Source organism: Schistocerca gregaria, chromosome 2, assembly GCF_023897955.1.
Source record: "Schistocerca gregaria isolate iqSchGreg1 chromosome 2, iqSchGreg1.2, whole genome shotgun sequence".
NCBI lineage: Eukaryota > Metazoa > Arthropoda > Insecta > Orthoptera > Acrididae > Schistocerca > Schistocerca gregaria.
The window spans coordinates 168,674,057-169,250,772 of NC_064921.1; the positions used below are offsets into that span (position 1 = coordinate 168,674,057).

Consider the following 576,716-nt stretch of genomic DNA (forward strand, 5'->3'; position numbering starts at 1 on the left):
CACAATAAAAACAGTTGTCAATGCTCTGATTTCACTGTGAAAGCCACATCTTTACATAATCTGGTGGCTATACCTGATCTGGGACATGACAAAAAAAATTGGTGCCAGGTGTTTGGAGTGTTGTGTAGAGACATTCCAATCCAGGGAGTAAGGTGGTAGAATATCAAAGGAGAAGTAGGAAGGCTATTGGAGTCAGTCCCTTGAACTGTGTACAGAAAGAAGATTGATGTCTAGGCCAGTAGAACAGGTTAAAAGAAGCAGAAGCCATCCTAAGAAACCAGCAAAAACTTGATGAATTTATCCAAGCCAGGCAAGTTGCAAGACACCCAATAAAAGAGGAAAAAATACTTGTAGAAGGAACTACAAGGGAAACCAGCAGAATTACTGTATCACCAATTCAAAGAACTCAGGTAGGCAACAACAGCAATAGTTTTAACACTTTATGTATAACATACTTTACTGGTGTAAGATGACTGCAGCTGGCAGTTCTGAAGTTAGCGGCACCAGTGCATCCATCCTTTGCTGCTCCTGTATTAGTAAATAAGCCATTTACTGGGATTAAGTTTGAACTTTGGGAGTTATTGGAAAATGAATGCAGCATTTGAAGTAGTCTGAACAGAGGATACATCATTCTTATTACATGCACCAAATCTAAAACTTGAGAATACGCTAGGCCAGCATAGACGTAATAATTGGGAACATAATATAAAGGTATTCCTACAAGAAATTTATTCATATAAGTGCATCACTGATTCTTACCCTTGCCAGATATTTCATGTCAGACAACACCCAGGAGAAGTAATTCTATTGTGGGGAGGTCGAATAGATGAATTATCAAAATCATTCAGAGAGGCAGTCACCAGACTGATGATCACAGCACAATTAAAAGGTGCATTAGAACTGGTACGTGAATTTAAAATAGGCTTGCTTCATACAACGCCTAGCAAGCAATAGAATTCAGCCAAATGGGGTTCACACCTCACTGAATCAGATGGCACAAACACAGTACCTACAAAAGATGCTAATACCACTAGCCCAGTTTTTCCTTATGCAAATTAAGCTTGGGAAGATCTGTTACCATTTATAGGCACCTATTTACACGCCCAAATCTGGTATTTTCATTGGAGGAGCAGTTATCGCATATGGCAAAGTAACATTTGGTTGGAGATTCCAAAATATACATATCATAAAAAGTTGAAGAATGCTCAGATATTCAAAATTCTGAGGTCAGGATTGGTGTAGTGATGGGGGAGGTAGATTAGTTTTAGACATTGAACAATGTGTCACAGAATCAGGGTGAGTCCATTGAGAGTTTTGAACACAGGATTGGAAAGCTTAATGTTAATATGTATGAGCTGACAGAAGGTGATAAAGTTAACAGGGTCCTACTACATGAGGTAGAACAAAGAGCATTGGGTGTGTTTTTGCAGGGGTTGTCACCTGAAATCTCAAGAAAAGTATGGACAAAGTATTAAAGACTGAGGAGGCACCATAGCAATGGCAACAGCATTGGAAGAAATAGATGCAGTGACACAAGACTGGTGTAGAAGGGGAATTTTTTCTGGGGAAGTCAAGTGTTATCATTTGTAGGGGTCATGCTGTATATGCCTAGAGTGCTGTCAGCCACAGTTTAGGAAGTGTGGGTGAGTAGGGCAATGGGAACACAATTGTAGACACAAGTCTAATAAGGGGAATAATAAACGGACATGGAATAGGAATCGTAACCTACCATTAAATGGCAATGGGGGTCCAGGGCCACCAAATGGCACTCACAGCAAATTTCAGCACAACTAAAATGAGAGCACAGGCAGAATTTTGATAAATTAGTTTTGTAGATGGAAGAGAACACAATTTTTTATTGTACACAAGAATCTTTGGCAAGTTTGGACCTCAAAAGTAATTGGAGGTAGAGTCCATTGTGATGTAAGTTACGTGGATTACATGGTAATGACATGCATTCACTAGGATTGATGATAATGGTTTGTCATGTGGAGTCAAAATATTTCTGGAGATGCACAGAAGTTTTGCTTATTGTAGGTTATCATCACTGTGCGATTTTAGATTTAGAGTTCTTACATGACCACCATGCTGAAAGTGATTTTGGGTAGTGTGTAGTGGAACTCGATAGAACATCATTTCATCTATGGTAAACTGCTGTCAGGGTCCACTCACACAAGTTTCTTCTCTCCAGAAAAAGGAACCAATGAGACTGCATGCAAGGATTAATTTGTATGATAAGTTATTATAAAATACAGGAATATTCCTATGGATGAGTTTAGAAGCTGATTTAGCAGTGAACATACAATGCAGATTTAGCAGTAAATGTACAATTTATGGTTGGTCCACTAAAAGAGAATGAGGAGCTGGTTAACATATAGTGTTTTGTATGCAGAACTGTGGCACATGTGCAGTAATAGGACGGTGGGCAGATAGTGCTCGTCAAATTAAATAACTTTGGTACCATAGACATGTGTGGTATCACTTATTGGTACTACCCCACCAGCATCTTTAAACTGACAATATAACACTAGTTCCTGTCAGACGGCGCTGGTGGTAATGCAGGATTTGGTGGACTAAGTGGAGCACATCTGCTGAGCTATTCACCAGTGGCTCTGGGCTATGAATGCCCTCTACCATTACAATATAGGTAGGCTGGTGGCAAACACAAGGGCACTCACACTTGGAGCCACTTCGCTATATGGCCTTACACAATCGCTAAATGGCATTACGCAAATGCCACCTAGTCATGGCTCCAACACCATTGCTTTTGCTTAGTTCAGAAAGCCTCTTCTTCCTTGTTAATATTAACAGCTGAACTTTATTTCTTGCCACATTCATTACAATGAGTCCTCATACACTTGGAGATACAAGTTACATAATCTTCTGTTTACTGTATTAACTTGTTCGCTAATCAGTTCTGCTCCTGTACAGTTTTCCAACAACAACAGTTGCCACATCACTTTAAGTCCACCTCTCTTAACCATTGTGTCCGAGGTCATACACAACAACATGGACTTGACTGAAGGGTTGATGGTCACCAATTTGGAAATTTTAAAGGACGATGATTTGGATAGAGAAAATCTGGACCCTAAGCTTAGGCAGCCTGCCATTTTGACTGCATTACAGGGAAAGGTAAACATTAGCAAGGAGTGGAAAAGCTAGCAAAGGAGGAGTTGTTAGTACAGTTTGAGCATCTGTATTATTCTCATGGGTCTTTACCAGTGATTCTGGTGACACAGCATAAAATCTCAATTGGGAATGAACTGTCTATGTACTGTAAACCATACAGAACACCACATCATATGCAACCAGTTATGGAAGAGTTCATTAATCAACAATTATGCGATGGTATTATTGAGGAAAGTGCCAGTCTTTTGGGACTAGTGGTGATCATTCCGAAATAAGAGTACAGGTGGCATAAAAGTGTATTGGTTTTGTTGTGGTTATAGATATATCAAGAGGCATGCAATTAACAATGCTAATCCAATCCCAAATACTGTATAATGGTAGCTGTGGATAATCTGGTGACAGTGTGGGTATTTCTCCGCCGTGTATCTAAGAAGTGGCTATCATCAGTGAGAAGCAGCACTGGATGAGAAGTCAAAAAGGGCATTTACAGTTCCTGTGGGATGGGATAATATCCATATTAGAATATGCCACTTGGATTAAGAGTGAACCAGCCACATTCAGCATTCATTAACTGTAGTTTTACAAGGGTTAAAGCCAAGTCAATGTACGATGTATTTGGATGACAACAGTCTTTGCGAGGGGTATGGAAGAACATGTTTATAACTGATGGATGTGTTTAAGAGATTTTGCACAGTGCACCTAACACCTAATATAGAGAAGTGTAATTTTGGAGTACAGGAAGTACAATATTTACAACATGTAATTCCTAATGTGGAAATCCGGATGGGCACCTAGATTAGTAAAAGCCATACAGGATTTTCTAACAATTCTTATATAGAAGGTGTAACAGGTTTTAGGGCCTAGCAAATTATTATAAGAAGTTTGCACCAAAATTTGCAGGGATAGGATGACCTCTCAATCACCTATTGACAAAAGGGTTTAAGTTTCATTGAAAATCAGAGTGCAAAGACGCGTTCAGCAAATAAAGGATTCTTACCAACTAGTCAGGTGTTGATTCTACTTTTTTTGTATTTTTTTTAATTATGAGAAGGAATTCACACTGTCATGTGATGCAATTACTCATGCACTTGCTGTGCATTGATTCAAGAATTAGCTGAGGGGTGCATCTGATGACCTATGTCCCACATCAGTTGAATAAAGCATAAAGAAATTTCCAGAACGAGATTTTCACTCTGCAGTGGAGTGTGCGCTGACATGAAACTTCCTGGAAGATTAAAACTGTGTGCCAGACCTAGACTCGAACTTGGGACCTTTGCCTTTTACAGACAAGTGCTTTACCGTCTGAGCTACCCAAGCTCAATTCACACCCCATCCTCAAAGTCTTCATTCCACCAGTACCTCGTCTCCTACCTTCCAAACTTCACAGACACTCTCTTGCGAACATTGCAGAACTAACACTCCTGGGAGAATGGGTTATTGCAGAGACATGACTTAGCCACAGCTTGGGGGATGTTTCCAGAATGAGATTTTCACTCTACAGTGGATTCTGCGCCGATATGAAACTTCTGGTAGATTAAGATTGTTTGCTGGATCAAGACTCGAACTCTGGATCTTTGCCTTTCACAGGCAAGTGCTCTACCATCTGAGCTACCCGAGCATGACTCATGCCCCGCCCTCACAGCCTTACTTCTACCAGTACCTCCCCCCCTACCTCACAACACAGAAGGAAATTCTTAGCCTCATACATGGTGTAACAAACTTCCAATGTTATTCACATGGAAGAAAATTTAAAGTAATAACTGATCATGCAGTATTACAATGGCTATTAGATTTGAAAAATTCATCAATCATGTTAATGCAATGGGCACTGAAATTCAGTGAGCCTGGTTTTGAGATAATCCATCAATTAGGCAGAACACACAGGAATGCAGATGGCCTCAGTCAAAATGTAAGTATGTTATGAAGAGTTGGTTATACTGCTGCAAAATGGAAGACAGTGCTATCAGCTGACACATACTGTAAGCTACATGTAATGTAGCCACAATTCATAATGAATGACAGTGTGTTATGTAAGTAAACAAAACTCACACCTCATGTTGTGGTTCCAGCTGCACTGCAGGAGGAAGAATTGAGACAGGCACATGATCAAGTGTTAGCAGATGGGTGTTGAAGAATCACGAAACCACATGCAGCTGAACAGTATTTGTGATGAATATGTAAGGATGTAGAATACTACATGCAGAACTGTGTACAATGTGCATAACAGGGTGAAAAGAGTCATCAGTGTACTCCAATTCAAAGATTACCAGAGGCTAGTGGCCATTTGAAACTATTGGTACAGACATCTTAGGCCCTTCTGGGCAAACGCCAGGGGGGTCAATAACTGACAATACTAAATCACTTTTTGTGATTTGTAGGAACGGTGGCTATCAGAAATCAGCAAGATGACATAGTTAGTGCCTTCTGCCATGGAGAATAATTGAATGTTATTTTATGTTACAAAGATGTGATAACAGATCAAGGAATCAATTTCATGTTAGTTAAAGAAGCAACTCTGTCATTTATTATTCTTAACTTTAGGACATGCACATCACATTTGCAAGTAAATGAGAAAACAGAGCACATTCATCAGACTATAGGAAGACCTTAAGTCGTTATGTTACTAGTCATCATAACAACTAAAAAAAATCTGCACTTGTTATCAAAGTCTGCACCAAGTAACTTAGAAGAGCTCACCAATGAACATGAATATGCAACTTCTGAATCAAACAACAGTTGTCCATGTTGGGCATACTCAAGCCCATTTGGGGTGCTCTGAGTTCTTTGCTGTCACTGCCGTTATCAGTTCGAAAAAGGGAAGGAGTTAGCAATGGCAATGTAACTTAGATTGCACATGAGGGCTCTGCTCAACATGCTATGTGCACATTGCCTTACACATTAACTTAATTGTGGGGCTGTTATAAAGAGGAAGGGATGGTGTATTAAAATTTTGGGGATTTATTAGATGCATTCTTTTACAAGAGGTTGCGTTTCATTAGCTGTTTGTTTCCTTCTATATGTACTTTGTTTGAGTGTGTGATGTTGGCAGATGGTAAGTCACAGTGCTAATTTGGAGATTGTCATGTGAGTGAATTTCATTCTTGTGGTATGTTAAAAGTTAACTGGGGGGATGTAGTAGTAGTAGTAGTAGTAGTAGTAGTAGTAGTAGTTTTATTCATTCGTAGAACTCTTTGTACGAGGATATAGGACTTGTTAAAGTATTTACATGGTTAGACCAATGTGAAAGAAGCTAATTCTTATACACATACATTTACAGACTTCTAGTTAGACACAATCATTAGGTTTACTCCTGTATATACAATACATTAAAAAAAAAAACTTATTAAATAATGTTCTCCATTGGTCACGGTGGTAAACACAATGTACAATGTCATTTAATATCTGACAAACATAAAAGGGTGCAAACTGCTGCATATACATCATCACACTCAACTTATTTCAGTCAGGAAAACATCGCTGACTACAAAGAACTTGCTAGAGCCGAAGGTTTGTGGGCTTTCCACATGGTAAGTCACAGTCAGACTTTTAGATCGATGGAATGCACTTCTAAATTGATTTAAAAAGTGTTTCAAAATAAGTTTCGTGGAAAACTAGGAGCGAAGCAATAGTAAAGAATGTGACTGCACCTTTTTCTTTAGATAACCTACAGACATGTCCCATTTATCTGTCTCTGTACAGACTTTTCAAACGAGAAAGACCTCAAAATACAGGGTGTTTATAAATGAATATTGGGGCTTTAACGCTTTATGATATTTATTACATTAAACTTAACAGTTATAAATGATATGTCATATGAAGGAGCAAACTCAAACAGTAGTGTCTGGCACCAGTGTGCATGCGCGGCGTGCAATGTTTCCGCCGCAATCCGCTAGAACTTCACTGTACCCAAGCGCTGGATAGACCGCAAGGGGCCCAATGACAGGGCTTGCTTTGCGTGGCCTCCACGTTCACTCGACTTAACGCCATGCAATTTTTTCCTTTGGGGCTTCATCAAGGATCGTGTGTATGTGCCTCTGCTACCAGCAGACCTCCCCGAATTATGAAACCGGATTGAAGCAGCTGTTGCTACAATCACAGAAGACATGCTTATCAACATTTGGGAAGAGCTCTGCTACAGACTTGACGTGTGCCTTGTGACAAATGGTGCTCGCACTGAACATTTATAAGGTTCTTGGTAAAACTGTTTGAGTTGCTCTTTCATTTGACATAACATTTATAACTAAGTTTAATATAATAAATATTATAAAGCATTAAAACCCCAATATGCATTTATAAACACCCTGTATATCCAATACTGGTTCAGTACTTTCATCCAAAGACTGGAATTAATGTATGAGTACCCGGCCTGACCGAGAAGTGTCAGTTGTTGAAAAATCTCTATGGATTACAAGGTGTAAGATCGATATAGCATATGTTTCGAGTTTGAAGACGCCACATTGTTTAGTATTTGTTTGGCAGCCATCAAAGTGAACGTTGTGAGTGAACTTGTGAAAATGGAGAAAATTGGTCATCATTATGTGATAGAATTTTTTAAAGGCCTTAGTGCAACCAGTATTAAAGTTGAGCTAGATACTATTTTGGGAGAATCTGCTCCTTCGTTGACAACAGCAAAATGTTGGGTAGCCGAGTTAAAATGAGGCTGTACAAGCTGCCAAGACAAGCATTGCAATGGTCGACCAAATGAGGTAACGACTCCAGGAATGGTGAAGAAAATCCACAAAGCGGTACTGGATGATCGTCGACTGAAAGTGTGCGTGCTAGCAGACACAGTACACATTTCAAGAAGTGCGGTACATCACATATTATCTGAAAATTTGGACATGAGAAAACTGTGTGCAGGTTTGTGCCGCATTTGTTCACACTCGAGCAAAAACAGGGTCGTGAAGATATCTCAACTGAGTGTTTAGCGAAGTTTCACAGCAACAAAGCTCATTTTTTGCGCTGTTTCATAACCATGGACACAAACTGGAGAACCGACTGCAAAGAAGGTTAAGACTGTTTCATCTGCAGGCAAGTTATGGCGTCGGTTTTTTGGGATGCGCGTGGGATAATTTTCATCGACTAGCTTGAAAAAGGAAAAACTATCAACGGCAAGTATTATGTGAACTTATTGCAATGTTTGGGAGAAGAAATCAAGCAAAAACGGCCGCATTTGGCACAGAAGAAAGTATTTTTTCTTCAGGACAACGCACCAGCTCACGTCCGTTATTGCAATGGCCAAAATTAAGAATTAAAGTTTGCATTCGTACCTCATGCACCCTATTCGCCAGATTTGGCCCCTCGTGTTATTTTCTGTTCCCAATGGCTCAGTGGTCGAAGATTGTCAACAAATGAAGACGTGATGGGAAGTTTTAGTCGACGATCATCCGACACCACTTTGTCGATTTTCTTCACCATTCCTGGTGTCGTCACCTCATTTGGTAGACCACTGTGATGCTCGTCTTGGTAGCTTGTACGACATCATTTAAACTCAGCTACCCAACATTTTACTGTTGTCAACGAAGTAGCAGACTCACACAAAGTAGAATCTAGCTCAACTTTAATATTTTCACAAGTTCACTCACAACATGCACTATTGATGGCTGCCAAACAAATACTAAACAATGTGGCGTCTTCAAACTTGAAACATACGATTCATACATCGTATACCTTGTAATCCAGAGATATCTTTCAACAACTGCCACTTCTCGGTCAGGCCGAGTACTAATGCGACCACCCTCGTAAATTAATTCCAGTCTTTGGACGAAAGTATCACACCAGTATTGGAAATATTTTGAGGTCTTTGCCATTTGAAACGTCTGTACAGATACAGAGACATGGAACATGTTTAATAATTTCTGTCTGTAGGTTATCTAAAGAAAAAGGCACAGTCACATTCTTTATTATTTCTTTACACTTAGTTTTCTTGCAACGAAACTTCTTTTGAAACACCTTTTGAATCAATATAGAAGAACATTCCATCGATCTAAAAGTCTGATTGTGACTTAACGTGTGGAAAGCCCACAAACCTTCGGCTCTTGCAAGTCAGTGAAATTTTCCTGACGGAAATATGTTGATAGTGATCATGTATCTGCAGCAGTTTGCGCCCTTTATGTTTGTCAGATGTTAAACGACGTTGTACAACATGTTTACCGCCGTCAGCATTGGAGAACACCCCATTACACTTTTTGCACTGCACATCTTGAGTTATTGTGTACTTATATACAAAAGGGAACAATCGCTCATTGAACTTCGGCATCACCCGAACACTTCGTCTGGAACCTATTGTTTTTCAGATGGCTGCCAACCTCAGAGAACTAAGAGTGGTCATCCCGGGCTAATAGCAAGTGGCGTTTCACCCACTCTTACTATACATTTATTTCTTTTTTTAGAGAAGGAAATCTACTGCACATTATCACACTCATAAATCCTAAGTTCATATCCTGATTCGTGGTGCTCACGATACGTGGGAATAATCTGCAGTTGATGGAATTTGAAAATTACCGAAATGCGGAACAAATTAGGCATGACACTAGGTATCATAAAACCCTTCTCACTGCTTCTTTGTCAGCCACTAAAGGCTGTTCCTTTTTCCCACTGGGGTATATATTCCGTAGCATATTTTACCTTTTCGGGCACTATCAATACAGACACACAATCCGACTTCGAACTCATACCAAAATAAGCACAACACACTGCTTAGCAGATGCTTATGGTGTCAGTCACGAACTGCTCAGTGTCTTGCATGCATTTTGTTGCCCATATGCTCCTCCGCTGAATCGTTAAAAATTTGAATCTATCAGCTACGTAATGTTTGTTTATCATGGCTTTACCAGCCCCTACCTTCAAAAAATACTGTAGCAGTACAGCGGTATTCATTGTTAACGTAATGTATCGGCGAATTTGTATGTGTTACGTAGCAGCATGCAGTATCGAGAAAGTAAGATTGACGAATTTACAAAAAATTTCCGGAAAATCGGAATATTTAGACAAAATTTTCTGTTTCCTGGCATAATTCACACAATCAGAAGATCTTGAAACTTCCGAGGACCTAGCAGAACTGCAGAGGCCTGAGACGTAATGGCGGTGCAGTAAGAAAGCTGGCCAAGAGTGGCCAACCATTAATGGACGTAACATGACAGGATGCTTGGACACGATGTGCTATCGGTTTTTAGTATAATAATCACCATAATATTATGATTAAAATGATGTGATGAAGTTTAGACATTCAAAACAACTAGCTGAATAAAAATAATGATCAGTCATTTTGAAGCCGGCCGCGGTGGTCTAGCGGTTCTAGGCGTTCAGTCCGGAACCGCGGGACTGCTACGGTCGCAGGTTCGAATCCTGCCTCGGGCATGGATGTGTGTGATGTCAGGTTAGTTAGGTTTAAGTAGTTCTAAGTTCTAGGGGACTGATGACCACATATGTTAAGTCCCATAGTGCTTAGAGCCATTTTGATGAATAATTAAGAAAATTGCAGCACCTAGCAATATTCGAACCAACAACCTTCTGCATACCAGGAACATACTTGTAACGTGTATGTTACAACGTCTCTGCGAATCAACATAATTTTATGGCTCAAGATCATGCACAATTCCGGAACTGTTTTTGTCAATTACTCATAGACGATGGCCCACCAAGATGTTAACATCATGTGATACCTACTTCACCACATAAATTGTTTCAGTCCGTCAGTCCCACTCCTGGGGACTTTCCTTTTCAGATGTGGTATATACATTTAGTATTTGTTTCTTGTAGAGAATTTTGTACTGTGAATCATTTTTCGCTACAAGCTGCAGTTTGTCATTCAGGAAAAAAGCAAAGCAATACCTTTAAACGCCTCCCCACCTCTATGCTCACATCACACCAGCCACGCCTTTTAGTATGTTGTTCAAGGCACTCCCCTACATTATCATCATCATTTAAGACTGATTATGCCTTGCATGCTTCGATTCTCTTCTGTTCCGGTTCTCCCACAGTCCATGTTTCACTACCATACAATGCTGTACTCCAGACATACATCCTCAGAAATTTCTTCCTCAAATTAAGGCCGGTATTTGATATTAGTCGACTTCTCTTGGCCAGAAATCCCTTTTTTGCCACAGCGAGTCTGCTTTTGATGTCCTCCTTGCTCCGTCCGTCATTGGTTATTTTACTGCCTAGGTAGGAGAATTTCTTAACTTCATTGACTTCGTGATCATCAATCCTGATGTCAAGTTTCTTGCTGTTCTCATTTCTACTACTTCTCATTACCTTCGTCTTTCTCCGATTTACTCTCAAACCGCACTGTGTATTCATTAGACTGTTCATTCCGTTCAGCAGAACATTTAATTCTTCTTCCCTTTCACTCAGGATAGCAATGTCATCAGCGAATCATATCATGGATATCCTTTCACCTTGTATTTTAATTCCACTCCAGAACCTTTCTTTTATTTCCATCATTGCTTCCTCAATGTACAGATTGAAGAGTAGGGGCGAAAGGCTACAGCCTTGTCTTACTCCATTCTTAATACGAGCACTTCATTCTTGATTGTCCACTCTTTTTATTCCCTCTTGGTTGTTGCACATATTGTATATGACCCGTCTTTCCCTATAGCTTACCCCTATTTTTTTCAGAATCTCGAACAGCTTGCACCATTTTATATTGTCGAACGCTTTTTCCAGATTGACAAATCCTATGAACGTGTCTTGATTTTTCTTTAGCCTTGCTTCCATTATAAGCTGTAACGTCAGAATTGCCTCTCTCGTGCCTTTACTTTTCCTAAAGCCAAACTGATTGTCACCTAGCGCATTCTCAATTTTCTTTTCCATTCTTCTGTATATTATTCTTGTAAACAGCTTCGATGCATGAGCTGTTAAGCTGAGTGTGCGATAATTCTCGCACTTGTCAGCTCTTGCCGTCTTCGGAATTGTGTGGATTATGCTTTTCTGAAAGTCAGATGGTATGTCGCCAGACTCATATATTCTACACACTAACGTGAATAGTTGCCACTTCCCCTAATGATTTTAGAAATTCTGATGGAATGTTATCTATCCCTTCTGCCTTATTTGACCGTAAGTCCTCCAAAGCTCTTTTAAATTCCGATTCCAATACTGGATCCCCTAACTCTTCTAAATCGACTCCTGTTTCTTCTTCTATCACATCAGACAAATCTTCACCCTCATAGAGGCTTTCAATGTGTTCTTTCCACCTATCTGCTCTCTCCTCTCCTATTACTTCAAAATCATTCTTAACCAAATCCAGGTACCTTCTCCTTGGTCTGCCCCGACTCCTCCTACCCTCTACTGCTGAACCCATGATCGAATCTGCCATCACAACTAAGTCATCCGCATATGCAAGACTGCTTATTTTGTGTTCACATATCTTGATCTCACCCAGCCAGTCTATTGTTTTCAACATATGATCCATAAATAATATGAACAACAGTGGAAACAGGTTGCAGCCTTGTCTTACCCCTGAGACTACTCTAAACCATGAACTCAATTTACCATCAACTCTAACTGCTGCCAGACTATCCATGTAAAGACCTTTAACTGCTTGCAAAAGTCTGCCTCCTATTCCATAATCTCATAGGACAATAACTTCCTCCTAGGAACCCGGTCATATGCCTTTTCTTGATCTATAAAGCATAGATACAGTCCAGTGTTCCACTCATAACACTTCTCCATTATTTGCCGTAAGCTAAAGATCTGGTCCTGACAACCTCTAAGAGGCCTAAACCCACACTGATTTTCATCCAGTTGGTCCTCAACTAATACTCGCACTTTCCTTTCAACAATACCTGAGAAGATTTTACCCACAACACTGATTAAAGAGATACCTCTGTAGTTGTTACAATATTTTCTGTTTCCATGTTTAAAGACTGGTGTGATTACTGCTTTTGTCCAGTCTGATGGAACCTGTCCCGACTTCCAGGCCATTTCAGTTATCATGTATAGCCATTTAAGCCCTGACGTTCCACTGTATTTAATGAGTTCCGACTTCCACTCCAGCTGCTTTATTGCACTGCAATCTATTGACCATTTTCTCCACTTCCTCAAATGGGACGTAACATCTGTGGTCATCAGTCCCCTAGAACTTAGAACTACTTAAACCTAACTAACCTAAGGACATCACACACATCCATGCCAAAGGCAGGATTCGAACCTGCGACCGTAGCAGTCGCGCGGTTCCGGACTGAGCGCCTAGAACCGCTAGACCACCTAGGCTGGCCCTTTTGAAACTAGAAAACAATTTATCTAATTGACCTCTTTTGTCCACCTTTGCTTTGTTTTTCAGTTGGGATTAATGTATTTTTCATATTAACTATTGTTTGGATCTGGAATTCAGAATTATGACAGATGATCAATGGAAAACTTCAAATTTAAGTTCAGTGGTAATGATTGTGATAGCAGCTGTACTTACTGCAACTGAATAGCACAGCTTATCGTCTTAAAGTAACCTCCATTTTCATGTAGCATGAGATGTAGTCACTACAATTACCCATGCACTTGAGTAGTGTGCTTTGCACTGCAATAGCAAGAAAGTCTCACTTGCCTACAATAGCTGTTGAAAATGAACATTCAATTATAAATACTATCTACTGGGAAATCCATTTTGTAATTTAGCTTTAAGTGGTAAAAACATCTCAAAGCTGTTGACATTCATAGCAAAATTTGAGCCATATACAGTCTACATGTAATGACGTGTGCATTATGACAACATATATTTTCAGGATGAACTGGCCACTTTGGATGTCTCTTTAAATGCTACACCCCCAAATAAGTCCAGGGCATGAACAGTAAATTTTTAAAGTACAATTCCTGCCATGGACAGCAGTAAAGGACGGCTTGGGTGGTGTGCTAATCAAGTAGGCCACTAGACTGTATTGTTGACATTACATCAAAACATTCCAGGCAGACCGAGTTGCTACTCGTCACAGCTGAGGTGTGTAGATCCACTAATGCCGCAACTCTGTGTGACTCAAGGATGAGGTACCATTTTGGAACTCTGAACACTTCCATGCTACTGAGGAACTCACACCTTCGAAATTTAGCCCCAGCTATCAACCAATGCTTGGATCAGAGTGAGCTTGGAAAAGCTGACACAGAAAGTATATGGCAAATCTGCTTCCAGTAGGATTACATCAGAAGCATAGCTGTAAAGGTATAAATAATTGACCTTAAGATCAGAAGTCATTCAGTTGTGCCGCCATTCTGTCTGGATCTTGAAACGGGAAGAATGACGAGTTTCAGAGGAACCATGGCTACCATTTTGGTGATGAAGATTTGCTGGTAACCTGTCCACTCATTAACTCATCAAGTTCCAGCTAAAGGCATGCCATACCTACAGCATGACAGCTGTGAGACTGCGAGAAATCGCACTGATGTGAGGAACTGATTTCCAGCCAGCCTCTGTACTCCTACCGACAGACTGAAAAGCCATCTACAAATCGGAAGGGGGAGATGCACTCTCATGGCCCCCTAGCTAACTAGCTATCATCAGCCATCAGCCACCGTCCTGGTGGGGATCCACATGGTGTCGCAGCAGCTACCATCGCACCCCAGGACAACTAGTGTGATTGGGGCGACTGTGCATTCCATAACTGCTTCTGCATGCTCACATTGAAGCTCTGAAACAGGTGGGTGTGCTATGCAAGGCTACATGAATAAATGTCTGTCAATACTATCACTGGCTGACTACACATTCTGGCGTGAATCTGACCCCTCCCTCACAATTTCTCTTGTCCAAGCTGCTGCGAAGCACATCAGAATAGACCAGGTTGGTGCAGTAAAATTTATTTCATTTATAATATAGACTCATTGATCTTTTGTAAATGGTCCAGGTACACTTCGTTATGAAGTGTGTTTCATCACTGAAAACAATGGAATTAACAGAAGGTATCAAAAACAATGGAATTAACAGAGGGTATCGAAATAGAAAGTGCTCAACATCAACTTTCTGGTATACTGCCCAAAGAAATGATTGAGCTATGATTCACCACATTAATGAGCTAAGGCAGTTTCACACAAAACATTTGACAATGAGCTTCACACTTCCAGAGCAAACTGGCTAAAAACATTGTTCTATCACATTGGGGTTGAACGCAAAAAGCCTGAACAACCACTTTTTGCAGTGTGGACCGCAGCGAGCTGTGCAGGAAGAGTGTCAATGAGGTTCTGGAAGGCGCCAACATGGGTGTGGAGGCCTGTCGTCTCCAGTGACACAGCCAGCTGCACAAGATTTCTCAGTCCGGGATCCATGGCATGAATGGCCCAATCAACGAGGTCCCATAGGGCTTCACAATTGGATTTAACTCCAGGGAGTTTGGGGGCCAGGGAATGTAAACTCATCCTGGTACACTCTGAATCACGCATGTCCACTGCAAGCTGTTACACACTGGATTGTAATGTTGGTAGGTGCCATCCTGGTGAGGAAAAACAATCTGCCTTTAGTGGTGCATACAAGGTGTTACAAAAAGGTACAGCCAAACTTTCAGAAAATATTCCTCACACACAAATAAAGAAAAGATGTTATGTGGACATGTGTCCGGAAACGCTTAATTTCCATGTTAGAGCTCATTTTAGTTTTGTCAGTATGTACTGTACTTCCTCAATTCACTGCCAGTTGGCCCAATTGAAGGAAGGTAATGCTGACTTTGGTGCTTATGTTGACATGCGACTCATTACTCTACAGTACTAGCACATCAGTACGTAGCATCAACAGGTTAGTGTTCATCACGAACATGGTTTTGCAGTCAGTGCAATGTTTACAAATGCGGAGTTGGCTGATGCCCATTTGATGTATGGATTAGCATGGGGCAATAGCCGTGGCGCGGTATGTTTCTATCGAGACAGATTTCCAGGATGAAGGTTCCCGACAGGAAGATGTTCGAAGCAATTGATCGACATCTTGGTGAGTACGGAATATTTCAGCCTATGACTCACGACTGGGGAAGACCTAGAACGACAAGGACACCTGTAATGGACGAGGTAATTCTTCGTGCAGTTGACGATAACCCTAATGTCAGCATCAGAGAAGTTGCTGCTGTACAAGTTAACGTTGACCACATCACTGTATAGAGATTGCTACGGGAGAACCAGTTGTTTCCGTACCATGTACAGCATGTGCAGGCACTATCAGCAGCTGATTGGCCTCCACAGGTACACTTCTGCGAATGGTTCATCCAACAATGTGTCAATCCTCATTTCAATGCAAATGTTCTCTTTATGGATGAGGCTTCATTCCAACATGATCAAATTGTAAATTTTCACAATCAACATGTGTGGGCTGACGAGAATCCACATGCAATTGTGCAAGCACATCATTAACACAGATTTTCTGTGAACGTTTGGGCAGGCATTGTTGATGTCTTGATTGGGCCCCATGTTGTTCTACCTACACTCAATGGAGCACATTATCATGATTTCATATGGGATACTCTACCTGTGCTGCTAGAACAGGTGCCTTTACAAGTACGACACAACATGTGGCTCATGCACGATGGAGCTCCTGCACATTTCAGTCTAAGTGTTCGTACGCTTCTCAACAACAGATTCGGTGACCGATGGATTGGTAGAGGCGGACCAATTCCATGGCCTCCTGACCTCAACCCTCTTGACCTTTATTTGTGAGGACATTTCAAAGCTCTTGTCTACGCAACCCTAGTACCAAATGTAGAGACTCTTCGTGCTCGTATTGTGGACGGCTGTGATACAATACGCCATTCTCCAGGGCTGCATCAGCGCATCAGGGATTCCATGCGACAGAGGGTGGATGCATGTATCCTCGCTAACGGAGGACATTTTGAACATTTCCTGTAACAAAGTGTTTGAAGTCACGCTGGTATGTTCTGTTGCTGTATGTTTCCATTCCATGATTAATGTGATTTGAAGAGAAGTAATAAAATGAACTATAACATGGAAAGTAAGCGTTTCCCGACACATGTCCACATAACATATTTTCTTTCTTTCTTTGTGAGGAATGTTTCCTGAAAGTTTGGCCGTACCTTTTTGTAACACCCTGTATAGTCCCAAAGAATAGATGGGTACTTGTGCTGATCATTTTACCTTCCAGAATGAGCAGATCGCCCTGTGAATCCCACACACATTCCAAGACTGCAATGTTCCCTCCTTCAGCCTGGACTCTGAATGATTGCTGCAGAGCATTTACTTTCAGACATTTCACACGATTTATCTGGAAAGGCCACCTGTCTCCACACGGTGGATATCCAACTGCGGTACTTGCATGCTATTCGAGCTTTCATCACTGGTGAACAGCACTCACATGGGTGCATGAACCAGGCACCTGTGGTGGAGGCCCATAAGCAGCAACACTCGCTGAATAGTCATTGACAACGTACTGTAGGTAGCCCTTCAGTTCATGTGAACACATCAGTTGCTCAACAACTGCATGCTTATTCGACCACACACATATCTGCAACCATTTTTCACCCCTGTTATCTATGGCCTATGGTGCACTGCAGTTTCCTCGGTCCTTGTTTTGCGTAGCACCATTTGGCCATGCACAGTATGCTTTAACCACAGTGGCGCGCGCACATACACAGTTTGCAAACTTAATAATTTCAGAAATGCTTCTACCCTTGGCCTGAAATCTAATGGTCACGTCCTTTTGTGATGTCAGATAGATCACTTCATTTCCACATTAGAACAAGTTTTCCATACCCTCAACAGGCTTTATAGACTCTCCCCACTACTAGCAGTCATCTGTGGTTGCTGCACATTGATGTTGACCACAGGTGGTGGTCACAATTTGACCAGACTGTGTATTTATGTAGATTGATCACAATGAAACGAAAAACAAAACTGTATGAACCATGTACTGTAGCTTCTGGAGACAATATGCTTATGAAAATTGCAATCAACTTGTCACACAGTGACTGGCACTGTTGCGCAGGGTATCAAACGACAACATCAAGGCTATCTAGAAATTATACGTATCTTGGCAAGAAAAGAAATCTACGAGTTCTCTCAGAGTTGGCACCTGGAGTGCAAAGTTCTGGCCAAGCACTAATAATGAAGCATCTAGTTATTAGGAATTAGATCCTAGCATTCTTACTCTGAAGTATGTTGAAGATTCAAGACCATGCCATTCTTGAACCTACAGTGAAGGCTGCTCGATGTACAAAGTAAGTCATTTACAAACATTTAGGGTTACCTAATGTCATTTTATCTCAGAAAATGGCTAGTAATAAGAATAAATTGAGAAATAGTAATCAAAAATTCTTACAAAAGAATTAGCACGAGATTAGATATTTCCGTAAGATGTTTTCCTTCGAACAACTAGAAACTACAATTTCTCAGTTTCTTGAAAAAAGTTGTGATTGTTGAAGGAAATAATGGTAGTAATAAAGCTAGAGCACAAAGCAGGTTTCATGCTACATCCATCGCTCAAGAGTGTCATTAACAAAACAACATAAAGCATTTACTTGACAGAAAAAAAAACATTATGATCATGATACAACTGCCTGAACTACAAATAATATCCATCCTCAATAAAAGCTTCCCGCCACTTATTGACACTGTGTGGAGGGAAAGACTGATGTCAATCTTAACTGAAATCAGCCAGTGTCAAAATCCTGCATTTCTAGTGATCACCATGCTCTGCGACAAGTAAATGGGCAAGCTAGCACATGGAGTATTCTAAAGAATGATCTACCTTAGGAAGCACTCCCAGTCCCTATTCTACACTCCTGGAAATGGAAAAAAGAACACATTGACACCAGTGTGACAGACCCACCATACTTGCTCCGGACACTGCGAGAGGGCTGTACAAGCAATGATCACACGCACGGCAGAGCGGACACACCAGGAACCGCGGTGTTGGCTGTCGAATGGCGCTAGCTGCGCAGCATTTGTGCACCGCCGCCGTCAGTGTCAGCCAGTTTGCCATGGCATACGGAGCTCCATCGCAGTCTTTAACACTGGTAGCATGCCGCGACAGCGTGGACGTGAACCGTATGTGCAGTTGACGGACTTTGAGCGAGGGCGTATAGTGGGCATGCGGGAGGCCGGGTGGACGTACCGCCGAATTGCTCAACACGTGGGGCGTGAGGTCTCCACAGTACATCGATGTTGTCGCCAGTGGTCGGCGGAAGGTGCACATGCCCGTCGACCTGGGACCGGACCGCAGCGACGCACGGATGCACGCCAAGACCGTAGGATCCTACGCAGTGCCGTAGGGGACCGCACCGCCACTTCCAAGCAAATTAGGGACACTGTTGCTCCTGGGGTATCGGCGAGGACCATTCGCAACCGTCTCCATGAAGCTGGGCTACGGTCCCACACACCGTTAGGCCGTCTTCTGCTCACGCCCCAACATCGTGCAGCCCGCCTCCAGAGGTGTCGCGACAGGCGTGAATGGAGGGACGAATGGAGACATGTCGTCTTCAGCGATGAGAGTCGCTTCTGCCTTGGTGCCAATGATGGTCGCATGCGTGTTTGGCGCCAGGTGGAAATGGCGTGGCAAGCCGTTCCACAGGACTACATCCAGCATCTCTACGATCGTCTCCATGGGAGAATAGCAGGCTGCATTGCTGCGAAAGGTGGATATACACTGTACTAGTGCCGACATTGTGCATGCTCTGTTGCCTGTGCCTATGTGCCTGTGGTTCTGTCAGTGTGATCATGTGATGTATCTGACCCCAGGAATGTGTCAATAAAGTTTCCCCTTCCTGGGACAATGAATTCACGGTGTTCTTATTTCAATTTCCAGGAGTGTATTTTAACCTATATCCATGACACACCTGACATGAACTCCACAAAATTCCAGTATGTCGACAACTTAGTATTGGTCTCCCAAGCAATGATATTATGCACTGTGAGAATACACTAACAAATGATCTGAGGAAACTGAGCAATTACTTCCACAAATGCACACTTTAGTGTAACCGAGAAAGTTGATGTTTCTGCATTCCTCCTAAATAATAAAGAAGTCCATAGGAAGCAATGTGTGACTTTTAATGGAATTTAAGTACTCCATAATTACAATACATTTAGGAACAATTCTAGTTTGGTCCTTGACATTCAAACAACAGTGCATCAAAGTTTTTTAAGAAACATGGGTAAGGATCAACCTACTTCACATGATTGCCAGAAGCAACTGGAATGCACACACCAATATTCTACATTTTGCTGCACATAGAGCTGTGCTTTCTGCCGGTGGATATTGTGTCCCTGTGCGGGAAAACAGTACCCACACATGTTAAAATTCATCTATAGGTAATGATGCCACAAGAGTTATTGATGATACTTTACATTCAGTGGCTACTTGGTCTACCTAATATTGCCCCACAATAGCTAAGCAAACGCAGTTAATGAACTTGCTCAAGAACAACTCTCCCTTGTATGATTCTCCACGAGATCCACCAATAACTTGTCTGAAATGATGCAAACCACCCTGGATTGATTCACAAAAGTATCAGTTCTTTTGATGTGACCTTTATGTGGTGACAAACTAAAATGGACCTCCACTCACCAGTGCTCACCTGGTTCAAGACTCCACTAAGATCGTTGGATCCAAAGTGCCTCGTCAAACCTGGTTTGAAACTGCACTGCATTGGATCGAAACTGCACTGCATTGGATCAGGTAAACATGGGTATAATTACACCTTGAAAAAGTGAGATTTCCATACATTTGCTCACTGCAGAGCAAACAATGTAACATGTTGTTAATGAGTGGCCATTTCAAGCATTGATGGTGATCTGAAGATGCTACATCTATTAACTCACAGTGCTCTAGAGTGGTTGTCAAATTTGACATTTCCAGTTTATTGTAGATACTTTCGTGTACTTGTTAAAACACACACACACACACACACACACACACACACACACACACACACACACACACACACACACAAAACTAAGGTAACGGATTACAACATCAGGGGGAACAAATTTTTTTAGACAAAATGTGTGTCAACATTAAGAAAGCTTGTATTATTACTCATGCACCTGAGAGGTGGCAGGGCATAGATATTCTGCAGTGTGTGTAGCCTAGCATCCAGTATCTGCTCCCCAATAAACAGGTTAGGCCGATCAAAATTACAGTTCCTGATTTGCTTCTAAAATATATTTCTCTACTAAGAGACACTGGTTTTAATATTTTCTTGTTGAAAATGAATCTCGAATTACTGGAAAGTAGTATGCAAATGCAGCACACCTCGTTAATAGATCCTTGTAGTTCAGTGAAATCTCATCATCCTAGGGCTGGCAAATTCAATAAAGAGATACCTAGCTTTGCAGGGAAGTCAGCCAATGTTCAGTCTCTAATAAAAGTTGTTCCCCACGACATAATTACTCACTTCATGGACATTTGATGTGAAACATCCTGTATGTATACACTGAGGTGGCTAAAGTCATGAGATAGCTGTATGTGCAAATACAGTTCGCAGTAGTCATCTGTACACAAGGTATAGAAGGGCAGTGCAATGGTGGAGCTGTAATTTGTATCAGGTGATTCATGTGAAACGGTTTCTGATGTGATCATGGCTGCACGATGGGAATTAATGGACATTGAACCCGGGACGGTAACTGGAACTAAACGCATGCAACATGCCAGTTTGAAAACTGTAACATAATTCAATATTCTGACATCCACATTGTACAGTGTCAAGAGTATGCTGAGAACACCATATTCCAGGGATTACCTCTCACCACGAACATAGTGGCTGACAGCCTTTGCTTAACAACCGAGAGCAGCGGTGTTTGAATAGTTGTTAGTGCTACACTGCGTGAAATAGCAGCAGAAATCAATTTGGGCTTCTGAATATAGCAGGGAATCATATAGCGCTCATAGAAAAAAATGTTCCGAGGCTGTTACCTAAAATGCTCCTCCATGATACTGACAAGAGGGAGATTGAGTTAATAATTAAATCACTAAAGACCAAGAACTCTCATGAATATGAAAGGGTATCTAGCAGAATACCGAAGTATTGTTCTATGTATGTTAACCCAGTACTTAGCCATATCTGTAACTTTTCCTTTAGGAGTGGTCGGTTTCCTGACCAATTAAAGTACTCGACAGTGAAGCCTCTTTATAAAAATGGGAGACAGGGATAATGTTGACAATTATAGACCTATTTCTATGCCATTGGTGTTTACTTAAGTTATCGAGAGGGTTGTATACACAAGGTTACTGGAGCATTTAAATTCACATAATTTGATGTCAAATGTACAGTTTGGTTTTAGAAATGGTATAACAACTGAAAATGCTATATCCTCTTTTGTCTGTGAGGTTTTGGACAGATTAAATAAAAGGTTGCAAACGCTAGGTGTTTTCTTTGATTTAACGAAGGCTTTTGACTGCGTTGACCACAAAATATTACTGCAGAAGTTGGACTATTATGGAGTAAGGGGAGTAGCTTACAATTGGTTCGCCTCTTACTTTAAGAACAGAAAGCAGAAGGTAATTCTCCGCAATATTGAGAGTGGTTCAGTCCCAATGGGGCACTGTTAAGTGGGGCATTCCCCAAGGGTCGGTGCTGGGGCCACTACTGTTTCTTATTTATATAAATGATATGCCTTCTAGTATTACAGGTGATTCAAAAATATTTCTGTTTGCTGATGACACCAGCTTGGTAGTGAAGGATCTTGTGTGTAACATTGAAACAGTATCAAACAATGTAGTTCATGAAATAAGTTCGTGGCTTGTGGAAAATAATTTGATGCTAAATCACAGTAAGACTCAGTTTTTACAGTTTCTAACTCACAATTCAACAAGAACCGATATTTTGATCAGACAGAATGGACTTATTATAAGCGAGATGGAACAGTTCAAGGTCCTAGGCGTTCAGATAGATAGTAAGCTGTTGTGCAAAGCCCATGGTCAGGATCTTGTTCAGAAACTAAATGCTACTTTATTTACCATTAGAACAGTATCTGAAATAAGTGACAGTTCAACACGAAAAGTAGTCTACTTCGCATATTTTCACACGCTTATGTACTATGGTATTGTTTTTTGGGGAAATTCTTCTGATTCAAAAAGGGTATTTTTGGCTCAAAAACGGGCTGTTCGAGCTGTGTGTGGTGTAAGTTCGAGAACCTCTTGTCGACTCCTACTCAATAGCCTGGGAATTCTGACATTGTCCTCACAGTATATATTTTCTTCAATGTCATTTGTTCTTAGCAATATTAGCTTATTCCCAAGAGTTAGCAGCTTTCACTCAGTTAATACTAGGCAGAAATCAAATCTGCTTGTGGAATGCACTTCCTTGACTCTTGTGCAGAAAGGAGTGCAGTATTCTGCTGCATCCATTTTCAATAATCTACCACAAGAACTCAAAAATCTCAGCAGTAGCCCAAACACTTAAGTCTAAACTGAAGAGTTTCCTCATGGCTTACTACTTCTACTCTGTCGAGGAGCTCCTGGAAGAGCTGAAAAATTAAGCAAATTCAAGTGTTACATTGTTGATTTTCTTTATTTAAGCTTACGAATTGTTGCCTGAATATGTTACTTATATTTCATTTTATCTGTTTCTACAATTGTGTTGTAATTTCATGTATTGATTCATTCCATGACCATGGAGACTTCTCCTTAATTTGGTCCCATGGAACAATAAATAAATAAACTAAAATATATGTTACAACAGTGTGGTGAAATTTGGCATTAATGAGCTATGTCAACAGATGACCGAAGCCTGTGCCTTTACTAACAGCTTGACACTGTCTGCAGTGCCTCTCCTGAGATCGTGACCATATTGGTTCGACCCGAGATGACTGGAAAACCATTGCCTGGTCAGATAAGTCTCAACTGCAGTTGGTATGAGACGATGGTTGGCTTTGAGTGTGGCATTATCTCATCAAGTCATGGATCCAAACTGTCAACAAGACACTGTGCGATCTTCTGGTGGCTCCATAATAGTGTGGGCTGTGTTTACATTTAATGGCCTGAATCCTCTGGTAAAACTGAACTGCTCATTGATTGGAAATGGTTATGTTCGACTGCTTTGAGGAGACCAAATTTGCAGTCTTTCAAGGACTTTATGTTTCCAAATAATGATGAATATTTTATGAATGACAATGCGCCACATCACAAGGCAACTGGTTTGAGGAACATTCTGGACAATTTGAGCAACAATTGTTTGCCACCCAGATCACCCACCATGAATCGCAATGAATGTTTATGGAACTTAAGTGTACACAAAATCCCATGACTTTTGTCACTGCGGTGTATAGAGAGGATTAGTTTTACTACAGAAAACAGCATTCATATGTTGCATTTGAAGTAACAAAATACAAACGGATCTTACTTTATCCTCAGTCCATAAATAAAAGTTATCTCGTGTCACAACAATATGACTTACAACATACACAACCTTCAATTTCTATGCTTTCTGTAGCAAGTGTTTTGATATCTGTCTATAGAAGGCAATATGCTGAAGTTTTACTGCACAGGATAGTGGATTAAATATGAAGATAGTGTTTTGTGATGATTTCAACATTGATTTTTCAGAAGACACGAATGAGGGAGTTGCTTTTATACACATGACCAACTGATTCACTGTAAACCCCACAAGACATTATTCAACAATATCAATAGAGTGTACAAATTCCATCACTGACCAAATACTCATCAATACACAAGCTGCTAATTCACAGGCAGTTTACTGAGCATGGGTTATAGCTACTATGTATAGAGATGGGAACATATAATATTGCTCTGAATGTTCCATGTTTATTCTTTTATGGAACTATCTTATTCGCCTCTTGAAGACATGAAAATTGCTGCAGAACAAGAATGTACACAACTACTGTACCACAGGCAATTGTGTAAGCATAAAAAATATTCCTATCATCTCCTATCAAAGAAGCGTAATTAACATTATTGTCATACTACACAATAAGATAGTAAAGGAAATAAAAATGCTAAACATCCAATTTTTAAAACAAAACTGAAGTCATTTCTGATAAAGCACTGATTCTATTCTTACAAGAGTTTCTGCACATGTAAAAATAAATATTACTGGAGCGATTACTGATAAACTTAGATTGTAAGAGTGAGCACATAATTTTAATTTTCCTATTGTTTTATTGGTGCTACATATTGCTGTATTCTTATTTTGACCTGTTCTTAAACTATTACTGATAAATTCTGATTTATATATACACTTTCATGCCATTTTTGTGGATACTAAATGTAACTGCATGCTTATTTTAGCCTGCCCAATATCAACTGTACAATTTGTACTGAATGATAAAAGCAGACCAATAAAAATCCAATTCAAATTAACTCTCAGCTGGCACACCTCAAGCACATGACTGCTACCAATAGCCTCTGTGTAAAGACTGTTCAATAGTCTAACCAAATCTGTCAGAAATCGCAGTTGTCTGCGTGAGTCATGCCTACTTGTTTGAATGTGTGTGTTTTTTTGCCTTTCTTTCCTGAACGAGGCTTTGGTTGAAAACTCAAAGTGCAACAATCTTTTTGTTGTACTTGTCTACAATTCAATGTGTCATCTTTAATGTGAGTAGCAATGTAACCTACTCATAATTGTTAACACACAATTTATTCATATACATGTATCCCTAATTAAGTCTCTACAAGTCCCTGTCTTACTGATGCCCAGTTACTGCCTCACTTGACAAGAAAAAAATTTAACTATTTGTATTTCACCAGACAAAGTGTTGGTTCTACATTGAAAACCCAATAGATGATTATTGGCCTTGAATGTTAATGAATCTCAGGAGTATATGTAGTTAATGAATTATATATACCAAAAAGCAGTATCACTTGCGTGCTAAATGAATGCAATTCTTTTGATTTCTTCATTGGTGTTTGGCAAAAATTAACAAAAAGGACATTAAATTAAAGAGTACTGTTTATTTTTCATTCTGAGTGCACCACTTGTTTTAGACCTGACAAAACTTTATGAGAGCTGTCCTGCTTATTAATATAAACAAGAAAATGGAAGCATGCTCTCAAGAATGTGGCCATCACAGGCACGGTAAATGCTCTTAAAGAAGAATGGAAAAGGAAATTTACAGTGTTCTCTTCAAAGGAACTGTATCAACATAAATCTTCAAAGTTTTCAGAAAACCGAAAATCTAGACGATCTGCAGGTGATTTGAATCTATTCTTCCCAAATGCAAGTCAGCCATCTCACTTGAATATCGAAGAACAAGCCTCATTACAATTTAAGGGCATATTTTTGCAGCACAAAATAAAAGAACAAGAATAAAGCCATGCTTAAGGGAAATAATATGCAATGCTCGGTCAAAGATTGTTTAGGAGATTTTGACTCTTTGGGATCTTGTTCCTATATGCTCCAAAGATTTTTCCTGAAAATTAGTTTAGCACTTTTTAGTCTAAAGTCATGTGCTTGTCTTTCATACTCACTTTTGATATCAGCATTTGATCTTTGCTTTCCAATCCACTCTTTAATATAGGGATGTCTTGTTTCGATCCATAAATGTTGTAGCTAAACTTTAACAATGCCATTGGAATGGGCAGTTGTTTTCATGGTTGCAAAAAATCAATGAGTATGTTTGTATATAATGTTTTTGTAGATTCCTTCAATACTCAATTCTTGCTGAAGCTGATCACTTCGCTAAGAATCAGACAGAAACCCTTTACAGATATCATGGACAAGCAAATTTTGAGAAATAAGGGCAATTGTGGCTTAAATAAGGGCAATTGTTTCTATAAAGGAAGATATGTGGGGAATAATTTTCCACAATTCTTCCACAGATGAAAGGCCATTACATGGGTCTCTCTGAAGCTGGTGATACATCAAGATGAAAGTTTAACACAACAAAAGTGAGACGGGTCCTAGTCACATACATATAGTTTTCCTACAGCTGTAAATGGTGCAATAAAGCCTACATGAAGAGATCATCCCAGCCCAACCTGCCGCAAGATTGTTTTTCCATGGGCAGACACAAAATCCAATGACTTGGAATCTACCAAAAACTGTTTTTGTAGGTATGTAGACATTTAAACAGGTGCTCATGATGATAATCTCGCCTGTAACTGTGTAAATATGTAAATATTAGAAGCAATAAAATTAGGGATCATTTCTGATGAGAACATAAGTCTTGGGTCTTTGTCATTCTGATTAACTGCAGATGGCAAAGGATGCAAGACAGGTGATAAGATTATGTTAAAAAAAGCCAAAAGATAACACTAGATGCACAACACAAACTGTATGCTGCAGACAGCTTTTAATCATCTCTAAGCTTTAAAAGTCACCTCTCTCTTTTTTTTAATGGCTATTTCCCAGGACCAACATCTTTTATTAGAATTGCCCTTTTTTCTCCACAACTATTCAAGACAAAATAGTGAAATTGTGGATGCTTCTAAACTGTAGGCATCCTCAACTATGGAAACTAACAGAAAATGAAATTTCATGTTAGTTTCTCCTCAATTACAAATTAATAAAATAAGGTGTCAATTCCTGATTCTTCATATCTAACACAGCCCTTTTTTTAAATTATGCAACTTGAACTACATATTTCAGGTTCGGTATAATACTTAATCCATAACAGACAACAGAAATAATATTGTTATGTATTTTCACACATGGGGCAAATGTTTAACGTAGAATTAGTGTGGTCTGTAAAGAGAAACACACATAATGTATTCTAATGGTGTGGAACTAAGAAGACTTATGTATGAAGAATTCTGACAGTGAAGAATGGAGTATACTTCGAGACAGCAGGGCTAGTGTGCTCTTTGTCCTATTCCACACCACATGTTCCAGCCACTGCCTATCCTGATAATTGGCAATGCTGGGGTAAGTGCCACACTAGGTTTCTGCTTATGACTCTCCCTAGAACAATTTATATGCTAAGAAAACTATCACTGTCACTTCTTAAAGCTTAATGTAATACTTCTTGTCTGGTTTATACCCCCCCCCCTCCCCCATATGTAAAACTACAGTGGCCGAATGCCCTTACCATACATGAAGACTGCCATGAAAATCTTATGCACAACCTAAAGCACAAGCTACAGACTTCGCAGAACAACAATGTTGACTACTGTGTGTCACGTGGTACAGTGCTCCTTGATAGTTCATCGACCCGTCACCCAACTTTTTTGTGCACGTCACTACTATGATACGTGTTAATGTTGCCAAGCAGAAAGGACAAATATTCCTCTACAATGTTTATTTGCACAATCCTTTGTGTTTACCTCCAGTACCTTTTTTTTCCTGAGATGAACCAAATAAGACAGAATACTAACTTAGCTTTGATGGAAAATTTTGCAAAGTCATCTATTCCACATAATTATATTTGTTACATTTATTCTACAACAGTAAAAAAAAAAAATTCTGAATGAGAATTGTTATTATGCTTTACAATACAAATATAAAAACAGCAATTGCATAAGAAATATGAGAATACTGCACTGATTTTGAACATGTAATGATCATCATCATCATCATCTGACAAATTGTGTACCCAAACCTTGCACTGCTACTGACATTAACTGATGTAAGGCTTTGCCTTACACAGGACGGATACTGTATTTCTGTTATATAACTGTATATAATACCTGATAAATAAATACTGAAAAAGTATGTATGTTACACACAGAAGAAAAATAATCTCTAGGTGAAAAATAAATTTTCAATTTCTGCTTGCAGTGCATAGGTAGCATCATAAAGACACAAACATTTCCAGTCTCTCACATCATTGCAGGTGGAACATTTTACCAACACATGCTATTCATTTTCCATTATGAACTATGATAAAGATGAAACCTGTCCTCTAACATAAGCCTCTAGGAAACTACAGAGCTTCATCAAGTTTAAGAATGAATGAATGACACATCACAAAAAATAAGCTTATGATTAAGAGTATATTTTCATTAGAAATATGACAATCAATAAGGACATATTAATATGCTACCTGTACATGGGGGTCATTAATACAACCACAATCGTACAATGAACAGAGTACTCTCAACAAAATCGACAAACACAAATACACAATTTGTACTACATTTTCTTCAGAGGCAAATGACATTCCTGAGACACTATTTTCGGTACAGTGGGTACACGGTTTCAAGGCCATATATCTTAGACATTTACATAAGAAACTGAACTGTTCTAGTAACCACACTCAAATACTACACAAATATTCTTAACATGTTTATGATCTCTCTCTCTCTCTCTCTCTCTCTACACACACACACACACACACACACACACACACACACACACACACACACACACACACACACACAGCAGAATACAATAACAAAAATAAAGGTACCTTCAATGATAACATACATAAAAAAATGCGTATATAAAATGTAAATACAACTGTCTACATTGTGTGCAATAGATCGTATCATACTTGCCAACCAATGAAAATAGCACACAGGTTGGGCAGTAAAAGCTTGAGAACAAACCAATAATTCATGAACTAAATGACTTTTCTGACAGAACTTAAAAAAGGGGGGGGGGAGGTAGGAACATAGTAAACCAGTACAAAGAACATCGTACTCCTGTAACTGTTTCCCGAGCAATGTAGAACGTCAAGGCTTCAGTAAAAAGATATGATTTGATTTTACATCAATAGCAGGGAGTTATTAAGATATTTGTATAATCCTGGAGATTACAATAAAAACATATAGGAGGTCACACATGCTATTCTACCTCTTCTATTTATAATACAGAACAGGTCTTGCACAGAACTAATTTCTAAGTTCATGTTGGCCAATACAAGGAATATGTCAGTCAGATGACTTCTGCTGTAGGTGAGAAATTTTATAACATCACCATTAAATCAAAAACAAAGCTTGAGCTTCCACTGCATCAGAACACAAAGGAGTGAGATCTGTAGCTCAAATCAACTTTCAAACTTCATCCGATTAAACTTTCTATCTTTCTCACTAGTTGTCTTGTTAGATAATGATCATTAATGGCTCTATGAAGCAGGTATATTTCACCAGAGTCACACGAAAAGGTGGACACTAATTTTGGTGACAGAGAGAACAATTGTCTAAGGATAAATAAATAAATGACTGTCTTGGGCATGATCCAACTGTGTATTACATTTGCTGCATACTTATTAAAGCAGCTTCTCATTTTGCATGACATGACTGAGCAGATCTTATTCCAGTGGCAATGAGTGGAATGTTTTTATCCAAATGTTTGCTTGTAATCCAAAAAACCTAATTAAAGCATCTGCTACTTAGGATATTTTGAATGTGTGGTGAATGTTCTTGTAAGTCGGTCAACAAAAACAGTGCTGCAATCACTGGACACAGATAGTCACACATCAATTTTACAACTTCCTGTAACCTGATTCAGCACGTGACATCTCATATCTGCCATCTTTGACAAAATGACACTATTGTGTGTACATAAAGGGCATTATGAAAGATCTGAATGAAGTATTCCATGAATATGACATCACCAACATAGAAAAAAAAATCCTATCTGTTCATTCAACTGGTCATATTGTTTGTAACTGGATTACTTGTGCTGCTTAATAAGAACATTTTATAACAAAAATACATCAGAGTTGACATCCTGAAGAAAGGATCTACTGAGATTAACACAACACTAGAATACAATGTTACTGTAGGTTATTTTACACTTCAAAATAATTTTACAAAAGTGTGACACACAAAGGACATCATTCTCAGAAAGATATATTAACAATTAATTTGTCCTTTTGCACCTGTGAGTGGTCTCAACAACATTCACACAGCTATTTATATATATATAAAAAAAATTATAACAAGCGAGTTGACAGATCTTTTGGTCAGATCTTGGGGACAATCACTAACAGTGGAATATAAACTTCTATCTTAGAATTTCAGAAAGGTCTATAGCCTAAAATATCAATTACACATTCATCATAACAGAAGAGTCCCACTGTTGCTTGGAAAAATTTGACAATAATCCCTAGGAGAAAATATTGTTTTATTTTCTGCAGCATTTTGTTTTCTTAGTAGCCTCTGTGGTGAACTTCGCAGAAAAGCCTGAACCTCGCTGCACAAGTTCTTTTGCATTTTGGTCAGGCTCTTGATACCCCCAAAGTCCAAGTGCCTTATTTTTATTGTATTACATCATAATGCTGAACTTATGAAACTTCAGTTGCATATTTAAATATCCCTTTCCAATATCACAGTAATGCACCTGCTGTATTCTTTTTGATAGTATACAAATCTTTATAAAGTATAAACAAATAGCCACAAAAGCATTTTACTATATCTTGTAGGTCACCACACTTGTTCGTTTGCATGTTTACTATCATTTCTAACCCCTGACCATCTTCTTATCAATGACACATCATTGCCTATTAAAGAATTTGAAATTGCATCACTGGATGCCAATGTTTACGATAATTTTCCCTTTCCTTCACCATGTCTTCTTCATTTGGGTTTCTAATTTTTTTTTTAGATCTCTCCCTCGTCATCTCTGCCACATATCATTTTCTACGTCATTAACCCTCAAGTTGGTGCATCTCTGTACAAAATGTGCTCATCGCAAGTAACATTGTCTTGTACCATTCCATTGCTTTACGTTTTGAGACTATAGCTACTCCATTATTGCTTCCGTGAACACAATGATTAGTTGCATTTTCACACATCCAAGTGAGCAGAAGTAATACAAAATAAACAGTGAGCTAGGTGAGGAAAAAAATGCATGATCCGCACAAGAAAATGACCCAGATTCTGAGCTAGCAGCACAATCCGACAATGAGCCAGTTATCTAAGAGACTGTTAGTGATCAAACAAGACGTTGACATGAATATGATGCAACTGCATTTTTTAATGCTTCGAGTGGGTCATTACTATGAGGTAATAAACACTTGTATGCGGCAGCAGAGTGATGTAATTAAAATTTATTTTATTATTTTTTAATCAAGCCATGATTTAGTTTATATAATGGTTTATTTAATAACTGTTTAGAGAAACTATGATTATTTTATGATTTTGCCCAGACATATTTAATTTAGCAACATGAAGGTAGCTATTCATCAAATGTAAAAAGTACACTTTGCACCCACTCGAGGGTTAACAAAAAATCAAATTGTCATAGTTACAAATTAGCCTCAGAATTACATCGTTCTACTGTCAAAATGTGTCACTACTTATTGAAGTATAAAGGAAAAAAATCTTATATTACAAAAAACACAACACAACACATACTCCGTAACTGCTGATAAGTACCTATTACTACTCTAACTTGTTAAACATTGCCATCAATTCACATAGAAAGCTAATATTAATACAATCCAACTTATGAATTCATTTTAAGGCAAATCCACAATAAACATTCACACAACTGATATATGAATTTATGATGAATCATGTCTGCTCCAATACACACACAACTTTTCTGTACACTTTCTCTCTTCAGTCAAATACAAGCAAATTCCAGAACTCTAGCACACAAAGCAAGCAACATTTAACACATGTAAAGCATCTGCCACCTAAAATAAAAAAAATCTACTGCCTTCAAAATGATTACTTTTAATCTGTAGGAAAAAAAAAAATCACAAAATCTTCCTATGAATTCACAAATTGCTTTTTCAAAAATATTCGTTTATAAGTTGAAGGATACTGTGCTTAAAACTCAATCACAGCAACTATTCAAATTAGTTTCATATTTTACACACAACTATCACCAGTAAATACAGTACAATGACTTACACTAACCATACCTGGAACTTGATGCCTGACAGTGAATCACTAACTTCCGGTTTTCGATAGTAGCATTACTTCAGTGAAATATTGTGTATAATAGATTCCATAGGTCACAATAATAATGATGACTTATTATAAGAGAGCAATCAAAAAGTTTCCATACGAGATCATTGCTGCAACGTATGTATAACATAATACAACACCATTGTGGATATATAAGCACCAACATGCAGCCAAAGGATTAGTATGGCATTCATGTCTTTCTGACAGACGTGTACTAAATGCGGAAACTTGAACTATGGTAACGTTATTATCAAAAGCAACCAATTGTTTTATTGGCTGGTGAATGACAAATACCAGCAGACATCCACCACAGAATGAAGAATGTGTAAAAACCAACTGTGACAACTGGTGCTGCTGCTCGATGATGACACACATCCACATATCTCAAATGTCATTAATGTAGAAGTTGCACCAACTGAAAAGGGAGACTCTCGAGTGCTCGTAGTGGTGGTGGTTAGTGTTTAACGTCCCGTCGACAATGAGGTCATTAGAGACGGAGCGCAAGCTCGGGTTAGGGAAGGATTGGTAAGGAAATCGGCCGTGCCCTTTCAAAGGAACCATCCTGGCATTTGCCTGAAACGATTTAGGGAAATCACGGAAAACCTAAATCAGGATGGCCGGAGACGGGATTGAACCGTCGTCCTCCCGAATGCGAGTCCAGTGTGCTAACCACTGCGCCACCTCGCTCGGTCGAGTGCTCGTCCTATAGACCTGATCTCTCTCCACGCAATCATAATGCCATCAGTCCCTTAAGAGAGGCCTTGAACAGTTGACACTTCCTGTCGACGTGGATGTGCAACAGGCAGTTATCAACTTCTTGATGCAGCAGGACAAGAAGTTTTACCAATCAGGTATCTTCAATCTTGCCCCATCAGTGGGATGATTGTCTCAATGTTCACATTGATTTGTGCATTATCAGCATACTGATTCTGAATTATACGGCCATCAAATGGAAACTTTTTCATCTCCCTTTACGTTTTCCAAGAGTTTGTGATTTCCAATACAGAGGACTCCTGTGATAAACAATACAACTGATAATGACGCATGCAATGACCTAAGTGAAGATTCTAAGTAAGTTTTTTAAGGGGCACCACTTTATTTGAATTATCAAACCTTAAAGCTGCTGAGCTACATTTAGATCCACACTCTCTTCAAGTCTTTCTTCCCAATATCAGGTACACTTCAGATTTCAAATTTTAAACATTGTGTTTAATGTAAGCAATGGAAATGAAGACTAGATTTATTAGTATGACACTTTGGGATGATTAAGTGTGTCGAGCACATCTAACAAAATTCAGACACTGAAGTGTATTTCACTATCTGGCACAAAGTCCTTGGTTGCCGATATGAAAGCAATATTAGCATAAACTCTACATTTAATAAATTATTTCATCTAAAACAATTATTTTTCAGTAATAAATCATTACAATAGTGAAAGGATTTAATACTGTGATTAACTTGAATTTAACTTTATCCGAGATTCACATAAACTATCAATTTTTCTCAAAAGACATAGGCTTAAATTGCACAGATATTGTGATGTTAAAAAAACCACAAACCCTAACATATTTGAGCACGGTTCGCAAGTGAAAGGTATACCGTTTCAAAATTTATAAACCGATGTTCACTTTACTTTCAGGTTCTGTTCTTCAAAAAAACAGTTGTCCAACAGCTGACAAAAAGGATATGACCAGCCAGCAGCGTCAAAACTTCATCTGTGGCGCCATGCCTCACTGGAGAACACACTGTAACTCAGATGGAGGGGAAGCAATGCAGATCATATCAATTTTTATGATCAAACACTGGGGAAGGTTCATATGTAGTAAACTGATCAGACACACTCTCTGTGTGATGTACCAAATCAGATGAGGGAAGTGTGTAAATGCAAATGAGCTTAATTTATGTTCATATCATCTTTGACAATACCTGCAGTACTGAGTGAATAGGCAGCATACCATCAGAAGTGATGGGGAGTAATTATAATGCAATAGTGTAGTAGGTGTTACATTAATTAGCTTTATAGACTGTGACAACTATTGTAACACACATGCAACTGCAAATAAATTGTAGATTAAGTTCTTATTTCGTGTATAACAGGTAAGTTAATCTGTGTATTAATATTAGGCTGATCATAAATCCAATGCAACTGCCTTCACTTCTCAGTCACATTAATTGGACGATGTTTCAGACAATGTAACTACTGGAGTTTAGCATTAGTAATTTCAATTAGAGATTTTTATACACAAGAAGCTAGCAGCAGTGAGGATCATATACCAAACATGTTAATGTTATGAAGCTGATGAGAGATATATTACCAGGAATTAGTTAAAAGAGGTAGACTAACAAAATAACATTGGAAGGGCTGTTAGCAGTGAGAATTAAAGGGAAAACATATAACAACAAAATGAGATAAGAGTACAGAACATATGTTTTGCTCTAAAAAAACACCAAAGATCAGATAATGAAGAGTGAAAGAAACTACAATGCAAAAAACGTATCCTGTAGATACATTTAAAATACAATGAACATTTAAATGTATACAGGTGTTTAGAGTAACTAATTATGAAATCAAAGCACTACTAACACAACACTTGTTCACCAAATACATGGTACATGCACATGGCACTGGGGAGCACTACTGCCAGATTGCTTTAATAGCCACTGCACATGTAAAACCTGAGCAAGGTTGCTACAAGTTTCCCCCTGACAAATTTTGAAATCTCAAAGGTAAGTTAAGACATTGACCATCTGTCTTTGGAGCTACAGTACAAGAAGCAATAGTGCTAATCCCTGTAAAAAGCTTGCAAGCAGACGGTGTGAGCAAAAATCTTCAGTTTTAACATCAACATCTTTTGTGACTAACTGTTTTTATATGGAGAAAGCAAGCCAAATGGCACATCTGTTTCATTATGACCATTGATGATATTTTATTTCAATAAAACCAAACACATCTGGTGACAAAAATACGCATTTCCTTGGAGTTGCAAGACAGATTTGAAATACCTTCACTGTTTTCAGAAACAGCCTCAGATAAAAGTAGGCCTCTTGAAAGAAGTGTGTAAGGCGGGGAAGAACAGTGTAAACCAACACTGTAGGTAACTGCTAATAAAATGTTAGTTCTATTATGTTCGTTATTGTCAGTGTTTAGCCGCTGTGTTACATCTATTATTTACAGGTATTTTGTGGTGTTTATTTCAGGAAATATATGAGTACCCAGCGTATAAACCACTACAAACCGCCAGCAGCCGACACAATTTTCTTCTTCTTATCGTGCAAACCTTCGAACATATGAACTACTTTTTAAGTGTCAAAGTTTACTAGAACAAATAAAATGTCTATAAAACGCCACACTGTCCGTGTACTTGCGGTGAGGCAGTTGCAATTTCTGAAACACACTGCCTCTGGCCTGCTGAGGGGCGCCGCAGTCCTGGGTCCATGGATAAACCATGAAAATGTGCTGCATTACGCTAGACATAAACAGACCCAGCCTTCGGGCAGATTGATGAGACTAGATCTGACAGGCAGGGTCTGCACATTAGTGGGAACCAAATGGCTTCTGATTGGCAGGCACAATCCATTACAGATACCCACAGGAACGGCCTGTGGTTTTGGTCCGTCAAGGAAATCCACTCGTGTGGCCAGCTATTCATGTGCCACAGACATGTTGATGAAATGAGACCACGGTCATCAATCCATGCAACAGATAACTTTTTCAAATATTCTGAGAGCCCATAATAATGAGGATAGGTAACAACTCACTGTAAAGATGATTGCTGAGCTGAAGACAGGCACATAGAAGAGGGAATCACACTCTCACAACTAAATTTTCACCAATTGCTTTTGTCAGAAAATGAGAGCACATACACATTCGCACAATCAGTCAGACCCAACTCATGCACACATGATCATCGTCTATGGCTGCTGCGGCTAGGCTACAGTCTCTGAAAATCAGATCAGATCCTAACAAACCACTTCTCATGCCTCCCTGCCTCTCGTCGGCAGTGGCAAGAAGTGGTGTCAGCACTGACTGCAAGCTGAGGAGAGGGGTAGGAAGGGGGAAACAGTAGTAATGATGGGAGTAGGGAAGCGGAGCACGTACTCAGCTGCACTCAGCCAGCAACAATGCATGACCCCTCAGTAAAAAAACCATTTCATCTACTGAGACAAAAATGAGATTTTACCAGTAGGTTCGGGGGAAGAGAATCAAACAAGGAGGTCATTGGTCCCATCAGAAGAGGGGAAGGATGGGGAAGCCATCAGATTAGGGAAGGGTGGGAAGGAAGTTGCCCGTGCCCTTCTACAGGAACCGTCCCAGCATTTACCTGAAATGATTTCGGGAACTCACGAAAAAACTAAATCAGGATGGCCAGATGCGGATTTTAACTATCATCCTCCCACATGCGAGTCCAATGTGTGAACCATTGCGTCACCTCATTCAGTGACACATTACTGGTTGAAAACACGAAGCGTTGCACAAAAACTTTAAAGTGGCAGTTATAGGCAGGGAGTGTTTTACTCCACTTCGTTTTGGCTTGTGCATTTTTCATTGTTTTCTTATTTTGAAGTGAGTGAAAGAGCCTAATTCTTGTCAGTAAGGGGTTCGATGACGACTTGCACAACACCAGAAGGGATCAGGTATCTGTATGAGTTCTTTAACTCATTATGCTTGTGTGTGTACATTCCTTGGAGTTAATAAATTGCATTGTTACAGTATTATGAAAAGGGAAGTTGCTACTCAACATATAGCAGAGATGCCGACTCACAGATAGGCACAACAAAAAGACTGTCACAAATACAGCTTTCAGCCAGTGAAGCCTTCATCAAAAACAGATGACACACACAACTGCAATTTCGGCTAACTGAAACAACAGTCTTGTGGTGTGGTTCAAGTTGCCCGAGACTGCAGTTGTGTGTACGTGTGTGTGTCGGTCACCTATTTTTGATGAAGGCCTCACTGGCCGAAAGCTTTATTTGTGACAGTCTTTTTGTTGTGCTTATCTGCAACTCAGCATCTCCACTATCTGGTGAGAAGCAACTTTCCTTTTCATAATATTGTTACAGTCTATGCTGGATTTTCCATTGTTTGAAAATGCATCGTTACACAGTCAAGTCACAAATGGACCATCATAGACATGTTCTGTGGATAGAGAGAACTGAGAGTGAGCTGTCATCATGGCAAATGTCAAGGTCACCACAAATGTCCCTCCTACAATACCTACATCTCAACTTTTGTCAAAGGTTCCACCCCTATTGAGAGTCTTTTTTAATAGATGGCAAGAAGATTTTAGTAGAAGATGGCGGTAATAAATTATTCACAAGAACTTTTAACGGTTTCACCATTCGTGTCAACAAAGTGTATCTTACTATGTTTACACTTTATAAAGAGTTTAGATGTCAAATGTCTTGAGTATGTGTGTCTACTGCAATGTTTGGCATCTGTGGAGTCAAACAGCACTGACTCGAATGCACTCAAGCAAAACAGTGCTCCTGTACAACTGCCACAATACCTTGCAAGGAGAGTGTTTCCAAGTACTTTTCTGTCTTCAATTCTTATACACAATACGGACATTCAACCTTTCAGGCTATGGCTGCTTCAATTTCATTCTTCAAAGCAGACTAGCACTACAAATAGTAGATATTACTTACAAAAATTGATTACAGGGAAATATAGGCTCATCTGCCCCTCCCTCCTCCCTTCCCCCAAATTACCCAACTTGGAGAATCTATTACACCATAGTACAGAAAAGAGCCAACAGGTACCTGCTGTCTTAATTCTTTCTTGGAAGATATCACCTTATGTTCAAAATTAGTTAAATCTTTCCTATTCATGTTCCCGCAGATCATCATCTCTCTATTTCCATTTACCACCCTTCAAGGCTACTTTTCGCTTCTTAAAACAGGTGCCATAAGCACATCACAAAATTTCATTATTGCACGAAACTTACATTATTTTCACAAAATTAAAGTATGTAATGACAGGAACAACCAACCAACTTAAGTTCATCATCTGTTTAATGTAACACAGACAAAATGGTCATGTCGCAATACAAGGTGTGTGTGTGTATATATAGACACACACACACACACACACACACACACACACACACACTTTTCCGTACTTTGCACATTACTTGAATTACTTTCCAATAACTCCACTCCAGCAGCCAAGAATGCTGCAGTTTTTCATTATTGGATATGGTAAAAGGGGTACACAGAAAGAGCCACACTGGATGAAACAGATGTTGTAAGAACAAGACAAATCACACACTCTAGTTCAAAATTGTATGTATAATATGGCACTGTATCTTCAAAACAAATACGAAGTAAGGTTGTCAGCATGTATTTTTACACCATAAACTGATGAAAAATTATGGTCCAAGCTGAGATTCACTTTAAATCTACAGTAAGCTGAGCAGTGGTCCTCAGAAAAAGTGATTGGACTGCTTGGTAATCTCTTTCTAGTTTTAATTGTACACTGCACAAAATTAATAAGTGCATCCTATGATTATATGAGGTAGATGCTAGACTTGTTGAGTTTAGTCATTAGTATTTTCATGTATTCAAATTGACAAAAGTTTTGACTAATCAAGAGAATACATACATTTGATTTTCAATTTATGAAAATTTGTTCTTATCATTACTTTTCAGATTTATCTTATTTCAGTTTATTCATGAAATTACGAAAACACAGCGCGCGCGCGCACACACACACACACACACACACACACACACACACACACACACACACACACCTCGAAATGACTGTCGACACCTAATCAATATATTATCTATACTCTACTCCAACTGCTGATACCTCATGCTACATGAATTATACGTATTTGTTATGATAGTTGAAAATATACGTTGGGACCAGATTCAAATGTGGACTTTCCGCTTTTCATGCGCAGCTGCTTTATCTTTCAGTTTTTCTAGCATACCATCTGGCCAGACACAAATTATATTTGTCAGTCCAGAAGGTGCGCTTCGGGGAGTCTAATGATATTTTGACTGTTAACAAAAAGCAGGAAATCCAACTTCAAGTCTTTGCATAAATATTCATTCATCACAACAGATAAGACACAGATATCGATGTGGTTACTGTGACAAGTAGCTAGTTCAATTTCACATAAATTTTTAATTTCATATTTTCGTATCTGCGTGTGGGAGGGGGGGGGGGGGGAGGAATGAGAGGGAGGGGGAGCGGGACAGAGAGAGAGAGAGAGAGAGAGAGAGAGAGAGAGAGAGAGAGAGAGAGAGAGAGAGAGAGAGAGAGAGAGAGAGAGATTTCTAGATGCAAGTAACATGGGTCGACGCAAAAATTTAAGTGTTACCTAACACATTCCTATTAAAATCAACAGTAGCAATAAAACCCAGCAAGTGATTCCATAACAGTCACAGTTTGTCCCTGTTAGGCCAGTATTGCTAGTAAACCATTTACAAGACATGACTGTAACTGTGACAGAAATGTTAGTAGATGTTTACAGAATCAAGTTACTGGGAATTTTGCCTTCTAACATACTGTGTCCCTCAGGTTCAAAACTACAACCTCTATGCATCAGCAAGATGAATGTTTAGGGTTCTCAAGCCATTCATTTATAATGGCATCACCTTACATTTGAAGTAAATTAGTTATCAAGTTGACATTTGTTTAGTATTAAACATAATTCAAACACACAATTTCCACACAATGGACCACTTCAAAGGCATATTATTGATGAAAAAACCTGTCACACATTACTGTTAGCTACAGTAAAAGAGAATTTTTAACATTAGCTACCTTTAGTACAATTCTTGGGTTTTAAGAAATTAATTATACCATGAGCATAATTAGAATCATTTTCAATGTCTCAATAAATATACTTCAAACTTCCTTTAAGAAATTTTACTTAGATCATATACTATGGACAAAATACAAATTAATTCTACTTTTTGGGGTTCAGTATTCACTTTTAATTATGAGTAGGGCCTTTCACTGTTTCTCTTGCATTACGGTAAAAACTGTCCATCTTCAGACACAAGTTCTAACATGTGTATCAAAACATGCCCACATTATATAAACAATAATTTTCCCCTGGTACCCATGTACATTCAATTGGAACAGACAGTAATTGTTAACATAGGAGTTAAACTTGAAACAATTATAATGTGTGTGTATTGTTAAGCATATTTTGAGATGTTAGTATTCCACGGATTGGAAAACAATATGCAAACAACTAAAAACAGGGCAAACTAGTATTCAACTGAAAGGATCTTAACCACTGGGAGATTAACCAACGTTCCGTGTTTTTAACATTGTAAGTACGTGTACAGCTGTTTGTGACTCGACAGGACAGTTACTAAATCAAACAGCAGTAATGTCAGCTAAAAGATTAAATGTTTTATTTGTAATAATGTAAGAATAAGTAATTTTGCAGAACAACCAAACAAAATTGTGTGCTTTAAATAAGCCACAGGAGAGGCTGAAGGCTTTACTTCAACGAAATTTGTATATGAAGACTAGAGTGACCATCACGAAATTAAGCCACCTCAAGGTTTCACCCGCTGTCTGCAGTCCGCAGAATTTAAAAGCTGTTATTCGCCCACCTCACAGCTTTGTTGTCACACTGCTAGCTGTGCAGCAGGTCAGTATTAGCTCAATGTTATGTTTATCCATCGGTACTGTGTGTTCGCGTGTGGTTTCAGTCTTCCGTGAAATGGTGCATTGGCATGTGTGTAGTAGTGAAAAAATGCAGAAGCAATGTTGAATGCACTGGAGTTGTTTACTGATCCTGCTAACAGTGAAGAAACTAGAAATAACACAAATTTTGCACAAGTTCACAAAATGACAGAAAACCTTTTGATATTTTAGAATCAACTCTATGAATGTGAAGAGTGTAGTAGCCTTAGAATAGTCTCTAAGTGTGAGCATGTGTTTTGATTCTCCAAGAAAGGGATATAAAAGAAAATGGAAATGTACATTTTTTTATGATTTTGATAAAAAAAGTTAGTGTGTAGAACTACACTCAGATACCGCAATTGATCAGAGTACCCGACAGCTAGAAAACTGCAGGGTGATCTAGGTGGAAAAAAATTATTCTGGCTCAGAGGCCTCCATTGTTTATCTTCTCCACTCACTCGGTATCCCCCGCCCCCGAAAGTGTAAGGTTGGATGAAAATTGTTAATGGAATTTAGAGATACCGCAGCTGCAATAATGAAGTTCTGAGTACAACGTACTTATTGCTTGCTGGAGACGATTGAGTATACTGTGATAAAACTTCAGTTTCACAGAATCATACAGAAAAAAGTATTTTGCTTGACTTCAACAGAAGTAGTGGTCTGTAAGTACTTAAAGTTACTTTTCTGTAGTGTGTATCAGCAAACTGGGTGACGATTTGCTGTGATGAATGGTCAGTAGGAGATAAAAATTAAAAAAAAATTCAGATGGTAGAGAATACTCTTGGCATATTAAGGTGAGCCGCCTGAACAAAAATCCTGGCAGCGGCACTTAAGTACTCGCGTACTGTTGCGCACGGAGTCTCTTGGTTGATTGGTTGTTTTGGGGAAGGAGACCAGACAGCGAGGTCATCAGTCTCATCGGAGTAGGGAAGGACGGGGAAGGAAGTTGGCCGTGCCCTTTGAAAGGAACAATCCCGGCACGGAGTCTCTTAAGTCAAATCATACAATAATGACGTCTCCAAGGTTACCAAAATTAATTTTATAGTTTTCTTAGGGGAAGTTTCTACTAAGTCCAACAGAACACAAATTCACCAGTGACGACATTTTTCGTTACATGGGCGGAAGAGTTTCACACCAATGAATACTTTCATGTTTTCATTATAAAATTTGTACTACATGCATCTCTAATCTTTCAGAATTTCATATATTTTTCAGTCCAAAAATGTCAGTGGTTCTGTCTTATGGACAGACTGAAGTAAAAAATTATTTTTCTTTAAAATTTCTTGTAATATTAATGTGTTTTTTCTGTAGTAGCTGGAAAGAATTTTCTTTTATAATCTACTGCATCATGTTCTAGACCAAAAACAGACATGTCAGTCTTTTTTTTTTTTTCAATTTTTACTAACTTTTGATATTATCTCTAACTGGCAACAGTGAAACAAAGTGAGATGACCTTGATGTGCCTATTTTCGCGACAGCCACTATAGTTCAAATATGTTAAACTGAATAAAAACAGTCATAGACTATACAAATTGATATATGTGTGGAAACAGCAGCAGGCTTGATTTAAATATTACACAAGAATACTCCTATAGGTATAAAAGATGAAATGAATAAAACAAAGTTTAACATCCTGCTCTGGTGGATCTAGAAAGATAAATTATCTAATACATATTCTGAAGACCTATGACGTCTGCTTGGCTTTATGGCCGTAACGGGTAAGCATGAGAGTATGTGCACAACTAACAAGTATTCTGCACCTTTACTTCCACGTGTGGATTAGGGGTACTCAACAAGAAGATTATCAGCATATCTCCACAAGTTGTTATTAAGAGGGGGCAAATAAAGCAGATATATGTCTTAGCTATCACAAAATTTGACAGGAAATGACTGGCACAAAACATTAGTCACAGGAACAAAGCAACTGTGTTACAGCCTGAAATAATGTAAATTAACACATATTATCAACACATTATGAGACGTCCAACAATAACAATAATAGTAACAACAATAACTTACACTACTCCACAAAAAATCCCAACAAATAGACTGCTGGAAGTCAAATATCACTGAATCAAACAATAATAATCATCATCATCATCATCAGACAGACAGACAGACAGACAGCTGTCAGCTGCACACAGACACTGTCCACCTGAAGCTGAATCGTTAAGTCACTGTCAACTATAATAGGAACACAAAAGGGAGAAACCAATCCTCAGATCCTGCAGTTCTCCAGACATACATACAAAACCAATGCCAGAACATTTTACATTTCAAATTACATTTCTTTTGACACAGTGCTTTACAGCCAAGAAAAACTGTTATTTAAAAAGAGATCATTGTTTTCCACTTCAGTTATATCTTAGGGTATACATAGATTCCACCTACAACACCTCAGAGGTCAAGAATGCGGTACTAATTTCTTTACTTTACTTGCTGCCTCTTCCTAATGATGAAGGCAGTGAGTATATTTCATATCAGCAAGATAAGTTACAGATGACAGTGACAGAAAAATGCTATCATAATCTTTCAATGGTAAATCAAATCATGCCATGTCATCAGCCATTACATTTCACAGCAGTGCTCTCAATAAAGATCTGTGCATGTTGATTGCTCAGGAAATTTATCTGAAGGCAGTTAAAATTTCTATCATGTTGTTTTAAAGTATGCAATATTGGAAATGTATAGCCTCATATAATTCGATTAGTGTTTACATTACACATGACAATAGAATGAAGCTTTGCATTAGGGATAAAGTTCGAATGTGCTGTAAGAGGAATCATCTGTTAATAAATCAACAACGAAAATTTTAAGCCACAGATAGTTAAATAATGATCAATATTTGTCAAGTCCTTGAGGTTGTGGCATATCTGAAGCAGGAAAACATATAATTCTGACAACTGCGAACAAAATTGTATGTAAGAAAGCTATTAGCTATTCTTAGCTGCAAAAATTAAGAGAATCTGATGTTCAGTTAAGAGAAAACTCTGAAGTGATATGTCTCATAATGATAAAACACACACACACACAATAGAATGTCACTGCAAAGAAAATTCTGCAGTACACCTGCCATATACCTCATAAAATAATTTTTCACTAAACGTAGCCTTCTAAAAAAATTGATTGTAAAGAAAAACAATGCAACATCTTTTCAGTCTTTGTAATTAATCACTCTTTTTCAAGTAAGTAACTAAATAACTATGTAGTATCTATAATTTTTGACTCAAGTATACAACTTATCTGAGAAGGAACACATTTACACAATAAAGTGTATAAAAAAGACAACACAATAAAACATTCAAATAAAGATAAAGATAACTAATATCCACAACACAATAAAATTAAATACATAAAACTGCACATTACAGGAACAAGCACCAGAGTGAGGAAGACTGTTACATGCACTGGAAAAATCCATTTCCAAGTAGCAACACATCATCGTACACACAATTTAATAGAAATAAATTAGGAAAGAAGTTATTCACAGATGTTAGTCCTTATTCTGATCAAAGTCTTCTGCAGTTTCATTGAACAACAGAAGTATAATTGCTGGCCTACTGAAAAATAGTATGTGTTGTAAAAGTACATTCACACACTTTACAACTTACCATGGAATCAATTATGTTCCCAATGCTTTTACCCATCCAATTCAAAGCTTTCATCCATTACATTGTTTAAATCAAATTTTACCCTGTGTTGGTACAACATCTGTATAAAGGATTATTTGTTAACAAATCTGTAACCAACATACTATTGTCCAGTTTTTGATCAATGAGAAAGTTTCAGAGATTACTAAACCATATTGATTGTCTTATTGAAACCAGTTTTCAAACTTGATAGAGGAAAGATTTTTGTTAGGTGTACTCATAGCGTTGATATGTATTACATTACGGAAATACTCTCTTGTTCTCAGGGCCTTACTATTACACCAACTATAAAATTAGGTGATCAACACTTTTTCAAAACTTAAAATTCAAAGATTTTCATAGCCAACTAGTTTCTAAAAGACACCAACTCGCAACCATGCTGCAACTTTAACTACACTGTAATTATAAAAAAGATATATGTAACCACATCACAGCAAATGACACTCAAAAAAACTGAAGCAATTAATCAATTCAGGAGATTGTAGGAACAATGACCGGATAACTAGTATAAAAATAATATAGCTCAAAAAGTCTTATCATAAAAACCTGTCAATCATTTAGCCAACTGAATTTCCTGCAACATAATTAGGGCCACGACAATTACCCACAGCACACAGAAAATGCTATAAAACAACTATGAATTATTAGTATACATTCCACATGACATAAAAAATAGTGTCCTTCATAAAAAGACAGTACACATTGCACTAAATATCTGCAAACAATACAAAATTTTCCATTGTAAAAATAGTATGTAATTACATATATTTAACGTTCAAGTGCACAGACCAGATCCATCCACAAGATTACTCTTGCCAAGCATGTCAAACTCTGGTGGCTTCCCTTCAACAAAATGAGTACGCACATGGAACATAAAATCAGTCTTATTCGTGAAGTCTTGGCGACATACTAAGCAAAAATGCCTTTCTGGTGCACTAGCACCATATGGTTGCACATGGTGTGGTACATGAGGGGAAAAATAAGGAGCTGGTGGTGCAGGCACTGATGTGGGGACTACAACACTACTGCTACACGGATTTCCATTGCTAAGATGCTGTTGTGGATGATGCATGTTACTAATCATTTTGTCGTCTAGATGACTTTTTGCATGTGCCATCCAATCATCTCGAGTTGAGAACATACGACCACAAAGTTCACAGCTCCAACTAATGTTCTGCTGTTGTGGAGGAGGCAGAGGAAGACCTCTAGGTATATCATCATCTTCACATTTCACTGATAATGATTTCTTATCTGTAACAAGTGACTGTTGTGGTGACTGTTGCTGCTGAGGCTGCTGGTGTGGTGGGGGCTGAGGCTGTGGTTGCTGCTGTGACTGTGATGGCTGCTGTTGTTGCTGCTGCTGGTGCTGTTGTTGCATCAACATACCATTCTTGTCAGGTACTATTGAACGTTTGCCTAAAGGGGCTATGTTGGTTGGTGTTCTATGTTTCATTTTGTTCATATGAATCACTAGTTTATCACGGCGAGCAAATGCCTTATTACACACTTCACAAATATACGGTTTCTCACCGGTATGGATGCGCATATGAATAACTAATTTGTCCTTACGAGCTAATCCCTTACCACAGACTGTACAGGCAAAGCTCTTACTGGAAGAACTGTTAGCACCATCACCTTTTGAAGCTCCTTTGCTTCGGTTAGTTGTGGAGGGAGATACTTTCCTTTGAGGACCATAACTACCATTACTGACACTATTTGCTACTTCCCCATAGTGCTGTTCTGGTACATGTAGCATTCCAGTACGGCCCAAACTGTTAGTGTAATCAGGTGACCTAGAAACATACATCATTTATCCTCAATGAACAATTACAACTTGTCAGTGATGTGTGTAAGAATAGATTCAGCAATAGAACCACATGCAGCAGAATTTTGTGCCTGTAAATTTGTAACTACTAAAGATGCATTAAATCGGTTTTCTTTTTGTAACTGAAAAATTAATCTTTATTTTAATTATGTTTGACATAATCTAACTGCAATATTCTATCTAATCGTTTCACAAAATCATTTATATGAAGCTCACTGCCTAAAAAAGACCTGTACTCACCAAGTGAGCAGTAATCACCTGCTGATGCATTACAAAATGTTAAAGAGTAGACAAAAGTATACAACTGTTAGTACACTGACTGTATCAAACCAAAATCATTAGATAACTTTTTCACATCATTAAGTTATTTGGCCACTAACTTATTATCCATTCAGACAGTGGGATATGAACATCTAATCCCAAAATATTATTGTTATGCAATGCTCATAAACGAAAAATCAATGTTAATAAATGAAAGAAGGTCTCAACTCGGGAAGACAGACTGAACTTTCTACAGTATATATATATATATTTTAATTTGACTGAGTATTTTTAAGTTTTACAAATATAGTGAAAAGCTGTAAAAATTAATTCTATGACAATGGCTCCTCCACATGTCACACAATTTCTAAATCCAAGATAGTGGTATTCTAATTGAGTAAATGGTATCCTAATTCCCTGAGACCAAAAACAATGAACATAAAATATGCAAAACTACTAAATATGCAAAACTACCAGCTCCTAATATTAAATTGTGATCAACTACACTGCATTAATACGGCAAACATATTAATAGAATAAAACACCCAAACGGCAAAATCAACACAATCTATTTCACCTAAAGAAACTCTTATCTAACATGGGAGGAGGGCAGGTGAGGAGGGGAGGGGAGGGGGTAGGGGATGTACAAAAAGTAAAGAACACAGCATGTAAATCAATTACTTAACCTAATACAAAAAGATTTATCTGCACATGTAAGTGCTTCCATCATTGTCATTCCCTAGATTCTCACATTGTTCTTGTACCTCTGAACACAGAAACAACACTGTGTCCACTCTCCTTCCGTGTAATTATGTGTATCATATTTATAGTACAAACTGCACACAGGATATGTACTGTGGACACGAAATTTAGCATTTCTTCCCCATTTTTTCTCTGTGGTTGTTTTAGAAGACAGGCCATGTTCAGAATCAGCACTGCATGGTATGAATTTTTGTACACTGTCACTTCCTGTGAGTGTCCCTCACTGGGAGTTGTTCGCTTACAGGAATGGGCAGCATTTTCTCTTCCCCTGAGGACAGATTAACATCAGAAACTGGTTTATTGGAGATTGGAGACTGAAGACAGTGCTAGGATCTCCAACGGAATTGCACCTCTGTTAAAAGGGTGTACCCCAATCTTCTTGAACCCAGTTTTAATTATCTGAGGACAGAGGGATTTCTCGTAGCATGTGTTGACGAGTGCAAAAATCATACCTGCTTGGTGCCTTTCCAGGATTCCTCCTCACATGTTAATCGAGTTCAACTTTCCTGGAACATTTTAATGAATGGAGATATTGGTATCTACCGGTTGCAGTAGATGAGTCGTACGTGATGTAAAGGTAAGTAGTGTGATGTCACTTTTTCAGTGCTTCCAGAGACAAATGCAGACCATGAGACTCCATTAACAGGAGGACAGGTCTAGTAGGGGAAGTGTTCTGATAGAATGTTGCATCCATTTCACAAAAATGTCATCGTTTATTCAACCTCCTCAAGTAACTAGTACTATGGCATCACAGTGGGCATGAACTTATACCTAATTCAGGGAATTCCTCAAACTGTGGATTGTTTTCACAAACGTCAACATCTACAAAAACAAAATTTTCTGAAAACACATTTTATTTAATTTCCTTAACTGTATACACTGCTGATGTCTCGTGAAATTATATTTCAAAAAAGATTTCTTCATACATAAAACAATGGTGCAAAAACATTTCTGTTTTCAGTTGCAAATAAAATTTAAAACTAAACATGTATAGATTAATTATTTTATAGCGGTAATGTCATAGTTTACTTTAACCTACTGAATAGACAATAACTTAATAAATTGTTTCCTTAGGGAACTGTAGCTGCACTTTCGGCTCAAAAGAGAACATTCTACTGACTTTTGACGGTCGTCATTTGAAACTTGTCTTCTGTAAAAATATAAATTCCTGAAGCGTACACCAACTATCTCCGTCATACCTAAACAAAAGATCTTGCCAAGAGCCAGAGAAAATTCTTGTCCCACATAAAACTCGCTAAGTGGGTCTAAGGCTTCTATCCAGTCACTTGTTGACCAGTCTGCTGTGCCATTAAAAGACAGCAAAAGGAAAGCTGAAGTTTAATTTCACATCTAAGAAACCATTAACAAAGGAGAACTGTATGAATATACCACTATCTGGTCATCACACACAGACTCCCTTACGGAGGACACAGTAATAAGTATCCCTGGCGTACAGGAACAACTGAACTAGGCTGCCATGTCTTGATGGAATTCCAATTAGATTTTTCACCAGGAGTACTCTATGACAATCGCTACCTACGTAGCTTACTTTTATTGTGAATATCTCGCCCAGTGCAAAGTCACAAGCGACTCAAGGAAAGTGCAGGGACTCCTGTATACAAGAAGGATAAAGATTGGACACGCAAAATTACACACCAATACCCTTGCCATCAGTCTGCTGCAGAATTCCTGAATATATTCTTAGTTCCAATACAATAGATTTCCTTGAGACTGAAAAGCTTCTGTCCACATGTCAGCACAATTTCAGAAAGCACTGCTTGTGCGAAGCCCCGCTGGCTCTTTTCTCACATGATATACTGTGACAATATTATGGAAAGGATAGCTGCTACTTGCCATGCAGCGGAGATGCTGAGTCGCAGATAGGCACCACAATAAATCTTTCAGCCATTAAGGCCTTCGTCAACAATAGACATATGTGCGCGCGCGCGCGCGCGCGGGCACGCACACACACACACACACACACACACACACACACACACACACACACACACACACACACACAGTAAGTGTGGTAAGACTGCTGTCATTAACTATAAACAAATGATCTGCTGGACAGGACGAGCAGCAGTCTGAGACCTTTTGCTGATAACAGTGTACAGAACGGTGTTGTCACTGCGTGACCGTAGGAGAACAGGTGATTTATACAAAATTTCTAGTTGGTGTGATGAGCTAGCTCTAAACACAGAAAAATGGAAGTTATTGCAGATGAGTAAGAAAAAACAAACCCCTGTTGTTCAAAAAGAATTTGGGCTTGCAGCCGGTCGTCGTAAACTTCATTGCACAATATTTCGGTTGGACAACTGCAGCCATCTTCAGGTGAGCCGAACAAGGATTGATGAAGACATTCTCCGCTTCAGCTTATATGGTGCGCTGATAGTACTGCCGCGCATGCATTGGAGTTGTGGAGACAGAAAGGCCAAAGCGCCCAGCGACAGCGCCCTCGCTGGTGGAACTGCAATGCTCAGCTGCCTTCGGTATTGTCGCTGGACACAGCTATCAAAGTCTTCTGGTGTCTTCCGTCTCAAACAAATTTCGGAAATGACGTGATTCCATGAGATATTCAATTGGTAACCACTGTCACGGTTCATTAGATTTCCCACAATGTGTATTTCAATGGATTCTTTGATAATGGAGCCCCAAAAAGTTGTTGCTGTGGCCAAAATCAAAGTTTTGTCATACTCCATTGAATGTCGGTTAGAAATACAATGTTCCGCAACTGCAGACTAACTGGGTTGCACCCCGAGAGTAACGTTGATGTTCTGTACAACGCTCTTCCACTGTGTGCGTTGTCTGTCCTATATAGGCCATACCACATTGATATGGTATTTTGTAAATTCCCACCTTCCACAGTAAAAAAATCATTCTTCATTGTCCCCAGCAAATCCAAAATCTTAGAAAGTGGACGAAAAACCACTTTCACATGAAAATTATTAAGAATCCTTACTATCTTGAAAGAGATATTTCCAACAAAGGGAAGAAAAGCTAGGGACTCGGCTGGCGCGTTCTCCTCTTTATCCCCTTCCTGGTTCCTGGCTCTAGTTGAGAAAGCCCTGTTAATTTGCCGGGTTGAGTACCTATTGTCTCTGAACATCGTCCTCAAATGTGCAAGTTCCGTAGGCAACATCTCTGCATCCAAAACCGTTTGTGTCCCGTGCACAAGGGTTTTAATTACACTCATCATCTGGGATGGGTGATGGCAACATGAAGAATGCAAATACAAATTAGTGTGAGTGGGCTTACAATAGACAGAATTGAGCACGACAAAACTTTGATTTTGGCCACAGCAACAACTTTTTGGGAATCCATTATCAAAGAATCCGTTGAAATATACACTGCGGGAAATCTAATGAACTGTGACAGTGGTTACCAATTGAATAACGCATGGAATCCCGTCACCTCCGCAATTTGCTCGCGGTGAAGACGCCAGAAGACTTTGATAGCTGTGGCCAGCGACAATACCGACAGCAACTGAGTATTGCAGTTCCACCAGCAAGGGTGCTGTCGCTGGGTGGCGTGGCCCTTCTGTCTCTGCAACTGTAACACATGTGCAGCAGTACTATCAGCGCACTATATAAGCTGGAGCGGAGAACGTCTTCATCAGTACTCGTTTGGATCACCTGAAAATGGCTGGCAGTTGTCTAGCCGAAATATTGTGCAATGAAGTTTATGACGACCAGCTGCAAGCCCGAAATCATTTTGAACAGTTGGTTCGCCGGGAAAATTTCAAATTTTACAAACCCCCTGATGTTCAAATACAACATTAATAGTGTGCTGCTTGATAGTCACATCAATTAAATATCTGGGTATAATGCAGCAAAGCAATACAAAATTGAATGAACATGTAAGGACTGCAGTGGGGAAAGATACATCTGTAAAGGTTTTTGTTTTAGGGCGCACAACTACAATGGTCATTAGCGCCCAGACTACGTTAGGAATGCACCGCAAGGCACAAGTTTAAAACAGCAACTAAAAGGGAAAACACGATAAAAGATAGATTGACAGGCATAGGATTAAAAAACAGCATGATCAAATGTCCTTAGACAGGTTTGTCAAGTTGATAAAACGAAGAACGCAAGCAGCTGCTCCTGGGTCATCCGCTAAAATGGCATCTGGAGTACATGGCAGGCCAAGATCAAGACGTAGTGTATTAAAATCCGGACAGGACGTTAAAATGTGGCGGACCGTCGCAATTGCCCACATGGGCAGAACGGCGCCGGCGCAGCCATCAGCAGATGGCGATGGCTGAACCTGCAGTGTCCAATTCGTAACTAGGCCAAAACGACCTCCTCCCGCCGAGAAGGGCGTGAGGACGACGTCCAAGCGGCGGGAATAGGTTTCAAGGCCCGAAGTTTGTTGTCCGTAAGTGCAGCCCAATCAGCATGCCATAGCAACAAAATGCGAAATGACCCTGCTACAATCTGATGAAGGGACACAACAAAAAGCTGTCCGAGGCTGGAGGACCGCAGCCTTGGCCGCGGCATCTGCAGCTTCGTTCCCAGGGATACCGACATGGCCAGGAACTCACATAAAGCTAATCGGAGAACCGTCGTCCACCAGCTGCTGAAGAGAGCGTTGGATCCGGTGCACAAAAGAGTGAACCAGATACGGTTCACTGAGGCTCTGGATGGCGCTCAGGGAATCGGAGCAGTTGGCATAAGCAGAATGTCAGTGGCAGCAGATGTAAAGAACAGCCTGGTAGAGGGCAAAGAGCTTAGCTGTGAAGACCGAACAATGGCCATGGAGCCGGTATTTGAAACTTTGTGCCTCGACAATAAAAGAACACCCAACCCCGTCATTGGTCTTAGAGCCATCTGTATAAATGAAGGTCATATTAATGAACTTCGAACGAAGTTCGACAAAACGGGAGCGGTATACCGAACCGGGAGTAACCTCCTTTGGGAGCGAGCTGAGGTCAAGGTGAACACGAACCTGAGCCTGGAGCCAAGGTGGCGTGTGGCTCTCGCCCACTCTAAAGGTTGCAGGAAGTGAAAAATCAAGGTGTTGACGGAGGCGACAAAAGCGAACTCCAGGGGGTAGCAGGGCTGAGACATACAACCCGTATTGACGGTTGAGAGAGTCGTCAAAAAAGGAATGATAAGACGGGTGGTCGGGCATTGACAATAGCCGACAGGCATACCGACAAAGCAATGTCTCGCGCCGGTAGGTGAGTGGCAACTCACCGGCTTCAGCATGAGGCCTCTCGACGGGATTAGTATAAAATGCTCCGATCGCAATACGTAAACCCCGATGTTGTATGGAGTTGAGGCAGCGTAAGATGGAGGAGGAGGAGATTAGTGTTTAACGTCCCGTCAACAACGAGGTCATTAGAGACGGAGTGCAAGCTCGGTTGAGGGAAGGATGGGGAAGGAAATCAGCCGTGCCCTTTCAAAGGAACCATCCCAGCATTTGCCTGAAGCGATTTAGGGAAATCACGGAAAACCTAAATCAGGATGGCCAGAGACGGGATTGAACAGTCGTCCTCCCGAATGCGAGTCCAGTTAGCTAACCACTGCGCCACCTTGCTCGGGCCCATTCTCTTGGCAAAAGGTGTCTGACAGGACAGAACCCACAGGTACCCTGAACTGTCGATCCATTAAAAAGGAACGAATAAAAAGAGGGAGGCGACCGCGAAGGCCCCATGTATGCATGGTGCGGAGAATGCCTGCCCGCCCTCCAACAGAGGTCTTAAGCCTTCTCCAAATCAAAGAACACAGCTGCAGTCGGGCGCTTCCGTAAGAAGTTATTCATAATGAAGGTCGACAAGGTAACTAGATGGTCAACAGCAGAGCGGCGCCTACAAAATCCACATTGTATATTGGTAAGTAGGCGTCGAGATTTGAGCAGCCAAACCAAACGAGAGTTAACCATTCACTCCATCACCTTACAAACACAGCTGGTAAGCGAGATGGGTCGATAACTGGAAGGAAAGTGCTTGTCCTTCCCCGGCTTAGGAATCGGTACAACAATAGACTCGCGCCAGCATGCGAGAACATATCCCGCAATCCAGATGCGATTATAAGTACGAAGAAGGAAACCTTTACCCACAGGAGAAAGGTTCTTCAGCATCTGAATATGAATAGAATCAGGCTCTGGAGCGGAGGACTGTGACCGAGCAAGTGCATTTTCGAGTTCCCGCATGGTGAATGGGGCATTATAACTTTCACGATTCGAGGAGCGGAAGTTAGGTGGTCTAGCCTCCTCTGCCTGTTTTCAGGGGAGGAAGGCAGGGTGGTAATGAGCGGTGCTCGAAACCTCTGCGAAAAAGCGGCCGAAGGCATTGGAGACATCCTCAGGGGCCACAAGGACGTCATTCGTGACCATCAAGCCAGAAACTGGTGAGTGGACCTTAGTGCCAGATAGCCGGCAGAGGCTACCCCAGACAACAGGAGGAGGAGTAAAACTGTTGAAGGTGCTTGTGAAAGCAGCCAAGCTGGCTTTCTTTAATAATATAACAACACTGCGCACGTAATTGTTTATAATTGATACAATTCGCCACTGTAGGGTGGCGTTTAAAGGTGCGTAAAGCACGTCGACGAGGACGTAAAGCGTCTGTACATGCTGCGGTCTACCAGGGGACCGGAACGCAATGTGGAGAAGAAGTAGTGTGAGGGATGGAATATTCAGCAGCAGTGAGAATGACTTCCGTGAGGTGTGCGACCTGATTATCGCAGCTTGTGAAGGTTTGATCCTGAAAGGTCGCCCTGGAAGAGAAGAGCCCCAGTCTGCTTTGGAGATGTTCCAACTAGTTGAGCACGAAGAGGGGGTGTGATGCAGGAGATGGATAACATACGGGAAGTGGTCGCTCGAATATGTATCAGAAAGTGCATACCACTCAAACCGGCGTGCAAGTTGAGTAGTACATTTAGAGAGGTGTAAATGGGAATAGGTGTGAGTTGTGTCCGTAAGAAAAGTGCGGGCGCTAGTATTGAGGCAGACAAGATTGAGCTGGTTGAAAAGGTCTGCTAACAGGGAGCCCCTCGGGTAGTATGCTAGGGAGCCCCAAAGGGGATGGTGGGCATTGAAGTCTCCAGTTAACAAAAATGATGCAGGTAGCTGAGCAATAATTTGCATCATGTCTGCCCTGGAAACGGCAGACGACGATGGAGTGTAAACGGTACAAATGGAAAATGTAAAAGTGGGGAGAGTAATTCGGACGGCAACTGCCTGCAGGCCGGTGTGCAACGTGATAGGATCGTAATAAATATCATCCCGGACCAGCAACATAACCCCTCCATGAGCCAGAATACTTGCCACAGGGGGTAGGTCAAAACGCACAGAGGTGTAGTGTGCCACGGCAATTTAATCGCCTGGGCGTAGCTTCGTTTCCTGGAGGGCTACGACGAGTGGACAGTGCAAGCGGAGCAGCAATTTCAAGTCCTCTCAGTTGGAGCAAATGCTGTGAATATTCCAGTGAATAAGTGCCATCGTGAGAATAAAAAGAAAAAGAAGATGCAAGAAGGGGTCACCTCAAAGGCCGCTGAGGGTCTGGCTTTGAGCGAGCACTGCCGCCGCTATCAGTAGGCAGACAGTCATCGTCCATTGGTTCTATAGGTTCATCGGCCATCTTAACAAGGGGAGGGGGAGCTTCCTCCACCGGTGAACAGCAAAATGTTCGGCTACCAGTGATGCGGCCAGGCGAAATGGATGACGGCCTGGGGCGGCAACTGCTGAGTGGCGCAGGACAAGAAATGTGCCGTGGCGGAGAAGAACTGTGCTTCCTATGAGCCTTCTTAGAAGGTCGTTTAGTAGAAGTACTGGTCGATGGATGGGAGTTCGAGGTACGTAGGAAGTCTGCACGGGACGGTTCCTTCTTGAAGGCCCGTGCATCTGACTTCTGGGTCTTCGTCTTGGCAGAAGCTGTTGAAGGCACTTGTGTCTGAGGGGTGACAGGAGGAAGAGGAGACGTCAACCGGGCAATCTTAGCACTGGCTGAACGGATAACCGTAGTGCTGAAGGTCAGATTGCATGTCTGAGTCGCCAGCTCCCTGGTAGTACGAGGAGAGGCGAGGACAGTACTGTATTTCCCTGCTGGGAGCAGCGTGGGCTTCCTACTAGCAAATAGCTTGTGAGCAGCTGAGGTGGACACTTTCTCTTTGACCCGAATTTCCTGTATACAGCGTTCTTCCTTGTAGATGGGACAGTCGTGGGAGGACGCTGTATGGTCGTCCTGACAGTTCACACAACGAGGAGACGGAGGTGGACAGTCACCCTCATGGGCATCCCTGCCACAAGTGACACATTTAGCCACATTGGAACAAGACTGGCGAGTGTGATTAAAACGCTGACACTGATAGCAGCGCGTAGGTGTCGGGACATAGGCGCAAACAGAAATAACCTCGTAGCCCGCTTTGATGCGCGACGGCAGATGAACACTATCAAAGGTCAAGAAAAGTGTCCGGGTCAGTACAAGGTCATTGTTGACCTTCTTCATGACCCTATGGACAGCCGTCACGGCCTGCTCAGCGAGGAAAGACTGAATCTCCTCGTCAGTCAATCTGTCGAGTGATCTAGTATATACCACACCACGAGACAAATTCAAAGTGCGGTGAGCCTCCACCCGGACTGGGAACGTGTACAGGAGTGTGGCCAGGAAGCAGTTTTTGTGCCTGAAAGGCGCTCTCAGTTTCTAGTAACAAGGTACTGTTGCACATCCTTGTACAAGACTTGACAGAGTCGGCTATGGCATCTAAGCCCTTCTGGATAACGAAAGGGCTGACAGAGGAAAAATCCTTTCCGTCCTCAAATCGAGAGACTACGAGGAACTGAGGGGCAGGCGGTAGTACTTTTGTCACTGGTGGCTGGTCAAGTTTCCGTTTTTGGGCAGAAATCGAGAGAGAAGAAGAAGAAGAAGAAGAGAAATCCATTGCGGAGGACTCCCTCATGATTGCCAGCGTCTCCAATGGTGCGCTCCTTCCTTGTGGGGACCCTCTCACGAGGGCACTCCCGCCTTAGGTGAATGTTTACACCTCAGGTAACACATCCCGAGAAACGGACGGAGGGACCAATCGGCATGGTCGGAAGGTCTCAGCTCAGGCAATCACCCCTCCCTGGGCCTGGCCTTTACCAGGGGGTACGTGCGTGCCTTACTTGTCTACCCAGGGCGGGGAATTACGCGTTACCCCCGTCACCGGCTACACGTGCGAACGTGTGGGTCGGCCTTCGGGCACGCACAGGGAGGAAGGAAGAAGAGGAAAAAGAAGGGAGAGAGGGAAAGAAAGGACAGACTGTCTCAAACGCCGAGGCGAAGGCCAGAGAAGGCAAGGAGAAGAAGGCAAGGAAAAGGAGGCAAGGGAAAGACTAAGTAAGACAGTGAGATGGAGAAGAACAAAGAAAGAAACCAACCAAAAGAAGGAAGAAACCAGAAGAAGTGAAAAAACCAAAATGACCGCAAATACAGGTCGTGGAACAGTCCGTCTCCGGACGCAGGCGCTAACTACCCCCTTGAGGGGGAGGGACCCCTTTTAGTCACCTCTTACGACAGGCAGGAATACCTCGGGCCTATTCTAACCCCCGGCCCCACGGGGGGGATCTGTAAAGGTGAGCACATGTAGGACACCAGTGCGATCCATTCTCGAGTACTGCTTATGTGTTTGGAATTAAAGGAAAACTTCGAAGCAATTTAGAGGCAGGCTGCTAGATTTGTTACTGGTAGGTTTGAACAGCACGCAACTGTTATGGAGATGCTGCAAGTATTCAAATGAGACTTCCTGGAGGAAAGGCGATATTCTTTTCTAGGAACACTACTGAGAAAATTTAGAGACCCGGCATTTGAAGCTGACTGCAGGATGTTTCTACTGCCACCAATGTACATTGCAAGTCTCTTACAGAGGCAAATTGACAGTCACTTTTCCTCGCTCCATTTGCGTGTGGAACAGGAAAGGAAATGACCTATAGAGGTACAGGGTAACCATCACCATGCATTGTATGGTGGATTGTGGCATACATACGTCGATGTGGTTCACTGTCGTGTTCACAGCAACACTCTGGGGGGCCTTCTTACAGAACTCTCAGGTTTCTTCTAATGATGGATGAAACAAATCTCTCTAGTTTCTTTACATTGTCATGTTTTTTGACACACATGGTTTCTAGATTTTATTACAGCAAACTGACCACTGTCTTTGAAACTATCGTTGTTAGTTTTCTTAAACTTCAACAATGAACAAAGAGGAAAAGTATGTTGTTTCAACTTTGCAGATGGCACTTCCTTTGTTAATTTTTTTTTATATAGATATGTAATGTCTGTTACGTCAGACATGTTCAACAGAACATATGTCACTGCTGGTGCAGCAGCCAAAAACTAACTATATTATGAGAAATCAGGACTCCAGGTGCCTACAGGCACTGAAATAATCAATGGTGATGGCTAAAAATTTGTGCCAGCTCGCCAGATGCTCCGCTTCTATCGATTAACTGCCTTCGCCATCCAGACACACTCTCCATCAAACTCAACTTCTCAACCTGTTTTGCACAAGTAGCGCCCCCTTCCATTACCCCCAACACTCATAATGTTCACCACGTCCCACAGGGGTTCGAAACATATGGTGCATCCACGCTAAAAGTATCTAGAACCATCCTCACTCATACTTATATATTAGCGGATACCAATCTAGTTAGTTTCATTGGGAGGCACCACATCTTCCAAACCTCTGTGAGACTGGGCGAATGCTACGAGCAGTGTGGTTAATCGAAGCGGGCGCTACTTGCATGCATGTCCAGAAGGCCGAGGCAGTCAAGGCCGTCTTTTGTAGACAAGTAGAGCATCCAGGTTTGCGTCGAGTCCTGGCCTGGCAAAATTTTCAGCCTTCAACATTCATTTATTTCAATGCCTCTAGGGAATTGAAGTCCTGACTTCTTGTAATATAGGTGTTTTTAAAAAAATAAATAAAATAAAAAAATTGAAATTTGTCTCCAGCCACTTTGAATGGTAGCTCCTCTTTTATTGATTTATTGGCTGTGGTCTTGAAAACCTACACATGCCAGTCCATGCCCGCAATCATACTGGCACCAAGGGGGCTCAGACACTCAAGATGATCTTATGATTTCAAGTTTTCTCACTCCACGAATGGCATGTAAATGTGACTCTTGATTGGCAAGTAGTGAGCTACTCTGTCGAAAAACTAACAATAAATGTCTTACACAAATTGTAAATGCTCATTTACTACAAAACTCGTTTTTTGTATATGCCTAGTTCAGACAAATTTGACTGACAGGAAAATAGTAAGTCTTCATAAATCCATGTACTGGTTAATTAAGAGGCCATGTTACAGAAAATGTAAAAATGAAGTATGAAACAGGAAAGCTGTTTCAGTATGGTGTAATCACGAGATTATTATAATCACATGCATTGATTTCCTAAAGTTTAGCTATGTTACCAACCATTATTTTTGCACTGATATTTATCTCTCATTTCAATATTTCTTCTCCAGAGCTAACGAAGAACATAAAATATCTAGCATTTCACTTATATTCATTGCACAATAGGAGCCACGTTCACCTCTTTCCCCAATGAATGCTGGGGTGTATAGTACTGGAAAGTAGGTGACTTGAGCTACCTACTGGATTCTTCAGAAAATTTAACTCGAATGATGAATAATAGAAACTGAATACAGTGAATCGTGATTCAATTGCCGCTGGAAAATCAGAAACCTTGCTGAACATTTTTTATGGTTCACATGTAAGGTTAGAGTATTTTGTGGTATTAGGTTAGAATTTAATGAGAATGTTACAATTTTTGGCATTATCGGAAAAAAAGGTAGGTTATTGCAACGACAAATGTACAATCGGGCTACACTAAAGATCAGTCTATAATTACAATCTAATTGTAGCCAATTAGAAGCAAACTATCATATTCTGACTTAACCTACACATCAAGTTATGCTACAAGGCAGTCTGTCAGCATATCTAGTTCCCTTCCATCCACATATATTGGTTTCACCAACTCTCAATCAAACTTTCACAATCCAACCTAACACAGGTTCAAATGGCTCTGAGCACTATGGGACTTAACTGCTAACGTCATCAGTCCCCTAGAACTTAGAACTACTTAAACCTAACTAACCTAAGGACATCACACACACCCTTGCCCAAGGCAGGATTCGAACCTGCGAACATAGCGGCCGTGCGGTTCCAGACTGTAGCTGGCCCTAACACAGGCCTTCGGCTATGCTACAGGGCAATCAATCCATCAGTTTATGTAATTTTCTTCATTCAGCAAGTAAAAACAAAACCCAGTAACCAACCTTAAAATTCAAAGTAACCAGATCAGTAAACGTTATCCTGGCACTCTCCAGATTCAAAAAGCAAGTAACGATTCATACCATCTGCTGAAAGAAATCATTAAATTCAATGATTTTTCACTGGCTCCCATATATCTCTCGATAGGCTACGACCAACATCTATGAACTGCCAACCTCAGCACACAACACAAGAGCCGCTGACATGGTAAGTGCACTTAAGCTAGTACTACCTGTAGTGGATGCGACACATTAAAGCTATAGGATCAACTGAACTGAGGAGAAATCCAGTTTAAGTTGTCTGATAATCAGCTTCACTGATTGAGTAAAGCAACACAAGAGCAGCATAAACATTGACCCATGCATAACCACAGACATGCTTCATGTGCAGAACAAACAATGTAAAGTGTGTGGTAGAAAAGATAGAGTGCAGATAGGCACAATGAAAAGACTGTTACACGTTAAGCTATCGGCCAAACATCAGAAAAGAAAAACACACACACACACATTCACATGAGGAAGCACAGGTCACACTGGCCTAAGCAGCCAGAAATATTGGTCATGCATATGCGAAGCATGGTTGCTCTATGTGATTGCATGTGTGTTTTTCTTTTCTGGTGAAGGCTTGGCCGAAAGCTTAAGGTGCAACAGTATTTTCATTGTGCCTGTCTGCAACTCAATTTGTCATCTTTACAGTGAGTAGCAATCTATCCTTTCCAGAAGTGTTGAGATAGGAAAGGCAGACAAAAAGAAAGGTGAAAAAACAAATCAAGAACTTGCAGTATGTTAATGATAGTTCTAGAAAAGTGCATGTAGACGAGTCCAACAGGAGCACTGCTTAAGAAAGAAATGGGGTTTTGTTTCATCTAGCTCTACAAGCAAGACACCAGGAAAAATACGCTAATGCGAAAGTGCACAGTTCATGCAAAATACTGTGTGTGAAAGGTACCAGAAATTAATGAACACACCGTAACGTGTTGGAACTGTTTCATGACTTTCCATATAAGGAAGAATTACTAATCATTACCAACTGTACAAGAAAGATTATTATTTTAAGAACCATACCAATGCTACATAGGGCAACTAAAATACCACTGAACCAAAAAAACACAACAAGAAATAAACACAATCAAAAAGATTCCAGTTGCCAATGGTTACAATGTTTCCATGGTTGACACAATCCTAGACAAAGTGGAGACAGATCCAGGTGCGAATTGCACCACAGAAGAAAAAAGAGGAAAACAAATGTATATCTAGTATCCCATACACTGGCAATTTATCACAGAAGATTGCGAATATTTTCAAAAATCACAAAGTAAAAAATTGGATTTTCTACACCTCATGCACTGCAACAAAAACTGAAACATAATATAAAGGCTATCATAAACCATATTTAGACTCTAGAATATACAAGGTAACACGCCAGGAATGCTTCATGTTCTACCTATGACAAACAAGCCAAAATTTGAACACCAGCCATACCAACACACATACATAATACATCGACTTGGAAAAATAGAGCAAAATATCAAACTACTCCATTAACTAAATAAAGGACATAAAATGGATTTGCTAGTGATGTTTAAATTGTACAGCAAGTTGTGTGTGATGCTCAAAAGTGTGTGCACGACTCTGCACAAATAGACCATAAGAAAACTGTAAGTACAATTTCTTCTAAATTTTGCCACTAATAACACAAAAAGACCGATAACCAACTAAAAATTGCATGTTTCTTATATACTGCAGTAAAGTCTACAAAATAAAGCAGACACGCACACACCGAAAACATCACATATAAATGGCGTAATACACAAAAAAATTAACTTTAAACTGGGAATTATTTCCCGAAACGTGTCATCTGAAGAGTAAATAAATAAAATCATGACTGGTAGCAGAAGAATTATTTAGAAACAAAACTGCAATTTTTGCAGTTACTGTAATTAGTTTACGTGATGAAAAACTTCAAACAACATGAATCATTGTTGCTGATCTCAAATAAAATCAGTACAGTGCACGGCGCGGTGCTCGGTAACTTGATGATGGTAGGCAATTTTACACACTAATAAGTCGGCAACATTGTTGGTAGCAGCTTCAGTGTTAAACTAATAGTTGACCTTTTTTAGCATTCTGCTAAACATTTTAGTGATTATGATTGCTATTATTTTTATTATTATTATTTCACTGAAATGTCATTTTCCTCAGCTCATATAAGGTGGGCAGGATGGGGGCAGTAATATGGCAAACGAAGTTTGACCAAAAAGAAAAAAGGTCTAATGGTATTTCAAAAAAAGTTGTATTTTTAAATTATGTTCAAAAATATAACAATGACAATTAATTTTACTTCTCACGTAACAACACCAACAGCAGCTAAGGGTCACATCTGTTTTACAGTCATTAGCCATGACACTTATACACAAATTACATGACAACTTCAAAACTTTTAGAAAATTGTAAATTTATTTGCTATATTCTAAATCTACAGGGTGATCCATTCATAGTGACCAGGCCAAATATCTCACGAAATAAGCATCAAACGAAAAAACCACAAAGAACGAAACTCGTCTAGCTTGAAGGGGGAAACCAGATGGCGCTATGGTTGGCCCGCTAGATGGCACTGCCAGAGGTCAAATGGATATCAAGTGTGTTTTTTAAAAACAGTAACCCCCATTTTTTATTACATATTCGTGTAGTATGTAAAGAAATATGAATGTTTTAGTTGGACCACTTTTTTCGCTTTCTGATAGATAGCGCTGTAATAGTCACAAACGTAGAAGTACGCGCTATCACGTAACATTCCGCCAGTGCGGATGGTATTTGCTTCGTGATACATTACCCGTGTTAAAATGGACAGTTTACCAATTGCGGAAAAGATTGATATCGAAAACAAAGATTCCAAGACTTACCAAGCGGGAAAGCGCCGGTAGACAGGCACAATAAATAAAACACGCACACAGAATTTCTAGCTTTCGCAACCGACGGTTGCTTCTTCAGGAAAGAGGGAAGGAGAGGGAAAGACGAAAGGATGTGGGTTTTAAGGGAGAGGGTAAGGAGTTATTCCAATCCCGGGAGCGGAAAGACTTACCTTAGGGGGAAAAAAGGACAGGTGTACACTCGCGCGCGCGCGCACACACACACACACATATCCATCCGCACACACACAGACACAAGCAGACATTTGTAAAGGCAAAGAGTTCGGGCAGAGATGTCAGTCGAGGCGGAAGTACAGAGGCAAAGAAGTTGTTGAAAGACAGGTGAGGTATGAGCGGCGGCAACTTGAAATTAGCGGAGGTTGAGGCCTGGCGGATATCGAGAAGAGAAGATATGCTGAAGGACAAGTTCCCATCTCCGGAGTTCGGATAGGTTGGTGTTGGTAGGAAGTATCCAGAAACCCGGACGGTGTAACACTGTGCCAAGATGTGCTGGCTGTGCAACAAGGCATGTTTAGCTACAGGGTGATCATCATTACCAACAAACACTGTCTGCCTGTGTCCATTCATGCAAATGGACAGTTTGTTGCTGGTCATTCCCACATAGAAAGCCTCACAGTGTAGGCAGGTCAGTTGGTAAATCACGTGGGTGCTTTCACACTTGGCTCTGCCTTTGATCGTGTACACCTTCCGGGTTACAGGACTGGAGTAGGTGGTGATGGGAGGGTGCATAGGACAGGTTTTACACCGGGGGTGGTTACAAGGGTAGGAGCCAGAGGGTAGGGAAAGTGGTTTGGGGATTTCATAGGGATGAACCAAGAGGTTACGAAGGTTAGATGGACAGCGGAAAGAAACTCTTGGTGGAGTGGGGAGGATTTCATGAAGGATGGATCTCATTTCGGGGGAGGATTTTAGGAAGTCGTATCCCTGCTGGAGAGCCACATTCAGAGTCTGATCCAGTCCTGGGAAGTATCCTGTCACAAGTGGGGCACTTTTACGGTTCTTCTGTGAGAGGTTCTGGGTTTGAGGGGATGAGGAAGTGGCTCTGGTTATTTGCTTCTGTACCAGGTCGGGAGGGTAGTTGCGGGATGGAAAGCTGTTTTCAGGTTGTTGGTGTGATGGTTAAGGGATTCAGGACTGGAGCAGATTCGTTTGCCACGAAGGCCTAGGCTGTAGGGAAGGGACCGTTTGATATGGAATGGGTGGCACCTGTCATAATGGAGGTACTGTTGCTTGTTGGTGGGTTTGATGTGGACGGATGTGTGAAGCTGGCCATTGGACAGATGGCGGTCAATGTCAAGGAAAGTGGCATGGGATTTGGAGTAGGACCAGGCGAATCTGATGGAACCAAAGGAGTTGAGGTTGGAGAGGAAATTCAGGAGTTGTTCTTCACTGTGAGTCCAGATCATGAAGATGTCGTCAATAAATCTGTACCAAACTTTGGGTTGGCAGGCTTGGGTAACCAAGAATGCTTCCTCTAAGTGGCCTTCAAAAGTGAAGAAGTTGTGCGTCAGGATGAAGCTGGCTAAGGTGACGACAAAGAGGTTTTAGGTAGGGTGGCAGGTGATCTGCGTGAAAGGAAGTGCTCCATTGCAGCGAGGCCCTGGACGTGAGGGATATTTGTGTATAGGGAAGTGGCATCAATGGTTACAAGGATGGTTTCCGGGGGTAACAGACTGGGTAAGGATTCCAGGCGTTTGAGAAAGTGGTTGGTGTCTTTGATGAAGGATGGGAGACTGCATGTAATGGGTTGAAGGAAGCAAATAACCAGAGCCATTTCCTCATACCCTCAAACCCAGAACCTCTCACAGAAGAACCGTAAAAGTGCCCCACTTGTGACAGGATACTTCCCGGGACTGGATCGGACTCTGAATGTGGCTCTCCAGCAGGGATACGACTTCCTAAAATCCTGCCCCGAAATGAGATCCATCCTTCATGGAATCCTCCCCACTCCACCAAGAGTGTCTTTCCGCCGTCCACCTAACCTTCGTAACCTCTTGGTTCATCCCTATGAAATCCCCAAACCACCTTCCCTACCCTCTGGCTCCTACCCTTGTAACCACCCCCCGGTGTAAAACCTGTCCTATGCACCCACCCACCACCACCTACTCCAGTCCTGTAACCCGGAAGGTGTACACGATCAAAGGCAGAGCCAAGTGTGAAAGCACCCACGTGATTTACCAACTGACCTGCCTACACTGTGACGCTTTCTATGTGGGAATGACCAGCAACAAACTGTGCATTCGCATGAATGGACACAGGCAGACAGTGTTTGTTGGTAATGAGGATCACCCTGTGGCTAAACATGCCTTGGTGCACAGCCAGCACATCTTGGCACAGTGTTACACCGTCCGGGTTATCTGGATACTTCCTACCAACACCAACCTATCCGAACTCCGGAGATGGGAACTTGCCCTTCAGTATATCCTCTCTTCTCGATATCTGCCAGGCCTCAACCTCCACTAATTTCAAGTTGCCGCCGCTCATACCTCACCTGTCTTTCAACAACTACTTTGCCTCTGTACTTCCGCCTCGACTGACATCTCTGCCCGAACTCTTTGCCTTTACAAATGTCTGCTTGTGTCTGTGTATGTGCGGATGGAGATGTGTGTGTGTGCGCGCGCGAGTGTACACCTGTCCTTTTTTCCCCCCTAAGGTAAGTCTTTCCTCTCCCTTAAAACCCACATCCTTTTGTCTTTCCCTCTCCTTCCCTATTTCCTGAAGAAGCAACCGCCGGTTGCGAAAGCTAGAAATTCTGTGTGTGTGTTTGTGTGTTTTATTTATTGTGCCTGTTTACCAGCACTTTCCCGCTTGGTAAGTCTTGGAATCTTTGTTTTTAATATATTTTTCCCATGAGGAACTTTGTTGCTATTTTATTTACATCAAAGATTGATATCGTGTTGATGTATGGCTATTGTGATCAAAATGCCCAACGGGGTGTGCTATGTAAGCTGCTTGGTACCCTGGATGCCATCATCCAAGTGTCCGGACCATTCACCAGAGAGTTACATTATATTAAGAAACAGGATGTGTTCAGCCACATGTGAAACGTCAACTGTGACCTGCAACAAATGATGATGCCCAAGTAGGTGTTTTAGCTGCTGTCACGGCTAATCCGGACATCAGTAGCAGGCAAATTGCGTGAGAATCAGGAATCTCAAAAACGTCGGTGTTGAGAATGCTACATCAACATCGATTGCACCTGTACCATATTTCTATGCACTAAGAATTGCATGGTGACGACTTTGAACATCGTGTATAGTTCTCCCACTGGGCAAAAGAGAAATTACGGGATGGCGGCAGATTTTTTGCACCCGTTCTATTTAGTGATCAAGCGTCATTCAGCAACAGCGGTAACGTAAACCGGCATAATATGCACAATTGGGCAACAGAAAATCCACGATGGCTGCGACAAGTGGGTTACTACAAGTTGTTTTACTGCATGGCAGAATGGCGACGTACTTCCAACGTGATGGATGTACGGCACATAGCTTGCGTGCGGTTGAAGCGGTATTGAGTAGCATAATTTCAGGACAGGTGGATTGGTCGTCGAAGCACCATACCATGGCCCACACGTTCACAGGATCTGACGTCCCCAGATTTCTTTCTGTGGGGAAAATTGAAGGATATTTGCTATCGTGATCCACCGACAACACCTGACAACATGCATCAGCGCATTGTCAATGCATGTGCGAACATTACGGAAGGCAAACTACTCGCTGTTGACAGGAATGTTGTTACACACATTGCCAAATGCATTGAGGTTGACGGATATCATTTTGAGCATTTATTGCATTAATGTGGTATTTACAGGTAATCATGCTGTAACACCATGTGTTCTCAGAAATGATAAGTTCACGAAGGTACATGTATCACATTGGAACAACCGAAATAAAATGTTCAAACGTACTTACGTTCTGTATTTTATTTTAAAAAACCTACCTGTTACCAACTGTTCGTCTAAAATTGTGAGCTATATGTTTGTGACTATCACAGCACCATCTATCACAAAGCGAAAAAAGTGGTCCAACTAAAACATTCATATTTCTTTACGTACTACTCAAATAAGTAATAAAAATGGGGGTTCTCATTTAAAAGATGCAGTTGATATTCGTTTGACCTATGGCAGCACCATCTAGTGGGCCAACCATGGCACCATCTGGTTTCCCCCCCTTCAAGCTAGACAACTTTAGTTCTTTGTAGTTTTTTCGTTTGACGCTTATTTCCTTAGATATTTGGCCTGGTCACTATCAATGGACCACCCTGTATATATTTTCAGATTAGCAATAACTCATCTAAAATTGGAAGTCATATTCCATGGCAGATCAATTTTTTCTATCATATGAGCATACAAAGCTGTGTATTATTTTTGTAATCATCTTTAACTAAAATATGATGCATCAGAAAACAATGAAGAAGTTCACCAAACATACACTCTCACATTTATTTTATGAGTGTCATTACTTACACCAAGCAGAAAAATAAAGGAAACAAATATTATAAATCTTGACTACAATATGGTTTATGAAATTCAGCACATAAAAAAAAGTTAAAGTGCACTTACATTGTCAGTGGCTCTTCCGCTGTGTGCTGCTGTTGGCAATTCACTTCTGTTAGTAGTAGCTCAAATAGTTCAAATGGCTCTGAGCAATATGGAACTTAACATCTGTGGTCATCAGTCCCTAGAACTTAGAACTACTTAAACCTAACTAACCTAAGGACATTACACACATCCATGCCCGAGGCAGGATTCTAACCTGCGACCGTAGCAGTCACACGGTTCCAGACTGAAGCGCCTAGAACCACACGGCCACACCGACCGTCATTAGTAGTTGCCAGTATACAGTAAGCAATGAGATTTGCTGAATATGACGACTTATTTTGGCAGTTTCTCGGAATATGACAGGATATTGTTTTGCATACCAATGTCATAGAGTCATTACATGTCAAATCAACACACTTTAAATAAAAATTTTACCTCACCCTCTTAGATTTTGCTGAAAGTTGGTATACTTATGGTGGGTGCTCAAACTAAGAAAAATACGAAATTTCAATTTTTTACCTCAAACCATTCCTGAAATATGGTCATGTAAACTTTTCAAAAACTGGCCAAAAATGTGTGAACGGTCTTTTTTATATTGCCCTAGGAGCTGCCCTAACTGAGCTAGAGAACTGGAAAGGTGTCATTCTGCAGCATTTTTCATGCTCTTTCCAGTGATAGACAAAAAAACATAGCTTCTAATAAATAACTTTTTCGAAATGGTAATTAATATTTTGATTAATTTTTTTAGAAAAAGTACATAATTGAAAATTTTCAAAATATTTCCATAACTACTTCATACTATTGTAAATCACATGGCAAAATATAAATGTGGAATGATGATGGGTTCATTGTTAAAAAAAATTATTCCGGACTCTTGTTTTTCATGAACGGCCCTAGTTTGACCAAACTGTCCTTTAAGGTAATACGTCAGTAGAGGACTGTATACATAGGGCTTGATGTCTGTACAATAATTCAGACACTGGAGCCATTGTTGAGATGATGTAGTCTGCATTGTTACCTTCTAAAGTTGTGTGGCTACAGCATTATTGTGCACTATGGTTTTAGTGCAAATCAATTGTTACCTCTGTGTTGACCAGTTTGTATCTTTTATATTTAATAGTTCATTTTCAAGTAAATCTATACATTGAAGGGCAGCTTATAAAGTGGTTTTTGTATAAATATGGAACTAAGTAAAAAGTGCAGTGCTGTAAGAGTACAGAAGAAAATCTCATCAATAACAAAAAAAAAATTTGTTGCTGCTGGAACTTCTTCGTCAGATACTGATGAATCCATTCTTGAAAATCTTAAAAGAAACTTTGAAAATTATATAAGTAGAGGAAAAACCTAATGATTCTTACAAGTTTACCTGAAAAGTGGAGTGTCAGGAAAATAATGAGGGAATCTAATGCTCCTAATTACATTATTCGGCAGCCCAAAAAAATTTTGAAAGAGAAAGGATTCATGGAAGGTCGAAACCCAAAACCAGGGAAGTGTTTACTAACAGAAACTGTCAAAACTGTACATTCATTTTATGAAATTGATGAAATTAGCAGGGCAATGCCAGGTATTAAAGATTGTTTGACAATTAGAGAAACAAGTGGAAATGAAACAAAAATATCAAAAATACTTTTTTTGTGTAACCTTAAAGAAGCTTACAGGCATTTTAAAGACAAGTTTCGTAACATAAAGACAGGTTTCTCTAAATTTGCTGAGTTGAGACCAAAACATTATGTATTAGCTGGCCGGAGTGGCGCACACACTGTCTGCGTGTGAACAACTCACCAAAACATAAAATTAATGATAGAAAATGCCAAACTAAATACAGTAACAAACAGCAGCTTAAACAATTATAAGCAGTGTATTGCAAAAATGCTTTGTAACCCATCATCAGTTGATTGCAACATGGGAAACTGAATACTGCCCAGGAGAAACTGTCATACGTAAAATTTTAAAAGACTCTTTTCATGAAAACTTAATTGAACAAGTTCAGTTCCGACAGTGGATGTCAGTTGACCGATGTAATCTGGAAATTGTTCAGAAAACTTCTGAAGAATTCATAGATTTATTTTGTAGTAAGATGTCGACTTTGATTCAGGATGACTTCATTGCCAAGCAACAACGAACATTCTTTAACTCCACAAGAGAAAACCTTATGGAATCTGAGTTTGTTGTCATATGTGATTTTTCAGAAAATTATAGTATAGTTCTACAGGATGAAGCTCAGAGTTTCCGCTGGACAAGACAACAGATTACCATTCATCCTTTTGTTATATATTACAAACTGGAAGACAAAATTGAGCATATGAGCTTTGTCATTGTTTCTGATTGCCTGGAGCACAATACAACTGCGGTTTACACCTTTCTAAAGAAGCTAATTTCATATCTAACAAATAAATTTCAAATTATTCCAAATAGATATACTATTCTGACAGTTCTGCCGCTCACTATAAAAATAAGAAAAACTTCCTGAACTTTTGCCTTCATGAGGAAGACTTCAACATAAAAGCTGAGTGGCACTTTTCAGCCACAGCACATGGGAAAGGGCCTTGTGATGGAGTAGGGGGTTCAGTAAAGAAACGCAGCTCGTGCAAGTTTGCGAAGGCCATACCAAAATCAGATCCAAACCGCACAAGATCTATCTGAGTGGGCAGTAGGTAATATCACAAATGCTGATTTTGCATATTCCATTCAAGAAGACTACGCTGCTTCAGAAATATTTTTAAAAAGCCGATTGAAGAGGCATTGACAATCAAAGGAACACAGCAATTTCACACTTTCATTCCCAACACTACATCAAAATTAACAGTCAAATACTTCTCAGGTGATACGCAGAGTTGGGAGAGGGAAGGAACTACATCACCAGAGAAACTGAAGTTACAAGATGTATCAGGCTATGTCACCACTGTATATGGCAGAAACTGGTGGCTTAGGTACATTTTAGGGGAAAAAAAAAAAAAAAAACGAAGAACTTGATGAAGTGAAAATAACTTTTCTTCATCCATGTGGACCAGCTAAGTCATTCACTTATCCAGCACATGGAGATGTCCTGTGGGTGTCAGCTGTGGATGTTCTCACAAAAGTGAATCCATTTACTCTGACAGGGAGAACATACATTCTTAATGAAAGTGATGTACACCAAACCCAGTCAGCTTTATTAAAACGTAATATATGAAGTTCCAAGACAACTTATTGGGAAACTGCTTTCAACTCAAAACTTAATTTTTGTCTCAGGTTAGTGTTAATGTATATTTTGTAGAAAGTTGTTTCAAAATTATTGTTAGTACCTACTGTGTTAAATTTAGCTATGTACAGATGCCTGTTACTCAAAAACAAGCATTACATATTTAATTTGTTTCATAGTTCCATTTCAAACATCATGGACCCGAACTATTATGTAAATACTTGTACTTATTCAACTTTATTTCAGTTTGTAGTTAAATGCTCAATTTCTTGTTTTTGTTATATCGGTTAATATACTGTTAGTGAAGTTGAATGAGATTAAAATAAGCAGTCAACTTAATTATAAAATATGCTGATTAGTTTTGGTTTAATAAGGTGATGTTTTGATATTTATAATACTTTTTTTACTTACCTTTTAGTATATTTTAAAGAAATTCCTGTTTGTTAAAGGTCAATTTGGTCAAACTATGGCCGTTAGTGAAAACCAAGAGTCCGGAATAATTTTTTTTTTGACAATAAACCCATCACCATCAGAGATTTGTATTTTGCCATGTGATTTACGACAGTATGAAGTAGTTATGGAAATATTTTGAAAATTTTCAATTATGTACTTTTTGTAAAAAAATTAAATCAAAATATTAATTAGCATTTTGAAAAAGGTTATTAATTAGAAGCTATGTTTTTTTGTCTATCACTGGAAGGACCAAGAAAAATGCTGCAAAATGACACCTTACCCAGTTCTCTAGCTCAATTAGGGCAGCTCGTAGGGCAATTTAAAATAGTCCGTTCACACATTTTTGGCCAGTTTTTGAAAAGTTTACATGACCATATTTCAGGAATGGTTTGAGGTAAAAAATTGAAATTTGGTATTTTTCTTAGTTTCAGCACCCACTATAAGTATGCCAACTTTCAGCAAAATCTAAGAGGGTGAGGTAAAATAGGTGTATTGATTTGACATGGAATGACTCCATAGTTTAGTCGAGAGTTGGCAAAGTGAACAAATTGGACTGGAGAAAAGTTAGTTGTGGTGACCCACTAGTCTCCAGCATAGTCCAATGATCATTTTGTAAACTTTGTGGGGTATCTTTCAAAAAAATTCCAACTTCCATGGTTTCAGTTATGCAGGAAGCCAAGAGTACAGTTTAAATTCTTTTTTATATGAGGACACTCTGCACAATATATTCAGTATACTATTTCATATAATGATGTTGATCTAACTATTTTCTCATTGGTTCCGCCACCTTGTCTAATCATCTGGCTTCATTTGTGGTGTTCACTTGCCATCATTCACTGCACTAAAAGTTGCCACCTGCAGCACACAATGAAAAAGCCACCAGTACGAAGAATTCGTGTTTGTTAATGTAACACTGTTTCCTTTAAACTATGCAATTAACTATATGATGGTAAAATAGCCATCACCATACAGAAAGAAGTAGAAGTAATATTCCGGACCACTTTACATTTTTCATTATGGCAAAGATGTAAATATGAGGCTTTGCTACCAGTCTCTTTGTTGACACAACTAAATTTTCTGCTTTCACATTTGGGGGCTTTGCGAACTCATAACTAAAATGTACCTTCCCACCTACTCTAGACCTTGAGCTCAACCACAGATCAGTGTCACCACAACCAACAGACATTACAGTGAGTAACAGGAAACTACTGCAATTTACTACCAGCTGGCTCGTATCATTCGACTCATGAAACACTGATATCACTAAGTTATCTGAAATGGAGTATACCTGCCTGCCTTCATAACGCTCAAGACCTGACTAAACATAATTTTGTGGCACTAGTAAACTTTACACTATCGCGATAATGCAATGACTGAAAATATATATTAACCAGCACCCATCAGTGGCAGTTTTGCTGTAACAGCTGAGGAGTTTTGGGATAAAATATAGTTATTGACAAAGGTATTGTTTCAAAACCCATCACCATTTTAGGCTGTCAACAATCTAAAAACTATTTTAAGAAGACCCAGCAACGTGCAAGTAAGCCTATAATGGTTTTCTAGTCATTTAACATCAGCTAAGTCACTAAAAACTGGCAGTTGTTCAGATGAGTAACAAATTTTATCACCATTAATTCAATATTTGTACTTTTATCTGTATTCAAAAGAAAAACTTTTGTGAAAGAGCACAAGACTGAAATCATGCCAAGGAAACTGAAACACACACACACACACACACACACACACACACACACACACACACACACACACACACACACACACACACACACACACACATAAAATTCTGGCTACCATTTGATAGCCTTTTTTTTTTCATTTACATTAAATACAAGTCTGAAAGGTTGATTTTCCTCCATAATTCTCCAATCTCTGTCAATTCAAATTTGGTTGGAATTTCTAATATACAGCTCGTTCAATCACATAGCTCAAGAAACATAATGTGTAAATACAGATCACACATGTCTCCAACTTGTTTTCCCTTAACAACAGTGTCAGTCACGAATTATAACAAATATCCTTCAGAAATAATTAACTGACACGATCTTACTATACACTCTTGATTAATGCTGACACTATATTTTTGAAGTACTAACTAATTATGTAAGACAGAAGTGACACACTTTGATAACATGTAGTCACACTTAAGACGATTAGTACCAATTTAGTATTCGCACTTCACCTTACAAAAATTACTTCTTCGTCAAAACTAAGAGAATATATATGAAACGTTTCCATTATCTTCATTTACATCGGGTTCTTATTATTCATTCTTTGTTGGGCTGATTACTTTTCTAAATACATTTTATGTGGCGAATCTTGTTGGTAATACACGACCTCCTAATTACAATATTAAAAATAACTAATGTGTCACACAGAATACTATGAATAAAAATTACTTACCATGTACCCAAAGCTCTGAGAACTCTAACGCCGTCATCGAATCCCAAACCATCGTCGGGAATAACAAATGTCGGTTCCGATGCTTGTTTACTGCCATAAATATCTGGATTTGGTTGAGAAACCTGCGGAACTTTAAGTGTTGTTGGGTACTCAGGCAAGCGGGTACCGTTCTGACAATTTGGATTTTTCTGTCCGGCATTTCTGTCGGAAGACTTATCATCTTGCTGAGGTTTACAATGCATTGCATTTATCTGCGCCATATGCTGCTGCATTGCTTCTGTGTAAGTAGATTTCTGCACTTCTTCCATTTTTTCAGACTTTACTTGCACCTGAGAAAAAAACATGTTCTTGAAAGACGACAGTATCATAAAAAATTAAACATGGCGCAACTTCTGCGAAAAAAAATTCGCCGGTTAGAGAGAAGGCGGACAGGCGAAAGTATTGTGTTTTCGCCACAATAATGTAGCAAACAGTCGATAATTTGACGAAATATTGCCGATTTGCGCTTTATGACTAAACTAGATTGCCCCTCAAAAAAAAATCTCCCATTTCGTCGCAAAACCCTTAACGGCTACATCAACATTCTTACGGGAATCAATACTACTTCGACCAATGCACATTCCGAAAGACATCGAGATATCGAGTTAAGAAATATTCGATGACTGTCCTACTACATCTATGAAAAACACGTAGCTGAAGCTGAGCGAACAGTAATGTTGTATCACTAGCGTTGGCGGCTGTCAACAGATTGCTCTGAAATCACAATAAAAACTGATCGATTGCGTAGAAAGGCATGCGGATCGCTAGAAAACACATTCATAACTTGGCCACTTATAAAAATCAGGGTTCTAAGTTAGCACGTCATTTACCACAATAGTTTAACGCTCCCTAATTATAGACACCAACTTCTCTTGGTGGCTGAATTTAAAATGACGCAGGTCATAAGCCACCTTACTGAAACAATTTTTACCACACATTTTATACTATAAACTCGACACCAAGCAACAAAGTTCTGTAGCAATCACACCAAATGTTCGAAAAAAAAAAACAAAAAAAAAACGTATGTCAATATGCATCATGTAATCTTTAGCCTTTATTAATATCAGTGCTGCACACAACATGTGACAGAAAAAATATAAGTTATTGTTATTAACTTCAGAATGCAGTGTATGGGAAGAGATGCATGACATTTTGAAAATTTTTCATCACAGTATATCAGTTTAATGCTTACCTACATCTGCCAAGAAAGTTACACAAACATTTCAGTATGTAGGGAAAAAAACTGATAATTCAGTGAATACAATATACAGACTGCATATAAAAAGTGTAGTTGTCAGGTAAAACCTATGAGATTACAGTTTGCTTCATCTCACATGAATTTGAAAGAGAACACATGCCAAGTATTACACTTATAAGAATAATTGGAGGTAGCTCTGAAGGAACGTAACCAAGTCTTGTCTTGCACAAAATCATTTAATTTTCTCAAATTTAGATTAAATTCTTAAATTGCCCAGTTCTAATTCCTCCTCCTCCTCTTCTTCATCAACCAACGACACTGCACAATGGCAGTTCTCTGTGAAACAGACTTTCTAAGTCCTTTTGACAGAAAGTGAACAGCGCTCCTCTCGAGTGCGTAGGTAAATTAAAATATCCTATTAATGTCAGAAATACCTTCTCAAAGTGTTACAGCTAGGTTCTTTTTAATTACTGCCTCTTCTGTTGATCTACCACGGCATACACACAATGTCTGCTTCAACTTCATATAGAAAGTAATGAACAAAACTGTGTATTAAGAAAAAGGAATAGCAGAACAAATACTTGTTCAGGTGATCCTCCTCACAAATGCAAAGCATTCCATTCCATAAAATAAAAATTTCAATTAGGCTACTCCTGATTTGCAACTTAGTACGTGTATTTTTAACAGTGAACACACAGAGAAAAAAAATTAATTTGCATTCAGCTTACTTTCCAAGCCCCAGCTGTCCTGATTATTATGTGACTACAACTGTGAGAGGCAGGGGAGCTCCTCCAGAATTCCATTCAATATGATTCACGATAGAGATAGTGGCAATTTCTCCGGATTCTTGGAACATTCTCTCATATTTTGCTTTTCTATCTCCATACAACTAATATTCACTCTAGCTGATACTGTGGTATGTGCTACAAAAAAATGGCTCTGAGCACTATGGGACTTAACATCTGTGGTCATCAGTCCCCTAGAACTTAGAACTACTCAAACCTAACTAACCTAAGGACATCGCACACATCCAAGCCCGAGACAGGATTCGAACCTGCGACTGTAGCGGATATGCTACAACCTTTTCTGATTTGAAAAGGATGTTTACCATGAGCAGTTTAAATCTGTCACAGAATTCCAAAAACGTCGTCCTCGCTCATCCCCCATCCCTTCTTCCCAGTCCATAATCTCCAATAAGCATGTACGGTAATATTTTCTCTCTTGGTCACTGTTGAAAATTTCCAAGAAAAAGAAATTTTCTTCTCACTTCACACATTTCACCACTTCCCTAATGCCGCCCCCACCGCCTTCACCACCACCACCACCACCACCACCACCACCACCACCACCACCACCATTGTAAAATAGTAGTTGACTTTAGCTTCACGGCAATAATGAGAAAGGTAATTTGGTTACTGTTAACTCTACTATAAATTACTGTCACCCACCCTTTTTTCCACGACCATGTCAACACACAATGTAGCATTTACTGACAATGTTGCTACTACTTCAGTAGTCACTTCACCAGAAGCACTTGTCCTCCTTTTAATCCATGTTACTAATAACTATTAATTTCATACAATTCACCATTCTCTGTTAGTTCTTATCTCTCCCCCCCCCCCCCCCCCCACACACACACACACTTAAAAAAGTAAGTAAATAGAAGATTCTAACATTCCATACAATGATTTGTAGACGGTTAGCATTATTCATCATCTGTTAGATACTCACCACTGCTTGATTTCAAGTTAGAAATGTGACACAGCGCCTAGTTTGTCTCTGTAATTATTCTCCAAGACAAATGATAATTATCAGATTAGTGCATATCTTCTAGATCCACATTTGTCAGTGTAATTCAGTGGTTTATGTTGTCTAAAGCACTGAAATATTAGCGATCAATATTGATTGGGTGCAATTTCTTTTCCTACTGGCCGTAGGTGTATATGTTAACTGCTCTTCAAAATGTTTGAACAGTAAATGACTAAATATACAGCACTTCTATGTATGCAGTGTCATAACGCTACTGAACACAACGTAAGTAGATAAACATGCAGGCAATCAATCAGTCTGACATTCCAAAACTGAGGACCCTTTTTTTCTTCAGAACTCACTTTCTGCAAAATTAGCCAAAATGTTTTCTTTTATAGCATACACTACTTGAGATAGCTGCCTTTCTTATTCAGAACAAAACCCTGTTACTTCCATGGTTAGAAGCTACCAAATGTCTTCCAAAACTTGCTTTCACAACAAAATTTACATAGCAAAATTCCCTTTCTAAGAGCCAATTTTGGTAGTGTGAATAGTCTTTTTATTTTAATATTGCCATTTTCAATTAGAGTTCTATGAATTTTAAACGATTCATGCATTTCATTTCACAAAACAAGAACAGCAACTTTATCAAGATTCCAGGAAAAATCCAAAGACTTTCTAACATAAGAGCACAGCTAAATGCCTCCCGATTGGGCATTTGGCAAGGAGGAAAAAGTACAGAGAGAAAGAAGAAATTAAGTCACCTAAGCAGCATCATGAGATTCTCAGAATCCACGGTGATAAAGTATTGCTCGATGATTGGAATATGAAAGGTCTCAAATAGAAGTCCTGCAGTATTTTGAAGTAAAAATTGCCATTCAGCTTTGCTAAAGATCGAGTTATTCAGTACAAAAAGCATTCCAACTTCAAGGATCAAATTTGTATTAGATATACATATTGTGGGAGTCAACTGTAGTAGGGATCCTCAAGGACTAAGAAGAAGAAGAAGAAGAAGAAGAAGAAGAAGGAGAAGGAGGAGGAGGAGGAGGAGGAAATAAGTCGAGATATGGCAGAGTTGATCAAGTTCACTGAAATACCCAACAACGTCATGAAGTCCTATCAAAAATATATTGTAGCAGAAAGATGCTTTGGATAGTGCAAATACAAGAGATGTGGTAGGAAATTTAGATGTTGAGGAAACAGAGTGACACACTGGACTACAAACATATTAACTGGATTGACTTTAAATATTTAATTGTTTGACTTAATGCAGTTACTGTATTCTACATCATTTATACATTACAAAGTTCTATTTGTATATTTATTGTGTCTTTAGTAAATGGACGATAAGGAAGAAAGTTGTACATCAATAAGCTAGGCAGATAGTTAGTTTTGGTGCAATTTTATATTTTCGTGGCCTTTTATTTAATTTATGTATGAAAATTTTTCTTTTGATTTATGGATGTATGAATTGCTCTCTACAAATTAATACAGGGTGAGGCAGAAAGGATGGACATTTTTAGAACAGCTAGTATTCAGGCTCAGGCGGTCTGAGTGGGGGGAATGATGTGGTAATGTGATCGGTAGCACCTGCCATTTTGTTTCGTCAAAGTCATGGAGCCATGGACTGTGTAACATCATGTGTTTAGCTACAATAGTTTGTGCGCAGCAGTGAGACTATCGTTGCAGTGCAGCTTCATAGCCATTTCTATCTCGCTAGACATGATAGTGTTCCCACTCTTAACAACATTTTACTTTGGGTAGAATCATTTCGAACACGAGGAACATTTATGAACAAAAAACCACCAGGAGCTCCTTGCTCAGTTGGGACACAAGAAAATGTGGAAAGAGTTCGGCAAGCCATACAGCCATACTCTGTAGTCTTGGTCGATCTGCTAGAAGGCATTTGGCTGAGCTGCACCTCAGTAATCGCTCGGTAAGGCATATTTTTCATACTAACCTAACATTTCATCGCTACAAAATGGTCTTTGTGCAAAAATTAAACCCAAGAAATTATGAACAGTGGCTAAATTTTGCCCAAGAAATGGAGGCTATATTTGAGCAAAATGACAAGATTATTTTGCTTATGAGTGGTGAAGCTCATTTCCATTTGAATGGAATTGTAGATCAGCAGAACTGTCATTATTGGGCCAGTGAAAACCCAGAACTACTGCTTGAGAAACCATTACATAGTCCCAAGGTGACACTCTGTTGTGCTGTGACAGCTACATATGTTATTGGTCCATACTTTTTCCAAGATGAAAACAAGTACACTGTAACTGTAACCTCTGAACGGTATATATATAGAGAGAGAGATGATCAATGAATCCTTCCTACCTGAATTAAAAAGATAACATATTCCTATCCGGTCAGTGTGGTTTCAGCAGAATGGAGCGAAGCTCACACGACAAGATTGACTACGGAAGCAATTAAGATTGTTTTTCGTGGTAGAATTATTTCCCAGTTAGGGGACATTCATTGGCCTCCTCGTTCCCTGACCTATCCATGTGTGACTGCTTTTTGTGGGGCTGCCTCATATCATGTGTGTACATGAATAAGCCACGTACACTTGAAGAATTGAAGGAAGCTGTTAGAGTGGAAATCGTCTGAATAGACAGAGGCATGTTGCAGAGAGTTGAAGCCAGCTTCCGAGAGCGCCTTGGTAAGTGTGTCACCTGGGACATCATGTTTTCAAGCATTACTTTTGTTAAATGGCAACATTATTTGAGTGTTATTATGTAATTAAAGATTTTTTCAGCACTCCTAATGATGTATTGTTCATTTGAAAACTGTTCATCCTTTATGCCTCACCCTGTACATTACAAGTGAATTTTGAATAATTCTCATCCGTATACAAATCCTGTAACAGTCTTTTGTCTTTCCTGAAATATTAGTTTTACAGAAAGTGAGTTATGAAAAAACAGTCCTCAGTTGTAAATGGAGTAAGACAATATGCAGTGAGGTAGACAGGTGGAATTAAAGAGGTACAAGACAAATGGCTGTGGCTTCAGAAAAGGTCAGATCCACTCCTCAGACTTAATTTTGAACTTCAACATATTAATGGAAAAAGGGAGAGAGAAAAACTACAAAACCTTTCTATGAATAGTTAATACAGGAAGAAAGCCTGACAGTGTGAGGTGAAATTAAATGTACAAAAACCCAGAAAGAACAGCGTAAAATACAGAATACAATAACAACATCGTTTTTTTTTTTTTTTTTTTTTAATTTTGCATCTTAAGAAAGTTAAGGACCAACTGAAATAAAGTTAAAGAAAAAAATGAAAGAACAGGTCACACACAAACCAATGTTAATATATTCAGAGGCAACACCATCTGCTGGCCAAACACAGAAGGGCATAGAAAATCTGCTGAATGGAATGGACAGGATTTGCATCAGGGTTAAACAAAACAAAGACAAAAATGATGTTGAGTAGCAGAGAGCAGAGCAGTGAATTACTCAATGTCAAAACTCGCAAAGCCACAGGAGAACAGTGACAGAACTCAACCGCCTAAGCAACAACATTCAATCACGTGACCCAACTTAGGATGACATAAGATGGAGGACGTGGGGAAGAAATATTTATTCAATAAAATATGCTTTTTGATATCAAATATCAGCACAAAGTCTACAACCAAAACGTGCTGGAAAGTTTAGATGATATATAAAAACTCAATTGCCAAATGAAGGAAAATTTTAGTATATGGATGATAAGAGATGCAGGAAAAGTTAACCTGTCATAGAAAGGAAGAGGAAGAGGAGGAGGAGGAGGAGGAGGAGGAGAAGCAGCAGCAGGTATAACCAAATGTGTAGTGTAAATTGGAAACCAACTGTAAAGTGCTCACAGACTGGAAATCACTTCTAGTCATAGCCAATATAATGTAAACAGAATGCGTCATTCATTTACAGAGGACTTATAAAAAGTCTAACAGAAATAAGCCTTTTGTATATGTGTGTGTGTGTGGGGGGGGGGGGGGGGGGGGGAGATATATATATTCTGACACCAAGTCCCCATATGCGCATGTTCACGTGTTCAAAAATCCTTAGTTTCAGAACTATGAAAAAATATTTTTATGTAGTTCTCTGCACAGTTCTCTCATAATGTCCCCACTCTTTACATCATCACAAAGCATCACTGCCTTTCAAACACCTACACATGGTATTGAATGGTTTGCTCACTTTCGTGACGAGTCGGTCAAGCGTCTCTGCATCACAAATGTTTGCTGTATAAATTTATTGTTTCAGGTAACTCCGCAGATAATACAAATGACTTATATCAGCAGAAATGCAGGCCACACAATCAGTCATCTCCTACCCACTTGCCCACCTGCCTGTCAGACCTTTGAATCACTTAAATACAGCAACAGAAGGAATGGTAAACGATGTTCTCAGAAGTATCATTGACTGGTTTTCTGCGAATGGTCTCACTCTCCGTCTTAAACAGACACAACATATTTAGTTCTCTACACTAATAGTGGTAAGTGTAATACATGGTGAGAAAACAAAAAAGTTTCAAAATTCTTAGACGTCTGTGGTGGTGTTGAGAATTTATACCAGAAAAAGCAAATTTGCACCTAGAAGCATTGCAAATCTTTCGGAGAGACAAATCAGTAAGTTGACATATTTTCTAGAGTTTCATACAATGGCATCATATAGAATAATGTTCTGGAGTAACTTATCTTTGGGATAGTAAGTATTTATTGTAAAAACGTAATGGACACCTGTTTAAGGGGTCAGGCATTTGACTACTGCTTCACAGTATATTTCCAGGAGAGGTTTCTACCAGAGTGCAGGCTGAATGGTGAGGTACGGCCGGAAGCTTGAAGTCCCCTGCAGCCAGAGCTTCTAGCCTGGCTTTGTGTCCACACTCCTGGGGGGGGGGGGGGGGGGGGGGGAAGAATGTTCTGGTGTATAGACAAGTGCTGGCACGAAGACTAAGAACGCACAACCAGAGAAGGTTGTGAGATGACGTCAGCCAATAGCGCGCTGACCAGGACGTCACCATGACAGCAGCAGCATCTAGACAAAGTGAATATAAACGTCTCTCCTGCCAGCCTCGGCCGGACATTCCTGTCACAGTACTAGGAGAGCACTACGATAGCAGTGACATGTGATCCATATTGACTGCTTACATGGACCTTGTATACAGGAAAGGACTGATTGTTTGCATGTCGCCCATTGCTTGCAACACCATTGTAAATTCTAAGGTAAGTATTGTCAATCTTCTTATTTGTAACAAAACTATTAATGTGATTTTGCTTGAATTACTGTGTAGCATTCTGAGAACACAGCATCCTTTAGGTACCCTATATGAGATGAGTGGGCAGGATCGCACACCAACTGCCTTCAACAGCCTGCAGAATGTGTACTTCCTGGTCTACCTCAATCCATCATTTGTGTTGCTACAGGTCCTGTGCCATCAAAACAACAAAAGGCAGCTGCAATGACTAGATGACTACACTGTCCTCTGCTTAGAAATGCATCATGGTACATCTGCACAGCCGTATTTACAGTATCATGTGCACAGCTGTACACAAAAATTATTGTCTGGTCATGAAATTATTATTTTGTCACGGCCAAACAGAATATTTATCAGATTCAAGACAGACTAGCCTTACATGCACACAAATGTCAAATGTAAAGTCTGTGTAGTGACCCATCAGCAGGACAAAACAATGAGTGTACCAGCAGTTTGACTTGCACCAGTAGTAACAAAATCAATTTCTATTTTTGGTTATAATCTTCAGTTGGATTTTACCTTGAAGTATACTGAACATAAACTTCGAGTAATAACTCAATAATGAAGGATTTTCAGATACAAATTTATATCAACTATTTTCCTTGTTTTGGTGTGAACAATTATTCTTCTGAAAATTTGAATAACTAATTTTGAACATAGTGAACACAATACAATAGAAACAATATCTACCTTTCAGAACTTTCAGTTTCCTCCAGAGAGGAAAGAAGAATAGGCTGTGGATAATTTGAGAAGACGACAGTTCACTACGATCTGAGATTGATAGAAACCTCACTGTGGTGAGCACAAGGGAGAGAAAGGTGAAGGGTGTTGTGCAAAAAACAGGAAGAGGTCAAATGCATTACAAACGTAAGCATTGTGTCAGTTTCTGTTTAGACATGATAGAAAGGACAGATTGAGTAGTCATGTTGAATTAAGAAGAAAGGAAATGAGGATACAATGAGAGAACAATGAAGATAAAACAGTAATAGAGTAACTTACTGAGTAGAAAAAATTAGTACTAATTTAAAAAATCTACTTATGGGAAAAACTGGGTAGTTATAAACAAAGGTCAAGTGCAGGTGGGTGATATGGGATGCATAAACAGTTGGAGAAAATTTTCCTATCTCCAATGTTAAGGTAAATTGGTACTGGGTGGTAGGATCCAATGGCCCAGATGGTGTAGCAGTCATCTAGATCCTTAGAGTCATGCTGCAGAGCATGCTCCGTAAATGGGAGCTTGAAGTCCCTGAGGAAGGTTAATGTGTCCATTCATGCACTCAGCCACTTTACTGATAGTCACTGAGCACTTCCAAGATTGTAAATAACATGTGTCTTCTGAAGTGTTTCATATGAAGGACTGATAGAATATGCAGGCATGTTCTTCTGCAGCTGTGATGTACGTGGGTCCTGGAAAGGCGACAGACTCCTTCCCTATTCTAAACACTGGCTTTGGACAAAAATATACAAACACCACAACAGCAAAAAAGTGCATGCTTCAACATCAATGTAGATATTAGCCAAGCATGCATGTTGTGCTGTTGGATTGTCCAGCAACGGCACCTGTGCAATTTCTCAATATATTACAAGTGTCAGTCGTGGTCAGAACAGAGTTCTGTCTAGTTGTGAGCATATTACGCCAGTGAATTCAATATGGAAAAATCGTTGGTGCTTGTATAGTGGGTGCTTCCATAACCAAGGTAGCTGTAGTGTTCGGTATTCCAAGAGACACCATACTGAAGATTTATACTACATACAGTTAAAGCAGAAAAACAATGTGCACTAACCAGAATGAGATTTTCACTCTGCAGCGGAGTGTGCGCTGATATGAAACTTCCTGGCAGATTAAAACTGTGTGCCCGACCGAGACTCGAACTCGGGACCTTTGCCTTTGGTCCCGAGTTCGAGTCTCGGTCGGGCACACAGTTTTAATCTGCCAGGAAGTTTCAATGTGCACTAAGTCACAATGGTTGTTACAGATTGTCATTTATGAGGAATATGATTTTTTTTTTAAAAAAAAGAGGACAATGTCTGCATAAATCACTGCAGAACTGGATGCCACACTCGTGAATCCTGTCAGCACCAAAATAACACTAAGGCAGCTCTATAAGCTGAGAATTTTAGTGCAGGGTGGAATTTGAAACACATCAGTGATGTAAATGACTATAAAAGGTAAAAGATGGAGCCAAAGTCATAAAACCTGGGCTATGGAGCAATGGGAGAATCACTGGTCAAATGAGTCTTTTTTTTCGTATTTTTTCCAATTCCTGGCCTAGTTGACATCCAAAGAGTCAAACATGATATGATTTCAGTGATAATTTAGGCAGCCATGTCACAGAATTCCAAGGGCCCCATGCTCACTCTCCACAGTTACAGTACTGCCCAGGATTACATAATCATTCTGGCTGATCAGATCCATCCTATGGTACAATGTCTGTTCCCCCATGGTGATAGTGTGTTGTTCCACACAGCTTGCTATCTCCAGGACCGGTTTTGTGAGCATGAGAATGAATTGTCGCATCCCCCTTAGCCACGAGTCACCAGATCTCAATAGCTGACTCTTTGTGGTCTGCTTTGGAGGGAAGGGTGTATGATCACTATCCACCTTCATCTTCATTACCTGCCACTATTTTTGAAGAAGAATGGTATAAAATGTTCTTGAAAATCATACAGGACCCAATTTTACCCATTCTAGATGACTGGAAGCTGTCTTGAATGCCAATGGTTTTCCTAATGCACAGTACTGTGTTGTGGTTTTGGTCTTTTCATATTTTTGTACACCTCTCTAATACACACAGTATTTAGAGAGGCCAATGGTATGGAAAAAAGTGACAAAACAATAGCAAAAAATAGTACAATAAAATCTTGGCACAAAGAAACACAGGAATTGACAATAGTACCGGTTGCAAAATACATGCAAATTAATTAGACAATAGATGGACAGGTACTGCAACTACAATGAAGGCAATGTATGCAGAATGGTGGTGCTTGTAGGAAGCACAACTTTGATGACAGAATGCTGCAGATGGAAAAACTTAGGTGATAAAACAATCATCTTTCTTCCATGTAACCCTAGCAGTGCATCTGTCAATTCTCTCTCTCTCTCTCTCTCTCTCTCTCTCTCTCTCTCTCTCTCTCACACACACACACACACACACACACACACACACACACACACACACACACACACACACTTGTGAATAATTTTGGGAACAAAACTGAGCACACTACTTGAATAATATAAGTTATTTACACAATAATGCTAAGCCTAAGACACACTTTGTACAAGTGTATACAAATGCCACTGCAATTGCTGTGTTCTGTTATATACATTATATTTGCTTTAATACACTTTGTAAAGTTACTTCCCTGATTTATAATTCATCATTATTGAGGAATCAATGGGCAGTTAGAAAATTTTACTACTAACAGTGATACAAAAGTGGGAAATAGGTAAAAGATGTTGACTTCCTAGCACTAGACAAACAAATGGTGCTTAAGGAAATGATCACAGCAGAAACTGATATTTACTCAGTAACTGTTATAATGAAACATGTCTCTCGAGAAGAGAAAAAAGGTTATTGGGCCACTTGCTTTAATGATGAGTAAGTTGAATGTATATTTCAGTAACTAGCTAAATCACAACACATTTTTTTCAAATATCACTCGTTTCTCTCTTTATTTTTTCCAATCTATGAGTACTTCATGACTGACAGGGGCAAAGACAGATGAAAAAGTAGCAAAGTTAGGTTCCAAGATATAACAGATATTTTGTGAAGATTTTTTTTCCCTCAACAAATCAGCATTGTGGCATAGTATTAAATATATTTTACAATATTTTGATACTGGTATGTGTAAGTCTTCAATGGGTCACAATATTTACAAAGAGAAAACAATGGAGTTGTAACTACACGTCCCAGATGCTATCAACACACTGTAAATTTAACAACAAGTGTAAACCAACTAAAAAACATTTTATGGAGAAAAAGGTGCCTTAAAGCCAAAAATGGCCATTCTGAAGATTACAAAATAGGAATAAAACATTATTGTGATCATGTTAATCCTCCTCACTGGTAGCACAGCCATAAAAATTGACAGGATAATACAGACAGTTAACACTAAGTGCATATTTCAGCTGCCACACAAGACACCTTCCTTATAAAGTTCTGTGAAGCATGACCTACACCTCCATTCCAATGTGAGTAAATGCATGCAGGTCAGGCAATCACAGCAACAGAAGAGAGATGCGTAAAAGCACTGATACTACACAGACCTTAAACAGCCACCAAAACACATTCTTGAACTGTACCGTAAAAGAATAAATGAAAATCAAATATATGAAAAGCTTCCCAAAATTCAGAACTTGGGCCTGCCCAAAGCTGAATGCCAGTCAATCACAAGTCCTGAACTTTAAATACCTATTGAAGGCTAAATCCACACCAAGTGAGCTCAGAAAGCAGCATCGCAACATAGTGATTGAGGAAAGATGTTTACATAATGAAGTACATAATAACAGTGCTCTTCTCTCTCAACTCAACAATGGAGCATGCAGGGGGCAAAAAGAGAGAGAGAGAGAGAGAGAAAGAGAAAGAGAGAGAGAGAGAGAGAGAGAGAGAGAGAGAGAGAGAGAAGAAGAAGAGCTGCTGAGAACTAGTCAGCTAGTTTTGCTGTACGAATACTAACCAACTTTCAGGACAAAGAAACTAGCCAGTTTTTTCACATTTTCAGTGTCTAGTGTTGTATGCGTTAAGATTGCCGAAGCATTTACAACAAAGTCCCTGAATTTACTGTCCTACAGCTGTAGTACACAAATAATACTTGGAATGGAGACATGGAAGAAACCTGAATAGAAAAATCCAAAATATTTACCAAGGCTCAGAACATATATGAAAAAGATAGGTTCTATACCTTGGAAGATGGGACTGTTCATTGCAGTTGACAAAAATATAAAGTCTATGAATGTCAAAACCGAGTCTCACTGCAATGTTACCGGGATGTAAGTAAGTGGCCTAGGTGAACTCACGGTAATCACTGGATGTTTCCAACAGCCACCCCATTCAACCATAACTGTTGCAGAATCATTCAAAGAAAGTTTAACATCAATAGACGGAAGTACTCAGATCACAGACTGTCACATAAACAGGTATGTATTCACTGCAGGTGGCACGGACAGTCTTGCGTAGTAGTTCAGAACACATTTTCTGAAAACTGTCTTGAGCAGCAAGTTCAAAAACCCACACACAATGTACATATTTTAGCCTTTGTAACTACAAACAGGCCTGATCTTATAGACCGTGTCAGTACAGAGAAAGGAACTAGTGATCATGGTATCATAGCGACAATTGTTAAGCTAATAAATTAATTAAGAAGGCTAGGAGAATTTTTATGTTCGAGAGAGCAGACAAGTAGTTAATGGCAAGATGTCATTTATTTCCAATATAATGGATGTGGAACATTTTTGGTTGAGGTTTAAACTGTAAACAGTGCTCTGTAGAAGTATGTGCCGAGTAATTTTATTAACAATGGAAAATAAACACTGTAGTTAAATACAAAACTCAGAAAATGCTGAGGAAACAAGAGATTATTGCACCCTCAAATGGTAAAATGTTGATAGGTGAAAGATAGTAGAAATTTGTGTGTGTATAAAAAGACTGGAGCACAAAGCATACAAGAATTTCCACCATGATTAATTAGCAAAAGATCTTACTGAGAACCCAAGCAAATTCTAGTCCTATGAAGTGTATCCAGAAAGTAAGAGCCATTTCATTCTGCAGCACTAGGATCGGTTCTACACATTCTCACTCATTTCTCTGGTTCACTGTCTTTCTACTGACACCACTACAGCCAGATTGTGCTGTGTTTGCATATTTTTAGTGACCATTCAAAATGTTTAAGGCAATCTCTGAGTTTGACAACTGTGAGTGTGTTCTGTAATACAGTTTTTGAATGTAATGAATGTTAAGCTAGCTGAAAATCGAACGTAATGAATGTTAAGCTAGCTGAAAATCATTAAGAACTCTTAGACAGTTTACAGTGAAAATTTAATGATTGATGGAATATGCGGTACAAACTAATATCCATGGTGAAGCAAGATTGGGTGCCCTTCTGTTGTCAGTGATTGTTTGGTTGAAGTGAGTGAGAATATTAGTGAAAATATTTGATTCACAATAAGAATGCTTTGTAATAAGGTTACCCAAATTTTAAAATCTGTTTTATGCAAGACTGTCGCAAATCGCTTAAATTTTCACAAATTGTGTTCCCACTGGGTTCTGAAAATGCTTATGGGTGTCCACAAAGCAAAGTGAATTGGCAGTCATTTGACATTTCTTACCTGATACAGTGATTAAGATGAATGCTTAAACAGAATTATGAGTAGTGATGAAACTTAAGTTTGTCATGTCACTCAAGAATCAAAACAAAAGATGGAGTGGAGGCAGTGAAGTTCCACCCCGCCCCCCAAAAAAGAATAAAGATTCAAAGAAATGCTGTCAGCACAAAAAAATCATGTGCGCTGCGTTCTCTGACAGAATGGGCATTCTGGTTGACTTGTTCCCAGAGGCGAAACTGTCAATGTGCAATACTGGGAAAACTTTGGTGCTCAATTTAAAAAAAATAATAAAATAACAATAGGTGTGGAATGCTCAGTCAAGGTATTGTGTTGCTTGATGTCAACTATGTCCCTATTTTGCTGATGTCACTCAAAATCTTATTTAACAATTCATTTGGGAGGTGTTTGATTACCCACCACACAGCCCCGATCTCACTTTCTTCTGACTAAGATTTGTTCTTGAACTCAGGCATGATATAGAAGAGGGCACTGACAGTGATGATTACACAAAAAACAGTGTTCTGCATTGGCTGGTGTCATGTTTCTAGAAAGAGTGAATAGAAAAATTGGTTTCCCACTACGAGACGTGTGAACAATGGTGGAAACTGTGTAGAATAATAGTTTAAAAATGTGTTTCTAGTAAAAATGAATTTTGGTTTCAAAAAGTGTTTTTATGAAGCTTTTTTCCAAAACAATACTTACTTTCTGGACATACATCATGTAAAATCACTCACAGAATCGAAGACTTCTACTCAGTCACTTGCCAACAAGTCTAGTGTGGCAATAAAAGGCAGTAAAAGGAAAGCTGAGCTGAAATTGAAATTTCAAGTTTTAAAACTCACTGATGCAGGAGAAACATACAGACAAACCATCATCTGACCATTGCACAGACGCCTGAATGGGGGGGGACAGAAATGGGTATCCCTGGCACTGAAAAGCAACTGGAAAAGTAGAAAACAAATAAGTAACCAGGTCCAGATGGAATGCCAATTCAGTTTCTTCCACACTGGCCCCATATTGGATTTGCATTTATCATAGATCTCCTGCCCAGTGCAAAATACCAAGTGATAAGGAAAAAAGTGCAACTTACATCTGTATAGAGGAAGGGTAGATGATTCTTACTACAAAATTACAGACCAACAGACCTACCTTTACATCTGTTTTCTGCTGAACTCTTGTGCATACCCTCTGCCAAGAACTTGACTGTGGTTTGCAGAATATAGATGTAGATTCTAAGTTCAAATATAACAAATTTCTTTGAGACAAAGTTTCTGCCCACATAGCATAGATTTAAGAAGTATCTTTTATGTGAAATTCAAGCTTGCCCCTTTCTTGCATGATATCCTACAAATAATGGATGAGGGGCTAATGAAGGTCTGAGCATATGGAATATGTTCTCAGGCATGATATAGAAGAGGGCACTGACAGTGATGATTACACAAGAAACAGTGTTCTGCATTGGCTGGTGGCATGTTTCTAGAAAGAGATGTTTTACTATACACCATTAACAGACTTCGAATGGGTTTCTTCCCAAAATTGTTCAAGGAACTATCTCAAAGCACTGCTGGAGCATTTGGGATCCCCCCTAGGACAGGTGAAAGGAAGACATTGGTGCAATTCAAAGGATTGCTGCTAGGTTTGTAGCAGGTAGATTTGTTTGACATGCAAGAATTATAAAACTGCTTCATGAATTCAAATGGGAATCCATGGAGGGAAGACTACAATCTTTTCATGAAACATTACTGACAAAGAACAGAAAAAATGCCTTTTCCTTCTGACTGCAGAACAACTCTACTCTCACCAATGTATCTCTCTGTAAGGACTGCAATGACAAGATAAGTAATTTTAGAGTTTGTATGGAAGCATCTTGGCAAACGTTCCTCTGTCACTCCATTTGCAAATGGAACAGGGAAGGGAATGAGTAGTGGTACAAGGTACTCTTCGCCATGGACTGTACAGTGGCTTGCACAGTACTAATGTACAAGGGGAGATCAAATAGGAACTGAAACTGTTTTTTGTAAACTTTACTGAATCAAAAGAAAGATACACTCACCTCATTTTTCTACATAGCCCGGTCACTTTGGTACTCATTTTTGCCATCAAACTGGCAACTTTTTGATGCCTTCCTCAAAGAAGCACAAGGGACATGGGCGCAGCCAAGTCCGCACAGACTCCTCTAGTGATGCTCTGTCATAAAACTGAAGTTCGAGTTATTGTTTCAGCAGTCCAAACATTTGGTCATCACAGGTGATAAATCTGGACCGTAAGGGTGTTCCGGCGTTTCTCAGTGAATTTCCTCCAGTTCTTCCCTTCTTTAAAACAGCAGAATCCAATCTTGCATTGTTTTGCAGGAGAATCTCACACTGATGTTTAGCGGGAGGGGGAGATGAGCTTACCAAGCATCTGACTAGATTTGGAACTGGATTCAGGACATCCCTTCAGACAGAACTCACATCACTCTTCATGGAACAAAATTGACAAATGTAAATGTCATTTCCGGAGTACTCCACGGAAATGTGATAGGACCATTACTGTTTACAGTGTACATAAAAGATCTAGTAGGAAGTGTCGGAAGCTCTTTAAGAATGTTCACAGATGATTCACTTGTCTATAAGAAAGCAGAAACGGCAGAAGACTGAACTGCATTGCAGAATGACTTGCAGATGATTGATGAATGGTGCAGGGTCTGGTCCTGGACCCTGAATGTAAATAAGTGTAACATATATCTAAAAACAAAGATGATGTGACTTACCAAACGAAAGCGCAGGCAGATCAATAGACACACAAACAAACACAAACATACACACAAAATTCGGGCTTTCGCAACCCACGGTTGCTTCGTCAGGAAAGAGGGAAGGAGAGGGAAGATGAAAGAATGTGGGTTTTAAGGGAGAGGGTAAGGAGTCATTCCAATCCCGGGAGCGGAAAGACTTACCTTAGGGGGGAAAAAAGGACAGGTATACACTCGCACACACGCACATATCCATCCACACATATTACAGACACAAGCAGACATATTTAAAGGCAAAGAGATTGGGCGCAGATGTCAGTCGAGGCGGAAGTGCAGAGGCAAAGATGATGTTGAAAGACAGGTGAGTTATGAGTGGCAGCAACTCGAAATTAGCGGAGATTCAGGCCTGGTGGATAACGGGAAGAGAGGATATATTGAAGGGCAAGTTCCCATCTCCAGAGTTCGGATAGGTTGGTGTTAGTGGGAAGAATCCAGATAACCCGGACGATGTAAAACTGTGCCAAGATGTGCTGGCTGTGCACCAAGGCACGTTTAGCCACAGGGTGATCCTCATTACCAACAAACACTGTCTGCCTGCGTCCATTCATGCAAATGGACAGTTTGTTGCTGGTCATTCCCACATAGAAAGCCTCACAGTGTAGGCAGGTCAGTTGGTAAATCACGTGGGTGCTTTCATACGTGTCTCTGCCTTCGATCGTGTACACAGTCCGGGTTACAGGACTGGAGTAGGTGGTGGTGGGAGGGTGCATGGGACAGGTTTTACACCGGGGGCGGTTAAAAGGGTAGGGGCCAGAGGGTAGGGAAGGTGGTTTGGGGATTTCATAGGGATGAACCAAGAGGTTACGAAGGTTAGGTGGACGGCGGAAAGACACTCTTGGTGGAGTGGGGAGGATTTCATGAAGGATGGATCTCATTTCGGGACAGGATTTGAGGAACTCGTGTCCCTGCTGGAGAGCCACATTCAGAGTCTGATCCAGTCCTGGGAAGTCTCCTGTCACAAGGGGGGCACTTTTGGGGTTCTTCTGTGAGAGGTTCTGGGTTTGAGGGGATGAGGGGATGAGGAAGTGGCTCTGGTTATTTGCTTCTGTACCAGGTCGGGAGCATAGTTGCGGGATGCAAAAGCTGTTTTCAGGTTGTTGGTGTAATGGTTCAGGGATTCAGGACTGGAGCAGACTCATTTGCCACGAAGGCCTAGGCTGTAGGGAAGGGACTGTTTGATATGGAATGGGTGGCACCTGTCATAATGGAGGTACTGTTGCTTGTTGGTGGGTCTGATGTGGACGGATGTGTGAAGCTGCCCATTGGACAGATGGAGGTCAACGTCAAGGAAAGTGGCATGGGATTTGGAGTAGGACCAGGTGAATCTGATGGAACCAAAGGAGTTGAGGTTGGAGAGGAAATTCTGGAGTTGTTCTTCACTGTGAGTCCAGATCATGAAGATGTCATCAATAAATCTGTACCAAACTTTGGGTTGGCAGGCTTGGGTAACCAAGAAGGCTTCCTCTAAGCGACCCATAAATAGGTTGGCATACGACTGCAATAAGATCCTATACAGCATAATTGTTATCCGATATGATGCTGACCTGTGGTTATCTTTGGTGGGATACGTTTTCCACAGCTACCTATCCTGACACAGATGTTTTACTGTACGCCATTAACAGACTTGAGTCTTCGAATGGGTTTCTTCCCAAAATTGTTCAAGGAACTATCGCAAAACTTCTGCAGGTTTGGTGCCTTCTTTTGCAAAACACTTTATTATTATGAGCTGCGCACCACACCTGTGCACCTCTTGTTCACATAGTGGTCTGACTCTACCAGTCATGTCACAGAAACTGCAGCATCACAACGCTATTCCCAACATCCCCACCAACATTCTGTCAAGATCACACTTATTTCCGTCTTACCACTGCTGTCAGATTTAAATTCTGGTTAGATTTGATACATCCTCACAAGTGCAGATTTTGGAGCAAGCCTTCATGCAAAAGTGACCACTCCACATTTGAAAGCAATTACGAGTAGAGTTCACGAAAAATGCTGCCTAGCCCTCTATTGACTAATTTTGGCACAGAAAGTAGTAAAATACAGCTAAAGAAATATGATTATCTATTCACAGAAATAAAATCTCTGAAAGACTGAGGAGTATTTTCAAGTCAGAAACTGTCAACAGTTCAATTTTACTATCATCGGAGTTTGAATACACTTTTGTTGTTATTTTGTCCTTGCTAAAAGGAATAAAAGTGTGAAGTTTTTGTGTCACTACAATTTTCCAGCATTTCTCAAATCTCTCTGTAAGTTTCATTTCTTCATTTTTGTGATCTTCTTTAGTAGCATACTTGAAGTTCATTCCTTCTATGTTACCCTTGGCAAACACATAAAGTTGTTTTGGTGTCATTATTTGATCACTGTATGGGTGCTGCAGACTTGCTCGAGCTGCAAGTCGTTTAACTGTTCCACCAACACCATCACTAGCTCCATCCCCATGCGAGTTGGCTGAAAAATGCCATTCAGCTTCAGTTTGGAAATCATCTTCATGATAGCACAGGTTGATAAAGTTCTTCCTATTTCTATAATGAGCTGCTGCTCCATCAGAGAAATAATATATTTTTCTTGGTTTTCTACCGAATTTAACAGTCAAAGTCCATCAAGTACGATTGGAACAAATGCACAGCAACAGTGTCATGTGTTAGGCATTCTGATACGATTACAAGACTTTTGTGCTTGAGTTTGTTCCCATCCTTGTAATAAGCAACAATGGGATGAATCGTTGCTTGCATGTTTGTCCAGTGACAGCCTTGAACTCAGTCCTGGATGAAAAGGAGTAAGTCTCAGAAAATTCACAGATCGCTAAGGCCTCACCTTCTTTAAGTTTATTTCTCAGTCTCTTTTGGAAGACTGATTGTTGACTAGCAATAAATGAATATAGTTTAAGCAATTATAATTTACCAAAAAAAAAAAATCAATAAAGTTGTCAGATAATTTTATGATCGTTTCTAGAGATGTATGATCAACGGAATCCCATTGCTGATAAGTTATATTATCAATAACATTAGTATTCAACAAATCTTATAAATATGTCTTAAGTGTTTCTCGGCCAGGGCAGAATTTACATTCACCAAAATGACAAGCAGGTAATGACGGATTACATACAACTCTTGCAATGCAGTCTTTGTAAGTTTTTATTTGATTATCTTCATCCCTTGTCAGCTAAGGAATGTTGCATGCATTCAGCATGAGTTTTGATGGGTAGTACACACACAGACAGTATGTGCACCACTACTTCCAGCCAAAACACAATTTTTTGGGACATAGGTTGCAAACTTCAAAAATCCAATGTGGCGCTATGGATGTTGTCTTTAAATTTCGTGTAAATTTCTAAAACTAGCCGTTTTTGTACTTGCAGTTTTTCTCCGTTATCTCTCACAAGCACAAAATCTTTTTTCCCAGGCATTTCCCTGCTTATCTTTTCAGAACAATAGACATTTCTAACAAAATCAACAATTGTTTGATCAAGAGTCTTGCCAGGTTTTGGGTTTCGTGAAGACAAAATTCCCTTGGCCTTCGCCAAATCTTTTACTCTTCGAGCCATGTAATTTATTACGTTAAATTCATCTTGAAGCTTCTTAACACTCCAGCTTTTAGGTAAAATGTTAAGAATTTCCATCACTTTACTTCGAGATGTACATGTACGAAATTTATCTTTTAGCTGACTGATCATCTCAGATTCTGCATGAACACGTACCTCTTCTTTTTGGGGGGGAAGCAATAATACCTTTGTTTGAATTGTTGAAGTTAATTTAATTAGTCGTTTCTTCTTAGTTGGTGATTCACCAACGGATTGCAATGAAGCATTCAACCTTTCTAAGGCCTCACTTGCTGCAATGTCTTGTATGTCACTATCACATGAAACCTTTTAACTTTGTTTCACAACAGGCTACAGCAGTCCACTGTCGCCCCACACCAAACCCAGGGTTCCCAGGGTTATTGTGTGGTTCGGCCCTCAGTGGGGCCCCTCCCGGGAATGACTTAACACTAGACGAGTTTAACCCCAATGTTTGCATGGTAGAGTAATATGGTGTACGCTTATGTTGAGACAGTGTTTGCGCAGCATCACTGACATAGTGTAACTTAGGCGGAATAACGGGAACCAGCCCGCATTTGCCGAGGCAGATAGAAAACCACCTTAAAAACCATCCACAGACTGGCCGGCACACCGGACCTCGACACTAATCCACTGGGAGGATTCATGCTAGGGACCAGCATTCTGAGGCCACATAAACTAACACAAATTTAATCCTGGTGAGTGGTGAGAACCCAAAAAAAAACTTTGGAATTCAGCTCGTCATTAGTACTACTCTGGTCTTCAATGTATTTATCAGTTACTTCAACAGAGCTATGACTACCTAAACTATGCCCTGAAATGACATCCATTTTATCTGACATTTTGCCCTCCACACCTAGGGTAACTTTTTGTACCTGCCCAATCTCCGCAATAACCCAGTTATACCCTATGCTCCTCCTTCATTCATTTCACTACCCAACGGCTCCTACCACTGTGACTGTCCCCACAATAGGACTTGCTGATGCACCATTCTACGATCACCTATAAAAGCTCTGCCACCAGAAAAACATATAATATCAAAGTGAGCGTCACCTAACATGTCATGCAGCAACTGTTATGTAACAACTGTTCAACCTTTTACAATGGTATGACTACCAGCAAGTTATCAGTCAGGATGAATGGGCTCGGACAAAGGATGCATAAAGGCAACACACATCATCATCTTGCAGAGCAGGCTGTACAGCACGACAGTCGTGATTTTGGTACCTGTCTCATCACATGCCGGCTGGATTCTCCCTCCTGGCACCAGTTTCTCTGAACTTCACCAATGGGAACTAGCTTTACAACAGTGCTTGTTCCTTGCCACCCACGTGGCCTAAGTGTATCTTTGTTTCTGTGCTCTCAGCATTTATTTTTAGTAACTATTCCTTTTCTTCACCTCCTTCTATTTTTCCATATTTTATTTTCTGACTTGCCTATTTTTCCTCATACTTCTCACCTATCTATAATGTATGATGCACTCAGCTTTCCATTCTTACTGACACTTGCACATTTTTTCCCCAGTAATCTCTGTCTTGCTTATCATCCTAACTTCCACTGTAAGTTCTCACATGTTCAAATTTTATCTGGTATAGGCACCAACAATGTCTTCTCTTTTTACCCCATCCAGTAAGTCTCCCATGAGTGACAACTTTACATAACTCTTCTCTATTTGCTAAACCTTTCCTGTCTTTTTCCTTTATCCCACTTCCATTCCCCTCAACTCTTCTGTAGGAGGAAGGAGATACTGGCTCTCAAAGCTTGCGCATTTCCATATCTTTTATATGTATTTTCTCCTGTGCCATTTGGTGAGTAGATTTCTTTATCAGTCCATATTAGATTAAATGAAAAATGGTGTTTCATTTAGATTGTGCAAATGTGAACTTAAAACAAAAGTTCTGGTTTTGAATGGAAGATAAACCAGGATGAAATCTGAGTAACAATGACTGTACTTACCACATAAGCTATGTGCTCATGATGAAGTTAAAGACTTAAAAAGTAAAACTTTCACAACAGAAGCTAAATTCACAGTGAAATATGCAGAGAGAAAAACATTTGGTGCTAAATCATGCAAAGGCTACAGCTTTATAAATGAAACCTTTGCAACAACAAAACAACATACTATCCAAAAAAACGTTTAAAGCTCTGAAAAGATTCATGAACAGTTTGTTGTTAATTACATTCAATAGCAATTACATAAGAGATATAACGTGAAAAGGTAGAACTGATACCACAGAGGAGGGAACTTCGTTTGAAAGCTTAAATTAAAATTTTCAATAGTCTCTTCATTGTGCCTTTTGCAACTCAATGTCTCCTCTACATGGCAAGTAGCAAGTTATCCCTTCCACACTGCTGTTATTCCATCCTGGACATTCTAACACTTAAATGTAGTCAATACTATCACCACAGTAACAAAATCCACATATAGCAGAATAGATCACGTTATGCTTAGTAAACAAATTAAAGGCAGTGTTAGGTGCAGGAATGTGGATTTTATTTTTCGCTACTCTGATCACAGTTAGCGCTAGTGTACTGTGTAAACCAAGCATGCCAAAAATAACAAAATGTGTGGAGAATAAGTAAATGTAAAGCATTATGACATCAAAGCTCTACAAAATGAATTAGCTACTTAGGATTGTAAACTGGTTTACCAGGGTAAAGTGTCAGAAAGCAAACGGGCGAAAATTGTGATAGTATGCTAAGACGTTTGGACTCTTGTTTTTACTAATCCATAACCAAGGTGCAAAAAACACCCAACTTTCACTTCCAACAACAATTATCAAACACACACAAAATATTCAGTAACGGCATCTGCTAAAGTTGCCAACAAAGCTGCAGATTTTCAAGACAAGTACAACGAAGCACAACTATTATAAAAATGTATATTTATGTATGAATGTACGTACATTCCACACCTCCTAAACCACTGGACTGATTTCAACCAAACCTGATACACGTATCATTTACCATCTGGAAATTGTCGCTAAGGGGTTAAGCGCCATCTACCTCTCAAAGATGTGGGGATGATAAAGCAGTGTAGCCCACAAATCGCGAATACACATACTTTAGTCATACAGTATTTGCGAATAAGAGCACTCACAGACCTGCAATGAACTTTATATGCAACTTCAAAGCTGTATGAAATTTTCCTTGCTGAGGACCTCCATAAAATGACAAAAGGATAGAAGCTTAACACTTACCACATTTACACTGTTCACATACTAAAGTTTCCATATGGGGCACAATGTTTTAATTTATAACTTCTTTATTACTAACTGTATTCGTACTGCCAAAAATTATATCATCGTATGGCATGTAGTTGGGAGACATTAAATCACAAACACTGATATGTGTGAAAAACTGCGGCGCCATGCAAGTCATTTAGATTCATTATTTGGTCGCCACTACCTCTATTCACAACACCTTTTAGAGACAGGATCCACATCTGACTGTACGTACTTGCAAAAATTTATCATTGTACAGCACATGTTTTTGTTGTTGTTGTTGTCGTCGTCGTCTTCAGTCCAGAGACTGGTGTGATGCAGCTCTCCATGCTACTCTATCCTGTGCAAGCTTCATCATTTCCCAGTACCTAATGCAACCTACATCCTTCTGAATCTGTTTAGTGTATTCATCTCATGGTCTCCCTCTACGATTTTTACCCTCCACGCTGCCTTCCAATTGGTGATCCCTTGATGCCTCAGAATAGGTACAACACATAGTTCAGGGAAAATGACATCATAAAAACTGAGCTGGTGTCGAAGTTGAGTGACTGCAGGAGGGTACAAGATGACTTAGAGAAAATATCTAGTTGATGTGATAATGGCAGTTTGCTCTAAATGTAGAAAAATGTAAGCTATTGCAGATGAGTTGAAAAACAAACCCATAGTGTTTGGATACAGCATTAGTGGTGTCCTGCTTGACACAGTCACTTCATTTAAATATCTGGGCATAACATTCCAAAGTGATATGAAATAGAACGAGCATGCGAGGATTGTGGTAGGAAAGGCAACAGGTTTTATTTGATTTATTGAGAGAATTCCGTAAAGGAGACTACATGTAGGACACTAGTGCAGACTATTCTTGAGTACTGCTCAGGTGTTTGAGATCTGTACCAGGTCAAATTACAGGTAGACACCAAAGCAATTCAGAGATTTGTTACTGTTATGTTTCTAACAACATTTAAGTCTTATGGATATGCTTCGGAACCCAAATGGGAATTCCTGGGGGGGAGGGGGGGGGGGGGCAGACAATGTTCTTTCCGAGGAATACTACTGAGATAATTTAGAGAACCGGTATCTGAAGTTCACTGCAGAACGATTCTGTTGCCTCCAAATACACTGTGCGTAAGGACCACAAAGATTATATACGAGAAATTAGGGCTCATACAGAGGGATATAGACAGTCGTTTTTCTCACGTTTTGTTTGCATGTAGAACAGGAAAGAAAATGACTATTAGTGGTACTGGGTATGCTCAGCCACGGGCCTTAAGGCGGATTGAGGAGTATCGATGTAGATGTAGGGCCGCTTCAAAGTGAAACTGCAGGGCAAAATTCACTATACTTACAAATTAAATGTGTTTACAAACACATGAAATATGTTAACTATACGTGAAATATATCTGAGATGTGCATATGTGCACAGAGTCAAGGGTTAAAAGAACCATTTCAATCAAATCTCGTACAAATATTAGTTACGATATGGAAAAAAATTCAGTAGTGGCGGGAACCACCAGCCTCCCACTCAGGTTAGGGTGATGAAGTGGAGAATGAAAGGGGTGGAGGAGATGGGGATGTATAAGAGGAGGAGGAGGAGGAGGAGGAGAGGGTCACAGAGAAGAGGCCGGAGGAGATGGACAGATATGGATGAAGGAGGCAATGAAATAGCTCTTAATCAGCCTATATAGCCAAGTCTTCATGGAACCTAACAAACTTTCAAGTCATCCCAAAGCCAGAGCCCGAAATTGTAAAATCAGACACGAAGGAAAAATAATTACAGATATTAATAAGATTGGCAACATTTTTAATAAGTAATATTTGCAGCTCCAATCCCGGTAATATCACAAATGAGAGTGGAAAGTAAAGCTCTGCCCCATACAAGAGCCACCCCACAAATTCAAAGAAATGAATGAAAAGGAAATAGGCAGGATAATAAGGAACCTATGGAATAACTACTCGTCAAGTTGGGAATGTTTCTACAACATTGTGATTAAGAAAGAAATAAATAAAGAATTAGCTATTATAATTACCCATTTGATTAACCAGAGTATCAGAGAACACACTTTTCCAAATTCATTGCAGTGGAGCACAGGGCATAAAAACGTTCCAAGAAGAGGTTCCAGACTTTAGTCCCATTTCATTAATACTCGTCTTCAATACAGTATTTGCTACCCCCCCCCCCCCCCCCCATGATATTATTGCACTTGGCCTGCCACAATTGTTACCGGAAACATGCAGTGATGCTACTGTAAACAAAAACCATATCAATTTTTTCAAGTGTCATATACACTGTAGAAGTCTGAACAGCTTTACAAGCAAGTTGTCTGGTTGTTAGAACAGCAGAACATGTTATGTTGGGTTTCAAATACACAGGTAAACACTCCAGCTGACCGAAACACCCTCACTCCCAGGTGCAATAACACTTTTGTTGACTAATGCTTGTATTGCTGACACAACTTAATGGCTATTTCTTGAAAAAGAAGTTACTAACAGGAAAACAGCACAGCTTCCGAAAGAATCAACACTGTAACAGCAATCGTAACTTGTGTGGTGCCCAACAGCAGGCCACATTTCAAGTCCTCACTAAAGACTTTGATTCAGTGAACTATGAGTTATTCTTAAATAAACTTGATCATTCAATATAAATGGCATATTCATGTAACTGCTTACTCAAAACCTAATTAATTGTAAGCCTTATAAAAAGCTGACTTGCAAAAACTATGATCTTGTCATGAGTTTCCAATCCAGATACGAAACAGTCACACAAGGTATAACCCAATGATCATTTGTTAGCACTTCACATTTCCTAGAGCCACCTCATAACTCCCAATTGGTAAGCTATGCAGACATCTTGCTGCTATTTGTTGACAAACAAAATGATTAACTATGTATCTCCAGGATCAAAATTTGAAAGTTATTATCAGTAAATCATAGTTACTGTCACTGAAACTTCCAAATTCACACAAAACCTCTATCAATAATATAGGTGGAACTAACAAGACAGACATAGATGAATGCAGATTTCTACGTACTGGTGTATACCTAGATGAAAATCTATGATGAGTAAACCATACAAATTTTATATGAAATAAAATTTGTATTTCACTGCACCTAATCGGCCATTTGTCAAAAGTAATCTACAATAAGACACTAAAAACTGTTTCTTATGGACAATTCCTGCACTGATTAATTATGTGATAGACATATGAGCTGTGCTGCTGATACACACATGAACAGAGAATATTATCCCTGCAGACTAGGATACAGACTCCTACTGGGAAAATCTTTGTACATCATGAACACCTCACAGTTCGACAAAATTTAACAATATTATGAAAAGGATAGTTGCTACTCATCATATAGCAGAGATGTTGAGTTGCAGATAGACACACCAAAAGTACTTTCAGAAAGTGAGCTTTCAGCGAACTAGGCCTTCATCGGAAATAGACAACAAACACAAAAATACACACCCACGCACACAACCACAGTCTAAGGCTACAGAAGCCATCAATTCAATTTCAGAATATTTAAAAAAATGAACAAACAGAATGTGAACACACACACACACACACACACACACACACACACACACACACACACACACACACACACACACACAGGAAAGAAAGTGAGAGAACCAAAAATATTCCAAATCTAAAACAGTATACAACAATGATGACAAATACTTGTTCACATAACTTTTAATACATTATGCCATTTACAATTAGTTTCCTATCCAACACTTTAACTGTCAAGTTTGCAAATGCGGCACCAAACTCACCTATCTATGAACATAGGTGACTCTTGACCCTTCAACATTTATGATTATAAATAGAAAAACACATTTTAAAATATCAACCATTTTGTTGTGTGCAACACACTTTGTAATAAATTACTAGTACTCAGACCAATGTATTACATGTTAATCCATTAACATTCAGTATTTACAGTAACCTAAAATGGAATTATTATCATTATTTTTAACTATTCCCCTCCCATAAATAACAAAAAGCACCAAACCTCATCTCTCTGTCCATTCTCGACAGGTAATTGCTTCTCTGTTACATTCTTCAACATGTTCTCAGAATTCAGACAACTCAATCGGAACTCGTAGAACATATCCAGCTTGTATGCACAGCGGTAACATATTTTCTTTGGAAGAGTATCTTCCTTTGATATCTGAAATCAAATACATTGACATTCAATGTACAAATCAGTTCTAAAATGTTTGGTGGTTGCCCTATCTTTAACAGATGTGATAAGTTGTAACCTTCTTTCTCAGTAGGCCTAACAGTAACTGAAAAACCATGAAGCTATATTAACTGCGCCACATATTTTATACATACATAATTTCGTTTGACACAATGGTTCAACAATAACTGGTTAAATACGCCAATGATCACACCTAGACAGTATCAGCAACTGTAGCTTTATGTGTAAATCTGCTGTATGAGCATGGCATGAGGCTTCTAAATACAACAGAAAATGACAGTGCTGTAAACTTCAGGTGAAATCAAAGTGATACAAGTGGGCATTAGTTAAAGCGTCAGGTACATGCCATCCATCACTATGCTTCAAGACGTATCTGCTTTCATGTGGCCACTTATAAAGGAAAGCAGAAAGACAACACTGAATTGTAGGCGTCAAATGATTGTATAGCTGTGTGCTGAAACTGATAACTTGTTTTAAATAGTTCACATACTGGACTGTTATTCAAAACAATGAAAATAATCAAGAGACAAGTTACTTGAAATTACGATATACTCCGTTACTAGTTAACTGAATTTAATAGCAAGTGCCCAAAGCCAGCTCCTGTAGCTACTCTGTTTCATACCTAAAGGTTTTTCCTCACTAACTTATCTATATGGGATTTATAGGTGCATCGCCAGTAAACGCCTTCAATATCATGCTGAGTCCTATCACATACACATGTAGTTAGCATCCAACTGTAAAGGCATTTTCGCGTATTTCCCTATTTTTCCCTAAAGAGCGTAAATACTCACCATGATAGGTAAGCACGATTTAATTTTGAAGAGCAGCTGTCTTTGTTCCCCTTCCTTGTCAAATATGTGCATCCTCAGCCCACCGCCAGTCGTGCATAAACGACAAACTTCCGAAGAATTATACCCGGCGCTCATTTTGCATACACCAATTTCCACGACAAGCTATGTTACATAATTTTCGAAGTGCAAACAATTAAAAATAACACACAATCCCCATTGTTCATTACACCACACAACACCTACTACTACCACAACCTACTGCCACCATTTTAAGTCAGTGATGAAAACACAGGACTAAAAAGTCGCCGGCTGTCGGCGCAATCCGGTGTCACGACGAACATTTTTGTGTCTAAAGAAATACAGTAAATAGCTTCCAGTACAACCCTAAGAAGGACTTGGAAGTATTCACAAAAATGGAAAACAACATGTGCCAATAAGAAAGGTGACCTTTGCGGTGAGGACTAATGAGGATATGAAAAACATTTATTTTTTACGGCTCGTCCATCATAGGTAGGTTTACAATAGAATCCCAGAAAATGCTGAGATAACTGTAAACAGTAGGTTGCTGTTACCATGTGTCTAGTATGGCAACTGCATACTAATAGTTCTCGAATATTTTAGTTAGTTGCAATTGTGGGCTGGTTGATACCTAAAATAAAGATTATACAGCATAGTTCTTATGTAGGCTTAATAAAATCATATGACAAATCCTATTTGATATTGCTCCTACACTATGGTATGGAAGTTACCAAAGACTTGAAATTATTTTGAAACATCCATGCTACAATATTTAAATAGTTTAAAAACTTTCAGCTTAGTATAGCAGAGATCTGCTCACTTACAATAACCTAGTTCTCTTATTCATCGAATGAAACTGTCAATATTTACGACAAAACGTAATGTGATATTTCAACTTTACAGTTCGAAGTGTGGCATTTTCTACATCGTTTTGTGAGAACTGTTCCCCATGCAGTAAAGAAAATGTTTCGGCGTGGTAACAGCGCATTCAGTGCTGATTAAGATGCAGTTCTACACAAGTTTCTTACATCTTCCGCAACAGTGTAATATTTCGTATTCCTTGACTGAAAAGTTTCTGTTTTGTAACTACAATGAGGTAACCCGACTACCTTGTTTCTATGAGATGGCGCATTTATCCTACTACCGATATGTTATTTCCATCAAAGAATTTTCTGAAAACGGCTTTGTATATTTTATTGTAATAGAAATTTCATTTAATTGAAGTTACCAAATAGGCCATATCTATTTAAACAGTACACACAAACGAGACTCATGTTTCACAATAAGTTCCAACAACTCCTTTTGACAACTGTTCGTCAGAATTACAATTTATCATTTTTACTGTTTTATGAACAGTACAACTACGTAAAAGAATTCCATCTATGACTCGATGTCACGTAAACATCAATAAATACAATATATAAGTTGCTGTTGAGGCAATCCCTCAATACATCTTTACTCTTCTTCCACACTTTGGCGCCAACATTGGCGAATAGTTGTGAGACAGCACCCATTTGTTGGAGCCAATATTCAGTTGAATTTGTATAGAGCCATCGTAAGCATGTCAAACGGCACTAACACTATTGGTCCAGACAGCAAATCTGTGAAAACTGCATTGGCCCCAATGTTGTTACGGCTCCGTTGTTATCGGTTTTTCGACCAAGCACTATTGGACGATGGGGCCAATACCGACACGTCGACCTTAGCTTGGTGCAAAGGATGTTGGTTTCGGTTGCCGTTACGCAACTCGAGCTCTTTTCCTCGCTTGTACCACAGTCTAACATGACAGTCGCGACACTTCTCCTCGATTTTGTTGCCTTCCGCGCCAGCAGTGCCCCAAGCGGCCAGTAACTTAAACGGTGAGTTCGGCGCAATCGTGAAAGCGAATAGTGGTTGTCTATTTTGATTTCTACAATGCTTTTTACAAGCTGGAGCGTTTGTAGCGCAATAAATTGCAGCAGCAGCAGGTAGAAGACATCACAGCTTTCTATTTTTAGGTTTCCGAAGGATCCTGAGAGATATATACCATCATGTTACTAAACTGTATCGTCGGGATTCACTTGCAAACTATATGTGTGTAATGACTAATGTTACGTTTTTGGAGCAGAAAATGGCTAGTTAATAGCAGACGAGAAGACCTTTTGAAGAAAGACGCAGTTTACCTATCTAATAATATTAGGTTTTGTCCGCTACATTTCGAACAAAACCAGTTAATGAGCGCAGACAATAAACTTGCGTCGATTGCAGCATTCACACTATTTGACATCCCAAATAAGCCACCTCGACTGACGATGAAGAGGAAACTGCCACATAGATTCGACAATCCATCTAAAGCTGTAAAACAGTCCTCTAACACAGAAGCAGCCAGTTCAACTTTCCATATATCAGTGCCAGATTCGTGTGAATCGTCAACACAGACCTGATAAAGTGGTTAGATTAAGTGCAGTTATTCGTTTCTTAGAAAAGTGTAATGTTTGGTATGTATTCCATTCACTTCTGTTGTTATTCACTTAATTTTCTTTGGTTTCTTCGTGTGATGACATTATTTTGTTAGCACTTTGTTCACTGACAGATTGTTTGAAAATTATTCAAATATTTGGTTTTACGTGAAATGTAATGTAATCACCTCATTATAATGTTTTCAACATATTTCTCCCACTAATTGGGGTTGCTTGTCCCACTTATAATAATATAAGGATGAAGGTCGTACTTGTGGCAACAGGCGACAATGACAAACACAATAGGCCTACAGAACGATAAATGAGCTGTCGATCGCTTTTGTATGTAGAGGAACATGTCTGTGTTTCTTACATGTGGATCTGTGTGTTTATATTCTTTTAATATCAACATGGTAAACTGCAATTCTATTCAATGCCACAAGTGTTTCTTCACTAATATGTTGTAGTGTGCCATTCCATTCATGGTTTTTGTCCATACTTGCGCTTATTTTAGAATCAATTTTAGAAACGTACATGCTTTCTGATACTACACAAACCCTTGGAGGCAAGAAAATAACTCAAATATTTTTTAAAAAAAATTAAGTAGTAAATGGATGCAAAACAAACATTTTGCTTACGACGAGTCTGACGTTCACCTTAGAGTCGCTCCATCTGTCAAACGGCAACAACTTCTACAGCAGTGAGTGTCGCGTCTGTTATGTTAGACTGTGCTTGTACTTCCCGATTGGTCTTTGAAAACACGGTGTCTCACGATCAGTGCAGTAACATGGTTGTACTTCAGTTTTCCGGACCTTACCAGTAAGAAATACGTTTGTGGAATCCTACAATGAGGAACCACAAAAATCGCAATGTCACTATGAATGTGTGGCAGCCAAAGGGCTACACGATTGCTGAATCTCTTACAGGAATTGTATCTTCCCAGGGAATAAATACAGGCACATATCTCAAGAAAAATTGGTTACTGATGTTGTTGTTGTCTTCAGTCCTGAGACTAGTTTGATGCAGCTCTCCATGCTACCCTATCCTGTGCAAGCTTCTTCATCTCCCAGTATCTACTGCAAACTACATCCTTCTGAATCTGCTTAGTGTATTCATCTCTTGGTCTCCCTCTACGATTTTTACCCTCCACGCTGCCCTCCAATAATAAATTTGTGATCCCTTGGTGCCTCAAAACATGTCTTACCAACCGATCCCTTCTTCTAGTCAAGTTGTGCCACAAACTTCTCTTCTCCCCAATCCTATTCAATACTTCCTCATTAGTTATGTGATCTACCCATCTAATCTTCAGCATTCTTCTGTAGCACATTTCGAAAGCTTCTATTCTCTTCTTGTCCAAACTAGTTATCGTCCATGTTTCACTTCCATACATGGCTACACTCCAAACAAATACTTCCAGAAACGACTTCCTGATACATAAATCTATATTCGATGTTAACAAATTTCTCTTCTTCAGAAACGCTTCCTTGCCATTGCCAGTCTACATTTTATATCCTCTCTACTTCGACCATCATCAGTTATTTTACTTCCTAAATAGCAAAACTCCTTTACTACTTTAAGTGTCTCATTTCCTAGTTTAATTCCCTCAGCATCACCCGATTTAATTTGACTACATTCCATTATCCTCGTTTTCCTTTTCTTGATGTTCATCTTATATCCTCCTTTCAAGACACTATCCATTCCGTTCAACTGCTCTTCCAAGTCCTTTGCCGTCTCTGACAGAATTACAATGTCATCGGCGAACCTCAAAGTTTTTACTTCTTCTCCATGAATTTTAATACCTACTCCGAATTTTTCTTTTGTTTCCTTTACTGCTTGCTCAATATACAGATTGAATAACATCGGGGAGAGGCTACAACCCTGTCTCACTCCTTTCCCAACCACTGCTTCCATTTCATGTCCCTCAACTTTTATGACTGCCATCTGGTTTCTGTACAAATTGTAAATAGCCTTTCGCTCCCTGTATTTTACCCCTGCCACCTTTAGAATTTGAAAGAGAGTATTCCAGTCAACATTGTCAAAAGCTTTCTCTAAGTCTACAGATGCTAGAAACGTAGGTTTGCCTTTCCTTAATCTTGCCTCTAAGATAAGTCGTAAGGTCAATATTGCCTAAAAGTGTTCCAACATTTCTACGGAATCCAAACTAATCTTCCCCGAGGTCCGCATCTACCAGTTTTTCCACTTGTCTGTAAAGAATTCGCGTTAGTATTTTGCAGCTGTGACTTATTAAACTGATAGTTCGGTAATTTTCACATCTGTCAGCACCTGCTTTCTTTCGGATTGGAATTATTATATTCTTCTTGAAGTCTGAGGGTATTTCGCCTGTCTCATACATCTTGCTCACCAGCTGGTAGAGTTTTGTCATGAATGGCTCTCCAAGGCCGTCAGTAGTTCTAATGGAATGTTGTCTACTCCGGGGGCCTTGTTTCGACTCAGGTCTTTCAGCGCTTTGTCAAACTCTTCACGCAGTATCGTATCTCCCATTTCGTCTTCATCTACATCCTCTTCCATTTCCATAATATTGTCCTCTAGTACATCGCCCTTGTATAAACCCTTTATATACTCCTTCCACCTTTCTGCCTTCCCTTCTTTTCTTAGTACTGGGTTGCCATCTGAGCTCTTGATATTCATACACGTGGTTCTCTTCTCTCCAAAGGTATCTCTAATTTTCCTGTAGGCAGTATCTATCTTACCCCTAGTGAGATAAGCTTAAATTCAATATTTCTTCTGTTACCCAAGGATTTCTAGCAGCCCTCGTCTTTTTACCTACTTTATCCTCTGCTGCCTTCACTACTTCATCGCTCAGAGCTACCCATTCTTCTTCTACTGTATTTCTTTCCCCCATTCCTGTCAATTGTTTCCTTATGCTCTCCTTGAAACTCTGTACAACCTCTGGTTCTTTCAGCTTATCCAGATCCCATGTCCTTAAATTCCCACCTTTTTGCAGTTTCTTCAGTTTTAACCTGCAGGTCATAACAAATAGATTGTGGTCAGAGACCACATCTGCCCCTGGAAATGTCCTACAATTTAAAACCTGGTTCCTAAATCTCTGTCTTACCATTATATAATCTATCTGATACCTTTTAGTATCTCCAGGATTCTTCCATGTATACAACCTTCTTTTATGATTCTTGAACCAAGTGTTAGCTATGATTAAGTTATGCTCTGTACAAAATTCTAACAGACAGCTTCCTCTTTCATTTCTTAGCCCCAATCCATAATCACCTACTATGTTTCCTTCTCTCCCTTTTCCTACTGACGAATTCCAGTCACCCATGACTATTAAATTTTCGTCTCCCTTCACTACTTGAATAACTTCTTTTATCTCATCATACATTTCATCAATTTCATCATCATCTGCAGAGCTAGTTGGCATATAAACTTGTACTACTGTAGTAGGCATGGGCTTAGTGTCTATCTTGGCCACAATAATGCGTTCACTATGCTGTTTGTAGTAGCTTACCCGCATTCCTATTTTCCTATTCATTATTAAACCTACTCCTGCATTACCCCTATTTGATTTTGTGTTTATAACCCTGTAGTCACCTGACCAGAAGTCTTGTTCCTCCTGCCACCGAACTTCACTAATTCCCACTATATCTAACTTTAACCTATCCATTTCCCTTTTTAAATTTTCTAACCTACCTGCGCGATTAAGGGATCTGACATTCCACGCTCCGATCCGTAGAACGCCAGTTTTCTTTCTCCTGATAACGACATCCTCCTGAGTAGTCCCCGCCCGGAGATACGAATGGGGGACTATTTTACCTCCGGAATACTTTACCCAAGAGGACGCCTTAATCATTTAATCATACAGTAAAGCTGCATGTCCTCGGGAAAAATTATGGCTGTAGTTTCCCCTGACTTTCAGCCGTTCGCAGTACCAGCACAGCAAGGCCGTTCTGGTTATTATTACAAGGCCAGATCAGTCAATCATCCAGACTGATGCCCCTGCAACTACTGAAAAGGCTGCTGCCCCTCTTCTGGAACCACATGTTTGTGTGGCCTCTCAACAGATACCCCACCTTTGTGGTTGCACCTAACGGTACGGCCATCTGTATTGCTGAGGCACGCAAGCCTCCCCACCAACGGCAAGGTCCATGGTTCATGGGGGGTATTCTGTAACAGTGCTGTGTTTTGTGAGCATTGATGTATTTGCAGCAATTACTAGTGCAGTAATGCTTGTTTCATCTAAGTTCTTTTCAAATACCTTAATGCAGATGCTATTCTGAGAATTCGGGGCCTGTAGAGAGTCCTGACAATGGCTGGCATTATAGTTTAACATATGCGAAACGTCAGGAACATAAGGTCAGAAGTACTTGTTGTGACTGAAAGCTTACCAGTATTTGCTGTATGGAAGGTACGTTACATTACGTCTTTTTTGTGACTGTTATAAAGTAAGTGATTTGGTTTTTGTAAAGTTGCAGTAGGCAGTACACCAATAATTGTTTTCATTTTTTATTTCAATGTGACAAAATACAGTTATTCACATTCACAACCACAAATGCTCCAGTCACGACCTGTCAAACAGACATGCTTACGTTGGCTCTATACAAATTCAACTCGGTGTTTGCTCCAAATGTGTGGATGCTGTCCTATGACTATTCCAGAATGTTGACATCAATGTGTGGACGAAGAGTAAGGATGTATTGAGGGAACTACCTAAACAACAACTTGTTAATATTTGTCGTTGTTGACATGATACCGAGGCATAGGTGAAACTCTTTTTCACATCTGGACTGTAGAGAACACAGTAAGAATAATCAATCATAATTATGACAAACAGTTGTGAAGGGGTTGCTGGAACTCTTGTGAAACCTCATTTCTCGTTTGATTGTTGTGCCTGAATATATAGTCGGCAACATGCACAAAATAAAGTTGCTGATAGATGAAAACTCTTCAAAACAGCTGAAACGGCGTTTTCAGGAAGTTCTTTCATGTAAATAATGTATCAGTAGTAGGATAAACATGGGGGTTACATACGCCACCTCTCATAGAAGGAAGAGAGTGGGCTTTTCTTATTGTTGTCACAATATGGAAGCTCTTATATCAAGGAATATTTAGTATTGTGCCCCTGTCGAAGCTGTAAGGAACTTGTGTAAAACGGAGTCTTATTATGGAGCACTGAATACACTGTGTTAACACACTGAAATATTTTCTCTAATGCACTGCAATGTAGGTCAAGTCAAACAATGCAATATTATGCACCTCAAAGTGATACAGTTTCACAAAGAGTCCCTCAAGGCTCAATCTTAGGGTTAGTCTTGTTTCTCTTTCATGTAAGTGATTTACCTCCCAATATCAGTCGCCTAGCAGTCAAGTTTGCCGATGACACTTCAGCACTTTTTGAAAAAGAAAATGTGAGAGAAATTTTGAATGCTGTAAAAATACACTAAACAGTATAGAGATATTGTTTCAACAAAATGGTCTGAAACTTAATGTTTCCAAATCTTTGTTTACTCAGTTTAAAACCAACAGACCAAAAACTAATGAGATCAGTCATATTTGTAAAATTCTAATTGTGGAAAAAGCAAAGTCCATCAGATTCTTGGGACTAAACTTGGGCAAAAATCTGAGCTGGTAAGAACATATATGTTATTGAGTTACTAAATGAAACACCGTTGCTTTTTCAGAGGTCATTCTATCTGGTGTAACTGACATAAATAGCAGGAAAGTGGTGTACCACAGTTACTTTGAATCCATAATTAGATGTGGTTTAATTTTTGGTGGGAATTCAAACTACATGTAACATCAAAAAAAGCACTAACTTGTTCTATATCTTTCTGTCTGAACTTGACAGTTGTACTTACTTTTCTTGCACTTATCACTTTATACTTGGTTCTTTCTTCCAAAATCCTCACAGTTCTTATTTAATTGTTTTAACATTCCAGTTATAGTTGTTTCACTCTCTGCCAATAACATTGTATCATCTACAAATAGAATACATTCTATCTTCCTACCACCAAACCACACTCCAGTATTTTGTTTCAAATATCTCTGAATAACATGATCCACATATATATGATAGGTATATGTTTTTAATTAGCCTTCTATCCCTTCTGTAAATACCATTCTTTGTTAGAATATCAATTAATTTATTCCATTACTCTCTAGCAAAGGCTCTTTCTAAGTCAATGAAAACAGTGTAAATTTCTCTTCCACCTTCTCCATACTGCTCCTCTGCAATATTTTTTTCAGTTTTCTTTTTATCACATTTAATAAAATTTTAGCTCCATAAGGAATCAAACTTACTGCTCTAAAATCCTCACATTTCTTGTCATTCCGTTTTTCTCAATCAGTATCATTAATGCTGAGAGAAAATCGTCTGGCGGTTAATCTTTTTCATATATCTTATTACACAGATATGTTAACTCTTTCAGATCACTACTCTCAAGGCTCGTAAACTATTCTGCCAGCTATCCATCGATTCCACTTACTTTATGATTCTTCATGTCTGTTAAAGCCCTTCCTACTTCTCCTTCCAAGATGCAGCATCCTTTGTCCAGTTCTATAATTCTAGTCTTCCTTTCTAATTCAATAGCTTTTGGTTTTTGATCATCCTCATCTAGGCACTCTACATATTCTTGCCACCTCTCCAACAGTTCCTCCTTTTTATAAACTGCAGTATCATCACTTCTTTCTATTTCCATACTTGTCGTGAATTTCTTTGCTTCAAATACTAGGTCAGCAGCTAACTTGTACATCATTTGATGTTTCCCTTCCTTTTCTAATTGCTCTATTTCTTTATGCCTCTCTTTGATCCATGTCTCACTTGGCTGTTTCTTTTTCTGCTTAAGTCACTATTCAGCTTTCTGTACATTCTTTTTCCTTCCTCAATTCCTATTGTCTTCCATTTCCTTCTTTCTTCCTTTTTACTAGTATTGTCTTGTTCTGCATTTTTCGTTATTCTTTATAATTTTCTCACCCCTACAACTTCTTCTGCAGATTTCTTAGGGTTTTGACTCATCCTCTTCCATTTCTGATTTGCATTCTTTTCACTGGGCTCTCTAACCCATTTTGACATGAATATCTTTGTTGGATGCGAGGTCCGCCAGTTATGCAAAACACCGTTTTTCTCATTACCCAAACACGTTTCAGCACTACTGCGCAATCATCAGTGGGGTTTCGTTTTTAGTTATTCTGCAATGTGAACATTTTTGTTAAATGATTATAAAATTATGTGTATTTTTATTTCAAACAACAGATCGTTTCTTTTTGTAAATACCTTTACATTTGGTGTGCATGAATTTTCTGGATCACTAGTGTGTTAATTACTACAGGTAGCTTGTCGTCTGCAACCAAACAATGTTGATGAGGATTTTTTTGTTGTTGCTTGGAGTTAACCTATCTTCTAGAATGTAATTCAGTTTTTCACGATGTTTTCGTGCCTATATTCGTTTTTACTTACGTTTTTGTTGTGCAAGTACTTCCGTTCTCCACATAAGGCTGAGATGTTATGATGCACACGTAATTATAACAAGTATTTTTCACAAATAACGCAGTAAAACACTTTTCACTTCGCCAGAACACAATGTGATTGTGTCAGCCCAGTCAGTGTACAACAATGAACACACCACACACACCCAAATCCTCACCCAGCACAGAACAACACAAAACACAAACAATGACCACACACAAGACACAACAGAGCAACAACGCACACACAAGACGAAATGGCACATACTCACCTACAACAACAATATTGTTCACAGAAAAGGCTACATATTAAAGAAACAGGAACTCCTAATAGGATACAGGACAGAGAACACAACACAGAAAAAGATCAGAACACAAGAAACACCCATGGATAAATTTAACAGATCAGGAATATATGAACTCACATGCAACACTTGCCAGTCAGTGTACATAGGACAAACATGCAGAAACTTCAAAACAACATTTCAGAACATCTCAGAGCTTTAAAAAGCAATAGCTACCATAGCACATCTGTGCTGGGTGAGGATTTGGGTGTGTGTGGTGTGTTCATTGTTGTACACTGACTGGGCTGACACAATCACATTGTGTTCTGGCGAAGTGAAAAGTGATTTACTGCGTTATTTGTGAAAAATACTTGTAGCCAACGATCACCACCAAACCACAATAGTAACAGATCTAAGAATACTACAACCCAGCCACAGCCTATACAGCAAACTGACAATTGAGGAAATCTTCCATATACAGAAGGCAATAGCAGAAGAAAAACAGGTCTTAAACGAATACACTACATTCTGCAAGGGCACAATATTTAACACATTAAAGGAACTTTACAAATAAAAACACACACACACAAAGATGAAATGCAAACAAAATTCAAATTTGGCGCCGAAGTCTCTGTCTAACAAATGAACACTAACTAGGCTGGGACACATAACAAACCACAATCACATTGTGTTCTGGGGAAGTGAAAAGTGTTTTACTGCGTTATTTGTGAAAAATACTTTTTATAATTACGTGTGCATCATAACATCTCAGCCTTATGTGGAGAATGGAAGTACTTGCCACACGAAAACGTAAGTAAAAAGGAATATAGGCACGAAAACATCGTGAAAAACTGAATTACATTGTAGAAGATAGGTTAACTCTCAGCAAAAAAAATTCTCATCAATATCAATTGGTTGCAGATGACAAGCTACTTGTAGTAATTAACACACAAGTTATCCAGAAAATTCATGCATATCAAATGTAAAAGTATTTACAAAAGAAACAATCTGTTGTTTGAACTAAAAATACACATAATTGTCTAATCATTTAACAAAAATGTTCACATTGCAGAATAAATAAAAACGAAAACCTACTGATGATGGCACATTGGTGCTGAAACATGTTTGGGTAATGAGAAAAACGGTGTTTTGGATAACTGGTGGACCTCACATCCAACAATTTTAACTGCAAACATGGCCAATACAAGGAGCTGCAAATCAAAATGATGGATATAAATATCTTTTCCTACTCAGCATCCTAACCTTCTTCCCTTAGTCCCTCTAGTTCGAAGTTTTCTGCTGACTTTCGTCTTGCCAGTCTCTACAACTTTATTTGCAAGTCTGCCACTGCCAAGTTTTGGTTCAAAGCTATGTCTGCTCCACAGTATATTTTGGAATTCTTGAGGCAGTTTTTGTGCCTCTCCTGAATTAGGATACAAACAATTTTGCATCTTTTGTTATTCAATCTGGATACCCTTGCATATTTTTGTCTTCTATGGTGTTCAAACAAAGTGTTTCCAACTGCAAGTGAATTTTAATCTGCAGAAATTAACCATCCTTTCATCCCTGTCGTTCCTATTTTCCAGTTCAAATTTTCCAACAACTCCCACTTCTTTTCCCTCCCCTATCACTGCATTGAAATACGCCATTATGATGATACAGGTATTTCTTTTTTCTTTAGCCATGATTTCTTCTATCTTCTCATGATATTTCTCTATTTCCTCATCAGTGTGTTGACTTGCAAACATGAATATATGGATTAGAACGACATCTTTCTTGTCATTTCTCAAATTCATCATCAACAGTTTTTCATCTATGTACTCCACTTTCATCAGCCACATTCCTATCACAATTGCCTTGCCATAGCTGCCACTCTTCTCCCTGTCCAAGTAAAACTATTTCCACTCTTCATGTCCAACTCTTCCTTATTCTCCCATCTCACTTCACACATATCTGATACATCCAGTCTACTCTTCATCATTTCCTTTTGGCATTTTCCAGCTTGCCAGCCTGCAATAGTGTGAGTGCATTCTGTGTTCCAATCCTTAATACCTGTTTCCTCTTCCTACTTCGTTTCCTCTTTCCTTCTTCATTCTACTCCAGTGCTTCTGTATTTGATATTGATGTAACACCCTCCTGGAAATCCAACTGAGGGGAAATTTTACCAGTGGATTCTATTACATAGAGAGTATACAATGGTTCCCTGTGGAAAAAATAACGTGGTAGTATCCCATTCCTTTGCATACAGGTAGATGGTTATTTTACTATTGTTTAATGAAACAGTGCTTTAGCTCATACAATGTAAATTAATTCCTCCATTGTTCAATTAAACTAAGATTAATTGGTGATTTTTCTCATAAATTTTTATCTTGGTAACATAAAGACAGCCATTCTTTATATGCATACAAAGTACACCATGCACTCACTCATATTAAGAAAAATTGTGTGCTCATATGACGGTTAAAATTTTACCAACAGACATCTAAGTACATGTGAATAAAGGTCTATAACTGACTCACCAGTACAGATGTACCGAACACAGAGTTAGGTTCGTTGAAGTGGAGCCTATAAGATACCCTGGTGGAAAAATGCTAGTTTTCAAGTCAGGAATTTATGAATAATGAGATGATTACTTGAGCAATGTGAATGTTTAATATCATAGTGTTATGTATGAAATAATATTTGAAAAATTTATACACAAAGTACTGGTACATCATCAGGAAAACAGTTTAATATTATTTCTATGTTCAACATAAACCAGTGTTGGTAAAATTAGTTTTAGAAAATTATATAAGTATGTGTATCATAACTCCAAATTTGACATTCTCCTGTACAATGCAAAGAAATAATCTGTACAATGTATGTTATGAGATGAATAAAATGCAAATACAAAACACAAATACACGGAGGAGGACAGCAGAAACACACCACTGCAAACAATATGCATACTGGGTATACAATATTACATACATATATAGTGTACTATTTTATAACACTATTTATAGTTTGATACATCTTTTATATAACTTATAGCTCTAGAAATTCGATTAAATTGTATATAGTGTGATTTATGAAGAATTGTTTCAGTTTCCTCTTGAGTATATGAAGGTTATCAATGTTCTTTCTTTATATTCAATGCAAGCTAATGGTTAGCTATTATTTCAAACTGGATAGCTTCTTTTTGCATTACATTGAGAGTTATTGAATTTTTATGAAGGTTTTGCTTCTACTTTGTGTCTTGATTGTGACTGTCATGATTAGACTGTCATGATTAGTTTGGAAAATTTTTGTTGTTGTTGATTACAAATATCATCAGTGAATAGATATACGGATTTGTGAATGTTAGTATCCCAAAGATCTTGAATAGGTGCCTACAGGATGTTCAATTTTTAACACTGCAGATCAACTTCACAGTTCTTTTTCGTACTTTAAAACTTTTTCCATTTTTGCAGCCTTTCTCCAGAATGTTATGCCATCAGAGAGTGGAAGTATGCAAAATACAACAACATTATTATTTCCCTACCAACACAGGTGAGAGTAAAGAACTTTGTTTCTTGACCAGGTTATCAATATGTTCAGTCCATCTTAACTGATAATCTGCTCATAGGCCTAGAAATTTTAAGTGGAGAGTTTAATTTCCTGAGCATTGGTATCAATTTAAGGATCTTGTCGCTTATTTGCTATCTGAAACTGCATTAGATTTGATTTCGAGAGATTAACTGACAGACTGTTTGCTATAAGCCATTTCTATACTTGGTCTGTTATTGTTTTAGTTGTGATCTATTATGAGAACTTCACAGCTTTAGTAAGGATAATTGTGTCAGCAAAATTCAGTATATTTACCTTGTTATTTACTGATGCTAGGCAGACATTAACTTACATGAAGAAGACCAGTAATCCAAGTATAGAACTTTGAGGAATGCCATACTTAATAGTTCCTCACTGATTTAATTGTTTCATCTGCATCTGTTAGGGCAACTCTTGGTTTCTTGCTGTCTAATCAAAAATATTACCAACATTGTGACTGGCATTTGATGTGATAGTGTAAGAGTTTTTGTACTAATTTGTTATGTTTTACATTGTTAAAAGCTTTATTTTTACACATTTTACCACTATTAACAGGTACAGTGAACAATTATTGTCTCTACAGATACAAATTGAAATATGCCCATGGAGGGTAAAGTTACTTTTCATAGGCAAGTACCACAAAAGTCTAATTATGGTTATTACATCAGTAATTGTTCTTTATTTGTCGAAAAATATCTATATACAACGTAATAAAGAATTGACATTGTAGGTGTAATTTGTGTGACTGCATAGAGTAATAGTGTGCTGTTATTCAGTTTGTTATGTATGCGATCTAGAGCTATATTCAAGTACTTATTATACAAATTTCCAAATGTTTGTCTTTATTATAAAGCAGTCACCACACTATATACTAGTACTTATATCAGGGAGAATTGTTATCTGCAGTTAATATTTTATTTTCCCTAAGCATGAACGATGATTACAAATGCAGAACAAGAAAATAAAAATGGAAAATTTCTTTCCTAAAATGATTCAGAGTGTGTTAAGAACACTTTACACATGACCATTTTCATTTGGAGAGGTTTATTGTGTGTTTGTGTGTGTGTGTGTGTGTGTGTGTGTGTGTGTGAACTCTTGTCTATTAGTACCATAACATACATCATCTAAATAATTTAAGAACAGGAGACATGTCAAATATTTGTAGTAAAATGTTTATGTTGCACATTTATTCAGCTTTTGTCTAATAACTCTTCTGATATGGGTGTCAAAAAATGTACCAATAAATATGGGAAAACGTAAAATATTGTTGTATATTTGCTATTATAAAGAGAAAAGTTAATAAAGACCATAGATAAAGAGAATTTAACAAGCATTAATCTTTAATTTGTTGCATCTCATAGCTCTAAGCCAAACTAATTCCAGACACTGAATGCAAACATTATGTCTATGAAACATATGTACATAAGTACACCACTTTCGTCTATTCTAGAGATGTAATGTTAAAAAATGTACAGAGCGCTAATGGTCAAATCATGCTCCATACTGAAATTGCCTTGAAAGCTATATGTATGTAATCTTACAGGTTTTCTTGTTATTGGATATCTTAGGAGGCAGATGTAATGTCATTATTGTTTAGTTATATCATTGCAATCTCTCAAGAGGGACTGCACTGCACTGCTAGTTGTTGATGTTGTTGCTGTGGTCTTCAGTCCTGAGACTTGCTTGATGCAGCTCTCCATGCTACTCTATCCTGTGCAAGCTTATTCATCTCCCAGTAACTACTGCAACCTACATCTTCTGAATCTGCGTAGTGTATTCATCTCTTGGTCCCCCTCTACGATTTTTACCCTCCACACTGCCCTCCAATACTAAATTGGTGATCCCTTGATGCCTCAGAACATGTCCTACCAACCGATCCCTTCTTCTAGTCAAGTTGTGCCACAAATTTCTCTTCTCCTCATCCTATTCAATACCTCCTCATTAGTTATGTGATCTATCCATTTAATCTTCAGCATTCTTCTGTAGCACCACATTTCGAAAGCTTCTATTCTCTTCTTGTCCAAACTAGTTATTGTCCATGTTTCACTTCCATACATGGACACACTCCATACAAATACTTTCAGAAACGACTTAATCACACTTAAATCTATACTCGATGTTAACAAATTTCTCATATTCAGAAGCACTTCCCCTGCCATTGCCAGTCTACATTTTATATCCTCTCTACTTCGACCATCATCAGTTATTTTGCTCCCCAAATAGCAAAACTCCGTTACTACTTTAAGTGTCTCATTTCGTAATCTAATTCCCTCAGCATCACCCGACTTAATTCGACTACATTCCATTATCCTCGTTTTGCGTTTGTTGATGTTCATTTTATATCCTCCTTTCAAGACACTAACCATTCCGTTCAACTGCTATTCCAAGTCCTTTGCTGTCTCTGACAGAATTACAATGTCATTGGCAAACCTCATAGTTTTTATTTCTTCTCTAACTGCTAGTTAGATCATCTATACTTTGCAAAGGTGCATGGATGTTAAATGTTAATCGTGAGGAGAGGAGACAGGATGTGTTGTGGTGGTAAGCTTATACAGGAAGAATGCAAAACATGGTGCTCTTGGGAATCATTTTATTGATCTGATGGAAGATATTATTATTACCAAACTAATATCTCTGTGCATTGAATGATGAGATTGGGATTTAAGATAAGGAATGAAAGCATTTTACTTTATTTTGGCAAAATTATTTAGGCATTTCTGGTTTAACACAGCAATCCAAATCAGGAATTTCTTGTTATTTTTATAAAGCTTGGTCATAGCCAATGTTAATAGATTTGAAAGGACAAAAAGAATTTAATCATTAGTTTGAGGACTTTTCGTTAGAATATATTTTTCATGTTGAGTTACATTTTTGTATTTCTGCAGTGGTGAACCTACATAATTGTTATTTGTAATGAAATATTTTCTTATTGCTTGCTAGGCCATCAACGGTGAAATTTTGCAAGCAGAGTAGTGTTAAGAAATGTTTGAGGTGAATTTCTTTTTAATACAGCTTCTTGTGAAGAATTTTTGTCTAGAGAGTAACTCAGATTATCCTTCATCATTATCCAGCTCCCATTACCAGCTGAACATTCTTTTTTTAGAGAGATAAATTTAATGACAACCAAGTTGTTGTTGTTTTTTGGGGGGAAGAGACTAAACTGCGAGGTCATCGGTCTCATCAGATTAGGGAAGGACGGGGAAGGAAGTCGGCCATGCCTTTTCAAAGAAACCATCCTGGCATTTGCCTGGAGCGGCTTAGGGAAATCATGGAAAACCTAAATCAGTATGGCTGAATGTGGGATTGAACTGTCGTCCTCCTGAATGCGAGTCCAGTGTGCTAAGCACTGCACTACCACGCTCGGTAATAAGAATCAAGTTTGCATTGCATATTTAAGAGATCGCAACAAACTATAGCAATTCACTGTAGTTAGTACCAGTTCAGAAATTGAGATGCACCTTTTCTCATTTGTCTAGGAGACTAGCTGCACAACGTTTTTCATTGCAATACAGATAAGCCAAATACAGATGATCAGAGTCAATTAACAGTGTTGAGTTTAATTATTCTCATTTAAGTTCGGAGACCTTTTTTTTTAAGCATAACAGACAGTGTTAATTCAGACAAGGCATATGTGATTTACTTTCTCATAGTCAGATTTGCTTCTCATTCTCGCAGACGGGTTTGGTTTTTAACTGTAAATGTGTGGTTAGCTTATGCACATATTTGTTTTCTATGAATTGACTTTTTGTATGCAGCAGCTTAGATTCAAAAAGAGGCTATACACTCAGAAAGAGACAATCCAGAAGTTATGCTGATAGGTGCACATTCAGATAATCTTTTTTTTCTTTTTTATGTATTATGATAACTTTCAACCTCATATGGAAGGCAGTGCACATTGATAATATAAAGCTTGTATAGTGCATCTGAATGCTCATTCCACAACATAGGCATTTGCAAGGAGGTGGGATAGGGAGTGGTGCACTTGTCCCCCTGCCCTATAATCTGGAGTGCATAGTTTTCATTCTTTACAAAATTCTTATACGTCATGGATGACCATCAGTTCTGTGGGATATAGTACATTTTTTGTGTCACCTATAAAATTAGTTCTTTTCTTAAAACCGATGAGTTCTTTTATATCAAAAGTGGAAACTGTAGAGTCCTGTCACCCCCCCCCTCCTCCCTATCATTTGATAAATTCCTGCAGAAGTCCATACTTATAGATATGCCTGTTCTATGATCTTTTGACATACTTTTCATAGTGGTCATCATTTGAAGAGAAACATCGACATTCACTTTAAATCCAATTCTCTTATTTTGATTGCCCAAATTTTGAGAAATTAAATCACTGCAACATCCATTAATTGAAAAGATCACGTAATTCTGCAGATTTATCAACAGTCTAATTCACTGGTAATGTATGTTATGAAATTTCATTGTTTTATTCTGTTATCCAACTTTAGACTATATTTCTGACTATTTTTAATTTTTTTCCTGCCAAATATTTGCACCTGATACAATCAATAGAGTCAGCTTTCTTTATTTCTAATTTGTAGACAAAATTATTTTAACTACATCACGTTTCATGATTACACGTCTTCACATGTATTACAAAAAGAGACAACCTTAAATGTAACACGTTTTTAGCCTGATCTCGTAGCAGACTTTTTTGTGTCTTTGTGCGTATAAAGCCACATTATCTGCTGATGACATACATTTCATTGTGGCATGTGACAAAACTTTGGTTCTTTCTTTATTTCACTATGACAAAGGGTATGAGGGGCAATATTAGGGTCCTTAATCCCATTTCTGCATTGTTGCGCTAAAACACAGTTGTTATTTACCAATGTCCTAACCAGGGTCGAGGTTCCATGGTGCCAATACGTTGTAGCTGCCTGAGTGTCCCAAAAGTCTGTTTTATCTTGTTATGAAGTGCTGTAGAACGACTCTGAATTGCCTCTTAACAGTTCCCGCCTAAGAGCCACTGCCGACATGTGTTTTGTGTTACTTGTAATGTCGTGTAGGAACGTTTTGCTGTCTAAGCCACAGACAGAACTTCCATAGAGCATTTTTGAAAGCGTGTTACTCATATAGTCTTGGTTTCGTGACCATGTTTAGTTTGCTGCTAATAAAGAACGGGATTAGTTTCCTCACTATTCCCAGTAAGTCCTCCACAGGTTTGTGAAAAACTGTTGCCTGTCGAAAGTCAACTAAATACCGGACTGCTGCAAGTTTCTGCTGTACAGTTGAAGAGTTTTACGCAAAGCTGCTCTTTTTCTGTTAAAACTAATGCCTGTTGTGTTGTTGGGACTCATTTTTCCCCATATTTTTTTTTACACCAGCCAGTCGTAATGTGTCAATGGCATTGGAGTGATGATAGCCAGTGGCATGCAAATACCGGATGATCAAAAAGTCAGTATAAATCTGAAAACTTAATAAATCACGGAATAATGTAGATAGAGGCGTAAAAATTGACACATATGCTAGGAATGACAGGGGCTTTTATTAGAACAAAAAAAAACGAAGTTCAAAAAATGTCCGACAGATGGCGGTGGACAGCAAAACGTCAGTGACTGCGCATGACAATCGTGTATAAAAGGAGCTGTAATGACAGAGAGAATCAGACGCGCTAGCAGTCGCAGCATGTTCACGTTACCTGAAAAGGCACTTTTAGTGAAGCTGTATTATCAGAATGAGGAATATGCTAGTTCAGCGTTACGATCCTATCGCCATAGGAAGGGGATTCAAACGGGTAAAGGTCCGTTAAAAAAAGCAGCTGTGGTGAGAATGATTTCGAAGTTCGAGGCTACGGGTTGGTTAGAGACGATACACCCTGTAGTGGTCGACCGAGCACAAGGCGTAATGCTGCTGAGACAGTTCAGGAAGAAATGGAGGCTGTAGCGGGTTCTACTAAGCACGGGGAAGTCAGTGCTCGTGCAGTCGCACGTCGCACCCGCATTCCATACACTACTGTTTGGCTGGCACTGAGGCGTACCCTCCAATGCTATCCGTACAAAATCCATTGGCATCATGAACTGTTACCTGGCGATTTGCGGTGTGGGCGTTTCAAAAGATGGTGGAAGATCACGATTGGTTGAGTAAAGTGTTGTGGACCGACGAAGCTCATTTCACGCTCCGAGGGTCTGTCAGCGCCCACAACCGCAGAATTTGGGCTACCGAAAATCCTAGAACTGTCGTGGAAACTCCATTGCACGACGAGAAAGTCTCGGTATGGGTTGGATGTACCACATCTACCGTTATCGGGCCTTTTTTCTTCGAAGAAATGAGTGATTCTGGTTTTGTAACTGCTACCGTGACGGGTGAGAGGTACGCCAATATGTTACAGAATCGCATCATCCCCAGCCTGGCTGATAAACACCTGCTGGAATGTACGATGTTTATGCAGGATGGCGCTCCACCCCATATTGCTAGATGCATGAAAGATCTCTTGCGCGCGTCGTTTGGTGATGATCGTGTACTCAGCTGCCACTTTCGTCATGCTTGGCCTCCCAGGTCCCCAGACCTCAGTCCGTGCGATTATTGGCTTTGGGGTTACCTGAAGTCGCAAGTGTATCGTGATCGACCGACATCTCTAGGGATGCTGAAAGACAAAATCCGACGCCAATGCCTCACTATAACTCCGGGCATGCTTTACAGTGCTGTTCACAACATTATTCCTCGATTACAGCTATTGTTGAGGAATGATGGCGGATATATTGAGCATTTCCTCTAAAGAACGTCCGCAGCTCGTGGTCGTGCGGTAGCGTTCTCACGTCCCGTGCCTGGGTTCCCGGGTTCGATTCCCGGTGGGGTCAGGGATTTTCTCTGCCTCGCGATGACTGGGTGTTGTGTGATGTCCTTAGGTTAGTTAGGTTTAAGTAGTTCTAAGTTGTAGGGGACTGATGACCATAGAAGTTAAGTCCCATAGTGGTCAGAGCCATTTGAACCATTTTTGAACCTCTAAAGACCATCATCTTTTTTTGTCTTACTTTGTTATGCTAATTATTGCTATTCTGTTCAGATAAAACGCCATCTGTCAGACATTTTTTTAACTTTTGTATTTTTTTGGTTCTAATAAAACCCCATGTCCCTCCAAGCATGTGTGTCAATTTGTGCCTCTCTATCTACATTATTCCGTGATTTATTCAGTTTTCAAATTTATACTGACCTTTTGATCACCCGGTACCAATCCGTGTGGGTGTGCTTGCAGTAAACGCTGTGAGCGAGACACATATGGGGTTTACGGCGGACGAGGACATCCAGGAATGGCAAGGAACCGTCTTTCTCTGCTTCCATGGTGAGCTTTATGTGGTCGTGGATGTTGTTGATGTGTTGCAACAACCTTTCCAACTTTTCATGTCCATGAGCCCATACGACGAAGGTATCGTCGATGTAGCGATAAAAACAACTAGGATTTGCTGGAGGCGCGTCCAAGGCAATGTCCTCAGAATACTCGATAAAGATATTGGCTACAACTGGAGCTAAAGGCTTCCCATTGCGACGGTGTCTGCCTTGTTGAAATGTTCTCCACCATGTAAAAAATATGATGAAGTCAGGGTATGTTTAATAAATCTACGATGGTTTCGTCACAGAGCTGGGACACCAAGCCTACAGAGTCTGTGATGGCCACACAAGTGAACAGGGAATCCACATCAAAACTAACCAAACTAACTCATTCACTAAAGTGTTCAATCGGTTTCCACATTCCCTACTGTACGAATTTCCGTCGTATTTGGGGGGGCTAACGTGTATGAAACTACAATTGACTGATTTCTGTGGTATTCTGGGAGTTCTGGGAGTTTTCTCATAATGGCTGAAACACCTAGAAGGCGTCAGTAGTAGGGTAACCTATGTTCTGGTGTCTTTTATAAGTGTGGGTTGGATACACTCAGGGGCAAACTTCATTGATTTCTGACCTGTTCCCATTAACATATTATTCACTTAATTGTTTTATGACTCCTTGTGGTTGATTTCTGACTCCATGGGAATAATCTGTCCTTCTGAGATATCTCACCCCATCCCCTCCACCTCCACCTCCCGCATCCCTGGGAGAAATCCCCTTGTCATTACAAGCAGACCTTTGATATCAAATTAATTAATTAACCTCTACTCCTCTGGTGAATCTCCAAGCCCTCTCCTTCCATCCACCCCCACTCCAATCCCCTCCCCCATATGGAAATTTGCGGGGAAAGGGCTCAGTCTGTGCTGCAGAGGAAGAATGTCATGGTGGGAAATTCAAATCTGTGTCAGTTACATAGCAAAGGATACACTGTTTTTTATAAAATTCAGTTCACAGGAGATGGATCTCTCTTTTATTTGGTGGGAAAAGCTTATCATTCTATGCTGTATTGGAAGATTAAGGTCTTGTAAAATACGTTTAAAATAAGAATTAAATCGATCGTTTTTTCGGATTGTGCAGGAATACCGCCACGAAATCGACATCAACATACCTTACACAATTACACTGTTCAAAATCTTGTGATACCGTCTGTTGTAACTGCGCCCAGAACAGTCGCAGGGTTGCCGAGAATGAAGTGCAGCAGGACCAAACGGGAGTGGCCCCTGAACAACAAATGAACGGGAAAGGCCGGACACAAACAACGACAGGTGACCGAGCAAGACCTTATGACGACAACACACAAGAAGCAGCTGGGTGACAAGAGACAACCAAACGAATCCACAACGTCCACTAGTGACGAAAACAAAGTACTGTAAACACGTTGTCTGTTGCCGAGATGTCGACAGACTCCATGAAGTTCGGGCAGGGCTTCGATACAGGATAAGGTAGGCCGCTATTGGCTACTGAGACCACGTGCGCCACGGTGGCGCCCTCACATTATACACAAGCGAGGAACGTGTGCAGCTGCGGCTTACGGCTTGATAGCTGTAGAGACCTCTTGTGGTACTCGAGGTCCATGCCATCTGGCGAGGATTCAAAATCCGCGGCGCTCGGTACCAGACCATCTTCACACCGACTGCAGGGCAGCCATGTTGGCTACTTGACACTCTCCTGCATGTGCAAATCGGGAAAGAGGTTGCACTACATCTGCTCAGGCCTGTGACTGCTTTCAGTTGCCACATTGTCAGCTGCCTCACGTATTACAATGCGTGTAGATCAGGAGAGAGGTGCACAGACCAAAAGTTCGCTAATCTCCAAACAAAGCATCGTGTGGTGGCAACTGTTGATACTGATAGCTGAGAAATTCTTGTTGAAACACGTGCTCTCATTGTCTCCTCTCCCCCACTCTCCCTCAAGTGGTCACTTCCTGTTGCAAACCATTGTTGGGTCCATTCGATATGTCATTTGTGGTCAGAATGAACCGCAAACAAAGCAGCATTTACCTGGTAAACCCCCAAGCCGTTCCCTCCCAGATACTGGCACACATGATAACTCCTTCCAAGGTAAATGCCTGAGTGGGAGTCGATCTAGAAACACTACTGAAGTCAATAAATTGATTGATTAATTAATTTCTGGTCACTTGATCATGGTGTAGAAGTCACAGTCAGTCTCTGAAAGAAGAAGAACCGTGAAGTGTCAATAGCAGTCGAGATTCTCACCTGCCTCTCCATTGCAGAAGAACTGTTAAAGTAAGTTCTCATTACACGTCTTTGTACGACTACTGTATGTAGCAGTGCCTCCTCCTCTTCTCTGTCAAGTTCCCTTTCCTTGTTCAGCTCCCTGTCATTGACTGTAGATGCTCATTGTTTCTTCTTCTTTGTTCAGTGTCCTCTAATACATCTGGACCGGCAGCAACATCCAGCTTGTCTCTACCATTGACAGCTACCATTGGCTCATCAGGATCTGCAGTTCATCTTACTTATCTATCACATTTAACAAGAACAATGAAATTAGGATTGTCATCCAACAGCAAGACGGTTTACCTGTTTCATGCAAGAGTTTCGTATATCTTGATGGATCATGTACTAAAAGGGATGGGATTGCTACAGTGGCAACGAACCTTACATGCAATGATTTGGCGTTCCTGTTTCGTGAGATATGACAGGAACTTAATTGGGTGAAGGCTAATAATACATGCAACATAGGCATAACATCAACTCTTAAAACGTGTGTTTATGCTTCTCCCCCAGATTTGAATGATTTAGAAAATCGTGGATGGTTCATAGACGAACCAGTGGACAGAACAGTGGAAGAGAACAAGAGATTTACTGCGTGAATATCTTTAAAAGTACTCATGGGATACTTTGAGAACATGCTGCGAAATGTTATGAATGCTAAACAGGTTCTTACTTTTGTATGGAGTGCAATGGATGACAACTGATACATTCAAGGAGCTCAAAAGGAAAAAGAGATCACCATGAATAAAATAATATGGAAAACGCCACACATCGGATGAGCAACATTTGAAGCTTTTAAAAGATCTGAATGCAGTATATTTCTACCATTATCATTCCTTTCATGGGAGGTTTTCAAGTACCCAGTGCTGCTGACTGCAAGCAGACAAATGTGGTCTATTAAAACCATCGCTCATCTGGAGACGACCAGGTTCATCATACTTGCATTTGAGACTAATAGAAGAGGAAATATAGTAAATGATTCCACCAATTTGATAATTGCTAGTTAACTAATGCCAGAACCTACCTGAACTCCAAATTCTACCCGTATGATAATTGACACCTGCAGTTGGATGAAAAAGTGTGTAGTGTAGCATATGACATATATGTGAAGTTCTATGCTTCATACTAAGAAGAAGATAGATATCTACTATGTCCATGGAAATTCAAGGAGGTGGCGCCAATCATCGTAATAGACTGCTCAAAACAGAACGAGATAATTAATTCTAGACCTATAGATGTACGAATTGAATTTGAATCTTCGGGAAATTTCCCAGAACACACTGCAACGTATGCTCTAGTTCTACAAGACCATGTGGTTAACTATTACCCACTCGCTGGTATTGTGCAGCGAGCTGTATAAATGAACAGGTGCTGCATCATACCCAGAGCGTTCGGCAATAGTATCTCAGGGTGTGAACATGACTCAGACGCTAAGGTTTCTATGACAATGAGTGTAGACAGTTCATATTTAAAAGTGTTGCATTGGGAGTGCACACAGAAGAGGCCAGAATGATAGAGACATTCTCAGCAAACATTACATCATTGACGTCTTTCAGGGATGTGAAGTGTGCTAAAACACAGAAGAGTGAAAAGAGATTAAGATTTCTTCCTTGGAATGCACTGGGATGATTCTGGCATACCCTATAACGATATGGTGACATTGCTTCGATTATTCGACCACACGTACACCATCATATACATAAAGGAGGAGGAGAAGACCTATCGATGCACCGAATATTCAAGTTTGGCGCTATTCAAGACCTGGAATTCTTGGGGTATCCTACTCCTTATCGATTCAAGAAGAAGATGTGTAAAAATTGTGTTGGTGTGTCTGTTTACGAAAATGTAAAATTACTTTCAAGTTGGATGAGAAATTAATTGTTACCTCATAATGTGTGTGTACCTTTTTTACTGATTTCACCCTGTTCCCCCCCTGTTCCCCTTTGATAGTATCCAGTTTTGCCCAGAAGCGGTGTGGTTTTCTTTAAGCACAGCAGATATAATTTTAGACAAAGTTGCTATATGTCTTTTCAAGTGCTTTCAGCAGCCAGCTCACCAGTTACATGTTGGCTGTATACTGGAAGAATAAGACTACACGTATTCAGTACTACCAGATTCTTAGAGAAAAGTTGTCTATATTTCAATCTCCAAAATCGAGTACGACAGTGAAGACTCACTGACCAACCACTAAATAACACGAGCGTATTATGTATACAAACAAAAAAATATATACTATTTACAATGCTCTTGCCGCTGCTGCTGTTGCTTATGCGTTTCAGTATTCATTTCATCCACAATTTGGTGGATGTATGCTGAAACAATAAGACAAAATGTATTCAATGCTACAAAATTATTTGTGATAAATAAGTGCAGTCGCCAATTTGAATAGTAACTTACCAGGTACTTCTCACTATTTTGGGTGTTTGCCACCAATGGCATTGTCTCTGCTGCTACTGCCACATTCATTTTTCCAAATAAAAACTTGTAGCAGGCACACAAACAAGAAGGTGACCTGGGACACTGGTGAATGATGGCAGAATGAGGCCGAGGGTAGATGGGTTATGGTTTATATAGACTCAAGCTGTGCTTGCTAATTTGGCAGGAACCAAAAAGATTGCAGTATTCAGAGATAACTTGTTCTACTGGTTTGGACAGGTTGGTTCACACATACACACACACACACACACACACACACACACACACACACACACACACACACACACACACACACACAGGATGTAACCACTTCAGAGAGAGTGCAGTTGGTTTCCCTGGTATCAAATATCAAAAGGACCAAAACTTCTGCTTTGGGGTCATCGTCCTATGCAGGTGTCAATGGCTCAGGTGAACTACTACTCAATATGAGTTTAGCTGCCTTTGTGACCATGTGGGTAACAGGCAATGCACGGAGGAGTGTGCTTGTGTTCTCAAACCTCTCTGTATACAAGACCCCTGATATATGACGAGTGTTCTTGAAATTTAATTGCTTGACTTGTGTTCATCTGTCTGTATACCTGGGGATATACCCTGTCACTCTATGTGATGTGATCCCCAGTCACCTGGGGAAGCTAGGATCGCATTCTAGTTGTCCGTGGGCCTGGGCACAAGGCTTCAGGACACTGTGGGAAGCAGATGTGTTGTCACAACAGTCCCAGCAAAGTGTGGGAAGGGAGTTATTTTCTAGCACTGTGGATTCAGTCAGAGCTGTTAGCAGGTGAGTGTTTTATAGAGTCTATTTGCGGTATACCTGTTAGGCTGGGGCTTATTCATGATATGTTATTCCCACTGCCAATCTGTAGCACTGTAATCAGAGCAGGACATCACGTCTGACGTTTGTGACAGTGGAAAGCTGGTGCTTCATACCACCCCTTATCTGTCGGCACAGCCACACAAAGAGTTGCCTAATACACGAGGCTGCTGGTGATGCGGCACCCAACAGTGGTCACAGGCCCAAGCAGATGGAATGTGTCCTGTCTCCCAACCTGTAAAGTGGCTGGCTCGTTAGCTCTGTGGTGCAAAGATGGGAGCAACATATTTGTAACACTGTAATTATGTGCAGTGAGATATAGTGAAGTCGATTTCCTGACAGTATTCCTTGCACTATCAGAAGAAAAAAAGTGATCGATTTAATTACTCCTTTTCGGCGTTTTTTACAAGACCTGTGTCTTCCAATACAGCTGAGAATGATGAGCTTTTCCCATCAAATAAAAGAGAGATCCAACCCCTGGTGTTCGAGTTTTATAAATAAGTAGTATAACTTTTGCTATGATATTGACATAGACTTGAATTTCCTGTCTTGACACTCTCCCTCTCCAGCACAGACTGAGTCCTTTTCCTGACAGTTTCCAGATGGAGGGAAAGTGAGTTGGGGAGGTTGGAGGTGAGGGCTGGGAGATTTAGCACACGGGGAAGTGGTTAACTATATTATCAATTTAGCTGATTAGTCAATTAATTTGATATCAAATGTGTGCTTCCCAGAGGGATCGAGGAGGTGGAGGGACAGGGATAGAGGGGTTTCTCACAAGGACAGATTATCCCCAGGGGGTCATAAATCAACAACCAGGGGGTCATAAAACAATTAACAGAACAGTATGTTAAGGGGAAGGGGGTTATAAATCAATCCCGTTTGCCGCTGAATGTATGCAATCCATACTAACAAAATGCAGCAGAACATAGGTTACTCTACTACTGACGCCAAGCGTTTCACAAGCAGGCAAGGGACTTTATTTTTACAGTATACTAGTTCTTCAAATGTGAGGCAGATTCAGGCAAGCTGGTCTGAGGTGTTGTCAAGGTGCAAGAACGTTAAGTAGATGCTGTCTAAGCACTTTCAACTGACAACGAGGCATTTATTCTGAGCTGTGCAGTCACAGGCCATTAACACTGTTGCAGCTACAGCTGTTGTTCGATACCAACAGTAGTTCCTTGGGTTTAAGTCTTCTTGACTCCCATGAAAAATGATTCGTACTGATCATATGAAGAATTTGTCAAAGCTGTTTGTTATCTGACGAAAGTCCTGGTCCTTTAATTGGGCGTTAGGTCGCAAGTACATTGCAAAAGAAGCTATTAACTCCATTATTGTTCAAGTTGTTGCTTCCAGCTGTTGCAGCAGAGGGAATTCCCGACTTAATGCTTATTGTCTGGAGAAGGGAGACAGCAATCCCTCCTCCCCTTCGTTGTCTCCTGTCAATATATTTAGTATGTGAAACTCTTCACCCAGTCTGAGATAAGTCTTCGAGAGTAGTAGAATATCATCTCTTTGGGGGGTGCAGCTATGAAGTGTCTGAGTTTTTGTTTCCCATTTCACGCTCCATTCGCGTTCCAAACCACGAAAATTTCTGTCCCTCCTATGTGAATTTGCCATTGTATCTTAATCTCCAATAGGTGGAGGTTCTTCTAGTAATATTACACGTTTTGTCAGTGTTCCCTTTACCTCGTTTCACCTTCTCGCCAGTAGCTATTAAGGTGGTGTGTAAGTAGTCCTTTCTATGTGTCCGAAGGCAGCACTAACGCCAGTATCTGTCAAATCACGCTTTCGCTCTCGGTCACCTTCGTTGTTGTGAAGTTTTTTACTTGGCTTATCTCAGTCTGGTGGGACCTGTGGGCAGGGAACGGATATTGCTATAGGCCTCCTATTGTTGGTAAGTCCTTGTACGGCGGCAAACTCTCCTATGTGGCGATATTGTTGGGTTTGATGTTTTTTAAGGCTTTTTGGAAGTGCTCACATCCCCGGTAACAGGCTGGGTGAGCCTGCGAGCAATTTATGCATGTAGTAGAGTCTTCTCATGGTACTGAACAGTCTCTGATGGTATATTCCTTTCCACATTTCACGCATTTTGTTGGAACTCAACAATGATTTATAGGATGTGCCCAACGTTGGCAGGGTTTCCACTAGACAGGCTGGTGTGGGACGCAGTCTTCTACTCTCACTTTGAAATGCAGTAATTAAATTATGTGATAAACAGCATCAGAAGCCATAGTATTTGGCAAGGCTACAGCCTAGACTGACCTCTGAGTAGTCCTGTGACTGGGTCCTTCTGCCTGAAGTAGTGGACGCCTAGCATGTCAATGCCTTGTCGCTGTATACCTTGATTAACTCCTTCCTGTGTAGCCTCAGGTGGTAAGTCGTCGACCTGAACCCCTCTTTGAGCTGTTTCCGTGAGTCGTGATATGCGTGAAGTCTCTGATTTGTATCTTCGCAACAATTAAACATTTTGTGTAATCGTCCAAGATGTCCACATAGTATGTGACACAGTCTCCATACTAGCGGGTAGGCTGCTGTTGATTACGTATTTGAGTTCTCACATCGTCTTCATTGGTTTCACGACAAAGTATAAAGCAAGATGAGCTACATTGAAACGTGTGGGTTGAGCCTTTTCTTGATGCTAGTCTGTGTTGTGTACATCTACATCTACATCTACATGGCTGACAGTTCATCGAACCACCTACACAATAATTCTCTATATTCCTCTCTTGAAGCGAGTGTGGTCAAAAACGATCACCTAAATCTTTCCATGGGAGCTCTGAGTCCCTTTATTTTATTATGATGATCATTTCTCCGTTTGTAGGTCGGAGAAGGAAGTTGGTGATTGAAATTTCGTGAGAAGATCCCGCCGCAACGAGAAACGGCTTTTGTTTAATGATATCCACCCCAAATCCTGTACTATGTCCGTGATACTCTCTCCCCCATTTTTCGCTAATACAAAACGTGTTGCACTTCTTTGAACTTTCTCGATGTACTCCATCAACCTACCCAGTATGGATCCTACAATGTGCAGCTGTACTCCAAAAGAGGACAGACACACGTAGTGTATGCAGTCTAATTAGTAGACCTGTTACAACTTCTGTTGCATGTGCTGCCTATAAAATGCAGTCTTTGATTCGTCTTCCATACAACATTTTCTATGTATTCTTTCCAGTTTAAGTTGTTTGTAATTGTAATTCCTAGGTATTTATTTGAATTTATGGCCTTTAGAGTTGATTGATGTATTGTGTAACCAAAGTTTAATGGACTCCTTTTAGTACTCATGCATCTCACACTTTTCATTATTTAGGGGCAATTGCCAATTTTCACACCATACAGATATCTTTCCTAAATCGTTTTGCAATTTGTTTTGATCTTCTGATAATTTCACTAGAAAATAAACGACAGCATTACCTTCAAACAAGCTAAGACAGCTGCTCAGATTGCCTCCTAAATCATTTATACAGATAAACAACAGCAGATGGTCTATAACACTACCCTGGGGAACGTCAGAAATCACTTCTGTTTTACTCTATGACTTTCCATAAATTATGAGGAACTGTGACCTCTCTGTCAGGAAATCACAAACCCAGTCACATAACTGAGACAATATTCCCTAAACATGCAATCTGATTACAAGCCGCTTCTGAAAAAGGTGACAAAAGCCTCCTGGAAATCCAAAAATATGGAATCAATTTGAAATCTCTTGTCGATAGCCCTCAACACTTTGTGATAGTAAAGAGCTTGTTGTGATTCATAAGAACGATGTTTTCTAGAATTGTGTTGCTGTGTGTCAATAGACCATTTTCTTTTAGGTAATTCATAACGTTTGAACTCAACATATGTTCCAAGATCATGTTGTATACCGATGTTAGTGAAATGGGCCTGTAATTTAGTGGATTACGCCTATTACTTTTCTTGAATGTTGTTGTGACCTGTGCAACTTTCCAGTCTTTGGGTATGGATCTTTTGTCGAGAAAGTGGTTCTATATTATGGTTAAGTATGGAGCTATGCTAGCATAAGAGTTCGCCAGCAAACTGGTCGGCGAAGACGTAGTGTGTAGATCGATAGTAGGTATTTGATCTAGCATGCCTATCATGAGACAGGCCAGAGACACACTGACAGGCAACATGCCGCCAACGCCCTCTCCACAGTAAGTATTTAGGTCGCCGCCACTGACTGGCGGACTGGCGTTATTCCGCAATTGGAAGTGCATTTGCTGTAGTTTAACTGATTAAATGAGTTCATTAGGGCGCCTTTCAAGTGCACCATTAAAGGTGTTTCTTTTATTTGTGTATTGTTCCAAAAAATCGCGAAAAGTTCGTTTTGTTTATATTTCGCGGCTTTGCCTTACTTTCTGAGTGTGTATACTTAGCGTTATACCGCAATCTTAAGTGAATTTGGTATAGATTAACTAATTAAGTACATTCATTAGTGTGCTCTTCAAGCTTGCCATCAAAGTTTTTTCTTTTATTTACGTATTCTTCCACTTATCGCATAAAGTTCGTTTTGGTTACATTCGGCTGTTTAGGCTTAATATTTGATCGTGCATATTTAGTGTTATGTCACAAATTTAAGTGCATTTGGTAATAGGTTACTTACATATTAGTTTCCAAAACATATTTAATGTCTTTTTGCATCTGTATTTAATATTTTATCGTTATCACTTAGTAACTCTCTTTAACTAATTTCCAAACTACCATGGATACTAAGTGTGTGAGCTGCAGTAGGAAAGTTAGTTCAGGGGTTTTGTGCAGCTGTTGTGACAGGTGGTTTCATTGGGGAAATTGTAGCGGCGTGAGAATTGGGGAAGCAAACGAGACTCTTCCATTCTCTTACAGGGTTTGCTCAAGAGATAGGATTATAGCTGAACAGGAGGAGAAAATTAGAGCCCTTCAGGCTGATTTGGACAGAGCGAGGGAGGAACTGAAGAGGTTAAGGGGGGAGGAGGGCAAACAGCGGTGGGAAGTGGTAGCTGGGAACAGGGGACACAGAAAGAGGACAGTGTCTGACAGTTTCCCAATTGACACAACCAATAGATTTGCCTTGCTACCACAGTTAAGTAAGGAAGAGGCTCCAGTAGAAGGAGATGTAGTTAAGATGCAACATAATTTCACTAGGAAACTAACTGTTTCAAAAAAAGTAGAAAGTAAGAGGAAAGTTATGTTGCTAGGTAGCAGCCATGGAAGAGGTGTGGGCCAAATTTTGCAGGAAAAATTAGGTGACAGGTACCAGGTCACAAACTTTTTCAAGCCAAGTGCAAGTCTTAGCCAGGATATAGGTTCCTTGTGCAAGGGATTCACAAAGCAGGATCATGTGATGGTAGTGGGTGGAGTGGGAAATAGTATTGATAGGGATCAGGGCTAGTGCATTGAGTGTGACCTGGTGAAAATAGCCTCGACAACGACCCTTGCTGCTTTCGTGCGGCATGATCAGCCCCAGTTGAACCGCTCTGTCAGGAGGGTAAATATGGAGTTGGATCAGTTGCGAAGGGTGGCCACTCTGCCAGACATTGGATTGGTTCCTGTCAAGGCTATTGATAGGGGGGATTTCACAAGGCATGGCCTACTTCTCAATGGGAAAGGGAAGGGTAATCTGGCAGGGTTGTTAGCGAAATCTTTTAGGGGGGACACCAGTACTTATGGATGTACCTCTTTTTTAGGCTAATATCAGTGTCCAATGAGAAGTTCAGGCAGGCAGGCGCTTAAGAGGACCAAAACTCACAAAATTCTCACAACAGGAAAGTAAATAATAATGTTACCATTTTTCACCAAAATATTCTGGGATTGAAGAATAAAGTAGATGAGCTCCTGGTTTGTTTAGATAGCACTGAATCTAATAATGTAATATATATATATTATGCCCGTCTGAGCATTACATTGTGTCTGATATGGAAATGGTAAATAAATATCAGTGGTTATAAGCTAGCAACACATATGAGTAGAGAGAATAAAGTGGGAGGAGGAGTTGACACATATGTCAAAAGTTATCACTCTGTAGAAAGCTTAGATACAAAAAAGTTTTGTCTAGAGCAACATATAGAAAAGCATGTGCCTGTTAACTTAAACTGAAGGAGGGCTCTTTTATAATTGTAACAGTATATAGATCCCCTTCAGGAATCCCATTTATTCCTAGAAAACTTGGATGCCTTGTTGTGCTATCTGCGAGATAGGGGAAAGCAAATTATTATTTGTGGGGACTTCAATGTTGATTAATTGAAAGAGTGTAATAGGATGAATAACCTGGAAGTCTTGCTCGGTTCTTTCAATTTGACATTATCATTAATTTTCCTACTCGGGTAGTAAAGGACATCAGCACATTGATAGATAACACTTTTATAGACCAAGATAGGTTTAAAAACATAAATTCTTGTCCTGTTGAGAATGGGCTTTCTGATCATGATGCTCAGCTAGTTACAGTATATGACATAGCTCCTTCAGTAATTCAAAAGTACCCTCCAAAGTTGTGCATTCAATTAATGACTCAACAATTAGAAATTTCAGATAAAACCTTCAGCAGTTAGACTGGGATGAGGTGTACAAGGAACCCGATACTAATTTAAAATATAACTTATTTCGTGATACACTTGTAAGAGAATTTGAAAACTGTTTCCTAAAGAAAGTAGTTAAATCTGATTATAAGAAACTATGCAAAAAACCTTGGCTTACTAAAGGAATAAAAATATCTTGTAACCACAAAAGGGAACTGTATCGAACAACAAGGAAGAGTAATGACCCAGAAACAGCCAAATATTATAAAAACTACTGTGCTACATTAAGAAAGGTTATTAAAAAGTCCAGAAGCATGTGCATCATGTCTGAGATTAGTACCTCTTATGATAAAATCAAAATAATTTGGAATATTATTACAAGGGAGACAGAACAACCAAGAGTACAGGATGATGGCATCACCATCAAAGCGAATGAAAACTTGATAAACAACAAGCTGGAAGGTGAAAACATTTTGAATAATCATTTTTTAAATGTTGTAGAGAAAATAGGATCTAAATGTTCATTAGAAGAAGCAAGGCAGTTAATGGAAGAGGCCTTACCCACACCATTTGATACAATTGAAATTACACCCACCTCTCCATCTGAAATTAGGAAGATAATAAACTCTCTCAAGAATAAAAGCTAACGTGGGATTGATGGCGTTTCCAGCAGGATAATAAAAGCTTGTTCTCAAGAAATAAGTGGGATTCTTAGCCACATATGTAATAACTCTCTGAAGCAGAGTATTTTCCCAGATAGACTGAAGCATGTCATTGTTATACCACTGCATAAAAAAGGGGATATGTCTGATGTCAACAACTACCACCCAATCTCTCTTCTGACTGCCTTATCCAAAATTCTTGAAAAAGGAATGTATTGTACAGTAGCTTCACACCTTTGTAAAAACAAAGTTTTAACAAAATGTCAGTTTGGTTTCCAGAAGGGTTTTTTAATGGAAAATGCTATATATTCTTTAACTAATGAAATATTAAATGCTCTGAGTAACCAGAAGTCACCCGTTGGCATTTTTGTGATCTATCAAAGGCTTTTGATTGTGTAAATCATGGAATACTTCTAGATAAGCTCAAGTATTGTGGTATGAATGGGACAGTGCTCAAATGGTTTAAATAATACCTAACTGGAAGAGCGCAGAAAGTTGAAATAAACAGTTCACATAGAATGCAAAAAACTGGTGATTCCTCAAACTGGAGAACAATCAAGAATGGGGTGCCGCAAGATTCGGTCTTGGGTCCTCTGCTGTTCACAATATATATTAATGACTTGCCATTCTATATTCATGAAGATGCAAAGCTGGTACTTTTTGCCAATGATACAAGTATTGGTATCCCACCTGACAGACAAGAATTAACTGGTGAAATTATAAATGATGTTTTTCAGAAAATCATTAAGTGGTTCTCTGCAAATGGGCTCTCATTAAACTTTGACAAAACACAGTATATACAGATCCACACAGTATATGGAATGACCCCATTAATAAATATACTGTAGACTTCGATCAGAAATCGGTAGCTAAGGTAGAATATTCAAAATTTCTAGGTGACTGGATTGATGAGGGGTTGAACTGGGAAAAACACACTGAGGATCTGCTGAAACGTTTGAGTTCAGCTACTTATGCTATTAGGGTCATTGCAAACTTTAGCGATATACATCTGAGTAAATTAGCTTACCACACCTATTTTCATTCTCTGCTTTCGTTTGGCATCATATTCTGGGGTAACTCATCATTGAGTAAAAGAGTGTTCATTGCACAAAACCGTGTAATCAGAATAATTGCTGGAGCTCATCCAAGATCATCCTGCAGACACTTGTTTAAAGAGCTAGAAATCTTCATTTTAGCCTGACAATATATATATTCACTTATGAAATTTGTTATTAACAATCTGAACGAATTCAAAAGCAATAGCAGTGTACATGGCTACAACACTAGGAGAAAGGATGATCTTCACTACTCAAGGTTAAATCTAACTTTGACTCAGAAGGGGGTAAATTATGCTGCCACAAAAGTCTTTGGTCACTTACCTATTAGCATCAAAAGTCTGACAGATAGCCATACAACATTTAAAAGGAAATTAAAATAATTTCTTAATGGCAACTCCTTCTGCTCATTAGATGAATTTTTGGATATAGTAAGTGGGGAATTTCCCAACCCCCACAAAAAATTATTGAGTGTCATGTAATATTTTGTCTAATGTAATATCTTGTATTGACACCTTTTATTGACCTGACACGTTCCACATCATTAAGAGTGTCGTATTCATGATCTATGGAACAAGTACTAATATAATCTAATCTAATGTCAGATATGACCAAGTAATCGCTGCATTAACTAAATACTATGACCAGCAAGTCCAAGTAACTGTGACTAGATATCAGTCCCTTTGCTTGCAGAAAAAGCCGGAACAGAAGTATCGCCAGTGGTACACAGAATTAATGGGCATGACCAGGAAGTGCAGATTTTTAAGTGAAGTTGTGGCCACTTTTACAGTGATTTAGTGATCCAAGATGCAATAATACTCAGTGTCCCAGATAGTAGAATATGGGAACAGGTCTTAAAGTTCTCTGATCCATCACTTCCCCAAGTATTGCAAGTCTTAGAGCAATATGATTCGGGTGCCATAGCGCCCTATAAGTCTGACCAGGCCCCGATTTGTCAGGTCAAGGCGTCCCTTGTTCACGACTACCCCAAGAAGCCACAACAATTACCACATACACAGCTGTGCGGACTGCCACGTAGACATGTAAACAGGCCTGTGAATTTAGTGAAGCCTTGTCCTTGATGTTTTGCTCGCCCTAAAAGATAGGATTGCCCTTCACGTAACGCAACGGGTTACGTGTGTGGAAAAAACGGCCATGTCCAAGTACTTTGTTTGAAACGGCTTAAAAACGACGATTTTGTCCGCTACCAGAAAAAAAAAACAGGCTCGTACTCTTACAGTGAACGGAGTGTTTTCAAAACCTACAATAGGGTATGATAAAAGTAAGATTAAAGTTGTGCCTCTTTCTCGCCCTAGTGTTGTACGAGGTGCATTCAAGTTCTAAGGCCTCCGATTTTTTTTCTCCGGACTGGAAAGAGATAGGAACATGCGCATTGTTTTAAAATGAGGCCGCGTTCATTATCAATACGTCCCTGAGATGGCAGCACCGTACGGCAGATAGAATTTTACCGCCAGCGGCGAGAATGAGAACTGTTTTAAATACTTAAAATGGCGACGTTTTCCTTACTTGAACAGCGTGCAATCATACGTTTTCTGAATTTGCGGTGTGTGAAACGAATTGAAATTCATCGACAGTTGAAGCAGACATGTGGTGATGGAGTTATGGATGTGTCGAAAGTGCGTTCCTGGGTGCGACTGTTTAATGAAGGCAGAACATCGCGTGACAACAAACCGAAACAATCTCGGGCTCGCACAAGCTGGTCTGACGACACGATCGGGAGAGAGGAGATAATTGTTTTGGGGGATCGCCTAATGACTGTTGAACAGATAGCCTCCAGAGTTGGCATTTCTGTGGGTTCTGTGCACACAATCCTGCATGACGACCTGAAAATGCGAAAAGTGTCATCCAGGTGGGTGCCACGAATGCTGACTGACGACCACACGGCTGCCCGTGTGGCACGTTGCCAAGCAATGTTGACGTGCAACGACAGCATGAATGGGACTTTCTTTTCGTCGGTTGTGACAATGGATGAGACGTGGATGCCATTTTTCAATCCAGAAACAAAGCGCCAGTCAGCTCAATGGAAGCACACAGGTTCACCGCCACCAAAAAAATTTCGGGTAACCGCCAGTGCTGAAAAAATGGTGGTGTCCATGTTCTGGGACAGCGAGGGCGTAATCCTTACCCATTGCGTTCCAAAGGGCACTACGGTAACAGGTGCATCCTACGAAAATGTTTTGAAGAACAAATTCCTTCCTGCACTGCAACAAAAACGTCCGCGAAGGGCTGCGCGTGTGCTGTTTCACCAAGACAACGCTCCCGCAAATCGAGCTAACGTTATACAACAGTTTCTTCGTGATAACAACTTTGAAGTGATTCCTCATGCTCCCTACGCACCTTACCTGGCTCCTAGTGACTTTTGGCTTTTTCCAACAATGAAAGACACTCTCCGTGGCCGCACATTCACCAGCTGTGCTGCTATTGCCTCAGCGATTTTCCAGTGGTCAAAACAGACTCCTAAAGAAGCCTTCGCCGCTGCCATGGAATCATGGCGTCAGTGTTGTGAAAAATGTGTACGTCTGCAGGGCGATTACGTCGAGAAGTAACGCCAGTTTCATCGATTTCGGGTGAGTAGTTAATTAGAAAAAAATCGGAGGCCTTAGAACTTGAATGCACCTTGTACTACGACTTTCTAACAAACTATTTGTCTCATTAGGAATTGCTGGCCGTCTTGTGAACTTTCAGTTAAACAACAGTGCCTCAATAACTTTGCTTAATCGTCTCATGTACAAACAGTTAGACTCACCACCCTTCCTAAATCTATCAAGCACCTCACTGCTTACAAGGGACACGAAATTCTAGTGCTTGGACAGTGAAGTTTGTCTGCCATTTACAAATCTCACACAAGGACAGTGAGTTTCACTGTGTTGAAATCAAGAGATAGTGACAACATATTCGGTTTAGATGCCTTTGATTTATTTGAACTTAGCATCCAAGACAATGTGCTTTCAGTATCTGTTTCTAATCCAAACCAAGACAATGTGCTTTCAGTATCCGTTTCTAATCCAAAAGGCAGTGTAGCTACTGTAGTTTGCTTAAAGAATTTCCTAAAGTATTCTCAGAACGAATGGGAAAAACTAATAATTTTGTAGCGCATGTTACATTGAAAGAGAATGCACAGCCTAAGTTTTCCAGGCCCACCCTGTTCCAATTGCATTAAGAGACAAAGTAGCCAGTGAACTGAAAGAATTGAAAGATAATGGTGTAACTGCTTCCATTCAAGCTAGTCAATGGGCAAGTCCTCTCGTTTTGTTGCTTATGCCTTCTGGTCGCATTCGTATTTGTGTTGACTTCAAATCTACAGTCAACCCACAGACACTTATCTGTTACCTCACCCTGAGGAACTCATGGGCAGGCTTGATGCAGGACATTACTTTTCTAAGATAGATTTACGTGATGCCTACTTGCAAATTTCATTGGATGAAGAATCACAGAAAGTGTTTGTTGGAAGTACACACTTAGGACTCTTATTTCCGCACCCTCCATTTTCCAACGTTACTTGGAACAGCTGACTACAAAAGTGCCATTTTTCTCAAATTACCTTGACTATACTGTCGTCTCAGGTCGTCCTCCAGATGAACATATTGCCAATTTGTGTATACTTTTTCGAGTGTTGTCTGAAGCAGGACTCAAGTGTTGTCTCGAAAAGTGTGACTGTTTTCAAACTGAACTACAGCATGTGTGTCATGTGATAACTCAGGATGACACACCCTCCATTCCCATTTGCTTGCAATCCGTGACCTGCCTGTTCCTCGTAGTGTGTCTAAACTGCAGTCAGTACTAGGCAAAATGGCCTACTACATTCGGTTCATTCCGAATGCCGCTCAGATAGCGGCTACGTTGCATCGCTCGCGTCGCAAAAATGTACCTTTTGTGTGGACTAAAGATTGACATTACGCATTTCAGGAACTCAAAATGCTCTTTGCTTAGAGACGGATGTTTAGTGCATTTTGACCCCGCCAAGCCAGTAGTTTTGCAAGTAGGCGAATATTCCTACGCAATCGGCGCTATGCTTTCGCGCAGAATTAGTGCACAAGGCAGACTTATTGCTTTAGCCTAGAAGTTGTTAACTCAAACTCAGAGCAATTATTCACAATCAGAGAAACGAAGCTTTCGCTATTGTGTATGGTGTGACCAAATTCCATCACTATTTGTATGGTCGCAAGTTCTTTTTAGTGACAGATCGCAAGTCTTTTCACTCCTTGTTTCACCCGTCAAAACCGATTCCTGCATGCACTGCTCAAAAATTGCAACGTTGGGCTTTGTTGCTTTTTCAGTACCAGTATGAAATTGTGTACAGACCTATGGCAAAGCATGGCAATGCAGAGGCCTTATCTCGCCTTCCAATTAGCCCAGACTCTGATTTTGATGCATCTTCCGCATCTTGCTGCCAAATCGATGCGCAGGACTCTGAATTGCTGGAATCTTTTCCCTTGCACTACAGAAAAATTGCAGAGGCCCCGGAAGCAGACTCAGATCTCAAGATTTTGTTGTATTACATTCGCATGTCTTGGCCTCGTTCATTGGACAGTATTCAGAACTCAGCTGTGCGCCAATACTTTGCTAGTCGGCATAACCTTTCAATTTAACAGATGTGATTCTAGCTCAGAATGACAGTGGAGATCACGTGTGCATATTCCCAAAATGTTGCAAAAGAATGTATTGTGATTGCTCCACCAAAGACATTGGGGAACTGTTCGCACTAATCAGTTAGCGCCACGGCACTGTACTTGGCAGGGCACAGACGCGCACATTGAACACATAACATCACAATGTCGCGCATGCACGGACAACCAATTAGCTCTGCCACAGACATTCTCAGCTTGGCCTAAGACTCAACTGCTTTGGCAACGAGTGCACATAGACTTTGCAGGACCATTTAGGAACACTGCTTATCTCATAGTGGTATACTCTTTTAGCAAATTCCCGTTTGCGGTGCCTAAGGTTCTTCCACTTCACATAGCGCCATTCAAGCGTTGTCCTCCATATTTTAATAGAAGGTTTGCCAGAGGTACTTGTGTTGGGCAATGGACCATAGTTCACTTCATGTGATTTTTAACAGTTTTTTGAATGAAATAGCATTCATCATCTAATAAGTGCTCTGTTTCACCTCCAGTCCAGTGAAGAAGCAGAACGCTTTGTATGCACTTTTAAACAACAGATGCCACTGTTCAGAGGCTGCTACACTCGCTACACCCACTGCAGCCTCATGCTGCGAGTGGTCTGCAAGTATCACTTTGCCCCTCACGATCTTGTTCTTTTCATGTTATATGGCAACCTTGGGCGCTGGGAAAGAAGCGTGATCAATGAACGCATTGGCTCTTTTATGTACTTGATTGCAGGTCCCGATGGTTTGCAGCGCCACCACCAGAACTAAATTCGTGTGTGTCATTTGCCCCTTATCTCTTTGAGCTTGTCATGGATGTGCTAGTCAAAGATTTGAAAAAAGAGGCACCTAGGAGCATGATGTTTGCCGATGATGTTGTAATCTGTGAACCCACCCAGGAGGCATTTCAAGACTGTCGGCACCGATGTAGCGCGAATATCGATAGGAGGCGCTGGATAAAGAGCGTCTACCATGAGAGAAGCCAGAGACACACTGACAAGCAACACGTCGCCAACGCCCTCGCAACAGCAGTGGAGCAAAGCTCTAGAGGAAAGGGGAGTGAGAATTATTATGGTGAAAACAGAGTATATATGCAAAAAGGGTGCCAAAGATCTAATATTAACATGCAAGTAGAACAACTAATGCTGGTCAATAAATTTCAATCCCTGGGATCTTACATGGAGGACTGCAGGACGAAATAACGGTTGGATGAACTGGATGAAAGTGAATGGAGTACTGTATGATAAGAAATTTAGCTGCAGAATGAAAGGAAAGCTTTACAAGTCTGTGGTGAGACCTGTTATGCTGTAAAGTGCAGAAACTGGACCAATTACAAAAGCCCAAGAGAAAGAGATGGAAGTGGCAGAAATGACAACGTTAAGGTGGATGAGTGGGTGACACGAAGGAGAGAGACTAAGGGATGAGTACATCTGAGGAACAGTGAAAATGGGGCCCATAGGGAAGAAATTCCAAGAAAGTAGGCAAAGATGGTATGTACATGTGCAGAGAAGAGGGGAGTACTATGTGGGGAGAAGAATGAAAGACCTAGAAATCGAAGGACCAAAGAGAAAAGGAAGACCAAAACTGAGATGGGAAGTCAAGGTAGCAGGGGACCTATGGGAGAAAGGATGGCTCAGAGAAGAATCACTGGATAGGCATTTATGGAAGAGAAGGATCCAGAAAGGCAATGCCGACCCCACATGATGTGGGAAATGGCTGAGATGACAGTGATGATTTGCACCATGATTCTGCTTCTTTTCTTCCCCCAGATTCACAGGCTCATGGGACCACATGGCCTTTGCAGCTGCCCACTGGTGCCACCAGGGCACCCCAGGAGGAATGGATGGATGATGCACCCTTTCCCCCACCGTCACCACTCGCTGACCCGATGGACATGCTCTCAGATCTGGTTGTGTGCCCTGACAGCAATTTCCAGGAGGATGTTCCTATTGCTCACAAGCCAGATGGCAGGGTATGGCTGGTAGTACACCGTCCTCCACTGTCACGGCTCCCGGCTCATCTCTATGTCCAGCAACTTGCCTCCCTCTCCATTGTCGTACATATCTTCCCTACACAGAATGGTGCGGCATTTCGGTGGGGAAAGGGGGGAGGAGGAATGTGGTGGTGTAAGCTGTTGCCAGCAACGATGTAGCGCGAATATCGATAGGAGGTGCTGGATCAAGTGCACCTACCATGAGAGACGCCAGAGACACACTGATAAGCAACATATCGCCAACGCCGAATCAACAGCAACTATTTGGGCCGCCCCCACTGACCGGAGGGCCTCATTGACTCACTAACTCACACTCCAATTTGGCGTCTGTCAATTAGTTGCTGTGTGGACTCTGTTCACAGCACTGACTCCCTCAGGCTACGACAGTACATAGCGACCAGATTAGTGAGACTAAAGCTTGTAATAGCAAAATAAGCGATATTTTTCGAAAGAGGATTATTATGGATGAGCTTGTACCACAACACATGGGCTTTTTTAAAGTTAAATATCTTGGTCATGAAAATAAAGAACCGTATTAATTCATGTGTGCATTTGTGTTGTAAAATGAGGATACCGGCCACCCATAACAACATCACTTCCTTGCTCTCATGGTCCAGAACTCAACAATGGCGACAAGGATACTACAGGATCTACTGAATCAGTGTACTCTAAAAGGAAAATAATTGGTGTACAGTCTAGAGAGAAAGACTTGCTTCTATTAAGTGATTTAAGTTTCTTCACTACTCTGAGGGTAACTACTTCTAAATTACTCATGTTGGCAGTGGTTCTGGATTCGAAATCTGGAATATTTACTTCATATTCCTTGGTGAAGGAATTTTAGAAGGCTGTGTATAGTAACTCTACTTTAACAGCACTATCATCGGTAGTACTTCCATTGCTGTCGCGCAGAAATGACATTGACTGTGTCTTGCCGCTAGCATGCTTTACATACGACCAGAATCTCTTTGGAATTTCTGCCTGGTTTCGAGACAAAGTATCGTCGCGCAAACTATTGTAAGCTAAATTTCGAGCTTCTGTAAAATATCGCCAATCTTGGCGATTTTGCGTTCGTTTAAATTTGGCATGCTCTCTTCGTTGTTTCCGCAACGCTGTTCTGACCCGTTTTGTCTGCCAAGTGGGATCAACTCCGTCATTTGTTAATTCATTTGGTATAAATCTCTCCGTTACTGTCGACACTATTTCTTTGAATTCAAGCCACATCTGCTTCGCACCTACAGTATTAATTTGAAAGAAGTGGAGATTGTGTCTAAGGGAAGACATCAAGCGAATTTTTATCTGATTTTTGAATAGGTATATTTTTCCTCTTTTTTTTTTGAGGTTTTGGGATTTACGGTTTTCAGTCTCTCTGTGACAACCCTGTGTTCACTAATCCCTGCATCAGTTTTTACGCTCGTTATTAGCTGAGGATTATTTGTTGATAAGAGGTCAAGTGTGTTCTCTCAACCGTTTACTATTCGAATGGGCTCATGAACTAAATGTTCAAATTAATTTTCAGAGAATGCCCTTAACATAATTTCGGATGATCTTTTCTGTGTACCTCACGATTGAAACATTTATTTTCGCCAGCATACTGAAGGTAAACTGAACTCGCCACCAACTATGTTTGTATGAGTCGGATACGTGTTTGAAATTAGACTCAAGTTTTCTTTGAACCTTTATGCAATGGTACCATGTGAGTTGGCAGGTCTGTAAAAGATTTCAATTATTATTTTATTCCGTTTGCCAAGAATGACCCCTATCTGTATTAATTCGTATAAACTGCTTACTTCAATACCACTAAAAGTTTAACTGCTTGGTCTGGAACCGCGTGACCGCTACAGTCGCAGGTTCGAATCCTGCCTCGGGCATGGGTGTGTGAGTGTGATGTCCTTAGGTTAGTTAGGTTTAAGTAGTTGTAAGTTCTAGGAGACTGATGATCTCGGAAGTTAAGTCCCATAGTCCTCAGAGACATTTAAACCGTTTTACTGCTTCTAACAGAAACAAAACACGCCACCACCAACTGTGTCTAGCCTATTCTTTCTTAAGCCCATTAGGTCTTTCGCAAAAATTTCGGCTGGACTTATCTCTGGCTTTAGACTGCTTTCAGTACCTAATAAGACTTGAGCATCAATGCTTTCTATTAGCGCTAGGAGCTCTGGTTCTTTCCCAACACAGCTACAGCAATTTACAACTGTTATACTGTTGGTTGCTAGGTCTACGTTCTTTCTGTGTTCGATCTGCACTCTTTGAAACGGAGACCCTTTTTGTTGTTTCTCCGAGACCCTCCAACCTTAAAAGCCGCCCAGTCCACGCCACACAGTCCTTGATACCTGTTAGCCTCCTCTTGCATGTAATGGACTCCTGACCTATTTAGTAGAACCCGAAATCCCACCACCCTATCGCACAAGTCGAAGAATCTGCAGCCTATACGGTCACAGAACTGTCTGAACCTCTGATTTAGACCCTCCACTCGGCTCTGTAACAGAGGTCCGCAATCGGTCCTGTCGACTATTCTACAAATATTGAGCTCTCCTTTCATCTCACAAGCAAGGCCCGCGGCCTTTACCACTTCTGATAGCCGCTCAAAACCAGAGAAATCTCTTAAGATTCAAAGCGATACCCATCACTGGCACCGATATGAGCCACTCCCTGCAGCTGGCTGCACCCTGCACTCTTCATGGCATCCAGAAGGACCTGTTCCACATCTGGAATCACTCCACCCGGTATGCACATGGGGTGCATATTGGCTTTCTTCCCATCCTTGGCAGCTATGGCCCTAAGGGGCTCCATAACATACCTAACGTTGGAGCTCCCAACTACCAGCAATCCCACCCCCCCCCCCCCCCCTTTGATTGCCTGGATCTTGCAGGTTTCCTCTGAAACAGGACAAGCGATTGCATCTGGTTGAGGGGCAGTGTCAGCCACAGACAGTACCTGGAACCTGTCTGTCAGACTATCTGTGGAGGCATCACGTTTGGCTCCCTGGGAAGTCTTTCTCCTCCTGCCACTCCCTGAGAGACGTCCTACTCGATCACAGGTGATAGGTCAACCTCATTGAGAGCAATAACTGGGCCCGCCACTAGTGCAGGTCGATCGGCGGACTTGTGAGCCGTGATGGACGCCAGTTGGATTCCCACGGCTGCCCAACAATAGTGATGCCCATCCACTTCAGCTTTAAGCTGTGTAACTGAAACCATTACAGCCTGGAGCTGAAAGTGAAGAATACATCTGAACACAGTAATCACAGTCCCTATTAATACTAAAGACTGTGGAGAACTACCCAAAACTAAACTACCAAAGTCTCAAGTGAGGCCAAATAATTCACTCCTGTTATGAACTTGTAATATGTGACAAAATCGGTTTATTTTCCGACACAAACGAAAACTATGTCTATTAAATGTTAAATTAACATGCAAAAATTGAAGAAACTATATTACCAAAGCAAACAGGTGAAGCTGTATAATTCGCTCCTGGTTAGGTACCCACAAAATGTCACAAAATCAGTTACTTCCCTGTTGCTTCTTGTGTCTCCACCGTCTGCTGCTGCGTCACTGTCTGCTTCTTCTTCTCCCAGAAGATTGCACTAACTTTTTGTTACGAATTGTCTCCTCTATTGTGTCTCTAATCGCTGTGCTGCCTTTTTGTGAAGGATATTCTTTCCTCTCACTTCTTGGAAATGCTGCTCATTGCCGCCCATTATTTCATTCTGGTAGTTCATTTCTCCTCCCCCCATGAACCACGGACCTTGCCGTTGGTGGGGAGGCTTGCGTGCCTCAGCGATACAGATGGCCGTACCGTAGGTGCAACCACAACGGAGGGGTATCTGTTGATAGGCCAGACAAACGTGTGGTTCCTGAAGAGGGGCAGCAGCCTTTTCAGTAGTTGCAGGGGCAACAGTCTGGATGATTGACTGATCTGGCCTTGCAACATTAACCAAAACGGCCTTGCTGTGCTGGTACTGCGAACGGCTGAAAGCAAGGGGAAACTACAGCCGTAATTTTTCCCGAGGACATGCAGCTTTACTATATGATTAAATGATGATGGCATCCTCTTGGGTAAAATATTCCGGAGGTAAAATAGTCCCCCATTCGTATCTCCGGGCGGGGACTACTCAGGAGGATGTCGTTATCAGGAGAAAGAAAACTGGCGTTCTACGGATCGGAGCGTGGAATGTCAGATCCCTTAATCGGGCAGGTAGGTTAGAAAATTTAAAAAGGGAAATGGATAGGTTAAAGTTAGATATAGTGGGAATTAGTGAAGTTCGGTGGCAGGAGGAACAAGACTTCTGGTCAGGTGACTACAGGGTTATAAACACAAAATCAAATAGGGGTAATGCAGGAGTAGGTTTAATAATGAATAGGAAAATAGGAATGCGGGTAAGCTACTACAAACAGCATAGTGAACGCATTATTGTGGCCAAGATAGATACGAAGCCCACACCTACTACAGTAGTACAAGTTTATATGCCAACTAGCTCTGCAGATGATGAAGAAATTGAAGAAATGTATGATGAAATAAAAGAAATTATTCAGATAGTGAAGGGAGACGAAAATTTAATAGTAATGGGTGACTGGAATTCGAGTGTAGGAAAAGGGAGAGAAGGAAACATAGTAGGTGAATATGGATTGGGGCTAAGAAATGAAAGAGGAAGCCGCCTAGTAGAATTTTGCACAGAGCACAACTTAATCATAGCTAACACTTGGTTTAAGAATCATGAAAGAAGGTTGTATACGTGGAAGAACCCTGGAGATACTAAAAGGTATCAGATAGATTATATAATGGTAAGACAGAGATTTAGGAACCAGGTTTTAAGTTGTAAGACATTTCCAGGGGCAGATGTGGACTCTGACCACAATCTATTGGTTATGACCTGTAGATTAAAACTGAAGAAACTGCAAAAATGTGGGAAATTAAGGAGATGGGACCTGGATAAACTGAAAGAACCAGAGGTTGTACAGAGTTTCAGAGAGAGCATAAGGGAACAATTGACAGGAATAGGGGAAAGAAATACAGTAGAAGAAGAATGGGTAGCTCTGAGGGATGTAGTAGTGAAGGCAGCAGAGGATAAAGTAGGTACAAAGACGAGGGCTGCTAGAAATCCTTGGGTAACAGAAGAAATATTGAATTTAATTGATGAAAGGAGAAAATATAAAAATGCAGTAAAAGAAGCAGGCAAAAAGGAATACAAACGTCTCAAAAATGAGATCGAAAGGAAGTGCAAAATGGCTAAACAGGGATGGCTAGAGGACAAATGTAAGGATGTAGAAGCTTATCTCACTAGGGGTAAGATAGATACTGCCTACAGGAAAATTAAAGAGACCTTTGGAGAGAAGAGAACCACGTGTATGAATATCAAGAGCTCAGATGGCAGCCCAGTTCTAAGCAAAGAAGGGAAGGCAGAAAGGTGGAAGGAGTATATAGAAGGTTTATACAAGGGCGATGTACTTGAGGACAATATTATGGAAATAGAAGAGGATGTAGATGAAGACGAAATGGGAGATACGATACTGCGTGAAGAGTTTGACAGAGCACTGAAAGACCTGAGTCGAAACAAGGCCCCCGGAGTAGACAACATTCCATTAGAACTACTACCGGCCTTGGGAGAGCCAGTCATGACAAAACTCTACCAGCTGGTGAGCAAGATGTATGAGACAGGCGAAATACCCTCAGACTTCAAGAAGAATATAATAATTCCAATCCCAAAGAAAGCAGGTGCTGACAGATGTGAAAATTACCGAACTATCAGTTTAATAAGTCATGGCTGCAAAATACTAACGCGAATTCTTTACAGACGAATGGAAAAACTGGTAGATGCAGACCTCGGGGACGATCAGTTTGGATTCCGTCGAAATGTTGGAACACGTGAGGCAATACTGACCTTACGACTTATCTTAGAAGAAAGATTAAGAAAAGGCAAACCTACGTTTCTAGCATTTGTAGACTTAGAGAAAGCTTTTGACAATGTTGACTGGAATACTCTTTTTCAAATTCTAAAGGTGGCAGGGGTAAAATACAGGGAGCGAAAGGCTATTTACAATTTGTACAGAAACCAGATGGCAGTCATAAGAGTCGAGGGGCATGAAAGGGAAGCAGTGGTTGGGAAAGGAGTGAGACAGGGTTGTAGCCTCTCCCCGATGTTATTCAATCTGTATATTGAGCAAGCAGTAAAGGAAACAAAAGAAAAATTTGGAGTAGGTATTAAAATTCATGGAGACGAAGTAAAAACTTTGAGGTTCGCCGATGACATTGTAATTCTGTCAGAGACGGCAAAGGACTTGGAAGAGCAGTTGAACGGAATGGACAGTGTCTTGAAAGGAGGATATAAGATGAACATTAACAAAAGCAAAAACGAGGATAATGGAATGTAGTCGAATTAAATCGGGTGATGCTGAGGGAATTAGATTAGGAAATGAGACACTTAAAGTAGTAAAGGAGTTTTGCTATTTAGGAAGTAAAATAACTGATGATGGTCGAAGTAGAGAGGATATAAAATGTAGACTGGCAATGGCAAGGAAAGCATTTCTGAAGAAGAGAAATTTGTTAACATCGAATATAGATTTATGCATCAGGAAGTCGTTTCTGAAAGTATTTGTTTGGAGTGTAGCCATGTATGGAAGTGAAACATGGACGATAACTAGTTTGGACAAGAAGAGAATAGAAGCTTTCGAAATGTGGTGCTACAGAAGAATACTGAAGATAAGGTGGACAGATCACGTAACTAATGAGGAGGTATTGAATAGGATTGGGGAGATGAGAAGTTTGTGGCACAACTTGACTAGAAGAAGGGATCGGTTGGTAGGACATGTTTTGAGGCATCAAGGGATCACAAATTTAGCATTGGAGGGCAGCGTGGAGGGTAAAAATCGTAGAGGGAGACCGAGAGATGAGTACACTAAGCAGATTCAGAAGGATGTAGGTTGCAGTAGGTACTGGGAGATGAAGCAGCTTGCACAGGATAGAGTAGCATGGAGAGCTGCATCAAACCAGTCTCAGGACTGAAGACAACAACAACAACAGTTCATTTCTTCCTATGCTGTTCTTTCATTGGTTTCACTGCTTTCCGACTCGCCTCTATAGTTGATGCTGGCGCCCTCTGAGTCGAAAGATCACTCATATCGTTCTGTCTTGTGATGTTGAAAACGCCTTATTTCTAGAATTCTCTATTTCCTGGAGCCGTCATATTCCATTTTACGTTCCTCTCGTCTTTTTGGTGTTCTGTCTTCGGTAGGTGTAGGCTGGTTGAACTTCTTCAGGCAGGTCCTGTGTAGTCATTTGAGTAGACTGCGCGTGGTTATCCATTTTTATAAATGGGAAGAGGGGAGGGGGACACGTGACACGCTGGCGGTGACTAGAATTGGCTAAACTGGTACTGACTGTCCTCACAGGTTGCGGGTTGGGTCCTCGACCTGAAATTCTAGATATCCAGCTAGTCCGGATATCTCACCGATTGAGGGGTGTGTTCACTAGCAAGTAAATTCTTCTAGTAACTTCTGCAAGCGCTTGCTGAGGTGCTTATATCACAAAAAAACTTGTGTTAGTTCACTTCTCCACGTCGCTTCGGCAAGCTAATTTCAGGAACTTACAGCCAGCACTTGCACAAGTGTTCCCACTCGATTTGCTGCGTGAGATAGAAAAGTGGAAGTTTCCAATGTTGTGGTTAAAAACTCAGCAGTCGCCACTGCTTCATCACCATTACTGAAAAAAACTACTAATGAAACATAAAGCTAAGAAAAAAAAGAAATGTTTCGCTGTAGAAGTGGATTCAGAGGCGTAGATATTTAAGTTATTAAAACACATTATTTAATGAAATAAAATCAGAGGACTTCATTCAGATTACACACTTCCTAAGATAGTCATATGCTAGTTTCAAACGTCTCTTTTCTGTTGTACAAACAAATATTCCAAAATAGCATACAAAAATGCTGTCAACTATATCAATGACCTTTCCAATACTCTTCGACTTTTGCAAACAGTATTTCTCAATTTTATTACAAATGTAATGAATTTATGTTCCATGCTAACATTGAAGACGCCTGTACTGCTATTCTGCTTTCCCTTCTGGTGAAAATAAAAGTAAACGGCAATTTCATTTCCTATTTCCTGGGATGCAGTAGCCAATAATGCACTTACTTATTGATTTAATCGTGTCAGAAGCATCGTACATAAAATCAGAATGATTAACACACACATATCAAGTATATAACAAATACAGAAAGAGTGTAGAAGTATACAAATATATAAGGAGGGTCAAGTAGTTTTTTATTTTATGAAGTCTTGGACCAGAATCTGGCCACGTCCAGCGATTCCGGGGTGGCATTCATCAAATCCTTCACGGTGCAGGTGCTTGGGCACAGCACACACTGCGTGAGGTGGATGGTGGTTTGAGTGTGTCCACAGTCACACAGCCCCGTTCATCTGAGAGGCCCCATTTGCGCATATTCTCTTTGGATCGTGTGACACCAGAGCGCAGCCTATTAAGAGATTTCCATGTCGTCCATCTTTCCATATGACCGCTTGGGAGTTCTTCGTTTGGGACTAACCATTCCCCAAGGTGCGCGTTTTCTTCTCGCCACATCGCCAGCCTCACTTGCTGCGGTGTCCCGACGATGTTTTCTGCTGTGTGCTGGAAGCTTTTTCTAGATTTTAGTCGACGGCGGGCTGGCTGGTGTTTGTACAGCGGGTGGACAGGTGAGGTCAACGCCTTTGTCTTTTCCTTCCTGGCCGCTACTTTCCTTCTAATATCTGGTGGGGCCACGCCTGCCAGGCAGTACAGTTTATCAGTCGGGGTTGGTCTCAGACAGCCTATGATGGTGCGGTAGGATTCATTAAGCGGTATGTCCACTTGTTTGGCGTGGCTAGAATTGTACCACACTGGGCACGCGTACTCCACTGTTGAATAGCACAAAGCAAGAGCTGTGGTTCTCACTGTTCCAGGCTGTGCCCCCCATGTGCTGCCCGTTAGTTTGCGCGCAATGTTGTTTCTCGCGGCTACTTTGTGTTTAGTGTTCATGCAGTGCTTTTTATAGGTGAGTGCTCTATCCAAGATGACGCCTAAGTATTTTGGTGTTTCGCAATGTTCCAGGGGTACTCCTTCGCAGTTAAGTTGTAGTCTTCTTGCAGATTGCCTGTTCTTTAGGTGGAAGACGCAGGTTTAGGTTTTCCCTGGGTTGGGTTTGAGATAGTTCCCCTTATAGTAGGTGGCAAGCTGTTCGAGGGCTTCTGACAGATTCTGTTCAACAGTTTCAAAGCTGTCTGCTTGAGCGGTAATGGCGCAATCATCTGCATATATGAAGCTTTCGGTGCCTTGGGGGAGGGACTGGTCATTAGTATATATATTAAAAAGTGTTGGGACCAGTACGCTTCCTTGGGGGAGGCCATTATTCTGTATCCTCCACCGGCTTCTCTGTCCCTGAAAATAATACACTGAGGTTACGTAAGTCATGGGATAGCGATATGCACAGATACAGATGACGAAAGTACTGGACGCAGAAGGTATAAAAGGGCATTGCATTGGTGGAGCTGTCATTTGCACTCAGGTGATTCATGTGAAAATATGTCCGACGTGATTATGGCCACACGACGAGTATTAACAGACTTTGAAAGCGGGGTGGTAGTTGGAGCTATACGCAAGGGGTATTCCATTTCGGAAATCGTTAGGGAGTTTAGTATTCCGAGAACCACAGTGTCAAGAGTGTGTCGAGAATACCAAATTCTCACCACAGAAAACTCAGTGACCGTGCAGTGAAATTTAGCGTTAACGGGCTATTGCAGCAGACGACGGACGCGAGTGCCTTTGCTAACACGCGACACCGCCTGCAGTGCCTCTTCTGGCTCGTAACCCTATCCGTTGGACCATAGACGACTGGAAAACCATGGCCTGGTCAGATGAGTCTCTACTTCAGTGGGTATGAACTGATTGTAGGGTTCGAGTGTGTAGCAGACCACACGAAGCCATGGACCCAAGTTGTCAAGAAGGCGCTGTGCACGCCGGTGGTGGCTCCAAAATAGTGAGGACTGTGTTTACGTGAAATGTGCTGATAACCTCGGGGTTGAGCGCCCGTAACCTCCTTGTTACATGGAATAGGCTTGCTCCTCTGGACGTTCGGCTACTTGGATACCATTCGCAGCCATTCATGGATTTCATTTTCCAAATCGACGATGGAAATTTTATAGATGACAATGCGCCAATTCACCGGGTCAGAGTTGTTCGCGTTTGATCTGAAGAACATTCTGGACGATTCGAGTTAACGATTTGGCCACACAGATCGCCTGACATGAATACCACCCACCGTTTACGGGACATAATGGAGGGGTGAGTTCGTGCCAGAAACGCTGCACTGGCAACATCTTCGCAGTTATGGACGGCTATGAATGAATTTTTAATCCATGGCCTCGTCAGATGAGTCTCTATTTCAGTGGTTAAGAACTGATGGTAGGGTTCGCGTGTGACACAAACCACACGAAGCCATGGACCCAAGTTGTCAATAAGGCGCTGTGCAAGCCGGTTGTGGCTCCATAAAAGTGAGGACTGTGTTTACGTGAAATGTCCTGATAACCTCGGTGTTGAGCGCCCGTAAGCTCCTTGCTATATGGAATTGACTGGCTGCTCTGGACGTTCGGCTACTTGGATACCATTTGCAGCCATTCATGGATTTCTTTTTCCCAATCGATGGTGGAAATTTTATGGATGACAACGTGCCAATTTAACGGATCATAGTTGTTCGCGATTGATTTGAAGAACATTATGGACGATTCGAGTTAACTATTTGGTCACATAGATCGCCTGACATGAATACCACCCACCATTTACGGGACATAATCGAGGGATCAGTTCGAGCCCAAAGTGCTGCACTGGCAACATCTTTGCGATTATGAACGGCTGTAAAGGCAACATTGCCGAATATTTCTCCAGGTGAATTGCTGCACTACCCCGGACAGAAGGAGTTACGACACGATATACGGACGTATTTCATGACTTTTGTCCCCTCAGTGTATGTGTTTGGGGATTACAATGGAACATTTGTTTCAGCCCATCTGTCTCTGCGCCATTCTCCTTTTCCACAAATACATTTTCGTACCGGTAAAGAACACATACAATGTCTGCAAGCTTGAGGGCTCGTTCCAGAAATTGGCAGGTTCGACAGGTACTGGCAACAATATGTAAGAAACTGTTTCCACTAGCTTGCGAAGTTACTTGTGAAAGTCGACTTGCTGGAGGTATCTCTACATTAAAAAAGTGCAGAAACAGCTTTCACAAAGGAGTCGCGGATGTTTGCTTGCTAATGGATATATGTTTAGTGCCCTAAAATTTGACACGGCGAGTTGTGAAATACGCAGCACAATAATTTTGAGAGCTTAGCACGGCAATTCATCTTTGCTACATTGCAACGACAGTCAATGCGTCGGCACCAACCATGAATGCGGAGATTGTAGGACGTTTCCTTAATCTGTTACTGTGTGTAACGGTTCAGTTACATGCGTTTTCATTATTTCCCACTAAAATATTAATTTCAAATATACGGAGAGGATGATGAATTTTTAAAGAGTTGCTGATTGACGGGAGGAGGGCAACAAGTGCGGAAAAGTCATTTTATTAACAGTTTTGGAAAAAAAATAGTTTCAGGAAATCGGCACATAACTTTTCAGCCACTGCCAGCGAGGAAGTTCCGAGGAATGCTGTATCTCAGGAACTGATGAGAATGCAGTGCAAGCGCGGGACAGTGATCTGACAGGGAAATGTCGAAAACTCGACCTCATATTGTAAGGAGAATAAAGCACAGGTGAAAGACACCAGCTCCAGCAATCGATCCCGTGCGAACACTAAAGACATAATTCTGACAGTACGTGTCTATGACTTTCTGAATGTACATCTTTCAAATTTCGCACGCGTCGGTTGCCTGCAGCCTAATGCCCGAACTCCAAGTACTGCGCAGCGAAGCGACAAACAGAGCCTACCTATTAGCGGGATGTTGCAGGCGGGGGAAGAAGAAGGGGGGAAAGGACAAATCTGCCAAATGCATCTCGAAATCTTGTTCTAGGACACATGTTATTCTAAGTGAAAAATAGGTAAATAACACAGGCCAAGGAAAATTTTTTAAAACTTTTTTTACTGTGATAGCTGATCTTTATACATTTTTATGAGCCTTAGATTTTTTGTATCACCCATAGTTTTAGAGCAATATGCTTTTTATTATGAAGTATAAAAATCCTATGCTCTACCGTAAACGGGGAAAATAATGAAACGCTTTGTTACAACATAAGCATAGTTTGTATTTAAATAAGCAACTTAAAACAATGATATGTGTTAATAGAGGTTTCACTTGTCAGCTGGAATTGGTTGGTGTTTTCTTTCTCTTTCTTCTTTAAAGCTTCTTGTGTAGCTTTTTCTACGATGAGTCGCTTGCTGAACAGTGAAATGACCAACAGTAGCTCCCCATCATGTTGGTGTTCCAGCGGCCTTGGAAGCGTTTTTCCATCACTTTAATGTCCTCGTGAAAACGCTCTCCTTGCTCCTCACTAACACCTGCCATACGAGTATTGTCCGGGAAGTAATCAAGATGACTGTTCAAAAAGTTTACTTTCAGGCTCATTAAACATCCTAAAGTTTTCAACTTCTGTAGCATTTTAGCTATAATATAAACATATTCTGGGTTTTTTCTTGTCCTAAGAACTTTGTAACGACTTGCTTTAATGATACCCATTTTTCTTTCTCATTTAATGGATTCAAAGTTAACACAAACATCCATTTTCCAGGTCCGACAAACTCGCCTTCTTTTAGTTTAGCTTCTGAAAGGTGTGGAAACTTTCGGCAGAGGTACTTAAAACATGGTCCATCTTTAGGCAAAGCCTTTACAATCTGTTTCATTAGGTCTAACTTTATGTGTAGAGGTGGTAGGAGTACGTTTTTTTTTTTTTGGATCTACAAGGTTTTTTCGTAGACTGTTCTTCTCACCAGGTTTTAAAAACTCCCTCACAGGCCAGCTCTTTCTGCAGTGCTGATCTCTGGTCCTACTGTCCCATTCACACAAGAAACATGGAAATTTGGTAAAGCCACCTTGCTGACCAAGGAGCATGCATGTTACTTTTAGATAGCCGCATATCATCGAACCATGAACAGAATAGCCTGTTTTAGTTATCACTATTTCTGTTTTTCATAGCTTTCTTTCATATGTACAGAATGTCCAACAGGTATAGATGCATTCATGTTACCATTGTGTAATAAAACAGCCTTTAAACTAGTTTTAGATGAATCAATAAACAGCCTACAGTCATCCTTTTTGTATTCAATACCAAACTCATTCATCGGATCAGACTGGGAATATCTGAGCACCACAAATATAACAAAAACTGTCAGCAGAGTTAGTACAACTACGATCAGACATTGTACAGAGCACATGTACAGGAAACGGGAAAGTGAGGTTAGGTTGGGCCGCGCAATATTAGCCGAGCGGTCTGAGGTGCTGCAGTCATGGACTGTGCGGCTGGTCCAGGTGGAGGGTCGAGTCCTCCCTCGGGCATTGGTGTATATGTTTCTCCTTAGGATAATTTAGGTTAAGTAGTGTGTAAGCTTAGGGACTGATGACCTTAGCATTCAAGTCCCATAAGATTTCACACACATCTGAACACAGCCAATTGAAAGAGTGGGCAGCGCCACACACCCCCAGGAAGACAATGCTGACATAACCAGCCGCCCATCGCTGGTTGGACCCAGTTCGGTCGAAGACTTCGAGAGCATCAGTGCTTAGTAATAGGAAGACGATACTTAGCCTGCATTCTGTGATTAGCGATAGTGTATAAAGGTACTTGCATGTAGGAGGAACAGGAAGCATGACAATCACATCAAGACATTTCATAACGAGAATTTAAGTTATGTTTCTTCCCCTATTATAAATAAAGCACTCTATTAATCTGAAAGTGTTGTAGGTCTATACAGATAATTTTGGAGTCCTGCCACTGGCTATCGTAACTCCTCCTTTATTCGTGTCGGTGCTGACTAACACAGCAGCCGACGCAACAAAGACGACGAAGACATCATTATCAACAGCTCACTGAGCTTGAACGAGATCATGTAATAGGGCTACGAGACTGTGGCTGTCCCTTCTGTGATACTGTGGAGAAACTTGGCAGGAATGTAATCATTGTACATGTTTATTGGCAGAGGTTGTCACTAGAGTGTACGATAGCAAGAAGACTGGGCTCCGGACCGCCACGGGGCCCTACAGAGAGGGAAGACCATCGTGTTCGGCGTATGGCTGTGGCCCAAAGTACTGCGTCTGCAGCAGCAGTTCGAGGAGGAGTTAGCACCACAGTGAGACAGCAAACTGTTACAGATCGGTTACTTCAAGGACAGCTCCGAACCAGATGCCCTGTAGCGCACGATTCATTGACGCCAAACCACCGCCGTTTGCGACGTCACTATAGTTCAATTCTTTTATCTTGGCAGCTCGCGTATGCCCGCCCAGACACGGGAGATTGCTGCGTTGCCAGTTGCAAACGACGCACGCGCCAAGAGAAGCAGCGCCATAGTATAGTATAGCTCGCAAAGCGCGCGCGCAGTTTATGAAGTAAAGCCACCACGGCCGCATTAACCCATTCGCTGCTACAGAGACGTGCTCGATATTGTTTATCACTGCTCGCCTGTGCAGACAGCATGGTGTTCCGATTGCTTTGACACACTTATCATTCGATCTCACAAAAACTATTTGGCCCAAAAATTTGATTTTTACGGATCTTCTTGACTGATACCTTCCTACCATAAATGACTTTGTATCGTTGTTCAACGCAGTTATTGTGCAGCATTAAATGTAATAAACCATTGCACGAAATTTTGAAGAGTTTGCAGAGGTAAAAGTCCATACCGTGTACTTTCTGTATGGTCGATTTTAGTTGCCACAATGTTGAGAATGAAATGTGGACAATATACCTAAATTTCTTATTAAATTTACTGTATGACAATGTCTCATTTAATTTAATTACCAGATAGGAGTCGTATGTAATATTGGGAAATATTTCATCTTTAGCGACTGTAATAAAACTTTCATTTATACCAGAGTCATTTCGATTTTTTATAATACGTTCTGAGTAAACCAAAGTTGGCGAAGTACACAAAACTGAATTGTGGACGTAATAAAACATAGAAACTAAAATATATTGTCAGTGAAGTGCAGTGCGCAAACAATTTGTGTTTGTCACAACGGACAGCAAATACTTGCCAAAACATAGATCAGTCGACGAAAACATTGAATATGATGTTGCCAAAGCAGAGAAGCAAAGAATTGCGTTAGAGAATCAAGTAGCTCGGCAACGTATGAGCCGAAATTCTGCTCTAAATAATACTTTTAATACTGTCGCAAAAGAATATATCTCAGTATGAATAGTAAAACAGCGACTGCGGAAGAGAAGATACACAAACAAAACAAGTAACATGAATAGTGTATGTGTGCCTTTTCAGTGTTTTTAATTGTGGTGAAAAGAAATATTGGAGGACAAAATTAGAAAAACCGAAAACTTATTATGATTATAATGAAGAGATAAAGTACTAGAAATTTCAAAAAATTACATTCAAACAAATAAAATTCATGAAGATACTTCGATATTGTTTTTAAATAAAGAAAATATTAAGCACCGGTCACGGATAGAACCCAGAGCCATTCACTTGGCAGCCAAACATCTTTTTTTTTTCATTTTGTTCGTTGTTGATCTTTGTCTTTGGTCGTTGCGGACGTCACATGACATCCGTTCAAGTTCGTTTATTGATCCTTCCACTCAGTTTTTTTATTACAGAGGCCAACCAGCTCTCTGACCGAACACACTGAGCTCCTGTGTCAGCTCTTAATCAATTCGCTAACGCAGATCATCATTCAACAGAACTCCTGGAGGACTCTAAAATATCACGCAAAATACCGACAAACACTGTTGGTATGACTATGAATTACTCACGTTTCGTGGAAGTACAATAGGAAATAAACAATTACCGCTGTTCTTTACTGCGAAAAAGCAGTTTGTGAGAATGATACAAACACCTTTCCTTGCTATCGCCTGAATTAGGATGCTTATTGCTTGTTTGGTTTAATTAATTAATAGAATATGAAGTAATTGGTGTAAAGAATGCTTTTTCCAATCTTTCTATAAAAGAAAGTTTGCTATCAAGACATTGCTTTGGTTCAATTACTTTATTTATGACTGAACGTTTCTAAAACTGAAGACACTCGTCCATGCTCTGCATTGCAGTCGAGCTCTGGCAACGTCGTTCTCTGTTCATTGGCTGACTGTGTTTTGTGACGTCAGATGCGCAGAACGAACCTAAACTTGGCAGCCGTCGTAAATGACGCACACTCTAGGGTCAAGCACGAGCTCACTGGAGGATGGAGTGGTCTGTAGTGTTTTCTGACGAAAACCAGTTCTACCGCAGTGCCAGTGATGGTCTTGTGTCGGTCAGCCGGAGGACAGGTAAGCGCTGTCTGTAGCTATAAGCACTGGACCTGCACCTCGAGATTGGTCTGAGGTACGACTTCGCATGCCAACACGAACACTCTCGTTGCTATTCCACGCATTGCAAATCTGAAAGTCAGTCTGGTGATTCGACCTGCTGTGATGCAATTCAAGAACAGTATTTCAGGGGGTGTTTTACAGTAGGATAACGCTCGCCCACATACGGCTGTTGTAACCGAACATGCTCTACAGAGTGTCGACATGTTACATTGGCCTGGTAGATCACAGGATCTGTCTCCAGCCGATCACATGTGGGACATCATCGGACAACCACTCCAATGTCATCGACAACCTATGTTAACTGACCGCTTATTGACTGATCAAGTGCAACAGGCATAGAACTCCATTCCACAAACTGACTTCTGGAGCCTATAAGACACATTATGCAGAGACTGGATTAGATTAGATTAGTACTTGTTCCATAGATCATAAATACGACACTTCGTAATGATGTGGAACGTATCAGGTTAATAAAAGGTGTCTATACAAGATATTACATTACACAAAATATTACATGACACTCAATATTTTTAATTTTCTTTTCTTTTTGTTCATTTTTTGTGGGTGTTGGGGAAATTACCCACTTACTATATGCAAAATTTCATCTGATGAGTAGAAGGAGTTGCCATTAAGAAATTCTTTTAATTTCCTTTTAAATGCTATATGGCTATCTGTCAGACTTTTGATGCTTTTAGGTAAGTGACCAAAGACTTTTGTGGCAGCATAATTTACTCCCTTCTTAGCCAAAGTTAGATTTAACGTTGAGTAGTGAAGATCATCCTTTCTCCTAGTGTTGTAGCCATGTACACTGCTATTACTTTTGAATTCGTTCGGATTGTTAATAACAAATTTCATAAGTGAATATATGTATCGTGAGGCTACAGTGAAGATTTCTATCTCTCTAAACAAGTGTCTGCAGGATGATCTTGGATGAACTCCAGCAATTATTCTGATTACACGGTTTTGTGCAATGAACACTCTTTACTCAATGATGAGTTACCCCAGAATATGATGCCATCCGAAAGCACAGAATGAAAAGAAGGTGTGGTAAGCTAATTTACTCAGATGTATATCGCTGAAGTTTGCAATGACCCTAATAGCATAAGTAGCTGAACTCAAACGTTTCAGCAGATCCTCAGTGTGTTTTTCCCAGTTCAACCCCTCATTAATGCAGTCACCCAGAAATTTTGAATATTCTACCTTAGCTACCGATTTCTGATCGAAGTCAATATTTATTAATCGTGTCATTCCATTCACTGTGTGGAACTGTATACACTGTGAACGTCTGCATGCTTGCATTCAATATTCTGACGGTTACACCGGTTATTAACGTACCAGAATTTCAAATTTGCAATAACTTTTCTCGCGCTTACATTAGCCTGTGATTTTGCAACGTTTATCAATTAACCATGTTACCTAGGGAAATGATTTTCCGAAATTTCATTACTGTACATTAATCATTTGTTGGTGTTCAGATTTTTCCTTTCAGTGTATATTAGTAGACAGTTCCACGCGTTCTTGCTGCGAAATGCGAGTGAATAAATGACCCACGAGAGAGAGATTGAGATTATAGCGTGCTGTCGTGCACTTCCATCATTGCCTGAGCGATGGCGCTCCGTCAGCTGTCTGCCGTACCCATAGCGCTCCCCTCCCTCACCCCTACCACCCACCCCTACCATCGTTCTCCACCCAGGCGTGGCGTGGCCTGTCCAGCCTTTTGTTATTCGCCCCCACAGCCAGATAACAGCTTCCGGCGCGACGACATCGCGTCGAACGCTCCGGTTAAAACGGGCCACAGAGCTGCTCGCTTCGATCAGGGATGCTCTTCTCTGCTGCTTCAGAACGTAGGGCACATCCAAAGTCTGTCACCAGTTTGTGTGTTTAAGAGGAAGCCACTTACACAGTGTTTCTTCTTCTTCTCTCTTTTTATATTTCATTGTCAGCCTTCTGAATAGTTTGATGCCGCCTCTCACGAATTCCTCCCGCGTGCCAACCTGTTCATCTCAGAATAACAATTACCCCGAAAGTCGTACTGAGGTGAGCCTGCGCCCACGCAGAACTGCTAAAACTGTCCGCCTCCCCTATAACTTCTGCACTTTTCCTGCGAAAAATAATGGATATTATAAGAAGGGTTTAGCAAAAATGAAGCATTATTGGAAACACTGGACTCGCATTCGGGACGACGACGATTCAAAACCGTGTCTAGCCATCCTGATTTAAATTTTCCGTGATTTCCCAAAATCGGTGCCGCCTGGAGTGGCCGTGCGGTTCTAGGCGCTACAGTCTGGAACCGAGCGACCGCTACGGTCGCAGGTTCGAATCCTGCCTCGGGCATGCATGTGTGTGATGTCCTTAGGTTAGTTAGGTTTAATTAGTTCTAAGTTATAGGCGACTGATGACCTCAGAAGTTAAGTCGCATAGTGCTCAGAACCTATTTCCTAAGTCGCTGAGGACAGATGCCGGGATGGTTCCTATGAAAGGGCATCCTTCCCTAATCCGATGGGACCAATGACCTAGCTGTTTGGTCCCTCGCACCAAATCAACCATTATGGAAAAATAACTAAATTGACGAAAAATGTTGCACACAACAACACGCAAGATTTACAGAGATTCTTCGAGAGCTCAAATGGGAATCCCTGAAGGGTAGACGACGTTCTTTTCGAGGAACAATGTTGAGAAACGTTAGAAAAATGGCATCTGAAACTGATTGCAGGAGGATTGTACTGCTGCCAACTCAAATTTCACATCAGGAGCACAAAGGCAAAATAAGAGAAATTATGGCTGGTACGGAGGTACATAGACTGCGTTTTTTCCTCGCTCTATTTGCCACTGGAACAGGAAAGGAAATGACTAATAGTGGTGCAAGGTACTTTCCTTCATGGGCCATATGGTGGCTTCCGCAGAATGTAAGTAGATGTATATGTAGAACTGGATCATTACGGTAAATAAAATACATATTGTATAAACTTTCTAAAACAACTAAAAGTAAAAAAAATTGTACATCGTTTTTAGTAAGATGTACAATAAAGATCAGATTTTATCTGCCCCTAATAAATTATTAATAGGGTGTAAATCATTAACTAGTAACACAAGCAAAAGGGCTACAATTACGAGTTGAGAAAATATCCCTTTCCAGAAACTGTGTTTTCATTATAATTCTACTTTGTATTTCCCTGCATTGAGCGAAGCGAGTTCGCTGATTATGATCGGGGTCAGTTGTAGAACATACACTACTGGCCATTAAAATTGTTACACCAAGAAGAAATGCAGATGATAAACGGGTATTCATTGAAAAAATATATTATACTAGAACTGACATGTGATTACATTTTCACGCAATTTCGGTGCTTATATCCTGAGAAATCAGTACCCAGAACAACCACCTCTGGCCGTAATAACGGCCTTGATACGGCTGGGTATTGAGTCAAACAGAGCTTGGATGACATGTTCGGGTACAGCTGCCCATGCAGTTTCAACACGATACCCCAGTTCATCAGGAATAGTGACTGGCGTATTGTGACGAGCCATTTGCTCGCCCACCATTGACCTGACGTTTTAAGTTGGCGAGACATTTGGAGAATGTAATGGCCAAGGCAGCAGTCGAACATTTTCTGTATCCAGAAAGGCCCGTACCGGACTTGCAACATGCGGTCGGGCATTATCCTGCTGAAATGTAGGGTTTCACAGGGATCGAATGAAGGGTAGAGTCACCGGTCGTAACACATCTGAAATGTAACGTCCACTGTTCAACGTGCCGTCAATGCGAACAAGAGGTGACCGAGACGTGTAACTAATGGCACCCCATACCATCACGCCGGGTGATACGCCAGTGTGGCGATGACGAATACACGCTTACAATGTGCGTTCTCCGCGATGTCGCCAAACACGGATGCGACCATCATCATGCTGTAAACAGAACCTGGATTCATCCGAAAAAATGGCGTTTTGCCATTCTTGCACCCAGGTTCGTCGTTGAGTGCACCATCGCCGGCGCTCCTGTCTGTGATGCAGAGGCAAGGGTAGCCGCAGCCATGCTCTCCGAGCTGATAGTCCGTGCTTCTGCAAACGTCGTCGAGCTGTTCGTGCAGATAGTTGTTGTCTTGCAAACGTCCCCATCTGTTGACTCAGGAATAGAGACGTGACTGCACGAAACGTTACAGCAATGCGGATAAGATCCCTGTCATCTCGACCGCTAGTGATACGAGGCCGTTGGGATCCAGCACGGCGTTCCGTATTACCCTCCTGAACCCACCGATTCCATATTCTGCTAAGAGTCATTGAATCACGACCAACGCGAGCAGCAATGTCGCGATACGATAAACCGCAATCGTGATAGGCTACAATCCAACCTTTATCAAAGTCGGAAACGTGATGGTACGCATTTCTCCTCCTTACACGAGGCATCACAACAATGTTTCACCAGGCAACGCCGGTCAACTGCTGTTTGTGTATGAGAAATCGATTGGAAGCTTTCCTCATGTCAGCACGTTGTAGGTGTCACCACCGGCGCCAACCTTGTGTGAATGCTCTGAAAAGCTAATCATTTGCATATCACAGCATCTACTTCCTGTAGGTTAAATTTCGCGTTTGTAGCACGTCATCTTCGTGGTGTAGCAATTTTAATGGCCAGTAGTGTGTTTCCACAAAAGCGACTTTTCCTGCCGCGCCATCCCCCTCCTTTCTTACATTCCCTTGCACCGTTTCACCCGTGTCAGTTTTCAACACTTCTGTGACACTTTCTATATACAAATCTCGCACTTGAGCGCACCTAACGCGCCTCACAGTTTGATACCCCAAACGGCCGCTACGCCTGTTCAGAATCTTGCAGCCGTGGCGCACCAAGCGACAGTTTGTGACACTCGTGTCTAAAATCAACCCTGATTTTGATGTTGAAGGCAACTTAGCAGCTGCGTCGTATTGTGCCTGTCGACAAAATAGCTAAATTTGACAGTCTGCATTCACTTGCGATTGTACATTTAGGGGGACGTTATTGGAATGTTTCCCTTAGTGTCTATAGTTCTTGGCCGGCCGCGGTGGTCTCGCGGTTCTAGGCGCGCAGTCCGGAACCGTGCGACTGCTACGGTCGCAGGTTCGAATCCTGCCTCGGGCATGGATGTGTGTGATGTCCTTAGGTTAGTTAGGTTTAAGTAGTTCTAAGTTCTAGGGGACTAATGACCACAGCAGTTGAGTCCCATAGTGCTCAGAGCCATTTGAACCATCTATAGTTCTTGGGTCTGCGGGTGGCGATCAAAGTGAAATCCGACGACTGAGCCTGAGTACTGGAGTCCTGGTTGTGAACGTGCAGATTCTTCGCATCGCTGAGAGGAACGTTCAGCCATGACAGGCGGCTGTGGTGAGCATATTTGCAGCTACGACACATAGGGAATTAACTTTGCACCCTCAGTGGAATGTCCTATCAACCTGAACAAGTTATTCAACTTCAGTAAGTTATTAAATTAATGCACTTTGAAGAGCTTTTCACTTTAGCAGTTCACAATCACTGACATGTTAGATAAACAGACAAGCCAAAGAAACTGGTACACCTGCCTAATATCGTGTAGGAACCCCGCGAGCACACAGAAGTGCTTCAGCATCACGTGGCATGGAATAGTCAATTGACACCACGAGTCTTGCAGGGCTGTCCATAAATCCGTAAGAGTACGAAGAGGTGAAAATCTCTTCCGAACAGCGCATTGCAAGGCATGCCAGACATGTTCAGTGATGTTCATATCCTGGGATGGATTACTCGACTAATGTCTGAGGTAGTGCTGGAGGGCATTGACACGATGAATATTGTAGGGCTGTCCATAAATCCACAAGAGTACGAGGGGGTAGAAATCTCTTCTTAACAGCACGTTGCAAGGCATCCAAGATACGCTCAATAATGCTCATATCCGGGGAGTTTGGTCGTCAGCGGAAGAGTTTAACCTGAAAAGAGTATTCCTGGAGCCACTCTGTAGCAATTCTGGACGTGTGTGGTGTCGCATCGTCCTGCTGGAATTGCCCAACTCCTTCAGAATGCTCAATGGACATGAATGGAAGTAGGTGATCAGAGAGGATGCTTACGTACGTGTCACCTGTCAGAGTCGTGTCTAGACGCATCAGGGTTCATACACCAATCCCTCTGCACACGCCATTCACCATTACAGAGCCTCCACTAACTTGAACAGTCCCCTGCTGACATGCAGGTTCCATGGATTCATCAGGTTGTTTCCATACCCGTACACATCCATCTGCTCGATACAATTTCAAACGAGACTGGTCCAACCAGGCAACATGTTCCCAGTCAACAACAATCAAACGTTAGTACTGACGGGTGCAGGCGAGGCGTAAAGCTTTCTGTCGTGCAGTCATCAAGGATACAATGCACCGGAAGCCAATATCGATCATGTTTCGTTGAATAGTTCGCCCGCTGACACTTGTTGATGGCCCAGCAATGTACGAAAGGGTTGCACTTCTGCCACATTGAGCGATTGTCTTCAGTCGTCGTTGGTCCCGTTCTTACAGCATCTTTTTCCGGCCGCAGCGATGTCGGAGATTTGATTTTTGCTGGGTTCCTGATATTCACGTTACACACGTGAAATGGTCGTACGGGAAAATGCTATGTCCAATCGCTCGTGAGCCCACTATAACACCACGTTCAAACCCACTCAAATCTTGATAACCTGCCATTGTAGCAGCTGCAACCGATATAACAACTGCGCCAGACACTTGTTGTCTTATATAGGCGTTGCCCACCGCAGCACCGTATTCTGCCTGTTTACATATCTCTGTATTTGAATACGCACGCCTATACCAGTTTTGGCGCTTCAGTGTAGAATCAGTCAGTGATAGCCGTTGGTGCACACAGAGAATCCCATCCCTTCGTGCAACTTTTCCAACCGAGCATTGTTATTGAGCTGATTGTGATCGACATGTGTTTTGGAGGATTTGTTTTTTGTATTGATTATTTTGAGCATCACATTTCGCAAATGATTCTATTGTAATAAATTAGTCATTTCCGTGAGTAGGTTTTCTTATTTCAAACGATAATATCCTAAACTTGATTTCTTTTTGTGGAACATTGCATGTTAGTTACTGTTTTAACATAAGTTGTTAACTTAGGCTTCTCTACTGGGGCCAGGAAACATTAATAAGCGTTCAGATGGTCAGCTGCGCACAAATTTCAGCTGTGTTTGTTAAGGGTTAAGGGTGCTCCTGTGTCGACAATCATACCAAGTCAGAAATTAATCTCAGGTAATTCCCACATTACCAAATTTTTGTATATCTTCTATAAACCGGTGACACTGTCGTGGATTTGGGCTTCGTAAGAAGATTTTGATGCGCTATCGTGCACCTTCTTTAGTACACAATCGGAACGTTCAGATTCAAAAACAGATAAAACTTTTGCCACATTATCCATGTTTCGTTTAGATTCACATTAATTGTAGTATGATCGCTGGCGCCTTATAGCTATTACGTGCCTTTGTTTCAGTATTCGTTCTCTGATTTTGTAGATTCTTTTCCACTCTGTCTGATATAACAGCATCACTATCAGTGTTGTATAATTCTTGGAAGGCATAATTGTGTATGTGTATTTTGTATTAACCATAGTCTGGGAAAATGATTTCGTTTAAATGTTCATATGTTACATAGTTCAGTGATAGTGTTGTTCTTCTCAGAATCGACAGCAAACCAACACCAACAACGATAGTTCACTTATACAGGGTGAGTCACTAACTATTGGCACAAGAATAGCTCCGAAAGTATGATAGGGGCTGAAAAGTCTGTGGGAAAAAAAGTTAAATGGGACAATGGGGGCCATAATATGACGTTGCTTTTTTGTTGCTAGGTGGGCTTGCTTATTTTCTGATAGCGGCTATCGAGACAAATCCAATGACGTGCAACAGCAAGGTCTTTGAAGGCTATGAATGTCGCAAAGGTGGCATGAACCTCCCTGTACAGAAGGTGTTCGAACTGATGACCATTGGTATCAACGCAGTGCTGCAATCTTCTTATCATGGATTGAGTTGTATTCCTTATCACATCGGCACTTATCGAAGCACGTGCTCTGACAATTCTCTGTCGCATATCTTCAGGTATAGTTGGAACATCTGTATAAACAATGTCTTTTACGAATCGCCACAAGAAAAAATCCAGAGGGGTCAAGACTGGCGAACGAGCCGGGCGCGACACATCTCTACTGCGTCCAATCCAACGGTTTGGGAATTGTCTCTGCAACTCATTTCTAGCCATCAGCGACAAATGTGCCAGACACCCATCGTGTTGGTACCACATTCTGTTCCTTGATCCTAAAGGCATTTCTTCCAATAACAGACCTAGTGTTTCTTGCAGGAATCTGATGTACTTCCTAGCATTAAGATTTCCTTCGATGAAATAGGGGCTATTATTCTGCCCAGAATCCCACACCATACATTCACCGACCAAGGTTTTTGATGTGCAACTTGCCGCAGCCAACATGGATTTTCAGTTGCCCAATAATGCATGTTACGCAAATTAACATTTCCATGGTTCGTGAATGTAGCCTTGTCAGTAAATAAAATCAAATTAATAAATATGTCATCCCTCTGAATCTGAAATTCAGCCCATCGGCAGAATTCAATGCGGCGCATGCAATCCGTACCAGTTAATTCTTGATGGAGACTACTATGGTTAGAATGATATTTATGACGATGGAGAACACGAACAGCACTACTCTGGCTCATGCCAGATTCCCTTGCGATTTCACGCGAAATAACACAAGGATCTCGAACCACAATGGCAAGAGTACCAACGTCCGTTTCCTCGTTAGTGACTTTCCTTTGCCGGATATGTTTCCGAAGCGTTAAGGTTCCAGTTGTTCTCAGTTCATCATGCACATATTTAAATGCACGATGTGTACGGTGAGTACGTTGAGGATATCTTTCAGCGTATAAGTCTCTAGCTCTCCATGGATTTCATTGGCATTCTTCGACTTGTTCTTCGAAGGAATGCATAATTCACATTCGCTTGATTCGACGATACTAATCTTACCGTTTCTATTAGTGTTGTATTGCGAAATCGTCGAATGGTGTTTACATGTCAATGGCACGTCAGATAGATACGGCGTATTCGGTGAATATTTACTATTTGCACGATATGCGAGAGAGAATTGTCAAACGATGTGTTTCGATAAGCGCTGAAGTGATCAGGAATCCCACTCAATCCATGATAAGAAAATTGCAGCACTGCATTGATATCAATGGTCATCACTTCGAACACCTTCTGTAAATGGACGTTCAAGCCACCTTTGCGACATTCAAAGACCTTACTGTTACACACCACTGGATTCGTATCGATAGCCGCTATCAGAAAATAAATACCAAACTATACCATCCCATAAAAAAAAACGAAGTTGACCTTGATATCTCTGAAGCGACGCCACTTGGCAACAAACAAACAACGTCATATTATGGCCCCCGTTGTATCATCCAACATTTGTCCCACAAACTTTTCAGCTACTATCATACCTTCAGAGTTATTCTAGGTGGCAATAATTAGTGACTTACCCTGTATATGCCGACGTCGCAAGCTGAAGATGAAGAGACAGAGAAAGTATATGAGGATATTGAAAGGCTAATACAGTATGTAAAAGAGATGAAAATCTAATAGTCATGGAGGACTGGAATGCAATTGGAGGGGAAGATGTAGAAGAAAAGGTGACAGGAGAATATGGGTTTGAGACAAGAAATGAGAGGGAGAAAGACTAATTGAGTTCTGTAATAAATTTCAGATAATAGTAGTGAACACTCTGTTCCAGAATCACAAGAGGAGAAGGTATACTTGGAAAAGGCCAGGTGATACGGGAAGATTTCAATTAGATTACATCACGGTCAGACAGATATTACGAATTCAGATATTGGATTGTAAGGCGTACCCAGGAACAGATATAGACACAGATTACAGTAATAGTGACGAAGAGGAGGCTGAAGTTTAAGAGATTAGTCAGGAAGATTCAATGCACAAAGAAGTGGGATACGGTGTAAGACGTCGTGGTTTCCTGACCTTCATTGCTTACATATTCCGCCCTCACAATCATATTCCGCACATCAAGACACTTCATTCGAACCCAAACTCGATAAGATACAGTAAACGTTGTATGAATTCATGTAAACGATATGCAAATAACAAGTAAGCGCACCGTGGTTGAAACACTCGAGGCTGGCGTACACACACACATTCAAGACACAACGGTCACAGGAGCGTTTAGTTCGGGAGAGGCAGACTGCACGCCGGGAGACCGGTCCCTTCAGAGAACAAGTCAGCCTATCTACCACAGACGGTGACTGTCCATAGAACAGACAGCGTTTGTCTGAGTGAAAGGCAGAACGACCCCGTGTTCGGCTTAAAAGCAAATTCTGCTACATTGTGTGGGAGCGCCCAGCCTACGCATTCTTTACGAACATAGCACGCAGTTTCAGAGGTTTTCACAGGGAGACAGCAAACGCCAAACGCCGATGCTACAGATTTCTGGATTGGTCGCCTTAAACGAAACGTCATTCTCCTGTTTTAGAAGAACAATGCTGATTGGCAGACGATATTCCTGACACCTTGAGCTGAAGGAGTAATGGAAGAGACTGAGAGATACATCCCTTCACATCTGGCGTGGAGAGGAGCCATTCCGTTGTCGCTCTTGGAGCGAGAACACAAAGAGTGAGGAACAAGTACTCAAAGAGTGAGGAACAAGTCTCTCCTCAGTACCTTACTTGGAGAGCACCTCTGTCGAGAGCAAATCGGAGTGCGACTCTATATTGAGTTCTTGAGAATAAGCATTGTTCTCTGTGTTGGCCTGTCACACTTATAGTACGGTGTGTACGGACAGAGTTATAGTTAAATGCCTGTGAGGAATATTTGAGTTGCATCGCGGTGGACCACGCCAATAGTTAGACTAGGGGCGAATAGGAGTCCTTGACTTCATCAAGGCATAGGGAGAGTTTGATTGGCGAAAGTCAATCCGGATAGAACGAGAGTTATGTTACTTGTCAGCAGCGAGCAGCGCAGGCAGCAGTCATCGCAGCTTACGGTATTATGCGCTACAGCTCTTGCGAGCCTCATATTTGCTCCACAACAGTACACTTCACTGCATTTTACACGTGACAGCTTCGACCATACCTAGCAACATTCTAACGGATAATCATCCAAGTTGAGCAGGCGTGGCTCTCAGCCATTCTGCCAAGTCAATAACAATCTTAAGCTTTGTATAGAAATTTTATTAGCGAATCCTATCCTTAAGAGGTAACTTCACATTCCAGAAAGAACCCAGAAGTAACTTGTTCAGTTCATAACTAAAAGTGCCATTGTGACTTCTCAGAATTTTTGCAAAATAAATAATAATTTTCGTTAGATTCATGTTTTTCTTACACTAACTAGCACTACTCCAGTACCCAAGTATCCCACTTATTAAATAAGAAATTTTGTTAATTTTTATGTTATTTCCTTACAGCGGACAGAGATATTTATTGCCGAAAGTTTTTCAGGCATTTCTCTTTAGAACGTTAGGAATTTGTGTCTGACTTCTGTAGTAGTGAGGGGGTGGAAATTGCATCTTGCAGGGGCCACAGGGTAAAGGGTACATCTCAGATTAATCCGTTGCGCAGAATGACAGAATAGCACCCACACGCTCACAACGGAAATATTAAGGAATAGCGAGATACGTTTGAAGTTCTCTAAGACTATAGACACAACAATAAGCAATAGCTCAGTAGGAAGTTCAATTGAAGAGGAATGGATATTTCTAAGAAGGGCAATCACAGAAGTTGGAAAGAAAAAAATACTTACAAAGAAGGTAACTGCGAAGAAACCATGGCTAATACAAGAAATACTTCAGTTGATGGATGAAAGAAGAAAGTACAAAGAAGTTCAGAGAAATTCTGGAACACAGAGAAACAATTCACTGAGGAATGAAATAAATAGGAAGCGCAGGGAAGCTAAGACGAAATGATTGCATGAAAAATGTGAAGAGATTGGAAAAGGAATGATCGTCGGAAGGACTGACTCATTATATAGGAAAGTCGAAACAACCTTTGGTGAAATTAAAAGCAAGAGTGGTAACATTATGAGTGCAATGGAAATTCCACTGTTAATTTGAGAGGGAGAGCAGATAGGTGGAAAGAGAACATTAAAGGCCTCTAATGAGGGGAAAGATATGTGTGATGTGATAGAAAAAGAAACATGAGTCGATTTAGGAGAGGCAGGAAATCTTTTTATTAGAATCAGAATTTAAGAGAGCTTTGGAGGACTTAAGACCATATAAGGCAGAAATGATAGATAACATTCCATCAGAATTTCTAAAATCATTGGGTGAAGTGGCAACAAAACGACTGTTCACGTGAGTATGTAAGAAAAATAGGGGTAAGCTATATGGAGACACGGATAATATACACTATTTACAAGAGCGAAGAGTGGACGACCAAGAACGAAGTGCTCGGATTAAAAAGGGTGGAAGACAGTCTTTCGCCCCTACTGTTCAATCTGTGCATCGAAGAAGCAATAGTGGAAATAAAAGAAAGGTTCAGGAGTGAAATTAAAATTCCGATGAAAGAATATCAATGATACGATTTGCTGTCCTGAGTGAAACTGAAAAAGAATTACATCATCTGCTTAATGGAATGAACAGTCTAATGATTACAGAATATGGAGTGAGAGTAAATCGAAGAAAGACGAAAATAATGAGAAGTAGCAGAAATGAGAGCAGCGAAAAACTTTACACCAGTTTTGATGGTCACGAAATAGGTGAAGTTAAGGAATTCTACTACCTAGGCAGCAGCATAATCAACAACGGATGGAACAAGGAGGACATAAAAAGCAGAATGTCAATGGCAAAAAGGGCATTCCTGGCCAAAAGAAGTCTACTAGTTTTGTGTTAGCAGAAGAGCCAACACCGTGTTATGAGTGGAGGCCGAAATGAAAGCGTTTTAGCTCACGCAGGCTGGCGTGAGGAGGGAAGAACTATACTGACGTGAGGTCTGGAATATGACAAGGAATGAGAATTCAGAAAGCGGACGTAATTAGTTGGTTACTTAAGTTTAATCCATTAATGATGAACGTCGCTCTTGACGGTACATGATTCACAAAATTATCTGTTCAGAATACGTTCTTGAAGTAATTATAGTAACTGAATATGGCGCCTTGCTAGGTCGTAGCAAATGACGTAACTTAAGGCTATACTAAACTGTTGTCTCTGCAAAAGAGAGAGTATGTGTACAGTGAACCATCGCTAGCAAAGTCGGCTGTACAACTGGGGCGAGTGCTAGGAAGTCTCTCTAGACCTGCCGTGTGGCGGCGCTCGGTCTGCAATCACTGATAGTGGCGACACGCGGGTCCGACGTGTACTAACGGACCGCGGCCGATTTAAAGGCTACCACCTAGCAAGTGTGATGTCTGGCAGTGACACCACAACTAGTGTCAACAAACATTGGCCTTACTTTGAGGAAAAAATTTCCGAGAATGTATGCTTGAAGCATAGCATTGTTTGGTAGTAAAACATGGAAGAGAATCGAAGCATTTGAGATGTGGTGCTACAGCCGAATGTTGAAAATTAGATGAACTGATAAGGTAAGGAATTCCGCACAGGAGGCTCTGCGCAGAACCGAAGAGAAAAGGAATATGTGGAAAACACTGACAAGGAGGAGGAACAGGATGATAGGACATCTGTTAAGACATCAGGGAATGACTTTACGGCAGCAGAGGGAGCTGGGGAGGGGATAAACTGTAGAGGGAGACAGAGACTGGAATACATCCAGCAAATAATTAAGAACGTGGGTTTGCAAGTGCTACTCTGAGATGAGGTTGGTACAGGAGAGGAATTCGTGGCGGGCAGCATCAAATCAGTCAGACGACTGATGACTCATCAGAAGGTTACACAGCCACTTGAGTAAAAATTAGAAGCTAAGTGAGGTTAGTATCGGGGAAGAGCGAACGTTATAACGACATGGAAAATTTGAAATTTGTGGTAAGGTCTTTTGGGACCAAATTGCTAAGGTCATCGGTCCCTAAGCGTACACACTACTTAATCTAACTTTAACTGAGTTACCCTGTGTACGACACACACACCCATGCCCGAAGGAGGACTCGAACCTCCGACGGTGAGGGGGGGGGGGGGGGGTGGACTGTGACAAGACGCCCTAAACCGCGCGGCTACCCTGCGTGGCTTAACGGCAATGAGCAGAGTCATAATAGAGATGAAGACGCTTTTGTTGAGGAGGTGGTTAATTTTCCATGGAACACTCAGGGACAAGCATAGACAATGTGGAAAAAGCAGCAGATTACACGTAATTAGATCAACTTAACAATGTGAATGGGGATGAAGAGTTAGTTGATTTTTGACACGTTGATGCGATAGTAAAAATACGAAACGTTCTACTCCACTAGGGAATTATGATAGGCCAGTCACAACACTGCACTGCCGTTCCACAGAACATTTGCGAGCATTAACGCCAGGCTCTGTGATTGAAAAAATGTTCAGATGGATACTGTACCAGAATTTCTAAAGTCGTCAAAGTAGAGAGAGGGCAGAGGGAAGCTAAGCAGTCACGAAAGAGGAGACAGAAACAAACTAAGGATTTAGAAACGAGGTTGAAAGGATACTTGAACAAAATCAAAGATGGGGTGAGGATATTAGGAAGACGTCAGATGAGTCGAAGCAAGTAGCGACTGAAGCTAAGAAAAATGCGCATCTAGAAAGGATGCAGGCAATCAGAGCCAAAGAAGTGGAGCTAGCAGGCAAGAAACATGTAAGTCTGGCTAGGTATGTAGTGAGTCGAAATATGAACGTTCTGGACACATTGCAAACTCAAGGTCAAAACGTTGTAGCGGAAACTTGGTAATAAATATCCAAGAATACAAAGAGAATAGACGAGATAGACACAGAACAAATAGAAATATGCAAAGACATTAAAGAAACGAAGAGTCGAGTAGAACAGGTGGAAATCAAGCTGGCAAAAAGTTCAAAGAGAACCACAAGCGTGTGAAACGTGTGGAGCAGGAAATGAGAAAGGGATGATCACGATCTGACATAACAGAACCGGTATGTACAATACAATCCCCAGTAGGTTGATCTGAACATGTCTGTCACGCATAAGTCAGCGGACAGCAAGCTGTGAACCACGACGCGGAGAGCAATCTGTCCCACAGTTGTGTCCCACTCAGAAGGTGCAACATTCACATTAAGTATGAAATCCAGGACAAAGTAGCAGCCACTTGCATCAAGAGGTTACACATCATACGGAGGAAATGATAATAGCAGAAGCGGAGACAACAACGGACCGAAGAGGGAAATGTTATTCGACTATAAACACTTTATGTCAGTACAGAACTTCCAAAACTATCGGGATAGTGGAAACGACCTACACCCACAGGCTTGGATCGCCCAGTTTTATAGATCAATACCACCATCCTGGAGGGTTGACTTGCGGACACGTGGAAAAGTCGGAAGCCGAGAAAACGCGAGGAATTGCGGCCATCAGAAAGTCATACAAGGAGTTCAGAGAAGCTTCGCTTGCCAGCTGTTGGTCACGCGAGATGCATGGCCAAAACAAATAAGAGATAAATACGTGTAAAGGTTTGGAAACGTCAGGATTCAGAAGCGCAGTGAAACTCTTTGAGCCATTAGTTAAGAAAAATTAGTTCCCGAATAAGCCGTATATCACAAGTGAAATAATCAGGTTCTGCTTTATGAAGCTACTCATTAACTATCAGTTGATCCTTGCCAGGTGATGCGGAGATAATGTGGAAGCTTTCAAGAGCATTCCTCATCAGTTAAAGATCGCATACGAGACACACAATGCGAGTGAGAAGACAAGAAATTACGAAGGAAACTACTGTGCGCTTTCACGCAGAAATAATGATAGGGGGAATGATAGGAAGGGGCTATCGAGAGGACACGTTTATAACCGACCGCAACCAAAGCAAACAGGTAATTGGAACAGTTTTAATGGGGGCTGCAGCAGTCGTCGATATGAGCATAAATGGCGTGAACATGAGTGAATTGCCAGTCATCAGAAATCGTGGAGATGCGACCACCAAATCTGGCGAACGAGCACTGAATGGTGGCCCCCTCTCACTATTGACATAATGTAGATGGAAGAAAGGCCTGCAATATACCTATAGCAGTATTGGGAATTAGTTGATTAGCATGCTGGGCTGCAACGAACGGAGTGGAACTGGATTGGATTCCATCAGAACTAAGAAATCAATAGGAGTACATAACAGGTCACATTAAACCATGTGTTGAGTAAAATATTGATCCATGCTCATACAGGCTACGTATATGTGGTTACCATCTACTGTAGTAATAGTGAACCATCTGAGTGATGTTGATATTGATTGGTCATAGTGTCATACGGTTTGTAAGAACTGTGATGTGATGTGCGTACCTACCCATTTACTCCATTATGTTGATGAAAGGGGAGTAATGACTGTGCTGCAAACTCTATGTAATTATATTGCAAATAATACTTACGTGATATGATCTCCTAGAACTAAGCCCCATGTTTCTGTGGATTGGATTGGCTGTGACGTTGGAGAATACTGCTGGCGACCACAGGTCGTCGACATCTGGTCTGTCAATCGTTCTGAGGCTTGGTCGTCTTTGCTCTCGTTGCTAGCGCCGTTTACGTTTTGCGTTGCTGTTGTGTTCCACCATGCCTGAGATGCATTGTGACTGTGTTGCTTTCTCGAGGGAGTTAGGGTTGTGTCCACACCGCAGATACATGTTTGGCACACCTTGAGCCATTGAGTTAGATTTCTGCTAGAGCGGTGGTGGGACCATGTTCGTGGACATCAAGAGGTATTTGCCAGTGCCTGATGCTACAAAGTGTGTGCATCATGTTCGGTATTATTCCTCTCTCTCAGATGTTAGCAGTATGTCACACAGGCAATGTGAGGCACTGAGACTAGCGACTCTGTCTCTAATGTCATAGAGAATGTAGACCCGAGCATAGGATATACACAGACCATACTTTTTGGACAAAAGTTATCTTGCCAGTCAACAGACAGTCATGAATGATATGAGTATGCACAGTCTCACTTTATTCAGTGGATAATTCCCACAGTATAATTAATACATATGCATGAGTTACAGGTATCCAAAGGTCTAAGGAAGAATTATGAATGGAATTTAAACTTGTTCCCTGTGACAGCATGATATTAAACAAGGAAATATTGCAACTGCACGAAGTGTTATGTGGTGAAAAGAAACCACAAAGTCCGTAGTTGTGAGTATACAGTCACAAAGGTACTTAGCATTTGAGCTGACATCAGTAGAGCGGTGGGAACAAAATAACCCACACTTTGTTTGGATTGGTATGATGTTTTGTCTTTTACTGTCATTGTTTGGGTTGTCAAAATTATATTCACATGCTATACAGTCGCCACATTATGAAACAGTCTTTGTCATGTACAACATACGACCAGTGAAAAGAGATGATAATCACAGCTATATCTGGTTTGATGCAGCATGTTGTGGGTAGTTATTTCTTATAAATTCTTTGAATAATACTTTAGCATGATAAGATAAGCCATTTTAGTGTATTAGTGAAGGATAACGTGAAGGTCTTTCTTTGTGGCGGTAACTATGATGAAGCGAAACGTATTGTAGATGCATGTATGTATGCTACTACAAAATAATTATAGATATGTCCCATATGATCAGTTGCTTATTCAAATCTCGGAATTTACACTTATGGACATCACCCTCTTACCACCATGCTTTGCAGTCACATGTTTATACATTGTGATCAATACACTAATTATAAGACATAAATTCTTTGTACAGTCACTTGCACCTTAGCATATTATCAAATATGTTACTGTTTATATTGATTTAGTATCATTGCATTGAATGGATATAATACTTTTTGTGTACAAAAAAATTGTGAGTCGATTGCTGATTTGACATGTATGAGTCACGTGCAGATCCAGACCAGAAATGAGGCAACACAAGTACACATCCTTATATGGTTTCCAGAGAATGCAGACAGGCAGGCATATGCTCAGTGGAGACAGTGACGTGTGCACTGTTGCAAATTATGGATGGCCGGTGACCCACATTCTAGTCAGGTCGTGGCAGCTGACGCAGCAACTCGCCAGTTCCACAGAGGGATGCCCAAAGGATGAAAGGTACCCTGGTGAGACAACCTATTGGTTATAAACGTGCGTGAAGCAGGCAGTCTGGCACACAGGCAGGTGCTGACCCAGGATGCTGCTCAATGCTTCAACAGTAACCATGGAGTACAAATGAGGCTTCACAATTCTTCTGATAGGATGATATCAATGGTTAACTGTGGCAACATTTCCTACAGCAACAATCTGCAGTCCACAATAATGCATTCTTAATCTTTCAGTTTTATTACTCAATCATTTGGACAGACTGTAGCCATCCACAGTTCCTTGCTATGAAATAGTTCACCAAAATATGAGTACTTTTCTTCTTGTGAGAATACCAATCTGATAATGCCCATAGTCATGGCGCCAATCAGCACTACGTCATGTTCACTTAACCTATAGACAGTAGCGACATGTCAGTTGTGCTATTCCACTTTCCACCTCCATCTTGCTCTTGCTAGAGACACAAACAGCCTACTATCATCTGACAGCTAAACAACAATGTTGTAACCTAAAACCATATCCAAAGAGGTCCAAATCAAGAACGAAAAAGATGAAGTGTCATTGTCAATGAGACTATACATTGAGTCATATCTGCTGTCCACCAGAGCATCAATATTGCTTCTCGATGATGTCACATACTGCCATTTTGTCTTTGAGGTTTCCTTGGTCCAGACCATGCTGCCACAAAGACGAAGGAAAGATGCCCTGTCTTGCAACTCATCCTCACCACTGTCTACAATATCCACACTCTTCAACTGCCCATTGACTCAAGCACGGCTTCGTCACTCAGCTTGTGTGAAAGTGAGGTCCAGTGTGGCAAGTGATTGTGCTTTTGCTCTGTGTACTCATGTGTTGTAATACATGTGCTACAGTCGCTAGATCTAGTGTCTTTTCTATGAGCCATATCAATCACTTGTCATATGTGTTCAGCAAATCAGACTTGAGATTTGTGTAATCCTCATTGAAAGTATGTACCATTTTTACTTATACACAGTACTCTTTTTTATGAATCATTTTAGGCTTAATGTTTGATAACTTGTATGACATATGATATTTCATGTTCACATTTGTCCACAAGGTATCAGTATACATGACACACTTGTGACAAAATGGGTAATATCTTCATGTTTTCTTGTTGATTTTATAGCAAAACAAACAGATAGAGCATTAATAATTTCATATCTTGCCACTTTTGTTACATAATAATATTTTTCTATTGACACAATATATCTATACACATGTAACATATGTTTTTGTAGGGGTCAGCTGTTTCTTAATTTAATATCTTGTCTCTGTTGCCACACAATTAAGTTTATTATTTTATTCTGTTGACACAATCCATCTTTATGCGTGTAACATATGTTTTCGTGTCAATTATTCGTTAATCTCATACCTTGTCTCTGTTGTCGCAAATTAAATTTGTTATTTTGTTCTGTTGACAAAATATGTCTATTCATGTAACATGTATTTGTGGTGAAGTTAATTTATTATTATGTTCATTATTGAGCCACCACACACCTTGACTTGAGCAATGTGACTGTGTGGGTAACTGTGTTGGTATTCCTGAGTATGTTGGATGCTGATGTAGTATGTATTACTCTCGTCGAGATTGGCAAGGTTGAACCCCAGTTATCAAGAGTGTATAAAATAATTTGGATATAATATTTGTATTATATTATTAAGTAAATTTTTCTTGGTCATGTCACACTACCTGAATTTAGTGTGATACTCCTTACATAAAATTTTATTGTGAATGAATGATAATGAAATACAGAAAGTCCTTAGCGATTTCCTCCCAACCATTTTCATTATTGTTATGATATGTAATGAGATTGGACTACAGAGACTGCATACTGCATGCCTTGGCATTTAGTTGCACTTGGCAGAAGTGATGGGTCTTGAACTGTGTTGACTAATACACTCCTGGAAATGGAAAAAAGAACACATTGACACCGGTGTGTCAGACCCACCATACTTGCTCCGGACACTGCGAGAGGGCTGTACAAGCAATGATCACATGCACGGCACAGCGGACACACCAGGAACCGCGGTGTTGGCCGTTGAATGGCGCTAGCTGCGCAGCATTTGTGCACCGCCGCCGTCAGTGTCAGCCAGTTTGCCGTGGCATACGGAGCTCCATCGCAGTCTTTAACACTGGTAGCATGCCGGGACTGCGTGGACGTGAACCGTATGTGCAGTTGACGGACTTTGAGCGAGGGCGTATAGTGGGCATGCGGGAGGCCGGGTGGACGTACCGCCGAATTGCTCAACACGTGGAGCGTGAGGTCTCCGCAGTACATCGATGTTGTCGCCAGTGGTCGGCGGAAGGTGCACGTGCCCGTCGATCTGGGATCGGACCACAGCGACGCACGGATGCACGCCAAGACCGTAGGATCCTACGCAGTGCCATATGGGACCGCACCACCACTTCCCAGCAAATTAGCGACACTGTTGCTCCTGGGGTATCGGCGAGGACCATTCGCAACCGTCTCCATGAAGCTTGGCTACGGTCCCGCACACCGTTAGGCCGTCTTCCGCTCACGCCCCAACATCGTGCAGCCCGCCTCCAGTGGTGTCGCGACAGGCGTGAATGGAGGGACGAATGGAGACGTGTCGTCTTCAGCGATGAGAGTCGCTTCTGCCTTGGTGCCAATGATGGTCGTATGTGTGTTTGGCGCCGTGCAGGTGAGCGCCACAATCAGGACTGCATACGACCGAGGCACACAGGGCCAACACCCGGCATCATGGTGTGGGGAGCGATCTCCTACACTGGCCGTACACCTCTGGTGATCGTCGAGGGGACACTGAATAGTGCACGGTACATCCAAACCGTCATTGAACCCATCGTTCTACCATTCCTAGACCGGCAAGGGAACTTGCTGTTCCAACAGGACAATGCACGTCCGCATGTATCCCATGCCACCCAACGTGCTCTATAAGGTGTAAGTCAACTACCCTGGCCAGCAAGATATCCGGATCTGTCCCCCATTGAGCATGTTTGGGACTGGATGAAGCGTCGTCTCACGCGGTCTGCATGTCCAGCACGAACGCTGGTCCAACTGAGGCGCCAGGTGGAAATGGCATGGCAAACCGTTCCACAGGACTACATTCAACACCTCTACGATCGTCTCCATGGGAGAATAGCAGCCTGCATTGCTGCGAAAGGTGGATATACACTGTACTAGTGCCGACATTGTGCATGCTGTGTTGCCTGTGTCTATGTGCCTGTGGTTCTGTCAGTGTGATCATGTGATGTATCTGACCCCAGGAATGTGTCAATAAAGTTTCCCCTTCCTGGGACAATGAACGGTGTTCTTATTTCAATTTCCAGGAGTGTATTTTGTGTTCTATTTGTGCTGCCATTCAATGGAGAGGAACATGCTGCTCAGAGTCCTACCAAAGGGCCACCTAAATTATTGGAGTGTTGTGTTGTGTTGTTTAGGGGAGGAGACCAGACAGTGAAGTCATCAGTCACGTCGGATTAGGGAAGGATGGGGAAGGAAGTCAGGCGTGCTCTTTCAAAGGAACCATCCCGGCCTTTGCCTGGAGCGATTTTAGGAAATCTCGGAAAACCCAAATCAGGATAGCCGGAAGTGGGATTGAACTGTCGTCCTCCCAAATGCGAGTCCAGTGTGCTAGCCACTGCGCCACCTCGCTCGGTTTAATGATTTGAATATTCTGGGAAGGCAGTCGTGGCTAGCCACAGGTAGAATGACAGAGAGCATGTGAGGACTCATGGCTATTTTGACGTTATGGTAGTTGGTACAAGGCCAGGTAGAGAGACCACAGGGACTCGCTAAGTGACCAGTAGTGGCCTGCAGCTAACACCAGCATGATGTATTGTACCCAATGCTGACTGGAGTGTTTGAACGACTTTCAGGCCCTCTGGCAAGATGGGCCAACACTCTTGAAATTGTTCTGGATAGAAGAGTAAACTTTTGATAATCTGCAGGTATCTGCAGACCAGGTCGCCAAGGACCATTTTCTGAGCTGCTAAAATACTAAAACATTGGTCTCTGATGTGAGATAGTCCCATGATGCTGGATGTCTGACAGGCTGTCACCAACACAGCCAGTGTATTGTTTGCAAAATGGTTTCCCACTCCAAGTAAAATGAAATGTCATGTGGCTAGGGCCTCCCGTCGGGTAGACCGGTCGCCTGGTGCAAGTCTTTTTAGTTGACCCCACTTCGGCGACTTGCGTATCGATGGGGATGAGATGATGACGAAGAGGACACCAACACCCAGTCCTTGGGCAGAGAAAATCTCCGACCCAGCCGGAAATCGAACCCATGGCCCCTGGCTTGGTATTCTGCCCCACTGACCACTCAGCTACCGAGGCACACCCCACTCCAAGTGAGTTCCCATAAAATAGATGCCATGATTGGGAGTCAGACAGTGATGCCAGAGACATACCAGTGGCGTCAGTAATTTTTGGTGGCAACCCTTTCTATTGGGGGAGCGTCTTTCGCACATCTCATGGAGGGAGACATCGTGGGTAGTATTGATGATACCACAAGCGTAGAGGAGTCTAGCCACATGCAATTGGTAGGATGAATATCGGAGTTGCTCCAAATGGAGTAACATGTTTTGGAATTGGGATTACCGAAGATGATTGGGAGAGTTTTTTCTGGAAGACTTGAGAGAACATCCTTCAGGGATGATGTGGTGTAGATATCACAGAGCTGGGTTCAGGGGTGGCAACTGAGGTGAGGTCCAACGTTCAAGCTTGAGCAGAGGCATCTTGCGCTCAGACTTGCAGATTTTCTCACCAGAGAGTGCAATGCGGTTCACCCATGATGGGCACCTGTCTATAGTGAGCATCTTTGCAGTTCTGGCAGACAGTGAATTTTCCATGTAATGGCATCATATTCAACAGTGGGAAAATATAAAAATATAGATATATTCGATGTTCGATCGCATCAGGTGGCACTTGGAAGTAGCAGGCAGTCATTTGCTGCACGAATTGCAAGACGTCCTGCAAAGAAGAGCGGGTTAGAGGGTGGTCATCAGTGTCGAGTTGCAGGCAAAGGAGACAAAGAGGGGAATGTGACAAACCGACGTTGTGCAGTCACAGTTATGTGGTAAATTTCATGTTGAATATGTGATACCACCTCGCCCAGATGTCGGTAGAGAAGAGTGGCTGGTGGTTGGTACTCCACACTATGAGCCACCAGACAGAAGGATATTTGGTTTTCAGTACGTTACGGGGAACGCAGCGCAATAGTAGGATGTAAAAATCCTTGGGCCTGGGAGGGTGCATGTCTGGGAGACCAATGTAACTGTAGTCGACAAAGAAGGCCGAAATGTGAGACACATGAGGCGTGAAGTGGGAGACAAGCACAGGTGGTCAGATAGACACAGGCAGGAAGAACTCAAGCAAACAGTGTATTAGGGAGTGCTCTGTCCTGTCCATCGTTCTCTCTTAGTACTCATATACATGGTCGCAGCTCGCATCCGGTTGTTGACGAGTCTGTCATCATCCTGTGGCGTCAGGATAAGAGTCTCGTAATGGACTTTAAACATGGAGCCAGCCATAAGACAATTGCTTCCGAAAGGTTGCTCCCAGTCACAACTGGCAGAGAGAGTATATGCATGTCTAGGATCAATTTAATGCTGAATAACGATTAAGGAACTTAACACATTGAAGGGTGTCCTAGTGGCACAGGAGGTTCTGGTGGACATTAACAGCCGACGGAAATTTGTCATGTCTGTGTGTGTGTGGGGGGGGGGGGGGGGTAAAAGTAACGCCCAGGTACCAGAAAGTCCGCACTAGCGGCAGGGGTGCCACCTCACATTCCTCGAGACTTCATCAAAGAAGATTTGGCCATTGCAATGACTGAGGGAGCCCGATAAAGCGTAATTTATTGGTGGGCTGCTCGAATTTCAGAGCTGGAACGGACAAGGAGTACCAGGTCTGCATCATATGTTTGACGACGAAAGGTGAGTTGGCTAGTTCTACAGGCCCTCAATGAGGGGTTCTACAGGAATAGCATACAGTAGGATAGTAAGAGGACATCCTTGATAATAGAGTGGCAGATGGGTACTGGCCCTGCCAAACGTTTGCTGACGTGGACTTGGGAACTGACACCACTGTAAAGGGCTATAGGATATCGATAAAGGGAAGTTGGATACCCATATGGGCTGTTACGAAATGCAGGAAAGGGTGGCACACTTCATCAAAGTCGCTATCTAAATCTAGTGACATGAACCGCCCGTGCAAGCCGCTTGGTACTCATAAGGCCAATCATATTTGGTCTGTTGCAGATTTGCTGCATCTCACTATGAGACAGGTCCTCCATACCCATTTATTTCACCATGTACTGGACCATAAAGCTTCCTTTAGACTTTCGCTTGAAAACGAGGAGATTGTTTAAGTCTTTCTTCTGGACATTCCTAATTTCGCAACCACACAGTCCTATGGGTTCGATTAGTATTTTGTACAGCTGGAGTATGAAATTCCTTGAGGGACTGCGCAATTTAAGAAGATGAGCTTGATGTGTTTGAAGCTTGGGTCCTCGCTTTGATTTCTGCCTCACATGATCAGTCCTCTGTAAAAATTACCCTGTTTAAAATTATGAATCCTTCTGTACGAGCTGTTTCCCACTGTCAGTGGCTGGAGACGGTATCTTGAATAAGCATGAGTCGTGTTCATCACCAGTACTCGATCTTCGATTCATTCACAAGGAGACCAATTTTGCTCACTGCTTCCTTCACGCTGTCATGTGCATCAATTCTTCCTTAGATCTGGACAACAGGGCCACCTTGTCAGGAATGGCGTGATGTGTGATTTTCTCACCTTCTGCCTCAGTCCCTTCGCAATTATTGTAGAAAGCTTATGTCATTATCTTTTCGAGCGCCGGTTTGAACAATATCGGTGAAATATGACCTACTTCTCTCAGTCCAGAGACTATATCAGAGCTGTCTATTCGACGATAAATTCCCTTATGGGGTCTCAGTCTCTTCCCTGCAGCTTTAATGATTTCTGCCTGGTTCCATCTTCTTCTGGACTTTTGTTCTTTCCAAGTCATTATCTTGTTCTTTATTTACTTTATTGTAAGTAGCAGATAATTTAAATCAGCAGTGTGAGAAGATTAGAATTCATAATTATTTGAATTGTGATTTTTATTAAAGTTATCGAAACATTAGTTACTCGTCATTGCAAAATTTAACTATAAGGTAAAGATTACATCAACCTGAAGGCTATTTGGACATTAATGTGATTTATTATGTATGGTCTACGCCATTGCCACTGTCCAAGATCTTTCTGCGACTCCCAGCCACACTTAACCCATCAGTTATACAGGAATCCACAGTGGAACATGAATTGCAAACCAAGTAAGCTTGTTGCTTGTAATCTGATAGATTTTGGCCGGAGAGGGTCTCTTGAATAAGAAGAGTCTGCTCAACACTAGGAACTCGATCTTCGATTGATTCCCAAGGAGAAATATTTTGCTTATTGCAACCTCCACGCTATCTTTCATGTGCATCAGTTCTTCCTCAGGTCTGGACAACATGCCACCTTGCTGGCAACCGGAAGACATGCGATTTTCTCACCTCCTGCTTCAGTCCCTTTGAAATCATTACGGAAAGCTTACGTCGTTATCTTTTCGATCACCGAGTTGAACAATATTGGTGACATACGATCTGCTTGTCTCAGTCCTGTGATTATATCAGAATTCCCCATGAATTGGTTCCATGTTTTACTTTGCCTCTTCCATCAGTGAGACAAACTGTAAACTAGGCTGATGGGTTCCGTGGATACTCCAAGCTTTGTTAGCCAATTCATCAGACTCTGCAGTGAATGCATGCATATGTCTTCTTTAAATATATGAAGTGCACATGAAGGTCTTCTCCATACACCATCATCTTCTCAGTGAGCTGTCACAGCTCGTAGGTGTTGTCCACACACAGACAGCTCTTTCTGAGACCACTCTGATATACAACAGTCACTTTTTCTGCAAATGGTTGGACTCTATCCAGTAGACAGTTGGGCGAGATCTTATAGTAGACCTTTGGGAGGGCGATTCCTCTGTAGTTGGTGCAGTCCATTTTGTCGCATTTCTTGTGTAAAATGTAGATAACTGTTGTCTTCCAGTCTTCTGGGACTTCCTCGACAGTCCAATCCTCTTTATTAGTTGATAAATTCCCTTATAGGGTCTTAATCTCTTGTCTCCAGCTTGAATGATTTCTGCATGGATTCCATCTTGTCCTGGACTTTTGTACTTCATCAGTTTCTTTATTTGGTTCTTTATTTCTTCTACTGTATGCTGCTTGATTTTTGTTCACATCCATGATATTGGATTGAGGAAATCAATCCATATTATTGTTTCATATAAAACAGAAGCTGGTTTCATCGGATATTGTTCTGTCGACATTTCCTCTTACCTATGAATACGTGTGTGAACTGCTAGATTTAGATGCTTGTGAAGCAATGTTATTCGTAATCTACTTTACTTTAGTTTGCTTTTTTTTTTTAACTTTCTTGCACTTGATGGAGAACTGCATGCTAGCAGCTTTTAAGAGAATTGGTATTCAACCTTAACTATCTTTTGATGGAGTGAGTATGTATTTCTGATTTTTGTGGTATAGTCCAGAGACCGCGATGCCACAGGGCCGGCCGGTGTGGCCGAGCGGTTCTAGGCGCTACAGTCTGGAATCGCGCGACCGCTACAGTCGCAGGTTCGCATCCTGCCTCGGGCATTGATGTATGTGATGTCCTTATATTAGTTAGGTTTAAGTAGTTATAAGTTCTAGGGGACTGATGACCACAGCAATTAAGTCCCATAGTGCTAAGAGCCATTTGAATCATTCATTTACTCTACCCAGTGTTACGGATGCATAAAGCAATACAAACAACATATTCACAATGCAATCCAAAGATTACAGTATACACAAGAAAACGTAATGAGGAACACAATGCAATAAAATCAGCCTCTGTGTCACATCATGTCAGATAATTTTAATCTTTGGCATGTGGTAAGGCGCAATTATTTCCACTTGATAATGGCCACACAGTCAAAATGCAATTTTGTAAGTACAAAAAAATAATTCTGCGGACAAAAGGCGCCCAAAACGTCATTTAAAAAATTTCTCATTGCTGTGAATATCAACTACAGAAGTTAATTTTAATTTTTGGGTTAGATTTCTCGAACGTATTAAGGACCTCTTCGAATCTTACGATCAAAATATACATCGAATTAAATGTATTTTTGTCACAAAAGCTGACACAGAAGAAAGCAGAAAATTTCTAGACAAAAGACAGGAAGAAAGAAGAACAATAACTGGTACTAGAGAGCATCACCAATTTGTACCAGTTAACTCAAACTCAATTTGTGTCAGCAAAGTTTCCAATGACACGATATATTTTGTTGCCAGAATTTATGACACCACTATTCTGCATTTGAAATTACCTGAGCTGTTCCCTGATTGATACGTTGTCTGTGTTTATGACAACAAATGATGGTTTGGCAATGTTGTTTAAGTTTCAGTTGAAGAAAACGATGCGTTGATAAAATGTATGCATCAGCTAGGTCGTGCTCATTCGCTTTATTGGCCAGGAAGGCAAGATAAATGTTGGATTGCAAAACAACATCTGATTTGCAGGCTCCCTGCTCCTTCAGTCACATCGTCTGGGCGACAATATCAGTTTCCAGAAACTGTGCTGAAGGAAGTGGTTCGCAAAATGTAATAGAATGTGAAGAAAGATTACTATCAATTAAAATCAAGCTGTGGACATTGGCTTGGGAAGCATATGAGATGCCCAGTTTAGGCTTGAGAACCTAGGATAAGATGTTAAGTCACTGACTTGGGAACCAGGCAGACTTGCACTTAAGGCTTTGGAACCTCAAGTAAGAAACCCAATTACAGGCTCAGGAACCTGGACTTCAAAACCCATCCGTGGCTAGTATTACACTGTTATCAGGCATGATCCCTACATCGATGGGGTTCGCAGTTCAAGTTCTTGAACTGATAGTGACAACGTCACCACGGAGGATACTGATAATTTCTCAGTAAAAAAGCATTAAAAGAAATCTGAACAAAAAAACACAAGTTGAATATTAAAATAAAAGCTGTTGCATGGAAATGCTCCTTACGTTGAACCTTTTCAGAGGGCACTGTATGCCAGCGTTCCTAGGAGATTCAAAACATGCTCTTTCTAATGAGAGTGGTTTTAAAATTATTCTAGGAGATACTTTTGTGTAACATGGGATTGAAAATCCCCTATTTTTAGCCTTTTTAAAAATATCGTCAACCTTACACCAAATTTGTGAAGTAATAGAGAGAGTTAGCAACATCAAATTATAAATTTTAGTAGATCAACTTGTACACATACTATGCATCGCATTTGATATCTATTACTTAATTGCTTACAGAGTCAAGTAACTTTGAACTTTTAATTCTTTTTATATTGTCAAATTTTTACGCCGAATTTGATACAGTTTACCCACTTTATGTGTACACAGAAATAATAATTATTATTACCATTATAGTGCATTTAAAATTAATTGCGACTTTCGATGTTTGGCTGACCAGAGTGGGACGTGACGCCGTTGTCCAGACAACACCAATGGCGAACCTACTTTCCCTGCCATGCCGCCAGGGGTCCGGCTGGAAAAGCGCCCCTGTTGCCAAACCGCAAGTAAACACTACCACGTGGCGTCACGCAGTAGGTGCGTCAACGTTGCTGAGCTGTCTTTGTAGAGTCCAGCACTGAAATGTTCTGTAGTCGTCATGTATTGTAAAGAAGTGTTTTATGTTTGCGTTGCATTAACAACAACAGCGCAGCACATCTGAATAAGAGATTTGAAATAAAAGTGTCGTCCAGGGTCACCGTTCACCAGCTGGGAAGATAACGTTATGCTGCAAAATATTCCTCATAATTTGACAACAGAAATGGACAGAACGCCATATAGTCCAGTGAAACTGTCAGAAAAAAAGCCTGTACCTTGCAAAAGGTGGGGTAGAAGATTTTATTTTTTTAACTCATTCATATTGTTGGGAAGGTTACAAAACCAAGTTTTGCCAACAAAATTTCTCTTGGGCAAACTTTCTGCAGTCAAAAAACTTCGAAAATTTCGGACTGTTTTCAGTTTTTTTCAAAATATCTCAGTTTCATTTGCTCCTATCGCTTTAACGTCTGTTTTCTTCTTTAGAGAGCACAAAATTCTCTACAAATTTGATTCTTACCATTGTTTTCTACTCCCAGTATCTAACGCGGTACAGCGCATCAAAAAATACTGTTTTTTCAAATTTCGAGCAAAGTGGCAAATTACCTAATTTTTGAACACTGTTATTTCAGTTTCTATTTGTATAGTATAAACATATTACTCATCACGTTAATCATTGGAATTTACCATCTCACTCTGCTGCAGGGCCAGGACAAACAGCATCAAATTCAGTAACTACGAACACATTCACGTCGGATTGCGTGAAGTTTATTTATGTTGCAATATGTAATACGATTGCATGCAGGTGCTGTACATTTTCTACAGTTGATTGACGTTAATTATCAGTTATAAGAAAAAGTACGTAGGAATTCTTCTTCAGCAGACAAAAGCGTATTTATTCTTTTGCGGGTGGAAGGCGATTATCTCTGGTGATTGTTCACAGCGTGCTGACAGCTATTAGCACACAACAATAAGGGTCCTACAGTTTGGAGTCGCTTCCATTCAGTATATGTTGTGGTGCTGAAAATGAGTATGTCTGACATGAATTTGTGTCTCATTTACGAAAAAACTGTGGTGAGTGGTGGACGCAATGTGAAAAAGAAGCCGGCTGGTGTGGCCGTGCGGTTCTAGGCGCTTCAGTCTGGAACCGCGTGACCACTATGGTCGCAGGTTCGAATCCTGCCTCGGGCATGGATGTGTGTGATGTCCTTAGGTTAGTTAGGTTTAAGTAGTTCTACGTTCTAGGGGACTGATGACTATAGATGTTAAGTCCCATAGTGCTCAGAACCATTTGAACCATTTGTGAAAAAGAAAGGACTGAGCACTCTTATCGATTGTAGTGTTAAACGGAGGGAGTCTGCCCACACCCTTTTTTTGAAAACGCTCAGTGAAGTGGTGTTGCATGAAGCATGCTACAAGAAGTACATTAATGAGAGAATGATAGCAACTAGCCTTCGACATTCTCAGGAACCAACAGGCGTGCTACGTCAGTGGCAGGAAAAAGGTCAGTTCAATTTCAAAGAGAAATGCTTCTTATCTGCAAAAGGGAACTCTGATGACTTATAACCACGCAGTTAAGATTGCCATATGCCAAACGAAATTTTGTTTACAAAGTAATGAAATTGGAAGTGCAGTCGTCAGTATTAGAACAGGCTAAACGACGTGGTGATGAATTTGGTCAAAAGTGATAGAGCGGATTCAAAATGTAAATGATTTGGTTGCTGCAGATGGGTGATACCACAGATTTTTCTACAGAAAGTTCTTTCACCGGGTTTCAGCTACTGGACAGAATCGAGATTACCGACCTGCAACGCAAGTAGATGAATGCTATATTTGCCTACCTGGAAACCAATACGGAAGAATGTCAGTTTTCTATGGACGAACTGTTAGAGCAAATACCCACATCACCTCGTCCTGGTATTCGAACTGTCAAGGCTCGCCTTTTCCAGAAATATGGTGACGATGTGGTGATAGCTGAAACAGTTTCAAAGCCAGGCACAAGAACATGCTGACGTTATGATTGTAACTTCTGCCATTTCAAGAACCAAAGATTTTGGAAGTGTTGTCATTGTAGGGGAAGATGTTGACCTGCTTTTGCTCATGACTGGTTTGGGACAAGGCATTGAAAACTTATTTTTCTTACAGCCAGGAAGAGGAAATGCAGAAGACAAGTGGTTTTCCACTGCATCTTACAAGTTTGACAGTGAATATATTCTTTTCACTCAAGCCTTTAGCGGATATGATGCAACATCCGCTTTTTTTGGTCAAGGAAAAATTAAGTGCTGCAATATTGTTGCGAAAAATGAACACCTAACCTCAGACAGTGAAGAAGATGTTATGGAGGATGTTGAGGAAACCGCTGATGAAATCAACGAACTTGCTGAGGCTGACTCACTGTTTAAAGAAGAGGTCAATCTGGGATCAACTCTAAGTACGGACCCTGAATCCGTAAACTCGAGGTATTTCTGGTGACACTGAGGAACCTGGCCCATTAAAACGTTGGAAGTGATGCTCATACCTGTCTCAAGGCTGCTAAAGTGCGATATTACAAGTATTACACACCCAGAACTGTCAACATTTTTTTAGTAACTGACAATGCATTTTAGTTGTAATAAAGCTACTTATTTTTAATGTCGACTGTGTGGCCTTTATACACAAGAATAATTACCTACCTAATTAGGTTGCCTATTGCACTAATAATAGTTCAGTTTCCTGAGACAATTTATTTTGTTGTGTGTGTGTGTATGTCTCTTAATGATGTATTTTTATATTTATAGTTTTACAAATACCAGGGCTGAGGTGGCCCATAGTGAACTTCAGGTAGTGATGTAAGGATCGCAGTAGTTGGGTGGCCAGCAATCCTCATGTTGCATACAGAGAAATTGAATACCTGAAAGTGAGGTCGTAAATTCTAACATATCATGATGTATAATGTATTTATACTACACAAACAGAAACTGAAAAAATAGTGTTCAAAAATAGGAGTGATTTAAAATGGAATGATCATATAAAGTTGATCGTCGGTAAAGCAGATATCAGACTGAGATTCATTGGAAGAATCCTAAGGGAATGCAATCCGAAAACAAAGGAAGTAGGTTACAGTACACTTGTTCGCCCACTGCTTGAATACTGCTCAGCAGTGTGGGATCCACACCAGATAGGGTTGATAGAAGAGATAGAGAAGATCCAACGGAGAGCAGCGCGCTTCGTTACAGGATCATTTAGTAATCGCGAAAGCGTTACGGAGATGATAGATAAACTCCAGTGGAAGACTCTGCAGGAGAGACGCTCAGTAGCTCGGTACGGGCTTTTGTTAAAGTTTCGAGAACATACCTTCACCGAAGAGTCAAGCAGTATATTGCTCCCTCCTACGTATATCTCGCGAAGAGACCATGAGGATAAAATCAGAGAGATTAAAGCCCACACAGAAGCATACTGACTATCCTTCTTTCCACGTACAATACGAGACTGGAATAGAAGGGAGAACCGATAGAGGTACTCAAGGTACCCTCCGCCACACACCGTCAGGTGGCTTGCGGAGTATGGATGTAGATGTAGATGTAAGGTATTTTGCCACTATGCTCAAAATTTGAAAAAAATAGTATTTTTTGACGCGCTGTAGCGCCTTAGATACTGGGAGTAGATAAAATGGTAATAATCAAATTTGTAGTGAATTTTGTGCTCTTTAAAAAAGAAATAGGAGCAAATGAAACTGAGATATTTTGAAGGAAAAAACTGAAAACAGTCCGAAATTTTCGAAGTTTTTTGACTGCAGAAAGTTTTCGCAAGAGAAATTTTGTTGGAAAAACTTGGTTTTGTAACCTTTCCAACAATATGAACGAGTTAAAAAAATAAAATCTTCTACCCCACCTTTTGCATGGTATATCTGCAATTTGACTGGACTAATACCACACTTTTTTGATGCATAAATCTCCAACAATGCAGTGGAGGAAAGGGGTGTTTTGCTTTGTGTACAAAGAAATGTTGCTTGAGATATAGTTGAACCTAACGCATATAAAGCGAAGTTATGGAACTTCTGTACAAGCCAAAACTTCATGCTACCAGGTCGACGAATTGACTAAACGTGAAGGGCATAGTTTAATCAGGCATCTTCCGTATCAGGATCATTTAAATCCGACTGGCAAAAAGCAACAAGAAGTGTACGCTCATTGAGATTGAAATGCTGACATAAGAAGCCGCTGCAAATGTTACACCACAGTACCGGTCTTGAGTTGTCGGCCATACCAAGACGGTAGTAGAGGAGACACTGATTCATGAAGGACTGTGATGAGCTTTGAGGAATACGTAACTTTTCTTGTTGCCCTGTTAAAATTTGCTACCTTTGTCAAAACACAGCAGAGTTTAGAAACATTCATATCCCTAACTTTCTAATGCAGTTGAAATTGCGACAGAATCCTGAAATAGTGTATAATTAAACTAACAACTGAGTGCAACTCAGGTCAGTAGTTTATGAAACAGCCCATTCTCAGTATAAAAATAAGTGCGTCGCTGCTTTACTTATACTGTTGCAAAACCCAGAGCCATTCTCGTTTCACCAGCTATCGATGGCCATAAGTAATAACATTAAGTCACTGGAAAAATTTGTAGTCGCTTGAATATCACGGTAGATGTGGAAGTTTCGTATATTAATCATATAGCGAAACACTCTCGTCTTTGCGCGCTATCATTTGCTAAAATCTTGGTTCGATATCTCAAACAATTTGTGAGATGCGAGAAATCTGTGGATATTTCATTCTACTTTTTTCACCGACGCACGAGTTCATGACGGAGTGCTTTACGGACATTGCATTTGCAGACATCTACCCTTCAAAATTTATGGTACAATTCAATATATTTTCTACATTTAATACGCAGCAACATGCATCTTTAACGTGCACAAAACACAAGTTCTTTGTAACACCTATTTTTCACTGTAAATTGAGAATTTCTTGTAGTTGTTTACCTACCATGGATATATCACAAAAACTATGACCATCAACGAAATGATAGGGGGTTCATCATGAAGCTGACGAATTAAACTATAAGATGTGCGAGATTCAGAGTTTTTTTGCAGAATAGTTTCTTTAAAGTCGTTTTAGAAAAATCGCAGATCCGTTGTCTTCCTGTTCACGCAGTCAAGCGAGCCCGCAAGGTTCGGCGCAGAGTAGGCCTGACATGACGTTATGCTGCGGTCACCTACTGACGCGTTCAGCTCACTTTCTCCGTACTGAACTGTCTAAAGTAGCAACTTATTTTAAAAGCACTATAAGTAGAGCTCAGTTTCATGATTTAAAAAAAATACCAATAGAGATATAAGGTCACAAAGTTGGTCAAATTTTAGTGTTGTACTGAACACAGTCGGGTATGGCGTCAAACAAACGGCTTATCTCAACCAGCATCTAAAACTTAACCAAAATTCGTTTGAGACGTGTGGTACATACAAAATTTAAGCAACATTCAAGATGTCGAGTGGGTAGCCCTAGAACACTTGACATGGAATGATGAAACACAAACGTCATCTTTATTATGGAAACTCATCTTCGACCGACCCAAACCCTCAAAATTCGAAACATGACAGGATACTGAACTGACAGAGACAACAGACGAGGCGGCGGAACAAAAAAAAAAAAATGGCTCTGAGCACTATGGGACTTAACATCTGAGGTCATCAGTCCCCTAGAAGTTAGAACTTAAACCTAACTAACCTAAGGACATCACACACATCCATGACCGAGGCAGGATTCGAACCTGCGACCGTAGCGGTCGCGCAGTTCCAGACTGAAGCGCCTAGAACCGCTCGGCCGCCAGGGGCCGGCGCGGCGGAACGGAGATATTTGTTAAGAACAACTGGAACCGCTCCGCAGAAGACCTGCCTCCCAAGAATTGCTTGGAGGCAACGGCGGTTACAGGGGCCACAACGCATGGGAACATGACGTTAGTCGCTGCTTACTCGCGTCCAGATGATGACTTATACGAAGACGATCTCAGATCAGTTTTTGATATTTTTGACAAGGTCATCCTACCTGCCCACTTGAACGCTAAGTATTTCGCATGGGATTCTAGGCGAAATAACCCCACGGGCGCCAAACTATTTGAACTCGAGGAGAGACTCGGCATAATAACATACGGTCTGGAAGAACCCACACACGTTGCGAGGAACGCCAACCACCGAACAGGCGCATTAGACATTACACTCATGAAAAACTAAAGATTTAACCGATAGAAAATCTTATATCAGACAACTGCTGTCACTGGCCGGACCACAAACGCAATAGAACTACCGATCCCACCGCTGAAATACGTAACAAACTGGAGGCAGTTTCCACCATATCTGAGCAATCATATCAATTCCACGACGAGGATGGGTACGATAGCAGAAATTGACGATGCGATCTCGCAGTTGACAACACAGGTTAGACGGTCAATAACACGTCACAATTACAACATATTATGACACACCTTGCCATGAAGAATTCTCTCCACAGCTGCAGGAGTTGAAAACACTGGCAACTCAAGCCCGCAAGCGGTGGAAGAGGTTATGGGATCCGTACGACAAGAGAGAACTCCGACGTCAACGAGGGAAGTGGATAGGCGCGCCTAGGAATGGAGAACGGGATTTTGGGAAGACTACATGGAAGCGTTCTTATTAAACACACGGAACGATTGGAGGCTAGTAAAAACGCTTAGGAACCCTACACCACCTAAGACTGCAATACTCGTAGAAGGCCCGCTAGGCCTTACGTTCGACCCATTCCATAAGGCGGAACTATTCGTAACCACATACGATGGGCAGAACACTTTACACCTCCAGTATTTCGGTCTTGACGAGGAAGATATCTACGTATCCCAGAAAATCTGTCAAGCGGACAGACTCACTCACCCGCAACTCAGCAAGCCGACATTAGCACGGGAAATAATTCCAGATCTGCGTATAAACTCTGCGCCTGGCCCTGACAGAATTTCAAACCAACAGCTACAGAACATATCAATAAAATCCCTGGTGCTACTTACGAGGATATACAACAACTGCTTCTGCAACAACTATTTACGACCCAACTGCAAAATTTCAAAAGTATTGCCGATCGTAACTGGGAAAAGACAAAAACAGCCAGTCAACCACAGACCGATAAGCCTGTTTGTATCCATATCATCGAAAGTATTTGAAATAGTCATCTTACACAGACTGAGACAACCTCCCCCCAAAATCACGTTGTAAGACCGGACCAATTCACCTTTTCAAACCAAACTGTTCTTAGTATTAAAACTTACCAACTCACATCTGGTGTAAAATGAACAGAGCGTACTTATACATCGGCAATATTGCTCGTTGTAGAAAATGCTTGTGATAAAGTCTGGAAAGACAGACTTATGAAAAAAATAAAAATAAAAAAAGGGCGCAATAGGGGTTATACCAGATTATATAACAAAACTCATTGATAGTTTGTTAACGGACGAACGGTTCTTCATAAAACTCGATGACCGACGCTCATGCATAAAACAGCTTGACCAAGGCATTCCTCAAGGATCAGTACAGTCACCTGCCCTATTCATTATATATGTTAATGACCATACCATAGATAGTGGTTGCTCAATTGATGACACTGCTGACTGCTGTCCTCGTAAGAGGCTGCAGAGTAAACGCCGCAATAATAAGACTCCAACGACAGCTAACACTAGTGGAACACTGGGCGACAACTAACGTTATTAAATTAAATGCTAACAAAACACAGGTTGTAACGTCTACATGCGGAAAACAGGACCCACGTGACAGACTAGTCCTGCATGATGTCGAAGTAAACTGGACACAACAAGTGCGTTAACTCGGAGTTATCCTCGATAACAAACTAATCTTCAAACACCACGTACAAACTAAAAATGAAGATGTCACTGAGACACTCCACGCCATACACCCGCTTATTATCAACACAAATATGAATCCCATCACTAAACTGAGATTGTGCAAGACCATAATCTTACGATCGTCCAAACATTCCAAGTGATACAAAATAAATGCTTCCGACTAATCCTCAAAGCCCCAAGATTGGCGAGAATCAGAGACCTGCACCAGGAACTGGACATGACAACACTAAAACATATGACAGAAGAACACGCTAGAAAACTATTACAAAAGGCCAACGACACGCCATCTAGAATATACAGGTACACTAATCACGAACCATGGCACCGAATTGGGATCTTAAGAACAATTATAGAAAACCCTATATAAGACTGATAGTGGAACAATGGAACCACCAAATAAAGAGGGCAAAAATGGGCGAGAGCCCCATACACCATGCAATCCCTGAACTGGATTGATAAATTGATAATTTAACATCTCATCAGGAAGTCCAGTCTTCAAACAAGACAGCACTTCAGCGAAACGTAAAAAAAACACTAAGTGCTCTGCTCCAGTTCATGACTCAGTTCTCATCTGAAGCAGTCAACATCATCAACGACCAGTATTCGTCAGGTATCAGTTGGACAAGCACCGGTACTGTAAATGCACAGTTTGTTAATTAGTGCAGCAAGTGACTTACGGTTGTGTGCATATTTTAATTTACTTTCACCGTACTGAATACTTCTGGATTTAGTTAACTCTACTTGTGCAGAATTGACAGTGACTAGTAGATCCAATGATGCAAGCAGGACAGTGTGTTTGATTTGCTGTTAAATTTTGAGTGGATGGGGAGGATGACTGTAAAACATTGATTTCTCTTAAAATGTATTCATTTATAGTACATGTTTATTATGTTTGAACACATTGGGGAACTAATGTTGCAGTTCTAGCAGTTGCAAGGGAGAATGCGTTAATCACTAAGACTGCAAACTGTGCCGGTGCTCAGTTTAAGAAGCAACGCAAAGCAGAAATAAGTAGATCCTAACCATTCCATGACAAGATATAATATAGTTGAATACCGGTACCAGTTCTATCAATGTGCGGGAAAGTACGAAAATCGAATGCGAACTAATATAAAGTAGTATTTGACAATATACTTCTAAAGCATTTAAACAGAGCAGTTCACAAACGCATTCGTAGGCAGGAACAAACGTCCACAGAACAGTATGGGACAGAACCAACTTCTGTTTTATATGAAACAAAAACAAAATGCATTCATTTACTCCACCCACTGTCATGGAGGCGTAAAGTATAATGCGAGCAACGTATTTACAATGCAAATCGAAGATTACAATACATACAAGAAAACATGATCAGGCAGACACAGCAATGTGTCACATCATTTCAGGTAATTTTTACTTTTTGACCTGTGCTAAGGCTCTATTATTTTGAATTGATAAAGGTCTCTAAACCTAAGGAAATTGGAAACCTGGAAATTGAAATAAGAACACCGTGAATTCATTGTCCCAGGAAGGGGAAACTTTATTGATACATTCCTGGGGTCAGATACATCACATGATCACACTGACAGAACCACGGGCACATAGACACAGGCAACAGAGCATGCACAATGTCGGCACTAGCACAGTGTATATCCACCTTTCGCAGCAATGCAGGCTGCTATTCTCCCATGGAGACGATCGTAGAGATGCTGGATGTAGTCCTGTGGAACGGCTTGCCATGCCATTTCCACCTGGCGCCTCAGTTGGACCAGCATTCGTGCTGGACGTGCACACCGCTTGAGACGACGCTTCATCCAGTCCCAAACATGCTCAATGGGGGACAGATCCGGATATCTTGCTGGCCACGGGATACATGCGGACGTGCATTGTCCTGTTGGAACAGCAAGTTCCCTTGCCGGTCTAGGAATGGTAGAACGATGGGTTCGATGATGGTTTGGATGTACCGTACACTATTCAGTGTCCCCTCGACGATCACCAGAGATGTAAGGCCAGTGTAGGAGATCGCTCCCCACACCATGATGTCCGGTGTTGGCCCTGTGTGCCTCGGTCGTATGCAGTCCTGATTGTGGCGCTCACCTGCACGGCGCCAAACACGCATACGACCATCATTGGCACCAAGGCAGAAGCGACTCTCATCGCTGAAGACGACACGTCTCCATTCGTCCCTCCATTCACGCCTGTCGCGACACCACTGGAGGCGGGCTGCACGATGTTGGGGCGTGAGCGGAAGACGGCCTAATGGTGTGCGGGACCGTAGCCCAGCTGCATGGAGACTGTTGCGAATGGTCCTCGCCGATACCCCAGGAGCAACAGTGTCCCTAATTTGCTGGGAAGTGGTGGTGCGGTCCCCTATGGCACTGCGTAGGATCCTACGGTCTTGGCGTGCATCCGTGCGTCGCTGTGGTCCGGTCCCAGGTCGACGGGCACGTGCACCTTCCGCCGACCACTGGCGACAACATCGATGTACTGTGGAGACCTCACGCCCCACGTGTTGAGCAATTCGGCGGTACGTCCACCCGGCCTCCCGCATGCCCACTATACGCCCTCGCTCAAAGTCCGTCAACTGCACATACGGTTCACGTCCACGCTGCCGCGGCATGCTACCAGTGTTAAAGACTGCGATGGAGCTCCGTATGCCACGGCAAACTGGCTGACACTGACGGCGGCGGTGCACAAATGCTGCGCAGCTAGCGCCATTCGACGGCCAACACCGCGGTTCCTGGTGTGTCCGCTGTGCCGTGCGTGTGATCATTGCTTGTACAGCCCTCTCGCAGTGTCCGGAGCAAGTATGGTGGGTCTGACACACCGGTGTCAATGTGTTCTTTTTTCCATTTCCAGGAGTGTATTTGATATCTTACGATTATGATGTGGTGTAATATTGTGTTTGTGCATATTATAACTGTCTTATTGCGTTATAGTTTGTTTCCTCCTTCAACAGCTGTGTGTATAACGTGCGTTTATCGTAAGACTCCTCTAATTAATCGTTTATTACTAGAAGCTTTTAATGATCATAATCTCGATAAAACAAAAGCTCCAGACATGAAACGACCGAATAGTCTCAGGAAGCCAGTAAATTTTACCCCATGTTTTCGTCTCATTACAAATTTAACCATCTTCTTAGACATTGTACGTTCACCTCTAAAGGGAACTTGTAGCGTTATAGATCTTGAAATTCAAAACGATTCAGCAAGATTAGTTTCAAATTAGGCCCAAGTTGCTAGCCGCTCAAAAATATATTGCACCCGTGAGAATGCGGCGCCATTGGGAATGTTCTCTGTCACAGAACGAGTTAGTCACTGTCTGTAGGGTGCTGGAAATAGTTCTGACCGCTGTCATGGGTTTGGAAGCTATTTCTACAGTAATGGCTGTGTGAGCCAACTACCAAGAGTCACATACCAGACACATGAATGTTATCTCTAGTAACATCCTTCTGTGGAGACTGCCTCCTCTCCAGGAAGTACTGTATTGTATTGTATCGACAAATCCATTTCGTAAAGACTGACACCTGACTTTGAACTCATATTTTTCTTACATTCCTTCTCCTGCATGAGTAAATCCATAGATTTCTAAGGCCATCTAAATGACTTGACCTGCCCATACCACTTGGTTCCCAGGTAGATACAACATAAAGACTGTCAGAAAGTAAAACAGTCTCTCTGGCCTCAGTAGCCACAGACTATGTTCATGCGTGTGTGAGTTGTGTTTTCATGTTTTGTTGTGCATATCTGCAACTCAGCATCTCTGCTGTATAGTAAGTACCAGCTATCCTTTTCTACGAGATGCACATGAGGATCTTCACCTTATACCAATATCATCTCGGTCAGCTGCCACAGCACATAGGTCTTGCCCATGTTGTCTACATTTAAACAGCCCTTTCTGAAACCACTCTGATGACCACCAGTTACTTCTGCAAACAGCTAGACTCTATCCAGTAGACAGCTGGACAGGATCTTTTAGTAGACTTTCAGGAGGGTGATTCTTCTGTAGTTGGTGTAGCCCATTTTGACACCTTTCTTGTGTATAATGAAGACAGTCACTGTTTCCATTCTTCTGGAATCTCCTCCACAATTCAGACCCTCTTGATTAGTTGGTGAATTCCCTTGTGGAGTCAGAGTCTCAGTCTCGTCCCTCCAGCCTGAAAGACTTCTGCCTGGGGTCCTTTTTGTCCTGAAATTTTTGTCCTTCTTTGGCTTCATTGTCTGGTTATTTATTTCTTCTAGTGTAAGTGGCAGATAATTTAAATCTACAGTGTCATAAGGTTGGAGGTTACAATAATTTCAGTTATAAATACTCCTGTGATTTTCATTAAAGTTACAGACTCAGTTGTTTTTCAATGTTTCAACACTTATTTGTAAGGTAAAGCTGTCACCCCCAAAGGTTGGTGTGAACACCACACTGGTTTACTAAGTACAGTCTATGCTGTTTCCGTGCTCCGATGGTCTCCTCAGATCTTCAAACTAACGTACCCAGTTAGTTATACTGAGACCTACAGTTTAAGGTGAATTCCCAACTGCAGTGCAGCTCGGCACTCTTCATGTCAGCTGCCTTTGGAGAGGTGAAAGAATTGATGAATGGCAGATAACAATTCTAGAACTGACTAGGCTCAAACTGCAAAGCTTTGAATCTGTAATTTGACACTTTGCCATTGAGCTACTGAGTCATGTAGTGAAGTATAAACAATATATGGTATGACTAGTAACACAAATTCCATCTTACAATGAAATAATATTTGTAAAGGAAAAGACACCCTTGAGCAGTGGCAAAGCTAATGGATTAATTGTGGGTGAGCTTACCTTACACATGTAGGAGATCCGCGTGATGATTCTTCTTGGCAGCAAAGTTACCAATCATATTATCTTTAAATTTCTGATCGCTTGTAAGTTGTTTTGCCAACTTTTTTTGCATGAGAATGATGCAGAGAATTGTACCCATCATTTGATAGGCTTTCCTACTTTGTTATAAATATTTTGACTTTCTGATGGTAAATACCATATTTATTTTAGTCAATATACAATTATTTCTGTGTAAAGGCAAAGCAAGAAAAGGAATCAAGTTTATTAAGAATGCTAAGAAAATAAGAAGCACTGTTGAACAACTATGTATCCCAATGTTTATTTTCTGTGGTTACATTTTGGAAAACATTTTTCAACCCATGGTATTTAAGATATATTATCTGAACAGCTTGTAAATTTAAATTACAATGTGTAGGACATGTTGGAGACAGTCTGAGTCCTTTAAGAGTTGTGTTCTCATTGAGGTCTTTCTAAAAACTAAATGGAGTGTAACAAGATAGTAAATGACCCCCTAACTGATTTCATGTTTTTAGAACAATGTAACAGCACTAGATTAAATTTATGAGCTTAACAGTGCAAAAATATAGCTTATGAACATTTTTGTTTAACATAATTTTGGACCCCTCCATGTTTACCTGCCATTACTGAGGCTCCACCTTATGTTTGGATCAAATCCATTGAGTAAAATTTCTGATACACCCTTAACAGTTTTGTAACTAGAAACATTGTGAAAACAAATAGATCTTTCTCCTACAGTTGCCAGGGGAGGGCAGAGTGAAATGTGGTGGTGAAGACCCAGTTATGCTTGAGAGTGCCAAGAAAACTTCATTGACAATCATATTTATTAGGTACTAATATAGGACTGTCTTCGAAAGTGCCGTGCCATAGTCAGGCTGGCTGAGCAGTACCTTTTCAGCAGTGGAACTCCGGCATGCACTTGACCTGTAGCACCACTAGTACAGCAAAGCATCAGGTGGTGACTGTTACGGTACATCACAGGGCAGCCATTGACATGCAGACCGTGGCAGCCTCCAGCTCTACATATCAATCTCCAAAATGCTCACAATGATGTAAAAGATTTGCACATAAGTTTCTCACCCCAAGTCCAACTGAAGTACTCACTGGTATGAAGGGGCCAGTTCTCAGCCCCCATTTAGGAGACAGAAGCCACCAGCATTGGTGTCTGTCACAGGAACAGTACGTGCAGCTGCAATGATCCCTCCCCTCCCCTCTGGAAGGCAGATGATGGACCGTGTCCAGGTCACACAGGTCAAGCCTCCAGCAGTCCAGAAGGATGATGGCAGCCTCTGCACCCCCATCAAAAGTTGACAGTAGCAGCGTCCTTCCAGCCAGACTCGTGGTTCCACTGGTTTGACCCCCATAGCCTCCCCTCTCACTGGATAGCTGCAACTGAAACTAGGGCTGAAACTATGCACTGGTCAGTTGGCAATCAGTGTTCAGCAATCACACATTTGTAAAGAAGTGTGGGATATTTATGGTGGTGCTTCCAGTGCACTCTGTGGTGGTGGGGGCAGCTATCACATTATGTGTCCAGGTTTTTCCTCACTGTCGACACTGCTAGTGACTTCACCTTTCAGAGGCTCTTTTCTGCTAGCCCGACACCCGAATACTTAGTGTTGCATTATATGCAGCCTTCCATATGAAGCTCTGCTTTGTCACTAGTATGACGGTATATCTTGGCTTCCATGATGTTATGACGCTTCACTTCCAGACTTGGCACTCAATCATTTCCCTATCGTGTGATAGTCTCCATGTTTGCCAAAACTCATTCTACATTTCCCCCTTACTGGCAATCTACTGGTTATTAACACAGGCTTTGGGGAGCTGCCACAGTGAAACTTCGATGAACTTTTAGAGTCTGCCTGGGGCGTAACTCTGTGATCATTAATGACATTGGTAACTGAATCTATCTCCCCCCCCCCCCCCCCCCCCCCCCCCCCCAAGATCCAGGGTCATAATATTTCAGAACAACCCAGAGGTTTGGTTTGGGAGAGAGGATTATTCATGCTGAAACATGCAGAGAAACATAGACAAGTGTGTGATTGATTTTATTACATTGGAGGTGCACAGTAAGTCTTCTGCTGTACTCAGTGATTACACTGCACAGCGTGCGTAGGTGAGCACTAGTCGCAAATGCCAGAATCTGCAGTGGCAGTGCCCGGTACCCCAGCCTTGCAGAAGTAGCACTCCTATTCACACCATGGGTAAGTAGCTGCCACTTGCGTTAGCTGTGCCCGATAGCCTGGAACATGGCTGACTGCTCCATCAAACGCAACTCATTGACTCCATTGACTCCATATAGAGCGCTGAAGGGAAGCAGCCGACCTCCGCCATCGTAATGAGCCTTAGCAGCTCCAGCCCATCTGCCCAGAGCAGCTCATTCAGTGTCTGCAGCTGCAACTTGAAAAGTTGTCACTTTCTCCAGTTCTAGATGCAGACAGAATGGCAACATGACTGCCCCTTTGAGCCTCTGGGCTTGCTTGGTTATATGTCTTTTCCGTACATCTCTGATGTAGTTCCTCTGGAGAGGACAAGTGGGATGCTCTTCCATAATTACATCATCAGCTTTTCTCAGTCTGCTGTAGCCCGTACACACAGGTCACTAGGCGCTGTTGTAGCTGCAATGTATGTGTTCTTCAAAGCACTTCAGTGCCCTGTGCTTCTCTGGTTACTTCACATTTCTATACAGTGACTGCCAGGCAATGCCTTCCAACAAGCAGGAGCAGCGTAACCTGCCTCGCAGAATCGTTTGCAAAATATCAATATTGCCCGTGCCTACCATCTGATGTGCCAGTTGCTCCCCATACTACTGCTACCAGCCATAACTGTATGAGATTTACAAGAATCTCCCAAACCCACACCTCTTCTTATTTGTTGCACACCAGTTCGTTTTGAATTGTGCTTATTGTTCCTTTGAACAAAGAAGTTCTGTGCAAGTGATCATGAACAAACTGTTGTGTTGTAGACAAAAGTTCCAATAATTCAAGTTAATTCTCTTTGCTGGAACTTTCATCTTAGAAGAGCTATCGGGATTCAAGTTCTTGCTTGCCCAAGAAACAGACATCATCGATGAGTCTCTTGGTTATGAGTCTATTTTGTTTCAGAATCTCATTACGTTTTATGGCTAGAAGTTTGGCCCAGCAGAAATTGGATGTTCAATTTGTCCATGACATAACAACTGAAAAACCTTGATTCAGAAGGTCCTTGTTTAATTCTGATGTCCCCCGGCATTTCTGTCAAAACTTTTTGTCCCACATAGTGTAATAATATAGTTTATTTCCACAGAGCAGCCTGTATGCCAAGCATACTTTTTACATCAACAAAATAGAAATAGCTTTACTTTCCCATAAACTATTTTAATGTAAGAGTAGTGTGAACTGCTTACCTTTATAAGCATACTTTTTCGTAAGTCCAGCTTGAAAATGGTTTGTGAAATAAAGACACAAGGGTTCTCTCTGCACAAATCATAATATAATGAGTTAATCATGTAAGCCCATGAATTATACTACTAAAACAGGTTTTGTTAATCAAGGACTGAACAGAACATGAAATGACACAGAATTTCACAGATGAGGCAAGCCTCAGTCTCATGCTCCTGCAATGCGTGTGACTGTCTGCCATTCTGCCAGCTGCCATGTGGAAACAAGAGGCTATTTGTAGAAGCCTCCAGTGAACTGTTAAACTGGATAGCATGAAAAATGCGGAGAACTTTCAACTTATGGATGGTTTGAATGAAGCTGCAATAACACACAAAACATTTACACTGTTTTCGGTGCATTGTTAGCTTCTAACTCTTAGGTTCTCTTCAAATCTTTGTGTTGGGTAAGCTTCAACAGCCTCTGAAGAGCTTCTCCACTGCTTATGAGTAACAACCCAAGACAGAGAGAGAAAGCACTTCTGTCCAACAACTACAATACTTCAGCACGTCACAAGACTAGGATAGCTTCAAATCATCTACTGACTATTGATGTGGCAAATGATTGCAAATTGGAAAATACAGCTGATATCAGTCCATCTGATTGTGGCTAATTGTGAGCGTCTGTCTCGTCAATGAATGCACGCTGGCACACACTGGGCTTCTTACATGTCACAAAATGGTTTTCTGAGAGTTCTCTAATTATGGAGAAACTGCTGGCATCAGAGTCAACTGCTGTAGGCAACATATTTCTGTTCAGAATTTGCTCTTCAATCATATGCATCCATTTGTTTTGCCTGCAACATTATGGAAAATACCTGTTGCGTCAGCAAGACATTACACAACTTCATCACTCTTTTGAGAATGATCTACAGACTTGAGCATATTTGTGTCATCCCCCAGGGAGCTTGAGTTAATTCCTATTGAAAACATTTGTAACACCACTGAATGTGATATTCATCCTCTGGATACAACTCTTAAAATGTCTATGAGGTTCTTTAGCAGATATGGAAAAGGATAGCTCCATAAACGGGTTTGGAGTCTCAAGGAGTCCCACATAGTGAAGGGTAAAAACTATGAAAGAGATGGAAGTCAATGCCATATACTACTAGATGGAGATGGATGTGTGTACTTCACTTGCTCGTGAGATGAATTGAATTGAATTTTATTTGATCCTGTAGGATTATGTGGTGTCCAGTGAATGTACATGTAATATAGAACATGAAAATTCATTGCCACATACTTCCTGAGCATTTTTCTTACATTCTAACACCATTGTAAGTAACAATATATACAGATTTAATATGATAAGTACTCTTTAACACTGTAAAATTCCTTTTCTGCAAGATAGTCTTTGAGGTTCTTTGAAAACTTAGTCATGTACGTTGTCACACAATTTTGTAGGCAAACTTCTTAGTAGTTTGATACCTGAGTACCAGGGACCTTTCTAAAGCATTGTCAGTTGGTGGGATATGCTTCATATGTCATTCTTCCTCCATGTGTTGTTGGTGTGTACACTGGCATTTGTAGTCCACTTTGCACTATCTTTTGTGGCATATATTTCAGTTATGCACAAGGATGTAAAAGTGAAGATGCCTAGTCTTTTGAAGCAGTTTTTGCATGTTTCAGACGTCTTTCTTCTTAATATGACCCTGATTGCTTTTGGTAATGCGAACACCCTTCTTATTTCTCGAATGTTTGAGTTTCCCCACACTATAATTTCATATTGCAGGTGTGGTTGGGTCCGTGATATACTGTGTACAGATGTGTACATAATTTGTAACATGTATTCAATCATCATCATCATCATTTAAGACTGATTATGCCTTTCAGCGTTCAGTCTGGAGCATAGCCCCCTTATAAAATTCCTCCACGATCCCCTATTCAGTACTAACATTGGTGCCTTTTCTTATGTTAAACCTATTACTTCAAAATCATTCTTAATCGAATCCAGGTACCTTCTCCATGGTCTGCCCCGACTCCTCCTACCCTCTACTGCTGAACCCATGAGTCTCTTGGGTAACCTTGCTTCTCCCATGCGTGTAACATGACCCCACCATCTAAGCCTGTTCACCCTGACTGCTACATCTAGAGAGTTCATTCCCAGTTTTTCTTTGATTTCCCCATTGTGGACACCCTCCTGCCATTGTTACCATCTACTAGTACCTGCAATCATCCTAGCTACTTTCATATCCGTAACCTCAACCTTGTTGATAAGGTAACCTGAATCCACCCAGCTTTCGCTCCCATACAACAAAGTTGGTCGAAAGATTGAACGGTGCATGTATTCAAAAATAAAATTAATCATAGAAAGAAAGCAGAGGGAGACCAAGAAGTGCTTCTATACAAACAACAAAAATGAAGTAGAACAGAAAGCAAAATTTAACAGAAATAATTTTCTTTTGTATGTGATACTTAAATCTGCAGCCACCTCAGTACAATAAAGAAAACACAAGAGAGTAGGGACTAATTCAAACCTATGAATAAAGGAACAGAAGTAATGCTGTTTCACTACATTCTACAGGCTAGTGAAACAAGTACAGCAACTAGCAGAAATGAAATAAATAAGAAAAGCTGGCATGGTCATGAAGATCGTTCAGAAGCCATATGCTCACCAATGGCAGGTGTCAAGACAAATCATTTACAAACTAAATGTAACATGTGCTAACGCCTTAATCTGATAACATAATGTTCCTGGAATCCATATAACATCATTTTACATTTAACCTGACCTCATATGATGTCATACAAACTACAGAGTTACTCTGGTTCAATAACATTTTATAATGATCGACGTAATAACGTTTTATGATGATCACTTTTCCAGAGCAAATACGAGATGTCTTTTACAGTCTTTACCCCTAGTGATCATCCCTTGATGTCATTTATATTCCCTTTCCCTCCCTGTAGCTACATCTCATTCCTAATGATTCCCTGCTGCTGCCTACATCAATTCAGAAAAGCACCCCTTTCACTAGCAAAGACAAAGCCTCAAGCAACATACTGATTGGATGTTTATTGCAATAAAATGTGCTGCTACAAATTTATTGTCTTGCTCATATAGAATGATACCAGTTTCTCCACTTAACAATATGTGGTACTTCCATTCTCACATCCATCACAATTCAATTATGAATCATTGTACAGTGTATTAAGTGTTTCTCCAAAGGAAGGCACAGAACCACAATGAAATTTTCAAGTTTGGATAACATGCATCACTGTCAGCTGCAAACTTTTGCACAGGCTTTTATGGAGGTATGACTACCAACCAGCTTTCAGCTTGAAGGGATGGATACCACCAAATTGTGGCCGAGAGTGTAGTTAGCCATACAGGAGTAAAGGCTGCCTCTCAGCTGGTGGTATCTGGATATTGACCCCCTCCATCCATACCAACTTTTCTGAATTGTATGAATGGAAAATATCCCTCCAGCACATTCTTCAGTTCCACAACTCGTAATCTCCATGATCTCCATCTACACTAGGTTTGGTTCCACACCCACCCTCTACCCCAGTTTCCTCTTCTCCATGCCAACAGCTTTTTGCCATTTTACCTATGTTTCAGTTATCTGTCTATTAATGAACGTCCTTATCTTTCTCTGTTGTCTATCAAACTCTTCTCCATGTTACTAGACTATTGCATCCATTTTCTTCATTTGCCACATAACTACAATTTTGCTAGCAGCAGTGCAAGCCATTTGTTTCATGCTTGTACTCCATTCTCTTATTGCCCCTCCCTTCCTTAGTTGTCACCACCCCTTCCCTTCAACTCTCCCTTCCTTTGCCATTCTTCCTCTCCTGACCAACTCCACAATTTCTGTCTCTGGATGTGTTGCAGTGCTGGCTGAATGAACCACACGTGTTCTGTGGTAACTCAGAGCAGGATATTGTCCAAAAACTTTGTTAGAAATGTAGCTTTATTTACATGCTTGTCTACATTTCGACATCCAAGGATAAAGGGAGTGGTTAATTTTTCTTTAATTTGAAATGCATCTGTTAACCACAGAAAAAGTTTCTACAAGATACATTTTCTAGTGTAGACTTTTCATTGCAATCACAAGAGCAGGTTTTGATTGTATTAATGATTAAGAGAATAATATTTTAGGCAAAAAGTAATAAAGCAAGTATTTATTTCCATTAATTTTACATCTTTCTATAATTACAAATGTACACAATTAATTTTTTGTGGTTGATCTGACATTTCTTTTCACATTCAACAATATGTTCTTATATACCATAAAACAATTTTTCAGATCCCTCAACAATGATTAATACAAGTCAATAAGAATGTTTTCTGACATTTTCTGTGAATAACACAGCTTTTTTTCCACTTCTGAGGCACTGTTGATTGTTTTGATGTCCTAATAAAATGAAAAACCCACTAGAAGGAAAAAAATATATATACACACACACATACAGTGTAATTCATGCCTAATATACCCTTCTGTTATTTATTGTGAAACAAATGAATTTTTGTCCTGTATTATATACGGAACTCTCTCTTCTTCAATTCGTGCTGTAATATTTATGTTGTTATTTAAAGATCTGTAGACAGATACTAAAAATCTTAAGTGGCATTTAACCATTCAGGTCATATTGCCCCGTGCTGAACTTCTCTGTTTTACTGTTTCTAAAAAGACGATATTTATTGTGCTTCTGACAAAATGAAACAGTGAACTGAGAAATGTGATTCAAAATTCATTTTTATTTCTCTCTTTTATTGCCACCACACAACAGAGCAATGCCTCCAACACATTTACTAAAATAACTGGTGATATGAGAGTAGTATTCAGATACATGGATTAACTAGCTGTTCTAATGATAATATATTAACTTTCACTTTGCACACAAAGCACTGAACATCAGTTTAAGACTTCAGCACCCAATAACTTGATTTTGTAAACTAATCAAAACTTAAGTCTTTGAAGACTGGCTGAACTGTTCCAAATAATGCCTTGTCCTAGAACACCTCATATGGTGATGACCCCTGCATACGCAATTTTCAGTTATTTGTAGAATGAGGTCTTATAGTATTCTTGGCATATAGGAGACCAGTTTAGTTTATAGTGTTTAATTTCGTCTTCAGTGTTCCCAAAACTATCAGGAAGGTGTGAGAGTTATAGCACCAGAAATACAGAAAAGTGGTTTTGTAAATTGTCATCTTCCAATTATGGACTAACTGCAATCCTCAAAATTCAAGAATGAGAAGTAAACATCCTGAAGCTCATCATCTAAGGATGGTCAAGAATAAGATTTAACATCCACACTTTTCTACATTGAGAATGGTTATATGTGCAAGTTACCGTGATATCTTTAAAGCGTTCCTCACATTACCCAAAGCTGAGGCTGATGAAACTCTGAATGCTGTTGCATTCCAATTGAACATTCTCCTTTATACTTTACTGTCACTGTCCATGATTATCTCCACTGTGAGTTACTGGGATGGTGGGTCAGTAGAGGCTCATTGCATTTGTGGAATATGATACCGAATGACCTTTTTCCTTAGACTTACTTCTGTGGAATTATGTCAAGTTCCTTGTTTAGGATGAAAATCACAAGTGTGCATCAATTGCATAAAATAATGATTAAAGTGCACAGTACTGTCGTAACTGTTACTCAGCAGACAGTTTTTTGCACTCTGGCAGAAGTTTTTTCTTTGTAGAGCAGAAGAATGATCATATTGAACTTGATTGACTTATATACGACAAAAATTACTTCTTTTTTTTGCACACACACTTTATTGCCCAATCTTTGAAGTAATAGTTAATCATAGAAACTACCAGGAAATGTTTACAATACACCATCCTATCTTTGCATACTGAGTACCAGTTTTCCATTCTTGCTCTTTATTACTAACACATTTGCTCAATGTATGATCTATGACAACACACTGATTTCTGGCTGTTAATCAATCCATCACACAGACATATTTCTCAGGAGCTCATTCTCAAAATTACATATTACTTGTACTAAGAATTGATTTCAGAAAAAAGTCAAATTTTAAAGAAATGACTGCAAACACTATATCTGCAGAATCCATTTCTTACATGTGCAACTGCATCAGACTTGATTGTAAAAATAATTTTAATTAAATATTGAGGAGAGCAAACATAGCTCATAGTTCAGAAAAATGCATATCACCCCTTGTTGAAAAAATAATAATAATAAAATAAAATGTCAACTGAACCGTAAGGTAGTAACTGTTAACAAGAGTCCAATGCTAAAGAAATAAAAACAGTGATATAACAATTGATCCTCTTGTAGAAGGCACCTTGTGCAGTAACTCTTGCAGAATTATGTCAGTTCAAATAATGGATCTATGAAAGTGAACTCAGGTGCCAACTGGCATTTTGTTGGAACTCTTTCTTCTTCTTCCTCCTCCTCCTCCTCCTCTTCCTCTTCCTCTCCCCCCCCCCCCCCCCTCCGTCACTGAGCCTGTCAAAACATCTCCAAACAATAATGTGTACTACTAAACATGAGGAAAGATAAAGCCCATAGATATTAAGGAAGTGTGGTTGAAAAGTTAGCAAAAAATAAGAGTAAGTAAGCTGAATTCCATAACTAAAACTGTTTAGGATCATTATTTTTGTGTATTCAGAGAGCTTTTTCATCTCTCATTAATTTTTTTGAATGTAGTCACTGAACATAGTCCACAGTTAAATATACCAGCATTTTAAATTATTATAAAATGTAATAGTAACACAGGTTTAAAATTTTTCATATTAGTCCTTGTAAACCAATAACTATATCAAATATCATGTATATCAGACTCATAAAAACGTTTCTACCAATAAAAATTGTGCACTAAATGCACAGCTTCTTACTGTAATACCAATAAAATTTATGTTGTGAAAACAGTGACAACATATGAAGGAATAAAATATGGAACAAGAAAGGAAAGGATCATCTTATTAAAGTACTATAGCATTATCATGTAGGTAAACAAATTCAACATGAACTAAACAAGGTAATTGCTGATAAAAGTTAATGCCCAAGCATACAAACTTCCAGGATGATAAAATCTTGCTTACACAGGTCATGTCCTTTAGTCAAAATATGTTGCTGGATAAAGTATTAAAATGTTAAAACTAAACTAAATTTTGTTATAGTAAGAACAACTTATGGCATGTTCTGCTTTCTCCATATGATAGTAAGGAAGCAGAACCACTAGAGCCAATTGGAGCTAATTATTTCTGTTGTATCAGACTCCAAAATATTCTCTCATTAGGTAGATATTTCAGGCATTTTTTTTTTCCTGATTGTCACTGAAACTGCTTGTGTATTAATAACATTTTAATCTATACAGAATATCACACCTTCACAAGAAGTGTATCTAAGTACACAGAGCAAAAATCTTTGCCATGTCACTGAAGTGGGTGCAAAATATATTGTCTTTTAAGATAAAATGGTTCACATTTGACTCACTTCTCATTCCTCTTCAGTCCCTTTTCTGATATCCATTTATCCTGATGTGAAACTCATCTCTTCACTAGTGATTCTTGATTATTTAAACATTGCACAGTTGACAGATGATTGTGTAAGCAGTGTCTTTTCTTGTTTCTCCAAAATATTTTCCTTGGTTTTGTCCATAAGAAGAGTTCTGTCAGCTGTGCTAAAATCAATGGCATGCAACACAGTCTTTCACAGTATTAAATGTTATGAAAATATGCCTTTGTTACAACACACTGAATTCTCATTTGACCCCTTCTCTTGTCATAAAATTGTAAACATCGTAAAAGTGGTCTGAGGAACAACTCTCCAGTTGTGACAATGCTGTTGAGTGTAGCACTGAATTTCACATGGAAATGTTGTAGCTGATTTGGGTGTCTGCTCAAGAGATAACATGCTGACTTTTCTGGACCTCATTCAGAGAGTTGATCATTGTAGAAAATGCTGCATCAGCAATTTTCTCCCATGCTTTGATGCACTCTGGAGTCATCTTTGCACTGAGTTTCTCTAGCAGAAATTGAAAGAAATCCTTCTTCAATGCCTGTAACATATGCCAAAAATTACTAATTAATTTTCCTGTATTTGAAATTCAATACTTTGCAAAAATAGTATTCATAATAACACAGCTACAAGGAACAAAAAAGGCAGAGTTCACCACTATTTTATTCCACAGAGATTTTACGGGGTGTTCAGAAATTTCCATTACAAACTTCTTGTAGAAGTGAGTCAGTAAATAATATTTCAAATAGGAACCAAGACCAGAAAACTACTGTTTGGATCGGCTGATGTCATTTAGTGCCTATTCTACCTCTCTGACATGGGTTGTACCTAAAAAATTACTTGTAAAAGTGGTTGCGTTACCAACATGTTTTCAAATGCCTGGACATGAATTCCAGTTCAAAATATTATCTACTCATTCCTCTATGAGTCCTAAAAGTTTCGGACACCCTGAATAATTTTTGTGTGTCTTGAGTTGTCTTGACCAAAAGGTGAAATCAATATGGACAAATCTTTGCAGCATGTTTTTTAAGCAGTTAATTTTTATTATTAATTAGGACAACTAGTGAAATTATCTGATGCTCATCTGAAGGGAATTAAGGCCAAGACAAATTCACAGTCCCTAGTTCTAACTAACATACAGTGACTCAGCATACAGCCTACATACAGCACGTATTTCTGTTGCTCAGCCCTAAGTGTCATGCATAAAAATATTTTTTTAACGTACCATGTGTAAGGTTTCTAAGGTGCCAGATGATATTTGTGAAGCTGATAGTGTGCCAATTTTGAGTGAAAATGTTTCTACAATAATTAACTAAATTTTCGATTAGTATGACATTATAGATGTTTGAAACACATACATCTACACTAGCAAAATGTAGCTGCTGATCAGGAATCTCACTTCTGACTCCATATTTAACTTTTAACTTTCAATGGTAGAAGCTTTTCTAACAGTATCAAACATTTTTACACAGTCTGAGCAGTATGAGAAAACTGAAAACGTTATTGTGGAGTTTCAGCATGCTCCATTGTTGTCAGGCTTGTATTGCTCCCGGAGGCATTCACATACAAAAATGAATACATTAACCAGTTGTTGCAATGTGTGTGCAGATCTGTTAAGTTGGAAAAAATGAATATTTTTGCCTACTTTTATGTATGTTGTAGTTTTGTATGCTTTAGGTTGTTCCTACTTTGCTATCTGCTATTTATATTGTTTTGTTGCAAAATAAATGCTACATTGTAAAATTTCCAATTGTTGCTTCACTTTTGGACACCAGTGTGCATGATGTATACTCTGCATACCACTGAAGTGTATGGCAGAGGATACGAGAGTGGTTTGAAAAGTTCACAGAACAGAAAAAAGTACTTACATCACTGAAAATTTTTTATTTTTCAATCTAGTCTCCTTGTAGAATTATGCACTTTGTCCAACAATGCTCCAGTGCCTTGATCCCATCTTGAAAATGAGTTTCCTCCAGGCCTGCAAAATAGTTGCCAACTCCAGCTATCAATTCTTCGTTTGAAGTGAATCTTCTTCCACCAAGACAAATTTTCAGTTTTGGGAAGAGATGGAAGTCTGACGGAGCCATATCAGGCAAATACGGTGGGTGTGGCAACAATCCATACCTTAGTTCATGTAATTTTGCCATGGCAATGGCACTTATGTGCAGGCGCACATGTCTCAATGGAAGATGACCTCCTTCCTTGCTAAACTTGGCCTTTTTCTCATATCTTTTGTTGCAATTTCTCCTGGATGTTAGCACAGTATTCTCCAGTAATTGTTTGGCCAATGGGGAAATAATCTACAAACAGAATCCCCTTTGCATCCCAGAACACTCATGGCATGACCTTTCCCACCAAAGGAATTTTCTTTGCTTTCTTTGGTGGTGGAGAATCAGCATGTTTCCACTGCTTTGACTGTTGTTTTGTCTCTGGGGTATAGTAGTGCACCCAAGTTTCATCTGTGGTCACAAACCGGTGCAAAAGATCTTGTTTGTTTCTCCTAAAACGGGCCAAACATTGTTCCGATACGTCCATTCTCTTGCGTTTTTGATCCATCGTCAAGAGTCATGGCACCCATCTTGCAGATATTTTTTTTCATTTCTAATTATTCAGTTAAAATGTGATATACCCTTTTAGATGACATCTGGCAAGTGTGAGCAATTTCAGGCACTTTCATTCGGCGATCCTCCAGGAACATTTTGTGCCCTTTTGCAATGATTTCTCAAATTGTGACACATCTTGGCTGACCACTGTGTGGATCATCATGTAAGCTCCCCCAACCAAATTTAAATTCATTTGTCTGTTTGGCAACAGCTGAATATGAAGGAGCAGAGTCCCCTTGAGTATTCTGGAAGTTGGCATGAATGTTCTTTGCTTTCATACATTTCTTTACAAAATACTTAATCACCGCTCGAATCTTGATTTTTTTCCACCTTTGCAAATAACTATGCAGGAACAACAACAGGGTTAAGTCACCACCACAGCTTTCTTTCAAGAGCACTGACATGACATGTGTTTTGCAGGCAGTAGTCCAATGAATATTATGTGAACAACTTGTTGTGCTAGCACTGACCTCATTTCAAACCACCTTTGTACATCTAATTGTACCATTTATTATGGTTTCTTTCTGTTATGATCACATATAGAGCACAGGAAGAATGATTGTTTGAATGCCTTTGTGCATATAATTACTCTGATCTTATCCTCATAATCCTTATGTGAGTAATATGCAGGGGGTTGTTGTATTTTCATAGAGACATCATTTTAAGTTGGTTCTTGAAACTTTGTTGGTAGACTTTCTCAGGATAGTTTATGTCTATCTTCAGGAGTCTGCCAGATCAGTTTCTTCAGTATCTCTGTGACACTTTCCCATGGGCCATACAAATCTGTGACCATTCGTGCTGCCCTTCTCTGTATGTGTTCAATATGGCCTGTTAATCCTATCTGGTATTGGTCCCACCACACACTTGAACAATATTCTACAACTGTTTGTATAAGTGATGGGTAAGCAATCTCCTTTGTAGACTGATTACACTTCCCTGGTGCTCTACCAACAAGCTGAAGTCCACCACCTGATTCGCCCATGAGTGAGTTTATAATACAGTTTAAATGATGCTCTTATTCTCTGATGTGTTGATGCCCGTGACTGTGCTGTGATGTTATTTTTCAACAAGATAATGAGTGACCATGTGTTGCTCATACAGATAGCTGTGTGTCATGATATACACAGTGCAGCCTGACAGAGGAGCTGAAAAACCTGTACTGGCAGATTTGAAGATAGGCACCACCTATCCCACAAAAGCCTACTTACGAAGTTTAAAACAACAGTATTAAATCATAAATCTACTACAGCCCAATATATATCTCTTTCTTAGGCTCTACAAAGATAAGATAAAATGAATTACAGCACACAGTGAAGCATATAAGTAGTCATTCTTCACACACCATATATGCTTATGGAATGGAAAGAAATTCTAATACGTGGAATAATACCATGCAATTCACAGTAGTTTGCCGTGCATGAATATAGTTGTATATGATACTGTTACGTTGGCAAGTGCACGTCTTGCAGTGTATGTTGTGAAGTTGTTGCAATAGGTATTTTTCCACTGTGAAGATGAATGCATATCATGCCAAGTATACCGATGCTGTTGAAAAAATAATTGTTTCATTGTAATTGTATCCAACTATTTCATTAACTGAAGAAGAGCTTTTGTATGAACTGTCCAATGTAGCGCTCCATTTTGAAAAATTACAATGAATAGCATATTTGGAAAACACATGTGCCTTCTTTAGAATTATATTTTCTCAGCTGCCACACACAAAGCTGCTTATTGTTCTTTATTTGGATATTTTGCAAGGTAGCTGTAGCAGTTATATATAATTTTATACTGCCCATTGACAAGCAACTAACTGGGCGAATCAGTATTGGTTTTAGAGTTCAATGGAATGAAACTGAACTTCCACTTTCCTCTCTTGACTTGTAAAAGACTCTACTAGTAAGCTATTCCAGTGTCTACATGTAGCATATCTTTCAGTAACACATGCAAACTAGATAACTAGCAAGTTATTTTGCTTAAGTTTGCTGTAATGTTTACACTTTAATTGTAAGAGAAAAATAAAAGAACACATACCACAAAGCAATTATCCAAATGAGGTAGAAATCTGTAGATGTGATTCATATGTACAGACAAACAAATACTTACAGTTTCAGAAGAACTGGATATTTATTTGAGAGAAAGAGCTTCACACACTGAGCAAGTCAATAATGCTTTGGTCCATCCCTGGCCCTTGTGCAAGCAGTTATTTGGCCTGACAGTGATTGATAGAGTTGTTGGTGTCCTCATGTTGGGTATTGTGCCAAATTCTGTTCAATTTATGTGTTAGATCATCGAGATCCCAAGCTGGCTGGAGGCCCCTACCCATAATGCTTCAAATGTCCTCAACTGCGGAGAGATCTGGTAACCTTGCTGGCCATTGTAGGATTTGGAAATCATGACAACAAGCAGTGCAAACTGTCACCATATGTATTCAGGGATTATCTTGCTGAAATGTAAGCCACAGATGACTTGCCATGAAGGACAACACAACGGGGCATAGAATATTGTTAACAATTGTTAATGTAGGTACAAGCATATGGAGTAGGTTCCTAGGTATGTGAGTGGCTCAAAGACTTCATAAGTAGCAGAACCCACTGTGTTGTCCTCAACAATGAGTATCCATCATAGACAAGGGTACCATCAGGAATGCCCCAGGGAAATGTCAAAGGACTGCTGTTACTTTCTATATACGTAAGTGATCTTGCAGATAGGGTAAGCAGCTACCTGTGGCTGTTTGCTGATGATACTGTGGTGTATGGGAAGGAGTCATTGTTAAGTGACTGCAGAAGGATGCAGATGATTTAGATAAAATTTCTAGTTGGTGCGATGAATGGCAGCTAGCTCTAAATGTAGAAAAATGTAAGTTACTGCAGATGAGAAGAAAAAACAAACCCATAATGTTCAAATATAGTATTAATAGTGTGCTGCTTGACACAGTCACATCAATTAAATATCTAGGCACAATGTTCCAAAGCAATATGAAACGGAATGAGTGTGTCAAGACAGTGCTAGGGAAGGCAAGACAGTGCTAGGGAAGGCAAATGGTGGACATCAGTTTATTGAAAGAACTTTGGTAAAGTGTGGTTATTTGTAAAGGAGACCACACATAGAACACTAGTGTGACCTATCACTGAGTACTGATCAAGTGTTTGAGATCTGCACCAGCTCAGATTAAAGGAAGATGTTTAAGCAATTTGGAGGCATGCTGCTTGATTTGTTACCAGTAGGTTCGAACAACCTGCAAGTATTATGGAGATACTTTGGCAACTCAAATGGCAATCCCTGGAGGTAAGACAGCATTCTTTTTAACGAGAACTACTGAGAAAATACAGGGTACTCTCCACCACACAACATATTTTGGCTTGCGGAGTATGACTGTAGATGTAGATTAGATGCAGACGTACTGCTATGCTGTACAGGCGTCAGGGATGACAACCAAGTAAGTCCTATTATTGAAAAGAAATGACAACCCAGGCCATTATTTATAGTTGTTAAGGCTTATGACAGACAACTGTCAGGTTGATATCCCATACCTGTCTTGGATATCTCCAGACACGCCCCCACTGGGCATCAGGGCTCAATTCGACTCGTCACCACAGACAATTCTATTCCACTCAATGAGATCTGAGGCCAAAGACATGTCTGGAGATGCCCTGGACAGCAATGGAATACCAACCTCACAGACGCCTGCAATACAGCCCGACAAGCAGAAGCGGTGGTCTGCTCTGCCATTTCATTTCATAGCAGGACATGTTTGTGTGTCATCTGTGGCATCCTTATAACACTGTGGTATGTCAAGGATATTCTACATCTCTGTCTCTTGCCCTTCATGGGAAGCCATCCTGGGCCTACATTTCACCGAGATAATGCCTGCCTGCACATGACAAGAATTTCTACTGCTTGTCTTCATGCTTGCCAGTCCAGTCCCTACCTTGGCCAGCAAGGTAATCAGATCTCTCCCCAGTTGAGAATGTCTGGAGCATCATGAGCAGGGCTGTCCAGCCAGCATGGAATTTTGATGATCTAGGGACAGAATTTGGCATTATGTTCCTCAGGAGCACATCCAGCAACTATATCAATCAATGCAAGCCGAATAACTGATTGCATAGGGGCTAGAGGTGGATGAATGCATTATTGACTCACTCAATTTGTGAAACTCTTGCACTTGAACAAAATCAACCAATTCTTCTGAAATTATCATCATTTGTTTGTCTGTACATGTACATCACATCTACTCATTTCAGATCAATTTGGATAAATCAATCGCGAGACATCTTTTTCTTGTGTTAGAGTGTATAAGGGATATCATAACTGATTAAAACAAATCACTTTGAAGCAGTCAGCAACATTCATTTTTACTAAAGGTATAATGTTGGCTATATGCAGATGGGTAAGAACAGTAACATAAATGCCTTACTTGTATAGAAAACAATGTGAGATAGTGAATCAAAGACACTAGATAGCAAGTAAGTAAGTATATTCAATAACCTACTGGTGACAAGACAGAATCCAATATTGTTCTCATGGCAGTACTACAGTAGTGGTGCTCAGTTGTTTTTTACATGTAAAATGTATAATTACATATTATGACTGCCTTAAATGAATATACTAAAGAAGGAAAAATATCTTTGATGAATATAATATAATGAAAGATGTCTTCTACTTTGATGAACTTTTGTAATTCTTGAAAATGCCTGAATAAGAGAGCTTTTGATGTCCTGAGCAATTAAGCAGATGTTAAAATTGCTCCTTCAGTGAAGTCATAGTGAAGGTTATATCCAGTTATGAGCAGAGGAGGGCACCTGCCACGAACTCACCCATCCCGTCATCGCAAATTCCTCTAAAACCATCATCATAAACCAAATTCATGTCCTGCTCAGCCAAACAGATAAAACATATCAGTTCAGTGTGAATTTCAAGAAAGTGAGACCATGTAATGATGATGATGATGATGAGGTCCCATACTCTGAAGAGTGTAGGGTACGATGCGGGAGACCCGCACTGCCATACTAGGCAAGGTCCTAGTGGAGGTGGTTTGCCATTGCCTTCCTCCAACCATGATGGGGATGAGTGATATGATGCAGACAACACGACAACACCCAGTCATCTCAGGCAGGAAAAATCCCTGATCCCACAGGGAATCAAACCCAGGACCCGGTGCGCGGGAAGCGAGAATGCTACCGCAAGACCACGGGCTACGGACCCACGTAATGAATACTGAGTAATAAAAAGTGGAATCAAGTTTCATTTGACGTGAAATCTCAAAACTATATTCTGATTTGCAGCTAAACTAACAAACTGTAGCAGCTACCCCCCCCCCCCCCCTCCCCCAGCTCCATTCTTGGAACCAGTACAACGTAAGGCATCAGGTACGGCCCACAGTGAACATTTTTATGGTTCAACTGAGATAGTACTGTATTTTTAAAAAGTCTCTTATTAATTGTGAAACACCAATTAACTAAACGTATTTTTAGAACATAGAATCTTTTGGGAATATAGGAATGACAAAAGAGAATTGAGTTTAGTTAAACTTCTTGCCAGTGCCAAAGTCGTCATAATGTAGAACACAAGTACAAAGAGAAAGGAAATAGGGTATGGACTTGTTTCGGGAACCATCCACTAAATCACTCCAAGGCATCTGTAGACAGTATCGATAACATAAGTTGGGATGCTGGAAGGGAAATTTGAGGCCTGATCGTCCCAAAAATGAGATTGTGTTGCTGGATGAAGAAAACGAGGGGAAAATGAGACGTGTACGGAGTCATAAGGTGAAGTTTATTTGGAATTGTTGAGTCTGAGGCCTTAAAGCAAAAGCAGTGCATTAGTCATTTGTTTTGAGGCAGGCATCTGGAGATGGAAGGAGAAAAGATATGCAAATTTAGCAGCTGTCACCATTTGCAAATAATGTTCTTTGGGAGATGAAACTATGTGCATTGTGTTGTTTTGCAGTCTGTGGGCTACTAACCAAGAACTCTGCTTCTGTAATCTTCCTTCGGCCGTGGTTCTCGCCCTGCTTGCGCAGCATCTCAATCATGACCTCAGGGTCATCCAAGTGGTCCACAACAGCAGTCAGTGCATACATGACGCTGTTAGCATGCGCGTGGAACTTGGGGTTGGTGCGTAGGTCTGATATGGGCACGTCCTTGAAGCTGGTGAACCTCTTCTTCGCCTCAGGATTGTTGGTAAAGAACCTGTGGAAGACAACAGTATTGGTAACTGCAGAGATATTGTCCCTGTCGCCTTGCAATGTAACAAAGTTACTTTCACTCCCACAGATTTAATCAGAGGGCAAGATAAAATCGTCTCAATAAATGCACATATTTTAGTCAAATTGAGTGACGACTCCATCATCAAAACTAAAGTATCTGAACATTCTGAGGAATAAAATGCACATCCCTCACAAGCACTACGGCAAACAGTGAAAGGTAGATAATTTCTGAATCGTCAATTGCTACCATCTAAGAAACATGTTATAAATGTGTTTCATATTCTTGGCGAACTAGGTAGAACTTTTTAAATTATTTAACGTTTTTATTTTAGAATGTGTTCCAAAAAACTGTTGGAACACTGCAGTCATCTAAAAGGCTCCAGAAATAGAAGTTCACTAATACATACCTCTAGTTCAAGTCTGACGTCATTGTTTCTGAATAGTAAACGTCTGGAGAGCATTACATTGTTATCCAACTGCACTACACTCTTAACCACTGGAAATTGGTTGTGGCATGCAAAAATAATCGTACTATGGATAATGGAAACTACTGAACCTAACGAACAACGGTAGAGTTGAAGTGTCACTGACGTCAAAAATATTATGTGCAGCGTTGTAACTATGAGCTGTAGGAGACGCTGGCTCTTATGCCTCATCTTCCAGAGTTGATATGCTTCAAGTTCACAGATTTGTGCGCACCATACCGGTACGTCAGGCCGCCGAGGAAATACGTGGAAATTGTGTTAAAGCAATCCATGAACAAAAGTCACATCTGGAATCGAAATCATTCTGTGTACGCGAGGGAAGCAAAACGCAAGAAATGAGTATTAGCAAGCGTTTACAACGTGGCGAAACTAAGAAGGTTTACCGCGCACAACAGGTGTCTGTTTAGTAAAATCTTCCATCGTCACCCAAAAGTACCACTATAGCTGGAGTCAAGGACGATAGCGGGCGAGAGCAGGCTTGTTCTGCGAATGGACGACACACACATTGTTGCTCTATCACCTTTTTTAGAGCTAGTTCCGGCATTTTTAAATGGCATTTATCTGGTAAATGATTTAGCTAGGGCCCGAAAGTATGGCTTTTTTCACAATCATTTGCCTTTTTTCCGGCTTTTCCCCCCTTGATTATAGGAAAGCATTCAAATCCTTGTTTGTGAAAGGAAAATTATCGTCATTGAACTAAGCTTTCAAAATATGCTTTAATATCCCATGAAAACGTAGTATTAGACTTAATTAAATGCAGAACAAACAGTTCCAGGCTCATCAGCATACACATACACAAGGCCAAAACGATAAACGCAAAATATAAGCAGTTGAGAGAGTGTTGCTGAAAATGCTGCTGTAGCATAGCTTACATCAGAAGCAATTTCATAATAATGAAGGAAGCTGTTCTAAGCAAAGCAGACTGGTTTATGCACGATGAATCGTAAGTCATACGCTCCACAATTCAACAAACAATGTGCCAACGGCTGAAATGAGAAGAAGAACAGCGAATTTCTATCCAGTACAGTTGTTTGCTAGGTATAAGGAATAATATATTACAGTGCAGGTATTTGAAGTTTGTCCTGTAAGTACTTAGCAGAAACTTTGTTTATATTTTTTACTGCGAGAAAAAGAGAAACTGACACGAAGATGTTTATTTGAATTTTTGCATCAAAATATCAAGGTTTTAAAAATTAAGATAATGTTTATATATTCACAGTTAATCATCTGTTTTACTGTAACGTCCAGCAGATTCCAAATTTATAAAATAAACACAAATTCATGCTAGTTTGTTATACAGTATAATCACTGCAAAAATAATACTTATCAGTGATAGATCTTGTTTTATTTCAGCTTTTTCTGGCTTTTCTTTGTAGACACATTTAGCTTATTTTGATTTGGAAAGTTGGCAACACGTTTCCCGTATTCTCCGACAACCTATGAGCGTTCAGTAGCGATTTTAGCGCTCTGTTGTGGATGTTGGACACATTAAACGTGATCGTAATGAGTTATTTACTGAATTTTTATTTCATTTGTTGCGAGTTACCATCGCTGATGGTGGTAGTTAGCGACCAGTCCTACATAAGCTAGCGAGAGACGTAACTTGCACCACACACACCTTCTTCAAGGCGATGCACGTTGTATGCGCTTACCGCAACTGTCACTTGGAACCGGCAACAATGGGAATCCCGCCCCTGCCTCGACCGGCGTGAACGGCCATCGCTTATGAATCGGACTATAATACAAGCTCTCCAACTCATTAGAGGAGAATATTGGAGAAAAATTCTCGCCTTATAGCTCTGGATGAATGTATGGGAGCTGCGAACTTACGTGCAGGAATTGATATACCTATTCAGTCTAAGACAATACGCTCCCCTAACAGACACTGATCCATAGACAGGACAGTCTTAGTGGAGAGAGACACAGCCGTCTTCACTCAAGTTAAGAGTCCTGACAGTGGTAATGCTGTGTAGATGGCCTACTACCGATGCACCTGTTATCCTAAATGATGGACCTATTTTCAAAAATTTGTATCTGTTCAAGTACAAATCCAAAGTCAACAAGCTTTATAGCAATGAAAAGAGGAAGTTTCAAAGTTTTTGGCGGGCGGTGATGGTATCAGAAGTGGCCGGTAGAGTTCGCTCGGCAATAGGACCATCATTTCGTTTCACTGTCAGTTGTGAGTGAGATGGCGAATGTGGAGTACAAGGGTTTCGGCGTTCTTGAGTTCGCGAAAATTGAGTCGCAAATTGCACAGCAGCGGGCATTTCGTACCAAATTCGGTATTCAACCACCAACTCCCTAAAGCATTAGCCGTTGGTTTAAGCAATTTAAACAGACTGGGAGTGTGTGCAAAGGATAAAGCACAGGCCGACTGCGTGAGTCAGAGGATGATGTCTTACGGATTCACCAAAGTTTTAAATTGATATCGAACATTATGAAAAAAAAACCTTTGAAACTTCCTCTTGTCACTGGTATAAAGCATGTTCATTTTGGATTTGTACTTGAATAAATACGAAGTTTTGAAAGTGGGTCCATCATTTAGAATAACGGTGTAGTAATGTGTTCTGGGAAATAAAAATCCTGGACGTTTTGACAACAGTTGTTGAGAGATGTGCAGTGTATGATAGAAAAATAATGTCTAAAGATCCCTGAACTGTCAGCAAAGGCTGTTTTTCATACTGACTTCTTATTACAGATAAGATATTTGAAGCCACATAATAAGAAACATAGACGTAATATGTTACTTGAAAGTGGAGTGTTATTTGTGGTAAATGTGTATTTTTAAGTAATTAAATAACGTTTTTCAGATGCCAGGGAAACGCTGTTCCTCAGGTTGCAAAGTAGTTATCATTACAGTGGTGCAATGGCTGCACCACTGTATTGTAATATAAACGATTCATTGTGGTTTATTTGTTTATTTCTCCAGGGATCATCTCTCAATGATATATGATTTGTCATCATAATACAGTGAAAAAAGACAGCTCAAGATATAGATATCTTTTTACGAGGATATGACAGGCGGTCAGCCGTAGCCGTGCTGAAGCACCCGGCCCGGCAATTGCGTGAAATGGTTCAGGGAAACGAGGGAATATTTAAATCTGGATGGACGGACAAATTCCCGATTATGAGGTCAATGTCATAACTGCAGCGCTTCATTCGGTTGATCTTTACTATACAATGTTCTTTGTATCATGTGGAGTTTTTACTAGACAACGTACATTACAAAAACTACTTAATGACTGCACAGACTATGGCACGCGCTGATGATCTAGACCACTAACATGCTACTATGCGCCTCATATTCTCGTCAGTCTGTTAGAAAACAGACTACAGGTCCTTAAAAAATGCAAATATGCCCCGATGCATGTCGTCATCCCCTCCTTTTAGTCCAGCTGAAGAACTGACTCCGCAACTATCCATGATGGTTGCGATGCTGAGCTCAGAACAGTGACAGTACATTACTATGATGCACTGTAGATCTTGCAACACAATTGTGTTGTAAAAGCATTACATTGTGATCGTATATTGTAACGCGACAAGGTGTTGTAGCTGTCATTGTTAACAACTACTCTAAGTCCTCTAAGTAATCTTTATAAGTGTAATATGTGTTAGTGTAATATGTATTACTTATGAAGTATGTTTTAGCTGCCTTTTTAAATACACGGGTTTGGTAATATTTTTCCTTTCTTCGGGCAGTTTATTATGTAATTTGATTGCATCATAGAAAAATATTTTTTTTTAAATTGGTATATAGAAGCACATACTGGCTCTTGTCCCATTATTACTGGTATGTACCGAGCTACTAGTGAAATATTGAAAACGGTAATGCGTAATTTAAATTATGTTCTATGTAGTAATAAGTGAAAGAAGTCTAAAAAAAGTCTGTTGGCTTCTGTCTCGGGTTCTTCGGCACAGGATTGTTAATTTTTCTGTCGCTTCGCCAGCACGAGTGGCCGGCACTGTCAGAGCTTCACCCTCCATTGCTGGTTGTGGACTGGAGTCGAGGTCGCGGCTGCTGATTATATGTATTTGGCACGCCAATGTCCAAGGGCCTTTCTATGGTCATCGCCGCTGTTGTTGTTCTCCTCTTGCTACTAGCAACGGTCGTTCTTTGCAGCACGGGAATCGGAATCCAGGGTCCATTCATCTGGAGGCTTTCTTCTTTCTTGTTGAAGCTATTGTCATCATGTAGTGTATTTCTGTAGTTGCTCTGAACAAGAAGATGTACAGCAAGAACTCCCATGTCGGCGAATCTCGATATACGGTCGGTCTCTCACACCACGTGCTCCACCACGGTCGACTTCTCTACCTGCCCCAACCTGCAAAGCCGCTTATGTTCTCTGCTCCTTGTGTTCGTAGATGGCCCACTCACACCAATAGAGACTGTTCACATGTGCAAGGTATTCGGTATCTTATCGACATTGCAGGTGAGTCAGTTTTCTCCTTTGCCGATCGGAGACACTGTCTCATTTTCTTTGTCAGTTTATAAATAGTCTTTATGCCGTATTTGTGCAATATACGGCCGATTCTGTCCTTCGCTCCTGGAATGTATTTCAGAAAGGCCGTACCCGACATTTCTTTTTCCAGTGTAACACTTCTCGCAGTGTTTGACTCTGTGACACTTCTTACGTAACTGGTGGAGTACCCATTGCTCCTCAGAAAGCTTTTCAGTATTGCATCTCGCGTCTGAGGTGCTGCGGCTCACATATTCGTCTTCCCGCTTTACGAGCTTGTTAATCGTGCCCCTTTTTGGGTTCGGGTGATGATTTGGTAGTTTGTGCACGAATCGGTCCGTGTGTGTCGGTTTTCGATACGCACTGTGTCCCAGGTATTTACCATATCTCGTGACCAGCACATCTAGGAAGGGTAGCTGTTGGTCATTTTCTACCTCCATGGTAAATTTTACGTTGGCATAGAGACTGTTCAGGTGTCCTAGGAAATCGCCGTGCTGTACCTTACCATGGCTCCACACAGTTAAGGTATCGTAGACGTATTTGTACCACACATGAGGTTTATTAGGTGCCTAGTCCAGCGCCTTGGCTTCGAAATATTCTGTGAAGAAGTTGGCCACCATTGGATTAAGTGGGCTAACCATGGCGACGCCTTCCAGCTGTTTGTAGAAGTTGCTATTCCATATGAAATAGCCCTTGGTGAGGCATTCATAAAGGACCTTGGTGATGTTTTGCAGGAAAATGGAACCGATTACTCCAGAGAATTGCTGAATTGTACTTTAGTGAACAAGGAAACAACGCCAAATGTGACGAGGATGTCTTCTGGTCCAACTTTTAGTTTCTTCAGGTTCTCAGTGAAATGTCCTGAGTTCTTTACAGTATGTATGTCTCAATCTTTCCCACGTGCGGCTGGAGCAAAGAGCCCGGAGCAGAGAGGCAAAGTGTTTCGCCAGTTTATACGTCGGTGAGCCAAGAGCGATAACAATTGGTCTTAATGGATGTTTGGTCATTCATGTAGCCAAGGTGGTAGGGCTTCTTTGATCCGCAGTTTCCTCTGCATGTCCACCAAGAGAGAAGACGCCTGGATTAACCTATTCGTATTCCGCGTGATCCGCTGCGTCGGAGCTGTGCTAGTTTTCGGTACGTCGTCGGATTTAATAGGTCCCGGATTTTGTGCTCATAATCTTCGGTCTTCATTGCGTCAGCGGCATATCCCTTATCGGCGGGCAGTACCAGTATACTCACGTCGGCGTTAAGGCTCTTTATAGCTTTTACTACTTCTTTCTTCAGGTTGAAACCCGGTGGTTTCGCTCGGCACAGTATCCTGGCTATTTCAGTGCGTATTTCCTCAGGTCTTTCACAAGGAAAGGTCCGAACAGCCGCTTTTGTATTAGCAATGATATCCTCCATAGGTATAGTTCTCGGGATGATAGTTCGTCTCGATGCATGCTGCTACTTTGTAGAGAGAAAATGACCAAAAACTCCTCATCCGTTGTTAAATGTCTTCTTGTTACATGAATTCGCTGACGAAGAAAAACAATACATCACCAAGCTCTTTCGTCCACGCCTTTCCACGAGCTGTTTCAGGTGGAATGACAGCTTTTAGCAACGGCTGGAAGGCGCCGCCGTTGGTGGCCCACTTAGTCCAGTGGTGGCCAACTTCCTCATGGAACACTGCTAAGCACAAGTGCTGGACTTGGCACCTTGTAAACCTGAGATATGGTACAGATATGTCGATGATACCCTCATTTTGTGGAGTAATGGTGAGGGACAGCTCGGTCACTTCCTAAAACACCTGAACAGCCTCCATGCCAACATAAAATGTAGCATGGAGGTGGAAAAAGACCAACAGCTACCCTTATAGATGTGCTGGTCACGAGAAATGGTGATAACATTGCACAAAGCGTGTATCAAAAATCGACACACACGGATCAGTACCTGCAAAAGCTCTCAAATCACCGCCCGAGCCAAAAAATAGGCATAATTAATACTCTCGTAACGCGAGCGACACGAATGTTGTGAGACTCAGAACCTCAGCCGCTTGATGCATCACCTGAAAAGCGTTTTGAGGAGCAATGGGTACTCCACCAGTTACGTAAGAAGGGTCACAGAATAAAACACCCGGCGAAGCGGCTCATGGGAAAAGAAGTGTCGGGTGCAGCCTTTCTGCGATGCATTCCCAGAGTGACTGACAGAGTCGACGATATTTCGCGCAAACACGGCATAAAGATTATTCATAAGCCGACAAAGGAGAGAAGGGACCCACTTGCAATGTCATGAATATACCGCGTACGTCATACATACGGAACAGTCTATGTTGGAGTTCCTGGACGAGCACTCAACACCAGGGTCACCGAACATAAGCGACATTGCAAGTTGTGACAAGTAGAGAAATCGGCCGTGGCGGAGCACGTGCTGTGTGAGACCGACCATACAGTGAAATTCGCCGGAATGGAAGTTCTTGCTGTAGATGAGAGCTATCACACTGGCTTGTTCAGGGAAACTATAGAAATACACAAACACGACAATAGCTTCAACAAGAAAGAAGAAAGCCTCAAGGTGAACGGATTGTAGATACCCGTGCTGCAGAGAACGGCCGTTGCAGATAGCAAGGGGAGAACCACAGCGGTAATGACCACGGAAAAAACACCTGAACGTTGGCGTACCAGTTACATATAATCCACGGCCTCGAGATCGACTCCAGATCACCATTAGCAATGGAGGCTCAAGCTTTTAAATCTCAGCAGCGTGGCATTATCTTACTTTTAATGAAATCTTAAGTGTTACACTTAGCTGAAAATCACAAAAAAGAATGAATGTACTAGTACAGAAAATCTGTGTTTGGGCAATAAATATACAAGCGCACGATCTAAAAGCGGTAAGAGTCTTGAGAAGAGGAACAAAATAGTTGTTACAGCAGACGGCCACGGTCACGGATTTGTTCCTCTTATTAACGAACAATCCACGGTAAACGCGAGTGTCCTCATAAAGCCTGGCTCTTCTCTATCCGAAGTCTGAAGATGTGCAGTCCACAGACGCAATAAGTTTGTCCTCAGAAGACAATGTAGTGCTGTGCGGAGGGTCAAATGATGTAAACAAAAAAGATACTTATAAAGCAAACCGGGAATAAAAAACTTTAGGACTGCCGACGTACACTAATGTTTTCGTCCTGAATATCCGACGCCGACGCGATTTATCATCGTGGTCCTGAGTACACAAGGCACTTACTGCCGCTAAAAAGCAAACATCAGTGTTAAGTAAAGATTTAAAAAATGTAGGAACCTTGGGTGTTAGAAACATCGGCCGCACATTCTGCACTTTACATGGGCTACACATTAACAGCCTAAGAAAAAAAAGCAGCTCGTTAAAAATCTAAATGATGATAATTTCATGATTTTAAACATGGCTGAAACAGCAACTGTTGAAATTCTTCACGGTAAATGATGACAGCCAAAACAGTTGCAGGATAAAGACTTATTAAAATTCTTGACCACGGTTTCAGTATATCTAAATATACCTTCATCAGAAGTAAAATACGCCTGCTTTCAAGATTTTCCTGAAAACAGGTGTATTTTACTTCTGATGAAGGTAAATTTAGATATACCGAAACCGTGGTCAACAATTTTAATAAATCTTTATCCTGCAACTCTTTTGGATCTCATCATTTACCGTGAAGATAATAACAATGGTCATCAAACACCCAAAACCGAAATGATTTTAAACTGTCAGTTCTAATCTAATCTGAATGATAATAACAATGGGAGCCAAAAACTCAAAAGCGAAATCATTTTAAACTGACAATTCCACAGTACAGCACAGACAATACCACTTCCATCATCAACATTGCCAGCAGAAGAACACCTCGTCTCACATGCGCTAGGACGGAACCTCAGAGTTTTTTATGGGAGTGATCCAAGGGAGACGCAGGCTAAGTCATCCGTTGCATTTCACACAGCGCAGCCAGGTGAAAGTAGACCAGAATTTTGTGTATGTCCAACCTGACTAACAGGCTGAGACCAAACATCAAGACAAAACGTGTGTTTGTCTTGCAAATAAATGTACAGCCACTTAAAAATAAACTTACAGAAGTGGAATACTGGTTGGAAGAACTAAATTGTGATGCTTTGCTAGCAAATGAACAGTGGCTAACTCACAGTGAACTTGAATTAAGAGTACCTTATCGATACCAATTAGCAACCTGTTACTGTAGAACAAATTTGAAGCATGATATTGCATAGGTACCGTTGTAAACAGCCTTGAGAGTTACATTTGCAGTCTCTAATACGGATTGTAGCGTTTTGCCAGTGACAATGGCGTTGCTGTCATCAGCAGAGAACTGTTTCTCCAAATGTTATCTTGTTTGGAAAGTTATTGACATAAAGGGTGGTCAGAAACAGTTTGAAAAGCTTGTTAGCTTGTTGCAGCGTAGGTTCCGCTGGGAAATAATTGCTAAAAAACTGTTTCTGAATGAATTAGGATTGAACTTAGTCGATCGGGCCACTGCGCGCGCAAAGTCAAGTGGCCCTCCAGATACAGTTAGTGTCAGCTGATAGCGTACGAGACTGCTCAGCCTTTGGCTCGGGTTCGGTCGTTACTACCATCCCATGACAAACTGTTGTAACGCTATCCTGTTCGGTTTTAGAAAAGCAAGCAAAGCACACGTTTGGCGACACCGTCTCTGCCCGAGCCACTTGTATCTGCACGCGCAGTGGCCTGATACGCTAAAGCTTAATGTTTATTAACTCGGAAACCACTCAATGCCTCGAAGCTTTTTCTGAATAACTAATCCTCTGCACAATCTACCTTTCAACACAATTACAAGTTTTTCAGACTGTTTCTGACCACCCTGTATATTAAGAGCACAACTGGATCCAATACACTACGGTTGTCTGATAACTGTTTTACTTAACATTTATTATCAGCTGACATGTGAACTATCACTGCATTTTGCATCCTGTGAGATTGGAGCCACTTGTGTGCTATACCTAAACAAGCTTCTGGCTTATTTAGTAGGGTCAGAAACTTATGAACAAAAATAAGAATACATCTGTAACACAGTCACTCTCCTCAAGAGCTCTAATATCACTTTCGTGAACTCTGTAATGGCCGAGATCGTACTTCTCCCACATCGAAAACCACACTGTGCTTCGCTAAAATAGGTTTTATCTGTTCATGTAATTCATTATCCTTTCATGACTGAGTCAGTTATTTTTGAGAACGAGTGCAGTAGTAAACAGGCCTGCAGATGAGGAGGAGGAGGAGGAGAGTGTTTAACGTCCCGTCGACAACTAGGTCATTAGTGACGGAGCACAAGCTCGATTTAGGGAAGGACAGTGAGGGAAAGCAGCCGTGCCATTTCGAAGAACCATCCTGGCATTTTCTTTACGCTATTTAAGAAAATCACGGAAAATCGAAATCAGAATGACCGGAGGCTGGTTTGAACAGTCCTCCTCCTGGATGCGAGTCCAGTGTGCTGACTACTGCGCTATCCCACTCGGTAACTGGCCTGCAGTTTTCTTTATTCACCACATTACCTTTCTTTAGTAAAGGAACACATCATGTGTGCTTTATGTATCTTGGAAAAATAGCTGAATTGTGGGGCACCTTATTATGTTTATTAATGGCGTTTGTATGTTGCCTATACACACCGTGAGAATAGAGACTGACACCTCATCTTGGCCTGCCGACTTACTTTTTAAACATTGTGTTGTCTTCCTGACTGCAAGCTCCATTGTGAGAAACAGCTTCCTTATTTTTGCTGTGTAATTCATTGTGGGTGTTACAAGTGTTTTTAGGAAGATTTTGTTGCAACTTCTCTGCAACACCAAGGAAATAATCATTTACAAAATTTGCTAATTCCTGAATATTTTGTGTTGATCTACTCCTGTTTTGATGTGTATATTATTATACTTTTGTCTCTTATTCCCACTTTCATGTTCTGTGATATCCAGAACTACTTTGCTTTTATTTGGTACATTATATATTATTGTCATTGAATGATTTCTTTTTCAGTAATCAATATACTTCTGTATACCTTTTTGTACTTGTGTTAGTAATCAAGGAACTGTGAGTTGGTGTTCTGATTTTGCAAAACACCGAGAAATTTAAGTAAGTGGGAGGACTTTCTAATACCCACAGTTACCTATTTTTCTTAGTTGCTGCTGCTTAAGTTGCTATTTTTCGAAAATTAATTTAAACGATGTGCAGAATGTAGAGAACTTGGCATCTACATCCCACGTTTGATCTGTCAATGCCTTAGAAGATCCATTGATAGGCCTGCAGTTTTTTTTTCAAGCCTGTCTCTAGCTTTATTATGTGGCAGTAATGATCAGATAGGCCAAGATTTCTTGTAAGTACTTCACAACTTTTCCTATCCATATCTGTAACTTTATAATGCATTCATAGCATGTTCACCATTTGTGCGACACCAATAGTGTTCACCCTCAACACCTGCATTAAGGTTCATGTCTCCACATATTACTGTGTTAGTTCTGGGGGAAGTCCGGGACTTCAGTAATTAACTGAAGAAAGTTTACACATTACCACTAGATACATGTACAGAATGATTAACTTATGGATGTCTAACTTTGCTAGTTAACAGCTGCCAATTCAGCAGGTTTATCTGCACTAATTGTGATAAGATCTTCGCTAGTGTTTACTGTGCATCACCTTTGATGTAAACACCCCCAAAGGTAGTTCTACAATAGCAACTAGCACTCACATAAATATAGTACTATATGCCATATTTCAGTGCATACTTCCCATTGTACCACAATTCATTCTGTCCCTCTCTCTTCGCGTACTGCGTATTGCGAGAAAAATGACACTCTAATTGCCCATGTCCGTGCTGTAATTAATCTGATTTTGTCTCTGCGATCCCTAAAGGAAGAATGCGCGAGAGACTATTGTATATTCCTAGTTTGATCATTTCTATTGATGGAATTGAAGAAAAAAGAATTTTATATTGCTTCTTGCCTAAAAGAAGGGATCAGGAAGTGGAGGGAGGCGAGGGGGAGGGGGGGGGGGGGGGGAGGAAAAACTGTAGAGGGAGACCAAGGCTTGACTACCACGGTACACAGTTTGCCGTAGTTATGCCGAGATAAAGAGGTTTACACAGATAGACTAGCGTAGAGCGGTACATCAAACTACTCTTCGAACTGAAGTCCACAACCACAGTAAGGGCGCATGCTGCTGTCATTCCACCGGTAATACACCGCTCTCTAGGCAGCAAACATAAGATGAACCACATACAGAGTCAATATTAAGTAAGGAAACAAACTTTTGTAGGTGATTTCTTACAGCTAAAGTTCATATCAGTATACGAGGGGCATTCACAAAGTAATGGAACATATTTTGTTTCTTAAAGCAGGTTCGTTTTATCCAGGACTCCAATACACTATATTATTCCCCGACCTTTTGGCTACGAAACCCTATTTTTCAGCATAAACTCCGTTCAATGCGACGGCGTTACGCCATTTTAGTGGGAGAGCCTCTACATCCACATAATAAACAATCTACTCGTCGACATCAGGACAAACGTCATGCTGCATCAAAAATCTCTCCATCATCCGCGTACTGCTTTCCGCGGAGTGCATCCTTCACTGGGCCAAACAGATGGAAGTAAGAAGATGAGAGATCTGGGTTGTTGGGTGGAAGAGGAAGAGCAATCCAATGAAGTTTTGTGAGCTCCTATTTGATGTGCTGACTTGGGTGAGGCATTGCGTTGTCATGGAGAAGGAGAAGTTCGTTTGCATTTTTGAGGCGACGAACACGCTGAAGATATTTCTTCAATTCGCTGAGGCAGCACAATACACTTCAGAATTAATCGTTGCACCATGAGGGAGGACATCAAAAAGAGTAACCTCTTCGGAGCCCCAGGAGACGGTTGCCATGACTGTACCGGCTGAGGGTGCAGCTCAAATGGTTCAAATGGCTCTAAGCACTACGGGGCAGAGGATGCGGCTTTGAACTTTTTCTTCGGAGGGGAGGCAGTGTGGCGCCACTCCATGGATTGGTGTTTTGTTTCCGGTTCGAGGTGATGAACCTACGTTTCATCGCCTGTGACGATGATCGACAAAAAATTGTCACATCAGCCTCGTAATGCGCAAGCAGTTTCGCACATATGGTCCTTCGTTGCTCCTTATGGTCTTCTGAAGGGCAGCGGTGAACCCAGCGGGCACACACCTTTTTAATACCCCAACTGGTGGACGAGTGCATCAGCACTACCACCAAAGACATTCAGTTGAGCAGCGAGATTCACTGTGATCCGTCGATCACCTCGAATGAGAGTGTTCTCACGTCCCAACACCGCAGAAGTCACAGCTGTGTTCGGCCGACCGGCACGCGGGAAATCGGATAGGTTTGCGCCACCTTATTGCCTCGCTCAACGACTCTCAGTGCTTTTGTTCACTGCCAGGTCTCCGTAGTCATTCTGCACGCACCTTTGAATATCTCCGATTCTCTGGTTTTCCGCCAGAAGAAACCCAATGACAGCTCTCTGATCAAAACGCACCTCCGTTACAGACTCAATTTTGAAGGCTACGTAAAGCACCGCCACCTATCGCAACTTCATGAAACTGTAGAGTCCCAAGCGGGAGTGTTCTAGTATGTCCCATAAAGAATATCGCATTTTTTCAACAGTATATGCGGCAACGGATGATAACTCTGCGATAACGCAGTTATTACTCGTACATTACATTAGCCATTACATGATACACTTTCAAAATTAACCCAGTACGTAAAATAGTTTAGTAATCTTTTCGCTACAGGCAAGGAAGCGGTGAAGTGTCAATCTACAAATTGTGATTCCAAGCAGTGCCTGAAAACACGCCGATAACACCGCCTTCCTTGCCCTTGCCCCCACCCTGCAGCGCTCCCAACACCTTTTCCAATCCCATCTTGACCAATTCACCACTTGGCGCAACCAATGGTTGCTTAAGGTCAATCATTCAAAAACCCAGGCGATCATTGTAGGCAAAACCACCCCTTCGTTCCGCTTCCTCGATTTCTACATCACCATCTATGGCCATCCTATCGCCCTCACCCCCACCCTTAAGTACCTTGGCGTCACCCTCGACCGTCGCCTCTCCTGGACCCCCCTCCCACCTCCGGACAATCCAAGCCAAGGCACGATCCCGACTCCGTCTCCTCAAGCTCCTTTCTGGCTGTACGTGGGGTCTGGACCCCTCCACCATCCTCCATACCTATAAATCCCTCATTCGATCTATCCTTTGCTACGCCCACCCTGCCTGGATCTCCACTCCCCCTACCTTTTACAGATCCCTTCAGATCCTAGAACGCCATGCTCTTTCCCTCGCCAATCACATCCATCTCCCCTCCCCCATACGGATCCTCCCCCACCTCCTCCTTTTCCTCGAACAGATATGGATCCTCTACACCTCCAGTAAACTCGATCCTCGTCCCCCGCTGGTCTCTCCCATCCTCTCCCGCCCTCGTATGCTGCCGCGCCTTTATTCCCACGTCCCACCTGCTCTCCATCTCTCCACCCTCCATACCCTCTCCCAAGGTGGCTTCTGCCAGCTCCCCCTACCTGATGATGCCCTCCTCCCCTCCATCTGCCCCTCCTACCAACTTTGATCCTCCCTCCCTCCTCCGTGTTTGTTCCTATGGGCACCCTCTCTCCCTTCTCTCCCCCTTCCCTCCCTCCTCCCTTCTCCCCACTCCTCCCCCGGGCTTCCCCTACCCCCTACCCCCATACCTCCATTCCTCCTACCATCTCCTCTGCCATTAGTATCTTTGCTCTCCCCTCTCCCTCCCCCACCCCGTTCTTCCCCCCTTGCACACGTTACGTGGACATTCGCGCGCCAGAGATCATCGCCATCAGTTTCTTGTGTGCGTGCCATTGTGTTCATGTTTAGTCTTCTTCACCGTCATGCTCCTACGTTCACCTGTGCCGTCGAAGTCGTCAGTGTTTGTGCGCCGTACCGACAGTTTTTAGTGTGTTTTTCGTCGAGTGCGAATGGCTTCGTGTTTTTGTTTTCTGTGTCTACTGTTTTTTTGCCCGCCACTTTGTTCAGTCTTTTGCGTGTCTTCTTTATATTTTTTCATTGTCATCCTGTGGCTGAAGAGCGGCGTTGGATGCCGCTGCCAGCCCACCTTCTGTAAAGGTGTTAAAATAACAATAAAGGAAAAAAAGTGCCTGAAAACGGTTCACAGTGTTCGAAATTTATTGTGAGGCATCGTATTTGATCAATGATTACAGACCATTCTCTTACTGATCAAATGAAGGAAAAGATTCATACTTTATTGTAGTATGGATGCATCCTTCAGCTTCGTTTAGAGCTGTTATTTTATGCACTGTTTTCAGTGCTACAATGCTCCATCATCAGACCTCTGTATGATAAATCGGGCAATCATGAGGGTACCCTGGTAGCCACCATAATAGTTAGGTCGTTGTACGGTGGTGATGAGTTCCTTCCTTCCTGCTTATGGCATCTAGATGATGTGCTGATTCTGTCACTACCAAAAACAGGAAGAAAGGAAGGAATTCATCATCCTGGAGATCTATTTGATTGTGCCCTCTACTGAGGTGCATTATGACGCGTACCCGGTCGTCAGTATGTTACTCAGTTTATCATAGAGGGACCCGGAGAGAGTGCACTGTAGTGGCGAAATCGACTGTAAATAAAGCTGAAGGATTCATCCTAAAAAATGTAATCCATTTTCTTCATTTGATCAAGATCAGAATGATCCGCAGTCATGACTGTCAGATAATTCGTCGATCAAAAACTTCGCTTTTCTTGCTGTTGCCAATCTGAATTTTATATCCCCTCTTTTTCAGCCATCGTCATCTATTTTGCTGCCCAAATATCAAAACTTATCCATTACTGTTAGTTTGTCATTTCGTAATCTACTTCCCTCTAATGTAATTGCACTACATTTGATTATCTTTGTTTTGCTAGTGTTAATGTTCTCCTCATAATACTGAGCATGTTATTTTGAATCGCGGCAACCGCAGCTTAACTCCCACATCTTGAAGGAAATAACCCACACTGGCTGTAGAATAATTTTTATTACTAGTCACGACCGGTTTCGCTCCACTTCGAACCCGGGACCTCCTGCTTGCCTGCCGACCTCCTGTGGGAATCTCTAAATAGCGAACAGGAGAATAATTAACGGGGACTGCGGATAAGTGGTGCTCGATGGGACGAATGACAACCCTAGGCAGATTGGTGGAGAGATAGCTCTCTATGCGGACGACACCGCCATATACAGGAACAGTCGCAGCCTCCTTCTCATACACTGCCACCTTCAGAAACATCTCGGCAAAATAACCCAGTGGTATAACCTCTGGAAAATTAAAATCAATCCTGCAAAGTGCCAAGCGATCTATTTCACCCCTAAAATAAGACTCCCGGATCGCCAACTCACAATTGACGGCCAAGAGCTAACTTGAAGAAACTCAATCATATACCTGGGGGTCGAAATAGATCGCCGCCTAACATGGAACAGGCACCTCACTATCGCTGCAAAGAAGGGCTGCGCCCTCTTCTGTAGGTTATATCCACTCCTGAAAGGCAATGTTACAACCATCCAGTGCAAACTTCTCCTCTGGCGCCCGCTCATACTTTCAGTCATCCTATGTGGCTCGGAAGTGTGGCCTATGGCGTCAGACACAGCACTTTCCCGACGACAACGTCTCCAGAACAAAGTTTTCCGTGTCATCTCTGGTGCGGGCAGACACGTCACTAACACACACATAAGAGACCTCCTAGGCCAACCCAACCTCAACACACTTATTCAAGAAAAATCCACAAAATATTACGAAACAACACAAACTTCGCCCCACTTTCTCATACAAAATTTAGGAAAGAAATCACCAGAAGCTTCTCATAAACGCCCAAAATTAACCCTTACACGCCTCCTGAGATACCAATAACACACACATAAAACACCAAACACGAGCTTACACCCACACAACCGCAATCCCTCATTTCAAGAAAACTCCTAGCGCATTTCGAAGTCAGACGGGCACTTCGTGTACAACCACAACACCAAAGCCTCGTCGTCGCTTGATGGGGGTGTGCATCAGCCGTGAGTTGTGCCGAGACAGTCCGTGCAGTTGCGTATAACATTGTGTCCGGATGGAGCAGTGGTTACTGCACCTGCCTAGTAAGCAGGAGGTCCCGTGTTCGATTGCCGGTCAGGTACACATTTTCGCTCGTCGCCCCTGATTTCGCATAATTTCCCGCTGCAGATGATAGCAGTGATTCCCCTTTAATTTACATTTAGTGTTTCACAGCTGCTGGATCTGCGTGGTGTCTGTTCTTTCGAAGGAACAGACACTGTACCTTCAAATAAAGGTAACGATTCTTTTTAACAAGTCATCGCCGAAAGGTAACTGCCTTAGAGCCACTCGCCATAATTCACGTCAAGTTGTAAACAAACAGCACTATAAAAGCGGTAGTCAATATTTAAAACGACGGGGGTAGCAGAACCGCACCACAGGCAGGATGGTGGCTGAGTAGCACCAGGCAACGCATACTCAACCACCTTCCTGCTTATGGCGCGGTTATGCTACCCCCGCCGTTTTAAATATGGACTACGGCTTTTAGCGTGCTATTTGTTTGCCGCTTGACGTGAATGATGGGGAGTGGCTCTAAGGCAGTTAGCTTTTGGCGATGACTTGGTAAAAAGAATCTTTATCACCTGTTGATGCGTCTCTTAGTAGCGCGAAATCAGGTCGTGACTTTTTTAATGGTTCACATGGCTCTGAGCACTATGGGACTTACCATCTGTGGTCATCAGTCCCCTAGAACATAGAACTACTTAAACATAACTAACCTAAGGACATGACACACACACACACACACACATCCATGCCCCAGGCACGATTCGAACCTGCGGCCGTAGCGGTCACGCGGTTCCAGACTGAAGAGCCTAGAACCGCACGGCCACACCGGCCGGCACTTTTTTAATAAAAAGTATTCTATAGCCAGCGCGGATTATTTTTTTCCGAACCTTATATCTGTTTCCACGACACTATCCAGTCCGTTCAACTGCTGCTCCAAATCCTTTGCCTCTACCAGAATTCCAATGTCATCGGCAGAGCTCAAAGCTTTTTAAATTTCTTTTTCAATTTCTTATTCCTGAACTTTAATTCCCTTTTCCAGATCTCCTTGGTTTCCTTGACTGCTTATTCGGTTTACAGATTGAACAAGACAAGGGGTAGGACGTAATCCTACCTCGGCCCTTTCTCGATCCGTGACTGCACTAGCCAATGAGAATGGCGTGGGTGGTACTCACAGGAGCAGCAGCTCGGTGCCGTTGCCCTTGGCGTCCTGGCGCACGATGTCCCAGCAGTCGGTGACCATGCGCTTCTCGCGAGGCGTCACTCCCAGCACCGGGTCCGGAACGTCGAGCTCCGGATCGTCGTCGTCGGCCGCCACCGCCGCGGATCCGCCCCACAGGTAGCTCATCAGGCCGCCCATGATCTGCACAGCGACAGTCACCAGTGAGACACCACCACACACAACTGGTACCAGCGAGTCACTCTGGGACTGTGTCCCACTGTGCCGCGACACGTTTGTTGCGGCGCAAGTAACACTGTACAAGAAATTACAGTTTTCAGAATAAGTTAGCGCTTTTGTGACTGGACACTTGACGAGTGGCAGCGGGACTGGGACAGAGGAAATTCCGGACGTCAGGTATACAGTCTCCCTCCGAGAGTCAGAGACCACAAACGAACTGCATCGCTCTCACTGTCCTCAGCAAAGGCATTGCTCATTTTAACACAACACGGCCTTTACTCCCAATACTCCACAGAATAGGAATGAGACCATCAGCATTGTCTGAATGTGGTGTTTAGGATCCCCAGAGCTTGTGGTGTTCACATGCCAAGTGGAAGCTAGGAGAGATGAACTCCTCAAGGTGAAATGCAGTTCCTAATTAGGAGGGAGGAACAACCACAGCTAAATGTAGACCAGACAGGCATCATATACTGATTGACAGAGACCGTGAGCATTGCGACGGGTGGTTGAAAAAAACACGTGAAATCAGCGGAAGAAATCACTCATGAGTTCTAAAGTGCTAGAAAACTGGCATTCTACGGATCGGAGCGTGGAATGTCAGATCCCTTAATCGGGCAGGTAGGTTAGAAAATTTAAAAAGGGGAATGGATAGGTTAAAGTTAGATATAGTGGGAATTAGTGAGGTTCGGTGGCAGGAGGAACAAGACTTCTGGTCAGGTGACTACAGGGTTATAAACACAAAATCAAATAGGGGTAATGCAGGAGTAGGTTTAATAATGAATAGGAAAATAGGAATGCGGGTAAGCTACTACAAACAGCATAGTGAACGCATTATTGTGGCCAAGATAGATACGAAGCCCACACCTACTACAGTAGTACAAGTTTATATGCCAACTAGCTCTGCAGATGATGAAGAAATTGAAGAAATGTATGATGAAATAAAAGAAATTATTCAGATAGTGAAGGGAGACGAAAATTTAATAGTAATGGGTGACTGGAATTCGAGTGTAGGAAAAGGGAGAGAAGGAAACATAGTAGGTGAATATGGATTGGGGCTAAGAAATGAAAGAGGAAGCCGCCTAGTAGAATTTTGTACAGAGCACAACTTAATCATAGCTAACACTTGGTTTAAGAATCATGAAAGAAGGTTGTATACGTGGAAGAACCCTGGAGATACTAAAAGGTATCAGATAGATTATATAATGGTAAGACAGAGATTTAGGAACCAGGTTTTAAGTTGTAAGACATTTCCAGGGGCAGATGTGGACTCTGACCACAATCTATTGGTTATGACCTGTAGATTAAAACTGAAGAAACTGCAAAAATGTGAGAAATTAAGGAGATGGGACCTGGATAAACTGAAAGAACCAGAGGTTGTACAGAGTTTCAGAGAGAGCATAAGGGAACAATTGACAGGAATAGGGGAAAGAAATACAGTAGAAGAAGAATGGGTAGCTCTGAGGGATGTAGTAGTGAAGGCAGCAGAGGATAAAGTAGGTACAAAGACGAGGGCTGCTAGAAATCCTTGGGTAACAGAAGAAATATTGAATTTAATTGATGAAAGGAGAAAATATAAAAATGCAGTAAATGAAGCAGGCAAAAAGGAATACAAACGTCTCAAAAATGAGATCGACAGGAAGTGCAAAATGGCTAAACAGGGATGGCTAGAGGACAAATGTAAGGATGTAGAAGCTTATCTCACTAGGGGTAAGATAGATACTGCCTACAGGAAAATTAAAGAGACCTTTGGAGAGAAGAGAACCACGTGTATGAATATCAAGAGCTCAGATGGCAGCCCAGTTCTAAGCAAAGAAGGGAAGGCAGAAAGGTGGAAGGAGTATCTAGAAGGCTTATACAAGGGCGATGTACTTGAGGACAATATTATGGAAATAGAAGAGGATGTAGATGAAGACGAAATGGGAGATACGATACTGCGTGAAGAGTTTGACAGAGCACTGAAAGACCTGAGTCGAAACAAGGCCCCCGGAGTAGACAACATTCCATTAGAACTACTGACGGCCTTGGGAGAGCCAGTCATGACAAAACTCTACCAGCTGGTGAGCAAGATGTATGAGACAGGCGAAATACCCTCAGACTTCAAGAAGAATATAATAATTCCAATCCCAAAGAAAGCAGGTGCTGACAGATGTGAAAATTACCGAACTATCAGTTTAATAAGCCACGGCTGCAAAATACTAACGCGAATTCTTTACAGACGAATGGAAAAACTGGTAGATGCAGACCTCGGGGACGATCAGTTTGGATTCCGTCGAAATGTTGGAACACGTGAGGCAATACTGACCTTACGACTTATCTTAGAAGAAAGATTAAGAAAAGGCAAACCTACGTTTCTAGCAGTTGTAGACTTAGAGAAAGCTTTTGACAATGTTGACTGGAATACTCTTTTTCAAATTCTAAAGGTGGCAGGGGTAAAATACAGGGAGCGAAAGGCTATTTATAATTTGTACAGAAACCAGATGGCAGTAATAAGAGTCGAGGGGCATGAAAGGGAAGCAGTGGTTGGGAAAGGAGTGAGACAGGGTTGTAGCCTCTCCCCGATGTTATTCAATCTGTATATTGAGCAAGCAGTAAAGGAAACAAAAGAAAAATTTGGAGTAGGTATTAAAATTCATGGAGACGAAGTAAAAACTTTGAGGTTCGCCGATGACATTGTAATTCTGTCAGAGACGGCAAAGGACTTGGAAGAGCAGTTGAACGGAACGGACAGTGTCTTGAAAGGAGGATATAAGATGAACATCAACAAAAGCAAAACGAGGATAATGGAATGTAGTCAAATTAAATCGGGTGATGCTGAGGGAATTAGATTAGGAAATGAGACACTTAAAGTAGTAAAGGAGTTTTGCTATTTAGGAAGTAAAATAACTGATGATGGTCGAAGTAGAGAGGATATAAAATGTAGACTGGCAATGGCAAGGAAAGCGTTTCTGAAGAAGAGAAATTTGTTAACATCGAATATAGATTTATGTGTCAGGAAGTCGTTTCTGAAAGTATTTGTTTGGAGTGTAGCCATGTATGGAAGTGAAACATGGACGATAACTAGTTTGGACAAGAAGAGAATAGAAGCTTTCGAAATGTGGTGCTACAGAAGAATACTGAAGATAAGGTGGATAGATCACGTAACTAATGAGGAGGTATTGAATAGGATTGGGGAGAAGAGAAGTTTGTGGCACAACTTGACTAGAAGAAGGGATCGGTTGGTAGGACATGTTTTGAGGCATCAAGGGATCACAAATTTCGCATTGGAGGGCAGCGTGGAGGGTAAAAATCGTAGAGGGAGACCGAGAGATGAGTACACTAAGCAGATTCAGAAGGATGTAGGTTGCAGTAGGTACTGGGAGATGAAGCAGCTTGCACAGGATAGAGTAGCATGGAGAGCTGCATCAAACCAGTCTCAGGACTGAAGACAACAACAACAACAACAACAACAACAACCCTCAGTCCCGACCTGAACCCAATGTAACACATCAGTGACGAGTTAGAACGTCCAACATCATCACTACCTTCTCTGGTTTCGATTCTTGAGGAAGAAGGGCTGAAAGGGGTGCTATTACTCCACAGACACTCAGATGCATTTAAACTGTTGGCACACCTCGTATTAATGACTGCTGATAGGTGTCAAGATACTTTTGATCTGGTTGTGTAGTAAATGAATGACCCGCGTCTTAATCCTGCAGTGAAAATTGTTGACTGTGGTGACTCAACGGAAAAGACAATCACATTGTTTTGAACAACAACGGACCGCAAGTACTCGTTTTACTCCGTAAAGCGAACCGTATACCTGGCAGTTAAAATGGTGCGCGTTGCTACCCGACAGCGCCAGCTGCTTGTTTACGAAGTTGAATGTTATCGATGATCAGAAGGAGAAAGTAGTGACAGCCCAGACGGAAATGATGTCGAAACATGCAAGAAAAACATTCAAGCTGAGCACGTCATTGGTGTGCAAACAGCGGTAGACGGGACACGGTGTGTGGAATTCAAAAATTTACTTCAAAGAAAAAGTAGTGAAGTGTCCATAGTAAATATAAATAAATGTGTTGTTAGGAAACAGTTCCTGCGATGTTATGGACCGTACAAGGAGACACCAAACATGCGAGAACTTTATAGCTTATGCCATACAGAACGTGATTCGAGGCTACGAGGAAACTAACAAGGGGAAGGTTTGAAGTCGGAAAATAGAGTGAATGGTGATGTGGTCTTACATGCCTGGTGTGTCGCTTTAACATTGTTCACCCCGGTGGACCTCCCTGTAGCCTATATCTAAAAGATAAATTTAGTTACCATTTATTAAAACAATCGCGTTTTACTAAACAGCGCGATGATATAGTCTGTAAGTTTCAATCTGATACTCTGTGGGAGCGGTCTTTCGATCTTACTAAATTTGAATTTTGCGTTTCTTCTGTCTTTTTCTTTGTTAATTCACTGCCTTACTACACTCTTTACTAAACACGTTTGTAATATGTGTGGGAATTGGAAATGCGTCCTAATCTTTTTCACCGCCTCTCTTTCTCCCTCCCTATCACCACCTCCTCCCCCCCTACCTCTCTCTCTCTCTCTCTTCCTACACCCTTTCTCCATCTCTCAACTTTCTGCATCCACTTCCAATCACCCCTCTGTCTATCTCCTCTTTATCCCTCTCTTTGGGCTTGAACCTTGTTTCCTGTTATTGCAAGTCAGATTCTGTAGTCGTGTCCTAATCATAAGTCAATAAGTCGTAAATACAACTTTCCATAAATACAACTTTCTTATTTGTTAACAACGTTTCAATATTTTATATTTTACATATATATTTATATATCATATATCAAAAATACATAGTCTATATGTGTCCAACCGTTTATCACAGTAACGTGTAAAAAATTTCAAAGGAATCAGTTGAGTACTTCGAGATTTTTGATAAGTTTCCCCTTTGTATATTACATATTTATTTATATAGCAAATACTTTTAAGAAAGAGGTATATAAAAACACATGCGTATTCAAATGCAACACTGTCAAAATTTCAAAGCAATTGGTGAAGAAATGTCGTGGATACAAAATTATGAACAAACGAACATTTACATTTTTATGTAGGTAAATGTTGCAATTTATAATTTTTAGGCCGATAGTCGTCATAGAAATATTTGTAACAAGTATTGCTCTCACACTACAAACATTGTATGAAAGACACCTTGCCACAGCTGCATTAAATTTCGTATAAATTTAAAGGGAAATTTACGTCATTAACATTATGCAGTATTGGTTTTCCGTATGTTATTTTTGCAGCTATAAACCAGCATATAACTGAAATTCAGATTCGTTCTCAATGTATTCATTTTGCAACCATCAACAAGTGTATTTGAAATTCAGTAGTCTTCCCCCTTATTTTCGGTCATATACGTCAACCCCTTTCGACGCTGAAATAAAATAAGGAACTCATCGTTCCACTTACATTAAACTAATGACTTACAGCGTGCAAATGTGACTCTATACACGCTTAACTATTTCGCCACATTTAGTGCATGCATTATTTTGACGTATGGCGAGTAAACTGCTGTCGTACGGTTACCGAAGATGGTATCTCCTGTACGAAGGCTCACTGTGAGATAGCTGGCACTTTAACCAACATCACTATTCGACACGTTTTCCGGTCACCGTCCCCCATTCGCCTCCTCCTCTTGTGAAAAATATTCTTGTTTTCATAAAGTAAAGTCTCTAGCGCTCAATCCGTGAACGGGTTTCTTGCCTGAATGCATGGTATTGCATAGTTTCCTTCGCCAAGGGACTACACGGGAAAGGTTGGTGGACCCATTGTTCCGGCCGTCTGTTACCTCCGGAGAAGATCCCCAGTACTCACGTTGACAGTAGGCTGAGTGGACCTGTGGCCGATCTGGAGGAAATGGAATGAGGGGAAAGCCCGTGCCTCTATCCGGGATTGAACCAAGGACCTCCAAGAGCCGGGGTCTAGCGCTCTGACAGCTAGACCGCCACGTCCACCTACTCTGTAGGAATTCGTTTCTCAAATCTACCAGAATTATCAAATTATCAAGCAAGAAGGAGATGACAGGTGATAAAAAAAATGTAAGTGGCCAGCGCTTTATTTAGACGAAAAATGGATTCATATGTATTAATTCTATGAGTGAATGCCAGTAAAGAGATAATGTCTGACGAGTGTTGCCAATGGAAAGTCCCGCTCTATGTTTAATTGTGTTGCGCAGCGCATTGACGTATAGGCTCTAGCGTGTGGCAGCTTTATACTTTTAAAAATACTGTAGTGTACGATGCAACCGCCTCCCTGTCTCTCGAGAGTATACACGACAGTGCTGGCACCCTGTCGAGGTTTTCGGGTTGCTTTTCCTGGTATTAACTGCCAAAGGAGTTTCCCAAGAACATTTTATGGCTCCGTAACTGACACATAGAACTTCTCAGCATTAAATCAATCACGCTCGGTGTCGGCTGCTGGTTACTGTCCAGTGGAAATCTGTGAAAGACTCGACACAGGCTGCGCGTATCGGTCCACCTCGGCCAATGTGCCGACAACAGCGCCGTCTGTATCAGCTTACGAGGAAATTTAAGTTTGATTAAACGGTGTCGTGCCTGTCTCATCACACAGTCATAGAAAAAATTGAAACAGAGAATAATGCCAATTGTTGTCATTTAGACTGGCATTTACAGTCCGGAACCGCGCGACTGCTACGGTCGCAGGTTCGTATCCTGCCTCGGGCATGGATGTGTGTGATGTCCTTAGGTTAGTTAGGTTTAAGTAGTTCTATGTTCTTGGGGACTGATGACCACAGATGTTAAGTCCCACAGTGCTCAGAGCCATTTGAACCCAGACTGGCATTTAACCCAGTGTATGCCTTGTGGCGGAGAGTAAATATAGAACAAAAGTTGTCCTTGACCCTGGAGCCGAAACCCGGGAGGGGGAATTTGTGGGGTACTAGTGAATGATACACTGACGCCTTCTTGTTACTAGCGTAAGACTGAGCTACTGCAATGCCACAAAAGATATGACGCGTAATTATACGGGAGAAGATAATTCCGACGGCCCTCAGTGCCTAGTATTACCATTAGATAAACGTTAGGAAGTGCTTTGACTGAACCAAAAGGATCACACAGATGTGCGCATGTAATTCAAAATTCGCTCGTCAATTGTCGGTACTAACATAGCTCGCTATCAGCGAGTCGCTTTGTAACGGTCTGTTGCCGTATGTAGTCAATCTTTGCTCACTTGAAACAGTGGAATACTTGCGATTGAAGAATTTTCAGATGACACACCGCTTAACCAGCGTCACGTAGGATGGCGCTTCCGCGCATAGAGGTGGAGCGGCAGGGTAGCGTGGGAGGGGTAAGATCTGCCCATGCGCGGCAGCAGAGAGAGGGAAAACAAAAAAGTCCACGTCACCGAACCGTGATGCTGCGGACAGTAATCAGGTTTATTTGACTGCGGTACATCATATGATACGTTCAGATCTGTGAAGGGAATAGCTCATTTTAAAATGAGAAAAACCTCACTTTACGTCTTAACGACGTTCCGTGCACTGCTTTTTTCTAATACACTGTTGAACTACGTCCTCCTCTTGTATCGCGCACCTTTATGAGGAATGTGATTCCTAATGCACCTAAGGCATTTTTTTCAATAATAAACGCTCTTCTTATCATATTTGAAACAAGTTTTTTTTTAATTTCTTGACACTGACGAAATGCTGCCTTAGAAGCCCATTCTCTCATTGATAACTGAAAGACGTTTTTGTGATGTCAGGTATTCACCATTCAGACGGAGCACATTAAAAAATCATTGTCAAACTCATCCAGTTGTGTAACCGTTTCTTGCGATTGCGATGCTTTCCAGGCGACACAAAACCAATTTTTCCCACGTTCCTCCAGCTCTGACACTTCCGTTTACAACACTCTTATCGACACGGCATGCTTCTGTAATCCGTTCTTGTCTTTCAGATGTCAACGGAGGAGTCCTGCTTTCAAATTCACATTTGAAAAATGTCATAAATACGGTAAATAATCCTCCTCGCCCGCTCGTGATGCACTTGACGTTTATTGCCGTCGCCTGACTTTTTTTTAAAATCTTTCAATCGAGGCGCAAAAATTTAGAGACGTACAACACAGGTATATTGCTTTTCAAAAAGAAGAAGAAAACTGACAGTCGAATGAATAATTCGGTTGTCGCGAAATACAGCAACAGTGTAGCATGCAGGAAAGAGATTCTTGCTGTGTAGCTACACCTAGCTGCTAGGAGCTCGGAAAGTGAATGAATCCTGTTGACTGCTAGCGGTTGATCGAGGGAGAAGCTCAGAATGGCTGAAAAATTGGGCCGCCTTCCTACATGAAGCGGACTTCAAATACTACAAGGAGCGCCTTGAAGTAGAGCTGTCATTTCGCAACCGTCTTACGACACTTTACACAACCATCTCCCGGACGAGGAGTGTAACATGGATTTAGTCCTTTGCTATGAAATCTTGACGATGCGGAGCGCGCAATTTTCAAGACCCGAGAGGGTATCGAGAAAAAACTGTCTTCTGTACCGCGCGATTGTGTTCAATTGATCCAGTCTCGTCTGTGCTTCAGGTTCCTGCAACAATTAAGCTGTCGTCTATTAAGTTCGAACTCTTCTCTGGAGACACTGAGAGCTGGCCCAGTTTTTGCGAACAGTTTGAAAGCTGTACTGGCTACTAATAATAATTACATGTTCTGAAGAGGATATCTAGTAGGCGACTGCAAACAAATGCTGTATGGCACTATGGTAATTCCTTCGACTTATTAGACACTACGAGAATTCTTCAGGCAAAGTATCGAGACGGCGAAGGCATAATACAGCTCACTTAAGACTTCTTAGAAGCACTGCCACCCATTCCAGTTTAATTAATACAACATTCATAGAACGGAGTAGATGTGTCACAACTCTGGAATCCTCTGAGGATGTAAATGCCTATGGCAAGGCTCTCACACCAAATTTTTGCACGCTTTCTCCGCAGGCATTTGACAATGCTGGATAATCTATGTCAAGAGGGATAACTATCATTAAAACCTTTCTGCAGCTCTCTCTACACCCTGACGATAGATTCTTGCTAGATTCTTCTGATACAAGATCAACGTTAACAATGTCGAAGATCACATTAATGCAAGACAAAGGACAATTCATCCGTTCTCACGAAGAAACTGGTACACCTGCCTAATATCCTGTAGGGCCCCCGCGAGTTCGCAGAAGTGTCGCAGCACGGCGTGGTAAGGACTCGACTAATGTCTTAAATAGTGCAAGAGCGAACTGACAACACAAATCCTGCAGGGGTGTCCATAAATCCGTAAAAGTACGAGGCGGTGGAGAGCTTTCCTGAACAGCACGTTGCAAAGCACCCAGATACGCTCAATAATGTTCATGTCTGGGGAGTTTGGTAGCTCAGAAGAGCGTTCCTGGAGCCACTCTGTAGCAATTCTGGACGTGTGGAGTATCGCATTGTCCTGCTGGAATTGTTCAAGTCCATCGGAATGCACAGTGGACATGAATGGAGCCGGCCGCGGTGGCCGTGCGGTTCTAGGCGCTGTAGTCCGGAACCGCGGGACTGCTACGGTCGCAGGTTCGAATCCTGCCTCGGGCGTGGATGTGTGTGATTTCCTTAGGTTAGTTAGGTTAAGTAGTCCTAAGTTCTAGGGGACTGATGACCTAAGATGTTAAGTCCCATAGTGCTCAGAGCCATTTGAACCATTTGAACATGAATGGATGCAGGTGACCAGACAGGATGCTTACGTACGTGTCACCCGTCATAATCATATCTAGACGTATCAGGGGTCCCCTGCTGACATGCAGGGTCCATCGATTCATGAGGTTGTCTTCATACCCGTACATGTCCATCCGCTCGACACAATTTGAAAGGAGACTCGCCCGAAGAGGAAATATGTTTCCAGTCATCAATAGTCCAATGTCGGTGTTGACCGGCCCACGCGAGGCGTGAAGCTTTGTGTCGTGCAGTCATCAAGGGTACACGAGTGGGCCTTCGGCTCCGAAAACACATATCGATGGTGTTTCGTTGAATGGCTCGCACGCTTACACTTGTTGATCACCCAGCGATGAAATCTGCAGCAATCTGCGGAAGGGTTGCACATCTGTCACGTTGAACGTTACCTTCAGTCACGTTCTTGCAGGATCTTTTTCCGGCCGCAGCGATGTCGGAGATTTGATGTTTTACCAGATTCCTGATATTCACGGTACATTCGTGAAATGGTCGCATTTCATCGCTACCTCGGAGAAGCTGTGTCCGATGGCTCGTGTGACAACTATAAACACCACGTCCAAACTCACTTAAATCTTGATAACCTCGCATTGTAGCAGCAGTAACCGATCAAACAACTGCGCCAGACACTTGTTGTCTTACACAGTCGTTGCCGAGGACGAGATGGTAAAAGGAAGAGAGACTGAAAAATAAAAATGTGTGATATTTTCAGTGGTAGTATGATATTTGTGTAATGGGTTGCATGACTCATTTGCAATGACTTCCTAACAACACTGATTTGAACATCACAAAGGTCGCCGGCCGCTAGGTTCTGCTGATGTTCACACGCATTCTAAAAGCCCACCGAACTGAGGCTGCAGCGGAAATGTTGCGGCTGTGTCATTACGATCCAGGTGTGCTAGCCACCTGATCCCCATGGACGACAGCTCTATGTATCACTGACATATTAGGATGACAAGACGGCTGTTCGAAACACGAGAAGTAGTCTACAGAACACCTTAGCTCCAAGCCCTACACGGCTATACAGAAAATGATTAGATGAAGTAATAAACATATGCAGCAATGGCAGAACATTAAGGAAGAATGGAAAAAATAGTAAGAATAATACACATAGCTGCTGGTGAAGTTTTAGGGAAACGGATGAAGATATATTAAAAAGAAGACTAGCAAACATCATGAAATGTACGATACAGGCCTACCTGAGATATTCATAATCAAAGAAGCAAGGAGACTACGTGGAGTATAAGCTTCACAAGCAGCCGTCAAAAAGCAGAAAAAAAAACAAAGCTGGGATATTTTTCTGAGTGAAATGCAGTGTGATGTACATGCGAAACAGACTAAAGCCTTTAGGATGCTGAGACAACTTCATAAAGATGATAGAGAGATGGTTCAAGTTACCTCATTTCGGAAAATGAGTGTCTGGATTATTTTCAAAATCTATGAACAGGTGATGAGGAAAATGTGAGAACTGCAGTTACTGACGAGAATGTTGTTCTTATATCAGTGTAAGAACTAAAGGTTGCTTTAACAACATATACTAATAGAAAATCCCCAGGAGAAGAAAAATGAAACGTTGAATTTTTTTAATATGCTTCGGAATCATTATTCGTAAAACTATTGAATTTCGGAATTACTTGTTGGAAACAGCAACATACCAGAGCACTGGAAAACAGCAGTATTATTTTAAAAAATGGGATCGCACGTGACAGTTGTTAAGGTATAATTCTGCTGAACTCTGGATACAAGATGTAGCGAAACAAATAACAAATAGACTAAAGCTACTTTGGGGGAACATTTCTTGCTGAAGAATAGAATCGGTTTCGAATGGAAAGATATTTCTTACACTGTTTTTTGCAGTTTGCCAAATTATTGAAAAACGCAGAGAATACCATCACCTCACATAATAGAGTTAAATTATGGGACATTTTAAGAAAGAATGGTATACCCCAGCAACTAATGGTTCAAATGGCTCTGAGCTCTATGGGACTCTACATCTGAGGTGATCAGTCCTCTAGAACTTAGAACTGCTTAAACCTAAGTAACCTAAGGACGTCACATACATCCATGCCCGAGGCAGGATTCGAACCTGCGACCGTGGCAGTCACGCGGTTCCGGACTGAAGTGCCTAGAATCGGACGGCCACCGCGGCCGGCCCCAACAACTAATAACGTTAATTGAGTGTACATACACACCGAAATCAAAGTACAAGAATGAGGTCCATTTGGAAGAAACATCTCTCAATGAGCGAGACCCTACATTTTTTTTAAATATGTACATAGACGACGCCATAAAGACATGGCAGAATAAAGCAGTGCACCATTATAAGCTTAATAATAAACTTATAAATACGCTCCTGTTTGCAGATGATAGAAAAATCTTTGTCAACTGAGAAGATAAACTCCACAGAAGAATTCCGCCCTTGCACAAGATAGCAAATGATTGTAATACGACAGTATCTAAAGGCAGAACTAAGACACTGGTATTCCATGGTAAGGAGCATTTATGAGCACAAATAATAATTCACAATAAACCGCTAGGACAAATGAATACTTTCAAATACCTGGGATGAAAGGTGTCATATTACAAACAATGACGAAGAATACGCACTGGAAAAATTACAGCAGTTGGTAGGCACACTCTCCTCAAAAAACGCTAACCGTCAATCAAAGGAGGAGAACTGAAGCAGAAGTGATGAGACTCCTAAGGTATTTAACTGGTTACAAACTCAGGGCTCGGATAAAAGTAGTCAAATAAGAAATGAAATGAGTGTGAAAAACATATTCGAAGGATCTCAGAAGAACGAATATCTAAATTAATATAAAAATATGCAACTGAAGGACAAAGAAATGTTGGGTGTCCTAAGAGAAGATGGAAAGATCAGCTGCATTCCACTTGAAATTGGAACAGGCAAGGATGCCTGAACTAAAACTGAATATTATGATGATGGTATGATAATGGCTGTTCGTGAGCGACAGCTGCACGTGCCAAACGCTTAGTCGTATGTGAACAACTGCTAGTAGAAAAGCCTGTGAGGGAGGGCATTGACATACTTTTAGTGTAATATGTGGCTACACATGTCTGTATATCTGTAATGCTGATGCATGTGGCTGCGTTTTGTGGTCACTGTGAGCGGTGCACACCTGCTGATCCACACTTTTAACTGATTTGACCGAGCGAAAAGAGGCAATAGTAAGGGCCTTGGACATCGGAGTCGCATCGGTGCGACATGAATCGGGACGCGTAGGGACGGGGGGGGGGGGGGGGGGGACATGCCCATTAAGATTCAAATTTTCCGTTGATTCCCCAAATCACGTAAGGTAACCGCCGACTCCTCTGAAAAGAATGAGGCCTATTTCCCCCCATATTCTCCGCTTCTCGAGGCCTCCCCGTCGATGGGATTGACTAACTTCTAACTGTCCTTGTGTTGTGCAGATTAGCTTAGCGAGGCTGCACACGTCGGGACCATTAGAATCTATGCAGTGGTGTTTATTTACCCAGCGTAGCGACCTCTGTCACCCTACAAAAGTGCTTAAAAGTGTGTGAGCAGCAGGAGCCTGTGTTTATGTTTCCTGCCAAGGCTTCGTCGTAATCGTAAGCAGCCCACTCAGCGACAAAGTGTCTGTTGGGTGCGGATGTGATCAAGATTCCTTCATACATTTTGGTTTATTTTTACCAAAATATACTGGCCTTTTTTGAGATATCGCTGTTTTACGACTATTAATTACGGAACCGGTGTGTATGAAGAGGCGTAACTAGACTGAAGATGATGTACAATAAATGAAAATATACGACAGTATGAGATGAAGTGGAAATTGTGTTAATCAGGTACCAACGGCCTAACCAAAATCTTAAGAGTAATTCAGTAGAAGAGCAGTGAAATGCGTTTGATGGAGACGGAAATAACTAAGGCAGGACAGGAAAGCATAATTAGTCAAAGTAAAGGCAAAGAAGCCGTGGATAACTGCGGTTGATGGGTAAAAGAACAAAATGAAAATAAGTTATGTACTGCAGTCAATTTTCACCAATATTTATTAGCATACCGTGTTATGGCAGCATGCTGCCGTCATCAGGTGCTTTACAGTTAGGCGTACATTAATTTTTAATTACAGATTCCTTTAGAAAGTGATACATAAAAAATAATTTTTAATTGTAATAAACTATTTAATGATAATTACTTAGTTGTTAATTATTGATTATTTTGAATTGTGGTATGTTAAAAACAGTGATGCACACCTAATTGTAAAGTACCAGAAGATGGCAGCCTGCTGCCAAAACACGGCATGCTTATAAATATAGGTGTAAACTTATTGCAGCGCACAAAATTATTTTCTAAATTTCATAATACTTTCGCTGACCACAAAATGTACACAACGTGCGTAAATTTTTAATCCTACAACAGACAAAGCAATAGTATGGTTGTTGGGAATGAAATTAACACAAAGCGAAAAACAGACTAAATTCGAATGGAAGCCACAGAGATACTGAGGAAGATAAGACTACCTAGGAGGTCGCGACACTTGCTGAAAGATTAAAGATAACCCGTCAGAGTTAAGTAAAGGTATAAACTTAGGGGGTCCATATGCAGAAGAAAGGGCAGGCAGACGGCTGGAGTTGATCTCTGTGGTGGAGAAAAAATGTCCCAAAATTGAGATAGAAGAGGAAGTTCATGCGGAAGTCCTGTAATGTGGCCGTAGTTTGATCGAGCGCTGTACCATACGACATCACACTCGTCAGCAGCACTCGGTGTCAAGTCATTGGATTTGCTGAAATATGTGGGAAGTGTAGGAACTACGAGGTCATTTGAATCGGTGCAAAAAAATTTATGAAAAGAGTGGCTTGCCAACAGATTTCCAGAAAAGTATCATCGTCACATTACCACAATAGTAACTCGAGGACGAATGTGGAAACTGTCAGACGATTAGTCTGACAATCATATTTGTCAAATGTTTACTAATAACCCTGTAAGTAGGCTGTTTAGGTTTTTATGTTGGTAACGCCACTGGCTGTGCTATGTGCAGTCTGTGGCTGGTTGGCATTGTTGGAATATTCGCTATTGTAGTGTTGGGCAGTTGGGTGTGAACAGCGCGTAGCGTTGCGCAGTTGGAGGTGAGCCGCCAGCAGTGGTAGATGTGGCGAGAGTGATGGCAGAATTTTGCGAGCGGTCGATCTGGACGTGTGTCCATCAGAAAGAGTTAATTTGTATTACTGTATATCATAAACTGATACATATATGATGACTTTTGAATATTTTAAAGGTAAATACATTGTTTGTTCTCTATCAAAATCTTTCATTTGCTAAGTATGCCTATCAGTAGTTAGTGCCTTCAGTAGTTAGAATCTTTTATTTAGCTGGCAGTATTGGCGAACGCTGTATTGCAGTAGTTCGAGTAACGAACATTTTTGTGAGGTAAGTGATTCATGAAAGGTATAGGTTATTGTTAGTCAGGGCCATTCTTTTGTAGGGATTATTGAAAGTCAGTCTGCGTTGCGCTTTTAATATTGTGTGTCAGTTTAGTGATAATCAGACTAAGTAAAGAGAGAAATGTCTGAGTACGTTCAGTTTTGCTCAGCTGTTTGAAAATCAAAAAATGGTTCAAATGGCTCTGAGCGCTATGGGACTCAACTGCTGTGGTCATTAGTCCCCTAGAACTTAGAACTACTTAAACCTAACTAACCTAAGGACATCACACACATCCATGCCCGAGGCAGGATTCGAACCTGCGACCGTAGCAGTCGCACGGTTTCGGACTGCGCGCCTAGAACCGCGAGACCACCGCGGCCGGCATTTGAAAATCAAATAATGTAAGAGGTTTACCAGCACTGTCATTTATAAATTTTTCTAAGGGGATGTTTCAACTGATACAAGACTGTAAAGAAACACTGAAGACCTATTGGCCGAAGGTCAGTTTTGTTGCAAGAAGGGAAAGGGTACAAAAGGATCAATAATTCTGAGATTGATTTTGGAAAGGAACCTTACGGTGCGATGCTCTTGTATTTACATCATTCTTATTCGATTTGAATTTCAGTGCACAAACATCAATTTCCTGAATTAATACTATCGAAAAAAATCACCTTTGAAGATTAAAAGCTAACCGCTGTTATTTACTAACATTTTTAACTTATTAACCTGCTCGGCGGCAGCTATGTGTGTAGTGTAATAGTTTAATTGTGAAGCTGCTCACTACTTTTATCTCAATTCCATATTTAATAACAAACCTAAGGTTAATTAACAAATATTGAATCATAATTTTTCAAGAAATTGATATATTTTTTATTTTAATTACTGCTCTTATGAAAACAAAATTTGTTTGTAAAGATAAGGATCCGATTGCTCCTTCCAGGCAGTAGTATGCTTCGGAGACTTAGTGTGAATAGAGGGGGACCAGTCGATATACTAGTCAAAAGAGAACTCAGGATATTAAGAAAGATTTTAAGCTACTGACAGATTAATGGGCACAAATGTTTGTGATCAACTGGGGAATTATACAAAAAGATAGGGCTGTATCATTGTGGATTAAAAAGAAAAGGTTTTTGTTCCGTTAAGACATCTTCAGAATGTCCTAGGGTCATCCAACTAAATCTGTAATTTCATAAGACAGAGAGAGTTCTGAGAGTGTGATAAAGATCTTAAATGATAATCCTAAAAGACAGAAGTCTTGGATAGGAGTTAATTTAGACAAATGGCGAAAACTATCTGGGTTTTAAGTTGGAAGTAGAACCCAAAAGACGAAGTTAGACTGTCAGACGACCAAAGAAGGCACTGACTGATGGAGGTATTGGCAAGACATCAAAGGTGACAGACCAATAAGAGCGAAAAATGGAAAAAGAAATTTATTTTTAACTTGTAGTCCATAGTACCCCAGTTCGAAGGAAAGAAATGATACAGACATGATCAATGGCTATTTATCAAATGAAGAAAAAGATATATAAAAAAGTCGGGGGACCTGAAAGGCCATGGTACAGGCGAGCCATGTTAGATTCGTTTGTTGTCGAAACGCTCTTTACCAATAATTTCGAAGCACTCTTACGTATTGGAAACGATGATAAAATCAAACGAGGGCTTTTTGTTGCTTTTTAATATATGCCACACTTCGTGTTGTATCGAAATAAGTGTAGCCCTAGATATTAACGGTATAGCAAATTTGGCATCGCTGTACTTGCACATACTTTGTATCACGGAAACGAGTGGTTTCCACGCAGACGGATAGAGGGATTATTGGCTTGTTTCACTGTCCTCTGCTTGCCCGTTTCTTTTGTACCGGTAACAGTCACCATGTACATGAGATTACGTGTACCACCTTCATCAGCGTCGACTGCTCGTAAACTCAACACGCGTAATTATATCTTTACGACGCTTTGCAAAGGTACTTTACCCTACTAGGAAAAGTCTTCAACTTAAAATATACTAGACATTACACAGGATGGTACTTACACAGTACTTAAAAGAGACCACAGCTTTTACTGCGGGTTTCTGACGATGAATAATAAGTGGTGAAACTATTTCCGCAGCAGGAATAACTTTCTTAACAACTCTGTGCGGCAGTGTAATTACAGACTTCCATAATCTTCCAACGGGCATTGTGGCATAACAAGTAAGGCTCAGGATAAAGTATGCAGTCATAATACACCGACGAAAAAAATCGCAACACCAAAAAGTAATTAATATACGGTAATGAAGTTCCGGGAATATATCTGTCGAGGTGACATATTTAGGCGATTAAAACTGCAATATCAAAGGGTAATTTAAGTGCGAGATAAGTCATTGCAAATATGAATGGTACATTAATAACCGTTGAAATCGCCAGTATGTTGCAAACGTGCATTCTGTTATACAGGTGCCGGATGTCGGCGTGCGGGATGGAGTTCCATGAATGTTGCACTTGGTCAGTACAGGAACGGTCACTACTGTTTGTAGATGACGCTGGAGTTGTCTGGCGGACGTGCTCGACTGGAGACAGATCTGGTGACCAGGGAGGCCAAGTCAACATGCCGGCGCTCTGCAGAACATGCTGGTTCCAATTACGGTATGTGGGCGACCGTTATCTACGTCTACGTCTACATTTATACTCCGCAAGCCACCCAACGGTGTGTGGCGGAGGGCACTTTACGTGCCACTGTCACTACCTCCCTTTTCTGTTCCGGTCGCGTATGGTTCGCGGGAAGAACGACTGCCGGAAAGCCTCCGCGCACGCTCGAATCTCTCTAATTTTACATTCGTGATTTCCTCGGGAGGTGTAGGTAGGGGGAAGCGATATATTCGATACCTCATCCAGAAACGCACCCTCTCGAAACCTGGACAGCAAGCTACACCGCCATGCAGACCGCCTCTCTGGCAGAGTCTGCCACTTGAGTTTGCTAAACATCTCCGTAACGCTATCACGCTTACCATATAACCCTGTGACGAAACGCGCCGCTTTTCTTTTGCTCTTCTCTATCTCCCAATCCGATCTGGTACGGATCCCACACTGATGAGCAATACTCAAGTACAGGTCGAACGAGTGTTTTGTAAGCCACTTACTTTGTTGATAGACTGCATTTTCTAAGGACTCTTCCAATGAATCTCAACCTGGTAGCCGCCTTACCAACAATTAATTTTATATGATCATTCCACTTCAAATCGTTCCGCACGCATACTCCCATACATTTTACAGAAGTTACTGCTACCAGTGTTTGTTCCGCTACCATATAATCATACAATAAAGGATCCTTCTTTCTATGTATTCGCAATACATTACATTTGTCTATGTTAATAGTCAGTTACCACTTCCTGCGCCAAGTGCCTATCCGCTGCAGATCTTCCAGCATTTAACTACAATTTTCTAATGTTGCAACTTCTCTGTATACTACAGCATCATCCGCGAAAATCCGCATGGAACTTCCGACACTATCTACTAGGTCATTTACGTGTTGTTGTTGTTGTCTTCAGTCCTGAGACTGGTTTGATGCAGCTCTCCATGCTACTCTATCCTGTGCAAGCTTCTTCATCTCCCAGTACCTACTGCAACCTACATCCTTCTGAATCTGCTTAGTGTACTCATCTCTCGGTCTCCCTCTACGATTTTTACCCTCCACACTGCCCTCCAATGCTAAATTTGTGATCCCTTGATGCCTCAAAACATCTCCTACCAACCGATCCCTTCTTCTAGTCAAGTTGTGCCACAAACTTCTCTTCTCACCAATCCTATTCAATACCTCCTCATTAGTTACGTGATCTATCCACCTTATCTTCAGTATTCTTCTGTAGCACCACATTTCGAAAGCTTCTATTCTCTTCTTGTCCAAACTAGTTATCGTCCATGTTTCACTTCCATACATGGCTACACTCCAAACAAATACTTTCAGAAACGACTTCCTGACACATAAATCTATATTCGATGTTAACAAATTTCTCTTCTTCAGAAACGCTTTCCTTGCCATTGCCAGTCTACATTTTATATCCTCTCTACTTCGACCATCATCAGTTATTTTACTTCCTAAATAGCAAAACTCCTTTACTACTTTAAGTGTCTCATTTCCTAATCTAATTCCCTCAGCAACACCCGATTTAATTTGACTACATTCCATTATCCTCGTTTTGCTTTTGTTGATGTTCATCTTATATCCTCCTTTCAAGACACTGTCCATTCCGTTCAACTGCTCTTCCAAGTCCTTTGCCGTCTCTGACAGAATTACAATGTCATCGGCGAACCTCAAAGTTTTTACTTCGTCTCCATGAATTTTAATACCTACTCCAAATTTTTCTTTTGTTTCCTTTACTGCTTGCTCAATATACAGATTGAATAACATCGGGGAGAGGCTACAACCCTGTCTCACTCCTTTCCCAACCACTGCTTCCCTTTCATGCCCCTCGACTCTTATGACTGCCATCTGGTTTCTGTACAAATTGTAAATAGCCTTTCGCTCCCTGTATTTTACCCCTGCCACCTTTAGAATTTGAAAAAGAGTATTCCAGTCAACATTGTCAAAAGCTTTCTCTAAGTCTACAAATGCTAGAAACGTAGGTTTGCCTTTTCTTAATCTTTCTTCTAAGATAAGTCGTAAGGTCAGTATTGCCTCACGTGTTCCAACATTTCGACGGAATCCAAACTGATCCTCCCCGAGGTCCGCATCTACCAGTTTTTCCATTCGTCTGTAAAGAATTCGCGTTAGTATTTTGCAGCTGTGACTTATTAAACTGATAGTTCGGTAATTTTCACATCTGTCAGCACCTGCTTTCTTTGGGATTGGAATTATTATATTCTTCTTGAAGTCTGAGGGTATTTGGCCTGTCTCATACATCTTGCTCACCAGCTGGTAGAGTTTTGTCATGACTGGCTCTCCCAAGGCCGTCAGTAGTTCTAATGGAATGTTGTCTACTCCGGGGGCCTTGTTCCGACTCAGGTCTTTCAGTGCTCTGTCAAACTCTTCACGCAGTATCGTATCACCCATTTCGTCTTCATCTACATCCTCTTCCATTTCCATAATATTGTCCTCAAGTACATCACCCTTGTATAAACCTTCTATATACTCCTTCCACCTTTCTGCCTTCCCGTCTTTGCTTAGAACTGGGTTGCCATCTGAGCTCTTGATATTCATACACGTGGTTCTCTTTTCTCCAAAGGTCTCTTTAATTTTCCTGTAGGCAGTATCTATCTTACCCCTAGTGAGATAAGCCTCTACATCCTTACATTTATCCTCTAGCCATCCCTGTTTAGCCATTTTGCACTTCCTCTCGATCTCATTTTTGAGACGTTTGTATTCCTTTTTGCCTGCTTCATTTACTGCATTTTTATATTTTCTCCTTTCATCAATTAAATTCAATATTTCTTCTGTTACCCAAGGATTTCTAGCAGCCCTCGTCTTTTTACCTACTTTATCCTCTGCTGCCTTCACTACTTCATCCCTCAGAGCTACCCATTCTTCTTCTACTGTATTTCTTTCCCCTATTCCTGTCAATTGTTCCCTTATGCTCTCCCTGAAACTCTGTACAACCTCTGGTTCTTTCAGTTTATCCAGGTCCCATCTCCTTAATTTCCCACATTTTTGCAGTTTCTTCAGTTTTAATCTACAGGTCATAACCAATAGATTGTGGTCAGAGTCCACATCTGCCCCTGGAAATGTCTTACAACTTAAAACCTGGTTCCTAAATCTCTGTCTTACCATTATATAATCTATCTGATACCTTTTAGTATCTCCAGGGTTCTTCCACGTATACAACCTTCTTTCATGATTCTTAAACCAAGTGTTAGCTATGATTAAGTTGTGCTCTGTGCAAAATTCTACTAGGCGGCTTCCTCTTTCATTTCTTAGTCCCAATCCATATTCACCTACTATGTTTCCTTCTCTCCCTTTTCCTACACTCGAATTCCAGTCACCCATTACTATTAAATTTTCGTCTCCCTTCACTATCTGAATAATTTCTTTTATTTCATCGTACATTTCTTCAATTTCTTCGTCATCTGCAGAGCTAGTTGGCATATAAACTTGTACTACTGTAGTAGGTGTGGGCTTCGTATCTATCTTGGCCACAATAATGCGTTCACTATGCTGTTTGTAGTAGCTTACCCGCATTCCTATTTTCCTATTCATTATTAAACCTACTCCTGCATTACCCCTATTTGATTTTGTGTTTATAACCCTGTATTCATCTGACCAGAAGTCTTGTTCCTCCTGCCACCGAACTTCACTAATTCCCACTATATCTAACTTTAACCTATCCATTTCCCTTATATTTACGTATATTGTGAAAAGCAATGGTCTCATAACACTCCCCTGTGGCACGCCAGAGGTTACTTTAATGTCTGTAGACGTCTTTCCATTGAGAACAAGATGCTGTGTTCTGTTTGCTAAAAACTCTTCAATCCAGCCACATAGCTGGTCTGTTATTCCGTAGGCTCTTACTTTGTTTATCAGGCGACAGTGCGGAACTGTATCGAACGCCTTCCGGAAGTCAAGAAAAATAGCATCTACCTGGGAGCCTGTAGCTAGTATTTTCTGGGTCTCATGAATAAATAAAGCGAGTTGGGTCTCACACGAATGCTGTTTGCGGAATCCATGTTGATTCCTACAGAGTAGATTCTGGGTTTCCAAAAATGACATGATACTCGAGCAGAAAACATGTTCTAAAATTCTACAACAGATCGACGTCAGGTCGATAGGTCTATAGTTTTGCGCATCTGCTTGACGACCCTTCTTGAAGACAGTTACTACCTGTGCTCTTTTCCCATCATTTGGAACCTGCCGTTCCTCTAGAGACTTGCGGTACACGGCTGTTAGGAGAGGGGCAAGTTCTTTCGCGTACTCTGTGTAGAATCGAATTGGTATCCCGTCAGGTCCAGTGGACTTCGACAGTTGAGTGATTCCAGTTGCTTTTCTACTCCTTGGACACTTATTTCGATGTCAGCCTTTTTTTCGTTTGTGCGATAATTTTGAGAAGGAACTGCTGTGCGGTCTTCCTCTGTGAAACAGCTTTGGAAAAACGTGTTTAGTATTTCAGATTTACGCGTGTCATCCTCTGTTTCAATGCCATCATCATCCCGGAGTGTCTGGATATGCTGTTTCGATCCACTTACAGATTTAACGTAAGACCAGAACTTCCTAGGATTTTCTGTTGGGAAACACCCCCTGGCATGCTGTGCACGAACAGCAGTACAACAGGTCGAGTCACCAGCCTGACGGACGAATTTGCAGTCAGGGTGTGTGGGATAACCATGAGAGTGCTCGCGCTGTCATATGAAATCGCACCCCAGACCGCGACTCCAGATATAGGCCCAGTGTGTGTAGCACGCGGACAGGTTGAGGTTGGTTGCAGGCCCTCAGCTAGTCTCCCCTTCGCAATGACACAGCCATCACTGAGGAAGAACCAGGTTTCACCAGAAAACACAACAGACCTCTACAGTGCCCTCCAGTAAGCTCTCATTTGACGCCACTGAAGTCGCAAATGGCGGTGGTTTGAAGTCAGTGCAATGTAAGCTACAGGGCATCTGGCTCGGAGCTGTCCTTGAATTAACCGACTAGGAACAGCTCGTTGTGTCACTGTGGTACCAACTGCCGCTCAAACTGCTCCTGCAGATGCAGTACGATGCGCCGGAGCCATAAGCCGAACACGGTGCTGTTCCCCCTCGTTAGTGCCACGTGGCCGCCCGTAGCCCAGTCTTCTTGCGACTGTACGTTCTCGTTACCACCGCTGCCAGCATTCATGTACAGTGGCTACATTCCCGCCAAAAGTCCTTCTGCAATATCGCGTAAGGAACGTCCAGCTTTCCGTAGCCCTATTACACGCCCTCGTTCATACTCAGTGAGGCGTTGACAACGGCGTGTTTGTCGCCTTGAAGGCACTCTTGACTAATATCAACTCACCTCGTCCAATCTCAAAGGCAAGTAACGCTCCCGATCTCTACAGCGTGTATTTGAAGCAAACCTGATTTCGATCTTCATAGTGGCACTACTTGCGCCAGTCTTATGCGACTGGCGCGAAATGTGAACGGATGTCACCTTTCACATGTAGAAACACGCCTGCCAACTTCTGTTTACGTCACACAATTCCTAGTGTTGCGATTTTTTTGCCATCAGTGTAGGAGCTATTGGCGAAAGGAATGGCAAACAAACACCGCGTAATAAAATAAACCGAGTTACACGATATATATTTTGAAGTAAGAAATAAGAATATTTCCTATTATTTGCAAATTACGGGAATGTAGTTTTATGAAACATGCGCTGTTATTTCGCAGTGTGATCACAAACAGTATCTTTCCTTTGTTTACGTCGCCTAAGCACAAATACTGCCTATTATGAAAGGTTAATGAAGTCCAACACAATAAACAAGTCGCGCAGGGCTATGTTTAGAGCTTGGTGACCACTAGCGTTAGAATCATTCACGCAAAATGTGAAGGAGGTTTCACAGTACGCCAGGCAAGTTGAAGTCACCCCCTATTACAACGGCATGATCAGGAAAATTTCTAACGACATTCTTCAAGTTCTGTCTCAAGCGCTCTACAATTCAACTCAGATCCTAACCCTGGTGGCCTGTAAAAGGATCCCATTACCATTTTTGACCATTCTTTGATACTCAGTATGACCCAGATTAATTCACAAATCCGGAATCCGTGATAATCTCGCTAGATTTTATCGAATTTTTTATTGCAATAAACACGCCGCCACCATTGGCGACTAACCTATCCTTACGATAAACATTGCAATCTGAACTGAGGACTTCGTTGTCAGTAACGCCTGGTTTAAACCAGTTTTGTGTTCCCAATTGTATCTGTGCGTTATAATATTCAGTAAGCGATACTAATTCTAGAACCTTTCCTTAGATGCTCCTGCAGTTTACTAAAATCATATTAATATTTTCTGTATCTCATCTGCGAGGATCAAGATTTTCTGTGGTCGCTGTGGCTCCTCAACAGGTTCAAATGGCTCTGAGCACTATGGAACTTAACATCTGTGGTCATGAGTCCCCTAGAACTTAGAACTACTTAAACCTAACTAACCTAAGGACAGCACACAACACCCAGTCATCACGAGGCAGAGAAAATCCCTGACCCCGCCGGGAATCGAACCCGGGAGCGGGAAGCGAGAACGCTACCGCACGACCACGAGCTGCGGACGCTCTTCAACAGACAAATCGTCTTTCATTCCATGGGAGAGGTTCTCTAACCTAAAAAAGAGCCATGTGCACGGTACACGTACTCCGCTACCCTAACAGCCGCTTTCTGCGTATAGTGCACGCCTGACCTATTAAGGGAACCCTACATATCTGCACCCGACAGCGAAGGTCGAGAAATTCACATCCGTTACCGTCGCAGAGTGCCTGATTCTCTGGTTTACACCTTCCACTCTCCTAGAAACCAGAGGACTGCGATCAACCCTGTGTACGATATAGCTTAGCCTGCACCCCGCGTGCGTTCCTAGTTGCCTTCACCAAATCAGCCAGCCCCCGAAAGGAGCCAAGGATGGCCTCTGAAGCGAAGCGGCAGGCGTCATTCGTGCCGACATGTACAGCCGCTTGCACCCAGTGCGGTCGATAGCAGCCGGCAGGGCCTCCTCCACATCACGGATGAGACCTCCCGGCAAACATACCGAATGCACACTAGAAGTCTTTCACGCCGTGCCTGGTATCTCACTGAGATGCTCTATCACCCGCCTGATATTGGAGCTCCCTGTGACAAGCACCTCTGCACTTGTCCGGACTGGGCAGGAAAATCGACCGCTGGCCCAACAGGAGAGGTATCCCGTGAAGGTTCAGAATTGTCATCAACACTGAGTAGCACCTGGTTCAAATGGCTATGAGCACTGTGGGACTTAACTTCTGAGGTCATCAGTGCCCTAGAACTTAGAACTGCTTAAACCTAACTAACGTAAGGACATCACACCTACCCATGCTTGAGGCAGGATTCGAACCGTAGCAGCAGCGCGGTTCCGGACTGAAGCGCCTAGAACCGCTCGACCACAGCGGCCGGCAGTAGCACCTCGTACCTTTTGCTAATATGTAGGGAGCCAGGTGCACGGCCTGCTCCCTCTTTCACCTTCCGCCCAGTGACACGCGAACCCAGTACTGCCTGCCACCCACACTGGAGTGAGGACGCACCGGTCAGAAGTTGCGTATCAGAATCAGAAGCCGCAGCGATCTCCGGGTCACCGGGGGACTCCAGTGACACCAAAGCGGTCGCAGGTCTCCTCACTGGCGCCCCGATGTCACCGCAACTTTGAGCATTAGCTAGAAGCTTGTCGACGGTAGCCAACACAGCTTCCAGCTGTTTACGGACAGCAGCCAACTCTGCTTGTCTCCACTCACAACAAGCACAGTCCTTAGCCATATCTCACTGTGTATAAAATAGATGTAAGGTCTCAAATGGCGCTATTGAGTTTGAAATGTACACAAAATACATCAAAGGAGAATAAAGTAACACTAAAAGTAGCTATGCATCTTTCCCACTGTACTCTGAGACCTCAAGCTATTAAACAGAAATAAATTTCTCTACTGAACTTGATGTATTTACAGATACCTGTTATTAGAAATCCTATTTACCGAAACGTTGCTGTGCGAAATAAATATTCAAACTAGAATGCACTGATTTAAACTGTGTGCTGTCTACTAGCATAAAATCAAAACTTACTGGCATGACGGAGTTTCTTGAGACGGTAAAATTTACACTAGGTAGCCGCCCTACACGAGGATATTCACAAGACTTAGGCAAAAATAAAAACAATTTTCTAACCACTAGTTGCACAGTAAAATACACACATATACTTCACTCCTTTGCAGAAGCACGTGAAAAAAAACAAAGATTAAATTAATTTACTGTTTATCAGACAAGCGCTGCTGCTGCTGCTGCTTCTGCGCGTCCTCTCGGCTCGGCGGCTGCCGCTGTTCTGGAGTGCGAGGAGGAGGAGGAGGAGGAGGAGAAGGGGGGGGGGGGAGTGTTCATGTACTTAAGCTCTCTGCCACGCTGTGGACATTATCGGACTTAGCGAGCCATCTATGATCTCCCAGTCGATAAACATAACTACTGTACATGTCTTGCTACAGAAGAGAATATGTCAGGGTGACAGCAGGAATGAGAGCCTGTATAGAGATGTTATTTAGAAGACGAAACACGTTAAGCAATGCCGAAACGTTTCTGTTTATTGATGATTTGATTCTTAGTTGACATATTACACTACAATATCTTGAAATGAAACGCCAGGCATTTTGAGTCCCATGTGCACGTCTCAAAGCTGCCAACCACGATTTTCTTTTTAAATATGGCATGCTATTCTACCAGCAGACAATTCTTATATTAATGCACATTAGACGGCGTCCAGATACTTTTGATGAGATGCCTCACAAAAATCCGAGAAAATTCTGTAACACGTACCGGTGAGCATTCTCTCTGAATGTTAGCTTTTGTTTGAAGACTGCTGGTCTCTGCGGCAGACGGTGGCTGTCCAACGGCAAGTATCGGCAGTAGATACAACGAGCACTCAGACTAACGGCTACCGCCATCTCCCTCCTGCCGAGGCATTCCCTTCACCCAGCGCCTCACTATTACAATCCTCTCGAAGGTGCTGGTTTCATCCTTAGATGTGAAGAAGCTGTAGGAGCGATCTGCCACGTGTGGTAGCAGTGCCAGTGATGGACTGGGCCTTTAAGAAGTGTGAGCCGTATTGTGGCCATGAGGCTGCCCACTGTAGCTATCCAACAAGAGAGGATGTGGACAGTTAGAGAAGTCCTCACTCAGGTTTTGCTTGTTTTTGAATAAAGTGTAGAGCTCTCCTAGTTCTTATCCTCAGTCGGTGTTTCGAAAAATTGTTTGAACTGCAGATACATTCCTGCTGATGTGATTCTTGCTCGAACAGTCCACGGGTGTACTGCCGGTCCATAGTGTCCAACGGGCACAATATTTCGGTGATCAAACATGACTCCATCGTCTGGTGCGCTGACGAACTGAGCTCCTGAGAGCGGGCGGCCGTCTTAAGGAAACACCGAGTAGGAACTGTCTTTTGCCCACCTAATAAAACACGAGCATTATCGTGAAGCGTCAAAGACGATCTCGGATACGGAAGGCCGGCATATACCAGAGTCCGTGTCAGTGTGGGAAGACATATTGGACAGACAGTGCGCACCATCGAAGATTGTTGCCGAGAACATCAGAGGCACACTCGACTTGGGTACCCCAACAAGTCGGCGGTCGCAGAGCACTGTTCGTCCGAAAATTGGACTGCCAACATACCAGGGTCCTGGCACAGACATCTCAATACAGGGACAGCGCCATTAGAGGGGCTGTCGAAATTCATACCAGGGACGGACTCATCAACCGAGATTGCGGCTGTAACCTCAGCAAGGTATGGGAACCAGCATTGAGTCTAATTAAAAAGGCACTCAGCACAGAAAACGAACGGGCGACCAGGGCGGACGAGGCAGTTACACCGACGCCACCACAGACGCCGACGCCAGCTGTTCAGCGACCGCCGACGCGCGGACTGCGGAGAGAACGCCCCGCAGGGAGAGGGGATTCAAGACGGCCGCCCGCCCTCAGGAACTCAGTTCGTCAGCGCACCTGACGATGTCATGTATCATGGCCGAAATATTTTGCCCGTTGGACACTGTGGACCGGCAGTACACCTGTGGACTGTTCAAGCATTCCTGCTGATAATTACCATAATCTTTCAATGTCAAACACTTCTTATGCAGCCATTGTTTTTTAACACAGGGATAAATTCCTCACAGTGAAATGTGAACGTGGTTTGCAGATAGAATACATTTATTACATTGTGCTAATTGTTTAACATTTACCACCCCATATTTACATGCGTCTCGTAGAAAAGATATTTTCGGAATACAGGGAGAAAATCGACAAAATCGCAAAGAATTGCTCACAAACTCTAAACAGCAACAAAATACAGTGTGCTTGCGTAAAATGCTATTGAGTGGAATACTTGGCTACAAATTGGAAAAACAAAATTGAAAGTATGACCTCCTGCTGCTGCTGCTGTTTGACCGACACAAAAGGCATAAAGTGAAGTCCACCTGATGATGCTTGGCACGCTGAAGAGTGGTGGTGGAAGAGAGGGAGTTGGCGTTGGGATCTGACCCACAACTGTCCATGACATGTCGCTGAGCCGTTAGTTCCCCCTGTCAAGTCACACCAGATGGCTCCCAACACTATGACGCCAGGAATAACATGGCTGTACCTCTCCAAAAACATTGCAGGAATGGCTCTTCTCCCCAGGCCATCACTAATGTCGCCAAGGGTGTTCATCCACGGTAAGCAGAACCACGATTCGTTGCTTAACACGCTGTCACCCATACATCAGCAATCAATGATTCTCAGTGGCGGCACCACTCTACACGCAACCCTTTGTGTTGTAGCAGAGACAGTAGCCTCAATATGTGCTGGTGCTAGTGTGTTAGCAATGGTGAGTGACGACGCAGATTTTTACAGGGGTCCATTATTTTATATGGGATGACAGATGCAGAAAAAGGGGCTACAATGTTGTTGTGCAGAATATTATGCTCCTCCTACGAGGTGGTCAGGCAGGGTCGATCGGAACCTTGAGGATGAGCATGCCAGCTTTCACGTACCCATGCCATTCAACATCCGGTCACTGTCACATCCAAACGCCCACAAATCGAGATACTGCACGACAGTTGCACATATAAATTTTTCTGCCGATTACCACGGCCGTATAATTGGATAATTACATGAATTTTACTCGCAAGTTTCTTTGGCATGTCGTAAAAAAGAAAATGTAAGTCAATTCGAATTATGCTGTAAAAAAAAAAAAAAAAAAAAAGTATACACACGGTGTCCCAGAAATATTGAGATAAACTTATGGGGTTGTAGAGGGTGGCTTGAGGAACAAATTGAGAAATTGAGAATAGGCTGAAGACGATTTCGAACACAGGTCTCCATCTGCAGTTTATTTTTCTCCCGTATACAGAAAAACAATGGAGATTTTTACAGGGTTCCAGGACAAAAATGAACTGCGGATGGAAACCCGTGTCCGAAACCGTCATCCACTGAGACAACAGATCATCGTAGTCTTAGCAGACAAGGCCTTTCTACGCAGCAGCTAGCTCTATCTTCTCCACAGGCAATCCTTTCAATCAGTCACGATGACTGAAAAGCCAACAAAATTGCGAGACGTTCCGCCTACTGTCCGTCTGAGTATAAAGTCATAAAGTCACATTTGCTACTGACAGGGTGGCCATCTTGTCTATTCAGACCCATATGTTCTGACGGAAAAAAATTAGTACACATGGAAAGACGACGTCGATTTTGATCCGATCACGGCATGTGTCACCCAGGCATATAGTCCAGTGAAACTGTCAGAAAAAAAAGCCTGTACCTTGCAAAAGGTGGGGCACAAGATTTCATTTTTTTAACTCATTCAAATTGTTGGAGAGGTTAGAAAGACAGGTTTTGCTAACAAAATTTCTCTTGCAAAAAATTTCTGCAGTCAAAAAACTTCGAAAATTTCGGACTTTTTTCAGTTTTTTTCAAAATATGTGTTTCTTTTGCTCCTATCGCTTTGACGTCTATTTTCTTTTCTAAGGAGCACAAAATTATCTACAAATTTGGTTCTTACCATTTCTTCTACTCCCAGTATCTAAGGCGCTACAACGCGCCAAAAAATACCAATTTTTCAAATTTCGAGCGAAGTGGCAAATTACCGAATTTTTGAACACTTATTTCAGTTTCTATTTGTGTAGTATAAACATCATGTTATTCATTGGAATTTACCATCTCACTCTGCTGCAGGGCCAGGACAAACAGCATCATATTACGTTACTACGAACACATTCACGTCGGATTGCGTGAAGTTTATTTGTGTTACAATGTGTAATACGATTGCATGCAGGTACCGTACTTTTTCTACAGTTGATTGACGTTAATAATCAGTTATAAGAAAAAGTATGTAGGAATTGTTCTTTAGCGGAAAAAAAGCATATTTATTCTTTGGCGGGCGGAAGGCGTTTATCTCTGGTGATTGTTCACAGCGCGCTGACAGCTATTAGCACACAACAATAAGGGTCCTACAGTTTGGAGTCGCTTCCATTCAGTATATGTTGTGGTGCTGAAAAGGAGTATGTCTGACATGAATTTGTGTTTCATTTGCGAAAAAACTGTGGTGAGTGAATATATTCTTTTCACTCACGCCTTTAGCGGATGTGATACAACATCCGCTTTTTTGGTCGAGGAAAAATTAAGTGCTGCAATATTGTTGCGAAAAATGAACACTAACCTCAGCGCTTTGCACGTTCAATAAACCACACGCTACCCGTGAAGAAATAATAACAGCAGGAGAACAGGTTACTATCGCATTGTATAGTGGAGGTGTCTGCTGTTCCCACACACTAGACCATTTGCGGTACAAGCTATTCGCCAAGTCTGCCACAAAAAGCAAACTGAATCTTGCACGGTTGCCACCTACACAAGATGCTGCACATCATCATTCGTTGCGGACTTACCAACAAGTCCAAAGTTGGATGGGAAACTGGAAATCTCCTGAGAAATGGGGCTGGAATCACTGACCACGATCCAATACCCGTTATAATGAGCCAAGATCCAGCACCTGAGGCACTTCTTCACATTGTTTCATGCTCATGAAAGCTGAACTGTGGCGGAGCGTGCTCCTGCAGAAAAGCGGGTTTGAAATGTCTTTCAATTTGCAAGAAATGTATTGGAGCCAACTGTGAAAACGGGCCAAAATATTTATATGAAGACAGTGAAGAAGATGTTATGGAGGATGCTGAGGAACCTGCTGACGAAATCAACGAACTTGCTGAGGCTGACTTGCTGTTTAAAGAAGAGGTCAACGTGGGATCACCTATGTACAAACCCTGAATCCGTAACTCAAGGTATTTCTGGTGACACTGAGGAAACTGGCCCATCAAAAAGTTGGAAGTGATGCTCATACCTGTCTCAAGTGCGCTAAAGTGCGATATTACAAGTATTACACACCCAGAACTGTCAACATTTTTAGTAACTGACAATGCATTTTAATTGTAATAAAGCTACTTATTTTTAATGTCAACTGTGTGGCTTTTATACACAAGAATAATTACCTACCTAATTAGGTTGCCTATTGCAGCTAATAATAGTTCAGTTTCCTGAGACAATTTATTTTGTGTGTGTGTGTGTGTGTGTGTGTGTGTGTGTGTGTGTGTGTTAAAAAAATGGTTCAAATGGCTCTGAGCACTATGGGACTCAACATCTGTGGTCATAAGTCTCCTAGAACTTAGAACTACTTAAACCTAACTAACCTAAGGACATCACGCATATCCATGCCCGAGGCAGGATTCGAACCTGCGACCGCAGCAGTCGCGCGGTTCCTGACTGAGCGCCTAGAACCGCTAGACCACCGCGGCCGGCTGTGTGTCTTAATGATGTATTTTTATATTTATAGTTTTACAAATACCAGGCCTGAGGTGGCCCATAGTGAACTTTAGGTCGTGATGTAAGAATCACAATAGTTGGGTGCCCAGCAATCCTCATGTTGCATACAGAGAAATTGAATACCTGAAAGTGAGGTGGTAAATTCCAACATAAAACATGATGTATAATGTATTTATGCAACACAAACAGAAACTGAAAAAATAGCGTTAAAAAATAAGGTATCTTGCCACTATGCTCAAAATTTGAAAAATTGGTATTTGTTGAGGCGCTGTAGCGCCTTAGATATTGGGAGTAGAAAAAAATGGCATGTATCAGATTTGTAGAGAATTTTGTGCACTTTAAAAAAGAAAATAGACGTTAAAGCGATGGGAGCAAAAACACAGATATTTTGAAAAAACTGAAAAAAGCCGATATTTTCCAAGTTTTTTGACTGCAGAAAGTTTTCCCAAGCGAAATTTAGTTGGCAGAATTCTGTTTTTAATCTTTCCAACCATATGAGCCAGTTGAAAAACTAAACTCTTCTATCCCACCTATTGCAAGGTATATCTGCTATTTCACTGGACTATAGTAGATGTGCTGGTAATGCAAACGTAGGCTTCCGCGGCCGTTTCCTCAATCATTAACATTCTTCTGGGTTTGAGGCCGCATTGTCAACCATAAAATCCCGACGTTTCGGCGACTGTTGCAAGGGGCTATCCTCAGGGCGTATTGCAGTTAGCAATACAACCTGAGGAAAGCGCCTTTCAACAGTCACCGAGAATTTTATAGTTACAATGCGGCCTCAAAGCCAGAAGAATTTTACTGATGTGCTGGTAATGGTTCCAACGTCTTCCGCCAACAGACAGCGTACTGGCACAGCAACCAGAGTGCCATCTGTGTTTACCTTTTAATAGGGAATGCTCGTGTGCAGAAAGTTTAGTGTGGTGCAGACGCGTGAAGCAAGCAGGCAACGATGCCACAGAGAGGCACTCGTGCCCTACAGGCAGCTAAGAGTGTTTGAAAAGGGTCAAATTATAGTCATCCGATTGGCGGGATGGTCCTTTAGGAGAATTGCCACACAAGTTGGATGTGTTGCGTTAGTTGAGCAACAATGGTTCAAATGGCTCTAAGCACTATGGAACTTAACATCTGAGGTCATCAGTCTCCCAGACTTTGAACTACTTAAACCTAACTTAAGGACATCACACACATCCATGCCCGAGGCAGGATTCAAACCTGCGACCGTAGCAGTCGCGCGGTTCCAGACTGAAGCGCCTGGAATCGCTCGGCCACCGCGGCCGGCTGTGCAACAATGCTGGCGGCAGTTCTCACGTGAACATTCTCTCACTCGTAGACGAGGTTCTGGACGTCCAGAAAGCACAGTCTCCTGAAAGCATCCTCGTATTCTAAGGAGAGCAATGGCAGGTTGTACAGCACAGGCAAGAAGGATTGTGAGTCCGGGTGTGTCAACAGGAACTGTTACGAACCTGTTATTAGCAGCGAGACTACGTGCACACACACATCTAGCCCATCTTCCACTCACGCCACAGCATCAACATGCACAGTTCGACTGGTGCCGTCAGAGGATCCCTTGGAAGATGGAATGGCAAGCCGCGGCCTTCAGCGATGCAAGCAAACTCTGCCTGCAAGCAAGTGATGGTTGTTTGTGCGTACGACGTAGACCTAGTGACAGCTGCCTAGAGCGCATTCGTCCAGGTCTCACTGGCCCCACGTCAGGCCTAATGGTCTGGGGTGCAACAAGCTACAACTCTCTCTCACCTTTGGCGTTTCTGGAGGGGATGCCAACTAGTGCTCGATATGTGCAGAATGTTGTTAGACTAGTTCTTTTAGCATTCTTTCAACAGGAAGGTGATGTCTTGTTCGAACTTGATTATGCTCGCCCACACACTGTCCGTGAAAGTCAACGTCCTCTACATGACGTGCAGCAACGTGCCTGGACAACACGATCTCCGGACTTGTTTCCAGTCGAGAATGGAGTCGTGCGTCTCGTCTACCAACTCTTACATATATACGGGAGCAGGTAGAGCAGGCGTGGAATAACTTCTCACAGGACAGTATTCGCCATCTGTACCATTGACTGGATGGCAGAATCAGCACCTGCATTGCCACCCGTGGAGACTACACCACGTACTAGTGTGAGTGTTTCAGCATACATCGATACCTAATATCTCAGAACCGCTTTTGCTATCGATCTGTAAATATCATTTCACATAGTTAACATGCACTGTTGCAACAATAAATCTTGAGTGTAATGTGTAATGGTTCTTTATTTACGTGACCATTACGGCACTCCAACCCCAGTTCTCGATACCAGTGATATCGTACTACTTTTCTGCGAAGTAACAGACATATTTTTGTGACAATATTCACAAATCGTTTTATTAATGTATAGGTACTCCGATGTATCGAAATATTACAGTGATATGGTTCTTGAGTGTATTCATTTCTGTGAGACTGTCATAATCTTTGACTTACTTGTAACCGTTTTGGCGCGAATGCAGAAGTGAAGTTGTTATTTTGCTTTGTAAAAGAACAGTCAAGTCTGTCTGTGGTTAAAGCGGAAACTAAATATATGAAGATTGATACAAAACTGTTTTCTTGATGATGTGACAATTAAGATGAAGTATATGTGAATTTACAAGAAGTTTAATAAAAATGTGGATCGTGAACGCCAAGTCAAAAATTATTTCTACCATACCATTGTTCTGATCTGGGATTGTTTGATCATTAAGAATTTCCTGAAAAACGCATTTGTTAGGTCTTCAAATATTGCTAAAATATAGATCTGGACCTTCTAGCAGTCAAAGTGGAATCACACTAGAATCAAGAAGATGAGCCATAACAACTTCGACGAAATTTCGTGGGAATCCATTCAATGTAAGTGACAAAAATAATGACTTTTTTTACAGTGACTTCATTATTCCCATTCTGACGATATGATCCACAGTCAATAACTTTGTTGTTGCCCGATAAAGCGAACATATGCTGCGTGAGCAACATTATTAATCTGATTTCTAACCGCCGGCCGGAGTGACCGAGCGGTTCTAGGCGCTCTAGTCGGGAACCGCGCAACCGCTACGATCGCAGGTTCGAATCCTACCTCGGGCATGGATGTGTGTGATGTCCTTAGGCCAGTTAGGTTTAAGTAGTTCTAAGTTCTGGGGGACTGACGACCTCAGATGTTAAGTTGGTTCAAATGGCTCTGAGCACTATGGGACTTAACATCTATGGTCATCAGTCCCCTAGAACTTAAAACTACTTAAACCTAACTAACCTAAGGACAGCATACTACAAGATGTTAAGTTCCATAGTGCTCAGAGACATTTTTTTATTTCTAACCTACTTTGCAAGTGGTGGTATTGTTAGAATTGGAAACGTCTAAAAGGTTGCACTAATATTTTCTTCTAGCAGTGTATGACAGTAGTGTACTCTGATATGTGGTTCTGAACAGACAAGACGGATTGCTGATGCAACTACTTAAATCTGAAGATAATCCTGAGTGATGGAAACACGTAATCTAATGAAAAATGTGCAATTGAGAGAGTGAACGATAAGTAACAATTATCTAAAATATCAATAAAGTTGCAGACTCTCACGAGACGAATATATCGGATGTAGTGTATACCGATGTGTCAGATCATAAAATATAAATATCGTCAGTTTGTTCAGGAGGAACCAACTGCCTCGTCTTGGAAAGCATAGACACGTCATGATACACTTTCCATTTTTGTAAGATCTAGAGCAATATATTCTTTTTTCATTTTTGTTTGTGTCTGTCAGTTGTAATAAACGCTACTTTTTTAACACGTCGTAAATGCGTCTTAGGCTTAGACTTCCGGGCGTCATTCGTTGGGATAAGATGGGTGTGAAGTAGCAGCTTAAGCACAGCACGTGGGAGCAGTATATAGGGAGCGGAAGGATGTCTTGTGTGGCGAGGGTAACGTCGCGGCTCGCATTAGAGATAAGCTAGCGTCGTCCTGTTTGGGAAGCTCAAGAGCGCGTCCGTCATCAGCTGTCCAAATACGCCGGCTCACCTGGAGGTGCTGCGCGCCCCTCTATGGCTTCCCTTCGCTTGGCCGCCGACAGCCGCAATCCTGCTCTGGCGGTGGTTGCCTTGGCAGAAGCGAGTCGTACTCTCACCTTGTAGGCTGTTTAGGTTTTTATGTTGGTAACGCTACTTAGCGCGCTGTATGAAAATCACTGACTGTGCTGTGTGCAGTCTGTGGCTGGTTGGTGTTGTTGGAATATTCGCTATTGTAGTGTTGGCATTTGCGCGTAGCGTTGAGCAGTTGGAGGTGAGCCGCCAGCAGTGGTGGATGTGGGGGGGGGGGGGGGGGGGGGGGATGGCAGAATTTTGAGAGCGGACTATCTGGACGTGTGTCCATCAGAAAAAGGAAATTTGTAAGACTGGATGTCATGAACTGTTGTTGTTGTTGTTGTTGTTGTTGTTGTTGTTGTTGTCGTTGTCGTCTTTAGTCCTGAGACTGGTTTGATGCACCTCTCCATGCTACTCTATCCTGTGCAAGCTTCTTCAGCTCCCGGTACTTACTGCAGCCTACATCCTTCTGAATCTGCTTAGTGTACTCATCTCTTGGTCTCCCTCTACGATTTTTACCCTCCACGCTGCCCTCCAATGCTAAATTTGTGATCCCTTGATGCCTCAGAACGTGTCCTGTCAACCGGTCCCCCCTCCTTGTCAAGTTGTGCCACAAACTCCTCTTCTCCCCAGTTCTATTCAATACCTCTACCTATCTAATTTTCAGTATTGTTCTATAGCACCACATTTCGAAAGCTTCTATTCTCTTCTTGTCCAAACTATTTATTGTCCATGTTTCACTTCCAAACATGCCTACACTCCATACAAATACTTTCAGAAACGACTTCCTGACACTTAAATCTATACTCGATGTTAACAATTTTCTCTTCTTCAGAAACGCTTTCCTTGCCATTGCCAATCTACATTTTACATCCTCTCTACTTCGACCATCATCAGTTATTTTGCTCCCCAAATAGCAAAACTCCTTTACTACTTTAAGTGTCTCATTTCCTAATCTAATTCCCTCAGCATCACCCGACTTAATTCGACTACATTCAATTATCCTCGTTTTGCTTCTGTTGATGTTCATCTTATGTCCTCCTTTCAAGACACTGTCCATTCCGTTCAACTGCTCTTCCAAGTCCTTTGCTGTCGCTGACAGAATTACAAAGTCATCTGCGAACCTCAAAGTTTTTGTTTCTTCTCCATAGATTTTAATACCTACTCCGAATTTTTCTTTTGTTTTCTTTACTGCTTGCTCAATATAAAGATTGAATAACTGATGATATATACATAAACTTTTGAACACATTGTTTGTTCTCTACCAAAATATTTCATTTGCTAGCTATTCCTATCAGTAGTTAGTGCCTTCAGTAGTTAGAATCTTTTATTTAGCTAGCCGTATTGACGCTCGCTATATTACAGTAGTTCCAGTAACGAAGATTTTTGTGAGGTAAGTGAAATGAAAGGTAAAGGTTATTCTTAGTCAGGACCATTCTTTTGCAGAGATTACTGAAAGTCAGATTGCGTTGCGCTGAAAATATTGTGTGTCAGGTTAGTGTTGATCAGAATAAGTAAAGAGAGAAATGTCTGAGTACGTTTGGTTTTGCTCAGCTGTTTGAAAATCTAATAAAGTAAGAGGTTTACCAGCACAGCCACTCATAATTTTTCTAAGGGGACGTTACAACCTTCGCGTAAGTCTCGCTGATTAGAGCAACCACTGCTTCACGATACTCATACAGCTGGAAACAGCCATCTCATCAATTATAATCTTCCAACAAACTGGCTTTTACATAGTGGATCATATTGACACTAACGCAGGGTGTCTGGCCTAGAGGTACACACAAACATATGGTGATAACGTAAGAACTCGACATTTTATGTTGTTGGATGAATACGCAATCGACAGACACACTCTAAGATGCGATCCTCACCATTTCATGAACAACGCTGAGTCGTATACCGCATGTGCGAGCATGCGCACAAATGTCTAATGTGAGCAGGCAGAGCACTCCTGACAGTCAGTACTTGGACGCCATAACGAAAGGTGCTGCGCTTTCTATGATTAGCTAAGTTACAATCTGAAACATGTTATAAGCTTTATAGCTTATTTTTTGCATTCAAGAAAATTTATGGAAGCTCTGTTTTATACGATGCATTATTTCACAGCTGTATACTGGATATTTTTCAGTGTGAAGTTTTCAGCAGTCGATTTCTTGCAGCACAGGGGGTCTAAGCAATGTGATCTTTGGTTGCTAGTAGCATTCCGTGAGGGACTAGTTAGTCGAGTGTTGGTCACATTGCTGAGCGATCTGGAAATATACTGAAGAGCCAAACAAACTGGTACACCTCATAACGTGTGGGGGCCCCGCGATTACTTAGAAGAGCAGCAACACGACGTGGCATGGACTCGACTAATGTCTGAAGTAGTGGTGGAGAAAACTGACACCATGAATCCTGCAGGGCTGTCCATAAATCCGTAAGACTACGAGGCGATGGAGATCTTTCCTGAACAGCGCGTTGCACGTCACCCCAGATATGCTAAATAATGTTCATGTGTGGAGTGTTTAATAGCCATCGGAAGTGTCTGAACTCAGAAGAGAGTTGCTGGAGCCACGCTAGCAATTCTGGACGTGAGGGGTGTCGCGTTGTCCTGCTGGAATTACCCGAGTCCGACGGAATGCACAATGTACATGAATGGATCCAGGTGATCAGACAGGATGCTTACGTAAGTGACACCTGACAGTTGTATCTAGATGTATAAGAGGTCCCATACCACTCCAATTGCACAAGTCCCATATCATTACAGAGCCTCCACCAGCTTGAACAGTCCCCTGCTGACATGCAGGGTCCATGAATTCATGAGGTTGTCTCCATACCCGTTCATGTCCATTTGCTCGATACAATCTGAAACGAGACTCGTCCAATCAGGCAACATGTTTCCGGTGATCAACAGTCAAATGTCGGCGTTGACGGGCCCAGTCGAGGCATGAAGCTTTGTGTCGTGCAGTCATCAAGGAAACACGAGTGGGCCTTCGGCTCCGAAAGCCAATACTGATGATGTTTCGTTGAACAGTTCGCACCCTGACACCTATTGATGGCCCAGCATTGAAATCTGCAGCAGTTTGCGGAAAAATTGCATTTCCGTCGTGTTGAACGGTTCTCTTCAGTCGTCTTTGGTCACGTTCTTGCAGGATCTTTTTCCAGCCGCATCGTGTCGGAGATTATCGAAAGTTTAGTATTGTCTTTGATCAGTTTACGCGTGTAAATTTACAGGGCATTGTAATAGAAACAATTTGGTTATTTATTCTTTCAAAATACGATTTGTAATTTTATGTAGCATTTTTCATTCTGTTAGTTTTGTGTGTTGGAATTGAAAGTCTTGTATTGTGACGTCAGCTTTGTGGCACTGTTCACAACACAGATTTTCACAGGACAGCTTATATAGCTTCCAGCTTTAGGTTTTCTAAATAGTTTGGTTGAAGCTAACTGCAACAGAAGTATAGAATTATAAAGTTTCAGTTATTTGGCAACTCATCAGATAGCGTTTCGCAATTACATCCATCGTATTGTTCAGGACAACACAGACACACGAAACGTAAGACAAGGAAACAGTCCAGGCTTAGTTCACAACAAATAAACATTTTCATTCAGAGAAGTTACAGTGTTCAGCGACGTGAAAAAGAGAATGGAACGTGGATCTTCCGACACGTAAATCATTTATCAGTAGGAAAAAACAGTTAGAGAAACGGGAAGCTTGACTTCAAATGCTGCAAAACATCCTAGAACCCATGTGAATGGAGAGTTTGCGAAACGTATACTCAAAGCATTCGCTAGAGGCCCCTGTAAATTTATTCTACAGTCTAATAGGGGATTAGCCGTCTCCAGTCCGACGCTGTAAGACACAGTGCACAAACATCTCCGGTTGCCTGCTTACAAGCTTCAACTTTTGCATCCTCTTAAGACTGAGGATCAGCGCTGACGAGGTGATTTTGTTGTTGAAACGTTGCATCGGGAGTATAGACGGAAATAGCGACTACCTCAGTGCTGTGCTGTTCAGTGATTAATCTACCTTCCATGTCAGCGGCAAAGTTAACCGATGTATTTGTCGAATATGGGCAAGTGAGACTGCAGGAGAATCGATTGAGTACGAAAGAGACACACCAAAAGTTAATGTGTGGTTGTGATTATATAAGCATGGCGTGATCGGTCATTTTTTGTTTTGTTTTTTGTCCTGAGTGTACAGTGACAGAGCACATCTATCTCGACATGTTCGCGAACTGTAAAGTTCCACAGATACCTCCCGATGTCAGTTTCGGGCAGTATGGAGCCCGACCCCACTATCGTGTGGATGTTACCACATGCGTCCACTGCCTGGCCCCTCAGTCTCTCGATCTGACTCCGCCGTATTTCAGTGCAACAAAAACGTTGTTTACAGAACAAAGGTTTGAGGTGTGGTTGATTTGAGACACCGGATCTACGCCGCATCTGTCATGCTAATGAACGTATGATGAGAAGTGGAGTGCCGTTTCGATATCTGTCCAGCTGCAAATGGTGCCCACGAAGTGTACCATCACGCATAAAAGTATTTGAGCTCCTGTGTACATCGTTGGACAAGTAAAGTTATAAACATTAATAAGTACTGAAATGTGAACAAATGAGTCTGCATATCTCGCCCGGAAAGCCTGTAAAATGTGAACATAAATTTTTCAGACGCGCGCTTATACAGGGTGTTACACAAAGATATGGCCAAACTTTCAGCAAACATTCTTCACACACAAATAAATAAAATTACGTGGACATGTGTCCGAAAACGCTTAATTTCCATGTTAGAGTTCATTTTAGTTTCTTCCACCTACGCTTAATGGAGCACGTTATCATGATTTCATACGGGATACTCTAGGTGTGCTGCTAGAACATGTGCTTTTATAAGTACGACACACCATGTGGTTCATGCACGATCGAGCTCCTGCACATTTCAGTCGAAGTGTTCGTACGCTTCTCAACAGATTCGGTGACCGATGGATTCGTAGAGGCGGACCAATTCCGTGGCCTCCGCGCTCTCCTGACCTCAACCCTCTTGACTTTCATTTATGGGGGCATTTGAAAGCTCTTGTCTACGCAACCCCGGTACCAAATGTAGAGACTCTTCGTGCTCGTATTGTGGACGGCTGTGATTCAATACGCCATTCTCCAGGGATGCATCAGCGCATCGGGCATTCCATGCCATAGAGGGTGGATGCATGTATCCTCGCTAACAGAGGATATTTTGAACATTTCCCGTAACAAAGTGTTTGAAGTCACGCTGGTACGTTCTGTTGCTGTGTGTTTCCATTCCATGATTAATGTGATGTGAAAAGAAGTAATAAAATGAGCTCTAACGTGGAAAGTAAGCGTTTCCGGACACTTGTCCACATAACACATTTTTTCTTTCTTTGTGTGTGAGGAATGTTTCCTGAAAGTTTGGCCGTACTTCTTTGTAACACCCTGTATATGATGAAGCAACTAAGCACAAGCCATCCCAAATATATTCAGATCGAGTAAATATATCGAACTGCGGTTTTTGTTTAGTTGTACCGGGCGATGTAGTGTATTTGTTGACGTACGTAAGTACTTTTTAAGCGTTATAGCTGCCAAATTATGACGCCGACTTTTCTAATGGAACCATATAATTTTTTACTGTAGCATTGGAAACAACCTTCGAATACAACTTTAACGACTTAACGTGTGTGAAATTTCATCAAATACTAACAAGAGAACAGCATTGCAAAACCACTGCCTCCACAATCAGGAGAATAGCGCCCACGCCGGCCGATGTGGCCGAGCGGTTCTAGGCGCTTCAGTGCGGAACCGCGCTGCTGCTACGGCGAAGGTTCGAATCCTGCCTCGAGCATGGATGTGTGTGATGTCCTTAGATTAGTTAGTTTTACGTAGTTCTAAGTCTAGGGGACGGATGATCTCAGATGTTAAGTCCCACAGTGCTTAGAGCCACTTAAACGTCGGCACTACTTGACCAAATGTATGCAAACACGCAACTTCCTGACTGAACTGTTCCTGTGTTTATTGTTTTGGTAGTCCTACCATGTACTCAAAATTTTTGCCTTGAGCAATGCTGCATGTCTAAGGAGAATCCAGACAGACGATGGTGCCCTCTGAATTTCATCTGGACTTAACCACTGCATAGGACAGTCATATAAGGCGTTACCTTGTAGTCTTCTTGTTTCAATTTTCCGCACAAATGTAAGTCCATAGGGAAGTGTGTACGCCATTATGCGTTTCCCGAACGACCGAGCCAAGAAAAAAAGTCGTTACCTATGCCTGATGGGGTGTCAGCTGTCGTTTTGGCGCCACACTTAAATTACTTTAGATCTAGTAAGATGTCTCCCAATAACTGCGGCACCGCATCTGTCAAGAACTGTAGGTAGGCCTGGTTATGGTTATTTAGTGTTCCACCAACAAAACAGGACCGGTAATGTTGTTCTCGAAAAGCGTGCACCACAGTTTACATACCAACATTGTTGTTTATCTAACGGTTCAATGGTGCTAATTGCGTGGAGTGAGTTTCCCATGATTGTACGGGGTCTTGGGGTATAAGTGCAGACATTTCGGTTGACGACTGAGGACAGTGTACCGAACAACACTAAAATGAAATGATCCTATGGCATTGTTGGCCAGGTGGCCCCATGCGGGGGGAGTTTGGCCGCCATATTGCAAGTCCTTTTTAGTTGACGCCACTTCGGCGACTTGCGCGTCAATGATGATGATATGATGATGGACACACAACACCCAGTCATCTCGAGGCAGAGAAAATCCCTGACCCGGCCGGGAATCGAAACTGGGATCCCGTGCGCGTGAAGCGAAAACGCTACCGGAAGACCACGAGTTGCGGGCATTAAACAACAATAAATCGGTATTTACTTCATATGCAGACGAATAATTGTAGCTGTTGTGGGTAGCATGTTTTTACACTCCTGGAAATTGAAATAAGAACACCGTGAATTCATTGTCCCAGGAAGGGGAAACTTTATTGACACATTCCTGGGGTCAGATACATCACATGATCACACTGACAGAACCACAGGCACATAGACACAGGCAACAGAGCATGCACAATGTCGGCACTAGTACAGTGTATATCCACCATTCGCAGCAATGCAGGCTGCTATTCTCCCATGGAGACGATCGTAGAGATGCTGGATGTAGTCCTGTGGAACGGCTTGCCATGCCATTTCCACCTGGCGCCTCAGTTGGACCAGCGTTGGTGCTGGACGTGCAGACCGCGTGAGACGACGCTTCATCCAGTCCCACACATGCTCAATGGGGGACAGATCCGGAGATCTTGCTGGCCAGGGTAGTTGACTTACACCTTCTAGAGCACGTTGGGTGGCACGGGATACATGCGGACGTGCATTGTCCTGTTGGAACAGCAAGTTCCCTTGCCGGGCTAGGAATGGTAGAACGATGGGTTCGATGACGGTTTGGATGTACTGTGCACTATTCAGTGTCCCCTCGACGAAAACCAGAGGTGTACGGCCAGTGTAGGAGATCGCTCCCCACACCATGATGCCGGGTGTTGGCCCTGTGTGCCTCGGTCGTATGCAGTCCTGATTGTGGCGCTCACCTGCACGGCGCCAAACACGCTTACGACCATCATTGGCACCAAGGCAGAAGCGACTCTCATCGCTGAAGACGACACGTCTCCATTCGTCCCCCCATTCACGCCTGTCGCGACACCACTGGAGGCGGGCTGCACGATGTTGGGGCGTGAGCGGAAGACGGCCTAACGGTGTGCGGGACCGTAGCCCAGCTTCATGGAGACGGTTGCGAATGGTCCTCGCCGATACCCCAGGAGCAACAGTGTCCCTAATTTGCTGGGAAGTGGCGGTGCGGTCCCCTACGGCACTGCGTAGGATCCTACGGTCTTGGGGTGCATCCGTGCGTCGCTGCGGTCCGGTCCCAGGTCGGCGGGCACGTGCACCTTCCGCCGACCACTGGCGACAACATCGATGTACTGTGGAGACCTCACGCCCCACGTGTTGAGCAATTCGGCGGTACGTCCACCCGGCCTCCCGCATGCCCACTATACGCCCTCGCTCAAAGTCCGTCAACTGCACATACGGTTCACGTCCACGCTGTCGCGGCATGCTACCAGTGTTAAAGACTGCGATGGAGCTCCGTATGCCACGGCAAACTGGCTGACACTGACGGCGGCGGTGCACAAATGCTGCGCAGCTAGCGCCATTCGACGGCCAACACCGCGGTTCCTGGTGTGTCCGCTGTGCCTTGCGTGTGATCATTGCTTGTACAGCCCTCTCGCAGTGTCCGGAGCAAGTATGGTGGGTCTGACACACCGGTGTCAATGTGTTCTTTTTTCCATTTCCAGGAGTGTAGGTTGGTTAATACCTCCAAGTACGCGAGGCACAAGCAAGCCGTTATTTATTTTACCCTGGGCAGCAGGTCATGAATCGAAGTGTGGATTCGAAACGGATAGTCTGCACTGACATGCATAGTCCACATCGTGATGCAGTTACGACCATGCAGTAAACGTCAGGCAGTGAATTTCGTGGTGTGTTTGCGGAAGACTCTTAGATGCAAAGAAAAAGGAACTAACACACTGAAGTGGGTACATCCAGTTATCACAAAATCGGTACCTCTACTCCTAACACCCTGTATAGAAAAACGATGCGTCATTTGTAAACAATATCTTGCATAGAAACACTGCATCCCGTTGCATTCTGAGAACCGGAGCCGATTTTAAGTCATTGGAAAATTTGTTTATGAAATGGCGATGGAATGTTGTATACGCAGGACACTGCTTTGGTTGATTCCAGTCGTACATCAAGATGCCTCGTGATATGGGAATTACCACTGCTAAAACTTACTCCCACTTCTTTCATCACTTTCTGTTCTTTTTATTGGCGCATTTTACCGTTCATACTGCTTTAACAATTTGGAGAAATTTACCATAGATGAAAATCTTATTCATTTTTTCGACAGCCTTATACATTGTGAAAGTGTAGGACGCTTTACATGGAGCAGGCAGCAGAACCGACTGAGGCGCACAGGTAAATAGAAAAACCGTACCTGAGGTACTTGTTTCCTTATATTTGCATCTTTCGTGCGCGCGCGCCCTTGCCCGCACATACACTTGCAATCCCTTCCCCCCACCCCCCTCCCCTCCCTAGCGCGCGCGCACACACACACACACACACACACACACACACACACACACACATGCGCGCGCCTCGCTTAGTCGCAGATAACTTGCGCGGCGCGTTGTCGTGCAGCTAACTATAGGGATACGGATGGTTGTCGGCTGAGACAATAGCGGGGAGCTGCCAGTAGCGCGAAGCGAGCAGTTTAGAAGTGGAGTATCGCGGGTTCGAACCAGCCCGCGGTGGTCAGCAGCCTCCTCTCCTGGCGGCGGCGTTTTGCGTGGCAGGCAGGCAGACAGGCGAGGCCATTGTGCCCTTCTGCCTCGCAATCAGACAGCCCATTCAGCCGCCGCGCTGCCGGCTTGTGCCAGCACAGCACCGTCTGTCGCCGTTGGCCTGTCTGTCACACTACTGCCCCCAAGCTACTAACAGCGAAAGCGCAGCCATTGTGACAACACCCGGCCAGTATTTATCGTTCGTTCTCTCTCTCTCTCACACACACTGTGTGTGTGTGTGTGTTTTAGGTTGGTTGGAGGGGAGGGAGGGTGGGAGAGAGGGGGTGGGGGGGGGGGGGGAAGAGAGAGAGAGAGAGAGAGAGAGAGAGAGAGAGAGAGAGAGAGAGAGACGGGGGGGGGGTGAATGAGGAGTAGACCATGAGATCATTAGCAACGGAGCAAAAGCTTGGGTTGGGGAGCGTCGGGCTGCTTTCACAGTAGTACTGACAATGACTGCCAGACAACTTCGCCAGAGGTTGCGCGACAGCTTTATCACAGAGCGTCAAGGGCGTACCCAGGATCTGAACTGGGGGGGGGGGGGGGGGGGGGCAGGTCATGCTAGTCTCAGGAAACAAGGACTCGAGACAACATACAGCACTTGTTATTGAATAAACGAGTAAACCAGTGAAAAACTGTTTTTAATAAAAATTTTAAATACAAGAATGCACTTGTACAATCCGAGAAAACATGCAGCGTTTTTTATTAAATAAAACATAGAAATAGCGAAAAACTGCGAATGTCTTCTGGGGGGGGGGGGGGGGGGCAGCGGCCCCTCGCTGGGTACGCCCATGCAGAACGTCCTATCTCCTCTGGCAGATCAAAGTGGTGAAGTTAGTTTTCGTTACTGTTATAGTCTCTTCTATCAAGGTGGTTACACTGAAGTGGCAGAAGTCAGCAGATAGCGATATGCTCATACACAGATGGCGATAGTACTGCGCATCCAAGATACGAAAGGGCAGTTCATCTGCGGAGCTGTCATTCGTACTCAAGTGACTCATGTGATAAGTTTTGCAACCTGGTTATGGCGGCATGACGGGAATTAACAAACTTTGAACGCGGAATGGTACTTGGAGATAGATGCATGAGACGTTCCATTTCGGAAATCCTTAGGAAATTCAACATTCCAAGAACCACAATGTCGAAGAGATTGTGAGAACACCAGATCTCAGGCATTTTCTCTCACCATGAGCAACGCAGTGGCTGATGGTCTTAACGACCGAGAGCAACGGTGTTTGCTAGGAGTTGTCAGAGCTAACAGACAAGCAATACTGTGTGAAATAAGCGCAGAAATCAATGTGGGTGGTATGACGGACTTTTCCATTAGGACAGTGTGGCGAAATTTGTCTTTAATGTGCTATGGCAGCAGACGACCAACGCGAGTGCCTTTGCTAACAGCACATCACCTGCAGTGCCTCTCCTAGGCTCGTGACCATATGGATTGGACCTTAAACGACCGTACAACCGTGTCCTGGTCAGATAAATCCCGATTTCAGTAGGTGAGAGCTGATGGTAGGATTCGAAAGTGGTATACCATAGACCTCACGAAGCCATTGACCCAGGTTGTCAACAAGACACTGCAAACTTATGGCGGCTCATGGTGTGAGCTGTGTTTACATGGAATAAACTGAGTCCTCTGGTCCAACTGAACTGATCATTGACTGGAAATGGTTACGTTCGGCTACTTGAAGACTAGCAGCAGCCAATCATGCACTTAATGTTCCCATACAATGATGGAATTTTTGTGGATGACAGTGCGCTATGGTATCGGGCCACATTTGTTCGTGACTGGTTTTGTATAACATTCTGGACAATTAGAGCTAATGGTTTGGCCAACCAGATCACCCGACATGAGTCCCATAGAACATCTGTGGGACATGAGAAGTATACCCTGAGGTGATAAAAGTCGGATATACACTACTGGCCATTTAAAATTGCAACACCAAAAAGAAATGCAGATGATAAACGTGTATTAATTGGACAAATATATTATACTAGAACTGACATGTGATTACATTTTCACGCAATTTGGGTGCATAGATCCCAGAACAACCACCTCTGGCCGTAATAACGGCGTTGATACGCCTGGGCATTGAGTCAAACAGAGCTTGGATGGCGGGTACAGGTACAGTTGCCCATGCAGCTTCAACACGATACTACAGTTCATCAAGAGTAGTGACTGGCGTATTGTGACGAGCCAGTTGCTCGACCACCATTGACCAGACGTTTTCAGTTGGTGAAAGATCAGGAGAATGTGCTGACGAGGGCAGCAGTCTAACATTTTCTGTATCGAGAAAGGCAGATACAGGACGTGCAAAAGGTGGTCGTGCATTATCCTGCTGAAATGCAGGGTTCGGCAGGGGTCGAAAGAAGTGTATAACCATGGGTCGTAACCCATCTGAAATGTAACATCCACTGTTCAAAGTGCCATCAATGCGAACAAGATGTGACCGAGACGTGTAACCAATGGCACCCCATACCACCACGCCGAGTGATACGCCAGTATGGCGATGACGAATACACGCTTCCAATGTGCTTACACCGGGATGTCGCCAAACACGGATGCGACCATCATGATGCTGTAAACAGAACCTGGATTCATCCGAAAAACGTTTTGCACTTCGTCGCCAAACACGGATGCGACCATCATGATGCTGTAAACAGAACCTGGATTCATCCGAAAAACATTTTGCACTTCGTGCACCCAGGTTCGTCGTTGAGTACACCATCACAGGCGCTCCTGTCTGTGATGCAGCGTCTTGGGTAACCGCAGCCATGGTCTCCGAGCTAATAGTCCATGCTGTTGCAAACGTGGTCGAACTGTTCGTGCAGATGGTTGTCGTCTTGCATACGTCCCCATGTGTTGACTCAGGGATGGAAACGAGGCTGCACGATCCATTACAGCCATGAGGATAAGATGCCTGTCATCTCGACTGGTAGTGATACGAGACCGTTGGGATCCAGCACGGCGTTCCGTATTACCCTCCTGAACCCACCGATTCCATATTCTGCTAACAGTCATTGGACTTCGACCAACGGGAGCAGCAATGTCGCGATACGATAAACCGCAATCGCGATAGGCTACAATCCGACCTTTATCAAAGTCGGAAACGTGATGGTACGCATTTCTCCTCTTTACACGAGACATCACAACAACGTTTTACCAGGCAACGCCGGTCAACTGCTGCTTCTGTATGAGAAATCGGTTGGAAACTTTCCTCATGTCAGCACGTTGTAGATGTCGCTACCAGCGCCAACCTTGTGTGAATCCTCTGAGAAGCTAATGATTTGCATATCACAGCATCTTCTTCCTGTCGGTTAAATTTCGCGCCTGTAGCACGTCATCTTCGTGGTGTAGCAATTGTAATGGCGAGCAGTGTATGAAAACTGCATCCAGTGAAATTTGCACCCAGCCACGAATCTGCAACATCTGCACCCTCTTTACCTGGAAACTACCTGCTAACTGCTTCGCAGCCTACCTACACCCTTGGTCCTTGCTCGCCCGCTCCCTCCGGCCACAGTGGGGAGCTGCGCGGCCGTATCCGAGCCGCTTCGACGCCTCTATGCAAATGACCGACGTGAATAAAATATCCTCCTGCCGGAAGAAGATCAAGAGCGCCACCAATTGTCTACATAACGCTCTACGACTACATGGCCATTGGCACTGGTTCTTCTTGTTTTAACGTTTTTATCCTACTTTTCCTTCTTTTATATCAGCATTTATATCTACATCTACGTAACGACTCTGCAAACAATGTAAGAGGGTTGCTGAGATTGTCTCCTAAATCAGAACGTACCAGAAATTTTGTTTTACTCAATGATTCCCCGTCAGATAGTACGAACTGTGACCTTTCTGACAGGAAATCATTGATCCAGTCGCGCAATTGGGATGATACTCAGTAAGCCCCTAACGATCTCAAAAGCCTTGTGGAAGTATAGAAATATGGAATATATTTGAGATCCCCTGTCGGTAGCACTTACTACTTCGTGTGAATAAAGAGCTAGTCGTATTTTACAAGACGGATTAGGCTGATTCTATGCTGTGTGTCAATAATGTTCGAACCAGTATAATCATCCAAAACCATACTGCAACTCGACGTCGGTAACATGGCTCTGTAATGCAGCGGATTACTCCTATTTCCTTTCTTGAGTGTTGCTGTGGCCGGAGCAGCTTCCCGGTTTTTTGGTATGGATCTTTCGTCTAGCGAGCGATTATACACAGTCGCTAAATACGGAGGTATTAAATCAGCATACTTTGAGAGGAACCTACTTGGCATACAATCTGGACCAGAAGACATTCTTTTATTAACTGATTTCATTCGCTACATTGAACATATCTTCTAAGTTACTCATATTGACAGCAGTTCTTGATTTGAAGTCTGGAATATTTACTTCGATTTCTTTGGTGAAGGAATTTCTAAAAACCTGATTTAGTAACTCCGTTTTAGGGCACTGTGTCGCTAACTTTACCATGCATAGATACTCTGTCCCAATTGAAAAATCGTTATGCGTTGTCACCTTAAAAAAATTGTTCTTTTCTTACTTAAGTTATGGTGTAATGACTATGCATCTTCAACTAAATAATAACGACAATGGTATGCAGAATTATCCAGGAATGTCACGATTTCGAAGAGAATTGATGTAGGTATTAGTGTCAGTGGTGTTGAGAAACAGCTGAAACCGCTAAAACTTAACAAAGCTGCAGAACCCAATGGAATCCCTATCAGATTCTATACCGGAGTTCCATCTGAGTTAACCCTTTTTAATCATAACGACCCATAGATCCTTCGAACATAGAACGGTGCCCAGTGGTTCGAAGAATGCAATGGTCGCACCCATATCCAAGAAGCATATCGGAAGTGAACCACAGAACTAACGTCCAGTTTCACTTAAATCCATTTGTTGTTGAATCGTAGAACATATTTTGGGCTCAAACGTAAACAGTAACCATATGAAACACAAAGTGAAGTTTTTTCACACGATATCCTGATATATATATAACAGTCAGATAGCTGCAGTATTTCTCTATTTCCGAAAAGTGTTTGACTCCGTACCACATCTCCGCTTACTATCAAAAGTACGATCGTACGGGGTACGAAGCTAAATTTGTGACTGGAGAGAGGATTTTTTGGTAGGGAGGACCCAGGAAGTGATCTTGGGTGGAGAGTCTTCAACAGCTTCAACAAATGTAAAAATAACTCAGAGTGTGCCCGGCGCAGAGAATTGTGATGGGACCGCTGTTGTTAATGTTGTACAGTAATAATATTTTAGCAACGTCAGACTTTTCACAGTTGATATTATCTATAATGAGGTATTGTCCGAATGAAAACTGCACAAATATACAATTAGATCTACATACGATTTCTAAGTGGTGAAAAGCTTGATAACTTATTTAAATGTCCAGAAATGCAAAATTGTGCCCTTCACAAAACGATAACAACGTTGTATCCTATGACTACAATATCAACGAGTAACAGTTGAAATCGGTCAACTTATACGAATGCCTGACGTAACAGATTTTAGAGGTATCAAATGGATCACATAGGCTCAGTAGCTGGTAAAGCATGGGGCACACATCAGTTCATTGGTAGGATGTTAGGGAAAGGCAGTCAGTATGCAGAGGAGACCGCATTCAATACATTAGTGCGACCAATCCTAGAATATTGCTCAAGTTTGTGGGACGAGTACCAAATACGACTAGCATGGGATGTTCAACGGGCAAGAGAAAGGTAGCGAGAATGGTCACAGGTTTGTTTGACCAGTGGGAGAGTGCCACGGAGATGCTAATGAAACTGAACTGGCAGACGCATGAATATGGAGGGTAACCATCCCGCGAATGCCTAGTCAGTTTCAAGTGCCAGCATTAAAATATGAATCTAGGAATGTAGGACAACCACCTACGTATCGATCCCATAGGTACTTTGGGACCAGTTTAGACTAATTACAGCACCCACTGAGGCCTTTAAGTAATCTCTCTTTCTGCACTCCATATGTGAACGGAACGATAAGAAACCTTAGTAATAAAAAGTACCCCTGCCATGTACGTCACAGTGGGGTGTACAGTATAGATGCTGATGTAGAATTATTGTTATAAAGAAAACTGTTCTCATGCTTTATTTCACATATAGATGACGGGCACACGAAACGCTAGGAGTGGGAGAGGCAGATGCGTACAATACCTATCACGTATAATGCAAGATGAACTAGAACTCCACAGAAAAAACTCCTGTGTGTTCAGGCACCCTTGTGCCAAAATATTCGAAAAATATCCTTGGACAACCTCCGAAAATTTGTCGGAGTTCTGATTCACCTTGTATTCATGCGAAATGCCTTTTTGTTTGAATGGTAACGCATCATATGCACATTACATGTACCATATGTTGATTCGCGGATATAGGTCACATTTTACAGACCAGCCTGCGGACTCTTTGTCCACATACAGGCGAGAGGGTCTACTCATGGGACCTTGGTTCGACTTCGGTATATCTCTTTACTTCTCCTTATACTTAAGAGGGTTGTTTTTTTAAGTAAGGGCCGTTTTTATTTTTTAAAAAAGATACAAATACTTTTGTTAAAAAACTTTTATTTTCTGATTCTACACACTTACCTATTTTTCTACATAGTTGCCTTGTTTATTTAAGAACTTGTCATACCGTACAACTAAGTTTTTAATTCCCTCTTCAAAGAATTCGGCCGCCTGCTCCGACAGCCAAGACTTCACAGCCGCTTTCACTTCAACGTCGTCATTGAAGCGCTGCCCGCCAAGATGGTGTTTCAGGAACCGGAAAAGGTGAAAATCGCTAGGAGCAAGGTCGGGGCGGTGTGGTGCATGGTCCAAAACTTCCCATCCAAAAGAACCAATTAAATCCCGAGTCTTTTGAGAGGTGTGAGGCCTAGCGTTATCGTGCAGCAGCAAAACTGCTTTTGTCAGCATGCCGCGCCTTTTCTTTTGAATTGCTCTGCGGAGCTTCTTTAGAGTTGCACAGTAGGCATCTGAGTTGATTGTCGTTCCTCGTGGCATGAAGTCCACTAGCAAAACACCGCGCCGGTCCCAGAACTCAGTTGCCATAACCTTGCGCTTTGACAGTGTCTGTTTGCCTTTGACCTTGACGGGTGAGGTTGTGTGTCGCCATTCCATCGATTGTCGCTTGCATTCGGGAGTGATATGGGATACCTATGTTTCATCTCCAGTGACAATTTGACTCAACATGTCATCCCCTTCTTCCTCGTAACAAATCAAGAAGTCCAATGAAGTGGCAAATCTCTTCCCTTGGTGGTCCTCTGTGAGGAGTCTGGGTACCCACCGAGAACAGTTTCTTAAAGTTTAGGTTTTCAGGCACAATTTTGTACAAAACCGATCTTGAAACTAGTGGAAACTCCAAAGGAGGAGTGGAAATTGTGAATCATCTGTCCTCACGAATCTTTGTTTCGACTGCAGCCACCAAATCATCAGTGATCACAGAGGGCCGGCCTGAGCGTTCTTCGTCATGGACGTTTTGACGGCCATTTTTAAACTCTCTAATCCATTGACACACTTTACCTTCACTCATTGCATTCGAGCCATAAACTTCTGTTAACTGACGATGAATTTCTGCAGCTGATAGGCTTCTCGCGGTCAAAAAACGTATCACTGACCGTATGTCACACGCGGCGGGCGATTCAATAATCGTAAACATTATAAAGTAGCACAGCGATGGCGTACACGTCAGCTACAGAGCTGCAACTTGCATCAGTGTGAACGGGAAGGATGCCGGCAAGTGGCGCTGTGGCTTGTTGCGGCGTCCGCGCGAACTACGGGACTATACGCGCGAACGGCCCTTACTTAAAAAACAACCCTCGTACATCATTGGCTTTCAACGCCCTTTAGCTTTGTGTTCTTTTACTTCATCGCCTTAAAGCCCAGCAGAAGCCGGACTTTTATATATTTGACCAGACACGACTGTAAAATGCCGTACATGCTCGGCTGTAGCCTGACCCCTGGTAACTCTAGCTGCTCACATAATTATCTGTCATCCCTCTGTCTCAAGTAGGTTAACCACATTTCTCTGCCAGCAAAGACCGTGGCTCTCGAAAAGTTTGGTATATTCTTTACTCCAGGGAACAACACAGGGCAGAGCTCGCGGGCAGGTCACGTGATACTTCACGACGGAAGTCTGTGAGCATGTAACATTACGTAAGTGCGTAGCATATTTTTCTGCGTTATTAAAACCATCCACACAGCATACTACGCTAATCAGCTAATACAGTGCAGATGCGGACGACTTGCTGCTGGCGAACATATTACAAGTGTAGCCATCTGAAGATAGGGGTCATAGCCCAAAATCGGCAATGGCAATTAAAGCTTTTTAAGAAGTGAAACTTCCTGGCAGATTAAAACTGTGTGCCCGACCGAGACTCGAACTCGGGACCTTTGCCTTTCGCGGGCAAGTGCTCTACCAACTGAGCTACCGAAGCACGACTCACGCCTGGTACTCACAGCTTTACTTCTGCCAGTATCCGTCTCCTACCTTCCAAACTTTACAGAAGCTCTTCTGCGAAACATGCAGAACTAGCACTCCTGAAAGAAAGGATACTGTGGAGACATGGCTTAGCCACAGCCTGGGGGATGTTTCCAGAATGAGATTTTCTCTCTGCAGCGGAGTGAAAATCTCATTTTTAAGAAGTGTTTGTGGCTCGTTCCTTTTTTCATCGACAATCCTTATGTGAATAAAGGCCACCGAGTTCAACAAGATCCAGCATTCATAAAATAACAATCAGAATCTTTCATTATCTATTCCTTAGTGTATGGAATATTTTCACGGTGTTCACGAGGTTTTAAATGACTTCTATTGTAGTAACTTTTCTTCTTAGATGCAGTATTTTCTAAATAAACGATTAGATGGTCTCAAGAACGTCAGCAGTTTTCTGACAACTTCCCAAACGCATTCGCTGTTTAACGTTGCACGAATCGCACAGTACAACGGTGTTATTTTTGGCATCCGAGCTTTACTTAGCGTTGGAATACTGCAGCTTTTATGGCCCATCACGATAATTTAGCGCCTACCATCCGGGCTCCAAGAGGGAACGCAACAAAGCTCCTTCCGTTGTAAACTAACTTCGAATTACTGTGTTCTGATTTAGTAATGGTTCTGTCACTTCTATGAATAAAAGATATACTATTACCTTTTGGAGTTCTTTTGTAATATGTTCGTGTAATGTTATAATTTGATGATGGAAGGAGGCCTATTTGTAACTCCGTTTCCAGATACTTAAAAATTACATAACAATATGTGATCATTTTAGTACCATTGGAATTACGCAACAATGGAGGCTATTCTGTGTCATACGCAATACGAAGTGTTGAAACCACGTAACGTGAGTAAATTTACAGCAAAAATTATCAGCAAGAGTGTGTGGTGTTGTGAAGTTTTAAACGTATTAACAATTCTAAATCGTGTGGGTGGCTAGATTGGCCCGTTTCCCAAACGAACAGAAAAATAAAGGAAAAGCGTTATGAAAGGAAGGGGATTAAAATGGATGTGGAACGAGTAGTTACACTAATCACTTTTTGATGTAAACAAAACACAGGAAAGAAAGCCTGTAAAACTCGGCATTAAAGTTGCTACGTGATGAAGCTTCATGACCTGAATTCTCGGGAGAAAAATTTAAGGAAAAACACCTAAAGAACTTTTGCGACCCGTTATTTAGTCCAGTTGGCAGTAAAAATGGGTAGATTTAAGATGTTCTGTCTTGTAATATTCTGCTTCAATTTCGGATAATAATTTGCAAGCGTTGAAAAATTTGGCTAAACATCATTGCAGCCTGTGACTGGATAATCATATATTTACTGAACATGTACTGAGCGAGGGCCACAGCCACCAAGTGAACAAAGGCCAAGGGCCTCGTTTTATCGACGAACATCTGGCCCACAGTCCTGATTTAATATTACATGACCAACCACGGCCTAGTAATTCCCTTTTCTAAACTTCACATAATGGACTATTCCATTCTATTCCTCATTTTTTCCCGTGTTTTTTTATTTTGTGGTTTTCTATGTTCTCCACATATTCAGCTGTTTTATAATATGTACATCTTTCCTAGAGTAACAGAAATTCTGGTATGCAATTTAGCTTACGTACGGCCTGTTGTAATTGTCTTTCACTGTTCTTGCACCACCTTCCATGTGTAATAACTCTTCAAGTTGTTTTCCAATACTCTTTCCTTGTATTAATGTTATTTTATTGTGATAGTTGATTTAATTTAAATTGTTATGCGGACTATAAAATTGTTTTATCGTATTTACATTGTTTCACCTGTAGAGTGCCGCGCGCGCACGTATGGTTGTTCGTATTCCAAAGTTTCCGTTTAGATTTGTTTTAGTGAGTGAAAGTGGATCAGAAAAAAGATCGAAATCTGTTGGTAGCTTGATGCTAAACTGTTGTTAACAAAATTCAACTGCGCGAATGCATCGATAAAATAACTGAGAGAATCTTAAGAAAATTTGGTTAACTTCTCATGGTTGCGATTCACAATCATATAATATTTCTTAAAAGACATCATAGTCGCCGTAGACTGTATAAAATATTTATAGTTACTATTGCAATTTCGGCCTATGGCCATTTTCAAGTAACACTGCAAAGTTACATTCTGTCAGAATATGCCGGCCGGGGTGGCCGTGCGGTTCTAGGCGCTACAGTCTGGAACCGCGCGACTGCTACGGTCGCAGGTTCGAATCCTGCCTCGGGTATGGATGTGTGTGATGTCCTTACGTTGGTTAGGTTTAGGTAGTTCTAAGTTCTAGGGGACTGATGACCATAGAAATTAAGTCCCATAGGGCTCAGAGCCATTTGAACCATTTTTTGTCAGAATATAAAACTATCTGACATGAGTACATGTCGTCAAAAGGCTGCATTTTGACGACGACATATACTCATGTCAGATAGTTTTATATTCTGACAGAATGTAACTTTGCAGTGTTACTTGAAAATGGTCAAAAGGCCGAAATTGCAATAGTAACAATAAATATTTTATACAGTCAACTGCGACTATGATGTCTTAAGAAATCTTAAGAAAATCATGCCCCGTCTGAAACTTACTGCAATTGTAAAATCTGACTTGAACCGTGATAAAAGAAAAATGATTACTTTGAAAGTAAAGTTTGTGCCTGTGAAATTTACTTACAGAAATGATCTGTTCTCTACACAATTAGTCCTTCCTGAGTGCAAACTGCTCTCATAGCTACAGCGCATCTCGATTAACAGAGCTGCAAAAGCTAACTACAGGGGTACGCAAAGGTGCAACGAGTACTCTAAAAACAACGCCGATGGCGAAATTTGTGAGGGCAAAGCAAAATATTGGTAATTTATGTCGTTAATCAGTTTTCAGTTTACAACGCTATCATCAGATTTTACCTGACTATCGTCATGCACTAACAGAACTAACCACTGAACACTAACTCCAAACTTAGAAGAAATAGCGCGCGCGCGTGTGTGTTCTCTCATCCATGCGTGCATGCCTAAGCAATACAGGCACTGAAGTATCGTATTTATCCGCAGATACCAGGCAGCGACTTTCAATTTAAGTGTCCTCCTCTGCACGGGAATTACTTAATGTGTGAACGAGTAGATGTTGTGACGCAGGGACGACGACATACGGGAAGGCCACTTCCAAACAGTACCAAACTCATAAAACTTAATTTAACACTAGAGACAAAAAACGTTTCACAAGCACAGTAGCATAGGAATATGTTTCGTAGCTTTGCTGTTATATTCAGGCAGATGTTGAGACACATTACGCCAAGTATTTCTGTTAAATTTTTATTTGTTTAATTATTACTGCATAAATAAAAATTGGTACCGTACCTCTGTGCGGCTGATCCCGGCGGAGGTTCGAGTCCTCCCTCGGGCATGGGTGTGTGTGTTTGTTCTTAGGATAATTTAGGTTAAGTAACCTGTAAGCTTAGCGACTGATGACCTTAGCAGTTAAGTCCCATAAGATTTCACGCACATTTGAACATTTGGACCGCACCTTTGGCAGGAAATTGTGTTAAGTTTGGTAACTGTTGTTCTGGAGTTTCTGTTGGTGATTCACAGAATTCGTCTGATACATATGACTCTATAATTTAATTTAAAACTCATACTGAACACGAAATATCACCAGTCACGTATAAACAAATGTCGGCCATTTTGTTTGTGACATCATTACCAAGACGAGCAACAGCAGGCTGTCGGGATCTGGTACTCTTTGGAAACGAAATAAGAGTGGATTTGGTACTCTTCGCCATAAACAGAAGTCTTACGGTGAAATATATATCGAATCCGGTACGTTTTGGCATACATAGCACTTATTACTACATAGATACCGTAATGGTTCTAAAATTCAAATGACTCTGAGCACTATGGGACTTAATATCTGAGCTCATCAGTCCCCTAGACTTAAAACTACTTAAACCTAACCAACCTAAGGACATCACACACATCCATGCCCGAGGCAGGATTCGAACCTGCGACCGTAGCAGTCGCGCGGTTCCAGACTGAATAATGGTTGTAAGTAGTGCTGCCACCTGTTATGCCGTTTTTCGATTTTTTGGATGTGGTATCTTTCGGAAATGGGTTTCTCATATGGAAGTATTGGTGTGGTTGCGACTCGGGTAAGGATAGCCAAAGCCGTTACGGCGACCGCTCGCAAGAAAGCGGGAAATCCGGGTTCGAGTACCGGTCCGGAACGTATATTCATTGTCGCCATACCCTTATACAGGTAATGGGTGTTCGTATTCGCAAGCACGATAACATTTCCTGCATTTTATGCAAGAAAAGTTATGGTTATTCTGAATAGTACGCCGAAAATTTCCCCCTTGTAACGGTAGAAGGTACAGAAGTAGTGAACTTTTTGCACGTGCTCACGAAATCGCCGGTGCCTACAGACGGTCGTCTGGAGCGCCACTCATCACGGTCATTAGTCCAGCCGTCCTCCAACAATCTGACCCACTTACGCACATCGCTGTCACTCATGGCATCGAGGCCGTGAATCTCATACACATGGCGAAGTATGTCGATTGGTTTCATAGTTTCTAGTGCAAAAGACCAAGTAATTTTATCCATGATGGTTTTCGTATATATCACTGAATTAAGAAAACCTGCCATCAGATACACTTTTTTAACGAATAATTTATTTCGCCCTGGGCCCAGTACCAGACTACAGGGCGAATTTCTCTCACACATTTCACATATTTGACCTGTAATATGACAGAACATTGATTTTGTTTCCAAAACGTTTTGCATTATTTACAAGTTCTTTACATTTCACTTACTTGATGAAAGGTTTCGCTGTATACATTACAGCACAGGGGCCTGCATCATTGACGTATGACACGCTGAAGATGAACTAAGTTCAAATGGTTCAAATGGCTCCGAGCACTATGGGACTTAACTTCTGAGGACATCAGTCCCCTAGAACTTAGAACTACTTAAACCTAACTAACCTAAGGATTCACACACATCCATGCCCGAGGCAGGATTCGAACCTGCGACCGTAGCGGTAGCGCGGTTCCAGACTGTAGCGCCTAGAACCGCTCGGCCACTCCGGCCAGCGAAGATGAGCTAGACTTAACTTACGATGCCCGACACGCGTTTGCATCTGACGTGACGTCAGCTAGTGATTGGATGCACCAGAGAAGATGGTACAGCAATGAAATACGTCCACTTACTATTGATACATACTATTGCTGAGATTATTTTAAAAATAGTGGCAATGTACAGTGAATGTTTTTTTTTTTCCCTCAGTGAAGTATGGCTTTTCTTTTTGAATAACTAACGTAACTATGGAAGTGGACACATTCCCTTTATCAATACACATTGTTCCCTCCAACTTCTATTATGTTGTACTGATGGACGGAGTATGTTCTGCTAGGTTAGCACCCGCGGCTAGACTGTATGGCCCACAGAGATTTTTTTGTTTTTATTTAATATAATTATTATATTCACAAGTTGCAACACCTCCTAAGCTTTTCTCCCTAATTAAGGCCATATAAGCATAGTCTTTTTTTCCAAATGTACTTCTGTCCAAAACGCTATTCTGGTAGATGGAGTCCAAAGTTTTTGCGTTGTTGTGGAGGTATTTCCATAGCAACTTCCATCCCCTAACGAATATTTCTTTATATCTGACCGCCAAGTGAAATACCAAGTTTCATATACTTGGTTTCAAAAGATTTCCAATGTAACGAAATAATTTCTTAAAAATTTTTGTGCTCTATTGCACCCCCTTAGGGGTTGAATTTCCAGAAACAATGAAACACTTTTTTTATTTCTAACCTAGAAGAAATACCATTTGTCGTATATGTTGTCTTAAAAACCCTCTAATAGTTCTTAAGTAATTATTTTACAAAACGTTTTCACCCTCTATTTTACCCCATTAGTGGTTGAATTTATAAAAATGCTGAAACATGTATGTTTTATTTTCTGACTGAGAAACCAAACACCAGTTTTCGTAGTTCTAGCGTCAAAATTACGTCAATAACGACATACTTTCAAAAAGTATTTCACCTCCTATTTTACCCCCATACGAGTGACATTTTGGACAATCCCTTGTTAAAAGATGCCTACAGTATGGGATCCATACCCTCCCCAAACCTCAAGTTTCTATCCTTAGCTGTTTGGGCTGGGTTGTGGTGGTTCAATCAGTCAGGACATTGCCTTTTATATATAGAGATTGACACCAAGTGTAGTTCTTCCGAGGTTGTCTTGGCGTTCTTTTATGTGGGCGACATCATTCACAATCCGAACGATCAATTCGTCTCTCATCTTAACTTTTTCTTTGTAGAATTCGACTTTAAACCAACGCAGCATGCAAAAGTATAAAGGGGTAAGATCTTTGGTAGCAACGAAACCTGACCATTTTTGCCGATTCGTCTTCCAGGGGATGTTAGGTTTCGATTATGTGTCGCCTAACGAGTAGAATGAGTAGACACCCTGTCACGCTAAAAGACTGAACGTATCTTTGTAGCCACGGAAACCTCTTCCCATAACGCCGAAAGATCGTTTTCTAGAACGTCTAGATAACCGGACGCGGTAACAAAACTCGCCCAATCAACAATCAAACGGCAACAAACAATTTCAGAGAAGTATTCGTGAAAATATGGGTTTACAAGGACATGTGCGTTTTCGTCGGACCCCCGATGTAAGTTACTGCAATTACTGAGGCCGCCACGAGTGATAGTGGGTTCATCAATAACCAGTGTTAATGAGTGTACCCGGTGATTTGCAATTAGCCGCTAACAAAAACCCAATTGTCTATTTCATGTCTTTACCGAAGGTGCTTGATACGGTGTAAATGTCAAGGATAGAGGCCGTGCATACGTTGTGTCCGCCAAATTATTATACGCCGAACACTGCAACGCGCGCTACCTTTTAGGGCTACGCTCTATCGGCAGGAAAATGTCTTCTTGTTTATCCACACATTCTTCATTTGCACGTTCGGATGAAATGACTGCCGCGCACTGTACTCGTCTCTCATAGTTAAGTGAAAACACGAGTAAACGATATTGATTTTCGAGAATGAAATTTTCACTCTGCAGCCGTGTGTGCGCTGATATGAAACTTCCTGGCAGATTAAAACTGTGTGCCCGACCGATACTCGAACTCGGGACCTTTGATTTTGGTACTCCGAGGTTAAGAAATTGTTTTCTCTACAAACATAAGCAATGTTTCCATTAAAAAACAAGTACACGAATCCATATCGGCTTACTCAGAATTTGTAAATACGTCTGGCATGCTTAACCCTTTGACTCCCAACAATATGAAAAAAAATATTTTACCATTTTTCGCAAAATCAGCTTTTATTAGCATAGTAAGCAACGAAAACAAGAAGAAATTGGAAGAAATAAATAATAAATTGTTTTAAGGAGGTGAGTTGAGTTTGGAACCACTGTGTCACAGTTTTCATCATTTTATGTGATGTAGTTGAAGTAATTTTGTGTTTTTCGTAGCCAGTCCCACATCTAGCAACTCATAATGTCTTTAAAAAAAAATGGTAGTCCTAAATAACAAGAAAAATCTGCCTAAAATGTAATGACTTTATATCGGAAGTACATACTGCCCAAGTGGTTTCATTTCAAATTTATGTTACAACAACACTTTATATACTTACTTTCAATGTGAATGATCTCAATATGAGCGCTACTACAAAAAACCCATGTCACAATCTCCTACTATAAAGTAGCACCGAATATTGCTTTGAACGCTGTAAATGACTGCTATAATGCACTACCTTCGTAGAAGTACCTCATTGTACCACTAGATGTATTTGTTGTGGTGTAGGACCGGTGATTTCATGCGAAATGGTGGCCTGAGGCGGAAATCATTGGTACTCCAAGAGTTAAACGATGCAGTAGAATCGGCTAGAAACGTTTCAAAGCTCAGTTACGTAAACTCAAGCACAACTCCATAGCTTGAATTCCGGAACAAAACTGATAATCGATAAGTAAATCAAAAAGGAACTGGAGTGCCAACACGCGAAACTAAAACTTACCAATGTAACCAGCTGTATATCAATAATGAACAACAACTGGACACAAGTAATGTGGTATGTCTTACTCTAATCTCCATCTATACTCTGTAAGCTACCTTACGGTGAATGAGCCCGGAAAACTTTAGGTTGGCTTGATGAATTACCCCGAAAAATAATCCCTTGTGACATTATGGAATGAAAGTAAGCATGGTATGCCAGCTTTTTCATTTTTATATCCCCTATGTCCGACATAGATTATTTCATAAAGTAATTTACAGTCTACACTTCTTACTTTGCTTACAACGAGCTCCCATTAAAATTTGAAGTTATAATTTAGATTTTCTGTCTGTGACAAGGAAATTAAAGGCTTTTCTGTCTGTACTCGACCGGCCGAAGTGGCCGAGCGGTTACAGGCGCTACAGTCGGGAACCGCGCGACTGCTACGGTCGCAGGTTCGAATCCGGCCTCGGGCATGGATGTGTGTGATGTCCTTAGATTAGTTAGGTTTCAGTAGTTCTAAGTTCTAGGTGACTGATTTCCTCAGAAGTTAAGTCCCATAGTGCTCAGAGCCATCTGAACCATTTGTCTCTACTCTGTATTTTCTAACGTGAAAGAATACTTCATTTAAAATTTAAAAGTAAACAGAAAAAAACAATTATCGGACAGCTGCCTATTATGACTGTCAAAAACTGAAATAATTACTACACAACACACACAGGAAATGATTTAATTCATCACACTTTCCATCCATTGACAAAATCTTCAATAACAACTTATGACCTTATGCTGCCGAAGTTCCAAAAATGTTACAAAGTATACTGCTAGCCTTTGACGTCAAAAATTCTGTGAAAATCTAATGGCAAGGGGAACATTGAGGAAACAAGCTTTGCTCCACAAGTAAAGTATTGCGAAAACGTACACAAAATACAACACGCTACAGAACGTGTGTAGAAGTATACACATCAGTCTTCAGCCTTTTTTCCAGATATGTTAGTGCATCTATTTATTACCTGAGCACATGACGAGCACGACTCAAGAAAGAAAACGAAGAAGGAAAAAAGGTCACAACTACTGCAGAATGACCACATAAAATATGACCTAACCGTGCGGCGTGGCATTGCAGGAAGCCGCTAAATAATATGCAACAGCCTCTGTACTTATTCTCTATATACAGGAGATGTATTCGCAGTGGTGGATATGAACCATCTTCGGCTACGTATTGGAATGACAACGAAAATTTGTGCCGGACTGGGACTCGAACCGGATTTCCGGGTTTACGTGAACGGTCGCCTTATCGCTTCGGCCATCCGTGCACGAATTACAGCCAGATCCAAACTTCTGTATGTCATCGTCTAAGTGACACAACCCGCACGCGTACGTTCCCGTTCAGGAAGGACATATCCTTTTAGAGTCGAAGGCCTGATATTGGAGAACAAATACGGAATATCAGTTGCTAGGCACTGCTGTTTCCTATATTTTCTCTGTGTTTGGTTTGGTTCAACTGGCTCTGACCACTATGGGACTCAACAATTGAGGTCATCAGTCCCCTAGAACTTAGAACTACTTAAACCTAACTAACCTTAGGACATCACACACATCCATGCCCGAGACAGGATTCGAACTTGCGACCGTAGCGGTCGTGCGGTTGCAGACTTTAGCGCTTAGAACCGCTCGGTCATCCCGGCCGGCTGTGTTCGGTTTCCCCAATACCTGGCGTCATAGCCATTCTTCTGAGCGGCCTGCTGCACGGTAGACTCTCGCGTCACGATGTCGCCGCAGTGTGATGTTGGAATCAATTGTAGGGAGCCGAGAATGGGCAAACGCCGTGCGTGGAGGAGGAGGCTGGGGAAGGGAGCGCGAGCGCTGGAGTGGGTCCAGACAGGAAGCGCTAATGGCCGCCGGCCGGCGCTGCCCACTTGCGGCAGAAGGTCGCCGCAGCTGGCCAAAACAACTGCCCGCTGCCCGCCGCAGCAGTGGCCGGTGTGGCGGCGGCAGGACCAGAACGTGTGCGTAGGTCACGTCCCAGCCTAAGCTGCCCGGAGCTCGATATGGACAACACATTTAACATTAGTGGCATCACCTGCCAATGTATTAATACCGGATGTGGCAGATTTTCCCGGCGTGCTTATTTACGTATCCCCCCTCCCCCATTTCCCTTATTTAATATCAATTGTATTCAGGGGTAGGCAATTATCCTTTACTTGTGTGGTCGATACTAATGTCTAATGTAGGATCCGATACTAACTCTTATCTGAATTACGTGATGCAAGTGACCACAAACACGTAATTACACTACTGGCCATTACGTGCTACACCAAGAAGAAATGCAGATGATAAACGGGTATTCATTGGACAAATGTATTATACTAGAACTGACTTGTGATTACATTTTCACTCAATTTGGGTGCACAGATCCTGAGAAATCAGTACCCGGAACAACCACCTCTGGCTGTAATAACGGGCTTGATACGCCTGGGCATTGAGTCAAACGCGGCTTGGATGGCGTGTACAGGTACAGCTGCCCATGCAGCTTCAACACGACACCACAGTTCATCAAGAGTAGTGACTGGCGTATTGTGACGAGCCAGTTGCTCGACCACCATTCAGCAGACGTTTTTAATTGGTGAGAGATCTGGAGAATGTGCTGGCCAGGGTAGCAGTTGAACATTTTCTGTATCCAGAAAGGCCCGTACAGGACCTGCAACATGCGGTCGCGCATTATCCGGCTGAAATGTAGATTTCGCTGGGTTCGAATGAAGGGTAGAGCCACAGGTCGTAACACATCTGAAATGTAACTTCCACTGTTCAAAGTGCCGTCAATGCGAACGAGAGGTGACCGAGACGTGTAACCAATGGCACCCTGTACCACCACGCCGGGTGATATGTCAGTATGGCGATGACGAATACACGCTTCCAATGTGCGTTCACCGCGATGTCGCCAAACACGAATGCGACCATGATGCTGTAAACAGAACCTGGATGCATCCGAAAATATGACGTTTTGCCATTCGTGCACGCAGGCTCGTCGTCGAGTGCACCATCGCAGGCGCTCACGTCTGTGATGCAGCGTCAAGCGTAACCGCAGCTACGGTCTCCGAGCTGATAGTCTATGCTGCTACAAACGTCTTCCAACTGTTCGTGCAGATGGTTGTTGTCTTGCAATCTTCCCCATCTGCTGGCTGAGGGATCCTGACGTGGCTGCACGATCCGTTACAGCCATGAGGATAAGATGCCTGTCATCTCAATTGCTAGTGATACGAGGCCGTTGGGATCCAGCATGGCATTCCGTATTACCCTCCTGAACCCATCGATTCCATATTCTGCTAACAGTCATTGTACTTCGACCAACGGGAGCAGCAATGTCGGGATACGATAAACCGCAATCGCGATAGGCTACAATCCGACCTTTATCAAAGTCGGAAACGTGATGGTGCGCATTTCTCCTCCTTACAAGAGGCATCACAACAACTTTTCCCCAGGCAACGCCGGTCAACTGCTGTTTGTGTATGAGAAATCGGCTGTAAACTTTCCTCATGTCAGCACGTTATAGGTGTCGGCACCGGCGCCAACCTTGTGTGAATGCTCAAAAAAGCTAATCATTTGCATATCACAGCATCTTCTTCTTGTCGGTAAAATTTCGCATCTGTAGCACATCATCTTCGTGGTATAGCCATTTCAATGGCCAGTAGTGTAGTTCATTCAGTGTGTTTCGTAACATATAGAAGCATTTCTTTTGGGCTGCAGTCAAGTACAACACGTGTATCTAAAACACAGCAATAAAGGTTCTTTATCCCGGCATTTATTCTGGAATGGGAAAGGTAACGGGAAACGAAAGGAGGAGCATGCGATACAGATAACACTGTTTTCCCCTTATACAGTCAAATACGTAATGGGCGACAAACGCATCTCAGGAACAGTTGGCATTTTATTTAGGATGTTTCAGATTAGGTTTTATTACTGAGTATTTAGTTTTAGCTATCAGTTTCCAACATACAACAATATAGTTAATTTTGTTAGGAATATTTGATTTGAAGAGAAGTTGCGAAATTAGGATGGCTATAATGTATGTATTGCATAAAATATACACACAGACAAAAGATTTTATATTAATATACATATGCTTCAACTGAAACATACTCTTGTCAACCTATGAAAGAATACTCTAACAGTCCACGGGTGTACTGCCGGTCCATAGTGTGCAACGGGCACAATACTTCGGACATCAGACATGTCGCCATCGTTATTGCTCCCACACCTAGGTTCACGCCGGTAGCGGCCATTGTCAGTGCAGTTGAACAGGGTGCTGCGCTGCTTCCACCTGAAGCAGCTGAAGAAGTACGCCGGGAAACCTGCTGTACTTGACAAGAACTAAACCGATGAAGCCGAACATTACCAGCAGGGAGAGGGCAGTCATTCGAGACCTCAGACAGAGCCCTGAGATTGTTGTGTTACCGGCTGACAAAGGCAATGCTACGGTTGTTCTTTCGCATAAGGACTACATTGAGAAGATGCAGAGCCTGCTAAATGACGAATCTTTCAGGAAGATCAACGCTGACACCCACAAAGAAGGTGGAGAACAAGACTAGAGCTCTTCTCAAGGGCGCAGATTTAGCAGAGGGTGTCGCCAAGAAACTGACACCTCAGGGACCTGTACCGTCAAGACTTTATGGCCTCCCTGAAGTCCACAAAGAAGGGGTGCCGCTACGCCCATACCTGGCTGAATTACTAATTCCTTACGTGGGTAAATGCCCTCATCACGTTCGTAATTCAGAGGATTTGGTAAAACGTCTCGACGACTTCAAGCTGAAAGACTCATATATACTGTTGAGTTTTGACGTTGTGTTTTCACCGGGGTGCCTCTTCGAGAGTCAGTTGAGCTTATTGCACAGAAATTTGACAAGATGACGGCCGAACTTTTCAAGCACGTCCTGTCCTCCACGTATTTTCTCTTTAATGGAATACTATGAACAAACAGGAGTCGCAATGTGGAGCGCACTCTCGCCTGTGGTCGCGAATTTCTATATAGAATACTTCGACGAGGAAGCTTTGGCGTCATCCAAATGAAAATCTGCTTGTTTTCTACGTTATGTGGATGACACGTTCGTGATCTGGCCCCATGGAAGGGACAAGCTCCTAGACAAGCTCCTACACACTTGAACTCCATACATCCGAACATCCAATTCACTATGGGGACCGAAGCAAAAGGAAAATTACCATTCCTGGACGTCATGGTGTAAAGAAGAGCGGATGGCACCCTGGGCCACAGGGTACACAGGACGAAAACGCACACCGACCTGTATTTGCAAGCGGACAGCTGCCACCACCCTGCTCAGAGGAATGGAGTGCTAAAAACACTGGTGCACAGGGCGCGCACCACATCTGACGCAGAGAGTCTGCAACAAGAGCTGGGACACCTCAAATCTGTGTCCCTGAAAAATGGGTACTCGGCATGGCAGATCAAACCCGCTCTCCGCCCCACCTCTACAGTACAAAGTGTGGAGAGGGAAGAGGTCACGGAGAAAGAGATAGCCACTGCCTATATACCGTATACTGGCGCACTATCGGGGAAAATAGGACGAATATTGAGGAAACACCGAGTAGAAACTATCTTTTGCCCACCAAATAAAACGCGAGCATTATTGGGAACTGTCGAAGACGACCTCGGTTTGCGGAAGGCCGGCATACACCACATTCCGTGCAATGTGGGTAGACATATCGGACAGACAGTGCGCACCATCGAAGATCGTTGCCGGGAACATCAGAGGCACACTCGACTTGGGTACCCCAACAAGTCGGCGGTCGCTCAGCACTGTTTGTCCGAAAATCACGAAATGAACTACCAACATACCAGGGTCCTGGCACAGGCGTCTAAATACTGGGTTAGCGTCGTTAGAGCGACTATCGAAATTCGTACCAGGGACGGGCTCGACAACTGAGATTGCCGTTACAACCTCAGCAAGGCATGAGAACCAGCACTGAGTCTAATTAAAAAGACGCTTAGCAAAGGAAACGAACGGGCGCCTAGGGCGTACGAGGCAGTTACACCGACGCCACCACAGACGCCGACGCCAGCGTCTCGCCGACCGCTGAAGCGCGGGCACGGACCGTGGAGAGAACGCATCGCGAGGGGAGGGGATTTAAGACCGCCGCCCGCCCTCAGGAGTTCAGTTCGTCAGCGCACCTGACGATGACATGTCTGATCGCCGAAATATTGTATCCGTTGGACACAATGGACCGGCAGTACACCCGTGGACTGTTCGAGCAAGAAATACGCCGGGAGAAAATGAATAACATATGAAAGAATAATTTACATTGTTAATAAATATTTTGCTAAAAAATTGACGAAATGAAGTCTCGAATAAAACTATACATGTTGCCAGAGACCATTTCAAGTCTCAAATATCTGTGGTGTACATATGCAGACTGAAACGACAAATGAATTTTTTTTACCAAGGCTGGCATTAGAACCTGGTTCCTCTGCTCCCTACACAGATGCGCTAATCGCTACCCCACCCTGGCACAGTGGCTTTCCGCAACTGCACGGACTACACCAGCGCGCATCCTTCCCCAACCAAAATACCCTAAGTGGGCTGAGGAGGACTTTGGACTGAGGAGAGACGCATGCTTCTGTACTCTGAGCAATTATGCGAAGCCACAGTGCCAGGGTGATGCAGTGGTAAGCCCGACCCGGTTTCGAATCCCTCGAATTCCAGCCTTGGTACAAATTTTCTTTCATCGCCTCAGTTTGCATATATGAGATTATATATACTCATGGAGTTTCGAATTCTGCAATATCCATTTATTAAACCGAAACAGATGTAGTGAACCATATCACACTATTATGGGTCTAATTTTCTAGTTCCTAAAAATATCATTTGTCAAAATTAAGGTCCTAATTGGAAAACTATTGTAATCAGGAAATTTATTTCTCGGAAATTCTCACGGGAAATGTGAAGTTTTAAATAAGGATGGTGTGCGCCAACTGAATCATCATTGCGTGACTTGCTTTCAACCTGTAAACATTTTGTCGTCATTTTGTAAGCACAGTGTGACAATTCCTGCTGAAAGCTGCTTCAGTCACAGCATAATAAACCTGATATTCAACAACGGGCTGTAAACATAAATGAAGGTAAATGTTGGAAACGAGCTAATTCTTGCTGTTAAAGCGATGATAGTTGTGCTAGTGCAGCGTAGTAGACAGCGAGACCTGTTTAACAGTAGACACGTTAGACTTTCACGTGTGTGTGTGTGTGTGTGTGTGTGTGTGTGTGTGTGTGTGTGTGTGTGTGTGTGTGTGTGTGTGTGAACTTTAGAATGGAGAGGAAAGAACAATTATTTTGTGCCTCTAATATGTCGGGTTTTGTACCTACAAAACAGCATTTGTGGGAAGTGCTTTCATCTCAAGCAGTATGCTGTGCAAAGTCATCGTTTGGTAGTGGAAGCATATGGAGAAGATGCTGTGTCGGAAACAAAGTGCAGCGATTGGTTACCACGATTAAAAAGAAAACTATTTTCAGCTTACAAAGTCAGTCCTGGTCGATGTGGTCTACAACGAGCTGCTGCAACCAAGTCGAACGGTGGATGCCGAGCGCTACGTAGTACAATTACTCAATGTGAATCGCTCATTTAAAGACAAACGCCCACATTATGCTCATACATGGCGAAGTCATTCAGCTTGATGACAATGCCAAATTGTAAGCTAAAACCCCTCCCCCTCTCATCATCATCATCAGATATCGTCCCTCTTACAGTTAACATTTGTTTCGGTCTATGGATCATGGCCTTTCTTACCCGAAAGGTAGGACTGCTTGTTGCTGCCGAAGAACACTACCTTCAGTAAATTATCTTCTATCATTGCATTACAATAAATGATCAGAAGAAAAATTCCTTAGTCTGTACTATTTCTTTCCAGTAGTAATCTAGTGGTGCAAGAATGGTGAATCCTGTCACCAAAATCGCACGATGCTTTGTTTATGTATTTCATCTCGAGATGGGAAGGAATTATTACACTGTGATACGTAAGATGTGTAAATTCGAATTTATGTAATTGTTATGCGTTTTGTTGGTCTGGTTGGTGGAATATGTGCTGGAGTTACACTTAAAATTTCCTCGTAAGATGTTTGTCTGGGTTTCAGTTATGGTTCTAAAATGTCGGTAAGTATATTGCCAAAAGGGCTCACCAGAAGAATCAGGCTAGAAGAAAAGAGCTACTTGAAGGCCAAAACGTCCAAATGTATGGTTACGTCCGACATTAAGGTACTTCTTCCTGGCATAAACACTAGTAACATCTTTTTTCATTTTCCAAAAATTACATTTTTCAGTGTATAAGGAACACTTTCTACTACGCCACTGCAGATAAAAAAGCGAAATTTGCCATAAACTTTGTACATACCATAACATAACCTCCTGAGCTGCGAAACTTTATCAAATTTCATGACTGTCAAAATTATTTAAATTGTTAAGTAAAAATTGCTTCGTATCACACAAATTTAAGAAAAATTGTTACGAGAGTTCTAAGACTGATATTAAAAACTGGTACTCATACTTGTTTGTTTAGTTACTAAGAATAACCTGCCACTTTGTGAAACAGATACGTCACGTAACCATTGAGAAAATGTTCCTCTTGTCACAGTATGTGTTCTAAAAGTATCCAAGCACTGTCCTAATCAAGTTATTTGACCAATAATTCAAATCACCGCCAATAACATAACAACATGTACAAAATTTGATTCCATTCTCTCTCATACAGTAAAAGCTACATTAGTTTGTGTGTACCTGTGCATTTTCTCATACTTCCCCCATTAAACGCTTTGGCTTTCCGCGCACGAGCCATGCTCAGACCCAAAATTTCCATATGTCGTCTTTCCTGTGTCACAACGTCTACTCGTATTCAGATGTCGAAGGAACTTGTATCGTTCTTATTGACAACACAAGCGCTGCATTATCGTATTCGGCCTTGTATTATCCACTATCCATTCCGTTCAGCCGATCTTCGAAGTTCCCATCCATTTATCAGACTTACGATGGCAACTGTGGTCGTATATCTCTTCAGCGTTATCAGGGTGCCCACTGGCCTTCGCCGCCTCGTGCGGCAGTAGCACGGACAGTACTCGTCGGATTCCTCGCGTGGAAGAGACCTCGTTAAGGAATGCGGTATGCGGCCCGCCCGCCGAGGAGGCCGGGCAACCCGCGCGCAAAGGAAGAAAGAAGCCCGTCGGGAAGCTATGGACTACCGCACTGTCGCGATGGCTCGCCAGCCGTGACAGCGCAGGAAGCAGCCGCCAGCAGACTCTTATCGCATTCCTTCTGACTGGCGCCAGCGGCTGCTCCACAGCTGTGCTGCCCCGTGTCGCGGTGCGCGTATTTCTCTGGGAGGCATATCGGAGGAGGTGTGCAGTAATTCGGAAGTGGCTAGATCGCGCCACGCTCTAGTCTACTTAACATCATCATTAAAAAATATATATATTTACGTCTGTCCATGTTGTACGGTATTAGCTGAAGTCAGCGGCTATTTTACAAATAGAGGAAGTAATGTTCACCGCTCCAGTCGTATTTTACTAATATTTTTTAGCACGACGCGTTTCGGTAGCATACTCTCATCATCAGGCGCATTACAGATGAATGTACCTTAATCTCAATTGTGATGTTTATTTGCTGTGACTGATGTTCTTTACTGAAATTTTGCCCTGCACAGAAACATTATTTCACTGTATACCTTGACTTGGCTGTACGTTTAAACCAACTCTCACTCATGTCTTTACTTATATCTTTGCTGAATATGTATTTGTCTGTCACACAGAGCGCAGTAACAAATACATCATCAGTTAACACTTTCACATTCAGTTGTTTACATTCCAGACAGTTAACTGCTAAGATAAACTTATTTCAGTTGGTAAGTACAAAAATCAAAATATCTTTTTACATAATAATAAACTAACAGCTACGAAAAAATAATAAGTAAGCCTACTGATTGGATAGCATTCACGAATAAATTCTCCCATAAAATACCGAATACTTTCAGACGTCAGAACATTAACATCTGCTTTTCAAAACACACACACACACACACACACACACACACACACACACACACACAAGGAAATAGTGTATAGTATCTTTAAAGCCGTCTATTTAGGCTAAACTGACAGATTTCGAAAAGAGATGCAGTGAGCGCACAAATGCCTACCCCACAAACAGTTATACTAAATCAGCAGAGCCACACTGGCCAGCCATACCAGGACATCGCAAATAAACCGCAAAATGAACTTCATATATTACCATGAAAATAGACTTTTATAAGAAATTAGAAATTTCTGTAACTGTTTATAGTACATGTTAACAACAGGTTGCTACATGATGAACTAGAAAGTAACGATGTAAATTTATTCAAAAACGTCACCATGACGAATTGCTTGTTGTATTAATATTAGGAGTAAACTGAAAAAACAGGTCTGAATATTACTGAACAATCAAATAATATTAACTCTCAGTATTTAAGAAGTATCAAGACACAATTAAGCTTATATAAAAAAGTTGGTATTTTCATAGTTTGCAACTGAAATAAGTCATTTTTGCAGCTAATCTCTGGAATGTACACAAGAGAATATTAAAGTCTATAGTGAAGTCAGACAAATACATATCCAGAAAAAAGCAAGTAAATACTTATGCATACAATTCACAGACGGTACACACTCAAAGAACACCGGTTCAGAAGATAATGTCAATGGCACACCCAGCAGATTAACCTTGTCACACTTCAGCTTGAAGTAGAAGTAACTGTAATGCATCTGATTATGGCAGCATGCTGCCACAATGCACTGTGCTAATAAATATCAGTAAATTATGACGAACAGTATACACTATTTCATGAAGAAATATTTATTTCTACGCCAGTCAGGAAGTTTTATTTGATCCACTGTAGATGGTTGACCATCATCAAAAGGTGGAAGGCGTCTTATATGTGTGTATTGAGAGGTAAGGATTGGGGATTTCATGCAACAGTATGTGAGGTGCCTAGCAGATTAAGTTGTGGCTTGCACTATTTTAATAATATAAAGACCATTAGCCACATGACTTATAGACGAGATGTAGTAGGTGGCTTAAAGAAGTTATAGTTACAATGAAAGAAAGCAGTGCATTTCCTGAATCCTTCTTCCGCAATTCACTGTGTGTTTCTCACTGTACCCCACTCACACAATATTGTTTTTATGTGGCAAAGAAGTTACATTTTTGGCCGAAGAGTTTACGTAACAGTATCATAGCAAGCTGAAGACATGAATGTTTATTTCATGTGTTATTTTGGTACAGGGAAGAGGAGAATTTTTTGTATAGATCTAACAATGGAAACTGTTGAATTGCTTCTGAAAGTAGCACAATTCGTTTGTTAGAAAGTTCTGTTTAACATCACAATGAAAATAAAATGTAACTATTAAATCATGGAAGTGTACAAATAAATAAAAAAGGCTCTAAACGTATTGTCTGGATTCTAATGTATAAGAATGTAAGCTAATAGTCTCTAAGATAGTTATTTTAATATGTACAGAATTCTACAGTTCCTGTCTACTTGGTAACATTTATGGCTTCGTTGGGAGGTAAGACATGTTTAAGGAAATAATTACACTCACGATAGGCCTAAGGGGGTCAGTTAAATACCTTAAAATCCATCAAATATTGTGTCTAAACTTTCACAGAAATTGTTTTATTTGCTTTCAGAATGGTCACGAAGTAAATTTTGGCCTGCTTTCTTCCTAACAATGTAAATTTGAAGATTTTCAGGAAGGTTCATTTTATGACTTTATTTATAGTGTGCAGTATGTCGAGGTCATCACTAACGTTTTCAAAGTCGTGACCTAAGTCTTAGATATGTGTGGTATAATATATTAATAAAATAAAATTGACGACCAAAGGAGGACAAGATATTCATACATATATATAAGTAAATTATGTTAGTGCTAATAATACAAATGTTCATATTTTTATGTAAAATTACGAGGCGATGTTGAGTCACCTATCTCGAGACACTCTGCACACCGGTTCGTTGACGCACCCACACTATCCAACGTTCGCTAATTCAAATGTTATAACGTTCGACCTTTACCATTTGCCGCCTCCTGTTTCCTTGTGCTGTTTATTATGTCGCCATCTGTTACACTATTACTCTCGTGTTGCCCATAAAGGAGGCGAATCGGACATTTTCGTTGCTAAGTCTTCTTAGCTTAAAACTGGCTTGGATTATTGTATGTAATGTCATGTAATGATTGATTAACATTCAAACATTTGCGTACCTCACACATTTTGCTATCATTTTATATAAACTGTTTCATTTTGACACACAAATCAATAATTTTGTTCAGCTCACGCAAGCAGAACAAGCGAGAAGACCATCTCAAGAAGACAGTAACAAAACACGATCGTTAAACCTCACTCTTTCTTTTGCGTCAATTATTCTTTCACAACTTCCATGATTATACCGTTACAGTTATGTTTGTCCAATAAATACATACTTCCTTTATCAGATTTTTAGGATGATATTTTCCTTTACAATATTTTTATGAGCTGGCAATATCACAGCGGCTATCGCATATTTTCCTGATGTTTCATATCGGCATGCTTTTTCAAGTGTGAAAGTTACGAGCAGAAATAATACTTCGTGACTGACACATAAATATACATTTATTTCATTCTGATTGACAGTTGCAGTCCTCCATAATGGATGTAACTGATTAATAATATATGTTTATCATGCAGACAAGAACAAACATTGCCTGTCTTTTTTGTAAGTGAATGTGAACTTTGTTTTTAACCAGACATGTTTCACTTATTTGTATTACGCATCATCAGTGCTCTAAGAAGTGAAAGATGACTACTTTCCTGGCAGCACATTTACGTTATCTTACTACTGACTGCGTACCGGTCAATCTTGAAGTAATTTTCAACAGAGTATAGTTCCTGAGGAAACATGACCGACTGTCAGACCCAGTAGGTCAGCCTCTGGCGTTTTAAGCGGAAACTCGTGCTGCCACAATGCAGTTGGCCTTGGAGCTCCGACACCGGTTCCTTGGGAGCAACGCTACGTCCGTTAATCCGATGGGAAAGTGACGCGCAACAGCATTGTGTTTTCGACTCACACTTCTAGATTCCTAAGGAGAACGTAACTTGGCTTCTATAGAAAAATGCTGCATCGCCTCGCATCTGCAGGCACCCAAAGTACCCATCTTTTCCTGACATAACTATAAGGGACAGTCGAATGGAAACGTGAAAAATTGAAAAAAGCAAACTTTTTTACTTATAAAGTAATCGCCATAACTGTTAATACAGTTATCCTCCAGTGAGATAGGACAGTCAGTGCCTTCATGGAAAAATTTTTGCGGTTGCCTACGGAAATATGATTGTACTCGGGATTCCCAATTAAACTTCGGCAGCGTACTCTAAACAACCTTGGCAATATGTGGCTTGGACCACATGTCATTTCCCTGAAGGAATAACACTCGTGACCGTAGATTTGCTTGGAACGAAAATGTGCAGTCACGGTTTCGTACGCAATGGCAAACATTTTTCCCTGAAGACACTGACCGTATTGTCTTAGAGTGGGATAAATGTACTAACAATTACGGCGATTAGTTTTGAAATAATAAACAGCCTTTTCTGTTTATATCGTTTTCGTTTGGCTGCCCTTTATACACCCAACGTAATTTCTTCTCTTTCTTTTTCCTTTCCTACTAACTGCTTTGTAACGTAAAGGAAATTAATTACGAAAAAATATTCCGAGATATTATAAATAACATTAGTTTTTTTCTTCGATGTGTGACTACATGGGCACGAATTTCCAAAAGATGTATTAGAAGATGGAGTCGCACTCTATGGACAATGTGGCGAGAAATTAATAACTGTCAGCAGAGAGCAGAAGCGGACAAGATAGAATGTTACAGGTGGAATTCTCCATTTCAAACAAAACAACGATGAACTCGTGGAAGTTTTATAACCGAGATATTATTTAGCTATAGGACAGGACTGGCTTTTTTTAGAAATATTGAGAAAAACTTAAACGCGGAATGGGAACAGAAATCTAATGGGTAACTTGTTGGAAAACGTGAAAATTGTATTCTCTTTTTACGTATCTTATTCCATGTGAATGTTTTAAAAAAGCGATATTTCTTTTTACTAAAAATGTTAAATGATATGCATTCATTTTTGTTTTAATACAGGTCCATCTAGTAATGAAGGTATCAAGCAAACTGCCAATAGTGTTAGCTGAGCGTCTGCGTAACAGTCTTATGCCGATTAAACTATCTCGTGACGAAACGCGCCTTTCGTTGGATCTTCTCTATCTCTTCCATCATTCCTACTTGTTAAGGTTTCCACATGGATTATCAGTAGTCAAGCGTATGTCGAACAAGCGCCTTTTAAGCCACTTCCTTCGTGGATGAGTTACATTTCCTTAAGATCCTTCCTGTGAATCCCAGTCTGGTGTCTGCTTTTCCTACTATTTGTTGTATGTAGTCGTTCCACTTAATGTTGCTCTCGATGGCTACTCCTAGATATTTTACGGTAGATACTATTTTATAGCAGTTTCTCATCGACAGTGTATTTGTACAGTAGTGGCTTTCTTTTCCTATGGATGCGCTATATGTTATATTTATTTACGTTCATACTCAACTACCAGAGCCTGTACCATTCATTAATCCTCTGCAGGTCATTCTGCAAACCGATACTGTCTTCTGGCGTTGCTACTTGCTTACAGAAAACCCCATCATCTGCTAACAGCCTTTAAGATCACCCGACGCTTTCCACTACAGCATTTATATACATAGTAAACAATAACACTCCCATCACACTACCTTGGGATACTCCAGAAATTAACTTTATATCTGGCGACTTTGTTCCGTTAAGAGCAACGTGTTGAGTTCTGTCTGCAAAGAAATCTTCAATTCAATCGCAAATCTGATCCGATAATCGATAAGCTCGTAGTTTTTTACTGAACGATAGTGTGAAACGGTGTCAAACGCCTTCCTGAAGTCAAGGTTCAAAATGATTCAGATAGCTCTAAGCACTATGGTACTTAACATCTGAACTCATCAGTCTCCTAGACTTAGAACTACTTAAACCTAACTAAGCTATGGACGTCACACACATCCATACCCGTGGCAGGATTCGAACCTGCGACCGTAGCAGCAGCGCGGTTCCAGACTGAAGCGCCTAGAACCGCTCGTCCACAACAGCCGGCCTGAAGTCAAGGAACACGGCATCAACCTGAGCGCCATTGTCTTCAGCGCTATGGGTCTCTTGGATGTACAGAATGAGTTGATTTTCGGAAGATCTTTGTTTGCGAAATCCACGTTGATTTTTATGGAGGAGATTTTCATTGTCCAAAAAGATCATTCTTGAGCATAAAACATGTTCCATAATTCTACAAGAGATTGAATTGAATGATATAGGTCTGTATTTGTGTGCAGTTATCCTACCGCCATTCTCAAAAACGGGAATGGCCTACGCGTTTTTCCACTCTTTAGGTACCCTTCGTTACTCCAGCGATCTACAATAAACTTCCTAAAATGGGCGCAAGATCTTTCGCATGCTCTTTGTAGAATCTGACAGGTATCTGATCTGGTATTGATTCCTTTCCACTACTAAGCGATTGTAGTTGCTTTTCTATACCACGATCGGTTGTTTCGATATCTGCCATCTGCCCTTTCGACGATCATACAACGATTGAAAGCAGGTGAAACAATCGGCGCCCGCATCTCGTGGTCGTGTGGTAGCGTTCTTGCTTCCCATGCCCGGGTTCCCGGGTTCGATTCCCGGCGGGGTCAGGGATTTTCTCTGCCTCTTGATGGCTGGGTGTTGTGTGATGTCCTTAGGTTAGTTAGGTTTAAGTAGTTCTAAGTTCTAGGGGACTGATGACCGTAGATGTTAAGTCCCATAGTGCTCAGAGCCATTTGAACCAAACAATCGGCGGTGAAACAATTACGGAATACCGAATTCTCTATTTCGGCCCCCTTTCTTATTTTCCGTTTCGGAGCCAGTGTGGTCTTAGCGAATGAAAAGATGATTTCGAACCGCTTGCTGATTTTATGCAAGACAAAAACCTCTTGGGGTTTTTACTCAGATCGGTTGAAAAATTTTACTTTCAAAGTCAATGAACGCTTCTCTCCTTACGATCATTTTCCTTTCATTCAGTTTTTGTTTAACAGCTAAGTTTTAACTTTTTTTTTTAAATCTGAGGTGTAGCTTTCTTTGTTTACGGAGCAGTTTTCTAACGTGGCTGCTAAACTAAGGCGGGTCAATTCAAACCGTTATGAACTTGAAACTTCCTGGCAGATTAAAACTGTGTCGGACCGAGACTCGAGCTTGGAACCTTTGCCTTTTACGGTCAAGTGCTCTACCAACTGAGCTACTCAAGCACGACTCACGCCCCGTCCTCACAGCTTTACTTCTGCTAGTATCTCGTCTCCTACTCTTCCAAACTTTACAGAAGGTCTCCAGCGAACCTTGCAGAACTAGCACTCCTGAAAGAAAGGATATTGCGGAGACATGGCTTAGTCACAGCCTGGGGAATGTTTCCAGAATGAGATTTTCACTCTGCAGCGGAGTGTGCGCTAAACTTGATCGTAACATATTTGTCTACGGCGTACTGAACGATGCTTTTTCTTTTTTTTTCTTTTTGCGCCGAATATTTGATGCTGACTAGTCAGATATCAGTCGCCAACCATTACGTCTTTCGTTTGTTTTTTTGTTTCTTCTGTCCATTATTAGGGTCAATACATTACAAGGGTTCCTTGTCAGAACAACCATCCGGTATTTTCACATTTATTCGCGTGTGCCTTCTTTAGCAATAAGTCGGTAAGGAATGGAAAGAATAAGTATTGAACTTCTCGTACGTAAAAATTTTGCTACTGTAATGCTTTATAGCCCATCAGTGACAACACTATTTACAGTAAATATTATCCCAAGTCTCAAGTCAACCTTTTTTTTTTACCAATACTATGCTGCATAATTATACGCTACATACTGTAACATGTCTTCACCACACGGGGCCAAATCAACAGGCAGATTGGTCTTCTTGTGCTACTAATAGCTCCCAACCAGATATGTCGATCGCGGAAACAGTTTCAAAACATTCCAGCAAACTTTACTCGCTTCCCGTTTCCAGCTAGGTTTAAGTGGCAGGAGTTTTATGCACTTACAGAAAAAACATAACACTAAAATATAATTAATAATGATTAATGAAATTTCGGAAGTATATTTGTCTTGGTAACATGTGTACGTGATTAACATAGCAAGATCACAGCTTAATGTAAGCGCGAGATAAGTCTTTGCAAATTTGGGATGCTGATACATTAATAACGGGTATAACCGCTTCAATGCTGAACGTAAGCATGCAAACGTTGATGCATTGTGTAGTACGGTGGCAAATTCAGTTGCGTGTTGCATTTGGTAGGTCAATACAGGGACGGTTAATGCTGGTGGAGGATAAGCTGGAATTGTTCGATGATGCAGTATACTTGCTCGACTGGAGACAAATCTGGTGATCGAGCAGGCCAAGGCAACATGTCGGCACTCTGTAAAGCAAGTTGGGTTACGACATCTGTTTGTGGGTGAGCGTTATCCTAGTGAAAAACACACCCTGGAATGATGTTCGCGAAAAGCAGCACAACAGGTCGAATTTGCCAGAGTATTCCTCTTGTCATACGCGATCGCATCCCAGGTTTGAGTTCAATGTGTCCAGCATGCAGACATGTTGGATGCAGGCTCTCATAACGGGCCGCCTCCTAATCAACACACGGACATCACTGGCACCGTGGCAGAACCAACTTTCACCACAAAACACAACAGACTTCCAATGAGCTCTCGCTTGACAAACCTGAAGTCGAAAGTGGCGATGGTGTGGAGTCTACATCTACATACATACTCCGCAATCCACCATACGGTGCGCGGCAGAGGGTACCTCGTACCACAACTAGCATCTTCTCTCCCTGTTCCACTCCCAAACAGAACGAGGGAAAAATGACTGCCTATATGCCTCTGTAAGAGCCCTAATCTCTCTTATCTTTGTGGTCTTTACGCGAAATATAAGTTGGCGGCGGTAAAATTTTACTGCAGTCAGCCCCAAATGCTGGTTCTCTAAATTTCCTCAATAGCGATTCACGAAAAGAACGCCTCCTTTCCTCCAGAGACTCCCACCCGAGTTCCTGAAGCATTTCCCTAACACTCGCGTGATGATCAAACCTACCAGTAACAAATCTAGCAGCCCGAGTCTGAATTGCTTCTATGTCCTCCCTCAATCCGACCTGATAGGGATCCCAAACGTTCAAGCAGTACTCAAGAATAGGTCGTATTAGTATTTTATAAGCGGTGTCCTTCACAGATGAATCACATCTTCCCAAAATTCTACCATGCGATGCACGCTACAACATGTCTGGCTCGAAGCTGTCCTGAAGTTCGTTGTGCCACTGTGATGCCAAGTGCTGCTGCAGACGCAGTACGATGCGTCACAGCCACACGCAGAACACGATGGCCTTCCCTTTCGGTAGTGCCCCGTTGCCGTGCGACCGTACATTCTCGTAACCACCGCTGCCAGAAATTTGTACGAGGTGCATTCAAGTTTTAAGGCCTCCGATTTTTTTTCTAATTAACTACTCACCCGAAATCGATGAAACTGGCGTTACTCATCGACATAATTGCCCTGCAGACGTACACATTTTTCACAACGCTTCTTTAGGAGTCTGTTTTGACCACTGGAAAATCGCTCAGCCAATAGCAGCATGGCTGGTCTATGTGCGGCCACGGAGACTGTCTTTCATTGTTGGAAAAAGCCGAAAGTCACTAGGAGCCAGGTCAGGTGAGTAGGGAGCATGAGGAATCACTTCAAAGTTGTTATCACGAAGAAACTGTTGCGTAACGTTAGCTCTACGTGCGGGTACGTTGTCTTGGTGAAACAGCACACGCGCAGCCCTTCCCGGACGTTTTTGTTGGAGTGCAGGAAGGAATTTGTTCTTCAAAACATTTTCGTAGGATGCACCTGTTACCGTAGTGCCCTTTGGAACGCAATGGGTAAGGATTACGCCCTCGCTGTCCGAGAACATGGACACCATTTTTTTCAGCACTAGCGGTTACCCGAAATTTTTTTGGTGGCGGTGAATCTGTGTGCTTCCATTGAGCTGACTGTCGCTTTGTTTCTGGATTGAAAAATGGGATCCACATCTCATCCATTGTCACAACCGACGAAAAGAAAGTCCCATTCGTGCTGTCGTTGCGCGTCAACATTGCTCGGCAACATGCCACACGGGCAGCATTCTTGGCACCCAGCTGGATGACACTTTTCGCATTTTCAGGTCGTCATGCAGGATTGTGTGCACAGAACCCACAGAAATGCCAACTCTGGAGGCGATCTGTTCAACAGTCGTTCGGCGATCCCCCAAAACAATTCTCTCCACTTTCTCGATCATGTCGTCAGACCGGCTTGTGCGAACCCGAGGTTGTTTCGGTTTATTGTCACACGATGTTCTGCCTTCATTAAACTGTCGCACCCACGAACGCACTTTCGACACATCCATAACTCCATCACCACATGTCTCCTTCAACTGTCGATGAATTTCAATTGGTTTCACACCACGCAAATTCAGAAAACGAATGATTGCACGCTGTTCAAGTAAGGAAAACGTCTCCATTTTAAGTATTTAAAACAGTTCTCATTCTCGCCACTGGCGGTGAAATTCCATCTGCCGTACGGTGCTGCCATCTCTGGGACGTATTGACAATGAACGCGGCCTCATTTTAAAAGAATGCGCATGTTTCTATCTCTTTCCAGTCCGGAGAAAAAGAATCGGAGGCCTTAGAACTTGAATGCACCTCGTACAGTGGCTACATTTGTGCCAGGTCTTTCTGCAATAGTGCACAAGGAACATCCAGCTTCTCATAGCCTACTATTCGATCTCGTTCAAACTCAGTGAGGCGTAGATAATGGTGTCATGGTCACCTTAATGACATTCTAGATTAACATCAACTCACCACGTCTAATCTCAAAGGTAACTGACTAACGACCGTCATAGCGTGTATTTATAGCAAACCTGATTTCTATCCTCATAGCGGCACAAGTAGCGCCACTCTTACCCGACAGGTGCAGAACTTCAATAGACATCTTCTTTCAGATGTAGAAAATGGCTACCAAATTTAGTTTATATCGCACAGCTCCTCCTTGGCGTTGATTTATTTTCAGCCAGTCTTTTATACTACGCGTTATCTCCGCGCCCGCTTCCGTGAAGTGATCACCGTCGCGTAATTCTTAGAGGTCAGCGGTACCGGTTGTGGTCGCTAGTGCAGACGGCAAGGTAGGAAATGCCAGGACGAGGCAGCCAATAGGCGGGTCTGTGGCAGGAGACACTCTTCCTTTCGGACAACAGGCGGCGCTTTCCCTGACCTCCTGCTGGTACTTCCGCTTGCTCACCGCTTCCAGATTATGCGAATTCCGTGGATGCGTCATGCGGCTTGGTTCGAGTGCAGCGGAACCCTTAGCGCTGGCGAGTAGGTCAACACCTTTATTAATAAAATACGTCCGTCTTCTCCTGTATAAGCTGCTTAATTCTGTACGAAGTGTCAGTAACAACTACCAAGTTCATTTGTTACTCCACAACTGGTTTCGTTCTAAATGAACATCTTCAGGGTGCTTCGAAAATCCACCGACAGTTTCCACAAATGACTCTCTTAATGTGGCTGTAACGTGCCGTTGTCTCGATTCAAAAATGTCAAATCGTCATACGTAACTCTAAAAGGCACATTCATGAAAAATAACATGCTGCGCTTACTGAAGTCCTCCACTACAGAGCAACTACCTGGTGTCATAAGAAATTTAGCCGATGAGGCGGCATATTTCCATTGATCAACGGTCCAATCTCGCCAATCCTTTGCCCAATGCAATTGTACTTCACGATGACGTTGGGCCGGTATGGGAATACGCAGGGGGTCTTCTTCTGCAGAGTCCCATGTTAAAAAATGTGAGCTGAATGGTGTACTCCGGAAAGCTAATGCCTGAATCACCACCGTACTCGACCGTCAGATCTGCCACAGATTGCAACGTATCCTATTTTACAGAGCTGGTAGTTCTCCGTCCTCCAACTTTTATAATAAGGCGTGGACGTACAACACATTTTAGTAAGTACAGCAAACACACACTTTGTTATGTATTATTGCTTAATCTTATAAGCGTTTTGGGCCTTCACCCATCTTCAGTTAGCGTAATACATATCAGTCTTCAGTCGGTACGTAGTCACAACATCTACAGCGACGTGGGTGCTGCAGTTGCCCTGTGCAAAATATCAATTTTGTTTAGTTGCTAGTTTTATATTTATGACATTTTCCTGTTTAGGTGTACTTACTTTCTACTCTGCTTCTTGTTTTTCCGATTTTTTTTTCATTTATGGATGTGGCACAAACATTTCGCACAATTACTGTCCAGTATCCACCACGCTGCCGACAGACATCTTAATTTACATCCGAAAAATGTATATAGTCAAAGATTATATCTTGCTCACAGGTTCTGTATGACTAACCAGAGATGAAATTGTTTTGCATGAATGGTTGTTAAATAAGTGCAGTAGTGACTGTTTATTTTTATTCTCATAAAATGGTTCAAATGGCTCTGAGCACTATGAGACTTAACATCTGTGGTCATCAGTCCCCTAGAACTTAGAACTACTTAAACCTAACTAACCTAAGGACATCACACACATCCATGCCCGAGGCAGGATTCGAACCTGCGACCGTAGCAGTCACGCGGGTTATTCTCATAGTATTCCATATAATATACTTATAGTACTTTTATATAGAAAAATTAATTAATTCTTCTATATAAAATGTACTACATTATTTTTATAATATTCCATATAATCTAATTAAACAGGCACTAATGCTCGCATTTAACAATCATATAGAGTACTCAGCGCATTCATGCTAAACAATTTCAGTTATTTTAGTCATGCAGAACCTGCAAGAAATGTGTAGCTATGGCCATAGCAGAAACTGCAAGCAAAACATAATATTTGACCATATGTATTTTTCAGATGTAAACTAAGATGTCTGTCGGTAACATGACGGATACTGGGCTGTTTTTGCGCAATACAGAAGTAAGTGTTTGTGCCACATTCACAAACGGAAAAATCTGAAAAACAATGAACAAAGTAGAAAGTAAGTACACCTAAAAAGCAATATATAGTAAAATATGAAATTCGCGAAATGCAATAGCCTAACAAAATTATTTTGCACAGCCAGCTGTAGCACCCACGTTGCTGTCGATATTGTAAATATCTTTATTAAATAAAAAAATTAAGTAAAACATTTTAGTGCTTAAACTGCAATTTTCCTATCACAAAGTTTCGGTTGCTATATACAACTATCTTCAGATCCTTCAAAATATGAAAAATAAGTATTGGAAAGCATCGTTAGCTGTAGTTATGCAATAACATGCATTCGTAAGTACCAGAACAACAGTACGTTGTTGAAAACGTCACCGTGAGCAAGCAAGGTTCATAAACCACATTAGAGACTGTCGTCTTTCCCCCCTGACCATGTCAGGCTTCACTTTTAACTATGACTGATTAAAGAGTCAATATGCACTAGGCCAACTGAAGATGGATGAAAGCCGGAAACGCGCGCTAACTAAATAAATAGATAACAAAATGGCTGGTTGCTGTATTTATTAAAATAACAATCTACAGCCATCTGTCTACTCGTGGTTTCGACGTCCTTCGTATACTTTCTACATGCACGAGTCAGAACTCGCAACTTCGCCGTTTCCGTATGTTCGTTCCCAGGCACCGGACCATGACAGTTGCCCTCAAAACCGCTTATGTCAGTGGATTTCCTTATAAGCAAAGAAGGGAAAGCTGAAAGGTGGAACAATATACAAAAGAGCTACACAAGGAAAATGAACGTCTAGGTAATATTACAAAAAGTTCAGCGGACGTAGTTGAAGGTGAGAAGGGAGATGCGATACTGCAAGGAGAAATTGACAGAGTGCTGGAAGACTTAAGTCGAAATAAGGCCTCTAGAATACATGGAATTCAGTTAGAATTAGTGAGGTCTTTGGGAGGGATCGCCATGACAAAATTATTCCAGCTGGTGTGTAGGATGAGACTGATGAAATACCTTCAGATTACGAGAAAAATTTAATAATTCCATTGCCAAAGAAGGCAGGTGTTGATGGGCTTCAGAATTATGAGCTATCAGTTTAGTAAGCCATGGCTGCGAAATACTGCAAAAATTATTTGCAGAAGAGTGGAGTAAATGGTAGAAAGCGACCTCGGGGAAGATCACTCTGCAATCCAGAAAAATGTGGCAATACGTGAGGCCACATAGACCATGTGGATTACCTTCGAAGATAGGTCGAAGAAAGGCAAACCCATGTTTATAGCATTTGGAGATTTAGAGATTTTTCTTCTTGTTCATTCAGCAGTTTATCTTGGTGAATATGATTTTAAATTATAGTTCGAAAATGTATTTCTTAGTTCCCATCCACTAGATATACGAGTATTACTAGTCCGGAACGTGCATTTTGTATATTTAATATTTTTTTGTGGATATCTAAAATAGAGAGCAAATCTTGATGTATTCTTTGTGTTGTCTACTAACAGTGAGAAAAAGGAAAGTGTGAAAAACAGCGTACTAATCCGAGGAACGGATCAACAGTATTTTGTGCCACTTGCCTGTAGCTTCCTTTCATGCAAATATTGGGATGGTCCCTTAGACAACATCCCTTCCCAATTCATCTGAGTCAGCGATCCGACTCTGATCACCTAGATCGATGGGGCGTTTATAGTAAGTTTAAAATTGCTTCTGCCATAACTGTTGGTATAATCAGAACGTCGACGTGATGGTGGTGATTAGTTTGTGGGGAGCTCAACTGCGCGGTCATCAGCGCCGGTACGAAGTCCCAATTTTTACACGGTCCATATTCTTTTCCCACAGTCCAATCTAGTCACTGATGATGATGATGAAATGATAAGGACAACACCAACACCCAATCCCCAACGCAGCTGGGAATCGAGCCCGGGACCCTACGATCCAGAGGCATCAATGCTAGCCACTAGACCACGAGAACGTCGACGTAATATTATGTATTCGCTGGAGCCAAAGATATGGGTAGCATTAACTCATATCTGTGTTAGACACTAACACATTCAAACATGAGTTAAGTTTAAAAGGTAAGAATGATGTGTGGAATTCTCGTGTGTGCTTACACGCTTAAGTTCCAGAATAGTAGTCAGGTAAATACGCAGTATGATCTTTCTCGTATGTTTCATTGATCTGCTGGGCCTCTACGTACATTTCACTTCGGAACCACTGCTCTGCTCTTACACATTATTTACCAGCGGTAACTTTCTTTCCTTTGAGATACACTAAACCCAAAAGGTCTCAAAAGTATTGTTTGCTAAGTACAGGCACTGGTGAAACGTAATTGTATTTCAAATGTAAAATTTTATAACGCGCTGGTTTTCAATGAGTGATACGGAAATTATGGGCACGCCGCTGAAAAGGTAATCCAAAAATACAGCAGTAAAAACTTTTGTGAGCTGTAGATTTACGCTCCGGTAATTAAATTTCGAGTGCTCGTTTACTATTTTAGTTTCTCCTTACACTTCCAGGAGTGATAAGCCAGCTTTGTTTCGTTATCTTTACTATTCTCTTACGGAAGTGACGCCGTCATATCTCACAACACAGGTACCGCTGTAATAAGGTCGGTCATGTCTTACCGTTCTCAGAAAATCTTGAAATACTGCGTGTATAAGACTGAGGTTCCGACGTTCCACGGCAATGATTTCTACACATTGTGCACATGGCAATGCGCCACATATCCGGGGATCTACAGCCACCGTTCTACGAAGATACAAAAATCACATCTGCTGATTGTCGGAAGTTAAAGCTGTCCGAAACAAGGGTCATGCAATGCTCCGTACTAAGTTTTCTGCTAAGGTTTCGTGTATCATTTCCGCGAACCATCTGTCATCAGTCGTGTGTGAGTAAGCAGAGAAACGTTCCTACTTACAGTATAGATGGTTTCAAAAGACAAAACTATGAATCATCGAACCTGCGGTATTTCCACGCATACAGTATGCATTTCTTGTAAACTTTGCGGCCATATGATGGGCACAGGCGTGCTGAGTTTGCAACGAACATGCTGGAACGAATGGATGCAGACAATGACTACCTTAATAAAGTAGTACTTTTTCAACGAAGCGACTTTCCTCATTTTCCTGGAAAGTAAACAATGTCCTGATCTGGGAGTCAGAGGACCCACATATCGCGGTACACCAAACATCGGACAGCGCGAAAGGTGTGGCGTGGCTTAATGCACAACAAAAAGATATGGGACAGCGCTTAATGTACAACAAAATTACTGGAACGTTCTTTTTCAATCAGCCTACAATGCTGGCAAGAGTTTCCCTGGACTTTATTACGTTGCTCCTCAGTTACAAGAATTTCAACCACAGGAAGTGTTTCAACAAAATGGTGGAGCGCCACACTGAGGGCTATTTGTTCGCCAGTTCCTGGATGAAACTTCTCCGGACAGATGGATCGGTAGAGACGGTCCAACATCATAGCCATCAGCATTACCAGAAATAACCTTTCTCGATCTTTTTTTATAGAGGTACGCTAAGGATAAAGGCTCAGTTTCACAATTACTGATGTGCAGGTTCTTACGAGATGCTGTATAGGCGATGATGGAAGAGATGTTGGCAGAGACATGGAGAGAGGCTGAGTATCGCTTACAAGGAGAGGTCCACAGCGATGCGATTGACTTTTTGGAACTATCTATAAGGTGACGTAGATTAAGAACCTACGTATAACACACTGCACCCATTCATCCTGGTGGGTCCTCGTTTGCAAATGACTGACGAAAAAAAATTCGGAATTTTGTGTGACATTCAGTAGTGTTAAAAAAAGTTGCACTATATATTGCCTGGTTGTGTTGTGTAGCGGACAGGATAGCAACTTCAAGTGCAGGAGGTTGTGAGCTCTCGTGAGGGGCAAATAAATCTTTATCGAAGTGACTTTGATCATGATTTTTATTCAATTAATTGATTTAATTGTAATTTTTTAAATTCTGTTCCTTTGTCACATTATTTTAATCATAATGTCAGCTACTTCAGTTGCTCTAATTTTTCTTCCCGTCACTCTTTCTTCACCTGAAATCTTTGTTTACGCGTTGTTAATTTTAAGTATTAATTTTAATTTAATTTCTTTTGTTTTATCACCCTGTTTGTTCGTCCACGCTATTGCGTTCATTATAGCTACTTCTTATTATGCTTGAATTTCGTTTTACCCGTCTTCCATTTAAATTTTCATCTAAATTGTTTTGTCCATAATGCAATAGGTAATAAGGTAGTATTTTAAATGTTTGTTTGGCGGTCATCGTGCAAACAATTTGCACATCTGTTAGCAAAAATACACTTTTCTCACCATTGAACAAATATAAATAGATTATTTCATCTTTTGTTTTCTTAACTGCTAGATCGGAACTTTAAAATAACTGAATATTATAGTAGATAGATATATTAACTTTATATTCACAGAAATTTCGATTGGAAAAAGAATGATATAAAGAAAAAATGAAGAAGTTCATACGGTGATTAAAATTATGTGACAAAGGAATAAAAATAAAAAAATACGTTTAAAGTAATTAATTGAATAAAAACAATGACATTTCGAACACATTTAAAAATAAAAAAGTCCGTATCTCACGAGAATCGAATCCGGAACCTTCTGCACGTTAAGGTGCATTCCTATCCACTACACCACACAACCAGGCGATTTTTTAATGCTATTGACACATAAAATACCGATTTTTTTCGTCAATTACTCTCAAAGGTAGACCCACCAGGGTCAATAGCTGCAGTGCGTGATACCTAGGATCTTAACCTACATCACCATACAGATAGTTTCAAAAGTCTATCGCTCCGCTGGGTACCACTCCTTGTTAGAGGTATCAGGCTCAGAAGACTCCGCGATGTCGACTGACTGCTGTCAGCCTCTGCTACACGGTGTCATTCGGATGGAGGTATGTAAGCTCAGCACACAGGTCCCCAGCCGTTGTTGGGTTTCCTGTTCTTGGAGCCGCTACTTCTCATTCAAGTAACACCACAGCTGGCATCACGAGACTGAGCCATTCCCATTCCAAACCACCCAGCAAGAAAAAATTCCTAGTAGTATCGAGTGCTCCACAAGAGTTTTTATCGGAGTGCATTTTGGAGGACTGTGGGACAGAAAAGATCGAGTTGCAAAGGGAAAGCAGGAGAGTGATGAGAAGTTATTCGCTGACTTGGAGAAGTAAGGGTATTCTGTTAAGGCTACAAGGATGGGTACATCCGTAGCCGGATTTCGTCATCAGGTAAGGGGAGGTGGTTAAAGTTTCATTAGGATAGGAAGCGCAAGACTGTAAATGTAAGGTTCAGGGATTGTGTAGGATCAAACATAGCTATGTACTAGTTTTAATAATCAGTAATGAAATTAAGTGGTTTGTGCCAGGTTTTGTGAGAAATGTAGGGTAACGGAAGGGAAAAAGAGGCAACATTGCTATGTTCATACATAAATCGTCCTTGGGGGAGTGTAGATCTACATCTACATGGTTACTCTGCAATTCACACTTAGGTGCCTGGCAGAGGGTTCATCGAACCATTTTCACATTATTTCTCTACCATTCCACTCTCCAATGGCGAGTGGGAAAAATGAACACCTAAATTTTTCCGTTCGAGCTCTGATTTCTCTTATTTTATTATGATGATCATTTCTCCCTACGTAGGCGGGTGTCAAAAAAATATTTACGCATCCGGAAGAGTAAGTTGGTGATTGAAATTTCGTAAATAGATCTCGCCGCAAAGAAAACCGCCTTTGATTCAGTGACTGCCACCCCAACTCACGTATCATATCAGTGACACTCTCACCCTTACTGTGCGATAACACGAAACGATCTGCCCTTCTTTGCTCTTTTTCGAGGTCCTCCGTCAATCGTACCTGGTAAGGATCCTATACGGCGCAGCAATATTCCAGAAGAGGACGGACAAGTGTTATGTAGGCTGTCTCTTTTAGTGGGTTTGTCGCATCTTCTAAGTGTTCTGCCAACAAAGCGCAGTCTTTGTTTCGCCTTTCCCACAATATTATCTATGTGGTCTTTCCAATTTAAGTTGCTCGTAATTGTAATTCCTGTGTATCTAGTTGAATTGACAGCCCTTAGATTTGTCCGATTTATCGTAAACCCAAAATTTATCGGATTTCTTTTAGTACCCATGTGGATGACTTCGCACTTTTCTTTGTTTAGTGCCAGTTGCCACTTTTCGCACCATATAGAAATTCTCTCTAGATCATTTTGTAATTGGAATGGATCGTCTGATCATTTTACTAGACGGTAAATGACAGCGTCATCTGCAAACAATATAAGGGGCTACTCATTTTATCACCTACATCATTTATGTAAATCAGGAACAGCAGAGGAGCGCCTATGACGGAACGTTGCGGAATTTCAGATATCACTTCTCTTCTACTCGATGATTTACCGTCCATCACTATGAACTGTGATCTCTTTGAGAGGAAATCACGAATCCAGTCTCACAACTGAGACGATACTCCATATGCACTCAATTGAGTGCATATGATTAATAGTCGCTTGTGAGGAACGGTATCAAAAGCCTTTTGGTAATCTAGGAATATGGAATCGATATGAGATCCCTTGTCGACAGCACTCACTTCTTCATGGGAATAAGGAGCCAGCTGTGTTGCACAAGAACAATATTTTCTGAATCCATGTTGGTTATGTATCAATAACTCATTGTCTTCACTGTGATTCATAACGTTCGCGTACAGTGTATGCTCCAAAATCCTACTGCAAACTGTCAGTGATATGGGTCTGTAATTCAAAGGGTTATTCCTATTTGCTTTTTTGAATATTGGTGTGACCTGTGCTACTTTCCAGTCAGACACACTATCTGATCAGGAGTACCTGGACGTCCCTATGTAACGCTATATTGACGACGAGATGTTACGAGAGGCGGACATGCCTTTATAAAAGGAGGCACGGTGTGCTGTGCTGTCAGTAGAGAAGCAGGAATACCAGAATTGGTCGGTCAGGAGAGCTCAGTGATTTTGAAAGTGGAGTACGTGTTGGATGTCACTTGAGCAACAGATCTATCAGGGACATTTCAGCCATTCTAAATAAAGCTGCTGAAGTCGGCTGCTGGTGATGCGACTGGGAAGTGGAAACGCGAAGGGACGACCGCAGCTAAACCAAGACCAGGTAGACCTCAAGTACTGACGGACAGCGACTGTCCAGTGCTGCCGGGGGTGGTGGTAAAAAAATTGCATGAAATCAGGGGAAAGAATCATTCGTGAGTTCCAAAGTGCTACCAGCACCCAAGCTTGCACATTGACTGTACGTACGGAGTTAGAAAGGGATAGGATGTAACCGACAAGCAGCTTCTCATAAGTCACACAATGCTAAGCGACGTCCGACGCGGTGTACAGGTTGATGTTGGATGACTGGAAACGAGTTATTTGGAGTGGTGAATCACGATAGACCCTATGGCAGTCCAATGGGCAACGGCCTTGGCGCAGTGGATACGCCGGTTCCGTGAGATCACCAAAGTTAAGCGCTGTCGGGCGTGGTCGGCACTTGGATGGGTGACCATCCAGGTCGTCATGCGCTGTTGCCATTTTTCGGGGTGCACTCAGCCTCGTGATGCCAATTGAGGTGCTGCTCCACTGAATACTAGCGGCTTCGGTCAAGAATACCATCTTGACGACCAGCAGAGTGGTGTGCTGACCCCACGCCCCTCAGTATTCGCATCCTCCGCTGAGGATTATACGGCGGTCGGATGGTCCCGGTAGGCCACTCGTGGCCTGAAGAGGGAGTGCTATGGCAGTCCAATGGAAGGGTTTTGGTTTGACAACGCCAGAAGAACGGTACCTGCCAACTTGTGTAGTGGCAACATGCAGTACGCAGGTGGTGTTGCGGTAAGGGCACGTTTCTTGTGGTTAGGGCGTGGTCCCATTACTGTGCTCGATGAAAAGCTAAAAACGGAAGAACGTGAGCACATCTGACAGTACTGTGTACTAAGTACAGTAAAGGAACAGAGAGGAGACTATAGATCTTTTTATTAGAATGACAAAGCAGCATCTGTGACAATAGTTTATGAAAAATAACATTCCTGAAATGGACTGCCCGGAGTACTGATCTGAACCCGAAGGAACACTCCTGGGATGAGTCTAAACGTCGATTTCGCTTCATAGCACACTGTCCAACAACACTACCTTCTCCTGTTTCGGGTCTTGAGGGAGAGTTGGCTGCCATTCCTCTGAAGTCACTCAGACGCGTCTTTCAAAGTATTCCCAGCAGAGTTCAAGCCGCCGAGAAGGCGACAGGTGGACACAGCTCACACTAATGTCCTGATCAGATAGTGTATACGGAAGTCGAGATGGAGTGCGTGGCGTTCTCGGACTTGGAGGGAATGGTAAAGATTTGATGGAGCCGAAACGCGTATGGTCATAAAGTTTGACGAAGGAGTATGGAAGACGCACCTTTCACAGATGGAGAAGCAGCTTTTATGAGATCTACAGGGTATGTCGTTACTGGAGAGTATTAGCCAACAAGTGAGGTAAGATAGCCCTCCGATCCCGCCCAGGGGGCCACTTGCCGCTGCTGCACGACCTCTGTTTCCTCCCAGTGCCATACACACGCAGAGGCAATTCCCAAGCAAAACGCCTGTGGGTTGGTCCTTGAGGATTTTCCCAACCGCACTTGCTCGCAGTCAGCGCAAGATTTCTTTAAGATTTTCTTCAGGCTGTGAGTTGTAAATCAACAAGTAGGTTGAGACATTCTAGCCGATGTTGGCTATTCGTTTGCGGCGTACATGTAGATGTACGCTCTAGAGGAAACGCAAATGGTAGGTTATAATGGATGATGCAAGGTATCCCTGTTGAAGAGAAGAAAATCCAACCCTACTAAACTTAGCTAGAACATCCCAAAATATACATTTAACTAGCCATGTTTCTGGATGGTGATGCTCTTTAGTTTCCGTGCTTGCTTAGAAAAACTACTGTGATATTCCGCGTTGTGCACGACTGTTTTTCTTTATCCAACCATTTTCAGCATTTATCGCACTATTTCCAGGGGAATGTTTCTATTATTCAGTGTTACATAATGCTAACCTGTTATTTCTACGCCCACAGTTGTAAAGTTATAGGCATAAAAATAACTTGTTAGTCTCTTGTAAGACTGAACAACAAAAAATATCCGACTGTAAACAGCACAAGAAGTGCTGAAAAATGTTTTGGTAAAGAAAACCGAAGTGTCTTGCAGGGTGCGCAGTGTCTGTTCAGTATCTTTCCAATAGCCGCATGGCCTGTGGCGCCTTGCCACGGTTCGCGTGGCTCCCCCCGTCGTAGGATCGAGTCCTCCCTAGGGCGCACGGACGCGCGCGCACGTCCATGCGCCCTGTGTGTGAGTGTGTGTGTGTGTGTGTGTGTGTGTGTGTGTGTGTGTGTTGTCCTTAGCTTAAGTTAGATTAAGTAGTGTGTAAACCTAGGGACCGAAGATCTCAGCAATTTGGTCCCATAGAAACTTACCACAAATTTCAAATTTTTTTCCGATATATATTTACACTATTAAATGTTCAGTCATAAAAGAATTATTAATAGATATAAAATAAAAATGAAGGCAATATTATTCTATTTCAAAAGTGCAGGTAATTCGAACGTCGTCACTAAATAATTAATCACTTATTGTTGTGAAAATTCAATGTTAAAACCCATTGGTTCGAGTATAGAATCAAGATCTGATTCGATTGATATTGCTTGTGAATTTGTGAAAGTATTGGGAATGGCTTGAAAGGTTGCTGCGTAGACAAATAGAGGAGACTTAAGTACATCACATGCTAGGCAGCATGAGGAAGTTTTATTGGAATACAAATTGGTATCCCCCCCCAATGAACCATGGACCTTGCCGTTGGTGGGGAGGCTTGCGTGCCTCAACGATAAAGATAGCCGTACCGTAGGTGCAACCACAACGGAGGGTTATCTGTTGAGAGGCCAGACAAACTTGTGGTTCCTGAAGAGGGGCAGCAGCCTTTTCAGTAGTTGCAAGGGCAACAGTCTGGATGATTGACTGATATGGCCTTGTAACATTAACCAAAACGGCCTTGCTGTAGTGGTACTGCGAACGGCTGAAAGCAAGGGGAAAATACAGCCGTAATTCTTCCCGAGGGCATGCAGCTTTACTGTATGGTTAACTGATGGCATCCTCTTGGGTAAAATATTCCGGAGGTAAAATAGTCCCCCATTCGGATCTCCGGGCGGAGACTACTCAAGAGGACGTCGTTATCAGGAGAAAGAAAACTGGCGTTCTACGAATCGGAGCGTGGAATGTCAAATCCCTTAATCGTGCAGGTAGGTTAGAAATTTTAAAAAGGGAAATGGATAGGGTAAAGTTAGATATAGTGGGAATTAGTGAAGTTCGGTGGCAGGAGGAACAAGACTTCTGGTCAGGTGAATACAGGGTTATAAATACAAAATCAAATAGGGGTAATGCAGAAGTAGGTTTAATAATGAATAAAAAAATAGGAGTGCGGGTAAGTTACTACAAACAGCATAGTGAACGTATTATAGTGGCCAAGATAGACACGAAGCTCATGCCTACTACAGTAGTACAAGTTTATATACGAACTACCTCTGCGGATGACGAAGAAATTGAAGAAATGTATGATGAGATAAAAGAAATTATTCAGGTAGTGAAGGGAGACGAAAATTTAATAGTCATGGGTGACTGGTATTCGACAGTAGGAAAAGGGACAGAAGGAAACATAGGTGAATATGGATTGGGGCTAAGAAATGAAAGAGGAAGCCGCCTGGTAGAATTTTGCACAGAGCACAACTTAATCATAGCTAACACTTGGTTTCAGAATCATGAAAGGAGGTTGTATACATGGAAGAAGCCTGGAGATACTAAAAGGTATCAGATAGATTATATAATGGTAAGACAGAGATTTGGGGACCAGGTTTTAAATTGTAGGACATTTCCAGGGGCAGATGTGGACTCTGACCACAATCTATTGGTTATGAACTGTAAATTAAAACTGAAGAAATTGCGAAAAGGTGAGAATTTAAGGAGATGGAACCTGGATAAGCTGACTAAACCAGAGGTTGTAAAGAGTTTCAGGGACAGCATAAGGGAACAATTGACAGGAATGAGGGAAAGAAATACAGTAGAAGACGAATGGGTAGCTCTGAGGGATGAAGTAGTGAAGGCAGCAGAGGATCAAGTAGGTAAAAAGACGAGGGCTAGTAGATATCCTTGGGTAACAGAAGAAATATTGAATTTAATTGATGAAAGGAGAAAATATAAAAATGCAGTAAATGAAGTAGGCAAAAAGGAATACAAACGTCTCAAAAATGAGATCGACACGAAGTGCGAAATGGCTAAGCAGGGATGGCTAAAGAACAAATGTAAGGATGTAGAGGCTTATCTCACTAGGGGTAAGACAGATACAGCCTACAAGAAAATTAAAGAGACCTTTGGAGAAAATAGAGCCACTTTTATGAATATCAAGACTCAGATGGAAATCCAGTTCTAAGCAAAGAGGGGAAAGCAGAAAGGTGGAAGGAGTATATAGAGGGTCTATACAAGGGCGATTGTCTTGAGGACAGTATTATGGAAATGGAAGAGGATGTAGATGAAGATGAAATGGCAGATACGATACTGCGTGAACAGTTTGACAGAGCACTGAAAGACCTGAGTCGAAACAAGGCCCCGGGAGTGGACAACATTCCATTAGAACTACTGAAGATCGTGGGAGAGCCAGTCCTGACAGAACTCTACCATCTGGTGAGTAAGATATACGAGACAGGCGAAATACCCTCAGACTTCAAGAAGAATATAATAATAATTCCAATCCCAAAGAAAGCAGGTGTTGACAGATGTGAAAAATTACCGAACAATCAGTTTAATAAGTCACAGCTGCAAAATATTAACGCGAATTATTTACAGACGAATGGAAAAACTGGTAGAAGCCGACCTTGGAGAAGATAAATTTGGATTCCGTAGAAATGTTGAAACACGCGAGGCAATACTGACCTCACGACTTATCTTAGAAGAAAGATTAAGGAAAGGCAAACCCACGTTTCTAGCATTTGTAGACTTAGAGAAAGCTTTTGACAATGTTGACTGGACTACTCTCTTTCAAATTCTAAAGGTGGCAGGGGTAAAATACAGGGAGCGAAAGACTATTTACAATTTGTACAAAAACCAGATGGCAGTTATAAGAGTCGAGGGGGCTGAAACGGAAGCAGTTGTTGGGAAGGGAGTGAGACAGGGTTGTAGCCTCTCCCCGATGTTATTCAATCTGTATACTGAGCAAGCAGTAAAGGAAACAAAAGACAAATTTGGATTAGGTATTAAAATCCAGGGAGAAGAGATATAAACTTTGAGGTTCGCCGATGACATTGTAATTCTGTCAGAGACAGCAAAGGACTTGGAAGAGCAGTTGAACGGAATGGACAGTGTCTTGAAAGGAGGATATAAGATGAACATCAACAAAAGCAAAACGAGGATAATGGAATGTAGTCGAATTAAGTTGGTTGAAACTGAGGGAATTAGATTAGGAAGTGAGACACTTAAAGCAGTAAAGGAGTTTTGCTATTTTTGGAGCAAAATAACTGATGATGTTCGAAGTAGAGAGGATATAAAACGTAGACTGGCAATGGCAAGGAAAGCGTTTCTGAAGAAGAGAAATTTGTCAACATTGAGTACAGATTTAAATGTCAGGCAGTCGTTTCTGAAAGTATTTGTATGGAGTGTAGCCATGTATGGAAGTGAAACATGGAGAAATAGTTTGGACAAGAAGAGAATAGAAGCTTTCGAAATATGGTGCTACAGAAGAATGCTGAAGATTAGATGGGTAGATCACGTAACTAATGAGGAGGTATTGAATAGGATTGGGGAGAAGAGAAGTTTGTGGCACAACTTGACAAGAAGAAGGGATCGGTTGGTAGGACTTGTCCTGAGGCATCACAAATTTAGTATTGGAGGGCAGAGTGGAGAGAAAAAATCGTAAAGGGAGACCAAGAGCTGAATACACTAAGCAGATTCAGAAGGATGTAGGTTGCAGTAGGTACCAGGAGATGAAGGAGCTTGCACAGGATAGATTAGCATGGAGAGCTGCATCAAACCAGTCTCAGGACTGAAGACCACAACAACAACAAAACAAATTGGTAGCTGTATCACTTTTTATTTGACGATGTGAAATATATGCCGCATTGATTGTGGCGTTTTAATTAGATCATCCGCTATGGCGTTTCAAAACACTTGAAAATGGCTACAAACGGTCATAAGAAGTGGAATAAATTGATTATCGCAACGCAAGACCTAGCAAAAAGCGTATCATTTGAATAATACATTGCAACTGTGGCTCCAGTAAAAGTGAAAAAATTGTATCTGGAGAATCTTCTCCTTCCATGGCCATAGTATTTCGATGACTCACCAAATTTAGATATAAAATATCTTGATAATGAAATACGTCCAAATGCACAGCAGTAGTTGGCAATGGAGGACATAGGTTTTGTGGTCTGCCATTTCAAATGGGAAAAAATTGCACATAAAACCCCTTCCATTTCGATTCTATGGCTGGCAGCAACTAAATAGCACGCGCAGTTTGTGAATGGAAATCTTCCAGTGGCTTATAATGATCGTACATTGTTGAAACTTGCAACTGTAGACTGTAAAGATGCCGGCCAATGTGACCGAGCGGTTCTAGGCGCTTCAGTCTGGAACCGCGCGACCGATACAGTCGCAGGTTCGAATCCTGCCTCGGGCATGGATGTGTGTGATGTCTTTAGGTTAGTTATGTTTAAGTAGGTTTACGTTCTAGGGGGCTGATGACCTTAGATGTTAAGTCCCATAGTGCTCAGAGCCATATGAACCTGTTGCCGGTCCTTAGGTGATTTACGAACGCTTGATGAGCGACAGGTCTTCCTGTAATCGGCACCAAGTGGATACCGTATCGCGTCGCTGAGTAACATTACACATTCAGTGACATGGAAACTGTTGTTCATAATATAAAGCGTGATATCTAACCTGGACTACGTCTTATCCAGTCTGTAACAGAACAGGGTACTTCTTCGCGGAGAAAAATACACTTATGTTTTCATACAAAAGTTGCGAGGTCGAAATACACTTAATAGCCCAATTTACTCCCTTTCGTAACGAAAGCAACTGCCTTCTGTGCTGAAAAATATTACAGACAATGCCTTCAAACTGTTCAGGCCATCCTGTTATGCGCAGCTGTTTGACCCACTACTGTTATGTCGATGATATCCGCAACATCCGTTAAACATAAAGTATGCCCAATACTCTCTGTGTCATATTTCCGGGCCGTGCTTAGTTGGTAACAATGGTTTCTAAACGATTAGACACAACAGGAGGATTACTTAAAGGTCTCCAGGTCTGACAACTAACAACTCACTGACACCTTCGCCGGAGCACTTTGATGTATGCAGCTTTTCAAACATGATACAATTCAAGTTTATGTTTTTGAAAGAGCAGCTAGTATGTAATTTGGTGATTTAGAATTTGCTGTTGCTACAGATATTACATACGTAATGGCACAAACTACATTAAAGGACTATCAGTACGTCAACGTACATATTATAGGATTCCGAAAAACAATACTTTTATAGGGGCCTAGGTCAATGACTCATGCATATTTAAAAGTAAAGAGGCATCACACGTTACTTGTGCCCCTTTGAGACTAAAGCTTACATAGCGTGCTGAAGATACTATGTAATACATTCCACACCCTCCCCTGCCAGTGTATTTTGCATACACAATATAAAGACTGTTACACATTCGGTATTTGTCTACCATGAGGGTGAAGGCAAGAAGACTCCAAATCAAATAACATTTATAAACGATTTATATGAAAGATATACCACAAGAATACACCGAACTTCACCGATTCCCAGACGACTGCTAAGGTGAGAATAAGAATCACTCTTAGTAGATCTCGGCTGCACCTAACCGATACCGCGAGATTCAACAGGCTTCAACATTAATTTCCACTGAGTGGTAGTTTTTCACCCTGCGGAAGGAAATTCGGCGTTATCAAAAGGAAACTAAGCAAAAAAAGACAGATTGTTTACAGTACATAACGTCGCAGAGGTGAATCTTAGAAGTTCGAAGCCAGATAAATTTTTTGTTAGAGGGGTTTGCTGCTACAGAAATACTAGGCTTCAGGTCGAGGTGGCAGGTGTACTGCAAGGAGACAAGATTATCTGAAGAAACTCAAAGTAATGGAAGACGGGAGGTGACATTCTCTATCAACACTGTTTCATATTTTGTTTCTGATAATGCAAGAAATGGTTATATTAAAGATTCCACAACGATCAATGGAATGGTTAGCCACATTTTTCTTCCGGACCTTGAAAGCTGTCCACTGATTGCGCTAGCGAAACTAGCTCATCCACTCGAAAAGATTCCAATTAAGTCCAATACAAACAAGGACGTGGAAAAGCCCCAAAATTTTCTGCCATATTGAGTGTTCTGTAAAGAACAGCCAACGACTAATGAATGGACCGTCAAACACAGATTAGCGTTGTAGAATGGTGCGTTAGTATTGCGAAATGTAGAACTGTACGTGTTATATTGTACCCAATCAAGATTTTAATATGAACAAAAGAGAGTGCACGATTTCGATATCTTTTACATGTATTTTTTTTAAAAAGCTTTTAATGATTAAGTTTCTGATATTATATTTTGGTAATGTAATTAGTGTCTTGTCTGACTATCATATGTGCAGTATACAAGATACCAATGCCAATGAAGATGCCCATAGCTGCAATGCAATTTAGACAGTTTTTCTCAGTTTCCCACAAATATGTGGGAATGAATATTGAATGGAATACTCTTTCAAATTCTGAAGGCAGCAGGGGAAAAACACAGGGCGCGAAAGGCTATTTACAATTTGTAAATAAAGTAGATGACAGTTATAAGAGTCAAAGGACGTGAAAGGGAAGCAATGGTTGGGAAGGGAGTGAGACAGGGTTGTAGCCTCTCCCCGATGTAAAGTAAACAAAAGAAAAGTTCGGAGCAGGTATTAAAATCCATGGAGAAGAAATAAAAACTTTGAGGTTTGCCGATGACATTGTAATTCTGTCAGAATCAGCAAAGGACTTGGAAGAGCAGTTGAACGGAATGGCCAGTGCCTTGAAAGGAGGGTATAAGATGAACATCAACCAAAGCAAAAAAAGGATAATGGAATGTAGTCGAATTAAGTCGGGTGATGCTGAGGGAATTAGATTAGGAAATGAGGCGCTTAAAGTAGTAAAGGAGGTTTGCTGTGTGGGTAGCAAAATAACTGATGGTCGAAGTAGAGAGGATATAAAATGTAGACTGGCAATGGCAAGGAAAGCGTTTCTGAAAAGAGAAATTTGTTAACATCTAGTATAGATTTAAATGTCAGGAAGTCGTTTCTGAAAGTATTTGTATGGAGTGTAGCCATGTATGGAAGTGAAACGTGGACGATAAATAGTTTGGACAAGAAGAGAATAGAAGCTTTCGAAATGTGGTGCTACAGAAGAATGCTGAAGATTAGATGGGTAGATCACATAACTAATGAAGAAGTATTGAATAGGATTGGGGAGAAGAGAAGTTTGTGGCACAACTTGACTAGAAGAAGGGATCGGTTGGTAGGACATGTTTTGAGGCACCAAGGGATCACAAATTTAGTATTGGAGGGCAGCGTGGAGGGTCAAAATCGTAGAGGGAGACCAAAAGATGAATACACTAAGCAGATTCAGAAGGATGTTGGCTGCAGTAGGTACTGGGAGATGAAGAAGCTTGCACAGGATAGAGTAGCATGGAGAGCTGCATCAAACCAGTCTCAGGACTGAAGACCACAACAACAACAACATGTGTCGGTAGACACATACGATTAATTATAGTATGCTTTGATTTTTTAAATGACTAATTTCAGCTCACACCAATCACACTTAGATCTGCAGATAAAAATAATGTAATTAATCTGCAGTATAGAACGTTGCCATCTTGTACCAGAGCGTACCTGATTGTATCGGTTATGAGAGTAACCAGTCCAATTCATCAGCAAAATTTAGATGCTACGTCGGTTTCGATCAACTGGAACACGTGCACTGTGACAGAAAATCAGTGAGGAATGCCTTTAGGCGCGGCACCTTTGTCCACGGCGGTGTTTACCGGACGACTGTTAGGCTCACGGTGCAACACCGAAGCAGCGACCACCAGAGGGAGCGCGCCGAGGCAGAGACAGGCCTGCGGCTACGCCACGGACACGGACGCCGTCTCCCATTTACATTACATGCAGGGTGAAGAAAAAATGTCGCAGTTGGAGCACGGCATGCGAGTCCTTATCCAGATTCAAGACAAACGTTTATCTAGCAAAATTAGATTGGGCGCATTTTGTAAAGACACGTATGAAACGTGTAACACGTCTATAACCCCACACTACCATACCAGCTGTCAGCTCACTGACTGCAGGAACATGACAATCACGTCTACCATCGAGCTAGGGCTTGAATCTTCCTCAGGTTCCTTTTTTTAATTTTTTTTATTTGTTAGACATCTGTTCCCTAGTTCTCGTCGTTTATAAGCAAGACATAACATTGTCACACGACAATAGGCTGTTACATGACAGTGGGAGTAGGGGGACAAAGTACGTTTTGGTGCAGTTTGTGAGTGCGGTTTGCCTACCTCAGCGGCAGGTATGCACTCAAGGGCAAACCTATTGTTCTCCTTTGATTGTCAGGTCACTAACCTAAGAGGATTAAGACTTCCCCCCTGGGAGTAAACCATCCTTTTGATTGACAGGTCCTTAACCTATTGTTCCCCCACCCCTCCACCATCTCCTCCAACCCTTCAGGAAGCCTCCAACCCACCCCCTCCCTCTCGCTGGTACAGGTACACTTTCAGGTCTGAGTTATTCGAATAGCCCCCTGTCACCCTTATCAGTCTATTTAATTGAATTGATTAATTAACTAACCCCTCCACCTCTGGTAAATCCCCTACCTTTCTACATACCGTCTCCCCCTTCCATCCCCTACCTGGAAATTGGCGACTCTGGGATGGAGAGGAAGGATCTCATGACAGGAAATTCAAGGGTATATTGTTTACTTACAAAAAATTCAGTTGTAGAGGCATCATCCCGATTAGACTACTTTGCATTGCATGGAGCAACGCCTTAGGGAAACTGGGCACTATGGGACTTAACTGCTGAGATCATCAGTCCCCTAGAACTTAGACCTACTTAAACCTAACTAACCTAAGGACATCACACACATCCATGGCCGAGGCAGGATTCGAACCTGCGACTGTAGCGGTCGCGCGGTTCCAGATTGTAGTTCCTAGAACCGCTCGGCCACTCCGGCTGGCCAAGAAATGGACATAGGTCGTCGAAGGACTAGATGTACCCCACAAACAGAGGACGCAATTCACCAATCACCTCAGTGAAGTATCCATGATATTGCAAGGTAGTTCCAAATATCTCAAAGACTGGTTGTTGAAGTGTTGTATGATGAACTGCATCCATATCATCAAAAGGTTAACTCAACAGTAGCGGCCAGAAGACCGCATTGGAGAGCACACCTGCATGAATGGCTTTTGCACCAAGTGAAAGTAACGAGCATTTTATAAATGACGTGATATGGACTGGGGAATCTAGCTTCACTCGTGAAGGTATTTTCAACCTCTACAACAGCAGTCATTGGTCGAAACACAACCCACATGTCACCAGTGAGCGTGGCTTTCAGGCACCCTTTGGCATAAATCTGTGGGCTGACAAGCTGAATGCGTTCCTATATCGTACGTTTCTTTGCAGTACTTTGCCAAGTGCATTAGAAGACGTTCTACTTACGTTAGTGTTCGGCGACATTTTTGTTTTCAGCATGGTAGTGCACGTCCTCACTTGGGAATGAATGTGCCTTACTATGAGTATTTAAACAAAGCGTTTCCAGGGAAAAGGGTTAGTAGTGGAGGTCCAGTGTTCTGATTTCCACGTTCCCGGGACCTTAATCCACTAGATTTTTATTTTTGGGGACATTTAAAGGAACAGTTTCATAGTACTCCACCCATGGATGTACGCGGTCTGACAGGTCGTGCGTGTGACGCTTCGGCAATAGTGGAAGCAGATGTGCTATTAGGGTCCAGCAAAGTCAGGTCTGGCGAGTAGCGAAGTGCTTGCAAATGCAAAGCGGTCGCTTTGAAATCTTCTCTAAAATGAATGTTGCTTGTACATGTTCTTACCGGCGCTGTGGGGGTCACCCTGGGCGTCAAATGGAATTACTGTGCGTAGATAATGCGCAATACAATGTAGCCTACCTATTGTTTTTTTTTACTGCATTGGACACAAACGATGTGACTTTATCCGCTATTATTTTTTGTTGACTTGATTTGTGTCATGGGCGAAATAAAGTGATCGTTTACATCTGTAAGGAAAAAAATGTCTCTGAGCACTATGGGACTTAACATCTGTTGTCATCAGTCCCCTAGAACTTAGAACTACTTAAACCTAACTAACCTAAGGACATCACACACATCCATCCCCGAGGCAGGGTTCGAACCTGCGACCGTAGCGGTCAAGCGGTTTCAGACTGAAGCGCCTAGTACCGCACGGCCACAGCGGCCGGCCCCAGAAAGTGTAATCAATTTTTCTTTTCTAGAACAATTTTCTCAACAAGCCATAAAAAAGTTCTCATTTCAGTATAGGAATATATTTTTCATTAATATGTGACACCTGTTGCCTTGCGGGCCAGCTGAACAACTTGTGGAAGGTGCCGCTTTTGGTGGTATATTAAAAATGTTAATTAATTCCACCTTATTATCAGCGTAAGTGGAAGACTGCTTTTCTTTGAATGAAACGTAGATCTGAAGGATTGTAATTTGTATCGGTGGGATGTTAACGTCAATTTACTTGAGTGATTAGTGCGTAGGTGCCACGCTATAAGTTACGGCAGCCTGCGTGCCAATGAAAATCTTAATGGTTGTAAGATGCCGCGAGCGCTTCAAACCCAGACACGTTAGCGCCTGGTCGATTCTGCACTCGAGGATAATTCCGCTTTTGTTACTACACACTACTGTGAAGAAATCTTAATAAAATGAGGTGGCTTCGAAGGTAGACAAGCCACAAATAAAAAGATCGAAACCAAAATGAACGATAAATTTTAATGAAGAAACGCTCTGTCGTCAGTGAATCCCTGCGTTTCACATTAGCAAGGAATTTATAATTATTACTGGCATGTTTGGCATTCTGTTTTTGACTAGAGTTCACTATAGACATCTGTGTCTGGCGAACTCCTTCCCCTGCGCGCCGTTAACGATGCTTCTGTCGGTCGTGGTTTTCATTAACTCTGCCGCGATACAGGTACGGGGTGTTCAAAAAGCCTCTCCGCGGTGCCGTATGATTATTAGCCGCGCGTGCTGTATGATTGTTCGCCTGCCTGGGTTTTCCAACGAAACAATAAATGCACAACGATACTGCAGTGATATTCTGTACCCATTCATAGGAGAACTTGTGTTAAGTGAAATACTGAACGGTTATTTTCAACAAGATGGTGCAACCGCGTATTCAACTCACGTTTCAATGTCACTGCTTGCTGATGTTTTTGGTGATCGGATAATTTCACAGGGACTTTGGCCACCATGATCGCCTGACCTAACACCACCTGACTTTTTCTTCTGGGGTGCAGCAAATGCAACTGTCCACAAAAACCGTGCAAAATCCGTCGATGAATTGAAAACTGCAATATCCACTTTCACTGCTTCTGTTAGAGAAGAAATGTTACAGCTTGTGTTTGGAAACGTGATTAGACGAATATAATTGTGTATTCAACAACAGGGGTACACTTTCAACATTTAAAGTGAAAAACTGTAAGTAAAAATGAATATTCAATAAATTAATAGCTTGTATTTCACTGAGTTTCATTTCGGTATATTCACTGCGGCATACGGCACGCGCGGCTAACAATCATACGGCACTGAAGAGAGACTTTTTGAACACCCCGCACTACCTCAAGAAAGTATCCATACGTTACTGCTTACAACACACCGGTACTTGGACGGAATTTGGCCTGATATCCCTCAAGAGAACATTCAAGAACTTTATCACTCAACGCCAAACCGAGCAACTTTTTGCCTAAGCGCCAGAAGTGGACCAACGCGGTACTGACTTGCTCATTTTGTGAACTTCTTTGTCTTGAGTAAATCATTCAATTTTTCTGATATTGTACTCATTTGTTCGTCTGTACATGTTCATCATACCTACCGATTCCCGTCTAATTCGGATATTTACTTCGTGGTGCGTCGTTTCATTTTCTTAGATTGTACCTATGCACCGATCCTTCTTCGTAGATCTGCACTCTGTCATTTCCAAATATTTTGAGTAATGGACTAGTTATCACCATATCTGGTTACATGCCCGTGACGCAGAATGTTTTGCTCGAGGCCTTATCTTCCGCGTAGTTCACGACCCTTCCGTCGCTATCGCTCACATGGTACATGACTCGACATTCTGTGTCCAAATGGGATCAGCTGTTTTGAGGGTACGTAATAGCATTGCTAAAACCAACTCAGCAATTTTACAGTTTTGCTATCAGCTTTTAGGAATGATGCAATTTCAAAAACTTTTGAGACGTTGCCCTCTGAGTGTCATGACTACGCTATATTTTACTCGTGCACAGACGGAGGGCTAATGCGAAATTACCTTGAAAGCTATGAGACAACAGGGTTCTCACCTGTTGCCCCACTTCCAGGACAGAGACGTAGTAGCGGTAACCTGCCCACTCTGCCGTTGGTCGTTTCGACATTGTGCGTGGCAGTATGCCTACGCCATGCTACGTACGGTATTCAGTTGTTACCAGCATGAAAATCGAAAGGGAGTATATTCCTATACAGCGATTTTTTAGTTTCTAAAAGTGGTTTAAGTGTCCGAATCAGTCGTACCTTCATCGACTCCCTCAAGAGCGTGGTCAGAAACAAAGAATGCAACACTCTCAAGGACTGACTCCACTGGCACCTGGGTGTAATAAGATGGGTATACTGAGGGTACGTATACTGAGGGTGTTGTGGTCTTCAGTCCTGAGACTGGTTTCATGCAGCTCTCCATGCTACCCTATCCCATGCAAGATTCTTCATCTCCCAGTACCTACTGCAACCTACATCCTTCTGAATCTGCTTAGTGTATTCATCTTTTGGTCTCCCTTTACAATTTTTACATTCCACGCTGCCCTCCAATGCTAAATTTGTGATCCCTTGATGCCTCAGAACATGTCCTACCAACCGGTCCCTTCTTTTTGGTAAGTTGGGCCACAAACTCCCCTTCTCCCCAATTCTATTCAATACCTCCTCATTAGTTATGTGATCTCCCCATCTAATCTTCAGCATTCTTCTGTAGCACCACATTTCGAAAGATTCTATTCTCTTCTTGTCCAAACAATTTATCGTCCATGTTTCACGTGGCTACACTCCATACAAATACTTTCAGAAACGACTTCCTGACACTGAAATCAATACTCGATGTTAACAAATTTCTCTTCTTCAGAAACTCTTTCCTTGCCATTGCCAGTCTACATTTTATATCTTTTATATCTTCTCATTCCGTTGAACTGCTCTTCCAAGTTCTTTGCTGTCTCTGACAGAATTACAATGTCATCGGTGAACCTCAAAGTTTATATCTCTTCTCCCTGGATTTTAATACCTAATCCAAATTTGTCTTTTGTTTCCTTTACTGCTTGCTCAATATACAGATTGAATAACATCGGGGAGAGGCTACAACCCTGTCTCATTCCCTTCCCAACAACTGCTTCCGTTTCATGCCCCTCGACTCTTATAACTGCCATCTGGTTTCTGTACAAATTGTAAATATCCTTTCGCCCCCTGTATTTTACCCCTTCGACCTTTAGAATTTGAAAGAGAGTATTCCAGTGTGTTAGTACTTCATTTGTCACGGTATTCGACAATCAGATGCCACTCAGAACGCCTATTAGCGCGTCCTCGGTTTTGAGTCTGTAGGAAATAGCTGTGCGGACTTTAGAGGTGAACAGTGCCTGTCCCACCGACGAGAACATACTCCTTTTGAACTGCTTTGGCCTTTGAATGGGACCATATTGTGGGCCTACAAATAGCTGGATGGACGAGTCGAAGAATCGCTGCAAATGTTGGGCAAAATGTGCCGATGGTATGTAGCTGTTTTTAGTAGTGGTCTGTGAAACATTCCACACCCGTAGATCAAATTCTGGACATCCGTGCGGTAGGGGCGCGCGTCAAGATCAGCGCATTGGTGAACAGCAGTGGACGACTAAACATCATCCAGCGACGAGACCCGGCACATGTTGAACCTCTTGCATCATCAGAGAGCATTGGAAGCCATCTGCTTGCAGCAGAACTAAGATCCCGTGTTCCTCTGGCCAGGCTACCACTGAGACCACGACACTACTTAGCGTGGCTACTCTGGCGCCGTGGAAGTGCCTACTGGAGTGTGGAATGCGCGGTCTGTTGTCGTTAATGATGAGAGGAGGTACTGTGTGTTAGTGAGTGATGGGCGTACGCGTGTATGGCGTATGTGTGCAGAGCTGCCTATTCAGGTCTGCATTCGCTCGCGACACACAGTCTCCGTCCCAGGCTTCATGTTGTGGGTACATTTGGTATTTCTGCAGAGTAAAGTAACCAATGCATTGCATCAGCTGTTATCCCAGTCTTCTTCCCATTTCTTCGATAAGAAGGTGATGTGCTTTTTCGCCAGGACAGTGCCCGTCCAAAACGGCTGCTGCGGCGCAGCGTGCTCTTCGTGGTGTAAAACAACTGCGCTGGCCAGGAAGATCACAACCTCTCTTGCCGATTGAGCACTTAAGGGACATGATGTAGCGGAAACTTATACGGTCTCCAAAATCTGCTAGAACCATTGCCGAATTGCAACAAAAGGTGCAAAATGCTTGATACAATGTAACGTAGGATGCCAATAGTCATCTTTATGATTATTTGCGTGTGAAAATGCATGCCTGTGTTGCCACCACCAGAGGACCTACGTGTGGATTGCTGTGACTGTTTGGATACCCTTTATTGTGAGATGTGAATTTCATTTGGCCTGAATTTGTTATCATATACACCTACAACGATAAACTACCTCAGGGAAGATCAGTTTGGATTCCGTAGAAGTGGTGGAACACGTGAAGCAATATTGACCCTACGACTTATCTTAGAAAATAGATTAAAGAAAGGCAAACCTACGTTTCTAGCATTTGTAGACTTAAAGAAAGCTTTTGACAATATTGACTGGAATACTCTCTTTCAAAGTCTGAGGGTGGCAGGGGTAAAATACAGGGATCGAAAGGCTATTTACAATTTGTACAGAAACTAGATAGCATTTATGAGTCGAGAGGCATGAAACGCAAGCAGTGGTTGCGAAGAGAGTGAGACAGGGTTGTAGCCTATCCCCGATGTTATTCAATCTGTATATTGAGCACGCAGTAAAGGAAACAAAAGAAAAATTCGGAGTAGGAATTAAAATCCATGGAGAAGAAATAAAAACTTTGAGGTTCGCCGATGACACTGTAATTCTGTCAGAGACAGCAAATCACCTGGAAGAGCAGCTGAACGGAATGGACAGTGTCTTCAAGGGAGGATATAAGATAAACATCAACAAAAGCAAAACGAGGATAATGGAATGCAGTCGAATTAAATCGGTTGATGCTGCGGGAATTATATTAGAAAATGAGACGCTTGAAGGAGTAAACGAGTTTTGATATTTGGGGAGCAAAATAATTAATGATGGTCGAAGTAGAGAGGATAAAAAATGTAGACTAGCAATGGCAATGAAAGCGTTTCTGAAGAAGAGAAATTTGTTAATATCCAGTATAGATTTAAGTGTCAAGAAGTCGTTTCTGAAAGTGTTTGCATGGAGTGTAGCCATGTATGGAAGTGAAACGTGGACGATAAATAGTTTATTTAGGCAAGAAGAGAATAGAAGCTTTCGAAATGTGGTGCTCAAGATAAGATGGGTAGATCACAAAAAAGGTTCAGATGGCTCTGAACACTACGGGACTTAACTTCTGAGGTCATCACTCCCCTAGAACTTAGAACTACTTGAACCTAACTAACCTAAGAACATCACACACATCCATGCCCGAGGCAGGATTCGAACCTGCGAACGTAGCGGTGACGCGGTTCCTGACTGTAGCGCCTAGAATCGCACGGCCACCCCGACCGGCGGTAGATCACATAACTAATGAGGTATTGAGTACAATTGGAGAGAAGAGAAATTTGTGGCACAACTTGACGAGAAGAAGGGATCGGTTGGTAGGACATATTGTGAGGCATCAAGGGATCACCCATTTAGTATTGGGGGGGGGGGGGGGGGCAGCGTGGAGGGTAAAAGTCGCAGAGGGAAACCAAGATGAATACGCTAAGCAGATTCAGAAGGATGTAGGCTGCAATAGGTACTGGGAGATGAAGAAACTTGCACAGGATAGAGTAGCACGGAGAGCTGCATCAAACCAGTCTCTGGACTGAAGACCACAACAACAACATTTTGTGAGGCGTGTCTTCGAGAAAAAGATTCGAATAGATTTGAAATACAGAAAACGAAAAAAGTGCGGCTACAGTGCTAACGATTGCAGTTAGATTCGGCTAACCATTCCAAATTATCTGGGAATAACGTTTTGTAGGGATATGAAATGGAACGCTCACACAGGCTCAGTCGTAGGTAAGGCAGTAGCAGAATGGTTAATTTGTGCAATTGTAGGTAAATGCAATCAGTCCACAAAGGAGATTCCTTACGAATCACTCGTGCGCCAATTGCAAAATATTGCTCAAGTGTGTGGGACTAATACAAAGTAGGAATAACGGGGGATATTTGAACGTATACAAGACCGGGCAGCACGAATACTCACAGGCCTGTTTAACCCACGTGAAAGTGCGATAGAGATGCCGAAGACACTGAATTGGGAGACCTTTGAAGATGCATTAATGTGACCACTGCCTACGTTCGTCGTCAACATGCAGTAACCACTCACAGGCGTCATGTGGCGTCACCAGCAGTGGAGGGTAAAAAAAAAACTCGCCCAAGGGATGCGGGAAACATTGCAGTCGTTGCCGTAATGCTGACACGGAGCGATTTATCTGATGTTCAGCAAAGCATGATCATTGGCTTTCGAGTCAGGGGTGGAAGCATTTGCCGGCTCAGGTGGCCGAGCGGTTCTAGGCGCTACAGTCTGGAACCGCGCGACCCCCACGGTCGCAGGGTCGAATCCTGCCTCGGGCATGGATGTGTGTGATGTCCTAAGGTTAGTTCGGTTTAAGTAGTTTGACTGATGACATTAGAAATTAAGTCCCATAGTGCTCAGATCCATCCAATACCGGCGCTAAGAGAAATGTGGTGCACCAACGGGTCGTAGATGACGTGTGCGGGTCAATACACGTGTAACCGCTCGGCAGCTGATCGCCCAGTTGGACCAAGACGCTGCCGACAGTGTCTCTTCAACGACCGTTCAGCGAAAGTTGCTGCTTATGGGCCTCTGTATCAGGCGCCCTGTGCTCTCATCCAGGCTGACTGCTGTCCATTGGCGACAAAGGCTGGAATTTTTGCGCCAATACCACAACTGGACGTCCATTGAGTGGCAACAGATGGCCTTTTCAGATGAGTCATGTTTTCTACTCCGTCGGAGTGGTACGTCAGAAAGCAAACATCGTGCAACAACCGTTGGAAGGGTCCATATCGGAAAAGGGAGCGTTCATCAACATCTATATTTATACTCTGCAAGCCACTCAACGGTGTGTGGCGGAGGGCACTTTACGCGCCACTGTCATTACCTCCCTTCCTGTTCCAGTCGCGTATGGTTCGCGGGAAGAACGACTGCCGGAAAGCCTTCGTGCGCGCTCGAATCTCTCTAATTTTACATTCGTGATCTCCTCGGGAGGTATAAGTAGGGGGAAGCAATATATTTGATACCTCATCCAGAAACGCACCCTCTCGAAACCTGGACAGCAAGCTACACCGCCATTCAGAGCGCCTTTCTTGCACAGTCTGCCACTTGAGTTTGTTTAACATCTCCGTAACGCTATCACTTTTTTTTTTTTATCTTCTCTGTCTCCTCTGTCAACCCTTTGTTGATGGACTACATTTTCTAAGGTCTCTCCCAATGAATCTCAACCTGGCACACGCCTTTCCAGCAATTAATTTTATTTGATCATTCCACTTCAAATCGTTCCGCACGCATACTCCCAAATATTTTACAGAAGTAACTGCTACCAGTGCTTGTTCCGCTATCATATAATCATACAACAAACGATCCTTCTTTCTATGTATTCGCAATACATTACATTTGTCTATGTTAAGGGCCAGTTGCCACTCCCTGCACCAAGTGCCTATCCGCTGCAGATCTTCCTGTTTTTCGCTGCAATTTTCTAATGCTGCAGCTTCTCTGTATATTACAGCATCACCAACGAAAAGCCGCATGGAACTTCCGACACTATCTGCTAGGTCATTTACGTATATTGTGAAAAGCAATGGTCCCATAACACTCCCCTGTGGCACGCCAGAGGTTACTTTAACGTCTGTAGACGTCTCTCCATTGAGAACAACATGCTGTGTTCTGTTGGCTAAAAACTCTTCAATGCAGCCACACAGTTGGTCTATTCCGTAGGCTCTTACTTTGTTTATCAGGCGACAGTGCGGAACTGTATCGAACGCCTTCCGGAAGTCAAGAAAAATGGCGTCTACCTGGGAGCCTCTATCTGATATTTTCTGGGTCTGGAACAAATAAAGCGTTATGGTCTGGTGAATGTTTTCATAGAATTCCCTGGGCGATCTCGTCATTCTGGAAGGCACAATGGATCAACACAAGTATGCATATATCCTTGCGAAGCATGTCCACGCCAGCGTGCAGTTTGTTTTTCCTCGGCACGATGGGATCTACCAACAGGACAATGCAATGTGTCACAGTGCATGTGCGTTGTTCGAATAGCACCAGGACAAGTTTACTGTACTCCGTTCGCCACAAACTCCCCTAATTTAAAACCAATCGGGAATCTGTGACACCACCTCAATCGGGCTCTCCGCGCCATAAATGCAACTAGTGCAGCTGGCCAAGGCACAGATTTCTTCATGGCTCCACATTCCCGTCAGTTCCTTCCAGAACCTCACTGACTCTCTTTCAGGTTCGAATCTTGTCTCGGGCATGGGTGTGTGTGATGTCTAAAATGGTTCTAATAGCTCTGAGCGCTATGGGACTTAACATCTGAGGTCGTCAGTCCCCTAGAACTTAGAACTACTTAAACCTAACTAACCTAACGACATCATACACATCCATCCCCGAGGCAGGATTCGAACCTGTGACCGTAGCAGCAACGCGGTTCCGGACTGAAGCGCCTAGAACCGCTCGGCCACAACGGCCGGCAGTGTGTGATGTCCTCAGGTTAGTTAGGTTTAAGTAGTTCTAAGTTCTAGGGGACTGATGACCTCAGCTGTTAAGTCCCATAGTGCTCAGAGCCATTTGAACCATTTTTTTTAACTTCTTGCAGCGATCCACGCTGCAATAGATGATTACTTATGCTTCTGACAGGTGGTCGCATTAATATGTCTGGAAAGTGTAGGTGCAAACTCTCTCGAGAGATATTTGTTTTGTAAATAAAATCGCCTTTTCTTGCTGCATCCGTAGTCGAACAAATATCTATAATTAGTGGCAAAAGAGTAATAGTGTACCACAAAAATAAGGGTAAACATTGCGAACAGTGTGAAAGAAAAAGTTGAAAATATAAAAATGTGCTTACGTTTCGAAAATGAAGTACTGTGACTTCCAGACCAGATGAGAGGAAACGCAGATGCCAACAAACTGTAAGTAATTAGTTATTAACAGAAAAAGCGCGACTTGAACTGTTTGATGATCTAAAAATAACACGTATCAAAACAAAACTGTATCGTTTTAGCTCCCACTGAAGACGTCTTAGAGTAAAAAAAAAAAAAAAAAAAATGCAAAACGCGTCTTGGAAAAATAAATTACAGTTGTAGCAAGAAAATGCTGTTTTATTTACAAATAAAGAGGATGGCCATGCAAACAAACTTGTCTCTCGAGAAAGTCTACGCACAACGTTTTAGGGACCGGCTTTATATGATTACTCTAGGAATATACTAGAACCCTCCCCCCTTCCCCCAAGAATCGCTCTTCGCTCTTCTGGGTGGGGATCGCAAGGACAAGATTAGGTTAATTACAGGACACACTAAGGCATTTAGTCATTCTTCGTGAGCACACTGGACTCGCATTCGGGAGGACGACGGTTCAATCCCGTGTCCGGCCATCCTGCTTTAGGTTTTCCGTGATTTCCCTAAACGGCTCCAGGCAAATGCCGGGATGGTTCCTTTGAATATACTAAACGGCTGCAAGTCATCTGATCCCAGTAGTAAGTTGTCTAACTAACGGCTTCCAGGGCAGCAAAAATCTGATTTTCAGTATTTCATGTGATTACTGACTGAGTTTCAAAATTTAATGTGCTGCCATAACCTACTGATTAAGAGATCTGCATTTACGTTAAAGGTTTAACACAATCAGTAAAGTATTAATAGTTACGAAACTGTTTATGTATCTTGACGCAATTAACCCACGGCGCGCAAATTACTCACACCTTATTCATCCAGTACTTCAGAATGAGAGTACTTAGTTACTTCCAAGTGCATGTATGTGGAACTGTAAAGTGATAGCACAGGGTACTTTCCACTGTACAAGTTATTAGTTCTTCTTACCGTTGCATTCACGTGTAGAGGTTGGGTTGGGGTTGGGTTGTTTGGGGGAAGAGACCAACAGCGAGGTCATCGGTCTCATCGGATTAGGGAAGGACGGAGAAGGAAGTCGACCGTGTCATCTTCATGGTGTAGCAGTTTTAATGGCCAGTAGTGTACATTTTCACTGTTCACGTAGTAATACTGCAGCATCACACATTAAGTTTTAATGCATTACGTCTTTATTTCTAAATCTATCTTCAAAGATTTAGCAGAAGTATCCTCATATACTACTGAATATGCCTGCATAGTTGTACCATTGTACGACACACAGCTCAGGAGATATGACGTCATAAACATTGAGATGCGTGACAAACCAGCTGTAGTTCACATGGGAGTTCGTTTGTTTAAAGAACCGCTGGAGGGAGGATTAATGCTATCGACCAAGCAGTGATCAGTGATTAAAAATAGCCGTACGGAAACAGTCTTGATAACAACAGTCTTTGGCAGTGTGAAGAAATCACTCTTCAATCATTTTTAGGGTAAGGAGCACTTCCTGCATAAATCTTAGGATTTGCTAGAGATCTTTTTTTTTTTTTTTGCGGAGTTCGACATTTATCCGGCAGCATAAAGAGTTATAAGAAGAGCGAGGGGAATCAAAGTGCGGTGTCGCGGGGCAGGTGGAGGTGGGCCGGCGACGCCGCGCCTAATGAAGCACCGGCAGGCGGCGAGGCCGGCCCAGGTGACCGCGATAAGACCAGAGGAGAGAGGAGAGGGACTCTCCAGCCGACAACATGGCCGCCGCCGCCCCAGCAGCAGCGGCAGTCGATAGGACGCCGCACCTTCAGAAGCACCTTCCCAACTCTTTTACGTTTATAATCGACGCTAACGAACTTCTCTTTTCCAGGAAAGCTGTCCTTGCTGTTCCCAGTCTGAAATTTTGTATCCCCTCTAATTTGGCCGCTGTAGAATTTGGTTATACATGACGAATGACAGATAGACTTCATATTAACTCTGTAATTTCAACTATGTTATTAAGACACTACTGGCCATTAAAATTACTACATCACAAAGATGACGTGCTACAGACGCGAAATTTAACCGACAGGAAGAAGATGCTGTGATATGCAAATGATCAGCTTTTCAGATTCACACAAGTTTGGTGCCGGTGGCGACACCTACAACGTGCTGACATGAGGAGAGTTTTCAACCGATTTCTCATGCACAAACAGCACTTGACCAGCGTTGCCCGGTGAAACGTTGTTGTGATGCCTCGTTTAAGGAGGAGAAATGCGCACCATCACATTTCCGACTTTGATAAAGGTCGTATTCCAGCCTATCGCGATTGCGGTTTATCGTATCGCGACATTGCTGCTTGCGTTGGTCGAGATCCAATGACTGTTAGCAGAATATAGAATCGGTGGGTTCAGGAGGGTAATACGGAACGCCGTGCTGGATCCCAACGGCCTCGTACCACTAGCAGTCGAGATGACAGGCATCTTATCCGCATGGCTGTAACGGATCGTGCAGCCACGTCTCGATCAATGAGTCAACAAATGGGGCGTTTGCAAGACAACAACCATCTGCACGAACAGTTCAACGGCGTTTGCAGCAGCATGGAATATCAGCTCGAAGACCATGGCTGCGGTTACCCTTGACGCTGCATCACAGACAGGAGCGTCTGCGATGGTGTACTCAACGACGAAGCTGTGCGCACGAATGGCAAAACGTCATTTGTTCGGATGAATCCAGGTTCTGTTTACAGCATCATGACGGTCGCATCTGTGTTTGCCGATATCGCGCTGAACTCACATTGGAAGCGTGTATTCGTCATCGCCATACTGGCGTATCACCCGGCGTGATGTTTTGGGATGCCATTGGTTACACGTCTCGGTCACCTCTTGTTCGCATTGATGGCACTTTGAACAGTGGACGTTACTTTACAGATGTGTTACGACCCGTGGCTCTACCCTACATTCGATCCCTGCGAAACCCTACATTTCAGCAGGATAATGCATGACCGCATGTTGCAGGTCCTGTACGGGCCTTTCTGGATACACAAAATGTTTGACTGCTGCATTGACTAGCACATTCTCCAGATATCTCACCAATTTAAAACGTCTGGTCAATGGTGGCCAATTTGTCCAATGAATACCCGTTTATTATCTGCATTTCTTCTTGGTGTAGCAATTGTAATGGCCAGTGGTGTAGTTTTAGGTTTTGCTTATAACCGATAAGAAGGTAGCTCTGAAAATGAATGGAGGCGCAGTTCAGATTCTATAAATTTCGTTTACCACGTACACGACCATTGTCAGGTGGAGAGACTCTAGTTTGATTCTAATTTGACATGCCAAGAGCGCCGAGAACTTTTCTAATAGGATATCGTCGCCAGAAACTTCGTTTCCAACATCAAACTAAGGCAGCCACAGTATTCTTGTACACATAGCAGGTGTACTGGTATGAAATGAGCTTTTGTTTTGTGAAAATGAAACACTAATTTTGAATTGAAAAGTAAAAACATTTTATTCAAAGTACTGACCATTGCTTTCAATACATTTTGATCACCTTTCTGGCAATTTGTGGACACCACGCTAATAGAGATGTTTGTCCTTTGAAGCAAACCAATCAGACAACCAATTTTCGACTTCTTCGTAGGAATCGAAGTGTTCCTCAGCCATTGCGTGTCCCATTGATGAAAACAAATGGTAGTCGGAAGGGGCCAAGTCTGGTGAATACGGCGGGTGGGGTAGCAGCTCCCAGGAAAATGTTTTTATTGTATCCTGAACCAGTTTTTCTTTGTGTGCAGGTGGATTGTCGTGTAAAAAAATTACTCTGCCATGTCTTCTGGCCCATTCTGGTCTTTTTTCAATCAATGCATAGTTCAAATTGATCATTTGTTGTCTGTAGCGATTAGTATTCACAGTTTCACCGGGTGTTAGAAGCCCATTATACACCACACTTTTCTGATCCCACCAAACACAGAGCATTGTCTTCTTGCCGAATCGATCTGGTTTTGAAGTCGATGTTGACGGTTGTTCCGGATTAACCCATGACTTTTCCCGTTTAGGATTCTTAAAATAAATCCATTTTTCATTGCCAGTAACAATTCGAGGCAAAATTAATTTTCTTTCATGTCTTTGAAGCAAAATTTGACAAATGGTTTTTCGGCTTTCCATCTGTCTTTCATTCAATTCAAGTGTCACCCATTTTCCAATCTTTTGGTTCTTTCCCATAGCTTTCAAACGGTCAGAAATTGTTTGTTGTGCAACATTTAGCATTGCTGCCATTTGCTTCTGACTCAAAGTATCATCTTCATCCAATATTGCTTGCAATTCGGCGTCTTCGAAATTTTTTGGTGGTCTTCCACGTCCTTCATTTCTTACATCAAAATCATTATTTGTGAACCGTTGAAACAATCTTTAGTATGTTGCTTCTGATAGAGCATGATCACTATATGCCTCGAGAAGCATTCGATACGACTCTGCACCACTTTTTTTCAAGTGAAAACAAAAACTTAATGCTTTCCGCAAATCATCACTTTCTGGTACAAACTTCGACATTGTTAACACGATGAAAACATATGATGTTTGTTTCATGACTTGATGTATACTAAATATCTTTGACACTCGTTCACAACAAACGTTCCCTATCGATACATTTGTATCTTAACGCTCATTTCATACCGGTACAACTGGTAGTTGTACAGATGCAAAAATTACGTTCATCACGCGATTTACTTCACTTGCTACTGCAATAAATCGCCAGTGCTTTCCGCTGAGATCGATTATGAACGAAGGTAAGTCAATTATTATCCGCAAAGTAGTTATAAAAATGTATTATAATCAAACAGGAAACTGACAAGGAACATCTTTTTCGACATAGTCTCCTTGCGCTTCAACGCACTTGGTCCATCGCTGCACAAGCTTCCTGATGTCTTCATAAAAGAAGGTAGTCGGCTGAGGTGCGAGTCAGGAATGCACCGCTTCTTTCACTGCTTCGCCCGTGGCAAATCGACGGCCCCTTAATGCCTATTTGAGTGGACCAAACAAGTGATAGTCAGAAGGGGGCAAGATCGGGACTGTATGGAGGATGATCCAGTACTTCAAATTTGAGTCTCTGGATCGTTTCAGCAGCGTGGGCAGCAGTATGCGGACGGGCATTGTCGTGCAACAACACAACACCTTTTGACAGCAATCCTCGGCGTTTGCTTCGAATTGCAGGCTTTAGCCTACCAGTCAGCATCTCACTGTAACAAATGGCCCTGAGCACTATGGGACTTAACACCTGAGGTCATCAGTCCCCTAGAACTTAGAACTACTTAAACCTAACTAACCTAAGGACATCACACACATCCATGCCCGAGGCAGGATTCTAACCTGTGACCGTAGCGGTCGCGCGGTTCCAGACTGAAGCGCCTAGAACCGCTCGCCTGCTCACTGAAACTTACACCATTTATTTTTGTACCCCTTTCCCCATAATGTTCCAGTACTGGACCTTGTGCGTCCCAAATAACCGTAAGCATCAGTTTTCCTGCGGACGGCTGGGTCTTGAAATTTTTCTTGCACGGCAAATTTGGATGTTACCATTCCATACTCTTGCGTTTACTCTCCAACTCTTAATGATGGATCCATTTTTCGTCACCAGTAATTATCCTGTCTAAGAAGTTGTCCCCTTCGTTACCATAGCGATCCAAATGGTTTTTACAGATGTCCAAGCGCGTTTGTTTATGCAACTGTGTGAGACGTTTTGGGGCCCGTCTTGCACAATCTTTATGAAACCAAAGTCTGTTGTGGATGACTTCGTAGACAGAACTCTGACTAATTTGCATACGATGTGCGACTTCGTCAATAGTTAATCGTCTGTCTAAGAGAATCGTTTCACGTGAACGCTCAATGGTTTCTTCATTTTTGGCGGTAACGGTCGTCTGGCTCCTTCATCGTGCGTAACACTTGTGCGACCATTTCGGAATTTTTCAATGCATTCGTAGACACTCCGTTGTGACAAAACACTGTTCCCGTACGGTACCGAAAGTCTTCGATGAATTTCGGCCCCTGACACGCCTTCCGGCCACAAAAACGGATCACTGAACGTTGCTATTCTTTGGTGCAAATAGACAGCGGAGCAGCCATTGTTAAGAGCCGGTAGCGATAGCGAAACTAACCTAGCATCTTGAAAATTGCAAATAAGCAAAACGCGCGTCATCAACGTAAAACGACAGCACTACCGAAATAAACAAAAGTATAACTAAATTGCGAATAATATTTGACTTAACCTCGTACAAGAGTATTTTACATATTTACATTTACATCCATACTAAACAAGCCACCTGACGGTGTGTGGCGGAGGGTACCTTGAGTACCTCTATCGGTTCTCCCTTCTATTCCAGTCTCGTATTGTTCTTGGAAAGAAGGATTGTCGGTATGCCTCTGTGTGGGCTCTAATCTCTCTGGTTTTATCCGCATTGTGTCTTCGCGAGATATACGTAGGAGGTAGCAATATACTGCTTGACTCGTCGGTGAAGGTATGTTCTCGAACCTTCAACAAAAGCCCGTACCGAGCTACTGAGCGTCTCTCCTGCAGAATCTTCCACTGGAGTTTATCTATCATCTCCGTAACGCTTTCGCGATTACTAAATGATCCTGTAACGAAGCGCGCTGCTCTCTGTTGGATCTTCTCTATCTCTTCTATCAACCCTATCTGGTGCGGATCCCACACTGGTGAGCAGTATTCAAGCAGTGTTCGAACAAGTGTACTGTAACCTACTTCCTTTGTTTTCGGATTGCATTTCCTTAGGATTCTTCCAATGAATCTCTGTCTGGCATCTGCTTTACCGACGATCAACTTTATATGATCATTCAATTTTAAATCATTCTTGATGCCTACTCCCAGATAATTTATGAAATTAACTGCTTCCAGTTGCTGATCTGCTATATTGTAGTTAAATGATGAAGGATCTTTCTTTCTTTATATTCGCAGCCCATTACAGTTGTCTACACTGAGATTCAATTGCCATTCCTTGCACCGTGCGTCAGTGCGTTGCAGATCCTCGTGCAATTCAGTACAATTTTACATTGTTACAACCTCTCGATATACCACAGCATCATCCGCAAAAAGACTCAGCGAACTTCCGAAGTTATCCACAAGGTCATTTAAGTATATTTTGAATAGAGGATCGAGACGCACACTGGGTAAAATAAATGTTAGCAAGACTCAAATGAATGAATGACATTAGCTAGTAATGGGGATTGATTAAATCAATGGGAGGAGTTGAAAATTTGTGCCGGTCTGGGGTTCAAACCCGAGTCTCCTGAGTACTAGGCAGATGCGCTGACCTCTACGCCATCCATACAAGGCGGTCACCACAGCCGCCCGCACTACCGTAGAACGCCTCCCGTCAGAATCAAATTCTCAGCTTATGCCGCACACTGCTGATGTAGCGACCCTGGTCATTAGCCTCATTGGTCGCGGCATTTCGCCAATCCCCGTGAGAGAACGAGCTTGGTGTACATCAACACTGAAGGGATCATTGGTCGTTATCGCCTTAATTAATTACACATGTAAAATTAATACAAAACAGTATCGATCGCATAGACATTTGATAAAAATATGACCGGTTTCGGCCTCTAGTAGTAGGCGATCTTCAGATAATGCACCATCTGTCTGACGTAGATGACGCTTGGAAGAGCTCTGCTGACCCATATGTGGTGTCTGTTCTTTCGGACATGTCCGAAAGAACAGACGTCTCATACATAACAAATACACAAAAAATGTTAGCTTTGTGACTGAGGGACAGATTTTATTATCATCTAGGATGTGTACTAAATGCAAAGTCATGGGAAAATACAATAAATGGAACCATTTGTGGTTCAGTGATTATGAGCCAGATGACGAGATCAACGGTCAGTGGTTCGATAGCAGGTAGTTCTACGATTTTTTTTCTTCAGTATATTCATTATGGATGATGAACTGCAACTGTAATTTAAACTGGTGGCTTATTTGGGTCCTATGCAACAACTCGCTTTTTGAAATTATTAAGATTTATTGTACCAGTAACCAGTTTTCCAGCTACTGCAGGCTCATCATCAGCTGCAGCTGTTACAGGAACATTATTTTCTGACCCATGCGCAGCTAGATGCTGAGGTCGTGATGCTGACGGAAATGACGGTAATTTATTTATCGGTAAAGAAAAGTTTATGAAACGAAAGGTTCTTTCGTTTTGGGTACTTATAGCTCACTGCCTCATGATATCCATGGCAAATCCGTTCCCATTATGTATATTTTCAGGTTATACATACACATATACAGTAATAAGGTGCACTTATTCGGTCAGTAAACACTGAATGTAAGTACAAAGAATATGAATGCGATAGATACCACACTTGGCCGCATCATGGTCCTTGGACAGAGATGCACTTTAGTACAGTATAAATACTTACAAGTGTAGGTAATAGATGCAAGTGGATCTCGGTAGCTGCAGACGTGTTATTACTTATATATTGGCGACCTACATGTAATATAGATTGAAATGTTGCACAAAAGATAACGAACTAGTCTGAAATATTTACTAAGTAATTAAAGAGTGAGTGAGGCACTACGATATGTGACAGAGTTCGTTTTAATGCGGCCATCGTAATGTAAGTAGTGAAGAGCAAAATACTTACGAGTAATATTTCCCCCAGCACCACGATTACAGCGTTTTGTTGCACACAGCCCAGAAAATAACGTTCCTGTAACACCTCCATCTGATGCTGAGCCTGCAGTGGCTTGAAAACTAGTTGATGCTACAATAAATCTTATTAATTTCAAAAAACGACTTGTTGAATATTTATATCTAAATAAATCGTCAATCCAGCATTTCTATGTCAGTTATCATTTCTTCCATCTCAAACATTATAGATACGAAAACGCCGATTGGCACCGTGGTTTAAAGACCACATTAAACTGTGGTTCCCCTTGCAACCGGCTGGGTAATTTAGTTCAAGGATCAGAAGAAGGCAACGGCATCCCACCTTCAAATTTCTTATCTTTACTTTAATGCGTTCCTAATTAGTCTCCTGGATACGACATCTTTAGAACCTGGGTTCAGCATTGTTGAAATTTTTCTATTGCTTTAGAATTGTCTCATTATTGGATGATACCTTCGGGTCGTTATTAGTGTGATCGTTTCTGATTTCCTCCTGGCGATTATAGAAATTGCAGACAGTCGAATGTTCAATCGTAATTTTCATGATAAGCCAAACACGGTAAGCTCCGGCAAACTGAAGCAATCGGGTCTTCTCATCGTTATCCACGTAGGAATGGGAAAATAGGCTATATCGGCGAGAAGTCTGGGAAAACTGACCAGCCTTAACTTCACCGAGTTAAACAAGAAGTAATGTCGCTACATAAGAAAACAAAAATGATCTTCAGAATATAAAGAAACCACACCATCAATAATAAACTTCTATAATTTAGTGCAAACATTTTTCTGCATGCTTCAAATGGCACTAAGCACTATGGGACTTAACATCTGAGGTCATCAGTCCCCTAGAGTTAGAACTACTTAAACCTAACTAACCTAAGAACATCACACACATCCAGGCCCGAGGAAGGACTGGAACCTGCGACCGTAGCAGCAGCGCGGTTCCCGACTGAATTTTCTGCATGCATCGGCCGAAGTCCAACAGTTTGTCATTCTTTCGCACACAGTGTGTCTCTATCCAAGGAAACCATCGTTACGTCGTGCACTGAATTTTGGCTACGGACGTCCGTAACATTCTCAGCGTCCTTAGTCATCACCATTATACAGATGTTGGATAAACTTATGGAAACCCGCGAGAAACGCATCCTTGAATATCAATACAGATGCTAGCCAACAGCCGCGCGGGGTAGCCGTGCGGTCTGTGGCGTCTTGTCAAGGTTCGCGCGGCTCCCACCGTCGGAGGTTCGAGTCCTCCCTCGGGCAGGGATGTGTGTCTTGTCCTTAGTATAAGTTAGTTTAAGTTAGATTAAGTAGTGTGCAGTCCTAGGGACCGATGACCTCAGCAGTTTAGTCCCATAGGAACTTACCACAAATATCCAAAAAATATACGAGTACATTGTGTTAGTCATGGTCAAAACAGTGTTCTGTGAATTTGTGAATGTATTATGTCTGCGCACAGTGAATTCGCACATTAGCAAATTTTTGGTGCTTCTAACCAAAACAGACCACTTTTTTGTGTTTCAAGGCGCATTTCATTGAAGGTTTATGGTTGGATTGATGGCATTAAAAGGGTCCAAATTACCAGGTCCTCGGTCTCTCAATCCTTCGTGTGTCACGTCAGAAATAGTGCGCTGAGTGATCGTGACGGACGGTCATTTAAGAGGACTGTGACGACAAATAAGAGGGCGAAAACTGCAAAAGTCGTTGCAGAACTGAATGTCGCACTCGCGAACGCCGTCAGGCCAAAACATCCCATAGGAATCTCCATAAGCAGGAAATTACAGAGCGAGCTGGAATTACGAAACCTCTCATCAGGGATGCAAGTTCCCGTAGCAGCAAAGCGCGGTGCCGAAGCCATAAGCCCTGGTCTGTGGAGCAACGGAGGAATGTTATTTGGTCGAGTGAGTTTTGTCTCACACCGTTTTCAACTCCTGGCCGAGTTTACGTACCAAGAGTGAATCATGGCGGTGGTTCGGTGATGATTTGGCAGCCACGTCGTGGTGCTCCATGGGCCCCATGGTTACTGTGCAAGGTCGCATTATTTCCAAGGATTATGTGACCATTATGGCTGTGCAGCTCCATACCGTGGTACAATATTTGTTCCCTATTGGTAATGCTGCATTCCAAGACGACATGGCCCCTGTTCACACAGATCCCACCCAGGACTGGCTTTGTGAGCACGAGGATGAATTGTCGCGTCTATCATGACCACCACAGTCATCACATCTTAACATTATTGATCCTTTGTAGCCTACTTTGGAGGGGAGATTGTGTGACCGCTATCCACCTCCATCATCGTTATGTAATCTTGCGACTGCTTTGGGCCGGCCGGTGTGGCCGAGCGGTTCTAGGCTCTTCAGTTTGGAACCGCGCGACCGCTACGACAACAGGTTCGAATCCTGCCTCGGGCTTGGATGTGTGTGATATCCTTAGGTTAGTTAGGTTTAAGTAGTTCTAAGTTCTAGGGGACTGATGACCTCACTTGTTAAGTCACGTAGCTCTCAGAGCCATTTTTTATTTCTTTTTTGTACTGCTTTGGGTGAAAAATGGCGTAAGATCCGTTGAAAACCAAACAGGACCTGTATTTATGCATTGCGAGACGACTGGAAGCCGTTTTTAATGCCATCGGTTTCCTGCACAGTGTTAGACCTTGTAATGTGTTTTTCAGTGTTTCCTTATTATTGTTCACCTCCTGTATAGCACAATCAGTGTAATCACACATGCGTCTGTGTTGTGAATAAACTGATACCACGGTTGATTGTTGTCAGGAAACCGATACTCTGGAGAAAACTCATGAATAATAAGTATTTCGTTACCCCATAGACTGGGAAGACGGTACGTTGAAAACTATAGCAAGCGACACTCAGTTCTTTCTTCGTTTCTGTGGAATCTAGAAGACACAACTACTAAGCAGGAGCTTCATTGACGAATAAATCACAAGGGACGCCTGATATTCAAAGTTATTACAACACTGTTTTGCTCGTGTGATAGCTTTTATCTGTGTCGTAGTACTACTGTCATGAAATAATTTACGAATACGATTCTAGGGAACACACCACATCACAAACATTGCAGTGATAAGGAAATGATATAAGACAGTTTCTGGGAATACGCACGTACACAGGGACCTTCTAGCACTATTATCTATCATTCCCCACCACCCCCTAACAAAGGACCCTTTGAGAGGAAGAACGTTAACTGGTAATGACTCACTGTGTGCAACAGGCGGGCCACAGAAAATGAGTGTCGGAAGGTCCAGAGATCAACCTTCTATGGGATGTATGTACGACACTTCACAAAATGGACATAATCGACAGTCAAAAATATTCAAAACAAGCCATTAACTTGCCTTAACTTGCACCATGAACACCGAATGAAAAATGGCACGACACAGTGATCGCAAAGTTTCGCACCATCAGGATCGACGGCGAACTCCTTGGAATGCAGAAATCATGTAGGATGTTCAGCTAGGTATCCACTGTTAACGAATGCACACATTGGTGTAACGGTGTGGTGAGAACTGATGGAATGTGATGGCATGCAACAGAATGCGAAATAGTCTGTCGGGGAGTTTGTAGTAAAACTGGCTGTCCTTTAAGCGTAACTGCACTTAGTGCGATAAGAATGTGTAATTGCAAATGGTTCAAATGGCTCTGAGCGCTATTGGACTTAACTTCTGAGGTCATCAGTCCCCTAGAACTTAGAACTACTTAAACCTAACTAACCTAAGGACATCACACACATCCATACCCGATGCAGGATTCGATCCTGCGACCGTAGCGGTCGCGCGGTTCCAGACTGGAGCGCCTAGAACCGCTCGGCCACCCCGGCCGGCTGTGTAATTGCAGCCAGTGCGATAAGATGCTTTATAGACACAGAAAAAAACAAACACCCAGAGGTTGAATTTGTCCATGGGTCCAGCTAGTATGAACTGCAAATTCACAACACTTTCAGGACGGATATTTTGCTCTAAAGGAGTATATTTTTATGCGCCGACCAGGAATCAAAAGGGAGTTATCTTGACCGGCTATTGGCCAAAAGCAGTTCTAATACCATACTTGTAGTTCTCTTACTCCAATCTTCCCTCTCTTGCTTAGTGTGACAATATTCCCTCCTGCTGTTGGAAGATAACGCACACGAGAAAGAATCGCAGAGGGAAGAACACCTTCTCCCACCAAATAAATAACTTTCCAGCCAATTTACGATCTAGATTAGTGGTCGGCATAATTGTATACGAATGCGTGAAGGAGCTGATGTTAGTTGATCTTGATAGAACTCTCTTGGTACCTCTAATTTCTAGGGTTCCTCTCATTTGCATTTCCTCTTCAAATCCCGAATGGGTGGAGTTGAAAACAAATTCCTTACTGAACGATGGAATAAGTTTGTTTATCTCGTCTACAAATTTTCAGGCCAATTCCGCAATTTCCCGTGCATCGTCAAGTTGACGCTATTTTTGAAATTTCGTTAGCTTACGTCTTCCAGTTCTGTAGCAAAGGTTGAAGTTAACGACCATCCACTGCTTCTCTTGAAATCACCATAATCTATATCGCGGACAATTTGATGTGCATAACGTAGTAAGTCACTATCACGCACGTCTTGTAAATTTTATTGAGCAGCCTTGAAACGAGAAAACCCCAGTTTTTGTAACAACTCTACCTTGTCCCCCCTTGAATATCCATAGTTTTTCTTATACGCCATACGGTCATATTTCTGCGGACTTATTCAAAATCTGCTCATAATTGGCTTTCACTCTGCTGCGGATGATCTTCCATGTACGCAATTATATTTAGTACCAGCTCCTTGGACAACGATTACCCTTTACTCCGTTTCACTGGAGACAGGATTTGTGACTCCCTGCCCGACAAGGGTGATGAACTACATGCCTCGACAACTGTTTCAGTATCACTTTCACTTGTTAAGCAATTATCGTCATCATTGTACTCCTGATCTACATTGTCCGCAGAGTCGAGCGTATAAGACACCACATATTCCACTGACTCATCTTGCCCAAAAGCTAAAATTTCATGTGCCAATTCTTTCTCACTTTGCGAAAGTCCTTGTGTTCGTTTCTGACGAATTGTCAGCTTCGGGAATTGTTGTTGTAGATAAAACGCAATGTTTGCTTTCTTTATCGCTGCCATTGCTCTGCTTTGTACAAAGACCGCTAGCGCTAGAGCACTGTTGTGAGTTACTCGTGGACTAAGCATCTCAACTACGCTCCGTAGCCTCATGCCACGCTCACCATTGGATACAGCCAGCCCCCACCCCCGTTGCCATTAGCGGCCAATATTACGGTTGCGTGGTAGATAACATGTGGGGCGTCAAATGCCGTAAACTGTATTGTCCTTTTGCGACCTCGCACTCAAGGGATTCCTTATAAGAACCTAGACCTGGATGCTGTCAATACCGACGGAGACTGAGAAAAGTTGACAGTGAAAAATGGTTCTGTTGCACAATCTTCGAACGCATATGTAATTTAACAGACACAGTGCTGTTATGAACAAATACACTTCTGGCCATTAAAATTGCTACACCACGAAGATGACGTGCTACAGACGCGAAATTTAACCGATAGGAAGAAGATGTTGTGTTATGCAAATGATTAGCTTTTCAGAGCATTCACATAAGGTTGGAGCCGGTGGCGACACCTACAACGTGCTGACATAGTTTCCAACCGATTCCTCATACACAAGTAGCAGTTGACCGGCGTTTCCTGGTGAAACGTTGTTGTGATGCCTCGTGTAAGGAGGAGAATTGCATACCATCACGTTTCCGACTTTGATAAAGGTCGGATTGTAGCCTATCGCGATTGCGGTTTATCGTATCGCGACATTGCTGCTCGCGTTGGTCGAGATCCAATGACTGTTAGCAGAATATGGAATCGGTGGGTTCAGGAGGGTAATACGGAACGCCGTGCTGGATCCCAACGGCCTCGTGTCACTAGCAGTAGAGATGACAGGCATCTTAACCGCATGGCTGTAACGGATCGTGCAGCCACGTCTCGATCCCTGAGTCAACAGATGGGGACGTTTGCAAGACAACAACCATCTGCACGAACAGTTCGACGACGTTTGCAGCAGCATGGACTATTAGCTCGGAGACCATGGCTGCGGTTACCCTTGACGCTTCATCATAGACGGGAGCCTGCGATGGTGTACTCAACGACGAACCTGGGTACACGAATGGCTAAACGTCATTTTTTCGGATGAATCCAGGTTCTGTTTACAGCATCATGATGGTCGCATGTCGAGCGGTTTTAGGCGCTTCAGTCCGGAATCGCGCTGCTGCTGCGGTCGCAGGTTCGAATCCTGCCTCGGACATGGATGTGTGTGCTGTTCTTAGGTTAGTTCGGTTTAAGTTGTTCTAAGTCTAGTGGACTGATGACCTTAGATGTTAAGTCCCATAGTGCTTAGAGCCATTTGAACCATTTGATGGTCGCATCCGCCGTAATGGTATGGGGTGCCGTTGGTTACACGTCTCGGTCACCTCTTGTTCGCACTGACGGCACTTTGAACAGTGGACGTTACATTTCAGATGTGTTACGACCCGTGGCTCTATCCTTCATTCGATCCCTGCGAAACCCTACATTTCAGCAGAATAATGCGCGACCGCATGTTGAAGGTCTTGTACGGGCCTTTCTGGATACAGAAAATGTTCGACTGCTGCCCTGGCCAGCACATTCTCCTTTTATCTCACGAATTGAAAACGTCTGGTCAATGGTGGCCGAGCAACTGGCTCGTCATAATGCTCCAGTCACTACTCTTGATTAACTGTGGTATCGTGTTGAAGCTACATGGGCAGCTGTACATGTACACGCCATCCAAGCTCTGTTTGATTCAATGCCCAGGCGTATCAAGGCCGTTATTACGGCCAGAGGTGGTTGTTCTGGGTACTGATTTCTCAGGATCTATGCACCCAAATTGCTTGAAAATGTAATCATACGTCAGTTATAGTATAACATATTTGTCCAATGAATATTCGTTTATCATCTGCATTTCTTCTTGGTGTAGCAATTTTAATGGCCAGTAGTGTAGGGGAAGATTTTCACAGGGTGGAGAGGAGCAATCTGATAATGTCAGAGCAAGGTACGGGACTTCGAATCCAAATAAACATAGTCGTATCTGCACTATTGTGGAGCTACCGCTATAAAACGACAGCCTACCAGCGACAGAACACCGGAAGTGTCTTCATTCAAACTAACATGTACCAGTTACTTATTAACTTTTTACACAAAAGTCTTTGTGCCTCGATAGCACTTTGTTTCTTTTAATTGCGTGTTTCGGCAAACCGTCATCAGCAGATCAATAATTTAAAGAATCGGTACAACGTTTAGTCGGGAAATAGTGCATGATTGTACCTAGCATACGCTCATACTCGAACTGAATGTGTGCTTTCACTACCTGTATCGAGTACAAGCGCATGCTCGAATGTAGATCGCCTATCGATGACAACATATGACTGTAATGATTGTGAGTTTGCTATTTTGGACAACGTTAACTTCATAAATAAATTAACTGGACTCAGTTTTGGAACGTCGGTTATGTCACGAAATAGTCTGTCTGAGCCTAAAGATACGAATCAGAAATTGTTGGATTCCATTTCAACCAAAAGAGCCCGATGAAAATTGTCGCCTTACCTTTCAGTGGACTGGAAAAAGTACAGGGTGGGCAAAATAAAACTGGCCGAGAAAATATTTCATGCTTCTTAAGAGAAGCAACCCAACTTATGCTCCTAAGGAAAAAAAGGACCGACCACCAAGGAATTATCCGAATGGGACGGAAATCGGTAGATGTGATGTAGGTGTACAGACAAAAAAGCGATTGAAGTTTCAGAAGAATTGGATGATTTATTCAAAAGAAACAGCTTCACAAAATGAACAACTCTATGACGCGTTGGTCCACAAAATGGTTCAAATGGCTCTGAGCACTATGGGACTTAACATCTGAGGTCATCAGTCCCCTAGACTTAGAACTACTTAAACCTAACCTGATGACATCACACACATCCGTGCCCGTGCCAGATTCCAACAAGCGACCATAGCAGCAGTGCGGTTCCGGACTGAAGCGCCTAGAACCGTTAGGCCACTACGGCCGGCTATTGGTCCACCTCTGGCTCTTTAGTAAGCAGTTATTCGACTTTCCATTGACTGATAGGGTTGCTGAATGTCCTCCTGAAGATTATCGTGCAAAATTTTTTCCAACTGGCGCGTTAGAGCGTCAAAATCCTGAACAAGGTGGAGATGCCTATTCATAATGGTCGAAACGTTCTCAACTGGGGAGAGATCGGGCGACCTTGCTGATCAAGGTAGGGTTTGGCAAGCACGAAGGCAAGCAACAGAAACTCTCCACGTGTGCGGAAGAGCATTATATTGCTGAAATGTAATCCCAGCATGCCATATCATGAAGGGCAACAAAACGGGCATTGAATAACATCGACATACCACTGTGCTGTTAGGGTGCCGAGGATAACAAGCAAAGGGGCCATTCTATGACATGAAATAGCACCCCAGACCATTTGGCCGTATGGCGGTCGATAGTCAAGTTCGTATCTTTACCGCTGACCAGGGCGTCTTCTCTAGTCATCTGGCCCTGGAATCTCACTGACTGGAGTAGGACCGTCTCCTATGATGACGCCCCCTTCGAACTGATCCCAGTCATCAGCGATGACGTGTCTGGACAAGCCCTGGACAGCGGTAGGAAACCAACCTGTCAGCCGCCATACGGTCTGTTAACTAGAAGTGAAGGTCTGTGGTGCTATTTTATTTCATAGGAGGACCCCTTTGGTTATCAAACGCGGTACCCTTGCGGCACAGTGGTATGTCGACGACATCCTACGCCCCACTTTGTTGCCCCTCATGGCAAGCCAGCCTGGGCGTACATTTCAACAAGATAATGTACGTCCGCACAGAGAAGTGTTTCTACTGATTGTCTCCGTGCTTTTCCAGCAAGCTCGCCACATCTCTTTCCAATTGAGAACATTTGGAGCATTGTGGGTAGAGCTCTCCAACCAGCTCTGGATTTGACGATCCAACGCTCCAATTGGACAGAATTTGGCATGGTATCCCTCAGGAGGACCTCCAGCAACTCCCTCAATCAATGCCAAGTCGAATAAGTGCTTTATAAAGGGCCAGAGATGGACCAACACTTCACTGCCTTGCTTAATTTGTGAAGCCGTTTCTCTTGAACAAGTCATTCAATTCTTCTGACACTTCAGTCATTTTTTTGTCCGTGCGTGTACATCACACCTACCGATTTCCGTTCATTCGGATAATTCCTTGATGGTGCGTCGTTTTTCTTGTGTCTTAGAGTGTATTATCTGGGCCAGTTTTATTTTGATCAACTTGTACAGAGTGAGACTCGGGAGACGGACGGTTTTTAACGAAATAATACTCAGCCAAGTTTAGAATTAATTCCTGTTTATTTACACAAAATCAAAGCTCATTATTTGCCATTTTAGTTAACAAAGTTATTTGTGAAAATAATGTCGTCAAGGTGATGTCCATCATTTCGAATGCATGACTCAAGTCTGTTCTCAAAATCCTCCATCATACGGACTAAAATCTCTGCAGGGATGGCAGCAATTTCTTGAATGATTGCAATCTTCAACTAATCCAAATTTCGTGGTTTGTGGTTATAGACACCGTTCTTAAGCTACCCCCACAGAAAAAAGACATTGCCAAAACGTAAGGTAATCCGGCCCGGAAACATGTGTCTAAGAACTGTCATTGAAGTCCAGAATGAGATTTTCACTCTGCAGCGGAGTGTGCGCTGACATGAAACTTCCTGGCAGATTAAAACTGTGTGCCCGACCGAGACTCGAACTCGGGACCTTTTGCCTTTCGCGGGCAAGGGCTCTACCAACTGAGCTACCGAAGCACGACTCACGTCCGGTACTCACAGCTTTACTGCTGCCAGTATCCGTCTCCTACCTTCCAAACTTTACAGAAGCTCTTCTGCGAAACTTGCAGAACTAGCACTCCTGAAAGAAAGGATACTGCGGAGACATGGCTTAGCCACAGCCTGGGGGATGTTTCCAGAATGAGATTTTCACTCTGCAGCGGAGTGTGCGCTGACATGAAACTTCCTGGCAGATTAAAACTGTGTGCCCGACCGAGACTCGAACTCGGGACCTTTTGCCTTTCGCGGGCAAGGGCTCTACCAACTGAGCTTCGTGAGTCGTGCTTCGGTAGCTCAGTTGGTAGAGCCCTTGCCGGCAAAAGGTCCCGAGTTCGAGTCTCGGTCGGGCACACAGTTTTAATCTGCCAGGAAGTTTCATGTCAGCGCACACTCCGCTGCAGAGTGAAAATCTCATTCTGGAAATATCTCCCAGGCTGTGGCTAAGCCATGTCTCCGCAGTATCCTTTTTTTCAGGAGTGCTAGTTCTGCAAGTTTCGCAGAAGAGCTTCTGTAAAGTTTGGAAGGTAGGAGACGGATACTGGCAGAAGTAAAGCTGTGAGTACCGGACGTGAGTCGTGCGTCGGTAGCTCAGTTGGTAGAGCTCTTGCCCGCGAAAGGCAAAAGGTCCCGAGTTCGAGTCTCGGTCGGGCACACAGTTTTAATCTGCCAGTAAGTTTCATGTCATTGAAGTGTTTGCGGTGTGCGATGTTGCCCCATCCTGCTGGAACCAAACGCGTTTTAAAGGAATTCGTAGTCCACTTAGTTCTGGTTTCAAGAATGTTTCAAGCATACGAATGTAACGAACCGAATTAATAGTAACTGTGGCCCCGTTCTCTTAAAAAAAAAAAAGAAGGTCGAATAATGCCAACAGAGCCAAGAGCATACCAGACTGTTACCTTTTCTGAGTGTAGAGGGCGCTGGTGGATAAGGTGTGGATGCTCTGGAGCCCAGTAACGTAGGTTTTGCTAATTCAAGGTCCCGTTTAAACTCTTCAATAAAATTTCATTTTCATTCGATCCCAAAATCACTTGCATTCTGTAAGCGAAGTCTTCTCGTACAGCAAAATCAGTTTCCTTAAGTTGTTGGACAATGAGCATTTTGTTGGGATGGAATTTTAATTATTTATGCAAAATTCGTCTAACCAATTCACGATTGTTTCGTAACTCGCTAGCATTACGTCTAGCTGTCTGTCCTGGGCTTCTGACTGCCGTTTGCCTTACCCTTTCAACATTTTCTGATGTCGTTACTCTGATCTCTGGCCAGGATGCTTCTTATCCAATATTTTTCCAGTTATCTGAAGTTTTCCACCCTTCTGAGGATTGTGTTACGGCTCGGAACAGCTCCATGTCGAGCGACATTAAACCGCGCACAAAACAATTGCTGCGGAGCAATAATAGACTCACCACTTTTCACGAAACTGTCATTGACGATCACTAGACGTTGCAAGTCCCACTGCCCCATAGTGACTGAGTAAATGAAATGGCGTCTTGTGGCGGTCAGAACTGTCCCCACTACGACCACCTCCCACCACCGCGCCCTCAGTACTACGTTGTTCGAAACCGTCCGTCTCCCGTGTGTCACCCTGTACTTTGAGCGAATACAGCAGGCCAGTAGATTTTACAGAACTTTGTGATTTTTTCCGACATGTTTGGATCTAACTGCGACCCCCATATGTACTGCACTTTTAGTATAAATGGTGGCATTATTGTAGAGAAAGTAGTAATATCTGCAGGAATAAGGTCATAACATTTAAAATAAAATTGGAGTATTGCGTTTCAAACAGAGGTTTTTACCATTAACATGTACTGCCAGTAGAGAAATTAAGGTTGGAAATCGCTAAGAGAATCATAAAAACACAGAGGATCACAGAACGGACTGAAGTGGAAATGAGAAAGGAAGTGGTTGGAAAAAGTAGCCAGCGCAATGGATGATAGGTGGAGCGTAGGTGTTGCTGAATTGGAGGAAAAAAAAAGACGCTTTACGGACGTGAATAGATGACACAAGAATAAATGCAGGATGAATATGGATGTGTATGGCATAGATAGGTCTAGAGGACTCCTTTATCCATCATTGACTGCCAAACGGCTTACAACCATGACGATAATGATGATGATAATGATGAATAACTGAACTTCCGCTCACTATGACTATCTTGTTTAACTCTTCTTTTGGAAGGGATTGTAAGTAGCTTGTGGTGAAGCAACTCTGTCATAGGCGCTGTTTTGCAAAGCAGGTCGCAGGCTTTCTGTTCTGACTAAGAAAAAACTTCCAAAAAACATGGCAGACGGTTCCTTTACACTGAAAGCTGTTTGTATGAATCCCAACAGTTGCTCAGCGCGTAATGTGGCACAAAATAAGTAAGCTGCAGTCTACGTCCTACACCTTGAAAGTGACTTGCTACCTGCTGTAAGGTGAAAGAGACCAAATCTTCGGAACTCATGAGATTTTCTCCAAGACAATGTGACCTGCCATGTGTTGCAGAACATTCTCTGGTAGTTGTCGTGAGGCAGCAACATCGTTCTCTCTCTCTCTCTCTCTCTCTCTCTCTCTCTCTCTCTCTCTCTCTCTCTGATCCCGCACTGTTTCCATGATTGCGTAAAAATTATTTTGTTTTAAACATGTCGCCGTGCACCCTTCCTGTCGCCACAGTCGTCAAGTTAACATAAGGGAGAGAAGTGACGTGCGCCCTCTATAAGTGAATCGTGTAAACTTTGTTCTGTGCGTTATCACCTAAGAGTAACGATCATACTTTCTTTTGCGACGTCTGAGAAATAGCCCTTCATTTGTCTAAACCACGTGGAAAACCACCTTCATATCACACTCATGTTTTTCCAGTGTAACAGACTAGCAACGGTTAATTCGCCGGTGTTGGCATATCCATCTTACTTTATCGGCCATTTTGCGACTGCGGGTTGTGCCGAATTGTCCTTTGGGGAAAAATGGTTCCGTAACATCCGAAGCTTGTTTTTCATTTATATCTACATCTAAGTATACTTCCACATGACTGCTCTGCAATTCACAGTGCCTATCAAAGGTTTCATCGAACCACTTTCAGACTATTTCTCTACCGTTCCACTCACGAACGGCGCGCGGGAGAAAGGAACACTTACATCTTTCCGTACGAGCTCTGATTTCTCTTATTTCATTACGATTATTCTTTCCCCCTAAGCAGGTGGGTGTTAAAATATTTTCTCATTCTGAGGAGAAAACTGGTGACTGAAATTTCGTGAAAAAATCTCGCCGAAAGGAAAAACGCCTTTGTTTAAATGATTGCCACATCAACACGCTTATCCTATCCGGACACTATCTCTCCCATATTTCGCGATAATACAATCCGAACTGGCCTTCTTTCGACTTTTCCAGTGTCCTCCGATAATTTTTCTTTTCATATTTCATCGCACAAGTGGCAAAACAGATTTAATCTAAGAGTCTGTGACCATTTTTGTGCGCTTTATTCCAGTTTACATCTAGACTGCATCTTAGTTAAACACATTTACGTAACGTCTTTTGGCACGCAGCCATAATCAGACGCAAATCCAAATCAATACTGAACACCTAGTTTCAAGTCAAAAGGGTATCATTCGTGTCACAAATGAGCGATATTAATTAGTATAAAAAGTCTTTAACTGCTTTAGTTCGTGAGCGAGAGAAGGAATTCAATTAGTCAGTTCGATGTCCCATATACGGAATATTACCCATGTGGAACGGCCATCGGGCAAAAGTGTGAAAGACATGTTTACTGATAAGTCACTGCTTGAAAGTTGACAACCCAATAAATTACTTTCCCCTATATTTGATGCTCTTCATCCGCCGAATAGCCGTGTGCGTTAGCACGCCGCTTCCGGGACGGGGAGTTGCGCCGGTTCCGGATCGATCGTACCAGGCGAATGAACGACGGTCGGTGTGCCCGCAAGCCTGGATGTGGTTTTCAGGCGGTTTACCACATTCCACTATGTGAATATTGGTCTGGTACCCAAGTCTCACCTCATTTACAGGTTTCGCAGACATTTAGAAAACTTTTGCTCACTTGCACACGAACAACACTACACGCAAGCATTCCATCCTAGGAAGTCACAGGAAGGGCATCCGGTCACCCTTTAAACTAACGACGCAAAATCCGTATATAACAATGCCGACCCTGCGTTAGCGGACAAAGGAAAAAAAGAAGATAACGCTTGTTGATCTTCGCTGTGAGTGTAAATGAAGAGGCAGAAGATGACAACAACTGAACTACTTTTTATTAGGCATAAATGACAAACGTCCCACTTGAGCGCAAAGCTTAATCTTTCCTTACTTACCAGATTCGTGAAGTCTATGTGACGAAAGATAAGCAGCGGCGATAAACGAAATGTTCTCGAGGAGAACTTGGGCTGAACCTCTCGGAATCTGAAACAAAAATAACTTCGTAAAAGCGGTTACAATTACAGGCACTACATAAAAGGATGACTGAAAACAAAATTTAAGAAGTAGAACATCGGGTGTCTATTAAAGATAATGTTTCTTGTTTGTACGAATCTGGAAGAGGTACAATGACAAGTTAATTTGGCGTTGTTTAAAAAATAGGGAGCTCTATTAAAATAATTATTTTAAGTACCATAAAGTTTCAATAGTTCTATAAGAATTACTATGTGACTTATTCTGTTACTTTTGAACAGCAGCTGTGTTCCTGTGCTCCCATCATCAGAGCCGCAACTATTCTCTGATTTTTCTGGCAGAGCATCCAAATTGTGACAGTTTCTTTCACTTGGTGCTCACTGTAAGCAAGACGAAATTAAAGCAGGATCACCACTTACACTTTCGTGGCCATTCCTTTAGTTACATAAAAACGTCTGAAAAACACGGAGGTCACTAGCGATGGAACAATTTCTCAGCTGGAGAAAACTGAAAATGTAACCAGCTATGTCCTTGCAGAAAGTATCCCGCCACCCGTCTAAAGTACTGTGCAAAGACAAAAAAATTTTAATTTTCGAAATGGGAATTTGAAACTGGCGCCCTCTGCTACGAAGGAAGTAAGGTTTAGACATTGATTTGAGATGAAGTATTTGCTCTCTTTAAGGAGAATGAAGGATGAAATTGACCTTTTTTGAAACAATTATGTAAGCATTCTTCTGGAACGATTTAGGAAACCAAGTAAATCACAAATTTAGGTTACTGGGTGAGTATTTGGACTTTTGTCGTGCGAACGGACGAGAAGGTATGCAAATACGAGGGTCACTCCAAAAGAAATCACACTATTTTTTTTTAATCCATCTTTTATTATACATGTTTCAAAGTTTTACAGTGTGGAGATACATCCTTTAGGAACAATATTTTCATTTCTCCACGTAATTTCCATCCCTCTCAACTGCCTTACGCCATCTTGGAACCAGGGCCTGTATACCCGCACGGTAAAATTGTGGACCAACCTGTTGGATCCACTGTTTGGCAGCGTGCACAAGGGAGTCACCATCTTCAAACTTTGTTCCACGAAGAGAGTCTTTCAGTTTCCGAAGGAGATGATAGTCACATGGAGCCATGTCAGGACTGTAAGGCGGGTGTTTCAGTGTTGTCCATCCGAGTTTTGATTGCTTCCATGGTTTTTCGACTGACATGTGGTCGTGCATTGTCGTGCAATAGCAAAACATTCTGCTTTTGCCGACGTGGTCGAACACGACTCAGTCCAGCTTGAAGTTTCTTCAGTGTCGTCACATATGCACCAGAATTTATGGTGGTTCCACTTGGGATGATGTCCACAAGCAGGAGTCCTTCGGAATCGAAAATTCGTTAGCTCTATGCACACTGTCTGGAGTGTGTGTAGTACGAGGCCTGCCGCTGTGAGGACAATCATCAATATTGCCCTGCCCGCTTTCATCACGTAACTTGCTTGCCTACCGACTAACTGTACTGTGATCGACAGCAGCACCTCCATATACCTTTTTCAACCTCTTGTGGATGTTTCCCACTGTCTCGTTTTCACAGCACAGGAATTCTATGACGGCACGTTGCTTCTGACGAACGTCAAGGGTAGCAGCCATCTTGAAGACATGTTGTGACGGCGCCACTCACGGGAACAAGTTGAACTAAGTTTGAAAACAAGCGGGAAGGATGTATCTACACACTGTAGAACTTTCACACATGCAGAATGAAAACTGTATTTTTACAAATATAGTGTGTATTTCTTTTGGAGTGACCCTCGTACATGTGTCTGCTTGCTAGTTGGTCAGTTTTCATGCAACGTAGTTTATTCTATACCAAGGGAGTGACTGCTCGTTTGCTTGACCTGTATTTAAAGCTTTAGCCATTATTATAGCTCGTTCGGAGACTGCACTGTCTCACTAATGGAAGAGACTCGACCTATTAGTGTCCGCCCGAAAAATGACTGCCTGCAGCAGCGGGCTGGTGTGTGGCGAACAATGAATACGGGCTGGAGCAGCAGTTCGCCTCAGGTGCGTAACTCAGGCCTGTGACGTCACGTGACAGCGCGTTAACCTCGCGACGCAGTACGGTGCTCGCAGTCAGCTGTCTGTCGCAGCTGGCACTAGACGGTAAAATGAGGCAGGCACGCCGTTGTAGCTATACGGTGTGTAGTACTAGATACTGTTGCCATTGCATGTCTATACATGTTACTAAATTAAACCGAAGAACAGTAGTTGCTAAATGACAAATTTAAGAAGCCACACATCGCTAGCGTCGACAGATGTACAGCGTGTCTCTTCTAATAATCATCAGGCGCATTTTTTCTAGTATTTCGGCAGATATTTGCTATTTCTTTTTTTTTTTTTTTTTTTTTTTTTTTTTTTTTGCCACATGTAGCTGGAGTCAGCGCAAGCAAATCCTACTTATCATGTCTTTTACACAAGGGCCAACTTCGATGGAAAGCGTCGGTTTGTATTTAAAGTGGAACTTCACGTACCCATTCGACAGAGCAATATGTATTAATAGGGACTGTAAAACACGAAGAATACTCATTTCTTTAGCGACGGCAGTATCGCCCTGGTCCGTGCTGACTTCTACAGGCAGGAAGAAGCGCTGCTCAGCCGCTGCTGGAGTACTCATTATTCTTCCCGAATTACTGTTCAAAAAATGGTTCAAATGGCTCTGAACACTATGGGACTTAACCTCTAAGGTCATCAGTCCCCTAGAACTTAGAACTACTTAAACCCAACTAACCTAAGGACATCACACACATCCATGCCCGAGGCAGGATTCGAATTTGCGACCGTAGCGGTGGCGCCTTGAACCGCTCGGCCACCACAACCGGTGCGAATTACTGTCCCTGTTAATACACATCGATAAGACGAATAACGCGCTAGACTAATAAGAGTGAAATCACGATTTAAAAATAGTTCTGTTTGTAACTGGAAACAGACCGACGTTTTCCGTCCACGCTGTGTGTCGTATGAAAGATGTGATAAGCAGGATTTGTCTGGGCCGCCTCCCATTACACGTTGCAAAAACTAATTTGCGAATACCTCGCGAAACGCTGGAGAGAATGTGCCTGACGACTTCTAGGAGAGACACTTGATACAAGTAATCTAGCAAATGACATTCATCGACAACAATCAGTTACCAGTAAAGCAATCAAGGTTTTAAACACACAGGAAAAAGAAACATTAAACGTTAACACAATCGGCGAAAAACAATGGGAAGAACATTATAAAATGTTGTGGCACGACCGAAACTTAACGTAACAAACACAACAGTACGGTGGCGGAAAAGCAGTAGATACAAAATAGCAGAATTAGACGTTTTAAAAACAATAAAAAACAGAAAGACAGCCGATATAAATGGCATTATCAGCTGGTTGTTAAAATACGGTGCAGTTCTCATCAAATAAGATTTTTCCAGTTACTAAATTTGTGCCGGATGAAAGTGAGAATATCGGAAATCAGATGAACAGCTGTTACATACTCAATTTTTAAGAAAGGAGGACGAAAACATTGTAATAATTATAGGAGAAGATGCGTTTTGATAAATAAAAGAATGTATTAATGACAAACACAGAGCTTTTATCGACTACGTCAAGTTGTTTGACTAATGATCAGTATTACAAGAAAAGCTTATACAATGAAACTAAATAAAAACAGATAAATTAGTCAGAATGGAACTATAACTAACCAAGGAGTTACAAAGCTACAGTTTTTCTCCATTTTTGTTCAATTTAAATATCAATGAGATAATTAAAAAGTGGAATGCGGGAATAAAAACAACAAAGGAGCCTCCATTACATAAAAACATTGTCGCGTGCTGACGATGAGACTATAAATGCCACTTCAAAAGAAGAATTATAAAGAAGTATTTTTAAATTAAACCAAATTGGTCAAAGTTATGGTTTCAAGTTATCTATACTCTGAGGTGACAAAAGTCATGAGACACCTGCAAATATCACGATGGACCTTTTTTGCTCGGCCTAGCGCTGCAGTTCGACGTGGCATGGACTCAACAAGTCGTTTTAAGTGCCCAGCATGAATTCTGATCCATACTGCCTCTATAGCCATCCATAATTGAGAAAGATATCACGGTGCAGGATTTTGCTCACGAACCGACCTCTCGGTTATGTCGCGTAAATGTTCGATGGAATTCTTGTCGCTAGAATTGTCCAGAATGTTTTTCAAACCAATCGCGAACAATTTCAGCTCGGTGACATGGTCCATTGCCATCCACAAAAATTCCACCGTTGTTGGGAACATGAAGTCCATGAGTGGCTGCACATGGTCTCCAAGTAACCAAACAGAACCATTTCCAGTCAATGATCGGTTCAGTTGGACCAGAGGACCCAGTCCATTCTATGTATACACAGCCCACACCATCATAGAGCCACCAACTTGCACAGCGCCTTCTCGGCAACTTGCGTCCATGGCTTCGTTGGGCTGCATCAAACTCGAATCCTACCATCAGTTCGTGCCAACTGCATTCGCGACTCATCGGAACAGACCGCAGTTTTCCAGTCGTTTAGGGTTCAACCGATACGGTCACGAATCCAGGAGAGGCGCTGCAGGCGACTTTGTGCTGTTAACAAACGCACTCGCTTCGGTTATCTACTGCCATGGCCAATTAATGGCAAATTTTGTCGCACTGTCCTTACGGATACTTTCGTCGTACGTCCCTCATTGATTTCTACTATTGTTTCACACAGTGTTACTTGTCTGTAACCACTGGCGACCTTACACAAACGCCGCTGCTCTCGGTTGTTAAGTGAAGGCCACCTGCCACTATGCTGCCCGTGGAGAGAGGTACTGCCTGGAATTTGGTACTTTCGGCACACTCTCGACGGTGCGGGACTCAGAATACTGAATTTCCTAGCAATTTCCGAACTGAAATGTTCCTTGCATGTAGCTCCAACTACTATTCTGCATTCAGAGTCTGTTAATTCCCGTCGAGCGGTCAAAACCGCGGAGGAAATCTTTTTACATACATCACCTAAGTACAAACATATGACGGCTCCGCCAATGCACTGCCCTTTTATACCTCGTGTACGCGATACTACCGCAATCTGTATGTGCTCATATCGCTATCCCGTAAGTTTTGCCACCTCAGTGTGTTTAGATTGTGTATACAACTATTTTACAACTTCCCAGCCGATCGCATGTCAAATGATAATGATAAAAATAATAAGTTAAATAACAAAATACTACACATTTCATGTGATGATAGCGTGCATGTTGTTTTGCCTTTCTTTCAATGCAGTGGTTTTTTTATGGTGTCCAGGTATTGTGCCTCCTTCACCACGCAGAAGTTCACGCACTCTGAACGACGTGTTTGTATGAATTTCTGTGCGATGTAGGTTGCACCAGACGCTGAGAAAAAAACTGATAGCTGGGACAGATGTATAGCAAGACACATATTCAATACTTATGAAAAATTTCACACCACTTGAAAATGGGAACAAATTCCTGAAACGTATCGTGCTACGCGTGAAAAAAAAGGTTGATTGGCGCATTTTTTTTATTACTTACATAATTACTGACACAGTTTGAATCCTTACCAAAACATAATTAATCATGGAGGAAATTAATACATAATAATAATAGTAATAATAATAATAATAATAATAATAATAATAGTCACCAGGGCCAGAGATGTGAAGAAAGATTTCCAATGAAATACTATTCAAGAATGGGAAATGTCAGAAAAAATATTAATGGCCCGTGAATCAATAAAATAGGAGCAACATGGACGGAAGAAGGAGAAGGCAGGCATTAGCAAATCTCAACCTGTTCTAAGCAATAGGAAAATGAAAAATGGTTCAAATGGCTCTGAGCACTATGGGACTTAACATCTGAAGTCACCAGTCCCCTAGAACTTAGAACTACTTAAACCTAACTAACCTAAGGACATCACACACATTCAAGCCCGAGGCAGGATTGGAACCTGCGACCGTAGCAGTCACGCGGTTCCAGACTGAAGCGCCTACAACCGCTCGGCCACACTGGCCGGCTAAGCAGTAGAAGATTTTTTTAACTGTTATGTTACTTCAACCACCTAATTCGCGAGACACACTGGAGAGTATTATGGTCCGACGCTAATGCAATATGAGACGAAGGCGATCACGACATTCATGAGGCCTATTCGAAAAACAAATCTAGAAAAAATAAAACATACCAGTTTCAGACCACGAATAAGAGAAATCATTCTAGTCTCGTTCCAAAAACGAAAAACCGCCGAATTGGTGGTACGAACCTAAACAGCGATTACATATCTGCTTTCTTGATAATTGTGGTTGCTTGCTTTATTGCAGCTTGAACGTTTTACAAACTCCGTGAATAAATGACACCAACCAAAATATACTATTGAAAGCTGTGCCTCTTTAACCACAGTCCCGAATCTTTCATCACTGGCCTACAGGAAACCACTCTACGACCTTATAGCCAATAACAAAAGCTATCCGCCTGCACGAAAGCAATCTCAGGAAGTATCGATTTGCCTATAAATGTCGACAAGAGCGATAACCATTTTCACACGCGCTCGCACACAAACACGTGCTGGAGGATGCACGTCGTAAGCTTTCCAGTACGGTGTCATCGCAAGGGCTTCCATGTTATACGGACTCTGTCCAGCGCATGCTATCATACCATCACACAAGTCCCTTTATTCCAGACGATATCCCATTTGCTCAAGACTCCTTAATTTTACTATTGTTAAATCATACTGCAATCGTTAGTTGAAACGTATATAAAGAACTTCTGTCGTGGAAATGCCAGTGAATCGACATGTTGGGTGACAGCGTAGCTACAATCTGCGACACCGCACTTTGTACTACATCGGGAACGAAGTGGATACTGCATATTCTTAGGACAATTAGACAGCACATAAAGTAACTATAAGGCATTTTTGGAAACCTGTTTTGCAGCCCCAAAGCATTGCGTTCTTTCTTTGGCTCTCTGTCTTCTCTCCTTTCTCCACTCGATAATCTGCATCTGTTTATCGTGGAAGCCTTTAAAGGCGTCGATCAGTGACCTGTACTTTGATCGGTTAGAGTTGTCTCCTGATGCAATCCAATGCTCTGGAGCCCCTTCCTTACTGCCTTGAGCCACTTATCATAACGTCAGGTCTGTTGTTCAGCACATTAAAAATTTGCTTCATTAGTCGGGTCACGTCTGTCCCGCACAGATGTACGTAGATTTTTGGTCGTCGTTTACTTATTGCCTTCATCCCTTGTTCATTACTCCTATGTCACTCTCCTCTTCCTCCTAGTCTATGCCGTCCGACTGTTATTTTTTTATTTTGTTTGGGTCATCAGTCTTCTGACTAGTTTGATGCTGCCCGCCACGAATTCCTCTCTTGTGTCACTCTTCATCTCAGAATAGCACTTGCAACCTACGTCCTCCATTATTTGCTGGATGTATTCCAATCTCTTATCTTCCTCTACAGTTTCTGCCAGCTACAACTCCCTCTAGTACCATGGAAATATTCCCTGATATCTTAACAGATAACCTATCATTCTGTCCCTTCTCCTTGTTAGTGTTTTCCACATTTCCTTTCCTCTCCTGTTCTGCGCAGAACTTCGTCATTCCTTACCGTATCAGCCCAGCTAATTTTCAACATTCGTCTGTAGCACGACATCTCAGATTCTTCGTTATCTTCTGTTCCGATTTTCCCTCAGTCCATGTTTCACTAGCATACTTGTTATCATAGGACAGTTATTTTCCGAAGTATTTTTCGCGCAAATTCTGGGTTTCCTCAATTCAGCATTTCCTGTCCTCCTGGTGCGCTGACTTGCGTACAGACCTTCGGGTTTGATCACTATGTTATAGTGCCTCAGTTTAGTTTTTATTGAGATTTCCTTTGTCCTGTATGGAACATGTGTTCTACGAAAAGCAGCCGCTATCTCCTCTCATCCGCTTTCGTTGGCCTTCTTTCACTAATTTTCATCTGTACTGTTGTTCCAAGATATTTCAAACTGTCTTCTCTTTTAGTTTTACCGCAGTCTGTTTTAGGTGATAAGGTGTTATTCTTCTGTTGTTTATGTGCTTTGTTTTCTCCAAAGAATTAAGTAGACCAGCTTTTTCTGCTTATCCATACAGCGTAATGAATCTGTTCCACAGCAGTCTCTTGTGTTCCTTGACTGGATCCCAGGTCATTGGCGAATGCAAGGCAGTTGACCTTCCAGTAGGCCTTTCCCGGCTAATTCCTTTTCCCATTCTCGGATGGTCTTCTCAAACATGTAGTTGAAGACAAAAACCGGTTTCAGCTAAAAACTCTTTGAAGATTTCTCTCATCAGACTTGCTTTTCAATGTGTCCGTGTTAGAATTTCCTTGACAATTCCTAATGTTTTTGGGCCCACTTCAAATTCTATTTATATGCCAAACAATACTCGACCGAATAGTAGCGTAAGTCGACGAAGACCAGTAACAGGTCCTCAGAGCTGCGTGTTTCAAAAAGTATCAAGTATTTCACGACTAAGTCTACAGGGTTTAACATTTTAATGTTCTTATAATAAGTTGCCGTCTCTTTATCTAAGAATAGATGATCAATGCAGCTAGCCGCTATCTCTGTGTAATGTCTTGTCTGTATAGACGTGTATCTGTCGTCTTTAAGGTCCCTTCACCTTCACACATAAGTCTATACAGTTAAGTAAGGCCCTCCCAGTTCTTGGCTGATCCGTGATAAGACGGGCGAAAAATTAGACTAATGGAGGATTCTTAGTATTATCTCTATTTTCATTAGTTCTCTATCTTTCTCTCCTTTATCTATGAATAGTTTTTAATATAAGATTTCATTACGTGATCAGCCAAATAGAATCTTTGGTGGAGTCCTTCGTCTTGGTAATCAGCGGCTGGCTTGCTGTAAGAGATTTTTACATTTATTATTACTGTTAAACACTGCAGTCAGTCGGGAGAATCAATCATTTGGACAATTTGTTCCTTTTACGAAAGATTGCGAATTCCAGATGTGTACGAAGCCTTTTTGGACTATTTAACACAGACTCAGTGATTGCAGGCCCTCTTCGACACAGCTGAAACTTCCCCACTAATTACAGGGCCAACGTGATCAACAAATGATTCAGAAAAAACTCATTCGTTCATTCACTCCAGAACAAGAAAGTCACAAACCTTATTTTTGGAGGAAATCGTGTATTAAATCCATCTCCATTACATGTCCAGACCTCTGGTGATTCCACGCCTTAATTAATTTCCTTTTACAATCTCTTTCTCTTCAAAACAAATCGCTAGCGGCACAAATGTTAATTGTCTCGCTTTAGCGAGAAGAAAAGCAGAATATGTATCTCTCAGAAACACGTCAATCTCTCAACAGATACTCCAGAAGCTGTCCTCGATACCACCCTAACAACCATGGAGAATGCATATATGCACCTCTGTTATTTCAAAGAATAAATGCATTAGAAAATACTTTGGCGTCGACGAGCTGTCGCCGCATAGATTACGAGAAAATCAGATCAGATAACTTTTCCAAAGTGAATGAATGTGGATGGTTTGATTGAAAATGATTAATTGGTGCGTGGTAGAGGGTATTTGCTGTGGGGACATTACAAGGGCTCTTCTGTAGTCTTTCCAAACATCTTCTGCCGATGTTGCGACAGACGTTCGTTATCCATTCGAAGGAAGCGTTTGACCCATATTTGCTTGTATTCTTCGGTTCTAGTACTGAGAAGATACTGAATTCGCTTCTTATGTCTTCATAATGGATAGAATCTAATTTGCTACCACCTTTCATGCAGAAACTTCTTCTCTGTGACTTGAATTCGGATGCTGTCTTTGGCATTCGGGACCCATATTTCGCAGCTATACTAAAACGCTGGGACTTCCAATATACTGTAAAATTTCATTTGCCTGTTCATGTGACAGGTTTTAGACACTGCTATAAACTATTACACAAAACGAACAAAAAGTGTTAGCCCTGTGCATGTGTGATAATCTACATCTACATACCCATTCATGTTGTACAAATAACTGTGAAGTGGGTGGCATGGGTACTTCTCACTGCACCAGCTAATAGGGCTGCTTCCCGTACGGAGTGCTCGAAAAATGATTGTTTAGACGCGTCTTTGCGTTCTGCAGTTTGTCTAATTTTGTTCTCGAGAACCCTAGGCGATTGATACATAAGGAGTATTAGTGTCTTCTAGATACATTATCAGGAGTCTGTCAGTTCTCCACTATCTTCGTGACAGTCTCCCATGGGTCAAACTAGCATGTGACCATTTGTGGTGCCCCTCTTTGTATACGTTCAACATCCCCCTCTAGTCATATTTGGTAGCGGTTCCCTCGGAGTTTTGTTACCTGTCTCCTTTATAGACTGCATGAATTTCCCTAGTATTCTACCAATGAAACGAAGTCTGCCACCTGCTTTACCAACGATTAAGCCCATGTGATGGTATCATTTCGTACCCCTGTAAATTGTTACATTCATGTGATTGTATGAGTTCATCGATTCCAATTCTGATTCTTTGATAGTGTAGTCATAGGATGCTACTTTTTGTGAAGTGCACAATTTTATTTATCTAAAGATTTAAAGCAAGTTGCCTAACTTTCCACGATTTTGGAATCTTATCGATATCCAGCATTTTTCAAAAAGTAGATTATAGATAACTGCATCATCTGTGAAAATTCTGATGTTACTACTGCTACTGCCTCCAAGGTCATTAATATTCAACAGCCGGCGCGGTGGTCTAGCGGTTCTAGGCGCTCAGTCCGGAAACGCGCGACCACTACGGTCGCAGGTTCGAATCCTGCCTCGGGCATGGATGTGTGTGATGTCCTTAAGTTAGTTAGGATTAAGTAGTTCTAAGTTCTAGGGGACTGATGACCTCAGATGTTAAATCCAATAGTGCTCAGAGCCATTTGAACCAATATTCAACATGAACAACAAGTGTCACAACATACTCCTCTGAGGCACACCTAAAGATATCTCAGACCTTAACTTTTCTCGGCGAATTGAATGTTCAAATAACTTACGGGTTTGGTGCCGGGTGACGTCGTCGACCACCGCCGATATTTCGACAGGAGCACACCCTACCATTCTCGGCGGTGGTCGACGACGTCACCCGGCACCAAACCCGTAAGTTATTTGAACTAAAGCTATCTGTACATCTGTCGACGAATCTCAATTCATGCCTCGTTCTTCCTGTCAAGAGATCCTTAATCCACTCACAAACATCACTTGATGCCCCATATGAACGTACTTTCGATAGCAAACGTAGGTGTATTACTGAACCAAATGGCTTCCGGAAATCAAGAGATGCTGTATCTACCTGTGTGCCTTGATCCGTAGCTATCAGGATGCCATGTGAGAAAAGTGCGAGTTGGATTTCGCAATTTCGCACGAAGAGCGTTAAAGTAGTCGCCAAGGTCTATGACCATACCCTGTGGATGGATCATCAACGTCAAGAATAATCAGAACTCGCACAGAAAGATTTATGTACGCGTTTTTTACGCGTGCTCCTAGGGAGAGGAATAGTAGAGAAATAACTTGAAGGTGGTCCTGTGAATCCTCTGCCTCGCTCTTAACCGTGAATTGCAGAGTTATCATGTAAATGTAGATGCAAGTATAGACATAAATAAGAATAACTAACACACCTTTGTTTCACAAGACAGAATTTCATGAGGTGGTAACACTGATTATTCTTACACTTCCGTCTGTTATGGGGCGAGGGAAGCGTAGCCAACTGTAAGTCAAACGACGAGTTGTATATGACAGGGCAGTAAGGCAGTCGTATGAGCGACAAAAAGGGAGGCCAGTCTAAGTTACTATGGCGGCAAATGGTTGTGGGACCTTTCGATGGAATGGTTCAAATGGCTCTGAGCACTATTGGATTTAACTTCTGAGGTCATCAGTCCCATAGAACTTAGAACTACTTAAATCTAACTAACCTAAGGACACCACACACATCCATGCCCGAGGCAGGATTCGAACCTGCGACCGTAGCGGTCGCGCGGTTCCAGACTGTAGCGCCTAGAACCGCTCGGCCACCCCGGCCGGCCTTTCGATGGAGCTAGTGAATCAACTACCACCGGAGTGTTGAGGTGAACTGCATATGCAGAGACGACAGCACACACGACAAGAGGTCGTAACCAAGAATACACAGTCGCGGAAATCTGAGACTACCTAATAGAATTATCGAAAACACCGGTGAGTAAATACCCCACACGTTTCAACGAGTCTCGATTATTAGCTTCTGCAGGGACAGTCCAATGTGAGTTACACTAACTGAAGTTTCACAGCTGGGTGGCAAACATGTTATCGACACTTACAACTTAGTAGCACTACGCAGGGAGGTGTTTAGAGGTACTCATCAATAAGGCCAAACACAGCCGTGGTAGAAGAACGTGAAACGTTGAGGAAGGCCACTCCAGAAAATTACCCCTCTGAAACGGCTGTTAGACTCATACTAATACAAAATAACAAGTTGTGACGACAATGTTGTTTCCTGTCGATTCACCCAGTGAGTGATGGTGATAACAGTTCAACCAGCACGAATCTTCCAGTCTGCACAGAAGTGTGCGCTATTTTGAAACTTCATGGCACGTTAAAACTGTGTACTGCATCGGGAATCGAACCTGAAGCCCTGTCTTTTCCCGGCAATGTACTTAGCTACTGAGCGACGGCTTTTTTATTTCTATTATTTACACAAATGAAGGAATTAATTAATTAAAAAAATTGAAGTTGTAAACAAAGTAGAGACACTACCACTGTACAAAATGTTCAAATTTGTGTGAAATTTTATCGCACTTTACGGTAAGGTCTTCAGTCCCTAAGCTTATACACCACTTAACCTAAATTATCCTAAGGACACACACGTACACCCATGCCCGAGGGAGGACTCTAACCACGCCGGGACCAGCCGCGCAGTCCGTGACTGCAGCGCCTAGACCGATCGGCTAATCCAGCGCGGCACCAATGTACAATTCTGTATCCCCAATTATACTGAAAACAAATACGATATAGATTTTTATTGCTTCTTTTTCTTCAGTCTTCGCGCGGGAGAGGGGGGGGGGGGATTCTGCAGAACATATTTTACATTGTGTGTTGATATTGTTGACATACTGTTTCAGTTGCTTTTAAATGTAAATTAGTGAAGTTAAACAGCAGAATTGCAACAGTTGCCACCAAGTACGACTAACGAAAAACCTTCACAGCTTCACTCTCTCCGACAACACTTTCCCACTTTGAAAACTTCAAAGTTTTCTTACATACCCAGCGGGACTAGCAATCGTAGAAGAAAGAATACTGTGCAGCAATTGCTTAGCGTCAGCCTTCTGGTTTGTTTCCATAATGAATCTTCCATTCTGCAACGTACTGTGTGCTGTGTTGAAGCTTTCTGAGCCAGCCGTTGTGGCCGAGCGGTTCTAGGCGCTTCAGTCTGGAACAGCACGACCGCTACGGTCGCAGGTTCGGATCCTGCCTCGGGCATGGATATGTGTGATGTCCTTAGGTTAGTTAGGTTTAAGTAGTTCTACGTCTAGGGGACTGATGACCTCAGCAGTTAAGTCCCATAGTGCTCAGAGCCATTTGAACCATTTTTGAAGCTTCCTGTGTGTTTCAATCTGCCAGCATTGCACCTCCACACACTTCACTTGCTATTCCATTCAAATTTTAACTAATTCCCTTCACTGAAACATAAAATTCCATCACTCCATATTTAACAGAACTCCCCTCGCCCTCTTCTTGCCAGAGCTCACTTTTTCTCACACTTTCCTCCCTCTCTTTCAAACAGCTTCGTTTGGGGTCCTCTTTTCTATAACATCTACCTGACATTGTTTCCGGAACATTGTCCAACATAAAAACCCTCGTCATGTAGTGCTGACTTCTTTCTCAAAACAAATCTGGTTTTTCTCGTATTCCTAATCCCTAATAGTCTCAAGTCGTGCTTCATCATAATCGCCAACAATGACTTGCACCAATGGAAGATTTATTTATATACTCATAAAAAATATGTTTGAAGAAAAACTCAAAGATATCGAAATATATAACTTACAAACAATACGTAATTTAACGTTTTAATGTCCTTAAATCATTTTTACATATTTTAAATCTTGCTGGGTGAAGAGAGGATGTGTTACCGCTAGTCACCTCCCCCCCCCCCCCCCCCACACACACACAAATAATAACAAAGAAAAAAGTGAGAGCTCGCTGTGGTGTCGTTTTGCACACAGATTAGTTCTAAAATGGTTGTGAATGCGACTTGATCTTGGATCTAAATATTTGGACTCGGTCTTGGACTTAGTACCGTACTTGTTTCGTATTAGTGAACTACATTTAGGTGACGAAAGTCATCGGGTAGCGATGTGCACTTATATATATGGTGGTAGTAAAAGGGCGGCACATTGGTGGAGCTGTCATTTTCACTCCTGATTGCACGCATGATTCATGGGAAAACGTTTCCGACGTGGTTATGGCCGCACGACGGCAATAAACAGACTTTGAACGCTGAATAGGAGATGGAGCTAGACGCGTGGAACATCTCATTTCGGAAATCGTTGGAGTATTGGGTATTCCGAGATCCACAGCGTCAGGAGAGTGCCGAAAATATCAAATTTCAGGCATTCCCTCTCACCGCAGACAACGCCGTGGCCGACGGCCTTCACTTAACAACCGAGAGCAGCGGCGTATGCGTAGAGTTGTCGGTACTACCAGACAAGCAGCTCTGCGTGAAATAATAGCAGTAATCAATATGGGACGTAAGACGAACGTATCCTTTACGACAGTGCGGCGAAATTTGGCGTTAATGGCCTATGGCAGTTAGTGCCTTTTCTAACAGCACGGTGTGGCCTGCAGCCTCTCTTCTAGGCTCGTGACCATCTCGGTTGGGTCCTACACGAGTCGAAAACCGTAGCGAGGACACATGAGTCCCGATTTCAGTTGGTTTCAAGTGATGGTAGGGATCGAGTGTTGTGCAGATCCCACGAAGCCATGGACCCAAGTTATCAATGAGGCATTGTGAAATTTGGTGGTGGTTCCATAATGGTGTGGACTGTGTTTACATTGAATGGACTTCGTCCCCTAGTTCAACTGAACATATTATTGACTAGAAATGGTTATGTCCGGCTACGTGGGAATCATTTCCAGCCATTCATGTTCCGAAACAACGATGTCATGCCACCGGTCCACAATTGTTCGCGATTGATTTGAAGAAAATGCTGCACAATTCGAGCGAATGATTTGGCCACTTACATTGACCGACTTTAATCTCACTGAAAATTTATGGAACATAATGGAGAGGTCAGTTCGTGCTCAAAAATCCTGCTCCGGGAACACGCAGTTTGGAAGACTATAGAAGCAGCAAGGCTCATATTTCTGTACGAGACTTCCAACGATTTGTTAAGTCCCTGCTATGTCGAGTTGTTGCACTACGCCGGGCAAAACGCTGTCCAACATGATATTAGGAAGTATCTCATGAGTTTGTCATCTCAGTGTATTACTGTTGGTCTGGTGTTGAGTGTATGTATGGGTTTGCCTGTAATGGTTGCGTTGGCAACCTAGGATTGATTGATCACGACTTACGTTATTGCATCACTCTTGCTTGATGTAATCCGCTGTGTTTAATTAACCAGATAAAATATGAAATACCAAAATTTGCTGTCCCTTACATCTGACTTTGAGCAACATTCATCCCACTGATGTCTGTGTACTTTCGCTTTATGGGTGTCTTGTAACACATTTATGCAAACCGTAAGTCGAACAGTTAACAACGCCTTTTCCTGAATTTGACTTACTTTAGAGAAACATTTATTATAGTCGTACCTTCTTGGAAGCAGTGTACATGATCAGTTTGTAGGGTTATTCTGCAAAATAACAAGCACCACATTCCACAAGAGTTCGACTGTATCTCATCACGCATCAGCTTCAGTACACGCAATGCCTTGCACACACTTGTTATTAGTAGAATGTCACTTTACCAGTTTTTTAAGTAGTTACGTAATGAGTGGGGAAAAGAGTAGAGGAGAGGGAGGGACGGGGGTGGGATGGAGAGAAATGGAGAGAGATAATATTGGTGGTTAATCACTTTCATTTTAACCTATATTTGTTTGATGCTGAGTAAAAATCTGACAAATACCACCAAGCACGAGAGAATCGATTCCCGTCACACTTCCGTAAGGGAATGCCCTGATCACAAGCAAGAACACAAACAAAGCTCCCTCCTTCCTTCTGCATTTATAATGGATAAACGTATTGAATTTCTAGGGCGTTATTAGACACGAATAAAAACATCCTTTATTTAGAATCCGAAAGCCAAAATAACCTGTCCAGTACAGAATTTTAAATACATACCTACTCCAGTTATAATGCTGTTACGTACAAAACAATGAATAATATTACTACTGATTCCCGATTTTAATTTTCTACGGACATCGTATTCTTCTTTGTTTGGGATCTTCCTCTATCTTTTCCGCCCAAAGTCATCATTTTGTCGATCTCTGACGCCGTGATGGTCAGTAGATAGCATGAAAGCAACTTGTCGTAGAGATGAATTACCAAAATAGTGAACCCGTGCCATATCTTATGATTATAGGATTACCGAACGAAGAGACACATCACCAAAATTGTCAGCACGTTCCATAGCTAATAATTATACGGTATAAAAGTAACTCAGCTGAATCACATTGGGAAGGTAACCAATGCTGAAAGTTCGATAACAGTGCAGTTTTAACTGCATCTTTCTGTTTTAGAAATAAAGGATGCTTCCAATAAGCAGTGATGTAAGAATTTATGTGGATGACCTCAACAAGATCCTGAGTTCTGTTGCTACTGCAGAGGCTCTGCCCGCGTCGGACTAACCATCACATCACGCACCAAATTACTGGAAATAATCCGTACCAGAGCGAACTTGGTTCCTTTAACACACATAAATTAAGTCCTGACAATAAAATCACTTTAAACAACTCAAAAAAGTAGCCCAACGAGGAATGAAACAGCGAACCACTAGAATACAGGCCTGACAGCCAATCGGATGTCCAATACAGAAACCAAGAGCTGCAAATTTCGTTTGACTGTAAACTCCGAGCCAGGCGTAATAGTGAAAAAAAATCAGAAATAGAAATATACTTTTAATTAGTTTTACACTCTCTAAAGTTGCTTTCGCCCAATACTGACTATATTTCCAAATCTGAACATTAAAATACATTTCAGTTGGTTTTCTTTAGACCTGCTCAAATTCAGAGACGGATTCTTGCATCTTTCCTCAGTGCCATGAGTGAAGTGTGAATCTACACCCTTGAATAATTGTGTGTGTCTGTGGAGGCAATGTAATGATGTGTCTTTTTTCTCGGCGGGAGGGGGGTCGTTTGGAAACGAAAAAACAGAAACAGTGTGAAATCTGGTGCTACCAGATAGAATGCTAGTCTGTAATAGTACCACGGTGACTGCCGAACAAGTTTCTCCTCAGTCGCACAGATAGTCATCAAGCACGTGTCAGTGAGATCCTCCGTAGTGATTTTGGATCCTGGCACAAGATATCGATGGTCAGGAACTGTTCCCTTTCGTATCAAACACTTACGACAAAAATTTCTTTCACTATCCACATACGAACTGACTGCTTACAAGTCGCTTACCACTATACCAACATGCATTAGTGACTGCCGCTTTGATACTGGATTCCGACGTACCGGAAAATAATGACTCCTTTTCAAAAACAGATGACAATATGGGTCTTGTGACTGACCCCACTGGTCGTGCTCCGTCTCTAAAGTACACATCGAAGTATTTTCCATATGCTATCAGGAGAGAGAACATTGCCATTTCGAAATGTATTATACCATCTCCCTCCCGGCTGAGCATGGGAACTGAATGTAACATCGTTATCGTCATATAAGCAAGAAAAGAATCGTATGTAGGATGTCCCTCTTCTCTCTGTCACTATTATATGTGTAGTGTCTGTTCTTTCTCCCATGTGCGAAAGAACAGATACCACACATTCATCATTCTGCGGACATTTACATACATGATGAAAGAGAAATACCTACGTTAGCCTCATGAAGGCATTGAAACATTTCAATGGCGACAAGGGAAAATTTGTGCAAGACCGGGAATCGAGTCTGGATTTTCCGCTATACGTTAGCGGTCATCTTAGCTAGTTCAGATATCTTAGCATGCTTGCTGCACAACTTAAATTCTCAATTTGCCCCATGTCCACCATCCTCATTGCTCACAGCATCTCGCATGATTACCGCAAGAGGTCGGACCTAGTGTGCATCCACACTGAAGATATATCATGAAACGCCGTCAATATGAATAGATGTTATATTACAATGAAGCGACAAAAAAACTGGTATAGGCATGCGTATTCAAATACAGAGATACACTATGTGATCAAGTATCCGGACATCTGGCAGAAAATGACTTACAATTTCGTGGCGTCCTCCATCGGTAATGCTGGAATTCAGTATGCTGTTGGCCCATCCTTAGCCTTCACGACAGCTTCCACTCTTGCAATCATAAGTTCAATCAGGTGCTGGGACGGTCCTTGGGGTATGACAGCCCATTCTTCAGGGAGTGCTGCACTGAGGAGAGGTATCGATGTCGATCGGTGATGCCTGGCACGAAATTAGAGTTACAAAACGTCCGAAAGGTATTCTATAGGATTCGGGTCAGGACTCTGTGCAGGCCAGGCCACTGCAGGGATGTTATTGTCGTGTAACCACTCCGACACAGGCCGTGAATTATAATCAGGTGGTCGATCGTGTTGAAAGATGCAATCGCCATACGCGAATTGCTCTTCAACAGTGGGAAGCAAGAAGGTGCTGAAAACATCAGTGTAAGCCTGTGCTGTGATAGTGCCATGCAAAACAACAAGTTGTGAAAGCCCCCTACATCAAAAACACGACCCACCATAACACCACCACCTCCAAATTTTACTGTTGGCGCTACAGACGCTGACTGATGACGTTCACCGGGCATTCTCCATATCCACAACCTGCCATTGGATCGTCACATTGTGTAACGTGATTCCTCACGCCACACAACGTCGTTCCACTGTTCAACCGTCGAATGTTTACGCTCCTTACAACAAGCGAGGTGTCGTTTGGCATTTACCGGCGTGATGTGTGGCTTATAAGCAGCCGCTCGACCATGAAATCCAAGTTTTCTCATCTCCCGCCTAACTGTCATAGTACTTGCAGTGAATCCTGATGCAGTTTGGAATTCCTGTGTGATGGTCTAGATAGACGTCTGCCTATTACACATTACGACGTTCTCCAACTGTCGGCGTTCTCTGTCAGTGAACAGACGAGGTCGGCCTGTACGCTTTTGTGCTGTACGTGTCCCTTCACGTTTCCACTTCAGTATCACATCGGAAGAAGTGGACCTAAGGATGTTTAGGAGGGTGGATATCTCGCGTACAGACGTATGGCTCAAGTGACACCCAATTACCTGACCGTGCTTGAAGTCCGTGAGTTCCGCGGAGCGCCCCATTCTGCTCTCTCACGATGTGTAATGACTACTGAGGTCGCTGATATGGAGTACCTGGCAGTAGGTGGCAACATAATGCAACTAATATGAAAAACATATGTTTTTGGGGGTGTCCGGATACTTTTGATCACATAGTATATCTAAACAGTCAGAATATGGTGCTGAGGTTGGCAACGCCTATACAAAACCACAAGTCTCTGGCGCAGTTGTTAGATCGGTTATTGCTGCTACAATGGCAGGTTATCAAGATTTAAGTGAGATTGAACGTAGTGTTATAGCCGGCGCATGAGCAATGGGACACGGCATCTGCGAGGTACCGATGAAGTGGTGATTTTCCCGTACAATCATTTCAGATTGTACCGTGAGTATCAGGAGTCCAGTAAAACATCAAATCTCCGACATCGTTGCGGTCGAAAAAGATCCTGCAAGATCGGGACCAACGACGATTCAAGAGATCATTCAACCTGACAGAAGTGCAACCCTTCCGCAAATTGGTGCAGATTTCAAGTAATATGGGATCCCTGGTACATCTAGCTACGGCTCTGAGAGGTGACGCGTACGTATGCATCCTGTGTGAAGCCGGCCGGAGTGGCCGTGCGGTTCTAGGCGCTACAGTCTGAAACCGAGCGACCGCTAAGGTCGCAGGTTCGAATCCTGCCTCGGGCATGGATGTGTGTGACGTCCTTAGGTTAGTTAGGTTTAATTAGTTCTAAGTTCTAGGCGACTGATGACCTCAGAAGTTAAGTCGCTTAGTGCTCAGAGCCATTTGAACCATTTGAACCATCCTGTGTGATCAGCTACATCCATTCATGTCCATTGTGCATTCCGACGCACTTGGGCAATTCCAGCAGGACAACGCGACACCCCACACATCCAGAAATGCTATAGAGTGGCTCCAGGAACACTCTTCTAATTTTAAACACTTCCGCTGGCCACCAAACTCCCCAGAAATGATTATTTTTTGGGCATATTTGGGATGCCTTGCAATGTGCTGCTCAGAAGAGATCTCCACTCCCTCGTGCTCTTACAGATTTGTGGACAGCTCTGCAGGATTCATGGCGTCAATTCCCTCCAGCACTACTTCAGACATCAGTCAAGTCTATGCCACTTCGTGTTGCGCCACTTCTGCGTGCTCGCGGAGGCCCTACACGATATTAGGCTGTTGTAACAGTTTATTTGGCTCTTCAGAGAGTTTGTGTGTGTGTGTGTGTGTGTGTGTGTGTAGCGTCTGGTCTTTCGGAAACGTCGGCCGTGAAGCGTGCTTGGATTGATGAGCAGGTGAAGACAATCACTCTTGTACAGCGAGAAACCTGGTTCAAGTTTCACTGCCTTCATGTCTTCTTGTTACTGACATCGATGTTCCTCTTTCATCAGATATTTATTTCGGCCCAGAAGCAAAATAAAAAATGAAGCATGCAGATGTTGTTTGCTTGCGAGGGGGACATTAATAAGCATGATTGCCTTAGTCGTAACTTCGTTCGTTGCGATGCTGTAAACAGCAGTACGTCTGTTTTAATAGCAACATATATAATTTTTGTTTCGGTAATCCACTTCCTTTCCCAAAGTCCTGGTCACAAACGTATCACATAAACATGACGTTATTAAAATCGCAACACAAAACTGACTTTGACCTTCCTGTACTAGTGCAGGTACCCGGGGTAATGTAACTCGTCAGTTTGCTGGCGTTGACAGTAACAAACCGGAAACACAACGAAAATGAATACCAATAATTTAATCAACCGTACTCAGTTGAAGGTTTGTGTGAGTACAATGTACACGAACGAGGAGAAGATGCTACTGATCAATGGAGAATGTTAAGTTAGCATTTTCCTTGTGTTTCCATCTGTTTACTATAAACTTTAGCAAGTGGATGAGTTAAGTTGCCCCGGGTGCTTAGAATGAGTGCTAGTACAGGAAAGTTAAAATCGGTTTTGCGTTGAGTTTTTAATATCGTCGTGTTTATCTGGATGATACATTGCGATGCGTTTCTGAACAGGTCTTTAGGAAGCGGTTCACCGGTCAAAAATTAAAGGTGTTTCTTAGATAATACGTACAGCCATTTAAATCTTGGTAACGAATAGCGAGAAAGGCAATCATTTTCGTTTTAATATCCCCCTGGTAGCTAAACTACATTTTCTTCATACATTTTTTATTTTTCTTCCGGACAAAATTGTTTGGGGAGGATCAAGACTAATAGATACCGTGTATGCTTCTACAATGCATTACGCTACAGTGTTACCTGACGCGAAATTGTAAGACCTGCATAAATATTTTTGTTTCAGTACTTCACTTGTCCATTCCTTATACATAAGGCAGAATACGTTGCTTTTTCCACGGAACATTTATACGCAAGTTGCTCTGCTGATAACGTACGGAAGCCTGTAATTTCCTCCGACGATTAAGGAATTGAAACCTACGAGTACAGTAGTAGTGGACGATCGTGCAGCAGTGTGGCCTCGAAGGGCTTTGTTTCCTAGAAAATGACTGCCGTAATGAGGTTATGCCGTCACGAACCAGAATACTGGTGTTGCGCCTGCATGGAGGGCGTAGGAACATCTTCTACACGTACTCTCTCGCCGTCTTCTCAGAACTTTCCAGACGTTTTCGATAATTCATAACCAGCGATGGCGTGACAGCGCTCAGTCAGGTGAGTTCTGTGGCCTGACGAAGCGGACCGTCAAGAATGCAGACAGGGAAGGCGTTGTGACCAGCCGACGAATAGAAATCAATGTCGTATCAGATACTTTTCAGGAATCGGCTTGCCGGATAACATACACAAAGATGAAGCTTACCAAATGCATATACACTAACGGGAAAAAATCACAACAGCAAGAAAGAGCTGTGTCACATAAACAGCAATTTTCTACGTCTGAAAGATGACGTCTCTTACAATTTGGCGCCAGTCACATAAGTGACGCTAGTAGCTCCACTATGAGGCTGCAAATTAGACGGTGTAGCGGTCGTGAGCGTTAATTACATTTAAGATTGGACGTGGTGAGTTGATGCTAGTGAAGAATGCCTTTAAGGCGACAAAGACTCTATTATCAATATTTGACTGAGCTTGAACGAGGTCGCCTAATTAGGTTACGAGAAGCTGGATGTCTCTTCTGCAATACTGCAAGAAGTCTTGACTGTACATCATTGCTGGTAGCGTTGGTCACGAGAATGTATGGTCTCAAGAAGACCGGGCTCTGGACTGCTACGGGCCACTATCGAGAGGAAAGACCATCGTGTTCGGCGTATGGCTCTGGCGCATCTTACTGCAGCTGCCTCAGCAATCTGATCAGCAGTTGACATCACAGCGACGTATCGATGTTACAAATCGGTTACTTGAAGGACAGCACCGAGCCACATGCCCTGTAGTGTGCATGCCACTGACACCAACTCACCGCCATTTGCGGTTTCAGTGATGACAAGCAACAGCTCACTGGACGGCAGGGAGAAAATCTGTTGTGTTTTCTGATGAAAGCTGTTGCTGCCTCGGTGCCTGTAATGGCCGTGCGTTGGTTAGAGGGAGGTGCAAACAACGTGTGCTAGATACTCTGGACCTTGGAATGGTACTTGAATTACGTAACCATCACGGCACCTCAACTCAACCTCTCGATACCAGCAATATTGAACTGTATTTCTGTAAAGCAGTTAACATATTTCTGAGACAACATTCAGATTTGATTTCATTAATGTAGAGGTACTTTGATATATCGATATGTTTGTATTGCAATGATATGATTCTTATGTTTATTCTTTCTTTTGTCACTATGATCTTTGACGTATTTGTAACTCTGAATTTTGGGCGCGTAAGCGATTAGTTTTTTGTTAAAGAGTCGGACCTTGAGAAAGTCAAGTCTTGGACGTCATGTTGGAAAGACGCGTATTGTAGTCAGGTTATAAAATGTGAACTTTAACAGTGAGGAAGATGTTTTCAAGTATGTTTTGTATTGTGAAGTGATGTTTTGTGTGTTACGTGATACTGCAACAAAAGCAATAAAAAAGGAAATGTACCTTAAATTCGGAATGCTGATTATTTTTTACATCATCATTGTGCAAACTTTCAAAGGTTTAATCATCACGAATGGTTTGTGAAACACATCTATAAAACTTTTGAATGTAGCAAAATAAAACCTAGGCCTCTTTGCATCCGACCTTGGAATCATCATCACCTAGATTTTCGACGATTGAGCCATGATGTTACAACGAGACCAGCGTGGGAAACACGAAAAGATGAGTGCCTAGTTTATTCAGTATTACATGAAATGACTTTATTAACTGTGCTCTAATGACACCTGCCACATAATAACTTTGTTGTAGCCCGAAAATGAAGTATTTAGCAGCGTGAGCAACACCACAATCGTTATTAAATTTTTACCTTTGTTGTGATAGGGTTGTTAGAACCTACATCTGAAATTATGGTCTGGGTGCGATTTCATATGACAGCACGAGAACTCTCATGGTTATCCCACGCAACCTAACTGCAAAATTGTACGTCAGTCTGGTAATTCTACAAGCTGTGCTGCCATTCATGAACAGCATTTGAGGGGGCGTTTTCCAACGGGACAAAGCTCGCCCGCATCTCTCTGTTGTAGTCCAGCATACTCTACAGAGTGTCGACATGTTTCCTTGGCCTGCTTGATCACCAGACCTGTGTCCAGTCGAACAAACATTGGACATCATAGGACTACAACTCCAGCATCATCCTCAAACAGCATTTACCGACCCTGTACCGGCCGACAGAGTGCAACAGGCATGGAACTGGATGCTAAAAACTGACACCCGGCACCCGTACATCACAATGCATTCACGTTTCCGTGCTGGCATTCAAAATTCTGGTTGTTAGACCGATAATTAATGTATTAGCATTTCACATTTGCAGTGGCTAATCTTGTGCTTATATTAACCTGTGATCTTACAATATTAATCACTTAAATGTAAGACAAAAGTATTCCCGAAATTTCATTACTCTACATTAATTATTTTTGTGTTGCTTTTTCCGTCAGTATATTATGCAGGTTGCAAATTCCGTACGAATATGATCACAGATTGTCTCACAAAAAAATTTTACTATATTGGTAAGCCTCTTTTATTCGCAATGTAGTCCTACAATATGCGAGAAATACACCATGGATAACCGTGAGACCACAATATTGTCGTTAAGACATCAGCAAAGCGTTTGATACCGTCAACTTTGACATACTGCTGACAAAATGAGACAGCTAGAATTATAAGGTAGGGCAGAGAAGTGGTATGAAAACTGCTTTATAAACACACAGCAGTATGTTGGCTGCAGAAATGAAAGGTCCTATTGTGTACTGGAGGCGAGTTCACTCAGCATTGCCATTGACATCAGTCCTAGGCTCTCTACTGTCCTAATTTAGGATCAGACCATGACTCTCATTTATGAACAGATCCGTTTTAAGAAACACTAGTTTTTCATGCATCTCATTTCTTTTGACATCATATCTTCTGAACTATATTTCGTACAATGATATAATAACGCAGGAAAAGGAGTACACAAAAATATAGAAACACCAAACACACAACCGACAGGGCAGCATGAACCACTGGTGGCTCAAGCTGGATCTTCCCATCGGATGGTGTGAACCACTGATGACACACAGTAGATCTTCCTATGGGACAGCTTGTATGACCAGTGGCTCACGCTAGATCTTCCCATAGGATGGTGTGAACCACTGGTGGCACACACTAGATCTTCCAATGGGGCAGCATGAACCACCATTGGCTCTCGCTAGATCTTCCTATGGGGCAGCATGTACCACCGGTGGCTCACGCTAGATTTTCCCAAGGGATGGTGTGAACCACTGGTGGCTCACACTAGATCTTCCTATGGGGCGGCATGAACCACCAGTGGGTCATTCTAAAATTTCCCATGGGATGGTGAGAACCACTGATGGCTCTCGCTAGATCTTCCTATGGGGCAGCATGTACCACCGGTGGCTCACGCTAGATTTTCCCAAGGGATGGTGTGAACCACTGGTGGCTCACACTAGATCTTCCTATGGGGCGGCATGAACCACCAGTGGGTCATTCTAAAATTTCCCATGGGATGGTGAGAACCACTGATGGCTCTCGCTAGATCTTCCTATGGGGCAGCATGTACCACCGGTGGCTCACGCTAGATTTTCCCAAGGGATGGTGTGAACCACTGGTGGCTCACACTAGATCTTCCTATGGGGCGGCATGAACCACCAGTGGGTCATTCTAAAATTTCCCATGGGATGGTGAGAACCACTGATGGCTCACACTAAATCTTCCGATGGGGCAGCATGTACCACCAGTGGCTCACACTAGATCTTCTCATGGGATGGTGTGAACCACTGGTGGCTCACACTAGATCTTCCTATGGGGCAGCTTGTAAGACCAGTGGCTAACGCTAGATCATCCCATGGAATGGTGTGAACCACTGGTGGCTCACACGAGATCTTCCCATGGGGCAGCATGTACCACCAGTGGTACACGGTAGATCTTCCCATGGGATGGTGTGAACCACTGGTTGCTCACACTACATCTTACGATAGGACAGCATGAACTACCGGTGGCTCACACTAGAACTTCCCATGGGATGGTGTGAACCACTGGTGACTCACACTAGATCTTCCCATGGGGCAGCATGTACCACCGGTGTCTCACGCAAGATCTTCCCATGGGATGATGTGAACCACTGGTGGCTCACACTAGATCTTCCCATGGGGCAGCATGAACCACTGGTGGCTCACGCTAGGTCTTCCCATGGGATGGTGTGAACCACTGGTGGCTTACACTAGATCTTCCGATGGGGCAGCATTTACCACCAGTGGCTCACACTTGATGTTCCCATGGGATGGTGTGAACCACTGGTGGCTCATGCTAGGTCTTCTGATGGGGCAGCATGTACCACCAGTGGCTCACACTGGATCTTCCCATGGGATGGTGTGAACCACTGGTGCCTCACACTAGCTCTTCCGATGGAGCAGCATGAAGCATCAGTGGCTTACGCTAGATCTTCCCATGGGGCGGCGTGAACCACCAGTGACTCATGCTAGAGCTTCCCATTGGGTGGCATGTGAACCACCAGTGATCCATGCTAGAGCTTACCATTGCGTGGCGTGTACCACCGGTGATTCATGCTAGATTTTTCCATGGAGCATCGTGAAACGGCGACGGCTCACGCTAGATGTTCCCGTGGGATGTTGTGTACGCCAGTGGTTCACACTCGTCTCTACCAATTGTGCAACCAATAATACAACAACGTGTCATGTATTGCCTATCACTTAGGGGCAACGACGGGCTTTGAATATACTTTGCATGACGCTTCAGCGAGGGAGCTTTTTAAAGAAATGAGATTTCACATAATTTATGATTAGTTTCATGTAAAATTGTTGTATGTGATCTCGTGTAGTTTTAAAAATAGAAGGTCAATATATTAAACAAGTGACATAGGTAGTTTGAAGACGACCGCCGACCCACAGCAAGAAACAGGAAAAGCAGCTACGCCAGATGAAGGAAGGCGCTGATACTCGCGCCGCCCCACAGCGACAAAAGAAATTCGCAGCGCCGGCTGTACGTGTTAAGGAACTGGGAGCGCGGGATTACTACCTACCGACACGGTTCTGGGAACTACAAATAAATTACTCCTTTAGCGAATAACATATATTTATTATGGTTCAGAAATTTCATGATCAGTACGTGACTCGAATTGAGACCGCACCACGATGCTTTTAGTCACTAACCTTAATGCCCCCGTTCCATTACTCTTGCAAATGTGATGTTTTTAGTGTGCGTAAAAGGAATAACTGGACAATCCGGTTATGGTGACATAAGGCAGTGCCCCACGAAAGTATCGATCTGGGTCCAAATTATCTTAAAAGCTTATAAATAGAAAGACAAGTGCGAATGCTACAAAAGGCATGAGAAACTGAGCCGCAGTCAATCAATTCCTTTTCTTATTGTCAGTCGTAATTTTCAACAGAAAATGTGCGTACAGTTTTAGCTATCCAAATATAATAATGGAAGAAAATTGCAGCATGAAAAAATAATTAAAGCAGAGTAATCAAATTTCAGAAATACAGTTGTCTAAGGTAACGTAGGTAAGTGGTTAGCATTACAAGATCACAGGTTAATGTAAGAGTGATATAATCCTTTACAAATGTGAAATGCTGGTGCATTAATAAACAGTTTAACAACCAGAAAATTAAATGCAATCATCTACATGTGCATGCATTGTAAAGTACAGGTGCCGGATGCCAGTTTGTGGCGTGGAGTTCCGTGCCTGTTGCTCTTCGTTGGTCACTACACTGACGGCTAATGCTGTTTGAACATGACGATAGAGTTGTCCTCCGATGACGTCCCATATGTGCTCAATTGGAGATGGATATGATGATAGAGCAGGCAAATAGGCAAATAGGGTTGATAGAAGAGATAGAGATGATCCAACGGAGAGCAGCGCGCTTCGTTGCAGAATCATTTAGTAATCGCGAAAGCGTTACGGAGATGATAGTTAAACTGCAGTGGAAGACTCTGCAAGAGAGACGCTCAGTAGCTCGGTACGGGCTTTTGTTGAAGTTTCGAGAACATAACTTCACCGAGGAGTCAAGCCGTATATTGCTCCCTCCTACGTATATCTCGCGAAGAGAGCAGGAGGATAAAATCAGAGAGTATGCCAGCACAGAGGCATACCGACAATCTCTCTCTTTCCACGAACAATACGAGACTGGAATAGAAGGGAAAACCGATAGAGGTACCCTAAGTACCCTCCGCCACACACCGTCAGGTGGCTTGTGGAGTATGGATGTAGATGTATATTCCAGGTCCAGTATGTCCAGCACTCAGACAGGTTGGTTGCAGGCCCTCAACTGGCCCCCTCCTAACCAACACACGCCCATCACTACACCGAGGCAGAACCAGCTTTCATCAGAAACACAAGAGACCTCCACCCTGCCCTCCAATTACCTCTCGCTTGACACCACTGAAGTCACAAATGGAAGCTGTTTGCTGTGAGTGGGATGCACGTCACAGGGTGTCTTGCTCGGAGCTGTTTTTGAAGTAACCGTTCGTTTTGTCACTGTGAAATAACAGTTCGTTCTGTCACTGTGGTGCCAACTGTTGCTGCAGATGCAGTACGATGCGCCAGAGCCACACGCCAAACACGAAGGCCTTCCCTTTCGGTATGCCACACGGCCGTCCCGAGCCAAGTCTTGTGACCGTGCGTTCTCGTGACCACCGTCGCCAGCAATCAGGTACAATGGCCACATCCTTGCCAAGCGTTTCTACAATACAACAGCGGTTAGTGAAAACCTTCAAAGTGAGTGATGTTTCTGTTTTGGATTTCTTCACAGGTAGAATTTTTGTGCTGAGAGTTTCTCTCCTTGACTCTTAGTGCGACGGACGTGATGGTAATCCTTACTCGGAAGCGGCGTCGTCATTTACATCTCGAGAGGCATTACGCAGATGGGGCTCATAGGTCGCGTAAACACTCTCCCTGGGTCCAGCGATAAGCTCGCTCGGGGTCTTGTGTGGGCATCCGGTTGTCACACCGCCCTACACGATAAGAAACGATCATACCTCCAAATACTTTCTGCGTCCTAAGAGGGAAGTGAGTACTTTCCGAAAACTTTTCCAGTTCTGGGCAATAACGCCAGTGCAATAACGACAAGAACAATATTTTGCACAGTCACTTGGGCAGAGAGCTTGCTCCTAGACGTAAGATACAATTCTTAATCCGCAGAAATAAGGCAGACAGTATTTTCCAAGTACTGGATGCATTACTAGAAGCCGGCCGCGGTGGCCGAGCTGCTCTAAACGTTACAGTTCGGAACCGCGGGACTGCTACGGTCGCAGGTTCGAATCCTGCCTCGGACATGGATGTGTGTGATGTCCTTAGGATAGTTAGGTTTAAGTAGTTCTAAGTTCTAGGGGACTGATTACCTAAAATGTTAAGTCCCATAGTGCTCAGAGCCATTTGAGCCATTTTTGAACCATTACCAGAAAAAAAATAAAGCGTGTTGCAAAAAGGTACGGCCAAACTTTCAGGAAACATTCCTCACACACAAAGAAAGAAAATACGTTATATCAACATGTGTCCAGAAACGCTTACTTTCCATGTTAGAGCTCATTTTATTACTTCTCTTCGAATCACATTAGTCATGGAATGGAAACACACAGCAACAGAACGTAGCAGCGTGACTTCAAACACTTTGTTACAGGAAATGTTCAAAACGTCCTCCGTTGACGAGGATACATGCATCCACCCGCGGTCGCATGGAATCCCTGTTGCGCTGATGCAGCTTTGGAGAATGGCGTATTGTTTCACAGCCGTCCACAACAAGAGCACGAAGAGTCTCTACATTTGGTACCGGGGTTGCATAGACAAGAGCTTTCAAATGCCCCTATAAATGAAAGTCAAGAGGGTTGAGGTCAGGAGAGCTTGGAGGCCACGGAATTGGCCCGCCTCTACCAATCCATCGGTCACCGAATCTGTTGTTGAGAAGCGTACGAACACTTCGACTGAAATGTGCAGGAGCTCCATCGTGCATGAACCACATGTTTTGTCGTACTTGTAAAGGCACATGTTCTAGCAGCACAGGGAGAGTATCCCGCATGAAATCATGATAACGTGCTCCATTGAGCGTAGGTGGAAGAACATGGGGCCCAATCAAGACATCACCAACAATGCTGTAGAGCAATGAGTCGCATGTCAACGCAAGCACCGAAGTCAACATTGCCTTCCTTCAATTGGGTCAACTGGCGGTGAATCGAGGAAGTACAGTACATACTGACGAAACTAAAATGAGCTCTAACATGGAAATTAAGCGTTTCCGGACACATGTCCACATAACATCTTTTCTTTATTTGTGTGTGAGGAATGTTTTCTGCAAGTTTGGCCGTACCTTTTTGTAACACCCTGTATATTCTGTCATCTATTGAGGAAAACTGCAATATAAAAATAACATTCTTCTTCCCTTGTACCATCCCTGTAAGCTAAATGATAGATAGCGACTGTAAAACTGGTAGGAACGAGTCAACAGCATAGGTGCAACGCTAAAAATGCACAAGAACAAATTTCTACACTTCTTTGTAGTAAGTAACAAAACAACAAATTTGCATTAAGCGCTGTAATTCATTATTATTTCTCTATTTTTTTAATTTAATGGACAGATGTAGGAGTTTATCATGAACCGAGTCGAGATTTGTTTTGGTTAAGTCATTCCGAGGTGGGGGAATTAGCCTGGCACCTTTACTTTCCCTAAAGCTAAGCTGATCATCAGCTAATAGATCCTGAACTGTCTTCTCCATTCTTCTGTAAATTGTTGGTGAAACTGCCGCACCTGTAAAGGAGACCGAATACAAAACGTTTGCGCGATACATTCCTCACCAGTGCTGGAGTGTTTGTGATTCCCACTGGGCCGGATAGTGTAAAGGCATCGTAGCAATTTAGAAGCGTGCTGCTTGATTTGTTACGGTCCGATCGGTGAGATGGTGTAACGCGAATGCTACACGAGAACAGACTAGAAGCCTAGGAGAGAAGAGGAAGAAAGTCTTTTCCCGAAAGGCTATTAAGAAAGTGCAGATAACCACATGCCAGTAGAAGGTTTGTACTGCCTCCGCAGTTAGTAACGCGCAAGAACAACAAGGAAAAAAAAAATGCGCGTTAACATACACTTCGCAACCAAAATTGTCGTGAGTGGCGGAGGGTACTTTCGGTACAACTCTCACTCGCCCCCTTTTCTGTTCAGGCCGCGTGGGGGTGGGGGGGGGGGGGGGTGGGGGGGTGCGGGAAGACGACTGTTGGTAAGTCCCCATGTGAATGTCTTTAATTTTTACTCTGTGAACTTTTTGTGAGATATACGTATAAGGGGCAATCAAATGAAAACGAGACAGATAGACTATTTCAAAATTATGATCATAGCTGTAAATAGGGGCCGCGTGCAGGAATTAATGTTCTCCTTTCTTTCAGGATACCAGTACACCCCACTCTTTTTCAACATAGTCTCCGTTCAATACGACGGCTTTACAGCATCTTACTCCGAGGTGCCTGTATGCCCGTGTGGACGAGGAATAACAGTCCATTGAAGTTTTCTGGGTTCCTCTCGGGTGCGCAGACTTGTGTGAGACTCTGCATTGTCGTGGAGAAGGAGAAGTTAGTTTTCATCTTTGTGGCAATGAAGACGCTGAAATCGTTTCTTCAACTCCCTGGGGGTAACACAATGCACTTCAGATTGATAGTTACGTCGTGGTGGAGAACATCGAACAGAATAACTTCTTCAAAGTCCCCGTTGTTATTACTTTACAAACCGAGGATGCGGCTTTGAACATTTTCTCCGGAGGAAACGTGTTGTGACGCCACTCCATGGATTGCTGTTTTGTTTCCGGTTCAGTCATGAATTCGGGAGGAAAATGGCTCAAAACCGCGTCCGGGCATCCAGATTTAGGTTTTCTGTGTTTCCCCTAAATCGCTCCAGGCAAATGCCGGGATTGTTCCTTTGAAAGGGCACAGCCAATTTCCTTCCCCTTCCGAGGTTGTGCTCAGTCTCTAATGATCTCGATGTCGACGGGGACGTTAAATCCAGTCTCCCTTCCTTCTTTTCGAAGTGATAAACCCATGTCCAAACGCGTATGACGATTCGCAACACTCAAACAAGAAAAATAACTTGTCTTGTAATGACGGGAAAGCACGTTCAAATGAACTGCACACGGGTGCAATCTATCTTTCTAACCGCGCGTTCGTCTGTGTATTGAGATTTTTTTTTTTCATGAACGCTGCGTTACATGCGCTGATAGTGACACAGCACAGCAATTGGTCACAATTAAAATATGAGCCAGAGCTGTTCAATGGAACTCTCAAAAAACCGACTTTGAAGTTTTCCGAGCTTCGTCAGTACTCTACTTGAAGGGCGGTTTTCCGATAGGCCACGTGGATCTGTCGTGAAATGCTCATCTATCACTTAGTGACCCAAATTCGATTTCCATCCTCGAAGACTCCTTAAATAATAGAACTCATTATGTTGCCCTCGACGGCTAGTTTTCATCAGAGACAAGGGCATCGCCAGGAGTGCCCCACGGAAGTGTGACAGGACCCCTGTTGTTCTCTATATACATAAATGATTTGGCGGACAGGGTGGGCAGCTGTCTGCGGTTGTTTGCTGATGGTGCCGTGACGTACGTCAAGTTGAGTGACTGTAGGAAGATACAAGTGGACTTAAACAAAATTTGCAGCTGGTGTGATGAATGGCAGCTAGTTCTAAATGCCGAAAAATGTAAGTTAATGCAGATCAATAGGAATTATAAACCCCTAACGTTCGGACGCAGCATTACTAGTGTCCAGCTTGACACAATCAGATCATTTAAATATCTGGACGTAACGTTGCAAAGCGGTAGGAGGTGGAACGAGCAAGTGAAAACTGTGGTTAGGAAGGCAAGGAGAACGTATAGAGGGCGCTGAGGCGACCTATTCTTGAGTAGTGCTCGAGTGTTTGGGAACCGTACCAGGTCTTATTGAAGGGCTGCTAATTTTGTTAACGGTAGGGGGAACCAAAACACAAGTATCACGGAGATGCTTCGGGAATTCAAATGCCAATCCCTGGAAGGAAGCAGCCGTTCTTTTCGGCAAACATTATTAAGAAAATTTAGAGAAGCGCCATTTGGAGCTAACTGCCGAAAGATTCTGCTCCCGCCAAGATACACTGCGGGTAAGTACCACGAAGATAAGATACGAGAAATTAGGGTTCATAAGGAGGCGTACAGACCATCGTTTTTCCCTCGCTCTGTTTACGAGTGGAACAGGAAGGGAAATGACAAGTAATGGTAAAGGGTATCCTCCACCACGTACCTTATAGCGCCTTGCGAAGTATCTACGTAGATGTACACTCATGCTCATAAATTAATGATAATGCTGATACAAGGCGAAACAACGTTCTGGTGGGCGGTTTGCGGGTTTAAATCACCTCGGGGTATGACCATGTGGTGCATTTGACCTGCGATCGTCGCACGGTGGCTCTGGCAGCAGTGCACATACGCAGAGGTGTGTTGGTGCATGACAGAGTACGGTGCAGCGAGTAAGTGTGCAGACGTTTTCAGACGTGCTAATGGTGACTGTGTGTTGAAAATGACGCAAAGAACACATATTGATGACGTTATGAGAGGTAGAATACTAGGGCGACTGGAGGCTGGTCAAACACAGCAGGTCGTAGCATGGGCCCTCCGTGTGCCACAAAGTGTTACCTCAAGATTATGGCAACGATTCCAGAGGCAGGAAACGTGTCCAGGCGCTACAGTGCGGGACGTCCACAGTGTGTAACACCACAAGAAGACCGATATCTCACCATCAGTGCCCGCAGGCGGCCACGGAGTACTGCAGGTAGCCTTGCTCGGGAAATTACCGCAGCCACTAGAACAGTTGTCTCCAGACACACAGTCTACAGACGACTGAACATACATGGTTTATTCGCCCGGAAACCTGCAAGGTGCATTCCACTGACCCCTGGCCACAGTACATGGTCATTCGAACAGAGGTCCCAGCATATGTTCACGGACGAGTCCAGGTATAGTCTGAACAGATTTTCGCCTGGTTTTCATCTGGCGTGAACCAGAAACCAGATATCAACCCTTTAATGTCCTTGAAAGGGACCTGTATGGAGGTCGTGGTTTGATGGTGTGTGATGGGCTTATGATTGGTGCACGTACACCCCTGCATGTCATTGGCAGAGGAACTGTAACAGGTTAGGTGTATCGGAACTTCATTTTGCATCCGTATGTCCGCCTTTTCAGGGGTGCAGTGGGTCTCAACTTCCTCCTGATGGATGATAACGCACTGCCCCACGAAGCTGCCATCATAGAGGAATACCTTGAAACAGAAGATATCAGTCGAATGGTGTGGCCTGCCTGTTGTCCAGACCTAAACCCCATTGAGCACGTCTTTGATGCTCTCGGCCGACGTATCGCTAGGACACTTCAGGAGCTCCGACAGGCACTGGTGCAAGAAGGGGAGGCTGTACCCCAGTAGCTGCTCGACCACATGATCCAGAGTATGCCAACCCGTTGTGCACCCTGTGTACGTGTGCATGGTGATCATATCCCATATTGATGTCGTAGTACATGCGCAGGATACGGTGGCGTTTTGTAGCACATGTGTTTGGGGACGGTTTTCTGAACTTATCACCAATACTGTGGAATTAAAGATCTGTGTCGTGTTTGTTCCCTATGTGCCTATGCTATTAGCGCCTGTTTTGTGTAGTGCCACGTTGTGTGGCACCACATTCTGCAATTATCCTTAATTTTTATGAGCCTGAGTGTAGATGTATTTATCCGCCGACACCGAGCAAGCCGTTTTCCAGTAAAATGTCTCACTTGTATGGGAATACACATAATTGATGAACGAGTACAGGTTTTAGACGCGTGGTTGACGACATATCGAAGTTTGGGGGTGGCCGCGAGTCGTGCACGGATAGCCATCTGGTAAGGCAACCGCTCGCGATAAGCGGGCAATCCGGGTTCGAGTCTCGGCCCGGCACAAATTTTCATTGTCATCGTTCCGTTCTACATCCGTTGGTTGTCCATATTCGCAAATGCAAATGTATTTAATCTTCATGTTTTTTACGCTTCACCAAAATGTTAGTAGAGTATGCACCTTGTATCGGCCAGAAATAAATCCCTAAGTGGGAGACGAGCATTTAACCCCACAGCAATGCTCTGTTTCAAGAAGAAGAAACGTTACATTAGCATATTAAAAATGGTCGTAAAACTTAAAAGTTGATTTCCTCGAGAATTTTTGAGTGGTCGGGTGATCTGTTATGTGTGACAGATATTTGAGTTCCGAACTTCAAGCTCCACAAATATGAAAAATTACAAAACTCTGATGTTGTGCTGTGTCCTCGTTAGTGTAACCGTTGAGTAGCGGTAGTGAAATTTAACGCAAATTGCGCACAAGATGAACAGTGCCGCTGCCTACTACTTTTGGGTTGGAGCGACTGGCAGCCTAAGTTTTCCGCGGCGGGGCAAGACGGAGGCGGAGCGCTTCGGCGACGAGTGTAATGCTGTTAGCGGCAGATTACGCTATCGACCAGCGGGCAGGCCGCGATCCGCCGACGCGGGCGCGACCGGCGGCCAGCTGAATTATTTAAAGTAACGGCGGGAATCCGTCGCTGTCGGGAAACGAGCCCTGTGACCGCGTTCCTGCGGGCCTCCCCGGAACGCCAGCGCGCGGCCGCCACATGCCTGAGAGATGCCTCGGCGGTCCCCGCGTACCGCAGATGCGCGCTGGCAAGGCCCGCCGTCTGACACCTCGAGACGCTGGCTCAGTAGGGAGACACCCGTTGCAAGGGGAGATGCTTCGCACTGACGAGTACCGTGTTGGTCGCCTACGCTTAACAGAATGGGCGGCAGAATCTTTGTTGATCCACTGCGGACATGGGACAGCAGCTGGTCAAATATTTACATTACTGGCAATTAAAATTGCTTCACCAAGAAGAAATGCGGACGATAAACGCGTATTCATTGGACAAATATATTATACTAGAACTGACATGTGATTAAATTTCACGCAGTTTGGGTGCATAGATCTTGAGAAATCAGTACCCAGAACAACCACCTCTGGCCGTAATAACGGCCGTCGTACGCCTGGGCATTGAGTCCAACAGAGCCTGGATGGCGTGTACATGTACAGCTGCCCATGCAGTTTCAACACGATACCACGGTTCATCAAGAGTAGTGACTGGAGTATTGTGAGGAGCCAGTTGCTCGCCCACCATTGACCAGACGTTTTCAATTTGTGAGAGATCTGCAGAATTTGCAGATCACAGCATCTTCTTCCTGATGGTTTAAATTTCGCGTCTGTAGCACGTCACCTTTGTGGTATAGCAATTTTAATGGCCACGAGTGTGTATTAAAAATGAATAACTCTCACGATATGGAACTGAAGTTAAATTTACTTGCCGTTCTAGTGCAAACAAATTGTGGTATCAACGTTCGATACGACACTTATTACGCGTTGCATTTATCGACCGCGGTCCGTACTAGTATCGCTCGAGTCGAGATTAGCGCCGCTCCGCGGCTTGCAACAAGTCTCAAACGTACGCTCGGCCACTCTTGTTCGGGACGTCAAGTAGGAAAGTAGTATAGCCTAAGAAGGCGCTTAATTAAAGTATGGCCTATGTGATGCCTCTACAGCTCTCTGTTTGTAATTATATTCCTCCTCACTATGAAGACTCCTGTACCACCAGTTAAGTACAACATTTTATTTTTTTACCAACGGCTTCTAATTATTTTAGTCGTAGACCCAGACCACGCAGCCAGCTCCTTATCGACTTCACTGGCAAACCTGCTGTATATCCAAAGAACAGATTTGTATGCTTCTATTCAGCATTGGCCACCAGTCATTCAAATTAGCGACGATTCGTTCGACGTCATCGTAACTCAAATGTGAAATGATATTTGTAAATTGAATTCTTTACAGACGAATGGAAAAACTGGTAGATGCGGACCTCGGGGAGGATCAGTTTGGATTCCGTAGAAATGTTGCAACACGTGAGGCAATACTGACCTTACGACTTATCTTACAAGAAAGATTAAGAAAAGGCAAACCTACGTTTCTAGCATTTGTAGACTTAGAGAATGTGTTTGACAATGTTGACTGGAATACTCTCTTTCAAATTCTGAAAGTGGCAGGGGTAAAATACAGGGATCGAAAGGCTATTTACAATTTGTACAGAAACCAGATGGCAGTTATTAGAGTCGAGGGGCATGAAAGGGAAGCAGTGGTTGGGAAAGGAGTGAGACAGGGTTGTAGCCTCTCCCCGATGTTATTCAATCTGTATATTGAGCAAGCAGTAAAGGAAACAAAAGAAAAATTTGGAGTAGGTATTAAAATTCATGGAGAAGAAATAAAAACTTTGAGGTTCGCCGATGACATTGTAATTCTGTCACAGACGGCAAAGGACTTGGATGAGCAGTTGAACGGAATGGACAGTGTCTTGAAAGGAGGATATAAGATGAACATCAACAAAAGCAAAACGAGGATAATGGAATGTAGTCAAATTAAATCGGGTGATGCTGAGGGAATTAGATTAGGAAATGAGACACATAAAGTAGTAAAGGAGTTTTGCTATTTAGGAAGTAAAATAACTAATGATGGTCGAAGTAGAGAGGATATAAAATGTAGACTGGCAATGGCCAGGAAAGCGTTTCTGAAGAAGAGAAATTTGTTAACATCGAATATAGATTTATGTATCAGGAAGTTGTTTCTGAAAGTATTTGTTTGGAGTGTAGCAATGTATGGAAGTGAAACATAGACGATAACTAGTTTGGACAAGAAGAGAATAGAAGCTTTCGAAATGTGGTGCTACAGAAGAATGCTGAAGATAAGGTGGATAGATCACGTAACTAATGAGGAGGTATTGAATAGGATTGGGGAGAAGAGAAGTTTGTGGCACAACTTGTCTAGAAGAAGGGATCGGTTAGTAGGACATGTTCTGAGGCATCAAGGGATCACAAATTTAGCACTGGAGGGCAGCGTGGTGGGTAAAAATCGTAGAGGGAGACCAAGAGATGAATACACTAAGGAGATTCAGAAGGATGTAGGTTGCAGTAGGTACTGGGAGATGAAGAAGGCTTGCACAGGATAGAGTAGCATGGAGAGCTGCATCAAACCAGTCTCAGGACTGAAGACAACAACAACAACAACAAATTCAGATTGTATTTTTTGTGTTCTTTGTTTGACACGTTGTATGTATCTCTAGCACACTATTTATATCGATGCGTCCCCTGTACTTCAAACAAATTATTTACACTTGCACAGAGGAGACTAACGAGGTAAACGCCATCTAACCAATTCTTCAGCTGAAGACTACAACAAATCGTGCAGGCGCAAGTGTTTCGGAGTACACAGTTCAGAGAACACCGCTGAACACGGGGCCCTGCAACAGACGACTCATAAGACTTCCCATTTGACCCAACGATACCGTCAACCACGATTGCATTGGGCACAAAATCATCGGGAATCTAACGTAGATCAACGGAAATGTGTCACCTGTTCGGTTGAATCACGTTTCTTGTTACACCATATCGATGGACGTGTCTGGATACACAGCTACCCAGGAAACGGCCACTCCACACATGAGACGCGCCACGAACATGAGCTGTTGGGAGCAGCATTGTGGTTTGTCAGACATGCAGTTGGGCTTCCAACGGATCAGTGTCAGTAATCGGAGGCACCTTCACTGCTGTGGACTGCGTCAACATTAAAAAGTATTACCTGTCTCCCTTCATGCTTGAAGTCTTCCCCGACGGCGATGGCATCTCCCTGGACGATAACTGTTCGTGTTACAAGGCCAGAATCGTGCTGCAATGGTTTGAGGAGCATGACAGTGGTCTCACTTCGATGAAGTGACCACCAAATTCCCCTGATATGACACTGAGGGATGACACTTGGGATACTATCAGGAGCCATCTACCCTGCCACGAACCATCGGCCCGTAATTTGCGGGAACTAAGTGACTGCGTAGCCATCTGCTGGTACATACCTCCGGAAACCTATCAAGGACTTGTCGAATTCATGCCATGCAGAATCGCTGCTGTACTCCGATCCAACATGCTGTTCAGTATATGGTCATTGCGCTTTGGCTCATTCTGCAATGTAGGGAGCAATGTGTGGCTAAATGGACGGGCAATATGCACAGCTGAGGATGCTAAAAGAAGGAAATATCCAAAGACTGAAAGAGCACCACGTATAAAAAGTGAAGCATTATGTCGAACAAGTTGGAAAAACTGCACATCGAATGAAGAAGTGTAAAATTAATATAGATCCGATATCTAGGTTTTTTTGGGTTCTTCACGAGGCGTTTTACTGACGAGTCACCTGCGCTGGTGAGAAGTAAGTTGCGACAGCCAACGACGAAACCGCAAGGTAGACTGGAGGTCACCTCTGGCGAAATAAAAATGTCTGCAGCGCGAACTCAGGCTCGACGTTTCTGCATTGCATTACGCGGTTAATGGCCAGTTTATTTCTTTTGCGGGATATGAACGTCGGTTCACATTTTGACCCATGAACTCTGTCTTTGTACAGTACTGTTAAAATGCTGGAAATTTCTTTACAGAAGTGGCTGTCACTAATCATGAATCAGTATAACAGACGATTGCTATTTTCTAATAACATGATTAATTCGTAATACCCGCATAAAAACTGACTCGTCACTAGTTCTATAAACTTACTTATATCTCATTCTACGAGTAGTACCAAACCAGACTAATTCAGGTTCATATGGTTTCTAGGTTAACTTTCAATTACAATTCATTTTTCTGCATATCACATGTTAATTGATAGTTGACTTTGTCCTATTATAAAATGAGAAACAGGCTGTTGTTTCTATCAATAATGCTGTAACTTTTCTTAATTATACGTAAGTACCATTTGTACTCAGTCATATGTCCACAAACCCTGTACAATGTAATCCGAAGTATGCCGGCATCCAGCTTCAATCTCAAAAAAATTGCAAATTTACTCCGGAGGGGGAGCATAAAACTATGTTTCTCAAACAAAAAACACACTGCAACACAGCTTCACACACACCATAAAAAAGACTGAATTTTCAGCAAAAAGTCTTATATTATTAAATTTATACGTGCGTGTTGTTGCTGGTACAGTACTGGACAGTCTGGCAGCGAATTGTAAACCGAAAAACTATCCCTCCTTTGAAAGGGTTGTATTGTATGTATTGTATGTTAGCCAGGGGCCTAGAAACCACGTAGAGGCTCCGTCCCCGCCGCAGCCGCAGTGGTCCACAACCCCACGACGACTACCGCAGTCCACTTCACCCCTCCGCCTCCGCAACCGAACCACTCTTTCTGGGTTATTGTGCCGTTCAGCGCCCGGTGGACTCCCCAGGGAACGGCTCACACCAGACGAGTGTAACCCCTATGTTTGCGTGGTAGAGTAATGGTGGTGTACGCGTACGTGGAGAACTTTTTTGCGCAGCAATCGCCGACATAGCGTAGCATTCGCCGAGGCACATGGAAAACCGTCTAAAAACCATCCACAGACTGGCTGGCTCACCGAACCTCGACACAAGTCCGCCGGGGGGATTCGTGCCCGGGACCAGGCGCTCCTTCCCAATCCGGAAAGCCGTGCGTTAGACCGCACGGCTAACCGGGCGGGCTTTGAAAAAGGTTAATACAGATTTCCTAGCGTTAACTTAAAGATGGTGATTAGGTTAAATCAACACTAGACTTGGAGCCAATGTCCTGGATTTTCCAAACTTCTTGGTAGCGTCTCATGGAATTAGGACATGTGCCATGGTTGATGCTGATCAGTCTGTCGGATGGGGACGTTAATCTCTGTGGTGCCCTTTGTGTTATTCGACAGGAATAGGCTATTTGACGGTACTGGGTTGCCTCTTCTCCCTTACCTTGATCCATAACAACGCGAATCCAACACTTCACTGTGCAGAGATTCACTACAATTATCCACACGATACAAATCGTAAGCGTGCCATATTTATGAGGCCCAAGTTCTTTGTGAGACGGACATATGTTAAGCATTGTCATGCTGACATGCGATCGGGACGCGTGCAGTTTTCAAGGGTCAGTTGGATCAGAACTCTAGTGGAGCTAGGCAAGAATTTTAGGAACAGTATTACGTTGAACATTAGTAAAACTAATGTAGACGACAGGTAACAAGTGTAAATGTGATGAGGGGAATAATTTTAATAGATAACACAGAAGATGGAAACAGGATGTTGTTAAGGAAGTATCGTTCAATATTAAAGCAGTGGCTCAAGTGATAAGTTTAGCAATTGCGCGAGAATGATAAGGAGCAGCAATTGTCCTACAAAATATTTCATCTAAACTTTAGTGATCTTACGTGGGGAAATTTCCGAAATGGCACTAACCAGAGTGTAATGGTTCTTGAAATGGTCCTGCTCTCATTGTTCTCTACTACAGAACTTATACAGATTTGACTGTAATCGCAGTTTACTCCAAACTAAGGAGTTTGTTGCAATGCATTTATAATTATTCAAGAGCTGCAATCGAAACATAAATTTTACTTATTTTTTTGAATCGACACTCTCGACGGTTGTTGACTGTAGTTATTCCGTTAGGTGTCTGGATTATTTGGATTTTGCATACAAAATGTGGCACTAGGAAATTCTGAATTAATTTCAACATCTGATATTGAATAATACTTTAATTTATTCTCATTCTTCGTCAACTGACATTAGAAATTGTATAACTGCACTTTACCATATCCTTGTGATCTGCTTGATCAGGCACAACTTTACACAGCGCTTGCCGTATTTGCGATACAACCGCTCTCTCCATAAATTCTCTATAGAAAACAAATCAAAGATACGACTTATATAGGAAGAGATAGCAAAATGCGAATTTTGTGAATTGACAAATAATAATAATTTTTGTTTTAAGGCTCCCTTATTACATACTTATTACAAGAACTTGGATTTATACGATTAGAATTAATTTAAAAAATGAAATCATTATTTTCTGACATTTTAAATTTACATTGTAATTGGAAGAAGTTTTGGATGCGACACGTTCATACGCAATCGTTATCATACAAACTTTACTTCAAAAATGTGTCTATTATGACTTGTTTGAACTTGTGAATACGAAAATGATAAATTGAGCTTATCGATATCACGCTACGAAAAGAACGATACTCACTGAAATGAGCTCTTTATCATGGTTATATTACAAGCGGTTAGGGATTAAATACTTGCCAAATAAACAGTTACGGACGTACTTTGCTCCTTCTTAATTACTGAATATACTCGTAAATAATGTGCTTCCTACCATGAATTAAACTGTAATGATAAAAACTGCAAAAAGGTGGGAATTTAAGGACATGGGATCTGGATAAGCTGAAGGAACCAGAGGTTGTACAGAGTTTCAAGGAGAGCATAAGGGAACAATTGACAGGAATTGGGGAAAGAAACACAGTAGAAGAAGAATGGGTAGCTCTGAGGGATGAAGTAGTGAAGGCAGCAGAGGATGAAATAGGTAAAAAGACGAGGGCTGCTAGAAATCCTTGGGTAACAGAAGAAATATTGAATTTAATTGATGAAAGGAGAAAATAAAAAAATGCAGTAAATGAAGCAGGCAAAAAGGAATACAAACGTCTCAAAAATGAGATCGACAGGAAGAGCAAAATGGCTAAGCAGGGATGGCTAGAGGACAAATGTAAGGATGTAGAAGCTTATGTTACTAGGGGTAAGATGGATACTGCCTACAGGAAAATTAAAGAGACCTTTGGAGATAAGAGAACCACATGTATGAATATCAAGAGCTCAGATGGCAACCCAGTTCTAAGCAAAGAAGGGAAGACAGAAAGGTGGAAGGAGTAGATAGAGGGTTTATACAAGGGCGATGTACTTCAGGACAATATTATGGAAATGGAAGAGGATGTAGATGAAGACGAAATGGGAGATAAAATACTGCGTGAAGAGTTTGACAGAGCAGTGAAAGACCTGAGTCGAAACAAGGCCCCGGGAGTGGACAACATTCCATTAGAACTACTGACGGCCTTGGGAGAGCCATTCATGACGAAACTCTACCAGCTGGTGAGCAAGATGTACGAGACAGGCGAAATACCCTCAAACTTCAAGAAGAATATAATAATTCCAATCCCAAAGAAAGCAGGTGCTGACAGGTGTGAAAATCACGGAACTATCAGTTTAATAAGTCACAGCTGCAAAATAGTAACGCGAATTCTTTACAGACGAATGGAAAAGCTGGTAGATGCGGACCTCGGGGAGGATCAGTTTGGATTCCGCAGAAATGTTGGAACACATGTGAGGCAATACTGAACTTACGACTTATCTTAGAAGAAAGATTAAGGAAAGGCAAACCTACGTTTCTAGCATTTGTAGACTTGGAGAAAACTTTTGACAATGTTGACTGGAATACTCTCTTTCAAATTCTGAAGGTGGCAGGGGTAAAATACAGGGAGCGAAAGGCTATTTACAATTTGTACAGAAACCAGATGGCAGTCATAAGAGTCGAGGGGCATGAAAGGGAAGCAGTGGTTGGGAAAGGAGTGAGACAGGGTTGTAGCCTCACCCCGATGTTATTCAATCTGTATATTGAGCAAGCAGTAAAGGAAACAAAAGAAAAATTCGGAGTAGGTATTAAAATTCATGGAGAAGAAACAAAAACTTTGAGGTTCGCCGATGACATTGTATTTCTGTCAAAGACAGCAAAGGACTTGGAAGAGCAGTTGAATGGAATGGAGAGTGTCTTGAAAGGAAAATATAAGATGAACGTCAACAAAAGCAAAACGAAGATTATGGAATGTGGTAAAATTAAGTCGTGTTATGCTGAGGGAATTAGATAGGAAATGAGACACTTAAAGTAGTAAAGGAGTTTTGCTATTTGGGGAGCAAAATAACTGATGATGGTTGAAGTAGAGAGGATATAAAATGTAGACTGGCAATGGCAAGGAAAGCGTTTCTGGAGAAGAGAAATTTGTTAACATCGAGTATAGATTTATGTATCAGGAAGTCGTTTCTGAAAGCATTTGTATGGAGTGTAGCCATGTATGGATGTGAAACATGGACGATAACTAGTTTGGACAAGAAGAGTATAGAAGCTTTCGAAATGTGGTGCTGCAGAAGAGTGCTGAAGATAAGGTGGATATATCACGTAACTAATGAGGAGGTATTGAATAGGATTGGGGAGAAGAGAAGTTTGTGGCACAACTTGACTAGAAGAAGGGATCGGTTGATAGGACATATTTTGAAGCATCAAGGGATCACAAATTTAGCATTGGAGAGCAGCGTGGAGGGTAAAAATCGTAGAGGAAGACCAAGAGATGAATACACTAAGCAGATTCAGAAGGATGTAGGTTGCAGTAGGTACTGGGAGATGAAGAAGCTTGCACAGGACAGAGTAGCATGGAGAGCTGCATCAAACCAGTCTCAAGATTGAAGACCACAACAACAATAACAACAGCAATAAAAATAAAGAACAGGCTCGAAACAGGCACTTGGGATTGGTACTAGGCACGTGGTAGAAGATCTTAACTTTTTCTTATTGGCCGTCATGTAAAATTCATCATTGGTTACACGTCTCGGTCACCTCTTGTTCGCATTGACGGCACTTTGAACAATGTACGTTACATTTCAGACGTGTTACGACTCGTGGCTCTACCCTCCATTCTATCCCTGGGAAACCCTACATTTCAGCTGGATAATGCACGACCGCACGTTGCAGATCCTGTGCGGGTATTTCTGGATACAGGAAATGTTCGACTGCTGCCCTAGCCATGACATTCTCCAGATCTCTCATCAATTGAAAACGTCTGGTCAATGGTGGTCGAGCAACTGGCTCGTCACAATACGCCAGTCCCTACTCTTGATGAACTGTGGTATCGTGTTGAAGCTGCATGGGCAGTTGTACCTGTACACTCCATGCAAGTTCTGTATGACTCAATGCCCAGGCGTATCAAGGCCGTTATTATGGCCAGAGGTGGTTGTTCTGGGTTCTGATTTCTCAGGATCTATGCAACCAAATCGCGTGAAAATGTAATTACATGTCAGTTCTAGTGTAATTTATTTGTCCAATGAATGCCCATTCACCATCCGCATTTCTTTTTGGTGTTGCAATTTTAATGGCCAGTAGTGTAATTGCAGAAGGCTCTTGCTGGTGGACAGGCGCGTTTACGGTGGCGGGCGGGAACTGAACTGAACTCGGGGAATCGCCTCGGTGTGCTGTGACAGGCAGCAGGCTCGCTCCCTCCCCCTGTATGTGGGACAGGTCACATGTCGCAGGCAAGGGTCGCGGTCTGGCTGGCTTATCTGTGGCAGGCAAACAGCGGCCGGTAAACAGCCACGGCTGCCGGCCTTGATGCAGCCTCGCGCCTCCTGCTCGGCTCCGCTCGTTACATTATGTAACGCCGGCTGCGTGCACCGCCTTGCGTATTAGCCCCGAAACGGTTTTAGCTGCAGCTCTGAGCTTAAGATTCTGCGCCGCAAGTGTCCTTTGTGAGATTGCGCTGCCAGATGTCTGGCAACACACACTGCGGTGACAAAAGTCATGGGATAGCAATATGCCCATATACAGATCGCGTAGTATCGCGTACACGAGGTATACAGGGTGGTCCATTGATAGTGACCGGGCCAAATACCTCACGAAATAAGCATCAAACGAAAAAACTACAAAGAACGAAACTCGTCTAGCTTGAAGGGGGAAACCAGAAGGCGCTATGGTTGGCCCGCTAGATGGCGCTGCCATAGGTCAAACGGATATGAACTGCGTTTTTTTAAATAGGAACCCCCATTTTTATTACATATTCGTGTAGAACGTAAAGAAATGTGAATGTTTTAGTTGCACCACTTTTTTCGCTTCGTGGAAGATGACGCTGTAATAGTCACAAACGTGTAAGTACGTGGTATCACGTAACATTCCGCCAGTGCGGACAGTATTTTCTTCGTGATACATTACCCGTGTTAAAATGGACCGTTTGCCAACTGCGGAAAAGATCGATATCGTGTTGATGTATGGCTATTGCGATCAAAATGCCCAACGGGCGTGTGCTATGTATGCTCGGTATCCTGGACGACATCATCCAAGTGTCCGGACCGTTCGCCGGATAGTTACGATATTTAAGGAAACAGGAAGTGTTCAGCCACATGTGAAACGTCGGCCACGATCTGCAACAAATGATGATGCTCAATTAGGTGTTTTAGCTGCTGTCGCGGCTACCAGCACATCAGTAGCAGACAAATAGCGCGAGAATCGGGAATCTAAAAAACGCCGGTGTTGAGAATGCTACATCAACATCGATTGTACCCGTACCATATTTCTATGCACCAAGAATTGCATGGCGAACACTTTGAACGTCGTGTACATTTCTGCAACTGGGCACAAGACAAATTACGAGACGATGACAGATTTTTTGCACGCTTTCTATTTAGCGACGAAGCGTCATTCACCAACAGCGGTAACATAAACCGGCATAATTTGCACTATTGTGCAACGGAAAATTCACGATGGACGCGACAAGTGGAACATCAGCGACCTTGGCGGGTTAATGTATGGTGCGGCATTATGGGAGGAAGGTTAATTGGCCCCCATTTTATCGATGGCAATCTAAATTGTGCAATGTATGGTGATTTCCTAAGTAATGTTCTACCGATGTTACTACAAGATGTTTCACTACATGACAGAATGGCGATGTACTTCCGACATGATGGATGTCCGGCACATAGCTCGCGTGCGGTTGAAGCGGTATTGAATAGCATATTTCATGACAGGTCGATTTCCGTCGAAGCACCATACCATGGCCCGCACGTTCACCGGATCTGACGTCCCCGGATTTCTTCCTGTGGGGAAGGTTGAAGGATATTTGGTGTAGTGATCTACCGACAACGCCTGACAACATGCGTTAGCGCATTGTCAATGTGTGTGCGAACATTACGGAAGGCGATCTACTCGCTGTTGAAAGGAATGTCGTTACACGTATTGCCAAATGCGTTGAGGTTGATGAACATCATTTTGAGCATTCATTGCATTAATGTGGTATTTACAGGTAATCACGGTGTAACAGCATGCGTTTCGTTTAAAATTGTGAGCCATATGTCTCTCACTATTACAGCGCCATCTATCACAAAATGAGAAAAGTAATCCAACTATAAATTCATATTTCTTTACGTACTACACGAGTATGTAATAAAAAACGGGGGTTCCTACTTTAAAAAAACGCACTTGATATTCGTTTGACCTATGGCAGCGCCATCTAGCGGGCAAACCATAGCGCCATCTGGTTTCCCCCTTCAAGGTAGAGAAGTTTAGTTCTTTGCAATTTTTTTCTTTTGACGCTTGTTTCTTTGGCCCGGTCACGATCAATGGACACCCTGTATAAAAGGGCAGTGCTTTGGTGCAGTTATCATTTGTACTCGGGTGATTCATGTGAAAAGGTATCCGACGTGATGATGGTCACACGACTGGAATTAACAGACTTAACAGGCGGAGCGGTAGTTGGAGATAGACACATGGGACATTCCATTTCGGAAATCGTTAGGAAATTGAATATTTCCATGATGGACAGTGTCAAGAATGTGCAGAGAATACCAAATTTCAGGCATTGCCTCTCACCACGGCATTCACTTAACGATCGGGAGTAGCGGCATCTGCGTAGATTTGCCAGTGCTTAAAGACAAACAACACTGCGTGAAATAACAGCAGAAATCAATGTGGGACGTACGACGAATGTGTGCGTTAGGACAGTGAGGCGAAATTTGGCGTTCGTGGCCTTTGGTAGCAGCGACCGACGCGAGTACTTCTTCTAACAGCACATCACCTGCAGCGCCTCTCCTACCATACCGGTAGACCCTGCACCACTGGACTCCCGATTTCAGTTGCTAAGAGATGGTAATAAGGTTCGAGCAGACTCCACGAAGCCATGGACTCAAGTTCTTAAGAGGGGACCTCCACAATGGTGAGGACTGTGTTTACATGGAATGCACTGGGTCCTTTGGTCGAACTGAACCAAACACTGATTAGAAAGGGTTATATGAGCTATCTGGACAGCATTTTCAGTCATTCGTGGACTACCTGTTGCCAAACAACAAGGGAATTTTTATGGGCGACATGCGATATGTCACCGGGTCACAATGGTTCGTGACTGGTTTGAAGAACATTCTGTCCAAATCCAGCGAATGTTTTGATCACCCAGATTGCCAGACATAAAAACCATCGAACATTTCCGGGATATGATGGAGGGGTCAGTTTGCGCACAAAATCCAGCATCGGCAACACTTTCGCAATTATGCACGGGTATAGAGGAAATATGGCTCAATATTTCTGCAGGGGACTTCCAACGACTTGTCGAGACCACGCCACATCGACTTGATGCACTACGCCGCGCAAAAGGAGGTCCGAACGCTATTAGGAGGTATCCCATGCCTTTTGTCACCTTATCGTACGTTGCGTGTAACGTTCTCTATGACCGTTTACATCACCGGCCATTAAGGGGGTAGGACGTCAAACGGGCCGACTTGGAGCGGGAGAGGCATCTCAGGGCATTTTAATTTCCAGTGTCTATACTTTTACAAATTAATTCATAAAACTTTGTCAGCATCACCAGGAAGGATTCAGGATTCCCAAACATTTCAGTGGAAGTTCGAAAACATAACAAAATATTTTTTTTACGTGTGAAATTTCATTTGGCTGCATTTGTTGCTATAGGTACACTTTTCTTCGTAAGTTAGAAAGATTATTCGATGAATGTTGCACAGCATACATACCATAGTTACAGGTGTATAAAACTCTAGAATTTATTTAATTTAAGAAAAAACGAGTGATCTGTTGTATTTTAAACTTCATGTTAAAAAAACACAAATTTTGTAGTTAATTACCTCAATTTTTACCACAGTTTTTAATAGATTTGGGAAATTCTAGAGTTTCATACTCCTTTATGTATGGTCTGTATGCTGTGCAGAATTCATCGAAGAATCTCTCTTACTTATGAACAAAAGTGTACCTATAGCAACAAATGCTGCCATAAGTAAGTGAAAAAAATGATGAAATTTCACATCTAGAAAAAATTTTTTCGTTATATTTTCGAACGTCCACCGCTTAGAATGTGAATTCTGAATTCTTCCTGGTCATGCTGACAAAGTTTTATGAATTTATTTGTAAACGTATAGACAGCGGAAATTAGAAAATCCTGTGGTGCCTCTCCTGCTCCATGTCGGCCCGTTTGAAGTCCTACCCCCCCCCCCCCCCCCTTAAGATTGCAACACGGAGAAGCAAAAAGCCATACACATCACACACGCGGGAAGTGCGAATCGTTCCTTCTGTCCGCAACTCGGAGCTTAAGTGGCTTAGGGCGCAGGCACTCACACGACCGCAACCCGCGTCGTCGTCCTCTCAGCGACGTGCAACGCGCGTGATAAATTACGCGACGTACTGCTCCGCGAATTTAATTGAAAACATTTATTGGCGCACACTGATCAATTCTCTACTCTACCACACTATCAGTTCCTCTAAATAAAGATCGCCAGCCCCGCTTTGACCCGCGAGACAGGGTTAAACACCCCACTACCCCAGTGTTAATAATCGAGTCCTGTAGCAACCCAACTACAGGGAGATCAATGGTTAACGCAACCGCTTTCGCGGCTTGCGGCCGGGTGCCGTGCACGCGGAGCAGGTGACAGGAGGTCCGCAGTAAATACAGGACGGTTGATCTCCTCAGTTACTTCTAACATACATAACATAAAAACTTACAAAGAAAAGTAAATTACGCACGTTTATTAAACAGAGAGACGCTACAACTGCCCTACTTCGTTGTTAAAGCATTTATGACGCATACTTTCGAAATCGCTCATTACATTGTGCTGTTCCCTCTGAAAAAAGGCAGGAATTTCTTGACATATGATAGTTTTAAGCTCAACTAAAGTGTGTACATTTTACTTGTACACTTTCTCTTTTAATGTCCCTGCAGACATACTAATCGCAGGGAATTAAATGGGGAGAACGAGGAGGCCACATGTTATTATTAATGATAACTATCCTGAAACACCTCATGAATTTCCGTAATGAGAATGTGCTGTCACAGTGTCTTGCTGGGAGGTCGCAAAAGCACATTCTCTCTCAGCTAATTGGCCAAAATAAAAGGCCAGAAAATATATTACGCATATCTCTCGCTGTTAATTGTTTTCTAGAAAAAATAGAGCCTATTATTCTCTGACCGCTAATGGCGCACCACTTATGCGGGGGTTTCTCGTGTTCGTTTTACGTTACGCTTTTGAGAACTCCATTAATGTTCATTCTGTGAATTGACATAACCACTTGGGCGGAAGCATGATTCGTCAGAAAAGAAAGTTAGATGAAGGGTCAATTTCTCCGTCATACATCGTATCCAAAATCTATCACAAAACTGCAGTCTCTTTGCACTGTTGCCTGCTTAAAGTTCTTGCTCTGCAGAGCCATAGCGAATTCCTATGTGCTGAAAAAGGCCTACAACTGATTTTCTAGGAAACTTTTCGAGAGCAACTGTTCGTGGTTGTCTACGTCTTCTGTCAAGAAAACTACCGTTAACGGAATTTTTATTAATCGATGAATCGCACCCGGATTAGGAACCTGAACATCAGGAAATTGCTCTTGAAATAATCTCCTCACGGCATGTGCTGATTCTGTACGCACGTAGAAATCATACATGAGTATTCTATAGCGAACAGAATACTTTTATTTCGCCATTTCACTTGAAACACTTTCACGCAGTACACTGTATTCAGTCACCTCACAAATATGTGCTACATGCATAACAGTGCAATACCAACAAAAGCCTCGCAGCAAAGTGAAAGAGTTCCACAAAAACATTTCGCTCCATTAATCGACAACCACTAGTTAAAACAACTCTCATGGTTAGACACTCCTCCCAGTCACAGTTATACTCCTTAATACCGCGGGTTCAGTCTAGATAGGAGTCGGACATTTAAGGAGGAATGCGACTGCGTCAGAATGAAGATCGCAGCACGAAACATTATCTTAAGAAAACTTAAAAACACAAGCTGGAGGGCAAGTCCACATGTACTTGTGCTACTTGGCGGGAGAATATGCTCCTCCTATATGAAACCAGTCCTGCCAACAGAAACAGGTTGACATTGCTCTTCACCGAACTTTTCGCCAGGTGAGAAGATGCTTGATACCAATTCCAATCGAGAAGATACAAGTCCTGGTCGGAACAGCACCATGCGATATCAGTCAGACAGTAACATCGAAATCCGAAAGGACCAGATTAAAAACCGACCCACTTCACGGGCGTGAAACTCTTGGTCAGCGTCTCTGCATCAGGTAAAGCTTTATCTCAAGTATTGCCCGTTTAGTGAAGTCAAAGGCAGAGAAAACGCTTAACCGCTCCCAGGAAAGACATCATGAATATCAGCAAAAGAGGAGCTACCCCAGAAATCAGCCTGCCACGGCCAACATGGAGATTAACTGTGTGATTGGATTGAAGAGTTTCTACAAACAGAACACAGTACGTCAATCAGAACGGAGAAGTCTTCAGACGGAAACGTATATTCGCTAATCCTCCATGGAAGTGTCATAAGACCATTACTTTTCACAATGTATATATAAAAAACTTGTAGATAACGTCAGAAGTTGGATGAAGCTTTTTGCCGTTGATGCTGTTGCATACAGAGACATAGCGACGCTATAAAATTACAGCTAAAGGCAGGATGAGGTGCATGAGATCGAACTTCAATGCAAGTAGAAGCAATTGTATTGGATGTGTACCATGTAGGACTGATACATAAAATAGAGAAGATCCAAAGAAGAGCAGCATGTTTCGTTACAGTAAGTTCGAAAGCGTCACGGAAATGATCAGCCAACTCCAACGGCGGACGGTGCAAGAGAGGCGTTCTCTATCACGTTATGGTCTACTCTTACAGTTCCGAAAGCGTACAGTCCTACAAGAGTCAACCAATAAATTGTTTCCTCCTACGTAAATCTCACGAAAAGACCACCAAGACAGAATTAGTGATTCGAGCAAACTCTGAGGCTTACCGGCAACCGTTCTACCCGCAACCATACGCGACTGGGATAGGAGACAAGGGCAAGCGACACTGGTGTAGAAAGTACCCTCCACCACACGTCGTAAGAAGGCTTGCGGAATATAGATGTAGATGTAGCGCACCTTGCTGAGGCTCGATAACTTCATTTAAATTCCTGTCATCGACACTTTACGAACAAGAAGTTTGGCATGAATCAACCCTAGCCAAGTCCGTCACTCCTATCAATCACCACCTCCGGCTAGTTGATGATTCCACGCTCTGCTCTGCTGTCCTTTTTACCGGAAGATTCGATACTCACTAATCCATAACACTCGCCGGGAAGAACAGGAAGGAGCCTAGGTAGAATTCCATGCCCGCACCCGGTAATGCACCTCGAATTTGTCTTGCGTATCGCAATGAGTAAGTTGATGACGAAGGATCACCTACTCCACATTCCCAAAGTACATGAAAACTCTGCCTCAGAAGGCCCTTTGAATTCTACATCCTCAGCGCTGCCAGCCGAATTTTGGATTTATTTCGCATTCAGTCCTTCCAGCTCATCCGAATCCGAGGAGCATGCAGGCATTTTCGTTGGCCATTTCCCTTTCCCGCTTCTAGTCCTTCTGAAAGGCGCTGCAACCTCGCAGGACTACTAGAAGTTTCTAGGACGGGCATCGGAAAAAAGCGACCGTCATGGGTCAGCCTAGTCAGCTCCTACTGCCACATATTTAGTAGGCACATCGTTTTCAGCAGGAACAAAAACTGAAAAACTCCCTCCAACTGCAGCTGGAAACTGGCTGATGCAACTACAACACCGGACAGGGCTAGTAAGGGAGGCCAGGAAACGATACGTCACAGGTCGACTAAATGCTGGGGAATGCATATCATTAGCATTTCGGTGCAACGGCAGAAAGTAAGTAGAAGTAACATTTACATTCTCTATGTATGGAAAGATTGTACGATGGGTTACTCATTCAGAAATCACATTTGAATGTTGTTTATTTGTGAGGATGTCGCCACATGATTCGTGTATGAAGGAGAATACCAGCACGTGGCGCAATTCGACAGCGGGACTATCGTAGACTAGTATATCGAGACTGCGGTTTAGCGTTCTATGATACTGCTGCATACACTGGTTAGGTTCCCAAGATATTCATCAGAGCATGTAATCCATGAGTTGAGAAGGGCCGTGTCCTTGCTCGCCTTCGGCCGAGAGGACAGACATACTGTCAAATGGGATGAAGTTTACTGATTTCGCACTCTGAACTTAAACATTTCCGAACACAACAAAATTACCAAATTCCGAGTATGAGTACTGAGCTGTAGTAACAAAGTTTTTGATCTTTATTGTTAGGTTTTGCCTTAACAGATAGTAAAATTAGAGAAGAGCTGCGCCGGTGATAATCGCCGATCTTTTATGCCTCTATGGTGACTTAAATTGTTCAGAAACTTTACGAATAATTCAGAGTAACATGTAAAGAAAGGTTAAGGATAAAAAAAGGTATCACAAATTTGCTTTATGAAATTAAAAGAAACACACACTCTACTTATTTAGCGGTAAAAACTGGCTGATCACCTTCTGCTACACCATGATGACCATGGACCGTATTTACAATAGATGCTTTTGGAATTTTATACACTCAGTTAGCGTTGTTAATGCCAAATTTTCCATTCAAAATGTATGTAACACACACTCCTAAGACATCCAGACTATATTTCTTGAGTTGTCATTGTGAAGAATAAATGTGTGACATACGGGGATCGGTTGATACGTCTGGTAGAAAAGTAAGAAAAATTGTTTGTTTCGCAAACAACTCACCTTTCTTCTCGACATAGTCTCCTTTGAGGGATATGCACTTGGTCCAGCGGTTCTCCAGCTTTATTATCCCAACAGAAAAATACGTTGTGTCATATTACGTAAAATACTCAGTGACTGCGATTATCACTTCCTTATTTGATGAAAATTTCTTCGCAGCAAGCCAAAGCTTCAAGTTAGAGTACAGGAAGCAGGCGCTCGGGGCTAATTCTGGTGAATATGGAACCAATTCAAAGCTCAACTCATGCGTTTCATCAAGGATAATATGGTCCAGTTATGGTTCTGAGTTTTTCCAAGTAATCTATGTGGATTATTCCTTGGAAATCCCCCAAAAAACAGTAACCGTCATCTTTGCCATCTGACAAAATGCTCTTTGCCTTATTCGGTGCACTTTCAATAACTTTTGTCCATTGTTTTGACTGCCGTTTTGACCCTGGTATGTAATGATGGATCTAGGTTTCATCAATAGTCACAAATCGGCGCAAAAAGTCTTGCGGATTGCGGTTAAACATCGCCAGACATTGTGTTAAAACGTTGTGTCGGTTGCGTTTTTGGTCGACTGTGAGCAATCGCGGAACCCACCTCAAGCACAGTTTTTTCAGAGCCCGTTCTCCGTGCAGGATATTATGCACTTGTTCAGTTGAGATGCCTGTAGTCTCAGGAATCTCACTAGTTTTTATTCGGCAGTCTTGATTACCATGTCATGGGTTTTGTCCCTGGTTTTCTTTGTAAAGATCTCAACTGGACGGCCGGAGTGCGCTTGACATTGGTGCTTGTCTGATCATTTTTAAATTCATTAATCCAAAAGTAAATGGTCATCAGTGATGGTGCAGAGCTTGCGTGAAATCCATTCACGTCTGTTTTGACTTGCGCGGCAGTCCAACACTTCAAGCGAAACTGTTTCCTCCATTTCCAGTCTCAGTCAACACACTGACCATTTAAGAATTGTACGCTGTACAAATTGAAATTTTTTCTACGAGCCTTGGAATAATCGAGACTACCAACCACGAAGGCACAACAAAAATGTTCCACTCTTTCATGGAAATTTACCAGGCTTACGAAACCATCCTCGTACACGAGACCTAGACAGATGAGTTGTTTTAGGTCTGCCACACGAATAAAAGTTTTATCTCATAAAAAAGTAAAAAAATCAGTCCTTCTGAAAAAGATTAGTGTTCTGATAGAGATTCGGAATACTACACATTTAGCCACTGTCACTTTCGAACACTAAATATACTAAGTTAAAAGTATTTTCAACTGCAATGGGTAATTATTCAACTTCACCCCAGCGGTCAATTTGACTCCATTTGACCGTACTGTTCGTTAGGACTGTTGATAAAACATAGTTATATCGATATTTTTCCGAAATATCAATACGTAAAAGCTATACTGCACCCCCGATACATCGATATCAAAATAGCAGTTAGATTGCCGATATTTTTATTTTATATTTTTCATATTTTTCGGTAAATATTTGAAGTTTTTTTTTAATTGTACACAATTTTACTTTCGGTGCATGAAGGAGTCGTACTATTTTTTGAGCTTTCATTACGTCTGGTCTTTCTCGTTGACTGTGTGAAGCAAGTATATGTTGCACAAAAGAAGACGAGGGGTGGCAGTGTGAACGAAATAACAAGATTTCCGATGTGAAGAAATAGCTCACTAGCTGCGTTAAAAACATTTTTAACGCAACTAGAGTGCTATTCCTTAACATCAACATTCTTAAAAACAGTTGTTGAAAATGATGAACAAAGATCTAAATGACAAGATTGATCTTTAGGACGGGTGGAGACGTGTGAGGGGAAATGGTGACGTAATCGGTGCTCGGCGCTACCCAACAGAACCTCCGTTCAGCTTCACCGCGCAATTTTGACACCACAACTGCTAGCTCTCTAGCGCTGGCACAGTTGAAAAAAACAAGGAAGTCGGAATGAAGTGTTCCGGTCAAATCCGATATTTGACGAAACTGAAGGAAGGACTCATCGGTCATTGTTTATTGTGCCACTTACAAGCAGTTACCACTTATGGAAAGTGATTAACGCCAAGCGTGAACGTTCGCGTTTTCAAAAATGGTTAAAATGGCTCTAAGCACTATGGGACTTAACATCAGAGGTCATCAGTCCCGTAGACTTAGAAATATTTAAACCTAACTTACCTAAGGACATCACACACATCGGTGCCGGAGACAAGATTCGAACCTGCGACGTAGCAGCAGCGCGGTTCCGGACTGAAGCGCCTAGACCGCTCGGTCACAGTGGCCGGTGCATCGTTTTCGTTTCAGTTTTTACTCTAAGGTGGATAAGCAGACTGCTGACTTGTTAATGTACAGAATATCTAACTATAAATCAAAACTTAAATATACACTGTAAAACTGGCAGTACATTTACAATGTGCAGTCGATAAAATAGCGGCTGCACAGTGTAAAGACAAGAACGTCGACATTTGTCCGTCGATATATTGATAAATTACTTAGATACCTCAAGAGGCAAATGATATCATTTTAAATATCGATATATCGGATACCAAATGCTGTTGTGGTTTTCAGTCCTAGGATTGGTTTGATGCAGCTCTCCATGCTACTCTATTCTGTACAAGCTTCTTGCTCTCCCAGTACTTACTGCAACCTACATCCTTCTGAATCTGCTTAGTGTATTCATCTCTTGGTCTCCCTTTACGATTTTTATCCTCCACTCTGCCCTCCAATGCTAAATTTGTGATACCTTGATGCCTCAGAACATGTCCTACCAACCGGTCCCTTCTTGTCAAGTTGTGCCACAAACTCCTCTTCTCCCCAATTCTGTTCAGTACCTCCTCATTAGTTATGTGATCTACCCATCTATTCTCTTCTTGTCCAAACTATTTATCGTCCATATTTCACTTCCATAGATGGCTACACTCCATACAAATACTTTCAGAAACGACACTTAAATCTATACTCGATGTTAACAAATTTCTCTTCTTCAGAAACGCTTTCCTTGCCATTGCCGGTCTACATTTTATATCCTCTCTACTTCTACAACCATCAGTTATTTTGCTCCCCAAATAGCAAAACTCCTTTACTACTTTAAGTGTCTCATTTCCTATCTAATTCCCTCAGCATCACACGACTTAATTCGACTACATTCCATTATCCTCGTTTTGCTTTTGTTGATGTTCATCTTATAACCTCCTTTCAAGACACTGTCCATTCCGTTCAACTGCTCTTCCAAGTCCTTTGCTGTCTCTGACAGAATCACAATGTCATCGGCGAACCACAAAGTTTTTATTTCTTCTCCATGGATTTTAATACCTACTGCGAATTTTTCTTTTGTTTCCTTTAATGCTTGCTCAATATAGAGATTGAATAACATCGGGGAGAGGCTGCAGCCCTGTCTCACTCCCTTCCCAACCACTGGTTCCCTTTAATACCCGTTGACTCTTATACCCGATATTTTTAAAAATATTAACAGTCCTACTGCTCGCTCGGCTGTGCACGTTCGTAGAGCCACACCCCGTGCCACGAGTCAGGAAATGAGCTTGTGTGAAGAAAGACAGGAACCTACTATGGACATTCCGGGGACTTGTGGATCACCACGAACTGTCACCGGCGATCATGGTCGCGGCTTCCCTTAACGCGGAAGAAGAGAGAGGCGCGCCGACAGCAGTGTGCCCAACGACGAGACTGGACGAAAGAGTGGGACCACGTCGCCTTTTCAGACGATTCCTGATTCTGTGTACAGCATCGCGATGGACGTATCCGCGTCCGGAGGCTCTGAGGAGAACGAACGTTGCCTCTTGCATTCAGCGTCATACGGGCGTAGCATCTCGCGTGACGGTGCCGCGTGGCACTGAGTATGGCATTGAGAACAGAACGTGGTCAGTTTGCGTAGCCGGTAATTTGGGCAGCAGCTGCTACACATCTGACACGTTAAGACGGGAGACAGTGTCCTATCTTCGAGGTCTCTGTGACGCTATATTTAAACAACATAACGCAAGACCTCGTGTTGGTCGTGTTACATTGGTCTACCTTGCAATGACTGTTGCCCTCTCCAGCACGTTCCCCAGATCTTCAAATGGTTCAGATGGCTCTGAGCACTATGGGACTTAACATTTGAGGTCACCAGTCCCCTAGACTTAGAACTACTTAAACCTGACTAACCTAAGTACATCACACACATCCATGCCCCAGGGAGGATTCGAACCTGCGATCGTAGCAACAGCACGGCTCCAGACTGAAGCAACTAGAACCGCACAGCCACAGCGTCCGGCTTCCACAGATCTCTCACCCACTGAAGACATCTAGTTATGGGTTGCTGAGAGACTAGTATGGCCATCACAGTACTGGACATACCCTCATACGGCGAGAGCGCATCCAGAAACGTTGTCGAACACGCAAATAAAGCTTCAGATATGAAGCTTTTATTGCCTTGATTGCATGTAGGTGCAGTGAACACAGTGTACCTAAATGCGAAAAAGGCAATAAAAACCTCGCATCTGAACCTTTCTTAGCGTTGAATTTATGATCGCTCTCCAGCTGACAATGTCAGATATTTACAGTATTTTATTATTGTATTATCGTCGAACATGATCTTTTCGCTGGTCCAGGTGTTACGGTGTGCGGCCTTACTGGCCTCCAAGTCCTTGAACACGGTGCATTCACCGGTCAACGTTACTGTGACACTCTATTTAACCATGTGCGTCTCTTTGGGACTGCAACTGGGCCTGAAGGCATTTTTATGGGCGACAATGCGCGACTGCAGAGAATAGCGGACGTGGCGGAGCTCTTGGAACTAGGGCCTGCCTCATCCCCCTACTAAACTCCCATCGATCACGTATGTGATGTACTGCGGAGACGTATTACAGCACGTCCACATGCGCCAACGACCATCCACTAGTTGTCTAGCGAGGCTGTGGAGGAACGCCTTGCCACAAGATCTACTTACAAATCTTGTGATCAACATGCGAGTACGTTGCAAAGCGCGCATTGCAGTCTGCGGTGATCACAAACCCTTTTAAGAACTTTGTCCTGCCTTTTGTTATTTCCAAGGGACCGCCATAAATTGTGGTGACTTCGGCGTATCGTATTTATAGTCTTTATTAAAAGTATTCTTTCTGTTCGTCTCATGGCGTATTTCTTTCAGTTACTTCTTTACTGTACTGTAGCATTTCTTTCTACGAGGTTGTACTGAAAAGTAATGCCACCGAATTTTATATACGTGAAAAGTCTTAAAGCTTTTTACGTAGAACAAATGTCATTAACGTTCTACATCTTCATGTCTACTCATTTGCAGCCTTCTGCCTCTAGATGGCTTCCAATTGTAACGTATAACTCGGCATCCACCCTTCCCTCACCCCCCCTCTCCTCTCGAAACATGGACCTTGCCACTGGTGGCGTGGCTTCCATGCCTCAACGACCGAGATACCGTACATACGAGAGATGAAACTTCAGTAGTAGCAACTATTTATTTACAGCTCGTACAAAATACATATGTGTTTTACTGACCTTCAAAGTAGTCATCAGAATTGTGTGCAACCCGTTGCCAGCCTTGTGGAAGTCGTAGGATACTCTTCGCAATGCTAGTTGTGTTGATAGTGCGACCGGCGCCGTCTGTTGCCCGACGAATCTGTAGCAGTTCTGAAGCGAATGCCGTGAGATGTTTCTTCAGTTTAGAAATCTAGTTGAACTCACGAGGGCTTAAGCCAGGGGAGTGCAGTAGGGGGTATACCACTTAGCAGCCCCATCAGTCAACCAAATCAGTAACAGCTTCCACTGTACGTGCTTGAGCATTGTCCTGCAAAATGATGATCAGGTCCTGCAGAAACTGTCGTCATTTCTGTCTTTAAGCTCGTCGTAGGTTGTGTTCCAAAAACGAACAGCATAGAAACAGAAGTGATGACACTTTCGGGAGGACCTGACTGTCATTTTGGATGACAACGCTCAAGCACATACAGTGCAAGCTGTTACTGATTTGTTTAACTGATGGGGCTGCTAAATGCTATACCACCTACTGCACCCCCCGTGGCTTAAGCCTTCCTGAGTTCAACTCGATTTGTAAAATGATGGAAACACTTCACGGTATTCGCTTCAGAACTGCTACAAATTCGTCGGGCAATAGACCGCGCTGCTCGAACTGTCAACACAACTGGCACTGCTAAGAGTGTCCTACGACTTCCACATCGCTGGCGCAATGCTGGTGATTACTTTGAAGGTCAGTAAAACTTTGAAATACGTATCTATTTTGTACGAGCTGTAAATAAAAAGTTGCCCCTATTGAAGTTCCAACCCTCGTACATACCGTAGGTTCTATCACACCGGCCGTACAAACGTGTGGTTCCTGAAGAGGGGCAGCAGCCTTTTTGGTAGTTGCACGGACAGCACTCTGGATGACAGACTGATCTGGGCTCAATCAAAATGGCTTTACTGTGCTGGTACTGTGAACGTCCGAAAGCAAGAGGAAATTGCAGCCTCGATTTTTACCGAGGGCATCAAGCTCTACTGCATTGTTAATGATGATGGCATGGCATCCTGTTAAATAAAGAAAGAAGAAAAAGGAAGAATCGGGTAAAATAGTCCCCCTATTCGTATCCCAGGGCGGGGACTACCAGGGCAGTAATTTTTCGCAGATGAAGAGGCTTGATAGAACAGCATGGAGAGCTGCATCAAACCAGTCTTCGGACTGAAGACCACAGCAACAACATGGTGATACGTAACGTAACTATGTCGGCTCGTGAGAAACAGCGTACTGTAATCGAGTTTTTGAATTCTAAGAGTTCGTCCACATATGGAAACACCCTCTCTTTCAGCACGACAATGCCAGCCCAAACACGAGCGCTGCGTCATCTGCGACAATCCGACGCCCTGCGTTCCCTGGCATCACCATCGCCCATGCAGTCCCGACTTGGCTCCGTCCGATTTCCATCTGTTTCCTAAAATTAAACAACACTTTAGAGGGCTTCACGTTCATACCGATGAAGCGGTGGAAGGAGAGGTGATGTATTTCCGTCAACAAAGTCAAACATTCTACAGAGACGGTATCAAATGGTTCAAATGGCTCTAAGTACTATGGGACTTAACATCTGAGTCATCAGTCCACTAGACTTAGAACTATGTAAACCTAACTAACCTAAGGACATTACACACACCCATGCCCGAAGTAGGATTCGAACCTGCGACAGTAGCAGCCGCATGGTTCCGGACGGAAGTGTCCAGAACCGATCGGCGAGACGGTATCAACAAAAAGGTCTGTCGTTGGGAGAAATGTATTCCTCACAAGGGCGTCTTGCTGAGAAATAAATATGTAGACATGAAGAATAAAGATACAGAATGTAAATAACGTTCATTTTATTCAAAAGTTTCAAGAATTTTCACATGAAACATTCGGAGATATTCCTTTTCAGCAATCCCTGTAAGTATGGACTAAGTTTGATAAAAGTATGTTACTCAGCAGTGACAAATCAAATGAAAGTTTCTTTCGTCATTAAGTTTTGCACACCGGAACCCAACTTACAGCATATGCCTCATACGACAATAATATAAGTTATGTTGCCTATTTTAAGGTGCATGATTTATTTTCCGTGCCAGTTTTACTTTTCCTAACCTTTACAAAAAATTACCACAATATAATCACATTTTAAACATGATGTACCTGCTTTACATAAAGGCGGCTGAACCATCATATTATTTGAAATACGTACCGGTTCGTGCCCACATGTTCCTGCATAAATATGATGTAGCAGTGTTTACTTCCCAGTGCTGATTTTTCTGGTAAATAGCATTGAATAACTTTCGGTGCTCTCTCTCTCTCTCTCTCTCTCTGTCTCTCTCTCTCTCTCTCTCTCTCTCTCTCTCCCTCCCTCCCACCCCTTTTCAAACCATACGTACACACACTGAGAGGCAGAGACGCTGAATCTGCGTAGAAGGCGCGATAAAATCACGCACCGTTTCACACCCCTGCCGGAGTAGTGTAACGAAATAACTCAACCACGCCAGACACTCGTGGCGGCTCTCTTAACACGATAGAGCGCCGAGCAAATGGGATTTGGCCGGTCGCGCTGAGTTTTAACGAAAAAGAAAAGCGACAAGCCACGTGTCGCAGATGCGGTCGTTACTTTCACCCACCACTAAACACCGCACAAAGCTTCTTCTTCCATGCTGATCGAACTGAAAGCTTCGACACTAAAACCACCACAAGATACATATACTAAGATGGTATCTGTTCTTTCGGACATGTCCTAAAGAACATATACCATCTCAGTATATATATAGTTAAGGCTCACCGGCCACTTGACCATCTTGTTCTTCTGTGCGAATGCACAAACAGTGCCCGAACTCTCACGGGAATCGGCAACGCGCCTCCAGTAATGAGTATAATGGGCGGGAGCACTACGAATGTAGTGCGGGACAATACGTTGGGAATGTGGGTTTCGCGGCAGGCGTGCTTGAGGTAAATCACTGCAGTCGCGCTATCCTCTGTGTCCTCGGTGGCTCAGATGGATAGAGCTTCTGCCATGTAAGCAGGAGATCCCGGATTCGGGTCCCGGTCGGGGTAGTCATTTTCATCTGACCCCGTTGACGTATGTCAACGCCTGTAAGCAGCTAAGGGTGTTCATTTCACTGTAATTCCACCACAAGATTACGAAATTTAAGAAAATAAACATCGAAGACAATCCCGTGTTCTTTCCTTGTTTGTCACATGTTGCACATGTAATATTCACACCTACACCAGCGTTTACATATATAGACCACAAGCCACTGTATAGTGCATGGCGGAGAGTACCTTGTACCGTGCTAGTAATTCTACTTCCCGTTCCATTCGCAAATGGAGCTAGGGAAAACGATTACCTATATGCTTCCGTACGAGCCCTGATTTCTCTCATCTCGATTTTGCGGGCCTTTCGCGAGATGTGTGTTGATGTTAGTAGGATCGTTCCCCAGGCTGTCGCAAACGCCGGTTCTCTAAACTTTCCCAATACTGTTTTGCGAAAGAACGTCTTCTTCCCTTCGGGGATTCCCATTTGATTTCAAAGAGCATTTCCGCAACACTCGCGTGCTCATCGAACGTACCGTTCTTATGAAACACAAATGGGAAGCGCCTTCTTCATTCCAGGGATTTCTATTTGAGTTAACTTGGCATTTCCACGTTGGTCGAATCTATCGCTGAAAAATCTAACCGCACTCCTCTGAATTTCTTCCATGTCTTCCTTTTTAATCTGAAATGGTGAGGATCCCAGACACTTACGTAGTATCGAAGTATGGATCATACAATATACTGTACGCGGTCTCCTTTGTATATGAACTACAGTTTTCTAGAAGACTCCCAGTAAACCGAAATTGACCATTGGCCTTCTCACAACCTACCTTCCGTGCTCTTTCCATTTCACATAGCTATGCAGTGTTAAGCCTGAATATTTACTATTTCAATAAAGATATTATTAATTCTGTATCAGAACATTTAGGATTGTTTGTCTAATTTACCTGCATTAACTTAAACTATCCCACATTTATAACAAGCTGCCATTCACCACTCGAAATAGAAATAGTGCATACGTCACTCTGCATCCTCTTGCAGTCACTCAAAGAAGTCACTTTGCCGTACGCTACCGCGTCATTTGCAAACAGTCGCGGACTGCTGCTCGTATTCTCCGGTCGTACACAGAGAACAAGATCCGTCCTATCACACTTCCCTGTGGCACTACTGATGATAACTTCGTTTTTCATGAAGATCACCGTGTCGCGCGGAGTGGCCGCGCGGTTTGAGGCGTTATGTCACGGATTGCGCGGTCCCTCCCACCGGAGGTTCGAGTCCTCCCTCGGGCATGGGTGTGGGTGTTGTTCTTAGCACAGATTAGTTTAAGTTAGTTTAAGTAGTGTGTAAGTCTAGGGACCGATGACCTCAGCAGTGTGGTCCCTTAGGAATTCACACACTGTTGAACTTTTTTTTTTAAGATCGTCGTCCAGGACAACGTATTGTGTTCCCATTAGTTTCTCCATGATTGGCCTTGTGTTGAAATATATGTCTTGAAAGGACAATGTAAGCAGGGTTCCACTATCACTGCTTAAAACATTTATTGATTACTATGACAGCTGTTTCGGAAGATTTCCATTTTCAAACACGTATGTATAACATCTAGTGTGGCTGTATCTCTTTATTGTTCTCATATTTCACGTGAAATTCTAAAATAAATATTTCATGTCGATTTTGTGCTGTTTTATGCAGTGTGGCGTAATATTTTGATACAATGGTGTAGATCATTCCTGCAATTTTTTGACAATTTACACCATACATGTTTTATAATTACATGGTCTATGTAAATAGTATACAGGTTGTTACAAAAAGGTATTGCCAAACTTTCAGGAAACATTTCTCACACACAAATAAAGAAAAGATGTTATATGGACATGTGTCCGGAAACGCTTAATTTCCATGTTAGAGCTCATTTTAGTTTCGTCAGTATGTACTGCACTTCCTCGATTCACCGCCATGATTTCATACGGGATTCTCTACCTGTGCTGCTAGAACATGTGCCTTTACAAGTACGACAGAACATGTGGTTCATGCACGATGGAGCTCCTGCACATTTCAGCCGAAGTGTTCGCACGCTTCTCAACAACAGATTCGGTGACTGATTGATTGGTAGAGGAGGACCAATTCCATGGCCTCCACGCTCTCCTGACCTCAACGCTCTTGACTTTCATTTTTGGGGGCATTTGAAAGCTCTTGTACACACAACCCCGGTACCAAATGTAGAGACTCTTCGTGCTCGTATTGTGGACGTCTGTGATACAATACGCCATTCTCCAGGGCTGCATCAGCGCATCAGGGACTCCATGCGACGGAGGGTGGATGCATGTATCCTCGCTAACGGAGGACATTTTGAATATTTCCTGTAACAAAGCGTTTTAAGTCACGCTGGTACGTTCTGTTGCTGTGTGTTTCCACTCCATGATTAATGTGATTTAAAGAGAAGTAATAAAATGAGCTCTAGCATGGAAAGTAAGCGTTTCCGGACACATGTCCACAGAACATATTTTCTTTCTTTGTGTGTGAGGAATGTTTCCTGAAAGTTTGGCCGTACCTTTTTGTAACACCCTGTATATACATATATAAATAGGACAACGTAAACATACTTGAAAATGGAAATATTCCGAAACAGCTGTCGTAATAATCAATAAATGTTTTAAGCACTGATACTGGAGCCTTAGTTAGAATGTATTGTGTTCTGTAATTCAAAAGTCACTATTTGTAGGTTACGAGTCATGCTTCTTACGCATTTGCATGGATATGTTCCAAATCAGTTTTATTTTATGCAATAACACATGACAACGTTTTGCTTGTTATTAAGTTAAAATTCGCTGCAACCAGTCAAGATTTTCATTTCTTCACTTTCTGCAGGCTGCATTTCAGAAAATAATTTCCATTATTAAGGTCGTTTTTCTTATGTTGTTACATTTTTAGCTGTGTTGTTTTCCTTGCGTGAACTGCCGCAGCTGGCCGGAGTGGCCATACGGTTCTAGGCGCCACAGTCTGGAACCGAGCGACCGTACGGTCGCAGGTTCGAATCCTGCCTCGGGCATGGATGCGTGTGATGTCCTTAGGTTAGATAGGTTTAATTAGTTCTAGGCGACTGATGTCCTCAGAAGTTAAGTCGCATAGTGCTCAGAGCCATTTGAACCTGCCATCGTTGCAACATCTTCCATCTATACATTACACAAACCGAACAGCATCTACTCCCTCGCACAACAGAACAACAACTGCACTCGACATCCTCTGAACTAGTACTGCTCTCGACATCCTCTCAAGAAGTACTGCCCACGGCAACATCTGAACTACTGCTGCCAGTGGAGGCGGCGGAATAATAATCTTTTGCGCAATCTCGCTGTGACTCAGTGTAGCCACCTTTCAACTTTCAATCGGCCATCCGTCATGACCATACTGTGCACTTTTGCAATGATTTCTGGAGTAATGACACATCTTGTCCGACTATTGCGCGGATCATCATCTAAGCTCTCCCAACCAAATTTAAATTCATTTGTCCACTTAGCAACAGTTGAATATGAAGGAGCAGAGTCCCCAGTGTATTCTGGAAATCGGCATGAATGTCCTGTACTTTCATACCTTTCTTTACGAAGTACTGAATCACTGCTCGAATCTCGATTTTATCCATCTTTGCAAATCATTATGCGGGAACAACAGAGCCACGTCACCGCCACAGCTCTCTTCAAGCGCACTGACGTGGCACGTGTTTACAAACAACAGTCCAACGAATATAGTATAAACATGCGCTAATTTGTAGTTACTGATGTACCCTTCTCTAAAAAATAAGAGCGAATTTAGAAGTAATCTTTGCATATGGATTCATTGTTGTCATTATATACAAAAACTCGCACACAGAATACATCATTTGTACAGTTGGTGTAGAATATTTACGGATACTCTCTGGACTAAATAAAACTACATACACCGTGATGACGAAGTGTAGCACCACGTCCCTGTTTACAACTTGCAACTTATCTTTGTGACAGTTTGTCATTGCATGTTTCTCTTTTTAACATGTAACATGGGCTGCCCGCTGTGTAAATGACGTATAACATGTGTGTATTTCTGCGTAAGAACACAATAGGAAATCGTAAACGAAAGTTATTTTCAAATTCACCAGTATCTATACCGAAAAAGAAATCAGTAATTTCAAATCGCGCATGTTTATACAGGGTACACGGAAATTCTCATTACAAACTTTTAGGATTTGCGGAGGGGAGAGAGTACACAATATTTTGACTAGGAACCGATCTGCGGAAACGTATCGTTTCCGTTCTACGACGGTTTCACTTCAGATGTGTGACGCGCGCACGTCCGCTGATGGGAAGAGAAAAGTCTCTGAGTTGCTGACCCTGGTATGCAGTAGGGTAGGCAGGATGACGTGTACTACGTCAGATGGTCACCTGATGTTGTAATGCATCGGTACTGTTCTGTACACACAGCATGCTGGGTTCTTTACTGTTTTGGAATAATGTAAACACAATGTTTAAATGTCAATACAAACAAATGTGCTTAAGTGATAAATGGATGTTTCATTACGTTTCCTTTCGAATTGTTGCGTGATAATTGTAGTGCGTTACACTTATTTCAGTTACTCAAGCAGAAGTGGATCAGTTAAACATCTGAATTGAAACCGTCGTAGAACGGAAACGGTACGTTTGCGGACATGAGTTCCCATTCAAAATATTATGTACTCACTCCCCTCAAGAAGTCCTAGAAGTTTGTAACGGGAATTTCTGAACTCCCTGCATTCCAGGCAAAGCACCAGCGTTCAAAAATCGTCTTGATAATTGAACTAACTTCCCAAAATGCATCTTGCAGAAAACAGAGAAACGATAATCGTGCTTGGCAGCAATATATACTCTTCCACAACAAACAAAACAAGCCCAAGCATTCAATAATCATTTATAATTGATAAATAAAATTAACATAGTGAAGTATGACATATGGTAGCAGAGAGGTGCTTTATACTGCCATACAGTGGAATTGGTGCGTCGTACGCCAACCATTGAAAAATAAAAATAAATACATAAATTGTGTCAGGGGCACATCTATCGCTGAAGTGAGAACTTCTTCATTGATAATGAAGTGGATATAATGAGAACTGAACATCCTATAAGTTATAACACTAGCCATCGTCTCATACGCCTTATATTACTACTTCTTCTCCATCACTTGATGCTTCAGGTACTTGCCTGTTTCGAGTCCACAGCATTTCCATCACCGTTGTATCGTCTTCCTAAATGCTTTCTTGCAGCTGATCGATAATGACAGATTATATCCTGGTCTGGAATCTTCCATTAATTCATCGTGTTGGCTCATTTTCTTCTTACGACCTTGTTCTACTACATTTACGTCCTCCAGATTTAGTTTACTTTTATATTGTCGTTAAATCTCTTATTCTCTCCTCTGTATCCTATTATCTCTCTTTAATTTTTAAATTTTGCGTTATGAAGCAATATAATCGCATTCTTCGTAGTCACCCAACTCTCGCTACGATTATGTGTAGTGACAGCTAATCTTTCTTTCTTTCTTACTTTCTTTCACTTGCACCTTTGTCCCGCAATGGTCACAGGGTCGGCGTGGTTATAACGGAATTGGCAAGGTTAATGGAAAGGGGTGGCAGGATGCCCTTCCTGCTGCCACCCCATAACCCCCAGGACCAAATCAGTGTACCTCAGCTGTCTGCGTCTAGTGTAAACCATGAAATAGTGCGGAAGTGTTACAAATGTCTGCGTGTCGTGTAACTGAGGCGGGATGTGTTAGACCAGCCAGGTATTCATCTAGCGGGATGTGGAAAACCGCCTAAAAACCACATCACTGACACACCGGCCCACGTCGTTAACCCGCCGGACGGATTCCATCCGGGGCCAGCGCGCCTACCGCAGTCCAGGAAGCAGCACATTAGCGGCCTCGGCTAACCTGGCAGGTGCTTTCTTAAATTTCACTTCATTTCTGACCTTGCCCTATTCTTAACGCTTCTGTATGTGGTATAGTCCACAGTTTCCTGGATGCCTCAGAGGAAATTCCACTAACCTATTCCCTTTCTCATACGGGTTTCCTCTTGACTTCTCCCAGATTACTACTTCAGATGGGCCACTTCTGTATCTTGATATTTAATTGTTAACACACTTCCGCTACGTGAGATGTTAAATGCTTTCAGTTGTCTATCTCTGGAGTCCTACTGTCTTCGTATTCAGTTCATACAGTGCTACCATATTTAAAGTACGAGTATTTAAATTCAATGGAGTATTTCTATTGAAGATTTTATTTGGCGCAAATAGTTTCTGACGTCACTCTTACTCCCACCGAATTTAAGCCCACACAGAGAAAATCTTTTATTTCCGCTAGTGTTGTGCAACATCCTGTACTGTTGTTTAGCAACTCGATTCCCTCTTTTATATTACTCGTCGTCTCTTTCTCCTCCGCTTTCTTTGTCGATAACACATAAACACTGACGGGGAAAAAACGCAACGCCGAAAGATAATTAATGTACAGTAATGACATTTCCGGCAACGGCCTTGCCGCAGTGGATACACCGGTTCCCGTGAGATCACCGAAGTTAAACGCTGTCGGGCGTGGCCGGCACTTGGATGGGTGACCATCCAGGCCGCCATGCACTGTTGCCATTTTTCGGGTGCACTCAGCCTCGTGATGCCAATTGAGGAGCGGCAGCGGTCAAAGAAAACCATCATAACGACCGAGAGAGCGGTGTGCTGACGCCCCTCCTATGCGCATCCTCACTTGAGGATGACACGGCGGTCGGATGGTCCCGATGGGCCACTTGTGGTCTGAAGACGGAGTACTACTAATGACATTTCGGGAATACGTTTGTCCATGTAACATATTTAAGTGATTGGCTTTGCAAGATCACTGGTTAATGTAACGTTAGATAAGCTACTGCAAATGTGAAATGCTGGTACATTAATACCACGTATGACAGCCAGAATGTTAAATGCAAGTATGGAAACGAGCAAGCATTCTGTTGTTCAGGTACTGGATGTCACTTTATGGTATGGAGTTCCATGCCTGTTGCACTTGGTCAGACAATACAGGGACACTTAATGCTGTTTGAAGAGGACGCTGGAGTTGTCGTCCGATTATGTCGCATGTGTGATGACTGGACACAGATCTGATGATCGAGCAGGCCAAGGCAACATTCCGACACTCTGTAGAGCATGTTGAGTTAGGAAAGGCGTATGTGGACGAGCGTTATCCTGTTGGAAAACACACCCCGGAATACTGTTCATGAATGGCATCACAACAGGTCGAATCACTGGACTGACGTACAAATTTGCACTCAGGGTGCGTGGGATAACTCCGAGAGTGCCCTTGCTGCCATACGAACTCTTACCCCAGAGCGAACTCAAGCATTAGATCAAGTGTGTCTGGCATGCAGGTTGGTTGCAGGCTTCCAACTGACCTCCTTATAACCAAAACACGGCCATCACTGGCACCGAAGCACAACCAGCTTTTATCAGAAAACACAACAGGCCTCCACCATGCCCTCTAATGAGCTCTCACTTGACACAACTGAAGTCACAAATAGCGATGGTTTTGTGGTCAGTGGAATGCACGATATAGGACGTCTGCTTCGGAGCTATCCTTGTCGTAACCGATTTGCAACACGTCGCTGTGTCACTGTGGTACCAACTGCTGCTCACATTGCTACTGCAGATGCAATACGATAGGCGAGCCTGCTCGTCTCGCCACCGGACATTCCCGTGGCCACCGCTGCCAGCGATCATTTACAGTGGCTGCACTCCTGCCAGGTCTTCACCGCAACATCGTAGAAGGTACATCCAGCTTCTCGTAGGCCTATTATACGACCTCGTTCAAACTCAGAGAGATGTTGACACTGGCATCGTTGTCGCGATAAAGGCATTCTTGTCAAACATCAACTCATCACGTTCAATCTCAAATGTAACTAACGCCCACGACCGTTACAGCGTATATTTAAAGAGAGTCTGCTTTGAATCCTCATTGTAGCGCTAATAGAGTCACTTTCATGTGACTGGCGCGAAATCTGTATAGACACTATCCTTCAGATGTAGAAATACGCCTACCAACTTCATCCAGGTGCTGCAATTTTTAGCGTCAGCATACTATTCCAAAGTAGTGGTCCATTTCATTAATCACGTCACGTTTCTTAGATAAGAAGATGTATGTCTCTTGCCAACCTCTCCCTTGCAGATTTATTCCCGTCCTGGAAGTACACTCCTGGAAATTGAAATAAGAACACCGTGAATTCATTGTCCCAGGAAGGGGAAACTTTATTGACACATTCCTGGGGTCAGATACATCACATGATCACACTGACAGAACCACAGGCACATAGACACAGTCATCAGAGCATGCACAATGTCGGCACTAGTACAGTGTATATCCACCTTTCGCAGCAATGCAGGCTGCTATTCTCCCATGGAGACGATCGTAAAGATGCTGGATGTAGTCCTGTGGAACGGCTTGCCATGCCATTTCCACCTGGCGCTCAGTTGGACCAGCGTTCGTGCTGGACGTGCAGACCGCGTGGGACGACGCTTCATCCAGTCCCAAACATGCTCAATGGGGGACAGATCCGGAGATCTTGCTGGCCAGGGTAGTTGAATTACACCTTCTAGAGCATGTTGGGTGGCACGGCATACATGCGGACGTGCATTGTCCTGTTGGAACAGCAAGTTCCCTTGCCGGTCTAGGAATGGTAGAACGATGGGTTCGATGACGGTTTGGATGTACCGTGCACTATTCAGTGTCCCCTCGACGATCACCAGAGGTGTACGGCCAGTGTAGGAGATCGCTCCCCACATCATGATGCCGGGTGTTGGCCCTGTGTGCCTCTGTCGTATGCAGTCCTGATAGTGGCGCTCACCTACACGGCGCCAAACACGCATACGACCATCATTGGCACCATGGCAGAAGCGACTCTCATCGCTGAAGACGACACGTCTCCATTCGTCCCTCCATTCACGCCTGTCGCGACACCACTGGAGACAGGCTGCACGATGTAGGGGCGTGAGCGGAAGACGGCCTAACGGTGTGCGGGACCGTAGCCCAGCTTCATGGAGACGGTTGCGAATGGTCCTCGCCGATACCCCAGGGGCAACAGTGTCCCTAATTTGCTGGGAAGTGGCGGTGCGGTCCCCTACGGCACTGCGTAGGATCCTACGGTCTTGGCGTGCATCCGTGCGTCGCTGCGGTCCGGTCCCAGGTCGACGGGTACGTGCACCTTCCACCGACCACTGACGACAACATCGATGTAATGTAGAGACCTCACGCCCCACGTGTTGAGCAATTCGGCGGTACGTCCACCCGGCCTCCCGCATGCCCACTATACGCCCTCGCTCGAAGTCCGTCAACTGCACATACAGTTCACGTCCACGCTGTCGCGGCATGCTACCAGTGTTAAAGACTGCGATGGAGCTCCGTATGCCACGGCAAACTGGCTGACACTGACGGCGGCGGTGCACAAATGCTGCGCAGCTAGCGCCATTCGACGGCCAACACCGCGGTTCCTGGTGTGTCCGCTGTGCCGTTCGTGTGATCATTGCTTGTACAGCCCTCTCGCAGTGTCCGGAGCAAGTATGGTGGGTCTGACACACTGGTGTCAATGTGTTCTTTTTTCCATTTCCAGGAGTGTAAACTTCCTTAGCTGCCTCTTCGTCGTGGAAAGTAAACATCAGTTGAGGCTCTGCCTTGCATTCAGGATGAGTATACTGCTTTTGTTCTCTAGAGGTTTTGTTCTGTGAATGAAGTCTCTTGAGAGGAACGCTACCACGAGTTTACTCACAGCTTGTCCTCTCTCCTGCGCCTCGTTCGTATCCCGCAGCCACTAGTCGCCAGATCATATCACAGCATGTGGTAATTACGTCACTTAGCAGGGCCAGTCCACGAACTAGGACCGACGTCTGATACAGCGGAAGGAACCGATTGAGCGAAGAAACAAACGAACAATCATTTTCAGGATACGCGACATCGTCGGACACGTAACATTCCAATGTCAGTCACGAAATTGTGTTAATGATATCACTTAGTTGCCTACTTTTTGATGACGTTTACAGATAAATTTCATCCCTATCACTGTATCTTCTTTTGTTTTTATTCTTACTTTGCCTTTGCGTTAAATTTTAAACGAAAAACAAGACCCATTCAGGTGCGTTCGCTGAGAACTGTAAGCGAAAAAGGTAACACAATCAGATCCCAACAAAGATGCCAAAGCGCAGAACGGGAGACAACAGTTGTAAAAAGGGGTTCATAATCGTAGGAAGCCGTATTTAACTCCCAGTCTTTCCAGTTTGGCTTTTTCTGTATCTACGCAGCACAAGCCAACTTACCTTTTCTCCTAAGCTTCTTAGCGTACCACCACAATCAACGGCTCCCAGTCCCCCCTCCCCTATACTTTACATCCGCGTAAGCTTCGTTGGTAGACTGTCGGCAGGTAAACCTTTGCATGAGGTCGAATTTTTAAGATTTTGTGAAATACGTTGTTGTAATGCTTCAGTCCGAAGACTGGTTTGATGCAGCACTCCACGCTCGTATATCCAGTGCAGCTCTTTTCATCTCTGTACTCGAGCCTTCGTCTCCCTCAACCACCCACACTCCCTCCTCTTCCAAACACACACCCCCTCATTTTCTACTGGCTGCTCCTTGAGGCCACAGTATATTTCCTGGATTTTGTAGAAATTTGGAGAGCAGTACACAAATGACATTTTATAATGGAAAATCTTATGTTACTAAGTCGTTGTGTCCCAAGTTTCAAGTTTATAATGCCTTTAATCAACGAGATATAAGAACCTCAAGTTAAAACTTTCTTCGCAGCGCGATTTTTCTGGCTACTTTGCTTCAATTTATGTAGCATTGTTAGCCCATATTGAAAATTCTGGGGAAGGGGGGGAGGGAGGGAGTGAGACATTTTGTTCCGAATGAGACTGATTTTGAAGCTTTAAGAGAAAACGGTATCTGTAAAAGAGATGTCGAATATACCCTTTTTTAACTTTTCACAAAAATCATCACCTCTTCGACGAATTTGTAGATTAGTGGAAAACAGTAGGTGAATAATTTTTTTATTCCACATGCTCGTACTGCCGAGCTATAGCATATTAAGTTTCATGATCAGCATGCATTTTTTTCTATGTGACCACTGCATAACTCGACCAATATTGCTTCGACGAACATTAAACTTAATTAGTGTTCACTGGGGACATGTGCGAATATTTGCATAAAATTCCTCGAAATCCGTCATGGATGAGCAGGAAAATGTTCCGAAATTAGGCAGTTTGACATGGAATGACCCTAGCAAAATCTGACACGGATGAAAGTATGTGTAATACAAGCAAAAAGATCCCAGTGGAGATGAGTCCGAGTAACTGGTTACAAGCTGCCACTCACTTCAGTATAAAGCACTATTCTGTTTAGTACAAACCGTATTTGAAATTTAAACTGTTCGATTAAGTTCCCATGAAATAGAGCTCAAATTTTATCCATGTCCTACGTGAACAAGAAATCAATACTGCTGCATGTGACGAGTTACAATTTCCTGTACACTCGTATCTGTCAAAGGAAGTGTTCCAGATGTCAGGATAATCTCTAAGTGTTTGTACAATTCGTTTTACCAGCCCTCCAACATTATCAACGGAAGTGCTGTACACCTCACTTTAGAAATAAACCCAGACAAAAAAAAAACAAAAAAAAACAGAGGTTAGAGGTCAGGTTATCTTGGAGGCCAAGGTACAGGCCGTCGTCGACCTCCATCTTGGACCTTACTGGCGCGCTCGACGTCGGCTTATATCAGCAGCAAAATGATTATCTGTTGCCATGGGACAGAGATGTAATATGAGCCCAATTAAATGGTGTCTTAACCGAAAAGTTTATTTTTCAAATACTTTTGTACTAAATAGGACAACAAATGATAGTGACGTAGGTAGCAACTTATAACTACACATTCGCAGTCATCCCTCAGACGGTTCGCTTGCCTATCGGAGTATAATAGAACGGTTTTGCTTCTATTATCGTACACTTCTACACTTGCCAGTTTTCACTATTAATTATCTTTCACTGTGTATGTGTATCTGCTAACATTGTAAGGTAAACTATATGCCATCAGCGGTGTACGCTTTGAACTCGCCTAACGCACTCGAGGTGGCGTTATGTGCACAGTGACTTGGTCAATCCTACAAGGCCTACAAGATTAGTCCGTCTTACAACTTCAAGTGAAAAGTGAATCAGCCCTAGTGCAGTGTAGAATTTGTTTCTTTTATTCCAGTTTGTGATTACAAAAATTGCCCTCAGACTACAGATTTCGATCAATGTTGTTCTCCTCAGATCCGTTTAAAACATACCCTCACACAGTAAAACCAGATGAGGCGGTCCTGTTCCGTGACCAGCTCACTTCATCTGATACAGCTTTACTAGACTATATTACGACACGTCTGAAGCAGAAGATGATCACCACTGACTGGAATCGATAGTCTCAGGCCAATTTTGTGATCACAGACTGTAATAAAAGACACAAATTCAACACTTCTTGAATAATTTTTTAAATTAGTGACGTACACGATTACGGAATTAGCGGATGTGATTTTCGTGTACGAAAAAGCAAATGGGAACTGTAGGGAAGATGGAAGGTTGTATTGGGACACACGATGGAGACACCTTAGGCACACGTTGTTTCCAAGACAGTTCCATCGGCTGAGGGAACAGATACCCGAGTTGGAATAAGCTGTGATCGCGCGAGTAGATGAGAAGTTTCCAGTCAGCACTCGATCTATTGAGCTGAGGCGGTAGTATATCTACCATACACAGAATGCTGACTGCTGACTTTAGACCTCGTGTCGCGTTGCGTCAATGGGCTCTGCAGAACAGTATGGTCGATATTCGCGTGACTGCGTTTGTACTACTGTGGTCATAATTTATTAGACGCTAGAATTCTCACGTTACACAGATGAAGAATCACCAATAAAGTTCTGCAGTGAGATTGTAAGTGGGCATAAACTTGTGGGATCCACAGCCCACTGTCTGCTTCCTCCTCGCATAAATGCACCATTGCACACTGCCTGAGAGACATACGTACTCCCCACGTTGACGGCATATATTCGACTTAATTTTTGTCCACGAATATATTTCTAGTATGATAAACCTCCAGTTTACGTTACACATTTTACTCACTTTTCAACTGCAGCAAGCGTTCAGCGAACGATGGACAGCAATACATGATTCCGTTTCTTGGTCATTTTTTCTTATTCCCTTCACTTCTCCCGCTGGGATCGAGTTAACGTGTATCCACAGAACATGTGGCCTGTAGTTGAAGAAGTGTCATGATGATGTCTCCATTGGCAAAAGATTCCGGAATAATCCCCCATTCGGATCTCCGGGAGGGGACTGCCAAGGGGGTGGTTACCATGAGAAAAAGATTGAATAATCAACGAAAGGATAACGTTGTACGAATCGGGGCGTGGAATGTCAGAAGCTTGAACGTGGTAGAGAAACTAGAAAATCTGAAAAGGGAAATGCAAAGGCTCAATCTAGATATAGTAGGGGTCAGTGAAGTGAAGTGGAAGGAAGACAAGGATTTCTGGTCAGATGACTATCGGGTAATATCAACAGCAGCAGAAAATGGTATAACAGGTGTAGGATTCGTTATGAATAGGAAGGTAGGGCAGAGGGTGTGTTACTGTGAACAGTTCAGTGACCGGGTTGTTCTAATCAGAATCGACAGCAGACCAACACCGACAACGATAGTTCAGTTATACATGCCAACGTCGCAAGCTGAAGATGAACAGATAGAGAAAGTGTATGAGGATATTTAAAGGGTAATGCAATATGTAAAGGGGGACGAAAATCTAATAGTCATGGGCGACTGGAATGCAGTTGTAGGGGAAGGAGTAGAAGAAAAGGTTACAGGAGAACATGGGCTTGGGACAAGGAATGAAAGAGGAGAAAGACTAATTGAGTTCTGTAACAAGTTTCAGCTAGTAATAGCGAATACCCTGTTCAAGAATCACAAAAGGAGGAGGTATACTTGGAAAAGGCCGGGAGATACGAGAAGATTTCAATTAGATTACATCATGGTCAGACAGAGATCCCGAAATCAGATATTGGATTGTAAGGCGTACCCAGGAGCAGATATAGACTCAGATCACAATATAGTAGTGAGGAAGAGTAGGCTGAAGTTCAAGACATTAGTCAGGAAGAATCAATAAGCTAAGAAGTGGCATACGGAAGTTCTAAGGAATGACGAGATACGTTTGAAGTTATCTAACGCTATAGATACAGCAATAAGGAACAGCGCAGTAGCCAGTACAGTTGAAGAGGAATGGACATATCTAAAAAGGGCCATCACAGAAGTTGGGAAGGAAAACATAGGTACAAAGAAGGTAGCTGCGAAGAAACCAGAAGAAATACTTCAGTTGACTAATGATAGGAGGAAGTACAAACTTGTTCCGGGAAAATCAGGAATACAGAAATACAAGTCGCTGAGGAATGAAATAAACAGGAAGTGCAGGGAAGCTAAGACGACATGGCTGCAGGAAAAATGTGAAGACATCGAAAACGATATGATTGTCGGAAGGACAGACTCAGCATACAGGAAAGTCAAAACAACCTTTGGTGACATTAAAAGCAACGGTGGTAACATTAAGAGTGCGACGGGAATTCCACTGTTAAATGCAGAGGAGAAAGCAGATAGGTGGAAAGAATACATTGAAAGCCTCTATGAGGGTGAAGATTTGTCTGATGTGATAGAAGAAGAAACAGGAGTCGATTTAGGAGAGATAGGGGATCCAGTATTAGAATCGGAATTTAAAAGAGCTTTGGAGGACTTACGGTCAAATAAGGCAGAAGGGATAGATAACACTCCATCAGAATTTCTAAAATCATTAGGGGAAGTGGCAACAAAACGACTATTCACGTTGGTGTGTAGAATATATGAGTCTGACGACATACCATCTGACTTTCGGAAAAGCATCATCCACACAATTCCGAAGACGGCAAGAGTTGACAAGTGCGAGAATTATCGCACAATCAGCTTAACAGCTCATGCATCGAAGCTGCTTACAAGAATAATATACAGAAAAATGGAAAAGAAAATTGAGAATGCGCTAGGTGACGATTAGTTTGGCTTTAGGGAAAGTAAAGGCACGAGAGAGGCAATTCTGACGTTACGGCTAATAATGGCAGCAAGGCTAAAGAAAAATCAAGACACGTTCATAGGATTTGTCGATCTGGAAAAAGCGTTCGAAAATATAAAATGGTGCAAGCTGTTCGAGATTCTGAAAAAAAGTAGGGGTAAGCTATAGGGAGAGACGGGTCATATACAATATGTACAACAACCAAGAGGGAATAATAAGAGTGGACGATCAAGAACGAAGTGCTCGTATTAAGAAGGGTGTAAGACAAGGCTGTAACCCTTTCGCCCCTACTCTTCAATCTGTACATCGAGGAAGCAATGATGGAAATAAAAGAAAGGTTCAGGAGTGGAATTAAAATACAAGGTGAAAGGATATCAATAATACGATTCGCTGATGACATTGCTATCCTGAGTGAAAGTGAAGAAGAATTAAATGATCTGCTGAACGGAATGAACAGTCTAATGAGTACACAGTATGGTTTGAGAGTAAATCGGAGAAAGACGAAGGTAATGAGAAGTAGTAGAAATGAGAACAGCGAGAAACTTAACATCAGGATTGATGGTCACGAAGTCAATGAAGTTAAGGAATTCTGCTACCTAGGCAGTAAAATAACCAATGACGGACGGAGCAAGGAGGACATCAAAAGCAGACTCGGTATGGCAAAAAAGGCGTTTCTGGCCAAGAGAAGTCTACTAATATCAAATACCGGCCTTAATTTTAGGAAGAAATTTCTGAGGATGTACGTCTGGAGTACAGCATTGTATAGTAGTAAAACATGGACTGTGGGAAAACCGGAACAGAAGAGAATCGAAGCATTTGAGTTGTGGTGCTATAGACGAATGTTGAAAATTAGGTGGACTGATAAGGTAAGGAATGAGGAGGTTCTACGCAGAATCGGAGAGGATAGGAATATGTGGAAAACACTGATAAGGAGAAGGGACAGGATGATAGGACATCTGCTAAGACTTCCATGGTAGTAGAGGGAGCTGTAGAGGGCAAAAACTGTAGAGGAAGACAGAGATTGGAATACGTCAAACAAATAATTGAGGACGTAGTTTGCAAGTGCTACTCTGAGATGAAGAGGTTAGCACAGGAAAGGAATTCGTGGCGGGCCGCAGCAAACCAGTCAGTAGTAGACTGACGACGAAAAAAAAAAAAAATAAAAAATAAAAAAAACATGTGAACGGAACAGGTTTTACAAGCCATTCAAATAAATAAAATTATTATTGACCTTTGATTTTATCTTTTTCATAACCCAACAATAATTCCGCTCACACATTTCAGTACCACTGTTCACTATCTCAAATTTGTACGTCTACTCTTGCCCGTCATCCTTGAAACTCTGTGTCGTCATCAACACCGCGTCTAACGTGAATAGTAACCTTTAATATCTAGAAGTCCTGCTGAATAGGACGTGATCTTACAATGAGCACCTGACAAAAAGAGAGCGTGCTTCATCTGTAAAGGAGATCACATATAGAACACTTGTGCGACTCATTCTTGAATACTGCTGGAGTTTTTGGGATCCCACTAGGTCGTATTAAAGGAATCGAAGCAATTCAGAGACGGTCTGCTAGATTTCTTACCGGTAGATAGTATTACGGATATGCTTCGGGAAGTCGAATGGAAATCCCTGGAGGGAAGAAATCGTTCTTTTCGAGGAACGCTACTGAGGAAATTTAGAGAACCGGCATCTAAAGCTAACTGCAGAATGATTCCACTGCCGCCAACGCACATTTCGCGTAAGGACCGCGAAGATAAGATAATATAAATTAGGCCCTCTGCGGAGGCATATTGACGTTCGTTTTTCCCTCGCTCTGGTTGCGAGTGGAACGGGATGGGAAGTGACTTCTTGGGGCTGCAAAGCAAATATGCTTCGCACATCAGCATTTGGACCCGTTTATTCGGTGACGGTATATGTGCCCCAGTATGGATTAACAGATCGCATACGAACAAGATTTGACACGTTACTAAACGATCTTAAGGGCATATCAGTGGCACAATAAATTCCACCGCTACTGCATAGCTGCCCTCCTTCAACGACATACCATCACCGCAGATGATGCGTTAAAAAGACTCATATTAGAGAGTACAAGAAGATTAGGAACAACCCTCAGCTAACCGTGCGTAATGACATTGCTGACCTGAAACAAAGAAGACCAATGCTAGTCACTGCTAAAGAACTGATGAACTCTTAACTTTGACGCTCACAGTGTGTGGAAATAAAACTAGCAATGGCACTCCTCGCCACACCGTCAAAGTTTCACCATCACAGAAAAGCCTCCTAGTTTCAACCAATCACGTAAGTGTTGACGACCCTGAACCGAATACGCAGTGGCCATTGGAGAGGTGCCGGCGCCCTCCGTAAAAGGGAGAGGATATAGTTCCAAAATGTGTCTGTGAAGCCGAAAAGCAAATAACCTGACACATTGTGGAAGACTGTTCAGACCGAGCCTGCAAGGGGACCTTCACAGATTTCCTTGGAGCAAGAGATAATGAGATTAATTACATCCAGTGTTTGGATGTTAATTTGTACCTAAGTTTGGTAGTTAAATTGTACGTGTGCCTTTGAACCACGTTGACTTTATTCTGATATCAATTTATAGGTATGATGATCTAAGTCATACGAGAAATAATAAACAAAATGTAGTATTAATTAATTGAAATGAAATCAGCGTTTGGCGTCATTGGCCGGGAGGCTCCTTAGGGGCAGTCCGGCCGCTTTGGTGCGGGTCTTATCATATTCGATGCCACATTGGGCGACCTGCGCGCCGGATGGGAATGAAATGATGAAGAAGACAACACAACACACAGTCCCTGAGCGGAGAAAATCCCCAACGCAGCCGGGAATCGAACCCGGGCCCGTAGGACGGCAATCCGTCACCCTCACCACTCAGCTACCGGGCCGGACATAGTAATTAATGCCAAGGTACGTCATCACTGCACAGTAATACTACCGGAGGCCTTATATGCCGCAGAATTCCTTGCTATGGATAAAAAGGATATAATCGGGAAGAGAAAGACACATCTTGAGGAAAATCCTGAGCCTATCTAAGAATACAAGGGACCTGAAAATTTCAGAGTACCCTGTTTGCGGAATGTTTGTTAATTCCTACCGGTGCGAGAAACTTTCGGTCTCCAAAAACATCATAACCCATGCGTTTTCACACTTCCTAAGAGGTCAGTCAATCACAATCTGCACTTTTGTTCTAATTGTGTTTAAGTTGCCTCGACGGCTTTTTGCGCTCACCAGCAGCTAGACAGCACCACTGTCTTCGCCTGTGGTAGGTTGCAAAATTGTTTCTTCAGTCCGTTTTGCTCCGTTGTGAGATAAAGATGACCGCGCCACTCTCGGTTTGTACCATACGCGAGCAGCGTTCCGTAATGTATTTCGGTGCTCTGAAGGAGCAATTCATAGAAGACTTGAGGAAAAAATGTTTTGTCTCAGCGAAGTGTTTTCGCTGCATTTTTTTTCCTCATGCTGCTAAATTATTACTTTATGCCGGCCGTTGTGTTCCACACAGACCCCTTTAGCCAGTACCCATGGCTACCAACCACGCAGCAGAATCATGCAACGCAGTTGAAGTCACGGGCACTCTTGCCCATGCAGCACCACGGGGAGGTGGAGCTCCGCGGAATTCTTTTGTCTGCTCTTTTATTTACTTACAGAAATTACACTTATTTTTTGAAGAACCACGCATGAATTTGAAAATAGGAAATTATGGCATAATTTAAGACGAGAACAAAAAGAAAACAGGAAAGAGTAGATGTAGATGTCCCTTCACCAACACCAACCGGGGAACGGAACTTGGTATTGAACTTCAAATCCAGCGTCCCTGTGCTGCGCTTTGTTAAATAGTAGTTAGTAGCTCCCACATGAACTAAAATGGGCAGCATGACACAGGGACGCTAGACTTGAAGTTCAATACAAGTCCCTTTCCCCGATTGGTGTTCGTGAGGGCACATCTAGATCTACTCTTTCCCGTTTTCTTTTTATTTTCAAAAATTATGCCATAAATTTATTATTTGCTATTTCCAAATTCATGTATTTTTCTTTAAAAAATAAGTGTAATTGCAGTAAGTAAACAAAAGATAACACCATAGAGCAGACCAAAGAATTCCAAGCAGCCCCACCTCCACAGGTGCCCGTGGCCCCAACTGCGTAGCATAATTTTTCTGGGCGTTAGCTGAGAGGTCTGTGGAACACTACGGCCTGCATAAAGTAATAAGATAGCACTGTTTACGAGTGGGCTGAAGAGTTCAAAAGTGAACGACCGTGAAGAATGAGGAAAAAGTGGGGTGTCCAGCTACAGCCATAACTGATGCCAATACTGAACAACTTCGTGCCTTGATTCTTAATACCAGGCGAGTGACTCTTGATGATGCAGCAAACCACATGCAGATTAGTCATTGTTCTGCACAGGAAATTATGCAGAAACAACGAAACAGACATGCCAAATTTAAACAGACGCAAAATCCCCAAGATTGGCGATCTTTTACAGAAGCTCGAAATATTGCGCGGACTTCAATGCGAGATGCGTACAACAGTTTCCACAACGAAACTTTGTCTCGAAACCTGGCAGAAACTCCAAAGAAATTCTAGTCGTATGTGAAGTACGTTAGCGGCAAGAAACAATCAATGCCTTCTCTGCGCGATAGCAATGGAGATACTATCGAAGACAGTGCTGCCAAAGCACAGTTACTACACACAGCCTTCTGAAACGCCTTCACAAAACAAGACGAAGTAAATATTCCACAATTCGAATCGAGAACAGCGACCAACATGAGTAACGTAGAAGTAAATGACCGCAGAGTAGTGAAGCAACTTAAATCACTTAATAAAAGCTAGTCTTCTGGTCCAAACTGTATACCAATTAGGTTCCTTTCAGAATGTGCTGATGCATTAGTTCCATACTTAACAATCATGTACAACCGTTCGCTCGACGAAAAATCCATACCCAAAGACTGGAAAGTTGCACAGGCCACACCAATATTTAGGAAAGGTAGTAGGAGTAATCGACTAAATTACAGGCCCATATCGTTAACGTCGATATGCAGCAGGATTTTAGAACACATATTGTGTTCCAGCATTATGAATTACCTCGAAGAAAACGATCTACTGACACAGAGTGAACATGGATTTAGAAAATCTCGTTCCCGTGAAACACAACTAGCTCTTTATTCACATGAAGTGTTGAGTACTATTGACAAGAGATTTCAGATCAATTCCGTGTTTCCGGATTTCTGGAAGGCTTTTGACACTGTATCACACAAGCAGCTCGTAGTGAAATTGCGTGCTTATGGAATATCGTCTCAGTTATGTGACTGGATTTGTGATTTCCTGTCGGAGAAGTGACAGTTCGTAGTAACCGACGGAAAGTCATCGAGTAAAACAGAAGTGATTTCTGGCGTTCCCCAAGGTAGTGTTATAGGCCCTTTGCTGTTCCTTTTCTGTATAAACGATTTGGGAGACAATCTGAGCAGCCGTCTTCGGTTGTTTACAGATGACGCTGTCGTTTATCGACTAATAAAATCATCAGAAGATCAAAATAAACTGCAAAACGATTTAGAAAAGATATCTGAATGGTGCGAAAAGTGGCAGTTGACCCTAAATAACGAAAAGTGTGATGTCATCCACATGAGTGCTAAAAGGAACTCGTTAAACTTCGGTTACACGATAAATCAGCCTAAGCTAAAAGCCGTAAATTTAATTAAATACCTAGGTATTACAATTACGAACAACTTAAATTGGAAGGAATACATAGAATACGTTGTGGGGAAGGCTACCCAAAGACTGCGTTTTATTGGCAGGACACTTAGAAAATGTAACAGACCTACACCACGCTTGTCCGTCCTCTTTCAGAATACTGCTGCGCGGTGTGGGATCCTTACCAGATAGGGCTGACGGAGTACATCGAAAAAGTTCAGAGAAAGGCAACGCCTTTTGTACTGTCGCGAAATATGGGAGAGAGTGTCACAGTAATGATTCAGGATTTGGGCTGAAAATCATTAAAAGAAAGGCGTTTTTCTTTGCGGCGGAGTCTTCTCACGAAATTACAGACACCAATTTTCTCCTCCGAATGCGAAAATATTTTGTTGACACCGACTTACATAGATGGAGCGATCACCACGATAAAATAAGGGAAATCGAAGCTCGTACGGAAAGATATAGGTGTTCATTCTTTCCGCGCGCTATACGAGAGAGAATTGTGAAGGTGATTCGATGAACTCTCTGCCAGGCACTTAAATATGATTTGCAGAGTATCCATGTAGATGTAGATCTTTCACAAAGTCTGTGCGAGATGAGTTCCGAAACAAGTCTACGAAGAGACAAGCGTAACCGTGTGGAACTCCATTAACACCTACTGGGCTGTCTTGCTAACGAAGGTGGAACGTTTCTGAAACAAATCATCATCATTCACAAGGGCCAGTCCCGGAACATAATCCGAAAAACAGGCCAACGGTAAACAGCGAACTTTGCTGCGATAGCTATCAAGGAACATGAAGCTTGCAAACCGCAGTAAACGCACAGGTCGATTGTCACAGGAGTTTCTTTGCTGGGTGACAATGCGCGTCCACATAACGCCGCCCACGCCGAATAAACTCTTCACACGCTGCGTTTCGAGGTGTTGGCGCATCCTGCTCACAGTTCATATCTCGCCCCGTCGGTTTACCATCTACGGTTCACTTAAAGAAGCTACACGAGGCCTTCGACACAGCTCCGATCGGCAGATGAAAGAAGCAGTGCATACGTGGCTTCTTTCGCTAATAAGAACCTCCTTCTGCAGAGGGTATTTGAAAGCCTGTGCAACGGCGGACTAAATGCGTTGAAAGGCAGGGTGACTGTGTTGAAAAGTGATATCAATAAAAATCCTGTACTTTTGCTGTAATAAATTACAAAAACTGCTTGCAGATACTTATTGACTGCCTCGTGATGACTGGGTGTTGTGTGCTGTCCTTGGGTTAGTTAGGTTTAAGTAGTTCTAAGTTCTAGGGGACTGATGACCATAGATGTTAAGTCCCAAAGTGCTCAGAGCCAATTGAACCATTTTTTTTTTTTTAAATTTGTGGACCAAACTGCTGAGGCCATCAGTCCCTAGGCTTACACACTACTTAATCTACCTTAAACTAACTTATGCTAAGGACAGCAGACACACCCATCCCCAAGGGAGGACTCGAACCTCCTACGGTGGGGAGGGGGGTGTTAATGGTGACCCATAAATCCTATGGAGATGTGAAGTTCGGTGGTCCCGTTAGCGCCATTGGACAGGAGTAGGGCAGTGTGAAGGCATCGGGGTTTCACCCTCTCCCTTCCCTACATCCATAACAATACAAACGCAACATCACACTGTACAAGGAAGCTTCACATCATCCACTCAACACAGACACATATTTGACGCTCCGTAGCAAGGAAGACCAAAAACAAAGTTTTCGCATTAAAAAGGGTGTAAGGCTGGGAAACAATCTTTCTCTCCTTCTGTTCAGTCTAATCAGTCTGTTCAGTCAAAAACGCTATGATGGAAATAAAACACAGGATCAATTGAGGGTTCGCTGTAATTGCTATCCTTAGTGGAAGCGGGGAAGAATTACAGGACCTTTCGAATGGAATAAACAATCTAATGAACACAGAGTATGGACTGAGAATAAACTGCAGAAAGACGAAGAAATGAGCTACGGTTAAAGCTAAAGTTCTGCCAACTACCCCTGTCGGGCCACTTAGTGGTGACAGGTCACCGTTTTATCCTCTGTCAATGGCGTCATTCAGGTGCGATGTGGAGGATCATGGGTTAAGAACTCCACTATCCTGTCCGTCGTCAGTTTCTCGGACGCTGGAGCCAATAATCCCCACTAAAGTAGCTCCTCAATTGGCATCACGAGGCTGAGTGGACCCCCGTTCTAATCCTTCCATCAAGGAGAAATCCGTGGCAGCACCGGAATTAAATCCGAGTGTCCGGCCTAGCAATCAGACACGCTGACTGCTGAGCCACTACGACAGACAAAGTAATGAGGAGTAGCAGAAATCAAACTGCGTGACCGCTACGGTTGCAGGTTCGAATCCTGCCTGGGGCATGGATGTGTGTGGTGTCCTTAGATTAGTTAGGTTTAATTAGTTCTAAGTTCTAGGCGACTGATGACCTCTGAAGTTAAGTCGCACATGGCTCAGAGCCATTTGAACCACTAGCAGTCGAGATGACAGGCATCTAATCCGCATGGCTGTAACGGAACGTGCAGCCACGTCTCGATGCCTGAGTCAACAGATGGGGACGTTTGCAAGACAACAAGCATCTGCACGAACAGTTCGACGACGTTTGCAGCAGCATGGAAACGATGGCTGCGGTTACCCTTGACGCTGCATCATAGACAGGAGCGCCTGTGATGGTGTACTCAACGACGAACCTGGGTGCACGAATGGCAAAATGTCATTTTTTCGGATGAATCCTGGTTCTGTTTACAGCATCATGATGGTCGCATGCGTGTTTGGCGACATCGTACATTGGAAGCGTGTATTCGTCATCGCCATACTGGCGTATCACCCGGCATGACAATATGGGGTGCCATTGCTTACACGTCTCCCTCACCTCTTATTCGCATTGCCGGCACTTCGAATAGTGGAAGTTACATTTCAGATGTGTTACGACCCGTGGCTCTACCCTTCATTCGATCCATGCGAAACCCTACATTTCAGCAGGATAATGCACGACCGCATGTTGCAGGTCCTGTACGGGCCTCTCTGGGTACAGAAAATGTTCGATTGCTGCCCTGGACAGCACATTCTCCAGATCTCTCATCAATTGAAAACGTCTGGTCAATGGTGGCCGAGCAACTGGCTCGTCACAATACGCCAGTCACTACTATTGATGAACTGTGGTATCGTGTTGAAACTGCATGGGCAGCTGTACCTGTACACGCCATCCAGGCTCTGTTGGACTCAATGCCCAGGCGTATCAAGGCCGTTATTACGGCCAGAGGTGGTTGTTCTGGGAACTGATTTCTCAGGATCTATGCACCCAAATTGCGTGAAAATGTAATCACATGTCAGTTCTAGTATAATATATTTGTCCAATGAATACCCGTTTATCGTCTGCATTTCTTAATGGTGTAGCAATTTCAATGGTCAGTGGTGTATTAAGCTGATTGTACGATAATTCTTACATTTGTCGGCTCTTGCAATCTTTGGAACAGTATGTTTCCGGAAGTCTGATGCTATATCGTCAGCGTACTAGCATAGACAAAGAGGGCGTACCCGACCAGAAGAAGTCTATTAGCATCTCTGGTCTCGTATAGAGAAAGAAGCATGTTAGTGAATCACGACTGCGGGATGACTGTAACAGACGGAAACCAAAGGATTTGGGATTTAGTGTTATAGACGGATGTACAAAATTAAGTGGACTGGTAATAAATTGGAAGGTTCTCCGCAGAATCCGCCATGAAAGAATTATGTCGAAAACGATGGAAAGAAGTATGGACAGGATGCTAGGACGTGCGTTAAGGCATCAGGTACAGCTTCCTTGTTACTGGATGGAGCTGTCGAGGGTAAAAACTACAGGGAAAGACAGAAATTGGAACTCATGCAGCAAATAATTGAGTACGTTGGTGGAAGTGTTGCTCTGAGGTGAAGAGGCTGGCACAGGAGAGGAAGTCGTGGGGGACCGCGTCAAACCAGCAAGAAGACTGATGAGAATTGACGAAGAAAAAAAAAAAATGCAACGACACATACTGCCCAAGACCGCAGTTGGAACGGCGGAAAGTTCCACGGGACTGGAAGAAGGCCCAGGTCATGGCAATCTATAAAAGGAGTAGAAAATCGGATGCACATAATTACCGGCCAATTTCATTGACATCGATTTGTTGTAGAATCATGGAACATATTTTGTACTCAGAAATAATGACCTTTCTAGACTCTGAGAAGCTCATCTGCAGAAACCAGCATGGTTTTAGGAAACAGCGGTCATGCGAGATACACTCGTCCTTTCTGTGCATGATATGCAACAGGCCTCCAAGGTTGATGCCATATTTCTCGACTTTCGAAAGGCGTTCGACTCAGTTCCGCACTGTTGCTTGCTACAAAAAGTGCGCGCTTACGTTCTATCCAGTGACGTATTCGTTTGGGTAGAAAGTTTTCTAACAGACAGGGAGCAGTATGTCGTCCTGAACGGGGTAACTTCAACAGAAACAAGAGTAACTTCAGGTGTGCCCCAGGGCAGCGTGATAGGTCCTCTGCTTTTTACGATTTGCTTAAACGATCTGGTTGATGGTATTGACAGCGGTCTTAGACTGTTTGCCGATGATGCTGTGGTCTACAGGAAACTAGTATCACACGAAAGTTGTGAACAAATCAAAGAGGATTTGCAGAAAATAAATGCGTGGTGTAATGACTGACAGTTATCTCTCAGTATTAGTAAGTGTAACCTACTGCATATAACAAAGGGAAAATCCCCATTGATGTACGAATACAAAAAAAAAAAAAAAAATGATCAGTTGTTGAAAGCGGTTACATCAAACGGTTCAAATGGCTCTGAGCACTATGGGACTTAACTTCTGAGGTCATCGGTCCCCTAGAACTTAGAACTACTTAAACCTAACTACCCTAAGGACGTCACACAAATCCATGCTCGAGGCAGGATTTGAAGCTGCGACCGTAGCGGTGGCGCGGTTCCAGACTGTAGCGCCTAGAACCGCTCGGCCACTCTGGCCGGCCGGTAACATCAGTCAAGTATATGGGTGTGATTATTCGGAATGATCTCAAATGGAAAAATCAGATTACACAAGAAACGGGCAAGGCGACCTCTAGATTGCCGTTTATTGGTAGAATCCAGAAGCGATGCAGTCATTCAACAAAAGAAATAGCTTACAATACGTTAGTTCGTCCAGCCTTAGAGTATTGCTCGTCTGTATGGGACCCTTACCAGTTGGGTCTGATTCAAGAAATTGAGAAGGTCCAAAGAAGAGCGGCGAGATTCGTGACTGGTTCATTTAATCGCGAGAGCGTTACAAATCTCACAGAAAGTTTGAAGTGGGACACACTTGCAGATAGACGACGCGCTAAACAGAAGGGGTTGCTCACTAAATTCCAAAATCCAATCTTCACCGAGGATGTAGAGCATATATTATTACCACCAACTTTCAAATCGCGTAATGATCATCATTCAAAGATAAGGGAAATAAGAGCTTGTATTGAGGCGTTCAGACAGTCGTTTTTCCCTCGTGCGATCCGCGAGTGGAACAGAAAGGGGGAGGGGGGGAAATATGACTTTGGGGCGAATTGTGCCCTCCGCCACACACCGCTTGATGGCTAGCGGAGTATGTATATAGATGTAGATGTAGTGTGGGATTCTCGAATTTCCCCTGATGCTCATTTTCTTTTTGATCACCTTTGGAGACAGGATATTATGCCGACGGATAAGATGAACTTGTGGTGTTTACTGAAATAAAGCACATGTGACTTGCGTTCCCTTGACCCTACGAACATAGAAGTCAACTGCGAAACTCGCAGTTCTGTAGCAAAGATGTCGTTATGTGCCGCCAGTAGTTGGGAATGGAGCACAAGAAACAGAACTCTACCGTCACTCGGTGCACCCAGGGCGCAGCAGATGACGACTGGCGCGCTACTCTCTTCTATTGACCTTCGTTGAGCTGTTGACGAGGCTGCTCTCGAAAACGCCGCTGCAAGCGGGAAACGGCACCAGAGCCTGCCGCAGGCTCTGTGTTTAGCTGCCGCGATCGAGTCATATACACCTTCAGCGACTTGCTTGACTCAGTACCGTGATGTGTCTGATTACCTACCGGAGTACTCACTAAATCGGTTGATATACATCTACACCTACACTCTGCACACTTCTGTGAAGTTCGTGGTAGATGATACATCAAATTGTATCACGTATTAGGTAGAGTTTATTCCTGTCCCACTAGCGTAAGGAGCGTGGGAAGCATGACTGCTTCAACACTTCTGTTAGCGCTGTAGTAGTTCTAATTGTGTTTGTGCTTCCTACCAGAGAGAGAGACGTAGAGGGCTGTTGTATATCCCTATATTCCTCACTAGTACTGTTTCCTGAAACTTTGTAAGTAGGCTTTCGCTGGACGATTGGGATCGACATTCAGATGTCCGCCAGTTTACGCTTTCCAGCTCTCCTCTGGGCCAAGCAAACTTGTGACCATTCAGGTTGCTTTTCTTTGTGTACGTCCAACATCCTCTGTTTGTCCTGTCTGGCATGGGTTCGACATTCTTATTCTAGGATGGGTCTCAAAAGTAGACTCACGGAAGTTTACCAGTACTCTACCAATGAACCCAAGTCCACCACCTGCTTTAGCTAAGACTGAGCCTATGTGATCATTCTACTTTACTTCCTTATAAAGTGCTCACCCGAGTACTTGAATGAGTTGATGGTACCAGTTGTGGCTCATCGATACTGGTCATGGGAAACAACGGTTTCTTCGTTTTGTGAACTGCAAAATTTTACATCTCTGAGCATTTATGCCAAGCTATCTACATCTACACTGCTTTGAAAACTTATCAAGATTCGACTATTTGTGCAGTTTTGGTCGGACAGTAAGTATTTTATTATGTAAGAGAATGCTCAAAAGTAATTCCTTCGAATTTTTTACGTGAAAGCTTTTAAAGCTTTCTGAAACAAAATAAACGTTATTAACGTTCTACGTCTTTATTCTTTGTATTACGCATTTATTTGTCAACATAGTTGAGCCGTGGGGGAATTGCTGGCGCCAGTGACTCTCTTATCTAATAGAGGCAGTTATCCCGATCATCCCGGCATGTGCGTTTTCTCTTTGGTTTTCCTCTTCTGGCCGCTATTTAAGCGCGGCACTTCCGGCTGTGGCTCTCCTGGTTTTCCGCTACGGGGCCCTGGTGGTCGTGTTTGCCCGTTGCTTGGGCATGTGTTGGCGAGTCTTGGAGTGGCCGTTACGGACGAGCGCTGGCTGCTCCCGGCGCTGTGTTATCATTTGAGGAGTACGGCGGCGGCGGGCTGTTGGTGATGGCCTCCAATGCACTAGCAAGTGTGTATATTGTACTATCCGATGCTGGATGCATATGTATGCTATGTGGATTCTCGTCGTTTGCTGCTATTAACGGTGGGCATCAGCTATTTCTTTGAAGTGCTGTTTGTGATCAATCTGATCGTAATGTGTGTTCACAGCCGGAAACAGTGATTTGTGTGTGTTTATCTCGGTCGTGGTAGGAATAAGGAATTCACTCTTGGTTCTGCTATATGTTCAGTAGTGCTGTTAAGATTGTAAAACATTGCTCAGTGATAGGAGCACTAAGCACGAGTAGCGTGAAGGCTGCATGAGCCATTCTAGGATAGTGCGCAGGCCGTGTTTAGTGTTAAGACAGCGTGGTTCTAATGTTACTTGAGTATCTTACGATCTACTCTGTGGTCTCCGTTTGAAGGAGCCATTACTGTGGTGTCTTGTATTATGGGTTTTCTTGGTTAACTCCTCCAGACTCACGCTTGTTGCTGGGGTCTGCCTGTAAGCGTTAAGTATTATGAGCTGTAAGAAGTGAATAGTATTCCATGCTATTTGTGTGAGGTCTTGCACGTGTTAAAGGTATTAAGTTCAAAGGGGAAGGGCATAACTCTGAAATAAGAGGGTTTGTGTTGTGTCCTTTGGTTTGGTTGTCTGTCCTTTGTTTTTTTGTTTTGTTTTTTGTTTATGTTACAGTATACTAAGAGGGGCGGGCACAATCAGTTCCAGATTGACCAATACAGGGGGCGGCGCCTTCACTGAAATATGTTCTGACGGCGTTAGCTCGGCCAGCTACGTCATGGTTGTGGTGTCACCGCCAGAGACCACACTTGCTAGGTGGGAGCCTTTAAATCGGCCGCGGTCCGTTAGTATACGTCGGACCCACGTGTCGCCACTATCAGTGATTGCAGACCGAGCGCCGCCACACGGCAGGTCTAGAGAGACTTCCTAGCACTCGCCCCAGTTGTACAGCCGACTTTGCTAGCGATCGCTCACTGCCTACTTACGTTCTCATTTGCCAAGACGATAGTTTAGCATAGCCTTCAGCTACGTCGTTTGCTACGACCTAGCAAGGCGCCATTATCAGTTACTATTGATATTGTGTATGGAAGTGAAACATGGACGATAAATAGTTTGGACAAGAAGAGAATAAAAGCTTTCGAAATGTGGTGCTACAGAAGAATACTGAAGATTAGATGGGTAGATCACATAACTAATGAGGAAGTATTGAATAGGATTGGGGAGAAGAGAAGTTTGTGGCACAACTTGACCAGAAGAAGGGATCGGTTGGTAGGACATGTTCTGAGGCATCAAGGGATCACCAATTTAGTATTGGAGGGCAGTGTGGAGGGTAAAAATCGTAGAGGGAGACCAAGAGATAAATACACTAAGCAGATTCAGAAGGATGTAGGTTGCAGTACGTACTGGGTGATGAAGAATCTTGCACAGGATAGAGTATCATGGAGAGCTGCATCAAACCAGTATCAGGACTGAAGACAACAACAACAACAACATTGATATTGTGCACTGTGTACCGTCAAGAGTGACGTTCATCATTAATGGATTAAAGTTAAGTATTTCACCAGCTACGTCCGTTTTTCTAAATTCTAATTTCCTTGTCCTGTTCCAGACCTCACGCCAGCCTGCGTGAGCTAAAACGCGTGCCTTTGGGCCTCCTCTAGTAACACGGTGTTGGCTCTCCTGCCAACCACAACAATGGTAACACTCAGCGCTTCTTGGCTGTATCCTACCAGAGTCACTGCTCGCCGCAGTAGTTGACAGAAGTTAAGTGTTCTCTCTCGTGATTATTCTGAGATTCCTCTCATTAATGTGTTTGGGCTGCGCCAAGGTGCGTCCACTGTTTCTAGTAATTTGGTCACTTTTGTCTTAGGATGGGTCATACGTTGGGGTGTTCCTGCTGTTGCTTGGAACTTAAACTGCCTATTAAGATAACTGTCTTATCTGCCTAAATATTGTTGTTATACTTGAAAGGGATTTCACGAGTGAGTTTAGTGGAATAAGTCAGTATACATTTGATGGAATTCCGTTGTTCTATGATTTGTCTATTGGTCTAATATTCCTGTTGGGGATTTTGCTCTATTACTTGAAAATTGTTATTTAATATTCTGTACTGTTGCTTGTTTTACCAATTGGGATTTAGTCCCGGTAAATTCCCATCTATGATTGTCATCTATATTTATCCGGGACTATTTGTTATTTAGTTAAAAGGAAGGATCTTTACTTGACTTGTTTCATTCTGTATAATCTTACAAAGACTGTATAAGGTTTGTAATCATATTTGTTATTGGTGGCTACTGGAAGGCCGGTTCGTAAAGGATTTTGTACACCTGTTTTTGAGGATACGTGTAATAAAAATCTATGAACTACAAGCCTATGTTTGCGTTTTCTTGTGATTCAAGTCCCAATAGTCACTCTGGCGCCGAACGCATTTCTCTTAAAGAGAGACCAGTTTGTAGATATTGTTACTGTAGAACGGAACTCACCTCTGCTTGCACCGCCTCATCGCTGTCAGAGTCCTCAATGGTGTTCTTTAAGTGCTGGAAATAGATAAAAATCGGATGGGGCCAAGACAGAACTAAATGGAGGATGATCGATGGCAGTGAACCCAAGACATCGGATTGATGCACATGTCGCAGAGCTCTTGTTCGGCTGGCGTTGTTATTCTGGAGGAGAGGCTGTTCCAGGTGTGGACGATCTTCGAAACTCGATCACAGGAGGCTGTTTCTTACGCGCCGACATGGTCACGTGACACACCGCCATGTTACACGCTGCAGTTTGGTGGCCTCTAGCGGCAGAGAATATTTAAAAAGCTTTAAGAGTTTCCGCATAAAAAATTCGATGGTAGTCCTTTTCAGCAGGCCCTTGTATATGACAGCGGGATCTGCAAAAGTACGAGGTTACTATTAATATTGTCAGCCAAGGTATTAATACACCAGATGAACAGCGAGGATCCTAACATACTTCCGTTGGCCCACATGAAGTTACTTCTACACCTGCGGTTGACTCTCCGCCAACACGCTACATCTTCCCTAACAAGAAATCCTCAGTGTTGTCACAAATTTCGTTTGATACCCCATATAATCTTACTTTGGACGAGTAACTTCTACATGATCGGAATTTTCACTATACAGCTTCGCCCTAGAGACGTAGCCCTTATGAGAAAGGCCAGATTCACATTCAACTGACATCTATAAGTTTTTCGTTTATTGCTTTCGTCATTAGTTTTACGTTTATTTCTTTCGTCAGAGGCAGAACATAATTACAGTAATTTAGAGAGCGCAAGTTTTGAAATGCGCATAGGGAATGGTGTTATTACGCGGGTGGTTTGAAAAGTTCTCGGAATGGAATAGAAAAAAGTTCTTACAGCACTGAAACATTTTTTTATTTTTCAATTTAGTCTCCTTGTAGATTAATGCACTTGGTCCAACGATGTTCCAGTGCCTTATCCCATCTCGAAAATGAGTTTCCTCCAGGTCTGAAAATAGTTGTGAACTCCGGCTATCAATTCTTCGTTTGAAGTGAATCGTCGTCCGCCAAGAAAAATTTTCAGTTCTGGGAAGAGATGGAAGTCTGAAGGAGCCATATGAAGTGAATGAGGCGTGTGTGGCAACAATTCATATCTTAGTTCGTGTAATTTTGCCATGGCGACGGCATATGTGTGCGGGCGTGCGTTGTCTTGTCGCGGCACCCATCTTACAGATAATTTTTTCATTTCTAATTCTTTGGTTAAATTGTGATATACCCTTTCAGATGACATCTAGCAAGCGTGAGCAATTTCACGCACTTTATGGAAGGTGGCTACACTGAATCACAGCGCCAGAGAGTGCGCCAAAGATTATTATTCCGCCGCCTCCACTGGAGCAGAGGTTGCTGTGGGCAGTACTTGTTGAGAGGATGTCGAGAGCAGTACTAGTTCAGAGGATGTCGAGTGCAGTTGTTGTTCTGTTGGGCGAGATAGTAGATGCTGTTCGGTTGGTGTAATGTATAGATGGAAGATGTTGCAATGATCACAGTGTATTTTTCGTCAATATATATTGAGGTAAAAAATACACTGTGATCATTGCAACAATATATATTGAGGTGAAAAATACACTGTGATCATTGGAACAGGAGTGGCCGTGCGGTTCTAGGCGCTACATTCTGGAGCCGAGCGACCGCTACGGTCGCAGGTTCGAATCCTGCCTCGGGCATGGATGTGTGTGATGTCAGTAGGTTGGTTAGGTTTAATTAGTTCTAAGTTCTAGGCGAGTGATGACCTCAGAAGTTAAGTCACGTAGTGCTCAGAGCCATTTGAACCAGCCATCATTGCAACATCTTCCATCTATACATTACACCAACCGAACAGCATCTACTCTCTCGCCCAACAGAACAACAACTGCACTCGACATCGTCTGAACTAGTACTGCTCTCGACATCCTCTCAACAAGTACTGCCCACGGCAACCTCTGCTCCAGTGGAGGCGGCGGAATTATAATCTTTTGCGCAATCTCTGGCGCTGTGACTCAATGTAGTCACCTTTCAACTTTCAATCGGCGATCCGTCATGACCATACTGCGCACTTTTGCAGCAATTTCTGCAGTAATGACACATCTTGTCCGACTATTGCGCGGATCATCATCTAAGCTCTCCCAACCAAATTTAAATTCATTTGTCCACGTAGCAACAGTTGAATATGAAGGAGCACAGTCCCCAGTGTATTCTGGAAATCGGCATGAATGTCCTTTACTTTCACACCTTTCTTTACGAAGTACTTAATCACTGCTCGAATCTCGAATTTATCCATTTTCGCAAATCATTATGCGGGAACAACAACAGAGCCACGTCACCGCCACAGCTCTCTTCAAGCGGTTTATCTTGGCACGTGTTTACAAGTAACAGTCCAACGAATATCACGTGAACAACTCGTTGCGTTAGCGCTGACCTCTCGTGGTGATTCCGAGAATTTTTCAAACTATCCTCGTAAATAGATAAATGTAGAAATCTGCAGTAACTACGAACTGAGTCTACCACGCTAAGTGCGAGTAGTTTTGGGGAAACTGCGCCACCCTAATTACGAAACGACGCACTGTTACGTACAATTAGAAGAAGAGCTAGATAAAGTAACATACCATATTAACTACTCTGTGAAATGAATGAAACTGTGGGAGCCTGTCGCCAGAGGTCTCCCGATTATGCATAGAAAGCTGCACGTCACACAGCGTGTGTTCAGCAGTGCCACATCGGGCTGGCCCAGCAACACGAGACAGTTGAAGGAACAGGAAAAGATAGTGTGCGTCAATCAGCAAGCAATTACAGTGCGTTATGGTGGTGTTCTTCGTAAGACAATGGCACGGAGACAACATTTCGATGACTTCACATGTGTAAGAATTATTGGGTAACAGGAAGGAGGACGATGTCTGTTTGGTACTGCTCGCGGCATTGTTTCACGTGGTTGGAGAGCGTTCCGAACTGCAGGTGCCGGCCGGTGTGACCGAGCGGTTCTAGGCGTTTCAGTCTGGAACTGCCGGTCGCAGGTTCGAATCCTGCCTCGGGCATGGATGTGTGTGATGTCCTTAGATTAGTTAGGTTTAAGTAGTTCTAAGTTCCAGGGGACTGATGACCTCAGATGTTAAGTACCATAGTGCTCAGAGCCATTTGAACTATCTGAACTGCAGGCACTGCTGCCCAAAAGAGAGATGGTGATCGGCGACAATCAACTACAGCAGCAGATGACTGCTACATTGTGCAACGGGCAAGAAGGAATCCACAGCAGGTGAATTAAAAAAAAAAAGGTTCAAATGGCTCTGAGCACTATGTGACTTAACATCTGAGGTCATCAGTCCCCTAGCACTTAGAACTACTTAAACCTAACTAACCTAAGGACATGACACACATCCATGCCCGAGGCAGGATTCGAACCTTCAACCGTAGCGGTCACGCGGTTCCAGACTGAAGCGCTTAGAACCGCTCGGTCACACCGGCCGGCGGTGAATTGCAACCACAAGTAACAGGACTGCAAGGAACGCAATCTCAAGTTTCACAGTTGTACTGCATCTGCGGGAAAAGAGGAGAGGGGAAGGGGGGGTCTTAGCCAGAAGACCAATACGCTGTGTTACGCTGATTCTCATCGGCCGCACCGTGTCAGATGTAGCACAGAGCGTAGGGACTCGACCTACGAGGAGTGAAGTTGCGAGCTTTGCTCGGATGAGAGCAGATTGAGTCTGAGTAGCGCTTCTGGACATACCACCTCGTATGGCAATAGATGGAAATACGTAATAACAGCCGCGCGGGATTGGCCGAGTGGTCTAGGGCGTGCAGATATGGACTGTGTGGCTGGTCCCGGCGGAGGTTCGAGTCCTCACTCGGGCATGGGTGTGTGTGTTTGTCTTTAGAATAATTTAGCTTAAGTAGGGTGTAAGCTTAGGGACTGATGACCTTAGCAGTTAAGTCCCATAAGATTGCACACACATTTGAACATTTTGAACGTAATAACACCACAACATTGTCGAACATGATCGTTTTGGTGGTCCAGGTGATACGGTGTGGGAAGGCGTAATTTTGCATGGGACTACTGCCCTCCAAATCTTGGAACACTGTACACTCACTCGTCGGTTGACGTTATTATGACACTGTACTTCCTCATATGTGTCTTTTCGGCACAGACTGCATTTTTATGGATGCCAATGCACGACCGCATCGAACGACGCAGTTGGAGGGACTCGCGGAACGAGATGATACTCGGCGAATGGACTGACCTGCCCGTTCCTTCAACTTAAATCCCGTTGGATACGTGTGGGATGAATTGGGGAGAGATATTGCAGCATGTCCACCGTCCATCCGGCAGTTGTCAAGAGCTGTTGGAGGAATGAAACGCCCTGCGGCATGAACTCCTTGCCAGTCTTGTGGCCGGCATGGGAGCACGTTGCAGAGCGGCATTACCGTCGGTAGTGATCACACAGCCCATTGAGAACCAGGTCCCAGCTTTTGTAATATCCATGGGACCATCATAAATCGCGGTGACTTCAGTATATATATACTGTCTTTGATTAAAAGTGTCGTTTCTGTTCGTCTCACTGAGTATTTCTATCTGTTACCTTCTGTACTATGATGTAGAAGCTCTTTCTACGTATGGACCAATTTTCATCGAGGTATGTTACTTGGCATGAACACATCATGAGAAAGTTACTTTCGTTCTTAAGTTTTGCACACCAGTGTAGATACTGAAGATAATTAAACGTTTGACATTCTGTAGCTCACCACACAAGTCCAACGTGTGCTAGTGGAGTTGAACATAGAGTTGGCCTCCTCGCGAGTCGAGCGAGATGGCACAGTGGTTCTCACACTCGACTCGATTCGGCACAGGGGTTCGTGTCCCCCACCGGTCGTCCATATTTAGATTTTATGTTGTTTCCGCTTGAGGCAAACGCCAGGATGGTTCATTTTGAAAAGGACACAGCCGAATTGCTTCCTTTCTCCCCCCTTGTTCTCCGCACCACTGGAGGACGAATGTAGTCTGCGACCCTTCATGTGGTCTACACCTATTCTGATCCGGGAGTTAACTTCTGGAAGGGCTTCTTTTCTCAACAGAGAGAAGGAAATACCGTTGTCTCTCCCTTTTTAGACGGTGTTGTAATTACCAGAAGATTCCTTCTAGACGTTTTCTATACTGGTGTTAAGCATGCAATAGATACTGCGTCTGTGACTTTCTACATCTACATCCATATTCCGCAAGCCACCGGGCGGTGTGTTGCGGAGGGTTCTTTGAGTACGTCTATCGGTTCTCCCTTCTATTCCAGTCTCTTATTGTTCGTGGAAAGGAAGATTGTCGGCATGCTTCTGTGATGGCTCTAATCTCTCTGATTTTATCCTCATGATCTCTTCGCGAGATATACGTAGGAGGGACCGAAATACTGCTTGACTCCTCGGTGAAGGTATATTCTCGAAACTTCAACAAAAGCCCGTACCGAGCTACTGAGCGTCTCTCTTGCAGAGTCTTCCACTGGAGTTTATCATCTCAGTAACGCTTTCGCGATTATTAATTCATCCTGTAACGAAGCGCGCTGCTCTCCGCTGGATCTTCTCTATCTCTTCTATCAACCCTATCTGGCACGGATCCCACATCGGTGAGCAGTATTCAAGCAGTGGGCGAACAGATGTACTGTAACCTACTTCCTTCGTTTTCGGAGTGCATTTCCTTAGGATTCTTCCAATGAATCTCAGTCTGGCATCTGTTTTACCGACGATTAATTTTATATGGTCATTCCATTTTAAATCACTCCTAATACCTACTCCCAGATAATTTATGGAATTAACTGCTTCCAGTTGCTGCCCTGCTATATTGTAGCTAAATGATAAAGGTCCTTTCTTTCTATGTATTCGCAGCACATTACACTTGTCTTCATTGAGATTCAATTGCCATTCCCTGCACCATGCGTCAATTCGTTGCAGATCCTCCTGCATTTCAGTACAATTTTCCATTCTTACAACCTCTTGATATACTACAGCAGCATCCGCAAAAAGCCTCAGTGAACTTCCGATGTTATCTGGGGGAGATGTTGGCGTTGTTTCAAATAATACACTCATGTCCAGAACAAGTTTATTCTGACGGCCATTTTCGCAGCAGCTGCATATAAATTACAGTAGTTTAAAAGTAAAATTTTTTTTGCCTGCTGCACATTAAGTTTTTCTTTTTAACGTTTGCACCTAGATTCGCTTCGCCTCATTTACAAGGCATCTTCAGTGGGTGTCAGATCAGGGTCTAATTCAATATTTGTAAGCCAAACAGCATTCTCTCACGCAGCAAACTGGTTGGAAGCTTGCAGTTTTCTTCGTGGTCAGTGGTGTCGAAATACAGCATTGCAAATTCTCTTTTCTGAAAATGACAATTACAGTACCATATTTCGAAGACAGTGAGAACGAGAAGAACTGCAAGTTTTCATCCAGTTTTTCACATGAGAGAAAGCTGCTTGGCTTACAAATAATTAATTATACGGTGATCTGACGTCCACTGAAAACGCTTTGTAAATAAGACGAAGGGCATCTGGGCGCACATCTTAAATACAAAACTTAATTGCAACATGCGTTTTAAACTACTGAAAGTCATGTTCAGAAGTTCAGCGATTCTCAAGTTCCACGAAAAAACATTTTTCCTTGGTGACACATCGCACTAGGGCTAGTCAAGGAAAACTTGAGTGTAGCCACCGTTGTAAATTTCCCAAGTTAGATGATGTAGAGCTAAAACTGGACAGATTCAGACATTTTTGCAGAACCATATAACGTACATTACAACATAACGAATGGATAGAAACATTAAATAAACTTCACAAATTTATAGCGTTGCCTTTACTGCTGTATGGTAGCGAGTGTTGGACTGTACTGGCAGATCAATTACGACAAATCGAATCATCAGATACGAACTTTCTTCGCTTTGTTGCGGGACAGTCATTCTGGACCACGAAAGAAATAAGAACTGAATGTAGAACACACTAAAAGTATAACTGAAAAATACAGACAAATGGAAAGACCATGTCCAACGTTTGTCAGATAGAACATTTAAAGCTACGAGTACAATGCTATACAACCCAATAGGAAACAGAAATGTAGGAGGCCCGTTAAAGAGACCGTGCGAACAATTCTAATGCAGAATAAGCCAAAGGGCCCAATCTTGCAGAAGACAATGATGATGATGACGATTTAGAATTTAGCGTTCCGTCGACAACAACATCATTGTAGACGGTGCACAAACTCGGACTGGGGGTGGATGGAGAATAAAATCGGACGGTGGTCTTTTAAAAGAAACCATTCGGTCGTTTGCCTGGAGCAACGCAGGAAAATCAGGGGAAGGCTGAATGTGAATTGTCGAACAGTCGTTCTCCAGAATAAGACCAGTGACTGAAACCAGATGAGAATATTTCTCTCAGACACATAAAGGATCGGAGATTTGGAAGGCCCATAACAGACTGCGCTTCGAGGTCACAAGATGGGAAGTTGAACTACAACGTAGAGTCCACGCTGAGTGAGTGAAGAGAACAGCACAGCACAGGCGGCTCACCCTCTACAGTGTGGATCATCTTCTGTCGTATGGTGGATCATCTCACATCAGCATACTAATTGCGTTTGAAGAGGGCACGATTTTATTGCAGAAAATAAAATTAATGTAATGCTGAGCTAATTTTTTTCGGTAACTCATAATAAATATAGTGATCTTAATTTTGTTTTCGAAAAATAAACACATCTGCTTTACTCGATTGAAGGTCTAGCAGGACGACGGTAAGGTTGCTTCTTGTCGCGTAATGACCGTTACGATTTACCTAGGCTAGTACTGCTACTGGAAATAAAATCTTTTAAACATCACAACATTACTTGTGTTCCAAGAATTACCATTCGTCATTCAGTAGACCCGTTCTCGTCGTCTTAGCCGTTTTGGACTAACACATTGTCACTATAAAAATACTTTTTCCATTTCGATACTGTAGTAGGTTGGGAACTGAAAGTATGTATTGAATCACAACACTATGTCCGACTGTCTGATAGGGAATCTTTTGAAAAATAATACACAGGTAATGTCTCCGAGACGGATTTTTGTGCGGAGATGAAATGAGCAGACAATTTAAGGAGTAAAGAGACGTGGTCTGTGAGAAACGTAACCAGAGGAGAAACTACAAATGTACATTTCTTCAACTATTGAATTTAATGACAGAATGATAACATGCGGATATCTTCCGCGTCTGTACGCGAACATACGTAGCTGCACCTCGCATGAACATCTTAAAATTTCAATCTGTCCTCTCTCTCTTTCTTTCTCTTACTGTGACAGGCTCACACCAGAGCTCATTAAAATTTTGTATAATTTGCTCCGCTTTACCACTGTTTCAACTGCTCTTATCACGAAATCCTGATATTTTATCACAGTTATTTTGTAGTGATGTATATCGTTTCTTGTAGCTTGCCAATTCAACCATCGAACATCTATATTTAGCAGTCGTATTACCGTCTGAAAAAGAAATCAACTTTATGGGATAATGCTAGGAAAAGAAACTACGAAAAGCATTTTTATCATGGAGCATTCAATATGTGCCTCGTGGGCCTACATCAGCAGACGGATAGATTTCTGAAATGGCAGCATTATTCCAATGGGCTGTCATTTGCCGATTGTAGAGATCTGCCTGTTAGCGGCTGTTTTGCGCTGCTGCGTTTGGCTGAAGCGCCATAAAACAAGTTATAATCAGATCGGTGCGTTAAAACGGGTCCAGCCAGCGCCAGCTGTTTATGACTGTCGAGTGCTCGGGCTATTTTGGAAGGAACCTCACATGTTACAGCCCAAAGTGCTGCGCTTTTGTTTTTTCTATTCTTTTAGGTAAATAAAAACCTGCATACTACAGTGGAACTTGAATAGAACTATAATTAGCCGTGCAATTTTGTACATAAATTAGAAAAGAAGAAGAAGAAGAAAAAGAAGAAGACGAACACAAAATCGACAACAAGAAAATTAGAAACAGTTTATTCATGTTTTATGAAGTTGCTTGATGTCAACGACTGTATTAGAAATTTATAACTTAATTTTCATTGCTTCAGTCATTTCTTGCTAATACACAGATGAACACACACAATCAGGCATTTGCAAAATAATGAGTTGTACATGCAAAGCCCTCCACGTAGGCCGAACTGGGAGAGACTTCCGAAAAAGGTACAACAAACAGGTAAGTGCTTTTCACACCTACATTAAGGACACTGGCCACTCATTCCAAAATACCGCGAATGATCATCTAAAAACCAAAAATAAAATTATTGTGTTTTCATAACCAAGATGAACCAAATAATCATAATATTTAATATGTGCCAAGACATAAATATGCTTTTGTAAAAACGAATGTATTTTCATTGTTTGTACTATGATAGCTACAGAAATAAGCTCACCTTAGCATTTAATAGTCTTTGGAATGCGAACATCTTAATGTGAAAGTAGGGAGTGATGAAGTGTTTATTACTGTGCTCTGTGTGCCAGACAAATAAATTACTAGCAGAATGTAAGTAAAGTCAGCAATGAAATGATCTAAACATACAACCCTCTTCTGGTAGACACAGAAATAAATTATCCTTTCCTACATGGTTCTACAACTAACATCTACATGGATACTCTGCAAATCACATTTAAGTGCCTGGCAGAGGGCTCATCGAACCACCTTCGCTATTCTCTATTATTCCAATCTCGTATAGCGCGTGGAAAGAATGAACACCTATATCTTTCCTTACGAGCTCTGATTTCCCTTATTTTATCGGGGTGATCGTTCCTCCCTATGTAGGTCGGTGACAACAAAATATTTTCGCATTCGGAGGAGAAAGTTGGTGATTAGAGTTTCGTGAGAAGATTCCGTCGCAACGACAAACGCCTTTCTTTTGATGATTTCCAGCCCAAATCCTGTATCATTTCTGTGACACTCTCTCCCATATTTCACAATAGTACAAAACGTGCTGCCTTTCTTTGAACTTTTTCGATGTACTCCGTCTGTCCCATCTGGTAAGGATCCCACACCGCGCAGCAAAATGGTTCAAATGGCTCTGAGCAGTATGGGACTTAACATCTATGGTCATCAGTCCCCTAGAACTTAGAACTACTTAAACCTAACTAACCTAAGGACAACAAACAACAGCCAGCCATCACGAGGCAGAGAAAATCCCTGACCCCGCCGGGATCAAACCCGGGAACCCGGGCGCGGGAAGCGAGAACGCTACCGCATGGCCACGAGATGCGGGCACGGCGCAGCAGTTTTCTAATAGAGGACGGACAAGTTTAGTGTAGGCAGTCTCCTTAGTAGGTCTGTAGGATTAAATTTCTTAGTAGGTCTGTAGGGTTAAATTTCCGTACATAACCTCAGCAAATAAATCTCATCACACTTCACATTAATGCAGTAAAATTTTTGGGAGACAGTGATCTTGTAAGCTGTATAACATCAGTGAAAAAACAGATCGCGTTGATTATTTTATTTAAAATGACCGGTTACGGCCTAGTCTTAGGCCACCTTCAGAATAGCACCATCAACTGAAGCTGACGATGTCAACTATTTGTAGAACACAGTCGCTGAAACCGCTGACTGAGGTCTACTAACTGTTCTGGACATCCTCATCTTCAGCTGATGGTGCTATTCTGAAGGTGGCCTTAAGACTAGGCCGAAACCAGTCTTTTTAAATAAAATAACCATCGCGATCGAGACTTGTTTTTTCGCTGATTTTATGCGATGCAAGTGATGATGGCACTGTGCTGCCGAAACGTTTCGTGCTACTACATATTAGCAAAAAATGACTGAAGAAGGAAAAATTATTTCGTAAATGAAAGACAGGTCTAAGATTGCTCTGCAAGTGACATTTGGATTTCGATACAGTAAAAGTCAGAAAAGCTATGTTCGTAGCACAGGTCTGTATGGGTGCGGAACATCGACGAAGGTGGAAGACGGGTGATAAGACGATTAGAAACCATAGTAATGTGGCTGTACAAGGACTGTTAAAGACCAGGTAGACTGATGAAGTAAGGAATGACTACATCCTGTAACGTATCAATGAGAAAAACGTGGTTTACAAAGAGCATAATAAAACTAAGAGATACAGAGATTGGGCATGTAGAATGATATGAGACGTTCTTGAAACCAGTTGTTGAAGGGATATAGGAAGGAAAGAATCAGAAGGCCAGGCCTAGATATTAGACAGGCCGTTGATGGTGAGGGATTCAGCAGTTCCACCGAAATGAAGAGGATGGCTGGGGAGCCTTGTGCCTAGAAAACCGTATCAGACCAACCTTAAGATTTGTGAGCGAACATTACGATGCTACAAAGACAGATTTAAATGTTCAGGAATGTAAAATTTTGGACTTCACGAAACGAAAAAACATTGTATCCTATGACTATATCAATAAGTCACAGTTGAAATCTGTCATCTCTTACAAATACCCGAGTGTGACAATTTTTACAGATATTAAACAGAACGATAACAGTCTCAGTAGAACAGTAGGGACATGCAATCAGTTTACAAAGGAAATTGCTTCAAGCGATTCGTGACCGATCCTAGAATACCGGTCAAGAGTGTAGGACCCGTACAACATAGAACTAACAGAGGATATGTTAAAAATGGCTCTGAGCACTATGGGACTTAACTACTTTGGTCATCAGTCCTCTAGAACTTAGAACTACTTAAACCTAACTAACCTAAGGACATCACACACAGCCATGCCCAAGGGAGGATTCGAACCTGCTACCGCAGCAGTTGCGCGGTTCCTGACTGCGCGCCTAGAACCGCTAGACCACCGCGGCCGGCAGAGGATATTTATTGAACGAAAATTATACAGAGAAGGGCAACACGGTTGATCACAGATTTGTTTGACCCATGGGAAAACGTCACGGAGATGCCGAAAAACATGGACAGGCAAACGCTTGAAGCTAGACGCAAGTATCCCGTGGAAGATTACTTCGTAAGTTTCAAGGACCAACTTTAAGTGATGAATCTCGAAATAACTACACTCCCCTACGAATCGCTTCTATAGGGTTCGAGAATTCTAGGTAAAGTACAGTGCGCACGGAGGTGTTTAAGCATCCATCCTTTCCTCACCTCAAATATTATGAATGGAACGGGTAAAAGCACTAATAACTGTAATAGCAAGTACCCTCCGTCGTGTACTTCACAGTGGTTTGCAGATTACGCCTGTAGATGACGGTAGTAGCATACATTTTTTGTTATATCCTAGATGACAATCACACAGCCTCGTATAATGTACTCAAGATGGCAAACTGAGAAAAATAGTTCAGAAAATGCTGCCTTTCTGAACAAACAGCTTATAGTCATTGCACCGAAAAAAGGAAGAAAATCTGCTTATTTTCAGTTTTGTAGTATTAAAGCCAATGAAGAATTCTGTAATACTCTACGCTGTGAAACGTTTCTTAGATGCAAAACAAGCATTATAGAGAAGGTATAAAAACTGTTTATTATTAATGAATAACGCAGTAAATATTAAATTAAGGATCTTATGCCAAATGACGCCCTAGGAAACGCTTATTTTTGATACCATGTAATAATACATCGCACCAGTTAAAGGTGTTTTCATTCTAAGGACGACGCATTTTCAGGATTTAATTCCCAATTTCAGGTTCAGTTACTTACATTGATATTACATGTGATGCCGGCGTGTGTGCTGCTCTGATTACCTTCTCGCACTCCGGTTTTAAGATGTACGCCTCCTTAATTGCGTACAAATCACGTACAAAACCAACATAAGTATTTGCGCTCCAGATAGCGAATTAACTCCTGAAACATCTTGTGCTAAATATAAAAGTATATTTATTATATAAATCAGCAAAGAAACACTTGCGGGCTTCCGGAGAACATTGAGACGAATGAAATTAAGTCTCCACGATGGCTGACGAGGTTCGTGTTCAACTTTATTCACGACGGTTAAAGGCAGTCTTCATTGAAGACGAGCAATTGGTGATGTTGGGTCCTTGACAGAAAAGTTTTAATTATGAAATTGATTAGAAATAGCAAAAAAATGTTAACGTTGTTGCGACTAGAGACGGTGCATAATCACTAACTGTTGACACTAACGTTGGCAATTCCAGGAATGTCCACTGAATGAACGTGAGATCATCTTCCAAACTGCGGTTATGAATCTCGAAATGGTAGTTACTGATATTCGAAGCGAGGTCTTCTTCGTTTTGGCTCGATCTTAATGCGTTCTTTATGCTAAATCACAACATTTCCTTCCTGTGCCATGTTTAGTTTTATACGGCACCGAAATAACCTTTTCTACTTCTGCAAAGACCTTGGGGATAACGAGGTCACAGTCGATTTCTTCCCCATCCGATTCGTTTTGGCTCGATCTTAATGCTTTCGTTATGCTGTATCATAAGATTTTCTTCCTGTGGCACAGAAGCTGCAAAGTAACACCATTTTTGCACACAGAACAGGAAAAAAATTTCATTGGAATCGTGGAGTACCGTTCCTAGAGAGGGAGTAGCAGCGGCGATGGCTTACCTTGCGTGGAAAATCGCGGGCGCGTGGCTGCGATGCGTATACGAGTGCGCGCGCTGGAAGCCGCTGTCGGACTGGCTTCGCGCCGCCCTCCCCGTGTTCTTTTGTTCGCCCGGCGCATGCGCACAACAGACGCGCCAAAGCGCCGGCCACGTGCTGACGCTTCCGAATCTGCACCGGCACGCAGCCCTCTGGAGCAATGCGGATCGCTAGGTGGTCTAGCCACGTGTTGGCGCGATCCGATCACACCGCGCGCACCTGTCTGTTAACAGCTTCCTCCGTAAACAAAGGAGTGCCACGCAAGCAGACGTTGAGGTGACAAACGTGCCGAGGTCATTCACTATACGAGTAGCATTCGCCAGCATGGAAAGTATCCGTCCTACGTTACTGACACGAGCACTGTCCAAGGCGTTAGAATACGTAGTCCACGAACAGGTTACCAATTATTTAATACTGAATAACCTCTTAGATAAATACTAATCCGGTTTCCAGCAAAATCGCAGCACAACGACTGCTCTAATAAAAGTGACTGACGAATTAATGCCATGAACAAACATCAGGCTAGTATTATGTGCTTCCCGGACTTCAGTAAAGCTCTCGACACTTTTGACTTTGACATTCTTCTTTGCTAAAATGACACGTCAAAATTTTCCTTCAAGCGTGGTACAGTGGTTCCACTGATACCTTACATCCCGCCAGCAGTGTGTAATGGTAGGTACTAAAACGTCGCGTCGAAGGATATTGTATCAGGGGTCTCACAAGGATCAGTATTGGGCCCATTACTTTTCTCATTATACACTACTGGCCATTAAATTGCTACACCAAGAAGAAATGCAGATGATTAACGGGTATTAATTGGACAAATATATTATACTAGAACTGACATGTGATTACATTTTCACGCAATTTGGGTGCATAGATACTGAGAAATCAGTACCCAAAACAACGACCTCTGGCCGTAATGACGGCCTTGACACGCCTGGGCATTGAGTCAAACAAAGCTTCGACGGCGTGTACAGGTACAGCTGCCCATGCAGCTTCAACATGATACCATAGTTCATCAAGCGTAGTGACTGGCGTATTATGACGAGCCAGTTGCTCGGCCACCATTGACCAGACGTTATCAGTTGGTGAGAGATCTGGAGAATGTGCTGGCCAGGGCAGCAGTCGAACATTTTCTGTACCCAGAAAGGCCCGTACAGGACCTGTGACATGTGCTCGTGCATTATCCTGCTGAAATGTAGGGTTTCGCAGGGATCGAATGAAGGGTAGTGCCACGGGTCGTAACACATCTGAAATGTAACGTCCACTGTTTCAAGTACCGTCAATGCGAACAAGAGGTGACCGAGACATGTAACCAATGGCACCCCATACCATCAAGCCGGCTGATACGCCAGTATGGCGATGACGAATACACGCTTCCAATGTGCGTTCACGGCAATGTCACCAAACAAGGATGCGACCGTCATGATGCTGTAAACAGGACCTGGATTCATCCGAAAAAATGACGTTTTGCCATTTGTGCACCCAGGTTCGTCGCTGAGTACACCATCGCAGTCGCTCCTGTCTGTGATGCAGCGTCAAGGGTAACCGCAGCCACGGTCTCCGAGCTAGTAGTCCATGCTGCTGCAAACGTCGTCGAACTGTTCGTGCAGATGGTTGTTGTCTTGTAAACGTCCCCATCTGGATCCGTTACAGCCATGCGGATAAGATGCCTGTCATCTCGACTGCTAGTGATACGAGGCCGTTGGGATCCAGCATGGCGTTCCATATTAACCTCCTGAACCCACCGATTCCGTATTGTGCTAACAGTAATTGGATCTCGACCATCGCGAGCAGTAATGTCGCGATACGATAAACCGCAATTGCGGTAGGCTACAATCCGACCTTTATCAAAGTCGGAAACGTGATGGTACGCATTTCCCCTCCTTAAACGAGGCATCACTGCATCAGGCGACGTCAGTCAACTGCTGTTTATCTATGAGATATCGGTTGGGAACTTTCCTCATGTCAACACGTTGTAGTTGTCGCCACCGGCGCAAACCTTGTGTGAATGCTCTTGAAAGCTAATCATTTGCAATCACAGCATCTTCTTCCTGTCGGTTAAATTTCGCGTCTGTAGCACGTCATCTTCGTGGTGTAGCAATTTTAATGGCCAGTAGTGTATGTTAATGGTGTGCCAACTATTCTCTCCCACTGCAGATACCACCTATATGCTAATGACCTTCAGTTGTATCTCATAACAAGTCCAGCGAAACTGCACACGGCCATCGATCATGTAAATGCTTACTTGCTTTATCAGATTGGTCGCAGAACTTAGGTCTGAAGCTATATCCTTCCAAAAAGCAACCAACCTTAGTCGCCCACAAAATACTTATTACAACACAACACAGAGAAGCTCTCCCATGCTTAATTTTAAATGGCGCTGAAATAACCATTTCTCCTTCTGCAAAGAACTTTGGGATAATTCTGGGCCACCACTTACACTGGACTGAACACACTACTGCAGTCTGTAAGAAAGTATCTGCATCCCTTCATTGTCTACAGGAATATAAAAATGTATTTCCATTCTAGCTGAAGAAGATGCTCTTAGAATCTCTAACACTCCCTTTTCTCGACTATGGCGATGCCATTCTTCAAGGACTTTCGTACGAAAGGTCTCGCAGGCTTGAACTGGCGATGAATGCTTGCCTACAATATATTTGTGACGTTCGTTTTTTCGATCATATTGCTCCAGCCTATCGTGGTTACGTGTTGATAAACGTAGGGACTACCATACTTTATATTTACTCCATCGCCTTCTCAATCATCAGACTCCCTCTTACTTATCTTTGGCCATTACTTTACTATCTGAACGGCACAACAGAAATACTCGTTCTCAACTAAGTAAGATCCTCTCAGTACCACCACACAATACCGTCATGCTCTCTAAATCATTTTCTGTATCCGGAACGCCGGCATGTGTGGCCGAGCGGTTCTAGGCGCTTCAGTCTGGAACCGCGAGACCGCTACGATCGCAGGTTCGAATCCTGCCTCTGGCATGGGTGTGTGTGTGTGTGTGTGTGTGTGTGTGTGTGTGTGTGTGTGTGTGTGTGTGTGTGTGGGTGTGTGTTGTCCTTAGGTTAGTTAGGTTTAAATAGTTCTAAGTTCTAGGGGACTGATGGCCTCAGAAGTTAAGTCCCATAGTGCTCAGAGCCCTTTTTTGTATGCAGAACTGGACCTTGGAACAATCTTCCTCAAAATCTCAGAGAAATTAAATCACTTCCAGGCTTCAAAAAGCAGCTAATGGCTCACCTTCTCTCGCAATAGCTATCTCAACCACATACCGGTCTGCAGCCCACAGTCTTCAATCCCCCTCCCCCTACAACTTTTCCCTTCTCCTCGCTTACAGAGTATTCACTTAAATCAAGCCCTCTCCAAACAGCTACTATTACTGTCACTCCAATTTTATTGTTCGTCTTCCTCTCTGTTCCTGACAATACTAAACATGATTTATAAGTTGTTTTAAATTAGTCTATATTATTTTTAATGCACTTTGTTTTATTATTACTGTTATTATTGCCATTTATCCGTACTTTCATTATTGCCAACTATTATTATTATAATAATTTTTATTGCTGTTATTATGCTTATGATCATCTCTAAGATAGTTATCATTTTCATGAATGTTTTGTTAATATATCTGTATGTGTTGTTCCTGGTCAGTTGTAAGAGAGGGCCTTAAGGCCCTAATCAGGTCAGGCTAACAAAAGTCTTGAGATAGCTCGTAATATGGTGTCGGACTTCCTTTCGCCCTGCGTATTGCAGCAACTCGACGTAACACGCCTCTACAGCCTCCATAATTGCGAAAGTGTTGCCGATGCAGTATTTGTGCACGAACTGGCCTGTCGATTATCCCTATAAATGTTCGATGGAATTCAAGTTGGGCGATCTGGGTGGCCAAATCAACCGCTCGAATTGTGCAGACTGTCCTTCAAACCAATCGAGCGGAAACTGCGGCCCAGTGACACGGCACATCGTCATCCATAAAAATTCTATCGTTGTTCAGTGACATGGAGCCCTTGAATAACTGCAAATGGTTTTACTTGATTCAGCTGGACTAGTGGACCCAGTCCATTCCATGTAAACACAGCTCACACCATTAAGGATCCACCACCATCTTGCACAGTGCCTTGTTGACAACGTGGGTCCATAACTTCGTGGGGTGTGTGCCACACTCGCAACCTGCCATCAGGTCTTACGTACTGAAATCGAGACTCATCTGACCAGGTCTAGGGTCAACCGATATGGTCACGACCGCAGGAGAAGCGCTGCAGGCGATGTCATCTGCTGCCACAGCCCATTAACGCCAAATTTCGCCGCCCTGTTCTAACGCATACGTTGGTGGTTACGACCCACATTGGTCTGTGCGGCTATTTCACGCAGTGTTGCTTGTCAGTTACCACTGACAACTCCACGCAAACGCCACAGCTCCCGGTCGTTAAGTGTAGGCCACCGGCCGCTGCCTTGTCGTTGGTGAGAGGTCATGTGTGAAACTTGGTATTCTCGGCACACTCTTGACTCTGTGGATCTCGGAACATCGAATTCCCTAACGACTTCCGAAATTTAATGTCCCATTCTTCCAGCTACACTCCTGGAAATGGAAAAAAGAACACATTGACACCGGTGTGTCAGACCCACCATACTTGCTCCGGACACTGCGAGAGGGCTGTACAAGCAATGATCACACGCACGGCACAGCGGACACACCAAGAACCGCGGTGTTGGCCGTCGAATGGCGCTAGCTGCGCACCATTTGTGCACCGCCGCCGTCAGTGTCAGCCAGTTTGCCGTGGCATACGGAGCTCCATCGCAGTCTTTAACACTGGTAGCACGCCGCGACAGCGTGGACGTGAACCGTATGTGCAGTTGACGGACTTTGAGCGAGGGCGTATAGTGGGCATGCGGGAGGCCGGGTGGACGTGCCGCCGAATTGCTCAACACGTGGGGCGTGAGGTCTCCACAGTACATCGATGTTGTTGACAGTGGTCGGCGGAAGGTGCACGTGCCCGTCGACCTGGGACCGGACCGCAGCGACGCACGGTTGCACGCCAAGACCGTAGGATCCTACGCATTGCCGTAGGGGACCGCACCGCCACTTCCCAGCAAATTAGGGACACTGTTGCTCCTGGGGTATCGGCGAGGACCATTCGCAACCGTCTCCATGAAGCTGGGCTACGGTCCCGCACACCGTTAGGCCGTCTTCCGCTCACGCCCCAATATCGTGCACCCCGCCTCCAGTGGTGTCGCGACAGGCGTGAATGGAGGGACGAATGGAGATGTGTCGTCTTCAGCGATGAGAGTCGCTTCTGCCTTGGTGCCAATGATGGTCGTATGCGTGTTTGGCGCCGTGCAGGTGAGCGCCACAATCAGGACTGCATACGACCGAGGCACACAGAGCCAACACCCGGCATCATGGTGTGGGGAGCGATCTCCTACACTGGCCGTACACCTCTGGTGATCGTCGAGGGGACACTGAATAGTGCACAGTACATCCAAACCGTCATCGAACCCATCGTTCTACCATTCCTAGACCGGCAAAGGAACTTGCTGTTCCAACAGGACAATGCACGTCCGCATGTACCCCGTGCCACCCAACGTGCTCTAGAAGGTGTAAGTCAACTACCCTGGCCAGCAAAATCTCCGGATCTGTCCCCCATTCAGCATGTTTGGGAATGGATGAAGCGTCGTCTCACGCGGTCTGCACGTCCAGCACGAACGCTGGTCCAACTGAGGCGCCAGGTGGAAATGGCATGGCAAGCCGTTCCACAGGACTACATCCATCATCTCTACGATCGTCTCCATGGGAGAATAGCAGCCTGCATTGCTGCGAAAGGTGGATATACACTGTACTAGTGCCGACATTGTGCATGCTCTGTTGCCTGTGTCTATGTGCCTGTGGTTCTGTCAGTGTGATCATGTGATGTATCTGACCACAGGAATGTGTCAATAAAGTTTCCCCTTCCTGGGACAATGAATTCACGGTGTTCTTATTTCAATTTCCACGAGTGTATAACTGCCTCCAACTACTCTTCGGCGCTCATTGTCTGATTACCGTCGTGCGGCCATAATCACGTCGGAAACCTTTTCACATGAATCACCCGAGTACAAAAGGTCAGTTCCGTCAGTGCACTGCTCTTTTATACCTTGTGTGCGCGATACGCCGCCATCATAATACGTTCTTATGTTCTTTTGCCACCTCATTGTAAATGCAACACAGCATCATAAATGCACCACAGATTTCATCTGAACTCATGACTTGTGAGTCAAGGTGGTAACTGAAGGTCCGACACTTGGACTCCAGCTGTAAAGATGACATTTTTGCGCAAAACAGTCGCCTTCTCAATTCAGCTCACGTAGCATAATGCTATGGGCCGCTCACTGTCAAGAGCCCCGCAACTACCATATCGTTTTCCGTGGCAAAATTAACCGTTAGCACATTTGAATTCAAAATAATAATATCACTTCGAACCATATGGCAATGACTTTCAACCCTGAAATACTATGGTGGGATGCTGTATACATCACTGTTTTCTCTTTTTACTATTTAGAAGACATGGCAGCACTTTTTTTATTTCAGAATGCAAATAATCTTTTCGCAGGTAGAGATATTCCCAGTAGCAAGTCAGTGTTGCCAACAAAGAAATGGGATTTCTCACTAAAAAGCTTATTCAAAACCATCAAAATCCACTAGACTTTTTCGTTTGCTTAACAAAACCATAAGACTGTTATTTAACCATTATACTGTTATTTTTTTAAGTATTGAATACGCTGAGTTACCAAAAATATGAAACAAACAGCTCGGAATCATCAACGTCAGTACCAGAGGCAGAGACAGTAGCGAATGAAGTACATTCAGATGCTTTATATGCCGCAAAATTCCTAACTGCTTCAGCACTCCTGTTGACAGTTCATAACTGGGCCAACTTTGTTTCTTCCATCTCGTTCCTGCTCGTGAAATTCTCCTAAAATGCCAATGTTGTATGGAAGGGGTTGGTCTCTGGAACAACTGAATTATTAATCAGCAGCAAACTGGCTGCATCTCTGACGTAAGGCGTGTTCTTGTACTGAGTGTAATTAAGATTTTCTCAGTTCATCAACTTTTTTTCCGAATTCATATCCTAGATATGGTCTGCGATCTGTGTGCTTTTCAAAGTCTAACTTTAATTTTCCTTTCACAGTATACGTGGGGCAACGACGTTTTTTGTTAATGACTCAGTCAAAACAAGGAGGTCATTTAACAGCTTGCACTGATCCCCTGTGTGTGGGTTCAAAATGTTTGTTAACTATCTGCAAATCTGAAAGGATCGGGTTTGAAAACATTAAATACACCAAACGGTATTCATCAACAAACACTGCATGAAACATTTCTCTAGTGTAACATCTGTCTTTGATTCACATTATTTCAAAGTACATTCCAAGGTCTATCCACTAGCCTGCAATTCTTGGTTACCGCAGGCTCTGTGAAAAATCATCCCGTCACATGCACGTGGAATTTTGGGACTTCTGCACCTTCACTGATTGTCTCATAAAAATCACGATACAACTGTTGGCCAGTTGAAGAATGTACACTACTGGCCATTATAATTGCTACACTACGAAGATGACTTGCTACAGACGCGAAATTTAACCGACAGGAAGAAGATACTGTGATATACAAATGATTAGCTTTTCTGAGAAACCGGTTGACGACGGTGGCAACACCTACAACGTGCTGACACGAGGAAAGTTTCCAACCGATTTCTCAAACACAAACAGCAGTTGACCGGCGTTGCCTGGTGAAACGTTGTTGCGACACCTCGTGAAAGGAGGAGAAGTGCGTACCATCACGTTTCCGACTTTGATAATGGTCGGATTGTAGCCGATCGCGAATGCGGTTTATCCTATCGCAAAATTGCTGCTCGCATTTGTCGAGATCCAATGACTCTTAGCAGAATATGGAATCGTTGGGTTCAGGAGGGTAATACGGAACGCCGTGCTGGATCTCAACGGCCTCGTAACACTAGCAGTCGAGATGACAGGCATCGTATCCGTATGGCTGTAACGGATCGTGCAGCCAGGTCTCGATCCCTGAGTCAACAGATGGGGACGTTTGGAAGACAACAACGATCTGCACGAACAGTTCGACGACGTTTGCAGCAGCATGGACTATCACCTCGGAGACCATGGCTGCGGTTACCCCTCACGCTGCACACAGACAGGAGCGCCTGCGATGGTGTACTCAACGACGAACCTGGGTGAACGAATGGCAAAACGTCATTTTTTCGGATGAATCTAGGTTCCGTTTATAGCATCGTGATGGTCGCATCCGTTCTAACATTCTGCGTGGTGTCTGTTTGTTCTAAGTCGTGTCTCTCTACCACTTACGCTCAACGGCGCTCTGAATGTGTTTTTTAGGGAATTGCCTAGTTTGAATCTGAGACCTGTTGCTGGTAAGGAGACGCCAGACCACACATGACATGTAGAGTTCAGAAGAGTTCAGTGAGATTAGCGATGATATAACCAAATACTTAATGATTTCAGCGTCAGCTCCACTGCACTCCCTGTAAATGAATCTTAATACTAACTAAATTTAGTGGAAGGGGTTCAAGGCTTTCCTATTTTTAGTTAGCTGGTAAAATAACGTCGAAAAAGCAGTTAAGTTTACCATTGGAAATTTTATTCTACTCACAAAACATTGTTTATAAATTGCTCTATTGATAAAAGGAAATATTTTAATACAAGATGATAAAAACCAACTGCGATCAACAAAAGTGTGAACGAATATTCCCTGACTGGGTTTCCAAGTTCTACAATGGATCAAAGGATGACCTATACCATATCACATCTATAATCTAGGTTTAAATTAAGTTTCACAAAAGAGCAAACTATCAAAATGGTCTACAGTGACCCTCAATTATCTTTAATTACTTATCTAACTTGTAGTAAATTACAGTGGCTGATGTGGCTTCTCAGTAATTATATAACAGAAAAATCATTGCGTTTCAGGTTTTAACTTACGTAGCAAATGTGAATACCATGAGCTTTAATTGACGATCGACACTAGTATTACGTAAAAAGGGGATGTAACAGGTGAAACCTGTAATTCTGAGTGAAGCCTTATGCGCTCAAAAATGCTCCATCACATGCGTTCATTACTTTGTCGGTGTTTAGGCAGCGTCAGGGGGCGGCGGCCAGCGCAGCTCCACGCACCTCGCCGTCTCGGAAGCAACTCTCTCCTAACGTCTCCTTACTACAATTTACCGAAGTTGGTTTAAGAAAAACAACCTGGCTGTGTTTTCATCTGACCAATCAGGGTTCAATGTTAACCTTAAGCTCCACCTACAAAAATTATGTCTATCCAATGAAAAACGTTATACTTTTCGTGGTGGGGCAATGTTTTTAACGTTTGCAATGTAACAGAGTCGCAAAAAAGTCTCACGCTAAAGTTGCAGCTGGTGTGGGCCTTTTGGGTTTCCGTAAGATCTATACTATTCTTGTGGAGGGCTCTATCTTTTAACATGGGTGGGGGGGGGGGGGGGTCCTGGTGGTTGGCAGGCGACGTGGGTGTCCGTCCCTTATCGTAGGGCCTTCTAGCTTAACATGGTTCTGCTCTCAGCTCACTCATTATTCGTATTACTTTGGTTAATTTACTATCACGATTTATTCGGAGCTATGTGACATACTGCTGGATTTGCTTATCATGTCAGGGTTTTCATGGAAGGTGTTAGATTTGCCTGACACCTTACATATCACCACCCTTCGATCTTAATTTTTGCACTGAACTTAGGCAATGATTGAATCGTTATCCAACTCAGTCAAAAATTATTCCTTTATCTAAATTTTGTTGCCTACTGTACAGCCACATTATTCTGGTTCTATGCTCGTTTGTATTACTGATTTATATTTTTATATTCTTCCTCATTATTCTCAAAAATATGTTTATATTGAGAAGAGAAGAATATTTTATGCTATTATAATTATTATTGTTTAATTATTTTCTTTCTTTATTGAAGTGTGAAGTTTGTTTTTTTAAGAAGTCTGTTATCAAAAGTGATTAGTCTTTCACAACGATTTTCTTAGAAATATTGTTTTTTTTAATGTAGTAATTAAGTAAAATCTATTCCTAACACATTTTCTAAACATCATGTACAAGTAAAATGTTTTTGTTTCTAGACACTCATTTCGACATTGTTACAGTAACAAATAAGAATTATTTCCAAGAATTGCTTTGACAAAGAAATATACATACACAAGTATTGAGATAGTATCCTAACAAATGGTACAAATATTTTTTTAAAAAAAGGAAAACATCCAACAAGATAATTTTTTATTCTTTGTTTTTATAAGGAGAAAATAAGTAAAATATAATTATTCTTATATTTTTATCAGGAGAAAATAAGTGGCATATAGTTTTAGTGTTTAGTATGCCTTACTTTTGTTCTTTATATACTGTCCATTTCAGAACTAATGACTTATTTTTATCGATAGTCCATTTTTTACTTAAGTCTGTAGTCAATGACTGTTATTTTGTAGTTTGTTAGCTGTCTGGTGTGCTTAACTTATTTAGTTTTTCACACGTTTCCTTTGCACAATTCCTACATCACATAATTTGATTTCACACGTTCACACAATCCTATGAATGTTTAAACATGAGGTTGGCGAATGTTTTTGCATGAAGGTGATGGACTTGAGCGAGATGGATGTGGGCAAGTATTTGATGTACAGCTTCGTTCGTCGTTCCTTGTTGCCTTTGCAAGTGTGTGTTGCTGTTGTGGAGGTCCCATAATGGAATGGAGCTGTAAGTGCAGAATCTCGTGGTTTACTGGCTTTGTATGCGTGAACCATGGACCTTGCCGTTGATGGGGAGGCTTGCGTGCCTCAGCGATACAGATAGCCGTACCATAGGTTCAACCACAACGGAGGGGTATCTGTTGAGAGGTCAGACAAACGTGTGGTTCCTGAAGAGGGGCAGCAGCCTTTTCAGTAGTTGCAGGGGCAACAGTCTGGATGATTGATTGATCTGGCCTTGTAACAATAACCAAAACGGTCTTGCTGTGCTGTGCTGTGCTGGTACTGTGAACGGCTGAAAGCAAGGGGAAACTACGGCTGTAATTTTTCCCTAGGGCATGCAGCTTTACTGTATGATCAAATGATGATGGCGTCCTCTTGGGTAAAATATTCCGGAGGTAAAATAGACCCCCATTCGGATCTCCGGGCGCGGACTACTCAAGAGGATGTAGTTATCAGGAGAAAGAAAACTGGCATTCTATGGATCGGAGCGTGGAATGTCAGATCCCTTAATCGGGCAGGTAGGTCAGAAAATTTAAAAAAGGAAATGGATAGGTTAAAGTTAGATATAGTGGGAATTAGTGAAGTTCGGTGGCAGCATGAACAAGACATCTGGTCAGGTGACTACAGGGTTATAAACACAAAATCAAACAGGGGTAATGCAGGAGTAGGTTTAATAATGAATAGGAAAATAGCAATTTGGGTAAGCTACTACAAACAGCATAGTGAACGCATTATTGTGGCCAAGATAGATACAAAGCCCACACCTACTACAGTAGTACAAGTTTATATGCCAACTAGCTCTGCAGATGACGAAGAAATTGATGAAATGTATGATCAAATCAAAGAAATTATTCAGATAGTGAAGGGAGACGAAAATTTAATAGTCATGGGTGACTGGAATTCGGAAGTAGGAAAGTGGAGAAAAGGAAACATAGTAGGTGAATATGGACTGGGGCAAAGGAATGAAAGAGGAAGCCGTCTGGTAGAATTTTGCACAGAGTACAACTTAATCATAGGTAACACCTGGTTCAAGAATCATACAAGAAGGCTATATACATGGAAGAAGCCTGGAGATACTGACAGGTTTCAGATAGATTATATAATGGTAAAACAGAGATTTAGGAAACAGGTTTTAAATTGTAAGACATTTCCAGGGGCAGATGTGGACTCTGACCACAATCTATTGGTTATGACCTGTAGATTAAAACTGAAGAAACTGCAAATAGGTGGAAATTTAAGGAGATGGGACCTGGATAAACTGACTAAACCAGAGGTTGTACAGAGTTTCAGGAAGAGCATAAGGGAGCAATTGACAGGAATGGTGGAAAGAAATACAGTAGAAGAAGAATGGGTAGCTTTGAGGGATGAAGTAGTGAAGGCAGCAGAGGATCAAGTAGGTAAAAAGACGAGGGCTTCTAGAAACCCTTGGGTAACAGAAGAAATATTGAATTTCATTGATGAAAGGAGAAATTATAAAAATGCAGTAAATGAAGCAGTGAATGAAGTAAATGAAGCAGGAATACAGATGTCTCAAAAATGAGATCGACAGGAAGTGCCAAGTGGCTAAGCACGGATGGCTAGAGGACAAATGTAAGGATGTAGAGACTTATCTCACTAGGGGTAAGATAGATTCTGCCTACAGGAAAATTAAAGAGACCTTTGGAGATAAGAGAGCCACTTGTATGAACATCAAGAGCTCAGATGGAAACCTAGTTCTAAGCAAAGAAGGGAAAGCATAAAGGTGGAAGGAGTATATAGAGCGTCTATACAAGGGCGATGTACTTGAGGACAATATTATGGAAATGGAAGAGGATGTAGATGAAGATGAAATGGGAGATACGATACTGCGTGAAGAGTTTGACAGAGCACTGAAAGACCTGAGTCGAAACACGGCCCCCGGAGTACACAACATTCCATTGGAACTACTGACGGCCTTGGGAGAGCCAGTGCTGACAAAAGTCAACCATCTGGTGAGCAAGATGTATGAGACAGGTGAAATACCCTCAGACTTCAAGAAGATTATAATAATTCCAATCCCAAAGAAAGCAGGTGTTGAGAGATGTGAAAATTACCGAACTATCAGTTAAATAAGTCACGGCTGCAAAATAGTAACGCGAGTTCTTTACAGACGAATGGAGAAACTAGTAGAATCCGACCTCGGGGAAGATCAGTTTGGATTCCGTAGAAAAAGTGGAACACATGAGGCAATACTGACCCTACAACTTATATTAGAAGCTAGATTAAGGAAAGGCAAACCTACGTTTCTAGCATTTGTAGACTTAGAGAAAGCTTTTGACAATGTTGACTGGAAAACTCTCTTTCAAATTCTGAAGGTGACAGCGGTAAAATACAGGGAGGGAAAGGCTATTTACAATTTGTACAGAAACCAGATGGCAGTTATAAGAGTCGAGGGACATGAAAGGGAAGCAGTGATTAGGAAGGGAGTAAGACAGGGTTGTAGCCTCTCCCCGATTTTATTCAATCTGTATATTGAGCAAGCAGTGAAGGAAACAAAATAAAAATTCGGAGTAGGTATTAAAATCCATGGAGAAGAAATAAAAACTTTGAGGTTCGCCGATGACATTGTAATTCTGTCAGAGACAGCAAAGGATTTGAAAGAGCAGTTGAACGGAATGGACAGTGTCTTGAAAGCAGGATATAAGATGAACATCAACAAAAGCAAAACGAGGATAATGGAATGTAGTCGAATTAAGTCGGGTGATGTTGAGGTTATTAGATTAGGAAATGAGACACTTGAAGTAGTAAAGGAGTTTTGCTATTTGGGGAGCAAAATAACTGATGATGGTCGAAGTAGAGAGGATATAAAATGTAGACTGGCAATGGCAAGGAAAGCGTTTCTGAAGAAGAGAAATTTGTTAACATCGAGTATAGATTTAAGTGTCAGGAAGACATTTCTGAAAGTATTTGTATGGAGTGTTTCCATGTATGGAAGTGAAACATGGACGATAAATAGTTTGGACAAGAAGAGAATAGAAGCTTTTGAAATGTGGTGCTACAGAAGAATGCTGAAGTTCAGATGGGTAGATCACATAACTAATGAGGAAGTATTGAATAGGATTGGGGACAAGATAAGTTTGTGGCACAACTTGACCAGAAGAACGGATCGGTTGGTAGGACATGTTCTGAGGCATCAAGGGATCACCAATTTAGTATTGGAGGGCAGGGTGGAGGGTAAAAATTGTAGAGGGAGACCAAGAGATGACGACACTATGCAGATTCAGAACGATGTAGGTTGCAGTTGGTACTGGGAGATGAAGAGGCTTGCACAGGATAGAGTAGCATGGAGAGATGCATCAAAACATTCTCAGGACTGAAGACCAGAACAACAACAACATGCGTGAAAGTCATAGTGATGTGTCGCTGAAAGCGGTCGTTTTTCGTTGTAATACTTCGCAGATGAGTAGTTTACAATAGGATAGGGATCTGGGAAGGTATGTCGTCTATTCTTCACCCATCTTCTTTCTTGGTCTCAATCTTGCGAATCTTCAACTTCTGTTCTTCGTGCTTTTTCTCTGCTTCTTACTTGCTCCTTGGTTCTTCTCTGGGCAGGATATGGAAATATTTATTGATATCTTGTCACTTTGAAGTTCTCCTCTTAGTAACAGTTTGATAAATTGTTTCGACAAGTCATTTCTACATTGTGGAAGTTTTCTTCAGTTTCATGCATCAGCGTGCTGCTTAATAGCAGTAGTGTGACTTTTACTTTTTTTTTGCCAGTGGTTGCTTGGCCAAGTGGTCTGTCAGGCCGTTTTTTACTCGCTCCACTGAGTCGGGGCGTTGCAAGACCCTCTTGGCCATCCGTGTTCTGTCCCAGCAGGGTTCCGCCACTCTGTGGTTCCGCTTGGCAGAAGATTTACTGCCCACTTCGGCTACAAGGGCCCTTTGTTGGTCTCGCTGTCCTTTCCCTTCTCATTGCATCTGGTCTTTGTTGGAGTTTTTAAATGGTTCTTACAAAAGTTTTACTTATAATCATCTAACATGTGTCTAGTACCTACATTGTTTTACGCCTTCTTAAAAGCTTTAGAAATTTCGGCGCCCTTTCCATATTACGATTCTAAAATATTTTGAGTCATAACTTCTACAAGTATCATCAAATTCTTTATTTATTTTTGTGTAGTGCCATGGTGTATAGCATTTTAATATTTCATGCTGTTAGACTATCTACACTTTATCCCTTCACCTTAATCTATGGTACTATTGGTGTTATTTTTGTTTTTGTTTTTATTGAAACTTTCTTCTTCCTATCTTTCTCTCTCTTCATTCTTCCTTCTCCCGACAATCTTATCTGCAACATAATCTTGAAATATTGTGCTGATTATTTACCAGTAATAAAATTAATCTTCAAACTTTTTTATGTGGCTCACATGGTGAAGTCTTAAGGTTTTGCCCGTTTTTGGGTTCATTAGTTCCACAGCATTATCATGAGCAATTCGGCTAATTATGACAGTTCCTTTGTATGGAGCGTAAAACTTATGTATTTTGTGTTTCTGTTTACTGGAGAGATGGTGTGTTTTTACAAATACTTTCTGGCCTACCGAGAATGTTCTTTTAATTGCTGTTCTACCTCCTCTTTCTTTTCTTTTAATGGCTGTCTTTCTGATGTTGGAGAGTGCTGTTGCTATGACTTTTTTGTGCTGTCTACGTGGTACAACAGAAAATCTAACATTTACTCTAGTTATGATTGGGGGTTCAATATTTTTAAGTACAGTCACTGGAAGTAGTAGTGTAGTGTTATGTGGCATTTCATTTATTACTTCTTGAAAATCGTTGAGGTATATATCCCAAGTGTTGTGTCTTTTGCCTGCATATAATCAGCATAAAGTGCCTATGTCCTTCATAGAACGTGCTGCTGGATTTACGCTAGGTATGTACTTAGACATGTAGATGGGTTTTATTTTGTGTTATTTTAACGTGTTCTGCCATTGCACTGATTTGTATTGTGGGCCATCATCCGAAATTATTCGTTCCACTCGACCTACTTGTCTGAGAAAATCTTGTCTAAATGCTTTACTTATAGTAAGACCTGTTGCCCGTTTTAATGGTGTCAAGGTAAAATATTTAGAAGTAAGTTCCAAAACGACAAATATGAAAATATATCCATTTTTGTGCATGGGAGGGGCCCCATCAAATCTGTTGCAGGTCTTTGTTTTAATTTTTTAGGTATTATTGGAAACAGGTGGTTTGGTTTGGAAAGTGACGTGTTTAAACCTCATACATTTTTTGCGTTTGACTAATACTGTTCTAATTCGTCTTTCTATATTAGGAAAAATGGCGTGTTTGTTTTATTTTTAAAAAGCATTTCTTTGGCCCAGAGTGGCCATTAATTAAATGTGTATACCATATGTACTTATTAATTAGTTCATCTGTGATATAAATTAACCATTCATTCGTTGCAACATTTCGTCTAAAAAATAAAACATTGTTTTTTACGAGATAGTGCTGTCGAATGTCTGGAAAATCCTTACTTCTCCACTTATGTTTGATTCCTAGTATTTCGGGATCCTTGTCCTGTTCTTTGCCTATGTTTTTGAATGCTGTCGTAATGTAGTTTTCGAAAGGTACTTGTTTCATATAGTACATCGTAAACTGGTCTTCTGCTGCTTCCAAACCTATGTTATTGGATGCACCCTGTGGATATCGTGATGAAGCATCTGCTGATAAATTCGCTGGGCCTGGTATGTGTAATAGTGAAGTCAAATTCTTGTAGTATTAACATCCATCTGGCCAACTTCCCATGAGTTAGTTTGGCGGATAACAGAAATTCTAATGCTTTATGGTCAGTGTATACTTTTGTTTTTCTTCCGAATAGGAAGCCCCATACAATGGCCAATGCTTCCAGCTCCGAGACTGGTTTTTCTCGCTTTTTGTGAGTACACAACTGGCAGATGCAATTGTTCTATATCATCTTAGCCGTGCCTGTTCGTATTCTTGGAATAAAACAACTCCTAAACTAGTTTTCGCGCTATCAGTGGCCATAAAAAATTTTTGTGTTAGATCAAGATGTGCTAAAATCGGTGTTGTTGTTAGTGCGTTTTTCACTTTTAAAAATTCTTCATTGGCTTGTTGATCCCATACCCATGGCGTGTTTTTTCCAGTCAATGCACATAGGCGTGGTGTTGCGAGAGAGTCGACCCAAATAAATTTTCTATAGGAATCCTCTGAGAGTTTTCTTATTATATGGAGTACAGAATTCTTTGATTGCCGTTAGTTTTTCTGGGTCGGGCATTACCCTTTTCTCCAAAGTTATGTGTCCTAGAAATTTGACCTCTCGCCTTCCAAATTTGGATTCTGTTATATTTACTGTGACCCTATGCTCTTTCATGATCTGTAAAAACTGATTTAATGTGCCGTTGTGATGTTCCCAAGAGGGTTCAGCTATAATCACATCATCAACATAAAAAGTAGTTTTTGTAAAGTTTCAGGACTGAGTACAGTATTAAATCCCCTAATAAACGCTGCTGATGATATGTTTAAACCAAATGGCTATCGTTTAAACTGGTAACATCTACCGAATACAATAAATGCTGTAAATTTTCTACATTCTGGGACCAATTCTATTTGCCAGAAACTACTCCGTAAATCAATTGATGAAAATATCTTAGCACCATGGAAGTTTTGTATCAATTCCTCTAATTTTTCTGTGCGATCTGTCTCAGTGATTACGATTGTGTTGATCTGTCTGGAATCAAGCACTAACCCGATGCTCCCATCTCGTTTTTGTACAATATGGTGCGGGCTGTTATATGTGGATGTAGGTAGTTCAATAATATCATCATCTAACATTTTAGATATCTCCTGGAATACTTTATTCCTGTAGCTTAATGGGATTGTATAGGGTGGCACTCTAAATGGTTTGTGCTGTTTTACTTCAAACTTGTACTGAAAGTGTTTAATACTGCCAGTCTTAGGTAAAAATACCTCTGCTTTATCTCGTAAAATACCCTCTAATTCTCTTTTACTGTGTTCCGAAATACCTTGAACTTCTTGCAATTTTTCGTCGATTTCTTTATGGACTTCTAACATGAGTTGAGGCGATTCCACCTTTTGTGCATACCATTCTAATTCTTCATCCTCTTTATCTCTCGTCATTCTTAATTGTTTGTTTGTAACTGGTATTTCTTCTAATTTTAGTTTTTGCTCAAAGAGAAGTGTGACATTCCCGAATGTTACGCCACCTTTCCCCATATTTATTATCGCTCGTCTCTCATTTAAAAAATGTGCACCTATAATCAAATCTACAGTTAGTTTAGGTATAATCACGAAGTTGGCTTCGATCTTTTGACCTTGACACGAAAGCGTTAATCTTGTTTCTCTCGTAACTTACTCAGCATTGTTTCTAATAGGACCTCTTACTTTAATCTTGCGCGTTTTCAGAACTGGCAATTCCTCATTGGCATTACACTGCATGAATAAATTTTCTGAGATCGCAGCCAGTTCACTCCCGCTATCTGTTACAATATTGACTGGGATATGCTTTACCATGGCTTTCACAATTGTTTGAAGTTGAAAGGGTTGGTTCTGCTCTTCTTCTTCTTGCATCAACGAATCCTCCACTGAATCATACATGAGTCTTTTCAGGAATTTCCTTTGTGAATTCGAACTTTCTGTAGGATAAGCTCTGACTGTTACTTCTCTCTCGTTTATTTCCTCTTCTCTATTTCTTCCTTCATTTACGCTTTCTTCAACATCCTCTACTTTTTCCTCATCCTCGTCCATCTTCTCCTTCTTCGTCGCTACTTCCACATAATCGCATCTAAATGCTCTAATTATCGCTTCGAAACTTCCTTCATTATATACGATGAGTTGTGTGCCCACTAGTAGCTTATTTTCAATTTCTGTCGACTGTGCATTATCCTCATTGAATTCGCTTTCCCTGGTTTCCATCTCAAATAGCTCTGCAATACTCATTACTTTGTCCTTTCCTCCTACATTCGTTGTGCATGCCTCTGGTAATTCATCTTCCTCGTCAGTATTCTCCCAATTAATTTCGTCCCAACACGATATTGTTATTTTCCCGTCTTCGTTTTCATCTAGTCCCTGCGGATTTGTTTCTTTCTTCTTCTCTTCTCGTGATAAGGTATTTACATCTCTGTTAAAGGTGCTGCAATTGTCTTGGGTCAATGCGTCATTCCCTTTGGCATGGGGGCGTACCTGTCAATTCGAACGTTTTTCGGGGTTTGGTGGTCTTCTATTTGTATTCTCTTTTCTTGTTCCTCTTGTTGACAGTGGTTTCTTTGTTGGTAATTTGTCGATCTATTGGCGCTCCAATACCCGTTCCGGTTGTCGTTATTCCCTCTGTAATAGTTGTTGCCGTTCCTGGGTGAATTATAGTTATTGCCATATTCTCTTCTAAATCCATAACCGGTTCTTTGTTGAAATCTATTGTCGTTTCTTGGTGCGAAGTTATCACGTGGTTCGTGATTATTGTTTCTTCGTACTGTGCCTTGTGGATTCCACTGCTTTTTGCTTTCGTTTTCACGTGCGCTTCGTCTTTTTCTTGCGTCATCTTCCGAAAATATGAGCTCTAGTTCCCTTAGAATACCTTTAAATGCTTCGACGTCATTGCCTCCGCGACCTACTAATGATTGCTGGTGTTTCAATGGTAACTTCATCGCGCGTAATTTAATCAACTCTCCGTCACTGTATGGTACATCTGAGCATTGATTTTTCTTTGCCATTACTTCGAAAAATTTCACGGGACTCTTCTCTCCTGAATTTTCAAAATATGGGTTCTGTAATAATTCGTACTTCACTCTGTTCTGTGCTTCGCTGGACCAATATCGTGAGAGAAACTTCTCTCTGAAATCTTCATACGATCGGCATGTCGCTGCAACATTCTGCATGGTTTCTGCGACTGTTCCTGACATATGTGCACATATAAAGTCTAATTAGTGTGCTAGCGTCCAGTGTTCTGGTAGTCCTACTGGGAATTGATCAATAAAAGTTGGTGGATGTAATGAGTTTCCTTCTCGAAAGTGTTGAAATTTTCTGACTGTGAGGAAATGATCGTTGTCGTACTTCGTCATAGTTCCATATGAAATTCGCGATTCTTCGCCACTTTTGTTTCTGATCATTTCTCCCGTCGTTCTTTCCGGTTGTGGTGGATCCATTGGATATTGTCCACTGTAACTTTCGCGTACCCTTGCGTAGTATTGTTGGAGTGGTACGCAATAATTTTCTTCCATCGGTTGTGAATGTGTAGTTGAATGCATTGCACTGTACTCTTCGCGACCTGGCTTTCCATTGTCACGTATTGGTTGGGTATCTTGTCTGGCTAACCTTGCTGCTTCATTGCACGATCCAAACTGTCTTGAAACATACATTTGTGATTCCGCATGTGTTTGTGGTGCCGTTTGTTCATCGAGAATTTCGAAACGTGTTTGTTGCCGTGCAGGCTGTCTGATTTCACGTATGTTACTTTCCGCCTGTGATTAGAATCGTAAATGCGTAATATCTTCGTTAATTGCTTGTTTTTCCGGTGCTGTTACAGATACGGATGTGGTTGCAGACTCAGTGCTTGTTCGATCCTGTTCACTACGCTCTTCAATAGTTTGCAACAACTCTGTTCGCAATTTCTGAAATTGTTGCTTCGTTTGCGCTTCTATTTTGACTATGCGGTTATCATATCTTTTCAGCGCTGCTTTTGTAATACGTTTGCGTAACACACTGTTTTCAACAATTTCACGCGCTGTTTCTGAAATTGTTGCTTCGTTTGCGCTTCTATTTTGACTATGCGGTTATCATATCTTTTCAGCGCTGCTTTTGTGATACGTTTGCGTAACACACTGTTTTCAACAATTTCACGCGCTGTAGCTGCTGCTTGTCTAGTAATTACGTTTATCTGTTTCTCTAGTTTCTTGACTTCTCCCTGGATGTTTTTACGTAATGTTTTGATCTCGCCCTGAGTGTAATTACGCAATGTTTGTAGTTCCACTTGTACCTTGTCAATGTCTGTTCTCAACTGATTGTGACCTGTTACTAAGTTTCCTATTATTTCTCGAGATTCTTTTGCCTCGTCTTCAATATGACTTCGGTGGAACTGAATTTTTTTGTTTTGTTTTTTTTATCTCACGCATTTGTCTCGTGGTTTCTGCATTCTGAATTTGAATTTGGTTCGCTATTTCTTAATTTTGCCTTGTCATGGTTTCCGTAATTTGTTGTGATAATTCTGCCAGATTGGTGGGTCCTATTGCGTTTCCTTCCGACGTCCTACGCTCTATGTTTTCGCCCAATTGCAGTGAATTGTGCGGTGACACGTTTCTGCTCGCAATCCTTGTACTCTGTGGTGAGGGAGCTCTGATTACTTGTACTATGGGTTCTACGTATTCAACACGCAAGTTAGAATCCTCATCGGCTGTCTCTCTACTTTCCTGCTACTCTGTCGTATGCTGACCTAGGTTTTCTGTGCCTTAGGGTACATTATCCTCGTCATGGTGCGTTATCTGTCCTGTTTCTCGCGATACTGCATCGTCTGTTGTACTGTCCTCTATTCTCTGTCCGTCTTCATGCTGGTTCTCTTCCTCAATTCGGTCAATGTCTCGATCTGCAATTGCTAATCTTTCCGAATCCCTTATTTTCTGTTTTAAAGGCAATTCAAGTGCCCTACTTCGCGTCAACATGCGCTCATACGATCTCAACGTTTCATAAATTTTTTGCACACACGACTTGACAATCCATTCACTTACTTGTTGCGTCGGAACCAACTTGTCAACTATGTATCTGCCACCTGTGTGCTTTGCATTGTCTCGTTCTATCGAATACTTTCTTACTATCTATCGCTGCAGCTACTGTTTTCGACTCTTTACAACATTAGGATGAAAATTTTTGTTACAAAAATTTTTCAACAAGATATTTTTCTGACCTAGTTAGGCATGAGGTCGACCTTCAATCATGGTATTTTACCATCCTGGCAGGGTCGCCATTCTCTAACATTCTGCATAGTGTCTGTTTGTTCTATGTCGTGTCTCCCTACCACTTTCGCTGAACGGCGCTCTGAGTGTGTTTTTTAGGGAATTGCCTAGTTTTAACCTGGGACCTGTTGCTGGTAAGGAGACGCCAGACCACACATGACATGTAGAGTTCAGAAGAGTTCAGTGAGATTAGCGATGATATAACCAAATACTTAATGATTTCAGCGTCGGCTCCACTGCACTTGCTGTAAGAGAATCTTAATACTAACTAAATTTAGTGGAAGTGGTTCAAGGCTTTCCTATTTTTAGTTAGCTGAAAAAAATAACGTCGAAAAAGTTTACCATTGGAAATTTTATTCTACTCGCAAAACATTGTTTATAAATTGCTCTATGGATAAAAGGAAATATTTTAATACAGGATGATAAAAACCAACTGCATTCAACAAAAGTGTGAACTAATATTCCCAGAGTGGGTTTCCAAGTTCTACAATGGATCGAAGGATGACCTATGCCAAATCAGATCTATAATCTAGGTTTAAATTAAGTCTGACAAAAGAGGAAACTATCAAAATGGTCTACAGTGACCCTCAATTATCTTTAATTACTTATCTAACTTGTAGTAAATTACAGTGGCTGATGTGGCTTCTCAGTAATTATATAACAGAAAAATCATTGCATTTCAGATTTTAACTAACGTAGCAAATGTGAGTACTATGAGCTTTAATTGACGAGCGACACTAGCATTACGTAAAAAGGGGATGTAACAGATGAGACTTCTGTAGTTATGACTGAAGCCTTATGCGCTCAAAAATGCGGCATCGCATGCGTTCATTACCTTGTCGATGTTCGTCAGGGGGCGGCGGGTGGCACAGCTCCACGCACCTCGCCATCTCTGAAGCAACTCTCTCCTAACTTCTCCTTACTAAAATTTGCCGAAGTTGGTTTAAGAAAAACCGCTCGACTACAACGGCTGGCGAGGATTAAGGTCTATAACTGATTACATGATGGTAAAAGGAAGAATGTTATGAGAGATATGTGTGTTTCTAGAGGAAGCGATGTAGGTAGGGACCACTACCTTCTAGACAGTAAGGTAAGGTTACTATCAAGATGAAAAAAGGCAAAGAATCTCCAAAAGAAGCCACAACAACAGTTGTTCAGAGTACATCTCCTGTCGGAATATAATATTAGGGAACTTCATCGGTACAGACTCCAAGAAAAGCTTGCTTCGTTTCCAGTTAATGAAGACATCGATACAGAATGAAATAATATCAAAACCTACATCACTGAAGCAGTCTCATTTTCGTCTTTCTTTCTAATTCCACAAAATATTGTTCAACAAATTTCTACCTCGTGAGTCCTCACATGCATCTGCGTGAATGATAAACTGTAAATTAGTAAGTCACTGTTTATAGGGCCTCAGAATCCATGGTTGCCTTTTTAAGTGTTGGCTACAGTCTAGGGGTTAGCCAACGCAAATGCCACATTAACTGTAAAAAAATCCAGTGGAAATAATGTTCACTACTCACAGCATTTTCAATTTCAACAAAATTTATTTTATTCATTTACTATACCATATATCTTTCTCGTAGACTTAATGTACGCCTGAATGAGAACTTAAACGAAGCTAAACAGTATCTCGCGCTCGTGCAAACTTTCGGTAAATGATAGAAAATAATCAGTGTTCCTTCTGCGCAGGATGAACGTTAATGCTCCACAATTATGAACTAAGACCTGAGTGTGCATCGTTCACAAAAATAGCTGCAATACAGTTTAAGGGTTCAGACTAGTTGGCCTGATGTGAAATTATCTAAGTATTTGCTAGTGATACACAGCAACAATACAAGTCTATGACTCAATTCTCAGAATAACTTTGACACACTCAAGAGTCGACCTACTGCTGCTGCTATGTACTCCCTGTTCCAGATCTCTAGTCCGACAGCGGCACTAATGCCAAGCGTCCCATGTCAAAATGGCTGTCACTATTTAAGCCCTTGCTTGATGTGAGTCACGTGCACACACTTCCAACTACGTAAACATACTTAAAAACTATAATTTAATGTTATATACATGTATCATATATGAATTTGCTCATAAATTTCCTTTGCTTTCTCTCTCTGTTCTTAGTGTTTCTCGAACTGGAATAGCTTTTTTACAAATAATGGTTTTGACATTGTTTTGTTACTAATAAATACAAACAGTTACCACGGAATACATTGACACTTCCATATTTGTGGCATACATCGTAACGCTGACGCTACTTTTAACGCTTCATTTACTGTTTATGTAAAGTTCCGTGTTTTTACACGCAGTGTGTACAGTCCGACTTGTAAAGCAAAACAGGTAATACTTCAAAAAGCCCTACTGTAATAGTACGATTGTGCTCAAGAAGACCTAGCCACAGATAGTTCGTTTGTAAAAATCACTTAAGGCATTTTCGAGATATTAATTTTGAAATTTCATTTAATACGCAAAACATTTAACATGAAGAAACCTAAAAACTATCTTAGTACCAAGGGCCCCTTTTCAAACGCGCACTCACTTTTTTTCTTTGCGACCGTGTTACTGGCTTCAGTGTAAGTAAATGGGTTAGGATTTCATTGGATTTAGTCTTATTTGATGTTTATTCTATACATGCCATTCAGCCATGCTTCATGCCAGCGGTCTGCCATTCCCGACCGCGCGGCCAGAGCCTGTATTTGCCTCACCTGCGGTCGTGGTAATTCTCATACTCTGAGCGTCCGCCAAACACTAAGGCTCAAAGGGAGCCGTCACCTACTGATCAAACCGCAAAACTTGGGGGCCTTATTGACGTATGTCCGGCTCGGCCGCCCACCTTCCTGGCTCTCAAAACACTCACCAGTCCACTCGCTCTTGTTCCTAACATCACAATAGGACTCGCGGACAAATCCGCGTTTGTTTTTAAAATTACTGTTCTCAATTACTGGGGCATAGTGTCTCAAAAAGGAACTGCTGTCGTGAAGCACAATTTAAATACTACATTACACTGAAGAGCCACGGAAACTGGCACACCTGCCTAATATCGTGTAGAGCCCCCGCGAGCACGCAGAAGTGCCGCAACACGACGTGACATGGACTCCACTGATGTCTGTAGTGGTACTGGTGGGAATTGTCACCATGAATCATGTAGGGCTGTCCATAAATCCGTAAGAGCACGAGGGGGTGGAGATCTCTTCTGAACAGCGCGTTGCAAGGCATCGCAGATATGCTCAATAATGTTCATGTCTGGGGAGTTTGGTGGCCAGCGGAAGTGTTTAAACTCAGAAGAGTTGTCCTGGAGCCACTCTGTAGCAATTCAGGACATGTGGCATGTTGCATTGTCGTACTGTAATTGCTCAGGTCGTTCGGAAAGCACAATGGACATGAATGGATGCAGGTGATCAGACAGAATACTTACGTACGTGTCACCTGTCAGAGCCGTATCCAGACTTATCACTCCAACTGCACACACCCCACACCATTATAGAGCCTCCACCAGCTTGAAAAGTTACCTGCTGACATGCAGGGTCCGTGAATTCATGTACACGTCCATCCGTCCGACCAGGCAACAAGTTTTCAGTCATCAACAGCCCAATGACGGTGTTGAAGGGCCAAGGCGAGGCGTAAAGCTTTGTGTCGTGCTGTCATCAAGGGTACACGAGTGGGCCTTCGGCTCCGAAAGCCCATATCGATGATGTTTCGTTCAATGGTTCGCACGCTGGCACTTATTGATGGGTCCAGCATTGAAATCTGCAGCAATTTGCGGAAGGGTTGCACTTCTGCCACGTTGTACGACTCTCTTCAGTCGTCGTTGGTCCCGTTCTTGCAGGATTTTTTTCTGGCCGCAGTGATATCGGAGATTTGATGTTTTACCGGATTCCTGATATTCACGGTACACTCCTGAAATGGTCCTACGAGAAAATCCCCTCTTCGTCGCTTCTTCGGAGGTGCTGTGTCCCATCGCTCGTGGACCGACTAAACACCACGTTCCAACTCATTTAAATGTTAATAACCTGCCATTGTAGCAGCAGTAACCGATTTAACAACTGTGCGAGACACTTGTTGTCGTATATAGGCGTTGCCGATCGCAGCGCCGTATTCTGCCTGTTTATGTATCTCTGTATTTAAATGCGCATCCCTGTACCAGTTTCTTTGGCGCTTCGGTGTAATTCCTTAAGTTAAAACAACTGCGCAACAGAGTGATACGGAGACACAACGCCTTCGAGCAAAGCAATGGATGTGAAGCATCTCACGAAAGCTGCTCATCACTACATGCAAATTTATCACTGACGAGCAAACTGCAAGGCTGCTGCTTATGAGGACACGGAACTAGTATCGTTTTCTGACTTCTCTTGTCTCTAGATGGGCTCTTAGAACCTACGTTGATGTAAGCTAATCAGGAGCCAGCACCTCCTTACATTTTATTCTTTCCTTTAAGACCGTTTTCATATTAACTGTTGAACTGAAAAAAGTAAGAAGTCTCCCCAAATGATTAGATGGAAGACAGTCTTTGTCTACACGTTTTGAATTTAATAAGTCTTCTATACAGTAAAGAGGACATACTCAGTCAATTGATGGGCTGCGATTTTTCCATATAATTTCTCGTCAGTTCCCATCTCATTTTGGGCGGCAAGGAAGGACAGTTGTCTGGAGGTTGATGATGTCAAGCACTTCGGAGCATCTCTGGCTCTCACTGAAAACGGCACTCAGGTAGAGGACTGTGAATACGGTTACTGGAGTTCCAAGATACTACTCCAGGCGAGTGTGAAATGCATGTGCGCAACGGAAAATACTGAAAGCTAAAATGATGATTTGGCTCTATCTGGCTACCCCTGAAGCAGATCTTAGTATCTCTTAATGCTCCTTAACATATAAATTACAACCTCAACATAAATGAATGATTAAGGCAGCTTATACTACTAAATGATAAACGTTGTTTCTCATTATACATGTATTGTAGATTAAAAAACAACCCTCTATATTACAATTGTCTATATTTCGCGACTAAATATTGCTGATCAATTGCCAACTCTGCGTCTTTTTATGTCCACGCGATCTAACATAAATAACGCGAAATGATTGACATCATCTGCGTACCAAACACTAGAAGACACTACTTTTAAAGATGATCTACCGTGGTGTGGAACCTCAGTGGAAATAAACAAGCGTGATCTGCGCTGTTTAGCTGTTATAGCCCTAACAAGCTGAAGCATTTAGCAAAGCCACCGTATGTATTGCGTCCGGCCATTTACACGCACAACATTTTAATTTTTGGCTGGAACAATGTACTCAACGAAGGACGATGTTCCAAAAACAAATTAATGAGGTTGCGAGGTGCCGGGGCTAGCAGTGTATTTACCACTAAATTCTTCAGGAATCTTCATATGTAAATGATGCTCTAAGCCCCCCCCCCCCCATTCTAACTCCGACTTTTGCTGTTGCACATGGATTAAGAAGAAACACGAACTGACTGTAATCGACCCTGCAAGTGGAGTAGAAAAGAGTTTGGCACCTGCAATAATTTCATTTGATAGAAATTAATTAATTAAAGGAAACTTGCATTAACGTAGTTAGAAATGAAAGGGTTGCTATACCGATTAACATAATGAAAGTTCTGTCCAAAATAACAATTTTATTTATTATGACTAAACTGAAAATAATAAACAAAACACATTAAACATTTACAATACATCAAATTGGATCAAATGGATGCTCAAAAAATGCTGTGAAGGTGAAGTTGTCCATAAACTAGATTGTGACATTTATGACGAAGTGGTGTGTGGAGCCAATTCCTTGCAACTCAAATCTTAAGAGAAACACACAGCCAACCCAACATTAATTGCTGCTACAGTAGTGAGAACTTAGACAATGAACACTCAAGAAAGAACAAGGTTAGAAAATACGGAGAAGAGCGCTCTGCTGAGCTCTGATTATCACCTAGCAAAATCCCTAATCTGCCGGTGTTGCAGACATACATTACCAAGCTGTCTTCTTAACTGCAAGAACACGATCTGGCGTACTGGAGGCGATGGCTGGTTGCTTCGTCGTCTCGTCGTGGTGATGATAATGTCGCGAGTATAGCCCGAGACAAATTATCCTGGTCTGGTTGTTCCAGACTAAAGACTTCCTAGCAATACAAATGCGCCTCTGCGGGAGACGAAGAAGGCCTGCCACACAATCACTGACGGTACAGTGATTGATTTGAACAAGCGAAGTCACACAGTAACTCCGATACAGTCAACTTTAGCCAAAACTGTTCAAGACAGATAACATAAGCCGCTTGTACGCAGAACGCTCAATTGCCAACAGTACTCGGAAAGTTACGTTGAAGTCGAAACTTCAGCAACTTCGTCAAACAGTTTCAATTAAATAAAACTATATTAGACAGCCAATGGAAGGCAGGCTGTCCAGAGCAGCGAGAGCTCAGACTTGTAACCTACTCCGACCGAAAGGCTAGAGCCGACCCTCACAAGAGCACCCGTACAAACCGAACACAAAACATTCCTGCCCCCACGACAGTGGCCGTGGTTAAACGTTCCAATCAGCAACTTGAAAACCGGCGGAAAATTCCACTCTGTTGCCGAAGCACTACCATCCCACCAATGGAGATTCTTGGCGCCAATTTCTGTGCCGATTTTGCTACGTCACGGAGCTATGCCCTGAGCAAGCCAATCACAGTTACGATTTTGCAGAAAACGCGGGAATTTGCCCGCCAAGACTGCCTGGGAACACAAGTCATTCCCACGCCTCGCTAGTAGCCCGCCAAAAAGTGTTTTCATTAAGTTTCTGGGAAGTAACGGAATCTCTAGCCCAATCGCAACTTCTGGCCCCTCTCGGCGTGTTGCTTCCGCTCTTATAACAATGTCGGCGTCTGGATAGCTTCCACTCGACTCTCTCACACTCATCGGCTTAACCCTTTCAAGCTCAGCAGAACTCGCCTGTCACCGGAACACCAGGGTGACGAGCGACGCTGCGTGGTAAGTCCGCATGTGAAGGAATAGCAACTTTTCACCGCATGCAATTAGAGAGGAAAATCGAATTACTCAGAGTAAGAAATATGAGAGGGGGCTCATGCCACCTCTCAAGGTTCTAATCCTCAGTTGGGACTAAAGTTTTTGGAAAGCTTCCCTGGGTTGTAATGCATATGCAGGAGCTAGTAAGCCCCTCCCATTTACTTCCAGTTGGGATCCCCCATCTCTCTCACTATCAGCTTGTTTGATGAACAGCTGAATAGAACTTTGACTCTTTAATGGGCCAGATCTCGAATAGCTCGCTTCATTCCTTGGAGTGTACCTGTGTTCTTTTTTTTTTCCAGTGCCACTGCACCACTTTTCCACCTCTGGAGGACGAATATGCATCTCATGATGTTTCAAGTTTATTGCTATTTTAATTCGGGTCATGTGGGCTGAGGCTGTATCACTATGACAGGCAGCATACGATTGGGTGAAGAACAGATCTTCTATCCTCCACTTCGCGTTAGGCAGTTGAAACGACAGTACGTGCATGGATCTTTGTGCACAGAGCAGTCACTGGTGGACAGAGAACTGACTTGTGGCTAACGGCCGTACGTGTTTCATGTGGCACGGCGTCAACTGCAGCTGACGGCTCAGCCCTGCCCATCCTTCATGTGATGCCAGAGGTGCACGATGATTAGGCTGCTAGTGGGTTACTGCGGATGGTGCAGTCGCCGACTTCAGGGGCAGCATTGAGGGCGGCGGCGCTGAGGTTCGCCTCGCCGGTGTTTGTTTAAACAAAGACGCATTTATTCCTACTACATAGCGTACAGTTTCACCTGTAACGTATGGGAATACGTTGGCTTACAATCTGAGGGGACCCCCCATTAACTATGGACTTGCCACTGGTGGGGAGGCTTGCGCGCCTTAGCGATACAGATGGCCGTACCGTAGGTGCAACCATAACGTAGGGGTAACTGTTGAGAGGCCAGACAAACGTGTGGTTCTTGAAGAGGGGCATCAGCCTTTTCAGTCGTTGCAGGGGCAACAGTCTGGATGATTGACTGATCTGACCTTGTAACACTAACCAAAACGGCCTTGCCGTGCTGGTACTGTGAACGGCTGAAAGCGAGAGGAAACCACAGCCGTAATTTTTCCCGAGGGCATGCGGCTTTACTGTATGGGTAAAATATTCCAGCGGTAAAATAGGCCCCCATTCAGATCTCCAGGCGGGGACGACCTAAGAGGACGCCTTTATCAGGAGAAAGAAAACGGACGTTTTGCGGATCGCAGCGCGGAATGTCAGATCCCTTAATCGGGCAGGTAGGCTCGAAAATTTAAAAAGGGAAATGGATAGGTTAAAGTCAGATATAGTGGGAATTAGTGAAGTTCGATGGCAGGAACAAGAAGACTTTTGGACAGGTGAATACAGGTTTATAAATACAAAATCAAATAGAGGTAATGCAGGAGTAGGTTTAATAATGAATAAAAAAATAGGATTGCGGGTAAGCATTATTGTGGCCAAGATAGACACGAACCTCACCCCTACTAAAGTAGTACATGTTTATATGCCAACTAGATGAAGATATTGATAAAATGTACGATGAGATAAAAGAAATTATTCAGGTAGTGAAGCGAGACGAAAATTTAATAGTCATGGGACACTGGAATTCGACAGCAGGAAAAGGGAGAGAAGGAAACGTAGTAGGTGAATATGGATTTGGGGTAAGAAACGAAAGAGGAAGCCGCCTGGTAGAATTTTGCACAGAGCACAACCCTAATCATAGCTAACACTTGGTTCAAGAATCATAAAAGAAGATTGTGTACTTGGAAGAAGCCTGGAGATACTGACAGCTTTCAGATAGATTATATAATGGTAAGACAGAGATTTAGGGACCAAGTTTTAAATTGTAAGACTTTTCAAGGGGCAGATGTGGACTCTGACCACAATATATTGGTTATGAACTGTACATTAAAAGTGAAGAAACTGCAAAAAGGTGGGTATTTAAGGAGATGGGACTTGGGTAAACTGACTAAATCAGAGGTTGTACGGAGTTTCAGCGAGAGTATAAGGGAACAATTGACAGGAATGGGGGAAAGAAATACAATAGAAGAAGAATGGGTAGCTCTGAGGGATGAAGTAGTGAAGGCAGAAGAGGATTAAGTAAGTAAAAAGACGAGGGCTAATAGAAATTCTTGGGTAACAGAAGAGATACTGAATTTAATTCAAGAAAGGAGAAAATATAAAAATGCAATGTATAAAGTAGGCAAAAAGGTATACAAACGTCTCAAAAATGAGATCAACAGAGATGGCTAGAGGACAAATGTAAGGATGTAGTGACTTATCTCACTAGGGTTAAGATAGATTCTGCCTACATGAAAATTAAAGTGACCTTTGGAGAAAAGAGAACCACTTGTATGAATATCAAGAGCTCAGACGGAAACCCAGTTCTAAGAAAAGAAGGGGAAGCATAAAGGTGGAGGGAGTATATAGAAGGTCTATACAAGAGCAATGTACTTGCGGACAATATAATGGAAATGGAAGAGGATGTAGATGAAGATGAAATGGAAGATACGATACTGCGTGAAGAGTTTGCCAGAGCACTGAAAGACCTGAGTCGAAACAAGGCCCCGGGAGTAGACAACATTCCATTAGAACTACTGACGGTCTTGGGAGAGCCAGTCCTGACAAAACTCTGCAATCTGGTGAGCAAGATATATGAGACAGGCGAAATACCCTCAGACTTCAAGAAGAATATAATAATTCCAATCCCAAAGAAAACAGCTGTTGAAAGATGTGAAAATTACCGAACTATAAGTTTAATAAGTCACGGCTGCAAAATACTAACGCGAGTTCTTTACGGACGAATGGAAAAACTAGTAGAATCCGACCTCGGGGAAGATCAGTTTGGATTCCGTAGAAATATTGGAACACAAGAGGCAATACTGACCCTACAACTTATATTAGAAGCTAGATTAAGGAAAGGAAAACCTACGTTTCTAGCATTTGTAGACTTAGAGAAAGCTTTTGACAATGTTGACTGGAATACTGTCTTTGAAATTCTGAAGGTGGCAGGGGTAAAATACAGGGAGGGAATCGCTATTTACAATTTGTACAGAAACCAGATGGCGTTATAAGAGTAGAGGGACATGAAAGGGAAGCAGTGGTTGGGAAGGGAGTAAGACAGGGTTGTAGCCTCTCCCCGATGTTATTCAATCTGTATATTGAGCAAGCAGTGAAGGAAACAAAATAAAAATTCGGAGTAGGTATTAAAATCCATGGAGAAGAAATAAAAACTTTGAGGTTCGCCGATGACATTGTAATTCTGTCAGAGACAGCAAAGGACTTGGAAGAACAGTTGGTCGATATGGACAGTGTCTTTAAAGATGAACATAAACAAAAGCAAAACACGGATAATGGAATGTAGTCGAACAATCAGGTGATGCTGAGGGTATTAGATTAGGAAATGCGATACTTAAAGTAGTAGATAAGTTTTGTTATTTGGGCAGCAAAATAAGTGAGGATGGTCGAGGTAGAAAGGATATAAAATGTAGATTGGCATTGGTAAGGAAAGCGTTTCAGAAGAAAAGAAATTTGTTAACATTCATTATAGCTTTAAGTGTCAGGAAGTCTTTTTCTGAAAGCATTGTTATGGAGTGTTGCCATGTGTGGAAGAGAAACATGGACGATAAACAGTTTAGACAAGAAAAAATGTGGTACTACAGAAGAATGCTGAAGATTAGATTAGTAGATCACGTAACTAATGAGAAGGTACTGAGTAGAATTGGGGAGAAGAGGAATTTGTGGCACAACTTGACTAGATAAAGGTATCGCTTGGTAGGACACGTTCTGAGGCATCAAGGGATCATCAATTTAGTATTGGAGGGAAGTGTGGAGGGTAAAAATCGTAGAGGGAGGCCAAGAGATGAATACTGTAAGCAGATTCAGAAGGATGTAGGTGGCTTACACAGGATAAAGTAGCATGGAGAGTTGCAGCAAACCAATCTTTTGACTGAAGACCGCAACAACACAAGAGGGAAAATAGTGAGGGCAGACAAAGATGCAGAGTACAGAAAATAATAGGTGTAGCAGTTAAGGAGAGAAGAAAAGATGGGCGCAAGATTGGAAAAGATGGAGGATAACATCATAACAAAGAGTGATGTTATAACAGAGCACTTGACCTCGAAAGTCAAAGGTCCCGAGTTCGAGTCTGCGTCAGGTGCACAGTTTTAATCGACCAGGAGGTTTCCTACCAGCGCACTCTCCGCTGCAAAGTGAAGATTTCATTCTGGGAACATCAAATCACTCCATAAACTTAAAAGAAAAACGTATTAGTATGAATGTCTAGTTCCTTGTTGAGTGAGGGCGGACCGGAAGCGCGCTTCTCGCGTGACACACGTACATAAAAACGCATCTTCGATCCCCGAGGACGGGCGCAGGCGACTTCAAACGGAATCGGTATGCAGCTCCCGCGGTCTGGCGTAGCCTCTGCATTGGTAGTGTGTCAACCGCCACGCTATACTTCCAAAGGTAGTCGCTAAAACGCACTCAGCATACCTTAGCACCCGCGGAGGTCAGCCGCGCCGGCTGCTTACCACTCACCTCCCCCCTTATCTAGCCGTGTAGTTAACTTGAATTGATTTGCTTTCGTTGTCAGAAGTCGTCCGTAGCAATTTCTGTGGTGCAAAAAATAGGTTATTGGTCTAGCGTCTCGTCGGCAGTGACGTCATTACAAATTGAACAGTAGTTTAGTGGCGAAGAACGAGTACCTAATCAGCTATGGATCGTGAAGGGAACCATCCCGTGTAAGCTTCCACGTATTTCTTGCTATCCCACGAATCCCCCCCCCCCCCCCCCCCCATTCCCTCACCCCAGCGATAGTTTAAAAATTCTAAGTCCTTTACTTATACTCCTATGTATGTCGTATAGTGATATAATTTTTAAATGACATATGTGGGTGCAAACTGTGTTGCAAATAGAATTGGTAGAACTGATGCTGACGTATATATATACAGGGTGAGTCAACTAACGTTACCGATGGATATATTTCGTAAACCACATCAAATACTGACGAACCGATTCCACAGACCGAACATGAGGAGAGAGGGAAGTGTAATTGTTTAATATAAACCATACAAAAATGCACGGACGTATGTTTTTTAACACAAAACTACGTTTTTTTTTAAATGGAACCACGTTAATTTTGTTAGCACATCTGAACATATAAACAAATACGTAATCAGTGCCGTTTGTTGCATTGTAAAATGTTAATTACATCCGGAGATATTGTAACCTAAAGTTGACGATTGAAACCTCCGACGCTCAGTTGCGTGTTGTAACAAAGACGGGCCACGGTCGGCAAGCAGCATCTGCAGGGACATGTTTACGATGACGACCGTGTTTAGCAGTGTGGCTGTAGTGCACTGTTGTGGTTTGGTCTAGCTGTCGCAGTGTCCGCATGTAGCGCTTGCTGCTATTGTTATTCTGCAATCGTCTCCGCACGCAGACCAACAGTAGTACACCGTGTTACCAGACGTCTGTGATAGTGTAGTGTTGTAGGAACTGTGACCATGGTGTATTCGAACTCTGAAAAGGCGGAGATGATACTCATCTATGGCGAGTGTCGACGAAATGCAGCTGAAGCCTGCAGGGTGTATGCAGAACGGTACCCGGACAGAGATCATCCAACGTGCCGCACATTGCAAAACATTTACCGCCAACTGTATGCAACAGGTATGGTCGTAGCACGCAAACGGGTACGTAACAGGACCGTCACAGGAGAAGCGGGTGCAGTTGGTGTGTTAGCTGCTGTAGACATGAACCCACACATGAGTACACGGGACAATGCGAGAGCCGGTGGACTGAGTCAAAGTAGTGTCATACGCATACTGCATCGACACCGCTTTCACCCGTTTCATGTGTCGCTACATCAGCAATTACATGGTGATGACTTTAATCATCGAGTGCAATTCTGTCAATGGGCATTAACAGAAAATGCGTTGCAGTTCTACCTGTTTACCGATGAAGCGGATTTCACAAACCACGGGGCAGTGAATCTACGGAACATGCATTACTGGTCCGTGGACAATCCTCGCTGGCTCAGACAGGTAGAGAGACAGCGACCGTGGACTGTAAATGTATGGTGCGGAATCATTGGCGACCACCTCATTGGTCCTCACTTCATTGCAGGGTCCCAAACAGCTGCAAAATACATCGCGTTTATACAGAATGATCTGCCAACGTTGCTCGAAAATGTCCCACTGGAAACGCGTCGACGTATGTGGTATCAGCATGATGGTGCACCTGCACATTCCGCAATTAACACTAGGCTGACCCTTGACAGGATGTTCGACGGGCGTTTCATAGGACGTGGAGGACGCATAAATTGGCCAGCCCGTTCTCCTGATCTTACACCTGTAGACTTCTTTCTGTGGAGTGCGTTAAAGGAGAAGGTTTTAAATTGTAAGACATTTCCAGGGCAGATATGGACTCTGACTACAATCTATTGGTTATGAACTGTAGATTAAAACTGAAGCAACTGAAAAAAGGTGGGCATTTAAAGAGATGGGACCTGGATAAACTGACTAAACCAGAGGTTTTACAGAGTTTCAAGGAGAGCATAAGGGAACGATTGACAGGAGTGGGCGAAAGAAATACAGTAGAAGAAGAATGGGTAGCTTTGAGGGATGAAATAGTGAAGGCGGCAGAGGATAAAGTAGGTAAAAAGACGAGGGCTGCTAGAAATCCTTGGGTAACAGAAGAAATATTGAACTTAATTGATGAAAGGAGAAAATATAAAAATGCAGTAAATGAAGCAGACAAAAAGGATACAAACGTCTCAAAAATGAGATCGACAGGAAGTGCAAAATGGCTAAGCAGGGATGGCTAGAGGACAAATGTAAGGATGTAGAGGCTTGTCTCGTCAGGGGTAAATAGATACTGCCTACAGGAAAATTAAAGAGACCTTTGGAGAAAAGAGAACCACTTGTATGAATATCAAGAGCTCAGATGGAAACCCAGTTCTAAGCAAAGAAGGGAAAGCAGAAAGGTGGAGGGAGTATATAGAGGGTCTATACAAGGGCAATCTACTTGAGGACAACATTATGGAAATGGAAGAGGATATAGATGAAGATGAAATGGATGATATGATACTGCGTGAAGAGTTTGACAGAGCACTGAAAGACCTGAGTCGAAACAAGGCCACGGGAGTAGACAACATCCCATTAGAATTACTGACAGCCTTGGGAGAGCCAGTCCTGACAAAACTCTACCATCTGGTGAGCAAGATATATGAGACAGGCGAAATACCCTCAGACTTCAAGAAGAATATAATAATTCCAATCCCAAAGAAAACAGCTGTTGACAGATGTGAAAATTACCGAACTATAAGTTTAATAAGTCACGGCTGCAAAATACTAACGCGAGTTCTTTACAGACGAATGGAAAAACTAGTAGAATCCGACTTCGGGGAAGATCAGTTTGGATTCCGTAGAAATATTGGAACACAAGAGGCAATACTGACCCTACAACTTATATTAGAAGCTAGATTAAGGAAAGGAAAACCTACGTTTCTAGCATTTGTAGACTTAGAGAAAGCTTTTGACAATGTTGACTGGAATACTGTCTTTGAAATTCTGAAGGTGGCAGGGGTAAAATACAGGGAGGGAATCGCTATTTACAATTTGTACAGAAACCAGATGGCGTTATAAGAGTCGAGGGACATGAAAGGGAAGCAGTGGTTGGGAAGGGAGTAAGACAGGGTTGTAGCCTCTCCCCGATGTTATTCAATCTGTATATTGAGCAAGCAGTGAAGGAAACAAAATAAAAATTCGGAGTAGGTATTAAAATCCATGGAGCAGAAATTAAAACTTTGAGGTTCGGCGATGACATTGTAATTCTGTCAGAGACAGCAAAGGACTTGAAAGAGCAGTTGAACGGAATGGATAGTGTCTTGAAAGGAGGATGTAAGATGAACATCAACAAAAGCAAAACAAGGATAATGGAATGTAGTCGAATTAAGGCGGGTGATGCTGAGGGAATTAGATTAGGAAATGAGACACTTATAGTAGTAAATGAGTGTTGCTATTTGGGGAGCAAAATAACTGATGATGGTCGAAGTAGAGAGGATATCAAATGTAGACTGGCAATGGCAAGGAAAGTGTTTCTGAAGAAGAGAAATTTGTTAACATCGAGTATAAATGTGTCAGGAAGTCGTTTCTGAAAGTATTTGTATGGAGTGTATCCATGTATGGAAGTGAAACATGGACGATACATAGTTTGGACAAGAAGAGAATAGAAGCTTTTGAAATGTGGTGCCACAGAAGAATGCTGAAGATTAGATGGGTAGATCACGTAACTAATGAGGAGGTATTGAATAGGATTGGGGAGAAGAGAAATTTGTGGCACAACTTGACTAGAAGAAGGGATCGGTTGGTAGGACATTTTCTGAGGCATCAAGGGATCACAAATTTAGTATTGGAGGGCAGTGTGGAGGGTAAAAATCGTAGAGGGAGACCAAGAGATGAATACACTAAGCAGATTCAGAAGGATGTGGGTTTCAGTAGTTACTAGGAGATGAAGAAGCTTGCACAGGATAGAGTAGCATGGAGAGCTGCATCAAACCAGTCTCAGGACTGAAGACCAAAACAACAACAACATGTGGACGTAATGTGCTGTTCCAGTCTCTTCTGTACCTAAGGTCCATCACCGTTCCCTTTTTATCCCTACGTAATTCGATGCTCTCCGATACACACAATCGAACAGCGGGGGAGTGGTACTCAAGCGTCAACTTTAGGTTACAATGTCTCCGGATGTAATTAACATTTTACAATGCAACAATCGGCACTGATTACGTATTTGTTTATATGTTCAGATGTGCTAACAAAACTAACGGGGTTCCATTTAAAAGAACGTAGGTTTGTGTTAAAAACATACTTCCGTGCATTTTTTTATGGTTTGTATTAACCAATTACACTAGCCCCTTTCCTCACGTTCGGTCTGTGGAATCGATTCGTCAGTATTTGATGTGGTTTACGAAATATATCCAGCGGTAATGTTAGGTGACTCACCCTGTATATATATATATATATATATATATATATATATATATATATATATATATATATATATATATATATACTTCCTACAGTTTGAGAAACCAGAATTCAACCTTGATTCTAAACCGTCAACACGAGGAGATCATGAAAATAATAAAACCACTGAAAAGTAACAGGGCATCTAGAGAAAATGGGCTGCTTTTGGAAATCTGGCAATTAGACCACGAATTCATCACACCCAAAATACACAAAATCATCAAAAACATCTGGTAAACAGAAAAGGTACCAGAAGAATGGAACTCAGAGATAATACCCCCCCCCCCCCCATAAGAAAGGAGACAAAAGATACCATAATAAGTAAGGAGGTTTTTCACTACTGCCTGTGACATACAAAATTCTATCAAAAGCCGTTTTACGTTGGCTAGAGAGTCAAATAGATCCATAGATAGGAGAATCCAAGGAGGGTTCTGAAAGGGAAGATCATGCAGCGAACAGATCTTTTGCCTGAGAACAACGCTGACAACAAGAAAGTCCAAGAACACCTCAATACTCAATAACATTCGACGACTTCAGGAAGGCCTACGATTCCATATAGAGAAGCGCTCTTCGACATACTGGAAGAAATGAAGGTGGACAACAAAACCAGAAAGATAACACAGAAGTATGCTACTCGAAAGTTCCGAAATGAGTTTCCAAACGCGCCAATCATTAACCAAGCAATAGGAATGCGCCAGGAGGTTGTGATCAGCCGATGAACTAAAGGAGCGCCTCGGCGCATGCCCGACTTTTAAATTTTGAAAACGCTCACACGCATCGTTACCATTATTGTTTTATTACTGCCACGCCCCTGTTTTTGGAGGACATGTAGCTACCAAAGGCCGGCGATTCCACGATTTCCTTATCATCCTGACTGTACTAGCGCAACAATACCTGACTGACTTTGTGGTTACATCCGCCAAAAACTGTTTTTGTTGCCTCTAGAGCTCACATAGCAATTTGTTACCGACAGTGATATTTCGATTGTGCTTGCGTTAGCCAAAATGACGCGCGCATATCCTAAGTGTGTTGATAATGCACAATGAGAAGTGATTATCAATGCTTAAATTCCTTGCTGAGTCTCGTGTGCTGAACATATTGGAAATTTTTTATTGTCTGCCTAAGGTTCGTACTTTCGATGAACAGTACTTTTGAGTACAGTTTTACCACTATACCGACATTGTTCAACTTTGTCCATAATAAACTGAAAGGCAATATTCACGTAATGATTCAAAGCTCCCGTCCTTTCATCTTTTTTCATGTCACGACTTTATTAAGGGGCAGTCAAACGAAAAAGAGACAGATGGGAAAAATTGCTCAAGTGGGTGTAGGACTCATTCATTCGAGGGTTCTGTGAAACATAGTTATGTTTATGTTTATAGTTTATCCATCCTGAGAATCATGGAACTCAACGATTTTATTGCATTTTTTTAATATAGATCCTGGCAAGATATCGGTCCTGGAATTTCACGACCGTATCAAAATCTCTGTAAAGTTCCTAAAAACTAGCCCGGACATACAAGAAGAGTTGAGCAAGGAACTTCAGTTTATACCTGTTGATATAGGAGATTTAATAAAACATTTTTTACTTACTAAAACGTGACTAAAAATTATGTTTTACAAGCTTGTTTGCATGCAGTAACGATCGTCTATTATGCTTTTGTCAGATGATGAATGCAATGTAATGGCAAAAAGATATTTCTTATATGATGTTGTTGTTGTGGTCTTCAGTCCACAGCCCTCCATGGAACTCTATCCTTCGCAAGCTTCTTCATCTCTCAGTACGTAGTGCAACCTACATCCTTCTGAATCTGCTTAGTGTATTCATCTCTTGGTCTCCCTCTACGAGTTTTACCCTCCTTGCTGCCCTCCAATACTTAACTAGTGGTAACTTGATGCCTCAGAACATGTCCTACCAACCGATCCCTTCTTCTAGCCAAGCTTTGCCACAAATTCCTCTTCTACCCAATTCTATTCAGTACCTCCTCATCAGTTACGTGATCTACCCATCTAATCTTCAGCATTCTTCTGTAGTACCACATTTCTTAGATTATCTTCTTGTCTAAACTAGTTATCGTCCATGTTTTACTTCCATACATGGCTACACTCCACACAAATACTTTCATAAACGACATCCTGACACTTAAATCTATACTCGATGTTAGCAAATTTCTCTTCAGCAAAACCGGTTTCCTTGCCATTCCCAGTCTACATGTTATATCCTCTCTACTTCGACCATCATCAGTTATTTTGCTCCCCAAATAGCAAAAGTCGTCAACTGCTTTAAGTGTCTCATTACCTAATCTGATTCCCTCAGTATCACCTGATTTAATTAGACTACATTCCATTATACTTGTTTTCCTTCTGTTTATGTTCATCTTATATCCTCCTTTAAGACCCTGTCCATTCCGTCTAACTGCTCTTCCAGGTCGTTTGATGTCTCTGACAGAATTGCAACGTCATCGGCAAATCTTAAAGTTTTTATTTGTTCTCTCTGGATTTTAATTCCTACTCGAAATGTTTCTTTTGTTCCCTTTACTGCTTGCTCAATATACAGACTGAATAACACTGGGGATAGGCTAAAACCGTGTCTCACTCCCTTCCCAAACAATTCTTCCTTCTTCCCTTTAATGACCCTCGACTGTTATAACTGTAAATAGCCTTTCGCTCCCTGTATTTCATCCCTGCCACCTTCAGAATTTGAAAGAGAGTATTCCAATCAACATTGTCAAAAGCCTACTCTAAGTCTACAAATGCTACAAGCGTAGATTTGCCTTTCCTTAATCTGTCTTTTAAGGTAAATCGTAGGGTCAGTATTAATACAATTACATTTTATCAATTTTCAGATTTTTTACTTATTTGTACTGTGAAACCTTTCTTCTTGCCACATTTCATGATTTTACTTCAACGGGAAGTACACTACAGCTTTTAATGAGCTGGTTTGCGAGTTTCAAAACTTCTGAGTTATGTGATATAAATGGCCGAATTTTTTGATATAATTGACTCAGCAGCTTAAAATTATTGCGCTGCCAAGGAACCATAGACCTTAATGTGCGACATAAATTTAAACTTGGCTCTTAACAGTCGGACAAACAGACAGGTAGACAGACAACCAAGTGATCCTATAACGGTTCTGTTTTTACAAACCGAGGCACGGGGCGCGATTGCCCCCGCCTAGCCCCCCCCCCCCCCCCCCCCCCCCGTCCGAGGTTCGAGTCCTTCCTCGGGCATGGGTGAATGGGTATTGGTGTGGGTGTGGGTGTTGTCCTTACCGTAAGCTTAGGGACCGTTGACCTCAGGAATTTGGTCCATAAGACCTTTCCAATTTGAGGCACGGAACCAAAAAAGTAAGTAAACTGTTTATTATTTCAAAAGTAGCCTCCATAACATCAATACATTTATCCCACTGTGAGACAAGACGCTCAGTGCCTACATGTACCCAGACGTTGCACCAAGGCTTGCAACTCTTCGTTCGAGGCAAATGGACGGCCACGAATATCTTTTCTTCAGAGGCCCGGCCGCTTCTTGCCAAAGTCATTTTGACTACGTTGCGGAAGTTTCGCCAAGAAGCCCTGACACATCCTCCATACAGTTTCGACTCCAGATATCGTCTTATGCGATTTCCACAAATTTGGATCTATGAAGAAAGACATTCGTGTACCCACCAGTTTAGCCGAGAGCGCTAATGCACTGCTTCCTGGACACGGGTAGGCGCGCCGGCCCCGGATCACTTCCGTCCGAGCCGGCCGCTGTGACAGAGCGGTGCTAGGCGCTTCAGTCTGGAACCGCGCGACTACTACGGTCGCAGGTTTGAATCCTGCTTCGGGCATAGATGTATGTGATGTCCTTAGGTAAGTTAGGTTTAAGTAGTTCTAAGTTCTGGAGCACTGACGACCTTAGATGTTAAGTCGCATAGTGCTTAGAGCCATTTGAACCATTTTTTTGAGTCCTCCCGGAGCATTAACGATGTGCGCCGGTGTGCCGGCCAGACTGGGTATGGTTTTTAGGCTGTTTTCCACATCCCACTAGGTAAACACCGGGCTGATCCCCACGTCCCGCCTCAGCTATTGACTCGCAGACATCTGAACACACTCACACTCTTCCACGGATTACACTCGACGCAGACCGTTGGGGTACACTAATTCCGTCCCTGGGGGTACAGGGTGGCGGCAGGAAGGGCGTCCGGCCACCCCTTAACATTAACGTTGCCAAGTCCGATTCTAACAATGCCAACCAAGCGAAACCGTGGGATAAAGGCTGAAGTGAGAGAAGAAGAAGAAGCAAGACATTCGTGTCCCTTGATTCCCTTGGGACGAAGGGATGCACATGTTACACAGTCATGGTTCCGCAGGCAGCAACAAACGTTTTTTCCGCGAAGGCATTGACTGTCGTGTCTCAGAGTGGGATGGTTCAAATGGCCCTGAGCACTATGCCACTTAACATCTGAGGTCATTAGTCCCCTGGAACTTAGAACTACTGAAACATAACTAACCTAAGGACATCACACACACCCATGCTCGAGGCAGGATTCGAACCTGCGACCGTAGAGCGGTCACGCGGTTGCAGACTGAAGCGCCTAAAACCGCTCGGTCACACAGGCCGGCGGAGTGGGATGAATATATTAATAATCAAGTCGATCGCTTTTGACATAATGAATAGTTTATGTACTTTTTTCCATCTGTCTTGTTTTCATTTGCTTTTCCCTTATAGGTTCTTGCCCCACATATTTCCAAACCGCCAGTAGCCACACACCGATATTCTGCAAACTGGATCTGCCTGCACTCGTCGTGCTTGGCTTCTAAGAACTGTCACGTCCTTTTCTCTGAAGTCTCGGAATATACGAATTTCGTTTGTTTTGGAGTCGCTCCAAAACAAGCAGCTGTCGAAAACTGTCGTTTGAAGCACACTGCAAACAAACAGTTACGTAAAGTGCAATTTTAACCTCGGCTTAGTTTGGTGCAACACTGAAACGAAGGATACCCATACTTTTTGACGGTGGTTGCAAAACCCGAAGAATAATTGGTATTTTCAGAGACGTCTGAGTATGGCTTAAGCACGGCGGTAGTTAGTGTACACATTGCTCAGTCTGATCATCGAAAATAAAACGTTTGGTTCTAGGGGGGAACTAAAAGGATGTATACTCATTCTCTGATATTAAATTCGTTTGGAAAAAAATTAAATGCAGTTACTATTCCTCGTGAAGTCGTATAATACTTTCACATCCGATGGCGAATATCAGAGTAATTGCATACAAGCTTCAAGCAGAAGACAGTTCGCCAAGCATAGCAACAATGACAATTTTTGGTTGACCGACACAATGCTGTAGTGATGTGGTTCCAGAAGAATGTAACCTTAAGAAGATTGCACCTCTGTCTGTAACTGAAATGTGGTAGAGAGGTGGTGTTGAGTGGAAAGGTACTCAGCCATAAAGAATTCATTAACGTTTCTAAAAAAACTAATTAATTTATTTTTTTAAAGTAAAAGTCCAAGAATAACATTAATAAATTGCTTCCAGAACCGAAAAGACTGTATTTCAATAACAGAACTGATAGAAAACACCTCACAACGGCCACAGTATGAAATCACTTCCTTTTAGGAAACAATGTTAAATGAAGTAAAAATACATTTGCGTTACTAACAGCAGAACATATTGTCAAACGAAATGTCACAAATCTCAACCATCGACTATTGCCAGTAATTATCAAAACGCCATTGCCTTCGAAGTAGGCAAAATGACTGACAAATTTGGTTCAAATTTATGATGATAGAGGCGGTGGCAGAGGCAACGGCAGTAGCAATCATTTCTCCGCCTCTACTAGCGTAGGACGGCGGTTGCCGCTACCACAGTAATAGAAACCTTCATAAAAATTTTAGTCATGATACACAGGCATCTTTAACTAGATCACAGTTAACAATAGATATAATCACCTATCCTGTAACACAGAGACAACTCGTTAATTATTTAACAAAAATCAAACATACTACAAATGCAGGAAAGTACGAACGTTATGAAGGAAATTTTGACTTGATTACTGAGGCATAAAACTTTCCTTTAGTTTTTTTTTTTCTTTTCAGTAAGCAGCTCGAGCTCTTGATACTAGGCAACATATAACTATAGACATGCCTCAGGTAGACAGATTAAACAATTTTCACTGACTATAAAGTACGGCTCGTAAATCAGAAGAATTACATCTCCATTCTTTACACTTAGATTCTAAAATCAGTTTGGAATAGTGACAGCCACAAACCCCCATCCATGGACAGAACTGAACTCAAGTAGTACCAGGCAAAACCTTCATAAACAACACATTTATATATACAACAACTGGCAACCATGATACGGAGTCAAAATAACCACCAAGTGACGGGCACACTAATCGGATGCTCACCGTGATTTCTCGTAAAATCCAGCGCCCTCTGACAAACGCTTGCTTAGAGAGGGCCGAGAGAAGGATGTAACAAAGATTACTCGTAGTCGGAAACCCACAGGTATCATCCAGGAGACGCCACCGCGTCCAGTACCTGCAAAGGTCAGACCGGACTCCAACCCAGCACCACAATGGACACAAGCTGCTTGCAACTTCAGTAGCAGAGGACACGCCAAATACTGTGCGTCCTATCGAAGCAGCTTTTAACGAGCAATGTTCACGGCTGCCACCAACACGCGGTCCGTCAGACCCGCAGTGAGCAAAGGCACCACTCTTGCCAAGGGCCACGGCAGACGCTTGGCCGTAACAACACGCCACCTCACTTGCGATCGTCACCGCCCGTGTCACAATCCTCTTTTCTCCAGGTCGCCGCAGCCCGTAACTACCTTCTCCTCCGACCTGCCCTCTACCGGTGACTGTAACGCTCCATGCGCTCTTGCGGCCAGAGGGATTCCAAATCCGCGGGCGCACGGCACAGTAACCTATCAAAGTGTCTGTATTGGAGATGATTTGACGTTTATGGTACTTTTTATGGCGTGCAGAAGCAGGACTCTCATTTCCCACAGCTGTAACAGTCCAGCTCCCAGCGCTGTGGTATGGCGATCCTACCACACGTCCGTGCAATGCGTTCTGTCCAAGAGAGTGGCATTATCCGATAAAGACTGGATAGCATAATCCAACAGCACTGAGGACTGTGCCTACCATAGGCTGAAACTGCAAGTGGTTTTAGGTGCTCATTTCTGGGCCTTGGACAGTTATGTTATCTGACGGAGTAATTAAAATGGATGGTACTGGAAGTCACCGCGGCTCTTTCACTTGGACAAATAAGTGATTCAGTTGAGATTTCGTGTGTGGTATAGTCGTGAGGTTCCATGCGTCCATCCTTCTTTCAAAGTATCATAAGTGTCCAAGCGTGTCGCAGTATGCTTGAAAGAACGACAGTTGAGATCTATATGAAGTTGAGGTTACTACTACATCATGGTGTTCTGAAACTACCTGGCAGATTAAAATTGTGTTCCAGGTCGGAACTAGAATCTGGGACCATTTCCTTTGAAGGTGAATCCTCTACCTTATGAGCTATTTAACCACGAGTCACGACCCACCCTCACAGCTTCATTTCCTCCAGTACCTACTCTCCTACATTGAAGATTTCAGAAATTCTGCTGGATACTTTACGGGGTTATCACTCCTCGAAGATGGTTCAAATGGTTCTAAGCACTATGGGACTTAACAACTAAGGTCATCAGTCTCCTAGGCTTAGAACTACTTAAACATGACTAACCAAAGGATGTCACACACACCCATGCCTGAGGCAGGATTCGAACCTGCGACCGTAGCAGCTGCGTGGCTTCGGACTGAAGAGCCTAGAACCGCTCGGCCACAGCGGCCGGCGCTCCTCGAAGAAAGGATATTGTGGAGGAAGCTCGGAAGATAGGAGAAGAGGTACGGGCGAGAGTGAAGTTGAGAGGGCGTGTCTTGAGCTGTGCTTGAATAGCTCAGACGGTACAGGACTTGCCCGCCAAAGCCAAAGGTCCTAGGTTCGAGTTCTGGTCTGGCACACGGTTTTAATTTGCTAGTAAGTTTCAAATCTTTGCACATATCTCTTCAGAGTGAAAATTCACTCTGGATAATGGCGCTTCTCTTCACGAGACGTCAGGGTGTACCTGAATGACACCCTATATGCACAACAAATCTGTCGAAGTCATACTATTGAGTAGTGTAATGGGACGACACATTTATAAAGAAGACAGGTCCTATGGTCAAATATTGCAGTTGCTCTCAGAAAAGGTATGAATCGAAAGTTTTGACCAGGCATATACATGCGAGACAACAATATGGGGGCCAGGGTAATCCTTGCAAAGGTCCTCTGTCCACACACGGACCAGTCCACTGTACTGGTCGGTCTGTGTGTGGCCACTGGTGACCGTCTGGTGGACTCTGCCTGAAGTACACCCAATCGCGTGCTAGCATGCTAGCCATTGCAGGTAGAGGTCACGGTGTGCAGGTAGCAGTCCACCAATGGAGCCCATGTACCCAGACCACACAGCTCACCACAGACCCATTGTCCAAACATAAGCGGAAGTGGAGCCGTCTGCAGACCTGCTGCCAAGTTTTAATAGGTGTGATCTGTTGTGTATAAAAAATGAAGTTCTGGTGCAACCCTTTTGCCACTGATTAACAATAATACAGGAATTGTTGAACGTTGTGCCTGTAGACAGAGATACATTATTCATCTAAAAGGGATTCTCGTGTAAGCAAAATGTATGCTCTTCTTTATTCGAAAGCTGCGTGGTCCAAGCATCTGGAGTCATAAGACTTCACCGCAGGCGATTGGGAGACTGGAAATGTTACAGAACATCACTGATAACGTAGGTATTCACAATTTTCATGGTCAAGGCTTCGATAGTAGCTCGAATTTGGCTGGAAAATATGATGGCGTTCAAGCACATATACGAAAAGAAAAGACTTTGCAAAACTTCTGCCTTGTGTTAATCTCGTTGGCATGCTGCGGAAATGTCAGTTCCAATGACCAGTTTTTTTCGAAAAGTTTTGCAGTTTTTCAACTACTTCAGCTGGTCTGTTTTGAGAAGGGTGACCTTACTGGAACTAGATCTACATCTACACTCCGCAAGCAACCTTACAGTATGAGATGGAGGGTACTTCATGTACCTCTCTCACTTGCCCCATTTCCTGTTCCAGTCGCAGATGGTTCTAGAGCATAATGATTCTTGGTAAGCTCGAATCTCTCTAATTTTACGTTCATAGTCTTTTCTCCCTACCCCCAAGAACCATGGACCTTGCCGTTGGTGGGGAGGCTTGCGTGCCTCAGCGATACAGATAGCCGTACAGTAGGTGCAACGACAACAGAGGGGTATCTGTTGAGAGGCCAGACAAACGTGTGGTTCCTGAAGAGGGGCAGCAGCCTTTTCAGTTGTTGCAGGGGCAGCAGTCTGGATGACAGGCTGATCTGCCCTTGTAACACTAATCAAAATGGCCTTGCTGTTGTGGTACTGCGAACGGCTGAAAGCAAGGGGAAACTACGGCCGTAATTTTTCCCGAGGGCATGCAGCTGTATTGTATGGTTAAATGATGATGGCGTCCTCTTGGGTAAAACATTCCAGAGGTAAAATAGTCCCCCATTCGGATCTCCGGGCGGGGACTACTCGAGAGGATGTCGTTATCAGGAGGGAAAAAAAAAAAAAATCTGGCGTTCTACAGATCGGAGCGTGGAATGTCAGATCCCTTAATCGGGCAGGTAGGTTGGAAAATTTAAAAAGGGAAATGGATAGGTTAAAGTTAGATATATTGGGGATTAGTGAAGTTCGGTGGCAGGAGGAACAAGACTTCTGGTCAGGTGACTACAGGGTTATAACCACAAACTCAAATAGGGGTAATGCAGGAGTAGGTTTAATAATGAATAGGAAAATAGGAATGCGGTTAAGCAACTACAAACAGCATAGTGAACGCATGATTGTGGCCAAGATAGATACGAAGCCCACGCCTACCACAGTAGTACAAGTTTATATGCCAACTAGCTCTGCAGATGACGAAGAAATTGAAGAAATGTATGATGAAATAAAAGAAATTATTCAGATAGTGAAGGGAGAAAAATTTAATAGTAATGGGTGACTGGAATTCGTCAGTAGGAAAAGGGAGAGAAGGAAACGTAGTAGGTGAATATGGATTGGGGCTAAGAAACGAAAGAGGAAGCCGCCTGGTAGAATTTTGCACAGAGCACAACCCTAATCATAGCTAACACTTGGTTCAAGAATCATAAAAGAAGATTGTATACATGGAAGAAGCCTGGAGATACTGACAGGTTTCAGTTAGATTATATAATGGTAAGACAGAGATTTAGGGACCAGGTTTTAAATTGTAAGACTTTTCCAGGGGCAGATGGGGACTCTGACCACAATCTATTGGTTATGAACTGTAGATTAAAACTGAAGAAACTGCAAAAAGGTAGGAATTTAAGGAGATGGGACCTGGACAAACTGACTAAACCAGAGGTTGTACAGAGTTTTTGGGAGAGCATAAGCGAACAATTGACAAGAAAGGGGGAAAGAAATACAGTAGAAGAAGAATGGGTAGCTTTGAGGGATGAAGTCGTGAAGGCAGCAGAGGATCAAGTAGGTAAAAAGACGAGGGCTAATAGAAATCCTTGGATAACAGAAGAAATATTGAATTTAACTGATGAAAGGAGGAAATATAAAAATGCAGTAAATGAAGCAGGCAAAAAGAAATACAAACGTCTCAAAAATGAGATCGACAGGAAGTGGCTAAGCAGGGATGGCTAGAGGACAAGTGTAAGTATGTAGAGGCTTATCTCACTAGGGGTAAGACAGATACTGTCTACAGGAAAATTAAAGAGACCTTTGGAGAAAAGAGAGCCACTTGTATGAATATCAAGAGCTCAGATGGAAACCCAGTTCTAAGAAAAGAAGGGGAAGCATAAAGGTGGAAGAGTATATAGAGCGTCTATACAAGGGCGATGTTCTTGAGGACAATATTATGGAAATGAAAGAGGATGTAGATGAAGATGAAATGGGAGATATGATACTGCGTGGAGAGTTTGACAGAGCACTGAAAGACCTGAGTCGAAACAAGGCCCCGGGAGTGGACAACATTCCATTAGAACTACTGACAGCCTTGGGAGAGCCAGTCCTGACAAAATTCTTCCATCTGGTGAGCAAGATATATGACACAGGCGAAATACCTTCAGACTTCAAGAAGAATATAATAATTCCAATCCCAAAGACAGCAGGTGTTGACAGATGTGAAAATTACCGAACTATCAGTTTAATAAGTCACGGCTGCAAGATACTAACAAGAATTCTTTAAAGACGAATGGAAAAACTAGTAGAAGTCGAGTTCCGGGAAGATCAGTTTGGATTCCGTAGAAATATCGGAACACGTGAGGCAATACTCACCCTACGACTTATCTTAGAAGCCAGGTTAAGGAAAGGCAAACCTACGTTCCTAGCTTCTGTAGACTTAGAGAAATCTCGGAGTAGGTATTAAAAAAAATTCGGAGTAGGTATTAAAATCCATGGAGAAGAAATAAAAACTTTGAGGTTCGCCGATGACATTGTAATTCTGTCAGAGACAGCAAAGGACTTGAAAGAGCAGTTGAACGGAATGGACAGTGTCTTGAAAGCAGGATATAAGATGAACATCAACAAAAGCAAAACGAGGATAATGGAATGTAGTCGAATTAAGTCGGGTGATGTTGAGGGTATTAGATTAGGAAATGAGACACTTATAGTAGTAAAGGAGTTTTGCTATTTGGGGAACAAAATAACTGATGATGGTCGAAGTAGAGAGGATATAAAATGTAGACTGGCAATGGCAACTGCAATGACTCCTGTTTTATTCATTAGCAAGCAGTAAGGAAATCTACAGAACGCCGTCCAGGAATCAAATAGCAGGGAATCACCTGAGCGCCGGTATATGCCGCTTTCAGGGTCTCGTGGAGGAACAAAGAGGGTTGAGTTTCATAGTAGCGCTGTTTTAGGAACCCACGTAGATTACTACAGAGGTGAATTTTGGTCTCCATAAGTATCACAATACGCGAGCACAAAATATGTCGCAAAATTCTAAAAGAGACCGAAACTAGAGATATAGGCATACAGTTTTGTGCTCCTATTCGACGACCCATCCTGAAATTCAGAATGACCTGCGCTTTCTTCCAGTCACTAGGAACCTCTTCGCTGGTCCACGACCAACGGTACACTGCTGTCATAAAATAAGTATAACTGTAACTGCGATACTAGATGGTTTCCTGCCCGTCAAGTTGTGACGGCTCTTCAGAAGAACGTAGCATCTGTACACAAAGTTTTACGACAAATGGTCCACTGGACAGCATCTGGTGCTTTGACCGTCCTCAAAGAAACTGATATTTTTATTTTTATTTATTTATTGTTTATAATTACAGCCTATTATCTAGGCCATACAAAACCATTTCCTTGGATAGTAATAAATTATATATGAATTATTTAGTTCTGATACTTATGTATATAAATAAATTAAACTACTTCTACTTCTACGAAACTACTTTAAACACTCAACCAGCTCCCCATCTACTAATCTACTGTAACCACTATAGAATTTGTTCTCTGTTTGTTCATTTATTTTGGTTTTGTAATTTTGTTAGTCTAATGCATTAATAAAACTGAAAAGTGTTAACAAATCTCTGCACTGAAAAGGTGCTGGCATTGATGTAGTATCGAGTTTCTGTCTGGTTTGACGAAAAATATTACACATCTACTTTGATTGTAGTGCGGCTATAGCCAAACATGTTTGTGATTCTATGTCCATCCAAAGCACATGGCTTTCAAAAGATTGAAGAATGTGAAGATGATGCTGGAGTTAAGTCTGAGTTCGAGACATGCTCGATTTGTGCTTGGACACTGTTTGAGCTAGAGTGGTTCAAAGGATTTAATGGAATAATAAATTTAATGGAAAACATACATCATATTTGTCATACTACTTCATCTTACTTTAAATTCCTGTCAGGAAACGCCATGAATGAAAACCCAGACTCTTATCTTGAAAAAAAGTTCAACTGATTTTAGTAGGAAATTTAGCAAAGATATTGATACAACAGATACTGATACAACGATTGCTTTAAGCTGCAGGTGAAAGAGCTGATGAAGAGAATTAACATAGTATCCTGTTTATATATTTTGAAGATGTTTTCGAAGTAACGGTTAAGAAATGCTTATCCAAACGTCAAAATGGCTTTGAGTATATTTGTAACGATGCCAGTGACTGCAGAATCTTGTGAATGCAGTTTCAGGAAATAAAAAATTATTAAAAAAACACAGAGGTCGAATGCTGTTGAAAACAGACTGTCAAATTAGTCATTCTAACGACAGAAAACGATGCATCTGCTACTTTCGATTTCATTGGCAAAATCAATGTTTTTGCTTCAAACAGAGCAAGGAAATACAAAGTATAATTATAAAAACAAAGTTCTTGAAATGGGATGTTTTTAACTTCTAATTATGTACCTTATTCTTTTATTTTTAATAGCTCATGCACTATTAAGCAAGTAATGTCTCTTTTACACTGATTAGCCAGAACATTATGACCACTACCTAATTGGTGGTATGTCCACGATTGGCAGGGATAACAGCGGCGAAGCGCCGTGGAATGGTAGCAGAATTCCTTAACTTCATCTACTTCATGACCGCCAATTCAGATATTAAGTTTCTAGCTGTTCTCATTTCTGCTACTTCCTACGAGAGATTACAGGGTACTCTCACTTCTGATTTGGTGTCATGTCACTTAATGTTCTAAGGGAAGAAGATCTTTATTACGATCTGACTTCATACATCATGATGAAATGGTCCGCAGTAGTTAACGCTCTTTCTTGAGTGCACTAGTGGAGGAACAGCAGTAAGCTTTGCCTGCTTTCAAAGGAATAGGGTGCCGTTTTAAACGACTGCAGTAAAAGTGTACGATGACTGAGAGCCGAGGGGAGCGTTTTCTTCTGTGGAACCTGAGTGAAAACATTTGCGGACTGCTGAGTTCCGCAGTCTCATCGTGCCGACACATAGGATGGTGCTGGTCTGTTGGGGACGTGCCCAAGTAGGCTGACTAGCGCCGAGGAGACGCCGCTACAATGGGCAAAGCATTGAAGACCAGCAATAACGCAGAGGATGGGCCAGACTCCCGAGTTCCACGGTCTCATTGTGCAGACACGTTGGGTGGCTCCGGTCTGTTGGCATCCACATCCAGGTAGGCTGACTAACGCCGAGAAGTCGCTACTGCAAAGGGCAGCACATAGAAGACCGGTAATACAGCAGAGGATGAGCCCTTGTTTGGCAGGAACTCGATGAGACGACAATGAGCTTTCTGCGAATTTCCGTGGGACAGGTCACTGACACCCAGACGTCCAGGCTCTGGTACAAAACATATTTGTGAAAGCACGAGGCTTTTAGCGAGTTTATGACCATTCTTTGGAAACTCTGAAATGTGCGCAACAGGGTAGATAACTACCTTGTTATGGAGGGCTGTGGTTCCATTGTGGGAAAGTTGTTAGGAAAAGGCATGACGTAAACGTGTGGGAAAGAGGTTGCGAAGTCGAACCTTTCTTTTCTTTTCTCCCAGTTAACTTCAAAGTCTCTGATTGGTCAAATCTTGGTATGCAGAGCAAGGGGCTTTCTCCCATCTTCGAATGTTGCGCTCCAGCTCGTGATTGGGTTGTGCTAAAGTGGGAGTAGTCTAAGATGTAAGTGGGCTTCTTTCATAGAGCTGGCGAGGAAAGTGGAGAGAAGAAGAAGTAGGCACTCTTGTGCTGGCGCTTCGCTAGTGAAGAACTGCAGGTCTCTACCTAAACAATTGGACTTGCGTCCTTTGCTAGTGTGCCACTTACAGCCTGTGCCAGTCACCTTCTGAAGCATCAGAGGTACTGCTTCTAGCATCATGCACACAACGACTGTTGCATCGGTGTACTTATTTGTCTTGTGTCGGCCGTCTAAACACGTGACATATTCCGTCACGCATAGTCATTGGACAGAGTCAAATTGGTTTGGCAGACCAGCAGACGGGTCCACCTGCACACTGGAATCCACCAGGGTTTCAGAGGGTGATAGGGAAGCACCTGCGTTCCGAATTACCTGAGCGCGAGACCACGTACTTGCATTTTTCGGGCCCGCGCCATTAATAACAGATCGCTGCCGTCCATGACTTAAGTCGCCGACCGCATCGTGGTGTGCCACCCTGACCAGCAGAAGCGTTTAGTATTCGGTGCTACGGCGTGGGGTTTCAATATATGTTTCTCATCATCCTGTTCTTTCGAACCATATTTTTCTTTTTGGAATAGTAGAGTATAAAACGCCTGATTGTGGGGTAGTTTTTGTGAAATACCCAGGATTCATGTGTATGAAGTCAGATAACGCGATTAGTGTTCTGGCTAGTGTCGTGTGTCGATCCCCAGCTGATCACTTTGTCCACCATAGACCCCTTATTGGTCAAAGCGTCTGTCAAATAAAAATGTTTGTGCGACGTTTCTTTAGCCATTTTTTTGTCTTATGATGTTAAGAATGAATAAATCTATTGTTATTTAGATCACAACCCCTCCCTGTGTTCCGATTAACATTACCTTTGCCATTTTTATTAATGTCTTGATTACGAAAGAAAGTAGCAGGCTTGCACCCATTACTTTCGGCTTTCTTCGATTTACCTCTAGTCCATATTGTGTACTCCTTACTCTGTCCATTCCACTGAGCACATCCTGTAATCCTTCTTCACGTTTACTGGTGATAGAAATGTCATCAACGCATCGTATCATTGGTATCGTTTCACTTTGAGTTTTAATTTCACTCCCGAACCTTTCTTTTATTGCCATCCTTGCTTTTTCGATGTTCTGGTTAAACAGGAGAACGAAAGCTTATATCCCTGTCTTACACCCCTTTTAATCCGAGCACTTCGTTCTTGGTCTTCTAGTCTTATTGTTCCCTCTTGGTTCTTGTAGACTATGTATATTACCCGTCTTTTCCTTTAGCTTACTCCTATTTTTCTCACAATGTTGAACATTTGCACCATTTGACACTTTCTAACGCTTTTGCCAGATCGAAAATCCTGTGGACGTGTCTTGATTTATTCTTCAGTCTTTTTTCCATTATTAACGGCAACGTCAGAACTGCCTCACTGGTGCCTTTACCTTCCCTAAAACCAAACTGATCGTCATGTAACCAATCCGCAGTTTTCTTTTCCATTCTTTTGTGTATTATTCTTGTCAGCAATTGGATACAAGAAATTTTAAGGATAGTGTTCAATAATTCTGGTACTTGTCGGGTCTTGAAATCTTGGGAATTGTTTGGATGATGTTTTTTCCGAAACTCAGGTCATATATCGCCAGTCTCATACATTCTACACACCAACGTGAATAGTCGCTCTGTTGTCACTTTTCTCAATGAGTTCAGACATTTCGATGGGATATTATCTATCCCTTCTCCCTTATTTGAGATTAAGTCTTCCAAAGATCTTTTAAATTCTGATTCTAGTACTGGATCCCCTACCTCTCCCCCGTGTCGACTCCCGTTTCTTCTTGTATCACGTCGTCAAACAAGTCGTCCCCTTCACATAATGTATTTGCCCAATTCTGTTATTGGAAGACATATGGTACAGGTGATATGACGTTATAAACATTCAGATGCGTGAAGACGTAGCTTTTCTTAAAAAAGAGTGCAAAATACCCAGACGATACTCATCCACTGTTTGACGGTTGAAGCTGTCTTGTACATGGGTGCTCGAGTCTTTAAGAAATCGCGGGATTGCGAGTGAAACCGGGAAGGTGGGGGTGTGGGGTTCGACTTGGGTGGGGGGAGTGGTACCTTATGGGGTGTTGATCTACCAACGCAAGTTAACGTTGTTGCCTTTTTAAAAAAAAGCCGTAATTCGCTCACGCTTCGCTCCATTCGATTCAGAATGCTGATGCAAATTATCAGCACTTTGTAGTACATGTGTGAAACAGCATAATGCGAAGTGTCATATCCGTGACAGAGTATTGCACATGTCTAGACAGCGTTCGACCGCAGTGACTCAGAGCTTGTCTGGTTGCGGGTGTATGGAGTAATCTGTTGTCTTGCCTCTCCTCTCGTAACAGGTGGCTCATGATGCTGAAGTCACAGCGGCGGTCTTTATCCACTGTGTAGCACATGTGCTGTTTGCTCCGCTTACCCCTTCTATGTTCAGATGGTACTGAATGTCCTACCTTACGAACGTAAGTGTCCTGAGAAGGACCTCTTCGATTATCTTTTCTCCGTAGCCTCTCCCGAAGGACGTTTAAGACAGCTCGATGTTATCTAAATAGTCACTTTGCAACATTCCAAAATACTTAAATGTGACCCTAAACATGTCTTTAGTGTAGAAAATCAATCTCCGGAGTGTGGCAACTAAAATGAAAACACGGAACAATATTGACCTACTCCAGAAGTTAACAGGAAATGCCTGTGGTGGAGTTGCAACATATCATCAGCGTTTGCTCTCTCATACTAACTTTCGGAATAACAGAATAGTACTGTTCCACATGGTTAAACAGTGCTCACACTAAAATAACTGACATACAGCTCAGTAAGGCAATGCACCTCATTCGTCCCACAAACACGCATTGACACCGATTCTTAATAATGTTCCAGCTATATCAGGAAGGAGATCACCGTCATTGCTGATCGTATGGTCAAGAATAATAAACAATTCACTCATACATTTCATTATCAGAACCCTAACGACTGAGATATACAGTACTGGCCATTAAAATTGCTAAACCAAGAAGAAATGCAGATGACAAACGGGTAATCATTGGACAAACTATTATACTAGAACTGACGTGTGATTACATTTTCGCGCAGTTTGGGTGTATAGATCCTGAGAAATCAGTACCTAGAACAACCACCTCTGGCCGTAATAACGGACTTGATACGCATGGGCATTGAGTCAAACAGAGCTTGGATGGCGTGTACAGGTACAGATACCTATGCAGGTTCAACACGATACCACAGTTCATCAAGAGCAGTGACTGGAGTATTGTGACAAGCCATGTGCTCGTCCACCATTAACCAGACGTTTTCAATTGATGAGAGATCTGGAGAATGTGCTGGCCAGGCCAGCAGTCGAACATTTTCTGTATCCAGAAAGGCCCGTACAGGACCAGCAACATGGGGTCGTGCATTATCCTGCTGAAATGTAGGGTTTCGCAGGGATCGAATGAAGGGTAGAGCCACGGGTCGTAACACATCTGAAATGTAACGTCCACCGTTCAAAGTGCCGCCAATGCCAATGCAAACAAGAGGTGACCGAGACGTGTAACCAATGGCACTCCATACCATCACGCCGGATGATACGCCAGTATGGCGATGACGAATACACGCTTCCAATGTGCGTTCACCGCGATGTCGTCAAACACGGATGCGACCATCATGATGTTGTAAACAGAACCTGGAATCATCCGAAAAAATTCGTGCACCCAGGTTCGTCGTTGAGGACACCATCGCAGGCGCTCCTGTCTGTGATGCAGCGACAAGGGTAACCGCAGCCACGGGTTCCGAGCTGATAGTCCATGCTGCTGCAAACGTCGTCGAACTGTTCGTGCAGATGGTTGTTGTCTTGCAAAGATCTCCATCTGTTGATTCAGGGATCGAGACGTGGCTGCATGATCCGTTACGGCCGTGCGGATAAGAGCCTGTCATCTCGACTGCTAGTGATACGAGGCCATTGGGATCCAGTACGGCGTTCCGTATTACCCTCCTGAACCCACCGATTCCATATTCTGCTAACAATCATTGGATCTCGACCAATGCGAGCAGCAATGTCGCGATACGATATACAGCAACCGCGATAGGCTACAATCCGACCTTTATCAAAGTCGGAAACATGATGTTACGCATTTCTCCTCCTTACATGAGGCATCAAACAACATTTCACCATGCAACGCCGGTCTACTGGTGTTTTTGTATGGGAAATAGGTTGGAAACTTTCCTCATGTCAGCACGTTGTAGGTGTCGCCACCGGCGCCAACGTTGTGTGAATGCTCCGAAAAGCTAATCATTTGCATATCACTGCACCTTCTTTCCGCCGGATAAATTTCGCGTCTGTAGCACGTCATCTTCGTGGTGTAGCAATTTTAATGGGCATTTGTCTAGAAAACCATCACGGTGCACAGCTATCAGCTTGCATAGCAGTCATTTCAACATGTAAGATGCCTTGAACGGTCAGTCGCAGCAGCAAACTTCCATGATGACCAACTGATTGAAAATTCCTGGGAGCTACCAGCAGATTTTCATCTACTCTGACGACACTGGTGCACGCTGAATCGGATCGGAACCGACCGAGACACATGTAGAACATCCCCTCAATGTGACTGCGGCGAAGAGCAGCAGACACTACATCAGTAACATTTCAATATGTACTCAGAGCAGTCAAAGGGGCAATGGAAGAGGTTCACATTTTGTCTGCAGAAGCTTCTGACTGCATGTCGAAACATGTACTTAGGGTTATAAAGCCTTTACGAAAATGAGATGTGTATATCTGTGTATAAATGCATATAATTATGGCAAATAGTTGTTTATTATATTCTTCTGTCATCATACGAAAATACGTAAGTAGAGTAATACTGTTTTCGTTTTATATAAACCACGTACCTATCTGAAAAAAGAAGCGCTTGTTGCCGAACCAACAGACGAACTCGAATTTCTTGGTGAAGCTTCATGATGATCGAGAGTGAATTCTTGCGTTTCCTTTCTATATTCTCAACTTTTCCTCGTTATTTTTAACTTGGAAGGTCCTACTGCTTCTGTAGTAAGACATCACTACGATACACATTGTTTGAAGCTCAAGATGTGCTACTGAATACAATTGAGATAAGTGTTCCTACATTTGCAAATTACTAACAGGAGAGTAACCCATTTTACTATGAACATTTCACTCCGCTTTTTAGAAGAACGGTTATGTTAATAAACTCTCACTTAAGTTATCAGCTAAATCTATCTTCAATTCAAAGTTTTAGCCATCGATACATAAATGTACAAGGCTTTTGACTATTATAAGTACAAAACAAAGGTGCGAGAAAAGGACAATGCCAGACGAACACAATCCCAATAAACATATGTCCGGAAACCAATGACTATCCCGATACGATGTATGACTGACCACATGAATACCTTATAATATACTCCCTGAGGATCCAAACTGAAGATATGCACTTGACGACAAATACATGTACATTACACCAAGTGTTCCACGTGACCGTTCGTGTGAGGGCAGACCTGAGCGTGTTTCATCATCGACGCCCATATACACTCCTGGAAATGGAAAAAAGAACACATTGACACCGGTGTGTCAGACCCACCATACTTGCTCCGGTCACTGCGAGAGGGCTGTACAAGCAATGATCACACGCACGGCACAGCGGACACACCAGGAACCGCGGTGTTGGCCGTCGAATGGCGCTAGCTGCGCAGCATTTGTGCACCGCCGCCGTCAGTGTCAGCCAGTTTGCCGTGGCATACGGAGCTCCATCGCAGTCTTTAACACTGGTAGCATGCCGCGACAGCGTGGACGTGAACCGTATGTGCAGTTGACGGACTTTGAGCGAGGGCGTATAGTGGGCATGCGGGAGGCCGGGTGGACGTACCGCCGAATTGCTCAACACGTGGGGCGTGAGGTCTCCACAGTACATCGATGTTGTCGCCAGTGGTCGGCGGAAGGTGCACGTGCCCGTCGACCTGGGACCGGACCGCAGCGACGCACGGATGCACGCCAAGACCGTAGGATCCTACGCAGTGCTGTAGGGGACCGCACCGCCACTTCCCAGCAAATTAGGGACACTGTTGCTCCTGGGGTATCGGCGAGGACCATTCGCAACCGTCTCCATGAAGCTGGGCTATGGTCCCGCACACCGTTAGGCCGTCTTCCGCTCACGCCCCAACATCGTGCAGCCCGCCTCCAGTGGTGTTGCGACAGGCGTGAATGGAGGGACGAATGAAGACGTGTCGTCTTCAGCGATGAGAGTCGCTTCTGCCTTGGTGCCAATGATGGTCGTATGCGTGTTTGGCGCCGTGCAGGTGAGCGCCACAATCAGGACTGCATACGACCGAGGCACACAGGGCCAACACCCGGCATCATGGTGTGGGGGGCGATCTCCTACACTGGCCGTACACCTCTGGTGATCGTCGAGGGGACACTGAATAGTGCACAGTACATCCAAACCGTCATCGAACCCATCGTTCTACCATTCCTAGACCGGCAAGGGAACTTGCTGTTCCAACAGGACAATGCACGTCCGCATGTATCCCGTGCCACCCAACATGCTCTAGAAGGTGTAAGTCAACTACCCTGTCCAGCAAGATCTCCGGATCTGTCCCCCATTGAGCATGTTTGGGATTGGATGAAGTGTCGTCTCACGCGGTCTGCATGTCCAGCACGAACGCTGGTCCAACTGAGGCGCCAGGTGGAAATGGCATGGCAATCCATTCCACAGGACTACATCCAGCATCTCTACGATCGTCTCCATGGGAGAATAGCAGCCTGCATTGCTGCGAAAGGTGGATATACACTGTACTAGTGCCGACATTGTGCATGCTCTGTTGCCTGTGTCTATGTGCCTGTGGTTCTGTCAGTGTGATCATATGATGTATCTGACCCCAGGAATGTGTCAATAAAGTTTCCCCTTCCTGGGACAATGAATTCACGGTGTTCTTATTTCAATTTCCAGGAGTGTACATTCAAAAACTCCAGGCATATTCCGAATTCACTGACAAACATCCACACTACGCCCTCGGAGTTCATCGACTCCATGGAATTCACCAAAGCTTTTGAATATCCCGACACACACACACACACACACACACACACACACACACACACACACACACACAAAATCCAATGATTTCAAATCGTGAGTCGTGGGGGCTGTGGTAGTGTGAGTCATGGTCGATATTGTTGTTGCCCAAACGCTTTTCACCACTTCTTAAGTATCTAGAATGCTGATAAAGTCTAACGAGAGCAATGTAACACTGTAATTTACGCCTCGCTTGCGGTGCCTCGAAATAAAGGTAGCCTTAGATACGGATAATGTCGTAACATTGGTTGGCAAGACTGCACATGTGCACACATGGTATCGGGGAAATCATTGATTTTCCCGAGCTCAGTTTATGAGGATTATTTGCTTGTTACAGTGTCCCTACAACAGCCAAACATCCTGTATATTGCGAATAGGTGTATCTTGCACTCGCTGTGTATAAAGCTAGGTTTCTTTCCTTGTACGTTACTACGAAAAAAGGAAAAAGTGAAATGTAACGCTGGAAACAGCCAGCGTGATGTCATGCAGTCGTTAGAAAACTGCCGCTGCTGTCATACCAGTTCGGTTTTAGTGTTCAGAGCCCATTACGCTGCTGACTCTGTGGACTGCACTACACTCAGCGATGTCTGCGCCACCTCATCTACATTCCTGGTTGTTATTTGTTTTGACAGTGACCGTCCTCTTATACTGACACTTTAATGTGGCAGTTTTAGTTGTGCGTATATGTTGTGGAGGGGGGGGGGGGGGGAGTGTTGATCTATGCTTGCCTAAGGCATTAGTAGCGATCGGACCTCAGCTACTACATTTCCATTTACGACACTGCCAAATTCAGCAAGTAATTCCTCAGTTGCCACTATAAATTGCTTTGTTTTGCTTTGCGCTGTTTTCTATTCTAACTTTGAAGGCCCATCATGGTTATCGAGATGCATTCTATGACACCGGAAGAGATCGGCGATTCTCAATGACTACTGTGTCAGGTCCGCGAAGGACGTGTGTAGGTAGACTGCCAGTCCTGCGAGAAGAGGGAGGCAGGGCTAGTCGCCTCGCACCGCTCCTTATCCCCCACCCCCCCTCCCTCTACATCCTACTCCCGACCGGTCAACATACTCATTTGTTTACACTAGCGGTCGACAGCCGCATTATAATATCCCCACTATACTAACGAGTTGCTGTAAACTGGTTTACGGATTGCTACTTCAAACTTCTATCTGCACTTCTACTTCCACGCACTGTCGTGGGTATTCAGGCTTCTAGCGGCTTTCGTGTGTTTAAAATACATCGCTTCCCCAGGTCGATATTTCATCCTGCTCTTCGGGAATAGCACCAAGGATTATCCATTTTATCAGCTGGTAGAGCACTCTCATAAGGTCTTTTTTTCCACTCACAGAGCACTGCTAAATGACTAGGTTCAACATAGCATATTAGTAGCAATCCTTCCCCACTGGAGAGAAGTTCGTTCCACAACCTTACCCGAGATAATCTCAGACAGCTGAACGAATTCAACATTAGCTGCTAAACGTAGCACTTTGTTCTTTTGCCTTACCTGTAGTATTAAAATGACACACAAGTACTTTTTTATTGTTTTTATTTACAAGGGGCTCTTTGTTGTCAGCCTGAGGTTGAATATTTCACCGAGAAGGTGGAACAAGGCATGCCAATAAATTGTGAGTAAATGAAAGGGAAGTATTTTTGGCACAGAAATGCGTTTCACGTTCATTTCTTAGCTAATGAGGCATATCCTCTTTCTGCACTTCTGACGTAGTCACTACAAGCAACTGTTAATGCGAACAGCTCATTGATCATATGTAATGTGAAATATTTCAAATATGCTGGCATTCTTTAATCTGTATTTCCTCCGTATTGCAATACCTAAACGGGAGATAAACAAGTTGGCTCTAAGCGCTATGGGACTTAACATCTGAAGTCATCAGTTCCCTAGACTTAGAACTACTTAAACCTAACTAACCTAAGGATATTACTCACATCCATGTCCGAGGCATGATTCGAACCTGCGGCAGTAGCAGCTGCGTGGTTCCGGACAGAAAGCATAGAACCGCTCGGCCACCGCGGCCGGCTGGAACATAAACAGCTTTGACAACAGGTCCTCTTATGTAGTATCGGTATCAATGATATTTTAATGTTCACAGTACGGTAACAGACCTTATTGTTATAAGGACAATGTCGATATAGTTATATTTGAAGAGTTTTATTCCGGTGAAGGATGATGTTTCTTGCGAGTTCATCAGCTATTGTATGTCAACTACAAGAGCGTTCTTGGTATCACCTTCTTACGAAGGAATTAGCTGGATTTCACAAATAGATTTCGCGATAGTACCTAAAAATATTCTTCACCTGAACGTAAACATCTCTTGGAAATGATCGCCTTTTGGTTTTCCGTTTTGTTACCTTGATTTTAACAATTGCCTCACATTATTAGCGGTCCCCTGCCCGCGCTGACCAGTGGCAACATAGTCTAAGCAGAGGATTCATGGGCAGCGAAGCTCAACTAGGGCGCGCTAAGATAAATCTTTGGACGTTGTGTATTTTGCTACGTCCATACTGTTTACAAAACAAGGAAGACGCCCTTTATTTTAAGAAGCGCCACTCTGAATCGAAATTTTATGGGAACGTTGTTGAGGGAAGTTTGTTTTTGTGACACGAGAAGGAAAAGCCGAGCTTTATTACTACGTGTTGGGCGTTTAGGAACGACCGAAGTACTTCTGTATGTCTGTACGTCAAGATCCCACGGAACAACATCGTTATAGCTACATACCGAAATAAATTACAGTTTCAGTGGATTCCTAACATGAATGCGTGTTGTGCTTATAGCCTTTAACATATCTTCACTTGTCTGCAGTTTTCAAAAGTAAGAGGCATTTAGTACCTAAAGGAGGTAGCTGTCGCAGTGCTGTACCAATACGCAGTCAGTAGAGAAAAGCAAGTCTGAACATTATCAAACTACCGAAACATTCCAAATTCATTTTTAATAGTAATGTAAAGTTATTTAGAAAAATGCAAACATACACATATCAAAAAACGTTTTTCATCACCTCTGATCCGAGAATTCTGGAACCTGTACAGAAAACTGGAATAGAGATCAACATAAACATCATTTCCGCCTTTTTTATTGCTCATCAAAACCATATATTGCATGTTGAACCACCTTCAGAGCCGGCCGCTGTGGCCGAGCGGTTCTAAGTGCTTCAGTCCGGAACCGCACTGCTGCTGTGGTCGCAGGTTCGAATCCTGTCTCGGCCATGGATGTGTGTGATGTCCTTGGGTTAGTTAGGTTTAAGTAGTTCTAAGTCTAGGCGACTGATGACCTCAGATGTTAAGTCCCATAGTGCTTAGAGTCATTTGAACCATCTGAAACCTTCAGATGTGGTGGTCCACATTGCTATACACACCGGTACCTCTAATACCCAGTAGAACGTCCTCTTGCATTGATAGATGCCTGTATTCGTCGTGGCATATTATCCACAAATCCATCAAGGCACTATTGGTCCAGATTTTTCCAGTCCTCAACGGCGAGTTGGCGTAGATCCCTCAGAGTGGTTGGTGGGTCACGTCATCCATAAACAGCCCTTTTCAATCCATCCCAGGAATGTTCGATAGTGTTCAAGTCTGGAAAACATGCTGGCCACTCTAGTCAAGCAATGTCGTTATCCTGAAGGAAGTCATTCACAAGATTTGTACGATGGGGTCGAGAATTGTCGTCCATGAAGACGAATGCCTCGCCAATATGGTTGGATAATCGGTCGGAGGATGGCTTTCACGTATCGTACAGCCGTTACGGCGTTTTCTATGACCACCAGCGGCGTACGTCGTCCTCACATAATGCCACCCCAAAGCAGCAGGGAACCACCCACCATCTTGCTGCACTCGCTGAACAGTGTGTCTAAAGTGTTCATCCTGACCGGGTTGCCTCCAAACACGTCTCCGACGTTTGTCTGGTTGAAGGCATATGCGACACTGATCGGTGAAGAGAACGTGATGCCAATCCTGTGCGGTCCGTTCGAATTGTCGTTGGCCCATCTGTACCGCGCTGCATGGTGTCATGGTCGCAAAGATGGACCTCGCCATGGACGTCAAGATTGAAGTTGAAATGTCCCCTTAGAACAATTATACACGACTGTGCTTAAACTGACACACAATATTTTTAGTGCAACGCAATCTGACTTTCAATAATCCCTACAAAAGAATAGCCCTGACTAACATTAACCTATACCTTTCACAAATCACTTACCTCACCAAAAATCTTCGTTACTCGAACTACTGCAATACAGCGAGCGCCACTACTGCCAGCTAAATAAAAGATTCAAACTACGGAAGGCACTAACTATTGATAGGTATAGTTAGCAAATGAAAGACTTTAATAGAGAACAAACAATGTATTTACCTTAATAGTCATAATATATATAGCAGTTCATGACATCCATTCTTAAAAATTTCAAAACTCTGCCATCTCTCTCCCCACATCCACCACTGCTGGCGGCTCACCTCCAACTGGGCAACGCAATGCGCAGTTAACATCCAGCTGCCCAACACTACAATGGCGAGTATTACAACAATGCCAACCAGCCACTGACTGCACGCAGCACAGCCAATGATTTTTCATACAGAACGCTACGTGGCGTTACCAATAAAAAAACCTACTTACATAGCCCCCATGCTCCCCACAAAAAATTTTACAAATGGTTTTGGGCAGTAGCCAATACAGATTTGAAATTTTTTTTCATAATTACAATAACAAAGAAATGAAATGCACACACTTATCGATACAATGTTGGTCAAAAGCAAAAATTTTCTCACAGTCCATAAGGACAGTCCTGATCATCCATCATAGTAAAAGTACAGTGTTTGTTTTCTCAAAGTCTGAGTAGTAAAAGAGAATGCACACTGAAGTAGTGGATTTCCATGCCATCTTGAAGAAGTAGTGTTGTCCTTCCAACGGAAAGACAGTGCTGACTCTTGACATGCAGACAGGTAATGGGCCACAACAGAGCAAACCCAAAGCAGAGTCAGTCGAAGTTTTGAAGAATATTGGTAGGTAGGTCATCAGAGAGTAGACCCACTGTAGTTCTGGTAGAGATTATGGTATTGGTGGACCACCAGAGATGCAGACCCACTGTAGGCCTTGTAGAAATAATGGTATTGGTGGGCCACCAGAGATGCAGACCCACTGTAGTCCTTGTAGAAATGGCCAGCAGCCATCTGTTGCAGCCTACTTATAAAGTTGCGCATCACGCAGCCTATTGCGCACAGGTTGAACTACAGACAACACGAACCGTGTACTTCCTTCCTGGTGGAATGACTGGAACTGATCGGCTCTCGGACCCCTTCCGTCTACTAGGCGCTGCTCATGCATGGTTGTTTACATATTTGGGCGGCTTTAGTGACATCTCTAAACAGTCAAAGGGACTGTGTCTGTGATACAATATCCACAGTCAACGCCTATCTTCAGGAGTTCTGGGAACTGAGGTGATGGTAAACCTTGTGTATTATAAAAACGGATACATGTATGTATGTGTGTGTGTGTGTGTTTGTGTGTGTTTCACTTCTCCTAAACTACTGAGCCGATTTCAACCAAACAAGGTACATGTATTCCTTACTGCCAGGCAACAATGGCTGTGTTGTTAAGAATCACCTATTTAGCGTAGTTCAGGAGATATAAAGCAATAAACAAAGAGACGCGTGAAAATCTGCCGCATCATATATGACGTTTAAGTGTATTACTTTAGTGCTGCTAACTGCATTCGCAATAAATTTCGGAGGCAGTATCCACTTATCATAGTACCACACATAGTTCAGGAGATATGACGTCATAAGTAGTGAGATAAGCAAAAAAATACCGCATCATGCATGAAGTTTTAATACATTTTCTCTTTACTATTAAGTTATTCCTACAATCGAATCAGCTTCAAGAAATCCCCAAAACTTCGTATCGTTTTCGACAGCTTTCTACAGCTTTCGACTACGAAGCGCAAACGGTTGTAGGCGAAAATGAAAGCTGTTTACAGAGCAATGTGGAGGCATTGCAATAGAGACGTTTACAAAATAGAGTTGTTAACACGCGCAGTAGCTGCATCCATCGGAGAGTAACTGTCCGTGATCCGTTTCTTAATTTGGATACAGCACTTATACATTTGTACATTAAGCTTATTTTTTTGCACGACTGTTTCATAATTGCAAAAGTGTTTTCAAGAATATTAGGAAATGAAATTTTTTCGATACTTCTCTACAGACATCTTTCATTTTTTGTTTTCTTTTCTAATAGGCATTTGGAAAAATAGATACCCAGGCTTTGTCAGCTAGTATAGTAAAAAACACAAGTAATGAATAGGGGCCCGATGGGTGAGAAATAGCCTCACCGCTAATTACTTTATTAGTCAATAATGGACACCAGTTCGCCATACAGCTACAGTACCACAAATGTTTTAACGCCGCTGCTGGCATCAGTGGGAAAGATCAAAACGTCATTAGACAAAAGACTGCCAACATATATTGATATGTGTCGAACAGACCTTACAGGGAGCAAAGCGATACAGCTATGATGACAGACTTCACCGACAAAGACTTTGGCCGAAATCGATCAATTATTTGCGCTTCAATCCACAGCAGTGCACTCTTCGGATTTCAAAAGAAACCCTGTTGTTCCAAGGACCCGACAACAGTGCATTCTGAAGAGAGGTGTCTGCAAAACACCCAAGTGGAGGTTCCTCTTATACTCTTTGAGACTGTTGTTGTTGTTGTCTTCAGTCCTGAGACTGGTTTGATGCAGCTCTCCATGCTACTCTATCCTGTGCAAGCTGCTTCATCTCCCAGTACCTACTGCAACCTACATCCTTCTGAATCTGCTTAGTGTACTCATCTCTCGGTCTCCCTCTACGATTTTTACCCTCCACGCTGTCCTCCAATGCTAAATTTGTGATCCCTTGATGCCTCAAAACATGTCCTACCAACCGATCCCTTCTTCTAGTCAAGTTGTGCCACAAACTTCTCTTCTCCCCAATCCTATTGAATACCTCCTCATTAGTTACGTGATCTATCCACCTTATCTTCAGTATTCTTCTGTAGCACCACATTTCGAAAGCTTCTATTCTCTTCTTGTCCAAACTAGTTATCGTCCACGTTTCACTTCCATACATGGCTACACTCCAAACAAATACTTTCAGAAACGACTTCCTGATACATAGATCTATATTCAATGGTAACAAATTTCTCTTCTTCAGAAACGCTTTCCTTGCCATTGCCAGTCTACATTTTATATCCTCTCTACTTCGACCATCGTCAGTTATTTTACTTCCTAAATAGCAAAACTCCTTTACTACTTTAAGTGTCTCATTTCCTAATCTAATTCCCTCAGCATCACCCGATTTAATTTGACTACATTCCATTATCCTCGTTTTGCTTTTGTTAATGTTCATCTTATATCCTCCTTTCAAGACACTGTCCATTCCGTTCAACTGCTCTTCCAAGTCCTTTGCCGTCTCTGACAGAATTACAATGTCATCGGCGAACCTCAAAGTTTTTACTTCGTCTCCATGAATTTTAATACCTACTCCAAATTTTTCTTTTGTTTCCTTTACTGCTTGCTCAATATACAGATTGAATAACATCGGGGAGAGGCTACAACCCTGTCTCACTCCTTTCCCAACCACTGCTTCCCTTTCATGCCCCTCGACTCTTATTACTGCCATCTGGTTTCTGTACAAATTATAAATAGCCTTTCGCTCCCTGTATTTTACCCCTGCCACCTTTAGAATTTGAAAAACAGTATTCCAGTCAACATTGTCAAAAGCTTTCTCTAAGTCTACAAATGCTAGAAACGTAGGTTTGCCTTTTCTTAATCTTTCTTCTAAAATAAGTCGTAAGGTCAGTATTGCCTCACGTGTTCCAACATTTCGACGGAATCCAAACTGATCCTCCCCGAGGTCTGCATCTACCAGTTTTTCCATTCGTCTGTAAAGAATTCGCGTTAGTATTTTGCAGCCGTGGCTTATTAAACTGATAGTTCGGTAATTTCCACATCTGTCAGCACCTGCTTTCTTTGGGATTGGAATTATTATATTCTTCTTGAAGTCTGAGGGTATTTCGCCTGTCTCATACATCTTGCTCGCCAGATGGTAGAGTTTTGTCAGGACTGGCTCTCCCAAGGCCGTCAGTAGTTCTAATAGAATGTTGTCTACTCCGGGGGCCTTGTTTCAACTCAGGTCTTTCAGTGCTCTGTCAAACTCTTCACGCAGTATCGTATCTCCCATTTCGTCTTCATCTACATCCTCTTCTATTTCCATAATATTGTCCTCAAGTACATCGCCCTTATATAAACCTTCTATATACTCCTTCCACCTTTCTACTTTCCCTTCTTTGCTTAGAACTGGGCTGCCATCTGAGCTCTAATATTCATACACGTGGTTCTCTTCTCTCCAAAGGTCTCTTTAATTTTCCTGTAGGCAGTATCTATCTTACCCCTAGTGAGATAAGCTTCTACATCCTTACATTTGTCCTCTAGCCATCCCTGTTTAGCCATTTTGCACTTCCTGTCGATCTCATTTTTGAGACGTTTGTATTCCTTTTTGCCTGCTTCATTTACTGCATTTTTATATTTTCTCCTTTCATCAATTAAATTCAATATTTCTTCTGTTACCCAAGGATTTCTAGCAGCCCTCGTCTTTGTACCTACTTTATCCTCTGCTGCCTTCACTACTACATCCCTCAGAGCTACCCATTCTTCTTCTACTGTATTTCTTTCCCCTATTCCTGTCAATTGTTCCCTTATGCTCTCTCTGAAACTCTGTACAACCTCTGGTTCTTTCAGTTTATCCAGGTCCCATCTCCTTAATTTCCCACATTTTTGCAGTTTCTTCAGTTTTAATCTACAGGTCATAACCAATAGATTGTGGTCAGAGTCCACATCTGCCCCTGGAAATGTCTTACAGCTTAAAACCTGGTTCCTAAATCTCTGTCTTACCATTATATAATCTATCTGATACCTTTTAGTATCTCCAGGGTTCTTCCACGTATACAACCTTCTTTCATGATTCTTAAACCAAGTGTTAGCTATGATTAAGTTGTGCTCTGTGCAAAATTCTACTAGGCGGCTTCCTCTTTCATTTCTTAGCCCCAATCCATATTCACCTACTATGTTTCCTTCTCTCCCTTTTCCTACACTCGAATTCCAGTCACCCATTACTATTAAATTTTCGTCTCCCTTCACTGTCTGAATAATTTCTTTTATTTCATCGTACATTTCTTCAATTTCTTCATCATCTGCAGAGCTAGTTGGCATATAAACTTGTACTACTGTAGTAGGTGTGGGCTTCGTATCTATCTTGGACACAATAATGCGTTCACTATGCTGTTTTTAGTAGCTTACCCGCATTCCTATTTTCCTATTCATTATTAAACCTACTCCTGCATTACCCCTATTTGATTTTGTGTTTATAACCCTGTAGTCACCTGACCAGAAGTCTTGTTCCTCCTGCCACCGAACTTCACTAATTCCCACTATATCTAACTTTAACCTATCCATTTCCCTTTTTAAAGTTTCTAATCTACCTGCCCGATTAAGGGATCTGACATTCCACGCTCCGATCCGTAGAATGCCAGTTTTCTTTCTCCTGATAACGACATCCTCCTGAGTAGTCCCCGCCCGGAGATCCGAATGGGGGACTATTTTACCTCCGGAATATTTTACCCAAGAGGATGCCATCATCATTTAATCATACAGTAAAGCTGCATGTCCTCGGGAAAAATTACGGCTGTAGTTTCCCCTTGCTTTCAGCCGTTCGCAGTACCAGCACAGCAAGGCCGTTTTGGTTAATGTTGCAAGGCCAGATCAGTCAATCATCCAGACTGTTGCCCCTGCAACTACTGAAAAGGCTGCTGCCCCTCTTCAGGAACCACACGTTTGTCTGGCCTCTCAACAGATACCCCTCCGTTGTGGTTGCACCTACGGTACGGCCATCTGTATCGCTGAGGCACGCAAGCCTCCCCACCAACGGCAAGGTCCATGGTTCGTGGGGGGAGGTCTTTGAGACTGACATACGAGAATTGCCCACCAAAATATTCCCTGCTGATCGGGTCTTGTGCGTCTGATGACGTGATATTCATATACCGTTATATTGGTGGCACAGGCCACAAAAAATATGTTTAAGCCCTACGTGCAGCTTGAAGCTCACGAGTTTGGCACCGTTGTCCTATACGACAGAAAGAGAAAAGCAAACGTAAATTTAAAGTATTTGTTGATTTATAGAAAGCTTTTGATAAATTTAACTGCAATTCGCTCTTCGAAATACTTTAGATAGCGGGGATAAAAATAAACGGCACTTAAAATTGGCCACAAGTTGCGCGGTAATGGGAGTACAGGTACAAGATTCGAAGGGCATGAAAGGTAGGCAATATTTAAGAAGGAAATGAGACGGGGTTGTTAACCGAGCGAGGTGGCGCAGTGGTTAGACACTGGACTCACGTTCGGGAGGACGACGGTTCAATCCCGCGTCCGGCCATCCTGATTTAGGTTTTTCGTGATTTCCCTAAATCACTCCAGGCAAATGCCGGGATGGTTCCTTTCAAAGGGCACGGCCGACTTCCTTCCCTGTCCTTCCCTAATCCGATGAGACCGATTACCTCGCTGTCTGGTCTCCTTCCCCAGAATACCACAAACAACAACAATCAATGGGGTTGTTGTAGCCTTTTCTCCCAACTTCTTCACTCAGTGTATTGAAGGCAACAACGGAAAGTAGAGATAAATAAGGTAAGTAAGGTAAAGCTCAAGGAGAAGACATAAAAACTGTAGGTTTCAACAGTGACTTGCAATTCTGTTGGAGATGCCAAAGGACTTGGAAGATCACGTGAGTAGTGAGGCAAAGGCAGTTTCAAAGCAAACGGCGCATTGTTCTCCTTATGAGCAAGGTGAAAATTCTAGTGTTGGGATCAATGTCCTGAGGTAACAGTCTGTTTCAAAGTTGCAAGTCAAAGCCCTCTCTGCGAGCAGGAGTCCATTGTTCTCCAGAAGTAGCCACTTGGCCTAGCATCTTTATCTTATGTAAAAATATTTCAGTTATAATTATTTACTACCTGTCACTTTTGTCACCATTATTTATAGATTAATTAGTTATCTGTCATAATTAATTCTCCAGTTAGTGTAATTAAATATACATCACTTTTATCACCATTATGAGTGCTTTGTCGCTTTTATCTCCGTCATTTATAACATAATTATAACGATTTATTACCCAACAATATTGGATTTTCCCCCCACCAGTCCCTCCTCATTTGCATTCTCCTATATACACACTTGAAATGTGCCTTAACCCACTATGCAATTTCGTTTTTTGCCAGTTGCAGTATTTAAATGGTATTTCTACAATGTATGACCATTTTCTTCCATTGCTATCTACCGTTTCACCATTTTTAAACAATTGACAGCTTACCATGGCCATGGGAACTGATACTTAACAGCATTCAGATATATACTAACCTGGTAGCTATGCATGTTAAAAAGCACACTATGATATCACCTTCAGGATGTCTTAGACGAGTCCAGTACAAGAGTATAGTGTACTTTTCGATACCGCTAAGCAGTACAAGTATGAGCGTTTTTAGAGACAGGTATGTACATCACTAAATTATGCTGATGTCCCACACCCATGCTGCTACTAGGAAAGGCATGTTTTATCAAAATACCAGTCGAGCCCACACGGCTCCACTGATCAAACGCCAACAGAAGCCATTGCTTAGGCTGGGGACCACCATTGTAGGCAACTCGTTCCATCACCACACACATTGGCCGGACAGTGCACCTCCTGCCACCACTAACTGATGTTGTTGTCAGAAGATTAAGCAATTATGGGTCATGCCTCCCATCTCTGCCTGCAGTGGGGGCATAATCATCATTCCTCATCCTGCCGACTGACAGTTATTCAAGCGGATTTGCCCCATTTTTAGCGATGTGAAACCTGTATTCTGATCAAAAGTATCCAGACACCTATTAATAACGCTACCACTATTGTAGTAACTGGAATTACAGCATATCCCTCGTAATAGTCATCGTGCACATTTTAGTGTATAATTTGGCAAATATTTGCAATTTGTAGGTGCTGTCAGTGCAGCAAAATACAGTTCATTGCATCTTTAATGTGATGGAAAGCATTGGTTTGTTTCTTGTTATGAATAAAACGATTTTACCTGGTTATTCGACTTTTATTCGCTAACAGGTACCAACAGGAAGAATAGTCAGTGCTCCAACGTAGCAAAGTGGTCATCATTGCACAGTATTTCTCTGCAATCCTTAAATTTGCTTGATGTTGTAGTCACTAAGATACCATGATGGGGGCAGAGTTATGAGGCATCAAATACCCTCCATCATGGGTATAATGTTGGACAATTAACAGATTGTGATGTAACAAATTAAAAAATAGAAGTAATGGTGACAATAAACAATCGTACATTTCGAAATCAGGGAACCAAAATGTGCTGTATGTCTAGAGGACATGACTCTTTAAAATGACATTCCAACTATCACTTCTGTAAGGGCCATATGTGTTCCTACCTTTCTGTAATATTCTGTTGTCATCACTATGGCTCAGTGGATAAAATAGCTCATCACAAGGACTTTGTAGTAAGTGACTGGTTCAGCAATGACACTCAAACCCAGAAGAAGAAGAAGAATGGACCACTGGTTCCCAATTTACTATTATTTATTTACACATCAAGTTCCGTAGTATCAAATTGAGGAGCAAATTTCCAAGGTCATGGAAGTGTCAGTACATGAAATGGCAACATAAAAGTAATAACAGATAAAAATAAAATATGTAAACGCAATCAACAATACAACAAGAATCAGCTTAAATTTTCAAGGATCTCCTTGATAGAATAGAGGGAGCCATATTGCAGAAATGCAAGAGTTGAGAGATGCTATCAGAGCGGTAGGTGTTAAGATCCATGACACTGAAAAAATATCAGGAGGTATAAAGAAACCCTCCTGTAAATACTGAGGAAAGAAACGCACAGGAAGAACGCACTAAAACTATTCTGAGGTTAACCAATATAGAAATGCAAAGAGAGACAAGATTGATCGAATTTTAGACATAGATAAAGAAAATATAATGCATTAACATATACAAGGTATGTACTACCTCAAAGTCAGTTTAGTATGCAGTAGGGTGTTGTCAAAATGCAATCATCGGGGTGCATAAGGTTATTCATTGTAAATTACGATTGCTAAAATTAGGACAGCTGGAGCGAGATCATTCTCTCACAGAGACATTTAGAACATTAACTGAAGGTCCTAAATGGCTCTCACACTATATATATATATATATATATATATATATATATATATATATATATATATATATATATATATATATATATATCAGAACAATAATGGATCACTACAGAATACACCACTACTCGACATTCTCCCACATGAAAGCACATATTGTGGAACATTAGAAAATAACCATAACAAACTATATATGTGGATTCAGTTTAATCTTTGAGGATCATACCACTGGCTTGATAGTCTTCCACAAATAATTGCACAATCTAACTGCTCTTGACATCACATTATCAAAATTAAACATTCTGATATTCATGATAATGAACTTCTAAACGCAGTATACAATCACATTAAAATGCTGGATCCACACAAGCAGAAATTTAATGTAGAAAATTTTGTGTGTATTTCAAATTACAGCAACTGAGAAATCTTCAGTGGCAGTTATTCCATGGTATGAAGGGAATGAGTCATTCCCTTAAATTTTACTCAGAAATAATTATGTCATTTAATCACCCTGGTAAACTTTTAAATTTGTTTTAGAACAGTTTTATATGCAATACTGTTGTGCCATCGAGTCCTTTAACCTTCTCCAGGTGCATTCCAAAGAGGGACAAAATTAGATCTGTGGATTATGTCTGTAGCAATTTTATTTTCGAAGAGCACAAGTTGGCTCACTGAAGGTCATTCCTAAACTGGCTTAAATTTAATCCTTCCACAGGAAGCTGCTAGGTCTGAGACATGCCTGTTCCTGTCTACAGTGGGAAGGTAGTCATTAGTCTTCATGGAGGCTACTTTAGTAGCCCACACAACTAACTAAAGGTTAACGGTATCATGGTTGCAGTGCGTTTGAAGCTTTTCTTAGCATTATAAACAAACAGCAATAACAATTGATCAAAAATCACTTTGTAAAACACACAGCATTTCGACTGTAGTCTGATAGTCTAGTTCAAGAACTTTGTTATTATATTATTAGTATTGCTGCCTTGTTGTTGTGCAGCACCTCAGATGTTCTATTCGAGTTAGGGAACAAGCTTTCTAAAGCGTTCCGACATTTGAGTTATCGGTACTGTGTGAATAACTTTTACTTATGTTTGTTTTCATTACCAAAGAACACTGCATTATTTCCTGTAAGTCCATAATACATGAGTCTACCTGTTAATATAAATGTGTAGTTAAACCTGAAATTCACGCCTCATTTGCAAGTTCTTTCTATCCATTTAGTCTTAGGTGCTCAGAAGTGGTGAAAGAATGACCGCTCAAGACTCAGTCTGCAACTGAAAATGATCGCCATTGAGAAAAATACTGCATATTGGATAGTCTTCATATGGAGGCTTTTGGAAAACGGTGATTAGAAGAGACGAAAGGAACACTAGCACGTGGAAGATCCACTCCTACATCGCCTAATACAAAAAAAACAGTAAAATATACTCGACATTTCAGTACCAAATACTAGAATAAAGTATAGTCGTTATCTAGATGTAAAAAGACATCGAAATTATGTTGTGATCCATGTTTGCTTTTTTCAAATGAAGGCAGTGTATGATATTCCTCAGGATCTGATGACATGAATAATCTACTAGAAGCTGCAAGTCATCATGCACAGTCGCATATATTTTATTTATTTTTTTAACCTGGTCTGATTAGGGTCATCAGCCCCCCTCCTACTTTGTATCAGGGTTTTAAGTCTACAATACCTTTTTATATCACAGTAGTCTTGTAAATAACCATTTTAATATGACAAATACTATTAAAATTATTCTAGTGTCTATGTATGGGCTGAATTTTTTTTTCTTCGGTGCTTTAGTACATCAAGAATTGATTCCCAGTTGGATCAGCAGCGACAATCAAATTTCCTTAAACAAAATGAGACTATAAAACAAAACAGAAAAATAATCCAGTGTTTGATTGACGTAGAGATTTTTCTCGCTAAGCAAAAAGTTCCGTTTCGGGTTCATGCTGAAAATGACATTCCACAAATCAGGGAATATATGTTGAATTAGAATTGATCCTAAGGAAATACGACGAAACGTTGGGCCACCATCTACACATGGCAACAGTATTCTCTGAACTGTCCAGTCACATTGACAATGACCTAATAGATTCTGCTGATATAATTCTACTGAAAGAAATTAAGAAAGAGATAAGCAGTGCAACCTTCACTGCAATCGTTGTGGATGAAATCACCGAAATAGTCAGAGAAAGATTTATTGGTTTTGTTGATGTAAGTACAGACCATAGCGCAACTGTTCTGGAAAATCATGTGTGCCTTATATTGGAAAAGAGTGAATGTGGTTCAAACCTAGTGGCTCAAACTACGATTGTGCTGCTGCCTTACCTGGAGAATTGAATGGCATCTGTAAGAGAGTAAAGGACAAATATCCTGATGCAATTTTTATACTGTCTTGCTCATGGGTTAAACCTAGTGCTTTCCCAATCTGAATCCTGTGCAAAGGAATGCAACACATTTTTTATGGGAGTAACTAGTTTTGCAACCTTTTTCTCTAATTCCAGAAAGGGAACACAGTTGTAAAAAACAAAACAAAAGAAATCCAAAACTGTGCGCCACACGCTGGAACTATAAAGTAAGGCTAGTCGAAACAGTAAAAGGACATATTTATGATCTTTTAAAACTGTCTGACAACATTTTGACAATCCTGTCAGATGGTACAATGATACATTCCGCGAAGCTCGAAGTTTCAGTAATATTTTCAGCATTTCAGTTTCAGATCGCACTGCAGATACTTGGGATGACCGATATTATTCTGGAAACTAAAATCCTGGATGTGAACGTCTGTATGGCTAAGATAGCAGAAACTAAATAGTATTTTCACAGAAAAGAAATGGATCTGATACAGTTTGGCCCAGTTGTAGAGAAATCTGTGAACGGCCGAACGCTGTTATGAAGAATCCGACTCCAGAATCTACTATCGACGTCTATACTACAAAATTTAAGACGTCATAAATCAGCAGTTCGAGGTTCCGTTTGCAGAGGTTGAAAACCTCAAGTTTCTTCGATTGTTATACATTACAGAGCAAAATAAAAGAACTTTTCCTGTGGGCTCTTTTAACTGGCTAAAAGGAAGCTATGACCAATATTTTGATTTTGGTTGCCTCAGAAGCGAATTAACTGTGTCTTAATCGATGGAGAAATACTTTTCTATGGAAACGCAGCCATTTCTTCCGTTCCTTGAGCATTACTGTTTTGACTGATTGAGGTGACACAGTGGTTAGCACACTGGACTCACATTCTAGAGGACAACGGTTCAAATACCCATCTGGCCATTCAGATGTAGGTATTCCATGATTTTTCTAAATCAATCTGAATTATCTCTTATTATGTTGCCTGTTGTAATGAATATTATATTTAGTTTTTTAATCCAGTCTACATTGGTCTACAGAATCTCTAGGCGCATCAGCAGAACCTGTAAATGAAGACTAATTTATGATCGGAGGAACTCGGCAATATGTAATGCAAGCCCAAGTAGTGAAGCTGGACAGCTCTGGTAGCCAGGTGCGAAACAACGTCGACCATTCTGCAGGCACGTCCGCAGCATCCAACTTCCTATAAAATCAGTACCACCTGAAAACTGAATCCACGATGAATAAAATGAGTAGATGATACCTTTGAACTGGAGACTCACCAGCCATCTCGTGATGATTACTGTAGTTTTTGTTATTCTCTCTTCACAATTCAGTATCGACCGCGCTTCATAGTGTACACAATCCGACTCAACATTCACGGCGTATTCCATGTGCACAGGGAGTCTAATGTATTTAAAATAGGTATGCAATCCTTGGTCAACTACTGTCGCCCAATACACATAATTATCACAACCAACGAATCCTAATACACACGCTGAATGGTCGTTTCCAATAAGAAAAGGGGATACTATACCTCCAGGCAAATTCTGGGATGGTTCCTTTGAAAAAAGCATGGCCAGTTTCCTACCCCATCCTTCCGTAATCCGAGCTTCTGCTCCATCTCTAATGACCTTCCTGTCGATGGGACATTAAACTCTCTCCTCTTCCTCAGTACTGGTTTGTCATCCTCTGCATTCACTAAACTTTTTATACCCTATGACCTTGTGTTAACAATACCCATAACAAGTGCAAGTGCTGTACATTGTTTTCCTGAACTTCGCACTCAGCGAATGCAGGAACCTCCAGGGACAACAAAGACTCTCGAAACTGTGTACAGAAACGAAGCTGATGAAACTAAATTTACCTGAAGATGAGGAAGAGTTCTATCAGCGTATAATCTAAGAATTCAAAAGGAAATATAGAATAACTAAATTATCATTAAAGTAAAACAAAGACAATGAGGCAAAAAATTAATTTTTATTCATTATGTTACGGAAATTTATATGAAACAGCCTGTATTTTTCGCTGGAATGCTATTTCAGCTCTGTCTCTTAGTTGTTTGATAGTTTGTCTACACTGACTTAGAGTTTAATATTAAAGAAGTTTAAACAGTTCAATGTGTAATTTCCTTCAAAAAATGCTTTACCTTGTCCACATCTCATCACACACCACTGGAAATTACACCTGTCAACTGGTCCTCAAATATATTAACAATTTCCAAAAAGCAAGGAATAAACCTAATAACTTACACCTTAAAGGACAGCGAAGGTGAAGAAATTCCTGGTTGTTTCTACACAGAAGAAGCTTTAAACCTGACGAGTTTCTCATAGAGCATGTCATAAGACGAGGGAGCAAGACTATAGTTGAAAGCCTTCAATTTCGATCCTCTCAAACGAGCTGGGTGGGCTCCAAAAACGTGGCGTATAATAATGTGCACAAACCCTCCAAGCACGCAGTATAATAACGCGTGTATTAGTACGTGCGCCAAACAAGTTAACAACAAAATTTTTGACAGCTTAGCTGTTGAATTACACATCCCTGGATACAATTATTGTGGACCTGAAACAAAGCGGCAAGAGCGACTGATGCATAGTAATCTCCTAGCTGAAATGTAAAGAACATGATTCAGCATATGCTGGAAATAAAGGTATTAGAATGTCACGTTGCAGATCGAATTTTAGCTGATAAAGCCAAGCAAGTATGTGAACAAGAGCTGTCGGCATAGTGCAACGTATTGTGGCTTTTTCAGTTGATAGAGCAATGCTTACCAAACTTAAATTTAATACTGGGGTAAATTTCAGATAGCTTATAGACTTTCCTCGTCGCCTGTTTAAGAACCATAAGAAAAAAAACATGCAGGACGATTAAAAATTGCATCCAGCCATTATATTTGGTGGTTAAAAGTAGAAAGAAGTAAGGAAACGAAAACGGGTTAAGACAGACAGGGTTCTGTCAATATGCAAGGCATCAGGTGGAATTACGGCCATCTTTCACTTTTGGTTCTTTGGACTGGGGTACTGCGGCCACAGAGCATACCACGTAGAATGCACAAAATGCAGAACAGATGCTTCAAGAGGCAAAAAGACTTACAGAATCTGTCACTATTGGGAAAGACCTTTATTTAACGCCATACAGAAAAGGACTTGGACTGTTTAGTAGGAAAAATAAGCTCGTAGCTGTACTATCTGATATTCCACTTACAAATATAGATCTATTTAAATTTCTTAAAAAACTCCGCTATCCAAGACTATGTGGAGTGCTTATGAGGGATACACTCCTAAAGACAATGTGAAAATGTTAAGAAGGCAGTATAGTGTACCTAGAATGTGATGTTACTTTACTTAGACCAACCATGTATTCTTTAATTTTCAGCGCTACAAAGGCTTTCATACATATCTCTGCAGTCATCTGTGCATCATCTTTCTCCTGATAATTGCACAAAAGCAAGCAACGTGTACATCAGAGTGCCATTTGAGGTTTGGATGTGATGTTCTACAATTTAACCTAAAAAGAACGATCCTCAATTATAAGAACAAATTACTTCCCTACAATTGATCTAAGTAAGGGAAAATGGAGTATGGCATTAATTGGTCATGAAACATCAACAGCATTCTTAATGTCACTAAGGTGAACAATAAATTACATCTAGCGAGTGATAAAGTTGTAGAAATACCCTCTGGATCATACCATACTGACGATTTAAATGCGTGTATAAAACGATATGTAGAAGGGTTTGAGTTATGTGCAAACATTATCACATTTGAATCAGATATAAAAACGACAAATCAGACAATGGACTTTACTCAGAAGGAATCAACAGGACCACTGCTAGGTATCTCAAGGAGTCAAGTTTTAGGCAATAAATCCCAAAAATTTACGAATCGGTAGCATCTGTGGATAAATTACCTATTAGCACAATCCATGTCAAATCTATTTCTGTGGCGAATTCGTATGTGAATAACTGATTGATTCATAGAATATATGGATTCTTGCCTAAGCAGGCCCAGGCTGTAAGATTGTTGCGGTCCCACATAACCGCATTTATCTTCCAGTGACTGTCCAGACATTAGACCATGTTGAGTTGAATGTCATGAGGGCGATTTAGTCAATTTTCATAATCAACAGCTAGCTATACACCTCCACTTGAAGCAGCATGGGTGTGAAGCTGAGAGATTGTAGGGGACTCTCACTACTGATTCGGTGTCATGCCACCTAATGTTCTTAGGAAAGATGATCTTTATTGAGATCTGAATTTCATACATCATGATGAAATGATGGGCAGCAGTTAACGCTTGTGCTCGTGTGCTCTAGTGAAGGAATAGTGGTAAGCTTTACCTGAGTTCAAGGTACAGGGTGCCGATTTTAACGACTGCAGTAAAAGCGTACGGCGACTGTGGGGCGAGAGGAGCGCGTTTTTCATGCGGAACCTGGGGGAAAACATTTGTGGACGGCCGAGTTCCGCAGTCCCATTGAGAAGACACGTTTGGATGGCGCTGGTCCGTCGCCGGTCGCGTCCACGTAGGCAGGTTAGCGCCGAGAAGTCGCTGCTACAATGAGCAGTGCAATGTGGACCAGCAATAAAGCAGAGGATGGCCCTGTTAGGCAGGAAGATGACGAGACTACTGTGAGCGTTCTGGCAATTTCCGTGGGGCGGGTCACTGGCACCCAGACTTCATAACTCTGTTACAAAACATATTTGTGAATGCACGAGGCTTTCAGCGAGTTTATGGTTGTTCTTTGGAAACTTCGAAGTGGACACAACAGGGGAGATAACGATCTTTTTATGAAGGGCTGTGGTTCCATCCTGGTCATGTTGTTGGCAAAAGACACGGCGTAAATGCGTGGGAAAGAGGCCACGAAACTGAATCTTTTTTTTTCTTTTCTCCCAGTTAACTTTAAAGTTTCTGAGTGGTCAAATCGGCGTGTGAAGAGCAAGGGGCGTTCTTCCAGCTTTGAATGCCATGCTCCTGCTCGTGATTGGCTTGTGCTGAAGTGGGGGAAGTCTAAGATGTAAATGTACTTGGCTACCGACCTGGTAAGGAAAGTGGAAAGAAAGAGAAGATGTCACTCTTGTGCTGGCGTTTCTCTAGTAAAGAACTTCTGGTCTCTACCTAAACAATTGTACTTGGGTCTTTTGCTAGTGTGCCATTTAGTGCCTGTGCCAGTCGCCATCTGAACCATCAGAGGTACTGCACCATGCAAACAAAGAGTGATGAGTGGGTGTACTTATTTGTCTTGTGTCGGCCGTCTAAACATTTGACATATTCCGTCACGCATAGTCATGGGACAAAGTCAAATTGGTTTGGCAGACCAGCAAACGGGTCCACGTGCACACTGGAATCCACCAGGGTTTGAGAGGCTCATAGGGAAGTACCTGCGTTCCGAATTATCTGAAAGCGAGACCATGTACTTGTATTTATCGGGCGCGCGCCGTTTAAAGAATCTGACATTCCATGCTCCGATCAGCAGAACCCCAGTTTTCTTTCTCCTTATAACAATCTCATCCTGAGTAGTCCCCGACAAGAGATCCCAATGGCGGACTTTTTTTACCGCACAGTAAAGCTGTATGCCATCTGGAAAAATTACGGCTTTAGTTTCCCCTTGCTTTCAGCCGTTCGAGGTACCAGCACAGCAAGACCGTTTTGGTTAATGTTACAAGGCCAGATCACAGTCAGTAATCCAGATTGTTGCCCCCTCTTCAGAAACTACAAGTTTGTCTGACCTCTCAACAGATACCCCTCCTTTGTGGGTGCAACTACGGTACGGCTATCTGTATCGCTGAAGCACACAAGCGTCGCTACCAAAGGTAAGCTCCATGGTTCGGGGGGGCGGGGGAGGGGGGGGGGGGTCTCAACGCCCTACACGTATTAAAAGAAACGAAACTGGAAAAAATTAGGAAAACATTATCATACGGTGAGGGGGAACCGATAAGATGATACTCATGTACTCATTCCCATCTCACCCGCGTTGACCACAGAATCACTCTAACTCAAACGTTCCAAGACAACAAATGTGCTCTGAGCGCTATGGGACTTAGCATCTGAGGTCATCAGTCCCCTAGAACTTAGAACTACTTAAACCTAACTAACCTAAGGACATCGCACCCATACTGGAGCCAGGATTCGAACCTGCCACCGTAGCGGTCGCGCGGTGCCAGACTGAAGCGCCTAGAACCGCTCTGCCACACCGGCCGGCTCCAAGACAACAGGGAAAGGGTAAACGGTGCTGTACATGGAATTAAAACAGAAATAGAAAGAGAGAGGAGCTAAAAGAAAGGCTCAGGGAAATGTGACTGGCTGGCCACTTATGAAAAACAGGATTTGCCAGTCACTCTGTTAACACATTAAAAACATCTCCCTAAAATTTTTAGAAAAATGTTGGACAAATCACGAAACCTTAAAACTCTCACCAGTTCGTCTGAACGTCACTTAAGATAGAGGGCAGATCCGTCGGCAAATCCACCGCTACCAGCCAGACGGAAAACAAAACACAATCTAATAAAATGTGGTGCACGCTGATCTGTATGCCACAAGCACCACACACTGGAGGGTCCTCTCGCCGGAGCAAGAAGCCATGCATCATGGGACCGTGCCCTATGCGAAGATAGTTAGGTACACCTCGCGCTGTCAGCGTGACTGGAAGGACGTACGACACTGCTGCGTTGTGGGCTTTACTAGAAGGAGCTTACTATATACCACTTCCAGCCATTCATCCTCCGACTACGCAAGGTTCTGTCTCAACAGCGAGGCGATAGCACGCTCAGGGATGGCACACCAAACTCACCGAGCACAGCAACAGGCCTGCTTGGCAGCTACATCTGTCTTTTCGTTCCTCACAATATCAATGTGCCCTGGTGCCCAGCAGAAAGACATCTCCTTTCATATTCGTTGGGGGAGGGCATTCTGGATATTCAGGACTACTTTATCTGCTGGGTACAAACGTCGTAGAGAGTGAAGGGCACTCGGAGAATGGGATCAGACAAGAAATTTAACATTGGAAGAACGTGTCATCTGCTCCAGTGCCCACAAAATCGCATATTATCTTGTTCCGAAGACAGTAAAGTCATGAGGCACTCGGACCTAAAGGACACAATCCGGGAAAACAACAGAGCAGTCAACAGAGTCCCCCTGTTTAGGCCCAACCGTAGACAGCTGCAGTGTTGTGGTGCTCACATAAAACGTCAGAAAATATCGCATTAAAAACAGCAGGAGGAGTGCAATCTCTCCTGTACTGTATCAAATCTAAAATTACACTGGGCCTCTACAGTAACCAAGAAGGCAGTCATTAAAACCCTGGATTTGGGGTTGTACATCATCCACGCCAAGTGACTCCAGCATAGTTTGCACACAGAACACAAACTACATTGTTGCTCGTGGACAGTTGGAGAAGAAGGCGTTCCACAGGTGGATGAGCAAAAGTATGGTGTCAGGTGAAGTCGGAGCTGCTAGGAACTTACATGCTTGATGCACTATGAAGAGCTGCCCCTGGATGGTAAGTGGTGGGTTCCCAGCCTCAGCACTGCGACTGCGTATGAGGGTGGTTCTGTTGATTGGTTGATGTGCGGGAGGAGACCAAACAGCGAGGTGGGGCTGGTGCTGTAAGCACCCGTGGCCAGCCCGATCCCCTTACAGTGGGTAACATCAATATTCTTGAGGCTAGAAGGCCTCGCTGACCCATACACTGTGCATCCATAGTCTAGCCATGAACGTATAAAAGCAATATAAAACAGGAGCAGACGCGCCCTGTCTGCTCTCCAAGACCTGTGGCTAGGGCGCTTTACGATATTCAGTCTCTTCTGGATTCTAGTTTCCAGGTCTCACAGGTGTGGTAACGATGACAATTTGCAGTCGAAATGAGGCCCAGAAACGTCACTGAATCTTTAAAATGTGGAATGGTTTACCTCATATGCAAGACAGGTAAATTAGAAGTACGACGAGAACTATGAAAATGTACACACATACATTTACCTGCAGAAAACTGAATTCCTGTCCTTGCAGCCCTGTCCTCTAACCTCTGCACTGTAAGTTGCAACTGTCAGGTCGCTGTTGCAACACTGGACGAGGAACAGAAAGCACCAATATCGTCTACAAATAAGATGCCCTTAAAGGACTCCGTAACATAGACGTGATACAGTTTAACACTATGGCAAAGAGAGCCCAACTGCCCTGAGGAACGCCATTCTCCCACTCAAAACGATCGAACTGAAAGTCACCAACTCGAGACCTAAAAAAGCTCTTAGACAGTACAGACCAAATGAAAATGGGGAGGTGCCCTTGAAAGCCCTATTGATAGAGTTGCACGAGAATATTATGTTTCCAAGTTGTATCGTACGTCACATTGATATCGATGAATATACCGAGGCAGTGACGTTTACGTACGAAAGCTTGATGAATAGCGGCTTCTAGTAGGTCGGGTTGTCGACAGTGGTCCGATATCTCTGGAATCCACAATGAGAGCGCCAAAGTAGTGGCCTGGTCTCTAACAATCAGCCCAGGCGATGATTAACCATGCGCTCCTGGGTCTTTCCTATACTGCTCGTTGAGGCGATCCTTGGAGCGATAGGAAAACAGCTTGAAGGCGGTTGTATGAACCCTCTGCCAAGCACTTAATTATGAACTGCAGAGTAACTATGTACGAGTAGATGTAAAGGCAGGTTTATAACTTAGAAGTAACCCTTGAACAATTCCAATACAGTTGCCACCACTCATATGATGAGAACAACATTATTGCTGCTAAACTGTTTGAAAATCCTATTAGAGTGTTGAACTGACGACCAAAGGATTTACACTAGTGATGGGACAACCGACTGTTTTTAACAATCGATTGGTCAGTTACGGCGGCTATATGAATTTATTCACTCACTGACCGCGTCTGAGTGTTTTCATTCAATGCGAGACAACCGATCGACACAAGTCTCTTTCGGTTGCGGCCGTTATATGAATGTTTTCACCCGGTCTCCGTGTTTGAGTGATTTTAATTACATACTTTTTCAGACTTTCGGTCATACATAAACTATAATCAGGACTGACAACCTTTTACAGACAAATAATGTATCTTATTTAAAGGTGATGGGAATAAACATGTATTTCTACACGTAAACTATTTCGAAACATATTTATTTACTTACTTAAATGCGGATTTCCGTACTTCTTATATTAAATATCAATTTTTTATTGGTTCTAAAAGTTTAATATCTGGTGCTACACCGTAAATTCACACAAACACACACACACACACACACACTCGCGCGCGCGCGCGCGCACGTGTTATGCCCTTGAACAGCGAATTTAGACTAAACTTCATGTCCATTTCCCTGTTGTTTTCTCTTTAATTTCTGCCCAAACTTTCCTCATTCGTGTGCTGTGCTTCTGCTTCCATTCTTCGGTCCATTTTAGGTGCTGTGTTCTGTTCGTCTTCTCTTTTCTCCTGTGAACCCAGTGTTCCTTCATCCTATGGCTGTGTTCTTGTCGTTTCTGTTTGGTCAATTGTGTTCGTTTGTTGTGTGGTGTCTGTTGTAGTTTGTTTCTTCTGATCAGGTTCCTAAGGAGTGTTTTGTTTTGTGTTGTTTCCTGTGTGATGTTGAGTTGTTCCATGTAATTTCTTACTTCATTCATCCATTTGTTGTTCTTCCTTTTGCTATCCCATTTCAAGATCTGTCTTGTTATCCTGTGTGGTGCCATTCTACAGAGGTGTCCGTAAAACTGTAGTCTTCGTTTCCTTATTTGGTCCGTTATTTTCTCTGTCTGTTCGTATAGTTCTTCAGCTGGCCTTTCTATCCACACCCCGTCTTTTTGATTCGCCCCGAATATTTTTCTGAGAATTTTTCGTTCCGTCTCCTCTATCTATTTGATTCGTGTCTGTCCTTGTACTACTGTGGTCTCGGCTGCGTATAGTGCTTCTGGTAATTGAAAGTTTCAAACGTTAGCCTATTGGAAAGTTAGTTCAAAATCAAATTAGGCTAACATTTGAAACTTTCAACTATCAGAATATATATAGCTTAGAACTGGATGACACTGTAATATTAACTCGCTTTCAAATCTGGTGTGTGGATACTTTGTTACCTGTTCAGTTGCATATGTTTTGCAGTTAAAAACGAAGACTGCTTATCTTCCATGTGAGCTCCAGTCTCCCTAATTTTTACATTCGTGGTCTTTTTGCGAGATATACACTATTTATCAAAAGTATCCGGACATCTGGCTGAAAATGACAAAAGTTCGTGGGGCCCTCCATCGGTATGCTGGAATTCAGTATGGTGTGAATCGATTGTTTTCTTTCAGCTGCTCCCATACACTGGTTTCACTCAAAAGAATGAGTCTGACTAAATGAATGATTGTTTTCATTCGGTTGCTCCCACAGACCGCTTTCATTCAAAATGAACTATTCAACTGATATTTAAAACTACAACCGAATGAGTCGATAGTTTTCTAATTCTGTCGTGATGCACAATATAAACAGTAACCCATCAGCCATAATGATCAGTATTACAACCAGGTTCCTCGCGTACAGGAATGCAGAGCGCTAACACACCACCAACGAACTCGGTAATTTCGTACACATTGTCTTGCGAGCCCTTTGGCTATAAACACGTTCATAACAGTCTGAAGATTGGTGTGGTGCTGCGGTACTCCACGGTGGTCTGTCCTGTGCAAGCCTCTTTATCTCTTAATAATTACTGCAGGCTACATGCATTTAAATCTGGTTACTATATTCATGCCTACATCTCTCTCTGTCTAATTTTTTACCACCCACTCTTCTCTCAGTTACCAAACTATTTATTCATAAATGCTCTACCAACTGATCCCTTCTTTTACTCAAGTTTTACCATAAATATCTTTTTTCAAAGTTTAATTCGGTACCTCATTAGTCACTCGATCTACCCCTCTGATTTTCCGCATTTTATGTACCTCTGCCTTTCAAAAGTTTATACAGTTTAGACAAGAAAGGAACATATAGTCCATGTTTCCACGTCTGCACAAGCCGTCACTTCATACCAATACCTTCAGAAAAGAATTCCTAACATTTAAATTTATGTTATCAGAGGTGATCATAAAGTTTGCACTTTAGGGCATCCCTGCAGATTAAATGCAATGTATCACGACTCTGAGGCCGACATATAAGCACCGATATGTAGAGAAGCGATTAGTGGGCATTCGTGTCTTTCCGACGTGCGTGTGGTCAACGCGGAAACGTGAAACCAAATGCATCCAAACAGGATTAACGTGCTCTTATGCTTTTCTTGGCTGTCAAAGGAGAAACACCTGTTGATATAGACCCCTGAAGAATGTGTATGGGGCAGCAAGTTTGTCGATTATCCCCGAAACCTCCGGGAAAACCGTGTAAGGTGTTGCTGTTTGCCGGCCGATGTGGCCGAGCGGTTGTAGGCGCTTCAGTCTAGAACAGCACGACCGCTACGGTCGCAGTTTCGAGTCCTGCCTCGGGCATGGATGTGTGTGATGTCCTTGGGTTGGTTGGATTTGGGTAGTTCTAAGTTCTAGGGGACTGATGACCTCAGGTGTTAAGTCCCACAGTGTTCAGAGGCATTTGAACTATTTCCTACTGTTTCATAATAAGCACGTCCCCATACCGTTCATGTCGTAACGCCGAAGTTATGTCAACTCAAGCGGTAGACACTTGACCACAAGCCCTCTAGTCCTGACCTCTAAGCCAGCGACTATCACGCATTCGGTCCGTTAAACCAGGCCTTGAAGGGTCAACGATTCCTGTTGGACGAGGGTGTGCAGCTGGTAGTTAGGAACTTCTTTATGCAGCCGGACACGGCGTTTTACCAAACGACCGTTCACAACCTGGTGCGTCGGCGGGATGATCGCCTCAATGCTCACGGCGATTTTACATGATTGGCGTACAGATTTAGGACTATAGGGCCTTCGTTCGTAAACTTTTTTGATAGCGTCTTATAGATATTCAAAAATTCCTCTTTTTCAAAAATGCTTTACATGCTATAACCAGTCTGCATTTATATCCTTTCATTTTATATCCTCTCTACTTCGGCTACTAGCAGTTATTTTGTTGCCCAAATAGAAAAGTTCTTTTACTACTTTAGGATATCTCCTTCCCTACTCATATTCCGTCAGCAGCGCCACACTTAAACAATCGCTTCTGCTCAACTGCACTTCCAAGTCCTTTGCTGACTCTGACAGAATTACAATCTCACTGGCAAACTTGACAGTACTTACACATTAACTCCCTTTGTAAATTTCTCCTTGGTTTCCTTTACTGCTGGTTTAATGTACAGAATGAATAACACCAACGATAGACTATAGTTCAATCTCACTCCATTATCAGTTACTGCTTCCTTTTGGATGTCCTTCGACTCCTACAACTGGGGTCTGGTTTCTGCATAACTCGAAACTAAACCTTTCTTTCCCTGTATTTTACCCCTGCCACCACCAAAATTTCAGAGCTTGTTGTCTAGTCAACATTGCCAAAAGCTTTCTCTAAGTCTACAGATGCAATAAACTCATATTTAATAATTTTTTCATATGTTTATGTAAATAATACATGTCAATATTTGCAACCATGACTTATTAAACTGATAGCTGGATAATATTCACACCTGTCGACGGCTGCCTTCCTTTTAATTGAAATTATTGCATTATACTTGAAGTCTGAGGGCATTTCTTCTCTTTTATATATCGTGCACACCACATGGAATAGTTTTGTTATGGCTGGCATAATTCAGATGGTATGTTGTCTACACCAGTGGCATCTTTCCAACTTAGATCTCTCAGTGGCCTGTCAAATTCTCCTCGCAGTATCATATTTCTCAACTCATCTTCATTTATTTCCGCTTTCCTCTCTACATAATTCTAACTTAGCACCCGCTGCTTCGCTCGCTTAGACTCTATGTCTGCACAGATTTTTCTTCGTTCACAAACTGTAAACATGTTCGAACTCTTCACGTTTATGAAGGCCATGGAAGCCTGGTCATTTCCGAATGTATTTCTGATCAAAAAGTGATTCTAGTACCTGGAATCGGAGGTCTTTGTTAATCCTGCCTTTTTATTTCTTATAGTGACATTTGTAGACTTAGAGAAAGCTTTTGACAATGTTGACTGGAATACTCTCTTTCAAATTCTAAAGATGGCAGGGGTAAAATACAGGGAGCGAAAGGCTATTTACAATTTGTACAGAAACCAGATGGCAGTTATAAGAGTCGAGGGACATGAAAGGGAAGCAGTGGTCGGGAAGGGAGTAAGACAGGGTTGTAGCCTCTCCCCGATGTTATTCAATCTGTATATTGAGCAAGCAGTAAAGGAAACAAAATAAAAATTCGGAGTAGGTATTAAAATTCACGGAGAACAAATAAAAACTTTGAGGTTCGCCGATGACATTGTAATTCTGTCAGAGACAGCAAAGGACTTGGAAGAGCAGTTGAATGGAATGGACAGTGTCTTGAAAGGAGGATATAAGAGGAAGATCAACAAAGGCAAAACGAGGATAATGGAATGTAGTCGAATTAAGTCGGGTGATGCTGAGGGAATTAGATTAGGAAATGAGACACTTAAACTAGTAAAGGAGTTTTGCTATTTGGGGAGCAAAATAACTGATGATGGTCGAAGTAGAGAGGATATAAAATGTAGAGCGGCAATGGCAAGGAAAGCGTTTCTGAAGAAGAGAAATTTGTTAACATCGAATATAGATTTAAGTGTCAGGAAGTCATTTCTGAAAGTATTTGTATGGAGTGTAGCGATGTATGGAAGTGAAACATAGACGATGAATAGTTTGGACAAGAAGAGAATAGAAGCTTTCGAAATGTGGTGCCACAGAAGAATGCTGAAAATTAGATGGGTAGATCACATAACTAATCAGGAAGTACTGAATAGGATTGGGGAGAAGAGAAGTTTGTGGCACAACTTGACCAGAAGAAGGGATCGGTTGGTAGGACATGTTCTGAGGCATCAAGGGATCACCAATTTGGTATTGGAGGGCAGCGTGGAGGGTAAAAATCGTATAGGGAGACCAAGAGATGAATACACTAAGCAGATTCAGAAGAATGTAGATTGCAATAGGTACTGGGAGATGAAGAAGCTTGCACAGGATAAAGTAGCATGGAGAGCTGCATCAAACCAGTCTCAGGACTGAAGATCGCAACAACAACAACAACAACAGTGACATTTCCTCAAAAACTTTCATACACTAACACGCATTTGCTTACAAGTTAAATAAAAAGTTTCACAGATTTAGCTTTACAGATGTTTTGGTATAAGGAAATACTTTCATCACCTTACAGAGTGAATTTCCCAAAAACACTGAAACACATAATTTTTTTAAAAATTTATAACTGAGAAATCAAATACCAATTTTCATAGATGTAATTTTAAAAATGTTTTTGCAGTACTTTAATAATTTATTTACAAAAAAAACTTTCAGCTGCTATTTTCCCTCTTTAGTGATTGAATTGCCAAAAACGCTGCAGCACGACCGTGAAACCAAATTCCATTGTTCGTTGCTCTAGCTTCTGAACTGCCTAGGTAGCGACATATTTTCAAAAAAAAACTTTTCATCCTCACTTCACCGTAACGTAATCAGTCAGGCCTTATTTCAACTCTTTATAGGGTGAATTTCAATAAACACCGACACATATAAATTGTTATTTCTACCCGAGATATGAAATAATAATTTTTATAGATATAAATTTAAAATGGTTTAGTTGTTCTTTAACAAGGATTTACTTTCAAAGGTAACTTTCATCCGCTATTTCACCTCGATAGGAGTTAAATTACCAAAAATTTTGAAACAAGTATTTCTTCAGTTCTGAGTGAGAAACCAAATACCAATTTTCGTAGTTTTAGCCTCAAAATTGTCTTACTAGCGACATCTTTTCTAAACACCTTTCATACCCTCTGTCGCCGTTTTATATGTGTAATTTATAAAAATATCTTCTTACATGTAATTGTGCGTACAAGATCAAAACTCTCTTCATATTTCATATTTATAGCCTTGGAGGTTTGTTCTGGGCTATGATCAGTCAGTCTCGACATTTTCTATCTTATACAGTGTGTCCCAACATTTCGATTACAAACTTGTAGAAGGAAGGAAGTACACGATATTTTGAATAGGAACCCATGTCCAGGACGTTATCCAACGACGCTACAAAGCGTCAAACGTACAGGCGCCGGCACCTGTAAATGTACCTATTTCCAGGATGATCCCGTGTTGTTACTATGAACTTTCTAGAATGACGGAGAAGGATAAATTTATCCATTTGAAGTAAGGGTCCCTGTACCGTGTAACATTACAGGACATATTGGGACATATTGAAGTATTCGATACTGTAGACTTTTAGGGGATGTCGATACAGATAGGAAAAATGTAAAAGGGAAACTTTGGTGATGTTTAAATATTGTACTGTGTCAATATTAGGACATTTTGCACAGAAAGAACAAAAATAGAATTAATGTAAATATATATTAGTGTTAGTAACCTATTTTCAATCAATTTGGAAATTATATTTCATTTTGTGAAAGAAAGACTCACTGTTTGCTGTAGCTCTGATTAATTGTATAAATTATCAGTTTTGAGCTAAATTATTTCGTATAATATGGACAAGATACTTTTAAAAACTCACCAGCTAAAGAGAAAGTCTGTAAATGAACGTTTAATGCACACTTCTGGAACTTTCTATGGAGAAATTCTATATTATGATCGCAAAAATACGAAAACTTGTGAAAACTGTTTCATAACCTAATTTCGAAAGACGATTTGTATCAAGAAATATTGCTAAAAAGATTTATTTACGTTTTGAAACACGATTTAAATCATTTTACATATAAATAGTTGTTCTAAATCACTCAAAATATCCAGAATCAAATGTCAAGATATTTCTGGAAACATCGGTACAAATCTGGTGAAGGTTATCCAGAAGCTGGTAGAAAAATGTTATAAAATCTATTTGGAAATTATGCATGTAAGAATTTATATGTACTGATCCTTTTACTTACTTTAATTTGTACTAAAATTCTGTAATGTCTAATTTAGTTTTAAGTCGTGAATTGCTATCGTATTGTAAACAAAACATTGTCAAAGACTCTCATTGTTTGGAAAGATATTAATACACCTAGGAGTTGTCAGTTGCCAGTTCGGATATGCAGAGCGGTTAGCTCGGAGAGTCAGTTGTTGAGTCTGTGAAGTTCTGTTTTAAATAAACGTCTGTAATGAAGAATTACTTGTTGTCGTCAATATGAACTCAAGACCTTTTTCACGAAGCAGACACCTGCTAATGCAACGTTTTAATTTGGTTGAGGAAGCTGGGATCGCTATTAGTGCAAACAAATCTAAGTGGAACGTTTTAATTTGGTGTTGGGGAGCTGAAATGTTATAATTTGGTGGAGGAGCTGGGATGTTTTAACCGCAAACAAATGAGTAGCAAGTTATAGGCGAAAACCTTTCTGATACATCTGACAATGGAGTACATGTGCCGCTACCGTTGTTGCTAAAGGCCTCCATAAAAGATCAAACATCTTGTCAACTATGCTTGCGAAATATTTGACCGTGTTCGGTGCTGTTTCGCGTATTTGTCAAGCATAGATCGCGTCATTGTGTCGCCACATACACTATGTGATCTAAAGTATCCGGACACCCCCCAAAACATACATTTTTCATATTAGGTGCATTGTGCTGCCACCTACTGCCAGGTACTCCATATCAGCGAGCTCAGCAGTTATTAGACATCGTGTAAGGGCAGAATGGGGCGCTCCGCGAAACTCATGGGCTTCGGACGTGGTCAGGTGATTGACTTGTGTCACACGTCTGTACGCGAGTTTCTACATACCTAAACATTCCTCGGTCCACCGTTTCCAACGCGATGGTGAAGTGAAAACAGCGTACAGGCCGACCTCGTTTGTTCACTGACAGAGACCGCCGACAGGTGAAGAGGATCGTAATGCGTAGTAGGCAAACATATATCCAGACCATCACACAGAAATTCCATACTGCATCGGGATCAACTGCAATTTCTACGACAGTTAGGCGGGAGGTGAGAAAACTGGAATTTCATGGGCGAGCGGCTGCCCATAAGCCATACGTCACCCCCGTAAATGCCAAACGACGCCTCTCTTGGTGTAAGGAGCGTAAACATTGGACGATTGAACAGTGGAAAAACGTTGTGTGGAGTGACGAATCAAGGTACACAATGTGCCGATCCGACGGCAGCGGGTGGTTATGGCGAATGCCTGGTAAACGTCATCTACCAGTGTGTGTAGTGATAACAGTAAAATTCGGAAGCGGTGGTCTTACGGTGTGCTTGTTTTTCCAAGGAGGGGGCTTGCATTTCTTGTTGTTTTGCGTGGCACTATCACAGCACAGGCCTATATTGATGTTTTAAGCACCTCTTGCTTCCCACTGTTGAAGAGCAACTCGGGGATGGAGATGGCATCTTTCTACACGACCGATCACCAGATAATAATGCACGGCCTAAATTTAATATATTGAGTAACCTAGGGAGTTACTCTTGTTTAACTTAGACTGAAGCTAAAATTGGTTTGCCATGAGTGAGAAGTGCATGACTTGCCATAGTATTGTCAGTTCTGGGGTGTGGTGTGAGGACTGTTGCAGTTTTTCATGTGGGTGACTGTACCGGCGTGGGAATTGGGTAAATAAACAAGTCTCATTGCTTGTGTCGGATTTGCTATAGAGACAGAAAGATAGTGGAACAAGAGGAGAAGATTGCTGGCCTTCAGGTGGAACTAGATAAAGCGAAACAAGATCGGGAAAGGTTCAGGGGGGAGAAGGGAAAAGAGAGGTGGGAAGTGACAATAGGTTATATAGAAGAAATAGGAGAAAGAATTTCTCAGACAGTGTTATGAGTGTGGAAAACAGGTTTGACCTGTTGTCCCAGTTGGAAACTGATGAGCCATAACTAGATGTAGGAGTAGACAGGAGACAACAAACTTTCAAAAAGTTGAAACGTAAGAAGTCAGAAAAAGTTATGAAGAAGAAGAAAGTTTTGTTGTTAGGTAGTTCACATGACAGCGGTGTTGGCCAATTGTTGCAGGATGAATTAGGGTCAGGTTACCAGGTCACAATCTTTTTTAAACCCAGCGCAAGCCTGGGTCAGGTGACAGAGGATGTAGGTCCATTTTGCAAAGAGGTCACATAAGAACCCTAATTATTCAACTGAGAGTGAGCTGGTAAAGATAGCTTCAGCAACGAGACACACTTGTGTTGGGCTTGTGTATATTCTGAGGTCCCATGACCAGCCTCATTTAAACTCTTCTGTTAGGAGAGTTAATGTAGAGGGAATGGCTGCTTGGATCACGTATGGGGTCTCATATAGGTGTGGTTTCCGTTAACTATCTCAGCAAGTGGGACAATATTAGGCATAGTCTTGACCTCAACAGGAGAGGGAAGGGAAAAATGTCCGGGCTGACATCAAACAACTTATGGGCGAGAGGAGGACACTATCACAAGTGGTGAAGTACCAGTGGTTACAAGTGACAGAACAGAACATTTTTTTAGACAAGTTGAAAATTACATTCACATTGATAAAACAGTTAGCCAGAAAGCAAATTTTAATGTACACAATTCACTCAGTCAGCCTCTGAATGAAACTAGAGATACTCAAAAACTGACAAGAAAATTAGGTTCATTCAGTTGTAATTCAGCCAGTGAAAAAAATCAGTTATCCCTACTGCATCAGAATATCCGAGGACTAAGGGGTAAGCTTAATGCGTTGCTTATGTGTGTTGAACAATCAGAGTTGAGCAAACCAGTTGACTTTCTGAACATCATGTGACCACTGGATAAGATATGTTAGCTGTTACAGGATTCAAGTTAGCTTCTTAATTCTGTAGAGAAAATATGGGAGGAAGAGGAGTTGCCACATTTGTCAGAAACTGTTTTAATTCCAAGAATATTGATATAATTAAATTTTCCTCAAATAAGCACTTAGGAGCTTGTGCAACAGAAGTGGTATTTCATAATAAGTCATTTATAACAGTAACTATATACAGATCACATCGAGGAAAGTTTAACCCCTTCGTAAAAAATCTCGATCCTCTGTTGTCCCATCTCACAGCAAAACTCAAGGAAATAGTGGTTGCTGGTGATTTTAATGTGGATTTATTCAAATGCTCTGTCAGTGAACAATTATTGCAGTCAGCAACATCATAACTCAATTTACTTCCTACTATGAACTTTGCATCTAGGCTGTGTAAATGCCCTGCTATTGACAATATCTTCATAATCTAGAGAAAAAAATTCATATCACAAAACCAGTAGTAAATGGGCTATCTGATCATGACATGCAGCATCTTGCATTAAATGTTGAAACTTGTCAGGATAAAAATTCCATTAAATCTAACTAGAGGGGGGTAATAAATCAGTTAAAAATTGGGAAATTCAGTAAACTGTTCAAGGACATGAACTGGATAGATCTTTACAATACTTCTGACTCAAATAGAAAATACAAAGCATTCATTAATAAATTTACTTCCACTTTTGAAAATTGTTTTCCCCTAAAGGTAACTCAAATCACATAGAAGTCAAAAAATAAACCATGGATTACACAAGGAATAAAGACATCACATGGGACAAAAAAGAGATTGTATCTACTATCTATGAACAGCTCTG

The 576,716-nt window shown here is 42.1% G+C and overlaps 2 protein-coding genes, 2 long non-coding RNA genes and 1 pseudogene across 4 annotated transcripts; 2 read left to right on the forward strand and 3 right to left on the reverse strand.

Annotated features, from left to right (window-relative positions):
• Nucleotides 1-28,342: 28,342 nt before the first annotated feature.
• LOC126336603 (uncharacterized) lies at nucleotides 28,343-38,890 on the reverse strand. Its single transcript, XR_007564979.1, has 2 exons — nucleotides 29,292-38,890; nucleotides 28,343-29,255 (listed from the first exon to the last, which is right to left on the reverse strand). It is a non-coding gene; the product is annotated as an uncharacterized LOC126336603 (long non-coding RNA).
• Nucleotides 38,891-38,892: 2 nt separating this feature from the next.
• Nucleotides 38,893-103,740, reverse strand: LOC126336601 (zinc finger E-box-binding homeobox 1). Its single transcript, XM_050000468.1, has 4 exons — nucleotides 102,855-103,740; nucleotides 101,872-102,030; nucleotides 73,737-74,065; nucleotides 38,893-46,902 (listed from the first exon to the last, which is right to left on the reverse strand). Exons 1-4 carry the CDS (start codon nucleotides 102,987-102,989, stop codon nucleotides 45,885-45,887), a joined length of 1,641 nt encoding a protein of 546 aa, XP_049856425.1. The 5' UTR covers nucleotides 102,990-103,740; the 3' UTR covers nucleotides 38,893-45,884.
• A 9,966-nt stretch (nucleotides 103,741-113,706) lies between these two features.
• Nucleotides 113,707-117,896, forward strand: LOC126336604 (uncharacterized). The gene is made up of 3 exons (XR_007564980.1): nucleotides 113,707-113,838; nucleotides 116,481-116,559; nucleotides 117,151-117,896. It is a non-coding gene; the product is annotated as an uncharacterized LOC126336604 (long non-coding RNA).
• Nucleotides 117,897-209,721: 91,825 nt separating this feature from the next.
• LOC126336605 (globin-1) lies at nucleotides 209,722-482,059 on the reverse strand. The gene is made up of 5 exons (XM_050000470.1): nucleotides 481,963-482,059; nucleotides 375,478-375,565; nucleotides 240,071-240,258; nucleotides 221,623-221,848; nucleotides 209,722-213,598 (listed from the first exon to the last, which is right to left on the reverse strand). Exons 3-5 carry the CDS (start codon nucleotides 240,253-240,255, stop codon nucleotides 213,440-213,442), a joined length of 570 nt encoding a protein of 189 aa, XP_049856427.1. The 5' UTR covers nucleotides 240,256-240,258; nucleotides 375,478-375,565; nucleotides 481,963-482,059; the 3' UTR covers nucleotides 209,722-213,439.
• On the forward strand, nucleotides 444,357-444,474 carry LOC126337292 (5S ribosomal RNA; annotated as a pseudogene).
• Nucleotides 482,060-576,716: the final 94,657 nt, after the last annotated feature.

Bases quoted from the DNA above. Each gene is read 5' to 3' on its own strand.
- LOC126336601 (XM_050000468.1), bottom strand. From the start codon at position 102,989: ATGAGCGCCGGGTATAATTCTTCGGAAGTTTGTCGTTTATGCACGACT. The intron at 74,066-101,871 runs GTTTGGTGCTTT...TTTTTTTCTCAG, and splicing joins AGAATGGACAGAGAGATGAG to GTGCAAGTAAAGTCTGAAAA. The intron at 46,903-73,736 runs GTAAGTAATTTT...GTATGTTTCTAG, and splicing joins CTCAGAGCTTTGGGTACATG to GTCACCTGATTACACTAACA.
- LOC126336605 (XM_050000470.1), bottom strand. From the start codon at position 240,255: ATGGGCGGCCTGATGAGCTACCTGTGGGGCGGATCCGCGGCGGTGGCG. The intron at 221,849-240,070 runs GTGAGTACCACC...TGTCTTCCACAG, and splicing joins GGCACCGAGCTGCTGCTCCT to GTTCTTTACCAACAATCCTG. The intron at 213,599-221,622 runs GTTAGTAGCCCA...CATATGTTACAG, and splicing joins TTACAGAAGCAGAGTTCTTG to GCATTGAAGAAGGATTTCTT.